General features: G+C 36.7%; 2 long non-coding RNA genes across 25 annotated transcripts; one reads left to right on the top strand and one right to left on the bottom strand.

The window, feature by feature from the left end:
- Nucleotides 1-17488: 17488 nt before the first annotated feature.
- On the top strand, nt 17489-246314 carry LOC106557669. 18 transcript variants are annotated; one of them, XR_005377614.1, is made up of 8 exons: nt 17489-17650; nt 17810-17914; nt 20972-21231; nt 39216-39333; nt 100260-100373; nt 116505-116660; nt 158596-158662; nt 160945-163280. It is a non-coding gene; the product is annotated as an uncharacterized LOC106557669 (long non-coding RNA). The 18 variants fall into 18 exon arrangements; XR_005377616.1 differs by lacking the exon at nt 116505-116660 and having other exon boundaries at nt 17491-17650; nt 39216-39337; XR_005377611.1 differs by lacking the exon at nt 116505-116660 and having other exon boundaries at nt 17491-17650.
- Nucleotides 25474-233589, bottom strand: LOC111092122. 7 transcript variants are annotated; one of them, XR_005377629.1, is made up of 6 exons: nt 233493-233589; nt 229531-229602; nt 225890-225976; nt 95721-95908; nt 29773-29833; nt 25474-25967 (listed from the first exon to the last, which is right to left on the bottom strand). It is a non-coding gene; the product is annotated as an uncharacterized LOC111092122 (long non-coding RNA). The 7 variants fall into 7 exon arrangements; XR_005377628.1 differs by lacking the exon at nt 29773-29833; XR_005377630.1 differs by lacking the exon at nt 29773-29833 and having other exon boundaries at nt 95721-95911.
- Nucleotides 246315-576716: the final 330402 nt, after the last annotated feature.

The following is a 576716-nucleotide window of genomic DNA, read 5'->3' on the forward strand; positions in this document are numbered from 1 at the left end:
AGCTTGAGTACTTTAAAATTCCTAGGAAGATAAAATTGAGTCAAGGAGATTCTGCCTCTTTTGGGAGTAGCCAGTGCTCTGCTCTTGAAAGTTTTAAAATAAGAGGAAAAAAGGGAAGGAGAGAGAGTTCCAGAATATTCTAAATCACCATGATTCCTTTAGCTGTGTGTGTGCGTGCTGCATTTTGATATAGTAATTTTAGAAATCCAATGTTTTATTTTAAGGTCCAAATAATTAGCACTTAATAGCATTTAATATAGATAAATGTGCTTAAAGACATAAATGATTTCATTTCTTTATGTGATACCTGCAATTCCTCATAAATTTTTCTATTGACTAGGTTCTCCTTATGATCATCCATTTTCTCTCATAGGATTTCCCACTTTACCCACAACTTTTCTAGGTCTGGACTTCCAGACGTGGAGGAGCCTAAGACTGAAATTCAGGTGCATCTGATTCATTAAAGAAGCATCCTCAGGGCAGCCCAGTGGCCCAGTGGTTTAGCGCCACCTTCAGCCCAGGGCCTGATCCTGGAAACCTGGGATCGAGTCCCATGGCGGGCTCCCTGCCTGGAGTCTGCTTCTCCCTCTGCCTGTGTCTCTGCCTCTCTCTCACTCTGTGTCTGTCATGAACAAATAAATAAAATCTTTAAAAAGTAAAAGAAGAAGAAGAAGAAGCATCCTGAGGGGAAAGGGAGGGAAGGGAACTGAGCAAAGAATCTAACATGAAGTCTGGCTTCAGCCTCATCCCACAGGGAGCTCTGGAGTGTCACCTGACCCTTGGAGTTGGCCCCACTTGAAGTAAGGGAGCAGAGGAGTCATGCATATAATCTCCCCTGCAAAGTGGCTACTGCTCAGCTGAGGACAATCCTCTAAAGAGGCAAACTATGAGCCTTTAGCAGCTGATTTGGACAATCACTAGAAGAACGGTACAGAGGACACCTGGGTGGCTCAGTGGTTGAGCATTTGCCTTTGGCTCAGGGTGTGATCTTGGGGTCCTGCAATTGGTCCTGCATCAGGCTCCCCACGGGGAGCCTGCTTCTCTCTCTGTCTTCTCTCTCTGTGTGTCTCATGAATAAATAAATAAAATCTTAAAAAAAAAAAAAAGAACAGCACAAGCCCTCTGAGGGGATACTGGATGGGCCATCAATAGTGTCCAATGACTCACTGTATTTCGTATGAGAGAAAAGATAGTCCTAAAACAAATCCTTTGAAAGAAACTTTGCCCTAGGTGCTCAAGCCCAGAGGCATTTGATTTAAATTGTGCAGATACATTATCATTTGATAATATACTGTTAAATCTCAATTTCTCCTTCTGTCTTCTTTCCTAGTAGTTTGGCAGTACTGACAACTGTGGGATGGCCTAACCTGGTGTCAGACCCAGGAGACATGGAGGTGCCCGAGGATTACAGAGATGAGTATGATGGTCCACAAATACATCTTCTCATCACTATTGAACATCAAATTGTTCTTGTTCTGGCTTGTAGCATGCATTCTCTTACATTGTCTGTGCTCCCTCACCTAGAGCAGGTTAAGGTTTGCTATTAGCAGAGGAGGAGTGATGAATGATAGCCTCACATGATCCTTCTCAAAGACCACTAAGCACAGCTCAATCAGAATTATCTGCTTGAGATGATTCCAAGGGAAGTCTGAGATGGACCCTTCTTTGCAAATTGTCTTATCCATAGTGCTAGAATTTCCAGCACTCCAGATTTCTTTCTATGATTTAAGGCTTTGTTACCTCAATAGCACTCTTTGAAAATAGAAAGTTCCTAGGCAGGATTATAGCTGTGCACCAAAGTAGGCAGAGCAAAATAAGCACTGTACGATTCCAAAATTTGAGCACTGTTCTCAATTCCTGAAATCAGAGAAATTTCCATATTTCTCTACATGTTTGTTTCATTATTTAAACTTGGAAACTGAGCTTACAAACATAGCTTATTATTGCTAATCCTATATAGTGATTGTGAGAATAAAATCTCTCTCTCCTACTTATTTTATGCTACCCCAATTTTTAAAATAAGTACCTTTTCTCCCCTTTCTGACTACTCTCATATTTATTCCTTCATTTAATGTTTTGTATTTATCATTTATTCCTTTGGTAGACATTTGACAAGCATTGCATTAAATGCTGTGAGTAAATAGCTCAGTCAAGTGTGAGAAACAGCTTCTAAACATATAACCACAACTATTATAACAAAGCTATGGTGGGGCAGAGTATAGAATCCTGGAAGAGAATAAGAGGGAACACTACTAAGAGAGCTAGCACTCATATTTGAGGTAGAAATAGGAATAGGATTTGCCAAGAAAACAAGAGGAAGGCTGAAAGAGCACGTATGAAGGATCAGAAACGTACAAATGATAGATACAACTGGATACAGTAAGGAGAAGGCAGGAGATGAAAGCAGAACAGTTTAGGAAAAAATCATAAGGCTCTTCTCAAGAGGCAAGGCATGTAGATTTTCTTTTGCAGGAAATGGGGAACAACCAAGTCATGTGAATTGATTCGTTTTTAAGACAATGACTCTGGTGTTCTTTTAGAGTCAGCAGGGGTCAGCAAACTTGAAAAACAACTTTATTAAATACCCCCCCCCCCCTTTTAATAGGTTGTTGTGCCTGCTTTCACAACAACTACAGAGTTGAGTACTTATGGCAAGAACCTATGCCTCACAAAGCTGAAAATATTTACTATTTGGCCCTTTACAGAAAAAAGTTGGTGGACCCTTGCATTAGAGGAAAGAGAGATTTGATTACTTAGGGGAGATGCTCAATTTAGGAAATACTTCTGTGATGGAATTTAAAATCCCTGTTGATTGATTGGATGTGAGGAGTAACAAAGGGATGCCAAGCGGGACTTCCAGATTTCAACTTGCATAATGACCTGGATAGCTGATAGTGGTGATGAGTGCAGAAAAAGGAACAAATAGATGCGAGGCAAGCAAACAAACAAATAATAAGCATAATTTTGGACAGTGAAGTGCCAAATCAACAGTCCATGGCTGACCTTGAGATGGAAGTGGGAAAAAATGAATAAGGAGGGACAGACATTTTGGTTCTCTTGAGTTTCCTTTCTTACATGAGTGCCCCCTGCCTGAGCCATTGCCCTCCATTATTCCACAGTATTCTATACAAGACTTGATTGTAGCTTTGTTATACTGGGTCATAATTACCTACTTGGAAGTGGTATCTCAAGTTTGGCTATGAGCCAATTACTCACAGCACCTAAGACAGTGCTTGTTGAATGTCTACAGACAGATTTTCTCCCATCTCCCATCTATGATCTCACCGTCTATCATCATCCACCTCCTCAGCTTTAATTATAATGATGACATCAGTGATTCACAAATATATATCTCCAGCTAGACCTCATCTCTCTGACATCTGTCATTTTTTTAATGTTTTAAGCCTTTTGAACATCTCTCTTTGCGTTGTAATTATTCTTCCTTTTGTCAATCTTGCCTTCCTAAGGTAGGTAGAATTCCCAACCAACAATTCTCCATGTCCTCATGGTATTGGTTTATAGGATCTGTAGTTGGCTCCAGCCAAGCACATCCTTCCTCGTGGCATTTGAAGATACACAGGAACGTTGTAAGGTTGTGCAGTTCTTCTGCTACACAAAGGGATGGACCAGCTTTATCCATCCAGCTGGCTGGATGGATATTGAGCAATTGGTGAAAGACATGGGATTTCTTCTATGAAATTTCCCCTGGGGAATAACTGAGTCTCTCTTGACTATGTGGCGTTCAGTTTTGGCTCCCTGCCTTCCAGAAATTCTGGCAATTGACTAAAATCCATTTTATAAGTGTCTTCTTTTTAAGCTTCTGTTACCTAGAACTGAATCTTAACTGAAATAAGCTCCAGATTACTTCTCCAGCCTTTTTTTCAAACACAGTTTATGTCACTCTGTGCTCTCGCTACAGTTAACTTTGTATGGTTCCTCCAACTTCCCATTCTGATCACCACAGGGCCTTTGTGCCTGCTTTTCCTTCTGTCTGGGATGCTTTACTCTCACCTCTCATTCTCAACCCCAGTGTATTGTTTAGTTTCTGCCATTGTTATATTCCTTACCTCAGTCATTACTTGTTCTAAGACTTGTCTGATCTCCCTGACTACATCAAATTCCCCAGTGAATATCTTTCACTTACTGATGTTACCTACCTCAATTGTAATTTGCATTTACTCACATGCTTGTTGGATTAATGTCTTTCAGTCTTCTACACTGTAAGCTCCGTGGAAGCAATGCTCAGTAACTTATACCCAGAATTTAAAATAATAATACACATATCATATGACGTTCTGATAATTGGTAAAGATTTTCAAGCAGTTCAAACATTTGCCACTGCTCCAAATTTCTATTACTTTGTTCTTTGGAAAGCATTTAAGAACCCCTTATTCTTATTTTATAAATATGAACTTAGTAAATATATTGCTCAAATTTCAGTATCTAGAAGCTTTAATATTTTTAGGTATCCCAGAAACAAATCTATTCATCCCATCTCTGATCAAGATTATCAGGCTATAGGATTTGAAATCACAGGGAATCAATCAAGAAAGGTTTAAAAGTGGGTGTCTTCCTCCTCCAAGATTATGCTTCAGAAAGATATATCTATTTCTTGAGGTGGTCGGGCAGCCTGGGTGGCTTAGCGGTTTAGCACTGCCTTCGGCCCAGGGCGTGATCCTGGAGACCTGGGATCAAGTCCCATGTCGGGCTCCCTGCATGGAGCCTACTTCTGCTTCTGCCTGTGTCTGTGCCTCTCTCTGTGTGTCTCTCATGAATAAATAAATAAAATCTTTAATATATAATATATATATACATATAATACATATAATATATATTTATATATATCTTGAAGTGGTATGCAGGATGAATTAAGAAGAGGTAATCATAGCAACCTACTATGGCCTGAAGGAGGGGAAGGATGCAAATTCAAAAAGAAAAAAAAAGACAATGATTGAAGTCTAGGCCACTGGAGAATGGGAATGTTATTATCAGAAATGGAGGATAAACATAACCATAAGGATAACATCTGTGTTTCACTTTTTAGGCTGTACTTATTGCTTCTGTTTTTTTATTTTTCAGAAGTAGAAAATGCGAATCAGAAAAGTCATCTTTTGTCCAAGGGTGCAGGACAAAAATGGTCAAAGCCAGGACACAAACCCAGTGCTCTGATTCTGTGTCCTTTCCACTGTCCATGAACCTTGGAGGAGGAAAATGATTTAGAAGGAAGAAGTGGTACTGATTTGGATGCAAATATAGGGGATTTTGTTTTAGACATGATGAATCTGAAGCAGGAAAAAAATACTATAAAAACCAGTAGCAGTTTCTCTAAAATATTTATGAAATATATCATTTATAAAATATATTTGAAGTAAATGCTCATGTGAATTGGTTCACTTTCTGAAGAAAAACTATTTTAATACAAATAATCACCCTCCAATATTTCTGCTTGGGGATCTCTACTGACTAACCCTGAAGACATCTGCTTTTGGATCTGTTATAGGCCCACTCTTACATCCCTTAAAATAAAAATTAATTAAGTGTAATCCTGCCTTATTTCACAGAGTCCCATCTTGTATGCTAAATTACTTTCCAAGAATATCCTGAACATACCAAGCCTTGTGTACATCTTATGTCTTGAGTTCTAATACTAACACGTTAGCCTGGAAGAGTCTATACAGATGGAAGAGGCTTTGTTTATGCTCCTTTCACTTCTCTACAAAGTATAATGAAAAGTGTCCAAATAAGTGATCCAGGGTTGAAGCTGGACATATGTTCAAGTCAATGAAATTTAGATCTAGGTGGCAAAAAAAACTCTCAAAACTTTTCAATCAACTTAGAACTGTTGCAAGAAATCAGATGGTATGTAGTTTGTATTTCACTGACATTAGTAAAATTTCAGCCCAGAGCATTTAATTATACTTAAGAAATATAGTGATGGGTTTGGTGGCAAAAGATGACCCTGAACACTGTTCTATAAAAAGTAATAAGACTTGTTATTATAAATTTTATCTAATTAATCTTTATTGTTATTAAACAATATCTTTCAGAGCCAGACATAATTCTAGACATAACATCTAGAATTAGAGAAGTCTGGGACACTTGCCTCTGCTACAGGAGGAGATAAGGCAGAGAAGCTTATAAAGGGGCTTGCACACATCCTCTGATTAAGGGAGGGCCAATTTGGGATTTGTCATTTGTCTTGAACTATTTACCAAATGCCTCAGAGTTGGCAAACACCAAACCTAGCTTTGTTGAGTGTTTTTCTCTCAATTTTTAAACCCAAGTGATTCCTAGGGAAATTTAATCCATATGGTTCAGAATCGTTTACACTTAACTCATCAAAATGTTTTGTAAGGGCTATTTGATGTCCAAATGTCTTTTAAAGCCCCCCCCCCTTTATTTAGAAACAGGAAATTGTTCTTTGTTTTGTGTTTTGTTTTGCTTTGTTTCTTTTGTAAGAGTAAAAAAATCTAGTAACATAGAAAGATTGAGACCGACTTCAGAAATTTTAACAGTTGGGTTTAAGCAGATCCTGTTCACACAGAGCAGATCATTCTTAAAGCTATAATTTTAGCACAGCCTATTGATTTAAGGTGTTATGCCCAGGATTCCTATTAGTTGATTAATACCAAATAAATGTCCAATTATCAATGATTTTTCTAGGAAAATATAAAAAATAAGGTTGTCTTTAGAAGATATAGAAAATATTGGTATATTAATAATGATATAAGAAATTAAAATACATTCAATTATTTTCTAATAAAAGTATAATGCCTAACTGGTTTCATGGAAGAGTTCTATTAAACTCTAAATAATAACTCAGCAAAATATGTACAAGCAATTTACAGGAGAACTATAAATAATTAATATGCTTATGAAAAATTTTTAACTGTACTAATATTCAGCAATAATTTTTTGCATATTTTCAGTCACTGTCTGAGGAAATAAGTATTATATAATGGTAGAATGACTAGAAGTCAGTCAAGTCAGTCAAGTATTTATTGAAGGGAATTTGGCATTATTAAAATAATATGCAAACCCGTTGACCCATCCATTTCTCTCTGGCAATCCAACCTAGAGAACCATTTCCACTGATACAAAAAAAGGACTTTCAAAAATATGTGATACAACGTTGTTTAATACAGTGAAGTGAGGTATTTTTGTAATATACTTGTCCTAAAGAGAGTGGAAGCAAAATTATTTAAGAGAGTAAACCAGTAGGGGTCTAAAAAATGAGGAAGGCAGAGCATTCTGGAAGGAATTTGTCACGGAAATGCTGACTATCAGAAGAGATTTTTATCATGTTCTTAGGGAAAATAATTCTCTTCCTATAAAAGCTTGAAACTGCACTAACATTAGAAGAAGGAATGCCACTCCCTGCAGAGGTCCTGGTGAGGTCATTTGGCACATTATGATTCCAACCTATGATACCCTGATTCTGAACAGGGGTCCTAAATGACTTAATGATGGAATGGTTCTTGTCTCCTGGATAGTGGCTCACACACTAGCAAAATGTCTTTTTTTTTTTTTCTCCCCTGAACCTCGTGCAGACTCATCCCAGAGGAATGAATAATAAAAAGTATTGTAGTCTTTGTTGGATCTTCTGAGAGAGGCACTGCTTCTTAACAGTATCTGGGGATTTGGAAGCTTGCATTTTCAGCATTGGCCACTTGCAAATGTACCAGCGATGCTTGAGATCAAGGACTACTGAAGCTCTACTAATATCTTCCTATCAACAAGATTTAAATATAGTCAAGAATCAATCCATTTATAGATCTTCTTCTGGGAAGAGGAAGTTGGGTGATGAAGAACAATAAGCATCTTACCACCTAATGTACCACCCAGTGGTTTAAATCTTACCCACCACATTTAATACACTGACAGGGATCCTGGGATGCTGAGGAAAGGTCAGTTTCTTTAAAATAAAATAGCTCTTTTGAATTCTGTCAAGGAGGGCGGCCAGTCTGTCAGCATGGAATCATTATAGGTCAAGAACAGGGGAGTGAAGTACAAAGTGGAAGTAAGTGTTTCAGGTGATTTTTATAAATTAAAAGAATTTTCCTTCTTAGGGGGAGTCCCTGATGCTAACTGTGGTCCAGACACACTGGCTGGACCAAGCCAGGCTGGATCTCACTTAGAGCTGTAGGCAGTATAGAGTGATGGTTAAGAGCACTAAAGTGGGATGAGGCTGCTGGGTTTCAATGTTAGCTCAACCACTCACATGCTGTGCCAGGCTGGCCACCTGGCTAAGCTTCTGTTTCCTTATTTGAAAAGAGAGGATCCCAATGCTGAGACTAAGGGTGGGACCTCTTCCACCAGGGGAACATAGTGAGGATAACAGAAACTAATACACAGCACTTAGTGCATGGGGAGCTCAGAAGGATCATCCCCACTGTCAGCAATGCTTGCCCTGAGATGGTTACATCTCACTCTCCATTACATCATTCAAATCCTTTTTTAAAAAAGATTTATTTATTTATTTATTTATTTATTTATTTATTTATTTATTTAGAAAGAGAGAAGGGGGAGGGGGGAGGAGCAGAGGGAGAGGGACTAGCAGACTCCATGCTGAACAGGGAGCTTAATGTGGGGTTCGATCCCACTTACCCTGAGATCATGACCTGAGCTGAAACTAAGATTTGATATTCAACGAACTGAGCCACCCAAGGACCTACATCATTCATATCTTTGTTCAAATGTCATCCTCATAGAGCCACTCCTATGCCCCTTTTCCAAATATCCCCACAAACCCTGTAAGACTTTTATTCCCTGGCCCACCCTTTATTTGTTGTTGTTGTTATTTTTGAAGTATCACCAACATACAACATTGTATTAGTTTAAAGTGTACAACATGACTCAATATTTGTAAATGTTGCAAAATGATGACCACAATAAGTCTAGTTAACCTCTGTCACAATACATAGTTAAACTTTTTTTCTTGGATGAGAACTTTTAAGATGACTCTCAGTAACTTGTAAATACAGTTTTATTAACTATAGTTGCCATGCTGTACATTGTATCCCCATGATTTTTATAGCTGGAAGCTTGTACCTTTTGGCTTTTTTTCTACCCATGCATGCCTTCACCCCCTACCTCTGGCAACTACCCATCTGTTCTCTGCTTCATTAGCATGCTTCTGTTGTTTTTTAAGATTCCACATATAAGTGAGATCACATGATATTTGTTTTTCTCTGTCTAACTTATTTTACCTAGCATAATGCCCCTGAGGTCCATCCACCACATTGTCACAAATGGCAAGATTTCATTCTTTTTTATGGCTAGATAATATTCATATATATATATATATAGCATATACAATATACATATATATTGCATTTTCTTTATTCATCTGTTAATGGACACTTAGGTTGTTTCTATATCTTGGCTACTGAAAATAAAGCTGCAATGAGCATGGGAGTACAGATATTTTTCAATTCATGTTTTCATTTTCTTCAAGAAATACACAGAAGTAGAATTGCTAAATAATATTGTACTTCTATTTTTACTTTTTTGGGGGGAACTTCCATACTGTTTTCCATAGTGGCTATAGCAGTTTACATTCCTACCAACTATGTGTGCGGATTCTTTTCTCCACATCCTTGCCAGGACTTATTATTTCTTGTATTTTAGAGAACAGTCATTCTAACAAGTGTGAGGTGATACTTCATAGTGGTTTTGAATTACATTCACTGATGATTAGTAATGTTGCATCTTTTCACATACCTGTTGGTTCCTGGCCCAGCTTTCATAGCTTCATTAACAATTATCATTGTCAGAAGTTATACTGAGTATTTGCTTATTATCTGTCTCCCATTCCCCCCCAAAATAAACTCTTGGAGATGAAATACTTGTTTTTGTATTCCTAGCATCTAGAACCATATGTGGCACCTAACAGATGTTTAATAAAATGCTCCTTAGTAATGAACAAATGAAAGAATGGTAGATTCTTACTACAAAATACTGGTCAACAGTTAAAAAAGAATGAAGTAGACTTTATATATTCTGATGCAAATGTCTCTAAGCTGTATTTTAAGTATAAAAAGCAAGTTTCATAGGAATATATATATATATATATATATATATATAAAAGCAAGTTTCATAGGAAAAAATATATATATATAAAGAAATCTATATATTTTAAGTATTAAGATTGTACCAATGTGGTGTCACTGGGCATAAAGCATCAGTGGAAGGATATAATTTAGTGTGCATGCCAGACACCTTAACTGTACTGCTAAAATTGTAACTGTTTCATCTTATAAAAGAATTCTTTTATTTAAATCTGTTATTTAAATCATAACAAAGTAGTGTTTATTGTAATTTGCATTCCACCCAACCCTCACTTTTATAGGTGTTTCCATCAGTGTTAATTCTCTCAAGAAGGTGATATTTACATGTGCTGCCATTCCTTCCATATTCTTCTCTATTTCTCTACAATAAAATAATCTTCCAGGTGGCTTGGCTGTCTATTTTCTTCTTTTATTCTTATATGGTAAAACTTCAGCTATCTATATGCTAAGAACAGCCGCTCTTAAAGTCACCTATTGATCTGGAAAACTTGACTAGCAGTCGTTCATTTATTTATTTGCTGCTAAGAACACGTTATATACCAAACAATAATTTTTTTGCCCTCAAATATTCCCAGGCTTTTCACAACTTTTTACCAAAGTTTTCTAGCTAGTCAAAATTTACCATAACAATGCTTTAGAGGACCAATCAAAGATAAATAAAGAAGGTACCTGGTTTTGCAGAGGACGACAAAATAAAACATGAAAAGTTTGTGACTTGTTGATAACAGCACAGGTATTTAGACAAAGACCTGGAATGTGGATTCCAATCTTCAAGGAAAATTTACTTAATTTACTAAGTCTGTGTAAAATAAGGTGGTTAGATTTTTTAAAAATATTCTGATATATCAATGATCTATTACATTAGTAATGAGGAATAAGTTACCACACAAAGCCTCAGTGGTATGTGGCATTAACACACAGAAAGACAGTTAGGCAGCACTGCTGATCTTGGCTGGGGGCACTTGGGCCTGGGGATCACTGGCTGTCAGCTAGTCCAGGCTGGTTTTGGCTGAGGGGACTGAGATGACTCAGGTCTGCCCCTCATGTCTCTCATCCTTGAGCAGACTAGCCTGGGCATGTTCTCAGGGTGATGACAGAGGCAAAAGAGAGAGTGAGAGAGAGAAAGTAATCCTAGTTTAACAAGTGTTTTTCCAGACTCTGCTTATGTCATACTTGTTAACATCTCAGTGGTCAAATCAAGTCACATGGCAGTCACCAGATTTGAGTTGGAAGGAGCTTAAAAGGTTCCGTGATAAAAACATGATTATAAGGAGGGGTGAAGACTTGGGTCATTTTTGCTGTACACCAAGATCTCTTCAAGTCCTGGAATGCTATGATTGGACTAGTATTTAATTAAATAATTTTGCTTTCTACTTTTAATTTGCACTGTTAGTTATACACACACACATACATACCCCACAAGAAATTGGTCAAGACATAGTTGTGTAAAATAGAAATGAAAAAAAAAAAAAAAAAACAGAACAGTCATCCTTTTTTTTTTTCTGAGCACTATTCTCAACCTTTATGTTTTTGCAGTTTAATTGTAAAGCATTCTTATCAAATTATGAATGTGAACTTGTTTTTCTCCTAGGAATCCACTGTTTTATTTGGTTTTGATTGGTGTTCAATAGCCAGTGTGCTTGTTTGTCATCTATAATATGATGAATATTGTTTAGTAGCTGAATTTCCAACTGTTCCTAAGTGTCGTTCTATTTTAGTTACCTTGCTACTCATTCTTATTAATATGTTGGAAAAGAAAAGGAAAGAAAAGAGGATGAAACCCAGGAAACATAAAAATAGACCACACGAGATAAAAACCAACAGGGAGCTAAATGATGCAAAATGGACTTCATCTCTTTATTTTTTAAGTCCTATTGACTTTGCCAGTAAGAAGTGTGAAAGCATACACTAGCATACACCACGAATGCACTTAAAATACCACAGCAAGCTTCCCATTGTGTCAGCCTTACCAACCAGGTAACCTGCTACACAATTAGTAGCCTTGTCATTAGCTGTGGGGGTGCTAATGACACAGCTTTGCTACTTGCCCTTCTCTCTCCTTTGTCTGGTCAACTCCTTTATGATCCATGTCAACTGTCTCATCTCCTACTTCACAAAGTGTATTCTGGTAGATAATAGCCCTGCATATTCTTAAGTAAATTTGAAACAAGCTGGCAACAATATCTGCCACTTGGGAGCTTCATAGTGCCATTACCAAAGTAAAGATTGTGAATGGCTTGCAATGGACAATCCAATTTAGCTTTGTTTAATTTAGTTTCACAACTTTTTAAATCTATTTGACATGCATTGGTTTTTCAAGGAGCAACTATTGCAATGTTATCAGAAAGTATTTTTTTCCATGATATATAGTGTGTAAAATGCTAAAAATCTAGTTTTTATTCTTTTTCACAAAAATGTTCAGGGAAAGGCACCTGGGTGGCTCAGTCAGTTAAATGTTAGACTCTTGGTGTAAGCTCAGGTTGTGATCTCTGGTCCTGGGATCAAACCCTACCCAAGTTGGCCTCCATGCTCAGCGCAGAGTCTGCTTGTCTCTCTCTCTCTACTCTTTCCCCTGTTCTCAAATAAATGAATAAATAAAATCTTTTTTTAAATGTACAGGGAAATAGGATTTTTAATTTTTTTTTTTTTTTGGAAATAGGATTTTTAAAGCACATTTTTTACCTAGCACTTCCATGTTCTAGGTCCTATAGACCTTTTCCTGCCATAAATTAGTGGAAAAAGCTAAAATTCTGTAGGTTAGGCAAGATACTATTAGGGAATAAAGTGCCCTGTGGCCAAGTTTATATTTGAATCCCAAGAACTATATAGGAGTCAAATTGTCTGCCAGGATACTGAGTCTGTATGCCATTCATTGAATTCCTTTGATGGCCTTGGATTGTTAGAAAACATTGAGGTATAGCCTAAAATTATACAATAAGCATTCTTCATAGAGGCATAACGATAGAGAACTATGAATATCTTTAAGTTTATCATGGCTCTGGTGGTTAAAAAACAATAGCTTTATATAATTTGACATATCTTCTTTTGAGAGGTAGGGTGTATGTCCCCTTCCATTTAATCCAGGTGAGTCTGTGGCTCACTAGTAACAGTGAGCTTATGTGACTACATATGACTTGACAGGCTTCATCACAAAGGTGAGCCCCCTTAAGCCTACTTAGCCTGGATATGCTCCTTTGGAGGCCTGCATTGCCCTGTAGGAAGTCTGACTGCCCTGAACTCCCCATGCTCTTAGGGAGTCCAGACCACATGCAGAGATTAGGTGATTTGTTCTGACATTTCAGGTAACAGGCAGCATCTACTGCCAGATAGATGAGAGTGAAGTTGCCTCCAGAAGATTCCTGCCCCAGTTCTTAAATCATTTCAAGCAAGCTCATGTTCATAGCTGAGGTCTCTGATACTACAGAGCAGAGAAAAGCTATCCCTTCTGTGCTGTCTGAACTCCTAACCCACAGAATCCATGAGCATAATAAAAGGATTATTTCCCATCACTAAGTGATGGTGTGCTTTATTATCTAGGATGGTAACTAGAGGAGTGGCCACATAAATTAAGGTTTTTGACACTTTTACTAATATTAATAATCAGTATCTTATTGATATTGATCATAAAGCAAATATTTTGCTATGTACTTTCTTACTCATATAATTATAACATAATTCCTGGGAATTAGGTTCTATTATCTCCTTGCTATTGGTGAACATATCAAGGTTAAAGGGGAAGTAGCTTATCCAAGACTCCTACTTGCAACTCAAACTGCACCACCAGGTGAGACCAACTGACTAGTTATGGAGAAGAACTGAGGTGAAAACAGGAATGGCACCAGGGTACATTCAGTCCTATTCATATGTTTTTCAGTTCTTCAAGAATTGAAGATCCAACAAAAGCACTGAAGTAAGAGAAACTTCACCACTAGAGTTCTTATCTGCCCTATTTGGCTAAAATCTTCCTTCCTTCCTCTTTCTGATAGATTTGTTCTTCTTCTAATATTCAGATCCTTTGATTGTAATTTAATTCCAAGAAATGCCATGGCATGCCATGCTACAGTATATGGCAGATTCCCTGTAATATTAGCTTTCCTTTTGATGTATTTGACTACAATATGGCGGACTCATTCATGTTTTCTATGAATTCTGAAATGAATTTCTGCTCTCTGGTATCCTGGTGAAATTATAGAGATACTATGATCATGATAAAATTATGTAGTAGATAATTTGGTATCCTGTTCAAATTCACTTGCATTTCTTTGACCAGTTCTATAAATCTATCTCCCAGCTTTTGCTGCTTGATCAAATGACTACCCATGGGCAATGGGATTGCCTCACTGGATCAGAAAACAGAAGTACTTGAGATGTTGTTTACTCTCCAGAGTTCCCTGGAGTCAGGCTGTGTCTGAAATATCAAGCAGTTGTTTGGCTTCTTCTCCTTCCCTGTTCTTTTCCCCTTAAACCCTTACTGGTTTCTCCTGGAAGCTCTTCATTAAATAAATCATTTGGCTCAAGACTGTTCCTGGGAGAATGTGGACTATGACAGAGGATCATCATGAAAGCCCAAACCATTGAAGAAAAATATCATTTGAGTCTGACAAGGGGATCTGTCCTTGGCACCCAACATGTACATGTATTCACAAGGTACACTGGCTCATCTTCAGTGTTTTGGTGCAATTACTGAATGGATATTAGACATCAACATCCAGAAAAGGGCTGAAAAAGTCTAAGAAACTTAAGGTCTATCTGGTATATAACATATTTCTAACTGAACATAAATTTCATAATAATATAAAATGATCCACTTACCATGTATTCTAGTATGTATGATCTTGGAATTATGATTTTGATCATTAGACCTTTTTCGTCTTCCTCTCTTTCAACCTGTGTGTACTACCCTGGAAGGCCTTAATACCAAAACTAATTATAAAATATTAGATAGGGGGATCTGGTTTATAATATACTTTCAAACAAAGAACAGTGATGAGGAGAACCAAGCACTTGATTAATGGGAACTCCCAGTCCATTCTCAGAAATTTCATAGGAAAATCAACCTAAAGAACATTGCACCCAGAATCAGGATGTGCCACAGCATGTACTACAGTTCAGAGGCCCTATGGGCACTTGGAGAAGCTGCTCAGCACGACTGGCGCCTCAAGCATTAGTATGGTTATCAAATACACCTAACTTGCTAGAAAAGGGTTCTTCTGTATTAGAGGAGAAATTGTCATATAAAATGGTAAGCTGGGGCTTATATAGCAGATCATCCCTGGATCATCTTGTTTTCAGGGAATGAAACTCGTAAGTCTAGGTCATATGGAAGAGCACACACACGGTGCTCTAGGGCCCAGGAGCAGTCCCTATCTTTTGAGAACTGCTATCCAAAGCCACTCAGAATTTAATCTCCATGAAGAGACACTTTCCATAGAGCAATCTCATGTATGAACTTAAAAACTGTCAGGTTTAATCCGATCGGTAGTGAAATGAAATAGAGAGAGCCAGGCAAAAGTTGGGCGAAACAGGTTTTTAATGGGACACGCTCTCGGTGAGGTTCGGGGCCCACAGGGGAGGGAGACAGCGGGGAAGTCGCGGGGGGCGGGGGAGGCGCACCCAGGCAGGTTATAGGAGGTTTATAAGGAGTTTTTGGCGGGAGGGTTGGTAAGGAGCTATGGGGTGAGGTTTCCTTATTTGGTGGTGTTTTCAGGTTTCAGTCTTCTTCTGAGTCTTGTTTTTCCCGGTTGGCTAGGGCAACAAGGGTCACAGGTTTCCTAAACCTGCTAAGTTTCGGGATTATTACTTTACTTGAAAGGAGAAGGGGGTGGGTAGGTGTACTGAATGTTGGCCTTCCATCAGCCATTTTAGAGGTTTCCCTCGGACTCCCCAGTCCCCTCGGCCCAACAAAAACAACCATTTAAACACCGACATTTCCTTCATGCTCACCTATTTCCTTAAGTCTATTCTACGCTACTTCATGTTTTAAGTATTTGTTTCAGCAGAAGACTTAATAAAGCAAACAATAAATGCCTAAAAATTCAACTTGAGATATATCAAGGGGGTCTACTAAATGTTCAGCACCTGGGGTCTACTGAATGACTTCACTAGAAGAAAAAATAACAATATCAAAAAATTTAAAAATAATAATTTAAAAAGCTCTGAAGTGCTCGCACCTATGAGACCAGCCTACCAAAAAGCAAATGTTAAGAAAATATCTTTTTTTTTTAAGACAAGAAGTGATAAATTATAACTACACTCAACTTATGGATAAACCTCACAAATGTGATGTTGAACAAAAGAAGATGTTAAAAAGTCTTTTATGGCTCCATTTATGTAAAGTTCTGAAACAGGTCAAAGGAATCTATGGTATTAGAAGTCAGGATACCCTTGGTGGGGGCAGTGGCTAGAAAGGAGCATGAAATGGACTTCTGAGGTGCTCTTAACATTCTCCTTCTTTGTAAGGTTGCTAGATGGCAGATGAGTTTGTTTGTTTTGTGAGAATTCACTAAGCTGACTTTTACAATTTGTACATTTTTCTGTTGGTTTGTCATGAAAGATTAAAAAATTATTGTATTCCAGCTAACTCTTAAGGTGGTATTCATTCTTCCACCTGTACCACAAGCACTCTGATGCTTTAATAAAAGTACAGATTCCTGGGTCCTGAACAGATGTGTTGAATCAGATTATGTGGGGATGGAGTGCACAAGTCTGGATTGTTATCCACCTCCTTGGGCAAATTGGGGCACCTGAAGCTTGAGAACTCCATGGTAATGATTTGGTAAAACTGCCCTATGGTGTAACTTTGATCACCTTCAGCAAATGTTTAAAGCATGGCCTGTGTAGGGGAGGAGAAAGTTCTTGACCTTTGTAGGGTATCTGGCTCAGTCTGAGAATTAAACTGACAAAGGCAGATTAATAGGATCAAAACAGACAAATTTATTTAATATAGGTTTTACATGACACGGGAAGCTTCATAAGGAAATGAAGACACGAGGAAATGATTAAACCTATGCTTTTATGGTAGGTTTGAAGAAGAGTGGAAAGCTGGAAGACATAGTACAGGGCAAAGAGTGTGTGTTAAGTGTAGTAAACAGGGAAGCTTAGCAAGGCCTCTTCATTCTGATTCCTCTCTGTGTCCCTTATTCTTCAGAGATAAGGAAGCCTCTTTCCTCTGGGTAGAGGGAGGGTACTTCTTACATGAGGGTTTTAGGACCTGCTTCAGGGAAGGTCAGAAAGTCGTTTCTGCACATGCCATCTCTCAGATTCCTTCAGCTTAAAATACTCAATATTCCAAGGTATAATATTTTACCGTAGCCAGTTTTGAACCCTAACACCTGTGAGATGGCTTCGGGGGCTACAAGGTCCTGAATATGGACTGTACACCCTCTACCTCTAACTTTCAGAACTGCCGTCTACATGTTGGCAGTTATGACTCTATGTCTCCCCTCCCCCACCAGACCCTTTAGAGTCTGTGATATTTACAAAACGAAGATGACATTTTTTATAAGGGTAACCACTTCCCTCACTGAGGAAAGTGGTGAGTTTGATGAGAATTAGACCCTATAATATCCTGACTCGTACTTGTAAGTAGACTCTGAAGGGTAAGCCATTGGCTTTAATGAGACAGTTGCGGGGGGTGGGAGCAGGGAGTGGGAAATGGTACCAATACTCTGGTATTTTCACTTAAGCAGCAAAAGGAAGTGTTGATAAGAGACCCTTTCTTTGTTCTGCCCTGTTCCAAGCATTGCATCATCATCTCCAGAAGCCATTGCCTTGTCTGTGCCAGATGATAATTTGGGCACAGGCACAAATCAATACCAGGAATGGGTGCGCTGGGAGCATGCACTGTAAGTACTGTGAGTATAAATAGAGCTTGAAGAATAACCTTTTTGTGAACTACTGTGCAGTAATCCTCCTAAAGCCAGAAAGCTAGTATGGCTTCAATGGGCCTTTTATAACATTATATGCTACCCCCAAACTGCCCTCCTCCAAGCACCGGGACTGCTTGCTTAAGTTACCATTTTTAATGCAAATCATCATAATGGCTTGATAATTATTTCAATTGGCATTTCTGAAGCCATTCAGTAAAAGAACAGCCAGGGCAAAACCCTTGCTAATCTTCCCATCTTTCATATCCTCTGGGTTTGGGGTAGAATAACACAAGAAAGTCCCAAAGCCAGAGGGTTTTTGAAGTTTATTCTTAATGGACCCAACTCTCCCTCCCTGTTACTCTATGAAGTGAATTAGGCCCAAGTTAAACAAAATAGCAAGAGCATAATATTTGTGGTGGCTGGAAAGGAGAGAAGGCAATGACAAGCATCCCCTTCCTCCTCTGCTCAGCTTTCAGATTGGTTGGACAGCATTTTAACAAGTTGTTGTTATTATTGAAAACAAAAATAAACATTTATTGAATGCTGCGATATGGTGAATAACTGTTCTAAAAATGTTGTTTAAGAGGATCTTATTCAAAAACACCTATTTAGGTTTCCTCTTTTCCATAAAGGGTAAGTTTCTAATTCTTCCATGGGCTCTTAAATAGTGTACAATTTATTTGTATGGGCATAAGCATAATAAAAATTACTGCTCTCCTACCAGGGTTCTGTCTGTCTCTTCACCTCATCCCATCTCTGTCATGATTTGTCAAGTAGTAGATCAGGCATGAGAAAGCTCACATATGGCGACTCTCTGTTAGGGAACCAATGCTAGAGCGAATGACCAACTACAGTTCCTTTCTGGAATTACTTGTTTCCCAAATCAGGCAAAGAGCACTGTTGCACATCAATATCACAACAATGTGTCATCCATTTGTGAATACGTGCGGACTGTTTGCTGGACAGATGGAGCCTTGTTCATTCTGTCCCTAGGTCTACACTTATTCTTTAAGTCCATTAGGGAGTCCTATTTAGAAAAGCAGGTTTCTGACTATTTCTTTGAGACTAAGACACTAGCTAGCTCAGTGGAAGGAAGATCCATCAACTAACTGGGAAATGGTAAGTTTAAGTAGTTCTTTGTCTTTGCTTAGATAACATGATGCTCTGCATTATAGTTTAGTAATATAGTTTAATATACCTAATATAAGTTTAATCCCTTGAATGGCTCGGTAGATTGAGCTGTTTTCCAAAATTATCCCCCAGCCATCTTCTATTACCACCAAAGTGAACTGGTATAGCAGAGGTGTTTAATTTCTATAGCATTAGCCTAGACTGGACTATTCTTAACCCAGGTTCTGTGGACCTCCAAAGGGTCTGTGAAAAGAATTCAAGGGTTCTATGGACCTGAATGGAAAAAAAATTACAACTTTATTTTCACTAGAGTCTAACTGAAATTTAAGCATATTCTTCAACTATTAACATAGGCAGCAAAGTGCATATCAAGAGGACACTTGATTCTGTTATACTATAGGAAGGTTGTTGCAAATATCTTTGAATATCATTTAAGTTCACCCAGACCGTGAAACTATGATAATGATAATATATTTAAAATGCTTATATTCAATGAATTCATAAATAAGATTATATATATCACATTTTAATATCTTGATGACTATATTTCAATAAAATTGTTTCCTTTGTAACTCTGTGTACTTTATTTTACTCATTTAAAAAAATTATTCTGAGATAGTTATATAGACTTTAACCAATGGCGTGGGCCCATGGAATAAAAAAAAATTAAAAACTCTTAACAGCCTATATAAGGCAGATATTGATAGAAAAACTAAATTTCTTTTACAGGGCAGTCATACAATCCTGGCCAGTGGTAAAGTCAAAGCAAAGAGATCCTGGCCATGGAAAATCCTGACAAATAACCAGAATTGTTAAGGAGAAATCTGAATGGATTAATTTAAGTAGAGGTTCTTTTACTTCCTCAATTTGCATTGTGCAACTTTAGGGCTGGCCTTGATGTCAGGGTGACAGGAACACCCAGACACAATGAACAAACACAGTGCCAGATGATTCTGGAAAGCAAATGACAGCCAAATGCTATTGTCAGCCTGATGCTTAATTGGGTAGCAATTATTTGGGAACAGAAAGCAATATTTGGTAATACTGCTTACACAGGGAAAAACTGGCCTGCTTCACCATAAATTCATCTGTCTTTGGATCATCCATTGATTTCAAAGGGAACACCATGTTCAGATGACTTCAGTGTTATATTAAACCAAACAAGTGTGAGCAAAAATTAAAATTAAAAAACAACAACAATAATTTAGGTCACTATGTCTGCATTTTCCTGTGTAGGTCATTTAGATTGTTGGGCAACACTACAATTTGTTTACTTAGGTCTTAATGAAATTTTAAAGAATTCTCCTGTGGATTCTCTATGCAGAACCCTATATGGATTCCCTAGAAGTATGAGTATGTCCATAATATAAATATGTGATTATGATACACCACACACCACACATTGTAACAGATTAATCACTCTTGATAAAATTAATTGCCATCAGGTATCAGGCAGTAAATATAATTGAACCTGAGAATAATAAGACCAGTAATATGGAAGAGTTGGGACTATAATAACAGAGTATATGCACCTCATTTAGAAAGTACACCATTAACCTAAATCTCTTCTGGGGTTTCCATATCAGGAATGCTGGCCTACTTTTGCCAATTCAGCCAACCTATCAAGAAAAGCTCGAAATGAAGGTTTGATATGAAGCTGCCCAAGATTTAGAGTAACTGACTTAGTTGAAATTCTTTTAAAACACTATTATATTAAGCAAATGTGCCTAAAGGCTGAATCTTACTTATGGATCCTAAAGTCTGCCTTGCAGAGGCTAAGATCATTCAACAAACCACTAACCAAACTAGGAAATGGGGTTTGTTTTCAGCATTTCCTTTCTAACTCTTCCATCCATAGTTCTTCTGAGTACACCATGATTCAAAACACTTTCCTCTTTTCAGAAGATGGCTGAAGACATCGACACTAGAAGTAAAGTTCTTTGGTCAAACTAAACTCTTGAAATTTTACCTTCTGAGAGTTTTACCTCAAGAAAAGAAAACAAACAGGGGAAGGAGGAGGAAGAAGAGGATTGCAACCACAAGTAAAGCCACCAGGATCACTTACTGGGAGGATGCCCATCAGTGTTCCTGAGAAGGTATGATGTGTGTTAGTTAATTTGAGGGATTTGCAATGGCTGACAAAATTACAGTCATTTTAACAGGTAAATGTTTTGAATAACATTTGAACTAACACAGAGCAACTTGCAAGAATATAGGAAGATTTTTTTTTTTGATGTAAGAAAGAGGTATAAGAAGGTGGTTAGTTTTTAAAGACAAAGGCCGAAGGACTCAGAACTAGCCCCAGCCTGAATTAAAATACTGGCTTAGTTTCAATTGATTCTGTTCTGAAAGTGCTTAAATGTTTGATCATGTAACTTCTGTCAGATTTTCAGCTTGTAGTCTGGTGGTGTGCAACTGAGTCAAAGCTTGTCCTCATCTTTATAATCCCCAGAGTTTAGCTAAAGGATCCTCTCCATCTCTTTCAGTTTCTCTTTCTTTCTTTTTCTCTTTCACTAACAAGAATTTTTTGCTAGGAGGAAAGGAAATGACATTTTGCCCTCACTGTTTTTTTTTTCTAATTGAAGTATAGTTGACACATAATGCTACACTGGTTTTAGGTGTACAACACAGTGACTTGACAAGTATATACCTTATGTTATGCTTGCCACACAGGCAGCTACCATCTGTCACCATACAAGGCTGTTACAATACTACTGACTATATTCCCTATGCTGTACCTTTCATCTCTGTGACTTAATCCTTCCATAACTGGGAACCTGTACTTCCCACTCCTCGTCACTCATTTTGCCTATCCTTCCATCCACCTCCCCTCTGGCAACCAACAGTCTGTTCTCTGAATTTATGAGTTTGTTTCTGCTTTAAAAAAAAAAAAAAAGATTTTATTTATTTATTTGAGATAAAGAGAGAACGAGTGGGTGAAGAGGGGCAGAGGGAGAAGGAGAAGCAGGGAGGCCAACACCTATTCCAGGACCCCAGGATCATGACCTGAGCCAAAGATAGACAGACACTTAACCAACTGAACCATCCAGGCGCCCCTCTGCTTTTTAAAACAAAATCTTTGATCTCATCATGTCCTCATGAAAGTGGAATTTAGGCTGTATTAGAGTAAAAGAGAAAAGCCAATGTGAGTAATATAGAATTTTTGCCCACCTCTATCATTCAGTTCATCCACTCAGAATTCATTACTGTTTAAAAAGCCAGATGCCCCATTATGGTTAACAGATACAGACTTATTTTTCCACAAAGCTGTGAATAGCAATGATAGAAAACTTGTTGGCATTGATTATTGACTAGGTCCTCCCTTCAGCAGTCATTCTATCATGATGGCAGTAACCACTCATCTGTCTTTTCCACATCATGCTTCCAAACTCTGCTTCAATCCCTTAGCTCTCCTCCTTCATCATTTTCTTTTATTTAGTTGTTTTTCTTGACTCATATCCTTATCCTCACCAGGATCACACACCTGCTCACATTCAGAAGTGTTCTATTTGGCATCCAGCTGTCTCTGAACAATATGGGAAAACCCTTTGCCTAGGAAATGGTTTATCACTGACTCAACTCCATTTTTAATTACACCTCAAGGCTGCCTTTCAGTATTATAAATTTCTTTCCAATGCAGATGTGTCCAAGTAGCTTCTCCATCTGTAGAAGTGATTGGCTAGATAGTCTCTGTTTGACTTTTCAGGTCAACTCTTCCTGTCCTTCTCCACCCTTAGTCCATGACCTCAATAGACAGAATAAGCCAACTTTCTTTGCTTTCTGGCCTCAATTGGGTTTGGTCAATGGGATCCACAAGCAAGAACTCTTTAATGGGAAGAAAACACCAATTGGTGGTGGTCATTCTCTTATTGAGGGCCTCAAGTGATGTAGGATGGTCCTCTTTATAGCTAAAGGTTTTTGCTGAGTCCCTGTGACTGCTTTCCTCCTTTGTCCCTTCAGATCTAATGGTTGTCTTTCTTGCTCTTTCAAGCTTCTGGGTGCTTCATCATTCCTGTGGTCTCCCTTAACCACACTGTATACCTCAAATAGTCAATTCATTAAGCACCATTTAAGCATACCTCCATTTACCTATCTCTATTTTAACCCTCCATGACCTTCTGTCAGGATCCGGATGACAGGATAAGGAAACATTTTAGTGCTTGGTAGATGTATAGTATAAAAAAAGGATGGAGATCTAAGTTTAAATTCTAATTTCATCTTCCTGTTGCTATACAAGCTTTATTTTATCTATTATAAAGTGAAAATAAAGGTCTCCACCTCAAGAAATTGTGAGAAGCAAAGAGGTAAAATGGCAGTGGTGAATACTTTGTTTATTCTATAAAATTCTATGTGCATGTTAATTTGTTTAAGCAGAATCTTAGTGCTTCACAATCCCCTACATATTGTTTATTCCAGAAAAATGAGGCTCAATGAGCTTAAATAATTTTTCCATCGTGTCCCCCACCCCTGGCAAATCCATTCTTTTAATTCCATAGTAAGGTCTATAAATGTTTGTTACATAAAGTAATAGAATCACTAATGTTTGTGTGTGCACACATCCATGCTGATTCTGTGCCTAAATGGATTTATACAACACATAAATAGAAAAAATGCTAAAAATGTATGAATAGCATAATTTTTTCCTTAATATTTAAGATGTAAATCTAGGAATCTGTTAGAGTATGTGTGTATGTTTGTGTGTGTTTTCATATGGACCCCCTTCTCATAAGTATTTAAATGTGCCATGTGATTTTTTTTTAAATTTTTAAAAATTAGAAAGTCTCAATGTTAGGTGTAATCAGTATATAGGGCTATGACTGATAGATGATTTCAAGTTTCTATGAATCAATAGATAAAACAGAAGCTCCTTGCCTTTAGCCAAAACATTGTGATGTTTTTCAAAAGAGGCTATTGTGAGAACTGAGAGTACAGTAGACATATTTTATCTTTACTATTATCTCAAGCACTATTCTAACTATTAGGACAGGTGGGCAATGCTTAACTCTTCAAATTCCATTTATTGTTCTTGCCAAGAACAGTGCAGCTCTGACAATTAGTTGATGCAATAGGGCATCCCTCTCTCAAGGGGTATCTTCTTACCGCATGGGCCCTGTATGTAGTAGACACATTAAGAAATTACACCACATCTTCTATATTTTGATCTGGAAATGAGACCTGTTGCTTCCTCATAGTTATTGTTATTATTGTTAGTGTTGTTGTTGTTATTACCTCTGCTAGATAAGAATTTTTATTTACTTATTTATTTTTAATTTTATTTTTTTCCCTTTTTTCTCCCAAGTTTTATTTAAATTCCAGCTAGTTAACCTACGGGGCAATATTAGTTTCAGGTGTAGAATTTAGTAATTCATACAACACCCAGTGCTCCTCACAAGTATTAAGGAGGCTTAATACTCATCACCTATTTAACCCATCCTCCCTGCCCACCTCCCTTCCAGTAACCATCAGTTTGTTCTCTATGGCTAAGAGTCTATTTCTTGGTTTGCCTCTCTTTTTTTACCCTCCTATGTTCTTTAGTTTTGTTTCTTAAACTCCACATATGAGTGGAATCATATGGTATTTGTCTTTTTCTGACTATTTTGCTTTGTGTAATATTCCTTAGCTCCACTCATGTTGTTCAAATGGTGAGATTTCATTCTTTTTTTTTCTTTTTTATGGTTGAGTAATGTTATATATATATATATATATATATATATATATATATATATATATATATACCATTTCTTCTTTATCCTTTCACAAGTGGATGAACATTTGGGCTCTTTCCATAATTTGGCTATTGTTGATAATGCTGCTATAAACACCAGGGTAAATTAACAACACAGGAAACAACAGGTGTTGGGGAGGATGCAGAGAAAATAGAACCTTCTTACACTGTTAGTGAGAATGCAAATTGGTACAGCCACTGTGGAAAACAATATGAAATTTCCTCAAAAAGTTAAAAATAGAACTACCCTACCATCTAGCAATTGCACTAGGTATTTACTCAAAGGATACAAAATTCCTCATAGTTTTTTCTCCTCCCTATGGGAATCAGAATCAGCCACACAGTCCCACGAAAGAGCAACAAGACTATGAAATATAAAAAGCTCATAGATATTTGGGGAACAACTGAACATTAACTATCATTGCTGTATCACATCTCCAATGACATTTTAAAGTCTCTCAATACACGGGAATATGGAAGGTATGTTCCATTTTATGTTAAAACTAAAGTTATGCACTACTTCAGTAAATGATTTGGGGGCCATTATGCCCCTTTCCTGGTGCAAAAGTTTTCAGCCATCACTAATGGGGAGACCCATTATATATCATGATTTCTCAATAGAGTACTTCTTTGAACATGATAATTTCTATAAGTAAAGTCTCTTGATAATTCCATTTATTCTTATTATAGGATAACACAGAGAACGTCAGGATTCACTAATAGGAAAAGACCTTGAAAAGCTCTTCTTGTCCCTCTTCTTAAATCAAGACGGAGACATTGGAATGATGTTAGATAGAGAATAATATTTCAATCAAGATTTCAGAGAGGAGGCTATACACTTTCCCATAGTAATTCACCTTGAAATTGAACAAGCTGAAAATCAGTATTTTTCTCAGAGCAGCTACAATGTTTTCCTTTGGTTTTTGATCTCAGCGTAAATGAACCAAAGTTGATCTCTATCCTTGTCTGGGATATTTTTTCATCTTTGTTTTATTTCATTTATTTTACTGTATCATGTTACCCAGCTACTCTCAGTTTTTTTCTTCTCTGTGATGAATAGTCCTTGTTCTTTGAATCATTCCTTCTAGATTTACATCCTTAGGCCTTAATCACTTCTGCAGTTCTTTCTTCTTACCTCTCTATCTCTCCCATTTTGCTGTTTCATGGTAGAATCTAGATTTTGGACAAGGCAACAAGAATGAGAAAAGTTTTATTATTGTCCAGTACTAGCACATTAAAGCAATCACACTTGTAGCATTCCTTATGAAGGTTAACAAAGCATAATACGCAAAGACCTGCAGTATTCACGTAGAAAGTTAATTCTCCATAACCAGATTCCACATTGAATTTATTTCTATTTACTTTTTTGTCTGTTTTCGTTTTCCAGTCCATTTGGGATCTGTCAGCTGTATGACCTTGAGAAAGTGTGTGGAGTATTTCTGGCTGAGGATAGAAAGGGAGATCTCATGGGAAAGTAAATCCTCACATGAGTGTCAGCTGGATTTTGGATGGTGAAGAAATTCAGATCATTTGGATAAATTCTGGATGAACAGATAACATTTTGGAGGATCATTTGAACTAACTCTGAACTCCCAAGCATGCATGGTTCATCTATCACTGGGTATCCATGAGGCTAATGCATCCATCTACCCTAATTTCATAGAATATCTTGTTGCACCACATTCAAACAGTTGCAGTTTTGAATGTGGACTTCAAAGTCCCCTCAAACCATATAGTATGATAGGAACAAATACACTCTGGGAAGCTATTCAGAGGACTGTATCCTATTTCAAAGCCTTCTTTTCAATTGTATTGCGTATGTCAGAGTTTGCTATTTCCCTTTCTCCCTGGTCCTTAGCTGAGAGGTAAACTTATTCTGTGGGATTATCCAAACCATTAATTGACTTTGAAGCCAGTGCAACGGAGGAAGAACAGAAATTTGGAAAAGCCTGGTTCTAAGGCATTTAGAATGTATTCCTCAAGTTTTTGAGATTATAGATCAGTATAATCCAAAAGCAAAGTAGGACTTTAAAGATATGCGACTAGGGAGAAATGATACCAGTTTGGCACCTCGTGTCAAAGGCAGATGTGTGGGAAAACATAAAAGAAATCTAAGGCCCTAGGCTTACGTATGTAGTCCAATTTATGTGACATTAAATGATATTTTACTTTCCTTTTTTTCTGTTTCATTATTTATAAGTGTGTTAGAAGGATTCCTGTCTTATTTATATCATATCACATTATGAGGCACACATGATATCAAGGATTTGTCATTAGTTTTCTTACAGTGAGTCTTTTCGGCAGTCTGGTGGAGCCTATAAAATTTTTCTTAGGAAAGGATTCTAAATGTATCATATACAATGTATATAATAGGTATATACATATACAAATACATACACATGCATATATAACTAAAAAGCAAGTTTTTGGACTACAGTTATATAAATGTAAAAAGATAAGTTTGTGATAAAGTAACATATTTTTGTATTATCAACATTGTATAATAAGGATCCAGTGGTACATCTAATTACTACCATAATTTTAAAGTAGTGATGAGTGTAAATGATATTAAGAGACATCTGCAATAACTGTAATGTAATAGAAAAATATCTGTGGTTTCTATTGATGACTAAGTAACAGTTTCTGCCATTATTATTTTGGTTTATTACTTACATTCATTACTTACAGTCATCTGTGTCTCCAGGCCTCTTTCCATGGATTTCAAGTTAAGAAATAGTAATTATTTGACTATTGGAGATCTTAAAAGCCATGAGCTTGGTTTCATTTGTTTCTCAGACAATGAAACAAAGATCCACAAGCAAATCTGCAGGGTCATATCACTCAGTAGAGATTAGCTGTCCTCAGTCAGTCCATTTCTTGCATACCTCACCACTACACTGCATGCACAAAGTTCTTCACCTCCACATCTATGGGAATTGTTTCTCTATTTGCTCTCTATGTTCTCTATTTGGTAGGTGGGCTCCTAGTCTCTTGTCTCTTCTGACTGCCCTTGAGCCTTTTCAGAATTCCCTTTCGACTTTTGTTTTTTTTTAATTCCATGGATCAATTCCATTGGAAAACACTTTCTAATGAAGTATAAATCTTATTGGGACTTTAAAATTATTACTCAGTGGTACAGAGCAGTTCTCAGACTTTGCCATGTGTCAGTGTTACATGTAAGGCTTGTTAAAACATAGGATGTTGAGCCCCACCCTCTTGTGTAGTAATTTCTTTTATAAGATATTACCTTAAATTTAGTGGCTTAGAGCAACACAAGTAATTATCTTACTGTTTATGAAGGTGAGGAATCCAAAATTGGTCAGCAGGGTTGTATTCCTTCTGTTGGCTTTAGGGGGATATCTGCTTCCTTGCCTATTCTGCTTCCTAGAGGCCACCTGCATCTTTGGCATTACTTTGACCCCTGCTTCTGTCATATCTCCTTCTCTTACTCTAATCCTCCTGTCTCCCTCTTATTTGGACCCCTGTGATTACACTGAACCAACTCAGATCACCCAGATTCATCTTCCAATCTCAAAAGCCTTGACTTCATTACATCTGCAAAATCTCTTTTGTCATGTAAAGTGACATAATCACAGGTTCATGGGATTAGGATGTAAACATCTTTTTGAGGCCTTTAGCTTACCTACCAGAGGGTGGGATCTAGCAAGCTCAAAGGTGATGCTACTGCTACTGGTGCATGGGACCACACACTGAGAACTACCATTTCAGAGCAATAAACATTAAGATAGGTACAAAGAGCCATGTGTTCTAAATCAGACCCACTGCTAACTGAAGGAATGACGTTAAAGATGTCAAGCAATCAGGGATCCCTGGGTGGCTCGGCAGTTTGGCGCCTGCCTTTGGCCCCGGGGCACAATCCTGGAGTCCTGGGATCGAGTCCCACAACGGGCTCCCAGCATGGAGCCTGCTTCTCCCTCTGCCTGTGTCTCTGCCTCCTTCTCTCTCTCTCTCTCTCTCTCTCTTTCTCTCCCTCTCTCTATGTCTATCATGAATAAATAAATAAATCTTTAAAAAATAAAAAAAAGATGTCAAGCAATTGCTCTGACTTAGTTTCCACAATCATAAAGAAAGAAGTCAATTGTTATGCCTGTTTCATACAAATTTGTAGTAAAAATTATAATAAGGAAGTTTTATTATGCTACCTAAGAGCATAAGCCTATGGCCAGTAATGATAAGGAAGAGTATCCCTTCACACTCTGTGAAGGATGATGAAGACAGTGACAGAGAACAGAATTGATCTAACCTGGGATGGAAAGCAGGTACTTGCTTCTTCTTCTATTATCACCATTTATGAATGAAGAAAAGAGCTGAACTGATGATCTCAGCTATAGTAAAAATCAACCTCTGATAGAACAATGAAGTTACAAAGAAATTCTGCATGGCTATCTTAATTCTAAGTGTAAGGAAATTTTAGTCAGAGGCACTTGTCTGAAGCACCAGACATCATTAAGTCTTCCTAGTTACTTTCAGGTCTAGAGTCACATGTACTACATGTCTTGGTACCAAAGATACCTGCTATCTGTGCACCGCTACAAGAGGATTTTTATCATCAGACATTAATATATCAAGTCTCATTTAAAAGTTTATGGTTGTCCACATATGTCCATTATGCTGCCTTTCCCCTCCTTTCCCGTACCATATTTCTCATTTCTTATTTAAATCAATTCCCAAATCTTTGTACTTTTAGAGCATACACTGTAAGAATTAATTTTAACATGCCATTCATTCTGTGAAATATAAAAATACTGATGAATTGCAAAGCACTTTATTTTACCCTCAAGGAAAACTTTTCAATAACATTTAAATAATTGCTTGCTTACTCTGTGGAGAGAATGGGAAGTTATAAACTATATCCTATGTGCTAAATTAATCTGGATTGAAAAAAAATGCAATCTTGTGTTCACTAAACATGGTAAAATAATAGTTACTATTTCTTCATTAAAATTATATAAATTACCTGTGATCTAAGAAATCAAATAGCTTTATCAACTGCTCATGATGATATTCCTTCAATAGCACTGTGAAAAATATAGAGAGATCAAGCTTTATTATACCAGTTTTCTAGATGAGAAAGTAAAGCTGCAAGAGATAAGGGCTGGAAACAGGTTGTGGTTTCATGCTTTACCACTCAAGTATATCTGGATTTCTGATTTACAGTTTTGATTTCTGCTCTTCTTTCCTATTTGAGACAATTATTTCCTAATGATACCCAATAAAAGCACTTGATGATAGAAAATTATAAAAAGATAGTTATTAAGCTCTCTGAACTCTAGTTTTCCCTGTAAGAAATGAGAATGTGGAAGAACATAGTATTTAAGTTAATGTACATTTTAAAATCTATGATGGATCATGTCTGCTTGATTACTCCCACATCCCAAGAACCTAGAAGGTTTTTCTGGCATACAAGTGATACACAGTAATTGTTTGTTTAACTAAATTGAACTGAAGTATATATAGTTCTTTCCAACTCAAAGTTTCTTTGTCCCTGATAATTCTAAAACAGTGAAGTCCTCAGACTTCTGGGGAAGAGGGCAGAGTAGGAAGACCTTAAGTTCACTCTGTCCCATGAATACAACTAGATAATACACACAGCAGTGAAGTAACCCAGAAAACTACCCCAAAACTGCCATAACAGACTCTCCACAGCCAAATATAGAGAAGAAGAAGAGGGTAGGAAAGGTGGAGAAGTGGTTAGGAGATAAATGGACTGTAGGACTGTCCAGGAGAAGGAGGGACACCTCAGTCAAGGAGAAGGGAGAGAAACAGACTTTCATGCCAGAAACCCCTGGCAAGGAAACCTGTACAGGAAAGAGAAATCCCCATAACATCCAGCTTTGAAAACCAGAAGGATTGAATTTTGTGAGTTTTTATAGTCAGTAGTTCTTAGCACCTAGATCTTTAAAAGTTAGTGGGCTCAATTCTGGGTGAGCCAGGACAGTGAAAGGAAACTAGAGTCCTGCTCTCAAAGAGACAGTACAAGAAAAAGCCCTGCTGAGATAGAGCATAGAAGCAGCAGTTTGAAAAATGCCTGAGGTATACAAAAGGGATATTTGCTTTCTAATCTCAGAGCATGTGCTGGGGAGCATGGATCATGAGGAGACTTCTAGTGGTGGACACCATTTCTCTCTCTTGCCCTGCATAGAGATACTGGCAGGAACCAGTGCAGTGTCAAAACTCTCCAATTAGCTTGCTAACACTGTGCCCTGCCCTCATGTTCTCCTGCAGGCATGTCCCCTCCAGCCAGACCTCAAGGGAGAGGAGAAGATAACCACATATCAGTTAGACTGTGGCCACAGCAGTTGACTGGGGGCAGACATTTGGTCTGATTGCAAGCCCTGCCCATCAAGGAAAGCTTCTCAGTGGACAACACAGGGAAACTGCCCTGCAGTTCAGTGCTACTGCATCTCTGGCAAATCCTGGTCTGACTCAACTCAAGACCAAGGTGGACCCAGACTGGCTCACTAACAACAAAGGGACCAAACTCTGCCCACAATAATCAAAGAGAGCCATTGCAAAGGACTGGATTGAATGAAAAAGTGGCTGAGCCACAACATCAGGGCACAGGCAACACACATAGGAGATACTCCTGACACACTAGGTTCTATGAACAGGGAATATCAAATTGCAGGGCATTGCAGAGCATCTTCTTCATAAGGCTACTACTTTCAAGAGCTAGAGATGGAGCTGACTTTCCTAATACAGATAAACAGAAAAAGAGAGTTAGATAAAATGAGAGACAGAGGAATATGTCCCAAAGGGGGAAAAAAAAGGACAAAATCACAGCAAGAGAGCTAAATGAAATGGAGATAAATAATATGCCTGACAAAGAATTTAAAGTAATGTTCATAGAGATACTCATTAGACTCAAGAAAAGAGTGGAGGACTTCAGTAACATCCTTAACAAAGAGATATAAAGCATAGAAAATAACCAATAAGACATGAAGAACTCAATAACTGAAACTAAAAATACACTAAATGGGATAAATAATAGACTAGTGGAAGCAAAAGAACAGATCAGTGTGACACAGAGGACAGACTAATGGAAAGCAATCAAGCAGAATAAAAGAGAGGGGAAAAAAATAATAAGAAATGAAAATAGACTTAGGGAACTCAGTGACACCACCAAGTATAATAATATTTGCATTATAGAGATCCCAGAAAAAGAAAAGAGAGAAAGGGGCAAAAAATTTACTTGGAGAAACACTAGCTGAAAACTTCCCTAATCTATGGAAGGAAACAGAAATCCAGATCCAGGAGGCACAGAGAGCCTCCCACAAAATCAACCCAAGGAGGTCCACACCAAAATACACAGTAATTAAAATGGAACTAAAACAATGATAAAGTGAGAATTTTAAAAGTAGCAAGAGAAAAGAAAAGTTTCATATAAAAGAAACACCATAAGGCTATTAGCTGAATTTTCAGCAGAAATTTAGCAGGCTAAAAGAAAGTGGCATGATACATTTAAAGTGTTGAAAGAAAAAAATTCCCACAGCCAGGAATACTCTATCCATCAAGGCCAGCATTCAGAATAGAAGGAGAGATAAAGAATCTCCCAGACAAAAATTAAAGGAATTCATGACCACTAAGCCAGTCCTGTAAAAGGGTTCTGAGTGGAAAGGAAAGATCATAAGTAGGAGTAAGAAAAGTATGAAGCACAAGAGCAGTAAAATTAAGTATATCTATAAAAATCAGTAAAGGGATTTAAAAAATATAGGGTATAGTGTATCATACCTAAAACATCAGGTTGGGAAGAGTAAAGAATGGGTTCAGACTTAAGCCACCATCAACTTAGTATAGACTGCTATAAGTATAAGTTGTTTTATATATATATATAAAACACACACATATATATACACACAAAAAACAGTAACCACAGTCAAAAAAGAGTAATAGATATGCAAAAATAAAAGAGAAAGGAATCCAAGTATATCACTAAAGAAGGCCAACAAACAATGAGAGAAGAGAGCAAAAAAAAGAGAGGAACAGAGAAGAACTACAAAAAACAACCATAAAACAAGTAAAAAAATGCAAGAAGTACATACCTACCAATAATTACCTTGATTATGAATGGACTAAATGCTCCAATCAAAATACATAGAATGACAGAGTGGATAAAAAAAGAAAGACCCATCTATATGATGCCTACAAGAAACTAATTTTAAACCTAGAGACACATGAAGATTGAAAGTGAAGGGATGGAAAGAATTTATCAAGCATATGCATGTGAAAAGAAATCCAGGGTAGCAATAAGACAAAATAGACTTTAAAACAAAGACAAAGACTGTATCAAAAGACAAAGAAGGACACTATATCTTTCATAAAGAGAATAATCCAACAAGAAGATGTAACAACTGTGAATGTTTATGCACTCATGGGAGCACCCAAATACATAAAGCTGTTAATAACAAACATAAAGAAAGTAATCAATAGTAATACAGTAATAGTAGGGGACTTTAACAGCCCACTTACATCAAAGGCTGTTGAATGACACATTGGACCAGAGGGATCTAGCAGATATGTTCAGATCATTCCATCCTAAAACAGCAGAATATTCATTATTTTCAAGTACACATGAGACCACATATTAGGCCACAAAACAAATCTCAACAAATTAAAAAAGATCGAAATCATACTATGCATCATTTCTGACCATAGTGCTGTGAAACTAGAAATCAACCACAAGAAAAAATCTGGAAAGAACACAAATACATGGAAGTTAAATAATATGCAACTAAACAATGAATGGGTCAACCAAGAAATTAAGAGGAAATTAAAAATACATAGAGAAAAATGCAAATGAAAATACAATGGTCCAATTTTTTTGGAATGCAGCAAAACTGTTCTAAGAGGGAAATTTATAGCAACACAGTCCTGCCTAAGGAAGCAGAAAAAGAATCACCAACACAACCTAAACTTATATCTAAATGAGGTAGAGAAAGAAGAAGAAGGACAACAACAACAACAACAAAAACCAGTAGAAAGAAGGAAATAACAAAAATTAGAGCAGGAAGAAATGAAATAGAAACTAAAAAAAACCAAAAAACAAAAAAAACAATAGATCAATGAAACCAGGAATTGGTGCTTTGGAAAGATCCACAAAAGTGATAAGCCTTTGGCCAGGTTCATAAAGAGAGAGAGAGAGAGAGTCAAATAAACAAAATCAGAAATGAAAGAAGATAAATAACAACAAACACCACAGTAACACAAGAGATTGTAAGAGAATATTATGACAAATTATATGCCAACAAATTGGACAACCTAGAAGAAACTAATAAATTTCTAGAAACATATAACTTCCCAAAATTGAAACAAAAAGAAATAGAAAATTTGAACAGACCAATTACCAGCAATGAAATTGAATCAGTAATAAAAAAACCTCCCCCCAAAAAAGTCCAAGACCAGACAGCTTCACAGGCAAATTCTACCTAACATTTAAAGAGTTAAAACCTATTCTTCTCAAACTATCCCAAAAAACAGAAGGAGGAGGAAAGCTTCCAAATTCATCCTATGAGACCAGCATTACCTTGATATTGAAACAAGACACAAACACTACAAAAAAAGACAACTGGGCAATATCTCTGAGGAATATAGGTGCAAAAATCCTTAATAAAATAATAGCAAACTGAATCCAACAATACATTAAAAGAATGATTCACCGCAATCAAGCACAATTTATTCCAGGGATGCAAAAGTGGTTCAGTATTCAGTCAATTAACATAATGCATCACCTCAACAAGAGAAGGGATAAAAACCATATGATGATTTCAATAGATGTAGAAAAAGTATTAGCCAAAGTACATTTGGTCATGATAAAAACCTTCAAATATATTCAATATGAAAAGGCCATATGTGAAAAACTCACAGCTAGCATAATACTTAATGGTGAAAAACCAAAGGCTTTCTCCCTAAGATCAGGAACAAGACAAAGATGTCCACTCTCACTATTTTTATTCAACAGTACTGGAAGTTCTAGCCACAGCAATCAACAAAAAAAGAAGGCATCCATATTGGTAAGGAAGAAGTAAAACTTTCACTATTTGCAGTGACATGATACCATGTATAGAAAATCCAAATGACTCCACCAAAAACTTACTAGAACTGATAACAAATTCAGTAAGGTTGCAGGATACAAAAATCAATATGCAGAAATCCATTGCATTTCCATACCCTAATAATAAAGCAGCAGAAAGAGAAATAAGAAAAACAGTCTCACTTATAATTGCACCTAAAATAATAAAATACTTAGGAACAAACTTCACTAAGGAGGTGAAAACCATGTACTCTGAAAACTATAAACACTAATGAAAGAAACTGAAGACAACACAAACAAATGGAAAGATATTCCATGCCCATGGATTAGAAGAACAAATATCATTAAAATATCCATACCATTGATTTAATGCAATCTCTATCAAAATACTAATACCTAGAACAAATACTAATACCTAGAATAAATAATCCTAACATTTGTATGGAACCACAAAAGACCTAAATAGCCAAAGTATTCTTGAAAAGGAGAAACAAAACTGGTGGTATCACAATCTTAGAGTTAAAGATATACTGCCAAGCCATTGTAATCAATACGGTACAGTATTGGCACAAAAATAGACACAAAAATGAATAGAACAGAACAGACAGCCCACAAATAAACCCAAGGTTATAAGGTCTTTAATCTTCAAGAAACAAGGCAAGAATATTTGATGGGAGAAATAGTCTCCTTACAAATGATGTTGAGTAAACTGGAGAGCTACATTCAAAAGAATGAAACTGGACCACTTTCTTACACCATACACAAAAATAAACTCCAAATGGATTAAAGACCTAAATATGAGACCTGAAACATTAAAAATCTTAGAAAGAGCATAGACAGTAATTTCTCTGATATCAGCTATAGTAACATCTTTCTAGATAAGTCTTCTGAGGTAAGGGAAATAAAAGCAAAAATAAACTACTGGGACTACATCAAAATAAAATGCTTCTTCACAGCATAGGGAACAATCAGCAAAACTAAAAGACAACTGACTAAATGGGAGATGATATTTTAAAATGACATATCCAGTAAAGTTTAGTATCCAACTGTATAAAGAACTTACACAGCTCAACATCCAAAAAACCCAATTCAATTAAAAAATGGGAAGAGGGGGTGCCAGGGTGGCTCAGTCAGTTAAGTGTCTGCCTTCAGCTCAGGTCATGATCCCGGAGTCCCAAAAGCAAGCCTCACATCAGGCTTCCCACTCAGTGGGGAGTCGGCTTCTCCCTCTGCCTCTCTCCCTGCTCATGCTCTCTCTCACCTTATCTCTCCCTCTGTCTCTCAAATAAATAAATAAATAATACATATATACAGAAGTACATAAATAAAATCTTTGAAAAAAATTAAAAAATAGAAAATGGGCAGAGGACATAAATAGACATTTCTCCACAGAAGACATACAGATGGCAAACAGACACAAAAAAGATGCTCAACATCACTCATCAGGGATATGCAAATCAAAGCTACAATGAGGCATCACTTCACACTTGTCAAATGGTAAAATGAAAAACATGAGAAACAACAAGTGTTGGTAAGGATGTGGAGAAAAAGGAACCTTCATGTACTGTTGGTGGGAATGCAAACTGGTGCAGTCCTTGTGGAATATAGAGAGGTTCCTCAAAAAGTTAAAAATAGAAACTACCATGTGATTCAGTAATTGCACTACTGGGGATTTATTCCAAGAATACAAAAACACTAATTCAAAAAGATATATGCACTATTATGTTTATTGCAGCATTGTTTACATTGCCAAATTATGGAAGTAGCTCAAGTGTTGATTGATAGATGAATGGATACAGAAGATGTGGTATATAGACACAACAGAATATTATTCAGCTGTAAAAAAGACCAAGTTCTTGCCATTTGCCATGACATCGGTGGAGCTAGAGAGTATAATGCTAAGTGAAATAAGTCAATCAGAGAAAGACAAATGCCATGTGACTTCACTGATATGTGGAATTTAAGGGGAAAAAATGAAGAAAAAAGAGGCAAACCAAATAATCAGATTGTTAAGTACAGAGAACAAACTGATGATTACCAGAAAGGGAGGTGGGTAGAGGGATCAGTGAAATAGTTCAAAAGGATTAAGAGTACATTTATCATGAAGAGCACAGAGTAATGTATAGAATTGTCGAATCACTATATTGTACAACTAAAGCTAATAGAACACTGTATGTTAACCATACTGGAATTAAAATAAAAAATAGATAATAAACTTAGGGAAAAAATCAGTGAATTCCTTGGACACGTAGTATATACAGAATAAATCCCTGAGGCAAGATAAAGAATAGTCTCATAAAAAAGCAATGTTGCTCCTTGACATACAGCTTTGTGACCAAAGTATTAAAGAAATTTGTGAATCTGAGCCCCTTGATAATATATTATCTGAGATGTATTGTCTTGTTCAAAGAGTAAAATAAGAGTATTTCCTAGAAAGTCAGAGTAAAGTCAGGTAAAATCTTGGGTAGAGATTAAATATGTCTCTGGAAGACTGACAATATCTCAGGAGGTTTACAGCAGTCGCATTCAAGGTGGAACCAATGGGTTTTTGCCCAAAGGTCTCTGAGAGATTCCTCTTGTGTTTTTCTTTATATAGTTTGATTAGGGGAGGACAGAGCATCTGGTTCATAGGATGATGTAAATCCCAATGATTTTCCAATGAATGAATGGTTTGTTCACAGTTCATTTCCCCCAAAATCCATTTCAATGTGAATAGACAAGTTACCTTGAAAATGCCCCTTCAGGCTCTAGTTCCTTCTGTAGCTACCAATTATGACTCCCAATTCCTTATCCTTGAGGAATGACTAAAGCATGAACATGGTTTAATTGGCATAAATATTATATTATGAATAATTATAATATAATGTAAACATTAATATTTATACCTATATAATGTATTGATAAAATTATTTTCTCTTCAGAAAATATCACACAAAAATTTAAAAATATTTAAAAATATTATATCTCTAGTTCAGCTGGTGATATCCTAAGCATTATTTATGTTCAGTTTGGAATCAGAAATGTCATTAGCTATTAAAACTGCAATAGCAATAATTCATTTTTTAATTCAGGAAACCTATTCATTATTACTCCTATAGTTTACCTATGACTACTAATCATACATAAGTATTACCAATGATGCAACAGCAGTATGATATGCGATTTCAAATTTAATTTTTTCCTCTCTCAGATAAGGACCTTGATATTACAAACCCACTGCCTTTTGTCTGTTGTTCTTGTAATCACATTCTCTGTCCTGATTTCTAGCATATAGTGAGCCTTTTTAAAGCTGGTGTACAGGCAAAGCCTCATCTCTGAAAATGTGTGGGGTATGCCTGTCTCATCAAATGCACACCTCAAATCTGTTATTTTGTCCTCTTTATGTTGTCCCCTAATTCTAAAATGTTGTTTCCAAAAAAATTTACATCTTTTATAGAATGCCTAACCTCAAATACAGCATTTTGGTAATTTAAGTATATATATCAGACGAGTTTTTTCAAAAGATCTTTTTTCCCCTCAATGAGCCAGAATAATTATAATGAGATAAAATCAGGGAAGGCTGACAAGTCATTTGAAAGAGAAAAAGGTAAATAAAAAAGGAAATATATGCTGGTTCTTAGAGAGCTCACTTACATAAAAATGAAGGCTTCTGTGTAGTCCTGGAAATAAGAAAAATGTTTTATGGCCTTGGTTTTGTTGTGTCCTCTCCTTGGTCCTGATCACGTATGTGAGTAACTTCCCAAAGTCCGTTTTTTTTTTTTTTTTTTCAAATTCATACGGGGTCACTTTTTGACTAGTCCTCATTCCCATAAAAGATTGTCCCAATATGTACATTTTACAAATATACTCATTAAATTTGTAAGACTTTCTGAGACTCTCTGAGTTTCTTTAACTGCACACAAACAAAAAAATTATGTTAGCATTGTGATATATAGAAGTGGCCATCAAACCAAAAAGAAAATAGTTTTCTTGTTAAATCTACTTCCCTACATGAGTGACCTGCCATTTTGGATATATTATCATGCATTTTTTGGAGGAGAATACTCCATGCTTAGCATCACTACCATCATGAATTTGAGGGAAAAGAACAAGACACATAAGGATGGCATATTACAATATAAGGTAATTTCTGTCATCCTAAAGATAATTTTCTTCAATGATCTGTTTTTAAGGCATCTTGTACACTTCCTATTATTATACAACCCCTTATGTCCTTGCTCTCAGCTTCTCCTTGGGAATCCACACATTTATTCCTATAGTAGTTGTGTATTATCTGATGGGACAAGGTGTATTAACCTGTCATTGGAACATGAAGAGAACATTTGTGTGAGAGCTGACATTTAAGCCCAAGATGTTTTATTTTATTTTAGAGATTATAGTCTAGACACCATAAAATGATTAGCAGAGACCCCTGCTTTGAAAATATATTCCTGGAATTTCTATGGAAGGAACAAGATTGTCTGTGGAAAGCCTTCAGGCATGAATAAGGTTGGTAAGTCATGAATTCTGTATTAGTGTTTGAAGGTTAGTGTGTGTAACAGTATGCTTCATAGTTAAAGATATGCCATCAGACATCTAAGTCCTAGTACCAATGAAGTGGGAGATAAGCTCATTCTGTTATTTGTGTTTCTTAAATTCTGTCCTCATGACCTGTGCTTCTGTAATTGGGAGTGACTGCTACTTGTAAGGGTCATTAGACCCGATGCTTTTTTCTTCCTTTCAATATGAAGCTGACATTCCAGCTGACCTATTCAACCTATGACACTCAGTGCTGAGTTTGGTCTCTTATGGTCTACAATAATTGTGATCATTTGCACACACTTTTTACAAACCATGAACTATTTTAAACACCTAGTGGATACTTCTAGGATCCTGACAACATCCATAGGAAGTAATATTACATGCATCCATATTTGAGGAATCTGAAGTACAGAGGCCCAAGTCAAGACATTAACAACCACCTCTTTTCCAACCATCAACATACCCTATCATGGATTTAAAACAAAAATAGATAAATCTTTGATATGACTAGCTTTTGTAATACTGGATCATGAAAAATTTCTCTAAGGACCTGGGCAATACTAACATTTCATCCTAGGAAAAGAAAAGTGAGTCACACACACACAAATCCACATATAGGATGTGGGCCAGAAGAGAGAACTGAGGTAGGAACCCTTGGAGAAGCAAATCTCAGCAACAGCGGGTGAAGGGTGTAGGTAGTGCAAATGTAACTGGAGAAACCAGTTCAGTTGAGAGAGAAGAAATCCCTACCAAAGACACTGAATGACAGTACTTGCCTGTCCTACTTCAATGAACAAATCCTTTGAAAACAAGGATTGTGTCATTATTTCAATGTCTTACTGTCCCTCCTTGGTACTTCATAACTCCAAAGACTTTGTATTTATGAATCAAATTAACTATACACACATGTGCACACACACAAGAATGCTTTGTAAGTTATATAGTACCATTCTAAAAGTTTCTTGTGATCACAGTAATTAGGCTGTAGGTAGTTTTAGAGTTTAAGATTTATAATAAACTGAAGGCAAAGATTAGTAGAGAACAAATGGCTGACAACATTTTGATATTATAGCAGAGTCCTTCCAAGCTAACAGTCTCCATCCATGGTAAATCCTTTGCTTTATGCAGAACGTATGGATACAAAGATAAGGAAGATCCAAAGAAAAGAAATATGTATTTCTATGCAGATGCCAATTTCTTGACAGCCTCTGAGAGAATAAGCAGGTGAGACCCCATATTTCTTAGCTCAGGCTGCTACAACAAAAATTTATTCTCATGGTTCTGGAGACTGAAAGTTCAGATCAGGGTGCCAGCACGGTCAGGTACTGGCAAGTGCCCTCCTACAGTATGAAGACTGCCAACTTCTTATTGTATCTCCCAGTGCTGGAAAGAGGATAAGAGAGCTCTCTAGGGTTCATTTTATAATGACACTAATCCCATTTATGGGAATTCTGACTTCATGGCATAATTATTTCCCAAAGGCCCTACCTCCTAAAACCATCACTTTGGGGTTGAGGATGTCAATCTATGAGTTTGGGAGGGACATAAACTTTTCAGTTCGTAACACCATAGAAGATTTTCATGGCTTTTGGTCATGGCTTTTGGTCATGCTTCTCTTCCCAAATTATCCTCTTCCTTTTGGCTTTCCATATCTTTTATTAAAAGCACTTGAAAACTGTTCTACTTTCTGGGCTTGCAGAATTAATCTTTGCAGTCTTCAATGCCAGATGTGGATAGGTTTCTGAGTAGAGGAATGAAAGCCTTTTCAAAAATATTTTGTGAATTCCACAAATATTCATCCTTTGAACCACAGTCAATGGTATTCCATACTGCGAAGCACCAGGTCTGTATCTTGGGATAGCCTCACTGATAATCAGCATCCAGAAAGCTACAACTTGAGTGAAAATGCCTAAGTTTTTCAGGACACTATCATGTTAAATGATCTACATAGCCAGGAAGAAATTATATTCTAATTAAAATTATGGGGGAAAGTATTACTTACATTTTCCCATGGTTTCTCTTTCCCCTAAGGATTTTCTGTTTCTTTATTTTGTTTTAATGGTTAGCACTAAAGAACCATTTAGAACATTTTTCAGCCCAGATAAGTGATTCAAGTCATTGAGTGCAGAGGGTCTTATCAACAAAATTACCATTTTTGTCCTTGTCCCACACATCAACATGGTTTTGCTCTCTCTCCATTTATGCAAATTTCTTTTATAATACTAAAGTTAAGTTTTAAATATTTCTTTTTTTGAACTATTTTTAGACTTACTCCAGACACTCTGGAATTTTGTTGTTGTTGTTGTTGTTTTTAAAGATTTTATTTATTTATTTGAGAGAGAGAATGAGTGAGTGAGAGAGAGAGAGAGAGAGAGAGAAGGCACTGAGGAGAGTGAGGGACAGAGGAAGAAGCAGACTCCCCACTGAGCAGGGAGCCCAATGTGGGACTCCATCCCAAGATGCTGGGATCATGACCTGAGCCAAAGGCAGACACTTAACCAACTGAGCCACCTAGTTGCCTCTTTGTCATTTTGAATCAGATTTTTTTTTTCCATTATAATTTCTAGTTGGTTGTTGCTGGTGTAGATCTTTGTAGTACAGACCTTGCAGTTAGGGGTATGCAGCATTAGCAATGCCTGGGAAATTGTCAGAAGTCTGGCAACACTCCAGAACTAGTCAATCAGACTTCCTCTTTCCACAAACCCTCAGCTGATTTACCTGGACATAAAAGCCTGTTTAAGATTCTCTACCTCTCTCTATCCCTCCCCATCCCCTTCTAAAAAAAAAGAGAGAGGTTTTTAGATTTTGATTGATAATTCCAAATTTTCTTAGTAAACTAAACCTTGATTTTTATTATTATTTTTTGGTATGTCAGCTAAGTTGGCCATATGACATTATTGGTTATTCCATTTAATGGAAAAGTAAGAATAACGATGCTCACTTTCCCCATGCTTTGATTGATGTAATCTAGACAGACTTATACTCTTTTGTCCAGATATTTCTGGGATTTACTTATTGATAACTTATTTTTGTAAATTCTTATTCTCAGTACAACTTATAAATCAGTACTGTTCATCCTCATTTTCCAATTCTTGTTTGGGACAAAAAAGCTTTGGATCTCTTATAGGTTTTGACTCTGGTATTAGAAATACTATGGGTCATTTGTTATGATATTAGAACAACTAATTTTTAAAATTAGAATAGTTATTCTTATAATAATGTCATTAACTTCTTAGCTTAAGGATATACTTTCTTCACCTTTTTAAGATGGGTGCAATTGAGGGGCTCCTGGCTGGCTCAGTTAGAAAAGCATGTGATTTTTGATCTTGGGTCATGAGTTTGAGCCCCTTGCTGTGTGGAAAGATTACTAAAAAAATAAATAAACTTTAAGAAAAAAGAAGGGTGCAATTGAAATTGCCTGGAAGTTATTTCTAACATCAAGTATGACCAAGAACCTAATTATAAATAACAATAGCAGGGAATGGCTACTAACTACTATTCTAGAAGAATGTTTCTGCTTCTTGATCTTAAATATGCATACAGATCACCTAAGGATCTTGTTAAAATAGGGATTCTGATTTTCTTTGTCTATATTACAGCCTGAGGTTTTGTGTTTCCACAAACTCCCAGGCTCCCAGGTTATTACCAATACTGCTAGTCCACAGACCACACTTTGAAAGTAAGGCTGAAGAGCAGTGGTTCTGGAAGTGGGGTCCTTAGAGGCAACGTGCATTTTAATAAGTGCTGGTATGATTTTGATGTGCCCTAAATTTGAAAACCTTTACTCAAGACAATAGAACTATTTATGTCCTCAAGACCCCAGTGCAAATGTTCACACTTTATTAAAGGTGAAAAAAAGCAAAGACATTATCAAATGTCCAAGAATGAATGTCCTGAAATAGTTGTTCTTCAGGGCAAGGAAGAAAGTTTTGTTCACTGAAGAGCATCTCCCTGAAGGGACTTTAATGCCATCTCTGAGGAGAATGTTACTTCACCTTTCCTTATGGTATATTTAGATAGATACTGAGACTGCCTTACTGTAGCACGACATGTGCCACTGTGAGCATAGGATCCTTAATGCTTACAGTTCAATTGCTTTGGAGCACATGATTAAGATTTCACAAGGTACACACTGGGTGTTAGAAGGTATATCTTAATGGAAGATGAGAAAAAGTACAATTATGACATTTATATATAATATTATAAATTCTATGTAACACATTATAAGTATATTATAAAATACAATATATAAAGGGCCTGGTGCATTACTTTTGCTTTTTTATGAACAATCGCTAAGGCTTTCTTTTTTCCTCAAAAGCTTTGGTGGAAAATTGCAATATTGGCAAAGTTTCTGAAAAAATATTTTGGAGGCAGTTTACTTTAGACTACTATCCAAAAACAACAGAGAAATAGGTTTGTGCAGGGACTGAATACAGGTAGCTACCTCAATTAACCCATTGTCTCATCTCCATGGCAGCTGAAAAAGGAGAGGGCAACTCAAGAAAGGGGTCCAGTTCACTCTTGCATATTCATTTTAATAAAGTTCACAGAAAGGTGAGAAGCCTTCGAATTACCAGTAGGGCTGGGGAAGAGGGAAAAAGATGCAAATGAGATCAAAACTTGTACTCAGGAACCCCAAGTTCACAGTCTTTAGAAATTTGGGATATTGAGGAGTATTTTCAGATGAGCAACAGCTGTAGATTGGTCCAAGGTCACCAGAGGCAGTAGACAACCTCTTATGGACGATTTGTTCAGTTTCTTTGAAATATCCAAGCTCATCAGATAATGGCACAGATGTGGGCACAAATGGATCCATCTCCAGTTTTATAATTGCTTTAATCATAGAATATTCTTCTTTCAACCATTAGCGGCAGTCAGTCAAAGCAGTTTTCAACCAGACCTCTTCATCTTACCTATACTTTTCCAGGTAACCTAAGATAAAGTAGATGGGCCACAGGTCCAGAAAAATCATGGAGGTTTTTCATTTTTGAGCCATAGAAGTGAGTCAACTTCCTCTTTGCTTCTACTCGAAATAGTCTTTCTCTTCTTCTATTAAGATCCATCCTCCTGCATCCAGTATGTATTTTGTGGAATCTTAACTATGTCCTCCAAAACAATTTAATTTATGGAAGTAAGGATCCTATCTTCAGAATGAAACATGTCATGCTACAATAAAGTAGTCCCTATCTTAAGACTAGAGAAGTAAATCAACCAAATGGCAAAAATTCTGATTCAGAGCTGAGATGATCTTTGTGACAGGCTTCATTTTCCAAAGATCACAGAAAAACATTTTCCATCTCACACACTCTTACAATGGGACTTTTACCCTCTTCCCATTGAAAAGTGAGATTCTATGTGTCTTCCCCTTAAATGTGGCTTATGACTTTGACCAAAGTGAAGCAACGTGACTTTCAATGCTAGTTCATTAGAAGTAAAACAGCTTCTGCCTGGTTCTTTTGGGTACCTATTCTTGGAACACAGCCACCATTTTGTGAGACAGCCCAAGTATCTACATGAAGGGCACCTGTGTACATGCTTCAGGCCAATAATCCTGCCAAGAGCTCACCAGATCAGCCACCAGAAAGATGAATAAGTAAGTCTTTAGTTGATTCAAGCACCCAGTGATCAAGTCATCCCAGTCTTTGAAATTCCAAATTGGGGTCCCAGATATCACAGAGCAGAAACACAACACCTCCTTGTGCTCTTTCCAAATTCCTGACTCACAGAATCAATGAGCATAATGATATGATTATCGTTTTATTGGGTGGTCTGTCATGCAGCCATAATAGTTGGAAGGTCCTTTTCTGTGAAAGACACACATACACATACAAAACATGTTTATGGGGAAGTGGTTGACATTTACCATGTTAAGAAAGTTTTGTTTCTCTTCATAGTATTTCTCAAACTTCCACAGAAGAAAGATATTTCAAAAATTATACAGTTGCCCCATTCCTTTGACTTATTGTTAGTTGCACAGTCTGCAACTAGATAATTCAGATAATGTGGTGACTGTAGTCAGTGGCCCCAAAAGGCTGTGTAACAACCATAAATCTTAAAATTTATCTCACCTTCAACATGGTTTCACCCTCAGTCATACTGATGAAAATGCACCTAGTGCATTTTCCACAATACATTCCACATCGAGATATTCCAGATTCCTTGCAGGACCAGGCTTTCTCTTTGAAAGAAGGTTGCATGGCATGACATGGGCCTTGATGAAGGGGTGGGCTAAGCTCTGACATAGTACAGCTTCCTCATGGCCTGTTTTCCTTCCCAATCTTTATCCAGGGCGATGACTGCCAAATAGGCCATCAGGATTTGTTCAATGCCTGATGTTCACATGTTATATCCAGACTCAAGTTTGTCATGTGATTGGAAGGAGATGTTATGAAACATAGACTTTGTGTTTACATTTATCTCCATATGGACTAGCATAGAGATTTCTTTGGCATAACTTGTTCTTTCACATCTGTGGAGCAGCAATGAGCTGACTGTCTCTTCCCTGCAGATCGAGACTGGTGAACATGTTTGGATAAAAATCAAAGGACTATTTTGGATACCTTAGACTTGAAAAGTATTTAGAGGCATCCTCTCTGTGCTAATACAATCATTGAAGGAGATGATGCAGTAGGATACAGAGGAGTTTAGAAATGTGTTTGTAGGAAACAACAGCAATTTTTTTTTTAAAGTAATCGCTGTGAAATACCCTCCACTCACAGAACATTTGGGTGGTTCTGGCTAATGTCAGAGAGGGGTGGGTCTCATAAAAACACCAAGAGAGATTATAAGAAAAAACATGCATGAGGAAGAGAAAAATTTAAGTATTTATAGATAAGATAAAGAATCATAATATCTAAAATGTGAAAGGAATCTTAGAGTATAGTGGAAGAGAATTTGGCACCACATAGGTGTCGATATCTCTTTTCATTAAGAGCCCCCATCCTTTGCTTTTGTATTCCCAAATAATTTAGCTCTTAAAAACAGTAGGAACCCAAGAGTTTGTTTACTTGGGATTCAGCAAAATTTCAGAACAGGGCCAAGTACTTTTGCTAAAGGAACCATAGGTTAGTAGTTGCCAATTTTAATGGGCCCTCACCCCCAGGGACCCGGAGAATATCGTCACTGGTCAGATGATGTAAATTCTTATTTGACTGAGTATGAGATGATCTGTATGCATCGGCTGCACTTCCACATGGGCTTTCCAGAGCTAGCCAGAAGAAAGACTTCCATCTGGAAGCTTGTTTATCAAATCTTCTTGATGCTTCTTGGTCATTTCCTTATCTCCTTAGTCATTGGTTCTCAGGTCCACAACTAGCAGCATTGGCTTCAGCTGGGAATTAGTTAGAAATGTAAACTCTTGAACCTCATCCCAGACTTACCTCGGAAACTGTAGGAATGGACTCACACTGTATTTTAGCAAGTCATCCAAGCAATTCCAGCACATGTTAAAGCCCCACTATCTCAAGGTCATATATGACTTTCTGTCAGCCCAGGTAGCTCATGGATTGGGTTTGGGGAAAAGGCTAGGAACAGGTCCTCTTCTCCGTATCTTCCATACTCTGTTCCTGCCAGGGCCCAGTCTCTGGAAGTTTAGGAGCCCAGGCTGGAAGTGAAAACAACTGAGTCTTCCTTTTTATTCTATTTTTCTTTTTAACAATCCTAATTTTCCTTGAGATAGTGTGGTTTCATCTAAGAAGGGAAGGTCAGTAAAAAGGAAGAACAGAAGAGAAAAAAAAAATTAGGTAGGATCTCACCCTGTGATGAGATGGTATTAGATTAATCATATAGTCAATCTAATTTAACATCTTTTTTTTTAGCAGATATGTCAGATATAGGGAAAATATACTTTTACATAAATAAGAATTAATAAAGTAAATTTTGCTATGCTTTGTGCCTAGTCCATATAAGTGATATTACTATTTGATGATATTAGAGATTCTTCATTTTTACTAAAAGTTATATTCTTGATCTATAAATGTTAAATCATTTGTCCTAATGCTTCTATTCCTCTAGACTATAAGAATTGACTCTCAGGATGGTTAGCCTGAAGTACTGAAATTTTTCAGAGCATTAAAATTATTTCACTGTTTTTCTAGTATAGTAAGCTTCAGCCATAAAAATACAATAATCAGGACTTGCATTTATAGTTTAACTTGAGTTGCCACCTCCTGTTAGAGATAGGTCAATGCTTCTTCCAAAGTCATATTCACACACAATACTCTTGGTTCAAACATTTATGTCTATCATATAGGAAAGAAAAGTTGTATGTGTGTATGTGGTGTGCTGTGGTGTGTGTGTTTGTGTGTATGTTCAGTCTCTTTTTCTCTGCCATGTTTATCTTTCCCTTCTTCCTTTAAACATGTTAATATTGCTTCTACCCTACTAAAATAAAGTAAGATAAAATCCAATCCTCTCCCAAACCCCGTTCTGAGACTTCTACTCTATCTCTGTATCTTCCCTGGAAAATATTAATGTGAGTTATATTGTATCCAAGAAAAGCCTATTGTATGGAATTAGCTTATTATAAATATTTTGATTCTAAATAATATTCCATTAACTAAGGTTGCAAGTTTAAAAGCCACATTATTTTTATAATGTGAAGTTCACCTTTCCAAACTTATTTCTTATACATAAAGCCATTTTTTATGACAACTCCAATCACCTGGACTATTAATAAATATTCAATTAACTAAAGTTTATCACTTTAAATATTAATAATGATTAGCCTCGCTTAATTAAATGCCTTTAAACATTTTAAACTACATTCAATCCTCAATTAAACATATTTAATTAATTAAGTCCTTCTAATGCATGTCAGGACGAACTTACCTCCCTAAAGCAAAATGCCTCTACGTTCTGAAGTAACTATTTGAAATCTGTAAATACAAACTTATAAATATGGTGAATTGTTTTTTTTAAAGCATTCTGTTATTGTTTATAAATAATTAAATTTTATTACACCTTTGAATTTAAAATCAGAGTTCTAAATCAACTATTCATTTCCAACTGAAATCATAAAGTAAATCTGCTCTAATCTGCCAGATTCTCTTAAAATTGCAAACCCCTTCATGACACATAGAATGTTTGTAAATTTAACAAGAAAAGTCTTAATATGAGGATTTGATTAATTTCACCGTCTCATAATTTAGTTTTAAATATTCCAAGTGATTGTAAAGTGATGTGCTCAAATAATTTTCCATCTCAAAAGTTACAGAGTAATATATTGGGATGATAAGATAGTATCCAGTTGATAAGAGACCCCAGACCAGGATACAGGACCCAGGAATTGCCCACTTTCAGGATGAATCAGTGGGCATCATGAGTAAACATACTGTTTCCTTTCTTCTGGTCTATTTCCTTTTGCTACCATGAACATAGGCTCTAACATCCATGTGTACCCACTGGGATTGTATCTGCCTCTTTCATGACTTGGATATCTTTATTTGTATACCCTAATTCAATATTTTATCTTACTGCTAATTACCTTTGCAATCCAATCATTTGATTGCATTCAACTGCCCTCTCTTTTCTTTTAATGTGAACAACAAATGCTGACAAAATGCTTATTGTATGGATGTGGGTCTTGAATTTTTTTTTTTTTTAAAACAAAGGCCACTGTATATTACCTCTTGTATGGCACAGATCTCATCAGTTAATCCTTCATATTTATCACAGGAGGATGTTAAAATCCTCCTGACAGTCATGGGTGTTCTCATGTACTTGAAACTGCCTATTTCCACAGCTTCTTTTGCCCCATTCCCACATGGGCACCCTGTGCTCCAGGGATGCCACACTGGTTACTGCTTTCCAGGAGAAATTCTCTCACCCTTGATTGCTCTATGTGTTGTTTGTGCTTCCTAGAAAATTTTCTCTCCAACTCCCTGCCTAGTAACCTCCTTTTGTTTCAGTAATCAGCATGAATTTCTATCACTTCCTTGGTGTCATTCTAGCTCCTCTCCTCCCCACCCCCTATACTCCATATTTGTCCCCCATAGAATTAAAGTGTTTCTTCTTTGTGCTTTTACAGAAATCTATAAATACTTGTAGTTTAGCATTTACCCATGCTTGGCGCTGTGGGCTTTTTTTTTTTTTTAATTTTATTTATTTATTCATGATAGTCACACAGAGAGAGAGAAAGAGGCAGAGACACAGGCAGAGGGAGAAGCAGGCTCCATGCAGGGAGCCCAACGTGAGACTCGATCCCGGGTCTACCAGGATAGCACCCTGGGCCAAAGGCAGGCGCCAAACCGCTGTGCCACACAGGGATCCCGCTATGGGCTTCTAAATGTGTCCCCTCAAGACTCCTATGTTGAAATCTAACCCCTCAGTACGATGGTATTCCCTGCCATGAGAGAATACAAAGAAAAAATGACCATCTGCAAGCCAAGAAGGGGCCTTTCTCCAGATACTGATCTACCAGCGTCTTGATCTTGGACTTTGCATACCTCCAGAACTGTAGGAAATAAACTGTTTAAGCCACTCAGTCTATGGTAGCTTGTTACAGGAGCCCAAACTGACTAAGATACTGGGTAACTGAGTGTTACTTGTGTTAACGAGCAAGACAACAGGCCCCAAATGGAATCACTTTATACCAAACCCCACTCACCAAACTGAGACTCAATTACTTAATAATATTATTTTCAGTTTTCCCAGAATGGAATTTTCAGCCAGTTGATCAGGAATCACCTGATCAGCACTTTTGAGGTAATCAGTTTGACAGACCTGCCATCCCCTAAAGGGAAGTGACTTCAACATAACTGATCTGCTTTTTGCTAGTATAACTTCCTCCTCCTTGCTCCCTTCTGCCTATAAAAGTCTTTTATTTTGTACAGCTCCTTGAGGCTTCTCTCTGCTAGACTGGATGTTGTCAGATTCATTAATCACTGATTAAAGCCAATAAGATCTTTAAAATCTATTCAGTTGAACTTTGTTTTTTAACACTTGATTATTTCTCAACTGTACTCTGAATTGCCAGATGCCACGGATTGTGTGTTACTGAATTATTTTATCCCTAATGCCCAGAGTAGGGCCTGGTACATAACCATTCTGCTGCAGTTGTTTTTATGTTTGATTGTCTTTAGAAAATAATGCCAAGATTATGTGACCATGTCATACACATCAAATTTTCTTTAACCCTTCCTTGTATTTTATCCGGCAAAAATATGCATTCTCCACATGGGATAGTCCCTATCTGCTAATTCCATATCTCTTAGAAATACCCAATAAACCCAATAAAGCCAAGACCTACATTGATTGAGAAAAACTAAATATTGAAACTTCATTAGTCATCAGGAAAGAAAATTGAAACCACAGTGGGATGCCACTGCAAATCTACCACAATAGCTAAAATAAAAATAGAAAATAAAAAACACCAAATTTCGGCTAAAATGTAGAACAATCAGAACTTTCATACACAGCTGCTGGAAGTGTGGACTGGCACAGCTACATCTGAAAACTGTTTGGCTGTTACTAATACTGAACATATGCATGCCCTCCGACGGAGGCAGCAACTGGACTCTGAAGTGTGCACACAACGGAAACATACACACATGTTAGCAAAAGACATGTATTAGAATAGTTGCTATTCATAATAGCCAAAAGCTGAACAATGCCCAAATTCAACAACAATGGAATGGGTAACTAAATTATGAGAATTCAAGCAATGAAACGACAATAAATGATCAACAATTACATGCAACAATATGGATGGATCTCACAAACACGACATTGCTTGAAAGAAACCAGCCACAAAAAATGCATGCTGTATTTTTCCATTTATAAAAAGTACAAAAACTGGCAGAACTAATTTATGCTGCTACAAGTCAGGAAAGTAACTGAACCTGAGACAAGCATAGTGCTGGAAAGAGTCCCCAGGCGGACTTCTGGGAGTACTGAATGTTTTGTTTCTCAAGGCAGGTACTGACTCAGTTTGTAAAAAATCATCAAACTCATATACATTCTTTGTATACACTTCAGTTTAAAAAATAGTATACTTATGGAGTGACGCACACATACAGACCCAGAGGCTGGTTTAATAGCATATGTGTCTATGATCCATAGTACTCTATACATTGAACAACACTTTTATTTTTCCAAGCTTAGTAATATAGAACCCACAGCAAGGACTTGATGGTTTGAAATATTGTATTTAATAAGAGCTACAACACATTGAGAGCTTCCCCTGTGTCAGGGGCACTTCGGGATCACACTTAGGTTAAGCTAAAGGATACAGAATCTTGAATGGCAGGCCTAGTTCCCACACCCAGATCTGATTTCTATAAAACCTTCTACAGATCACCTACACTTATTAGAAAAACTATTCCCACATTTATTAATCAAAGATATTTCATTTCTCATCAGCTGGAGAAGGCCAATATTGCCATAAGAATTTGATATAACTGCAATACCAATGAATAAAGCTTGTTCATCTAGGCTTTGCAGGCTCACTACAGAAGACTGCATGATTTCCTATTCTCCCCTGACTACATTTAGAATAAATAGGTTTACATCTCACCCAGAGGCCCTATGAGCTCTAGGTCTTTCGTTTCTCATTATCGTGGGCCTGGACAGAATGATTGGCCTTTCTGGTGTACTGGTGTGCTCCTGGCAAGGAAACAGGTATCAAACACACAATGGCTCTTCACTCATGCTTGGTGTGGCATAATCACTCCTGCCCACATTTCACTGGCCGAAACAAGTCATATTAACACACCTGCCTTCAGTAGGATGGGTAGTTTTAATCTCCCCATAGGGAAGGGCACCTCCAAATTACAGGCATCAAGGACACCTGGGTGGCTCAATGGTTGGGCACCTGCCTTTGGCTCAGGTCCTGATCCCAGGATCCGGGATCGAGTCCCACCTCTGGCTCCTTGTGAGGTGTCTGCTTCTCCCTCTGCCTGTGTCTCTGCCTCTGTGTGTGTGTGTCTCTCATGAATAGGTAAATAAATCTTTAAAAAAAAGAAGAAACAATACAGGTATCAACGTTGGCTGCCAGATAAGAGAGCATGATCCCCTTAAGGAAGGACAACAAATATTTAAGAATAATACGACAGGGGAGCCTGAGTGGCTCAGTTGGTTAAGCCTCCGACTCTTGATTTCACCTCAGGTCATAATCTCAGGGTCATGAGATCGAGTCCCAAGTCCAGCTATGTGCTCAGTGCGAGTCTCCTTGAGAGTGTGTGGTCTCCCATTCCTTCCTCTGCTCACTCACTCTCTCTTTCTCTCTAAATAAATAAATAAATAAATAAATAAAATAATAGATAAATAAATGAAATATTTTTTAAAATAATGCAATAGGCTACTGCAAGCATTTTATTTATTTATTTTAAAAGATTTTATTTATCTATGAGAGACATAGAGAGGTGGGGGGCAGAGACACATACAGAGGGCTCCATGCAGGGAGTCCAACACGGGACTTGATCCCAAGTCTCCAAGATCAGGCCCTGGGCTAAAGACAGTGTTAAACCATGGAGCCACCTGAGCTGCCCTACTGTAAGCCTTTTAAGTGCTACTTACTATCTTCCACTATGTGAATAAAATAATTTACTTATCTATTACTCAATGGAGAAATAGTTATACTATTTCAGAGTTTATTATTGTTACAAATGATGTTTACAAATGTTTCTTTAGAGGCATTTGCAAGAGTTTCTCTAAGATGGACACCTTGAAATGTGATTGCTAGGTAGTAGTTTCATAAGCATCTTCTACTTACTGGACGGTGCCAAAATTTCTTTAAAAAGTACAAATTTACTCTTTCCAGGAATGTATAGGAGTTTCAGATTCTCTACTGATTGTTACCTACATTGCAATATAATACTGCACATGCTGTTAGCAGGTTTCTTTGGAAATGTTAACTCTGAGTGATATTAACAGATATTTATACTTGTCCTTGACTTTTTCTGTATCATCGAAACATTTCATTATTAATTAATTTAATTAATACTTCATTAGAATATTTTTAAAACTAAAGGAAAATTAAGAGAAGGTCCATCAGAGCAAGTTGATATGAAGAATCCCTGAATCCATTGTCATAAACTTTTAAAACAATATAGATACAGATAAAGAATTTATATCGAGTGATACAGAAGTTTTCTGAATGTTCACACATGCTCTTCTATTATTCCCTCCTCTAACCACTAAGGACTTCTACAAATATTTGATGAAAAAAATAATTTCAAAAAAAATATATTTTCTTTGCTGCTTGCCTTTGAAATATTACTGGATAGAGAAGATATGGTTAATGGCCCTCTGTCCCATGGTCCTCAGCCCACTGGAGTTTCTTGAGGTGGTAAACAGTTCCTGCATGTACCAAGTTTTTGTTTTCCTTTAAGGTCTGTATCTTTCTGCCTGTGGGCTGCCTCTGGCTTCAGGAGCATGCCTGACCCACAGTGGAAGACTGAAAGTGCCAGTATATTGACTTGCCCAAGAGCCACTCTCAACAAACAAGGGGCAGGAGTTGCCCAGATTCCTGAACCTTTGCAGGGACTGTGTTCTATAGAGTCTCTGTCAAGGGGTCCTTAGTGGAATTGAGCTCTGTCGTTGTCCATGGTGGTAACCTACCCACAAATGCACCTTTGTCTCCTCCTTGTCCTTCTCTCTCTTTGCCTTGGTTTCTTGGGGTCACTCTCAAACAAGCTACTTGCATTTGAGTGCTGGTATCACTCTATCTTTGGGGTGGGGGATGGGGTAGGGTGGGGGGAAACCAACCTTTTTTTTTCTGGCATTGTGAATTGGACTAAAAAAAAGATTAGTGGTAGAAAAACAAACACAAATTTATCAACATGTGCATCACACAGACACATGGGAGTACTCAGTTATGAAGAGTTCAAAGGAGTGGTCAGAATGTGAGCTTATATAGCATCTTAGCTAAGAATGAGAAATTTGTAGAGAACCAAGATGAAGAAAAAAGAATTTTGAGATTTTAGTTTGAAAATTTGTAGGAAGGTAAATACATGGGGAAACTAATGGAAGATAAATGTTGCTTTAGCAAGGTTTGTTATGTAGATTCCTCTGGTGTCATCTCTGGGCTAAGTGATTAACTGTAGTCCTTCCTGGTAGGGAGGAAAGAGGGGACATCATTTCAAATTTATGTCCTGCTTTTAGGCAAATGGGGGTAGGGTACAGAGCTATTCTTGTATCTGCTTCTTCTTCATTATCTTCAGCTCCAAATAATATGACAAAATAGCCTATCTGTTCTGCCTCCCTTCAAGGATTATTACCCCAATGAAGAAAGCAGAGAAACTTAAACTTTAGCCAAACAGATGCCTTCCTCCTGCCCCTACCATCAATCCAAGTCCCTGGGCTGTCCAGAATCATTCTGTCTTTTAACACTCAAATAAATTGGTCTTCACTCATTGAAGTGTCTCTGATGATTTCTGAGGGAGCAGGAGGGGAGTGTGCAACCTTGTGAGTCAATGTCCCCTATACCTCCGTTCTCTGTCACTTGCCCCGCATATGCACCCAGGCCCTCTGGCTTCTATTATTTCTTCAGAAGAGAAAAAAAGGGGGATGTTATTATTGAGCAAGGAATACATATGTCAACATCTAGAATGGAAGCTGCTTTTAGTTGGGGGTCTCATGACCAATTAGTAACTTAATCACAGTGAAGGGTGTGGAGTTTATTCAATTTTCTGTATCTAGGGATTGACATAGTTTTACTGAGATGTCCTTTGCCATCATTTGATATCTATTTGTCAATAGAAAAATAATACTTTTTAGTTTGGCTTTTAATTTGAAGGTCACATTTTTTTAAAATTTATTTTTTTTTTTATTTTTGAAGGTCACACTTTAAAGAGCCAGCTAGAAATTGATGAAGAAATTTGTTTTGTATGGGTTTCAATGCTCAGGATGTTCTTTGGGTGAAAAGGAAGACTTTAGGAATAACTTTAGGTTATTCCTAAAGTCTTGGTCTAAAGGGGAATTATTTAAAAATAATGAGAAAGACTGTACTTAAAATCATTCTTTGCAGAGTAGAATATTATAAGCATTATAAGAGGTTAAAGAATAGAGAAATTACTGTAGGTTTGAGAAGTTAGAGAGGAGTTGATGTAAAACACAGATCATTAATTCCACCTTTAAAAGAAGGTAGGATTTAAAAAAACAAAATAAAGATATGAATTTGAGGTTTAAATTAAAAGATTTTCAAGGAACTAATTTGAGAACTAAATGTGTCTTAGAAATAATAATTTTAAGGCAATAATTTCAAACTTTATAACAAGTGCTGGTGATATTTTCTGTATTATCTTGCCCAAGTGTTTATCAGAACCAAATTGGTTGAACAGAAAATATTAATCTTTTACACAAACTTTTGGGATGCACTATTTTGCTGGTAACCTAAGAATAGAAGTTTTCAGGCACTTACTACTTGGATAGGTCATCAAATGACTCTGTCGATTGGCATCTCTAAAATTTTGTCCTCAAAATGCCTCCAACTTAACTATTCTTCAATTAAAAAAAACTTCAAGCAATGATGTTTCTTTTATCCTTCTGTTATTGATCATGAAAGTTGCTAATCACCTGGTTCTCTTGGTTCTTTGTAAAGTAAGGAACACAATGTGAAAAATAACTAAAAGACTAAATCAAAACCCTTTACTGGTTAGCTATAGGGTTAAACAATTTATAATATGCCTTTTAAAACTTAAGACCATCTTCATAAAGTGGACAGAGATACATAGTAACCACTGGTTTGGACCATCTACTTACTTTCTAGTATCTGAGTTTATGAATGGCTAGATTATTAGGGTACTGATATAATCATGTTAGAAAATCAATCTGATATCACTTTCAAAAGATGTGGCCTCTTAACATTTCTAACTTCCCTTAAAACTCTTTGATGGAACCCGCATCCTTGATTTTGTCTAAGTATTTATTCCCAAACACAGTATTTTTTCAGAAATGTTACCAATAATAGTTTATCCCATAGAAATCCTGTAGAGAAATTGGGTAGGATGAATGCCATCATTGGAGATGAATGGATCTGTGAAGGTTAACCCATGAAGATAGATAAACATCACAAGGTTTGAGTACTTCTCTCAATAGTATCCAAACCTCTCTGGTCTGGAAGTCGCATGTGTCCCTACTCTCCTGCAAAGCTTATCCTTCTCAATCTTCATCAGCCATAAACAACAAGAAAACAGGCTCTCTTCACATATTTCGACAGCCCTGTTTCTGTCCCAGGCTGAAACCACCACATACCAAGGCATGCAATTAAATGAAAAAAAGTGCAACTGAACTTATCTTAATATTATTATTATTATTATTATTATTATATTTAGATTTGAAGTAATTTTCAGGCCAGTTAGAATTTGTAACTAAACTTACAAGGTCAAAGCCAATGAACTAAAAACTTTACTGTTGAGAAAGAAAGAGAGAGAGAGAAAGAGAGGACATACAACACAGCAAAACTTGGCTAAAAGGAAAGTGAAAGATATTACAATTCAGTTATTATCTTTTGGGTCAGAGGTAGTCAATTATTAGTTCTTCTAGAGCTTACAAATAAACTTGACCAAAATTATCTTTGGCTTCTCACCTGTGGTTCACGGCAGAGCAGATTTATGTCCCCTGCATATGACTGAAGGGAAAAGTTGTGCATCTTGACTGTATCTTTGAGACCAGATACAATATGACATTAGGGAAGGGAGGGCATTTGTGGTTAAAATGTGCCCCCTTGATTCCTCATTTTTCAACCACTGAATCTAAAATAATTCTTGCATCTTCATTCTTTTCTCTCACTACAATGGAACAATATCTTGTAGAATCAAAGGCAAATCCTTGAACATTTGTTCTCCATTATATATTTTCCCTCATCTACTCATAAGATTTTGCTCTTTAAGTTATTTTTTACAAACTTATTTTTAAGTATAGTGTCAAGAAGAGATATTTATTTTCCTCAGGGTAAAGGCAATTTTCCAGTAAGTACATGGGCCTTTTTGATTGTTACTTTTGTCTCAGCATTCTTTTTGTATGTATATGGTCCAATAAACACTCTTTTCAATTATTGTCATTTTAAAAAATGTGTCCTTTATATTATAAGTCAGGTCTTATAATGTGCATGTTTATCAAAAATGTATGCAAAGATTTGAATGAAAATTGAAAATTTTACAATATAATTTTTCCCCATCTTCAGATGACATTTTTCATAAAACTGTGTAGATTTTTCTTATTAGTTGTAAATTTTTGCTTGAGTAATTACTAATAATTCAAGTTTTTCTATCCTTCACAAATGGACTTACTGTTTTCATTACATTTACTAATCACTTCTGCTTACCAGGAAAGCTATTAATTTTGTGTATGTTGTACTTATATCTGGCCACTGTATTGAATTGCTCATTCTAGTAATTTATAACTGATTCCCTTTGGGTAGGTATTACGTATTTGTAAATATTTTAAACTGACAAAAATTAATAGAAAAATAATAAAAATGTCTACTAATCAGCTTTGTAACATCTTCACATTGTATCCTTCTGTTTTACATTTTTTTAGGAGAAAATATTGTTGAAGCCTCATGCATATGAAAATTGAATTCCACCACTGTGTTATCCAATGTATTCATTATCAAGAAATTGGGAGCTAGCTACAATTTTTGTTCATTTTTATACAATTACAAAAATAGATATATGTGTATAATTGCGCATATATTATGACATTTTATACAAATGACAACATATCATGTATATTGTGCTATTTTTATTGAAATATATTTTATGGCACATATCCATGTGATTCATTAATCTATTGTCTCTTCATGTTGAAGTTACTTAAATGTACCAAAATGTATTCATTCAATTTCTTGAGGGACCAACACTTTAGTACTACACACAGAGCAAGTCTCCTTATATCTCTTTGGCAACTTTTGCAATTCCTTTCTATTCCTTCTTGAGTACTTCTTGGTAACATTCTTCATAAAAATCAGTAGCTAGGCTTTCAAAATTTTAGTTTAGAACTATGTATACTATTGTGTTGTAAAAATGTGAACTTAATTTGTATATCAAGTTATATCATTTTAATCTACTTAGTAACTTTCACTTTGAACTCTCTTACAATCACAGTTACCTTCTTTTGTAACTTTCATATCCTCCTCCACACATTCATTTTTGAGATATGTCTCTTGTAAACAGCATATTGATAAATTTAGATGTTTTACTTGCTAGTTTGTGTGCAGGTATGCTTTGCTTAGTTCGGAGCTCTGTCTCTGCTAGGTAAACCCAAACATTCATGGTCATTAATGACATATCTTAGACTTTTTATTCATTAGGTATTACATGAGACTACTAAGAACAAATATAAAAAAATTGGCTCAAATGTTTTGGGTTTTTATTTTTTCTCACATAACAAGAACTATTGAGGTAGAAGAGTTTTAGGTAAAATCTCACTCTTTCCCCATGTATTCTGTTTTGGTTTTGATAAAACCCTCATAATCTCAAGATTTAACTAGAGATACATTTCTTTAGCTCTTGGCAATTGTTTCCTATTGAAACTAGTAATTTTCTCTGCTCTCTAGATGTTGGAAGATGTTGTTCTTGATGCCTGTTAACTCTATTTCATGAATTCTATTTTTAAAACTTCATATTTCATTCTTTAAGAATCTCCCTCCTGACTAACTCCACTGTCATTTCTGCAACTCAGTCCACACATTCTGCTGTAATAATATATATAACTTCTAAGAATGCCAATGGCTTGTTTTTTTGTCATTGTGCATCTCTTCTTAATAAATCCAACAGCCTTTTAAATAACACTGAACACCAACTCATGGAGAAGTTACCTGAAGTTGATCCTTTTTAAAAACCCTATCTCTGTTTTATTCCAGTGTTCAGTGATTCTTGGTTTTATTCCAGTGTTTAGTGACTCTCAGATATATGATTAAATATCCACTTGACAACCAAAAATGAAATAGGTAGCAGGATTGTTTTCTCTCAATCCAGTGAGTATCCCTATTTGCATAGTCAGGTTCTAATTTTAGGAGGGCTCATGATGGACAGACAGGGTTTAACCAAGAATACAAGGTGCAGGAAGCTTCTTTGCTAGGTGTGAGTACTCCTGACCTCTTCCTGTGGCTATACATTAACTACTTTCTAACCCAACACCCATTCTGTCAGTCTTCTGTATCAGGTCCATTAAACTGAGAGGGGTATTAAGAGCTTTCTTCCTTCAGAAGAAACACTTCTGTAATTGATTCATACTCTGCTCAGCATTTCAGTCCCTAAATTCATGACAAAGGTATGCCTGAGGCTGATTATTATTCTTGTTTACAGGGGACTTTGTACTTTGTACTTGGGGGACAGTGCAGCCCCTAAACACCCTGAATTTAATTAAAAAAGAGACATCTCTTTCAAACTGAGTCTTTAATTCTCTTGATGATTACCCCAGGTTTCTCTGGCTCCTACTGAATTTTGGGGTTCCTCTAAGGCTGTGTTGGGAAGAGTTCTCCTCACTGCCTCAAAAACCTTTTGCTCCCTATAATTTGGGTTATGACCTTTTCCCATTGTGTTGTTTCCTTCATTCTCAAGCCATCCTCCATCTACTGGAAATTTCTAAAGAATTGCTAGTCTAATGAAGATATGCTTTTTCTTTCCCATGCCTATTGTTTACTTATTTCCCTTTTCATTTTTTTTTCTGTTATTTCAGTAGTATGGGGATGGAGTAAGGAAACACAATTTATCATCTTGTTCCAAACAAATTCCCTGTTATTGGAAATTCTTTCCTCTTGAATTCCTTTGATACTGAAGACTTTTGACACATCCCCTAATCCTCTTTCTTCAGGCACCTGCTATGTGGGTTTTACCAAGGTGCAGTTTATAGTTCTGTTCTACCCTCTTCAATAATATCATGCACTCTAGTGACTATTTGCTTGTGTGTGTGTTAGCTTACTACTTAAAGCTCTACAATGTATATATGTAGTTTAAATTATTTAATAATGATGTTTAACTTTTATCAGATACTTATTAGGTTCCAGGCATTTTGCTAATTATCTATGTTTAATTTTCTCTACTCTTCATGAACCATGAACTACCAAAATTCTTCTTTTCATAAATGGGGATATCAAAGCTGAGAGATTTTAAGTAAACAGCTCAGGGCATTTAGGCACATGGGTATCAGAGTCAGGATTACACCCAGGACTCAGATTCCAGAACCAGCACTTGTAAAAATTCTGTCATAATGCTGCTCCTGTGCACTTACAGTTAATTGCCCAAACAGTAGTTAAGACCTCATGTTCTCAAAAGTATTGAAAAATGAGAAGAAACACAAAAGACTCTTGGAGACTTCTGCATTGAACAGCCAAACGTTAAGTGGCAAAGCAAATTGAATGTGGGAAAAATTCCAGCAAGTCAGGGTGAAGAATAAATTGCAAATTGCAGTATGGAAATTTACCACAGTATCTAGTGGTGGGGATGGTTTTCTAATGATTTCATGAGGGAAAACCGGTACTTTGCCTTTTCTTTTGTTCATCCGAGTCAATTCCTGTTATCATGTCCTGATAAGCAAATGCCCTTTCTCTTTTAACATCAGAAATACACGTTGAGCTATATTTCCATCTTCATACTCTCCAGCCCTATAGGGCCTCTTACAAGTTCCTTGGCCAGTCAGAAGCTCTGACCCAACTTTTGTAGGCTGCCAACTTAGAAAGCCAATAATTCCCTGTCCTTCATCCTTTCTAAAATTAACCTAAAGTCAATTTTAATGTTCCTATGATATAACAAAGTCCCTATAGATTATTGTCTTAGTTGTCTCAGTCAAAACCAAATCAAACCAACATAATAAACTAAAAGCTCAAAACAACAGATGTGGTAGCATAACTATGTTTGAATCTTGTATCCTCACTTATGTTTCTCTGATTATGTTTTGCAGTAACTGTGTACCCCTGTTCTGTTTTCCTAATTATTAAAAATGAGAATTAATATACTTAAGATTCTGAAAAATTAGATTACATGATAACATGTGTAAGTCTTATACTAGAAACATAGTTTAATTCTAAATAGAGTGCTTTTCCTACAAGATAAATATGATAAGAAGTGTTTCATAAAGTATAACACACACACACTAGGATAGTGAAAAACAAATGAGCTCTGAGTACAAACAGATTCTGACCCAAATATATTGATAAAAGTAGTGTAGCCTGGATAAGTCTTCTGCTTTTAAAATTTAACTTTTTTACTGATAAATTCTTGTCATAAAAACCATGTCAAAATCTAGATGGAGAATAAAATTTGACAGACTGTACAGATTTTGATTTATATTTCATACCTGTTAAATCCTATACTTTCTCTTGTTAAAGCTTTTTGTATTATACCTACCCAACTGTCCAAAATCAAAAGCATACATTTGTATGTGTATGTATTTATATATACACACATGCTGCACACACACACACACACACACACACACCCTCCATGGAGAGTGCAAGGGAAGGAGACAGGGAGGGAGGGTGGGAGGGAGATGAAGAGAGAGAGAGAGAGAGAGACAGAAATAATATTCTCCCTATATTGTGCTATGTATTCTGGGGAAACCAATAGCAAGTTTTGGTAAAGACATGGAGAAATGACAACTTTCATATTGTCTTCTTGTGGGCATGTAAATGGCTATAACTGTTTCGAAAGCTTATGGTAATTCCCAAAAAACACAACAAATATGTTTGTAGCCTATGATGCAGCAATTTATCTTTGAATTATATGCTGCAGAAAAACTCTTAAACATGTACCCAAGAAGGCACACTTAAAGGTAAGCATTGTATCATTATTTCAAAGATCAATGAATCGCTAAAAACCCAAATGCCACCTGTAAATCAGTGGGTGAATAAATTATGGTCTGTTTATATAATGGAAGACCATGGAGCAATTGAATATTGAGTCAATAAATAAGTAACACAATAATACATAAGAATGCTAACATATATTTAAATAAAAAAGCACATAAAATACCACTGTTTACAGACCACATGAAGGTAGTAAAGTATAAGACCCTAGATGGGATTGATATTCAGCAGTTTCAGTATAAAAGTAAATTCCAGAAAGAAATGAGAGTAAGGTGGCATCAACTCTATCTGCCACATTGTATTTATTTAAGAGAAGAGATGATGTGAAAGTAAGTCTGTTCCAAATGTCAACATCATTTATTAAATATGAGTGGTAGGTATATGGTGTTGACAATACTGATCTCTGCATTTGTCTGTTTATTGGTATGGTCATAAAACACACAACGTATTAAAAAATAGCTATGAAAAACCTCCAATTGCCTTAAATTCTTTCTGGACAATAGGTATGTGGATGGGAGAGCATATGTTTGTATTTATTACACATGCAACATTATAGAAAGGATATGATATACATATGGACACATGGATATGCATACATATGCTATATATATATTATATGTGTGTATAATATATATAACACACTCTTCCTATATTCATACCGTATGTACAATGAATTGTGTCCTGCTCTTCCTTCTAACTACAAATTACTTTGAATTCTTACAAAAGGCAATGTTACATTAATTTAGAAAAATATTTTGTTTTACCCTTGACATTGCAAAGCCACTTAATTCTTTTAACAGATTTTATCGACAGATCCTTGCCATAACTTTTCTTATATATACTACACTTTTTTCTTCAGGCATTGGCCAAAGCAGATCTATGATTTTGTTCCACTCTGCTCTGCTTCATCATTTTCTGTAAAAACAGGCTGGACACACCTTAATAACATTGGCTATTAACATATTTTAACTTTAAATCTGTTAACTAAGATATAGGGTATTCAGAATGTGCTTGGTCATAAAAAGGCAGGAAATATGCCTTTACATTCCATGGAAATGTCTTATGAAATGTCTAGTAATACACCCAACTAATTGCAATTTCCTGTAACTTAGAGTGGCTTTTAATAAAGCTTATTCTTTTTATGTTTTACTATAGTCTGACTTCTGGATTGTGTGACTTGACATCAGAAATAACTTAGATGAGATTATTTCCTTGAATTTTTACTCCCAGGATATGTATAGTCACGTTCTTTTCCATAATGAAAAAAATTAATAAAATGCTCCAGCAACAAATGGACTACAATTCTACCAATTTGAAATAATTACAAGGAGAGTTGGCCTGAATCTGGAAACAAAGGAAATATTAAAAGAGGCACCATATGTTTACTTTTAACTAGGAGTAGTAAGGGAGCTCCTTACAATAAGGGGTCCTGCTGAGCCAATTATAATGAGCAGAGTATACTTTCTTAGAACTCTTAATTATTGATGGTACAGCTAAGGTGATTTTAAAAGTGATTAAGAACAGTGGCTTATTAAGCAAGTTAAATATTCCTTTCCACCCTCCCATCTCTTTTAAGATTTCCTTTAAAAAATACATTTCTCTCTCAAATGTTATCAATTCTGATGTATTATATCAGATGCCTAAAATCGCCTATGTTCATGAATCCACATAGAAGATTTGAGGTATTTTTCTGTAAATCTAAAATCATTAGGTTAGGTCAGACTTAGAAGGCAGGAAAAACTGATCCATTGGGGGTATATTTCTAAAAAATCTTATATTACTGTCAAGTGCATACACAATATAACAAAGAATATATGGGAGGTAACCTTTCTGAGTCCTTGAATATAGAAAAATCTAATTTTGCCCTGATTGACACTTTGGCGGTCTTAGAATGTAGATCAAATATATTCTCTCTCTCTCTCTCTTTTTTTTTTTTTTTTTTTTAAGACCAGAGAAAACTTTACTGAAGGCATTTCTTTCTGAGGTTCAGAGTTGCTAGTCAAGTAGGTTTCAGTCTCATCTTCGTTTCACTGTAAGAGGTCATTACTTTCTTTCTGGAAATTTTAATAGCTCTGCATATTCTTGATGTTCTGCAAATTCATGTATTATATAAGGTATTTGAAAAATATATATTTTATATTAATATTTTGCTTAGCAGTTTATGGCACCTTAAATCTTTTTTTTAAGATTTTATTTATTTATTCACGAGAGACACAGAGAAAAAGAGAGATAGAGACACAGGCAGAGGGAGAAGCAGGCTCCACACAGGGATCCTGATGTGGGACTTGATCCTAGGACTCCAGGATCACACCCTAGGGCCAAAGACAGATGCTCAACTGCTGAGCCACCCAGGTGCCCTGGCACCTTAAATCTTAATGCTTATGTCATTCAGTTATTCATCTCTGGATAGGCTAGTTTTCAGGAATAATTTACTTGATAGTTATTGTTTCATCTCTATGTTTTATTCTAATTTCTCTTTCAGAGATTTCTTTTATCACATGTTGTAACTGCTACATATGTCAAATTTTGTGTCTTTTGGTCATATTCTCTTTCTCTGTAACACACACACACACACATAGACTTGCTGAAATTTATTTTTCTTCTATAAAATTAGATTTTCTTTGAATGTTCTTTGTCCATGCATCATTTAATTTTTCCTTTCTTTTCCTTTTTTTAATAAAAATATTATCTTTCTTAGGTAGTCATATATTACACTTGCTTTCTTTTAATATTTTCAACAACCAAACATCCCACATATGCCAGTTTTTGTTTGTCTGTCTTGGATTCAAATAGTCTTTCTGATACTGGAATAACTGTACATCTGTTAAGCTATGGTTGTGATGAATTTATAACTGGTTCAGGTTTGTCTGCTTCAATTGGGTGTTGAAAGGGCTTAAATAAAAACTAGTGGTCTCTTATTTTTAAATTTTTTAAAATTTATTTTTAGTTATTTATTCATTTATTTTTAGAGATTTTATTTATTTATTCATGAGAGACACACAGAGAGAGGTAGAGACAAGCAGAGGGAAAGGCAAGCTCCCAATGCAGGACTTGATCCCAGGACCCCAGGATCATGACCTGAGCCAAAAGCAGATGCTCAGCCACTGAGCCACCCAGACATCCCTATTTATTTATTTTTTAAGTAAGCTTTACACCCAATGTGAGGCTTGAACTCATGATCATGAGATTAAGAGTTGCATGCCACACCCATTGAGACAGCCAGGTACCCCCTTCTTACTAACTGTAAAGACTATATTAGTATAATTTTTATTTTACTTTTTAAAAAGATTTATTAATTTATTAGAGAGAGAGAGAGAGAGAATGGAGGGGAGGGGCAGAGGGAGAGAATCCCAAGCAGACTCCCCACTGAGTGTGGAGCCCATGGTGGGGCTTGATCTCATGCCCCTGAGATCATGACCTTAACCAACTGAGCCACCCAGGTGCCTCTATTTTTAAATCTATGTTTCATTTCTATCTCTTGTTTCATATACTATCCTTATTTTCTTCTTTTCTTCTTTACTACCAATTTCAGATCACTTGTTATATATCATACATCTTTGAAGATATCTTGGTGTTGCACCTTGTGGAAAGATAGCAATTTCCTTTTGCTTTGGAGAAAATTATATCTCCTAAATTTCTGCATATGAAAATGAAGCCAATTAGTCATGGTACCCATTTTTGCAATGCCACATTAAATAGATTCATTTAGCCCACAATATGGAAGTGTCTGGGCAGTGTCTACATCACTGCTCTTTTGCCACAACAATGTTGCATAGCAATCTACCCCCTAAAATTAGTGGCTCAAAACACCCACCTTTTATTATTTCATAAATGCTTGGGTCAGCTGGGTGGTTCTCATGATCTGGGCTGGTTTTATCTAATCTTGTCTGGGCTCACTCATGCCTCTGCATTCATATAGTAGGCTGGCTGGATTACTAACACAGGATGTGGCAGATTGTAACTAGAAAAAGAGTCACATATATTCATTTATGTTTCTGTGTATTTTATTTAAAATCACAAAAATGAAGAGCTCATTCTTTTTTGTTGTTTGTTTTGTTTTTGAAGAGCTCATTCTTTAGAGAAATTATTGTTCTTTCCATATTTTAAGTATGAAAACCATATAGAAACAAGGTCTGGTATGGAATAATAGTGAAATGAAAAAGGAAAATCAGAAGGAAAATGTTAACATTGATAATGCAAAAGCATGAACAAAGCACAAACTTCCCATTATTTATCTTCTCTAAACTCCTTTCATCAAGGCAAAAAAGAAACAAATTTGACATGTTCCTTTGATATCCTTGCAGTTCCTCTGTTATTGCTTTTTTTTTTTTTTTTTTTCTTGGTTGATACCAGCTAAGAGACAACAGAAGGGAAAGAAGTTGTTAAAAAAAAAAAAAAAAAAAAAAAGCTGGGGGAGTTTCATCCCTCACACAAAACTAGGTTGACAAATGAAACCAATGCTATAGATGGCCCAACAGAAAAGTCATAAAGTAAAATAAAATTAAAAATAAAAAGCCCCCCCAAAATTAAAAAAAATAAAAAATAAAAAAAAATAAAAAGCCCCAAGTTCTATGCATTCATTGGTCAAAGAAAAGCAATGTAAAGCAATAACTTAGTATCTAAGTGGCATATGTATTTGTTTTCATTGCCAGCATTTTTACATGTGGTAGAAAGGAAGCCAATTTTTAATTAGGATGTTAGTTGTAAAGTTTGTTTGGGGCTTGTCTTCATTCTGCCCTGGCCTATTTATTTTATTAGTTGCATATTACTGTTCATGCAGAGATACATGAAAGGAAAAAGAAGGCAAAGATTTTCCAATCAGCCATTGTAGAAGCTGCCCAGCCATAAAACCAACAAAATGAACATTGCCTCCATGGCAGCCATCATCTTCCAAAGCCCCTCAAGGAGTGAGAAAGCCTTGCCTGATCATTAACTGAGTAAAAGGGACCATATTTTCTTTCATCTTCAAATGAAGTGGAGAAATGCTTATCTATGTACACCTGCAACTGAGTGAATTTTGATTTTTCTCATAATCCCTGCTAAAAGTAAAATCAGGACAAAAAATATAGAGAATGGTGATGTGTGCATTTGGAAATGAAGACATTTCTTTTTTCCCCCCCATGAGTTCTATATCCAAAAGTAGAAGGACAGAGAAGAGAAATATCCCTCTGGAAACTTAAACACAGGGAGAGATTTTTCAAGATCTTTTTAGAATTGCACCCAAATGGCTTTTTTCCATCTCTCCTTCTGAATGAGCTCTAGCCATGTACTTATACAAAATCTTTTCAGATATGAGTGCCAACATGTTTCACAAGAGATAATCTCTTTTAAAATACGTCGAAGGCAAAGATGAGAGGCAAAATGATTGGCATATTATTTGGAATGTCTAAAGAGTCTATTAAGTAAACATCATTTGAATTCTCATGAAGAGTTTAATTAATATCAGTATAACAATTTGGTTTTCATATGTATGTGGCTCACTGTGAGAACTTGATTTAGGATTCTTTGGATTTAAATTGGATTCTACAGAAGAGGCCAGTTTCTTATTTTTCTTAGATTTCATCCTCTCTACCCCTGCACACTTTCAGTGTTTGCTGTGGATTACCTAAGGCTTAGAAGCAAGGGTTTGTCTCTTTGAACACTCTGCCTAAAATTATCATCATTAGACATATGTTGCTTGTCTGTTAGATGAGTCTCAGCGCTAGGACATATAAAATGATAAGATTTAAGTGCCCAAAGAGTTCACATTGTGTAATTAATTCTTTGCCCAGAGCTTATTTACTACATAAATTATTTTTTCATGATGAAAGGAAAAAATATGATAGGTATACTCCTTTAAGGATGGAAGAGTGGCCAGAGACTTACTTGGGCAGAAGTTATCTACTTTGGGTATGAAATACAAACTTTCAGAGGAAAGAACAATTGAGTTGTTCTTACTAAAGAAGAGACTGTCAAACATAACCAACTTGAATCCTCAAACAAGGACTACAAAAATAAGTGTCTTGTAAGGCATTATTTAGCCCATAGTCTTTCATACAGGAAGATACTAATGTAATGTATTCATTCTCAATTATTTAGTAAATGAGTGCCTGTTATTCTAAGGGCATAGAGAAGAAAGAGGGCCTAGTTACACAGCTTATAGAATAACTAAAATTCATTCAGCTATCCACTCATCCATCTATCCTCTTTTTCAAAATAATTACTGGGGGATCCCTGGGTGGCTCAACGGTTTAGCGCTGCCTTCGGCCTGGGGTGTGATCCTGGAGTCCCGGGATCGAATCCCACATTGGGCTCCTTGCATGAAGCCTGCTTCTTCCTCTGCCTGTGTCTCTGCCTCTCTCTCTCTCTCTGTGTCTCTCATAAATAAATAAAATCTAAAAAAACAAAAACAAAAACAAAATAATTACTGAATATCTACTACAAAGAATGATGCTTTTTTCCCTGAAGAGAATAAATTCTCTAAAAGCTAAAAACAAAACAGGTGTATTAACAAATGGGTAAGAGAGAAGTTGGCTTATCAGGTGTAAGCTTCACACTAGAAAATAAAATAATACTTGTTTACAAAAACTCAGTGCATTCTAGTGTGATTACAATGCTGGAAATCTGAAGATTAGTAGCAAGCTAAATGTTTTATAATAAATAATGCAGGATCTCTGTTTTTAAGTATAATTGACTCACAGGTATACAACATGATGATTCAACAAGTTTATTCCTTATGTTCATGGCAAGTGTAGCTACCATCTGTCATTATACAACTCTATTACCATCATGCAGAATCTTAATATGATAGTTTAAGGAATTAGCATGTAGAACTAGTAGAGGATGAAAAATGTTTGAACACAGGCATGAGATAAACTGTTATTTGGGTTTTAGAGGTCTTTCTGCATCAGCTTATGGAATATGAATTGAAACTAAAAAAGTGAAAACCAAAGCAGAGTAATCATTATGGTGACATGAATGGATAAGGTAAAAGGGCCAGGGCTAGGAAAGTGGCAGTTGGAATTCAAAGGATGAGAAGAGAGAATGAATAGGAAAGATCTTTAGTATGTTAATTTAAGTGACTGAAAATATGGGTGATGAAAAGGCAAGAGTCAGAGATGTCTCTCAATGCCATTTGTGAGGATGGAAGGGTTTATAAGGGACAAATATTTAAAATCATGACATACAAGCTTATTATATTTTTATATAAGATACCAAGTAATCAGAAAGTCATGGCCCAAATTAAGGGATATGTTCATCACTATATTAATATCTTTAATAGAAAGATAAACTTTTCTTCAGAAGTTTATCATGGAGATGATTTTTTTTTCTATGTGTGTTTGTGTATGCATGTACTTCCTTTAACTCATTGGTCTTCTTTAGCCAGGTGTTTATTTAAATTTTTTTACTCATTTATTAACTGGGTTGTTTTCTTACTGTTGATTTTTAAGAGTTCTTTGTATATTTTGGATACAAGTCCTTATCAGATATGTTTGGCAAATGTTTACTACCAATTTGTGGTTTGGCTTTTCATTCTTAGTATCTTTTACAAAGCAGAGGTTTAAAATTTGAATTTTAACTTTTCAAATTTTACCAATTTTGAACTTATATTTTAACAAATTTAAGCAATTCTTTTTTTTCATGGATCATAGTTTTGGTGTATCTAAAATCTCACTGCCAAACTTAATGTCATCCCCAATTTTTTTCCTATATAATCTTCTAGAAGCTTTTGTAATTTTGCGTTCTATATTGAGACTTGTAATCTTTTTTGAGTCAATGTTTGTGAAAGGTATAAAGTCAGTGTCTAGATTTATTTATTTATTTATTTATTTATTTATTTATTTATTTATTTTTGCAAGTGGACATCCTGTCATTCTGGCAACAGTGTTTAAAAAGACTGTCCTCTCTCCATTGAATTGTCTTTGCTTCTTTGTCAAAGATAATTTGACCATTTTTCTGTGGTTGTATCAGGACTGCATTCAGTTCCATTGATTTATCTGTCTATTCTTTTACCAATATCATGTTGTCTTTATTAATGTAACTTTATAATATGTCTTGAATTCAGGAGATTTCCATCCTACAAATTTGTTCTTCAGGGTTGTGTGGGCCATTCTGGATTTTGGTGTCTGTTTTTGTTTTGTTTTGTTTTTTAACTTTTCATATAAATTTTATTTAATTTATTTTTTATTTATTAATATTTTTGAGAGAGAGAGAGAGCATGCACCCTAGCTGGGGGTGGGGGTGTGGTGGGAGGAGGAACAGAAGAAGGAGAGAGAGAGAGAACCTTAAGCAGGCTCCATGCTCAGCGTGGAGCCTGATGCAGGGCTTAATCTCACAACCCTGAGATCATGAGCCAAAATCAAGAGTAGGACACTCAACTGAGCCACCCAGGTGCCTCTACTTTTCATATAAATTTTATAATCAATTTGTCAATATCTGCAATGTAATATATATGTATGTATAGTACATATTTTGTTAGATTTATTTAGAGTACCCACCTATTTTTTTGGTGCTAATGAAAGTGGTATTGTGTTTTTAATGTCAAATTCCACTCGTTAATTTCCGGTGCATAGAAAAGCAATTGGCTTTTGTAATTCACCTTATATCTAGCAACTGTGCTTTAACTGCTTATTGGCTCCCAGAAATTTTTTGTCAATTCTTTGAGATTTTTGCATAGATTGTCATGCTGTCTGTAAAGAAAGTTTTACCCCTTTCTTCAAAATCTGTAAACTTTTATTTCCTTTTCTAGTCTTAATGCGTTAACTAGAATATCTACTATAATATCAATTAGGAGTGGTAAGAGGGATACATTTGTCTTGTTCCTGATCTTAGTGAGGAGGCATTCAGTTTCTCATCATTGTGTATGATGTTCACTGTAAGTTTTTTTCTAGATAATTTTATCAACTTGAGAAAGCTGTCTTCTGCATTAGTCAGAAATTTTCAGAGAAACATAACCAATGGATCTGTATATAGAAAAGGAAAGATTTATTGTAAAGGTTTGCTTCACATGATTTTGGAGGCTGGCAAGTCTAAAATCTGACAGGATGGTCCAGCAGTCTGGAGACTCATTGTTGCAGTTTGATCCTGAAGGATGTCTGCTACAGAATTCCCTCTTGCTTGGGGAAAGCGAGACTTTTGTTCATTGAAGGCCTTCAAGTGATTGGATGAGGCTCATCTACATATTGGAGAGTGATCTCAAAGCCCACTGATTTTAATGTTAATCTCACACAAAACTACCCTCACAGAAACTTTCAGAATAATGTTGACCACATATCTGGGCACCAAGGCCCAGCTAAATTGACACATAAAATTAATTATCACAAGTCTACCCTTGTCAACCTGGCACTTAAATGCATATCCTTAAACCACACTTAAGCTCCAAATAAAGACAATAACAAGGTCATATTTCTACCTAATATGATACACCTGCCATGCACATAACAGAAAATACATTAACCCTTTCCTCAAAAGATGAAGCAATGTCTTTGCTGATATTTACTTTTCTCCTTGACATTCTCTAACTAAATATTATAAATTGAATACTATGACTTAAGTTAATAATACTTGAATACTATGGTATAAGTCAAGCATTTATGTTACAAAATATGTGGATAAGAAAGGGAAAAAAACAAAAATATTATATACACACACAAACATATTCATAAGAGATAAAAATAGGAAATATTCATGAAAATCTCCTTTGTTTCTATAACCACTAACACAGTTGTAGATGGTATTTATAACTGTATTCTTTTCCTACTCATTTCATATTCTCTTTGTTCTTGGCAAGCATCTCAGCCAACCCTAGCTCTTTACTTGATAAGGCAACCAAAATCTTCATTCCTGAAGGATCTGGTTCATTAGTAGTCCTGCCTGGATTGAAGCATTGTAGTTTTCCATTGACCTGAATGACAGAGTATAGTAATGTAAGAGACAACATAAAAGATCTCCTGTATTCCACATACACTCTTTCTTAGGTCCACTGTTGAGTAGTAGTCCAATTTCCTTTTGGTACTCAAGATCAGTCATGACAGTTAGCACAGCAATTCCCTTCTGTTTTTATTGATTAAAGACAAGAGGAACCCAAAGTGGATAGACAACAGTCTTAAGTTCACAGGAATTACTGTTGTGTATCTAGGAAGACTATTTCTCCTTTTAGAACAATGATCTTTAGGCCACCAGAATATAGAGTTGAAGGAATGGAAGCAAAATTATGTTGGCGGGTTGCTTGGTATAATAGTAAGTGGTGCTTCTACTTGTCCACCTCTTGATTCCTGAACACATGAATTCTGGCCTATAGAGAAGAATACTGAATGCTGATTCTCTCTCTCTCTCTCTCTCACACACACACACACACACACATACACTCACAGATGAGTACCAGTAAAGTGAAATCTGAAAAAAAAGTCAATAGATTTTATCAATATTAATTTCCTGGTTGCAATACTATACTAAAGTATAGCAAAATGTTAGTATAGCCCATGTTGGGCTCTCTGCTCAGTGGAGAGTCTGCTTCTTTTTCTTCCTCTGCCACCTATTTGGCACTGGAATAGTCTTCAAAAGGTCATTCCATCATTCTTTCAAGCCAGCTATTTAAAGACAGTAGAGGTCAAGGTGAGACCAGTGAATTTCATAAGCACAGGCCCACTGCCACTTTTTTCTTTTTTTGCAGTGAAATCAGTTCCTTCATCAGAAACAATGCTATATGGAATACCATAGTGGTAGACAAAACATTCCATAAATCCGTGGGTGGTGGTTTTGGCAGAACCACTGCAGTCAGGGAATCCACATCCAGAATAAGTGTCTATTTCAGTAAGAACAAAGCACTTCTCCTTTGACAGAAGTGGCCTAAGGTAATCAACCAGCCACCGGGGAACTGGCTGATCAACAGAAAGAGTGGTGGCATATTAGAGACTCAGTGTTGGTCTCTGCAACTGACAGATTGGGCACTCACCAGCACCTATAGCCAGATCAGCCTTAATGAGTGGAAGTCCATGTTACTGAGCGCACATATAATCTCCATCTCTGTCTTTGGCTATATTGCTCATGAGTCTGTAGGGCAATGACAAGAGTGGCTGGAGAAAGAGGCTAACTGATACCCACAAAATAAGCCATCCTACTCACTTGATTATTAAAATCTTCCTCTGCTAAAGGTCACCTTTTAGTGGGCATTGTCATGGGACACAAACATCTTCACATTTTTTGCCCACTTAGAGGATTCTATCTAAATAACTGTTCCTCAGACTTTCTTGTCACCAATTTCCTAATCATGTTCATTACAAATCCCTGACTATCATGCCAAACCATTGGTCGCTGTCTATGAATCAATATATAATCATATATTTTGCCATTTCTCTGGCTAAGCAAGTTTAAAAACCCATTGTACTTCTTGAAGTTCTGCCCAGTGGGAGGATTTCCCTTCACTATTGTCCTTCAGAGAGGTATCAGAAAGATGTTGTGGTGCCATAGCTTTCTGGTGGTGCTGGTCTATCATGCAGAACCATCTGTAAACCATGCTAGACTTTTCTCTTCCTCTGAAAACTTACCCAGAGGTGCAGACTGGAGACAGAAGGCCACTTCTTCATGCAGCTTACTTAGCTTTAGGCATACTGGGGTCAGATCTTGTATATAGCACTTCCATTTGATGATAGAATGCTGCTGTACACTCACAACTTTATGACTTAGTTATCAGATAACACCAAGTTAATGATGGGTAGTACAGTTTTCAGGGTAACTTGGTGGCCTGTGGTTCAGTGTGTAGGACCTACTAAGACCAAAATCTGTTTCTCAAAAGGAGAGTGGTTATCTTTAGAGAATGGCATGGCTTTCCTCCAAATATTAAGGTCTTATGCTCTGATTCGCCTATAGGGACCTGTTAAAGTCTCCAAACATCTCTCAGGCAGTTATGCTTCAAGTATCATTGGATCTGCTGGATCATATGGCCCAAGTGGCAGAACTTGGAGTTGTGACTTCTCTTGTTCTGCATATGCCTCAAATTTGTCGTTTTTTGGGTCAGTCAGTAAATGTACCTTAGTATCAGATCCAAATGAATAATATGTTTCTTCTAAAATTCAAAGAGGCCCAACAAGTCATGTGCCTTTGTTGTTGTTGTTGTTGTTATAGGAGGGCAGATGCAACAATTTATCTTTTACCTTAGAAGGAATTTCTTGTCATGCCCCACACCAATGGACCCCTAAAAAATAAAACTGAAGTAGAAGGCTTTTGATCTTTTTTATTTTTTAATTTATTTATGATAGTCACACACAGAGAGAGAGAGAGAGAGAGAGAGGCAGAGACACAGGCAGAGGGAGAAGCAGGCTCCATGCACCAGGAGCCCGACTTGGGATTCGATCCCGGGTCTCCAGGATCATGCCCTGGGCCAAAGGCAGGCGCCAAACCACTGCACCACCCAGGGATCCCAGAAGGCTTTTGAATTTTAGTTGAATTTTTCTTCTTTAGCCTATTGATGTGATGGGATTTTTGAATGTTGATATACTTTGCATACTTGGGACAAATTCAACTTGATCATAGCATACAATTATTTTTATATGTTGTTGAATTCAATTTGCCAATATTTTGTTGAGAATTTTTGCATTTATAGACATAAAAGATATTGGTTTGTAATTTTCTTATTTGTAGTCTATGAATGGTTTTGGTGTTTGGGTAATGCTAACCTCATAGATGAGTTAGGAAGTATTCCCTCTGTTCCTATTTTTCTGGAAGAAATTGTAGGAAATTGGTGTACTTTCTTCTTTAAATGTTTAGTAGAATTTACCAATGAACTCAACTGGCCTTGGTGCCTTTTGTTATAAAAGCTATTCTTCTTCTTCTTCTTCTTCTTCTTCTTATTATTATTATTTAAAGATTCTATTTATTTATTTATTTGAGAGAGAGAGAATCTGAAACAGACTCCTCATTGAGCATAGAGCCTGACATGGGGCTTGACCCCACAACCATGAGATCATGACCTGAGCTGAAACCAAGAGTTGGAGGCTTACCTGACTGAGCCAAAAAGATTATTACTAATTCAATATATTTAATAAATATGAAGCTATTCAGAGTATCTATTTTTTCTTGTGTGAGTTTTGGTAGATTGTGTCTTACTAGGAATTAATCAAAATGGTGGGCATACAGGTTTTCATAATATTCCTTTGTAATCCTTTTATCTGACAAAAACTTGTATCTGGAATATAAAAGTAATTCTCAAAACTAAGAAGTAGGGGTATTTGGGTGGCTCAGTTGATTAAGCATCTGTCTTCAACACAGGTTATGACCTTGGGATCCTGGAATCAAGCCCCATGTTGGGCTCTCTGCTCAGTGGAGAGTCTGCTTCTTTTTCTTCCTCTGTGCACACACACTCACTCTCTTTCTTCTCTCTCTCAAGTAAATAAAATCTTAAAAAAAAAAAAACTTAAGAAGTAAAAACAAAACCAGAAAATCCATTTAGAAAATGGGCAAAAGACATGAAAACCAGACATTTCACCAAAAAAGAATACACAGAATACAAATAAGCACACAAGAAGATGTTGCACATCATTAGCCATTAGGGAAATTCAGTTTAATACCACAGTGTGATATTACTATACACTTATCAAAATGGATAAAATGAGGAAAAGTAGTAAAACCAAATGCTGGCAAGGATGCAGAGAAACTAGATCACATATACATAACTGGTGAGAACGGAAAATGATACAGCTATCTTTGAAAAGATGTATCATTTTCTAACCAAACTAGCCATACATTTACTATACTACCCAGCAATTGCACTCTTGGGCTTTTATTTCAGGAATAAAAACTTATATTCATATAACAACCTGTACATAAATGTGTTCATACCGGTTTTATTCTAAATAGTCACAAACTGGAAGCTCAAATGCTCTTCAACATGTGAATGGTTAAACAAAATGTGGTACATTCATACCATAGAATACTATTAAAAATTAAAAAAGAATCAAACTCTTAATACATGTGACAACTTGATTGGATCACCAGGGAATTACAATGACTAGAAAAAGTCAATCTCAAATTGTTACATATTGTATGATCCCAGTTACATAGCATTCTTGAAATAACAAAATTCCAGAGATGGAGAATATAGTAATGGTTGCCAAGGGTTAGTGAGAAGGAAGGGTCAGGAGATGGCTATGGATTTAAGAGTGCAGCATGAGGGACCCTTAAGCTGGAACTCTGGTGGTTATGCCAAATGTTGACATGTGATAAAACTGCATAGATATTCTCTCTCTCTCTTTCTTTCCTTCTCTCTCTCTCTCTCTCTCTCACACACACACACACACACACACACACACACACATACACTCACAGATGAGTACCAGTAAAGTGAAATCTGAAAAAAAAGTCAATAGATTTTATCAATATTAATTTCCTGGTTGCAATACCATACTAAAGTATAGCAAAATGTTAGCCTTGGGGAAAATTAGGTAAAGGTTACATACATTCCCTGTAGTATTTCTTTTTTCTTTTTAAAGATTTATTTATTTGTTTGTTTGTTTGTTTGTTTGTTTATTTATTTATTTATTTATTTATCTGAGAAAGAGAGCTGGTGGGCTGGTGGGGGGAGGGGCAGAGGGAGACGGAGAGAGAGAATCCTTAAGCAGACACCCCACTGTGTCTGGGTGTAGAGCTTGGTATGAGCTTTGATCTCACCATCTTGAGATCATGACCCGAGCTGAAATCAAGAGTTAGCTGCTTGGCTCACTGAGCCACGCAGGAGCCCCGATCTCTATAGCATTTCTTAAACTGCATGTGAATCTACAATTATCTCATATATTCACATAATATATAATACAATGCAGCCTTAAAAAGAGAGAGCAAAATTCTGATACATGCTACAACAAGGGTGAACTTTGAACGTATTAGGCAGAATAAAATAAAACAGACACAAAGGGACAAATATATGATTCCACTATATGAAGTAACTAGAAGAGTGAAATTAATAGACACAAAAAGTAGAGTAGTGGTTCCTGGGGGCTGGGAAGAAGAGGTAATGAGGAGTTATTACTTAATGGACACAGAGCTTTAGTTTGGGATGGCAAAAAAAGTTCTGGAGATGGATGGTAGTTATTGTGACACAACTATGTGAATGTACTTAATACCACTAAGTAGTAAACTTTAAAAAAATTATTTTAAAATGGAAAATTTTATGTTTTGTACATTTTATAACAATAAAAAGCTAAAATTATCTCAAAATAAAGTTTAATAAGGCAGGAGAAGGGAAGGACCAGAGACAATGTTTAAAGCATTGAAATTTTACTCATATATAATAATTTCATTAGAGGAAGAATAGCATCTGTGAAGTCTATGTCCTAGACTTAAGGCAAGGGAATTGCCTTAAGACTGACAAAGGAAATTGCCACAGAATTTCACAGGGAAAGATAAACTGGTGAGTTTAACTCATACTTGAACTGTCAGTTCAGGACTGGTTGGTTGTGGTGGAGCTTGGGGCTGGATGGCTGCGGAGTCCCAATCCACTGTGTTTTAGGAAGTCCACTTACATTAGCCCAAATTTCTTATGGGGGTCCAGACCTTGGACAGTTTGCTCCCAGTATGTTTTTACACTGATCATAATTAACTCTTTTTAAGTAGTTTCTCTTGTTACTTTCTCCTATAGGCTTAGAAGCTCTCACAGGGTTACTTAGGGTCCTACATGGCTCAGTGAAAATGTCCTTTATCACAATCTTCAGTCATCAAAGTTTAGGAGAAATTCCCCTTAAGCAGCTTCCCATAGTTAGGGTTTAGCATAGAATCACCAGGGGAACTACACAAAGTACTAATAACTGGCTCTCATCCCTAAAATTTCTGGTTTAAATGGTTTGGGAAATGGTCTAGACCTTGGGATTTTTAAAAGCTCCCTAAGGGATTTCATTTTTCTCTGTGCATCACTTGAGAATTACTGGTTGATAAAGAAGATGGTGGGAGCAGAGCAAGGGAAGCAGAAGATGGTTGCACTAGAAAACAAATAACTCTTGTGTGATATTTCAGCAAAAAAAAAAAAAAAGGACATTTTCCCTACTTGGCAAAAAACTCCACGCCCCTCATCAATCCATTTCCTTTTTTTTTTTTTTTTTTTTAGGATTTTATTTATTTACTTGAGAGAGAAAGAGAGATGAGAGGAGGGGCAGAGGGAGAAACAGACTCCATGTTGACCAGGGAGCCCTACATGGGGCTTGATCCCAGGACTTCGGGATCATGACCTGAGCCAAAGGCAGATACTTATCTAAGCCATCCAAGGCACCCCTCACCAATCCATTCCAAAGGCTTAAAAACCCCATGGAACAGTTAAGTTTCCTTGTAACGAACTTAATAGTTTTGTATTAGAGCTAAAGCTTCTTCCCTCTTAGCACCAGAGATAATGGAGAATAGCTGGCCACCATCCTTCTCTTTCCCATTAGCCAGTAGACAAATACAACAACACAGTTCTCCGTGTGTATTATACTGAATAAAAATATACAGAGAAAGCTGATGAATTCTCTTTCCTAATCAACAAATTTATCAGTTTGTTTAAACTCCTAGAAGTGTGATCCCTTCATAGGAGCAGTATAAGTTAATTGCATTTTCATGTTAAAACAGCATCAATAGGGACACCTGGGCAGCTCAGTGGTTGAGCGTCTGCCTTGGCTCAGGGCACAGTCAGGTGTTCTGAGATCAAGTCCCTCATGGGGTTCCCTGCAGGGAGGCTGCTTCTCCCTCTATCTCTCTCCCTTCTCTCTGTCTCTCATGAATAAATAAAATCTTAAAAAAAAAAAAACAAAAACACTAGCATCGGTAGTAGGGCAAAACAAAAGAGACTGCCTTTTTTTTTTTTTAACTTTTTTATTTATTTATGATAGTCACAGAGAGAGAGAGAGAGAGAGAGAGAGAGGGGCAGAGACATAGGCAGAGGGAGAAGCAGGCTCCATGCACCGGGAGCCCGATGTGGGATTCGATACCCGGTCTCCAGGATCGCGCCCTGGGCCAAAGGCAGGCACCAAACCGCTGCGCCACCCAGGGATCCCCATTTTTTTTTTTTAACTTTTTTATTTATTTATGATAGTCACGGAGAGAGGTGTTTTTTTTTTGTTTGTTTTTTTTTTTTTTTTTTTTTTGAGAGAGAGAGAAGAGAGCCTGTGCAAGCAGGGGTGGGAGGGAGAGAATATTAAACATGCTCTACAATCAGTCCAGAGGCTGACTTGGGGCTCAGTCCCATGACCCTGAGATCATGACCTGAGCCAAAATCAAGAGTCTGATCCTTAACTGACTGGGCCACCCTAGCGCTGTGGAGGGTGCTTTTTTAAATATCCTGTGGTGTGGATGTAGCAGGAGAGAATTCTTACTAAAACAACTAAATGGGGGGTGTTTTTAACACATTGTCTTGGAACTATGCAAACTTCTCAACAGCCACGCTATGCCCATGATTTGTTGCTCAGTTCCCACTGGATTCAGGGTGAGTTACATTACACCATCTTCCTCATCCAAGTACTTGTATTGTCTTTCTCAGGTACATTAACAAACACCAGATTCTCACATTGCTCCAAATAACATCTGCCTACAAAATGAGGTTTGGCTTGATTTTAAGTTTAGGCAGAAAACCAATGATAGCTGTTCCTTCATCTTTTCATGTAACACAAAGCTACTGAGCCTCTATTACATGTTGGGTATGATGAGAGATCTTGTTATTAAAACAGCAAACAAGACTGGCAGGGTGTTAAGCAGGCAGAGAGAATCCACAGATATGGAGCTTGAGATCCACAGCCAGTCTTCTTGGTTCTGTATCCAGATTCTACATAAACTGTAACTTCTGTGGGACTCAGAATATCATAATTGTATAATAAAATTAGTGGAATAATGGGTTCTTCATAAGGAGATTAATTAGGAAGAGAGAAATGGAATAATAAATAATGATAGACATGAAGAGGTTAGTACTATACTTGTCATGTTATCTTATTATCTGTATTATTGCTTTAGTGTCTCTATTTATTATGGCCAAAATAAATACAATTAGCCATTAACAGAAACTAATATCATTGGTAGTGAACCGAAAGTCCTTTGATTTTTCAGTGAAGATGTGGATTTTAAAATTTTTATTTTTAAGGGGATAAAAGGTGGCTTCTCATAGTGTAGCATGTTGCCATCAAAATGATCATCAAAAAACAGTATTTATAAGACCTGGAGGTTTTTGTATTTGGACTTCTGCACAAGTGGCCATATATTTAATAGCTCAGATTTAACTTATCTGACAGAGAATGGAAAGGTTCAACTAGACTTGGCTTACTCCTAGACACAGAGGTACTTTTGTAGACTTCACTCTTTTTTATGTTCACAATCAGCATCCACAACCCCAGCTATGCATGTGGCAAATGGCTACTTACATCTTCAGTCAGAGAAAATGAATGCAGTCTCTCAGCCCTTAAAAGCTATACTGAGAGCTCAGTGTTTGTGTCTGTGTTGAGATATGTGAGGACAAGATGAGCAGTTCACCTTCTGTCATCTATTCACTGAGAGGCATGAAGGCCGAGTGTGAAAATGTTGGCCATGAAGTAGAGGAATGGTTGTAGAGGAGACAAATAGCCCTGAAGAAACCCGATACCAGTCTCAGCTCTACTACTAACTAGCTGTGTGAAATGGGGCAGGCGATTTAGTGTATTTGAGGCTCATCTATAAAAAGAAGAGATTACACTTCTTTCTAGATCTCAGTCTGTGTTTCCTTTAGACTTGGAATTTATAGTTTGTGGAAGACTGGACCATGGTTTAACTAAGGAGGAAATTTTATTCTAGGTATAAAAACAAGACCTGAAACAAGACCTGAAACCAAGGATTAACACATTATAAATACATTGCAGAAGATTCAAGGCTTCTAATCATCATCACTCAAGATTTTTCAGTAATGGTGTTTTAAGAAAGACCAAGGCAGATGCAAGATTTCATAAGTTTCAAATATATAAATATATACCCTGTGTTATATCTTGTAATCTCTATAGACTAAATACAGCTGTAAGCAAATATAGAATGTTCATTAGTTATAAGAAGCTCTGAAATAGACGATTAGTTTTTTAAATATTTTATTTATATATTTTAGAGAGAAAGAGATGCTTGTGCACATGTGCATGAGCAGGGAAAGGAGCAAAGGGGGAGTGAGAGGGAAAGGGAGAGAATCTCAAGCAGACTCTGCACTGAGCAGGGAGCCTGATGCAGGGTGCCATCCCACGATCCTGAGGTCGTGACCTGAGCTGAAACCAAGAGTTGGGCATGTAACCAACTGAGCCACCCAGGGGTCCTGAAATAGATAATCAGCTTTTAGTTGGCCAATGATCCTTGTTGTATACCCATAATTATTAATCTATTTTTAAGAAAAGGATTCTTTAAAAAGGGATATCTCTCAATGCAGATTCCCAATATATCCTATGGTTTCCATTAAGCAATTTCATTGAGTAGTTTATAATTGTTTCATTTTGTTAGAGCCCAACTTCTATAGCCATAAAAATCTCTCTGACAAGTGTGCTTTCTACTACAGTCATTCTATGTAAACAGAATGGACCTCCATGCAAAATTTGGTTCACATGCTGAGACTAATACTACCACAATAGCAAGAGGTATGAAAATGTTTACTGCTTATGTAATGATTATTTTGGGGAGATACAGAATGGGCCTCTCAAGCAGTCCAAACATGGCTTGAAAAAGCAAGGAAAGGCTGGTGGAGTTTTTATGGTGCTAGTGGGTGGGGTCAAGGTGAGGTTTCTAATGTGTAGCTAGGGTTTGTGTACACTAAATCTCCCACTGGTGCCAAAAGAAGGGATATCCAGATTTTTTTAGCTTCCCCAAACATGGGAGATAAGGGGAAAAGAGTGGTGTGAGGCTTAAAATTTATCAGCAGTCAAATATTTAAAAAGTCACTCTTTTTTTTTTCATTTTCCATATAATTAATTTCTACTGAATTTTTAAAAAGATAGAACGTTCATCAGGTTCACTTAAATTGTCAAATGAGGGCAGCCCAGGTGGCTCAGCAGTTTAGCACTCCTTCGGCCCAGGACTTGATCTTGGAGACCCGGGATCGAGTCCCACGTCAGGCTCCCTACTTGGAGCCTGCTTCTCCCTCTGCCTGTCTCTGCCTGTCTCTCTCTCTCATTCTCTCCGTATCTCTCATGAATGAATAAGTAAAATCTTTAAAAAAAAAGAATCTAAAAAATTATCAAATGATGTGTTCAAATATTTTAAAAATATGATTGGGCTTTTGTTTTATTGCTAAAATTTTGCATTCTTCAATCGTGTCAATTGTGAGTGATTTTTTTTTTTTTTAATTTTACAAAGATGCTACTTCCTCAGACTAGTTTTGCCCTGCTTCTTCCCCAAGCTGTTTAGGCTGATGACATATTAAGGCAAAATCATTGAGGATGCACAAAGCTGCATCAATATTCATGTATCTCATGTAGAATGAAGCCTAAGTTATGGAAAGGAACAAAAATAATTGGCATTTCACATGCCTCTTTCCCTCTTGAACCTCTAGGAACCTTCTTTCTCTGTAGTCCTTATGACAGGATAAAATTAATTCTCTTTTTCCTTTTGGCTCTTTTATGATGTGATACAAATTGCTAAAGCATCTTTAACCACCTATAGAGTGTTTCTTTTTACTAATTGGAAGCATTGTTTCAAATAAAATACATCTTCGAAAGAAACTCCTTGGGGATCCCTGGGTGGCTCTGCAGTTTAGCGCCTGCCTTCAGCCCAGGGCGTGATACTTGGAGTCCCCGGGATAGAGGCCTGCATCGGGCTCTATGCGTGGAGCCTGCTTCTCCTTCTGTCTGTGTCTCTGCCTCTCTCTCTCTCTCTCTGTGTCTCTCGTGAATAAAATAAATAAATAAAAATTTTAAAAAAAGAAACTCCTTGCTGTTTCTATTATTTCAGTGTTACTTTATGCACAAATTCTTTGTTACCCTATTGGGTGAAAGTCAATTCAGCCAAAGAGTTGGAAAGCATGTTTTCTATGAGCCTAAAAGCATGAATGTTTTCATGGTGCAATTGTTTCTAGAATAAGAGTTCAAAGCTTTTTAGAGGCAAGCAATCCTAATTCTTTCAACTCTTACAATTGATGTCAATAAGGAATTACAGAAAGATGTCCAATAAGATATTTGATGACAATTGATAACAAAAGAAAGGAAATAAAAATAAAAGGGGTTCACTTGAATTACAGAGAGACTTAGAGTGCCTGGGTGGCTCAGTCAGTTAAGAATCCAACTCTTGGGATGCCTGGGTGGCTCAGCAGTTGGGTGTCTGCCTTTGGCTCAGGGTGTGATCCTGGGATCTAGGATTGAGTCCTGCATCAGGCTCCTTGCAAGGAGCCTGCTTCTCCCTCTGCCTGTATCTCTGCCTCTCTCTCTCTCTCTCTCTCTCTCTGTCTCTCAATTTTTTTAAATTTATTTGTTTATTCATGAGAGACACACACAGAGAGAGGCAAGACACACAGAGCTTATGTCTCTCTCTCTCTGTGTGTGTGTCTCTAATAAATAAATAAATAAATAAAATTTTTAAAGAGTATTTCTTGGTTCACCTCTCTCTTTTCCCCTTTGCTCATTTATTCCTTAAATTCCACATATAAGTGAAATCATATGGTATTTGCCTTTCTCTGACTTATTTCTCTTAGCATTATACTCTCTAACTCCATCCACGTTGTTGCAAATGACAAGATTTCATTCTTTTTGATGGCTTAGCAATATTCCATAGTGTATATATCTCACATCTTTCTTTATCCATTCATTAGTTGATGGATATCAGGGCTGTTTCCATAATTTGGCTATTATAGATAATTATGTTATAATCATCAGGGTGCATGTATTCCCTTGAATTATAATTTGTGTATTCTTTGGGTAAATGCCTAGCAGTGCAACTGCTGGATCATAGGGTAGTTCTATCTTAAGCTTTTAAAGGAACCTCCATATTGTTTTCTAGATTGGCTACACAAGTTTGCATTCCCACCGACAGTGCAAGAGGGCTCTGCTTTCTCTACATCCTCACCAACACCTGTTGTTTTTCATGTTGTTGATTTTTGTAAGAGTGATTCAATATTCACAAATCAATCAACATGATACACTACATTAATAAAAGAAAAAAATGTGATCATCTCATTAGATACAAAAAAAGCATTTGGCAAAGTATAACATCCATTCATGATAAAAACCCTCAACAAGGAAGTTTCAGAGGGAACAAAAATGCAACATAATGAAGGTCATATACGAAAAACCCAGAGCTAGTATCATTTTCAATGGCAGAAAACTGAAAGCTTTTCCTCTACAGTCAGGAACAAGTCATGAACATCCACACTCACCATTGTTATCTATCATAGTATCAGAAGTCCTAGCCACAGCAATCAGAAAACAAAAAGAAATAAAAGGCATCCAAATCAGCAAGGAAGATGTCAAACGTTCATTATTTGCCAATGCCATGAAACTCCATATAGAAAACCCAAAGACCTCACCAAAAAATTCCTACAACTGATGTACAAATTCAGTAAAGTCACAGAATACCTAATGGTATTTAAAAGGGGGCAAATAATATGAGGGATGCTAGAAAAAAAGAATATAAAGTTTCCAATAACATTGATAGGTAACACTCTGTCTATATTGGTACATCCAGATGTATGTATCATAATATTTATGGTTTTGTATAAGCTGTGCTTTTATACAATTTCAGTAAGGTTTACCAACATTTTGCTACTTTGTATATGCTTCATTTGTTTTAAGATGTTTAAAAGCAGTTGAAGAGCCTATCAATTGACATTTCTAAATTTCTAAATTTATTACACATACAAGTCTTAGTTAAGTGCTTTGGATGGTTTTCCTTCTTTGACTTTACTGTTATGTTTTTAACATTTGAGAAAGTAATATAAATTATATTTGTAATTTGGTCTGAAATGTCTGAAATGTTTGAAATGCTCAAAAATGGTTTGAAATGTCTGAAATATATTATTAGGTAAATATTGCTACACATTTTCAGGCTATTTAATAGGATAAATGAATTGACTGAACTAGTGAAAATAATTATTTTCTATTAATTAATTAATTTGAGAAAGCATGTGAGCAGGGGGAGGGGTAGAAGGAGAGGGAGAGAGAATCTCAAGAAGACTCCCTTCTGAGTGTGGAGCCTGAGTAGGAGCTGGATCTTATGACCTGACCCAAAATCATGAGTCCAACACTTACTCAACTGAGCCACCCAGGGCACCCCTGAATGTAATTGTTTTCTTAAGAACAAAAATATATGTTTTAATTATGGGCTTAAGAAAACTACATTTCATATTTAAATTTTAGCAAATGGATATTTATTAAAACACAGTAACTATAGGTATATTTTCTAATCTCAAAAATCCTCTTATGAGATTTTAATTCCAATTGTTGATTGATACCAAGTCACCTCACCTTTGTGCTTTCACAGGATTCTATACATTCTTCCTTATGCCAGATTTCATCTCTCCCCAGTTGGCTATAATCTCCCGAGGACATTCTCCAGGAATCCAGCTCAGTGTTAGGAATACCACAGGCTTCTTTCATTCCTCTGAAATTTCCTTTGTCAAAATTACTCAACAAGATAAATGTTGCCAAATTCAATGATTGATTTCAGTCTAAATTTACTTGAATTCTCAGTATAGATTACTCCAGTTGTTCACTCATCTTCTTTAAACACTATCAGCACACCATACTCTCTTATTTTCCTTCTTTCCTCAATGGTCACTCCTTATTTCCCAGAGCTGAATTGTCATCCTCTCCCAGATCTCTAAATGTTGGAGTTCTCCAGGGCTCACTCTTATGGCACTTCTCTTCAATGTTATTAATCCATGTCTTATGGCCATATATTCTAATTAGACATTTAGAATGCTCAAACTTGTGTCTCTAACCTGGACACCTTTCTATTTATCTTCTTTACCTGGATGTCTAATGAGAATATCAAAAATAAGATGCCCAAGTAGAAATCTTGTTCACCTACCCACCCAAGACAAGTCTCCCTAATTTCTCTATGCTACCAGATAGGGACTATTCTTCTAGTTTCCTAGGTCAAAGAAGACCATCTTGATTCCTCACTTTCTCTACAACCCATGTGAAATTGAAAAGTAAGTCCTGCCTGTTCTATCTTCAAAGCAAATCTCAAATCCCACCATTTCTCTCTTCCTCTCAGATACTAATGATTAGAACCATATAAATAGGGGCAGCCCGGGTGGCTCAGTGGTTAAGCGCCATCTTCAGCCCAGGGCCTGATCCTGGAGACCTGGGATCGAGTCCCACATCAGGCTCCCTGCGTGGAGCCTGCTTCTCCCTCTGCCTGTGTCTCTGCCTCTCTCTCTCTCTCTCTCTCTCTGTCTCTCATGAATGAATAAATAAAATAAAAAAAAATAAAAAAAAAAGAACCATATAAATAATCCCCACAATTGTATTTCTGACCAGCTTCTTCTATTCTCACAAAGCGTTCAGATAAATCTTTTCAGTAAGTAAATCAGATCATATCTAGATGAATTGGATCCATGGGCCTAAAATCCTCTGAATAATACTAGTAGAAATTGCTGGATGAGTAATCAAGTACTATATGCAAGAATAAAAAGTCTTTATCACGTCATATACATGCTCACATTTGGTCTATAATTGCCTCTCAAACTTTATCTATTGCTCGTTACCTTTGGCCATTCTGCTTCAGGAACACTGGCTTTCTTACTATTCCTCCTTCAAAGAAAACTTCTTCCTGCCTCCCATCATCACATTTGTTTTTCCCTCTCTGGTTTGTGCCATCCTGTTGGATCCCTTTAGTGTAAGTAACCATTTTTAGTACTATTATTAAATTAAATCTTCCAGCGGATAGAGCCTTATAATTTCTCACATATATCAGTACCTGACATTTATTAATTTATTTATTATCTGTGCTCCCCAACAACAGTGTGAGCTATAGGAAAACAGGGAATTCTTCTTTTATGTTAAGTTTTATATCCTCAGGAGCCTCATCCTGCTTGGCATTTAATTTGCTCAAGAAAATATCTGCTGAATATCAAGCAGATTTTGGTAGAAAACATGATAGGTATAATTAAAAGAGAAAATTAAAATAATTTCAAAGATGGATTTATGTCACTCTTTGAATAGACTCTTTAGTAGGCTATGAGCTATAATTTTCCTAAAGGGTTAAACAGTAAGGAAATAGATTATGCATTATCTGTCCTTGGTCATCAGTTCAAAGTTCTGAAATTCTTTTCGATTAGTCAGTGTGTAATAATACTTCTAGTGGCCATTTACTGAATATGTTGTGTGTGTCAAATGTGGTTCTACAGTATGTACATAAATTGTCTTTATTTAATCCTCAAAAAAACCATATGATCTATATATTCCTGTTTTCATTTTGTTGATGAGGAATGGGAACCTTAAAGAGATTAAGTAACTTTTCTTTTTTTTTTTTTTTGATTAAGTAACTTTTCAATTACCATAGTTATGTCTGATTTTGAACCCAGATCTCCTAACTATAGTGCCCAGGACCTTTGGACTTCATTTCCCAATATTTCAAGGAGCTAAGAGAATGTCATGTAAAGTTCAAATCAAGCATTGTCTAATAGAAATATAATGTAAGCTATACATGTAATTTTAAATGCTTTAACAGATCTAAATGTGAGACAAGATTCCATCAAAATCCTAGAGAAGAATACACCCTTTTTGAACTCGGCCACAGTAACTTCTTGCAAGATACATCCACGAAGGCAAAAGAAACAAAAGCAAAAATGAACTATTGGGACTTCATCAAGATAAGAAGCTTTTGCACAGCAAAGGATACAGTCAACAAAACTAAAAGACAACCTACAGAATGGGAGAAGATATTTGCAAATGACATATCAGATAAAGGGCTAGTTTCCAAGATCTATAAAGAACTTATTAAACTCAACAGCAAAGAAACAATCCAATCATGAAATGGGCAAAAGACATGAACAGAAATCTCACAGAGGAAGACATAGACATGGCCAACACGCATATGAGAAAATGCTCTGCATCACTTGCCATCAGGGAAATACAAATCAAAACCACAATGAGATACCACCTCACACCAGTGAGAATGGGGAAAATTAACAAGGCAGGAAACCACAAATGTTGGAGAGGATGCGGAGAAAAGGGAACCCTCTTACACTGTTGGTGGGAATGTGAACTGGTGCAGCCACTCTGGAAAACTGTGTGGAGGTTCCTCAAAGAGTTAAAAATAGACCTGCCCTACGACCCAGCAATTGCACTGTTGGGGATTTACCCCAAAGATACAGATGCAATGAAACGCAGGGACACCTGCACCCCGATGTTTATAGCAGCAATGGCCACAATAGCCAAGCTGTGGAAGGAGCCTCGGTGTCCATCGAAAGATAAGTGGATAAAGAAGATGTGGTTTATGTATACAATGGAATATTACTCAGCCATTAGAAATGACAAATTCCCACCATTTGTTTCAACGTGGATGGAACTGGAGGGTATTATGCTGAGTGAAATAAGTCAATCGGAGAAGGACAAACATTATATGTTCTCATTCATTTGGGGAATATAAATAATAGCGAAAGGGAATATAAGGGAAGGGAGAAGAAATGTGTGAGAAATATCAGAAAGGGAGACAGAACGTAAAGACTGCTAACTCTGGGAAACGAACTAGGGGTGGTGGAAGGGGAGGAGGCCGGGGGGTGGGAGTGAATGGGTGACGGGCACTGGGGGTTATTCTGTATGTTGGTAAATTGAACACCAATAAAAAATAAATTAAAAAAAGATAAATTTAAAAATAAAACTAATTTTAAAAATATATTTCATTTAACTCAGCATATAAAAATATCATTTCAGCATATAATAGACATAGAAATTAATGAACGTGTTTTGTATTCCTTGCCTCATGCTAAGTTTTAAAAATCTGGTTTGTATTTTATATTTATAGCATATCTCAATTTGATCAGCCATATTTCAATAGCTGCTAGTAATTAGTGGCTACTGTACTGAACAATGCAAAACTCTCCATTTAATTAGATAAAGTATATTTCCTAGCTATCTTCACTTTCTCTATTACCTGAAGTGCCCTGAATAGATCTGTTTTAAATGTTTATTGTTAAAAGGATATGATAAATACAAAAAAGTTGCATGTTCAACCTAGTTGAAAACTTTAGTTATCCAATTTCTAGAATAGAGATTAAGGGGAAATATCTTAATTTTAAAGATACCTGATAGCTGTATGATCAACTGCCTGTGTAGCAGGTAATTATGTTAGATGGCTGTGTTTTTATTTCAGTTGAACCTAAGGTAGGAATATGATATTCAATAATTTTGAGCAAGCATTTCTAATATTCAACTCACCATGTCATAATCTGACAGAAGAAGAGTTATGCTTCAGACTCAGATCAACGTATAAGGCTCATTAGCTAATACACAATACAACCTAATAGAAAAAGAAATGGTGCATACCAAGATCAAAATTGTTGTAGGCAACATCCACCAAGAACTACTAAAATTAGTGGGCACAAACAGAATATTTAAGAAACAATATATTGATAATAGTCTTAAAGTATCTCCTTAGATATATATTCATTATAAAGAGAAAAACATAAATGTACAGAAAAATGAGGGCAGCCCCCGTGGCGCAGCGGTTTAGCGCTGCCTGCAGCCTGGGGTTTGATCCTGGAGACCCTGGATCGAGTCCCACGTTGGGCTCCCTGCATGGAGCCTGCTTCTCCCTCTGCCTGTGTCTCTGCCTCTCTCTCTCTCTCTCTCTCTCTCTCTCTGTGTGTGTGTGTCTCTATGAGACACACATATAATCTTTAAAAAAAAGAAAAATGATCAAGTAATCAGGGCTAATATCATTATTAATATCATTAGTATTGAGACATTTCAACCACATGCATGAGTTCAATCTAATCATAAGAACACATCAAATAAAAATTAATTGAAAGTCATCCTACAAAATATCTGATAATTACTCTTTCAAATGCCTCAAGGTCATGAAGGACAAGGAAAGATTAAAGAATTATCACAGAAAGAAGAGACTACAGAGACATAAAACTAAATGCAATGTGGGATCCTGGGCCAGGAAAAGTACATTAATGGAAGCACTATTGAAATTCAAATAAAATATTGTATTTATTTATTAGTATTACACTGATGTTAATTTCCTAGTTGTACCCTGGTTAACACAGGATGTCAAGTTAGAAAAAGACTAAATGAAAAAGAGAATATGTGAACTCAGTATTATTTTTACAATTTTTTCTATAAATATAAAACTCTCTCAAAATTAACTTTTTAAGGCAAAGTTTGAACTAATCACTGCTCAGCACTTTCCCTGTGGACATCCTGTTTTTTGTCAATGCCCACCTATCATAGAAGCAATTATTCAGCTGAGTTTAAAAAGCATAGTTAATTAGGGCACCTGGATGACATAATTGGTTAAGCATCCAACTCTTGGTTTCAGCTTAGATTTTGATCTCAGGTCCTGATTTCAGGGTTGTGGGATCTCAGGGTGGTCCCCCACATCAGGCTCACCTGGAGTCTGCTTAAAGATTTTTCTCTACCTTTCCCTCAATTTCTCCCCCCTGCTCTGTTTCTCAAATAAACAAATAAATCTTTTTTAAAAGCATAGATAATTAATATTGCAAAGGCAAAATCATCCGTTAATGGAGTTTTTCACTTTTCAACTAGTTGTTCACTGTTGGTTAGCCTCAACCCAAGAAGAGTACTCTTAGGAAAGTAATGATAATTCTCTTTATTTCCAAATATTTGTAAACTCATAAACTCTTACCCAACTAAAGTTTCTTTGTTATGCCAGTTATTATACATTATGATGATATATGGCATTTTAAAATATATAATCATAATATTGATTATATTTTATTGAGCGTCCCATGAAAAATTACTTTTTTTAGTATGTCATAAAATGTTACATAGTCAAAGTAAAGAATAACTCCTACAACTTATTAGAAAAGGCTGAACGCTGTTCAATGTAGAAAGAAAATGAAAAGTTTGTCACCACTATAGGCAGGACCTAGGAAGAAAATCCATTTCATGTCTCCTTAATTTGTATACACAGACAAAGGGCCTCCAATTTGAAAGAAAGAATGATATTTTCACACAATGGTATTCTGTTCCCAGGAGCATTTCAGTGCCCAAAAAAGGTGGATTTCAGGGACCTATTAATAATATCACATACTAACAAATGGGTATGAAGCCCAGAAGCCTATAGAAGTGGGTGCAACCTGCTTTCTCTTTAGAGGGCTTTTTCGGATAAAATTATACTGCTTGTTTCTACAAATGATTATCTTCCTGTAACATGAGGAATGTTTGCAAATAGTCTGTATAGTGTGAGAAATGGGAAATATAAAAACTCCCCCATGGGGGTGCTTAAAATCCAAAGGGATTCCCAACACATTCTGGAAATCCTGTGTAATGTGACTGTAGGTTTAGCAAGCCCTGCTCAATTTATACTCTGACCACAAAGTACCTGATCTGAAAGGGAGCACCAAGGGCTTGAACTTGGAGGTTGAATTTGAGGGAAGACCACGTTTAAATGATACTTTGTTCTATTTATTTTTTTCCACATAAATGTAAATGAGCCCTTTATGAAAGTCATGGTAAATGCACCATTTTAGAGTTTACAGAGAATGTTTATTTAAAATACTTAAACAACCCCGTCTGTAGGGTTGGCCTTCCCTTGCAAAATAAACAGCCACCCATTTGATAACCATTACGCGTATAGGGGCTTTAAGAGCAAGGACTCACATGAAGCAGGTTCAAACACATCCTTTTAATTATGAAGTCAGAATGATACAGTGGTTAGGTATTAGTACTTAGTTATTAGGACTATCTTGATGCTCCCCTTTTTATTAGTACTTAGAATGCATAAATGTGATGTTTCTAAATTGTTGATTATTTTTCTCTTTGGGAAAGTTAATTCAGTTAATTTTAAGGAGCTTGAGAGACACGGAGGGTTTTATTTGGCTTCAAATGCAATGCTGAAAGCTACTCATGTTTCCACTGGCCTAAGTTTATAGTTAAATAAGCATAATGTAATGAAATTTTAAGAAATTTGGCCATTTGATTTCAGAGGATCAATCAGGATTATTTGAGTTCAGTTCTCCTCTCCTCATATATAATATTTCGTATATAATGTAACATTTCTTTCAGATATCACTCAATTATCTTCTCTGAATAAATGTCCCAGGTTCTCTTGTTTCTAGAGATCATTAAGAGGTTGTAAAGGGAAGAGTATGGGTTTGGAGTTTGGTAGTTTCTTCTTATGGTGCTGAATAATATTCCGTTGTCTGGATGTATCACAGTTTACTTATCCATTCATCTGCTGAAGGATATCTTAGGTGCTTCCAAGTTTTGGCAATTAGGAATAAAACTGCTCTACATCCGTGCAAATATGGTTGTGTGAACATGTTTTCAACTCCTTTGATAAATATCAAGAAGCATGATTGCTGGATGGTAAGAGAATAATAATAATCTGAAATCCTGGTGTTTTGTTTTAACTTTAATCAAATGTGCTCCAGTTCACCATCCATTTTTTTCTTTTGAAAAAGAGAGGGAGAGAGTAGAGGGGAGGGGCAGAGGGAGAGAGAATCTAAGCAGGCTCCATGCCCATCATGGAGCCAGACGCTGGGCTGGATCTCACGACACTGAGATTATGATCTGAGCTAAAATCAAGAGTTGGATGCTTAAGCAATTGAGCCACCCAGGTGCTCCTCACCATCCAAATTTTAAAATGAATCTTTAATCTATTCATTTGATTAGCATATTACAAATTCACTATTTCTTAGGATTGACTTTCGATCAGTAAAGAGAAGAAATTTTTAGAATTAATTTTCTTCATTTTTTTTTTACACATAACCAAGAATTGTCTGTCATTCATGTAGTGTTCTAGTTAATGGCCCTCTCATAGCAATAGCATATTTTAGGAACAAAGTGATCTTACTGGATATTGCATATGCTTAATGGAATGTCCAATTTCTCCATCTAGGTAAAAAATGTTGTTTCCTACATGTTTTACATTATCAGTTTTCCTGAAGCATCCATCATCTGAGCATAGTATCAATCAAAAGAGAAGAGAAGCAGAGGAACCCTTTTTTTAAATTTTTTAAAAAATTTATTCATGAGAGAGAGAAAGAGAGAGAGGCAGAGACACAGGCAGAGGAAGAAGCAGGCTCCATACAGGGAGCCTGAGGTGGGACTCGATCCCGGGTCTCCAGGATCAAGCCCTGGGCCAAAGGCAGTGCTAAACCACTGAGCCACCAGGCTGCCCCAGAGGAACCATTTTTCCTACATGACTGCAACAGCCAAGGATACCACATTCTTTCTAAACACAGACTTACCTCAATAATGGTTGCTCAGTAATGAATTTTTACCCTAAGGAGTCTTTAAAAATGGTATTGGACATTACAGTTTCAGATAAAATCACACTCACTCCCTTAACACAATAGTCAGAGGATATCATATAGAATGAATTAGAATTATATGTCATGTTTAGATGACACCAACAATTATTTATATTACATTGCTTTGCATACTAACACCAAGGGGAAGCAGTAAAGAAATATCATCTACAACTCTTCAAGCTATTGTGTGTCTGCCCTATTTCCATGTATTTTGAGCCCTTCAATGAAAGGTTTAGCATCTAATTTGACTACAGATATTCTTCTGTGTTTTAATTGTATTTTAAATTTCAATTTGAATGTGAGAAAATAATGAGCCTCAGCAAAGTTCAAATATTAGTGAAAATAATGGTACAGAAAGAATGAACCTTCCAAAAAATGACTCCCTGGAACTTACCTTCAACTGCTATTATTTTGAACTATTCGCTTCATATTTTGAAAAGTAAAATAAATCTTTATTTCATTAAATTTCATGTACATACTACTTATGTACTTTCACATAGTTGAATATAATGTAAACTTGATTCTTTAGTCATTTGATTTGTTTTTTAATCTCTGATAAATTCATGCATATCTCTGGGTTGGAATAGAAAACACCATTTTCCCCATAAAATTAATGAAAAAAATATATTGTTTTCACTTCACGTATTCGCACTTAGAGTCTGGGTCTTCAGGAAGAGATAAAATAAGTGCATGGGAAATAGGTAAATCAAAGAGAAAGAATGTAGGAGGAGAATATCTAAAATATCCAGCCCATTTCCTATAGGTGCATTCTGTCTGTTTAAAAAAATGTCTGAGTTATAGAAAACCCAGTTTCTAATGTTTATGAAGTGCCTGCCTTCTGGAAGCATATTATTGGAGTCTCTGGCAAGCACAACCATCTGATGTTAAACATAGCATAGAGGTGATGAAGATTAAATTTGTGCAGAAGCTGACAATTTTGTCGATAGGTTCCTAGGTCTCACACCCGTGCTGTAGGTCTAAAATTAAAGTTGTCGTAGGTGATATTATTACTGAGTTGTTCTGAAAGGCGTTACTTACTCCATATAATTGAAACAGAGTGTATTCCTACAAACATTAGCATGTCATAAATCATATGGGTTTTGGAAAACTACTGGCTTTCAACAGGGTTTTATTTAATGAAAATTAGCACAATAAAATGTCTTCATTGCAGTAATCATGCTGCAATGGAACCCATTCAAAACACATGGCTTTCATTTTTTTTCTTGAAAGAGTAAAACATCTTGCCAAAATAAGATAGGCAAAAAAAATGTTTGATTATTTAACATTCCATGGTTTGTAATAGATGGAGCATTAGAGAATAACAGTGATGAATACCAGAATTGATCTCATGTCACCAACTTAAGACTTTATTTTTGGTAGCATATTACAGTGACATGTGGTAAAGGTAGCCAAAGTGTTACAGCAAAAATGAGGGGTGGAGAAAAATCCAATTTTGTTCCATAAGAATTGTGAATTGAGAACAGTCTTTTAAAATGTTAGTTCAGCTGAGACTTTCTGATGAGTAGGAAGGTGTGAGTAATTTGCTTTGGAAAGTAGTCATTTGAAATTGCTGGCTATTTGTTTGAGAGCTAACCAGAGCAGGTAATATGTAGCATACTTTTAAAGGGAATCACTTAAAGTTAAGAGTTCTTCCAAAATGACATCTTTGCTCAATCCACCTCCCAACAGAGAATTACCACTTGTGTACATTTATATTAGGCAGGTTTAGGTAGAAAGCATGTGAAATGAGACATTTGCAAGATCCTCAAAAAATTAATTTATACTTGACTTGGCATGACAACAAGAAAGGGAATATTCTCATGGATTTTTGGCATGCTCACACATTAGACATGACGTTGGTGGAAATGTAATTAAGTGCATAAAATATACTTTATAATAGTACAGTTGGCAGGAAAGGGGGAAAAAAGCCTCTACTAGAAAAAAGGGAAAGCATCTAAGGTAATGGTAGCTCTCCAATGTGAACACCTTGAGCTTTGCTATTTATATTTATTGTTATTGATGGGATATTTTCTTTTATAGCATGGGAGACAGTTTTCTTCACCTAAAAATGCATATATTATTTAGCCTTTGAGTCTGCATATTATTGTAACCATAATTATAAAAGTTTCCTAACCAAAGCTGATTTTATGTTTATATGTTATATGTAATATATGATAAGCAGACACTAGGTCAGGCACTAGTCCAGTTAGACTCACTTATATATTGCCCACAGTTACCTACCACAAACATCTTCTAGAATCCCAGGTGGATGTGGCAATCTATCCATAAGGGTAGAGAAGGAACAAACACCTTCTGCCACTCTCAACACCAGAGGCACTCTCAGGTTTATGAAGATGGAAATCCAGATGGGGAAACCTTCATCAGTCTAGAGCAGCCCCCATGGATCCAGAGAAGGATGAAGACTCCAACTGCTTTGAAAAAAAGGAGCTCAGTATTCTTAGAGAGAAATAGTTTGATAGTACTTGGGTAAAAGGTAAAATATTTATCTTTTAGGTGGAATTGTCATGGAAACGATTAAGGGTGTCTATGAATATGCCTACTTCAAACTTATCATTTAGATTACTTTTGAGTTTCTGTAGTTATGTGCAATAAATGCTTGGGACAGAGTGTTTACCTGATAGTTTTGATCCCAGTTTTAAAGATCCACTACTCCTCTCCTATGTTTAGGACACTATGCCTGACAATGAAGAGGTATCCATTAAACCTGCGAAGAGTTAGATAATTGGAGGAATCAGTCTTAGCCTGTTCCCTAAGTGTCCACCTCTCTATCCCATGACTTGTAAGCTGAGCTTCAAGGGCAAAGGTATAAAGTCTGTACTTCAACACTGGTAACCATGCTTATAGTCATACTTATAGCCAAACTGTGGCCTCATTCTCTAGTTTGAAATATTAGGTTACAATCTTGCTTTGAAATGTTTTTTACTACAGTCCACATGTATTATTTTGACATTGCATAAAAAAATAACTTCAAAACTTAGTGATGTTAAAAGAAATTAACTCAGTAAATCTTAAATATCTCATCGGCTTTATTCAACAGTTCATGAATTGGGTCGCATCCAGTCCAGCAGATAGAAAGGAACTCAGAGGAGCTGTACAAAATGAAAGGCTTTTATAAGCACAAAGAAGCAGAAACAAGAAAGTTATACTAGACAAAAAAGATGACTGGTTGTGGCAAGGTCATTTTACTTAAGAAATGGTAAGGGTATATCAGGCAGATTACCTAACTAGTGCTGTTTAGGCAATTCCTGATTGACTAGTTTAAGACAGCATTTTTGGGAGTGCTGAAACTGTAATTAAGTCTTGATTTGGTAACATGGGGCTTAGCATAAATGATTCATTTTCTGTCTGTTGTCTTATTTTTTTAAGATTTTATTTATTTATTTGAGATAAAGAGAGAATAAGTAGTAGAGAGGGGCAGAAGGAGAGAGGAATTGAGAGAGAGAGAAGCAGACTCCCTGCTGAGCAGGAAGCCTTATGTGGAGCTTGATCCCAGGACCCAGAGACCATGACCTGAGCCAAAGGCCAATGCTTAACCAACTGAGCCACCAAGGCACCCCTGTTATCTTATTTTTTTAACAGTGGCTTATGCATTATGCATTTTCTTGGCTCAAGAGTCTGTTGCCAGCTACCTGATTCTTCTAGTCTAGGCTGAGCTGTATCTAAGGATAGCTTCAGAGTAGGTTGGTCTAGGCTGTCCTCAAGTAGGATGGCTCATTTCTGGTCCATGTCACCCCCCCCCCCCCAACAGGCTAGGTGGAAATGTAATTTTTATAGGCTTTTGGGTCAGCAATCAGCAACTTCTATTAAAATTAAACGCATCTATGTTTAATTTTAATGAAAAAAGAACATGAAAAAAATACTTAAACTAAGCAACGCCATTATTAGAATACCATCATATAGACATAAAGCAAATGAAAGGATATCAAACTATGAGAGCAAAATTAAGAATTTTCTGGAAGAAAAACTTTAGGTTTATCATACACACACTTTCAATAAACTAGTAAAGGATATGCTTAGGAAAGAAGAAACCGAAAATAAAAGGAAAAGAAGAGAGTAGAAGAGAGAATCATGGTCAAACACATTCCTAAGTAAATAAAAAAGAAATCCAGGTTATCAGAAACAGCATATAATAATGACAAATTTGATGATTATTAAAACAAGGTAGAACTAAAATATTAGACATGTAAATTTCTCAAAAAAATTATTTTATGTATTCTTTTTAAAACAATTGCAGAATATGTTTCAACTTTATAAAAAAGGAATTAAGCTGTTTAAAGGAAGATATGATATACAAGAAGGATGAGATGTAACTAGAATAGCTAAAGAAAACTCTTGCTTTGATAGTAAGGAGAGATCTTAGGAGGATGGCTTTATATATAATAATATATACAATATGTTCACAATACCATGTAAGACAAAAGGGTAATATGAGTTAAAGCATTATAAGATTCCTACAATATTGGGAAGACAAAATCTTTTATTACTTTGAATTTTTGTTCAGAAAAAATAATCCATGTTGAGAATTAAGGTGAGTTAAGGGCAACTGATGTCAATAAAAATAGCAGAATAAGGACCTCCAAAAATTCTATCTCTCTATAAAATCAATGAGAAACTGGCAAAATTGTCAGAATATATTTTTTTCAGAACTCTGGACATTAGCCAAAGGCTTGCAGCAATCCAGGGAGCATTTAAGAAAAACAGCTGAATCTCAATAAAAAAAAAAAAAAAAGAGTTTCATAGAGTTTTAACTCACCCTAGTCTCATTCCCCATTTTCCAACTCACAGTAGCCTTGAAAAAACATGCTCACATTTTCAGTATGAATGGGAATGGAACAGAGAGCAATAGCCCTTTCAAATTTTCATTCCCCCAAAATTGCCATTATTTGACTTGTTTAATGGTTCCATAAAAGACCCCACTTGAAAGGATTGTCTTTTTCTAACCTGATTCAATGCTCATCTCATGCTAAATGCCCCTCCTGGGGGGCATTTGTCAGAAACATTTACAGGCAAATGTTTTAATGTCATGGCTGCCTGAGGCAACGCATAACATTTGGGGTAAACCATAGACTAAAGAAAAGGCATAAAAGGAAAATCAGAGCAATGACAGGTCCCATAGGGATGCTGAAAAGCTTTGACATATTTCTAGGAATCTAGAGGGCCATGCACATGTGCAACGCTGTGTGCACACGTCAGAAAGAAATTAAAAAAGACATAAATAAGTGGAAAGTCTTCCGTGTTCATGGATTGGAAGATTTAATGTTGTTAAGATGGTAATTCTCCCCCAAATTGAGCTATATAGATTTAATGCATCAAAGTTTCCACTGAATTTTTCCCCAGAATTGGACAGCCAATACCAAAAGTCATATAAGAATACAAGGGACACAAAATAGTCAAAAGTGTCTTGAAAAAGAGCAGAGTTAGAAGACTCAATCCATTTGATTTCAAAACTTAGTATAAAGCTACAGTAATCAACAGCTAAAAAAACAAATATCCCAATTAAAACGTGGGCAGATGATATGAACAGACATTTCTTCAAAGAAGACATCTAGATGGTCAACAGACACATGAAAAGATGCTGAACATCACTCATCATCAGGAAAATGTGAATCAAAGCAACAATGAGATATTATCACCTCACACCTGTCAGAATGACTAAAATAAAAAAAGAAAGAAAGAAAGAAAGAAAGAAAGAAAGAAAGAAAGAAAGAAAGAAGAAAGAAAGAAAGAAAAGAAAAGAAAGAAAAGAAAAGAAAGAAAGAAAAGAAAAGAAAAGAAAGAAAAGAAAAGAAAAGAAAAGAAAAGAAAAGAAAAGGAAGAAAAGAAAAGAAACAAGTGTTGGTGAGGATGTGGAGAAAAAGGAATACTCTTGGACTATTCATGGGATTGCAAATTGGTACAGTCACTATGGAAAACAACATGGAGTTTCCTCAGAAAGTTAAAAATAGAACTATCCTACAATCCAGCAATTACACTACTGGGTATTTGCTCAAAACATATAAAAACACAAATTCAAAGGGATGCATCCACCCCTATGTTTATTGCAGCATCATTTATAATAGCCAAAATACAGAAGCAGCCCAGGTGTCCATCGATAAAAGAATGGATAAAGAAGATGTGGTGTATATGCACAATTGAATACTAATACTATTCAACCATTAAAAAGAATGAAATTTTGCCATTTGCAATGACTTGGATGTAGCTAGAGAGTATAATGCTAAGTGAAATAAATCAATCAGAGAAAGACAAATACCATATAATTTCACTCATATATGGAATTTAAGAAACAAAACAAATGCGCAGAAGGAAAAGGAGAGACAGACAAACCAAGAAACAGACTCTTAACTATGGAGAACAAACTAATGGTTACCAGAGAGGGGGTGGGTGGAAGAAGGAGTGAAATAGGAGATGGGGATTAAAGAATACACTTATCATGATGAACATCAAGTAATGTATAGGATTGTTGAATCACTATATTGTACACCTGAAGTGAATATAATGTTGTATGTTAACTATACTGGTATTAAAATAAATTAGTAAATAAAAACTTACCTAAGATTAAATCTAAAAAAAAAAAATACATCCATTGATAAGTAGGAAAAAATGTGTGGTATTGGTATAAAAACAAACAAATTAGTGGAATAGAATTAAGAATCCAAAAATAAAACTATTATCTATTGACAATTGATTTTTGTCAATAGCGCCAAGATTATACAATGGGGAAATTAAAGTCTTTTCTTTTTTTTTTTTTTTTTTTTTAAGTCTTTTCGATAAATGATGCTGAAACATCTGGATATCCACACGTAAGGAATGAATTTGGAGTCCTAACTCACACCATATATAAAACTTAACTCAAAATGGATCAAAGACTTGTAGGTAAGAAAATAAAACATAGGTGTATGTTGTGCCCAAGATCGCGAATCCGAGAAACCACCGAGGAGCCGACACCGATGCAAACACACGAGGGTTTATTTACAAGCTCGAGCTTGGGTCCAAGTGTACCCGACACAGCGGAGCAGGGACTTGGACCCCGAGGTGGGTTTCAGCTTAGTTTTAAGGGCTGGTCTAGGGGACCTCCAGAAGGGGTGGAGCAATTCCTCAAGTTCTGTTTACATTCTGATATGGGGCTTTCAAGGGCATTGAGTGCTGTTCTCATTCTAATAATATGGGGCTTTCTAGGGCGTTATGCTATAAATTTCAGCTCTTATTCACAGGGGTCTGGGATGGCTGTACTTGTGCTAACGCTGAACTTAAAGTGGAATGGCCTTAATTTTCTTGGCCTCCACAGTGTATGCATTTATGACTTTGATTAGACAAAGGTTTCTTATATGACTCTCCAAACACAAGCAATCTATCTGTCTATTTGGGCTATTATCATAAATACCACACAGATTGGGTAGTTTATAACCACAGAAATTTATAGCTCATAGTTCAGTAGACTAGTAAGTCCAAGATCATGATGGTGGTAGATACAGTATGGTGGTTGGGGGAGGTTTGCTTCCTGGTTCATACAGGATGCTTTTTCACTGTGTTCTCACATGGGAAAAGACTGGATCTCCATTAAGACTCTTTTATAAGGCACAGATTCCATTCATAAGTTTCCATCTTCATGATTTAAGTACCCCCTGATGTGATTTGATATGGGTTCTGGGAATGAAGGATCAAGAAAGAATTCTTGGGACATTTTTGGTGCAAAAAAGGTGGTTTTATTAAAATGCGGGGACAGGACCCCTGGGCAGAAAGAGCTGCCCTGGGATTGCGAGGAATGATTGATTACATACTTTTAAGTTGGGAGGGGTAGAGATAAAGGACAGTTCCAAAAGGACTTTTCTCCCAAAAGGATTTTCATATGTTACAGAAGACTTACAGGATTTTGGAGGCCCAAGCTATTGTCAAGCTGAGGTTGTTTTTTCCTCTAGCAAGACATTAACATTGAGACAGTCAGGAGTTCTGGAGGAATGTCATACTCTGACTGTCTCAAGTACGTATCAATAGGCTGCAAGTTATAAGGAAATTTAATTTTATCTACGTTCTCTTTAGCCTTCATTCTCCATATCACCTCCCAAAGGCCCATCTAAAAACCATGAGTTTTGGGGGTTAGGATTTCAACAAATGAACTTGGGTTTGGGAAAACACACACACACACACACATTCAGACTATGGCACAATAAAAAAAGAGAGAGAGAGATAAATCGGACTTCATCAAAATTAAAATCTTTTGAATGCTAGAAACACTATCAAGAAATTGAAGTATTCCACAGAATGGGAGAAAACATTTGTGAAGCATATATCTGATAAGGATCTTGAATGCAGAATATATAAAGAAGACATACAAATTCAACAATATAAAGACAAATAGCACAATTAAAAGTAGGCAAAAGACTTGAATACACATTTCTCCAAAGGAGATAGACAAAAAGCCAGTAAATACTTGAAAAGATACTCTACATCATTAGTCATTAGGGAAATGCAATGCAAAACTAAAATGGGATACTATTCCACAACCTTTATGATAACTATAATAAAAAATATAGACAGTAACAAGTGTTAGTTAAGATGCGGAGGATTTGGAAACCTCACTCATTACCTATGGGGATGTCATATGTTATGGTTGTGGAAAATAATCTGGCAGTTCCTTTAAAGGTTACCAACCATATAACCCAGTAGTTTCACTCCTACATGTGAAAACATATGTACACACTAAAACTCGTACACCAATATTAAACAGCGGCATTATTCACAATAGCCAAAAGGTGAAAACAACCCAAAAATCCATCAACTGGTGAATGGAAAAATGTAATATATTTATACAATGGAATATCTTTCAGCCATAAAAAGAAATAAAGTTACATGCTACAACATGGATGAACCTTGCAAGCAATATAGCAAGCCAGATACAGAAAACTACAAATTATATGATTCCATTTATACGGAATGTCCAGGACAGGCAAACCCATAGAGACAGATACTAGATTAGTGGTTTCCAGGGGCTCTGAGGAGAGGAATGGGGACTGACTGCTGGTGGAGGCAAAATTTCTTTTGGGGGTGATGAAAATATTCTGGATTAGACACTGCAATGATTATACAGCCTTGTGGACATACTAAAAACAAGTGACTTGTGCACTTTTAAGTAGTGAATTTTATGATACATGAATTCTACCTCATTTTAAAACATGAATTGAAGGCACTAACTAAAATAACAGAAATAGAATGTGTAACTTTCCAACTCGTGAAGGACAGTGTGCTAAAATATGATTCATTTGGAATCAATAAAGATGAAAAAATGTAATTTTCTAAGTAGAAAGAATAAAACGACAGCAACAACAACAAAAACCCATGCAGAGCAGATCTAAATGTGTCAACAGTGACACCAGATGTAGATTAGAGGTTGGAAAATTATGGCCTGGGTCAAAGGTCTGCAGTCTGATTTTGTATAGCCTAAGAACAAAGAATGGGTTTTGTATTTTTAAGGAGTTATCCAAAAGAATGAGGAAGGAGGTGGAAGAACAGCCACTGAAATCAAGGCCCTCAAACCTAAAATTTTCAGAATACAATACAGAAAAAGTTTGCTGATTTCTGACAGTCTGAATATTTTAAACTAAACATAAAATCTAATAAAACAATAAAGCCAAACTCCTCCTTGTCAGTATCACCTGCCAAGTTCGGAGCAGCTGCTGGGAAAGGTGCTCTTCACTGTGTGTTTCTGGGTTAAATGTCGCTGCAAGAGGAACTGGCATGACATCTGGAAGGCAGAAGGGAGGTCACTGTCTTCACAGGCTTCAGCCTTCTCACAAACACCTTCTTTCATGTTGCTGGTTTAGGGAGCAGGGGGAGCTTTGCCAGAGACTCTGGACAGTTGTAGGCTTTCCCCCAGGAAGCTTTTGGGGACTGCCCACTTTAATGCTTCAGCTACCGTCTTCAGGGATTTTCTTTTTTTCCCAATATTTATGCTCTTCCCAAACTTTTTTTTTTTCCTGTACTATCTGTACTTGCATGTAAACCTCTTGAAGTTTGGTATCAGAAGCTTCACTTCATTCCTGCCACTTTCCATTGGCCCAGCGAGCCAAGAAAGGTGGGTGGGGATAGGAGTTTTGTGAAGAAAGGGTCTATCAGGAACAATGACGTTTCATTAAAGAGACACAGCCAGATGATGGCAATGTAAAGAGAGAGCCAAAATAAAAACCCCTACTTCCCTTTTTTTATCTCTTGATGCTGCTCCCATTGGACAAACTAAATATGTCCCTATAGATCAGCCTCAGTAAGGTCAGCCTCTCAGGTAGAGAGCACAGTAGAAAAAGAACAGATTCAGAAGGGAAATGGAAAATAACCAGCTCAGTTACCAATCTAAATGGCTTATTCATATATTAAAAGAAACATAATCTTACTGTAATTGAAAAAATACATATCAAACCAATAATATACCAATTCAGATCCTAAGTGGTAATAATAAAAGTAATAATAAATTTGATAACCTCAAGTGTTGGCAAGGATGCTACAAATCAGTAAGGCAAACTACCAGCCGATTATTTGGGATCCCCACTTTATAGGATAAATTGGGAATACCTAAGAAAGTTGTTGATCCACCCACTTTATGAGCCAGCAATTATAATACTGGGCATCAACCACGGAGAGACTTTAATGCACATGCAGATGGAATACATAAAATTGTTCAGTGTTTGAAATATCAAAAAGAGAGAGAAAACAAACATCTAACAGTTCCTTAAAAGGGAGCTGAAGGAATAAACTCATTGAAAATAAAATAATCAATACCAGTTAAAAGACATAAAGTTTCAAATATCAATAATGATAAATCTCACAAAAATATGCAAATGAAGAAAGCAAGGTGCCAAACAAGTGCAACAAGTGAGATACAATTTCGGCGCACCTGGGTGGCTCAGGACATGATCCTAGGGTCCTGGGATCGAGTCCCGCATTGGGCTCCCCTCAGGGAGCTTGCTTCTCCCTCTGCCTGTGTCTCTCCCTCTCTCTCTGTATCTCTCATGAATAAATAAGTAAAATCTTAAAAAAAGCAAAATACATTTCTATAACACATGTAGATTTAGATATCACATCCTCTTTGGGGGAGCTCTCTAAAAGCAGGGCCTGATACAGCGAATGTAGTACGTGTGATTTATCAGGGGACACCTCTCAGAATAAGGGCAGGAGAAAATAGTAGAGCAAGGTTGTGCTCTTGCCTGGAGTCTCACCTAGGCCTGATCCAAAAAGGAGCTCTGGAGAATGAACTGAACCACAGGGCTGGTCTTACCTTGACTCACTGCCCCAACCCCCCATCCCAGGCACACACATTTGCCAATCATTCAAGCACTGGCTAATGGCTAACCTATGGGAAACATCCTCCCAATGGAACATCTTCTATTTAGCCCAGGACGATCCTTCAGAGAATAGGACAGCTGAGAGCCATTAGTAGCCAACACACACTACAGCTGGAGCTTGAGTGTACCAGCAGTGAAAGGGGTCTGGAAGGGGCATGCCAGTGTCCACTATACACAGGAAACAATAGTGTACTGTTTATGGCCTTATGTGTGTAATAAAATTACAAACATTTGCATGGAAATAAAAAACAACACTCATTTCAAAATAATGGTTTCCTCTAATAAGGAAGGGAGGAAGGAAAGGGAAATGATTCAAATGCTGGTTTTAAGCTATATTTATATTATTTTAATTCCTTACAAAAGTGATCTGAAGTAATAAAGCAACATGTTAATATCTAAATATCAGTATTTTCATACTTTAAAACTTAAAATAATACACAAAACCAAAACTGAGTAAAAAATTCATAGATTTAAAAATAATAATAATGATGATTCTTATAATATTTTGATTTAATTTATACCAATGGTGAAAAACATATCTTTTTTAAATTTGATGAAACTGGAATTCATTCACTATTATTATTCATTATTGTTTACCATTCATCAAAAAATCATACTTTTAATTATAAAAGATAGGTATAAGATTATTTGATATGTATAATATCTCTCCTTGTATTTTTATTTATCCTTCATCAATATTTTATGTGAAGATGTGTGAGAGAAAGAGACAGAGAGGAAAGGCAGAGGGTGAGAGGGTGAGAGTTATAAGATTTCTAGAATGATATTTACCTGATTTTGGAATGAAATATATCTGGATGATGGGATTTGGAATCGTTTCTTAATTTCTTCTTCGTAAGTTTATTTTTTGCTTTTATTTTTATAATGACCATTGCCTCATTTTTACAGAAACAATAAAGTCATTCTCAAACATAAAGAAAAATATGTATTCTTCCTAATAATAAAGCCATTACAAATTTTAAGCTTTATTTTATTTATTTATTCATGGGAGAGAGAGAGAGAGAGAGAGGGAGAGAGGCAGAGACACAGGAGGAGGGAGAAGCAGGCTCTATGCTGGGACCCCAACGTGGGACTCGATCCTGGGACTCCAGGATTGTGCCCTGGGCCAAAGGCAGGCGCTAAACCACTAAGCCACCCAGAGATCCCAAGCCATTACAAATTTAACAACTCCTTGATATTTTACACCTGCTATATATACCAAAATTAAGTAAAAGAAATACCTCAAATTGGCAAGCTTTTTAAAACCTGGTACAATGATATATTGTTAGTGGCAGTATAAATCATGATTCTGCTAGAAAAAAAAATCTGCAAAGTTTTATGAGTAGCAAATAGATGTTTATATCCTTGGATCCATAAACTCATTTCCTAGAATTTATTCCATGGGAACATTACAGTAAAGCAAAATATCTTCTGCATGAGTGATGGTTATTGCAACAAAGCATTTGAAACAATCCACCTTGACTAAGAAATTTATGGAACACGAACTTAGTGGGGCACCATGCCATGATCAAAACATGAAAATGTGAATAAGCAAAGATATTAGTAGCTCCTGGGTACCTAATGTGTACTTGGAGAGCATGGGTGATTTTGTGAACTATTTTATCTCTCAAAATTCATGGGTTCACTATCATTAAAATACCATTACAGGGGTAAGAAGTCTAACTTGTCTGTAACTGCATGGCATATTAATAAATGGTAGTATTACAGTTCAAACTCAGTTCTGTTTAACTCCAAATCCTACACTCCTTTCACTAAAGAAATTTTCTTAAGTTATAAAATTCATTTTACAAATTTTTATGCTGAACTCTCTTAGCCCCAAATCAAAGAGATGAAAAGAGCTGAGCTCTCTGGATGGATGTGCCAGAGTTTGGATAACTCTCAGTCCTGCCCCACCCACATAGGTCAACAGAATCTTAGGGCACTACAAATAACTTTCAAAATCACTATACCACATTATATTTGAAAAATGTATAAATGGTTTAATGTTAATTTTTGAAAGATAGTACTGTGACGTATTTATTACTCGCAACTCTCAGTTGAGTAGCTTTCTACTCAATTTCACATAGAGACATGGATCAAAATATTCATGTGCCAAGACAAAAACTAAAGCTATTTCATGAAGGGGGCAGCATATCCAGGTAAGTCATGGGGCACTAGATGGACGAATTGCTTGTACTATGCACCACTTTTGGGCTGGTCCTCGGAGCTTCCTTAGGCATGGGTTGATCCACTTAGCTCTGAACTAATTCAGACATAGTCATTCCTAAAATATTATAAAGAGTGTGCACTGTTTGTGAATGTGAGTGTAATTGAGGATTGGGGAAGAATGAGAAAACTCATACATATTTTAGGATCAAAATATATTCCCCAACAAACTGGGACAGACTGTGTGAATTTCCTCTTTCCTTCTTGCCAGTCAGGGAACTCCTGACCCTGTCACCAATTCTATAGCAGTAAAAGCAAAGATAGCTGAAAACTTGCTTTCCCAACCTATTTTGCTGCTATAAAATGGTCATGTGATCTACTTTAGGTCACTGAGATATCAGAGGGGGAATCTGGTGGCTCAGGGAAAAACTGAGCTCTCTAGAAGAGAGAAAATGTGTGAAGAACAGGCCTATTGCCCTTCCTGCATTGTGGAAGTTCCCCTGTGAGGCTGCGAAGCTTAAAGTTACTAGAGCCATTTTGAAATCAGGGAAAGAGCCAGAAATTCCAGGAAGGCTGACAAATACCTTTCTACATAGTTTTTGATATATGACAAAAAGAACCTTCTACTGTTTAAACTCTTTTGAATTGGGCATTCTGTTATTTGCAGCAGAAAGCATCTGAACGTAAATTGCAGAAATCTATCAGACACCCCAAATTCCCAAATAGAACAAATCAATTCAAAATTATCAAGGGTGTTATCTTTTTTTGCAAACATAAATAAAACGTGGGCCTTTTTACAGTCATGAAGAATTTCTGGTAATTTCCTTCTGTTTACAATGGTTATATCACAATTCATGAATTTTATATGAAGTGTCATTGTTTCTGATTATTATGCCTCTCTCTGATTTTTTACTTATAAAGTTGCTGACTCTGAACTGCTAGGAAAAATTCTGGCAGTTTTCAAAAGAGGCATGGCTATTAGGCCCCCAAAAGATGAAGAATTACTTCTTTCCTCTCCTTTCCATTTTCTTTCCATCTGTTATTTCTGTCCTAAGGCCAATATTTTGATGTACCCCTCAAATACCATGGAGGTAAATCTCCACATACTGCACTGCAAGGATCAAACAATATATGGGAGAGTACTTTAGAGGCAGGAGAACATTCTGCAAGGCTACATCCTAACATTATTATTGCTACCTCCTAACAACATCACTTCCCATTAGCAACAACGAACAAAGAGTAGACAATGATGGTAGGTCTGCCTAAATGATTTTCATAAATACAACTGAATTTGCTCTAAAATTGGGGTAATGTCTTGGTCACCTGTCAGCCTTGGGTTGACATGGTTTTTTAATAAACACAAACTTTTTACTTTTATTCATAAAGTGGCTTAAGCATAGTTATGTTTCAGGCACTGTTCAACATACCTTAAAAATAACAGGTCTTTCAGTTCCTATGACAGCTTTTGAGGGAGATACCTTTATTATTCTCATTTTTCTGATGAGGAAATGGAGACCTCAGTTACTTAAGTAACTTGCCAAGGTCACACAGCTCTAAGTGGTAAAATTGAAATAATCATATTAGCTGACATTGTAGGAGAGGAAAAGGGTTTTTTTTGATCCTCTTAGAATCCCTGGCTGGGTCTGAAAATCGAACTGACAGAGACAGGTTAACATGAGAGAAGCATATAAGTTTATTTAGTATATGTTTTAAGTGACACAGAAGGCTTCATAAGGAAATGAAGACCCGAATACACAGTGAGACGTGTATTTTTATGCTAGATTTGATGAAGAGTGGGCAGTTGTGTAGAAAAAAAGATAGGTTAAGGTGTAGGAGGTAAGTGTAGTAAACTGGGAGAGACTTAGCATGGCCTGTTAGGATTCTTCTTGGCCTCCCTTTGTCTTTGGAGGTGAAGATATTCCTTTCATCTGCATAGAGAGAAAACACCTCTCACATGAGGACTTTTAAAAAGATTTTTATTTACATATTCATGAGAGACAGAAAGAGGGAGAGGGAAAGAGAGAGAGAGAGAGAGATAGGGAGGGAGAGGCAGAGACATAAGCAGAGGAAGAAGCAGGCTTCCTGCAGGGAGCTGGATGTGAGACTTGATGCCAGGACCCCAGGATCATGACCTGAGCTGAAGGCAGATGCTCAACCACTGAGCCTCCCAGGTGCCCCTCATATGAGGGCTTTATGATTTGTTTCAGGGAAGAAGGGCAGAGGGCACGTCACTGACTTTCCTCTTCTGCTGTTTTCTGAAACTCCTTCAGCTTAAAATAGTCAATATGCCAAGGTGCCATATTTTGGGGTAGTGTGTCCAGGAACACCATTAACATAGAGAAATAAATATATGAAGTTATTCACTAAAAATGAGAAAGTATGAACAGATTTATCACATTATTCATTTTGTTGTATAGGCAAGTCTAAAGAATAATGAAAGAAAGGAGAAAGAGGGAGAAAAAAATCTAGTTGGAATTTTTCTTTCCTTTATCTTCTTTTCTTTATTCCCCACCAACACCACTGTGCATGTGTGTGTATGTGTGTGTGTATGAATAATATGCTTCTTTGTCCAGAAATAACTATGCTTCCTCAATCCACACATAATGTGAAAGGGAAGCTTTAAAGAAAAAACTCATACCATGAGACTCAAAAATCTCTCCACACATAAGCTGAAAGATTCCAATAATGACAATTATATACTAAAATAAATATGGCATCCCTCTTTCCCATTGGTACTATCTTCTAGCATTTTCTTTGGATCTGAATGCATTTATGGTGAGAACATATTCAGCTTTCTTCTCATTTTTTTGCCTTGTATGGCCAGTTGCAAAGCTGACCACAAATTCTTTCTCTTCCTGTATCCATGTCTTTTTTGCAATGAGACTTTGTGGCTTCTCTCAAGGAAAGGGGAGTTTATTTCTGTTTTTTTGAATTTAGATTTAGACTTGTGACCGGTGGTAGCCAATGAGAAATTGGAAAAGCTGATACAAACTGAGACACGACAAGTGCCATAGCAAGTGTCTTGCTGTTCTTAGTAGCTCCAACTACCATCACATGGCCACTACCACCAACTAGCCTGCTGGAGGATGAGTGACACATGGTGCAGCTACTTCCATTGACCCTGAAGCCAGCTATTCACCACCAGGCATGTGAATGAGGCCATCAACCACCAACTGATCACAAACAAATGGGTGAACTCCACCAATGCTTTACTGAGCAGAGACAAGCAGTCCTAGTTAAGCCTAGCGCAAACTGCCAACTTACATTATCATAAGAAAAGATGGTTATTTTCAGCCACTAATTTTGAGATGGTTTGTTAACACAGCAAAACTAGGTGCTCTAACTTGAAAGGGAAAATATCTGATTCATCTTTACAGAAAATAAAAGCTTCAGGTAAGATGTATGACTAAGGAAGGGAAATTTTATCTACTTCTGGAGCAGATGCAGAATTAGTGGCCCTAGGACAAATTCAAAGTTCTGACAAAAATGCTGAAAACTGAGGAAGTATGATTCAAAGCCTCTCTAAGTCTTAATAGTACTCCTACTCTCCCACCAACCACAACGGAAGAATCATCCAGTGTATTTACAGCAGGGACAAGACTTACTGTAACCAAATAAATATGTTTTATCTTTACTCCATTCAGCCTTTCTCTAGGCTTTCCCGTGCTTAAAAGCCTTTGGAGGCAGACCATGTAATGACTCTCTGCTTTACCAGCTCAAGGGCATTTCAGTGCTGTGGGTCAGCCTTAATTCTCTGAGAATGTGTCTAATTTCATTGGAAAAGTAATGTATCTGGCTAATAAGACTTAGGCTCCTTGTCTGTGTTTCCTTTCTTTCGCACTCTAGAGCCCTTGCCACTACACACCACCTTTCATTTCCAAAGGATGCCTGAGCACTTCATAAACTTAGCCAGTGGACTTATAAACTTTATGGCCAAGGAATCAGTCCACCACTGAAAGGTAACCTGCTTCTGGTGTGAAAAGTAGCAATTGTTTACACATGGTTAACCTGAAGGCATAAGGAGACCAAGCATTAAGTTTAAAACCCTAAGATGCCTTAGAGCAGGTACTGGTAGGATTTCCTTTCCTTTATTAAGTTCTCTCCTGCACTGGTTTAGTTGACTGAGCCCAAAGGAAGTGGAACCAATGAGTGAACTGATCCATGACCCTAAGCACCTGGTGAGAATTGGTCTCCGTGTAATGACCTGAGATGAAACTCTCAACTCTGTATGTAGGGGAGGTCAACAGGAAAAAAAAATCTCATTTGTCAATGTCTTTTTAATTTTTAAAGGAAACCTACTCATACACCATCATTTGTCCATTTTTCTGTCCCTTTCATATAGAACTTCATACTTATTTCTTGTGTTTTATTTGGTGAACTAAAGTTTGTCTTGCTCCATTAAAGTCAAGATCTTTGAATGAGCCATGCTGTAACTTCCTTAGACTCTATGCAAATGAACATGTAGAGAAGGAAGCTCTTTCTGTCCACCTCTCAGTTCAACACTATTTACCACCTCCTCCCAAAAGTTTGAGAAAGATTTGCTAATCATGATGCTGAGCTGAGGACATTTACTGGACTACTGTTAGAAGTGTTGGAGTGACTGTGGGTTAAATAGGGGCTCCATTTCTGTCTTCATTCACTCTGTGCAAAGGAAGTGATAATTCTTGAAGCCCAGGCATCTTGCTCTCTTCACTACCTCTATATTTGCAATACACTGACCATTGTTTCATATAGTTTGCACCATTGTGACCAGCTAGCAATTCTTAAGATTTGGGATGAGAGATGGGAAGCAGGAGACTCGGTTTTATCAAACCTCTTTGCTGGTAGGTCATAGGCAATTGAATTTATCAATATGTACTCTTATTTTCCATTGGCTATTGACCAATGTGTCTTTACTTCTCTTAGTGGCATCAAGATCTCAAGGAAAAGAGATGACTAGCAGGTATGGGTTTTGGTCATTAGCGAGGAAATTGGTGAAACTTAAATGGGATTTGAGGATTCGATGGTAGAAATGCGGTTAGAAATGCATCAATGTTAATTTCCTGATTTTGATTGACCTCTTGTAATTATGTAAGAGAATGTCCTTGTTTGTATAAAATACACTAAAATATTCAGGAGTATTGGGATATCAGGTTAGCAATTATTCTTATATGGTTCGGGGGAGGGGGAATCTTTTACTGTACTTGCAAAAATAAACAGACAAATAGGGTCTCCTAAAGTTGTGATTTCATACTAATTAGCCATGCTGTTTGTTCAGTTAATTAGAGGATGGAGAAATTCAGCCAGAAATGTTGACAAAACAAAATGAAGAGTCAAGGAGGGTCTTACAGTTCAAAGTCAGAGTTTTTACATAGATGCTATAGCTGTGCAGGATTTTAATTAGCTCAAAGCCAGTGATCATTCCCGACCGTTTCAGAAAGTGCAATAATGGAGGAGACACTACTGTGCTGGTGCTCTGCCATCTGCTGAATCCCAGCAGCCTGTCAATAGCCACATCTCCATTTATTTGCCTGAAGACTATTCAGTGATCAAGTGTACTCTGCCTGATACACAGGTTTAATTAAGTCTCATGGGACCAACCTTTGCCCACTGACTGATGGAAATCAGTGTATAAACACTACAGCTTCCTTGCTCTGTACACAGGATAACTCTTGAGTTGCCTGCAGAGGAGTTTCCAGAGTTCCCTACTGGGACTGAGTTCAAGCTGCCTACAGTGGTAACTTGCTTTATAATATACCTTTTTAGGATGCCTTCCCTTCCATGAATCATTCCAACCTCACTTCCTGTGATCGCCTCCCAAATTAACTATGTACACTCATATCCTAGTCTCAAAGTCTGTTTTCATGGATCTCAAACTAAGGCCAACATTTAGCTTAATTATTATTGACAGGGCTGGGTATGTGCCCACACAAAGTTAAAACATTGTTTTAGGTACCAATTTCTCAGCTCATTTTGAATCAGAAGGTTTTTGTCAATCTGGGTTAAAGCTAAAAAATACATTTGATGATGATAAGTTATTGGTTCTTTTAAATATGGTTGAAACCACATAAATAACAGGATTGGATTTCTCTAGTCCAGAACTTCATTATTGTATACTCAGCTATTACAATGGGAGAATGATACCACTTGCTATAGGTAAAGGAAAGAGTTGAAGGTGAAAATTGAGTCGGTGTAAAAAATATAAGCTAACCCAATAACTTAGAGGTTTAAGGGCCTTTCTCCATATTATTCTGATGTTTCCTGTAAGAAAATACACACACACATTTACTCCAGTAAAGCACTCCAGTGCTTCAAGAAAATAAGTGACTGTCTTTGGGTCTCTGTGCATTTTCAATTTGGCTGGCTTTGTCACAGGAATTGAACAAATAAGAATCAGTGGAGGAGAAAAGAATACAGAGCTGAGGCAATGGGCAAGTAGAAACTGTTCTATTATGTGCTGTCAGGCTCGAGTGTGAATAGGGCTGCACCTGGAGGAAGAGAAAAAAGGAAGCATTCATCCATCTCTCCTCACATGGGAAGCCAGATAGGGCAAGGGGGCTGTCCTGTCAAGAGAATGATTCAGGAGTCCTTTCTCACTAAAGATTAATCATACCAAAGGGCAGGGGTAAAGAATACCCTGCTCTATTTGCTTCCCAATCTCTCCCCTTTGCCTAGGTCCCAAATGACTCTATTTTCATATGTCGAGATATTGGTGGAGCAGAGCTGCTGAAAGGTCTGAGACATCTGGGAGATGAATCACTCCATGCAGAAATAGAACAATTAGCTGCGTTTAGTCCAGCACAAAGGCCTTGAGAGGTGTCTAATTGAGTGGCCCGCAACAGAGCCAGGAAACAATGTGGATTTGAAAAGAATCCCACAATTAATTTCTGCATTGACCTAATGAATAATAATTTCTTAATGTGTACAGAGCCCAGAGTGGGTCTTTTCCACGATGCTCATGGATTTAAAGTGCATGGCATTCCCCTGTGTTTGTGCATGCTTGGATGAGTGCTTGAAAAGTAAAGGATGTAGTTAAATGCAAGCCTTTTTTTTTTTTTTTTGTAGCCCATTATTAAATCTGTGACCATTTAAACATAAAACGAGACATTCTGGCATGGTCTAGGCCACACATTTCTCCAGAACATCAGATTTAGAATTAAACATTGGCAGTCAAATGATTTTGAAACGTTAGGACATTTTACAAAAATCACATTGCCTTTGGACAATTTTAGAAATAGAAAGAAGGTAAAAGTGTTAAAAAAAAAAAAAAGACCCAACATACTTTTATTGAAAAAGTGGAAACAGATTATATCATACAGACTCTTTTGTCCAAGAAAAAAAAAACTTATTTCCTTATAGATGCTAAAAATATATTAACTACACATGCTTATGTGTGATTGTGCTCTAGATTCTCTTCCCCCTGGTTCCCAGAGAATTAGTAGTATTTTTGTTAATTTTGATATTTTAAAGAAGAAATTATAGCTATTTTCCTAAGTGAAGTAATTTAAGGAATATAAGGAGGCTTGACCCTTTATAATAATAATAATTTATCATTGTAATTAAACTTGGATTTTAATAGTAATGAATTAGACTCTAGATATGAGTTATGTTTAGATTTTATCTCTACTTTTTTCACTGATTTTTTTTTTTTTTATATTCCCAAGCAAGCAGACTGTGTGAAGACAAACACTTACTTAACCACTTGGTATTGAAGTTCTTTTTGTATAAAAGTAAGGGAGTAGAAGTATTCATAGGAGCCCTCTCTTCCCTGAATTCAATGATGTCATAACTTCTAGAATATTCACAATGATAACAATTAAATTATTGTTGTGAAAAAATAAAATTCACTAAACTAACCAACCATAAAACTTCCCCTTCTTTTGAATGCCTGCCAGGGAAGCAGCTTTTCTTCCAAACTATATATTTGTGGTTCTCCAATGCTATGGCTCTAGGTCATGGCATGTAGCAAAGGGGAAAGTGATGTGAGATTTATTTACTTATTTAAATATTTTATTTATTTATTCATGAGAGACACACAGAGAGAGAGGGGGGCAGAGACACAGGCAGAGGGAGAAGCAGACTCCCTGCAGGGAGCCCCACGTGGGACTCAATTCCAGGTCTCCAGGATCAGGCCCTGGGCTGAAGGCAGCGCTAAACTGCTGAGCCACCAGGGCTGCCCGTGATGTGAGATTTAACATTGTTGGAGATCATTTCACTTTAGCAGGGACTGGTTCTGGATGGGAACAGTCTGACCACTATATGACAGAAGAAAACAAGAGTTGCTTGCTTGGATGAAAGAGACATTTCTTCTGTTAGGACAAAGAGGATTACAGAAAGAAGGAGATGAAAAAAAAAAAAAAAAAGAAAGATGGAGATGAGCAAGAGAGAAAATGACTTGAAAATGGATGTATGGTCCATGTGTCTCTTCTGGCTCACCACTGTACCTCAGTGGACTCAGAGAAATGTCTGGGACATTGTGGGCACTAAGTAAATACAAGATAAATGGATATGGGCTTCTGTGTCATCACAGTCCCTTGACCTAAAGGGAAACTGAGTTTGAAATGGTACAAAGAGAAGAAATAAAGGTGTCATATAGCTGGGGAGAGCTGTATATGAGTTGCCACTGCAAACTCACAGTTTGTATTTATATGTACAGTCTGAAATTCTGCCTCAGTATCCAATGATACCAGTCAAATAACTGGTCAATTCAGGCAATCAGACAAACAGGCTGGTTTGTTGCATCAGCTGGTCAGGTCAGACTTGGTCAATGGTCACTAAGCTGGTTTTGAGTGTACAGAGATTGGCAATTCCAAAAATTTACTGGAATCAGTTTTCATTCCTCTCAGAAGTAATGAAAGTAGGGTTCTAAAGAACTAATTTTTCATTACATGTTTGATCAATTGTACCATAACCTTGTAATGCTGATGGATAAAAAAGTCCAAACTGGGCAGCCCGGGTGGCTCAGCGGTTTGGCGCTGCCTTTGGCCCAGGGTATGGTTCTGGAGACCCGGGATCGAGTCCCGCATTGGGCTCCCTGCATGGAGCTTGCTTCTCCCTCTGCCTCTGCCTCTGTCTGTCTGTCTCTCTCTCTCGCTCTCTGTGTCTCTCATGAGTAAATAAATAAAATCTTTGAAAAAAAAAAAGTCCAAACTACTAGCAAAGAGAACAGCTGCTTCTGTAGACAGAATATCTAACAGTCCCATGAAATTTTTGTTAGCTTTTTGTTAGGGTTCATCTATCTTAGTTGCTCAGTAATCAATATCAGAGTCTTTTTTTTTTTTTTAATATCAGAGTCTTAAATAAAAATCTCTACTGGAGATCTTTACTGGGGCACTTGGATGGCTCAGTCAGTTAAGTGTCCAACTCTTGATTTTGGCTCATGTCATGATCTTAGGGTAGTGGGATGGAGCCCCATGTCAGGCTCTGCACTGAATGTGGAGCCTGCTTGAGATTCTCTCTCTCTCTCCTTCTCCCGCTGCCCCTCCCCAGAGTTCATGCTATGATGCCCCTCTCCCCAACTTTGTCATTTCAGAATGCCTATCTGAGTATCAGATACTAGGCTCCGCACGTCTTTGCCTGAAAGCTTTTTTCTAGCCACCAGAGCCATCTCTGCTGGTGCACAAGGGAAGGCAGAAATGTCAAGGAATTAACACTGCCTGCAGAAGCAACCCTCAAAGAATTAATGAAGGTAATTACTCCAACCCCTTCAACTCCTCAGGAGCAATATACTTGAGGAACATGTTCAGCACTTTCTCAGAGATCTCCAATGAGATTAGGCTCTAGTTGCCCAGAATAGTTTGGCAATTCACCTTATGATGGCTGCTCCTTCCTCCTAGTCCTACTTCTCCATGTCATCATTACTGTTTCTGGATCACTTTTTAAATAAACACTTGTAATTGAATTCTTAGCTGGGAGTCTACTTCTGGGAGAAGCCAAGATAAAACATATGGCATTAATGTCATTCGCAATCAGGCCGTAAGATTCTCAGTCACTTTCAAATGCCATATGCCCTGAGAAGTGCCCCACTAACTCTTTCATCAAGAATGTACACTTACAGAGAACTCTGTGATTTTTCACAATATTTAATCATTTATACATCTGTTTATTCCGAAAGACTGAATCAGTACCTAATATATAAAAGTACTACTATTTCTCCAGAAATCAGGCAGTGAAAATGGAAGAGGTACCGCTCACTATTAGCTTAGTGACCCACTTGCAAAAATGTTTGCTTCTTGTTCCTGTGACTTTATGCTCTCCTGGCCTGGAGGTTTTAGTTTCAAAGGGAGAAATTCTTCTACCAGGAGACACGATGATTCCACTGAACTGGAAGTAAAAACTGCTACCTGGACACATTGGATTCTTCATGCCTCTGACTCAACAGGCAAAAAAGGGAGTTCCTGTGTTGGCTGGGTGAATGACCCAGGTCGCAGTGGGAGAGTGGACTACTACTGCATGATGGAGAGCCGGTAGGGTGACTGTTCAAATTACCATGCCCAGTGATTAAGTTCAATGGAAAAATACAATATCTCAATCTAGGCAGGAGTGCTATTGGCTCAGACTCTTGAGTGAAGGTTTTTGTCACCCTACCAGGTAAAGGATGGTGATCAGTGAGGTGCTTGCTGAAGACAAAGGGAATACAGATTTTTTTAAAAGATTTTATGTATTTATTGAGACACACAGAGAGAGAGAGAGAGAGAGAGAGGCAGAGACACAGGCAGAGGGAGAAGCAGGCTCCATGCAGGGAGCCCGACGTGGGACTCGATCCCGGTTCTCCCGGATCACACCCCCGGCGGCAGGGGGCGCTACACTGCTGCGCCATTGGGGCTGCCTGGGATTACAGAATTGACAAGAGAAGGAGGTAGCCAGTAAATACTAGCTACGACCTAATGCCCGATTACAGAAATGAGGACAAAAATTTTCATGAATATTTCCTCTTTTTTTGTTATAAATATACTTGTGTGTCTGAATATAAGAGAACAATATTTTTGTTTCCTTCTCTCTCTTATTTCCTTATGTAAAATATGATGTATTGACTATATCACAGTATTTATTTTTGTTTTTGGGGGTTTTTGTTTGTTTGTTTCTTTCTTTTTTTTTTCACAGTGTTTAAATATTAGTTTCATATTATAGTACTTAAATCATGGAGGACTTCACCTCCCCTACTGGGGAAGGGATTGGCATGTTTTTAGTTGCACCTAGAATAGTTGAATCATGTGAGGCCAAATTAAGGCCTTGTTGTTGTCTTTATTTGGAGATTACGTACAGTTTAAAGAGATGTGTATAGGTGCCAAGCTGACAAGGGATGGACTTGTAATGTTTAATTTTATGTATCTATTTGACTGAGTCATGAGGTGCTCAGACATTTGATCAAAAACCATTCTGGGTGTGGCTGTGAGGGCGTTTCTAGATGAGATAACATCCAAATCAGTAAATTGAGCAAAGCAGACTACCCTCCCTAATGTGGCTGGGCTTCTTCCAGTCAGTTGAAGACCTGAATAAAATAAAAACACCTGACCTTTCCATGAGTAAGAGAGAACCTCTCCTGCGTGATTGCCTTCAAGCTGGGACATTATTTTGTTGTGTTGTGTTTTCCCTGCCTTCAGACTCGAACTGAAACATTGGTTCTTCTTGGGTCTCAAGCCTGCTGGCATTCATACTGGATCTATACTCTCTGCTCTCTTAGGTCTCTGGCTTGCCAAATATAGATCTTGGGGCTTGTCAGCCTCTGTGATCATGTATGCCAATGCCTTTATAATACATTTTAAATTTTAATACATATAAATTATATATGTGAAATGGTATTGGTTCTGTTTCTCTGGAGAATTCTAATACAGATGTCAAAATTATCTTTGAAAATGAATTAGGTGGAATTAAGGATTTTAGTTGGGACTTTTGTAGAAAAGATTCTGTGGAGTTTTGAGGTGTTTGAGTGCTTTCCTTTTGGAATTTCCACTAAGGAAGCTGATTTGAGTAGTAATTTGGTCCTCTACATGTCCAGGTAGACATGTAGAGATAAAATTTCAAGGCTTAAGTTGTTTCATCTGGGAAGGCTGGGACCTGATCACACTTCAAAAACAGGGATGAAGATATGGGTAGGGAAATACCATTCAACAAATATATGAGTGCTAACTTTGTGTTAGATTCTGAAGAGTCCCCAGTGGAGAAAAATGACCTCATGGAGCACACTACCTAGTGAGAAAGAAAGACATTCTCAACACAAGTGCTCCAGTAAATTCATAATCGCAAATTCTGGTGCTATTTTCAGGGATGTAGTAAATTCTCCAAGAGCATGTCCAATAGAAAAACTTAATCTCATCTACCGAATCAGAAATAGATTCTACTACACAGAACAAAATCTGAAGGATGAGAAACAGGCAACCAAGAGAAGAGGTGAAGAAAGATTATTCCAGAGCAAGAGAAAGTTTGTGGAACCACCCTGAATCAAAGCTAGAGGACAAAATATTCATTTAGCCAACCTAAAGATGGGTATCTAGAGCCTACTGAATGAACTCCTGAGGACTCTTCTTCCCAGATTTCCTTTCCAAATGGCTTTTGGCTATTTTGTCTAATGGAATGGAAGAGCAAGTGAATAGAGGGCAGAAGAAAGGAGCAAACCAGTGTATTTCTCCCTTTACCTCTATCTACCTTGATTACACCTCTGTTAATAGCTGTGTATCTTCTATGGCTCCAGCTCTAACTTGACAACCCTTCTGCCCATGGTCCCAAAAGGGATGATAATCTTGTCTTCTGTCAGGTGGTCAGGATAATCTCGTCTTTTACCCTAACTCTTGGGTTCCTGCAACATAGTCTCTATGTTGAAATTTCATCCTTAACTGCGGTTATGTTTTCTTGCTTTTGCTGATCTTTTGGAGAACTCAATTCACCTTTGGGCATCTTAAACCTTCTACTCCCAGGGTAATCCAACACCTGTATTAAAATCTCCCTGTTGAAAATATTTAGAGTAGTTTCTGTTGCCTAATAGAAGGCTTGATCAACATACATAGAAATAAGAACTGGGATCAATACTTGATCCCAGGCTGGCTTCACAGATATTTTTTTTTTAAGATTGTATTTATTTATTTATTTGAGAAAGAGAGAGAGAGCACTAACAGGGGGAGGGGTAGAGGGAGAGGAAAAAGCAGGCTCCCAGCTGAGTGGGGAGCCTGACGCAAAGCTCAATCGTGGAACCCCAGAATCATGACCTGAGGTGAAGGCAGACATTAAGCCAACTGAGCCACCCAGCACCCTTCCACAAGTGTATTTTTAACTATTATTTTATAGTGTCAAAAATCAAATTGCCAAATAAATAGATGCCTGAGTAGAAACTAAAATTGGCCAACAAAGTTGATATTTGATTATCTATTAACTTACAGATTTGGGATTATACTATACACACATAACTGCATAAAAGATACATACATATGTTTTACATATATTCTAAATATATCTGATTATTGAAACCTCAGGGCTCAGTAAACTCATCTTACACTTTGAATGTGAAGCAATTATTTAAACATTGCTTTTCAAGGGCTTACTATATACTAGAGATTATTCTAGGTATTGGGAATGCAATGGGGAGAAAAAACTTCAAAGAACATACTTTTCAATAGCAAGAGGTAAACAATAGACACATAAATGAATATATGAGAAAATTAGATGGAACTCACTTATATGAGAATAATAAGCTAGGTAATAGGATAGAGAGTGTATAATATGATATTTAAATTATATTAAAAATAAAAATAAATAAATTGCATTTAAGAATACAACTGTTAGGAGGAAAACAATGCCTTTCCCACTGGATAATTTAACTCACAGAGCAACTGTTTCAGGAAGCCTATTTATTAGTTGCATCTCTAATTTACATAGTTATGAATACTCATAGATGAATATGTTTATATATATACACACATGTATATACATACAATAATTATGTATACATTATTTATATAAATGGTCAAATATTAATTGTATAGTCTATATAATTTTTCAACTGTTTATTTTCACAGTGGTTGTATCATTTATACAACTATTTGTGAACTCCAAGAAAAACCATACTTCCGTTTTTTTGTGTTTTTTATCGGCAAAACCTGGAAATACCTCCAGGTGGTGATGTTTCTTCTAAAAGGAGACATTTCTGACATTTCCTGTTTTGTTTGTTTTCTTTTTAAGATACTAATTAATTCATTCAAATTTAGTGGTATATTTGTCTGCTAATTCTAACACCTGGATCAGTTCGGGGTTGGTTTGGCATGATTTATTTGTTTCCCCATTGGCCATCTCTTCCTTGTTCTTTGCATGCCTGCTAAGAGTTGATTGGATATCAAACATTATCAATTTCACCTCTTGAGTGCTTCATAATAATAATATTTTGTATTTCTCTAAATACTGTTGAATTTTGTTTAGGGATAATTATTTGGAAACAGTTTATCTTTCTGTCTTGTTTTTCAGATTTGCTAGGTGAGCCTGGCAGTGTCCAATCTAGGGCTAATTATTTCTCACTACTGAGGCAAGATCTTTCAGTGTACTCCACACAGTGTCCCATAAATCTTGAGGTTCTCTAGTCTGGCTAATGGGAACAGGAAGTATTTCCAGTTCCTGTGAGTCTAGTTATACTGTGTCAAGTAGCTTCCTCATACACATGAAGTGATCAGTACACAAGGGATCCACCCACAGACCTCCAGAGCTCTCTCTCTCTGTGCAACTCTCTTCTCTGGTTCTTTGCCCTGTCAATTTTAGCTATGTTGTTTGCTGCAGACTCTCAACAATATCTTCCCACAGTCAAGAGTCCACTGGGCTCTTCCGGAGCACCCCTTTCTATGCTGTGGCCTGGAAACTATCTTAAGGCAGTCATCTAGAGTAATGGAAAGGTTCATCTAATTTTTTTATCAGCTCTCAGGCATCACTGATGTCGTCTCATGTCCAGTGCCTTGAAAACTGATGTCTCATATATTTGGTCTGTTTTTGTCTTGTTTTAGATGGGAGGGTAAACATTGTGTTTACCCTGTTATTTCATCTTGGCCAGAAGTGGAAGTCACTTCCTTTCTTTTTAACCAATATTCCTGATAATTTCTTTTGTTGTATTGTTCTTGATATTTATTCATTCAAAATTTATTGAGCAATTTAGTTATGAATCACACTAATGCTAAGGATATCAATTTGATCCCCTCACTCAACAAATTAAGCCCAGAAATTAGACACAGAAATGAGGGGGTAGACTTTTTTCCCCTACAATCTAGTCCTATTTTTTCTATTTTTAATTATTCTAAGTTATTATAAGAAATTTGAATACTTTATGTAGACAAAAGTAATAATGACATTAAAGTTAAGGCTTCTCTAGAATAAGGATTGTATCATCTCTTTAGTTTAGAAGGGTAAAAGGGAACTATTAAGAATTACAGATAGAGCTTCTCAAACTAACATGTATATGCATCTTTTTTGTTGCCATTAAAATGCCAATTCTCATTCAAAAGGTCTCAGATGAAATGAGATATGTTGCATTTGTAATAAACAACTAGAGGATGTAGGTATTTTTAGGTGATATATTTGGTTTTGGGAATGAGTCCCCTTTGGACTGAACATAAAATTTTAGTTGGGAATGAGGATGAAACCCAAAGTATAAAAGACATTAAATCTGGTGCAATTGATCTCTTTGTAGTTGGGCATTGTAAGGCCATGGTAGGGTAAACTGTAAGGCAAGGTCTATGTATTATCTGTCCATGTATTTCAAGATCTTGACACAACGTGCTGGCTTATAAGAACTTTTCAATAAATTTTTGCTAAAATGACCTAAATAGAACATTAGGGTAGTAAAATTTCCTTGGAGAAGTTTAATCCCATGATTTTTTAATTTTCAGGGTCATATCTACCCTTATAAAAATCTGTAGAGAGCATATGCAGAGAAGCACCAAATTTTTATACAAATGAATGCATATATGCACCTCCTAAAAACCTTTCATGGGCCATCTAGGATTTTTAAACCTTTTAATTTTTATATACACTGACACTGTTAATGAACAGAAATTTTAAATTCTTGACCCAAATCCCAGGGCTGATCATTGGCAGAACTTTTATTATCTCCTGAGTCTGTTAATTTCCAATGATTTCCCCTCTCTTCCATTACACTATACTTTTTTCTAAAAGGAATACATTTTCCATTCCCAACAAAGAGGATGGACTCCATTGTGTAAAACTAAATGAGCTGACTACTGGGAGTTGTAATTGTGTCTTGGGTTTACTGGCCTGGGAATCTCCAGTGTAAGCATGTGTTGTTCCCTGGGGGAATTGCTTAAGTGCAAGCAGGACCACCTGTTGCTAAATGCTTCCTTGAGCAGGGATCAGTACCAAAGGGGATGTGAATGTTAATGTGAAGTTGTCTCCAGCCAAAGTAAAGTAAGAAGCTTATACTTTTATCCAGATGACTTTAGCATATAGATTTTTGCATCCTGAGTTATCAAAAGAATTGGCACCATTCTCTCTCTGACTCCCAAGTGGGTGTTATACAGTTACAGTAATTGCCCATGGGTCATAAAAAAATGGATGCTAGACATTGTGGATCATGGGCACATATGGACAATAGGCACATAACAATAGTTGGAAGACACCTTCCGGTATAGAATCTGTCATAAATGGATTTGCTACGATTCAGAAATGATTGGCCAGCAGCACTAAAAATAAAACAAAGTTAAAACCAAATACCCATGTAGGTCCCAATAATAAGAGGCAACCAAAGGAAGAACCTTAGGCAGTCTGCTTTCTTATGTGCGGCAGGAGAATATGTTTCAGGATTTTTCCCAACAACAAAATACAAGAAGAGTGTCTCTGGGAGTTGTTTTGGTTAACATGTGAGAGGCTAGATCACTGGGCTGAGAACTTGGAACACAAAACACAATGCCCTGGAGCACAAGAGGATGTGAGACTAGCTAGAAAAAGAAAGCTTCCATGTTCCATGTTCCAACATTGCTTCCATGTTGATCTTTTTAATGTCTTGTGAAAGGTAAGGTCTGGTTCAGTACCATCAAGGCATATAGGCAGTCAACAATTTGCTGCTCTTTTATTAAAATGTTGATTTGATTCTTGCTCATTTACTTGAGATCTTCCCAGTTTAATCTATTGATTTGTTTAATCTTTTCCTGCTGGTCTTGAACTAGGTCATCGGAATAACTCTTAACATTTAACTAGAGTCATTAAAAGTAAATAGACATTTGAGAATAGCGTAATTGGTTGTGAAGGCATTTCCAAGGTGGAGAGGCCAAAGGTGGCAAAGTCAGTCCATGTGGGCATGCTGGCTTTGAGACCTGACTTACTCAGCAGTTCTCCAACACGACTAAAGACTTCCTATAGCTTCAGGCACTAATTTGTCCGAGGACTGTTGTAAGACTTTGGCTAAAGAAAACCAGAAAGCCTATGAAAACATGGCTTACTAATAACACATCCCAGCTGTTCGCTCCCTGTTAAAATGTAGAGAATGACGTGTTTTGGAATAGCTTAAGTACTCTGCTGGGTGTGTTTTTAGGACTGTACCGAATCTTAACAGCATGAGCCCTGTTCATTTTAATCGGGGCTGTGTAGTTTAAATTTGTCTCAGACCCCAGCTTTTTGCTCTTGATATGTCCTGTTCAGTATATGGCTAACTCAAGTAGGAAGGTAGCTTTATGCCTCCTGTTAGACTTTTTTGAAGATAAATTACCACTCCTCTTTGTCTTACCTGAAGCAATAATCCTCAAATTGTTGTATGCAGAAGGGCATGTATAAGAATCACCTAGAACACTTGTTAAATCACAGACCGCTTGGATGCCTCCTAAGGGACTGATTCTGTTGATCTGAGGTGGAGCTTAAAAATCTGCATTTTCAATGAACTCCTTGGTGCCAATTCTGGGGCTAACCTTTGGGTGGCACTGCCTTGGACCCCTGGTCCACAGCCCTATCCCAACCCACAGGACTTTATTCATATCAGAGATTTTATAACACAGCATTTACTATACTAAAATTAAATTAATAGATAATATAAACCTCCCACACACTTATTTTAAGTCAATATAATGCTCTAAATATATTATAAAATACATTGTAAAAGAAATTAAGAGGAAAATAATTTATGATAAAATAAGTATTTCAACATGTAAATACTTAGGCACAACTGCATATTAATGTATAATTTAATTGTCAATGGTTACACTCACTTGAGGGTCACCCTGAATTTCAGTTAAAATGCAGGTGTGTTATATTGCCACTCAGCTATGAGGAGTGGTGTGCCTTCTGTGAGGTGATTCTCTGAAATACTAAACAATTCTTGAAAAGTGCCAAAGAAAACAAAAGGCACATTCTCTCAATATGTATGATAGTTACAATTAAAATGGTGTAAGAAAGAGATTTTGTACTTTTATACAGAATGAAGTTAAGTTTTAGGTTTGGGTATTTTTTAAACTCATTTCTTTTTTTTTTCTTTTTTTTTTTTTTTAATTTTTATTTATTTGTGACAGTCACAGAGAGAGAGAGAGAGAATGAGGCAGAGACACAGGCAGAGGGAGAAGCAGGCTCCATGCACCGGGAGCCTGACGTGGGATTCGATCCCGGGTCTCCAGGATCGCGCCCTGGGCCAAAGGCAGGCGCTAAACCGCTGCGCCACCCAGGGATCCCTAAACTCATTTCTTATGCACATGAATGTCAGATGCGACCTGAGACATTTCTTATTTCTCCACTGTGTGCAATTATCTAACACATTTCAGGGCATCTACAATTCCAGGTCCCCAGCCACTAAATACCATGCCAAACATTGTGACAACCTCCAAATTCCCCTAGTGACTAAGGACACATCTGAAATAGAATGTCGCACACAATGCCTTGGAGATAGTAGGAAATTCATCATTTAAAAAAATTAAAGAGAAATACTCTTCTATGCTGAAGGGGGATTGGTCACTGGATACATTTTTTTAGACCTGCCATATCCAGTGACTGTTTTTCAAAAAAATAAAACCTCAACAACAATGATCAATTACATTTTTCTTTACACTAGTTATTTTTACTTCAAATAAGTATTAGACATCTTCACCACTGTGCGTTTACATCATTATTCCAATCAGCTTGTAAATCAGCTGACAAAAAAGAGCAGCCTTTGGGTCATACTCAGCAACTGAGTGGGAAAATGTCATGCATACAATTGCATGCAGCTGTGGTCTATACCTGGAGTGACAGTGTGCCCTGCTTTGCCTCGGACAGTTCTGGTTTACACCTGTGTTTCTGGTGTAATTATAAATAATTACATTCATTCTCAAAAGTGTCTCTATTTGGGCGATAAATTATACTGTCACCTTGGTTATACCTCACTAACAATTCCAGGTGCTAAAGAGCTTATATTTTTACCTTGTGTAACATAAGAAAAACTTTCCAAATGGAAACACTATGGCAATTTTTTTCTGCAACAAAATGGGACTAGACAATCCTTGATGTTAGGAGATTTTGATCCCATGTCCTCTATGAGGGTAATTTACTATAAACTGAGTCGAATATTTTCATTACCAACCATCGTAAGTGCAACATCCAACAATTTCTTGTGTTCTTTTTGTTTTTCTGTAACTTTCTCTTATTCTGACTGTATAACTACTATCTCACTCAGAACAATGAATGCATGCCATCTTCTTCCTCTGAAATTTTATGGCTAAGGGGACATTCACTAAGTGAAATGAAGAGAGTATGGATTCCCTTTATTCCAAAGCTTTGGGAATGGCAATCCATATCCAAATTGTAGAATCTAACTTAGTCTTGGAAGAAAACTAGGATCCTAATCTGCCCATTTTAGTGGTTTCAGCATCAGTCTCATAGCCCAAAGCCTTGTTTTGCCTTGGGATGAGCCTGGGAACCCACAAATCTCCTAAGTGCAACCTTCCTCTGATTACTTGGATCCTATAACTGAATATCTGCCTTTCCTGAGTCTGCTCCAACTGTTCTTACTAAATCTCAGCCTCTTTGGTTAGACTGCAAATACCCTGTAGTTTCTCTTCTTCTTTCCTCTAGGACATGGTCCTTATTCTTATCCTACAGAAAACTTTCACCCCACCCCAGAATTTGCTGCCTAATTCTAGATACTATCTCAGTAAAAGTAGCTGTTAGTAAAAAAAAAAAAAAAAAAAAAATCTGAACAGAAGCAATTGCCCAAGGTTCAAATAAATTTACTTAATTGTGATCTTGGGTCAGCTCTTCTATTCTCTTAACATTTTTTTTTCTCAAAGTAACCTATAGATAGTTCTTACTCCCTGAGAATCAAATGATACAATATTTGCAAAATGCCTAGAATTGAGTGGTGTTCAATAGAGCAGATTCTGGAACAGAAGTTCTATGTAAGAGTCATGGGAACCATATTTTCTCTGAGATGAATAAGGAACTGAATTTGAGTCCCAGCCTATATACTTTAAAGGCCATAATCAAAACTTGAATCCTTTGGAACCTGGGAGTCATGGCATTTAGGAATTGGTTTGGCTTTTCCAGCTGTCAAGTATAATCAAGATGGAGTCCAATAGAAGATGAAATGAAATAGTATAAGAAGTCTGACCCTATACATCCAAGAAGGAATATAGGGGCGATTCAGAAAAAAAAAAGAGCAAAAACTAGTAGGTACCCTCAGATTATCACATCCTATATTTCATTTAAACTCAGATCTCCTACTAAACAGGGAAGAAAAAACCCTGGTTGACAAAGTTAGCATGGCAAGCACGACATAAAGTCATCTTTCCAGATAGTAGCCTCTTCTTGATTCCTGCTTCAGACATAGTTAATGTTCCATATGTGAAGCACATAGCAAGGGCTCATCAGGAGCAGAAATATTAGTATCAGTAGGAGCAGTTTATTCATTAATGATGAATCAATTCTCTAAGTTCAAATTTTGGGGCAATCCTTACTGTAGAGCTGGAGCTAAGAAAAGACTTTCATAGCATCACTAAAACAAAACAAAACAAACAAAAAAGCCTATGTTTTCTATATACAAGCCCTAAGTGCAACACCTCCCAAGTAACAAGACACTCTAGATCATTACTGTCCAACAGAAATTTATGCAATGATGAAAATGTTGCATATCTGTGCTCTCCCTTATGTTATGGTAGCCACTAGCCACAGGTGGCTATTGAGCACTTGCAATGTGGCTAATATGACTTGGGACCTGAATTTTTCATTTTAATTAAATTTTAATTTAAATAGTTCCATATGGCTAGTGACTATGAAATTGAATACCACAGTTCTAGAGGAATCATCTTAAGTAGCAGATACTTGTTAACAATATCCATACCTCTTTCCCTGCATATTTATTAGGTTGCATATTGTACTATTTTTATGATCTTTTCCTTGTTTTTCCTTTCGTTCAAAGCTGCTACAGTCATTCATTTTAACCAGGTTTCTCTTGCATAAAATTTATTGGAGTGATTAGCACAAAATGGAATTTACCTCTGATCCTTTATAGCAGTTGCAAGATTAGTACCTTTTGGAGAAACAATCCCAACTGATGACCTATTTGCATTAGTCTTCCATTGGTCATTTTCATGAGAACTGTGGATTCTTGATATACTGGTGCACCAAAGGGATGAAAACACTGTGTCCAGGGGCTTCCTGCCAGGGTTATGTGCAGGTCACCGTGACCCAGCCAAAAAGCTACAGATACCATGGTGCATAACCTGCATCCTGATTGAACACATAGTTTAAAAAATTAGCCAGTCTTTTTGTGATAGATTTTTTTTGGGGGGGGGGGGCACTCAGTGATACATGTTTATGGTTTTGAGCCATACAAATAACAAATTGATTTCTTTAACTTTGATACATTCCTTTGCTAGATCAATGAAAAACTCATGCTCTATTGGAGAAGTTCTAATCAGTGAGTAAGGGATGATACCGCCAAAATTCTGGAAATATTGATTCTCCAGAAGGTCCTGCCAATGATAACAAATACTCCTTAATCCCAACATATGGATAAATCCTATTTTTTAAGATTTATTTATTTATTTGAGACAGAGAGAGAGAGAGAGAGGCAGAGACATAGGCAGAGGGAGAAGCAGGCTCCATGCAGGGAGCCCGACGTGGGACTTGATCCTGCGTCTCCAGGATCAGGCCATGGGCTGAAGGCTGCGCTAAACCGCTGAGCCAGCCAGGCTGCCCAGATAAATCCTATTTCAAGCCTTTTGCTAAAAATCAAGAATAGATTATCTGTTTAAAGAACAAAATGGTTCTATTGTAGTTGAAATTATTCCTTAAATAATTCATCTATGTATTTTGGTAGTTATTTTGCTTTCTCTCTAAATCTCTTACATGATACATTATTATAACATGAAATATTTGTAATGTTTATGAAGGGAAAAGCCACTGAATCTGCAGGTTTACTTAATTGAATGCAATCTGGTTAAGGACTTCAGAGGAAAGGACTTGAAGATGAGATGTAGAATATTTCAAATAAAATAAAGTAAAATAAAATAAATTATAGCACCCTTATTATTCCTATACAAACTTATAACCAGATTAACATTGTATATTCTATATTCCCTTTGGTTATCCTTAAAAGCAACAAAATACAGTGAAATATCAAGGATATTTATTTTTAAAATGAGAGTAACTGGGATCTGTACTATAATATTTAGTTAACTATTTCAGCTACCTGGGAACTACCACTCTCTCTCTCTGCTAAGAGAACCTGAAAGTTGATTATATATTATAAGATGTATAGCAATTATATTTCAGTCCCTAGGCTGGATATTCTTAAACTCTGAGATCACTATAGTAGATTAGATTATCATTCAGCACACATTTACTCCCTCACTCATTTCAATGGAAGAATGTACTGCACCCCACTCCATTGATTTGGGGCTTGACTGGCTATAGCCAGTGGAATGTGTGTGAAAGTACTGTTGTGCCAGTTCTGAGCCTGAGTGTTTAGAAACATCACATTTCCACTTGTGACCTCCACCTTGCAAAAAACACACATCAGGTTGCCAGAATGAGGTATGTTGAAGACATCTGCACCCAACCTACAGAGTGAAACAGAGCCCCCCCAGCTGAGCCCAGATCTGCTGAACTGCACTGAGCCTGCCATTCCATCAATGTGAGAATATCTTTATTTTGTATGCCACTGAGACTGTTTGGTTGTTGTTTCTTCTGGTAACAACTGCCTGCTACATTGAAGGTAAGTCACTTTTAAAAAAATAATAATGCCTTTCTGTAGTCTATGCATTGCTTCAGCATCTGTGCTTGTCATTTTTGTCTTCTCATACATGTAATCTCATCTTCTGAAGTTGCTAGAGAGTAGGAAAGGATGTTCTAGCTGCTTGCAACTCAAAATACAGCCCCGCTCTGGCACTTTTACCATCACCTTGGTGCTTATTCGACATGTACATCCTCAGGTGGCACTCCAGACCAACTGGATCATTATCTCTGGGGACGAGGCCCAAAAATCTGTGTTTTAACCAGTTTTCCAGGAAATGCTCCCCTCACGTTAAGGTGGTCACCATTTGCACAGGACTGTTTGGGTTTTAGCACTGAAAGTCCTTTCTGAGATCCCTTCAGAAGGTTGGTCAGTGGAAGAATCACTATAGTATCCTACAGTGATGAGACTTCTGAAGTACTGGGAAGGCACGGTTCCACCCAAGCTTATTTGTAAAAATACTTCTGAAATACTGTTAATACTTCGTGTCTTTTGGCAATGACCAGAGATTTCCCTTGCTAAGCTGTAAATCTCCACAGAAAGGTAATTCATGGAGCCTTTCCAAGTGGAGTGTATTGCTTCATGACAAGGGCAGCTTTTGCACAAGGAAGGGAGCAAGGATTCATAAGCTCCTCACTGACACTCTGTGTCTAAAGCATAAATGAAGGACAGTTTCAGATTTTTATGTGACCAGTATTTGCACTGAGCATTAGAATAGAATGAGACAGCAGGGTTAAACAAGGGGCAAGAAAAAACACTAACTGTATATTTCTAAGACTTCACAGTTCCACCATCATACTTATTTTTCCCACATGAATCCACACCCTTCAGAAACAGAATGGGGCCCCTTTTATCCCAGTTTCCTTAGGCAGCTTACTCATGTTCTACTGAACACTGGGCATGTAATTCCCTGTGTAGGTTAAGCAGTGGTGCCTTGTGATTTTGGGGTGCTCTGTTCTAGTCAACTTCTCCTAGCATGCATTGGAGCCCATCAGTCTGTGGGGCTCAGAGCAACCTAACCATCTTTGGATAGGAGCCATCCAAGACTTCACCCTGTGCCCTGAAGTCCTACACATGTGTAGGAGCCACAGGAAGCCCCTGGGATCAAAGAGAGCTGAGAGAGCCTCGATGGGGCTGCAGGAACATCGTGTCATTTACCCAAACCATCTGCGAGTGACATAAATACCAGCCGCTCAGAACACCTGCTCCAGATGACTCAGCACCACGTTGGGAAGCCAGCAGGGGGTTGAAATAAAAGAAAACAAAAACTTCAGTGACTGGAGCAAAACAAATCATCACATTTTGGCACCAGCTGCACTGGAAAGAAAAAAACAAAATGAAAGAAAGAAAATGAGTTGGCAATTTTTAGTCAACTTCCAGTCAGAGGGGTCTGCCAGCTGGATGCATCCAAGTTTGCATTGAGGGCAGGGGCAGGGAGGGAGAGGGTTTGAAAGAAAAACCAAGAAATATAAAATCCCAAAGACTTCCAACAGGAGTTTCGAGGGCCTGGTTTTCTAGATAAAGAGGAGCTGCTGCTGAACGTGTGACACAAAATGTTGACCACGACCTAGAAGGGATGGAGAAAAAGGGGCCTCAATGATACAGTGAAGAGGGAGTGAGCAGGTGTGGACTTCAGGGTGTGCCATGCCCTGGCAAGTAAGCCAGAGAAGCCCTGATGGGCCACTTCCTCTCACCTGTGAAGGCACTCGTTGATTTAAACACAGTCCTTCAAGAACTCTCTCAGAAAATGCCCCTGCAGCTTTAGCCACCATGAAGAAGGCTGGCCATGCAATTTCAAGATGTGAATACATCTTCAGTAGGAAAAGGAACACCTGATTGCCTATGAGCTCTTCTAATGAGGCAGTTTCTGGAATTTCAATTACTCTGGGGTGCCTACTGTTTATAGCATTGACCTTGTATTTTCTTTGGTAGAGACGAGCGATGTGATGAATGGCGGGCACACCACTTTCCGCCTCATCCACCAGATGAATGGCCGCAGATATTCTTGGCATCTGAAGTGGTCCAGGTGGTCCCTCTGGCCTGATTCCCTTGGCCAGTTTTCCTTTCTCATCTGGGAATTTTGACCCTCCTGCTTTCCAACTAATTGTATCATATTATCTCCTTTTTGTTCAAGACTGTCCTCTCAGCAAAAGGTTGCAAAATCTCAGGCTGTTGAGATAGAAAGTCTCAATTAACCTCTAACCTTGTTTCAGTGCCCGTGGCTTGGGTTATTCCTTACACCTAATCGTGGGCCCATTAACAAGTTGTGCGAAAACAAAACCAAACAAAAAAAAAAACTGTTTTGACCAGGCTGTAATTGCTGCTAAGTGACACTTAACAATGGCTCCCTTGTACCACTGCTAAATGGACAGTGTGGGCCACTCAGGCACGTTGCTAGATTTATTTGTGATAAGGGCCTCCCTGTATCTCTTTAAGCGGTTCATCCAGCAACTCCCTTGATTGAAGGGTGGTCATTTTTTGGATTGCCAGAACTGACAACATGGCACAAAGCACGAAGGACAACTCCCACGGAGGACTACGAAAGCCTTCCTCCCCTCCTGCTGCAAATATAATTAGTTTATGTTAGCTGGAAAAGGTCAGAGGTTGTCAAAGGGTAGCACAGTCTTTGTTTTTAGGCAAGATAGTGGAATAATTGCTTGATGCTCAGATCTGCAGGTGCTGTAAGGAGCTCATTTGGGCTTGGCAGCCTGCAGGGAAAGCTCATTTCCTCTGGAAAACCACGGAATTCCTTGTGACAGAGTCTATTTGCCGTGACAGGAGTGATTATCCATTCATGCCCTCAGGACAATACCTGCCACACTCTGCCTTCACCTCACTCCCATTTTCACACACTCCAGGCATTGAGCCCCCTTCCTCTCTTTACTTATGAGAACAGTGGGAGCATGAGCACACAGACCAACCTGGCTGATTTCATATGAATGTCTCTGGTATATCAGGATGTAAGGAGAGAGGGGTAAAGCGCAGGAGTTTATTCAAGAAAAGGGAGCTATCCAAAGGGGGAAAAAAAAAAGTAAGAGATACTCTCTACCATAAGGCTCTAAGTTAAATGTCACAGTTAGTTTTAAGTGAGAGGATAAAGAGTGAAGGAGAAGATTCTTTAAAAAGAAGGCCTGCTTCAAAATGGATCTCCTTTTCCCCCAAATTCACTTTGTTTTTCCTACTTGTCTCAAGAAATAGTAACAAGTTGTAATGAGATACCTAATTAACCTGGATTACAAGATCTTTAAATACCAAGGAAGTCTCTCTCTCTGTATTTACTCTCCAGTGGACTCATTTTGGCTGTGAGGAAATCCTTTTTTAGTCAATCTGGAGATGTTTTACGTATATGACCAGATTGCGCTTTCAGCCATCTGTGGAGGAAGGAAAGGAAAGTGATTCTAAGGCCAGGTAGTTCAGATTCTCTTACACCTGCCAGTTGTGTGAACTTGGTGGGACAAAGCATTCAACTACTTTGTTACAGGTTACATTTCTCCAACTGTAGAATGAGGAAAAGAATGCCTTATTACATTTCTTGCCCAATTGAGGTCAGGTTCAAAAGCATGTTTTAGAATTATCCCTTCCACTCCAACACATAGCTCAGTTGTGATAAAGCGAATGTGGATCTTGCTTTTAGTCTTTTTTCAAATCTCTGTTGCTGGTGGCTTAGGCGAAGGTCATCTTCGTGGTAGAAATTCTACACACTGGAAATTCTTGTTAAACCTTCCACTGAGAAACTGAAGGCTTATATTTGATAGCTAGTGTGCCTGACTCTTAAACGGTCCACCTAACAAGACATGTGTTGTTTCTCTTCTACTTTCCAGCTCGTTGCTTTTATCTGGCATCTCTGTAAAGGTCCTGAAATTATTTGCTAGCCTGCCATACCTTTGGTCTCTGCATAAATTATTCAGATTCAGAATTGGATTAAAGCAGAATTTTACACATACATAAAGAGATAATGAGATCAATACTGAGGGCAGCACCTGAATTAACTATATCTTGACAGTAATACACTTCATATGACTAATTTAGACAGGTTTGTAGCTTTGTGGTGGGCACTTAAAAAAATAAAGAACAGAAGTCTTTGATGTTTTCGGAGGCTGTGCCTTTAATGTGTTTTGACACCTGTTTTGGGGGGTACACACAAGTAATATGCCTGGAGAAATACTAGCTATGGAGGGTGAGTCAGAAATATAATTAACTGTGATGAAAAGAGTTTTGAGCCTCTTTATCCTCAGTAAGTTAAAATCCTTATATCTAGAGAAAGATTTTTAAAAATGAAGAAAGGAAAAGAAAAAAGCTAAAGAAGGAAGTTAACAAGGGAGGGAGGAAGAAAGGAAAAAGGTAATAAAAGGAAGGGAGGGATTGATTGGTTATATCCAATTACCAACAAAAATAAAAGTCAAGATACCAGAACTCCAGGGAGGAGTTAATATACCACTCCCTCATTGTCTGATTGGACATAGTCTTCTATGAAGTAACATTCGAGAAGGTAGTAAAAAAGAGAAATGATGGAAGCTAACAGTGAGCACCTTAAGGTCTTGAATGGGAAATAAGGTTAGAATGATCACTTACAGAGTCAGGGATACGTGACTGCTAAGATGTAGGACCTAGATAGGCAGGGAGAGGATGCAGAAGGGGATGGGGAAGGGATGGGCAAGGCCATGTGGTGGTATATGAATTACATCAATAGCCCCACTTTTCATCCTCTCCCGAATCCATGCCCTTTGCCCTGTAATGTACAGTGTCCTTTCACTCTGGGCAGAATGTTCTGCTCTATCCCCTGATTCTTGTTTTGGCAAACTGTTAGCAAACATGGCGTCAACAGAGGCTGTAAAAATATACTAGAACTCCAGAAAAGTCTTGAATATCTATTTCACATTCCTCTTCTACTGGTTCCATGAGAAAATGCTCAGATTAGCCTGCTACAGGGTAAGACATGTAAGGCACATCAGAATTGTCCCAGTGTTTCCAGTGGGGTTCCTTCTACACAAGCTAACAGTAGGTGTAGACATTGGAGAGAACCCAGGTAAGATCAGCAGAGCCCCCTAGCTCACCCACAGCACACTGCAAGCACAAGAACAGACTCACCCAAGACTATAGGAATCCCCCAGCCAACAACCTACATACTACAACATAAATATGCTTTTATTTTAAGCCAGTAAGTTTTGAGGTGATTTGCTATGCAGTATTATTATGGAAATAAGGAACTGATATACATATCATGCTTTAAATGGTGTATTTATTAATATAGGCTCTAATCTGAGGACAGATTCTTCCATTCTTCATGCTGTCGGTATTTGGAAATCATCTTTTGTAGAGGTGTAGGCATTAGTATGAAGAGAAGGGAAGCTCAAAGAGTTATGTTTGTTTACACACAAGTAAACAGAATTGAGGAAAATATCATCATCAATTCATCCATACATAAAATAGTGCTCCATGAGTACTGGGTGTTATACTACATGTTGGCAAATCGAATTTAAATAAAATATTTAAATAAATAAAATAAAACAGTGCTCCTGACATAGCTGGAAACTAAGGAAAAATATTGAACTCACTTAAATTCTTTCAACTAAGTGCCACAAGCAACCACATTTTTTTTTTTAAGGTTTTATTTATTTATTCATGAGAGATACAGAGAGGCAGAGGCAGAAGAAGAAGCAGGCTTCCTGCCAGGAGCTTGATGCAGGACTTGATCCCAGGACCCTGGGATCATGACCTGAGCCGAAGGCAGATGCTCAACCACTGAGCCACCCAGGCACCCACAAGCAACCACATTTTACGAAATTAAAAAAGACATCTGAAGTATTAAAAATTCATTCTTTGGTATTGCATATTTTTTTTAGAAAAGCAATCCATATTTATTTTTTAACTTAATATATGAGTTTGAAAAATAATAGAAAACACACCACCCAGATTATGGAAGAGAAGATTACCAATAACAATTAAGAATGCCCCTCAGTGACCTTCCCCATATATAATCCCATCTCCCTTTGCCTCTCCTCAAAAATGACCACCAACCTGTATTTTATGTTAATCTACCCTTTTACTTTCAAATGTTCAATCTTATGATTCTCATATACTTAAGACCAACTCTAATCTATCTACAATGCTGTATTTCTAACTACATACAATTCCATACATGTAGACGTCATGCTCAGTAGCCTGCTGTCCCCTCAGAAATAACATGTCTAAAAACAGATTTACCACTGCCCCCAAAAAACAACTTCCTTTCCAAAATGTCTGAGGTCTGCCAATGCCCACACCCTGTCCCACAAGCCAATGCCAAAGTGGTCATGAGGTTGAACAAGAGAGGAAGCATAGACAGGTTGGCACAAATTCTTCACCACTGCAGAAAAACACTTTGATCCACATATGGCCAATGGGTCACTAGCAACATCTTGAAATCATAAAGGTTACATGTAATTACCAAATCTCAGACAGTCCTCACAGTTTCCCATTCACCTGACTAAATAAAGACTGGGAAACAACTGAGATGTGTTTCAATTAAATGGAAGTTCAAATCAGCTGTGGTACATCCAGACAATGGAATATTATTCAGCACTAAAAAAAGATGAGTTATCAAACCATTAGAAGACATGGAGGAATCTTAAATGCATATTCCCAAGTGAAAGAAACCAATATGAAAAGGTTGCATACTATATGGTCCCAGCTACATAACACTCAAAACCGTGATACAGTAAAAATGATCATTGCTTGCCAGGGGTGGGGGGAGACAGTAAATAGGAGAAGCATGAAAGGCTTTTAGAGCAGTGAAAATATTCTATGTGATATTATAATAATGAATATATGTCATTATACATTTGTCCAAATCCATAAAAAGTATACCACCACAAGTAAACTCCAATGTCAGTTTTGGACTTTGGGTGATAATGATGTGTCAATGAAGTTCACTAATTGTAACAAATGTACTACTCTGGTGCAGAATATTGATAATGGGGAAGCTGAGCATGTGTCAGGGTGGGGAGTATATGAAAAATCTCTGTACCTTCCTCTCAATTTTGCTGTGAACCTAAAACCTATTTAAGGAAAAGTAAAAATGTGCAACTGGTTCATTATTTTTCCATTCTACAAAATGTGTAACTAATTCATTCATCATTTGGGTGACAGAGACCTACTGATAAATAATACATAAGATACTACTGCTTTCATGTAGTCCATGCTCTATAAGGGACGGATAATGAGCAAATACACAAGATAATTTGAGAAAATGTTAAATTCTCAGAAAGTAATGAAATAGAATTATTTGACAGAGTTGGACTTGAGTATGGAGATGCTATCTCAAATAGGACAACCAAGAAGGCTTTTTGAAGGGATCACATTTAGACCAAGTGAGAAGCTACCATATATAATTCTAATGAAAATCATGGCTGAAAGGGGCCAGCAGTAAAAAGAAAAAAAAATTTAAAGCATATATTGACTTGTTAAGAACATGAAGTTTCCATAAAATTATAAATTTTATTTAGGGTCAGATTATGGAAATATAGGGATAACAGTGCTGCTGGTAGGGGTGTGGTGCCACCAAGTCCTATACTTTTTTGTGCTCCTATGTTTTTTGCATTATTTTTTTGCGCTCCTTTCTATTTTAAAGCATCTCAAGTTTGACTTGTACAAAGGTCATTATGTCATAATATGCACAAATATGAGCTGTCTAAACTCTCTTGTCTGTTTCTCTGTGATGAACTAATGTGTATCTAAATAAAATAGCTGGTATATCTATAATAGCTTCTTACTTGTTTTTACTTTTGGTTTTAAACTTTTAGAAACCAAAGAGAAACTGCCTGAAGTATAAAATGGGAAAATGAGTCATGTAACTGAAAAGTACAGGAACAGGGTTGATTTAGGCATGGCTGGATCCAGGAGGTCAGCTGAGAATATCAAAGCTTAGTGTCTTGCTATCTTTCAGCTCAGTGCTCCTCTGCACTAGCTTAATTTCTGGGGAGATTTCCCCTGCCTACCAGCTTCTCATCCAGTGGCTTGAGAACTTTCATTTCCCAATAGTTGCAAGAGTGTCTCTGGACTGGGTTTCAACTGACTGCCAAGTCACATGTCCATCATTGAATGTCTTTACTGTGACCAAGGTAATGGAATACAAGGTTTGAATAAAAGTAGAAAAGGGACTTTTCCTGCAAGAAAAGAAATTCAGTTACAAAACCATGGTGAAATCTATTCTGGGCCCACACAAAAAATACATACCTATTAGAGCAATGGTTCTCAAAGCATTGCCTGCACACCAGCAGCATCAGCACCATGTGTTAGAAACGCCAATTCTTAGGCTCTACCCTAGAGGTCCTGAGCCAGATACTCTGGGGGTGGACCCAGTAATGCATGCATTAGCAAGTCATCCAGGTGATTCTGATGTGCACAAAGTTTGAGAGTCACTGCTCTGTACCATCATACTTAGAACAAAATCCATACCCTCTTCCACAATCTACAAAGCCACATATATATACATGATCTCCTTATACCTCTTAGATCTCATCTGCGTCATCTTCACCTTGCTCATTTCATCTTCTAATTCTCAACATTCCAAGTAATTGTCATCTCACCACAACTGTATGTGGTGTTCTCTCTGCCTTAGAATGTTCCTCATGTTGCTAGTTCTCATAATTACAGTAGCCCTTAAAAGTCATCTCTTAGAATTTTGACCACAATAAGGCATTTTCCTCTCAACCCAAACAACTATATCCCATTTTTATTTCCTTTATTTTTAAAAGACTTTATTTATTTGAGAGAGAGAGAGAGAGAGAGAGAGAGAGCATGAGCAGAGAGGAGAGGCAGAGGGAGAAGCAGACTCCCCATGGAGCAGGGAGCCCAATGTGGGGCTCTATCCCAGGACTCCAAGATTATAACCAAGCCCAAGGCAGTCACTTGACAGACTGAGCCACCTAGGCACCCCTATTTCCTGTACTTTTATACCATATACCAAATTATCTATTCATCCATTTATGTATTCCCTTATTAAGACAGACAATATTAAGATAGATAATTATTTTTCTGTTTTTCTTTCCAATGTCCTTAGAATGTAAGTACCATATGAGCAGTATTTGACCTTTGACTGCAATATCCTTTGTACATAAAATAGTTCTTGGCATATAGAAGGTGCTCACCAAATATTTATAGAATTACTTAATAAATCATTTAATCCACTATGGTGGTTCCTGCTGCTCCATTGTCACCATCAGACATCAAAGAATGAAACAGAAGAGTAAAATTATTAAGTATGGTAGGGGTCAGGATGTCCTCAAAGGAAGGAACTACAAAAACCACAAGCACAGTGCTTAGTAACACAAACTGAGGGGGTCCCTTTTTCAAATAAAACCATTCTGGCTTTCCAGCAACGAAGACTACATCCTTTCAGTTGCTTGTATTAAAGGAAAAAAAGGATGAATTAGTTCTTTCAAATAATAGAGTAGGGTATTAAATTTGGGCTTTTCCTTCATTTATAGTACATTTTCATCTTTTATGGGACAACACTAGCCAAGAGAGAGGACAGGAGAAAGGCTTATTTTAAACAATATAAAACTGAGGAATTTGATTCCAAGCTTGGTGTGAAAAGAAAGCTGTATAAGCATGGAACTAAAACAGGAACTTAGTGATGGAGATAAACATTCCTATGTGGGTAAGAAGAAAAAGATGTCCAAATAAATGCTCAGGAATAAAAATAGTAAATTGCCTTAAAATAGTCTGAAAATTCATTTATGCCAAGGGTTCACAAATATTGTGATGACCCTTTCAACTGTGGCATTTTTCTAAGTATGGTTCCCTATAAATAGATTCAGAAATCCCTAAAGATTGGCGTGAGGAATCAGTTGGCAATTGAAATTAATTTCACCATTGGACTATCACTGTAGATGTTCTCACATTTCTGATATTACTGAAACCTAGGTGGTTATTGGTTTTTATTATCCCAAATACATATTACAACTTAATCTTTAAAAAATTATTTATTTATTTCATTGGTAGAGGGAAAGGGGCAGAGAGAGGGAGACAAGCTCAAGCAGACTCCCTGCTGAGCATGGAGCCCAACATAGGCTTGATCTCACAACCCTGAGATCATGACCTGAGCTGAAATCAAGAGTCAGACACTTAACCAACTGAGCCACCCAGGCATCCCTCACAACTTATTATTGATAGTAATTCTTGATGTGGAGCAAAAAGTTTGATAAAAATTCATCAATAATTTAAAATTTCCCTTTCCTCTAGAACAAAAAATTTTTGAAGTTAAATATTCAAGTGTTAAGTTGAACAGTTAAGAACTTCAGCTCAACCCATTTTTCTTGCACAGGGAGAAAGGTATCAGTAATTACAACTTTAAATCTATTACCAGTGGATTTGGAGAACAAAGCCCTGAGGCAGATAAGAATGCTACTTTTGTATCTGTTTTACAGGAGAGAAACTGAGCTCATGTGAAAGCCAGAGTCATTCACAGCCAGTAGCAAAGCTGTGAGCAGAATCAAGGTACCCTGACCCATGTTTAATTACCATTATAACAATACAATTTATAATCCACAAATTAGACCCCCCAAAAACCCCCAAAATGAAACAAAACAAAAAACCAGCTGAAACCTTGAATGACAGTGGATTAATAGCAAGCCTGGGAAAGCCAATTTAGCCAATCTGAAACTGAATTTCACTTACAGCAAAGTAGGGAGGTTAAAAGGCATAGGCCCTGGACTAGGACAGCTGATACTTGAATACTGGATAGACCATCTGGGCAGTTTATTTTTTTGTTTTTGTTTTTGTTTTTTGAGAGAGAGGGAAAGAGAGAGAGAGAGAGAGAGAGAGAAAATGAGTGTGGGGGGAAAGGGCATAGGGAAAGGGAGAGAGAGAAGCTTATGCAGTCTCCATGCTCATGACCCTGAGATCATAACCTGAGCTGAAATCAAGAATCAGATGCCCAACCTAATGAGCCACCTCAGGCACCCATCTGGGCCGTTTTTAACCTCTGTGTGATATTGTCCTCGTCTGGAAAATGGGTTAATACTAATACCAACCTCAAAGGGCTTGTTATAAGATAAGGAGTTAATGAGATAATGTTAAGTATTAAGAAAACTAAGCTTGGAAAAAAATGCTCTAGAAGCATTTTGTTACTAAGGTCAGTCTAAAATTTCTATTTTACTGATTGAGAATCAGAATTCTTAAAGGGCATGTTTTGATAATTTTATTTTGATCTTTCCCAAGGACAGAAATGCATGCCAAGGAAGCTATACAACAGGTATAACAGAATGTCTATCCACTGCCTTCACCCAAAATTACAGCTCCAAAACGTCAGTCTTGATGACAAGTGATTGATACCTTCAGTGATTTCATTGCAGGGAAAATTTGCAGTGAAGAATCAATTAAATTTTGGATTCTCCAAATGAGCAAAATGTTAAATAGTCAAAATGATGAACATGAAAGTCTGCCTATAACTAATGGGAAGACAAACATATGTGTTTGCAAAGACGTGCCTTCCTTTATTTATATGTTTTGTCCTTTCTTTCTGTCACATTTAAGAACTCACCCACCATTTCCAAAGGTTTTGTGTATTGCTGATTATTTTGAAAGGAGTGCCAGGTACACATGTGGGAGACCTTTCTTATAATAAAATTGGATTGGAAAAAGCAAAACTATGAATGTTTAGCAAAAACAAACTTTGAAAGGAAACTCAACTTTTTTTTTTTTTTAATGTTTCCTTGGGCATTTTTCTAAAATCAGCCTCGTTTCTGCATAATATTTTTCTTGGTTGGGCAAAGGCTGGTTAAAATATTCATTATTTTTTTAATGTACTATGCTGCTATTTGCAGCTTCAGGTAGTTAATATTTGTGTTTAAGCTTTGCAGTTCAAATGGGAAAATCCACCCTAAACAGCATTGCTGAACAGCATGAAGGAATCCTTCGAAACAGGAGGTCCCTTTCCTGAATACCAATCAGTGTGGCTTTCCTCTGTGGCTGGGAGAGGAAGCACTGACCAATGTTTGCACTCCACCATGTCCTGCATGTCACAAGCTTAATTTCTAACACTGGCCGCCTTGTCGACAGAGTTTCCGGATGGCAGAATGAATTGAACCTCTGAGGACGGATGGCGCTACTATGTCTCCAGATGACGTCAACGTCTTCTGGGACAACAGCATGAAAAGCTGAAATGTAATCAGCAAGAGCCTGGCTCAAGATTACCTCAAAGAGTATACATGTGTGCAAATATAACAGGTCGACCCTTTAAGAAGAATCACTGATGTTTATATGCCAGGTTTGGGTTAAATGCAAGTGTGGGAAGATAGCAAGAGACCTTTGAATGATGACTAAACAGGCTAAGGAAACGATTCTCTTCACATTCACAAATTTAGATTCAAATGATCATTTGCTAACTTCTACTGTAGGCCAAGTCCACATGTCTTATCTCATTTAATACACGTAATAACTTAGAAACTGTCATTTAGGAAAATAGAAATGCCAACACTGAGGTTCAGAAAGCCTTAACTATACTTTGCCAAGAGAACAACTGACCAACTATTTATTATTTTTTTCAAATATATCAACTGAACACTTACTATGTATCAGAACCCATGCCCCAACCACAGTGGAGGCACAATTAGGAGCAAGACAGAGTTGGGACATGAACTCAAATTACATGCAAAACTATGATTTATTCCTTACAACTTTAGTTAACTCACTGATCTTAGATCATTGTAGCAAGTTATCAGGTTATTACTCCAGACACTCATGTTACCTTTATATGGATATATGTGCTATATTTACATTTTTTTTATATTTTTCCACTTTTCTTTCTCATATGGAGAAGAAAATAAATAGCAACCTTATCTCTGTATTGCCTCCCAACCTCTCCATAATGTTTAATTATTTTCCCACAAGGGCTTCGAAATCATCAATTGTTAGAATGGTTTCTGTCCTTCCCAGGGCAGAAAAGGGGTTCCTTTCAGGAGACACTGACTTCTTGCCAAGGAACCTCTGAAATGACATGGAGGGAGAATGAATGTTTCTCTGTGATCTTCTCCTACCTTTTTTCCCCTTAACTCACTTCCTTTCACATCTTTATTGTTCTCTGGCCTAGCCTCCAATATCCACGCCTAGTTTATGAGCATTAGTCTAGGCTACATTAGCCAATATGGCACCACTACTGGTTCCAAAACTATGTGTACTCTCTAAAATAAAAGTTTTCAGGCCCCTCAATCTGGTCTATCCTACAGTCTAGGTTGTTGCTCTCCCAGATGTTGGCCATTTTTATCACAATCCAGGTATTTCAAGGGTGAGAAAAAAGCTTGACTTCTTTGCTTCTAATTGCTGTTTCTAGTCCTTTCACCTTCTTCCCCAATGACAGTAACAATAGTATCAATCTGATCACAAAAATCCAACTCTTTCATCCTATGCTGGTTTTCCTTCTCCTCACACTCTTATCTGTTAAGCTCTAGGTCACGTCCTCTCATTCATCCACATTATGGACAGTTGGCTAGTATTTTCATCTTTTCTCCTGTTACAAGAATGACCCAACACCCACATCCCACTCTCACTTCATTTGCTTGCCCTTCTCTTTTTTCTACTCTTCACCTTACTTCCCCACTCATACCACTTCTCCCTGGACCTTGTTATCTCATGTAAACACTCTACCTCAAAAATTTAAGCATCTTTTTCCTGATTTGACTTAATATTATATATTAACTATTTTTGTTATGGCTTTATTTTGGCTTCACAATGCTCTCACTTTCTATTTTCCTATACCTTCACATTCCTCAGTAACCAGTTTATATTTTAAGATACTTTAAACATCAACATTTGCTTAATTTATGTCAGAAATGGCCTTGCTTCTCTGTCTTTCTGTGTTTTCCTTACACTTTCTGGCAATTCCCATAAGTAGTCTAACATATTCTTTTGGTGCTCCACCCAAGATTTCAAATGCTTCTGGAGAAATTAACACAATAGGGCATTTAGATTCTGCTACCAAATAATTATCATGAATGAGCTCTCAATACCATTGGGGACTTGTGGATTCATTGCATTATGGGCTCAAATATCATGCCCTTCAACTGTATCCGTCCCCACCTTGCATACAACTTTAGAGCATGGGGGTTTCTTCCACTAAAAAGGAAAAGTCACTTTCCCCACTCTTTGATCCTGAATTCAGTCATTTAACTGCGTTTTGCCAATGGAATGCTAGCAGATGTGATGAATGCAGAGGCTTGAAAACATGCTTGCATACTTTAATCTCTGCTCTTGCATCTCTGCCTTGGCTACAAGAACATGCCTGGGCTAGGCTGCTGGAGATGCAAGACACTTGGAGAGGAATCACTCTTCCCAGTGACCCAGTGGAAGTCAGCTTAGATTAGTGACAGTCAACCGTTCTCAAAATATGTGAGGAAGCTCAAATAGCTATTGTACTGCCAGGTTAATCCACAGACTCACAAAATAAATAAATAAATAAATACATACATACATACATACATACCTATTGTTTTAAGTCACTCACCTTTGGGTTGGTTTGTTACATAGCACTGCTGTGGCAATTGATAACTAACACTATTAGCTATGTTTCTCTGATCTACTTGTGCTCCAATTCCCAAAACAATTTGTTTCATCTCATTCTCAAAAAATAGCCACATGCTTCAGAGAGAATAGAAGGAGCCTAATGCTAACTCCCTCAACTTCCTTCCATAAAGGCTACAAATGTTCTAGCATCTATATCTTCTTGTCCTGTGTCTATCCAGTCTCAATAGAGAGCTGACCTTTTTGCTGCCCATGGAACCTATACTTTAGATCCAATCCTTTCCTATTATTATCTCTTCTATTTTATGTGTGCTCAGTCTTTCCTTCTGAACCATCTTCACTCTTCAATTAATGTCTATCTGGGCTTTATTGCCTTCCTTCTATGTAAAAATTTTACCTTGGGTCACTAGTGAGCCCTAAATCAAAACTTTTTCAATTCTCATCTCAATTTAACTTTCATAATGAGCACTCAATAACACAGGCTACTCTTTGATTTTTAAAACATTCTCCTGTCTCTATTTCTATGACATATGATGTTTTAGTTTCCACCTTAAATATTTATTTACTTACATCTTCACTTCAGATTAAGTCTCATTTATTGTGCCAAGGAATGTTATTTTTCAAGGTTTTATCCTAGGCCCTCTTATATTCTACATTAAAACAGAGAGATCCCATCTGGGCCAATGGCTTCAATTTTCACCTCACTACAGAGGACTCACAAATTAGTGTCTTTGTCATAGACCTCACCTCTGATCTCCAAACCCATTTGCCCAGCTGTCTCTTTGCTAAGTCCATCTGGATATCACTAAAGCACCTCAGATTCATAGCTAATAAAATAAAGTTCATTTTCTTCCCCCTCCCCAAATTGATTCTGTATTCAGTATTAACTATCTCAGAGAATGACAACTATCATTCATATGGCTAAATCTTGGAGTCATTCTTTACAACCTATCATATACGGCTAGCTACAAGTCCTAGGAATTTTATTGCTGAATAGTAGTCAACGATGGCCATTTTCTCCCCCTCTAGGGCCATTACCCTATTCCAAACTGCTATCTTCTCTTACCTAGACCACTGCCTTATAGTCTTACTGCCACCAAAGTAGACTGCAAATCTATAAAAATTATCCTCTCTTCCTCTCTTTCATGCACAGTTATGTTTAAAACATCTAAGTTTTCAATTCACTTGGATTAAACATTAAAATTCTTTTAAAAATAATTTAAAAGATTTATTTATTTTGAGAGAGAGAGAGAGAGAGAGAGTGTGTGTGTGTGTGTGTGTACACGAGTGGGGAGGAGAGAAATCCTTAAGCATACTCTCCACTGAGCATGGAGCCCATGTCTGGGTTCAACCTCAGGACCCAGAGATCATGACCTGAACTGATACCAAGAGCCAGCCAACTGAGCTGTGTGGATGCCACAAATATCAAAATTCTCAAATGCCTTGCAAGCTATGATCTGGTCACTACCTATTTTTACAGCCTCATTTCATACATGTATCCCTACTCTGCCATCAAGGTGCTCTGACCTTTTCTTCAGTTTCTTGAACTTTCCATGCACCCTCTTGCTGTAAGACACACCTCCAGATGAGTTGCAGCTGCCAAATCCCCAGGCACTTGCTACTTCTCTGGGCAGGAGCATCACCTGTCATACACTATATACCACCTTCTGAAAGATGAAGATCCACCCATCTGGATTTTTCTATGCTACCTATTGCTTCTTCCAACCACATGCTATCCTTTGTCTTCTTAGTTTCTACAAATCAGCTGGTCTCAGTTTGCCATCAAAAGTACCCTGATTTTGACATATATTCTTAATTGTGAAATATTTTATCATCACTATTCTTATCTATAAACCCCTAGATGAGTCTGATTAAAGCATATAGGAGTTTCAAAGAAATCCTTCACACAATTCTTCTCTCACTTTGGTTAAGTTCTATACTGTCAGGGGCTGTACCTGTCTTATTCACTAATGCATACACAGAGCCCAAAGCAGTGTCTGGCAAAATAAGCACCAATAAACATTTGTTGAATGAAGGGGGAAAGAAAATGGAAAAGGGAAGGAGAGAGGGAAGGGTGAAGGAGAAAGGAAAGGAAGAAGGGAGAAACTACATGGAATAAATATGATGTTGTTTTCAGGCCCCAGAAGCCAATTGTCACCAATCAGGAATTAATCCTGCCTCTTTGTGTTATAATTACCAAAGCAGTCTGTCCATAAAGAAGACTGAAATCTGTTCAACATATACCCAATTCATAATACTGTAGCGTCTATTCTTTCCTTAAGAAAAATACAGATGTATATTTTTTATGCAGCCCTGGAAAGGTAGTGTCTAAAATGCCCTCATAAGTCTCTAGAAAGTAAGTGTGAGTGCAAATCTGCAAAGACTCTCCTGGGTTGTGTAACATGCCTCTACAAGCTCCCCATCCAGTCCTGCAACCACATTGGAATGTAGTTGCTCTGATGGAAATATTTCAGTCCCTATAAACTGAGAGTTTCTCCTTTGACCTTTCTCTCTCCCTCTCCTTCAATCATTTATAAAACTTTATATTTTGTTATGTATTATAGGTAAATTTCTGTCTGTTGGCCTAATTCAACAAATATCTACTGTGTTGCCATGGTTGCGGTTTTGGTTTTAGTTCACCGTCAGCATTCTGAGAGGTAGATTCTGGATTCTGAAAATCCAGACAGGTTTATTTTATTTATTTATTTTTTGTCATGAGGTCGTTGTTGTTGTTTTGGTTTCCTACAGAATGATTATTTCCAATTAATGCTTCCTGTATATTTTGTCCAACAATTCAACAAATATGTATTGTAGTAGGAAGGAAGCAGAAGGCACCCTGTCTGCTACATCAGAAGCTTAGATAAGGCCCTGATGGGAAAGGTCAAGGGGATGGGGGTTAATAAGAAAGGGCAGGGGACTGCCTGCATCACCTTACCTCAGTTCAGAGGCAGTCTGCCCCAGGGTTGTTCAACCAGACATACAGACCAAAAAGAGAGCACGTCCAGTTTTACACATTCCCAAATTTTGTCCTCTAGTTTATGATATGAATATATATATTTCATATATTTCAAAACAGTGTGTATGTGTGTGTGTATAGTTATACACATTTTTATAGGATCTGGTAAAAACCCTCCACCTTTTCTCTAGAGGATCTAGGTAATCCTGACCCAAAAGGGTTTATTTGGATGAAGATGCAATGGTATGTCACCCTTCCCATTCTGTTGACTGGGATGGGTCATGGCTTCAGTCCAACAGGCTTGGTTTCTAACTCTCAACTCTACTACCAGCTGTCCCTAAAGGAGCTGGGCAGGGCAGGTTATGTAACATCCCTAAGCCTCTGTCTTCTCATCTCTTAAAATCTTAAAATGAGCTAATGATAAATGCCAACCTCCTGGAGCTTTTGTAAGAACTAAAGCCTGAGGTGCCCAGATAATAGCAGGTTCTTATAACTCTTGGATTCCTTCCCATCTTTCTTGTGGAACATAAGACTTACAGCATCTTTTAAAGTAGTATTGATTTTTACTGTGATTCAGGAAGAGCTGCTCACCTGAACAGAGATATTTGGCCTATAATATATATTATCTTTATCTCTTTTCCAGTGGAAAACTCTGACCCCCAAATTAGCTCTTCTACTTATTTTTAAATGCTATTTGTTTGTACTCTATTTAGCATCCATAACACTTGGAGGGTTGTCTTATCTGAAGGTAGCATAAAAAACATTATGTGTGTTAAAATGTAGAAAACTCTATCTTAATTGTAGAATATCTTAGTTTTGGGGGTGCCAGGGTGGCCCAGTTGGTTAGGCATCCAACTCTTGATCTCAGCTCAAGTCTTGATCTCAGGGTTGTGAATTCAAACCAAGCACTGGGCTCCACATTGGACATGGAGACTACTTAAAAAAAAAAAAAAAAAAAAGAAAGAAGAAAGAAAGAAAGAAAGAAAGAAAGAAAGAAAGAAAGAAAGAAAGAAAGAAAGAAAAAAATAACATCTTAGTGTTTCCAAGTGCACAATCTGATGAAAGATACCATGAGAAAGGTTAACACAAAAGCCTGGCCTTTCAGAGCTTTATTCATTCATTAACACATGCTCAAAGCACTGAATCAGTACTCAGCAATAATTGGTTACCAAAACATAACAAAGTCCTTGCTTTCATGAATTTATAATCTAAAGGTGCAGATAGATATTAATCAGGAAATCACACTAATAAATAATTATGAGGCTATGCCACTGCTATGTGTTCCATGCTAGGGAGCATGCACAGTACAAAACTTCAATAAACATTTGCTGAATGGATGAATGTTGGTTGAAATTGAAATAAGTATTCAAAAAGATAGGAGACTTGGTTTAGAGAATGGAGCAAAGAGCATCTCATATTGAGATCCGAAGGATGATTAAAAAATAATCAAGAAAATGCTTCTGGAGATGTGGTTTATGTATACAATGGAATATTACTCAGCTATTAGAAATGACAAATACCCACCATTTGCTTCAACGTGGATGGAACTGGAGGGTATTATGCTGAGTGAAGTAAGTCAGTCGGTGAAGGACAAACATTATATGTTCTCATTCATTTGGGGAATATAAATAATAGTGAAAGGGAATATAAGGGAAGGGAGAAGAAATGTGTGGGAAATATCAGAAAGGGAGACAGAACGTAAAGACTGCTAACTCTGGGAAACGAACTAGGGGTGGTGGAAGGGGAGAAGGGCGGGGGGTGGGAGTGATTGGGTGACGGGCACTGGGGGTTATTCTGTATGTTAGTAAATTGAACACCAATAAAAAATAAAAAATAAAAAAAAAAAGAAAATGCTTCTGGGAATGAGTGTTTCAGAAAGGGGATGCATGAGTTAGGGTTCTCAAAACAAAAACAAAAACCAATCATGTGTACACATACACATACACACACACATTATTTTATCCTAAGGAATTAGCTCGATTGATTCCCTTGAGCTGGTAATTCTGGGGGCTGGCAATTATGAAATCTGTAGAGCATTATGATAGGCCAGCAGGCTGAAAATTCAGGTGAGAGTTGATGTTTTACTGTTAAATTGAGATCTACAGACTGAAACTCAAGAAGAGGTTCTGTGTTAAGGGCTTGAGGCAGAATTGCTTCTTTTGGGAAACCTCAGTCTTTACTCTTAAGGTCTTTGACTGACCAAGATCCACCCACATTATGGAGGGTATTCTCCTTTACTTCAAGTCTACCAGTTTAAATGTTAACCACATTTGAAAATACTTCCTCAGTAACATCTAGACTGGTCTTTGAACAAACAACAGGACACATAGCCTAGCCAAACTGACACAAAATTAACCGCCATATGATGCAATATGAGCTAAGTCAAGAAGAAGCAATGAGACATTGGAGAACTGTAATGTGTCTGGACTTTGGAAAGTGAAGACAAGTATAAAGATGACTATAGGACAGCAGAGATAATAGAACATTTTCATCTTCACAGAAAATTTTATTGGACAGTGCTAGGCTGGACCAAATGGGATTTTGGATCCTGGGAAGCTGAATCTTCATCCTGCATATATTGAGAAACCACTGAAGCAATTTTCATAAGGAGGTGATAGGAGTGGTTTTGCATTTTAAGATATCACTCTGGCTTTTGTGGAAAATAGATTGGAGGAGGTCCAGACTGACCACAAGGAAACCACTGAGAAGATGACTGAAATTGTTTGGGAGAGAGATAATTTTAACTTGGACTCAAAGTTGGCAAGACTGAGAAAGAAAAGTCAAAATAGTGATGGTTTGGGAAGACAGGGAGGAAACAAGTAACAATAGCAGCTGACATTTACTATATGTCAGGCAAAGTTTAAAACTATATAGATACTAGCTCAGTAACTCTGGGCACAACTTTATGAAGGAAGTTCTATTATTAACCCTATTTTGCAAAGAAGAAAACTGAAGTATAGAGACATTAGGTAACTTGCCTAATCAAAGAGTAAGTGGCTGAGCCAGATTCCGATTCTAGGCCCATCAATTCAATCACTACATGATACTGACTTCTGAGGGTATAGATAACTGTCTCTCAAAGGAGAATGACATTCTCATTAAGCAAATATAAGGCATAATTAGGTTCAAGGATCTTTATGTAGGGTCAGAAATAACATCAGGAAGTCAGCCTTAAAAATGAGCAAGTACAGACAAAGTTTTGACAAGTTGACATAGTGGGAAAGAAAGGTGTTCTAGGTGAAGGAAATAGGAGAAGCAAAAACATGAGAATGGTAATGTATGGAGAATATTAAAGATCTAGAAATGAACCAATTTGGCTAGAATACAGATAAAAGGAAAGAAGAAATGAGAAAGAAGTTTTAAAAGGTAGGCTGGAATCAGGCAAGTGACAGTATGGAACTTCATTTTCAACTGAACAATAATCAGTTAATTAACTGGTGGAAAATGGGGAGTAGCTGACTATTTCTGAAAGGTTCATCCTAAGTCTATATCTGGATACATTCCAAGAGAACATAAAATGATAAGAAACAGAAAGAAATTGGTGACAAGATAGAAGATAGAAGATAGAAGATAGAGATAGAAGGATTCTTCATTAGTCCAGTGAGAAAAAATATGTTCTTGAATGACATGGGCAGTAGTGAGAAGGGAGGAGGCGATTGAATTCAGAGACATGGAAGCAACTGAACTTACAAATACCAACTTGTCTGTGAGGGAAGAGAAGTAAAAGCTGACATAGTTCTCATGATTATTAAATATTAGCAATAAGAAGGAAGAAGACGGGATCCCTGGGTGGCGCAGCGGTTTGGCGCCTGCCTTTGGCCCAGGGCGCGATCCTGGAGACCCGGGATCGAATCCCACATCGGGCTCCCGGTGCATGGAGCCTGCTTCTCCCTCTGCCTGTGTCTCTGCCTCTCTCTCTCTGTGACTATCATAAATAAATAAAAATTAAAAAAAAAAAAAAAAAAAAGAAGGAAGAAGACAAATTAGGACAAGAGTTTTAGGTATATAGCATATTTTAGAGAATTTTTTTCTCTAAAAAGAAATGGGGATGGGGAAAATTATAATATTTATCAATTATAGCATCTAATTCTAAATAATCTTAACCCAGGAATTTTACAGTAGCCATATATTTTTTAAAACAATTTCAGAACAATATTTGTCTAGATTTCAAAATATTTTAAGAAAATACAATTGTTAAGTTTATGAATCTTTACAGAAAGAGAGAGATATGATTATTTCCATTTTATACATGGGCCAAATGAAGCATAAAGTTAAAGGCTAGCCTATGAATATATATTAGAAGCACAAACTGTTAAATAAACAACAATTCTTACAACAGTTCAGGATTTCTCTATGTTCTCTTACCTAATAATGTCAGAGCAAGTGCTAAACAGCTGTTTTGTAATCACAGCAGCTCATGCTGTATTTGCTTAGGACTAAAATTTAATGTCCTCTTCCATTCTTCTTTGGTCCTTCTCCTCCTCTTCTTTTCCTCCTTGTTCTTTTACTGGTTAAAATATCATCAATTATGATTCCCATTTAAATATCTAGGATTGAGGACAAATATACATTTGGTATAATTCTCATAATTCTTGTATTATTTTCTTTTATAAATGGCAAATGCCTTTGGGACTCTCTATTTTTCTGCTACTTATCTAGATCAGTAGGGTACTGAAGAATATTTAAGAATTCCTTCCCAATGATGCTGCAGTCTTCATGGATCATAACAGTTCTTTAGATTATATATTTTGCTAAGCAAATACTGAATTATTCTAACTTATTTCTCTAACTTGTCATGGGACCACCATGGTTTATAAAATAATCATTTATCATATATAAATCATGATCTAGTACTGGATATTCAATAGTGAATGGATCAGGCATTGTCCTTCTCTTCATGATATTTTTACTCTTCTAAGAGATTACTTGATTTTCTAAGTAACAACTAATTCTCCAACACCAACAAGATGTCCAAAAATTCAATTCAGTCCAATTCTGACACCACCAGAGTTAATTAATGCAGATCCCACAAGTTAAGGGCTCAGGCTTACAAGACTCTCTGTTTCAGATGCTAACCACAAATAGGGTCCCCAGGCTACCTTCACTTCTGACCTAGCTAACTACAAATTGAGTGGTTCCCTTAAGCTCTCCCTCTAAGTTCAATAATTCAGTAGGACACCTCACAGAACTCAAGAAAGTGCTACACTTACTATTACTGTTTTATTAAAAGGATACTACTTAGGAAGAACTAAATGGAAGAGATGCAAAGGGCAAGATTGTGTGGTGGAGAGGATGTAGCTGACTCTCAGCACATGGACATGTTCATCAACCTGAAAACTCTTCAAATCTCATTATTCAAAAAATTTTATTGAAATCTCTATAATATAGGCACAGCTGATTAAATCATCAGCCATTGGTGACTGAATTGCATCTTCAGTGTGCTTTGCCTCCTCAGGGATCTAATCTTTTTTTTTTTTTTTTAAGATTTTATTCATTTATTCATGAGAGACACAGAGAGAGAGAGGCAGAGACACAGACAGAGGAGAAGCAGGCTCCAGGCAGGAAGCCCGATGTGGGACTCAATCCTGGGACTCCAGGATCACGCCCTGGGCCGAAGGCAGGTGCCAAACCACTGAGCCACCCAGGGATCCCCCTCCTCAGAGATCTAGAGGTGGGACTGAAAGTTCCATCACTCAAAGGCTTTCAAGTGACCAACCTCCATCCTTAAGCTATCTAGAGGCCCTACCCTGAGTCACCTCACTAGCATAAACTCAGGTGTGGTTGAATGGCACTCATTATGAATAACCAAAGATGCTCCTTCACTCAGGAAATTCTAGGAAGTTTTAGGACCTCTGTGCCAGGAATATGAGACAAAGACCAAATGTATATTTTTCATTCTACCACAGAGATACAAATATACAGCCTGGAAATTAATTATAAAGATTTGTTCTTTTCTCTAATAACACCATCTCTAATGAACTTCACTACACATGCAGTTGTTATCACCTCTGCCCACTACACCTCTCCCTATCCAGACTCATCCCAATCCCAGATGGTATCCAGTGTCAAGATCTTCTTTCCACACTATATTGTTCAGAAATATATCAAGTTGAGCAAGGGGCCAAAGACACCCTTATATGAGATTCTGAAAAAGAAAAAAATAATGATGGGCCTATGTATAAAGAGACAGCAGGATTTAGAGATCCAGCAAAAGATGTGAGACAGTGACTAACAGCAGTAGAAATCCATCATAGAAATCCATCATCACCTCAAGATCTGGGAGCAGCAAAGATGCAAAATCACACTGAAAACTAGAGTGGTAGAAGGGGGGGCTTCCTGAAAGGAGCTGTTGTCCTGGAGAGACATCACCACTAGCTGGACATTAGGTACAAAAAAAGGTAGAGAATGGAGAAGGAAATAACCCAACCTCCCTCTTCTCTAGCCATTCAGTTTCCTACCAGTTATTTATATAGCTTGAGTGAGTCTGGGAGGTGTAGTCATTGACCCAATAATGTTATGACACATAGGAGGGAAGAGAAACACAAAATATTCATCTGTGGAAGAAATTAGAGAAACATCATTACACCTTCTGCTCAAGCTTGTATCTTTTTAATGACTTATGTGACTACAGCACACTGGCCCAATGAATATTAATAGCTAATTGCTAGCTACTGTTCTGAAATGCTCCCAAATTTTATTTTAATTCGTGGTATCTTCTATGGGTTATAACTCTTTGATTTGATGTAATCAAATACAGGTGTGTGTGTGTGTGTGTGTGTGTGTGTATGTGTGTAAGTATGATTGTAAATTGCTTTATATATTTACTACTCTTTGAATAGAATTAGCTAAAAAATCTATTTAGGAACCAAGGTATTTGCTGTTTATTTAGACTTTCTCCAATTTAGCACTACTGTTTGTGTGTGTGTGTGTGTGTGTGTGTGTGTGTGCTGGTTAATTTACCATAAGTAGGTATTATGTGTTTTTTTTTTTAAAGATTTTATTTTTAAAAGATTTATTTATTTGAGAGAGAGCAAGTAAGGGGGAGGAAGGATGAAGGGGGAGGGAGAGAGAGAAACTCAAGCAGATTCTACACTGAGCAGGGAGCCCCATATGGGGCTCGATCTATGACCCTGGGATCAGGATCTGAATTAAAACCAAGAGTAGGATGTTTAACCACCTGTGTCTCACAGGTGTCCCAAAATATTTTATTATTTTTAAGTAATTTCTACATCCAATGTGAGGCTTGAGCTCACAACCTTGAGATCAAGAGTCTCATGTTCCATCAATTGAACCAGCCAGTCACCCCATGTATTCTGTGTATTTAACAACAGATCTGGCATCTACCCACTAGATGCCAATAGTGACCTTCTCTGAACAGTTGTGATAATCAAAAGTATCTCCAGATATTGCCAAATATTCCCTGGAGGCAAAAATCACCACCAATTAAGAACCACTACCCTAACTGTGTTATTTAAAAAAAGAAACCAAATAAATCACTAACTTCTTCCAATACTAATTCACTGATCATCTGCAGTAGATAGCCTACAAGAGAGTTTTCAATGATTCTTGCCCCTTTGTAGTCACACCCTTGTGTAGTTTCATGCTAGTCTAGGATGGTTGGTTTGTGTGACTAATAGAAAATAGCAGAAGTGATGGTATGCCACTTCTAAAATTAGATTATAAAAGATTACAGTTAAATCTGAGGCTTAGTCTATCTTGAATCATTTACTCTGGGAGAAGCCAACCGATACATTATGAGGACTCTCAGGCAGCAAATGAAGAAAACCATGTGGCAGAAAACTGAGATCTTTAGATAAAGATAGGAAGGAACTAAGACCTTCCAGTAGCCACATGTGTGAGAGCAAAAGCACATTATTCAGCCCTAGTTGAACTCAGGTGACTACAGTCCTGGCCAGAAGCTTGACTGTGATGTCAGAAGAGACTCTAATCCAGAATGACACAGACAAGCTGCCCCCAGATTCCCAAACCTCAGAAATTATGAAATGATAACATTAAAAGTTATACAAGAAAAAATATTATGAATGCAGTTAAAAGATAATGGATGTACTGAGAAAAGATTTGAGTGTGTTAATAATTAATTTGTAATTAATAACTGAAAGTATAAAACAGTCCTTTTAACCAATAAGAAAAAAAAAATGGATCAGGCTATGAACACACATTCATAGTTGAGGAAATCATACTGCCCATAGATACTATTTCCACCATAAAATCGGCCAAGCTTAAGAAGGACAGCAAAGACATGCTGATGGAAGTTTAAACTAACTCAATTTTAGAGATCAGTGTAGAACTATATTGTACAATATAAAAATCTGAATTTTAGGTATATATCAGGGCTAGAAATATTAACTATTTTAGGTATATATCAGGGCTAGTGCATAAGGAAGACTATACAAGAATACCAATACATTGATTAATTTAATAAGCATTGGGGTACCTGGGTGGCTGAGTGGTTGAGTGTCTGCCTTTGGCTCAGGTCATGATTCTGGGGTCCTGGGATCAAGTCCTGCATCAGGCTCCCTGCAGGGAGCCTGTTTCTCCCTCTGTGTCTCTTATGAATAAATAAATAAAATCTTTAAAAAAATTTTAACAAGCATCAATTGACCACCTGATATAAGCTAGACACTGTTCTAGGTCAAGGGGATTTACCAATAACATTTAAACAAAGTATCTCCTCTTAGTGAACTTACATTTTATCCATGAGATGACATATCAAGAAAATACGGATTAAGCAGGTGCTACTGTAGAACATGTGGCAAGAAAAGACCTAGCTGATATGGACAGGATTGAGCATAGTTCTCAAAAAAGTGAATGGGCAATTTAGGGCGGATATTTTGGGGGAAACTAATACTGAGGCAAGTGCCATTCTAGAAATAGAAAGAACAGTAACACTAGAGCAATATGATTGACAGATGTGATAAGAGATCAGAATGCTTGATGAAAAGTTTTGTAAACCATGATAATGACTTTGGATTTTATTCTCAGTGACATGGGAAATCTTAGGAAAGCACTAAGTAGAAAAGTAGCTTGTCTTCTATGTCACCCTGGCTGCTGCATATAGAATAGATTTTGAAAGGCATGAAAGAAGCTGGGAGATGAGTTAATCGGAAGCTTTTGACATTAATCTAGCTGAGAGAGTTGATGATGGCTTTGATTATCATGGACATTATCATGATGGCTTTGATTATCATGCACATATTCTGAAGATAGAGCCTAAGGAATTTTCTGATGGGTTGATAGTGAATGGGAATAGAAAAGAGAAGAATTAAGGCTAAAAACAGAAGAATCAAGAATTATTCCTGCTTTCTGGTCCTAGTTTCAGTATTTATAGAAAGTTGAAAATTGCAAACAGCCTAAATGACCATTAACAGGGGGAATGAATAAACCAATGGTATGTATTTGTATAACATATTATTATCCTAGTTTTAAATGATGGAATTTGATTGTTATGTACCAATTTAAAAGAATCTTGAAATCATAATTTTGAATAAAAAGTGGAAGGTGGAAAATGACACTCATACCATATTATTAATGGAAAATTTTAAAAGATATAAAATAATACTATATTATATATATATATATAGAGAGAGAGAGAGAGAAAGAGAGAGAAAATGAAGAAATATGAATACAGAATGCTGGTTTTCTTGGGGCAGAGAGTGGGGGAGAGAAAGTAGTGGCAGGGCTTTTGTTTGCCACTACGGTCACTTTGTGCAGACTTTTAAAATGTAAACCACTTCTGAAGCACATGCAACCTCACACCAGAATATATGGCTAGATTCAACCTACCCACCCCCAGCTTCACAGTCTTGGTTGGTACCTCTGGAAAATGGAAAATGAGGCAGAGGAAGGGTGAGAAAAAGACTATCTGTCTCTACAATTGCTTTATTTTTCTTAAAATAAAATAATATGTTTTGGAGAAAATATACCAAATGTTAGTAGTATATGACCATTCTTGGCATTGAATAGATGAGCAATTGCTACCTTGAACACTGTACTTTTTCATAGGTTAGAAATACTTTATTTTTGAAAACTTTAAATTTTCTAAGAGCTACCAACTCTTAAGTACTTAAGTTGTTAGTGAGAACCAACTATGTGTATCACAGTATCAACTCTTTCATTCATCTTATGAGTTTGACAGACTCCTTGAAATCAGGCTCAGCAATTCATTTACTAAGGCACCCTTTCCTCATCTGCAAAATGGCATAAAAATCCCATCTGCCCTGTAAAGTTGCTGAAGATTTGTGATCCACCGTTAATATCGCCATCAGTGATAGTAATGACTATACATTGACAAAATGTGCTAGAGATAAGATTAGTTCTATTTTCAATGTTAGGAAACATAATGTCAAAGAAGTTAAGTAAGTTAAATATTTTAGTTTTCACAGATGTAAGAGACAGGATTCTAATTCAGCCCTGTTTGATGCAAAAATGTGTGATTTTACACTAATACATGCACCAAAAGGACATTAACTGAATGTTTCATGAACTAGGTAAAGGACCTTAAAAATCACAAGGAAGAGAAGACTACTGCTCATGAATGTTGTGATGCATAAGCACAGTGGAGAGTAGTTAAATGAATAAAGACAAGCTAGCAAAATATTGCCTTCAATTACAAAAGGAAGGGCACAATCACACAGTGTAAGGATCAAGCTTACAAAGAAATCAAGCTTACAGAGAAGAAATCAACTCCTCTGGGGACAGATGCCTGTTTCTTGTAAGTGTGCCATGCCAGTGTTTTAGAAGTACCTTATCACTACGTAGAGAAAAAAATGTGATGGACAGAAGTAAACTGACCCTGCATTTATAGCAAGCATTCCAAAGGGAAAAACCAACACACCATTTAGTTTAAGTCTGTAGTTTTAAACATCGAGGCCTATGATAATCAAAAATTTTGGTCATTCTTAGAGGCTGCTATTAAGATCTTTAGTTTGAATAAGAAAGCAAGCTCTTAAACTCTTCCTCCTCTGTGTCCTGCAGTCCCTGTATTTTACACAGTAGAAGTTTACTGCATTTATTTCCATGAAGGGTTACACATGCAGCCCAGGTGAGCTGAATCTACAATTTCTGTTTTATAACATTTTGTGGACTGAGAATGTCTTAAACGTTAGCACCTGTAGATTTCTGAATCTACACCTGGTTGACCAGGTTCTTCTTCTGTTTTTTTATAACGTGAATTCATATTTATATTTTATTGCATTTTGTAAAACAAACTGACATTTGAAAACTAACTGAAGGTGTTTTAGCCAACAGACACATAAAAAGATACTCAACATCATTCAGCATCAGGAAATACAAATCAATACCACAATTAGACATTACCTCACACCTGTCCAACAGCTAAAATAAAAAAACAAAAAAACACAACAAACAAGTGTTGGTGAAGATAGGGAGAAAAAGGAACCTTCATACACTGTTGGTGGGAATGTAAACTGGTGCAGCTACTCTGGGAAACAGTGTGTCGGTTCTTCAAAAACTTAAAATAGAATTACCCAATGGTCCAGTAGTCACACTACTGAGTAACTATCCAAAAAATACAAAAATACTAATTCAAAGTGATGCATGCACCTCTATGTTTATTGCAGCATTATTTACAATAGCTAAAATATGGAAGCAGCCTAAGTGTCCATTGATAGATGAATGGATGAAGAAGATTTGGTATCTATATCTATGTATGTATATATAGAGATATATGTGTGTGTGTGTGTGTTTGCGTGTGTGTGTGTATAACATACATTGGAATATTACTCAGCCATAAAAAGAATGAAATCTTGATGTTTGTAACAACATGGATATAGAGCTAGAAAGTATATTGCTAAGCAAAATAAGTCATTCAGAGAAAGACAAATGGCATATGATTTCACTTATGTTTGGAATTTAAGAAACAAAATAAATGAGCACGGGAAAAAAAAGAGAGGGAGAGAGAGAGAAATGAAGAAACAGACTTAGCTGTAGAGAACAACCTGATACTTACCAAAGGAAAGAGGGTTGGGGGGACAAGAGAAATAGATGATGGGGATTAAGCAAAGCAGTGCACTTGTCATGATGAACACTGGGTGATGTATATGTGCTGAGTCAGTATGTTTTATAACTGAAACTAATATAACACTGCTAACTACAGTGGAATTAAAATAAAAACTTGATAAAAATAAAAAAGAATAAAAAAGGATGTTTTAAAAAACAAATCCTCACCACCATCAATAACGTGGCTAATTGGAGCTCCTCGGTGGTGCAGTCAGTTGAGTGTCTGCCTTTGGATTGGGTCATGATCTCAGGGTCCTGGTATTGAGCCTGCATCGGACTCCCTGCTCAGCAGGGAGTCTGCTTCTCCCTCTCCCTCTGACCTCCCTCCCTGTTTGTTCTCTCTTTGTCTCAAATAATTAAATAAAATCCTTTAAAAAATAACATGACTAATCAATGTGCTGCAAGCCTTAAAAGTTCCAAAGAAGCTTTTTTCCCATAAAATAATTCAATTTGATATTTCTCCATCCAATTACAATTTTAAAGATTTTGTTTGTTTATTTGAAAGAGAGCAAGTGGGGGAAGGGGCAGAGGAGGAGAGAGAGGGAGGATTTCATGCTCAGCATGGAGCCAACTTGCAGCTCAATCTCATGATCCTGAGATCATGACCTCAGCCAAAACCAAGAGTTGGATACTTTACTGACCCAGCTGTCCAGATGCCCCCAGTTGCAATTTTAAACTCTAAGTTCCACTGTCCAATACTGTAGCTATTACCCACATATTGTTATTTAAATTTAAATTTATTAAAGTGAAATAAAATTAAAAATTCAGTTACTCAATCACATTAGCCATATTTCAACGGCTCAGCAGCACGATGGGGCTACTGGCTGCCATGTTAGGCAGCAGAAATTATAGAGTATTTTATAGTATTTCTGTAAGTACAGAACATCTTACTGGACAGCACCTCTGGAAGGCATATAGCAAAGTACTAAGACTCACTTTCCTCCCTTTCTAAGATGAAAAGTATAGAACGGTCCCTCAAAGATTGGGTTCATTTTGCACCCACTATTATGTGTTACAAAGTCTTAGCCTTCATTAGGTAAACAAACAAACAAAAATATCAGTTTTAGAATCTTACTGCCCAGATTCCCTTAAAAATAAGAAAATATTTTATTCTATTTAAGAAAATACAACAAACACTTAAGGCAAAGTATTTTAAAAATATATCTATCAGGAAAATATATTCATGAATAAGGAAAACTCAGGTTTTTTCTGTGATTAAATACTTTGAGGTTTGCTATACTAAAAACATTAAAGTAAAGAAAAGATTATTACTGATTTTTATTAAAAGTTGTATATTTCTTTTAGGATTTCATTTGAATAAGCCGGATGTCTGGGAATGCTGAGCACCAATGAATATGCTAATCAATGCAAAACAACTATAAAATATAGTAAAAGGCCCCAGATGGAACGTCCTGGGTCACTAACACCCAAGTGGTGGCTGTCTCATCTCTTCGTTATTCAGCTTCCTCCACTCAGACACAAATCTTTCTACACTGGAAAAAAGGACCCAACCCACTTAACTTCATAGCAGAAATTTTTCTCCTTGAAAAATTACTTGAGCTAGAAGAATTTCCATCTGGGAAAGGAAATCCATCAGTTGGAAATTCTAACAAGGTTCAAGTAAACACCTACTGTGACATTCAAAAGGAAAATGTTTCACAGGTATAGATAGGAAAAGGAAGTATTTGGCTGAGAAGCAACTGAGACTGTTCACATACACAGTACTAATCTTGATGCCAGTAACAGTCTAGAGCTATCTCAAAATCTTTATGGCTATTGTTGACTTCTGGATTTGATCACCCATTAAAGTTCTAAATTTGATCACCCATTTATATCCTATAATAAATGGCATACTGCTACTTATGTTTTAATATGATAAAATACATAGAACATAAAATTGACCATTTTGACCATTTTTAAGTGTACACAGAATGATCATCCACTACTACCACTACCTCTTTAGTTCAAAAATGTCATTATTTCCCATTGCTTTTAGGATAAAGTCAAAGTTCACTAGCATTGCCTATGAGGCCCCACATGATGTAGCTCTCTGCCCCTCTTCCCAGACTCATTCCATTCCAAGTTCCACCTCCATTTTGGCATTCTACCCACATTGCCCTTCAGCGTCTTTCTGTTTACTCTTTCCACAGGGCCTTTCCAACAATGTTCCCTTTCTTTGGAATGTCCTTCCTTCCTCCCTGCACATAGCTGATTTCTACTCACCATTCAGGTTTCATTTCAAGCAATACTTCTCGGACATGTCTTCCTGGAAGATGTTCTGACCCTAATTTCTGACTTTGCAGATGTGCAAATTTACATACACTGAGGCAATTATTTGAAGATATCTGCCATGCTCAGAAACTGTTAATATCACTGTTGAAACGTCATTTTATCTTTAGTGCAGGGTTTCATAACCTCAGAACTATCAACATTTTGGCGAGATAATTTGTTGTGGGAGGTTGTCCAAAGCTTTACAGGATGCTTAACAGCTTCCTTGATCTCTAACAGTTGGATCCTAATAGTAGCCTCCCCCTTCCCTCTTTGTGACAACCAAAAATTCTTCCAGTCATTATCAAAATGTCCCTTGTGGCAAAATTACCCCCATTTCAGAAACACTGTTATAGGGCACAGCATAGAGCTTAACACTTAGGACATTTAAAAAATATATTATGGGAAATAAACAGAAATTTGCTTTGTTTCTGCCTATCTTTGTTTCTCTCAAACATTTAGCTAGGCTTCCTATGCTTACCAATAAATAGAATGAATCATAACTACAATAGAATTTGAAAGAAGGAGGGGAAAAGCTACATAAATTACTTTTCAGATATATGTCCCTGGCATCTATAGAAATTTATTAGGGAACATGTGTAGGTAAAGAGCAAAAGAGAAGCCAAACCCACTGTCTAGGCATTTTATATGGAGGCACACTTGACAGGCAAGTGTGAATATACTGTGGATTATGATCCAAGACAGAGGTCTCATACCTCTGCTGCCATTTTTTTTTTTTTTTTTTACATTTACAGGAGTGTTCGTTGCTATTTGGTTAGGTGAAATGACTTCCAGTTTAAGCTTCTGTCACCTACAAGTTTGTATATAAGCACCAAGTTTGAGGAGAAGTCTTAAATCCACTGCTGGTGACCAAGCTCATTGCTGATGCCCCAAGACACAAAATAGAAAGGGGACTGGAAAAGGAGTACATCCAGGTTAATCAGCAGAATAAAAGATTTAATCTCCCCTCCTGGACGAATGGCTATTTCTCTCTTTCACCTGGGCATTCAACTCCCTGACCCATTAAAATGGGCCTAGAAAGCATTTGTTTCTCCCCAAGGACGTTGGTAGATTAGACTTTTCAAAGACTGCCAAAAACTTGATTGGGTTTGGAAGGCTTCTTTCTCTCTGTTATGCATATGGTTTACTGTGAGCCTGTCTGTATTCCCTCACTTGGGGCAGTGTGTTTGTATGTTTGTGCGTAAAATGTGTATTTATACATCTTGTGGTCTCCTTATTGTTTCTTGTATCTAAACAAGAATTAGTGAGTGATCTAATTCTGAAATATTCTCTACAAATGCAATTTTAGTGGCTTGGAGTAAATATATAATTTAAATGTGTATACTTAAGAAATGCCAGCTTCTCTCCAGGCTGTGGGGTGAATATCAGTACTCTACTTGCAAAGCCAAGAATTCAAGTCACAGGAGTCACTATAAGAAATCCCAAATCACACTTCAGGCAGTCTCCAACCTGTAATTTTTTTGACTTTAAGATGGTATGAATGTGATACATATTGAATAGAAACTGTACTCCAAACTTTCCGTTTCTATTTCTTCCCTGGCTGGTGATATGTAGTAGGTACTCTCGTGATGCTGGGCAGTGGTAGCCTCAATTCCCAATCATCCATGCAATCACAACTATAAACAACTGATACACCTAGCAACTGTTCTGTACCCATACAGCTATTCTGTTTTTCACTTTCGGCACAGTAGTAAATACATTATAGGAGATATTCAGCACTTTGATCTATAAGTGGCACAGAGAGTGCAAAATGAAAACACTCCTCTGGGCCCCCAATTTTGTCAAGTAAGAAGAAAATTCCTCAGCTGGAAATATGCAGTCTTTCTTATAGAAAAGACAAGAGGTCTCGGAGGGCAAGCAAAAATCCTACAGAGCAAAGTCAAATTCCTAAAGAGTAATTTCAAGTCCTAAGAACAGCAATGGAGTAGAGAGCTACTCTCATAGAACAGATCAAGGCCCTAAGCAGACTATTGCCAGCTCCTGGGGTAGGGAGACCTAATAATATCTGCTATATAAAAATTGCTATGCACCAGTGTCTGCTATGTGATGTCTGTTCCCCTCCTTTTTGAAACACTGATTATACTAGTTATCTTGCCACTATCTCAAAATTGTGCTTTGAGAATATGGGAAGTGGACAATCTATGTTTTTATAGACCTATAGGTCATGAGAAGCCACGTTAATAGATTTTGATATATTGTATTTGGGTCTGAAGCCATAATTGGCAGTGGTGTGTCAGTGCCACCTCATGCCAGCTTGTGAGAGCTGGTTGTGTGCATCTTTTGCCAACTTATACTCAGGATATCCTATCAGTATCTTGAAATTACGGATGCTGGTAGTATTTATATCACAGAAATGATCAAATGTTTCATATCAGGGCTCTTTTTTTCTTCTTTTTAGAGAGTTGGCTGTCATACACCACTACTTTTGGTGGTCTTAAAAGGTGGTAAGTGTATTTTTCCCAAGAAGAATATAAATAATTGCACCCAAGGAGAGAGGTCTGTGCTACATTTAAAATGACCACAAATTGTGGGACGTCTGGGTAGCTCAGTGGCTGAGTGTCTGCCTTTGGTTCAGGATGTGTTCTTAGGGTCCTGGGATCGAGTCCCACATCGGGCTCCCTAAAGAGAGCCTGCTTCTCCCTCTGCCTATGTCTCTGCCTTTCTCTCTGTGTCTCTCAAGAATAAATAAATAAAAAATCTTTAAAATGACCAAAAGTTATTTGTAGTATTCTCCTCTGACAGGTAGAATCTATTATCCTAACTTTTAAACCTGGGCTGGCCTAATATCTTGTTTAAGCAACAAAATAGAGTGGAAGACACACTGTGTGCTTCCTGAGTATGGGCCTCAAGGGGCCTTGCCACTTCCCTTTGTCCTCCTGTTGCTCTGTAAGCCTGGAATAGCCAACTGAAGGGTGAGACCATGGGGATCAGGAAAATGCTATCCAGCTGAGGCTTATTCTCCTAACTAGCCTCTAACCAACCCTCCAGCTGACCACGGCTGTGTAAGTGGCCTGAAGAGAGGTCAGAAGAAAAATTGTCCAGCTGAGCCCAGCTCCAATTGCTGACCAACAGGATCATAAGCAAATAAAACTATTGTGGTTTTCAGCCACCAAACTTTTTAACAGTTTATTTATACAGAAATAGCTGTCTAATAAAGGAGTGTTTTGTCATGGGACAGTGTTGTGATAAAAAGTGATATAAATTTCAGCACTGAGCCACATGTTCGATGGTACTGGTATCTAGAACCTCTGCCCAAATTATACAAATAGTTCAACAGAAGAGGACCAAAGTCTAGTCCTTGTAAATTATCTTGAAAAAAATCCCTTCCAGATTGATATCTGTTCATTAACAGGCAACTTTTGGATATGATCACTCATCTCTTTATAACCCATCAAGTAGTCCTCCACTGAGCATGTATTTTTCTGTAACTGTTAATTGAGAATATTTGTATTGATTTATTTTGTTTGTTTTTTATTTAATCAGGACTATTAAATAGGACCATGTTACAGGATTTAGGAAGTCTTTACAATTTGTTTTGCCATAATTTTTATTTCTGAAAACTTTATATGAATAATTTTGGAACTATGTGACTGGATAGCTATTAGAAATCTGTGTTGTGACCTTGTCATGATTAATTCATTGATTTGTGTGCACAATTCCTACAACTATCTGAGAGAAAGCTACATCAGTCCCAGACATACCTCTGAGTTTAACTTGGCTGACTTTCCTGAGCTTGACTTAAGCAAAGAGACTTAAGTCTATTATATCTAAGACTTGAAGTTCTCTGAAAGCTAAGTCAAATCTTCCACTTTAGTTCATCGGAAGAGAGAGCCAAGGGGCCAATGTGAACTCTGAGCTCTTCCTATTAATCTTTTGGATTTAAGTGCATTGATTTATATATATGAGCCAAAGTTTTTAAACTCATGACCAATAGCAGGAAGCCAGATGTGTACCTATTTTACAGAATCACATGCAAGGTGCTAAATTCACATCTACTATGGGTGACTATTTATATAGAAGCACCTGCTTCAAATTCACCAATACCTCTGAATTCCCTACTGTTACTAATTTTCTTTTTCATGTTTTTGGTGTTTCAATTTAGATTTTGGTTACACTCATAGGCTTAAAAGGAATTGAAAATATTCTCACCCTACAGTTTCTTCTTTCATTCTCTCTGGGGAGCTATTAGAAATAGGTACCATACTGAGAATCATTCAGATTAAGTTCATATTTTTGTATTTCATATTGATAAATTATTTTTGCATCTTATAGTAATGCTCTTATGCAGAAGTGACACAATTTTTTTTTTAGTCTACCAGTATTTAGTATAACTTATGTACATGAAAATGCTCAAAACTTAAGTGGACAATTCTAGGATCTCTGATAAATGCACAGAAGCATGTAACCATATTTCAGATAAAGACATAGAATATTATTATTACACCAGAAAATCCTCTTGTGCATCTTTCTAATTAATATCTGCCCCAATCCAAGACAACCACTATGCTGACTTTTATCACCATAGGGCAATTTTGCTTTTACTTGGATTTTATATAAATGGGTTCATACAGTGTGTACTTCTTAGTGTCTGGCTTATTTTATATAAAATATATATTATAAAATTTAATAACATTATAATTTAATATTATGTATAAATAATATAAATATATTTATATTTAATCAATATAATTTTTTGAGGTTTAACCATATTTGTGTCTACTAATAGATAATGTTTTATTGCTGTATGGCAATTATGCTAAGTAAAATAAGCCAATCACAAAAGGGGAAATACTGCATGATTCCACTTATAAAGAGCAGTAAAACTCATAGAAGCAGAAAATAAGATAGTTGTTACCAGGGCAGAAAGGGAAATGGGGAATTGTTTAATCAGTATATAATTTCTGTTATGCAAGATGAATAAGTTCTAGAGATCTGCTATAAAACATACTGCCTATAGTCAACAACACTGTTTTGTGCACTTAAAAATTTGTGAAGAGGGTAGATCTCATGTTATTAGTTCTTACTGTAATAAAAAACAAAACTCAGGAAAAAAAACTCCAAAGGGATGCAAGTAAACGTTTGGAGATGATGAATTTGTCTGTTAACTTGACTATGGTGATGGTTTCATGGATATATATATATATATATATATGTCCAAATTCACCAGAATGTATACACTAAATATGTGTAGTCTTTTTTTTTAATATTTACTTATTTATTTATTTATGATAGACATAAAGAGAGAGAGAGGCAGAGACACAGGAGGAGGGAGAAGCAGGCTCCATGCTGGGAGCCAGACGTGGGACTCAATCCCGGGACTCTAGGATTGCGCCCTGGGCTAAGGGCAGGCGCTAAACCGCTGAGCCACCCAGGGATACCCTGTGTAGTCAGTCTTTTTTTTTATATCAATCATACTTCAAAGTTTTTAAAACACTCTATATTGATTTTCCACTTACATATGATTGATCTAATGTTTGAAGTTGCCAGCAGATAGCAGAAGATATCATTTTATATTATGTGGAAGTGGCTACTGAATAATATAAAAGACTTATAACTCTTTAAAACAGAACTAGTAGAGTAACATTTGCAGAAAGCAGACTCTGAATAAGAAATACACATCAATGTCCAGGGACAAATATATGTTTGTAAGTTAGTGCTCCCTTCCACTCCCCTAATGCTAGGCCTGCCCCTACCTACCAGAAGCATTTAATTTAGTACCTATATCCACAGTTTTCTATTTTTCCCAAACTTTGCCATTACAATGTCACCTGTCCTATGTTACATACCTTCTGCCATTTGCATAGAGTTAGGTAATTTAATACATTTATTCATGATGTAGTAAAAGGCAATTTGAGGTTAATTTATTACTCTTTCCAGTTTAATATTAATATTTTGTTAGGGAGGGGGCACCTGGGTGGCTCAGTGTTTGAGCAGCTGCCTTTAGCTCAGGGCGTGATCCCAGAGTCCTGGGATTGAGTCCCGCATCAGGGTCCCCGCAAGGAGCCTGTTTCTCCCTTTGCCCATGTCTCTGCCTCTCTCTGTGTGTCTCTCATGAATAAATAATTTTTTTTTTTTTTGGTTAGGAATCATGTGAAGATAATGATTAGTCCAGCAAAGTCACTTTAATAATAGGTCTTCAGAACTGCAGCTGATTGATAAGTAATGGGATATATTTAATGCGGTGGTGTTTTCAGTACCTTCAAGTGGTTCTGCACAGGCTCAATCCATCTGTGTGGAAGCTATTCCTGGCCAACAAAACAATCCTGATACAGCCACCAAGGCCTTTTATTACTTTCAATCTCATGAATGTTTTGCTGATACCTAAGTAGGTAAGTGAGAGCCAAAAGAACTGACTGGTAGGCCAGGAAATAGTAGAGACTATTTTAATATTTCAATGTCTACAACATTATCCCACTTATAATGCCAATTTATATTATGGTCCTCATGACCTCATTTTTTTCCTGATCCTGTCTGTATAAGTGCTGAATAATTTCTAAAGGGGATACTATTAATAAGATACAATATCTCCTACTGACTTGTATTTGCAGGCAATACCTGCTAGGAGATTTGAGTAAGAAGAATAAACAAACTGCTACATAGACCATTCCAGAACAAATAATACTTACTGAACTTAGTCATCTTCTTTTTTGTTTTTACTATATTAAATAGGGCCCACGTTGTATAACAATATAAAGTGGACTTAAAGGAGAGTTTTGCCAAGATTGGCTAGCTGCTAACCAAACCCATTTCCTCTTCTTCCTGAGCACACATTTAGACTACATTTCCTGCCTCTTTAGCAGTTAACTGTGCTCGTGTTTGGACTAGCCAATAGAATGTGAGTAAAGGTAATATGTGCTATTTCCAGGTCTGAGCAATACAAATATGTCACTTGAGGAAGGCAAAGGACAGGATGGAAGGAGTCTGAGTCCCTGTGTGATTATTATGAGAAAAAAAATATGAGTAAAATCTTTGGAAAAACTCAATAAGAACAGTTCCCCAAAAACAAAACAATCAAAAACAAGATAAAACAAAACCTTTACAAATTAAGTGTGGGAGATACATCTACAAACAATTAGAAAAGAAATATCAAAATCTAGAAACACTCTGTTTCTCAAGTGTCTTCAGTTTCTTGTTTTAAATTATGCAATTGAAACTAAAAGTCATAGCCAAAGCTGTATACTAATGCAAAAAAGATCTAGAATGACTAACTATTCAACAACATACTTATATCCTTGGCTCTATGTAAAAACATCAATAAAGGAAAGCACATACATATCCATGTTCTGAGTTAACATAAAATGTTAATTTATAGATGTACTCTTTTACTAATTTTAGTCTTGAACTATTTTCTTTGTTGTTGTAGTTACAATTATCCAATCAACTACTGGTTCCAATCATGTGAAATTATAAAGCTTCTACTCAAGTTACAATATGTGGATAGTACTCTGTAGTGTTAAAATTAAAAAAAAAAATAGAATAGGACTAGTTATATTATAGGACATTAATATAGTTAGGTTAATTACAAAAGCTCTTTCCAAAAACATAGCATTAAAGCAGAGAACTGGAATTAGGGAAGATGATAATATTGACAAAATTCAGTAGAAGGGTGGCCCAGGCACACAGAACAGCCTGAACAAAGCATGAAAGAACTCAGCTTTGTGAGTACATGAAAGTAGGTCAAATTGTGATGACTTTAGAGAGAAGTGAGCAGAAGCCAGAGCAGGTAGGGAGTTGCCATGGTGGGAAATTTGGATTTTACTATATGTGCAATGAGAAGTCATGGCAGACATTTAAGCAGTGGGGCAGTATATGTCATCTTTTGGTTTTAAAAAGAGCATTTCAGATAGTCTCTAAACAATATATTAGAGAAGACAACAGTAAAATGAGAATTTTGTTAGAGGATTTTGTAGTAGGACTGTAGAAATTTGAAAGTTGTGGCTTGGTCCAGGGCCATAAAAGTGGTGATGTAAAACAGTGAGTGCATCTAAGATAATTCTAGAAATGAAATTAATAGATTGGGGATTGAATGTGAGAATGAGAAAGAGGAGGTGGTCAAGGCAGTCAGATGTTTCTGTTTGTTTGCTTTTTGCTTTCTTTTATTATGTTTTAACAACAGTTTAAATAATAAAACCATTTCCTCAGAAATGAATGATGAGAAAGAACTAAGGAATTTAGTGGTTTTTTTTTATTTGATAAGAACACTTAACATGTAATATACCCACTTACCACGTATGTAATAAAAAATAAAGTTTCATTAATTATAGTCACAATGTTATGTAATAAATCTTTAGGATTTATTCATTTTGTGTAACTGAAATATTATCCCTGCTGAACAACAATTCCCAATCCCCCTGCTTGCCCTATCAATCATGATTCTACTCTCTGATACTATGAATCAGACTACTTTAGATTCCTCATGTAAATGGAATTGTGTAATAACTTGTCTTTCTGTGACTGGTTTACTTTAATTAGTATAATGTCCTCAAGGCTCATACATATTGTTTTAAATGATAGAACTTCTTTCTTTTTTAAAGGCTGAACAATATTCCATTGTATGTGTATTTCATATTTTGAATAGACACTTCTATTCAAATGAATATATAATATTTCTATTATATATATAATATGTATATGTATATGTATTTTTCATTTACATATATATAATATATATATAATATGTATTATATATATAAATGAAAAATACTCAATGATACCAATCATCAGAAAAGTGTGAATTCAAGCCACAGTGAGATACCACCTCAGACCTGTTAGGATAGCAATTATAAGGAGAAAAAAATATAATAAGCATTGATGAGGATGTGGAGAAAATGAAAACGTGTACACTGTTGTGGGAATATAAAATCATGTAGCTGCTGTGGAAAACAGTATGGAGGTTCCTCAAACAACTAAAAATAGAATTACCATATGATCCAGCAATTCTGCTTCTGGGTATTTAACCAAAAGAATTGAAATCAGAATCTTGAAGAGCTATTTGTACTCTCATGCTCATCACACTATTATTCACAATTACCAAGATGTGCAAGCAACATAAGGAATTCAGTTTTAATCTTACCTTTAATATACCTGCAAAGCATTCAAGTGGGGATTATAAACACATAGTTCAACATGTAAGTATGAATCCTGGACATATTGATGACATTTAAAACCTCAAAAGGTATTTATAATGAAGAAAAAATAATGTTTTCCAGAAGTAAATTTGAAGTTATTAACGTACAGAGAGTATAAATAGTGTACCTTTTAATTGTATATTTCAGGCATCAACATAATGAAACTAAACCATGAGTTTGTGGCAATTTATTCCATGTTTATGAAGTCAATATCACCCACTCATGAAGATTCATTATAGGTTAAAAAAAATTGCTCAAAATTCTTAGTTAAAATTACTTTATTGTTTTTCTTCATTTTTGTTCGTGTTTTACTGGGCTTTGTCTTATCCCAAATATAAAAATCAAAAGGAAGAACATAGTTAAGAAGTATTCATTGACTAATACAGTCATTGGGCTTATCATATGAAATTCCCTTCTCTCACAAAACAAAAATCATTCTAATGTAAGGTATTTTTATCCAATTTAAAATTGATTTAAAAACAATCTAATAACTATAATTTAATGGGGAATAAGTAGTATACTTTGAACCACTTCTGGAGATACATCAAGGAGAGATAGCAGAGGTACAGGTGCATCCACTTCTGCTTTTCATTCAGTATATGAAAAATATTGATGCAAGACATGAAAAACAGTACCAGTTTAGAATAAAAGAGTAATCTGTCCCCAGTTATCTCTTATAGTCTCCTGAAGAGATGAGAAATATGTTTTTTCCTATCTATCTAATGTGTAACTAATTGAAAGAAATGCTGTTGGCAGTCTGAACCAAAAGGGGTAGGAAATTCCATCTCAAAGAAAACTCACATGTTATGCATCTGCTTAATTTCCAAGCATTTTCCAGATGGATTAGAGAATGAGATAGGAATAGACATCTTTTTTTGACCTGAAAAGGTCTTGCTGTTTAAATAGCATCTGAATTCCTTACCCTCTGGATATCTAATACTGATCAGATGGTTTGTGTCCAACAAATGTGTTGTGCATAGACAGTGGTTTCTGGAGAGTATCTGTGGTCTGTAGGGAACACTGCCCTCACAAACTCAATCCAGGCATCACAAGGCAGGTGCTATTAAAGATGAGGCCTCATGTTCATGACCTTTAGAATCCATCATTTTTGGTGCTAAAAGAAATCTTGGATGTTCTTCTATTCAAATCACACTTTGAAAATATGAAGTACTCTGGCCAAACCACTATAAAACACTATCAAAAGAAAAAAGGGGAAAGAAAGAGAGAGAAAAAAAAAGAAGGAAGAGGGAGAAAGAGAAAAGGAAATGAGATATTGCTTATTAAATCAATCTTGTTGTAAAAAAAATCTATACTATGTGTCTGTTTTCTGTCACTCCCAGAGCCACAGACTATGTCCCAGGTCATAACTAAGTAGGTGTGAGGCATCAAGTACGTAGCTCATTTCCTGGGGTTTTCTGGCAAGGTTAGAGGTGGTTTTGCAGAGGAGAGATCAGCTGTTTTAAAAGTTGGAATTTGCCACGTGCATATGGTGCAATGTGATTTAGGCACTGAGAGCATGTGACAGGACACAGATGATCTGAGGGAATAGCAGATAATATGGCACCAAAGAAGCATGCAGCCTTAGTGTAGGAGATATAAAGGCGGACAAATCTTAAAATCTGATCCAGGAAGGCCACAAGTACTAGTGTAAGAGTACTTTTCAGGAATTCAGGAGAATTCCTGAAAAAGTGTGAAAATGACTAAATCTGCGTGTTAGAAACAGGACATCTGTAGAAGATCTCACCTAGAGAATAATTATAAGGTTTTCCAATAAATTTAGGTACAGGGGATAAAACCTGAATAAAGCACCGAAGTTTTGACAGAGATAAAAGTTACCTACTTTTCGGAGGTATTTAGTTGTAGAATCAATCAATTTAATGATCATTTGATGAGAAAAAGAATGTTTAGCCATTGATACAAATCTTTCCTTTCTGGGCACCTAGCTAGCCTGCATTTCCCAGCCTCTGTTACATTTAAGTGGTATTATATCTTTAAGTTCTTATCAATGGAATCTGACAGAAGTGATGCATGCTGTCTCTAGAGGAGAGGGCTCCCGCATGCCTTCTTCCTCCTTTTGTTGATTAAGGTCCTAAGGGATGGAAGAATCATATGCAAAAACCTTGGTACCTAAACAATGAAAAGGAGAGAATCATTTGCTGATGAGAAATACTTGCATTGACTATTATATGAGCAAGAAATAAACTTCTAGTATTTCTGGCCTGGGAGATGGGGAATTTCAAAAGAACATAAGATAAGGTTGAGTTTGGGGATTTAGTAAATGAAATTAATTATTTACACTGTGGACAACTTTGGTGGTAAAGACACACAGCAGACAGAATAGCAACTCCTTTGCTCAGAACACAGCAATGACTTCTTTCATTAAAAAAAAAAAAATGGCCAAAGTATTTACAACAGTTTTTGTGGACTTGCAGGATGTGGCCTCTACTGAACCCTCTGTCTTTTCCCTTCTCACCTCCTCATTCACACTGCTCTGAAGAGCACAATTATCTTTCTTGTCCTAGAAGACACAGGCTCACATCTGCCATACAACCATTGCGTACCATTCCTCCTAACTTGAATGCTTCTCCCCAGATGTGCAAGACCTAACTCCGACCTGCTCTTCAACATTTTGCTTGAATAACCCTTCAAAACAATGCCTACCCTGATAAGTCTATTTAAAGCTGTAAGTCAACACTCCTCCTAGGCACTCCCCATCACCTTACTCTAAAGTATACACTTAATACCTTATAGCATAGTGTTTATTTTGTCTCTCTCACTTCCCCTCCTCTCTCTGATACATGCACACACATACAATGTAACTTTTATGAAGGCAAATACCTTTGTCTGTAAACTGAGGTATCTCAAGCACTTAATTCTGGCACAGAGTACAACTCAATTATTGTTTTATGAATAAACAAACAAGGGAATGGATGAGTTTGGGGCATATAGTTGAGGGCATGCAAGATACATTTGAAAATATGGGTCTGGAAGCAGAATACTGTTCTAAGCAAGTAAATTAGTAATCCATCTATCATCCTGGGACATTGAGAATGGATGAGATCACCCAGGGGAACTATGAAGGTGGAAACTAAGATGAGGGACAAAAAGAGAACATTGCATTTTGAAACATTTGAGACAGTATGAAGAAAAAGGAACCAGGCACATAAACAGAAAATGAGTCAAAGGGGCAGAAGGTAAATGTGGGGATACATGGTATGGTAGATATAAGGTTAAGAGTTTCAATTGTCTCAAACACAACAAAGTGAAGATTTTGTATTGCCTTGCAGATGTGGGTCTCAAAGGCAAATTTTCCACCTAATATAGGCATAGACTATTTAAGCTGCTAGGGAGATTACAATTGGAATATTTGGAACATAACAATTTGGGAAAAAAGAAGAAAGAAAGGAAAGAAGGAAGGAAAAGAAAGAACTATAAAGACAACATCGCCAAAGTCTAAATGTAGCTCATAAAAGAGATCAGTATTAGTTGTTTTTAGTTTTTTAAAAAATATCTTATTTTTTTATTCATGAGAGACACAGAGAGAGAGGCAGAGACATGGGCAGAGGGAGAAGCAGACACCCCACAGAGTGGGGAGCCAGATGTGGAACTTGATCCCAGGACCTTAGGGATCATGACCTGAGATGAAGGTAGGCCCAACCACTAAGCCACCCAGGTGCCCAATTGTTTTTATTTGTAAAAGTCCTTGCTTTGTTCCCTTTATCCAAATAATACATTCATAAGAATATATAAATGTGGAGGGGGAGTAGTGAGGGTGGTGGAAAAATAAAATAATAGATATATGTTAATAATTTCAGTGAACAAAGCTATATACAATTATGCTTCAAGGTCAATATTTAAATATTCATAATATGAACATAAGATTAAAATTTCCTAAGCAGTCATAACACAAATATCAGTTAAATTTGTTATACTGCATTATATGCTCATAGGTTTAAATTGAATTTAAATAAATATTTTAAAAATCAGAGAGGGAAAAAGAGAGTACTGTAATCAGTTGAAGTCAACATAGATTTGGTAAGAACAAATCATAAGGTTCTGAAAGCATAGAGGTAATTTTTTTTCATTATATCAAAGATGCATCCAGCAGCCTTCATGATACATTGAAGATACAATGGGCTCAAATTGGGCTCATCTCAAAATCACTTACACAGATTTGTAGACAGATTAATAATTAATGTACATGGCATTAATTAATGTCTCTCTGACAATGTGGATAGAAATTTCTGTGGTTCAGGGATCCCTGGGTGGCGCAGCGGTTTAGCGCCTGCCTTTGGCCCAGGGCGCGATCCTGGAGACCTGGGATCGAATCCCACGTCAGGCTCCCGGTGCATGGAGCCTGCTTCTCCCTCTGCCTGTGTCTCTGCCTCTCTCTCTCTCTCTGTGACTATCATAAATAAATAAATAAAAAAAAAAAAGAAATTTCTGTGGTTCTGTCTTGATATCATTCTATATAATTTTTCTCAATAATTATTATAGAGAGGTTGATGGAATGTTTAGCAAGTTTGTAGATGAGAGTTAGTTAATATCGTGTATGACTGAAGTTATATAAAGTAATCTTGACAACCAAAGATGCCATACCCAAAACAAGACGATATTTCAGAGAATTAAGAACAAAATAGCAAAAGTTAGCTGAAAAGGTCACTTGCAAAAATGAGAAATAATGGAATTCTTACTATGACAATAGATTATGAGCCATTCATCTAAAAATCTTAGTAACCTCTAAAGGCAGTAGTAACAATTATTAATGCCAATTCGAGTTAAATTTTAACCATGTAAATTTGGTGTTTGTGCCCCTAAATGGATCCATCTTACAGAGTTCTGTTTTAGTCAGGCCAGATTCAGAATATTGTAAGCAATTAAAGTTAGCTCTCTTTGAGAGGGCAAGTCAAACTAGAATAAGTCTAGATGAATCAGAGCAACTATACATTAAAAGTTACTATTCCATAGATAATCATTCCAATTCTGGTAAATCAAAACCTATTGTTCAGGATTGGACAAAGGCAAATGGTCCATGAATAGATGATGATTTCATAATTCAAATATCTTCACATATCTTTGAACAAAAAAAACTATACAGAACAACAAATAAAACTAATGCATAGGGGCACCTGGGTGATGGTTAAGTGGTGAAGCATTTGCCTTCAGTTCAGATCATGACCCCAGGACCCTGGGATGGGGCCCTACATCAGGCTCCCTGAGCCTGCTTCTCCCTCTCCCTCTGCCTGCCACTCCTGCTTCTGTGCTCTCTCTCTCTGTCAAATAAATAAATAAATAAATAAAATATTTTTTAAAAACCTAATGCACAGTTGTATAACTAGGAGATGGAAAATATTTTAAGACTTTAATTATCATCTATGGGAATGGATATCTGATTTTTAGCTTAGACATGTATAGAGTGAAAAAAAGAAGTTCCCATCCTTAAGAAAGAAAAAGCTGGACAGACAGCTAATTAATCACTTTTCATGAACCCATCAGAAAACAAAGTCTCAGCACAGATGGTGATCCTATAAAGATTCTAGAACCGTTGATGAAACTTAGAAGAAAAGGTACATGTAGTGAGAAATGGTACCCAAGTATTTGCTTGCTTGGAGTAAAAGCCAAAGGAAGCCATATAAGCTGATAAAAACATTAAACTACAGATTTTGATGAATGAATTTCTGGAGGCTAAGAGTGGTCTAGTGTAAAAATTTGGAACCCCTGGGGGTCATAATCAGGGGTGTTTCCATAATTTTGCAAGCTTTTCCTATAGAAACCCCACCAGATTCTCACAGGGAAAATCAGAGACCATGGAGAAAGCTCTCTCATGGAGAAGCTCTCCCATGGAGAAGCTCTCCCATGGTGCTTCCTGGAGTAGAGAAAACAGCCACTGCTTAATCTTCCCAGACCCCATCTTCCTGATGGAACAAAAGGTTTAATCCTCAGAGGTATATATTGCAGACTGAACCATTACAGCTGAGGGAAGGAAATTTCTTCCATCCCCACCTTCCCTGTCTTACCTGAAAAACAAAACAAAATAAAACAAAATTTTAAAAGGCACTTAAGCTATAGGGTGGAATACATTTGATGGATAGAATGAAAACACTAAAGGATGTCCAAGAGAATAAAATAGAGGGTGAAGGAGAAAGTTCCGTCCCCGGATGAAGGTTGGAATCACTTAAAAAGGCCACATTCCAAGAAACAGACCCACTTGTGGACACCAAACATTCATATTTAACCAGACATTAAAACTGGTTTCCTTCCCTAAATCTCATACTATCAAACCTCCAATAGCAGTAGCAATGCATTTCAGCTGAGAGAGATGCACAAGACAGACACTGAATAAGAGCACAAAGAGCCAAGAAGAAAGACAAAATCAAGTTAAATAGAGAAATTCAAAGTCTCTGGTACACATAGCAACAAAAGTCCTCAACACTAGGAATCATTGGAACAACAAATCTCAAACACAGCCCAACCCTGGATAGATTTACATAAATAGATTTACCTCAGCATCTACTGCTCTGTACAATATATTCAGTTTCCAACTGAAAATTACAAAATAATTCATCAGAACCAAACTTAAATATGTTTAAGTGCCCATGAAAAGATAGAAAACATGCAAAATTAGTTTTTTTTTCAACAGAGAGATAGAAACTATAAAAAAGAATCAAATGGAAATGCTAGAAACATAAAATACTATAACAGAAAAGAAGACTTTCACTGAACTCATTAGTAGATTTGACAGAACTGAGAAAATAATCAATGAATATGAAGGAAAAGCAATAAAATTTACAATAGTTGAAGCACAGAGGTAAAACGTTGTTGGTGGTGGTGGGGGTGGGTGGGAAACAGAGCTCAGGGATCATGTCAAATGCCATAATGTGGATAACCAGAATGCCAAAAGGAGAAGAGAAAACAAAGCAAGTGAAATATTTACAGAAATAATGCTGAAATTTTTCAAAAACAAGTGACACCAAATCAGAAATTCAAGTAGAATAAATATCCCAAACACAAAACCTAGAGATATCATATTCAAGCTACAGAAAATCAAAGAAAAAGAAAAATTCTTGATGAAAGCCAGAGGGAAAAAGGTATTTTACCTACATAGGCACAAGGAGAAGAATTACAGCAGATTTCTGAACAGAAACTATGCAAATAAGAAATAGTAAAGTGAGAACTTTAAAGTGTTAAAAGAGAAGAAAAAAACCACCAACCCATAATTGTCTATTTAGCATACAAAAACTGAGAAAATTAATTGTCATAGACCTCTTCTATGACAAACAGTAAAGGAAGTTCTTCAGGCAGAAAGAATATGATTAAGGTGAGGAACTTAGATCCACATTAAAAAAGAAAAAAAAGAGTGTTGGAAATAGAATAAATGAATGTAAAATATAACTTAATTTTTTTTTCTTATTTTAACCACCCTAAAAGAGACCTGTCTACTTAAAGTGATAACTATAGGGGTGCCTATATGCCTCAGTTGGTTGATCAAGCCCTGCATCTGACTCCCTGCTAGTAGGGAGTCTCCTTCTCCCTCTCTCTCTGCTTCCTCCCCTCTGCTCATGCTCTGTCTCTTACTCTCTTAAATAAATAAGCTTTTAAAAATATTCTTTAAAAATTTCAAATAAAGTGATAACTATAAAAATGGACTGTGTTCATATTTATAGTATATGTGGAAGTGAGATACATGACACTGGCATAAAGACGGGAGGGAGACACGGGGAATGTACTGTTACCAAGTACTTCTACTACATGTAAGGTGGTATCATATTATTTGAAAACAGACCCAAATAGTTTTAAAAAGCATATTTTATGGGGCCCCTGGGTGGCTCAGTCAATTACACATCCAACTCTTAATTTTGGCTCAGGTCATGATCTTAGGGTCATGAGATTGGGCCCAACATCACACATCAAGCTCTACCCAGCACACAGTCTGCTTGAGATTCTCTCCCTCTGCCCCTTCCCCTGCTTGAGCTCTCTTTCTCTCTCTCAAATAAACAAATAAATAAAATATTTTTAAAAGTATATTTTAAATTATAGCAGAAGCACTAAAAAGACTTTTTAAGTATAAATAGTAAGTGTATGGATAAAATTGAAGGAAAAATATTTCAAAAATCAGAAAAGATACAATAGAAAAAAGATGCACAGAAGAAATACAATAGATAGATAACACACATGATAAATTTTAATATAAATATATTAACAATTACTTTAAATGCCTGTGGTTATAAATGTACTTGTTAAATACAGAGATTGTCATATTGGATAATTTAATTTTATTATATTAGTATTTGCACATATTTGCATGTATTGATTTTCTACTTAGTATTTGCATGTATTGATTTTTAAAAGTGCATTTTTAGTAGACAGAATATAGATGAATCTTGTTTTCTACTATTGTTGTTTTGATTCCTTTTTATCCAATAGGACAATCTCTTGGAGAATTAATCCCTCCAAACAAGGCAGAACAAGGAAGATTGTCCGTACAAAGAGGAACATTACATAATAATAGAGGGATTAATTCTCCAAGGATACATAACAATCTTATATATGCAAGCACCTAACAACAGAGCTTGAGGCAAAAACTGATATCTGAGAGAATAAACAGACAACTCTACAATGATAGTGGGATAACTGAAGAGTCCTATATTTATTAAAAGAATTAAATTTGTGGGGTGCCTGGGTAGCTGAATTGGTTAAGTGTCTGACTCAATTTCAGCTCAGGTCATGATCTCAGGTTCATGAGATTGAGCCCTGAATTGGGCTCTGCACTGGCATGGAGCCTACTTAAGATTCTCTCTCTCCCTCTCCCTCTGCTCCTCTCCACCACCAGATCACTCTCTCTTTTTTGAAGAGAGACACACACATACACAAACACACCCAGAGAATTTAATTTGTAGTTTTAAATATGCTAAAACAAAACAAAACAAAATTCTCCAAGCCCAGATACTTTCACTGAGTTCTACCAAGCATTTAAGGAAGAAATCATACCAACCTATACATTCTCTTCCAGAAAATAAAAGAAGAGGGAATTTTTTCAAGTCATTTTATGTGGTCAGTATTATTCTAATACTAAAATCAGAGAATTGCAGGGAAAGAATAGTATAGACCCTTATCCCTCATAAACATTAACACAAAAATAATAACAAAAATTAAAAAATTGAATGCAGCAATATATAAAAAGCATAATGCATCAAATTTAAGTAGAATTTATCCCAGGAATGCAAGGCTGGTTCAACATTCAAAATTCAATCACTGTAATTCACTATATTATTAGACTAAATGAGAAATCCATATGACCATATTAGTACATGCAGAAAACCTTTCAACAAAATCCAACATACATTCATGATATAGTCTCATATATTAATAACTGCAACTCTTTGTGAGCAAATGCCTTTAACTTAATGCAAAATATCTACAAAAAACCCAAAATCTATAGCTACCATCATATTTAATGGTAGAAGACTAAATGTTTTCTCCTAAGCCCTACATTGAGTCAAGGATGTCCTCTCCCACCATTCCTACTCAACATCATAATGGATGTTCTAGCTGGTGCAATAAAGCAAGAAAAAGACATAAAAAGAAAATGTTGGAAAGGAAGAAATAAATCTATCTTTACTCAGAGATAATATGATTGTCTATGTAGATAATCCCTAAGGATTCGCAAAATACTCCTGGAACTAATACATGAGTTCTACCTGGTCTCAGAATACAAGGTCAAACTACAAAACAACCTACAAAAGTCAATTGTATTTTCCTACATTGCATGATAAATTGAAATCTGAAACATAATAATAATAATACCTTTACAATAGCACCTAAAACTGAATTACTTAGGTATAAATCTAAATAGGTACAAGCTCTGTATAAAAAAAAAAACCTACAAAACATTAGTGAGAGAAATCAAAGAAAACCTAGACAAACAAAGAGATATACTTGCTCATGGGTTGGAAGACTCAATATTGTCATGATGTTCTCTCTCCCATTTGATCTATAGATTCAATAATACAATATCAATCAAAATTCCAGAAAACCTTTTTGTAAATTTCTGACTTTAAAATTTATATGAAAAGTCAGGGAAAACTGAATAACTAAATCAATTCTGAGAAAGATGATGAAATACAGACTAACATATAGTAAGGAACTAAACATCTAAAGCCTGCTCAGTTGACCTTGAATGCATATCAGAGGAGAGGTTCAGGTGGCGATTGCCAAAAAATGGTGGAAAACAGAAATACCACTTCATCAACAGCAGATCTATACTCTAACAAATGTTAAAGGAAGTCCTTTAGGCAGAAGGAAAATAAGAACAGATGAAAATATGGATTTATCCAAGGGAATAAAAAACACCATAAGTAACTGTATGGGAAAACATATATTTTTCTTATTATTTAAATCTCTTTAAAGATACTGACAGTTTAAACAAAAATAATATGTATTGTGGGGTTTATAACATATGTATAGGTAAAATGTGTGATAATAAAGTATTGGAGGGGAGAAACAGAAAAACTATAAGATTTTTAAGATATTTATTTATTTATTTATTTATTTATTTATTTATTTATTTAAGAGAGAGAGAGAGAGCATGAGCAGAAGGAGAAGAGGGAGAGAGAAACTCAAGCAGGCTCTGTGCTGAGAGCAGAGTCCAATGAGGAGCTTGATATTATGACCCTGAGATCATGACCTATGCTGAAACCAAGAGTTGGATGTTTAACTGACTGTGCCACCCAGGTGCAACCAAATTATAAAAGTTTTATACTATATCTAAAGTAGTATAGAATCTTCTGATTCTATAACATATTACTATAAACTCTGAAGCAACCACTAAAATTAAAAAAAAGGTTAAAGCTAATGAGGCAGTAAAGAAGATTAAAAAAAATAATACATACTACGTGATTCCATTTATATATAATTCTAGGAAAAGCTAACTAACGTAGAGAAATGAAAACAGATGAGTGACTGCTTTGCGCAGTGTTTGGGAAAAGAGCTAGAAGAAAGGAATTACAAAGGGGCATGTGGAAAGTTTTAGGGATGATGGATATGTTCACTTCTGATTATGAAGTAGTTTCTTGAGAGTATAAGAAAAAGAAATGGAAGCCAAACACTAGAGGGGTTTAGAAAATCAAAGTATGTGTTTTTAACCATAAGATAAAATTATTTGTAATAAACCTCTATTGTTAGTACCAAATGGCTCCCTTTGCAGCTCTTCAATGTGACACCTGCACTTTCTCTTGCGGAATAACAATGTTTTAATGAATGGGTAACAATTCAGGAGTCCTTTTGCAGGCTCAGTAGAACAAAGCTAGAATCCCAGACAATATTGTAATAAGGCCTTTAAGATTCCAAATACAGTCTGTTTAGCTTGTAACTCACTCAGGTGAGTATTAATGTTTTGGCCAAAACCACCTGAAGTTTGCTTGAGGCCAAAGCTCTGCCAGGCTGTGTTTGGAGGAAGCAATTGAGGCTTGCTAAATATAGGTAACAAGGAATTATTCACTGGATTTTTCATGAAAATATAAAAAGAACCAAAACCAGAAAATATGAAGACAAATATACATGTTTAACAGAGCTAGAGGAAAGGAAACAAAACAACCAATTCAGCTCAACAAAAAAAGGTGGTTGTCTTTTTCAAAGGCTGTAAGAGATGCTATTAAGAACAACTGTGTTTCACTATGTAGAAGCAGAGTTCAAAACTTTTATCTTTTGAGTGATGTGGATGTGCAAACGTGGGTGGCATGTGGGTGCACTTTGAAAGGAAAGGAGGCAAGAATGCTAAACTCCTGAGATTTAAAAATGATATAGGAAGAATAGAATGGGTCTCCAATTCTACAACTATAAAAGAAAAACACCTCCCTCATCAAAGAAAGGTATCCCAATGTTCCCCAAGATGATTCAATACAAAAAGCCTTTTTGCTGATCCCAGTATGTTTATGAATAATACTTTTGATTTACAGCAAATCACTTAATCTTTCTGAGTCACTGTCTCTTCATTTATAAAATGACCTAGATCAAGAATTTTCAGTGACAGCAATGGGCAGACACAGATGTGCACAATATGAATAAAGCTGTCCAGATGATTATGGAAACCACTGGACAAGCTAATTTTTGATATAGATTTTATCAATAACCTACTACAGATCTATTTTTTCTCAGTGTTGTGATCATTTACTCATCAGTTGTATTACTATAATAACTTTCTAGAGATTACAACATTAGACATTAGTATCTCCTTATTCTGATTCACATCCCAGTGAGTCCTTTGACCAGGGTTTCCTTTATTCTGTCCACTTCTTTAAAACCCTAATTAACTCCTATTTAGTTTCTATTGCACCAAGGCTGAAGGCTGAATCTCTCTACTGACTTACCGTATTCTGGTTGACAAATTCACAACCTGCATCTGGACTTTCTAATCATTCTCTGTTTTAGAAGATCATCTATTTATTGACTATCCAGGATATCCTTCTGTCTTCATCATGACAAAGATCCTCCAAGAGGAAGCAAGTAGATTCAGAAAATACATTTAAAATCCTAATGAAAAAAATTCCAAGAAATAGAAAGGATTTGCCTATAATTTAAAAACTAGCCTATCCTATTCTCAAATAACTACCCCTTTATCCTACACATAGACAAAAGCAGATATTTCACATACTCCACAATTGCTCAAAGACAATGGGTATGAAGAAAGTTGGGAAATCAGGGTATAGAGGCTAAAGCCATCAGATAAGTCCCAAAGTCTGTTTGTGTGTACTTCAACATTTTCCCTCAAGAGTTTTAGTTGCTGTTAACCAGGAGTAATAGTTGACTCTATGGCATATATATATAGCGTCTATATTATCTATCCAACATATTGACATGTAGGGAGAATAGACAAAAATACAAATTTTTATAGTGTACCTCTCACTTTTCCTATATGCATCTTGGAATTAGAAACCATAATATTCCAAATGACTGAATATTCATAAATTTATAGAGAAGAATGATAAACAAAGGCCTAGATAGTATTTCTCTGGAATACACAAAACCTAAATAATGGATTCCTGGGCAACTGTCATTAATCTGAATAAGCCTCTACTTCTATAATTCTTGTAAACACTTGAAAAAGTTCAAAATATCTGCTGGCTGGTAAACACACTTATTTTCTGCCTATTATCTCTATGTCACAAGTCCCGAAGAGGCAAATCCAGATCCTTGCATGACAGAGCAACTAGAAAAGAGACACCATTAACTTCATGTTCTCTTTGTTATATTGTGTAGATTTTCTCCCTATACGAGGAGTAGTGTAGAGTAACTTTGATACAGATCAGTTTCACAAAATGATTATGAGGAAACTTAAATTTACCACATAGCCTAATATGGCCTTTTGACAGAGGAGTAAAGTGAGGCACAGAGGTTCAGATTATATTAAAGGAGTCAGGAGTTAAAGTCTTTGAAAAAGAAATATCTTACATTCAACTTTTCAAACGTGACTTAGTGCTACAGATACTATACAATGAAAGCTCAATGACCTGTGAATGTGAATAGAGAAGCGTGTATACAGCTGAAATAACCACGAGAAATGATTCTACACCTCCCCAGATTATGCAATGATTCTTTCCCATCATAACTTTTAGAATTGAAGCAAGAAAAACAATAGACCATAACAAGTCTACTTAGAGCAACGTGGACAAATATATGAATCAGGTAGTCTCAGGATAATCCAGTGCATAGACCTCTTTTACTCATATTTCCAAAACACCCAATTCCAAAATTTGTATCCTGTACAATTCAACATAGCTCTATAGATAACTAGATATAAATTTCAACTTGTGAATTACTATGTACAAGATTGCTCTGGCTCTGACACTCTGAAAAGACATAGGTATGTTTTCTTCATTTCCTCTTTTTCTTTTTCTCTTCTTTCTTTCTTTCTTTCTTTCTTTCTTTCTTTCTTTCTTTCTTTCTTTCTTTCTTTCTTCTTTCAGCTTTCTATCTTTCTTTCTTTTAATTAATAAGCTGTTAGACTTTGGCTTTAGGCAGAATAAAAATGAGGCTTCTTGCAAGATCTTTTATAGAAAAAGCTCACTTCTCTAGACTTATAGCAATAGTTGTGAGTACAGACACCCTAAGAGTGGTGTGGGCATTGCAGTGATGTAGTTTTATATGTAGTCTCTCTTCAGGGATGGTTGACAAATAGAAAGTCCATATTTGCCATACAATGAAGATATCAGTTGTACCCTGCCTGGGATTGATACCTGAAATTCCCCCTTTAGAAGGAAGATGCTTATGTCCATCAGAAGAGCAGACTCCTGTTTGCCTGTAGCAATGGTATCTTAGAGTGTTCTGAAAAATCTCATACATCCTTGTCTTTTCTTATTCACTTGTCACTCTAGATAAAACCTGGTAATTAATACCATTTAAAAGTGTAGAAATCCTCACTGGTTTTCTTTAAAAAAAAAAAAAAAATCTGTCCCGAAACCACACCTGGAAGTCATGGATTTTACCATCGTTACAAGAAGGGGCACCATGAGATGATGTTTAATTCATGACGAGGAGATGCAGGTCCCTTGAGCAGACAGTGTGTGTTTGTTAAATAACACTGTGAAACCCAGACATTTTCCTGTTTCATCCTGTTTGGAAATTTTCAAAAATGATTTTTCCAGGCTTTGTCCATCCATTACTTTTAATAATGACTTTATTGGGATACCAATTATTTTCTTTGGGCCAGAGAAGACGTGTTAAGCCACATTTCTCCTGCAATTTAAGAATTCTTTTTAATGGATCATAAGTATGTTATTCTATATATAAGATGAAATCCAAAAAGCTGAAGTGGAGAGTTAAGAGTGCTGTTATATGACAAGCTGAGAAACTCTTCACCATTTGTTTCCTACAAAGGAGTCAAACAGAATGGAGGAATCTGTGATATTGATTTCAATTGTTCAATTGGGATTTCATTGTTCCATTTTGCAATGCCTACATGAATATGGCAAGAAGTGCTTTGGAAGAGACAAAGAGACAAACATGATGTGTGCTTGATGCTCTGTCTTTAGCTTTCTATTTCCAGGTTGATCATATAACAGTAAGTTCAAGAATCCTTGGTCATTTCAGTCATTCCTGCCACAGTTAATGCTTGCAGCCTACTCCTTTCCCAGATCCACTGACTCAGAATGTTTTAAATATATTTACAACTGAAACAGTTCAGGAACTTCAAAGAATATTTAGAATAAAAGTGGCTGCAGGAAGACTTCTGAAGAGTTAAGAGTTGATGTCTGCTCAGTAGTATGACTTTGGGACCATGAAAAGCCTTGTGCCAATCCAGAAATGCCTCTGCATCTATTCCCTGATGCCTAACCATTCCCCTAGGGGTTGAATCAGCAATTTATTTCACTTAATTGCCTGCTGAATTCAGAGAAAACACCCATGGTATAATGTAGTTTGAAGACTGTTTGCACTGGGGCAAAAAGGATCGAACATCTGTCCTTTTTAAATTGTTTTGAGAGGTAGGAGGAAGGGTTAGTGTAAGGACAGAAGAATATATGAGCAGGGGAGTGAAAGAGGAGAAAATATAGGACAAAGGAAGAGAGAGTGGGAAAGATCATAGAGAAGGGAGACAGGAGAAAGAAAAGAGAGGGACAGATAAGCAAGGACAGAAGGGAGAGAAGAGAAGACAGGAAAAAGGGAAGAGAAGGAGAAGAATGACGAAAGAGAAGAAGAGGCAGGTGAGACATTTCAATAAAAAATAAAAATGTTCAGTACATGCCATTTGCAGATGGTTAAAGAAAAATTTTAGCTTAAATATGCAGTAAAACATCTTCATGAGGATTGGCAGGTCTACTCTCTAGAGGGGCTAAGATGTTAATGAATGGCTTCACTGCAGACATGTTTCCAAAAGCTGCCCTCTCATTACTTTTTCCAGGTAGGGGTTCAAAGTGGCTGTATTGAGTGCTGTATTAGTTTACTTTAGTTCAGTAGGGCTGCCATAACAAAGCACCACAGACTAGGTGGCTGGAATTCCAAGAACAAGGTGCCAGCAGACTTGTTGGCTCTGAAGGCCCAAGGGGGAAGGATCTGTTGTGGGCCTTTCTCCCGCCTTGTGGGTGGTTACCCCCTGCTGCCTCTTCACCATGGATGTCCCTTGTGCATGTGTATCCTGTGCCTCTTCTTATAAAGACACAAATCAAATTGATTTAGGGCCCACCCTAACAGCCTCATTTTGACTTAGAGAAGTTATGTCCAAATACTGTTAACATTCTGAGGTACTGAAGGGTTGGGATTTTAACATATAAGTTTGGGGAAGACACAGTTCAGTCCATTAACACAGGTAGAAGGCATATCAAAATCTAGAGAGGAGAATATCTGGCAATAGTTGCTCAGTCCCAATTTTTTCTTTGAATTAGAACTGAGATAGTGACTCTGCAGATCTTGGGCAGCACATATTTATCCCATGACCCCAAATATCTTTAAAGAGAGCACAGTAGTATGGAAAGTGCACTGGCTACAAAGGGGTTGATTTTAGTCTCGGATCCACAACCTATCATCTGTGTGAGCTTATATTACTTGACTTCTCAGTCTGAGCCTTGGTTTCTACTTGAGCAAAATAAGACTATTAATTACCTGCTACAAAATTGGGTTGGTGTAGGCTAAGTCTTAAATGAGAGAACATCCTTGATAAAATCTGAAAATGCCCTGAAAAGCCTTTGTATACAGTCAGGCTTTGAACAAATGGAAGGGATTATTGTAATCACCACGGTGTATTTGATTTTAAATGGTTGCCCACTTAAAATGCTTGGAGATTTAAATAGAGCCAACTTTAAACCAGTGTCTTTTGAATAGTGATTCAGAATAGACTACTTTCTCTGTGCACATGCCTTTTTCCACAGGGTACGATTATTAGCTTTTAGTTCAATATTCATTAGCACATGCCTTTAGATTAACTTCTGTCAGTCACACACCTCACTAGGGCCATATTACTGATGATAACATTAGCTTTCAGTTTGGTAAAATATTAAAGAATAAGACTGACTGAATAAGGATCAGTGTTGATTCTTCCCTTGTGTGGGAACCTAAAGAAGCCTGAAGCAGGAAAAATTTGTCCCCATCTTCCTTCTCTTGTATGTTTGGTGCCCTGAATTCTAAATACTGCAATTTGTCACAGGCCATCAGAAAATGACTCTGATAATGGAACTCACAGGAAAGATACTCCTCATAGAAACAGAAGGGTTTTGAAGAACACTGCTCCGTAGGAGGGGAATAATCGCAGTGATTAAATCAAGAAAGCTGGAAAAGTGGAACTACAGTAACCATGGTGGAAGACAGAGGAGACAGAAGAGCAAGACATTCTGGAAACCCATGAATGATCCCTATGAGGCTGATGCTGCTCTCTTCAAAAAGAGCTCAGGAAATATTATCAAATTTTTAAAGCCTTTGTAGTTAACATATTGCCTTAGAGGTGAAAAATAGTGTTAATTACTATTCTTTGTTTAAAAACATGCACTAAAGGAAAAGCATTGGATATATGCCAAAGACCTCCAAGGCTGTAGTTTCCATTTTCCACTATCTAATGAATTTGTTAATTCTAGTTGTTTTTCCAACAAGATTGGTGATGATAACTTTATTTAATACAAATGTGAGAGAATGGATTAAAATGTGAATAATGAACCAACTGTTTAGAAACAGTAAATAACATATTATATATAATAAGTGATATTAATAATATACATTATATATTATTCCATGTATTTTACTTTTTCAACATTTTCCTAAATTAATATTAATTACAGATGTAATGTTTTATTTTTAAAAAATTTATTTATCCATGAGAGACACAGAGAAAGAGGCAGAGACACAGGCAGAGAGAGAAGCAGGCTCTATCCAGGGAGCCTGACATGGGACTCAATCCCAGGACCCCGGGATCACACCCTTGGCCAAAGGCAGGCGCTCAACCACTGAGCCACCGAGGCATCCCTAGATGTAATATTTTATTTATGTGCACCTTGCATATTTCAACATGAATACAATGGATACATTATTCTAATGTGTTTAACTATGTATTATGTGCTATTGTACATTTTATATTTTATATCTAATATAATAAAGATGATTGATATTTGCTATAATTTCAGATGTAAATATATGTAGTATATTTTACAATCTGTAGTTTGTTAATATAATAAATATTATTTTTCAAACATTTAAGTAACTAAAATATTGTATATACCTTACATATAGAATTTTACTTTTTTACTTTTAGGAAATGATGTGGATATTAACCCTTTATCAGATATAGCATTTGCAAATACCTTCTTCCATTCAGTAGGTTGCCTTTTAGTTTTGTTAATGGTTTTTTTTTTCACTGTGTAAAAGCATTTTATTTTGATGTATTTCCAATAGTTTAATTTTGTTTTTGCTTCCCCTGCCTCAGGAGACATATCTATAAGTTGTTCTGGCCAATGTCAAAGAAATTACTGTATATTTTCTTCCAGGAATATTATAGTTTCAGGTCATATTTAGGTCTTTAATCCATTTTGAGTTTGATTTTGTGTATAGTGATAGAAAGTGGTCCAGTTTTATTCTTTTGCATGTGGCTGTCCAGTTTTCCCAACACCATTTGTTGAAGAGACTGTCCTTTCTCCATTGTATATCCTTGCCTCCTCTTTCCCAGATTGATTGACCACATATGCATGGGTTTATTTCTGGACTCTCTTTTCTGTTCTACTGATCTATGTGTCTATTTTTTTGCCAGGACCATACTGTTTTGATTACTATATCTCAATAGTATATTTTAAAACCTGGGCTTGAGATACATCCAGCTTCGTTCTTTTTCAAAACTGCTTTGGCTATTTGGGATCTTCTGTGGTTCCATTCAAATGTAGGGTTATTTGTTCTAGTTCTCTGAAATATGTTTTTGGTATTTTAATAGGGGTTGTATTAAATCTGTGGATTTCTCTGGGTAGTATGAACATTTTAAAATATTGGTTCTTCCAATCATGAACATGGAGAATCGTTCAATTTATTTGTGTCATCTTCAATTTCTTTCATCAATGTTTTATAGTTTTCAGAGTACAGAGGTTAATATAAAAAACATATAAAGAACTTATATAACTCAACACATAAAAACAAATGATCTAACTAAAAAATGGGCCAAGACCTGAGCAGTATTTTTTCCAAGAAGACACACAGATGGCCAACAGACACATGAAAAGTTGTTCAACATCACTCGTCATCAGGAAAATGCAAATCAAAATCACAATGAGATATCACCTTACACCTGCCAGGACGGCTAAAATAAAAAACACAAGAAAGAACAAGTGTTGGTGAGGATGTAGAAGATAGGAACTCTCATGTATTGCTGGTGGGAACAAACTGGTGCAGCCACTGTGGAAAACAGTATGGAACTTCCTCAAAAAACTAAAAATAGTGTTATTTTATGACTCAATAATTCCACTACTTTTGGATATTTACCCAAAGAAAATGGAAACACTAAAAAAGATATATGCACCTCCCTGTTTATTTCAGTGTCATTTACAATAGCCAAATTATGGAAGCAACTCGAATGTCCATCCACAGATGAATTGATAAAGAAGATCCAGTATACATACACCATAGAATATTACGCAGCATAAAAAAGAATGAAATCTTGACATTTGCAACAATATGGATGGACCTAGAGGGTATAATGCTAAGTGAATCAAATGAGTCAGAGAAAGACAAATACCAAATGATTTCACTCATATGTGGAATTTAAGAAACAAACAAAGAAAAAAAGAGAGACAAAAACAAAAAACAACAACCCTAGACTCTTAAACACAGAGAACAAAATGGGGGTTGACAAAGAGGAGGTAGATGGAGGGATGGGTGAAATAGATAAAAGGGATTAAGAGTACACTTATCTTGATGATCACTGAGTAAAGGCCGAATCATTATATACCTAAAATAATATCCTTGAATAAAATAGTAAGAATAAATAATGTGGATCATTATAGTGATCAACATATATGCAATTAATGTAGTAAACACTGTAATCATAGTAACACAGTACTTTAGATATAGAGATTATACCCTTACTTACTTCTTTGAATGATGCTGCATATACTATATCCAGGGAGTTTCTGATTGTAATAACTTCTTATTAAGTGACTTTCGATGCACCAGTACTCTTCCATACTTTTCACATGAAATAGAGAAAGGTTACTTGCCCAAAGTGTCATAAATAATAATGGATAAAGCTATTTGCATTTCATCTGCAGTAGTCTGACTCCAGAAAAGCTGATCTAGGGTACTATCTCCAGTGTAGTGAGGCCTTTGGGGGAAATGCCCACTCCATTCTACTAGCTTGGGAAGGCCACAGCCACTTAACTTCTATCTGGGGCCCTTGGAATATAATTTCATCACTTTCTTTAAGTTAGGATTGCTGGGGCTGGGCCTGCGCTGGGCTTGTGCTAGGGTGAGGATAAAGAGGAAAATGAGAGGCAGGTTCTCATCATTGGTACTGACAGGAAGAAAAGATGGAAATTCCTGGGCACTGGATAATCCTGATGGGAGAAAGGCCCTAGGATAGAATAATAAGCTTAGAGGATTTCTGTTTAAATCAATTAGAGCAATGGTTCTCAGATGTAATCCCAGACCAGCAGCATCAGCATCACCAGGTAAAACTTGCAGGACTGCACATTCCCATGCAACACACTAGACATACTGAGTCGAAAACTCTGGGCATCAGGTCCAGAAATCTGTTTTAACAAGCTTCCAGGTGATTCTGATTCACTCTACGGTTTGAGACCGACTGAATTAGAGAAAGAAAGGAGGAACAAGGTGGTGAGTCTTTGAATTGTTCTGGCGAATAGGGGTATGCTTTGTTTCCACCTGTGACCCACTGAGTCAGAGTGAGGACTAACCGGCCAGATGCACTGATGTCACCCAATTAACCAATGACCCAAGACATTCCTGTGCTCCTTAACCACCGTTTTCAAGCATAGGTCCCATTCTTCTCCCCCATCTTCCGCTTTACAAACTGCCACCTTGTACGACAAACAACAAGGGGGATGTGTAACACTGTCAGGAATTAAGCCCAAGAAGTTAAAAGCCATCTTTTTCCGTAAAAGCATTATGCACTTGCCTCATTTCCTGCTGACTGACTTTCTTTGGGGAATAGGAACCAGGAAATCTTGGAGGCAGGTGCAGTTATAACAGATGTTACAAAGCATGAGACAGCTCACTGCTTCCCCTGTTTGTTGTTAACTGAAATAGTTCCTCCACAGAAATCACCTTGGTTCCTCACAGAAAAATATCCCTTTCCTACCTACGAAGACAGTGTATTTCTCCAGGGAACTGCACTTTCTTCTGGTATCCCACACAACCTCATTTTCTGATCACAGACTGCTAGGGGACATTGATGTTGGTTTTGCTGTTTCTTCCACCTCTTATGAACTGGCCTTGACTAGGTATTCTCTCAGCATCATTAATGTAAAATTGCAATGACCAGGGACAGAGTGTCTCTTGTTAAGAATCATCCACTAGTCAGATGTTTTTCTTTTCAACTTTGTAACATAAAAAGACAAAAGAAGAGGAAACATTTTCTGGGATGTAACTTTTGAGAAGGCCCCTAAGAGTTGATATGCAGAAGCAAAGAAGGCAGAACAGAACTACTGCTCAGCAAACACCCAGTTTGACCAGTTACTTCATGCTTGCAAACCTGGGCAAGTTACTTAACTTCTCCTTTTCTGGAAGATGAGGATAAGAGCTCTTAGCTTACAGGATTGTTGGGAGGATTAAAACTTAAATTTTCAAAAGCTCTTACAAGAGTATCTGGAAAGTATTAAGCACCCCGTAACTGGCTGCAATCATATTCTTATAATTACTACTATTGACACAAGAAGCCATGTCAAGAGAATGACCCAGTTCCATTCACCATCTTGAACTTACTAGGACTAGAAGATAAACTAGACTGGAGAATGAGAAGCTAATGTTTATTTATTTATTTATTTATTTATTTATTTATTTATTTAAAATAAAGATTATTTATTTGTTTATTTAAGAGGCAAAAGCAGACTCCCTACTGAGCAGGGAGCCAGAAGCGGGGCTTGACCCTGGGACCCTGAGATCATGACCTAAGCCCAAGGCAGACTCTTAACTGACTGAGCCACCCAGGCACCGTGAGAAGCTAATATTTAATAGCTCTCCTTAGGAGGCAAGAAAAAACGTGCCTGTGCTGCCTATTTCTTATGTTAATTAAATTTTCTGTACACATTTGTCTTAACTCCTCACCTGGATTAGCTGATCCCTGAGAGCAGGTGCTCTGCATTGGTCCTCTTTGTATGAACCAGGATACTAAGCACAGCCACTTTCATATCATACTAGATATAATTTTCAGAAAGACATTTTCCAGCCAGCCAGAAAGAATAATTACCTCTAAATCCTCACTCATCCTGGCATAGTGAAGTTTTACTTTTGATTGGGCTGTTTCTCAGGACATACCCTAGGTGCTACAAATGATGCTTGCGGTCTACACTGCTTGCTTTGGTGTTGTGATCTTCAAAGTGACTTTCAGATCAAACCACTAAGTGATAAAATACTTAGGGGCTACTTCTGGAGACACTGTGGGAAATTTTAAATAAGTCCCTAAGTTCATGACATACTGCTTGACTCCCTCCTCCCCAAATACTATCAGACTACCAGACTCAACATTATGAAGAGATTTCTGGAACAGTAGATGGTCCAGTGAGGAGTGCTGTGGTCATTTGGAAAATGAGAGCTCAAAGGGGGTGGTCACTGTCAGAATAGGCTTCATGAAACAGTTGGGAATTGAGCTGGATTTTCTACACTAAAAAGCCTGAAATTTCCCCACGTGAAATGATGAGCATTATTTCATGGCACATAGCCTGGCCTCCCGTGTCCAGGCTGGTTACAATGGGCACTTTTAACAGAGGGAAAAAAAATTCAGACAAGGTCTCATGACAATGACCAATAGAAACATCACTTAGTGCTAAATGCCATAACTTATTCTTAATTAAATAAACTCAGATCAGTACAAAGAGCTTTAATGTCATCTTCTCACCAAATCATGCAGCCTCAATGGTTCATAAAAGGAATTTCACCTTTATAAAGTTTATCTTGGGATCCCTGGGTGGTGCAGCGGTTTAGCGCCTGCCTTTGGCCCAGGGCGTGATCCTGGAGACCCGGGATCGAATCCCACGTCAGGCTCCCAGTGCATGGAGCCTGCTTCTCCCTCTGCCTGTGTCTCTGCCTCTCCTTCTGCCTGTGTCTCTGCCTCTCTCTCTCTGTGTGACTATCATAAATAAATAAAAATTAAAAAAAAATAAAGTTTATCTTGAAGCTGCTATATTTAAAAATGTAAAGACACTTTTTTTATGTTATAAGCTCTGTGAAACCAGGTATTCTACTACTTCGTGTATTTATGTTTAAAAATTTTATTTATTTATTCATGAGAGACACAGAGCACAGGCAGAGGGAGAAGCAGGCTCCCTGCAGGTTCCTAATACAGGGACTCAATCCAGAACCCTGGGATCACGCCCTGAGCCAAAAGCAGCCACTCAACCACTGAGTCACCCAGGCATCCCACTACTCTGGTATTTTGCATATAAAGCTCTATGTTAATCAGCTTATCATAAGACACTTAAAGGCCTGCTGGAAATCGCTGTGGCCCTAAACCATTCATTTCAGCATCTGGAGAGCTTGGGTTCTATCTTACTTATCATTGCCCTCCAGCACTGCTACACACCAGGCACTATATGTATAGTAAAAGAATTAATTAAGTTAATTAATTAATTAATTAATTTAAATTCAGTTTAGATTTATTATTGTGTATTTTACCGAATTCTGTTTTTGAAAGCTTATAGATACATATAATATTTTGGGTTTTGCTTATAACTTGTACTTCATATCAAGCATAAAAGGTAACAAGAATATCCAATTAAACTAATCATATTTGATAACAAAAATTCATTACAAAAATTCAAACCAACCAGCCAAAACAATATTGATCATGATTATTATTATTATAATTCTACCAGCTTATAGCTCAGACTATAATTTGAAAAATGTCTGAGTATTTTCCCACTTGTGCCAGGATATTTAAAGGCAAGTTCAGATGTCCTTTGCTTTCTCTTTTACTTAAGATAAAATTTTTTCTTCGTTTGCAGTATAACTCTGTCAGAACAGAATTCGGTTCCATTATGTCTCTGTTATATTGTGTGTGTGTTTGTTATGTCTTAAAATGATAATCCAGTGGTTTCTAATGACTTATTAGAATTCCATACAGAGCTTACAGTATGAAAAGTATAGTCATTTGGGCTTCCACCCACAATCAACTGAATTGGAACTTTTAATGGTTAAGGCTGACAAAATGCAAGACACCCAGTTAAATCTGAATTTCAGATAAACAGCAAATAATTATTTTGAATCAGGTACTCTTCATGCCACATTTGGGACATACTTACAAAAAATTATTCTTTGTTTACCTGAAACTTAAATTTAACTGGCATTTCAGTTTTCGGGGACCGGGGGGCGTTGTTGTTGTTGTTGTTGCTGCTACTGCTGTTGGTGTGTGCGTGTTTCCTTCTTTTTAGTAAATCTGGGAATCCTACCAAGAGTAGCAATGAAGAATCTGTATTATCTGTAGTTTTCAAGCTAGTTCTGTCCAAATTGGTCTTTTATTTTTTTCAAGTTTTCTTCTTCGTTTATTCTTCTTTTTAAAATCTCCATTTAAGACTTAAACTGAAGAGCTATCACACAAGATACATAGTTTTTAAAGTTGGAGAGTTACTATGTAAGAAACATTACCTTAAACTTAAGGGAAGCATTTTAATTATTTTCATAAAATGTCTGTTTCAAATGTCTTATTATTTAGATGTCACTTAACTTACACAGGTTGTATTCTTCATTTTATTTTTATTCAGAAGTATTTCATACTATGTCTATTGTTATTTTAGAGCCACGGCCACCAGTTTGGGTTTTGTACATGCTATGAAACACACAGCTGAGAATATAGGATATTTCCACCATGATAAAGTTCTACATTTTCTCCAGTGGAAGTAGCCCAATTCAGAAAGTTTTTCACATGGATTTAGAATGAGGAAAAGTCATAACTAGAGATTCTTTGAAAATTACCCTAACAGAGAAAAAAGCAGGTAAGAACAAATGGCCTATTAAGGCAAGTGCACTCACGGAAAGAATTCATTAATCCTTGTAGCTTGTAATAGGGAGTTAGGACTCAAAATGTGAAAATGTCAGAGCAGCACCATGAAATCCTAGAAGGACTCAGTAGGTGCAGAGAATCAAGATTGTATATGGGCAGTTGCTGGGAACCCAGGGTCTGGGAAACACCGCACATTCCAATACAAATCCCTGAGCCCAGGTACCATGGGAACAGCTGATCCTCCACAAACATTTGTTGATATGTGGAGATGAGATGGGTCCTGACATGCTGTCTGGATATTATGAGCAAGGTAAAGGGTAACCAAGGGGACCAGGCTGACAGCATGGAGCTGCATAAATCCCAGCTGTGAATTCAAAAAGGGTGCCTGGGCTTGAATATTCCTTTTGCCCCGAGCTAATGTGTGTACTGACCTCTGCTAAGGAGCTTGGAAATATTTCTAAGTAATTTGGTTCCCATAAATAGAATGTCCTCTTCAGGTGTTATGTGAGGAGGAACTAAAAATAATTAGTGCAAATGATCCTCAGACCCTACACCACCTGAAAAAGCTGAGAGAGAGAGAGAGAGAGGGAAGCAGAGAGGAGTAAACTTAGATTTTTTTTTTTTTTTTTTTTTTTTTAAGAAAGTGTTCTCTAGTGGGAGAAGCTGGTAGGAAGTTTTCCTGGAAAAGTTTCCAATAAATTGGACCATTCAGGCACATTCCTCATTGCTCATTAAAAAAAAAAAAAATGTAAAACATAATTACTAAGTTCATTTAGTGTGATCACTAAGTGGTTGCTTGAGGAAATGTGTTGCAATTTGTTTTAGATACCTGGCTTTGAATACTATGAAATATCCATTTTTAAGAAATAGATACATTCTGTAGCATTTAAAATGTGTGCTTCCATCGTCTTTCTTGCTTCTGAATTCAGTATCAAACTGAAATTCTATGAGGGGCAAATTTCATTTAAATTTGGCAAAAGACAGCTTTGGTTCAGGCAAAAGGGAAAAATGTATAAACAAGTAATAAAATCACACTTCCTGAAGTGTTGAGTTGTGAAACTTTTGATGTAGAAAAATACTGGGTATTTATTGGGAGTTTCACTGATGCCTTCTAAGTACTCTGTGAAGTACAAACAGGAGACAGAAATGGAAATCTTATGGAAATGGGAAAGAAAAAAACGAAGTCCCCTTCATTTTTCCCTCTTTCAGAAATAACCATTAAGCCAGTCACCATGGATTGTCTCAGCTATTTGCCTTGGCCCCAAAATACTTAGGGAAATATACTGGATATAAAAAGTCATCACTTCAAAGTCACAGTATTTCGGTGACAAAAGCTGACCACAGTGACACACAATCATGAAAAACACTGGCCTTTGATCCATCTCATTTGGTGGGTTAAAAGGTAACTATTTTGGGACATGTACCTGGATATAGACTTTGGAGAGCCACTGGGGTTCAGACAAATCTTCAGGGCCAAATGTTTTTATTCTCCCTTTTTACTTTCTGGCCCTTTATAATATTCCATCTGGCCAAATACTTTTATAAGGTATCGTGTTTTCTCTCCAATTACTAAAATCAAAAATGAAACTAAAGACAGTACTACAAAATCTATAGAAATAAAAAGGAGTATAAGAGAGTACTATGAAACATTGTATGCCAGTGCATTGAGTAACCTAAATGACCAGTTCATTGAGTAACCTAAATGAAATGGACAAAGTCCTAGGAACATACCAAGACCGAATCCCAGTGAAACAGAAAATCAGAATAGACCCATAACTAGTTAGGAGATTGAATAATAATCAAGAACCTCTCAACAAAGAAAAGCCCTAGACTTGATGGCTTCTCTGATGAATCCTACCTAACATTTATGTAAAGAAAAGCAACATCAATTCCCCCCCTCAAACTCCTCCAAACCTTGAATAGGAGGGAGTGATTCCTAACTCACTCTGTGAGGCCAGCATTAACCTAATACCAAAGCCACACAAAGACAGTACAAGGAAAGAAAATTGAAGACCAATTTGTGTTGTAGATATTGATGTAAACATCCTCAACAGAATACTAGAACACTTAATTTGACAGTGTATGAAACCAACTATACACCATGATCATGTGGAATTTATTCCTGTAATGTAAGGATGATGTAACATAGAAAAAAAAGAATCAATGTAATATATCACATTAATAGAATGTAAGAAAAAACCATAAGATCATCTCAGAAGATATAGAAGCAACTGACAAAAATTCAATATCCTTTTATGATTAAAAAAAGTTCAACAAATTAGAAATAGAAAGAAACTATCCCAATATAATACAGCTCATATATGAAAAACTCACAGCTAACATTTTATTCAATGTTGAAGGACAAAAAAGCTTTTCCTCTAATGTAAGGAAAAGAAAAAAGAAAAACCATGGATGCTTACTTTTACTACTTCTAGTTAACACAGCCAGAACAATTAGACAAGGAAAAGAAATAAATGATATTCAAATTGCAATGGGAGAAATAAAATTATCTCTGTTCAAAGACAACATGATTTTGTATGTAAGAAACCCCAAAGATTGCACATACACAAGTAATTGTACTAAGAAATAAATTCAGCAAGGTAGCAGGATACAAGAGCAACAAACAAAAATCAGGTGCATTCTTTTATACTGATGATGAACAATCTGAAAATGAAATTAAGAAAACAATTTATTTGCAATAGCATCAAAAAGAATAAAATACTTAGGAATTAACTTACTAAGGAGGTGAAGGATTCACACATGGAAAACTGTAAAATATTACCAAAAAAATTAAAGAAGACATAAATAAATGAAAAGGCACTGCATGTTCATGAATTAGATTTAATGTTATTAAGATGTCAGTACTCCACAAAGCAATCTGCAGATTCAATTTCGTCCCTGTGAAAAGCTCAACATAATTTTTTTTTTGCAGAAATAGAAAAACTCATCCTAAAATTCATGTGCAATATCAAAGGATCCCTCAATAGCCAAAAGAATCTTGCAAGAGGGATCCCTGGGTGGCGCAGCGGTTTGGCACCTGCCTTTGGCCCAGGGTGCGATCCTGGAGACCCGGGATCGAATCCCACGTCGGGCTCCCGGTGCATGGAGCCTGCTTCTCCCTCTGCCTGTGTCTCTGCCCCTCTCTCTCTTTCTCTCTGTGTGACTATCATAAATAAATAAAAAATTAAAAAAAAAAGAATCTTGCAAGAGAAGAACAAAGTTGGAGGACTGACACTTCTTGATTTAAAAATTTACTATAAACATATAGCAATCAAAACTGTGATGCTTAAAGGCAGATATATTGCCAATGGAATAGAATAAGAAACCCATAAATAAACCCTTGCGTATATGATCAAATAATTTTCAGCAAGAATGCCAAGACTATCTAATGGGGAAAGGACCATCTTTTCAACAGTGGTCTTGGGAAAACTGGATATCTACATGCAAAAGAATGAAGTTGCACCCTTACTTTACACCATATAAAAAAATGAACTGAAAACCAAACAAAGACCTAAGAGTAAAGTCTAAAACTATACAGTGTTTAGAAGAAAACATAGAGGAAAATTTTCAGGACAAAGCATGTGGCAGTGATTTCTTGGAAATGACATCAAAGCATGGGCAACAAAAGAAAAGTGATAGATAAATTAGACTTCATAAAAATTACAACTTCTTTGCCTCAAAAGACATTATCGACAGATTAAAAAGACTACTCACAGAATGGGAGAGAATATTTGCAAATCACATATGTCATGAGGAATTAATATCCAAACTGTATACAAAAGTCTTTAAAACTCACAATAGCCAACCTGTGGAAGGAGCCTCGGTGTCCATCGAAAGATGAATGGATAAAGAAGATGTGGTCTATGTATACAATGGAATATTACTCAGCCATTAGAAACGACAAATACCCACCGTTTGCTTCGACGTGGATGGAACTGGAGGGTATTATGTTGAATGAAATAAGCCAATCGGAGAAGGACAAATATTAATATATTTTTTTAATTTTTTATTTATTTATGATAGTCACAGAGAGAGAGAGAGAGGCAGAGACACAGGCAGAGGGAGAAGCAGGCTCCATGCACCGGGAGCCTGATGTGGGATTCGATCCCGAGTCTCCAGGATCGCGCCCCGGGCCAAAGGCAGGCGCCAAACCGCTGCGCCACCCAGGGATCCCAAGGACATATTATATGGTCTCATTCATTTGGGGAATATAAATAATAGTGAAAGGGAATATAAGGGAAGGGAGAAGAAATGTGTGGGAAATATCAGAAAGGGAGACAGAACATAAAGACTCCTAACTGAGAAACGAACTAGGGGTGGTGGAAGGGGAGGAGGGCGGGGGGTGGGGGTGAGGGACGGGCACTGAGGGGGGCACTTGACGGGATGAGCACTGGGTGTTATTCTGTATGTTGGCAAATTGAACACCAATAAAAAATAAATATATTATAAAAAAAAGTCTAAAACTCAACAACAAAAAATAACTCAATCGAAAAAAAATGGTGAAAAACATGACTGGACATTTCTTCAAAGAAGATATACAAATGGTCAATAGGCATATTAAATCACTAATCATTAGGGAAATGCAGATCAAACCCATAATCAGATGCCATTTGACACCCATTAAAATGGCTATTATAAAACAAAACAAAACAAAAACCTAGAAAAACCTAGAAAACAAGTGCCGGCATTAATGTGAAGAAATTTGTTTTGAGCAGGAAGGTAAAATTATAGAAACAGTATGTAGAAACAGCCATTGTAGAAACAGTATGGCAGTTTTTCAAAAAATTAAGCATAGATGGGCCATCTGACCCAGCAATTCCACTCTGGATATATACACAAAAGAATTGATAGGAGAGATTCAAATATTTGCACACCAATGTGCATAATAGTATTATTCATAATAGCCCTAACATGGAAGCTTAATGACTGTTGACAGATAAATGAATAAACAAAATTAATGCAAAATTCCAGAGATGGATGGTGGGGATGGCTGTACAACAATGTGAATGTATTTAAAGTCACTTAACTGTACATTTGAAAATGGTTAAAGTGGTAAATTTTATGTTATGTATATTTTACTAGAATTTTTTTAAAGCCTAATAAAACAAGTCAGGGGGTGGTGGATTAGAGATTATCTTCTGACAAAGGAATCACGGTGCAATAGATGGACAGGCACCTATGTGATATAAAATTGTACCTCCCCATTTCCCAAAATTTTATGCACATAGGGTAAGCAAAGAAAGCAAGAATTGTGGGAACTGAAAAGAAAAAGGGAGGAAAGGGATCCCTGGGTGGCGCAGTGGTTTGGCGCCTGCCTTTGGCCCGGGGCGCGATCCTGGAGACCCGGGATCGAATCCCACATCGGGCTCCCAGTGCATGGAGCCTGCTTCTCCCTCTGCCTGTGTCTCTGCCTCTCTCTCTCTCTCTCTGTGACTATCATAAATAAATAAATAAATAAATTAAAAAAAAAAAGAAAAAGGGAGGAAATTGGGAAGGAATCCCAGGGGAAGGTAAAGCTAGAAAAACAGTTTGGAACCAGCTTTTGAAAATCCTTGAATGCCACACTAAGAATTTTGGATTTCATCCTTCAGGCAATGAAAAGCCACCAGCTCTTTCAGCAGAAGAATAGCTTGACCAGACAAATATCAGGAATAAAACTCCTATGAAAACATGAAGCATGGAGCTAAACTGAATGCAGGAAACCAATTATGCAGTGAGGGAAGGGGAAATATAAATTTATGAGTGAGCAATTAAATGTATTTATGGAACTTGATTTTCTCAAAATAACGAGTGAGTTAAACCTTTCCTTTCTGGTATTTTTTTAAACGTGGAGGAGAAAATACCCACAGGTCTGAGGTTTAGGCTTTAAGCATAACCTCCATTCTTTCTAGCCACCCACAGGGGCATGGCCATTTCTAATGTTAAGATATGACTAATCAAGCTATGATTTCACTCCTGTGAAACTGTCTGATCTGAACAGAGGAGATCAAGAAAGAAACCAAAGACACTTGCTTTTACCTCAAATGAAAGATATTCTTATGATAATCTTTTATTTCATGCCAACAAATTATAAGAAGAAAAAAATGAAAATCTATAAGCATATGTACACATATAACATTTAAAATATGTCCCTAAGTCCTTTTGCAAAATATAATCTTGGATCCATGATAATTTGATTCAATAGAAAACAAGATGTTCAAGAAAATATCAGGCTTACAGGTCCCAAATATTCTTGCTGATACTTTTTATCTTCACTTCTTGAGACCACAGGTTAAGTTTCCTAATAGTTGCTTGCCCCAAATTTCCTCTTAGTCAATCTGGAAAGACTTGCTTTTTTTGATAAGGTGGCCTAACACAATGTAAGAGAGTTAGAGCATCATGAAGACATTGGTGGTCTATAATGTGAGAAATAATCTCTTGCCATTGAGAACAGACATTTGCCACAATACTAGGCTGACAGCATGACTCCCCTGGCCCTTCCCTAAAACATGTCAGCAGGGAGGAATGGCTCCTTGCCATACTTACATACCTACATAGGAGCTTGGCAGCACCCATTACCCCAAGATCTTGACACAGACAAGTGTCAGTTCGGACCACAGACAAGTGACAACTTATTTGATTTTGAGAGGGCACATACTGCTGCTCTGCTCATGGGGAAACCAAACCATCATCAGATGCCTAATGCTCCCAGCATCAAGTGAGTTCACATCATCAGGTCACAGTTTTATCACATGTGTCCTTTCTTTCTAAGTCACTTTCCATATTATCTTTATATATGTTAAATGGAATTATCCAAAAAGCGAAAACTACTAACACTAATTAAATGACACAGAATAAAAAAAAATCATTCTCTCTGTTATATGAATATCCTAATGTTATGCAAGCCCTATAGAAATCCAAAATAAAAGCAACAACAACCTTTAGAACCTGAAAACAAATTTGATTTGTAAGTAAAAAACAAAGCATATGCAGACTGAGAAGAAGATAGGGAGAGAAGCAGGGAGACCTTGGGGAGGAGTTGTAAGCTCCTCTAGGAGCAAACTCCGGAACAGGGATGTTATCACTGGCAGAATTGGGAGCTCTTCCATCTAAAATATACAATATTATTTGAATCTCAAAAACCTTACTTTGGGTGAAAGAAGCCTAATTTATATAAAATTCTAGAACAAATCTATGGTAGGAAAAAATCAGAAGAGTGATTGCTCTAGAGAATTTTCTAGGATGGTGGTAATGTTCACCTTGATGGAAGTGTGGGTTACATGGCTGTTTGCATTGATTCCATCCACTGCACCACATTTCAACTTTATCTCAAAGGAAATAGCAAAGTCTAGCTAATGTCCTTGCTAAAGTTTTAGGGAAAATATTCTGATGTCTTCATAAAGCAATTTACTTTGAAATATGTGAACAAATAATATGGGTTAATTAAAGAATAGAGAGATAATAAATGGATAGATACATGAGAAAGCAATATAACAAGAAAATATTTGAGGATTCTAGGTGGTAGGTATATGGGTATTTGATATAAAATGTATTCATTCACCTTGGTTCTATCAATAAATTTTGGAGAAGAAGCCTTTGTCACTCACTTTACTTTGCAAGAACTAGAGATTCATTTGTGTTAATAACCATTCTCTTTTTATAATGTCAACGCTTCTGGAAAAGATAAGGGCATCAAATCTTTGAAATATTTATATTGATTTCCTCTATGTTTTTTTTCTAATAAGTAGTAGTTTAGAATAGAAACAGAAGTTTAATTGTTGTTGACGGTGGTGAAAATTGTGGTAGGAAAGATGATGGGGGCAGTGTTAATGGTGGTGGCCAACCATTGTGTTTAGTTGATGTGGTTCTTAGGGCAAGGTCAAAAAAGGATAAGTCAGCATTAGAAAACAGAGAGTGCATAAAGCAAGATGGAAAAAATGCCCCAAATCAATTTCACCCATGTAAAATATTTGCCTTACATTGGTCCTAATCATGAAAAAGGAGAGTGAGTGGGCTCAAAGAAAGTTTGTGAATGCACTGACTGGAAGTTTCAAGAAAAAATTAGTATAAGTTCAATAAATATTTTACATTGTAGAGTGAATAGGTTAATGAATGACAAATGAACCTAGCAGTTCATGAGAACAGGAAATTTCCACTAAAACATCGGGTTTTGAGAAGAAAATCTGTATGTACATTTATATCCAATTCTCCTCCAGTATCGTAGAAAAGACTGATTTGTCCACCAGTGTCCTTAAGAGGTGCAAACATTAACTCCTCCAGGAAGACATCTAGTTAACTTGTGTGGGCACCAGGCCAGTTGAAGACAAGAGGTGATAAACAGTCTGCATTACAGCCAAACTGGACCCTTGGAAGTTAGTGTCTGTTCACCAACACAACAGAACGCTGACTATCATGGTCCCAGGCCCTCTAGGCTTCGCCCTCGGGGTGAAATGCTTGCTTTGTAACTCTTCCCTTACATCTCCAAGTTCTCATTCTTCATTTGTTGACTCTTTCCATGAAACATATCCTCATCTCAGTTACCTTAAAGCACGAATTTTAAAAAAATGGTCTCAGTTCTTTACCCTCCAAGTGTCCAAGCTCTAGTGCTCTCATGCTCCTGGGTCCACACCAGCCACTCCATCCTAAATCTTTAGAACTTGACTTCTGGTCCCACTTCTCTACCTACACTTTCTTACTATTGGCTAAATCTGTGCCATCCAAATCAGTAGCCATGAACCACAGGAACGACTGATTACTTGATATGGGGTTCATTTGAATTGGGATGTGTTGTGAGTTTAAAATACATGCTGAACTTAAAAGACAGCATGAAATCAAGAATGTAAAATATAAATCTTTATACCAATGACATATTAAATGATTTTTTACTATATATTGGGCTAAGTGAAATTTATTTATTATTTTTTAAAGATTTATTTATTTATTTATTTATTTATTTATTTATTTATTTATTTATGAGAGAGAGAGAGAGAGAGAGAGAACGAGCAGAGGGGGAAAGGCAGAGACAGAATCCAAAGCAGACTTTCCCTGAGCATGGGGCCTGTTGCAGGGCTCAATTCCATGATCCTGAGATCATGACCTGAGCCTAAATCAAGAGTCAGATGTTTAACCAACTGAGCCACCCAGGTGCCCCAAATGAAATTTATTTTTAAACCTAACTTTACCTGTGTCTTTTTGATGTGATTACCAGGAAAATTAAAATCACACATGGTGCTCACATACTAAATAATCTGATATAGGAAAGGTCTTAGCCATTTTCTTTCTTGGCCTCCTTGTAGCATTTAAGACTGTTAGTGGGTCTCTGCTTCTGTCCCACCTCCTTTAAAATTCTCTGTTTCCTTGTTTGCTGCAAAGATCTACTCCTTCTCCTTTCTTACTTTTTCATCTTCCCTTAAATGCAAGCAGCTACGCAGTGGCAGTGGGAACCGTACAGTAGGCTGTATCTCTCCAGAGCTGAAACACTTGAATGTTGTGGTTTATTACTAGTCCTGTTGAAAGTAACTCATGCTGAAGGAAAGGAGAGAGAAACCTTGTTACAGGTAACTCATCTAAGTTGCAAAGACAGGTAATGGTGAGAAGTGGGAGAACATATGGGATGGGGTTTCTATATTTTATACATACCCCTCTGCTCCCTGCGCAGAGTTCCATGGGCTCATCCATCTTGGTGAAATGTTCTTCTACTTCCACCTCCTGAATGGTTCATGATGCTATCTCTGCTACCAAAACCTCTCCTCTTTCCTCCACACCCCAGCATGGAAGAACTTGCTCCAGTTCTCAAATACTACTAAAGGGAACATTTTCTAGCACTGAGCGTTTTAAAGCCATTAGCGTGTGTGTGTGTGTGTGTGTGTGTGTGTTACTTAGCTTATGAAATTGAAAGTTCTTGGACAGCAAGAGCCAAATCTGATCATGAGTAATCAAGAAGCTAGTGAAGAAGTACCTCACAGGCAGAAAGACAAAAGAGAAGAGCAAATTAATATTGTCCGTATTATTTACCCTCTCCATATTAATTATCTCTCTCTTGCTGTCTTTCTCTAAATACACACACATACTCACATATGTATCTATACCTGTCTGTGTAGGTAAATAGATAGATAGATGATTGGTAGATAGATATTGATAGATGCCTCAGGACCATGACCAGGTTGATATGGATGGAACATCTCAGGGGCAAAATTTAAAGCAGTATCCTCAGGGCGTGCAAAGGGATCTCATCCCAGCCTTATCCCTGCATATCTATATCTGTATATTTCTCTCTCTCTCTCTCTCTCTTCCACCATTTACTAGATACATGCACTCTAGGCAAAGTACTTAGCTTCTCTCTGTCATCACTGGAGAAGTAACAGTACCTAAATCATGAGGTTGTTTTAGGATTAAATTGATTATCGCACATAACATATGAAAAACATGGTCAAAAATGTTCACAATGCATTAGCTGTCATTAATAATCATTATTACAATAATATCAAATTTGATTCACTTAAACTAGCCAACTTTTAAGTTGAAGCACCTGGAATTCAGTGACTAAAGTTGTGCTAGTCTAGAAATAGAGTTCATAGGACTGTGTTTATGCCACTTCTGTTCTTGCAGCAGTGAAAATTGGATTATACACTCTGAACACAGAAAAAAATAAACTTAGTTCAAAAATAAAATGCTTTATTTTGAAAATGGTAAAATCAAAATGGAAAAGTCTGATTAGTCCCATCTGCACTTATTCCCCACTAGTATTTGTAATATATGCCATAGATTTTTTTTTCTTTAACAGTGATCAAATATTACAGGACCTCACAAGAGCTTAAGTGCTGAACTTTAATTTTAAGCCTGGTATTTTTTCATGAGTGTGGGAAGAATTGGGCAGAGAATTGCACTTTCAGCTGTATGGAGGGCAGTGGGGTCCACTGACTTTATTTTCACTATTAAAACTTGTATAAAAATAACATTATTATGACACAGTGGAACCCCCTACAATATGTCGAAATGACTAAGAAAAGAAAATAAAAGGAGGAAAACTTTAAGTGGGTTTGATTTTGAAAGCCAAATATTTTTAGAAAAATGTAATGAAACCTGCTTATGACTTTCTTACTTTCAACATTTCCCTACATCAAATGTTTATCTTTCAAAGGCCTGGTTTAGAACACACACACACACACACACACACACACACACACACACCGTGTGCATGGTATTGCTTTTTAACATTTCCCTTTCCTGGTCCTGGGGAAGGTATCATAAGGGACAGGCCCTAACATTAAAACAAACACACAAATAAACTACCAAGGGGGGGGGGGGAAATAGCACATAGTTTCTTAAAGGACTTGACCAAAATTGGGCTTCCCTGGGGTCCGCTTTGCCCTGCTAGACCTGTTCCAGCAGGAAATGGCACATACGGGATCTTCAAGTATTGCAGCACTAACTGTGGACTGCTATTGTTGGGTCCTAAAGAAAAACTATGTAGGAAATGAAATTACCCACTCCCCCCATTGTAGGCCAACTCTTCAGAATATTGTCCATAAATCAGCAGAGGTGCTGTGGGCAAAGGTGCTGTGCCTTGCCTGATAACTCCGACTCTTGATACTCCCGAGTGCTGAGCTTCCCTAGATCATGAATGAGCACCTATAGGCAGAGTTATCTACCTGAGGCTTACAAATATATTGAAATACAAATTAGTGAAAGCCAAGGCACTCAGAGAGGTGTGCACCCTTAAGTAACAAAAACACCCACCAATTAATACCGGCTCATTGCAGACAATGAGCTGAAAGAACGCCCGGCGCTTGGCAGCAGCGTGTTATAAGCAGCAGTGGTAAGAAAGCCAGGAAATATATAATTAACGTCTGCCACTTTCCCAAATACTTAACTCAACCGTTTTCATGTAATCTATGTCCCAGGTAAACAGCAGATGGCGCTGTTCCCTGAGGCTCAGAGCTTGTCAGAGAAGCCTGTTTCTTAATACTGGTTTGTGCTTCACAAGACATACAGGTAGACTGTAAGAGACAGAAAATCACTTTCCCCAAATGCTGGAAACGCCAGATCTACTTGATATTAAGAACTGGCCAGGCAGTTTTGTTAACTGATAAAGGAGAAGTCCTGATAATTCTATGGTATGGAAAGCTTATCACTCATCTGTGTTGAAACTGGCTTTCTCTTTGACCTGTGTTGTTAATATGGTTTCCAAATGCAAATTTTGCTTTTCAGCCAGTCTGTGCTTCCATACAGCCTGGTGCTGCTACCAGTAATTAGGCAAACCCAGCTCGATCTCCAGGGGAGTTCGGAAATAAACAGACTTTTGATGTAATACACACGTGGAAGATGACTTTCGATTCAGTACTAATTTCTTGCACTAGCTCTCTTTCTTGAGAGTTTTTAACCACCCAGTCCAGAAGGGGAGGCAGGGTCTCCAATCAGAAACCCTTGGGAAAGTGTCTTAAAGTGACAGATTTCCAAGCTAAACTTCAACTCTGCTGCATCCAAAACTTTGGGTGTATGAATCTAAATTTTTTAATCTCCTCACATGGACTCTGATACTGCTAATCCACTATTTGACAGCAGGAACTAAATAATATACCAAACTTCCAGCAATATAATGAAGAATCCTATGATATTAAAAAGAAAGCTTGTAAGAAGCGTGAATAAATTAGCTTCCCGAGATTCAAAAGGCACTATCATTCCTCAAACTACCTCTTGAAAATCTGCTTTTATGAGTACGAATGTTCATGGTTAAAAGCCATTTATCTAAATAAACTCAAGGAAATCATTCACTTTCAGGGGAGAAATCTGTGAATTAAAAGCTATAATGTTGAATCATTCTTTCCTATGATGTTATTGAATTTCCATTCAATATTCATTCACCATCTACTATACAATAAGCATTCTAACAAGGAGACCAAGTCCTCATCCTCAAAGAGCATACCTATACAGACTGGACAGGAAAAGATGCAACATTATAAACAAAAAACTATACTATAGACCATATGTAATTGAATGTAGAGAAAAATATAATAAGGGACTTGAGAGATAAAAAACAATGATGTATTCTCACATAGGGCAATTTTGGTTTCCTTCTTAGCAGAAGTAACATATTTTTAATAAGAAATTAAAGAAATAGGATGTCATTTGCTTAAAAAAAAAACCTGCCAATTATTTTGAATGGGTATCTTTCCTGGGAAGATCTATCAAAAATAGCTGTTGGATCACTAGGACTTTAGCTAAACCCCTTTCAGTGGTGCAGCCAGCTCCCCTCTTCTCCCTGGTCCTGCAGCCCCTGATGTACTGTCATATCTGTACAGCTTTCCTAAAAAGAGGAAATGGGCCAAAACTCAACCCCCCTGGGCTTGTTGCACATTTCTGTTGTTGTTTTTAAATATTTTATTTCTTTATTTCTGAAAGAGAGAGAGAGAGCGATAGAGATAATGAGAGAGCACAAGCAGGGATGAGAGAGGGAAGCAGGATCCCCACTAAGCAGGGAGTCTGATGCGGGTCTTGATCTCAGAACTCTGAGATCATGACCTGAGCCAAAGGCAGATGCTCCAATTGAGCCACCCCAGCACCCCCACATTTCTGGTTTCATAAGGCTCTGAAACTCTATGTGGTGTCTGTCTTTCAGATTAGGAGGAACCATAGTGAAACACTCTAAATTCATGAATGATTTAACAAAATAGGTCTTGCATGTGTACTGGCAGCTGCTGGCACTGCTTAGAAAGTACTCCTTTTTTTTTTTCCAGGATCTTGTCTACCTCTGATGCCTTTTATGTCCTTTATAAAACTTTTGTGAATTACATTTTTTCCCTTTAAAAGAAATAGGTCCAGGATATTATAGCCTAGAGCTGCTTGAAGGACTTGTTCTTTTAGATTTATAGAATGCTGAAGACTAAGTTTTATTTTGGGTTGCCACTCCAACAATCAGTGGAACATATTCTGTATGTGAGACTATAAAACTCTATTTGGCAAAAGTTATTTCTCAAGGGGGTATGGGATAAAATTTTTGAGGCCACTATGCATTTCATATGCACAGGAATTGAATAATGTTCTGTCACTACAGGTTTGTTAGAGTGGGAGGTTACATTTGAGCAAGGCAATGGAGAGGATAGAATGATTCATTGGTACTGGATTAGAGTTAGAGATATCTATATTTTTTTCCAGTTTTTATCTTGTTTTACTCAGATCAAGTAAGAAAAATAAAAAAGAAAGATGGGAAATGTCAAAGGGCACAGACATCGTCTGAAAGAGCCATCAATGGCCAATGCTGGAACAATTTGAACAAAAACAAAACAAAACAGTATCAAATTATAATCCAAAATATAAAATCAATATCTACATATCCATATTGATCTAAATAAATAGAGAGACTAGAAAAATCTTTGTGCAAAGGAATTCCAAATAACTGATGCAGATAATCTGCCATCAAGGATGACAATAATAATGTTGTTCCATGTATAAATAAAGATGATTGAATCAATTATATAAGCATAATGACCATATGTGTATGATTGCAGGCTTAAACATTGACATCATGGATACCATATATAGCATATATATCATTTTTTGCATAATATGTACTATTATATAGTATGTATTTACTATGCTATGCAGTTAATATATAGTATATTATATGTATAATACTACAACTGTGTGTATATATATATATATATACATATATATGCACTATAAACTAAGTACTATGTATTATATACAGAGAGAGAGAGAGAGAGAGAGAGAGAAATAATGGTAATGTATATCCCCTACATGTCTATTTCAAAATACTAAAACAGTAAATCTAATACATTTCTATTGAATGGAATTATTAATGGAAAAAAGGTAATTCTAGGAATATAACAACTAAGGAAGAGCAAAGAACAGTCATAAAACCTACTAGAAATTAAGAAATTTAAAGAACCAATACACCTTTCCAGTACAAAGAACTCAAGTAAGTTGAGGAAAAGGACTCTAAGATGTAAAAATAAGAGAACAACATATGGCAAGAGGAAAAAATAGTGCAAATGGAGACTGATAACTAATGAATAGATACAATGAATTTTTTTTGCAATAAAATGAAGTACTTATACATGCTATAATATGGGTGAGCCTTAAAAACATTATGATAAGTGAAAGAAAACCACATAATGAAGGATTCAATTTATATAAAAAGTCCACAACAGAAATATCTATCTACACAGAGATAGAAGGTAAATAGCTACAAAGGTCCTCTATAGATGGGGTTGGGATGAGGGAAATCAGGCAGGCAGGAATGACCAATAAAGATATTGGGCTTCTTTTCTGAAGTGTTAAACATGTCTAAAATTGGTTGTGGTGATAATTGCCAATTCTGTGAAAATATTAAAAACTGGGATTGAACTGTATACTCTAAATACGTGAATTTCATGGTATGTGAATCATACATCATATCATTTACAAATTAAAAAAAAAAAAGATTTGCAAGACAGCTTGGATCCTTATTTTAAAATATTATGAATGGGGGATCCTTGGGTGGCTCAGCAGTTTAGTGCCTGCCTTCCGCCCAGGGCGTGATCCTGGAGTCCCTGGATCAAGTCTCACATTGGGCTCCCTGCATAGAGCCTGCTTCTCCCTCTGCCTGTGTCTCTGCCTCTCTCTCTCTCTCATGAATAAAAAAAAAAAAAAAAAAAAAAAAAAAAAAAAAACTAAAAATAAATAAATAAATAAAAGATCATGAATGTCAGAAAAGGCCTTTCACTTTAGAAACTGAGAAGAGAGAGGGGTGATATATGCAGATGTGAATTCTAGAAAGATAATTTTGGTAGTAGTGTATCACATGACAGAGAAGTGACATATCAGGACAGATTTAATATAATGAAGCCAAATGGAACCCGGGCTGTGATGGCTGGAGCAGAAAAGTGGGAGTGACATAATGGGCACTAGTAAGTAAAACTGAGAAGTCTTATCAGGTGTGGGAAGTGAGAAAGAGGGAGAGAAAGAGGGGAGAGGCAGAAAGAGAAAGAGAGAGACACACACACACACACAGATTTTTTTTTTGAAGATTTATTTATTTATTTTAGACAGGAGGGAGGGAGGGGCAGAGGGAGAGAGAATCTCAAGCAGACTCCCTGCTGAGCATGGAACCCAGTGCAGGGCTCAATCTCATGACCCTGAGATCATGACCTGAGCCAAAACCCAGAGTCAGAGGCTTAATTGACTGAGTCACCTGGGCACTCCAGTGAGAGATTGATTTAAAGAGTCAAATATGATTGCTAAATGGTAGTTTTAAAGTTCAATGGTATAGACAGATGGTATGAGGGGTGGGAGTGGAAAAATGTAAGAAACTACAGACTCAGCTTTGGATAAACTGAGTTTATCAGTATGGGGGGTGAGAATGAAAAAATATAAGAAGTTGATCAGCTTTAGATAAACTGTAAGTTTTAAACTGGGGGGGGTAGAAAATGAAAGAAATTGATAGTTTTAACTTTGGACAAAAATAAGAATAATATGGATAAATATAAGAATGATTCACCTTTGAATAAATTCAGTTTGGGAAACATTTTGGATAAACTATGTTTGGGATATTATGAATATACCCATGTCAAAATGTCCAAGTGGCTATGGAAACCTGATCCATATAGGTGAAGGAAGGTAAAACAAACAATAAACAAAACAATAAAAACCAACAACAACAAAAAAATCCCCAACCCTAAATGAATATATAGAAAAACTTAAAAGAGGTTGAAGACTTACAGAGCATCTCTCTGTTTGAGGAGTTGTAGATGGGGCCAAAGAGTGTATCTGACAAAGAGAGCTTAAAAGAGAGGAAAATTATAAAATCCAAAGGAAATGAGACTTAAGAAAGAAAGTCATTAGCACAGTTAAGGGAAAAGTTCTCTAAAGCTGCTGGTGAACCTCCTTAAGAGCAAATTCAACAGCAGTCCATAGATAAAGACAGAACTTCAAGGAATAATAGGAAAGAGGATGAAGCATGAGTGTTGTTTGCTCTTTGAAGAACATATATCTCAATAGAAGCACAGAAAGAACAAAGCAAAGGGAATATAACATATAACACAAGAAAGACTATTTAGTAGCAAATTGAGTCAGTACTGGTTTATTCTAGCTGTAGGACCAAAGGAAAACAGGGTTAGGGCTACAATGTTTTCAATCATCTCTGTCTTTTCTCATTTTGCTACCATCAATTTTCATCCATAAATTGTATCCAAACAAAGTGTGCATTTTAATAATGCATCTAAGTTATACATTTTATTATACTGATTAAGACATTTAAGCTACAAAGTATTCAATTATACATTCAAAAATTTTTACTGGCATCTACTGTATGTATGGTAAATGCAGTACTAGCTACTGATGCCATGATGAGCAAATGCTGACATAGACTCTTCATCATATAACTAGCAATCTGATACTGATTATAAGCATTAATCAACTAATTATAAAAATACATGTAAAGTTACTATGTTAGGTGCCACTTCTAGTATTCTAGATTATGGTGAATAATTTTTCTTTATTAAACCTTTATCCAATGTTACAATACTTTATATTTCTTAGTTGTTCATAGCTTTCAGAGAATGATTCTGAACCTCATTGAATTCTCCTATTATTAAGGTACCTCTTAGAAAACTCACATGGTTTATCAAACATCATGTAACTGCAAAGTTTTAAAGCCTGGCCTTGTATCATTTTATCATCTTATCTTCACAAATCTCTGAATATTAAAGAAACACCTGCGTGATCTATATGAGGTCTTCTGGAGGAGTAAAAAGCAGGAAAAATGTGATATATACAGGAAGGAATTTCTCATGTTTTCTTGGCATTGAAATTTTCCTGGAATGTTCTTTGGAAATGCATTATTAAAATGCACACTGCTTATATTTAAACAATGCTTTCAGATCCTTAACCCACGGGTTTTTCTGAAAGAGTTAATTCACAAATCTAAAGAAACAAACAAAAGCCTGAGGCCTTTTTCTCTGGAAAATGTTTTGATAGGCATTTCTAAGTTTTATCAACATGGGAACTGCAGCTCATGGACTTAATGAATTGAGAACATGATAAATACTAAGGAGGTCAGAACATGCAGTGAGTAGCAGATGTTGGATTAGGCTTCAATAACTCATGTCAGTGGTGAAATACAGCTCAGTAGAGATGGGTGTAGGTTGTAGGGACAAAGACATGGTCACAGAGGGAAGCTTATCAACAAAGCCCAGGAAAATACCTGTATAGCTGGCATCACAGTCAAGAAAAGATATTGAATAACGCCCATCAACATCTAGTACTTCCATAATTTCAATGGTGATATCTATGCAGATGACTCTCCATCTTTGTCTCTAGTCATCATCTAGCTCTTGATCTCAAGATGCTCTATCATAAATTCAGCTGGACTCACATTTTCTCTCTCAAGCCTGCTTCTACCCCAAGTTCCTTAAATTAATTCCTAAGTTATTCAAGAGTGAAACCTTAGCTCCTTGACTCCTCTGGATCCTTTGTAGGCCAAATTCTCTCAATCCTATTTCTATCTTAACCCGAAGATTGACAACCTCCTTTCTACAAGCATGACGATTTTCTTGGTTGGGGTCTTACTATCTCTTACCTACATTGATGCGATGGCCTCTTGACTAGTTAGCCTCTCTCTATTATCTTTCCTTTCTAATTCACTTTATCACACATTGTGAATTTAATCTTGATAAAAGGTTATAATTATTCATATGCCTGAACAAAACTCCAAATTACACCCTGCCCGCCTCCCCCCCCCCCCCCCCATATAAAATAAAATCTTAACTAGCAGCTTGGGATTCCGTAACATCCAATCTTTGGCCTCAAAGATGTTTCCAAACGTATCCTCTAACCGTTCTCCAGTTCATGTACCCAATTTGCCTATTTGCTATTGCTATGTTAAGTTCTACTTTTTTTCTTGTCAAGGTCCTTTTTAGATGGTTGTCACCTCTGTTTGGAATGTCCTCCATCCAATGAATTACTCTATGCCAAAACCCTACCTATTTTCAATTCTATTTTTATAAAGCCTTCCAAAGCATGGGAATTTAGCCAAGTGACCCTTTCTTTTTCCCAAACTCTCATAGCCCATAATCTCTTTTAAAAAATGATTTTGGTATGTGTCTTAAGTCCCCCCTCCTGAATTTTACTATTCTCAAGGGTACGACTGGTTCTTACCCAATTCAGAAAGATCCACATCACTATTTCAGTGTGTCATGAATGACAGGCCACTGGTATTTCTGAGCAAGTGAATATTTTACAGATTCAAACACCGAGTTCTGTAGGAGCTACACAGCATGCCCAAGGTCACACAGCTGTGAGAGGAGGGCCTCACTTCCAAGTCCCCTGACTTCTCCCTTGTGGCTTTCGCCTTACACCAGCTGCCTTAAGTTGACCCACAGGTTTCAGCACATCCCGTGGGTCTTTCTGTTGTTTTTTTTTTTTTTAACTTTTTAACCAATAAATAAATGTGCCCAGACATTGGTGAAAAACACAAATACATGTACTTTTTCTGTTTCACATAATGATGTTTTCTGCCCTCTAGGATCTCAGTTCCACTGAACACAACACTACTGCTGTGTTTTCCTTGGATGCCAACATGAAATTTAGTTGAACTCCTCCTAACCCCTTGAATCTTGGACTTTGGGCTCTAAGTTGCTTGGGTTTCCCAGTTGCCTCACAAGTACTTTCTGGTTTCAACCCGGTTGGAAATATTGAGACAAGAGTCTCTCTCAGAGTGTAGTGTTTGATCACTTTTACTTTTTTGAGTTGGAGGGAAGCAAAGCCTTTAAAAACAAATAAACAACAGTTAATCAAGCTTTTGATCCTCCTCAAAAGTTTGAACTCCGTTCCAGTTTGAGGCAAAAATTTAGGTCAGCTCTCATTTTATTTATTTGTTTCAAATTTTTCAAGGGAGTCCTTCACCTAGGACGCCCCAGGGCACAAACACAGTAACATACACAAGCACACATACTCACATACAATTACCATGTTATTTTAAAATTCATCCACCTCTCCATAGAAGCACTGCAATTTCCAAACAGCTAACAATAACAATAACAATAACAATAACAACACAGCAACTCCAAAACCAACAGCATTTTATCAGCTCATCTTTCACTGGGACTGGCTCCAGTTGTTTTTGTGGTATGGTTTAAGTGATGATGCTAAAAGTTTCCCCTATCCTCAAATATCCCCCAAAGTCATCCTACCATCTTATGTGAAGCCCCCTCAACATTGGAAATGTATCCCTTTAAATGGAAACACTCATCTAAAAAAATCCTTTAATGTCTTAGGAGGGGTATCTTTAAGCCATTGACACCTCGTTGAGAATTAGTTTATAGGAGATTAGTGAGTGAGTCATGCTTAAGGTCTGGAGGAACTCTCCACAAATTTAGACACTTGCTCACTACCTCCCAAGCCCTTCCTTCTACAAGTCTGTATGTTCTGCACTTACTCAGTTCTGTTTGCTTACCAGGAATGCCAATCCCTGCAAATACCTGGAATTTGTTTAGCAATTTAAAGTTTCACTTAAAAGTTCACTTTTTGCATAAGTACCAGGATGGATTACCTATCATGTGGCAGATCTTTATATTACACTGCTTGTTTACTTTTCTGGTGATTGTGTACAGAGGTGGTATCGTACAGAGGTATGATAAATATATATCGTACATCCTATCTGCCCAATTAATAAAGAGTTCTGTGAGTTCCTCAAGGGTAAAGGCTGTGCCACATGTATCTTTACATATCTAATAGCTAGTAAAAGATGCTGAATGGAGGACCCTTGTTTCTTGGATCTACTCTACTTTGGGCCACAACTAAAGCAGAATAGGGTGAAATTTTGGAGCTATTTATTGAGGTGCCAGTGAAAGAACCAACAGGAAGTAATCGGTATGATGAAGGTCAACATGTAGACTTATCCTGAGTCACATTTGGATATAAATGAGTGAATGAAATCAAAGGATCTGAAAAGATGGATGGGTAGTGATTGAGGCCATAGGAATGCAGAGCGAAAAAGTAACTTATTTCCCCACAGATACAACAAAGACAGAACAAACTATGCAGAAGCAGATAAGTGAGTGGGTGGGAAAGGTCAGAAATTTAATGGCAGATTATATGAAATTTATCATATAAAGGCTGCATGCTATGTTTTTAGAATGCAGTATAATATATGTCTAAGGGCCAAAAGAAGAAAAGTAAAATTTAGGGGATGGCTTCCAAACGGTGGGAAAGGAAGCTGTCAGTAGAGAAATAAATTATTGGTATGCAGTATTAAGGGCTGAACTTGGCTGAACACACACATATTTGTAGTAGTACCACACAACTGTATTAAAGGGTAACAAGGTAATATTTGCCATGGTGATTAATTTGCCCTATTCCAATCTTATTTTGTGTGCATGAGGTAAGGGGGTACCCGGGCTGCCCTATTTAAGAGACTTTAAGGGATCTATAGATTTCCTCTCCAATCCCTCCTCAATAGTAAGGCAAAAGATAATATGATGCTGCATAAAGAAATAAGAATTGAAAGACTTGTACATTGGTGTCTGAGAATGGAGATCCAGTTAACAAGTGGCTGTAATAGATAGTTGATTTTGAATTTTTTTTTTTATTTGACAGAGAAAGAGAATAAGCATAAGCAGGGAGAGTGGGAGAGGGAGAAGCAGGCTCCCCCACTGAGCAGGGAGCCCTATGCAGGGCTCAATTCCAGGACCCTGGGATCATGAACTGAGCTGAAGGCAGACACTTAACCAAGTGAGCCACCCAGGTGCCCCTTAGATAGTTGATTCTCCAATGACATGGGTTTGAACTGCACAGATCTACTTTCACATGGATTTTTTTAAATAAATACAGCACAGCACCATTCATGTATTCTCTCTTATAATTTTCTTAATAACATTCTTTTCTCTAGCTTACTGTATTTTAAAAATATAGCATATAATACATATAGCATACAAAATATGTATTAATCAACTATCTACGTTATTGGTAAGGCTTTTGATCAACAGTAGCCTATGAGTAGTTGAGTTTACGGAGTCAAAAGTTAAAACACTGATTTAAACTGTGTGCTGGTGGGAGTGTGTGTTGGTGATTCTAATCCCCATATTGTTCAAGGGTGAGCTAAATATTACCAAACAGGAGTGTGATGGAGATAGTGCCATACAGAACTATATTGCCATAAAATTTAAGGACTAACAGAGACATTATAGGTCCTTAAGCTGGTTGGTTCTTAAGCTGGTAAGACTCAACCAAGGCTGCATTTCAGAATTTCATAGGGCTCTTTAAGGTAAGATACTATGCTGAAGCCTTGCTCCTAGGGGTTTTGATTTATTTAATATGTTGTGGTACCTGGGGAACAATACTTTTGAAAAGCTTCTCTGGTGATTCTAACGTGCAGTCCTGGTTGGAATTCTATCTCAATTCTTTCTTAATCTGGGTAAGATTAAATCCAAAGATATTAGTGATTTGGCCCTTAGGGCATAGCTAGTGGCAGGGGAAAAAAGAAACCTTTCTCTTTACCACAGAGATTTGGACAGACCACAAGACAGGCCATTTATCTCCTGAAATGTGACTGCTCTCCACCTTGCAAGTTTGTTTTTAAAGTCGCATGGTAAAATAGTAATTAGATACTACTATACACCTATTAAAATGGCCAAAATCCCAAACACTAATACTACCAAATGCTTCCACCTTCTGCTGATGGGAAATCAAAATGATAAAGCCACTTTAAAAGATAATTTAGCAGTTTCTATAAAACTAAACATACTCCGTATAATCCATTCCTTGGTTTACCCAGTTGAGTTGATTATTGATGTCCACACAAAACTCTGCACACAAATGTTTATAGCAACTTTACTTGTAATTGCCAAAACTTGGAAACAACCAAGATGTCCTTCAGTAGATGAACTGATAAACTCTAGTATGTCCAGAAAATGCAATATTATTCATCACTAAAAAAAATGAGCTATCAAGCCATGAAAATATATGTGAGATACTTAAATGCATATTAATAAGTGAAATAAGCCACCATGAAAAGGCTACATACTGTACGTTTCCAACAATATGACATTCTGGAATAGGTAAAACTATGAGACAGCAAAAATATTAGCAGCTTCTAAGGACTGAGGGCAAAAGGTGGAGAGGGTTGATTAGGCAAAGCACAGAGAATTTTTAGGGAAGTGAAACCACTCTGTATGATAGTATAGTAATAAATACATTTCCATACATTTGTCCAAGCCTATAGAATGTACAACACTATGAGTGAAACCTAGTGTAAACTATGACTTTGGGTGATAATGATATGTGAATGTAGATTCATCAATTGTTACCACTCTGCTGGGAAATGTTGATATCAGGGCAATGTTTGCATATGTGATAGTAGGGGTTTTACAAGGAATCTCTGTATCTTCTTACTTTTTCCATGAACTTTAAATTGATCCAAAAAACAAAGTCTGTTTAAAAAAATCATATGGAAATAGGGGGATCCCTGGGAAGCTCAGCATTTTAGCACCTGCCTTCGGCCCAGGGCATGATCCTGGAGTCCTGGGATTGAGTCCCGTATCAGGCTCCCTGCATGGAGCCTGCTTCTCCCTCTGCCTGTGTCTCTCTGCCTGTGTCTCTGCCTCTCTCTCTGTCTCTCTCTCTGTGTCTCTAATGGATAAATAAAATCTTAAAAAAAAAAAAAAGGAAATTAAAAGTCACAGTATCCTGAGAGAGCAGCCTATTGGGGTTCTCAAAAATCCACCAGTCTTCTCACTGCTTATCACTTTACACTGCAGAGTCTCTCATGCTCCTTCCATCATGAGACTACTTCCCATATACTAAGTGTGAGAAGTTCCACAACTGCTTAGGACAGGATGAACCTTTTCAGCAACCATTAAAAGAAGCGGCTGTGGAATGATTGCTAAGAACTGACCAGACAGTATTTTTTTCAATATTAAAGCATACCAGAAATATAAGTTACCATTTTCGGATCAAGAGTAATGGTTGCCATAGCTAGACAGACCAAACTTATTATTTATTGCCTGATAGGGAGGGAGGAAGGGATGGAGTTGGGGGAGGGAAGGAAAGTGGGAGGTAGAAAAGACAGAACAGAAACTATATAGAGGAAAACAAATGCAAGCTAAACATGAAATGCTTTTCAAGCTCATCTGGTGCCTAGAGCCAGGCCATCATTTGCATGGACTACTATGTGGATAACCCAATTGCTGTCACATATGAATCATACTCTCTTCTCCAATGACAGCCATATCCAAACTTTGGAAATGCAGCAATAGAAAACACCTAGACTGACTTTCAAAAATATTCCTCATCCAACCCTGGAAACTGAAGATCAGTGGGACCCCCAAGAAATAGTGATGATAAAGCCAACATTAAATAAGCCTCTTTTAGTTAAGGTATTTTAGAGGCAATCAAAGATGGATTTGTCACAAAGACAATGAAGCTTAAATTCAGGGTCCTTCACTTACACAAACCCTTTCAAGGCTCAGCAATGTTCTCTCAAAGTCATATGTACTTTTCTTTTTTAATTTTTAGAGATAGGGTATTTAATTACAATTGATTGTAACTATTTGTTTCCTTTCCAATTTCTTCTTTACCATAATTCCTTTCATGTTGGGTGGCACTGGAGTGCCACAGGGACTTGGGGGGAGGAGTTAAGTGAAAGTTGAGTTGGAGGAAACATCATTTTGGGAATATGAGATACATGCATGTCTTTTCACTGACTTTCAAGCACTGCTGATGTGTGGCTGGAATTCTGATGTAGGAGTCACTTCTAGAACACTGGTATTGGCCCCAAGCTGTAGGGCCAAAGATCATATCCTGACATGAATCTATCCTACGGCTTCCAGTACTAAGTCTATGTGGATGGTGGAGGAGAAATAAGATTTGAAGTGTATGCAGTCAGACGTTGGCCTGTGGAAGACTCTCCCAATATTCAGTTGTATAAAAGTATAAGCAGAGTAAATGTCAGGGGGAAAAATATTGAGATGCATCTGACAGTGAAATAATAAAAATATTATCTTCTCTGTATATTTCTCCATATATTTTATGATGCTGGTGGAATTTACCAACTTTTTAAAAATGAATAAATTTTTGTTATTTATTTTCTTATACAGATTCACTGTAATATAATTTTTTTTATTTGGTTTCGATTTTTTTTTGTCCTTTTGGAGAAGGAGATTTTCTTCTAAATATTTAATTTTTCATTGTATAATATTTAAGACATCCAAAATATGTAAAAGGTATATTATGGGACATAAAATAAGGGTTTATTTGTTAATTTGTTTTAAATAATGTGATATGCACATTATAAACATGCATATATGATCACAACATTTGGCCTTTGGTCTTCTCTCTGCCTCTTCAATTTTTGTTTTTGGGGAAGTCAGTTAGTATAGCTTTCAGTTTTTTCATACTATAGGTTTCAGTTTTCCATTCCTACTTCATGGAACATGTTTTTATGGTCAAGTGAAAGAAAGAGGAATATAAAAGAACAACGTAGATTATTTTTTGTGAGCAGGATGGGATTTTTCTTTTAACTGTGGTTGTCTTTTCTTCTTTAACCCTACCAGGAAGGGTTTTACAAAATAGACATTCTGTTCCCAGGCAATAACATTAGCAAGAGACAACAGGTAATCCAATCTTCAGAGTCTGACAGATATACTTTGATTTTCTTGGAGGATTATAAAGACACAGTACTGGCCCCATATGGTAGATTTAGGCACACTGATGCCTTTGGTCATGACCTCACAATATTCCACCAGATGGAGCCAGAGATTGAGGAGATGGCTGTAAAGGAAGAGACAAGAAGACCACTACCCATCTAAGGATGGTTCTATTTGAACTCAAAAACAACTTAGAGTTCACTGTGAGTTCATGTTAACCAAACATACTATGCTTTCTGGTTAGGATAACATTTGCTCCTTCAAGATATTGCAAGGCAGAAACAAAGGTATGCATTATAAGGATAAAACATTGGAAAAACATTTTATAAACTGTAAAATACCCTATAAATATGTTACTATCACTATTGTTAATATTTTGAAAGGTTTTACTTAGTAGCACTATATCTAAACGATAAGCTTAGAAATCAATCCATCATCACTAATTGGGCATGAACCAACAGGACATGAAGATGCAGAGAGAAAAGATAAAACTTATTTTTACAAAACTCACATTCCATGTGGGCTTATACAATGTCTGTGTAACCCAAATAATCAGGGTATGCCAAATGGTTCAGCCTAACCTTATGTTATGATCTCATTTATAGAAACATAGGATATTAGTTAAATGTAATTTAAAAGTACTTGTTCCCCTACAAGATTATTAAAGGGTTTACCTTTTTGCCACCTACAAGAGCACTTCTGAAAGAATCCAGCTAATCTTTTTCTACAATTTTTGTATCTCTCAGCAGCTCTAGTGCTTTTCTTTCTCAACATTTTCTTTGAATTTCCTACATGATACTCTTATTCCAGCAAGAATATGTGTGCTACTCAGGCTGGGATACTCTAGGATAGCTAGAAATTCAGCAGTAACATGAATCTATTATTTAATATGCTTAGAAGGAAATGCACAATATCTTATGGTAAATCTAGTTCTTTACACTTTCTCATGACTTCCACTACCCACAACCCCAAAAAGACATTCAGTAGATAATTTCTGGTGACTAACACTCTCATATTACTGGATATCTAGAAAGGCTGGATTCATATAAGAAAGAACTCTCATAAATACTATCTTAATTATTAATCTGCTTTCATTACTTTTATTGTCATTCTTACTCCAATATCAGAATCAGAAATGCTACCAACTATTTTTGTGTATATGAGATGTTTATTGTAGACAGAATCCAGGTGAGAATTCTGACATGGGAAATGAAACTTTGGAAAAAATTATTGAAGCAAGAGGTTATCAGTAGATGTTCCACCTCTAGACAGAGACTCCCAGGTAACCCTTTGTAACTCCAGAGGCTTCTAGAGTGTTTTAGTGATATTATCTCCTCCAAATTAAACTGTAAACAAAGTCAATGTATGATTCTTTTTTTTTTAATATTTTTTTTTAAAAAATCAAATCTGGAACAGGTAATTTCTAGGTGTCTCATTAAAATCTTTTTCTATGTCCAATGAATAGACAATGATTAAAACAATTGCCCTGGGATCTAGGTGTGACTTTCTTTTTTTGGATTTTATTTATTCACTCATGAGAGACACAGAGAGAGAGAGCGAGGCAGAGACACAGGCAGAGGGAGAAGCAGGCTTCCTGCAGAGAGCCTGAGGCGGGACTTGATCCCAGGATCCAGGGATCACAACCTGAGCCAAAGGTAGACACTCAAACAATGAGCCACTCAGGTGCCTTAGATGTAACTTAATTCAGTTAGAATTACAATGAAAGGAAAATCAAAATATAGAAAAAAAATAAATAAACAAGACCTCATCCAAGCTAAGCTTCTTCAAGGGGTTTGGAAAAATCAACATAGCCAGTAACTTGATTTGAAAGTCACCTCTTTTTTAGGGATATCAGGGTGGCTCAGTTAGTTGGTTAAGCTTCCAACTCGTGATTTTGGCTCAGGTCATCTCAGGACATCTCAGACCCACATTAGGCTCCCTGTCCAGCAGGGAGTCTGCTTGAGATTCTCTCTTTTCCTCTGCCCTCTCCCTCTAGGCTCTCCTCCCACTCCACCCCTCTCTCTTTCAAGTAAATAAATAATTTTTTTTAGAGTCACTTCCTTTTTTTATATTGCACTTTGAATGTCCCATCCTTACTCTAATGATGGCTGGCTAAAGCACTGGCCCCTCCCCTCCAGATTTCTCAATAAGAAAAATTTCAGCATCCTAAACAGAATACTTTCTCATCTGCAATTATCCTTAGGCTCCTGTTACCTAGGGATATGTCTGTCAGTCGTGAGATAATGATTTTAAAAAAGAATATTTTATTTAAAAATCCAGGATAAACCTGGATGGTAGAATGTCTATACTGATCCTTCTGGCTTTCTCTCTAACAATGTGAATTATTTCAGCAACATAACTGGTAAAGCACATTCTTTAGACAACCAAAATCTTCAGTCTGGCTGTGTTATCGGCCTCGGCATTTCAGATAATGTGCTCCACTGCTTTTATAATTGAAAAGTGCCACCCCCACCTTTCCTGTATTTCTTTTATCCCCAGTCCCACTACTTAAATTTCCAAAGTTCAAGATTTAGGAAAAAAACAGTCTCACTGTAGGGAGATTGTTAGGGAATAAACAAGCGGATAAATAAAATGAAGGGGCTTACAACCTATTTTAGGTGACAAAAAAAATTTTTAGAAAATGAACAAGTTATGGTCACTCTTCTAGAAAGAGAGACTCCTTTCTCCTATTTTTCATCTCTCCACACTATTAGAAGGAATTTCTCTTTCCAGGAGGCACAGAAGGTAAACTCTTTTCTTTACCTTTTTTACTAGGATTCTGCTATGGGAGTTGCCAACTCTCCTGTTCAGTTCTTAAATGTCTTCCTCCATTTTATAATATGTCAATGTAGCAAAAGCTGAATGCTCACAAAAGCAAAAACTTGGATTAGATTACAAAGCACCATCTTCTTTTGAATCCCATTGGAAACAATTTGGCATAAATTAAAACAGGCTGGAAATTAGCTCATGATCTAAATTTATTTAAGCTCACTTTCCCAAATATCTGTGTCTAAATCTCTCTATATATGTATATAACCTATACCTGTATATATACATGTATGTGTATATATATAATACACACATATACACATACAAAAACACAAAAACAAAACTTGTTTTTGTGAGGATTTTAAGATGAAATATATATGTAGTATGTATTTTTGTTGGACTTTTAGGAAAAAGGGAATTTATTTATTAGAGAAAAGTCATCTGTGAATTACTCTTCTTAAATTAGTATGTTTGACATTAACTCTTTTGATTGAAACATGCTTTCTTTCACATAATTAGTGGACTCTATGCTTTAGGGTCAATTCAAGTAGCATTTTAAGAGCCTAAAGTTGGGACACCTGAGTGGCTCAACGGTTTGGCACCTGCCTTCCGCCCAGGGTATGATTCTGGAGTCCCGGGATTGAATCCCGCATCAGGTTCCCTGTATGGAGCCTGCTTCTGCCTCTGCCTGTGTCTCTGCCTCTCTCGCTCTCTGTGTCTATCAAGAATAAATAAATAAAATCTTTAAAAAAAAATAATAAAGAGCCCAAAGTAACCCTCTGGAGAGAGGCAATCACTTCCCAGGTCAACAATCACTTGTTTTAAACACTATCAGTTACCAGAAATATGGCCTTACACACGGCCATCATACATGATGTATGAATATATACACACATACATACATATATATATATTTCATTCTAAAATCCTCACAAAACTAAGTTTTCTTCTTTCTTAAAGTTTTCTTTGGATTTGCTTATAATTTTCCAATCCAGAATTATGTAAATAAATTATATCATACGAGGCAATATGTTCAAGGAGTTACTACATTAAGTAAGCAAACGTCATTAAAAAAAAAACTGTAAAAACAAAGTCCCTCATTCAAGGTTCCTTTGAAACATGTTTATCCTTGGGAATTCATTCACTTTTCAAACCTTCCTACCTTTAAACTGCTTCCAAGCTCAAAGAGCCCGGAAGGAATTCATATGCCTGAAGCTATACCACCCTGAGAGGATCTTCTTGAATTTTACAATTGTCAGGTGGGAGATAGGCAAAGGGGGCAGGGTTCAGCGAGAGCTGGAAGGAGACCTGTAGCACACCTGCAGTAGAGAGGAGTTAGGGAGTGGTGCCAATGACTCGGGTCTGGATCAGGCTTTTAAACTCAGGATCTGAAGGCTGTTGCTCATCTAAAAAAAAAAAAAAAAACATATATATATATATAAAATAAAACAAAAAAGCTTTTGGCATCATGTCATTCAGGGAAGGAATGTTAATCCTCTTGTCTGGCCTGAACTGATTCTTGAAACATTATAATCTGTTTGCCTCAATTTCACCTTTAAGTTGACCTGAACAGGATGCCTCTTCACTTCCTGTCCCAGGATGTAGTTCCTCCCCAACTCAACAGACCCATTAGCAGCTGTGTTCCATCCCAGGAACAAATGGCTCATCCAATATTGTTCCCTTGCTCTCTTGCAAATGAAAGTGTAAGCCATAGTTGGCTTAGTGGGTCACATTCATAAATATCTTGTGTTAGCTCTTTACCCTATATGGGTAGACACATATGGAAATGGTAAGCCATTTCCCTCAGAATCTAAACAGTGTTTGGCTCTTCCCAAAAACCTGGTCATCCAGATTTTAATGCATTTGCCATATACTTACATGACATGATACACTTTGTAAGACAAAATCCACCATTCATTCTTTGAGAAGTATTATAAAGCCTACTTTCCAATGAAATCAACAGCATTCTGGTGACAGTAGGCATTATCTCTTTTAGAAACATGGCACCAGGAGTCTCTCAATCTCTTTTTAGACCATAACCAATGACCTCTTGTCATGTTGAGGAAAAATAAAAGCAAACCTTCAGAATTCTCTCTCTCTACCTCCTTGTTTCTCTACAGGAAAGTGAACAAATACCCTGCCTCATATCCCCTAGGAAACATGTCTACAATAAACAGGGATTATATTTATATTAAGTATGTATCTACAATCAGACTTCAATGTGCAAGAAATGCCATTTTAAAATATTTTTCTTTAAAATCAACTAAATCGGGGACACCTAGGTGGCTCAGAAGGTTAAGCATCTGCCTTTAGTTCAGGTCATGATCCCAGGATCCTGGGATCGAGCCTCATGTAGGGCTCCCTATTCAATAGGGAGTCTCTCCCCTCTGCCTGCTCATCCTCTCTTTTTCTAGCTCTCTCTATCAAATAAATAAAACCTTAAAAAAAAAATAAAACCAGGAATGCCTGTGTGGCTCAGTGGTTGAGTGTCTGCCTTCGGCTCAAGGCATGATCCCAGGATCCAGAATTGAGTCCCACATTGGGCTCCCTGCGAGGAACCTGCTTCTCCCTCTGCCTATGTCTCTGCTTCTCTGTGTGTGTGTCTCTCATGAATAAATAAATACATCTTTAAGAAATAAATACATAAAAATAAAGTCAAATCAATTAAACCTTGACCTGACACTTCATCTGGTCCAGCTGGTAGAGAATATATCCTAGTCATTAAAGGAGAGCCCTTCCTTTCACCTAGTGTTACCCAAGAACCCAGAAGGCTTGTGTGCTGTCTGGTAAACAGAAGCCAGGGAATGTCCCTGTCAGTTCATCATAATCAGTAATGAAATCCCTCCCTTGCTAGGCTTGCAAGATTAAATGCAGGGCACCTACTAATTTTGAATTTCAGATAAAAATGAGTAACATCTAGCATAAATATGTGACAAATATTGCACCGATGTACTTAGACTAAAAAGCAATTCAATGTTTACTTGAAATTCAAATTTTATTGAGTGTCCTATATGGACCAAAACTTACAACCCTACTTCTTGTCTGAGTCTGCAAATCCTATTGATAAGCACTGGTTCCAAACTGAAAGCTGTCCGGCCCAAATTCAGGTTTTGCAAATTCTAGGAGGCACAACCCAAGCTTGCATTCCATCCTCTTGGATACAATACAGTAAATTTTTCACTGGTCTTAGCTTCTTTACTGGTCACCTCATACCCATACTTGTCTGGGAGTCAAGCTTAGAATCCAGGTAGTCCAAAGATAACATCTATTTTAATTCTGTCATACCGACCACCTTGGAGACAAAGAAGTACTTGAAATCGGAAGAGAGGAAAGAAAAATAAAAGAGATCACAACGCAAATTAATATCTCAATATAGCTTTCTGACAAATAGCAATTTAAGGAGATGCTCCACTTAATAAATATGACATCTTTCCTTTTTGCTTTTTTCTTTAGATTTACAAAGCACAGATCATAATTCAGTAAAAACTACGACACTTTTGAACAAACCATTGTGGAGTCTCTATACTTTCTAGCTTTATAGGATGGTTCTAAGGACCTGCAGGTGGGTTGAGGCTGACAGGAGTAGGGGTGGGGGAGATTGTTCTTGCCTTGTACTGAGTCAATAACTCTTTCTCTCTATGTGGCCTAGATTTCTCTCAATTTAACATAGAAGGAATAGAATCAAAGTCCATCTGATTTAAATACTTAAACCAGAACAATGCAATGAAATCATGGGTAGTAAGTAGTCTATCTTAGTTATGAAGAACAATTAGATTAGGAGTTGGGAAATCTGGGTAGGACAAGTTGGTGAACTTCTAATCATGTGATCCAGTCATCTAAACCTAAGTACATTCACCAAGCTTATAAAGGTGTAATCGGGTAGTTTAATATAATGGGATCAGACTAAGTAAGAAGCACTCTAAATATTCACCACTCCCTGATGGTAGGAAGACTGTTTTCCTATAGAAAAGCCATGGATGATCTTTACAAGTGTATGAAATAATGCTCCAGAATTTCAAGACTTCAGAAGACCCTCATTTGTCCGTCTTAAATAGTTGTGATTCATCCATGGCTTGCTCTGAGTGCATTTCAATTCTTAAAGGAGAAAGCAGGAAGGAAGCTCATGGTCTTACTGTTTATTGTCCTAATTCTTGCCAAATACTTCACCTAAGAAATCTTCCTTCTTCATGTAAGGCCTGATATGCAGCTATTTCTAAATTAGGAACTTGGTCCACTTTCTTCTGATGAGTAGGAAAAGTACAAGATCACAGGGAAGGATTAGGGATAGAGAGGTATTTCTAGGACCTTGAAACTGCTAGTTAGAAAGCTCAGATTGAGCAAATGCTGGCTTTCTCTCCCCTTCCCATTCCCTACCTATTTTTTAAATTATTTTTCTAAAATAACTATTTATTCTGCATTCCATCAGAGAAACAGGATATCCCAGGGCCAGTGGAAATACATACAAGGCTCCTATAGGTATTTTAAGATGTTGGAATCTAAAGAAACTATGTATTTTTTAATTAGAACGGGTTCAGATGCTTTGACAAGTCTTGAAAGAATAACATATGAGGCATTCCAGGTTTACCCTGCAGTCAAGCTCAGTATTTCCAGCCTTTGAAGTTGCTGATTTACACACATCTGTGATGGGCTCAGCTGGACCCACCACTTACAGACAACTTCAGAGTCACAGGCCCCAGGTCCACTGCCTGTAAAGGCTCTGATAGAACAGTACTGTTCATCTCCATATGCACATTAGAATCACACAGGGAGCTTTCCAAAAATTCCAATTTAGGCTGCATCCCAAATCAATTAAATCACAATCTCTGGGAGTGGCACCCAGACACCATTGTTTTTTAAATTTCCCAGTTGTGAGGTTAAGAATGAGAATAAATGAATTTTAAAGTATCAATGAATTAAGATTCATAGTAGACAGATCTCAAAATGCATTCTGAATGCTTACCTGGGATGAGGCCTGCAGGGGCTTAAAGGGAGAACTCAAATGAGGGAAGACAACCTCCTCAACCTCAGGGACCTAGGCACAAATGAAGCTTCCAGGTGAGGCTGTTGTTTAAGCTTCTAAGAGAGCAATATGCTTTCTATACAAGATGGAGGGAATATAAGGCAAAAAGTTCCTGAAACTCTAAACTTTAAACCCCATTCTATTCTGTATGGCCAGACTACACAACTCCTTAAGTTTCAGTTTTCTCATCTGATTAATAAGAAGGGGAGTTTTTAATCAGTAACTCTCAACCATGACTGAACATTAGAGTCATTTAGGGTATTTTGTTAAGTCCATATGCCCAGGCTGCACCTTGGACCAATTAAGTAAGAATATCTAAAGCAAGAACTTCAGCAGTGATTGACATTTCAAAATAGTCTCCGTGTAGGATTGCCAAACAAAGTGGATAATGCTAAGGTAATTGTGAATTTCAGATAAGCAAGAAATAATATTTTAGAACAAATATGTCCCAAATATTTTATTTGTTTCAAATACTTATGCTAAAATATTATTTGTTGCTTACCTGAAATTCTAATTTAACAGGGTATCCTGTATTTTTGTATGCTAAATCTGGTAACCCTACGCATGTGATTATATTATCACCAGATAATATAATATCTATAATAAACGTCCTATATAGCCAGAATGGCTGGTCTCTCTATTCATGGGCAGGAGCATCAGCTTCACTCAGGAACTTACTAGAAATGTAAATACTTGGGCCCCACCCAACACCTACTGAATCAGAAACATTATTTTAACAAAATCCTCAACCATTTATGTGTACATTAAAAAGCAATGCCTAGATGATCTACCACAAAATTTTCAAGAACCTTCCAGCCATCCTAGCCAAGATCAGAAAATTTAGGAGTTGCTGCATAAATTATAATGTGTCCCCAAGTTTTTAGAAGCTGCAGGAATGATTTTGCTACACTGTCTGCAAGAAAACTAGTTGCTTCTATTTTTCATGCCAACCCTAAGCTAAAATATGCCTACTCTTGTTGAGAGCTATGGGTTTTTTTTTTTTTTTTTTTTTTTTTTTTTTTTTTTTTTTGAGAGCTATGGGTTTGAGCTCAGACTACACCTCTGCTCACTACTTGAACTGCCCATGCCTGTTTTCCTCTTTACGTAGGCAGAGCCCGGATTTTGACCCAGATATTGCTCTATTTAGAGCACAAAGCTGGGTTGACTTCATCAGCCTGCCAGCAACCCCAAAATGGTGACTCAGATCTGACCTGTCCATGCAAATATAGTCCTCCTGCAGGGCAGGGCCTCCTTACTTTAGCTAGTTAACTGGGCCTTCACTGACATTAAGGACCTCTTGTCTTTCAAACATATATGTATATATATACACATATATATAATTATTATATTATATATTATTAATAATATATTATATATATTCTATCTATATCTATCTATATATTATATCTATCTATCATCTATATATCTATCCTATGTATCTATTTATCTATCTATCCATTCATCATTGTTGGTGCTATTGAAATAAATTATTTTTAACTCTTCCAAATTTAAAGGTACATAGCATTTCAGAATCTCCATAAGACACCTTAAGCCTAAACATTATTACACTCTAAGCCATAACTTATCAAACCCAACATTAGCTGTCCACTCTGATCTCAAGGTAAATCCAATTATAAAAATAAACACCAAGGATTTTGCAATTTTATACTATGCATCATAAGTGCATTTGTCTGAAAGCATGTGACTCCAACATCAATTTTGGTTTTCTTAAATATACCCACCTTGTTTTCCAATTACCAGGGTTTTGATTAAAGCCTAAGTATTCATAATCCCCTCCAACTAATATGAAATTAAATCTTTATGCTTCCAAATCATTTACATTAAACTCAAAAAGGTACTGTTTTGCAAGAGATGTTTGCTGTACAAAACAGTACCTTTCTTTGGCCTGCAAGTTTGCTAGGTTAAGGGCACATAAGACTCCAACCTAAAAAACAGCTGTTTAACTTGAAAGTTAGTGCCCTATAAATTCTAAAGCATTCTAAATAAATGAAGATGTTCTTTAGGATTCAAAATCTTTTTTTAATTAAAGCCTCTTTTTTTTTTTAGGATTCAGAATCTTGTATATAGAAACCTCCTTAAAAGTCTTTCCTTTTAGGGATCCCTGGGTGGCGCAGCGGTTTGGCGCCTGCCTTTGGCCCAGGGCGCCATCCTGGAGATCCGGGATCGAATCCCACGTCAGGCTCCCGGTGCATGGAGCCTGCTTCTCCCTCTGCCTGTGTCTCTGCCTCTCTCTCTCACTGTGTGCCTATCATGAATAAATAAAAATTAAAAAAAAAAAAAGTCTTTCCTTTTCTAGTTAAAAAGAGAGAGAGAGACTGTGTGTGTGTTTAAGATAACTGAGGATCTGCTTTAGACTCTGGATCATCTGGCTCTAGGCACTTCCCTTATAAAGACTCCATCAAAGCATTCAATGGCTAAATGCAATTTTTACTTCACTTGTATTTCCAAAGCAGAATAATATGCATACTCTTCTCACTATAGTAACTAACGGCTATAGTATATTTATTAGCATAAATATGCTGAAGTGGCTTCCCAATTAAAAGATAAATTACTAGTGCTATTTTACAGCTAGCAATTTTCTCCTTATGATTGGGACCAAGTAGATGACCTAACTTATATTATTTTTCCCTTTCAATTTAGTATAGTTGACAGTGAACTCAGTTCTTCCTTTCAGATCATGCCTTTGGCTGTGGAGTTCCTGACGGATGTTAGCTGGCTCCAACTTGCCCTCCTTGCTTGTTGAGGTGACAAGACCTCTTTGCCCCATGGGGACTAGAGCCATTCAAGCCAACACCCACACAGGGTGGGACTGATTCTCCCTGGACATAAATCTGCCAGATTGTCATCAGCTAGATCATCCCCCAACAAGGGCAGAGCAGTATAAGCAAGCTGAATCATAGATTACTTCACAGCTTATAGCTAATAAAATAACAGACTAAAAGGTTAATGCGATTATTTTCCTGAGCTTAAGACCATATACTAAGACAATTGGTTGAAAAGTGAAAAAAAAGTATACACAGAAATTCTATATATTCAATAACAGAGTAAAGCTACTCCAAATTATTTGCTAAGAAAATATGAATTTGGTTAATATATTAATATTACTTAAAACAAAATCTTAACAGTAAATTGTACATTTAGAAAACCCACAGTAATTTTATTTCTATGTAGGTGTTTATTATACAAATGTGCAAGATAATATAAAATAGTCAACAATAGTTCTTTTTGATAGTTTCTTAAAGTGAAAACTGAGACATTCTCAAATATCATTCAAATTCTTCACCTCTATTTCTTGAACTTCCATCTCCTTCCTTCCCTTGTTTTTTCCCCCAGAGATCAATGTGGCCAGTTTATATAGAAGTAAGAGTGTCTTGAATGGACACCAGAATATATTAATCAGACTGGATAAGGAATATTGTAGGGTAGGAAACTCAATGTTTTCTCCATGAGAATACCAGACACCAGAGGAACTGAAAACAGGAAATACGGCTGTCATGCCTCAGTGCCTTTGACACTGAAGAAGATGCTTTTAGAAAAGTGTATGACTCCAAACGTTTCTCCTATAAAATACAATGACATTTAACTTCCTCTGTATAATCTTGTCCCTAAAGTTGTGTGTGCTTCATTCCAACAAGCTTTAATTAGAAGTCATTCCTTGAAATGTTGAAGACTGTTCCAGTTACTATTGCTAACAAACAAATTAACTCAAAACTTTGTGACTTAAAACATGCTCATAATTGTATGAGTAAGATATTTAGGAAAGCATCTGCTAGGTAGTTCTAGCTTAGGGTCTCACATATGGTTACGGTAGATACCACTTGGAGCTGCGGTTATTTATCTTTAGGCTCAACTGGGTTAAATGTTCAAGAAGATTCTCTCACCTGGCTTGCAGTTGGTTATGATGGTTGACTGAGATTCAGCTGAGGCCACGTATGGCCTCTTCAGCATAGCAATCTCAGGATAGTCAGGGTTCTTATGTGGTTTCCAAAAGAAAGTATCCTAGCTGTAACACCTTTTATGATGTAGCACTAGAAGTCACACACTGTTACTTCTGCCATATTCTATTGGTTAACAGGAAGTCACAGAATAAAGGGAAGAGAATTAGACTTCATCTCTTGATGGGGAAATGGCAAGGTTCTAGAAGAATATGAAGAACATGTGGCAGCAGAGATATTATTGTAGCCATCTTTGGAAAATACTATCTGCCACAGATGCTGATGGGAGTAACTAAAATAGAATGGATTTAAATGGAAATAGATAGATAGATAGATAGATAGATAGATAGATAGATAGATAGATGAGAGAAAGATAGATGAAGACAGATACAGACAGGATTCAGTTAAATGATTTGAATAACTATTGAAGATCTGGAACACCTGGGTGGTTCAGTGGTTGAGCATCTGCCATCGGCTCAGGGCGTGATCCCAGAGTCCTGGGATTGAGTCCCACATCAGGGTCCCTGTGGGGAGCCTGCTTCTCCCTCTGCCTATGTCTTTGTCTCTTTCTGTGTGTCTATCATGAATTTTTTTTAAATGAATAACTATTGAAGATCTGTCTTTAGTGATTCTTCTGGGTTGAGCCTCCACTCAAGATGCATCCCCTTCTGACATCCGTTCAACAAGAAGAGTTGGGCATAAGCAATCAGGTAGAGATTGTTCTAGTTACAGGGTTAATTATAACTATTAGCATCCAAGAAGCAGTTTAGGAAAGGAAAGATGGAGAGCATAGAAGGATGGAGTGAGGGAGAGGAAACAGAGGAAAGGGAAGGGAAGGGATGGGGAAGGGAGAGAAGGGGAAATAACACCTAGAGCCCTCTTTCTGCCATCATCTGGCCTCCCAGAAGTGTCTGTCAGCCTGTCAGCATTACCAGAACAACACCAGGACACAATAACTTATCAGAACAAGAGACTTCTCTCTCTCTTTTTAATGACCCATAGGCATGTTATTTGTAAACTATAATCACATGTCACATCTCTGCTATTTATTCCTTTTTTCCATTACTGTGTTATTGAGCCTACTTTTCCCCACTCCTTCACCTAGGTTTACCCACTGAGACTCAACTAAAAATTAAGAACTATAAATAAAGGAATCAATTCATTAATTTTTATCTACAGTCTCCAATATTCTAATATTGATCTCTTTCCAGTTTAGAAGTCATGAAACCTCACTGTCATGCTGGATTTCTAAAAAGAACTTTAGAAATTAATTTATTTATCTCTGAGTGTGTTTTTAAATTTTTTTATGTAAGTTCAATTTCATTAGCATATACTGTATTATTAGTTTCAGAGGTAGAATTTACTGCTTCATCAATTGCTGATTAGTTCAAGTGCCCTCCTCAAAGTGCATCACCTAATTATCCCGCCCTCCTACCCATCTCCTCTCCAGCAACCCTCAGTTTATTTCCTACAGTTGAGTCCCTTATGCTTTACCTCCCTCTCTGTTTTTTTGAAAAAATAAATAAATAAATAGAAGAGTTATTGGAGCAGCTTGGTGACTCTGTCAGTTAAGTGTCTGACTCTTGATTTTGGCTCAGGTCATGATCTCAGAGTCATGAGATCAAGCCTCCTGTCCACATTCAGAAGGGAGTCCACTTTAGAGTCTCTTCTCTCTCTATCTCTCTCTTTCTGCCCCTCACTCTCCACTCTCTCTCTTGCTTGCTCTCTCTCTCTCTAAAATATAAAAAATAAATTGTATGAAAAAAAGAATTATCTCTATGTTGGAAGTCTGAAAATAATTTACTAGCTATATTCTCCTGGCCTGAGGTTTTTTGAAGGATACTTCGCTAGATTTCCTATTTTCTAATTTTTCCATTTATTCAAACTTGTTTTTGAACCATAGACCAACTATTTCTTTTTTTTTTTTTTTTTTTTTTTTTTTTTTTTTTTTTTTTTTTTTTTTTTTTTTTTTTTAATTTATTTTTTTATTGGTGTTCAATTTACTAACATACAGAATAACACCCAGTGCCCGTCACCCATTCACTCCCACCCCCCGCCCTCCTCCCCTTCTACCACCCCTAGTTCGTTTCCCAGAGTTAGCAGTCTTTATGTTCTGTCTCCCTTTCTGATATTTCCCACACATTTCTTCTCCCTTCCCTTATTTTCCCTTTCACTATTATTTATATTCCCCAAATGAATGAGAACATATAATGTTTGTCCTTCTCTGACTGACTTACTTCACTCAGCATAATACCCTCCAGTTCCATCCACGTTGAAGCAAATGGTGGGTATTTGTCATTTCTAATAGCTGAGTAATATTCCATTGTATACATAAACCACATCTTCTTTATCCAAAGAAACAAACAATCCAATCATGAAATGGGCAAAAGACATGAACAGAAATCTCACAGAGGAAGACATAGACATGGCCAACATGCATATGAGAAAATGCTCTGCATCACTTGCCATCAGGGAAATACAAATGAAAACTACAATGAGATACCACCTCACACCAGTGAGAATGGGGAAAATTAACAAGGCAGGAAACAACAAATGTTGGAGAGGATGCGGAGAAAAGGGAACCCTCTTACACTGTTGGTGGGAATGTGAACTGGTGCAGCCACTCTGGAAAACTGTGTGGAGGTTCCTCAAACAGTTAAAAATATACCTGCCCTACGACCCAGCAATTGCACTGTTGGGGATTTACCCCAAAGATACAAATGCAATGAAACGCTGGGACACCTGCACCCCGATGTTTCTAGCAGCAATGGCCACGATAGCCAAACTGTGGAAGGAGCCTCGGTGTCCAACGAAAGATGAATGGATAAAGAAGATGTGGTTTATGTATACAATGGAATATTACTCTTTTTTTTTTTTTAAAGATTTTATTTATTTATTCATGAGAGACACAGAGAGAGAGGCAGAGACACAGGCAGAGGGAGAAGCAGTCTCCATGCAGGGAGCCTGATGTGGGACTTGATCCCGGGTCTCCAGGATCAGGCCCTGGGCTGCAGGCGGCGCTAAACCGCTGTGCCAATGGAGCTGCCCCTAGACCAACTATTTCTATAAAAGTGTTTCTTTCTTTTTTTTTTTTTTTTTGGTCCGTTTATTTATTTATTTAATTAATTAATTTTTTTTAGATTATTTTTTATAAAAGTTTAATATTACCGTAAGTATTGACGAAACTATGATACCCTTAGTATGAAATTAAAGATAATTAGTAAAGATGAAAGTAAAGATAATTAATAGTGTCTTAATGCCAAAATTCATCTTTTGGTGGACTTTCTAATACTCCCCAGAACAACATTTTAAAACATACATATTTGTCTGGCATACATTTTTAATGGGAAGGAACCTGTAAAGTGTATTTTTAACTAGTTATTTGCAAAAATAGACTTTAACCTTGGATTGTCCTTGTTTGTAGTGTGCGTTTCAGGAAAATGAGGGAGGCCAAGCTGAGATGGGTCTGCTGGCCATGGCTTTGGCAGTATGGCACCCAGGACATAGAGTCCCTCTTGATAGGACTGTTGAGCAGACCAACTTTGTTGCAAATATGTAGACAGAAATGGGTTTTAGAGCAGCCACATCTGAAGACCCACAAGTCTGAGTGTTATACAAGGTGCATGTTCTGTTTTTGGCTTTGATTAATGTCTAAAAGAGAGAAATCCAATTGACTCCTGTCCGTGTTAATGGTAATTAATTGCTTGTGGTGTCTGTTCATCAAGTATGAGCGTGGAAACCTGTTAGTTCACTTACCACAGAGGCTGGGCTTAGCAGATGGGAAAAATATTATTTTGGCATGTTTTTAATGGCAGCACAATTTATTTTATCTCACTCTCTTTGGTGTGCATGAAAGGAGACTGCCACCTGTGCTTCGTGGAAGAGTGTCAATGGTTCGGACAGATTAATTTACAGCGTAGTACAGAACCACAAAAGATTGCTAGGGCAGAATTCACCTTTTGGTCCAGCATTGACATGAACTACAATTTAGCTCCATTTCCAAGGCCTGGAAGACTGCATTTGGGTAATTTTATGCCAAGTAGAATATCAGCTGTACTGTCTTTTAATCATGGAAAGTAGAAATTAAAGATACAGATTTGATTCCATACATCTATATACATCTGCATGCAGTATAAATCTGACCCACCTCAGTTGTGGCATTTGTAACTGCCTTTTCAAATGCTGGAAGCACAAGAGACATCTTGAATGATATAAAAACACATTCATATTTTCAGCAGTAATACTTTGACTATAAGGACATCATTTTAAAAAACTGAAAAGCATACCAATATTAGCATTATGATTTATATGCTACTTGCTACTGGAGACTTGGCATAGAATACCAATTATGAAAATGGTATGGTGCTAGATTTCTTCCTGAATTATTCCACATACATTATGCTTTGCAGGGAGCAGGTTTGACTTAAATGTAAATTACCAGGACTTTTTGTTTGCTCTTTCAAAGGGCTGTTTGTTGTATTACCCAGTGCTTTTCTGTTCTCTCATAGTTGAAATAATTAAGATCATTTGCAGTGCCTGGTTTGCTCATTTTGCCTAGTTACTTTGCTGCTATGGTCCGTTATGTCTACAAGGGAACACCATTATTTAATCCGAACATCTGGAATCCATCATGTGTAGTGAAAGACAAGATGTATCCTCAGTTTTAAGCCAACTTCATGATACAACTGATGGATGCAACCAATGTGTATAGGTGAGGAAGATTAATAATTGAGAAATGATTTTGTGATTAGGAGATCACAAGGAGACTTTTGTTTTATTTCATTTTTTTACTTTACTCTATTTTACTCTATTTTATTTTATTTATGGCATAGCAATCAGAATCTGACTAAGGGCAAATGTATTTGAGCCAGAGTCAAAATATTTGAAACAAAGAAAGAACATACATTTCCCAACTCTGTCTGGTCACAAACTTCTCTTTGTTGTAACTCCTTGATTTGGTTCAGCAGGGATACTTTCCTGAAGAGTCCCTGATATTCTTGGGACTAGCTGCAGGGAGTACCTACCAGGGATAATGGGCACTTCTCCCTCATGCCCACATCTCTCCTGTCTGCACGAAAGTGAAGTTTTGTTGAAATCCAGGTTCATTTTATTTTAATAAAAAATATGTATGAAATCCAAAGCACAGAAACTTCATTTTTAACAATGCAAATCACCCCTATATTTATATGCTTTCTCTGGTCCTTAATTTTTTTTCTTTTTTAATTTTAAGAACATCTGTCCCTACTGCAGCTTCACTCTCATCAGGAAATCCAATTACAAAGACAGAAAAAAAAAAAGTATAGCAGGTGAAGCAAAATACAGCAGCTCCACCTCAATACTGGGGACTCAAATGACTCCCAGATGAACAGCTGGATCCCTCTACAGCTAAAAAGCTAGCTCACCTGGTACAGAGAAAGGGGCAGTTGATGGATCAAAGTAGTAGAGATAACAGAGAGTGAATGATGTGGATATGAAATACATCAGGAAGCATAAAAATGCATTTGGCCAAGATTTATTTCTAGTTATGAACTGATGAAGAAACATAGTTGGGGGCGGGAACAGTCAAATTAAAAAAATAATCCTTTGGCAAGTTTAAACATTGCCTCTATCCTTTTTCTCTTAATCTGCTACCCAGATATGCACTTAAAGTAGGAATGTGGGCCTACTGGGGAATGGAATAGTTGAGAACTATTCAACAACGAGGAGAATGAGAGAAATCTCTTTAGAAGGGCCTTTTGGAATTTCAGCCAACTGAACCTGAGTAGCCGCACATAATTTAACATGACCTCTATGCCATTAGGAGAATTTTTATTGTGAGGATTTGACTCTATATTAAGGATGCCATCCTTCTTAAAAACTGATAACTGTGGAAGTAATTTATGAGATAAAAGAATGACTATTCTTCAGGTTTACAGGAGATTAGGATAGATAAGCACAGGATGAAGAATATGAAGCCCACGGGATCTCCTTCTCCCACTTCTCAAAGTCATACCCTATCCATGGAAACCACATTTCTTCTTACTTTTCCCTCAGGGACAAATGAAAAGAGGAAAAGTACCACAATAATTATAAAAATATGAAATATTAAGACAGATGTATGTCTTTTTTTTCTGTTTCATATCTCATTATTCAATGAACTGAAAATGGTCTCTGAACGCTAGGGAATGTAAGATTCTTTAGTCCTGTCTCATTGATTCCCAAATCTTTCCAACAGAGCACCTCTATTGTGTAATATATGATAACCTCACCACCACCCCTTTGCTTCTTCCTGCCATACACTACTTATTAAACTTCAACTTTCACAAAAGCAATTTCTGGCTCAAGTTCATTCATCCTGAGATGCTAACTGGCTATGACTTTAATTTACAAGTCCAGTAACTTTGTTACCTGCTATTCTCAGGAGCTCCAGCCATGAGCTCTGCCTCATTTGATGGATCTGGTTGCCAACATCTTGACCAAACTCCTGATTTTAAATTTTAATTCAGCACGCTTAGGACAAAATGAGATTGCCAAATAAGTGTCTCATTTGATTTACTCTGTAAGTCATGCAACTGTTTGTCTCGATTTGTCAAATACAGTTAGGCAGTGGGAAATGAAAGAAGAAAGCTCAGAATGTGATGGTGTAAGTCCAGAAATCACAGACCAGAAATCAAGGAGTCTTCTCAGAGAATAGCACATGCCCAGGTGTCCAGGAATTTCCAAGTATAAAGCAAAGCTTTAGGAATGTGAAATATTCATTTTTTTCTTTGCTTAATCTAAGTATGTTTTTTACATACTGCCTTTTCTGGTAACTTCATTAAGCCTGTGTAATTACAGTTTGCTTCAACCCTAGGCTGCATCAGTATTCATTATTATCTATTTGGTGCATTGTAGCAGCATAAATATAACTAAATTACTAGGGTCAAACCATAATGGGAGCTGTTGTGATGGTAATTAGAAGAGAAGTGTAGTCTTTTTTTGGTGAAATTTGCAGAAATGCAGCATTGGGTGTGTGCTTGTAGAGTGCACTTAAAGTCAGGTTGTGGGTTTAAGGTGGTGAGATGATAGATGAAGGTACACCATTAATCACAGTTCTAGAAAACACTGGGTACCAACCCTCTTCTTTTCTCTCTGCAAAGAGCTCTGAGGTTGATGATAAGACAGAAACCACCACAGGGCTTAGAGTCAAGGTGCAAACTTCCATGCCCTCCCTAATTGTCATTGAACAACTAAAATGTGTTGGAAGCTATTTAAAAGAAAAAGAAAGAAATTAGTAAAAAAAGCATAGTTCCCCACTCAACATCTCTATGTGGGTATTGAGGTCATTATGTACTAATTCAGTTGAGTAATCACTTGATTCTGTGTCTTTGTCCAATGAACTGAGTCTCTCATAGAACATCTTTAAAACGTACTTTATCTTAGAGAAGAATTATCTTTATTATCTTCACACATACCCATGGACTTGGAAAGCAGAAGCAGAGGTCTGCTCTGAGAAACTTCAGTTTGAAGCCTGTGTAAGTGTGGTGATTCTAGACTCACTCGAATTGAGATGTGTGAAAACACTTAGCACAAGCCCTCAAAATCAATAAATACCTGCTAATTAACATTTTTCAACAGAAACAAAAATTACAAGGATTCTAACAATGAAACATCTCATTAAAAACCCAACTGAGAGAAATTACAGTATGCCCATGCTATAAGAAATGCCCACTCTTTACACAATGCAGTTGAAGCAATTAGAGTCCACCTAGGAACCCTCAGTTTTGTCTCATTCCATGTTCTCCTGGGAATATGCTACACATATATACATGCAAAATGTTCAGGGTTACACATAGCCTTTTCTAAATTATGTCTTTTGTTCTTCATTCATGGCTTTGTGGAATTTAAAGAAATCAATTATTTGTCCACTCATGTAATAGAAGTTTCCAATTTGGAAAGCTGCTCAGAGTCAACAGTTATTTCTCCAATAACTAGCACAGAGCCTGGCATAGAGTAGACACCCAAAAACAATTGTTCAAAAGCATGATTAAATTACTAGGTAAAGCCAATGGGTGGAAAAGGCCCAATCACATATGAATATTACACTAAGAAACAGAAAAACAATTGGCTTCCAACTGCCATAATGGCACAGAAAATTGGGTCCCTGTCTCCTGTTCCTTTGACATTCCAAAACACAGAGTAACAATGTTTCCCATATAGCATAAAACAGAAAGGTTTGGAATGGTGAGTTGTTTATTAAATATATTATTCATGACCATCATTTGCCTATCTTTTTATATTGTTCATCTTTGGGGATTTCATAATTAATTAGCTATACCTTATTTGAGCCCTTCTTTTTTTAAGATTTATTTACTCATTTTAGAGAGAAAGTGTGCATGCATGTGAAAGTGAGGTGAGGAGCAGCAGAAGAGGGAGAGAGAATCTCAAGCAGACTTCCCAATGAATGTGGAGCCTGACATGGGGCTCCATCCCAGGACCCTGAGATTAATGACTTAAGCTGAAATCAGGAGTTGGCCACTTAACCAACTGAGCCACCAAGGCACTCCAAACTCTTACTTTTTCCTTAAGCAACTTTAAAATTAGTCACTTGTATAGTTTTTTAAATAAAATTAGCCAAACTATAGATTTTCAGATGTAGATAACTTAGATTGTATTTAGATAATTGAATTTTTAAAAAGATTGAAATTACATGCCAAAATAACTATTATGGCAGATTGAATCACTTTTTAGCAAATATTTGCTCTTTTCCCCCATGTTCACATTTTAACTTTCAACTTGGCTGTGTAACTTGCTTTGGTCAGTGGGATGTTAGCAGATGTTCCTTAAGCAGAGATTTGAAATGTGCTTGTGAATTTGGGCTTGCTCTGTAGCTCTCTGTTTTCTGCTATAAGAATAATGTATTTTAGTTTTCTGATTTGGACAAGGAGGATGAGACAGTTGGAGCAGACCTGTACTCAGCCTATAGTTCCGAGCCAAGGCCAGTCAAACATAGTCTACAAAGGCAGATCCCATGCTGGTCTAAAAAAATGGAAATAGAATATTAGTATTTACTGCTGTAAGCCACTGAGTTTTGTGTGTTTTGTTATGCAGCATTATTGAGAAAATAGCACACTAATAAGACTAGTCATAAACTAATACTATTTTACTTTTAGGCACTTCTACATGTAGGTAGGTACTGTAACATATGATATTTCATCAAAGCCTTACCACAATCCCATAAATCAGATGCTTCTTATATCCTATTTTATACATTTGAAAGCTGAGACACAGAGAGGTAAAGAGACCTTCAAAACAAGGCTTGACTCCAATCTGTATGTTTCTAAAGCTCATATTTTATATTGCTTCATTCATCTAGATGTAGCCAAATGTACCTGCCATACTCCCTGGTACCTAGTAAGTACTCAGTAGATACCAATTCACTTAATTTCCCTTTTCCTTTCTTCAGTTTTATTTACCAAGTTAAATGAAAGTATTTTATTGAAACAGGGCAACTAAAACCTTATGTGGAAATAGGAGGAGGTATCAGGCCTGGTCTCTTCTGACAGGGTTCTTGTAGTATGGTAGTGGGGGCAAAATAAGGTAATGTAGACATAGAAGTTATTACCTAATCACATTTTTAATTAATAGATTGACATAGTGATTGAAATAGTGTTTTAAACCACATGTAATTAATTTAAAAACTGAGTTTTTCAGTTGATAACTACATTAAAGGGTGAAAGAAAGAAGTTATGCTGTACTGATCAAAGTAGGCTTAATCTCTTAATGTTATCCCACCTCTCCTTAAATTGAAGATTAAGAGTTGACATGGGATCGAGCCCCATGTCCGGCTCTATACTCAGCATGGAGTCCGCTTGGGACTCTTGGACTCTCTCTCCTTCTCCCTCTGCCTCTTCCCCAACCCCTGCTCTCTCTTTCTCTCTGAAATAAATAAATAAATATTTTTAAAAAAGAAAGACAAACAGAATTATAGTCATTTACAAAGAGGGCTGAGGGAATTAATTATTGATGTCAAGAGGGCATGTCTACTGTAATACTGAATTAGGATCAGGAACAAGTTAAAGAATAAAAGAGAAATAAATTTAATGGAAAAGACAAGGAACAAGAACAGGATAGAGATCTGTCTTGTTTAGTTGGCTATTTCTACTTTTCCTTGAATCCTTGAAGTATTCAGTCAGCCAGAATTTTTATCACAAATATTTTATAAAACATTTATCACACACATTTCACAAATATTAATGCAAATATTTTAGATATTTATCACATAGCTTTTTATGGGCTTAAATAAGCTATTTGAGTAATTGCTGAAATAGTAGCATTACATAATCAGGTATATCAAAAATGGTAGCATTACATAATCAGGGATAGTAAATCATCTCAAAAATTTTCCCCTGTTCCATTTAATTCAAAGCTGGTTTTCTTTCCCTTGCTCCATTACCTGTTTTGGGAGAGAAGCTGGAGATGAGAAGGTTGTTACAAGCTTATATCTCGACGAAACAGATATAATTCTGACACTAACTTCGGCTTTATTATTGGAATTGAACTCAACAAAACTCTCTTTGTTCTTTCTCTGTTACATCACACATATAAAAATATGTAATGGTAAAAATATTCTGAAGTCAAATTTAAACATTTATATTAACTGACTTTTTGTATTACATAGGATTCTGATTCCACATGCCTAATCATATCTGAAATGAGAGTCACACGAAGATACCAATTTCCCCCAAAGGCCTAGAGAACCTGCTGCAGTCCTGCAACATGATTTAGAATAGGTGAGAGGAATTAGAAATTCAGCTTAGTTGCTATATATCAAGGTCTTCATGTTAAAACAAATGGGGCTAATAAAATTTACCTTTTAAAAATGGGAAATTAAATTAAAAATTGTAAGTACTGAAGATAATGGAGGCATTCAATAGATACTAGTGTCCCTCATCTGTCTTTGCATCTATCATTTACCTATGTGTCTATCTTTAAAATTGTAGATTGATAACCAACCTTAATTTACTTGACTAGATATTGGCATTCAACATGCCTGCCTTGGAGAAAATATAGCAAAGGAATATAGACTTTTGTTTGGACATTCTGAGATTGATATGGGCTACGTGATGTTTATACTTATTGGGTGAAGGTATTTAATCTCACTGGCTTAATTTTCTCATCTATGAGATAATGATTATAATAGTTCTTACCTCTTGGGGTTATTATGAAAAATAAATGAGCTAATACTTATTGTAGTACTTAGAATAGTGATTGGCATAGACCAAACAGCCAATAAGTATTAGTTATCCATTGTAATCATTTTGTTTCCATAGTCCTCTACATGATTACTCAGTTTTGACTTTTATCTTATTTCCAGATAAAAATGGGAAGAAGAAACCCTGGCGATCTGCACATGTGTGTATAAACAGAACTAAAGTAACTTAAAGAAAATCTTATAGTGTGCCTAAAATGATCAACAGTTCCTAAATTCTGAAATTTAAAATCAGTTCTTAGTAGTTCCTTAATTTAGTTAAGACCTTTTAGGCCTTAGGTTTTCAGATAGGGTAACCAAAGATTGTCGATAGTAAATAGTGCTTTCAGAAGATATCATCTATTAACAATAAAGCTGAGAGCATAGATTTGTTTTCCATTATTTTTACGTAATATTACTTGTCAATGACCTGAGCTATATTTGAACTGGCATTCTTGAAAAGAAAGACTCCCTTTACAAATCCCTTAAGTTCTAATGCAGTCATTTTAATTCACAACAGGCTAGAAACTTGTATAATTGTTCTCAGCTCAATACAATCTTTAACAGCTTTTGATTTACATATTGAACAGCTGTTTTGAATAAGAAGTTGTCTATCATGGATCCTTTTGTCATCTGTCCAAGGAATGTGTTTATAAATGGTTCCAATTAGAGTAATGAAGGATTCATGTGAGAATAATGATCAATAGCTAACCTTAGGAACAATATAAGTCAAAGACAGATGTAAACTGTGACAGGGCATAACAGTGTCAAGTTATCTATGGGGAATGTGCACAATTGCTCCTGGAAAACAAATGAAAAGTTTCAAGTCTTTGACTATTGGACAGAGTTTGATTCCATGACACAGAAGCATTTAGATTCTGTGTTAAATAAATCATTGACCCACACATGACCGAGACTATGCAGATTAATGTGAACAACAGCAGCCAGGGAAAAGGCAGTTCAGAGGCCAGCCAGATCAGGTCTTTATTGTGATTATGGACTGCACCCCCCATTAACCTTCAGGAACAGATGTCCATTGCCGTAAGAATGAGCCACGTTGATAGTGAAGTTTCTGTGCAAACACATTTTAGACTATGTTAGACACATCTGGTCAAGGGCTTTGTAATAGCTTTATTTATTTCTTGCCTGAACTGGAACGTCAGAAGCATGTACTCCACATTAAGCCAAGAGTTCCCTTTGTTCCACACGGCTGCCACAGCTGGAACTTTTTGTTGGTTGACACAGCCAGATCTTCTGTAGAGACCATTATATTCCTTGGCGTATTTCAGTGAGTTTGCATCTTTTAATCCATCTCAGCAAGCAGTGGGGAATTTGTAAGGGCCATGCGCAGGACTTCCTATTAAAACTACACAGGGACACCAGCTGGGAATGCAAAATTGATAGCATCTAGGTGGCCTACTACCAAGTTGGCCTTAGTAGGATGAGCTCTTTGCCATAGCACTATTCATTTAGATCATTTAGGTTTGAAAAAAAAAAAAAACCATCAAAACAGAAGTGGTTTCTCATTCTTATGTATTGAGGTTGCTCACAGATTATATCTCTAGCCAAATTAAAAGAACAAAAGAAATTTTGCTGCAGACTATAAGATCTGTGTATGATGCACAGTTTCATGAGGGTTACTGAAAAAACATCTGGCCTACAAAAGTTGAAGAAGAGGAGACCAGTTAAAACTAGGTTCTGCCTAGATTCCTAATGTAATTAAGGCTGGCTGTTTTTCCTCTTTAACCACATCAGTTGAAAGCCAAATCTCAATGTTCTATAGCCTTGAGGAGTAATAAGTTAAAGGGAGGTAGGGGGTGCTGAAAAACACAAGTAGATATTCCCAAATGTGCACCTAGAATAATCTCTAAACACATGCTGAATTGATTGTATCTGGCCTAGTTCAGATAAGTTCACTGCCTGCTTCTAGTTTTCAGGAACACACTGTCACAAACATGAGAGTAGCTCAACTCCAGCCATGGAGCACTCACACTCATTTTGCCTTTGTCATATCCTTTCCACTCACTTGACCCCCAATTCAGAAGAGAAGCTGCCCTAGCCTTTCCAATTGACAATCCAATGGTACTCTCATGGGTTTTTCTCTTCTTAGTGACTTACTGAACCAGTGATTAAGCTCTAATTTCTTGGCTTAGTGTTGGTGTAAATTATATTTCTGATAAAAACTGACCTTTAGGACACTGTCCTATAAACCTTCTCTACCAAAAGTGTCTTGGGGAAAAATATCCTCCAAGGTCTGCTCTGTCCTCATGAGATTTCTTGAATGATTGAGAAAGCCCCCAAACATTCTTTCCATTGATATTGCTAGAGCATCCTACTGTGAAGCAGATGCATAAAGAATTACGTTTCATTATGGTCATGCACATGTGTCTAACACTTTGTTCAATATAGATAAAACTATAAAACTCCCTTCTAATAAAGAGAACAGTCACAACATAGAAAGAAAGTGTTCAGTAATTCACAGCAAGAACCACTAGAGAGGAAACCTAGATAGATGGAACTAATGTGAATATGTATGTATCAAAGAACAGAATATGCATAATAAACAAGCAGTTCTGAAATTTTAACACATTAAAGTAACTTTGATCTCATAATAAGCAACACAGTAAAGTTGGTACATGAGGAGAGAACACAAATTCTGAAAATACAAAATCTAGATTCAATCCCAATTCAGCTACACAAGTTAAATGAATTTGAAGAATGTATTTCAGAAATCATATATAAGTCCTATGAACATCAGTTTAAGTGTCAATTGGCCTAAGTAAGCATTTTGTATACCAACTGCTAGTGTTGTGCCATTGTATTCTATTGTTCAGAAGCAAATTACTCAAGAGAAGGGGATTCTACTAGTTTGTGAATACCAGGAGAATGGGATCACTGGACACCATCATACAGGCTGCTTATCACAGCAATCTCATGGAAATGTCACAGATTTTAGAGTTAGATTTCCTAACTTCTACTTCCTGGTCCACTACTTCTTAGATATTTGACTTTGGATAAACTTATTGCTCTCATTGTGTCTCAGTTCCCTCATTTATAAATCGGGATATTACTTCTTTATAATAAATACTACCAAATTAATCTCATTTCTTTCCTAAGTAAAATATTAGCCAGTTTATATGTAGAGTTTATATATAAATAAACAAATATATATGTAGTTAGATAGGTAGATAGATGAACAGATATACAGACGGAACTTTTATTTCAGTAAGTTATTTGACCAGGAATTCTTTAATACCTTTGAGGACAAGAAGAAAAGTGGGAATTCAGGATTGTCTAATAGAACAAGGCTCGCTTGAAAAAAAGGCTTCTAATGCTATTATAAAGGGATATATTCCTGTATCTTTCCTATGCAACAAATTTCTAAACCTCTTAAATAAATTAAATTAAATTAAATTAAATGATGGGATTATTAAGTTTTTGCACAAAACTAGAAGAATAGCTAATTGTTTGGATGATAAATTTAAGACTCCACATGATATTAACAGATATGACTGATGTGTCTAGCTAAATAAGATACTATTTAGCAAAGACAAAATTAAACTCCCTGTTTAATGTCAACTAATACATTACAAAAATATAGAACTGCACAGGTCTTCTGTCATGGCTCATCTTTGTAAAATAGAAAGCTGTAACATCAAGACAGTATGGTACTGCACAAAAACAGACATATAGATCAATGGAAGAGAATAGAGAACCCGAATGGACCCTCAGCTCTATGGTCAACTCATCTTCAACAAAGCAGGAAAGAATATCCAATGGAAAAAAAAAAAACAATCTCTTCAACAAATGCTGCTGGGAAAATTGGACAGCCATATTCAGAAAAGTGAAACTGGATGATTTCCTCACAACATACACAAAAACACACTCAAAATGGATGAAATATCTAAATGTGCGAGAAGAATCCATCAAAATCCTAGAGAAGAACACAGGCAGCTACTTCTGTGACCTCGGCCACAGCAACTTCTTGCTAGACACATCTCCAAAGGCAAGGGAAACAAAGACAAAAGTGAATTACTGGGACTTCCACAAGATAAAAAGCTTTTGTGAAGTAAAGGAAATAGTTGACAAAAATCAAAAGACACATAGCAGAGTGATAGAAGGTATTTGCAAATGTCTTATCAGATAAAGAGCTAGTATCCAAAATCTATAAAGAACTTATCAAACTCAACACCCAAGGAACAAATAATCCAATCAAGAAATGGGCAGAAGACATGAACAGACATTTCTCCAAGGAGGACCTATGAATGGCCAACCGAAAAAATGCTCAACATCATTTGCCATCAGGGAAATACAAATCACAATCACAATGAGATACCACTTCACACCAGTCAGACTGGCTAAAATTAACAAGTCAGGAAAGGACAGATATTGGCAAAGATTCAGAGAAAGAGAAACCATCTTACATTGTTGGTGGGAATGAAAGCTGGTGCAACCACTCTGGAAAACAGTATAGTGGTTTCTCAAAAAGTTGAAAATAGAGCTACCCTACAACCAGCAATTGCACTACTGGATATTTACTCCAAAGAACAAATGTAGTGACTGATGGGGCACCTACACCTCAATGTTTATAGCAGCAATATCGACGATAACCTAACTATGGGAAGAGCCCAGATGTCCAAGGACGGATGAAGATGTGGTGTATGTGTGTGTGTACACACACACACACACACACATACATATATATATAATGGAATACTACTCAGCCAAAAAATGAAATGTTATCATTTGCAAAGACATGGATAGAACTAGAGGGTATTATGCTAAGCAAAATAACTGAGTCCGAGAAAGACATTTATCATACAATCCCACTCATATGGGGAATTTAAGAAAAAACAAGGGATCATTGGGGAAGAGAGGAAAAAATAAAACAAGTTGAAATCAGAAAGAGATACAAATCATAAAAGACTCTTGATCACAGGAGACAGAGGGTTGATGCAGGGGAGGGGGTGGGGGAATGGGGTAACTAGGTAATGGACATTCAGGAGGGCATGTGATGTGATGTAATGAGCATTGGGTGTCACATAAGACTGATGAATCACTGACGTCTACCTCTGAAACCAATAATACAGTGTATGTTAATTAATTAAATTTATATATATGTGTATGTATATATTGTATATACACATATACATATACTGTGTGTATATATACATATACACACATACACAAAAACAGACTCAAATGGATATATATTTATATGTGTGTGTGTGTATATATATATATATATATATATATATTTTTTTTTTTTTTTTTTTTTTTGGTATTACCACCACTAGTGTTTACCTTCATTAGCTTAGAGTTGACTGTGCTAGGGGTGCCTGGGTGGCACAGTGGGTTAAGCATCCAACTCTCAGTTTCAGATTAGGTCATGGCCATAGCATCGTGAGATTGAGCCCCACATTGGGCTCTGTACTCAGCTGGGAGTCTGCTAAAGGATGTATACCTTTCCCTCTGCTCCTGCCCCTGCTTGTGCTGTCTCCTTAAAAATAAATAAATAAATCTTTAAAACAAAAAAGAAAATCACATCATGAAAAGAAATACCAATATGTGTTTGAGTAGCCAATAAAAGTATATCCTGTGTTCTCTTTGATTTAATACTACCAAAACCCTAGGAAGAATACATAGGTCAGATATTTGAGGACCGTAAAAGATAAGTAATAGCACACAGATTTAGCAAGAAGATCATAATTTAAAGTACCACCAAGCTTGAAGATTAATGTTTTATTTTTTTCTTTCCAGTCTTCCCACTGTTTGACCATACAAGAGCAAAATAAACTCAAAAAAAGAAGGAAATAATAATTAAAAAATACAAGATTACTGAAATTTTAAAACAAACCAATGAAAAAAACAGGAAAAAAGATCAAAGAAATCAAAAGCTGGCCTTTTGAAAAAATAAATAAAATGGATGTGTTTCTGGCAAGAATGATAACAGAAACAGAATATAAATTACTCACAAATTAGTACTGAAATAAAGAATATCACTATAGATACCCATTGACTTAAAAAAGATAAAAGTAATGCTATGAACAGTTCTATATACATAATTTGAGAACTTATATGAAATGAACCAACTCCTCAAAAACCACAATTGTTCACAATTTAGGATGAAATAGATAACATGAATAATCTTAAAACTATTAAAGATATTTACTTAGTCCTTATTTTACAGCCCTAATAAGGAAGTCTCTAGGCCCAAATGGTGTTACTGGTGAATTCTATAAAAATTTTAGAAATATTTCCAATTCTAGATAGACTTCTCTAGAAATAGAAAGTGAAGGAATAGTCACCAACTCATTTTATGAGGCTCACATTACTCTAATACCAAAATCAGACAAAGGCAATTTAAAAAGTATACACCTTCCCTAGACAAAAGCCAATTTTAGACTATTCATTTCTCAATTGGAGTTGAGAGATTGATAACTGAAGGAAGATGGAACTATAGTAAAGACACTATGCTTCAGGAAATGGGAAAGTGTGCTTTTAAAATTGGAAGTAGTTGTTCCAAAGAAAGAGGTATCTTCATCAAAATTAATACCAGCCTTCATTTTTTTCAGGATTTGGGTCATAGAACAGGTAATTCAGCATGAAGTTCACAGCTGTCTACAGTGAACTGGAATTTGAAAATGGAAGGTTAAATGAATGTCTCACTCATTTTCAGGAGAAATTGTATCAGTCAAGATGCGGGGGGTGGGGGTGGCTGCCTGGGCATAAAGACAACAGGAAAGGATCCAGGAGCCAGATTGGACCCAAGGTTTTATAAACAGCCTGGTAATGAGACCGCTAATATATTAATTTGATTCTAGGTTATGTAAAGAGGAGTATGCCAAGAAATATTGGAAGTATGTTTCCACTTCTCGCCACAGTGATCAGGTTCTTATTGGTATATTAAAGACTAATTTTTTTCTTGCAACTAGAAAGGATTTGGGGGAATTTTTTTTATGTATTAGGCAAGCTTATATAAATGATCAAAGTTTATCAGGCAAATATTTCCGGTAAATAGACTAGCTAAGAAATTGGTATAGCCAATCAAGAAGGGAAATGTTTTTTTGAGTCAATGAAAGATTATAAACTGCTTTTCTCTAGTTTAGCAAAGACAAAGAAGAATATGCTTAAAGGAAACAAATAATGACAGCTTAATATAGGAAAAAATTGACAATGAAAACTGAGGGAGGCAGAGGATATGAATTTTCTCCTAATGGATATTTAATTAGGCAAGAACCAAATGATTCTGAGGATTTCCTCTAAATCTAGGTTTCTAATGGGAGATGGAAATGAAAAATTTTTGATCTCTGCATCTGAAACTGTTCGCTGTTCTTTATTACTGTTTATTCCTTAATTAAATCCTTATGTACTACCACTCCTGGCAGATCTTTCAGTTTCACCCACCCATCCTTTCCTTTCCCTCCTATGATAGAATGAGTATTTAATGATTCCAATTTCTCATAATTTCATGTACTCTCTTCTCCCCCACCCCTCCAACTTGTCCATGAGTCACAATACTTCCTAGCTCTTTTCCCTGAAGAGAAGCTTATTTCCCCCACGCCTTGATTCTGAATGCAGCCCTGTGATTAGTTGTGTCCAATAGGATGTTAGCAGGTGTGATGTTTGCAGAGAATTACAAAACAGCATGTACATTTCTGCTTCTTCTCTTGTCCTTATACAACTGTCATGAGAACACGCCTGAGCTAGTCTACTAGAGGATGAGAGATATGGAGCAAAACTGTATCATACATTACACTCCAGCCAAGTCCATACTAGATCAGTCAATAGCCAGCCAACACCCAAGCATATGAACCAACACAGCCAAGATCAACAGGCTGCCTAACTAATCTGCAAGTAGCTAGGTGCCTCTTTGGAGGGAAACCTTGTTAATTTAGTGTTATTCCTCTCTGTCTTCCTCCCTGATGCAAGATCCTATTTACTGGATGGCTTGTATTGTGTCAATGTTGAGTATTTAACTGGTCATTTGAAGTCCTCTCTCTATTGCCACTTTCCATAATGTAGTTTATCACACTCATCTTTGGTAGTCACCTATTCATAATGCTTTTTTGCCAAGATGTTCTCAACTTCAAGAAATAATGCAAATCACTTTACCATCTCTTTGTCCACAATGTAAAGATACTTTAGGTGGGTTGTCATTCATCTTCTGGCATGAGAAACATTTTCATCTTTTCCCACACCTCTCTGAGACATCAGAAGACCAGAGTGTGAGACTGAGAGCAACTTCATTATATACTAGCTATACCTGTCTTGTTTCCATTTCTACTCTATGGATCATTCTGGCACAGAGGACATTTCTATGGTACTTCCTATTGCTGTAATCTCAGGATTACAAGCCTACTCTTGATTTGGGAACAAGCTTTTTCTGCCCTTGGAAGGCCCTCATTTCTGTCCAGACTTTCTGTTCATTAGCCCTTGATCTAGAAGTTAGTCAGAAGGTAGACTCTCTAATTCCATCTTAAGAACTCACTCATGCTTAAGTTCTTCTCTTTATGAAATTCACTCTCACTCCAACCAAATGAACTTTTATTTACTAGTCAGGGGAAGCACAGACTTTTTATCAATTGTCTCATGCAACAAATATATCTAAGTTGACATACTGACTCATACTCTTAACAGGTTTCTCAACTGCTTTAAGCCTTACTTTTCTCATCCATAAGGTATGCATAAAATATTATCTGATACTTAATGGTTGTTGTGAAATAATGAGATAGTGTGTTTAATGTTGCCCAATGATGAAATACGCAGTGAACAATAATTTCAATATTATGGCTATACTACCTTTATAAAATCAATTGGAAACATTTTTGTATGCTAAGGAATATGTTTGATAATTGGAAGAAGAGTCAGATGACATAGGGTATTTGGGAAAGACACATTTTCACAATTTTTATTCCACTTATTTCCCTATTCAATTTTTCAACAGCATCTTTACTCAATTTTTGGTTTCTTATCTGGACAATGTGTATTGTGTTTCCTTCTGAGAGGATGCAAAAAAAAATAGAATTTTAACGAATAACCACCAGGAATTAAAAACAAGAATTACCAAAAACAAACGAAATGTGAACTCCCTTAAGGGAATCCTTCATACCAATCTGACTCTTAATATCCAGAAATAACACAGTAATTAAAACTCTTATATTTCACAAAAGATTCACCCATTTCTTCTTCTCTCTGAGATAGTCTGACAGTGAGTTTCACTCTGGGAAAGGATATTTAAGCAACATTACAAGAGCCATGTGTTAATTTTCATGACCAGAAACACATCTAGATAGAATTCATGAATTTGAGAATCATATTAATGGTTGACAAACACCACAACCAAGGCAACATGCTAAATGAACTACAAAGTGGGTGAAATGAGCTCCATTACAAGAAAATTTATTAACATATGTTGAAAAGTTTTCATTCAATCTATAAGCCACAGCAGCTCATAACTCCAGTTAGGATCTCCATCCAGAGACACTGGAAAGTGGGGTTAATGGAACCATCAATATCCAGACTGTAAACTCAAGACTGAAGGGAGATAAAAAACTGTGCCCAGATAAGGTATGCACGTAGTCAAGGAGGTCCAGCTATGCTGTTTGTGAAAATTAAAGTTCCAAAGAGAAATTCCCATGTCAAATATAATGTAGTATTAGCCAGAGATCTGGGAAGAGATTGTTGTAGCCCTTAGAGATAGATGGTTTATAGCTGGCCATGGATGTGACTTAATGTATTAATTAATCGTCTTTCTTCATTTTTTGTTTTGCTTGTCCTACATTAGTACCTTGGCTGGGTGGGATATTATAGTAGAATGGTGACTCAATCCTATTCCTGTGAGATATGAATCCTGGGTTCACAATTATCCATTGATTAGGTGTATTTGCAGAGAAAGTACTAACAGGTGCTACCAGAAAACCCTCTAGGTTCCAAACATAGTCTTTCTTGCCTATGTTGTATATTACCAACCTTAATCTACCTTGTAATAAAATTCAACCACTTTACCCAGAATACTAGTTCTCTTTTCTGCTTGTTGGCTCAGTGACACAGGAAGTTCAGAATGCTGGTACAAAGAGGTTAATGTCCATTCATCAGAACCATCACCAGATGCCTGGAAACTTTCCCATGATAAGTACTGGGACCTTCAAAGCTCTCAAGTCCAAAATAGATGGAGGCAGGAAGCAAACGTTCTTTATGTGGATCTTATCCATAATAGAGTAGTCACTTCCATTTCAAACATTTGATTCTTAGATCTTTGTACCTGGCTATAAAAAGGAGGAACTATATGACAGCCACTACTATTTTTGAGGGCCATTCATGAATAGAGTTGAAAGCAATGACTCTAATTCTAGTTGGTGCCAGCATGCCATGTAAACGTACCCACAAACAAAGCTTGAGCTTTTTACTCAATCTGCCACCGGGTCATAATGAGCTTATCTTGAGTTTGTATTTGTGGAATGAGGGAGAGGCAGCACAGCAAAAGGAAAGGTAAAATGGAACTATCTACTCAAGCCATTTTATTTGTGCCTTCCAAGCCTGCTCAGTCATGGTCTCACAAATATGGTTCCTCTTTTGTAATGGAATGCTGCTGTGCACATCCAATTTTATGGTTCAATGGATCAGATAATGCTCAGTGCATGACAGGTAATTCAGACTGCATAATCACTTGATGTTCTATAATCAAGTATTCAGTCTATTAGGGCCCAGTAGCAAGCCAGAAGTTGCTTTTAAAATAGAGAATATTTGTTGCCTGCAGATGAAGTGGCCTTACTCTAAAACTCTAGCAATCTACTGTGTGATTCTCCTGTTGAGACTTGCCAGAGATTTCATAGAAATCTCTTCTGGCCTCAAATGTGCCCACACTATTGGGTCTGGTGGATCATAAGGCCCATGCAGCATTGCAGCCAAGAAGACAGCCAAAATCTGAGCTGCTATAGAAATCTTTTTATCCTAGACCCCACTCAAAAGGACAGCCTTAAAGATAACCTAGATTATGGGCCCAACAAGCCTCATGCCTAAATATGGTATATACTGCCTCTCTACATAAAAGCTCTGTTAAACATTGTGGCTCTTTCTTGGTGGTTTGCAATATAAGTGTAATAACTTGTCTGTCACTTTAGAAAAGATGTTTGAAATCCTCCAGATCATAGGTTCCTGAGATTTTGAGGGTTTACTTTCTATTTTTGGCCATACACGTCTTACTAAGGCATCCAAGATACTTATTACTTCTAGCTCACAAGGTTGAATTAGCATTATGTCAGCAATATAATGGACCAGTGTGATATTCTTTGAGATATGAAGATGACCAGGGTCCTTCTGGACTACAGAAGTTTAATTCATGGGATGTATATTAAATTAATGACCTTTGCTATCATGGCTATGGAAATGTTAGAACCACCTTGGAACAATGACTTCTTTTGCTGTTATCATTAAAAAAAATTCAACCCAAAACACACTAAATACATGTGCTATAAGAAAGTGATACCTCAACAATAAAATTTCAGGCAAACACACACCAACCAATTTAAATTAGCCAATGCTACCCAGATAATACCATGTGAAACATATTTGACTTGCATGCCATGTTTGCATGAACCTAAAATGTTTTGCTTTGCTTATGCAGGCCCAGGGAGAGTGATAAAAAGCCCCTTTGTTTCAGGAAGAAACATAATTTCCACATGTTTCAAATAAGCAGTTTTTCTACCCACAGATTGAATTCCTTCTATAGAAATACCAAATCCTTGCACATTAGATGCTTCTTTCCAGTTTCACATTCTCAAGGGAAAGAATATTATCATAAGCACACCTGATTCTGCTATTGAATGCCTTCCTAAATATCAATCTGCTCTCTATCACCTTCCAAAGAACAACTCCTTCATACCCTTGTCCACCATCCACTATCAAATCTTCTCTTCCTCCTTTGGTGAGTACAATATTATTTACAACCTAGATTTATTTATTTTCTAGTTCTAATTTGATACTGACACAAAGCTGTTTTTATTGTTCAATTAATATATTTTTCCATCTCTGAGAATTTATTAGTTATAATTTTCTCACTGGAATTTATATAGGATAATAGATATAACGATATAATTGTATATACATTAATGGCTTTCATTTAGGAGGGTTGTCATCGATGGATTAATAGTTATGAAGCAAATATGTTTCTTATGTTAGAAAGTAGGAAAGATGACACATCCTTTAAGCAGGATAGAAACAGTTGTTTTCAACAAGTGTAGGCAAACTACTTCCAACTATCCTGTTACAAAGTACAAGAGAGAAAGCTCTAGCTAAGTCAATAATTGTAGAGTTGTCAGGAATTATATTGATTTGTATCAATATATCACTCTAAAAGATATCAAGATATCACTCTAAAACTACAATTCTGATTAGCATTTCCACCTGATTGGGTATGCAGAAATTTACAATCTATATGACTCTTTGCACAGGTCAAATAGGAAAGTTAAATGGTGAACTGGTAAGAACCACAATCTGCATCATGCAACTGTTTTCTGGAGATACCAAGCTCTGTCACTGAGAGATATGCCTAGAAATATACCATTGTTTTTGCTTTACAATATGAAAGAGTGTGAGGGACAAGATGTGAAGAAGGGGAAATTCTATATGACCTGCCATAACAGTTCTCGATCTATAAGTCAGAGAGCCAATGTCTGGATTCTGTGAATTATTAAGTAATCTATTTATGTTTTTCTACTTGGGATTCAGGAAATAACCACAGAATGGGGCTGCTCTTTCATGGTCCACTACCTGTTTCTATGATTGTGGGAACCCAGTATTCCTACTGGCATCCAGAAACTTAATTCCACTAAAGTGTCCCCATAATCTCTCTGGCTTAGAGAAAGCAACCACTAGAGAGCATTTAAAGTGCTCGGCACCTCCCACACCACTGCCATCACCAATGGATTTCTTTATGCCTCTTAAAGACTGTTCTCCTGTTTCTCAAGGGTGGAAGTTAAGAGTAACCATTCATCCCAGTTTGCCCGGGCTGTCCTGGTGTTAGTATTAAAAATCCCATGTCCTAGAAACTCCTTAGTCCTGGACAAACCAGATGATTGTTCTAGGAGTAATTTACACACAAGATCTCCACCAATATTTCCATTTCCCTGATGTCTCAGTTTTTCTCAAGATGCCAGAGATATTCCAGCATTTCAATATCACTTGATCAAACTTCAGTTAGCTAACCTATAAGACTATGAGTATCATTTAAAGTGTTCAAGCCAATGCATTAAATCTTAAATTCTAGGTGAGTGTACTCATGTCAATAATTTGTCTTACTCAAGAGTTGTATTTCTCTTTCTTTGTCTAAGACCCATATATTTCATTGTCTTATATGATACCCATACCTTGGCCAATACAGATTGGTGAAATCTTACAATACCTTTGGGATATACTCTCTTTTCATGTCAGATCTTATGTTCTTTCTGTCTGGGCTATGTTGACATCTAAATCTCATTATAGGGCTGATGGCAATGAGGAATGGTGTAGATGTGTCCTGACAAGAACTGACTGCTTGGGACATTACTGCCCCTTATGTGCAAGTTTTGCAGTTGATATAAGGCTTTTATGTAGAGGATGGATGGATTCCTCTGTGGAGATGGAAGGGCTTCCTCAGCCAGCAAGAACTGGTCAGAGAAAATTGAGGAAATCAAAGTTCTCAGACCATGTATATTTTCCCAAGTGGTTCCTCTCCTCATGTCTCAGAGCACAAGTCTTACTTTATTGTAAGAGATATGGTAGGTTGAATATATATATATATATATATATATATATATATATATATATATATAAACATCATAAGAAATAGCATAGTATCACCAAACTGGTAACATTGGAATTGTTACTACTGCAAAACCTGAAAGGACAAAAGCATTTGATGCATAGTTATCATAATTGGAGAGGGCTGCCTGATAGGAGCTGTACTTTACAAACAAGGAATGCAGCCAACTATGTTTCTTAATTTTAGATTCTTAAAAAATTTTATACAAATAGACTAACCTTGATTTAAAGTAAACATATAAAAGTTGAGAAGAATATTGCTTGCAACAATGGACATGGACGTAGAGGAGTGAACTGGGCTGGGGGTACAGAGAGGCAGCTCCTGCTCAGTAACCACAGGCAAACACCTAGCACTCGAGGAAAACTTCTACCAGAGGACACGCTCTGTGGCATACTGTTCCTTCAGCCCACAGAATCTGATTGATTTATAACTATGATTTCAGGTCAGAGAAAAAAAAAACTGTGAGAAAATTGGAAGACACAAGCACCCATATGATCTAGAATTTTCTTGGGGTGAGGAATAAGGATGGAGAAGGATACTTTTGGTTCACCACTACAGTCAAGTTAATTTTGCCACCGTTGAAGAAAAACTGTATAAAATAAAGGTGTACAGAAATGTAACAAGTGCATCCCATTTGTGAGGAAGAAAGCTCAGAAGACAGCTCACAGGAATAGTGCAGAGACAAACGACCAGTACTATTTATTTGGATATCTGTACCATGGTGGGTACAAACTATATCCTCTGCTCTGTGGGACCAAAACCAAAACAATAAAAACAAACAAAATCCCCCAAATCTCCCAAAAAAGCAGCGAGAAGGAATGGCTACATGGACAACTACGTCCTATGACAACTGTATAGGAATAAATATCCTTCCCTCTTCCCTGCAATCTTCTCACCATAAGTCAAATTCAATAGGAAGGTAGAGAGTAGAGAGTCCATTGATGCCATCCATATGGGTCAAATGGCCAGAGCACTGAGCATGAGAAGGTTAGAGAGGAAATCTAAGCCAGCAAAGAATATTTGTAAAATAGATAAAGAAGATGAAACAAAATGGCATGCCAATAATGCAAACAGGCTATAGAAATAGAAGGAAGAGGAAAGTAAAGAAGAAGGGGGAGAGGAAGTGAAGGTAGAAGGGAGGAAAAGCTGAATACTCAACACAGGAAGTCAATATACCCTTGGAAATGGAAAAATTTCTTGTAACAAATTTCTCCTTCAAAAAAAAAAACATGAAATGTATAAAGATAAGCTGATATTACAACTAAATTAATCAAGAGGGAAAGATTAGGAGAAAAGGTAGCCTATTGAGGGTAAAGATTTGAGAAAGTGATAGAGGAAATCTAACAAATTTTTATACACATATAGAGCACATAATAACAAAGAAGGAGGAAGAAGAAAAAAGATGAATGCAATTTCAAGAGATTATGACGGGATGCCTCAGTGGTTGAGCATCTATATTTGGCTCAGGGCATGATCCTCAGTCTGGGGATTGAATCTCGCATCAGGCTCCCTGTGAGGAACCTGCTTCTCCCTCAGCCTACATCTCTGCCTCTGTGTGTCTTTCATGAATAAATAAATAAAATCTAAAAAAAAAAAAAGAAAATGAAAGTAGAAAATAGATCCAACATATGGATGCTTAATGCACTCGAAATAAAGTGACATTCAATTATTTTTTAAATGATAATTATTTCTTAATTAAGAAAAAAGTTGTCTTTAACATCATAACATCAAGAACTATTTATACTTTATGTATTTGGGTATTATGTTATTTGTTGCATTAAAGTATTAACACTGATTTAAAAAGGAAAGAAAAGGGAAGTATAAATGGGGAAATTTTTGTAAAAGGGAAAAATATAGAGGCAAGTTCTTTAAAAGGGAATAAAAATGAAACAAAAAGTTAGAGACACTATATTAGTATTAGATAAGTGGAATTCAAGCCAAGAGCTATTGAATAGGACCAAATGGGACATAGTGTAACATCAAAGATACAATCCATAGTGATGAAATACCCTTCATAATGTTTTATTTCATGCAACAAATAACATAGTACTCAAATACATAAAGCAAAATATAAAAAATGCAGGGGTAAATGAGCAGAAACAAAAATTATAGACTTGATTTTACCCCTGTCGACTCATGGGAAAATAAGTATAGAAAAGAAGAAATCATAGATAAGATCTGAATAATGGATAAGGTTGATATATTAGATACAGATCAAATTTTATTCTTTAAAAATACAGAGTACATATTCTTCTTAAAGGAACTGTTGATCAGCAGAGTTTACCATTCATTAGGCCACAAAATTACATACATATACTTGTTAATACATATTAGAAGATATATCTATATTTCCTTAGAGTGGGAAAGGGCAGAGGGAGAAGGAGAGAGAGAATCTTAAGCAGATTTCTCACTCAGTGTAGAGCCCCACGCAGGGCTCAACTTCACAACACTGGGCAGAAATCAAGAGTTGGACACTTAATTGACTGAGTCACCCAGACACCCCATTTCCAATATATTTATTTGGAGTTGAAATATATGTGCTGCCGAAGCGAGCACTAAAGTAGTTGAAATAATTAATAGAGATAAACACATGTTTCTTTTGATACAACAAACAGCTAGAAAAACATTAACCAAAAGAAGATACCATTTATAAGAGAAAAATAGAGATCTAGCTAGGAACGAATCTTAGATAACTCAAGAATTTATCAGAGTAAAGCTTTAAAACTCTTCTAGTCTATATTTTTTGTTGTGTGTTCACTGAAATCTCCATCCAGCTATCTTAATAGCTGATGACAGAACAGAGATTCCTTAAATAACTGCAACCAATAACTTTCCAGTCTTTGCTAAAGGATTCTGTCTGGTTGGGGTAAACCTTCAACAGTCAATCAGGCAGTTTACAACTCTGCCTTAGCCTTCACTTCCTGCTTATACAGAACCTCTGGTCAGTCAGAGGTTAGCATTTAGCACGCTTACAGTCCTAGGCATGGGCACAGCCCTACATATGTGAATAATCCGAGACTCTCAGAAACAACTTTGAGCTTTTCAAAATCCTTTAAGGACATCCCATTTCCCTACTTTTCCTTTTAAGCTTTTTTGGTTTGCTTATTGTTTGTCCCAATCTTTATCTACTACCCAGGCAACCGTGATGTTGTACAGTTGCCTCTGTTGCAACAAATGCCTCTAAGGAAAAAGCAGCTTATATGAAGCAAACTCCTAGTCAGGTCAAACAAGACAGCCTTCCAAGTACTGTATGCCATTGAACCACTAGACAGGTTAAATAATGATCTTCCTCTAGGAATGGGATTTTGAAGAAACTCTAAATCCATTTTGCCACCACCAGTGGTGGCCAGGCTGTTAGTTTTGGGGATGATTGTTAGCTGTTGGTTTTTAAGGCTTCTGAGGAGCTGGACTGGGAATGAGGTAAATTAAGATGCCACAAAACTCACTGTTTTTACCAAGATTCAGCATTTTTCTTAAATAAATGTTTCAGAAATTACTTCAATCCTTTGGTTAATTTCTGTAGTTGTGAAAAATTTAAACCTGACAATTTTTGGTGGTGTTCTCATTGCTTTAAGGGAGGAAGAATTTTCAGAGTTTTTTTGTTTTGTTTTGTTTTGTTTTGTTTTGTTTTGTTTTGCTGATGCTACCTCAGATTACATATTGTGGACTAAAAGTCTGCATTCATGGGTTTATCAAAATGATCATGAATAACCATGTCAGAAGTCAAATGCATGATATCAAACTTTTGCAAGGTTGATCAAATAACTTGAAGTAATCAACTATAAATATCACATGGATATATGTATAAAGGCTCCTGTTTATCATACATAATCCTTCAATGAGAACAAAAAGCCCTGAAGATTAAGAGAATAATCTAGTTAGTTGGTCAGTTAACTACTGCCTGTGGCAAATCAACCTAAATCTTAGTGACTTAAGACAACAATAAATATTAAGTAACTGCTCATGAATTTTGTGGGTAAAGAGAATTTGTAAATGATTTTGGTTTTGAATTGTGGTTGTAGTCAGATGATGGCTATAGCTACAACCTCCAATGTTGAAGGGTTGCAGCAACAACGCGCTAGCTGGACGTCTCTTTCCCTTCATTTAGTCTCATGTCCTCACCATGTACTCTCTATGTGTTAAATATTTTAGGCTTCCTCCTAACATGGCAGCCCTATGGCAGTTGATAATTTATACGGCGTCTGAAGGCTTTAATAATGAGTAGTCTAGCAAGTAAGATAGAGGTAGTACTATATTTCATGCCTTAGACTCAAAAATTATACACTATCATACTTACCAACGTTTATTGATTATAAATAAGTTATAAACTCTCCTGGTTTCATATGGAGAGAATCAGATTTTATTTCATGATGGAGGAATAGTAAGGACTTAGAAGAGCATTGTGAATGGGGATAATGTTGCAGCCACTTTTGGAAAATACAATCCGGCACCCATCTAGAAACCTCATGAACAAACATTAGAAATACTGGGAGTTGATGAACTCAATATATCACTCAATTTCTTCGTTGAGTGATATAGTGAGCTAATATATGCCTTTGATCCTCCATAATAAATCAATAGTCCATGAGATCCATAAACCCATTCACAGTTAGCTGTGCCTTCAGAAACTTACCTTCAGTTATACCTCAGTGTAGTCAGATTCAGTTTTCATCGTAGGTTAATTATTTGCCACTGAGGTGAGATAGATCTGCCAAACCAGTTTCACTTTTGACTCATCACTAAGTATATTTTGCCCCATTACTCTCTTGGCTTCTATTAATACAAGGCCACAAGTTGAAACATTGCTTCCAAGTCAATTGCTTAATTTAAAAGGCACAAAATTATTTTAGTAAGACATGATGAGGATGATGAAATGCTTCATGTATCATTCCCCTTTATAGACACCATGATTTTGACAAGTTTCATTCCTCATTTGGTATTGAAACATTGCCATCTTCATTAAATTTGTTGTTGGGTATATTTGCTGAGCACTAATTTGCTATACATTTCCTGTCTACAAATTGCCTGTGGAATCAGGCATTGGTAGCTGAGAATGAGACTCCATATGCAGGTTGAGTCAGGTTTCTTTACCACAATTGTTATTATTTCAAACAAGGCAGTATATACCGTATGGAAACTATGCAATTTTTTAAATGTTCACCTCTTAAAATTTTGTTGCTTTTTATTCTGAAATATAATATTACACTACAGAAGTGAATAAACATAAGTGTACAAGGATACAAGTACAGACATCAACCCTGCCAGCAATTCTGAAACCTTGACCCCCCCATCGATCTCCTCTCTATTACACATGCTCTTCCTCCTTCCCTTACATAACTACTAGCTTGCTTTTTATGATAATCACTTCCATAGATTTTTTAAAAATATTTTTATCAGTTTGGTATATGAGACTAAAAGTATTAATTTTGCCTATTTTTAATTGTATCTAATTGGAACTGTACTGTATGTAATATTTTGCAACTTGAATTTTTTTTACTCACAGTTATGTTTATAAAATGTACTTAAGTTGTTAATTGGGTCTGATTTTTTTTTATTTTATCTTATTTTTAAAGATTTTATTTATTTATTCATGAGAGACACACAGAGAGAGGCAAAGACATAGGCAGAGGGAGAAGCAGGCTCCCTGTGGGGAGCCTGATGTGGGACTCTATCCTAGGAGCCTGGGATCATGACCTTAGCCGAAGACAGACACTCAACCACAGAGCCACCCAGGTGTCCCTATTCAGTCTCATCTTAAAGTACTTAAAATAATTACTAGCACATAGTTGCTATGAAATAGATGCTAATTTTCGTATCTCCCTATTTTCAAGGTTTGCAAATATTTAAAAAAACAAATCCTTTTATGTTTGGATCTAAGAGGACTTACTGCCTTATTTTAACAATCCAAAAATTTAGATTTCATTTTTTTTGGATATTCATAGTAAGCAAAAATCCACCTTTCCCCAAATCCTCCTTACAAAGGTATCTATAGCAGCTAAACTATCTTTTCAAATTTTGTGTAGCTTTTCAAACTTTATATAATGCCAAATAGATCAATAGTTTCTTAGATGAAAATATAGAATTACCTTAAAAAAAAGTAAGTGCTTTCCAAGTCTATAGTGAGATTCCTATGGAATCACTTAATGTCATAGTATCACTTCCTATGGGCCTGGCACTATTCATTTTATATTTGTTATCTCGTCTAGATCACAGCCCTATTATTACTTATTCCCATTTTATAGATTTATTTATTTATTTAAGATTTTATTTATTTATTCATGAGACACATAGAGAAAGAGGCAGACATAGGCAGAGGGAGAAGCACACTCCCTGAGGGGAGCCTGATGTGGGACTTGATCCCTGGACTCCAGGATCACAAGCTGAGCCAAAGGCAGAAGCTCAACTGCTAAACCATTCAGATGCCCCTATAGATGTATTTAAAGAACCAAAACAAGGGGAAACAATTTGCCCAATATCAGCCTGCTAGAGACAGAACTGGGATTTGAACCCTGATACTCTGTCCCCAGGTACCATGCTTTTAACCAGGTTTAACACCCTGGTCAAACATCTTCTGTTAGATATATACTCTTATCTTCAGTGGGATTTATCACTGAATTTAGTTGGCCTGAGTTCTTTTGTTTCTAATCAATCATTTCCATGGCTTTGTGTAAGTCAGTTAGGGTGGAGGACAGCAAAAAAGCTTCTCTATGAGATTGAAGATATAAATAAACTAGTTGGAAAGACAAGGATCACGTTAATAACTTGTATCAGTAGTGCTGGTATATCTCTTGACTCTCCTATGGCCCGTTTCAAGTCAGTGGAATCATCCCCATGGAACTAACACATGGACCTTCAAGATGACCCAAATTGCTGCACAATGCTAACATGAAACTCTGCGGGACCTTTTGGTAATATTCCTTATGCTCATTCACTTTTTTTTGCTTCTTGTCATCTTATTGTGCTTGGGATCATATTTCCTCTGTATTCCATTGGTTCTTTCTACCACTAAAGCTTGTTTCTACTACTCAATGGTGGATATTCAGTTTCCAAACTCAGTCAGGCCCTATTCTTGATTTTCTCATGCTTAAATTTTGTGTCGTTGGCAAGTCACCAATGCCTTTGAGTATTAGTTTTACTGTCTCTAAAATGAGGCATTTGAACAAAGTGACTTCCAAGATATTAGCTAGTCTCAAAATACTATGCTTCCTTTCCAAGCACTTGCAAAGTAACCTCCTGGGTGTCATTACAAAGTATCACTATAATCAAATAATACCAGAAGAGATTTATTTCATAGTTGACATGAAGAGGACTAGATATGTTTTGTGTCACTTTAGGTTGGGTGGAGCCATAAATATTTGAATATTAGAGAGAGGACCCCATTATTGATGAACTGCTTGTCTAATTTCGTTATTTGGATAACTATTCTCTTGGCAGTCGCTGGCAAGGAAGCCACATGCTACTCTGCGCTAGCTATAATTTTCTTATATAACCCTTGTTTAAAGAGATTAAGTAGTTATTCTGAGCTTAGTATGGACAAGCTGCTCTAATAACATAAAATAAATTTTGGTTATCATCTGCATTCTTGCTTTTGAAAATAACACATTGAAGAATATATTATTCTATTAGACTTGTTATTTCCAGAATTTAATAAAGTGTCACTTAGGAGGAGACTTTGAATATTATCCTCCTTCCCTTACATAACCTGATACCTGATATGTGGTATCACTGCACTTAATTTTAATTTCATAGTTTGCAAATAAATTAAACAATAGGGCAATAGATTTTAGAAAATTACAGATGTAAAAAAGTAAAGCAATTTAATTTCTTCAATTTGTTAGACAACCAACTACAGTTTAACATTATTAATTTGCTAAATAAAAATTTAGATCTAAAAATTTAGATCTAGCATAGTTTAATTAGTTGTCTTCTAAAGAATAAATGAGGTTGATGTATTTTTTCAAACAATAATTTTGATAGAATCTCACAAATCTGGTGATTTTATCATCACTCCCCTGAATTTATTTGTATCTTGTGGTGAAAAGTGCTTATTATGCCTCTTCTGAATTAATTTGTATCTTGTGGTGAAAACAATATTTGTATATTGTTTAGAGGAGAAAATTAAAGGACTACTTAATACTCCTCTTCAGCCATGTGATAGGTAAATATAAGAAAAATTTCCTGATGTAAAGAACAATTACATAATGATATAAACAGATACGGATATTTTATACAATAAACTAAATTGATCTGTTTAATAAATCTAGTAAATATTTAGAGAAAAGAAATACATTTTTTCAACTACTTCAAATCTGCAAGTCTAACAATTAATACTGTGTTACATTGTTGAATTTTTTTAAATACCCTAAAAATGCTAATTTATGTCCAAGAATATTTGACTGTCGCTCTGCCACAGAAACCAATCAAGAGCCAGTATTTTGTTGGCTTCAAGTATAAATTCAGTTCTTCAATTTATAGTTCTCTTCTAAATCCAGAACCCTAAAGTGTGAGCCAGATACATTTCTTCAGTTCTATCTGCCTTAAGGATCTCTAATGTGGCATTTTTCTGCTATTATTTCATGCAAAAAGTCAGGAAGATCAATTAAGATTTCTTCTGCTTTGAGGAGCCAGGGGACAGCAAAACAGGGCATCCTTTTCATGAACTGCTAACTATAGACAGGCTTTTAGAAGGGTAATTTAAAATTAATGGGAGTTAGTCTCTGATGCAGTTAAGACTTCAAAGAAATGCCAGGTTTTTATTTGTTAAGGGGGAGGTGGAAGTTACAATAAGAGGAGGGATCACATTAAAGCTTACAAAATCTCCCTAAAGGGCTGGAACTAACACAGAAGGGTGTGTGTGGGGGTCCTTTCCCCTTCCTTCCTTCCCTTCTTCCCTCCCCTTCCCTTCCCTTCCCTTCCCTTCCCTTCCCTTCCCTTCCCTTCCCTTCCCTTCCCTTCCCTTCCCTTCCCTTCCCTTCCCTCCCCTCCCCTCCCCTCCCCTCCCCTCCCCTCCCTTCCCTTCCCTTCCCTTCCCTTCCCTTCCCTTCCCTTCCCTTCCCTTCCCTTCCCTTCCCTTCCCTTCCCTTTCCTCTCTTCCATTTTCTTTTCTTTCTGGTATATATGATTGAATTAACAATAACTGACAACCAACGGTGTCTCCAATGTGACAAGTTTAAAAACAAAAAATGCCACTCACTTAGGAAAGATTAAATTATCCTAGATAATTTTTTTAAAGATTTATTTATTTTAGGAAGAGACAGAGCGCACAAACAGGGGGAGGAGCAAAGGGAAAGGGAGAGGAAGAGAGAGAATCTTAAGCAGACTCCCCACTGAGCACTGGGCCCCACATGGGGCTCAATCCCACAACCCACAAAATGACTATCTCAGCCAAAATCAAGAACTGGACATTCAACTGACTGAGCCACTCAGGTGCCCCCATAGATAATTTTTTTTTAAATCTTTCATTTTCATGCAGGAGGAATTAGTCCTTGATTTGGATAATTCCTTGTTGTTGGCAAGATTGAGATGCCACATATTATGTTTGAACTAATTAAGAATGCTAAATCACTTTCAACAGAGGAGAGGAAGAAGGAAGAAATTCTAATTAGATGTGAGGAGCTTCAACTAATAAAGAGAGCTCAGCTGCATTTCTGCTCCTGTCTCATGCTAGGGACTTTGGGGCAGCTGCTACATGGAGATGGCAATTATAAGGGCTGACCAAACACAGTTGGGAGTTATCAAGCACTTTAACAAGTTACAACTCTAGAAAACAGTGGGTTTAATATCCTTCCAAGCAGTTTTTATGGTTTTTTTGTTTTTTAATCTGTGATTCTGGCAATGGAGACTAATACCTAGAATGGGTCTGAAATAACCAATGCCAGGATAACCAGTTTCTAGAGACACAACTATTCTGCTCTGTTGACTGAAGGCCATGTATTTGTTTGTGTAAATTATGTAAGCATGCATTTGCCAGTGAGATCAGCAGTTTTTCTCTCTGATTCTCTCTCAGCTCACCTCCTGAAGAGCAGCTAATTCCCTTTAAAAATAAACTTTGCCAATTGAATCAAAAACTTGCTCCCATTCACTTTAAATCACTCTCTTTAACAATCTACCATTAGCATTACATTGCCAAAAACATAAATTATTCTATTGCAAATTAAAATTTTATTTTTGAGATATAAATATATTTTTTCCACTGATGTCACTGTGATTATATGAAGACATCTTTTACACTTTATAAATATATGCTGGAGACCAAGTCCCCTAGTTAGTTTCAGAATAATTTTTGTAACAAGGAATCCCAAATTAAGAACTACCCTAATTTATATAGTTCTACATGTTCTCTTTAACTATACTAACTATATTTTCTTCCATTTAAATTCTAATTCAAATTTTTAAATTTATATTATAGAAGTTAAATGTATAATTTTCAGCAACCTAGCTTCATAGCTTTACTTACAGGCCTTTGATAGAATGTAAGCTCCAAGAGAGCTGGTATTTTGTTTTACTTACCTCTTCATCTCCAGCATCAAAGAATGTCTGGCACATAAATTGCCAAACTGAAATAATCAGGAATGAAATACTTCTTCACATGGGCACAAATTAACTACTAAATAACACAAAATGTTGATAAAGTAGAACTTTGTTTTTCATTTATTTGTGCATTTTTGTTGAGTGCTCCAACTGAGAATGCATTTGTGAAGGAAAACTGGTTCACTCTTAGTTCCCATGGAGCTTACAGTCTCCCAAGTGACAGACAGATGAATCCAAACACCCCATCAATAAAAGTGTGATGGAGTATGATGACTGAAAACTTAAATTGTTCTATGAAGGAGGGAGGGAAGGAGGAAGAAGGAAGGAAGGAAGGAAGGAAGGAAGGAAGGAAGGAAGGAAGGAAGGAAGGGAGGGAGGGAGGGAGGGAGGGAGGGAGGGAGGGAGGGAGGAAAGAAGGACAGAAGGATAGACTTAACTTCAATTATGGGCTCAGAAAATGCCACATGCAAGGAATTGAAGCATAAATTGAAATCTGAGGAGAAAGTCAGTGTTAATTAGATAAAGAGAGAGAGAGGGGATCCCTGGGTGGCAGCGGTTTAGCTCCTGCCTTTGGCCCAGGGCGCGATCCTGGAGACCCGGAATCGAATCCCACGTCGGGCTCCCGGTGCATGGAGCCTGCTTCTCCCTCTGCCTATGTCTCTGCCTCTCTCTCTCTCTCTCTCTCTCTCTGTGTGACTATCATAAATAAATAAAAATAAAAAAAATAAAAAAAAGAGAGAAAAGAATTTCAGACACAGGGAACAGGCTGGACAAAGGCCAAGGGCAATAACAAACAACTCTATTTTAAGGAACCCAAAAAGGTCTATTAGTCAGGAATCTAGAGAGTAGAGGACGATGGTCTTCTCCTAAATGCTCTATGATAATAAGTGTTTTTGTCTGGACTAGAAGAAAAATTATCCAATTTCCTTCTGGTGGAATTCTAGCAATACTGAATTAACATACTATTCACCATAGACAATTCCTATGACCATGAGTGGGCTCTTGATTCAAAGGTAGTCCCACTCAGGGCCTCCTGGCCGAGAATCTATGCATAAAGAGCTCTGTCCAGTGGCAGCAGTGGTAATTGTCTAAAGCAGTGGTTCTCAATATCTCATATCTCTAGATATCATCATAATTGCCAGTGATTGTCAGGCTCTGCCCACTGATGTTTATGCCTTATAGTATGATTGTATTTCTAACAAATTCTCAAGTGATGCTAACACTGATAGTCCATAGACCATTTTTTAATAACTAACAGTCTAGATAAGCTAAACTAGATCCCCAAGTGTTTTAGAGATGAGGAAATAGGTCATTAGGAAGCAACAGGATAGTGTAGCCAACAATCTAGAAAAACAGAGATCCTGCAAAGGAAAGAAACCCAAGAAACAGGGGTCTTATCTTATTCCAGTCCTTATCTATCAATACCATAAATTCCTTTTCCCTTTGCAATATCTGAGTATCATGCATTTGCTCTATAGTCCTTATTCTCTGCTTCTTCATTGATATGTTATCACCAAAATTAGATTCTGATGTGCAGTAATTTTAACATTTTAAGGAAATGTCTTTATTTAGCTTCTGAGTCTTTTTTCAGGGAGTGATCTCCTTTAATTTGTGGCAAATAGGTAAGGACAAATAAGGATGTCCATAAAAAATAGATAAAAATTAATAGCAAAATACCCTCTAAAGGTAAAGTAAGATAATACTAACCCAAGCATCTTATCAGACATTTCATACACATGATCTCATTTGATCACCTCAATAACATGATTAGGTAGTTGTTCTTGCTCTTTCACAGATGAGAACACAGAGGCTTCAGTTGATAAGTACTGGCCAAATCTGTAAGTGTCTAGATTATAACTTTTTTCTCTGCAAAAATAGCCATCACTTTTGTACCACCATACCACCAAATACATACATTTTGCATCACCACATGCATATATGTAGCATAATGTAGTGATTAGAAGCTGGGCCTTTGAAGTCTGACTTCCTGTGTCTAACCCCAACTCTGCACTCACTGTGTCTACCTCTCAGGCTGCATGGACGTTAAGCAAGTTAATATTTTTTCATGCACCTTGAGCAGTGCCTAGGATTTAAAAACCTTTCTCAAAATGTATGTTTAAAGAAATAAAATAAAAGGGGGAAAGTTTATCATGGCACATAGTAAATTTGCATTTTTTTAATAATCACAAAGGGAAAAGAGCACCAAGGTCCTATAGGCCTTTGCAGATTGTAAATGTACTGTCCTGATTGCTCTGAATCTCTTCCTAATGAAATTGACTTCGATTGAAATAGAGTATGGTGAAGTTCAAGCTTAAAAAAGGCTCTCAAACACAGAAACTGTGAGGAGACTGGTAGATTTGCTGGAGATACAGGCTAAACTGTAGACTGGCTAGTTTGCCAAAGAGAACTAGGGAAAGAGAGAGCTGAATGGAGCCCTCCTAGGATAAGAACAAATCTCAAACAGTAACCTCAGAAACTATTCCTTCAAAAGAGCCAAAATTTAATTGGGTAAGTCTATAGAGTAATACTACCAAAGCTTTATTGCAAACAAGAGAGCAAGCAGCAGGCAGTTAGTAGATCTTGAAAGCTGTATACGGGTCAGGGAAAAGGACAATCAGAGAGCTTACCAAAGCCACCGTCATTTAGAGTGACTGGGCATTCCCTAGATTGCAGGGCCTAAGGAGTAACAGGGCATCATATTATGTGTTGGGGGAGGGGAAAGGATGGAATGGACTTTACTGAAACAATCTAGCCAGTTACTAATCAAATAAACAAGCAAATAGCAATAACAAGCCCTGGAGTGGGGAATTAGTGCCCAGTGTTGCCACATAACATCATCTAAAATTTCCAGTTTCTTGAATGGGGAAAAATTAGAGAGGAGGACAAACCATCAGAGACTCCTAACTCTGGGAAACAAAGGGTTGCAGAAGGTGAGGAAGGTGGGGGGATGGGGTAACTGGGTGATAGACACTAAGGAGGGCACATGATGGGATGAGCACTGAATATTATACTATATGTTAACAAATTTAATTTAAATAAAATATTAAAAAAATAAAAAATAAAATAAAATTTCCAGTTTCCAAAAAAAAAAAAAATATCATGAGACATGCAAAGAAACAGTAAAGTATGACCTACACCCTAGAAAAGCAGGCAACTGAAAGTACCTGAAAGTTAAAGCAAACAGATGTCAGATTTAACAAAGTCTTCAAGGTAGTCATTATAAATGTGTGTAAAGAACTAAAGAAACCCATAATTAGAGAAATAAAGGAAGGTATGATGATAATGTTGCATCAAATGGAGAATAAAATAAAGAGTTAGAAATTATAAAAATGAACCAAATGGAAATTCTGGAGTTGGAAAATATAACTACAGTTAAAATTTTCCTCAAGGGGAATGCCTAAAATTAACAACACAGGAAACAACACATGTTGGCAAGGATTCATAGAAAGGGGAACCCTCTTAAGCTGTTGGTGGGAATGCAAACTGGTGCAGCTACTGTGAAGAACAGTATGGAGGGTCCTCAAAAAGTTAAAACTAGAACTACCCTATAATCTAGCAGTTGAATTACTAGGTATTTACCCAAAGAATACAAACATACTAACTCAAAGGTATACATGCATCTCAATGTTTATAGCAGCATTATCAACAATAGTTAAATTATGGAAAGAGCCCAAATGCCCATCAACTGATGAATTGATAAAGAAGATGTAGTACACATATACAATGGAATATTACTCAGCCATAGGAAAGAATGAAATCTTGCCATTTGCAACGATGTGGATAGAACTAGAGAGTATTATGCTAAATGAAACAAAGTCAGTCAGAAAAAGAAAAATGCCATATAATCTCACTCATATGTGGAATTTTAGAAACAAAACAAATGATCATAGGGGGAAAAAGAGAGGAAAACCAAGAAACAAACTCTTAATTATAGAGAACAAATTGAAGGTTACCAGAGGGAAAGTGGGGGGGTTGGGTGGGTTAAAATAGGTGATGGGGATTAAGGAGGGCACTTGTGATCAACACCAGGTGTTGAATCATTAAATTGTACCCTTGAAATTAATATTACACTGTACATTAACTAACTGGAATTTAAATAAAAACTTCAAAAAATTTCGCTGACTAGGATCAATACTAGATTTTAACTGTTAGATGAATTAGCAAAACTGGGAATGTGTTAACTTCTTTTTTTGAATTTGGGGGAGAATTTTTGTTGGATATTGATTCATGATTAACAATTTTCTAATAGCACTTTGAGTACATGGCAGACATTTGTGTGCCTTGGTTATCAGAGCCTTAACAAAACATGCAGTAATGGAACAAAAATTCAAGTCTAATGGCAGCAACAAGAAAGCTGAGATTATATACCCAGGGGATTCGTAAATGGTTGAGTTGAAGAAAATCCATTAAACAGCAGGAAAAAATAAATAATCTTTTCTCTTCTGGCTTATGATCTGAGTGGGAAAAAAACCTCCTTTGAGAATTGTTACCTTCAATTTTGCTCTTATAGGGGTTTGGAGTTGGAATTAATTCATAAAGAAGAAATAAAATTGATCTAAGAATACTTATCTACCCACAAACTAATTTGTAAACGTCAAGCCAAGAAATGAATAGAAAGTTATTTCCATATAAGTGATATCTGGGGTACCCGGTGAAAGATGTTTTCTGAGAACAAATAGCATATTTATCGGTGCTGGAAAATGAACTCAAAAAATATATATAATTGCAAAATACATTTAGAATCAATCTCCATGAGTCCCCCTATGAGAGAATTTCAGGACAGAAATTTTTAAATATGTATTGTAAAATTATTAAAGCCACAAAATTGATGAATAACAGTTGGCAAGATATCAAAAAGAAAACAGTTGGCAAGAGAGATGAAGCCCCATTTAAAAATTAAGGTGTTTAAAAGAGATTAAAACAAGTAACTTCATGAAGTCTACAGGGACACATATACCCCTACATATAAATAAAATACAGTATAATAATTGCTACAAAGGATTTATAAATTGAACAATTCCATGGGACTACATGACACCAATTAGCTACAGCTGACTGCTGGGTAGCATCAGAAGTCTTCCTTTATTGATGAAACATTTAAGATTAGACTTTAGCTTTATGCAGTGCCTGGGTGACTCAGCCAGCTTAGCGTCAGACTCTTGATTTCAGCTCAGATCACAATCTCAGAGTTGTGAGATGGAGCCCTCCATAAGATTCTCTCCCTCCCTCTTCCTCTACCCCTCCTCTCCATCCCCTATCCCCAAACTCATCCAAACTCAGGTGTCTGTAAGCTCTCTCTCAAAAAAATAATGGGGGGGGGGGTGTTGGGGTAAGGGGCGCCTCTGTGGCTCAGTTGGTTAAGTATCAGACTCTTGTTTTTTAAAGCTTTTATTTATTTATTCATGAGAGACACAGAGAGAGAGGCAGAGACACAGGCAAAGGGAGAAGCAGGCCCCTTACAGAAAGCCCGGTGTGGGACTCGATCCCTGGACCCAGGATCACGCCCTGAGCCAAAAGGAGGCTCTCAACCTCTGAGCCACCGCAGCGTCCCAGGTGTCAGACTCTTGATTTCAGCCCAGGTCATTGATCTCAGGGTCATCACACTGAGCCTAGAGTCAGGCTCTGGTCTCAGCGGGGAGTCTGTTTGGGAATCTCTCTCCTCTGCCCCCTTCCCTACTCCTCCTCTACCTCAAATAAATAAATAAATCTTAAAAAAAAAGAAATAACCCCCCTGGCCCTGGGAAAAAGAACTTTAGCTTTACAATGAAACCTTTAAGGTGAAATTTGAAGAACAGGTATTTTTGCCAGGAAGCTGGTTACAGGGGCACCAGTGGGAAGCTGGGTGAGCATAAGAGGCAAAGGGAGCAACACAATTAAGGCCAAAAAGCTAAAGAAAGGAAGGCTTATTATAAGAACTTCACATAGCTTAGTGCTGTATGGCAGCCTGTGTGATAAAAGGGTGGCAAAATTTAAATTGGGTGATAGCCAGGTTAGGAAAAACCCTTGCCTACCCTTCAAAGGATCTGCAACCAAAGATAGATTACAACCATTGAAGGATTTTGAGAAGGAGAAATTCACAGATTAGAGAGGATACACTGGCAGTGATGGAAGTTGGTCCCAGAACAGAAATAGAAAGGGGAGAAGGAATAAGCTATTGCACTAATTCAGCAGACTCTGTGACCTTGGGTTTACAGAAGAAGATGCAGATATCTGAACAATTTGGTTAGTAGGCATTTAGAGAAAACACACAGTAAAGGGGCAATAGGATTATCATCACTACGTTATTACTACAGACTATGGGGATTAATGAGGCAGGAAAGAAGGTGGATACAGGAGAAACTGGCTTGATCTGAAACAAGATAAGGTCAGAGAGTAAAAGTAGCTGGAAGAAGGAAGGAAAGAGAGAGAGGGGATAAGCGTTTTCTCTCAGAGCAAACCTGGAGTTTGAAAGGAAATGAAAGTGGTGATCACTGATATTGCAGACAACACACAAAATTCGACTGGAATCTATTGTCAATGTCATTAACATCAAATAATGATTTTCAAAAAAAATATTCTTGAAAGTATGACTTATACAAATTAGAAAAAAACCGTTGTCAAAGATATTGTTGAACATATTAAAAAATGAGGAAACCTTGAAGATGCTATGACTGATTCAAAGAATGTGAAAAAAAAAAACAAAGAATGTTTGGGGAGCTGAATATTTATAAGGAATTTATTAGAGGAGTGTTAGAATAAGATTGCTAGGTTAGGTATAAGGCTGGTTCATGCCCTACAGGGCAACATATATTCTTTAGTGTTTATTTTTTTCCAATGGGGAAAAAAACTCATTTATATCACAGATCAACAACTTATCATGTAACTTAAAGTGTGTGCCTTCAATTCATAGAATGGGACATCAACCAATTGTAAATTCCCCTAGAAAACAAATTAGTCCTTAAAAAATGCAGCTATATTCTTAGTCTTTTTTATAGGTTTAGAGTTGTTTTTCTTAACATTGTAAGCAAGGATCTATCACACATTTTAAATTTGTATATTAACTATCAGATAAAACATATCCAGAATCCAACTCCCCTGAAACTAACATAGTATCATATGTCAACTATATTTTAATAAATTTTTAAAGAGAATAATATATATAATTATATATTATAATTATTATATATTTTATATATATATAAGATATATATATATATCATATATATATATATATATTTCTCTCCAGAGTCCAACAACATCTAACCACCTCCACTATTTGCACTATGTTCCAAACTATTATACTTGGATTATTGCAGGTATCTCTTAACTGGCCTGCAGGCTTCTACTCTCCCCTCAATTCCTTATTACAACCTATTTCAATATACATCCAGAGAGATCCTAAGTCATACCATGTTGTTCCTTTCTATAACACACTCTGAAGACTGCCTATAGCACTCACTAAATTCAAGTCCTTGTAGTGACCTTTAAGACTGTTCCTTCAATGAAACAGGAGTATTCTTTCCTTAATATGTTGAACTTACATTTCACAATGGAAAGCAATTCTTTTACTATTCAGTGTTGTATCCCAAATCATAAGCCACATCTTGTTCCATAAGGTAGCCACTAGATACATGTTGCTGTTGAGCACTCGAAGTGTGGTTACTTTGAATTAAGATGTTCCATGAGTATAAAATGTGCCCTAGATTTCAAAGACTCTGTAAGAAAAAGGAACATAAAATATCACATATATGTTGAAATGATACTAATTTGGGTACACTGAGTTACATAAAACACATTATTAATCTGTTCATTTTCTCTTTTGCTCTTTATGTAGCTACTGAAAGTTTGAAATGACATAGGTGACTTGAATTCTATTTCTGTCAGACAGGACTGATCCAGAACAAGGGCTTGGCACATGGTATGTGGTCAATCCATATTTAATAAAAGAGATAATGATGAGGACAGATAGGCTTACAGAGCAATCAAGAGAGTTGGCTTGTTTTAAGTTATTTGTAAGTCATTTACCTTTTTCTTCAAGTTATTAATCTGTAAAATGGGAATAATAATTATTATTACTTCAAAAAAGTGATATGACTATTATTTTTTTAATATTTATTTATTTGTTTATGATAGACATAGAGAGAGAGAGGCAGAAACACAGGAGGAGGAAGAAGCAGGCTCCATGCCAGGAGCCCAACGCAGGACTCCATCCCGGGACTCCAGGATCGCATCCCGGGCCAAAGGCAGGCGCTAAACCACTGAGCCACCCAGAGATCCCCAATTTATTCATTCATGAGCCACACAGAAAGAGGCAGAGACATAGGCAGAGGGAGAAGCAGGCTCCTCACAGGGAGTCCGATGTGGGACTTGATCCCAGATCCTGGCATCACACCCTGAGCCAATGGCAGATGCTCAACCACTGAGCCACCCAGGTGTTCCATGATATGACTATTAAAGTGAGATATCCTTATAAAGTGCTTAGTACAGTAACTAGTACATAGTTTGCACTCAATCTTTGTAACTATTACCGTTATTATTATTTGGTAGATGATAGAATATTCCTACTCCCTCACTTTCTTGTCCTAATACATAATAAATTCACTTGTTTTTTGGCCCATCAAATGGCACATTTGAAGGGTTACAGTTTTAATCGACTGTGAAATTCAAAAAAGATTTCACAAAAAATTTTGTAGCCTTTCATCTTTTATAGCCTGTTCACAATGATGAACCATACTAGGATCCTCCTAGTAATGAAATAAATGTTTTAGCACCTAAAGAGGTAAGCTCATGTTATAAGAATAAAGAGACTTTGGACTCCTAAGGTTGATATTGAAGTTCCACTTCAACAATTTTAGTTTACTCACATTATCTACTAAAATTGACCTATACTTTTCTAGTTTTGGTGGGGAAGAGGATAACAGAACTTACCAGAGTTGACCGCTGATATTGGATAGCATAGCTTTACTCCCATGGATGGGAAAGAGAAGAGGGGAATGTAAATAAGAAGGTGACACAAGGGCTTCAAGTGTATTTGTAGCATTTTAGTGTTCAGTTGAGCAAGCGGGTATCTGAGTATTGACTGCACTGTGACCAATAGGTCACTTCTGTGTGGGTGTGAAATGTTTCAATGAATAAAAAATGGTTACCTGAAGTGAATGTGGACATTCTATATTAAAGATATAACTGATTATTAATCGTTACATCATTAAATCTTTTTAAAAATCTTTTAAAGCCAATGGCAGAATACCAAAAGCCAAGTAGGAAGTAGAAGAGGCAACAGGGGTCAGTGATATCCTCCAGTTCTACAGCCTGAATTGTATGAATAGATGATTAAGATATTCAAAGTGTGTGTTTAGTTTCTAACTTGGCCTGAAGAGGAGATATTTGCTCCTTGTGAATAATAGTACCCCGATGTTGAGTTCTGAGGCCCCGGCTTCTCCTTTTCTGCCATATTCAGCTGCTTCTGTGCTCATGGTGACCACCCACACTCCTTTCCAACAAGGCTCTTGTTCCTAGGACAAATTAAATTATTATGGAACGTGTTTCAAAACCCAGAGCAAGGCATTACTTCTGAACAACCAGGAATTTCTCAGAAACCAAGTCTTTAATTTGAACAGAGCTGGTCAAAAAACAAATTGCCAAGCCATTCCTTCATACACACAATTCCACTTCAGCCCCACCAGAATCCCACAATTTCAGCAACAGGAAACAGAATGTTGCCACTCTCTCGATCTATGGCAGCACATCAACGAGAGAGAGACAGAGAGAGAGAGAGAGAGAGAGAGAAGCTTGTTTTTGAAAAGCAGCTTTTATTCATTCACATAATCTAAAATGCCCCCTGGCCATGATCACTATCATCTTTGATGTGGCTTCCGCATATTGTCTGCGCATCACTGTGCCTTCCAAGAGAATAGGGATGCCTAAATGAAAGCAGTATGGGACGGCTTGAAAGAAATGCTTAACTATAGAACACAGTGTCTTAAAACAGAAGCTCTGTGGATTTCCCCCTGTTGATACAAAATGATAGTTCTCAAGACCTCACAGAAGCATCTCAGATTCACTGTACAAGTCCTGCAGGGAAGCACATCCCTGTTGCTCATTCTGGCTCAACTTGGCAGAGTTCCATTTAACATCTCAAGGAGATTCAACTCAGGTAATGGCTTAGCAAATGCATTCAAGGTCAGAGAAAGTATTTTCCAGCATTACTGCTGATCTCTTGGCTTACTGCAGAAAGGACAGGAATCACAAACTTCATTTGATGATTAAAAGTCCTTTGTTTGAGGGCTGTTCAGAAGAGTCCCTCTGTTCTCCTTCAACCCTTATATTCTTAGGGCTTCCGTTTGAAAGGGAGAAGAGAAAGGTAACCTAATAATCTCTCACTCTTTTTCTCTTTCCATCTTTCTTTCTCTGTATCTCAAACACAGAAGCATGCAACACAGATACATTTGCAGGAAGCTGTATATAAAAAACAAACAAACAAAAGAGATAAATCTTTTCCAAATCTCTTCCAAAAATATCAGACAGGTCAAAACAGCAAGCTCTTTTATTAGAATCTGAAACTTTAGTGGTTTTTTTCCCCTCAATCTATATATCAGTGCACACAGATAAATTTTCATTTATTGTGCAACGTTAATTTATTAAGATAATGCATTTTGACTACTTATGAATTTTCTACTTTATGCTGTTTATTCTCATTTCCATTCACTCCCCACCTCTGCAACCTACCGCTTCTTGATATTTCCTATTATAGAATTTTTCTTACCACTTTCACTGGAGGTAAGACCAGAGTGACGACCTAAGCAAATCAGTTTCTAGGTTTCTTTTCTCTCTTCCTGCCACCCCATTCCACTGTGCTACAGAAGCTCGATGACTTTATTTTATTTTATTTTTTAAAGATTTTTTTTTTATTTATTCATGAGAGGCACAGAGAGGGAGAGAGAGAGGCAGAGACACAGGCAGAGGGAGAAGCAGGCTCCATGCAGGGAGCCCGACCTGGGACTGGATCCCAGGTCTCCAGGATCATGCCCTGGGCTGAAGGCGGCGCTAAACCCCTGAGCCACCCGGGCTGCCCAGCTCGATGACTTTAAATCCCTTTACCCTGTCACCATATTCTTACCTAACTTCCCTGAAAGTGAAATTACTTGTCCTTTCAATCTGAACACCACCTTTTTTTTCCCAAGGAAAATTAATCACAGTTATATGTTAGAAGAAAAACGACTTTATTTTAATCTCTCCTACTAACACATGAATAAAACAAAGAATCTGCTTTCCTGATTGTTTAAAGATTATCTGCAGTTATAATAGATAAAGGAATAAACACCGAATGCTAAAATAGTACAGGTACACTTGATTTAGTCTTCTCCATCTATTAAGTGATAGTTACTATATTAGTCAAGGTAATGCCAGCTGCTGTAACAATAAATGGAACATGTATAATGGCTGACAGGCAATGGCAGAAATTTATTTTTACTTCCAAATCAGCTCATCCTGAAGGTAGACAGCTCTATTCCAAGTGGCAGTTGAGGTATTCAAGCTCCTTCATATTGTTCTTCCAACATCTTCAACTCAAGCCAATGAAAAAAGAACACGAAAAAGCCAAACATGGAAGATTTTATAAGATAGTCCTTAAGCAAATGAGGATGATATATCTCATTAGCTTGACCTCAGTTAAATGATCATACTTAAAAGTAAGGGATGCTGGAAATATGTTCTAGCTTAAACTGAGCACTTGAAGTAAAATAGGTACTGAAGACCAGTTAGCCAGTCTCTGCCAAATTTACTTTCTATTTAGAAAAATTCCCTTATTTATTTTTTTAAAGATTTTATTTTATTATTTATTCATGAGAGACAGACAGGGAAAGAGAGAGAGGCAGAGACACAGGCAGCGGGAGAAGCAGGCTCCATGCAGGGAGCCTGATAGGGGACTCAATCCCAGGACTCCAGGATCACGCCCTGGGCTGAGGGCAGGCACTAAATCACTGAGTCACCCAGGGTTCCCCTAGAAAAATTCCTGTAGCCATTCTTTATGAGTTGGCTTGCCAAGAACAAATTCTCTCAGCATTCCTTAATCTTAGAATGTCTTAATTTCCCTTTCATTCTTGAAGGGTATTTTCACTGGATAAAGACTTTATAATTGACAGATCTTTTCTTTCAGCACTTGTAAAAATGTGCCACTTCCTTCTGGCCTTCATGATTATCAAATGAAAAAAAAAAATGCTGTCATTGTTGGTAGTTCCTCTACAACTAATGTATTGTTACTCTCTGGCTACTTTCAAGATATTTGTCTTTAGTTCCCCAAAGTTTTCATTATGATATGTCATAGCATAGGTTTCTTAAGGTTTTATCCTAATGGGATTCATTCAGCCTCTTGAATCTGTAGGTTAATACCTTTGTCAAATTTGGAAAGTTTTCAGACATTATTTCTTCAAATATCTTTTCAATTGCACCCTCTCCTTTCCTTCTGTGACTCTAATAATGTGAATGTTAGCATTTTTATCACTGTCTCACAAGTCTCTGAGACTGTTCATCCTTTGGTAGACTGTTTTCTCTTTGTTGTTCAGTTTGGGTAAATTCTGTTGCTCTGTCCTCAAGTTCACTTATTCCATCCTTGTCACCTTCACTCTATGGTTGGGCTCATCCAGTGAATTTTTTATTTAAATTATTTTATTTTTCAATCTTAAATTTGTATATGGTTTCATTCACTATTTTTAATTCTTTGCTGATATTTTTCTAATTTTTCATTTCTTTCAACAGAACTTGTAATTACTTGTTGAAGTATTTCTAAGATGGCTGCTTTATTTAAAGTTCTTGTAGGAGAATTATAACCTTTGAGTTATCTCTGCTGATTGATTTGCTTCAATCAAATAAAAATGTGATTTACCTGGTAAATCACTATGAAGAGATTTAGATTCTCTCTTTAAATTTCAAAATTACTATATGATAAAAGTATTACTATTTCTACTTTTAAAATGAGGAAACTGAGTTTAAAAGAAATAACTTGCTGATAAGACACTAGCATATGATTTGAATTTAAATGTGCTGACTCCAAAGTCTTTTAACAACCACCACACAGAACTTGATTGGCATTCAAAACTACTTGGTAGCATGGGGCACCTGGATGGCTCTATTGGTTAAGCTTCTGCCTTTGGCTCAAGTCATAATGTCCTGGGATCCAGCCCCATGTCCAGCTCCCTACTCAGTGGGGAGTCTGCTTCTCCCCTCCTTTCCCCCATCCCCTGCTCATGTTCTCTCTCTCCCCCAAATAAATAAAATAACTACTTGGTAACAGCACTAGAGTCATATTGTCTTTTTCTATCAGTCTTAAATGCCTAAGTCATGAACATGGGGCACCTTTAACTTCAGGCTTGTGCCATGTAATGAACATATATAGATGAACTACACATGGTCTTTGTCCTAGAAACTAATTCAATATGAAAGTTCATCCTATTCACTTTTCTTTTTTCATCTTCCTAACTAAACCGGCATAGCAAGAGATACTTGGGACTTCTTCACTATTGATGAAAGAGAAAATAAAAGGAAGTTGCTCTCTGTAGCATGATTTTCTTCTATAATCATTTTTTGGAGCCTATCGTGGATACTGCTTAGTATTGTCCAATAAACCAATAAGTTTTTGAGCATTTATGCCTTGTGTTTTGCTGTTTCTGCAGCCAGGAAGATATAGTTCTAGAAGATACACCAATTTGTGGTGACATTTACAGATTTTAGGGATGCGTAATGAACACATATAAAGCAATTAGACAGTAGCATAATCCAGAACATATTTAAGTGAAAAATTGCTCAGAAAAGCAAATTTACAAAGGATTGGAATACCCATGAAGATATCATGCCATACCACCAATATTAGAAAAGTAAAGAGGATCCATGAGATCCATTTGATGCATTACTTTAGGTCAGTGGTTCTGAAACTTTAGTCGGGCAACAGAATCACCTGGAGGGAAGACTCATCAAAACACAGGTACATAAGTCCCATTCCTAGAGTTTCTGAGTCAATAGGTCTGGAGTGCAGCCTGAGAATCTGCATATCCAACATGCTGCTGGTGCTACTGGTGTGAGGACCACACTTTAGTAACCACTGATCTATTTGGGTCATTCACACTAACTGCATAGATCTTTTAGCAACTTACACATTTCATAGGCCAACTTATAACACCTGTTGATGGCTTAGTTCTTCTGATTTTTCTTTCACCTTCTTGAATTTCATTCCTTTGACTGCAATAAATATATACTAATAACAATCTCTAGGCTATGCCACTTCAAAGTAAAATATGATAGTGGAGCAGAAAACTAACTGCCTGGATGAAACCAACATTATAAGTTCTGTCTGAAAATAGTTTCAATCTTTGATACTTTCATATACAAATCCAACATCAAAGTGAACTCCCAGGTTCTGTCAGATTTCTTCTTTCTAGTAAGAGATGAAACGTTTGTCTGCTGTCATTCTCTTAACGTGATAATTAGACAGTGTAATAATACAATTTTCCTGGTGTTTATAATGCTTGATCATATATTGTAATCATAAATATAGGCCACAGACTCAATGACTTAATTATAACCCTGATGGTAGACTGATAGAGAAAAACCTCACACTATCCTCAGGGTAGAAAAAGGAATCTTTTGAACATATTTTAGAATCAATCTATGGGAAACATAAAAAAAAATTAAAATGTATTGAAGTGCTGATACTCAATCCAACATGATGATCTGAATATACCCCAACATATTCACCTTCATGTCTTTGTACGTGCTCTCTTAACTCATCTTCATCACATCAAATTCTTCAACTTCTTTCAAAGCCCAGATCATGTTTTCTCAATCCATTGACCTGTTACTCCTCTACTTGGGACTCACATATTTATTAAACACTTCCTATATATACCAGGTTTCATGCTGGGTGGTAAAGGTACAAAGTGAGTGGAACACAGGAGAATGCCCTCTGGTAAGGAAGAAAGACTTGTAAAAATATAAATGCAATAAAGTATCAGTGGGACTATCACAAAGTATAATGGCTACATTATGACTAAAAAAAAGAATCCTAACTTTTTATATTATTCTCTAAAAAATCATCTTAGTGGATTCTGTCTTCTTCTGCCAATGTAATAATTTCCATATATTCTTTTTTTAAATTTTTATTTATTTATGATAGTCACAGAGAGAGAGAGAGAGAGAGGCAGAGACATAGGCAGAGGGAGAAGCAGGCTCCATGCACCAGGAGCCTGATGTGGGATTCGATCCCGGGTCTCCAGAATCGCGCCCTGGGCCAAAGGCAGGCGCCAAACCGCTGCACCACCCAGGGATCCCAATTTCCATATATTCTCAATAAACCATCTCTTAGGATCCTGGGTGGCTCAGTGGTTGAGCATCTTGCCTTTGGCTCAGGTTGTGATTCTGGGGTCCTGGAATCAAGCGCTGCATCAGGTTTTCAACAGGGAGCCTGCTTCTCCCTCTGTCTATGTCTGCCTCTCCCTCTGTGTGTCTCTCATGAATAAATAAATAAAATCTTTAAAAAAGTCCTCTCTCAAGTGTTGTGACAGTCATTGATTTATACATTTAACACTAAACTTGTTCTATGCAAAGACTAAATTTTTTTGATTGATTGATTGATTTTAGAGAGAGAGAGAGTGCACATGTGCACAAGCAGTGGGAAGGGCATAGGGTGAGAATCTTCAAGCAGACTCCCTGCTGAGTGGGGAGCCTGACCTGGGGCTTGATCCCACAACTCTGAGATCATGACTTGAGCTGAAACCAAGAGTGGAGACACTCAACAGAATGAGTCACCCAGGCACCCCAAGACTGAATATTTTAAAAACACTTCTCATTGTACTGAGACCATAGAAAAAAGGCACAAAGTGGTTAAGTAACCTCAATATTCCAATACATTGAGGAGTTGAAGACATAGGGCTATAGGCACTCTGAAAAACACAATGTGTAACAATTTTGAAACATGGAAATAATGAAAACTAGATTTGGGAGACAGGAAATTAGATCAGGACCAGATATTTCCCTAGAATCCCCTCCTTACCACTACCACAACTAAAATGAAAACAAAAACAAACAAACAAAAAAATCCTAATGTTTTTGCTAGTGTTCTAATGGGGAAAGAGTAAGATCCACAGGCTAGTGATGCAATTCTATTTCCACTAATTATTCCGCAGTGTTAACAAATCATGTGATAGAAGAATACTCAGATATTATTAAGTCTGCCATTCCAAAACATGAATTCCACTCGTGTTCCACTCACCTCAGCCACTCATTGGGCATCCAGCATCTTAGAAGGAATAAATTAAGGGATGCCTGGTTGGCTAAGTTGATAAGTGTCTGACTCTTGGTTTCTGTTCAGATCATGACTTCATGGGTCCTGAGACTGAGTCCTGCTTTGGACTCTTCACCCAAGAACAAGAGGGTGATCTTATGAACACTTCTTGAAGGTGTGGTGTGAGTGTCTCGTGATAAAACAAGACACTACTCCACTGGTCCATGCTGCTTTTTGTCTCTTTAAAACTTCAGAAGATTTAGGAGTCAAAGTAAAATGAAGAGCATAATACAAAATGAAAACATTACAGGAGGAAGGAGAATTACTTAGAATGTACCAGACCTTATTCAAATCTAGGTTCTTGGGAGTGACAATTCATAGGTTGCACAAACTAGTGAACATGGAATGGAATAAGAAGTCTTGAAGATATCAATACAACCCTAATTTCTGGAGTGTAACCTTCGACCTAAGCATTTCCCTTATTTTCAGTCTGTGAGTCACACAAAAACCTTTCCTTTTCTTCTTCAAGATCACATGCTATCTTCTGGATTATGACATGTAGACTTATGTAAAATAAACATAGTCATGAATATCTCATGTATGATTTTAATGAAAAAATGAGGCAAAACCACAAAGGTATGTAGCCTAAGAGATTTGTATGTAATCTTCCTTGACACAATTTTAGGTTTTTTTTCTCAATAAAAACTTAGATTTTATTGATAGTACTAAAGATAGAAACATTAATTTCATAGAATAATTTTATGGGCAGAAAACATGATGTGGAATCCCTGCTGAATCACTTTAATAGCTTGTTATCATGAAAGACACTAATTCCTTCTTATCCACCTCCTCTTGTGATGTTTCTTGCCAAGAATTTCCACAGGATTTAGGGGTTTATAAAAGAAGAGAGAACCTTCCCTATCCCTTCAGTCTCATTTTGTATTCCACCTTTACCTTTTGCTCTAGGCAAATTGGACCACTTGAGTTTCTTCCAATGTGCCATGCTCTCTAGTATTCTGTTTTGTACTGCTTGTTTTATTATCTGTGTTCCTGATAATTTCTACTCAGTCTTCCTACTCACTTTCTGCTGTTTTTGGATTTTTGTTCTGACCTTGCTGTCCGCAGCCCTCCACCTGTGCCCCTGAGTTTTTCCTTCTTTTTGCCCCAATTACTCACAATGACTCTGTCCACTCCCTCACAGGACAGTAAACTTCTTAAGTGCACTCTATGCTTATCTCTTAATGTAAAGAGGTAATTCTGCTCTCTAAATGACTAATTGTATTAAAAGGAGCAGTGTCAGAAGAATGCTAAGAGGGAAAGGTAAAGGTCTCCAGGACCTGGTCACCAATGATAGCCTTCTATTTACAGTTTGTCTTTAACTAATTACTTCCTCATCATTTAATAAACTGCTTCTATTGAAATAAGGGAGCAAATTTACCCACTTGGGTCTTATTTGTAGTTATGAAGCCTTCTTCAATCCTTAAGACTTTGTTCCTTGTGGATAATTGCTATTCTCTGAAGGTACTAACTGGGGCCAGGACCAAAATTAAAAAAAAAAAAAAAGACAGGTTGTAATATTCATACCTCCTGGGAAAATTAAAGTATGCAAAATTTTCAGGTGGTAATAACTTAGCTAGTGGTTACTTTTAATAACATAACTTTTGTCCCCAAAGTGTAACCTTAATAAATAAAGAAGGTAATAGAGGAGTTAATATTTTAGAAACAGTTGAGACTCTAGTGCTTTGTGCATTTGACATCCCTTTTATTCTCTACAGTAGCTGTATATGCTCTAAAGGAAGCATAAAGCTCCATGAAACTCAGCTGTAAAGCAACAGGACCAAACTAAGGAGAGCAGTTGACACAGTTATATTTGACAAGAGTCATAGAAAGGGACCACCATTCATCGCTAATACATTTTCTCTTGCTTTATATACACTCTACACTTGGTCTTTGGCACCCTACAATATTTATGTAGATTTAAGAATGACTGGAGACAGATAAACTGTAATTGTCATGGCTATTTTCCTCCTGATGCAGAGTCCAGAGTTTATTTAGTACTCTCTTTGGCCATCTGTGTCACTCCATGCCTGTACTGAGAATGAATAGCACCATGCCTTTACTCAAAATGAAGAATTCCTCTATAACATGCCATCTTCCTTTCGAGTGTCAGATCCTACATACTTCCTTTGGAGAAAGACTCTATTAAATGGTTGCAACAAGACCATGTGCCCCATCTCTTAACTCATGGCAAGTTTTCAGAATGACTAGTTTCTTTCATGGTTTTCTGTGACTAAATCAAAGATGTCTATCCTCAACACCACTGACTTTTCCTACTCTTATTTAAATTTGAATCTTAGCCTTCCTTCTGTGACTATCTGGGTTTCACCCCAATGCAACTTCCAGTCCCCAACTCATGAGGATTCCTTATTAATTTCTATATATCAAGGCTCTGAGTCCTGAATTGAAGCCAGATCTGCAAGCCCATGGTATTAGCTTAACCCAATCCTGGTTTTAATCACACATCATTCCAACACCTGTAACATAGCTGCATTAGGACATCCCAGATCATGAGCCTAGGGAAGACTGAATCAACCCATCTCTGAAACAGTTAATTATCTCTTAACCTAAGGCTATTAGAAGATGTGATTAATGACAGGTACAATACTGTGGGGATACTACACAGGCAAAATAAAATTACAAAACCAAGGATGAGATGAATTTACTTGACAATGAACTTTCTATTCATATCCCTTTTGAGGTCCTGGAAATTCATTTCTTGTGAACACCTGACACTCTTTCAGACTTTTACCAGCAATCAAGATACTTACAGAACTTTAGTTTCAAAGGAGACAGATAAGTGTCTGTTGAACACTGTCACATTGCAAGCTTTATGGATGAATTTCCTGTAGCTCAGGTCTCTGGCTCTAAGATAGAATTTGCACTTTTGAAGAATTCTAGTCCCAAAATAAGATCATAGTCATAATCTTAGTGTAATTAGATGCAATTCTTTTTCTGTTTTCTCTATAAGCCCAATGGCAGGCCATGTGCTTGAATGATAAACTACTTGAGTGGTGAGCTAGATAGTTTCTCAGGCAGCCAATTATCTAAGTTTGGTACAGTTGGACAGAGTAGTCTTCTACTCACAGGAAAGCCTCCAGTTCATGGATCTCAAGTCAGGCGTCTTAAACATCAACACTCTGTGCATAGTAGTCCACTTGGACACTTGTAGCAGGATCATGGGCACATGGACACTAATTGTGACAACATGAAGATATAAATAAACAACAAGTTTTTCTATTCAGCTATAAATACACCTGTTTTGTTAGAATCTATTATCAACAGGTTATAGAGGCAGGGCCTTATCTAAACCATGGGTAGTCAATATACACCTCAAGGTAAGAGAAAGAATGAAGTTTGGACTGGACTTCTTCCTTGAGTGGGAGTGGAGGAATCCTTCCCCATAGAAATTTAGGCTAATTCCCTGCTTTGAGAAAGGCCTTGAACTAAAAACATAACCAGGTTGGCTATGACTAACCCCCTGTACTCATCAGGTCACTGATCCAAACAGACCATCTGGCTTAGATCTTGGTCAGCTCATGGCAAAAAGATAACTAAACTTTTTTTTTTTAAGATTTTATTTATTTATTCATGAGAGACACAGAGAGAGAGAGGTAGAGATACAGGCATAGAGGTAGAGAAGCAAGCTCCATGCAGGGAGCTCGATGTGGGACTCGATCCCAGGACCCCGGGATCACACCCTGAGCCAAACACAGGACACTCAACCACTGAGCCACCCAGGTGTCCTGATAACTAAATGTCTTTGAAATTGCTTTCCGAATGACATCCTTTCAAACACAGTCCCAATAGCTTAGAGTTGAACCTGAAATCTCTTATGACTAACCCTCCTCCACATCAGAGGCAGTAAATAGATAAACATACTCCACTCTTGCAGAGTGTCTTAAATTCTCATAGTTCTCCTGGAGGCTCAGAGAGTGAGCAGACTCCAGAGTAGATTGACTTTATATGTACACAACTGGTTCTTTAACCGATGTATCAAGCAAGAAGCCAAAATGCCATATACTCAGTGACACTCAAGTACCACAAGGTGGCCATAAAAACATATGCATATGCATATGTTCTGGCAAAATGGAAGTATATATATATATATATATATATATATATATATATATATATATCGCATGAATAAACAGGATTGGCTGGTGTCCCTGGAAGCTGTTTGAATCTCTGAAGTCAGAACTGGAAGGTCAGAGCACCTATGCCTTTGCCTCCGTAAAAGTGAAAAAGACAAAGTCTTTATCAAGGAAGGGAGAGTGAGTCATGGGTCCAGAGGAATGCACACTGGGAAATAAAACAGAAAGTTTAATATAATTAATTCACAGTTTGTGAAGATCAGTTCAGGACATACTCTAGAAATGGAGCATATGTGCTGAAGAGACCCACTATTGTATTTATGGCTATTTTTAAGGGATTCTACTAAGCTGAATAAATATTTGATAAATTGTGTGCAAACTTTATGATATTGCCAACATTAGACTTTTACAATGAATCAATTTTGGGTAATTGCATATAGTACAATTCTAGAACTTGAATCGGGTCCTTCTTTGTTGGTTACGGAGCTATTCTAGAGACAGATATCACAGAAGGGATATATATATATATATATAATAATCTGCCCCTAAAAAAATAAAAACCTTTGTAGGAGTAATTTTCTACTGTTAAAAAATTGTCACCATATCTCTAGGAATACTAACTCCATTTGACAAGCAAAGTCAAACTCCATTTGACCAGTGTAAGAAGCTGGGATGAGTGTAGGGTAGACTTTAGTCAACACCTCTACTGCTGTTTCCCTGAGGGAGAGGCACTCTGTTTGTACTTGTGAGCTAAGCCACAGCATCACCATCTGACCCAGGACCAGTTTGAAGGCATCATCTCCTTCTCCCCCATGTTGGCTGGCAGTTGAGAGCATCATGTATTCTTCTGGGACCAATATCTGCCACTGTCAAAGATATTTCTGAGAACTATAAATGCTCTCTCCCCACTTTTAAGTCAAGTCAATGGGACCTTCCTCTTCCCTGAGTGACCACCCTGGACTCTACGCCAAAAATAAGGAAGTCATTATTGCATTGTCCTTTTACTATTTTACATTCTTTTTATAGAAGCAATCACTCTTAAAAAAAAAAAAAGTGATCATTGTTACCTTGAGATACATTTATACAGCAAAGATGGGCAAAGAAGTGACTCAGAAAACTCAGAACTTGTATAAATTGAATGTTCAAGGCCAAAAAAATTGGGCTAATAACAGCCAGAACCATGCCCAGATTCCCAAATTTTTCATCAGGCTCTTTCCATTCCACCAGCCTTCATAGATATCCTTCAATGAAGGGTATATCTTATACTATACCCCACTTCAGGTCAAATCTCTCAGAGGTGTTGATATGTGAACCAAACCCAGGGACTGAAGTGTCTATATCACATTTTAATAATGACTTTGGGGTCAAACTGAGCAATTTCAACTTTCCTGCCCTTCTTTCCTGTTATACTTTTTTCTTTTCTTTTCTGTTTTGTTTTGTTTTGTTGGTTTTTGGTTTTGCATTTGGGCCTGTGCTATCATTTCAAGACCACTTAAGTTATTCTTACAAAAGTAGCATATTTCACCAATGAATCTGTCTCATACCCTATTCTTACATTTCTATCTCACTATTCCAATGTATTTAGAAACAAGAGACCTTCTATCTTCCACTTCCTTATAACGCTTTATTTTTTTTTTTTATTATTTCTGATCAGTGTGCGAGAGCAGGCTCACACAGGCTCACAAGAGTCCCTTATGTGCATGCTTCCCCAACTTGAGCAAAAGTGTGGTATTAGTCACAGAAGAAGCATTTACACAAAGGAAATTGGCAAATGCTTCAGATCAAGAGTTTTGTTGTTGTTTTTTTAAACACATTTTTTAAATGTTCTTAATAGCAGCTTTATCAAGATACAATTTGCAGAGAACCAACTGTTAACCATTTCATTTACCAACATACTCCTCTTTCTTCTCCATAGAAAAAGCAAGCTTCTTTGTTCCAAACAATTTTGTTCACCTTTGCCAGAAGCTTAGCATGAGGCTCTACCTTACAATACCTCCAGTAATGTAATTATTTTTCAACTGCTCTGCTGCTTCAGCCTAGACACCCCTCTATTCCTTATATCAGAGAAAGATGTACTGGGACTATCTTCTCCAGCTCATACTCATTAGGAAAGCAGTTTACCAAGGGTTTTCCTGAATTTACCACTTGCATTTTCCTTACTACTGAGAAGATGAGGCTATTGTAAACCTTCCAACTCCAGCCAATCCACAGATAAATGCAGCCACTTGAGGAAGCCCTGGTAAAACCAACAGAAGGATTACTTCATAGTCTACTTAATGATGTAAAATAATACATCTTCATTTAAATGCACCAGGTTTTGAGGTGATTTGTCACATTTCAGTGGGTAACTGATAGAATCTCTCTCCATTCAATGAATTTACAACTGAATTATAAACAACTCTCTGGCTGCTTTCTTTGGTTTTGATCATCTCACATTTGCAAGGAGCTCATCTTTGGGAAGAATCATAGAAAGAGGGACAAGAAAAAAAACACCCGCAACAATGCCACAATGTGTAATGAAGTCTAATGTAAGAAAACCAACTGAATAAATAGGGAAGCTTTAAAAAATAAACATAAACAACTGCAGCTGGACACCAGTCCCCTAACTGAATTCTGAAAAAATTCCCAAAGACAAGAGCAACTTGCAGAGATCAGAAGTACATTTGCCAGCCCTTTCTTGCTGTGGAGTCACCACAGTTGTTAATAAAACCTCTCTCTCTCTGCATATTTTGTAACCCTCTTGAGAGCTTTCGAAGACCTAGGTGCTCCCATATGCCTTCATAGAAGAGCTATGTCATAACATTCTATAAAACTTAGCCTAAAAAGAGAGAGAACATAGGAGATTCAAAAAGCCCAAGCAGAAGATACCTCCTGGGATCACTAAAAAAGGCTAAGAACTGTGACAAGTATCTCCTGGATGCCCATTTGTTTTTATGTTGCTTCATATACAGAATATGCACAGAATAGCAAGATTGCGCACACTCAACAGACCATTCTAGAAGAGGTCACTTTGATAGCAAGGATTCCCTCAGTTAATCACCTACCATTGGGCAGCCCGGGTGGCTCAGCGGTTTAGCTTAGCGCCGCTTTCAGCCCAGGGCCTGATCCTGGAGACCCGGAATCGAGCGTGGAGCCTGCTTCTCCCTCTGCCTGTGTCTCTGCCTCTCTCTCTCTCTCTTTCTGTCTCTCTCTCTCTCTCATGAATAAATAAATAAAATCTTAAAAAAAATAACCACCTACCCTTGAATTTCCACTTGGGTGGGTACACCTCAAGATTTGGCATCAGTCCTTCTCAACCACGTATTTTCAGCATGCTATTTACTTTGACAGCATGCTCTAATTGAAGACATTGGAGTTGAATTAAACATATAAAGGACCAACAAATCCCCTTGGGTACTTAACAAATCCTTAATGGTAGAAAAGCAACAAACCCAGAATTTGTAATTCCGATCATATGTTACTTTCTGGGAGATTGTACATTATTAAAACTTATTGAAAAGGCAGAATTAAGTTTTTCCTTCTTTGCTTAGTCTGTTTTCTCTTTGCACTTCCCTCAGCAGAGCCTATAAAATGGGCCTGAGCAGGTTCCCATTAGTTGTGGTCAGTTTTAATTTCTGGTTCTCATGCACAAAGCTGATGTGTGTAGGTTCCCAATCCTGAAAGAAAAATGCCACAAAACCATTTTTGCCATTGCTTAATTAAAATGAAAAATGCAGCCTGCAATTTACACAGCAAAATTTAAGATAATTATTTATGTCATGTGGACAAAGTTCTTCACTATATTACACTTTGTCCTCAAAGACCATTTGCTCATATCTTACAAAAATCCTCATGTAAGAAGAAAGGCAGTGAAATATTTAAGAATTTTTTCCTCTTTCCCAACCAAAATTGGAGTAAGGCCTGTTTCAACTTTTGTGGTAAAAACAGAAAAAAACAAGCTCCTCTGTATTCAGATTCCAGAGCCCATGCTTTTCATTCACAGCTAACAGCTGACCACCATATATATCATCAATTGAAGGACTATGGTCTCTGACCCCCAGCTTTCTGGCTACCACTGCATTGAAAGCAAGTAGAAATTGAACCTTCAATTCCATATCTGCATTAATCAGAACTCTCGCAGTTTCAAAAAGTAGAAATTTAACCTGATTTTCAAAATGGTGAGAGGAGAAAATAGGCAATGAAGTAGATCAGAGTTTCAGGCATGGCTGAACCCATCAAGAAAATCTCCCTCTCTACTTGCTGGCACTGTTTTCTTATGTGCTGACTTTGCTCTCAAAGGGCTCTTCTTATGTCATAGGAAAGATGAGGAATAGTATCAGCTTACATTTCATACACTAAGAAATCCCAATAGAAAGAAAAAAACTTCTCATTTAACAGTTCCAGAAAAAGGCCTGGGTCTGTCATTGCTCTGGCGTGGGTCAGCTTTGCATCCATAATCAGTCGCTGAAGCCAGGGAATGGAATGTTCTTAGGTGCCAGGCTTTGGTTCGGTCTTAGTTCTGGTTCCCCAAGAAATAGATCCTGAGCCAAGGATTTCAGGGAAAACAGTTTCAGGAAGTTGCAAGGAACATAGGTGGGTGACAGGGAAGTCAGCCAATACAGGCATGTTAAATCAGATACCAGTGAAAAATCAGAGCTTAATATTGCAGGAATATTCCCTGGCAAAACAAATATGTAAGAATTACCCTTGCCAAGAAGTGAGGTATTTGGAATATATTTGGGGTATTTATACACCCTGCATCCATTAATTACTAAGTATGGGCTACATGCAGGGGGACTTTTTTCCCTGTAGGTATGTCTCACCCGCCTATGCATGAGCCTTGTGTGTGGGCACAGTAGGTTTCATCAGCATGAATTCAGTCTCCCAACAATCATACTTTTGTTGGCTACTGGAAGCCAGAATTATAGGAATAGTAATGGAGATGGGATGTGAAGGGATATGGGTAGACCCCCAACAGAGTCTACTATAGGTTCTGCCCCCACCTCCTGTTCAGAAGATCCAGAAATTATTATGTTAGCGTCACCAGACCACATCTCATGAGAGTGGAGGAGGGATGACGCTCACAAAGGAAAGCAGTGCTGTCACCAACTAAAAGAATGAAAGGTTCTTCGATAGCCAAAAGCAAGATATGTTCACTTAATTAACTGAAACTCGAATTGTGCCTTCTCAGTGTAAATCTTGCAGTGTGAGGACTGGTGCTATGCAGAAAATGAGAGATTAAGAAAAAGAAACTGAGCTTGATCCTGATAAGGATACAGATCATTTTTCTTAGCACTTAAGCTGAGTTCTTGGAAGTGCATCCAGTGTCTTTAAGGGCATGACAATGGGACTGGTGCACTCACAAATCTTATTCCTCTGGCAAACCTTGGTCAAGAAAATACAATTCTGCCACAACTGGGGGATATGAAGTATTATTTAAGACAGAACAAATGTAATTGGTGTCTTCTAGGATAAAATAATTAAAAGAGAAATATGGTAAAAACATAAAGACTCTATAAATGTATACAAAAAGAACCTCACTGGCCAAAAAGAAAGTGACTATCAGATGATTCTAATCCCTTTGTTTTGCTTTTGCTGTCATCATTGTTATTTGATGATGAGTGTATTTGGTGCTTGGCAGTTTATTCTTTAAAAAAAAATGTGGGTTGCCAACAGCTCTTCCAAATGAGGATTATTGCCCAAGGAGCACCATAGGAGCAGCAGTGAGACATTTGCAACCAAACAGGCATTAACACAGTCTGGGGTGATTTCTACTGTGGTGAGCAGAATAATGCCAAACCTGCTAGCTGTCTGGATTTCTGGCTGCTCAATAAATCTTTCCTTTGTGTAGCCTGTGAATGTTGGCTTATGATCTGCTTACATCAGACTGACTGTAAAGGGGCTCACAAACATTGACCCCAACATCTCTATATTCTAATCTCAAATAAATCAGAGAAGGACTTTTTCATCATCATTAATAGATATTAATGCTCAGTAATGCTCAGGTGGTATATATCTATTTCTTTGCTGCGCTTCTGTATGTGGGTATGCAAGTTTATTTGTTCATTATCATTTTGTCTTGGATGCTTTAAAAGATAACTAGGGGCTTAACATGTTTCTAGATTCCTAGAATCTATTGGAAACACAAAGAGGATGTTCTCCCAGTGGTACAGTCTCAACTTAATTTCACTTCTCAGCCTCTGCCAGTTTACTTTGTAATTCAAAGTCTCAGCTAAGTTCTACAAAAACAACACTGCCTTTGATAACTGTTCTGGACTGGCTAATTTTTCTGGGTTAAAAGAATTTACTTATTTCTTCTCCTTCTTCTTTATTAAGAAGAAAATGGGTAAACAAGTATTCTATATACTTTCATTCTATAGCACACAGATGCTCGGAGACCAAGGCAAAACCATGGAGTGAAGTGACTTGTGCACTACTCACTGGGAAAAATTCTATCTACAAAACATCCTTTGTGACAATGACCTGGAATGGTTAGGGTAGGGAACGAATGTTCATAAGGACTTAGGACTGCAGATGTATGCAATGATGAAAGAAAAGGAGAGGGATCCCTGGGTGGCGCAGCGGTTTAGCACCTGCCTTTGGCCCAGGGCGTGATCCTGGAGATCGAATCCCATGTCGGGCTCCCGGTACATGGATCCTGCTTCTCCCTCTGCCTATGTCTCTGCCTCTCTCTCTCTCTCTCTCTCTGTGACTATCATAAATAACTAAAACTTTAAAAAAAGAAAGAAAAGGAGAAACAAAGGAGAAGTGATTCAGTGGTAACTCTGATGAATTGTGTATTTAAACTCCTTCTCCAAGGGTACAGTTCTTTTCAATGAAAGACTTGAGACCTTTAGCAGAAACTTCAGGTTTGTTGCTTATAACCATCTTCAAAGACCAAACACTTGCCTTCTACTAGTGATTCACCTTACATAGTGACAAACTATTACATGCACATTTGATATTTTTATTTTTTGTGTGTGGTCTTGCAAATGGTCAGAATGGGTTAAAGACTTAACCAAGCCTTAAGTCTGAAGGAATGTGGTTAGTTCCACTCAACAGAGAGGATCTTTAAAATGCAGAGCCTGTTGTTCTTCAACCTAAGGCCTGTTTCCCCCTTAAGCAGTGTTTCTTGCATAAGTAAAATGTGCTAGAACTCAATGGTAGATTCCCTCAGGAAAGGCCAACAGGAAAGTGTCTGAATCCAAAAAGGTGCTTAACAGCGGCCAGTTTTAGGCAAAGAAAAAAGGGAAAGAAAAACCCCTCCCTTAAGCCATTCCAAACTTGGCTTGGGGAGAATATGGAAAAGGGGAAAGAAAATGTTTGGGTGTTTTTCTTCTTTTTTATGTGTTCTGTCTTGTTGGCGCCTTATTGCCAGAAGATATTGGAGAGCCAACAATGTGCAATGTGGAACTTTAAAAATAAATTCGTCTTAGAGCAATCCAAACTGCTTGCCATGAAAAAGAGACTTTCCCAGTATGCCAGGACTGAACAAATCTGAAATCAAGCCTCCTTAATGTTCATGTTAAATATTAGAGTGATGAGAAAAAGAACAGAGAGAGGAGAGACTACTATGATGGCACAGGAGAAGGTAAACAAAGTGGGTAGAAAATGAGGGGATGGGAATCGGAAGGCTTTACAGAGTCCAAGTTATCAGCATGGTAAAGGATGGACTGTATGTAGAGCAAAGTACATCACTGAAAGTTATAAACAAAGCTACATATTTCTGTGGACAAAGTAACATGCAAGATTTAGGAACCTGGTTTTTAGTGTGTAATTTTACCTATGGTACTTCCTTACTCTATAATCATAGTCTCTAAGCTTTTACTCAATCCATGATGAACCTTCTCTCTTTTGCAATATTTATCTTCTTTTTCTGTTGAGACATTGATGGTTTGCACAATGAGAATGATTTACAGAGTCAGACCACTGAGCACATTGTTCTTCTTTTATGAGTCAAGTAGAACAGAACTTACACAATGTCCTATTCCCAATATACTTTCAAGGCAAAGAGAAAACAAATCTAGGCATTAGAAGCCAGAAAGAAAGAAATATAAATGCCAATATGCATGAGAAAAAAAATTTTCAAAATCCATGGTTTGATTGCCTTCAATCTAGCATCCTGGTGAATGGCAGTAATTGGTAGAGATAGTGACAGGGTTTGATCATGAGAATAAGCAAGAGAGAATAAATGGGGGTAGAAAATCAATAGGTATGATGGATCTAACAAATTCTTATAAACTCAGTTCTTTGAGAAAGCTACTTGAATACAAGTTTTTGAAAAATAAAATATTGAAAAGTCTGTAAGAGTTAAATCAAAGTCCAGTCACACTGAGATAGTATTTACGTTCAGAAAGGAAGTTCTGGAAAATGAAGAAGACTACACCATGTACAAAATAGCATTGGGCAGCCCAGGTGACTCAGCGGTTTAGGGCCACCTCCAGCCTAATGTGTGATCCTGGAGACCCGGAATCGAGTCCTGAGTCAGGCTTCCTCATGGAGCCTATTTCTCCCTCTGCCTGTGTCTCTGCTTCTCACTGTCTCTCTCTCTCTCTGTCTCTCATGAATAAATAAATGAAATCTTTAAAAAATAAAATAAAATTGCATTTAGCATAAACAAATAATATATTTTTTGTTCATGAATGAGAAAGTTTTCCCTAAATATTAAGGAAAAGCTACCCACATAGCAATGACCTGTACCATCATTTGCAATGATGGAGGCCTTTTTGTAACTTTTAGTAGTGATCAAATGAGCTTCAGTCTAATATAAAAGAGAAAGCAAAATAGAACAGGATTTTGAGCTGCTGTTATAATAGTTAATCCTTCTTTTCGAAATAGCTCATTTATTTAACACAGACACACAGACACAAACACACACTTCCCACAGTGACCTAGACAGTAGGGTAAGTGCTGATGTATGGCAAATAAAGTCACAGGCTGCTACACAAAAGAAGTCCATGCACTCCTAGAACTTAAGGTCTAGTGGTGGAGATACACCAATCAAAAATGACAGGAACAAATTTAAGTTATAATTGTGTCAAATCCTACTGAAAGAGGTTCTCAAATTAGGAACTCTGTTTCATGAAAGCTTCATGAAAGATCTGAATAAACCCTCCAGTAACTTGGTGTCCTTCTGTTTAGTAGACAGTTTTCAGTCTTTATCCTCACGGGCCCCTCAACAGCATTAGATAGTGACGACCACTGCGTTGTTGAAACATGTTCTTTCCTTGGTTCCAGTGGCATGACATGACCCCAGTTTTCCTCTTACTCTTTAAGCTTCTCATTCCTTCTCTCCTTCACTTCATCAACCTCCTTTATCTTATTATAAAATGCTGGAGCTCTTGACCTTAGACTCTCTTGTCTTCTCTTTCTGTATTTCCCTTTTCAGGTGACTGATACCTCATGGTCTCAACTGCCTTTAAGAGATAATCATATATTTTATCCCTATGAGAGCTCTCCTCTGGTCTCTACTGCACATCCTAAAGGTTCCTCAACTGCATCATATCTAAAACCAAACTCCCAGCTCCTCATCGGTTTCTTTCCAAGAGTTCTTCATCTCAACTTCTCACTAGTAATGCACATCATCATGTAGTTAGAAGTAATTCCTGAAATTTCTTTTTCATAAATTGCATATACCCAAGTAATCACTAAGTACTGATTTTTTACAGCCTACACATTTCTGAAGTGTGTTCTGTGAACAGAAATGTTCTCCATTTCTTCCACACACTGTCTTCCTTTTAAGCTACCTCTCTTTCAGGGACAACTGCATTGGCTTATAACTGGTCTTCCTCCAACTATCCTCATCCTTTTATAATACGTTATCCTCATGGTGGTCCACCCACTATTGCCCTATAAATTATACTTGTTCTTAAAGAATTTTAATAGTTTCTCTTCTTGTAAGGTGAAAAACAGACTTTCATCACACCTACACGGCTCTGTATGATTCAATCATCACTCCTAGAGGATAAAAACTTCCCTCTCCATTTCAACTAATCCCTTTAGTAATATGGTCATGTGCATGGCTTATAAGCACCAAATTACCTAGGTTCAAACTCTTATACCACACTTGGTATATTATGGGTATATTGGATATATACCCTTGGGTATTTATGTAACCTTGTTGTTAAGCTTCCTTATATATGAAGTGTGGCTAATAAGAGTATCTATTTCACAGGCTTGTTATGAAGATTGAGTCCATAAATGTAACATGTTTAGAAAAATGGCTGGCACATTATAAGTATTACATGAATATTTACTACCAATATTATTTTCTGCTATTTGCACCACGTATCTCACTTTTGCAGCACTTGCCAATTTCAATTTTACAGTTTTTTTTTTTTGTTGTTGTTGTTGTTGTTATTTTCTGACGATGGCTACCTCCACCATTAGATAAAAGCTCTGTTGATCTATTTTACTACCACTGTATCCTCAGTGCTGTGCACATTTCTGAGTCAATAACAACTGTTTAATAAACTTTTGTTTAATGAACAATAAAATTAATTAATAAAATCCAGGTGAACAGGAGGCTTCAAGGAAGAGGAATTATTCAATATAGTTAAATGTAGTTAAGCAGTCAAGCAAAGGAATATTTGCTATATTATTTATGCACAAAGAGATATAAATAGCATATTGTTACTCATGAAGATCTTGAGAAAAGCTATTTGAGTGAATCGTGGAGTTAGAAACCATAATGCAATAAGTTAAGAAGTAAATAGGATGTAAGAACCTAGAGACAGTTCATTAATCCAATGCTTCTCAAACTATTTGTGGACTCCTATAAATATACAACTCACATTACATGGAACTCAATTCACAAGTCCTGCACTGTCCTGCACTGTCCCACGTGGCAGCCACTAGTATTGAATACTGGAGATGTGACTGTGCAAATTGATATGTTCTCTATGTATACATATATAGAGAGAAATGTGTGTGTGTGTGTGTGTGTGTGTGTAAGCACACAAATCTATTTCTCTATCTGGGCATTTCAAAGATTTAGGATAAAAAATATAAAATAACAAATTCACTTGATTTCATGTTGAAATGATAGTATTTTTTAAAAGATTTTACTTATTTATTCATAAGAGACACAAAGAGAAGGAGAGACACAGGCAGAAGGAGAAGCAGGCTCTCTGTGGGGAGCCTGATGCGGAACTCGATCCCAGGATCCCAGGATCACGACTTGAGCCAAAGGCAGATGCTCAACCACTGAGCCACCCAGGTGCCTGAAATGATGGTATTTTGAAGTGATACTTGCTTTTTCTTAAAAAGACTACTAGAATATGTGGATTGCAGGACATTTCTATTATGCAGCACTGATTTACATTATTTTTTAAGGACACAAATGTACTGATTGCCACTTGAACATTATGATAATATTGTGTTATTTTCAATATTTTGTGTTAATATTGTGTTATTCTCAATATTTTGCAGATTGGTACTTGTCCACAGATCATACTTTGATTAGCAGTGTATTAGACAACATGTAGAAGAAGTTTGGCTTCACATGTCACATCACAGAAAATGGTGGAATAAGGCCTTAAAAAACTGGTCCCTCCACTGAAATAATCATAAACTGACAAAGATTAGCAGATTAATTTTTTTGGAACTCTGGAATCTAATGAGAAATCTTTGGGTAGCTGCAGACTGTTGAATGAAGGACAGGATGGCTGAAATTCTATGAGAAGTTCACTGAAACTTCATCATGTCACATAGACAGAGTGAAACCCAAATGCCCAATACCAACACATGTGCAAAAAAGACTCAGAGGACTCTAGGACCCACCTGTGGTGGGTCTTGTAAACTCTGTGCAGTCAGTGAGTATGATTCCACAGCCAAATAAAAGGCAGACTTTAAGGAAATAATTTGAGGAAATCCATGTCAGGCCATTGGCTGATCACTGAGATAACAGAACACTTTAGTGACCACATGTAGCAAGGGATATAGTCTTGCAAAAATTGTTTGGAAAAGTCACTAACAAATGTACATCTAGACAATCAAATATCAACAACAGCAAACTAGGGAAGGAGGAGCTCTGATCTCCTGAGCTACCACACTGTAATAAGGAACTACATCACACCATCTATGATGGCTACAACAAAATATTGAAAATAAAAAGTATCAGTGGGATTTGGAGAAATTTGGAAACCTGATACATTGCTGATGGGAATGTAAAATGGTTCAGCCACTCTGCAAAATAGTTTGGCAGTTTTTCAAAAAGTTAAACATAGACTTACCATATGATCTAGCAATTCAACCCCAACATATATAACCCCTCCAAAACTGAAAATTGATACTCAAATATGCGGACATTCATGTTTGTTTATAGTAGTATTCACAATACCTAAGAGATGGAAACAGCCCAAATTGTCATCAGTGGATGAACAGATAACAAATCATGGTAAGTATACACAACAAAATATTTTTTAGCCATGAAAAGCAATGATGTACTAATAAACACTACAACATGAATGAACCTTAAAAACACTGTGCGGAGTAAAATGAAACAAGACACAGAAGGACACACATTGTGTGAATTGTGCAAATTTACCTGAAATATCCAGAATAGGTAAATTGAAAAAAACAGGGAAAAAAAGATTGTTGGTTGTCAGAGGCTTGGACAAAGGGGGAATAAGGAGTAATAGGAAACATAGCTTTCTTTTCATATGATGAAAATATTTGGGAACTAGGTAAAGGTGCGGTTGCTCAATTTTCTTAATGTACTAACAGCCACCAAATTGTTCACATTAAGATGGTTAATTTTGTGCTATGTGAATTTCATCTCAATAAGAAAATGGGGGGAGTGGGGAGAAGAAGGTTGGCTTCAGTGAAAAAAAGAAATAGAGCATGTATTGTGGGGTAATTGGTGCTTGAAGTAGGTTGTTATTTTCTTTTTAATTACTCATCTACAAGTGATCTGAACTTGGTGAAATACTGTTGGACAGGAAATAAAAGAGAGAAGGCAAGGAAAACAAGGCCGAAAAGAAATAGTCAACAAAGTATTATAGAGGTAACTATGAATATGGAACAAAGGTTGGAAGTAGTGATCGTTCCCATCTGACAGAACTCATTTTATCTTTAAAATAGGAAGTAAAAATATCTGTGAAGGGATGGGTACTGAGTTCAGAGAGAAGTGTTTAAGGAAATTTGAAATGGCTCCAGTAGAGAAGGGAAGAGAAAGCTGCATATGAAATCAAGTGCACCCACTCCAGATGCCACTGCTGCAGCTTCTGCTCGTAGGTCACGGTATCCTCGGCTTCACAGGTGGGGAGCTGCTCTTGGATGAGCTGGGTGGTCAGAGTCAAAAGGCTTTCTGACTCAACTCTGCCCAGGACCTCAAGCTTAGACTACAAGTCCTTAAACCATTCCAGATACTGGGAAGCTTGGACTGTTCCGTCTCCTCTATGTCCAGCTGTCTAACTGTGGAGATAAAGAAAGCAAATGTCTGTATTGGTCTAGTTTTACAGCTTTCCCAGATGGGTTGTTAAGGACATCAATGAAGCAGGGGGTTGAAGATGGAATGGTGGTATACGGTCACTCAGCGAACATTTTCAGTCAATAGTTCAGAAATAGAGTAGGTATTGCTTTTGGCCTGCTCAGCCATGAGAGAGTGTGGCTCAGTTAGGGTCAGGGCAAGTTATTGAAAATCAGGTATGGATTTGGGTCAGGAGGTTGGATGAGCTATACTTGTGAATGTGGAAGTCCCCAAGGATGATGGCAGGACTTAGAGTGAAGAAGACAACACACTCATTCTTCAGTGAAAGAAGGAAAAGATAACAACTGGAATGAGATGGGGACAGTGACAATATAGCTGGATATCCAGTGGTATAATCCTGATCCAGACACGGCATCAGTAAGTGAGGAAATAAGCAACCTATCTCTTTGTCCCTTGTGGGGAAAGGAATATTTAACTAAAGAGGATAGCATCATCAAAAACATATAGTCTAATTGATAAGACATTTAAGGGAAATATGCATCAAACCGAAGAAATGTGATCAACCAGGAAACAAGAATGAAAAAGCCAACAGTATGCCTCTGGTGTTTCTTGAACTGTCTCAATTATGTGGATGGAAAGAACTTGAGAATGAGCAAGGTGTTCCTTGATTAGGGTGAACCTGTTCCCTTAGGTTTACCTGAGTCTGCACTAAGGTCTCCAACCTTATTCATATCCCTTGTTCTTATTCCAAAATGTCCAAAGAATCCTCTGCAGGCTAATTCAGTTTTCTAAAAGCTCAGGTGCCAAAGATTGGGGACCATGTAGAGCATCAGGTTTGAATATCACAGATGTAGGTGTGTATATACTGGAAATGCATATTCTTTATTGTAATAAAATAAACCTACATTCTGATTTGTCAATTGGCTTCTCTTGAACCTAGCTACAGTGTATTTAATAATTGATTCAAATTTCACATAAAAATTATATATTCAGGAAATCACTTGATATTTTATTCACATATAATGCTATAAAATAGAGGATCCAACATCTGGATATTTAAAAATCTTGGATGATTGTGTGAAATTTTTAGTTCAATGTCCAATTCTTCATTAAAACATATGCAGAAGCCTCAGTATTTTTACTTCCTCCAAGACTGAAAGCTGAAAAATACCTTGTGAATATTGACTCAACTGATCTGCACATGTCTGCTTTGAAGTAGTCATGCACCAAGTTAATAAGATGCACTCTGAAAGGTCTGTAATTATGTAGTTTTATAGAACATAGTAACAGAACTGATTTAACTGTCTACTGTGCAAATATGCATGAATGCAACTGTAATAACCTAATATTTACTTAGAACACAATAGCTCCTTGAGGAGTTATAGGTGGGGGCCAAGAGGAGAAATGTGGGGATGATTTTACCAATAAGTATTTGAGTTAAATGGGGAAAATAATACCTTTTGAATTATTTATTAGTGAATTGAAGAAAATGAAGAAAAAACTTTAGGTCATTATTCTTAATAGTGCCATTAGGTTTAATCTAAGCTTCAATTCTATATATATCATATTTCTACTTCTTGTTTTCAATATGCCTATATCAATTATTCAAATACCTGTCATCCTGATACTGAAGTGACCTATGATTATCCATCTCTATTCACAAATATATACCAGAGAAAATTTGCTGAACAACCAGAAGCCAAATGGAGCAAATTGATAAATTTGGACCAACAGTATTTGAGAAGACAGATTTGGCAAACTGCACATGAAAATTAAACATAGGACATGAAAATTCCCCTGATGTTTGCAATAGAACCAACAAAGGCCATATACCCAAAATGTCCATTAGCAATGCTTTTAGTCATTTATCATTGGAGGCTCCTTAGCACACCAAATTTTGTTATATCTGACTAAAATTTGGAGTTTCCCATGATATAAACTATTTAAAAATACATTATAGCTAGTGTAATTCAGTGATAAAATTTTGCCTAATCTGTATTTTGATTTCAATATTATTGGAAAATAAAATGAGTCATTGATAAATTCCACTATCTTATTATTAATTATTATTATTATTATTATTATACAAAGCATGAAGAGGAAGTACTATATTCTGTACTCAATATCATCATCCAAAAGTACCCAATAAATATTAATGGCTTAACATATAATCTTTCATATCATTTTCTATAGCTTTAAAGAAACACACACACACACATTTTACACTTAATGAATTATATCTTTGTGTGTTTCCTCCTTTACAATGTGTCATGAGCCTCCTTCCAGGATATTATATATGGTGATATTTCATAGTAAAGACTGAAAAGAATTTAATGATATGACCACTGGTGTGCTGATAAACTGGTTGTGTTGAGGGACCTCAAGTCCACCTCCAAATTTGGTGATTTGCTAGAAGATTGACAGGACTCAGCATGTTGAACTAAGAGCTATGATTTATTACAGCCAAAGTATACAAAACCAAATCAGTAAAGGTAAAAGACACACGGAGTAAGGTCCAGAGGAAACCAGGAGTCAGCTTCTAAGACTCCTCTCAGGGCAGTTACAGACAATGCACTTAGTTCCTTCAATATTGAATTCAGACGATACATGTGAAATACTGTCTACCTGCAAAGCTCATTAGAGACTCAGTTCCCAAGATTTTTTTTTTAAGATTTTATTTATTTATTCATGAGAGACACACACACACAGAGGCAGAGACACAGACACAGGCAGAGGGAGAAGCAGGCTCCATGCAGGGAGCCGGACATGGGAGTCTTCAGGATCACGCCCTGGGCTGAAGGCGGCGCTAAACCGCTGAGCCACCCGGGCTGCCCAGTTTCCAAGATTTTTATTTGAAACTGGACATGTAGATAACCCCATGCCTAGCACATATCAAGAATCCAGACTCTTGGAAAGAAAGCAGGTGTTTTGCATAATCTACATCATTTGCACAAGCAGCTTAGACACCATGTGGACTCTTATCAGTTAGGGAAGGGTGAGAAGCCTCCCAAAATGCAGCCTCTCAGACACTAGGTAAAGATAGTAGTTGAAGGCCTGCTATGTGGACTCTTTTCTGGACACTGACTCTCTAGGAAAAAGATAAAAAGAGTTTTAATTAATATTGTTTGCTGATTTTCATGGTGTAAAGACTCCTATCAGGGATAATTTCAACCTATTAACATGATGACACTGAACATGGAGTTGGGAAGAGATTCAAACAATTAGCTCTCCACAAGCCAGTACAAGCTCACTCCAAGCACACCGCTGGAAATACCATTATTTATGACATAATTCCTAAGAGTATGTGCCTCCAATAAACTCTTCATCAATCATTGGGATATAGATGTATATATTTAACTTCAACTGAAGTTAAAGTAAAAAGATAAAATAAGATAGGAACCTCTGGTGTTAGAGATAACCCTTCAGTCCCCATGACTGTTCTAACTGAATGCATTGAGTAAGAGTGGTTCTCTTCCCAACAACCCATGGATAGTAAAATTTCAGAATCACAAGGGACTTTTAATTCACATCTAACAGTTCATAAGTAAACAATCTAATAACCAGAGAATAAAAATGATCTCCCAAGATCCCTCCCCATTAATTGTGGGTAAGCTAGTAGAAATATGAATCTAGTTTGCATGAGTGCTTGAACCATCATCCTCAATAATTAGAAAAAACTCATGAATTTCAGATTTAAAGACTTATAGAGTTAATCTAATTCTTTGATCCCATGAGAAGCCTAAATGTAGATGCAAAATCAAAAGCTGCAAAGAAAGGAGGCAACAGGTGTGATGAAAAATGAACAAACTCCTCATTTTTCTCAGTAAAGAGTTATAACGTACAGGCTAAAGAAGCCAAATCAAGAGATGTCACATTGGCAAAGACAGTACTAGAGAAAACTAAGACCAGGAAGTATGAAGGTGAACTGAAGGTGGCAAGGAGAGAAGAGAATTTTAATATTTCACTTTATAATTTTCTGTGTTGTTCTATTTTTGCACATATATTTGTATTTTTATTTTTAAAGATTGAATATATTTTAAAAAGACAGTAAAAAGTGTGGGAATCTACACATTCATAGTAGTTATGTCTGGGTTGTATAAATGGTGGTTAAAAAGATTTTTTTAAATAAATAAAGTGATTTTTTTGTTTTACATTTCTCAATTTTTCTATGTGAACATTTATTACTTTATTATAAAAACAAATCTGTTTGCCACTAATATTTTTTATTACTAATCTCAAGGAGTGAAGGAAAATGATAATACTAGTCACCATTTATAAATGGAAGATGCTAGTCTAAGCTCAAATCCTTTGGAACTAAAATTCCAGATTTCAGATCAAAAGGATATAGTCACAATTAAGTCCAAGAAAGTGTAACTATTCTCCTGAATATTGCAAATATGTAGCAGATATCAGAACTCAATAGAGTTATCTGAAATTAATTCTAGGATTACAAAGCCTCTCTCTCCGCGTTCCCAGTTTGTAGTCTTTCCAATGCACTCTCTCATTAATCAGCATAAAGAAAACTGTTGGGAACATAATGGCTGTTGGAAGCACAAATGGCAATATCTAAAACAATATGTTATTAAGCTATTAAATGCGTATTTATCACAGAAGAGACAGGAGGAATATTTTAAAAGATGATAATGCATAACACAGTCAGAGTAAGTTATAAAGTCTTACATAAGCTTTTCAATATGTCAAAAGACTGGAATTAATAAAAAGCAGCTTTCACTTTTTACATAAAGGTGTTCAGTTTATAATCTGATGTGCCAATTTTTTCTTTCCTTTTGGAAATATTCTTATAAAACTAATTTTAAGCAAGGCACTTGGGTGGCTCAGTCAGTTAAGTGTCTGCCTTAGGTCATGATCCTAGGGTCCTGGGGTAGGCTCAGGTCATGATCCCAGGGTCCTGGGATAGACTCCTGCTGTTGGACTTCCTGCTCAGTTGGGAGTCTGCTTCTCCTTCTCTCTCTCTCTCTCTCTCACACACCCCTCTTGCCTTCTCCCACAATTCTCTCTCTGTGTCAAATAAATAAATAAAATATTTAAAAAACCTGATCTTAAGCATCTATTTTACAAAATACTTAATTGGAAACATTTATCAAGACTTTCTAAATAGCTCAAACATCAGGTTCAAAGAATTTAATGATATTATCTTTGGGGGAGGAAAAAAGAGAAACTGCAAAAGAGAGTATGTATCTTCCATGTGTTTTGGGGTATTTATAGTGGATAGGATTTGAGCTGCAGAATTTATTTTTTCAGACATATAATGAATCAAGTTTGTAAATTTTATTTCTTATGATCCTGTTTTATTTTTATGGTTCTCCATGTTATTAGATTAAGACAAATCCTAGAATTACCATGTGACTGCTAAGTGATAATCACTGCTTCCCTTTGCCTTGATTGCTTTGTCTTAAAATGTGTTATGGTAGGTTTTGATGACCCTGAGTGTGGCCAAACAAGACTATCCTCTGAAAAATTAGAAAGACTGATTGCATTAGTCCACCTCTCTGGTATCAGACAAAAATTACATTTCTGGAAATATTTAAGAGTCTCAGATCCACAAATAGTACCCTTTATGTGTCAGGAATAATGGGAAAATGGTAGATGGGAAAATGGACAGGCATTGAAAAACAGAAGAGAGGCATATCCCAAATGGGTACATTTAAAATAGTAACTGAAAAAATCAATTTACCCAACCATTCAATTATCCATTCATTTATTTATTCAGTAAATATATGTTGAAAACTTACATAGTGCTCAGTGCCAGAAAAATCTCTACAGACTTTGAAAGACTGAAATCCAATCAAGAATCACTAGGAGGAAATTGTGCTAAAATACCCTGATGGGCATCTGAAGTTCTAGTTAGCTTCTGCTGGGGGACTGGGTTCTGACCCCAGTATTTTCTAGTCACTATCAAGCAGTTCCATAGTGAACAGAATAACTTCATGGAACCATAAAACCTCCATCGTGTGGTTTCACCTACTTCTATGCCCATCACATGGCTAAATCTTCTGATATTCACTTACTTAAACTGTGGTTGAATTTGCCTTTGGATTCAAAAGCAGGAAAAAGGCTGGTTCTCAGTAGGGACAAGGCTCTAAGAATGTGTCCTTTCTTTCAGTGCTCCTTCCACTTACTTCCTTCTTTCTCCTCACTTTATGCTAAAGTTCCTGAAAGCTTCAGGCCATAAAGCAGATCTTTGTGAAAAGAATCTTCCAAAAAAAGATCCACTAGAATGGCAAAAGGCATGGAGACACTGAGTTTAAAAAATAAAAATCCTAGTGAGGTAGAACTTGCCATTTATCCACATATTTGCTGGGTAAAATGTGGTAGAAGAAATACTTAACAGTCTATAGGCTTCTCAAGACCAAGACTAGGGTACATGGGTAGAGTGTATAGGAAATGGATTCTGATTCAAAAGAGGACTTTCTAAACCTTGGAGTCCTCTGAAATGACCTGCCTTACAAAGCAATGAGTTTGGATATGTGCAAAATGTCTGCCAGATAATCTGGTTGGATGTTGTGAAACAAATTCCTATATTAAGCGAGTCATACTCTTAATGGATTCTCAGAGATCCTGTCCAACTTCAAAATTCAGTGCTTTTGTAGTTTGTCTTCTGGGAAGGAAAACTGGCATATATTTCTGAAGTAGGTCTTGGTTTAGCATCTCTGGACCCTGATATTGGAAAATGCAATATAGGTAATTATGTTTTCAGAGAGATGCAAATTGAATGGAGGATCCTGTATTGGCTATTTTGTCTTGGACAAGACACTTAAAGCTTCTGAGCTCCATTCCTCACTCATTTAGGGGAATGATAAGCTAGGGCTACAATCTCTTCTCTAGAATTGTGAATCACATGATTTGGAATTCAGAATTTTCCAGATATTGTTATAGCAAAAAGTACACTTTGTGTATATCATACAACACTGGTAGTAGGAGCTAAGGTACTATGTGTTAAAACTCATTAATAATCCTTCATTAAAACATGTAAATATTCCTATGAATTCAAGTAATAAAGTCTATAAAATAAATGAATCAGTATTGATACAGAAGAGATTTTACCACCAAATAACTTGTTTTCACACTTAAAGAATAGCAGAATTACATCTCCCTGGGAGAATCCTGTGAGATTTAAACTCTGGAGAATGGCATAGTAGGTGCTATTAGTGGCCATTCAGCTTCTTGAATTTTACTATTGTGGCCTTTAGATAAATTGGCAAGTCGCTCTATGTTGTAGAGAATGTGTTAAATAGCATCTAATTTCTTGGTACAGGTGTACAACACTTATGATATGTAGTGGTCACTCTTGGTGTACCCAGGCCCCAGCTGCCAACTCACTGCTACTTCCTTCATAGATTTGCCCTTGACCAATCAGGAGTCACCCTGATTAGGAGGCCAGTCTCTGTCCCCACTGGGGCTAACCCACAGCCAATGGCTGATACAGGGGTACAGAATCTGACCCTTTTGCCTCAAATTGTGGTGCCATTCAGGCTCAAGGGATCCTCCTACAGGAGGTCATGAACCCATATTCTTGCTTCACACATTTCTGCTTTTCTACATGGAGTTACATCAATCACTTGAGAGTACTCCCGCAATAAATCATGCATACCAACTTCTGTCTCAAGCTCTGCTTCTAAAGAACCCAACTTAAGACAACATTCAACATGATTTACATATTGTTCACGAATATGCTTATTTAACTATAAAGATTCTAAAGTATTCACCTATTGCACTATTGCACCTGAATAAAATAGAAAGGATCCTGGCCTCTGAGATTAGTCAGTACAAATCTATTACTTTAGTTATCCAATCTTTCTGATCATCAATATCCCCATTAAAAATAATGTGATGTACATTACAGTGAACATAAAATGCCTTACAATAACTGACAGAGCATACACATAATAAACTGATGTTTTATTCCCCCATAAGATTCACTGCAGGCTTTTGGCATTCCTAAGCTCTATACACATTTGTCAATCATCAGAACCTTTTTCTTGCTACTGATGAAAGATGGACCTGAAGTTTAATGAGATGAAAACCGTAAAATCATCTCTTGTAGATTTCCTTATTGTTACATTGCTTCTTTGTGATGGAAATATTTTTTTTAATCTTGTGCTTGGAGCCATTTGCCACAAGCTCGCACCTTTTAGTCTATAAATGTTACATGGAATACATGAGTACTCTTGTGCCATTTCACTCTTATCTTAAAGCCAAACCTTTGCCATTTCCTGAAGAGCTTTGTTCACTATAAAAAGAAGTTGATGCAAACAGCCACATCATGTTAGAAGGTACACAAAAGCAGCTGTTTTTATTTGAACTTTCCTCTGCCAGCTCTCAGAATCTCAACTGGAAGAGCCTCAAGACAGAAATAACAACACCCACATGGCCTCCTATCAACTATACTCCAGGAATCCCTTTTCCTATTCATCTTTCTTTAAAAAAAAGAAATGTCAGGGCACATAGGTGGCTTAGTCAGTTAAGCATCCAACTCTTGATTTTGGCTCAGGTTATGATCTCAGGTTGGTGATATCCAGCCCCACATCAGCTTTCTATGCCCAGCAGGGAGACAGAGCCTGCTTGAGATTCTCTCCCTTTCTGTCTGCCCCTCCCCCTGCTCATGGGCTCTCTATTTCTTTCTCTCTAAAATAAATAAATCTTTAAAAAATATCAAGAATAAACGTCTGTATGGAAAATTCAGAAACTAATAAGGAAAAGACTTGCAATCATTCCTGTTTATTGGTCATCTTTATTCCCAGAGCAATCATGCAACCATGATATAATTAATCCCATTTGGTTAATAAATCAAACAAAGCCTGGAGAGTTTGGTCATTTTATCAAGCTATACATGAGTAAATAGAATATTACTATTTGGACCCAAGTCTGACTCAAGTATCATACTATGTAAACTGTCAATACAGATTTTCAAGATACTGGTTACATCCTCAAAGCTAGGCATTTAATAGCTTTCTTTTCTTTGAGTTAGCTTGAATCAAAAGGTCAGGGAAGTACAGCCTCTATAGCATGAAAGAGATATCAAAACATTCAAATTATGCTTATAATTAGTTGCAGATTTTGTTAACAACAATATATAAATTATAATAAATGAGTTTAATTGCCTAGGTTTAATGCTACCTGAATAAAATTGAATCTACTAGGGATAGATGATTGGTAGATTAATAGACAATACCTTTCAGAAACCAACTGGACAGTACTAATCAATTCCCCAACTTCTGAAAATCAACATCTTTGTGTAAAAAGAAGATTGAAATTTTTTTGCATAAGAAATCTGCATTTTGATAACTATGTAAATATAAAAGCGTTCCTTTTGTGGAGGCACAGGTGGCTCATTCAATTAAGCATCTGACTGTTGCTCTCAGCTCAGGTCCTTATCTCAGGGTTGTGAGTTCAAGACTCCTGTTAGTCTCCTTGCTGGGCATAGAGCCCAATTTAAAAAAAAAAAAAAGTTCCTCTTGTGAAGTTTAAAAGGTCAAGAGATCTAGAAATCTGACATTGAAACAACACTATCTGTGGCTTTGTAGGACTGAGTAATTTGCTGAAATGAAAAAGATGCCTACCTACATTGAGCTGTTTGATTTCTAACTGTTGTGTCATCTGCCTCCTCTAATTTTCACTTTTGGTGAAAAGAAAAAATATAAACTTTCAAAATCCAAATCCCACAGCCCTAACATCAAATAAATATCCATGAAGTCATCTTTTGGTATGTCAGAATGGAAGAGAATTATGGTAGGGAAATATGTCTGCTGCCATTATATTTATTTCATTAGAATTTCATGGAATTTCACTAAATGGAATTTTGAATGGATAGGAAGCTCCCAGACCTGAATAAGGAAGAAGCAGACAGATAGATTACTAATTAGCTTTCCAAAAAGAAATATTACCTTGGGAAATACAAAAAGACAGTGTTAAATGTATATCATATCCACTTTTGGGCACTATGAATATTGTATACATTTTACTCAATTTGAAACAAATGTGTAAGCTATTTATTTTTTATTTTTTAGCTCTTTTATATACTTTGTGCCTTCCTTTGGTCTTAATGTTGAATTCTTTTTTTCTGATAGCAGTTTGGCAGAGGGCTGTAAGACATGGAAATGTCTACAGGCAGAAGATGGGATCATTTCAGCAATCACTCTATGAATATTTTTAAATAGATATTCTTTGATTCAGCAATTCCACTTCTTAGAGTTTCTTTCTTATTAGAATAGTACTACAAAAATATACCTATAAAGATGTCTTTTTTAGCCATTTACAATTGCTAAGAAATGGAAACAACCAAACCACACACTGGTTAAATCCATGCTCTGTCTATAAGATTTAATATTATACAACTGTTAAAATGTATCAATTTGGAAAATAGCAAATGATACACTGAGTGGGGGAGAGGCAGGGGCAAGTTGTCGCACATATACAACATAATTTTATTTAAAAAATGCAAATAACTAAATATATCATTGTCATGACCTTAAGAACTAGCACTGCAAAGTCAGTCAAAGCCATGAGAAACTCACTCAAAGGATGGAGGGTATTATGCTGAGTGAAGTAAGTCAGTCGGAGAAGGACAAACATTATATGTTCTCATTCATTTGGGGAATATAAATAATAGTGAAAGGGAATATAAGGGAAGGGAGAAGAAATGTGTGGGAAATATCAGAAAGGGAGACAGAATGTAAAGACTGCTAACTCTGGGAAACGAACTAGGGGTGGTAGAAGGGGAGGAGGGCAGGGGGTGGGAGTGAATGGGTGACGGGCACTGGGGGTTATTCTGTATGTTAGTAAATTGAACACCAATAAAAAATAAATTAAAAAAAATGTATGTTCAGCAAAAAAAAAAAAAAAGGATATCATATAAATATCTAAGGAGAAGTGATTCTAAGAGACTAAAAGAAGTAAAAAAGAAAGAAAGAACTTACAATAGGATGGAGTAATAAATTAGTCAACAAAACTTTCTGGAAAAGAACCAACTAATAAATAGTTGTAGTTCTAAGGGCCATGTTGCAAATAATCAACTCTACCACTGTAGCACAATAGCAGGCATATACTGTATATAACAAACAGACCTCTTACTGTTTATTCTTGTGTCTTGCACCTGTGGACCTTTCCTTAAATATCATCCTTCCATATTTCTCTACTTGGCTTCTTTCTTTTCCTCTCCCTCTGAAGATTTTATGAACGTATACCATAGTCTATGTGACTTAGAAGATGTTAGGTAATCACTTAATTTTTGACCAGTTTAACTCACTCTCTTGTTACCTTCCTCTTTACCATTCCAGAACTTTCTTTGGGAAAGAAGAAACAGACAACTGCAACAAAGCCAGCAGTCAAGTCAAAGAGAGAGACTGAATGAGAGCTAGAGTACTTCTATCATTGGCACAGCTGAACAGAAAAAGGAGCAAGGTCAAGTGACTCAACATGGTAAAACCCCGTAATTTTCAGGGGTTAAGATAAGGAAAGGACAGATTTTTATTAAAAATAATTAACAGTTCATGTAAAGTAAAACTTAGCAGTATTCATTAGAGATTGGGGCAAACATTTTATGACTCAATTAAATAAATCTCTTCAGTAATATAGTTCTTTTCCCAAATCTTTGGGACATGTTGCTCTTTTCCCAAATCCTTGGGATCTAGAGTTGCCAGTGGGCAAAAAAATAGACCTAATTTTGATCTCAAAATTAGGGAAGGGTCTTCTCTCTCTCTTTCTGATTCAGGAGGAAGATTACAAACTCAGTTGTAATATCCAATTATTAATGCAGAACCATTAAATGCTGTTACAAAATAAAACTGCTTGAGGAACAGAGTGCGCTTCATAATTATAGAATTCTGCTTTTTATATATCTTAGGTTTCATTGATTTCAGGATAAAACACTAAAACCCAAATATTACTAAGATAAATAAAGTTTGGTATTGAGGTAAAAAATTACATTTTACAACAAAGATTTAAAGAGAACAATATATTTTATATGTACAATATATCCCTGAAATATAGTAGCTACATTAAAAGACAGTTTCAGGAAAAATATTTATTGGTGATACCATATTCAGGTTTTTCTCATAGGCCACTTCATTCTGTCCTAATAAAATCCATTTTACATAGCAGAACTAAGACTCAGGGAAGTTATGTGTCACACCCAATGTCTACAGGACATGTGTTAGACCAGAATCACACAGGCTGGAGAGAGCCAATTATACATGTTCCTTCCCAACATGAATTTACCAACTTCTTGTCTGTAGCTTAAAATTAGTCATAGTAGATTTGAAAACACTACATGGAAATTGGCAAACTCCCTAACTGTTTTTGCTCTAGAGTTGATTGTTTTGAACATTTCCCAGCACACCCCTGTAAAGAGGTCATAGCTGGTAAAGTTGGGATATAAACTAATGTTGCTGGCTTTAACCTTGAACTTTTACACAGTCTCTCAATTAATCAAATACATTTTTTTTCATTTAAAATAGAGTTGCATGGGTTTTTTTAAAAAATAGAAGTATCATCATCCTATGGCATTAAAATAACTTCCCAGATCAAGGAGAGAGGTTAAGTATACATACCAGTGAATATAGAATAAACCTTATAAATGTATAACATCTATAACCATATCCACTTTGAAAATGATAACCCTAAAATAATTTAATTGGAGAAACTCAGAACATGAATATATCCTTAGGTTACACTACTTAAAACCAAATGGTAGAGTCAAGAACACTGGAATTTAGAAAGTAAAAGAGGTTAAAGGGAATATTTTTTTCAGCAGAAAACCAGGTGGCAGTGATAAAAAAAAAAAAGACGCTAAATCCATAAGGAAGAGTGGAGAGGACCTATTGTGCAAAATGATCAGAGAAAGCAAAGAGAAAATGTCATAAAGATATTATGAAGCCTGCAGGGATTTGCCATGTCAAACTAAGACATAAACCAATACTCTACTATCCTTATACTTACAACATACATAGACCTGAAGATATCTGGAATTGGTTAACTTTGTTGGTATCATTCCTAGTGAGCACTCAAAGATACCTGAAAGAGCAGCTGCCTCTTTCTTTCATTAATAAGTAGGAGAATACTGGGGGAAATGTTCACATTTGTTAGGAAGTATTCAGAAATAACTTGGTCTGGATTTCTCTTTTTACTTGATTACCTTCACACAAGCAAAAATGACTTCAAAAATTTGGAGAAGAGAACATAAATGCTTCCTGTCTTTCAGGAATTGTTGTAAGGTCTGCTTAGATTTAGAAATATTTTAGTGTATAATAGATTCAGAATCTATTACACTAAATGTAAATATGAAAGAGTAGTAAACAGTCAAAAAATGACCAAAAGTCATGTCAGAACCAAGTGTTAACATCTTCAGTCCTTCTCACTTGGGTCCTTTTATGTTCATGCATCAATGATTGCAGATATTCTAATTAAAAATCTAGGATAACCCAAGGTAGAGGAGAAGTCAAGAAAAGGCCCATAATTCATTGTTAGTAGCTATAGCTCAACATGATTTATGATCTTGAAATCCATAGTGAACCAAGAGGTGACTCGTGTGTGTGTGTGTGTGTGTGTGCACCTAACCATCTTTGCTAAAGGGCACTGAACAAATATACCATATGCCAAATAAATATATCTAGAGTAAACTTTTGAGGCCAAGTCTCTGGGAAAACAACCAGGAAGGAAGCTTTGGATTGACTACAACAAACTTTTTCCCCTTCAAGTAAAGAGTTGAGAACATGAAGAGTAAGATCAAAGAGTAAACATTGGGAAACATAGCCTCTCTCCCAGGTTCTTGGCACCTTCCCCTTGCTATCTCACCAGGCACATGCTAATCCAGCCAACAGTATCAATCCCAAAGCCAACTACTGGCTCTACAGTGCATGGGGCAAGAGGATGCTAAAAATCAATGAGTGATTATTATCAACGGGCCCCTAAGAGGAACAACAGCCAATGTGCCAAGTATCAACTCCTTCAAAACACTCACTCACTATGTTTTTTTTTTCTTTTTATTGCTTCCCAAAGGATTTTCCAATAAGTATTTTAACACTGATTTAGACTTTTCAGAGATGTAGGTGGAGGGTGGTCAGTTTATAAAGACCCCTGGCAGATGCCTAGATAAACAGTTATCTGAAATGTGGCTAGAATCATCCACTAGAATTCAAGAGAGAACAAGAAACTTCTGAAAAATAACCAGCTGACCTCTAGTTACACTTTTCAAAGCAGGTAGGGGCCTCATACCTGCTTGTCAAACATCATAAAAGATCCAAGAAATTCAAAATCTGAGTCACTGTCTACTGAATTCTCAAATAAAATATCCTGTTCTCCAAACAGTAGAGTCCTGCTAAGTTATCCTTAAGGAAGCCTAAGAGGAAGGTAATTGACAGCTTGTCCCTCCAAGCCTAACCTCAGCGTACTCTTCTGAGGTATATTTTCTAGTATTGTTCATCTGTTTACCTAAAAGCAATTAAATGTGACTCAAATAAAACACAGTTTAAAACCAAAAGAAAATATTCTAAAACAGATCTAACCCCCTTTCTTCTCATGCCAGGAACTAAGTGATGCAGAAATAAGAAAATGTGAAAAGGATGTCATATTTTGCAGAAAACTTCTACATTATCTGAGACAAGGGTACAGATTATTTAGAAACACAGGTTAGCACCAGCAGGTGGAGCTGGTTGGAAAACTAGAAAAATGTTTACAGTCTCAAAAGATCTAGACTGTTAATAAACTGTAGAGGGGAAAAGAGGAAAAGGGCGATGCTTAGAGCATGCTAAGGCATTTATTCAGAATGATTTTCCTCTTCTGATACTGTAGAATAAATCCCCTTGTCTCAGTGGACTTTCAGCCCTCAGCAATCTGTGAGGACCTGGGTTTTGGGATGAAAGGTGAGCATATTTGGCCAATGAGAGGCAGAAGTTGATAGAAAATTTCAGACTGTTGAAAATAGTTAAGAAAGAGCAGGGTAGGCATCTATTAGATTGTTATGATGATGTCTGATTATTGCCTGCCTTAGCCCTTTTGCTTTCTTTTGGGTGTGTTTGTAAGAAAAATCCTTTGGAATGTGAGTAAAATTCAGTGTAAATAAGACACACTGAGAGAAGAGGGAGTTTAAGTCTAAAGGTAGACAGTTGGAGGCCAGACATTTAACCAAAAAAGTGAATGGCCCAGAATAAATGTTTATCATATTTATTTCCTAAATCACAATGTAACAATATATACTTTACAAAATTTAGAAGTTAGAGTAAAACACTCACAAAATAAAAATTCCTCCTTTTACCAATATCTAGAGATAACCACTTTTTCCCCAGTATTTAAATGTTTTTTTTCTGTTCATTCTACATTCTATACTGTTTTACTTGATGTGCTGTTTACTTGCTTTTTTATTTAGAAAATTCAAAATAAAGTCAATATTTTCAATTATCTTCAGCAATTGTTCCCGAATGAGATTTCAATGCTGTATATTGTTTTGTCAAGTGATTATAACTAACTTACCAAAAAATTCCCCTATTGTGATATTAAATTTTGGTTTACTCTTATAAGCACCTACATTGGAGCCCAATGTGGGGGTCAAACTCATGACTGTACGATCAAGACCTGAGCCAATATCAAGAGTTGGACACTTAACCAACTGAGCCATCCAGGTGCCCTAAGTACCTATATCTCTGAACATCATTTTATGGGGGCAAATTTATAAGAATAGAACATCTTTTAAACATTCAACTTTCATTGTCACATCATACTACACAACAGTAATGCTAGAGCTTTCATTTCAAAGTATCCTCATCCAGCACTGGAAATTATTCTTTTTAAATATCCCAGGTAAATTGATAAGTAAAAAAAAGTTAAATATAAATTTATTATAATCTTCACTTTTGCCAAATTATTTCAAATCATGAATTCTGCCGGGAAGCATCTTAATTCTGATACATATCGAAGGATTCTTTAAAAAAAAAAAAAAAGATGCATTTTCTTTTTTCTTTCTTTGTTTCTTTGTTTCTTTCTTTCTTTGTTTCTTTGTTTCTTTGTTTCTTTCTTTCTTTCTTTCTTTCTTTCTTTCTTTCTTTCTTTCTTTCTTTCGAGACAGAGAGAAGGAGCACACACAGAGGCAGGAGCAGGGCAAATGGCAAAGAGAATGAGAAAAGAGAAAATGAGAAAGATGAAAAAGATGAGAAAGAAAAAAAATGTGAAAGAGAAAGAGAATGATTCCCCGCTGCACATGGAGCCCAACGTGGGGCTCGATCCCAAGACACTGAGATCATGACCTGAGTGGAAACCAAAAGTCAGCAGCTTAATGGACAATACCACCCAGGCATCCCTCTATGTAGTGTTTAAAATATTTTATCAAAATTCAGGGGCACCTGCGTGGCTCAGTCAGTTGATCCCCCAACTCTTGGTTTCAGTTTAAATCATGATCTCAGGGTTGTGAGATCGAGCCCTGTGACAGGCTCCAGATTCAGTGGGGAATCTTCTTCTCCCTCTGCTCCTTCTCCCACTCACACACTCTCCCTCTCTCTCTAAAATAAATAAATAAATCTTTATTAAAATGAAATGTTGTCAAAATTCACCATCATTTTTTAAGAGACTCTGTTAACTAATTGCTTTATTAATCCATCCACAGTCAGCAACCATTATTTAGGAAATTTTCTTTTTCCACAGAGAAGAAATTATTTTTCCCTTTCTATCACTTCATACTAGTTACTAAAACCATGCTTAGCTAGTTCCACACCACACAGAGAGAATAAGATTCCAAAACTCTTGAGAATCCACAAACTATAATTCGCTCAATCACCTCCACATTTCATCAAAACCTCCAGGTTTACTGCAAATACCAACATAGATATTTGTGTCAACCTAAAACCAAGTAAGTACCAATCTGCCCAACCTTTTCACTAAATTGACTAAAATGATTACATCAACAGGTTGATTTTTTCCCCCCTGAACATATGTCCTAACTTTAATTAAATATTCTATCTATATGGCAAGCTTTGATTCCAACAAACCCATCAGGAATGCTTTCTAGAATCCAATCTAGAATATATATACACATATATATAAAGCTCACTCTCTTACTGTGTCGTGTGTGTGTGTGTGTGTGTGTCTCACTATAAAATATATTTCTCCCTATTCTGTAAACTCTATTTTCTTAGCAACCTGTGTCTTTCTCATGTACTTACTAGGCATTATCCATTGGTTCAAATTATTTTATTCCTTACATTAATGCATTCCTAACACTGCATTCCTTTATTGCATACATTAAGATTATCTAATGAAAACAAAACAACGACTGATTTTTTTAGATTTATGTAAGTGGAAAAAGAAAGTGTATCATTTTATCTTATATGAAAAAAATATCAATTTTTCTGAGATGAGTTGTAAAATAATATCATACATTCACAGCGTGCTTTACCATTTGCCAAATATACTCACACACAGTTTAATGTCCCATTAAAACTAAGCTTGGGACAACATGTATGGGAGAAAATTGGGGGGCTAGGTGTTGCCATATCCAATTCCATAACTTTCCACAGATGGTGTGTGACTCGTTCTTCCTCCACTTTAACAACTTGTGAGTTCCTATACGAAGCTTTGAGTGGACTCACCACTGGCCACTCTCCGCTTTCCAAACCAACCCACTGAAGTATCACCTTATATTTATCTTCCTTAATAAGTCCACTCTCCCCATTTTATTGAAAAGGAACTGGGGTTCTAAGAATGTGAGGGATTCACTCTACATTATACTACTAAAAATATAAGAGTATTAGAACTTGAATTTGTGTCTTCTGAATCCAGTGCTTTCTTATGTGACATCTCCATAAACTTTAACTATCAAAGTTCTATTAACATTGCTTGACTATTTCAGAACTACATTTAACTTTATATTTAAAGTTTAACTTTATATTTAAATATATATTTAAAATATATATATATATATATATATATATATATATTTTTTTTTTTTTTTTTTAAAGTAGGCTCCACATTCAGTGCGGGGCTTGAACTCATGACCCTGAGATCATGAGTTGCACATTCCACCAAATGAGCCAGCCTGGAGTCCCATTTAACTTTAAATGCAACTTTTCTATGAGAATAGTGAAAATGTAAAAATTATGCCTATGCCATTATGTAATTAATATTATTGAGAATCAATTAAAACTAGGTTGTCAGGTTATATCACAGGATCAGCACAAAGAAATCCCCACTGACTTATAACTTCTACACTTTTAATTATGGGTCAGACATTTCAAAAATATATCTATAGTGATAGCAACTTAGTATTGCAAGATTTTAATATAAACATTCAGTACTACAGGTGGAAAGTGTATGTATACTGAACTCATATTCCCATTGTTTAGACTCATGCATGGTACATGAAGAAATTATCCATTAGCTAAACTGATGATTTAATTAAAATATATGTTCCCAAATATTTTATGTAATGGAAAATTTCTATAAAAGTCTTGATCATAAAATGTGCCAGTATGCAGTCTATTTCTATATGATACACTTAACTAAAATTTCCAGAAAAATGACAAATAAAGAAAAAAAAGTAAAAAAGTATTATCTGGCACAGTCTTCAGACATTTAAGCAAAAAGAAAAAGTCACGTTAATAAAGCTGAAATAATACAAGTGTTTGACCATCTTTGCATATATTCATAAACATTATTACAATACATTTGAAAATTATTGTCTGATTTATGATGGATTAATAAAGAAGTGCCTTCCCTGTGCACATCAAATTTTTTTTGGGGGGGGGAATTACACGAGTAACGGAAAAATACAAAACAATATAATATCTTTGCACTACATATATTGCCTGGTTTTGATAGAATCAGGCTCTGAATGAGGACTATGGTCCTTCTTGATAATTATTAATAAGCATTGTGATGTGAAAAGCAATACATGCAAAACCATTCTTACCACTCGTTCCTCCTTCCTCATCCACCCTCCTGGACATTCCTTCATTCTGTATTTACTACCTCAGTGGTTTCACAAACTGTAAGATAAGATTTGCAGTGTTTTGCTCAAAGTCCATTTTCCTTTCTCTTGGAAACAGGATCCCAATTTTTCCTTAAGGAACCCCTCTCCGTTATTCTTATTCACAGAGTTCAATCAGAGAATGCATGTTCACTCGCACAGTGATGAGTTCAGAGATGGTGCCAAATTAAACTTTTCAGGGAAAGAGAGGGAAGCTCTCTCTTTGCTACTGGACTTGACAGTTAAAAGATGTAGGGTTTTTTTTTTTTAAATAATAAATGTATTTTTTATTGGTGTTCAGTTTGCCAACATACAGAATAACACCCAGTGCTCATCCCGTCAAGTGCCCCCCTCAGTGCCCGTCACCCATTCACCCCCATCCCCCGCCCTCCTCCCCTTCCACCACCCCTAGTTCGTTTCCCAGAGTTAGGAGTCTTCATGTTCTGTCTCCCTTTCTGATATTTCCCACCCATTTCTTCTCCCTTCCCTTCTATTCCCTTCACTATTAATTATATTCCCCAAATGAATGAGAACATATAATGTTTGTCCTTCTCCGATTGACTTACTTCACTCAACATAATACCCTCCAGTTCCATCCACATTGAAGCAAATGGTGGGCATTTGTCCTTTCTAATGGCTGAGTAATATTCCATTGTATATATAAACCACATCTTCTTTATCCCTTCATCTTTCGATGGACACTGAGGCTCCTTCCACAGTTTGGCTATTGTGGACGTTGCTGCTAGAAACATCAGGGTGCAGGTGTCCCAGCATTTCATTGCATCTGCATCTTTGGGGTAAATTCCTAGCAGCAATTGCTGAGTCGTAGGGCAGGTCTATTTTTAACTCTTTGAGGAATCTCCACACAATTTTCCAGAGTGGCTGCACCAGTTCACATTCCCATCAACAGTGTAAGAGGTTTTAGGGCTGGTTTTGTTGTCAGCCTTGTGGCCATCACCTACAGCCTGAGAATAAATCCACCATGGAAGATATAAGGCCAAGAGATAAAGAAAGATCAGGAAATGTTGGCATGTTTTGGATGCCTACATCTCAGCCAAATCTTACTTCTGGACTTTTTAGTTATGAGCCATCACATTATTTTTTAAATTTTGGCTTACTCTTATAAGCATCTACACTGGAGCTCGATGTGGGGCTCAAACTCAACGATTGTGAGGTTAAGACCTGAGCCCATATCAAGAGTCAGACACTTAACCACCAAATATTATTTTTTGCCCCAATACATTATTTTAATCTGTGTTGAGTGGTATCATCAACCAAAAGAACGGTTTTTCAATCCTCATGAGTCCCTGCTAGAAACAGCAACTCTGCTTTGATTTCCCCTTCTCCCTTCTGTCTTCTATTAATTGATGAACAACATCTGTCTGTCTTCCTTCAAAGATGCCTCAAAAATCAATCTCCCTCACCCCTCACCAGCATCTAGATTTTCATGATCTTTTCCCTAGACTCCTGTGACGACTTTCGATCAGCTTCAATGCTCTCTAATTCATCCTTTACAATGATGACAGTGGTGTCTACCTAACTTGCAAGACGGGACAACTTAATTTATCTGGAGCTCCCTATTACAAAAATAGATAAACATAAACAAAAAGGTAACAAAACAAAGGAAATGCTTAGTCAGGTAGCTAAAGGTCTATCTTTTCCCCTTCTATTCCTATCCTTCCAGATTTTTGTCTCCCACTGACTCTATTAATGCTGCATGTCCCTGCTCACTATTTCCAGGCCATAGTAATCAGTTCCATCTCTCTATGGAATATCTATGGAGTATTTTCTTCCAGAAAAGAATTTCATTATTTTCTTCACCTGCCCAACCTCTACTTTGAGACACAGTTCAAAATTTGCTTTTCTATTCTGTGAGGATTTTTTCTAATGTGCCAGGTAAAATTATTACTAATCTTCTTTATGCCTAACACCACAATGATAACTTGTGCTACTTTTCCACTCAGATTTAAATTCCTTAAGAACAGAGACTAAACTTTACATATCTTTTCCACCTTCTAGTAAAGAGAACTGTTTTATATAAGACATTAATTAGCACAATTGCCAGTACCTGAATATTTGAATAGATGAATATATCTTTAAATAAACATCAAAAACCAAAAATAAAAGACTCAAAAATATCCCATAAAAGTACTGACACATTTCCCTGAAGTTTGACAAGGTGATTGAGAAAATTGCTTTATTTTAATAATGCAGGATGAAAATTACTGTGTTCAGAATCATTCTATGCCACAGTAACTAAAACACAGAGTGCTTATTGTACCATTATTTCATATAGAAAACTAAAATCAGAGAATTCAATAACCAAAGTGAGACCTGAAAGAATGGACCTACTCATTCACATACAGGGTTCTTAGTAACAGTACTTATGATAGTAATATTTTTAAAGAGGAACTAATCACCTTTCATTTCTTTTTCTACTGGGTTAACCTTGAGTGACTTTCCTTTCCATCACTAACATTTACCTCATCATATGGCTATTTCTCAGCAAGCTCTTAAGAAGCTCTTATTTCACCTGTGATACAGAAAATCTTTGCTGTGATTCAAGGACAATGAACCTGTTATTTGACCCTGTGCGTGGAGAGAATGAGATTGTGAAACAGTGAGTGTTACTGCCTCCAAAAGAAAAACTTAAGAGTGGCCCCTTCTAGAAAACAGATGAGAATCAGCAAAAAAAGTGGCCTGATGATTGACTACTCCTTGCAGTCTGTGACTCTAAACTATCTGAACTTAACCTTAATAGGCTTTGTGGGTCAACACAGCTCCTGAAAACCACAAATAGATGTGGGATTCAGCCATTGGCCAGCACCAAAGTACCCTACAATCACCCAATCCAGAAATGACAAGTCAAAGACATGTTTGAACCAACCAGTCCCTTTTCCTTATAAAGTCTTAAGCCTTTGCAAAGGACCCCCTTACCTTGGTTGGAGAGGTGGTATCTTCAGGGACTATTTTCTTGTGCATATACCTATTTACAAGCTAACTCACAATTCTCTCACATTATCTGATACTCTATGTCTCATCCAGCATGGTCACACCTCCTGTATGTTGGATAAAATTTTCCTGCCTTAGCCAGCAGTAAACTCACCTTAATACTCTCAGTATTTATTTACTTATTTTATCCCTTGGTTATTGTCCAAAGGGTCTAAGTTGTTAAAACTACTTCAATTCAGGCTAAGATACGAGGCCACACCTTTCAATTATATAGATAATGCAGAGCTTTGGTACAGAAGTTCAGTTTAGTGACTTCAGAACACATACTAAAGGCAGGGGCTTGAGCTGAACAGGGCATGCATGCACCTTTGGGTAGAAGGATGAAACATTTCATAGTGATTGACATTTATATGCAATAGTTACAGTTCAAATATAGCTGAAATTTGCAATCTCCCCAAACCCAATCTTCTATTTACTCTGTTATGAGTATTCTTACTCATTTTAGCAAGTTAGAACCAGACAGTTGGAACAGTAAGGCAAAAGACAGAACTCTTTCTGGCATTCATTGACATTTAAAGAGAACCTTAAGAAACACTGAAGGCACCATCTTAATATTTTTAATTAAACTGATATGATTATAAACTATGAAAATGTGTCACATGGCTTATAAATCTTCCAAAAACAAATTGGTACATACTTATGAAGAAAAAAGTCACCTTTTTTTTAACCAGGGAACTACTATTTTAATATAGTTTTTATCTATGTATATATATAATATATAAGGAATGACAAAAGCATAATATTGTAAGATATCTGAGTCATAGGTTTAATGTCTACATTTAAAAAGTGGCAAGTTTAAGAAACAAAATTACAGCTATAATAGCCTTTCATTTGCTTTATAGACCTGAATTACTAGCGTTTCTAATACAATAGTTATTATAGGGCTATGAGATCATGAAGTATTAAGCATTCACAAAGTGTGTCTATGGAAAGGTGCTAATTTATATAATCTTATAAAATTATTATTATTACCAACATTAATAATGAATGATATGAAATACATTTAAAATATAGTTCTACCATATGAGTTATTTTCTATTATAATTCTCATAGCAATTTTAAGCTGCAAAAGTTTGATTTTGTTGTTTTTTTTAAATGACAGATTTAGATTGGTAACAAAAAAATAGAGGCCTCCCTCAACAGAATTTAATTACTTATATATTTTATTCATCACATCAATAGTCTCTTGTTTCTCTTAATTTCAAATTCTCTTTTTTATTTTTTTCTTACAGTTTTTATTGAAGTTCAATTTGCCAACATATAGTATAATACTCAGTGCTCATCCCATCAAGTGCCCTCCTCAGTGCCCATCACCCAGTTACCCTAACCCCTCGCCCACCTCCAGTTCCACAATCCTTTGTTTCCCAGAGTTAGGAGGCTCTCATGGTTTGTCCCCCTCTTTAATTTTTCCTACTCAGTTCCCCTCCTTTCCCTTATAATCCCTTTCACTATTTTTTATATTTTCTGTATGAGTGAAACCATATGATGATCATCCTTCTCCGACTAACTTACTTCACTCAGCATAATACCCTCCAGTTCTATCCACGTTGAAGCAAATGGTGGGTATGCATCATTTCTAATGGCTGAGGAATATTCCATTGTATACATAGACCACATCTTCTTTATCCATTCATCTGTCAATGGACACCAAGGCTCCTTCCACAGTTTGGCTATCGTGGACATTGCTGCTATGAACATTGGGGTACAGGTGTCCTGGCATTTCACTACATCTGTATCTTTGGGGTAAATCCCCAGTAGTGCAATTGCTGGGTTGTAGGTATCTCTATTTTTAACTTCTTGAGGAACCTTCACACTATTTTCCAGAATTGCTGTACCAGTTTGCATTCCCACCAACAGTGTGAGAAGGTTCCCCCTTTCTCCGTATCCTAGCTAACATTTGTTGTTTCCTGTCTTTTTAATTTTCACCATTCTCACTGGTGTGAGGTGGTATCTCATTGTGGTTTTGATTTGTATTTCCCTGATGGCAAGTGATGAAGAGCATTTTCTCATGTGCTTGTTGGTCATGTGTATGTCTTCTTTGGAGAAATGTCTGTTTATGTCTTCTGTCCATTTCATGATTGGATTTTTTGTTTCTTGGATGTTGAGTTAAAAAAGAAGTTATTTATAGATCTTGGATACTAGTCCTTATCTGATATGTCACTTGCAAATATCTTCTCCCATTTTGTAGGCTTTTAGTTTTGTTGACTGTTTCTTTTGCTGTTCAGAAGATTTTTATCCTGATTAAGTCCCAATAGTTCATTTTTGCTTTTGTTTCCCTTGCTTCCATACATGTATCTTGCAAGAAGTTGCTGTGGCCAAGTTCAAAAAGGTTGTTGACTGTGTTCTCCTCTATGATTTTGATGAATTCTTGTCTTACATTTAGATCTTTCAACCATCTTGAGTTTATTTTTGTGTATGGTGTAAGAGAATGGTCTAGTTTCATTCTTCTGCATGTGGCTGTCCAATTTTTCCAACACCATTTATTGAAGAGACTGTCCTTTTTTCCAGGGGATATTCTTTCCTGCTTTGTTGAATATTAGTTGACCATAGAGTTGAGGGCCCATTTCTGGGTTTTCTATTCTGTTCCATTGATCTATGTGTCCGTTTTTGTGCCAATACCACACTGTCTTGATGATTGCAGCTTTGTAATACAGCTTGAAATCTGGCATTCTGATGCCCCTGGCATTGGTTTTCTTTTTCAATATCCCTATGTCTATTCAGAGTCTTTTCTGATTCCATACAAATCCTAAGATTATTTGTTCCAACTCTCTGAAGAAAGTCCATGGTATTTTGATAGAGATTGCATTAAATGTGTAAATTGCCCTGGGTAGCATTGACATTTTCACAATAACTATTCTTCCAATCCATGACCATGGAATGTTTTCCATCTCTTTACGTGTTCCTCAGTTTCTTTCAGAAGTATCCTGTAGTTTCTAGGGTATAGATCCTTTACCTCTTTGGTTAGGTTTATTCCTAGACATCTTATGCTTTTGGGCGCAATTGTAAATGGGATGGATTCCTTAATTTCTCTTTCTTCAGATTCATTATTAGTGCATAGAAATGTCACTGACTTCTGTGCATTGATTTTGTATCCTGCCACATTGCTGAATTGTATGAGTTCTAGCAATCCTGGGGTTGAGTCTTGTGGATTTTCTATATACAGTATCATGTCATCTGCAAAGAGGGAGAGTTTGACTTCTTTTTTGGCAATTTGAATGCCGTTTATTTCTTTCTGTTGCCGGATTGCTGAGGCTAGGACTTCTAGTAGTATCTTGAATAGCAGTAGTGAGAGTGGACATCCCTGTCGTGTTCCTGATCTTAGAGGAAAGGCTCTCAGTTTTTCTCCGTTGAGAATGATATTCACTGTGGATTTTTCATAAATGGCTTTTGTTATTGAGGAATGTTCACTCTATCCCTACACTTTGAAGAGTTTTAATCAGGAATTGATGCTGTACATACTGTCAAATGCTTTCACTGCATCTATTGAGAAGATCATATGCCACATTCTCTTTTTAAGAGGTTTTGAAAACATTTTTGGATGTAGTCTATTCCCCTACTTCTTGTGAAGAGAACATTCAATGTGCAGAAATAAAATTACTCTTTCAAACATTGTAATCTATAAATTATGCAACTTTTCCTTGGCTACAGATCAAAATTAAACAAACACAACACTTGGAGAAAACGGAAAACACTGAGTCAGATAACTTTCATGAAGGGTAATCACATGAAGACTAGGAATTTCATTCCAGTTATAATTTTCTTGTAAATGTAGTTTATAGTGCATACAAAAACACAGCCAGCTTAAAGAAAAAAAATAAAGATTGTTTTATTCCATTCCCTACTATGAATAGTTAAGGGAAGAGAGTGAATGACACATTGGAGAAAAGCGGGTCCAGGGCTTGAGTCCCCTGACAGAAGTCTTTATCAAACACTAAACCTCAAATCATAATCATTTAAGTTAATTAAAGAGATAGCAACATTAGGAAAATCCCATGATCTGTTATTTTTTTAAGTAAAATTTAATTTTAAACAATTTAGAAAGTTGTGACCGAAGAGGGATTTTTTTTAACATTGTATTCTAACTTTGTCCCTCAACAATTTTTTAATTTCTAAAATTTGCTTTCACTATTTTTTCCAAATATTTTTTCTTTTGAGATTTCTGAAAACACTTGCATTTAGTAGATCACATTTAAAAGGTTTTATTAAAATCTGGGTGGTAGAGGAAGAAATAGCATTGGTTCAAAATGTTTCTCTGCTATTTGAGAAGCCATTCAATATAAAATATAAATTCTCTCTTCCAAGGAAATATTTTTAAAAGAATCTATATCGAGTAGAGTAAGTAAGCTCTGTATCAGCATTATCCTACAGAAATACAGTGAGCCATATATGTAATTTTAAATATTTTAATGGTCAAATTAAAAAAGTTACAATAAATAGATGAAATTAGTTTTAATAGTATATCTTACTTATCCCAATATGTCCAACATATTCTCATTTCACCATGTAATCATTATAAAATTGCTAGATTTTATGCATTATTTTCACACATTATGTCAGAAATCCAGTGTGTATTTCATATTCCACTCCCACTAGCCACCCTCCAAGTGTTTATTAGCTCTTGTATTGGACAACATAGCTCTAGATGACTGTGATATATCATAAGTTTGCTAGGGCTCTAGTACCACTTTAGAGCTATTTGAGACCCTGTGCTATCACAACAGGACAATGGAGCACACGAACCTTCCCTTCACCACTGATCTTCTAGGGAGTTGGTGAAGAATCTTTACCTTTTAATTTTCATCAACAAGTTGTAATGTAGAAATTAAATGGAGAAACCCCAAATTAGAGAAATTAAGGTATTTATATAGGACTGATCTAGGCTGAATTTCCTTTACCTTGCCACAGCTGGAGAACCTTGCCTAGGAGCCTTTTCTCAATATTAGCTTTCAAATTCCATCTATGTGTTGTGATGATGTCTCTCCTGATCGATTATTCCATCATCTTTATATCCCCAGCACCCAGCACATAGCTATATCTTGATAGGTGCCTGTGTCTATTATACCGATCTGAGCTAACTAAAATCTATAAATATGAGTAGAAAAAGTAGAACTTGGTGTGCCTTCAGTTAAAAGAAAATTCATTCTATAGAAGTATTGTTCTTACCCTACAGAAGTACCTCACAGGAGTACTTATATATAAAAGTCAATCATTGTGAGTTTAGACAAATTACTTCAGCTTGATAAGCCTCCATTTCCTTATCTGTAAATGTAGGAAAAGAATACAGTAATACCTAACTTCTAGGACTATTGTTGAGGCTAAATTAGATAAGGGATCACATCCTTAGCAAAGGGACCAGTTCCCAGTAAATGCTCAAGAAATGGTAGCTATTCATATAACATCCTTGACCTTTAAAAGATGAGCCAAAGATAGAATATAATAATGGTATATAATATATCTGACATTTCCTAAAATTGGAAAAAATGTGAATGATGTTGATGACTGTTTATTTTACCATAATAAACACAATTTGAGATTTATGGTCACTCTAAAAGGAGGTGATGATTTTTCTTCCTGTCAGGTCATGGGGTATAAATGACTTAGTGGCCCATATCCTGTGAAGTACCCTTATTTACTATTCAAGAAATCTTTGGTCTTTTTCTGTCTGGAGAGATCTCTCCTGATAGTTGGCAACACCACATAAGTAGAGAACAGAATGTAGAGTCAGGCTCAATGACTGATGCTCCATTCCTGCTACACATTCTCTGAATCACCTTTATTTATTTTTTATTTTTTAAAAGATTTTATTTATTTATTCATGAGAGACACAGAGAGAAAAAGAGGCAGAGACACAGCAGAGGGAGAAGCAGGCTCCATGCAGGGAGCCTGACGTGGGACTCGATCCAGGATCATGCCCTGGGCTGAAGGTGGCACTAAACTGCTGAGCCACGCAGGCTGCCCCCTCTGAATCACCTTTAAAATATCATTTGGGGGATCCCTGGGTGGCGCAGCGGTTTAGCGCCTGCCTTTGGCCCAGGGCGCGATCCTGGAGACCCGGGATCGAATCCCACGTCAGGCTCCCGGTGCATGGAGCCTGCTTCTCCCTCTGCCTCTCTCTCTCTCTCTCTCTCTCTCTCTGTGACTATCATAAATAAATAAAAATTAAAAAAAAATTTTTAAAAAAATATCATTTGGATCTGGAAACGTCAAACTCCTTCCATTGTTTATGCTCTTTAGAACCAATACAGTAGCTGAAAGGCTTGGGAACCTAAGTATGGTTTGCCGAATTGTATCAATGCATGCATGCTTTTATCAGATACTCTAACAATTATGATAATGACCTCATTTCAATGAACATTTGGAAGGCAAAGGTTAGTTGAATTACAGAAAACTGTTAGAGTAAAGTGAGTTACTTCTTGTGGGACAGGAACTCAAGCTAACTGCTCAAGGAGATAGATCTAGTCTCTATCCCTTTGTACCTATTTTGACAAAGTACAATCACATCCACTGATTTAGTTATTTTCTTAAGTTAATTTTAGGTGCCTCCACCTTTTTAAAAGTACATCATTAGTTTTCTTAGCAAATCCTTTTCCTGCCTATAATGCAATAGTAATCTCCAAGTCAATCCAATTCAAGTTACTACATTCACCAAATTATTGGGAAGCAGATCCATTTCTCGACTCATTTTAGTATCATGACCTATTCATGTCTATAGCTACCAATGTCTCTCTAACAGGCATGTCCAAATTATAAAAAAGGATAATTGGAGTCAGACACCCTGGTGCTAAATTCTTGCTGCCTCTTAGATGCTGCTATAACTGGCACAAGCCCTCCAAATTTAGTAAGTTTTAATTTCCTCATAGATAACCATGGTTAGTCTGTCTTTCTCCATGTGCCACATATAATTGTTAGGAGAGCCACATAAGAAATTATTATGCACCCTAGAAATAGATAACAATTATTTTCTTTTTTGACAACTTTATCTTAAATTTTTTACATTTATTTAATCACAATATGACATATTTTGGGTTGATGAGCCAAAGATTCATATAAAAATATTAATATCTATTTATTTCAAAAATGGAGGTTAATGAGTCTACTTAAAAATAATATTCCCTTTTTAAACATTTTGTCATTCTTTTTCAAATCACTTGTTAGCACTGTCCTAATTCTCTTCACGTGGAAATTATGCATTGGAAGTAGGTAGTGCAAGCATTATTATTTTCATTCTTCAGATGTCAAAGCTGAGGCATAGAGAGCAACTTAATCAGCCTAGCTTAGATTTCCACTAAACAACAATGCCAACAACAAAATCAGCCTTGCAAGAAATTTCCACTCCAACACTCATTTTCTGCTATCATAATTTTTCCAGGGTCAAATTCTTATGGCAATTTTCTAGGTTCATAATTACCTTAGTTGCATGCACAATTTGGGTAGTTAAGTAATTACTTGATTTGCACATGCAAATACTGCAATCATTGGCACATAAAAATAATGTCCTTTAAACATTTGGGTCCAATGGAGGACAAATGGTCAGGAAAATCAAAATTCCTGTGGTTCCCACAAGGGATAACTATGAACAGAAAACATTATAAGCCATTCTCAAATGTTTAGAGAATCAGCTCACTTTAACCGAGAGAAAAGAAGCAACATGGTGGCAGTTTTACTTCAAACTCCTCCCCTCTATTCAAAGAAGTTTTCCAAATACTGATATGTTATCTGGAACCATAAAAAGTTTGAATTTAGATCGAGACACCTGAGTGTAAAATACAGTCTCACCATTGGTGGGATTAGGAAGATTTAAGCAAATGACTTAATCCCTAAACCATTTAATACTAATATCTAAAATGCAGATAATAATATCAACCTTATAGGGTTGTAAAAGGAATATAAGAGCTTAATTTCATGAAACTGCAAACTCTGTAAACCTGGACAAATAGAACAGATCATTATTAGTTTTGAGATGTATATGATGCTACCAAATATCTCAATGGAGCAGATACACATTGGGGTTATTTTAGTGAACGAGAAGCTGCCTCTAAGAAAGTTTAGTAATTTTAGCACATTTAGAAGCAGAGCATGAAAGAGTTGCGATCTTTCTTTTATACCCAGAATTGATGTGGCATTTGTATTAGTCCTGGATCTAGTTTTTAATCCCATTATTGAGAGTGGATGACAAAGAAGCTGGCAAGACTTTCAAGGAGAGCAAAAATAAATGTCTGTGATGCTTAGAAACTAGGCCCTCTAATGAAAAATAAGAGGACAAGATACTTTTCACTATCCTCAAAATTGCCAAAAATTTGGGGGAAAATTTGGGGAAATTTTGCTTTAGCTTTTGAAGGATATGAAAAATAGTTTTACATATAATCTAAAGAGAGCATTAGCTAAAAAAACACAGCAAGAGAAATGTAGGTATGATACTATTCCGAATTGTCTAAAACTAAAGTTACAGAGCATCAGAAAATGTTTTCATCAGAGAGTTTGCATTGTTTTCTTGGGGATGATTAACAGAAATATTTATAACTCTTGATATGGTCAACCTATGAGAAGGCTAAAAAGTGAGCTGACAGACATGATGAAAGGTTTTACAAGAGATGTGATTTTAGAATTGTCACACTTCATCCTCTGTTGCTCACAAAGGAAAAACACATTGTTGAAAATGTGTGGCAATGCCCTTTTTCTAACTCAAAAAGCAGTGTGATTCCATGGAAAAGGATTGGCTCTTAAGACAGACAGACATCATTATACTCTTGTCTTATCACGAGATAGGTGCACGCATGGATCTGGCAGGACATTAATACTTAACCTCTTGAACTCTTGAGTTTGAAAATATCTAAAACATTCTGAATTTCCTAAAGTGAAGCACAGAGGGAGATCACACACATCTGCATCGGGATTCCAGCAATATCATCAAGACCCAGGTTCCTTCTGTCATTCAGATACATTCAGATGGCAACATATGGTGGCAGGATGACAGAAGTAACTCCAGCCTGTCCTCCTGACTTGAGGACAGAGGGGAAGGCAAACTGTCTGTTCTGCAGTGTTCCATAAAAACATGTATTTTATTTCACGGACTCCGATTGGTCCAAATGTAATCACAGCAAGCAAGGCATTTGAGGGATCTGACTCTGCCAGAACATATGAGCTGAATTTTGAAGAAGGGATGGTATCCCAAAGGAATTCTGCATATGTTTTTCCAGAACTCTGGGAAATAGATGCTGCTGGCAGAAACAATACATACCCACTACAAGAGATTTAGGGATAAACCTATCTAGGGGCATGATAGAGAATGGGAGGGCTTCTTTGATAACTTTTCCAAGGTTCCAAAGTTCTTATCTTCACTTTTATCACTTGCCCACAAGGAGAATCGGCATTCATCAAATGTTAACCCTCATCAGGGGTCTCCAGACACTTTCAATTCCACAAGGAAGCAGTGCCGTTCCCTGGAATGGGCAAGCCCTAGAGCCTAACCACGTGGGGTCATATCCAACACCTTTCATTTAGTGGTAGTGGTGTGCTCTTGTGAAAGCTGCTAACCTCTGTATGCCTTAGAAACCTCAGCAGTAAAACAGGAATAACAACTCTTATTCTGAGGATCATGGTAGGGGTTGGAGATATAAGAAGATCCTACAACTGCTTCTGTTAGGTGGTGGATACTCAATAAGGGATCATGATTACACAATTTGATCCAGGTCTGGTGATCTATTTCTTGGGGCTTCCTTTCCCACCCTCACCACTAAACCCCATACATGTCAATAATCAAAGGGGTCCTTATCTGACTTTCAGGATTTGGAAAAAGTCAGTGGTCCAAATAGAGCTCAAGGTGCAGCAGAGCAGCACAGCAGATCAGGTAAAGCATTGAATGGGCCATTGCTGGGCAAAGGCCAAGGACAGAAAGGCTGCCATTATAGGACAGGTCTTCATCACTCTCGCTGTTAAAGATTTTTCTGAAGTGCCAAAATGCACACGTGAAATTCAGAAAAAGAACCGAATTCAAGTATTTTATGAAATGAGACCTCTGTAGGAAAGCTGGCTCACTAAAAATTAGTTGTTCCTTATTTATCAGCAAATGACCAGCTGCAGCAGGTTGTCCTGGAACCTCTTGCTACTTGACCTCATCAGCAACCACCCCGCAATAGGTCACCATTGCTTAATTAGACAAGGGAGTTTTCAAATGTAATCTCTTTGCACTCAGCAGGCCCTGGGTCAAACAGAATCTGACTAACCTGCAGCTTGTGTTTACACAGCTTCCAACAGTTCAAAAAGCCAAGGGAAGATCAGAAGCTTATCTTCCAGCCAACAGGGGAGGGAGGGTAAGTGGAATTTGACAGAAGGTTGTAATCATCCACATTGGGGGTTGAGGGGAAGGCCTGCTCATCTGTTTTTAAGCGTGTTAGGACAAGATGTTACATTTCTAGAAACCCAGATGTAGAAAAAGGTGGGCAGATGTCATTCTTGTGGTTTAATTAAGAAGGAAAGTAAAGATCTAACATAAGTCCAGTTCTCTTAGCTGGGCCTCCTCTTGAGAAGCAAGAGTAGAGGCGGGGGAGGCTGGTGGAGAGGATGAGCCCAGTGGGATGTGCTGGCCAGCATGTGGCAGCTGCTCATGGTGAATCCTATTCTAGCTCATGGCCATATGTTCCAGCCCTTTTGGAAAATTACCTCCAAATAACAGATCACGAAAGAGCAACTCCAACAAGCCCTATAATTTAGTCCCAAGAGGAAATTCTTCATTCATCAAGTGTACAGGAGGCTAAATTAGTTCTGTACCCACGTGGGCCCTGGTTGGCAATTTTGTGATGGTAAGCCCTACCTTGGGGAGGAGTCCAGCCAGAAGAGATGGTGGCCAAGGCCGGCCTGATGCCCAGCTGGGTCAGACCACATACTGTACCACAGATTGGGTTGAGTTCCTGGGGAATATCTCTGGGACTTAGTCCCTGTCACTATTTTTTTTTTCAGATGCACATTTTTAGGGTTTGTGGGGAATGAGTGAATCTGCTCCATCTCAACCTGAGGTTGCCAAAACACTCTCACCAAGAGACAGACTAGACTTGTCAGAGTGCAAGGTGGGATTAAAGCTAAACATAACCTTCAAAAGATGCTTCCATTTCGTTCTCAGTTATTAAGCCAATATACAAAATAATTATAAATACACTTCTATATTATAGACAGATTTTTTTAATTGGTTAGTTTGTTTTGTTTGCTTTTGTTCTATGAATCTATTCACAGCCTGGAGTTCAGCTCCACTGCTGGTGTTCATTAAAAATGAAAAAAAAAAAAAAACACCTTAGAAAACATTTAAAAGATATATTGAGAGGACATCTCTTTTTCTCCAGCCAAATCTTTATTTTTATGGACTTTGTTTTTTCTTTTAATTGAGAGGTACTCGAATTCCTCAGCTGTACTAAACATTTCAAGAAGTCTATAAATAAACCAGAAGTTTTCTTTATGCCTAATGAACAGGTTGCCTAAAACAAGACACTTTTTTACATTCCCTACATTTTAAGAATGATGTTGCTAAAATTGGACTACATTCTGAAGTTAAATATCTTGTTCTTCTTAGAAATCGAATTCACTGCTCCATCTAGGAATCAGAATAAAATGACATGCTTCTCCTCTTGGTATCTTTTCAGCAATCTCAAAAATGGCAACCTCTTTTGTATCTAAGAGATTTCGTTATGCTCAGATTTTATGAGCAGCCATTCTCTCTGTAAATCAAGTCGGCTGTGAATTCATGAACCATGATAGGACACATTTGAAAAGAAGATTTACTAATTTGGGGACAAAATGATTCTGCATAAATAGAACATAAATGCTTTCACAAATAGTAAAGCAATAATTCAAAAGTAAAATTAGAATTAAAGTGCTACATTTTATATATATAACTAAGTTCAAATAAGACTATGCAAATAGTTTGTTGATTGGCACAACTTTGTCCAACTATTTATTTCCTGTCTTCTGTTCCCCAGTGCCCCTAAAGAATGATGCCAGCATTATATCTCTAAATTGAATTCATAGAATGTTAAAATGTGTCGGCTATTAGAAGTACAGAATTCTCTGCTCTGAAAAAAAAAAATCTCACAAAGAAATTCTTTAAAGTACACTAAAAAAAAAACCTAAAAATTATTGGACTGTATTTATTATCAATTATGCAGACTAAAAAAAAGTTGTTTAATATATACAACTTATTCAGGGTGTTCATGTCCAATGAGGTATTTCTGTCATCAAAGACTTATCTACGTCCTTAATTTCTATTTCTTTTTTTTTTTTCCTTAGAGGGAGTGGGCAAGAAGACTTGCAACTCACTACAAAGTATGCATGGTCAGAGTAGAGGAGAAGATAAAGCTGAATTCATTGCTTCCTCACCTGGGTGCCCTGAGTTTAGTATGTATTTGACAATTCACCATTTAAATGGCAAACAGAGACAGGGCTATTGGTTAAGTCTGTGAGATAAGCCAAGAATCAGGTTTGTATTCCTGACATCATTCAAAGTCAGATAAAAATATTAGAGCACAGGGGTGCCTGGGTGGCTCAGTTGGTTAAGCATCTGAGTCTTGATCTTAGCCCAGGTCTTGAGTTCATGAGTTCAAGCCCCGCACTGGGGTCCATGCTGGATGTGGAGCCTACAAAAAAAAAAAAAAAAAAAAAAAAAGAACATAACTACTGGTCTTGACTTATACTATGGAGGCTATAAATCCCAGGCACACAGGGTCATGGACACCATAGCAATACAGACCCTGAGTATATCAAATGGAGTGTAAAAGTCAAGAGAGAGCTAAAGCTTCTGTCCTTCTGTGACCAGTGCATTACCCATTTTTCAAGTTGAAATTGAACAAAATATCTACACATTGTTACTTTCTGACAAGAGGTCTCCTCTAAGGAAAAGTTCACCAGTTTGTGATGAAGAAATGAAAGATTCTGAAGCATGACATCTTCAAACTACTAAGAGAAACTTGTGGGTATGGGAGCAAGGAAGAGTCTGTCTTGATATAACTGCAATATATACTTTCATTTATTTCACAATCCCTGGCCATGCATTATATACCCGGGTACTATTCTATTTGATGATGATATGCCAGGGAATAAGATAAAATATGTAGGGTTTTTCTTCAAGTGGGCTGAAGTGTTTGTGAGGATGTAGGAAGAGACAGTCAAGAAGAAAATAAATCCGCAAACAAGATAAAATGGTATCATGATATGCACCTTTGGGAAGAGTATCATGTGCCAGAAAGTGACTTGTTGGCTGCTTCCAGATGATGGAAGGTCTCTCTTGGGAGGTGACATCTAAGCTGAAAGCTGAAGAGTAAGCATGTGAAAAATGGAGGTTAGAGGGCAGGCAAAGGAAACAGCAAGTGCAGAGGCCGAAAGGCAAGAATGAGCTTAGTCTATTCTAAGAATGAAGAATGTACTAGAGGGCCTTGTGAGGAAAGAGAGAACACACCAGAGATAAGCAAAGACCAGAGCATGCACAGCCTCATCACCCCAGGTAAAGGCATGACTTTTGTTTGAAGCGCCATGACAAAGTACCAGAGAGGTTTAATCTGGAAAGTGGCATGACATGATCTAGAATTCTGGAATATTACTCAGGCTGCTGTGCCAGAGAGTACAGAAGGGGACATGATGGGAAAAAGAAGAGGCTGTCACAGTGGTGTAGGCAAGAGAAAATGGCACTTGTACAGGAACCAAAGCAATGAAAATGGGAGTCAGTTGTGCATAGGACCTACTTTCTCATAACCAAGGTAACTTTTTGTTGATAAGCAGGATGTCACATGTGGAGGGAAGGAGCAGCTAAAGTTTCCATGTGTGAAAAGGACTATTTGGTTCCTTTCTACCTGATGTATTCTGGCCCCTGACAGAAGAAAAGTCAACAAGACCACATCCATGGAATTTTTCCCTTAGTGCGTACCAGTCTATACTTCAACAGAATTTCACATCCTTTACATGATAGTTCAAATAAGAATGCTATGTTCCTCGTAGGACAATAAAAGATCCTGATTTAGGTGGCTATTTAGAATTCTTAGATGAAAGCTTGGCAGTCAGCACAAGACATGAGCAATTTCATCTCCCGATACATTCCCTCAGATGGCATTGAATAGGAAGAAGACCGAAATGATGCTTATTCTGACCATGAACTGTGGGAACTGGAAGATGGTCTTCATGCAGAGCTCATCAGCCCTGAGCAAAGAGGGCATGTCGTACGCCCCACAGTGTGAAAGAACTGCGTGCGCCGCTCGGATCTCTAAGGTTCTGTGGAATGAAAGCTTCTCTGCCACCTGTTGAAGAGGTAGATGTTTCCAAGAGGCTTTATTTGGTGCCTTCCTGACCACGTGGCAGGCTCTCTAGGACAATGTCAGCTAGAAGGAACATAATGTGAACTACCTATGTAAATTTACACTTTCTAGTAGTCAAAGATTTTTTAAAAAGCAAAATTGATTTTAATAAATTTTAGTGGAATATTACATTTAACCCAGTGTATCTGAGATATGATCATTTCAACATGGGATCAACATGGAAATTGTTAATGACATATTTTACATTCTTTTTTTCATACTGAAACTTTGAAATTTGATGTATGATTATCTCAATTGGACTAGTCACATTTCAAGTGTTCACAAGCCACATGAGGCTAATGGCTACTGTATTAGACATCACAACCCTAGAATACATATAATCTCCTGTCAGCAACAATTTGCTCTCAAATATCCAAAAAGAAAATAGCTGATGTCACATCGTAGACATGAACCATTGGTAGTTCATAAGCAGGCAGCTAATAACCTAGCCTAAAAGACCTTCAATGATATAGCATAAAAATGGCAACCTTGATCTTTGAGAAAATACAGCTACATTTTAATGACTCATGGCTTCATTTCGACTATATTTTGCAGTTTCTATGTCTTGCCTTATTACACTTGGAATAGAAAAAAAAAGGAACACAGACAAAATAAAGAAAAATTAAAAGCTGATTTTTAAAAATTTTTAAAAGGATAAAGTTGCAAAGGGAAAATAAAACTATTCCTAAAGTATTTTTCAGAGCTATAAAACATTTATGTCTGAACTTAACCTTCCATGTTTAATTGCTTATAGCTGGTGTGTCTCAAGGAAGAGAATCTGTATGACAGGATTGCAGCTAGATGCCAAAAGAGGTATTTTGGTATTGCCAGGCTGCAGGGAGGTGATATAATTCCTTTGGCACCACAGTAATGGCAGATACAGCATACACCTAAACAGTACATGCCTCCCGACACAGAGGCTCTGTATCAGTGTCATCAGCACTGTTGTTACCAGGTATGTCCTGGGATGGGCTTAAGGACCCACATCTTTGCAAGTATGAGGCTTTGTGAACTTCTTATGCTTGGAGGCCTGAATTGATGATGCCAAAGCCAGTCTGAACATCCTATTTACAATTACAATTTATTAAAACTGCAATGACTCTTGCCAACGATATTTAGAGTTAAGTAAGGAACAAACACATGAAACCTTCAGAACTAATCACCCTGCAAAAACAAGAAAGAATGGTGTCACAGGGACAGAAACTTCCACAGGCTGGAGGAATACTTTATGGATCTCTTCAGAGAAGAATCATGACTTTTAGACTGGACGGACTCTTTTTCTAGAGCATGATCAGTGAGAATGCATTGCCTAGGAACACAGCTAAAGACTTCACAACTTTCTGGAGCCTGAAAGACTCTTATAGAGGGTAAGAAAAGCCTGATAATAAATCAGAAACAATGTTTGGCATCCTCAGATTAACAGGTAAATATATGAGTAGTAAAGACATAAAATTAGGCACATTTGTTTTTCTCAACCAAACCAACATTTCAGTAAATGAATGAATAAATATATGTATGCATAGGTACATAATAGTAATTAGAGTGAGCCACTGGCCATTGTTTTTACAGCTTTTTCCTTTATTGTAGATGCATTTCACAAGGAACAGGAGGTTTGTAGAGTAAAAGCCTAATATAGTAGTTAACTTACCTGGCTGGGGACAGATTATTGTATACTTTCCCTTTTCCTGTGGAGCTATACTTATTTCATGCTCTCAAAGGCTATAGAATGCTTTTTATACTCATTATACACTTCTCTAGGTGGTTGTATTTGTGTTCATGATGGATTGGATTGAGGATTCCCTTTTTCTTCCCATTTTCATTCACAGAATGGAAGCTATCAGAATCTATATACACATGGTGTCAGCATCTGAGACCTGCAGACAGGCCAAGATACTACATTCTGCCTTAATAAAGAGATAAGGCAATGGATCCACACTTATCTTCAATTCATCCTGTAAGAACTGAAGGAAGCATACAGCCACAAACCCAGCTAATTCTATGATATCTTTTTTCCCCTAAATGTTAAAATTAACAATTATTTTTATAAGGAAAAACAATATATCAAAGACTCATATTTTCAGTGAAGGACAAAAGAGACTGAAGTAAAATGAGTTTCAACCTGGTGGCAAGTTTTATTTGGTTTCTACTATCTGGGGCAGCAAACTATACTCTAATAAGTATGAAATAAAAGCATCTCCATTCACAAATACTTTTTGTAATGCATGGATAATAAGAAATACCTAATTTGAGACCAGGACCTTGCTTGCAGTTGGGATTGCTTTGGGGAGAATTTACACTTTAACAAGAAGTATGATGAAACAGATTTTACCCTCTTCCTCCTTCATTCTTTTCTTTCCTTGGAATATCCGTGGTAATAACATCACTTACTCCCAGGTCCCAGGCTCAGAATACCTCACTGATTGTCAATTGCAAGTCTGTTTCCCTCAATCCCTTCTAAATGATCATTTGGTCTCTATTTGAAAACCCTCCCTGCCTCTAAACATTGTTTTTACCCTCCTTCATGGAGAGCTCTATTCATTAGAATGTCTTAACTTATGTTGAGTCCAATGGTTTCTACATATAACATATATTTCCTGGCCTTAGTTCTTAGTAAATAATGTACAAAGATAATCCCTCATTCTAGCCCATTAAGAATAGCTATAGCAAACACAGAACAAGTATATAACATGATCCCAGCACGTAAGAAAGATGCGGTCTAAGAATTAACAATTAGTGAAAAGTCAGCTACTGGAAGGGGTCCATCATTCTGTGTGCAATAGAATTAAGAGTCCATAAAGGATAGGTAAAGTGGGAAAGATTGCATGGAGAAGAACAAGCCTAGATAAGCAGAAGTAAAATAGAAAACCTCCAGAGACACAGTGGAAGGAAGAGAAGGGTGGCAACAAGAAGGAATTTGTATAAACTACAGGTCAAACGTGAAAGGACACTTAGTAGACACCTGTTGATACAGATTAACTGTTTTCCACTAGTTGAGTGATGTACAGCTTTTTAGATATATGGCAAGTCTAAATCATTTTAGGAATAACATTTCTTGAAGAATAAGAATTTAATGCAAGTATTGAAGAATGAATTGTTTTATTTTTAATAAAATAAAATAATTGCAGGGTTTATCCTTTTCTTATTCAAAGTATGTGTTTTAACTATATTTTACATTTTTGTTCCTTTGCTACCTGTCAGCTGTAGGACACTTGAGTTCCTCATTTTACTATAAACTTTCACAGAAGCACACTCATGTGTGCCAGGTAGGATTTAAAAAGTTGTAGCTGACTGCTTTTGATTTAAAAGAAAAGCTTGCTGTGGCCTCACGTCCAGGCTTTCTAACCAACATGAGAGCAACTACAGCAGCCACAAATATATAATATTAATGGGTTTTTTTTTTTTTGGCTGCATTGGAAAAGATGTTGAATGACTCTCTAAAAATGTTTTTCAGCTTATCTCCCATCTCTCCATTCAAGATCAAATGGCCAATAACATCTCAAGGAGGCTGGTAGGCAAACAGATATTTAGATTAAAGAAATAGTACAAAATTAAAATGAAACTTTTGGATCTTACAGGGGTTTTGGCAATTAAGGTATAATTAAGTAAGCCCAGAACTGAATAGGCCTTGATTTGAATTCCAGTTCTGCTATTAATTAGGTTATCTGAACATGGGCCGACCACTCTGGGTACCGGTTTCCTAATCTTTAATGACAATTTTGGTGAAGATTAAATAAAATATTTATATTCGAAAAGGACCTTACAAGGTGCCTGGCACATTGCAGTCATCTCAGGAAAAGTCTAGTTCTTTGATTCATTTATTCATTTTATTATTGATTCATTTATTCATTCATACACCTACACTAATATAAATAAAATAGACACTCAGTTCTTTCTAAATTCTTTTAGATTGAAATATAACTGCAGAAGTGGAATCAGGGTTTATATGGAAAAAAATTGTGATTTGGGCAGTGTGTCACATACTTAGATTCTGACTTCCTATCAAATGGCAAGGCCATCTGAGACGGCCTCAATCTTTTAAGCAGGGCTGCCATATGTTTTGTTCTAATATTGCTACCTGGAGCTGAAGACAAAATCTTGGATGTCTTCCGAGGAGAATTTCAGGCAATGCAATGGTGGGGTATAAGGGAAAGCCATTACTGGGTCTCTCATGTGGAAGAGGTTGATCGTACTTATTTCTAAGGTAACACTATAAAGTATGGCTACCCAGAGGCAAAATTTTAATTCCTAAACTATTTCACTTACTCTTTGTGAGTCAGATTTGCCTCACAAATGCTATAAAAAAATAAGTTTTCCCTAATATACGATCCAAATCTAAATGTTAATTTTACTCTTTTATTCAATATTTCAAAAACTTTCAGAGAAATTATTGTCTTATAATTTCAAATTTGATCTGCCTCTAATTTCTGGTCTTTAAATTACACTAACTATTCTTCAGAAATGGTTACAATGGCTTTATCTTTATTCTTTTATTATCCACTGAGGGGCCCAGTTCCAAAACCATTTCAAACACCTTGCATCCAATGAAGTTTGCAAAACACATCCATAAATAGCCTTTAGTTTTGGACTTTTAACACTCAAAATATTGTAATATTTCAGACTTTGTAAAAGTGTACTTGGTCCTAATCTTCATGTAAAATAAGCAAACATTTACATAAAACTTTCTTATAAATCTATGGCTGTAGAAATATTTCACATCCATACATTCAGTGCTACATAGTTTTAGAAATTAAATGGAAAATTAAACAGATCATCTTGATAAAAACTCAAAAAAACCTTAATGGAATTTGTGAAGCCTTTTACATCATCAAACTTTAGCTCTTGAGTCTTAAAGGACTATGATTTTTATTTTTAATTTAAATGAAAAAGTTAAAGAACTACCAATCATTCGTTTTTCTCCTTGACTAATATAGCCACCTGGGTTATGGGACCAGGCTCTTGAGTGGCCAGTACAAATAAAGGACCACAGAAATCTTCCCCACAAACAAGAAGTCAGGAATGAACTTTATCTCAGCCAGGCTGACAATGATAAGATTTCAAAAAGGAGAGAAGACTGACCACCCACAGCCCTGCTGTCTCCAGAGCAGATCTAGCCAGACTTGCAAATACCACTATCACAGTACTAGTCTCATCTCCAAACTAACTGTCCTGTTGATTGGCAGGACATCAGGGAGTTTTATCTGATTGTCTGAGGACAGGAAGGAAAAGAAAGCACACACTCATTTTCATTTAAATGTAGACAATTTCTACCTTTGACCCTGGGGTGGGGGAAGAGGAGCACAGATTTACTCATACTGTTTTGTTTTGTTTTGTTTTGTTTTCTTGGAACCAATATGCCCTAAATGGAATTATCTCTTGTGATATGATTCTTTTTTTTTCCTTTTAAAGAATGCCTGAGAGATACTAAACTGAGGACCTCCTCTTGGAAAACCACCTGGGAACTGAAAAGACATGTCTATATGTGGGTGAACACTGCTAAAGGTGATAGGGTGGCACCTGACAGCCCAGGGAGTGAATCACTGCCTTTATCGATTTTGATTTTGTCAGCAAAGGAGAATTTTCAAAAATAACACACAAAAAATAAAACAATAAGTAACCTATCATCCATTTCTGGGACCCTCGTTTCTAGTTTCTTCCATCTCTCCCATCCTTATTATTAAATGAATCAACGATGGAAAAACTCAAAATGTCTCATGTCAAGTTAAATTGGGTATTAAATCATCTTAGTCCCATTACATATGACAAAAAAGAAACCATCAAAAACAACATACTGGCATTAAGAAGTGAGAATTTTGAGCAATAGACCCTACTCTAGCAAAAGAATCCTATAAACTGAGAACACATTATGCCCCTGCACAGCCCACATATACTTTAAAAAGAAATTTAGTTGCTGACAAACATGAGATATCCTCCTCTGCCACTGATCAGTTTGCTTGAAGGATACATACTCTGTGGTTAGTAAATAGCACTTTTTCAGTTTATAATTAGGTCTAATTGCTTGCCACTAAAGCATGATGAAATCTTCATCACTTAACCCTCCAAAAGCCACCTAAAATATCCAAAGATTTAGTAAATCATTGTCACAATGCTCATATACCCAACAGAAGTGATACAGAAAATTACATCAGCACCTTCTAAGACAGAATGATATTCAGGAGAATTACTCTTACACGACCCTGTTGTGAGCCATGGCGAAGATATTTCAGATTTTACCTCCTTGCCATTTAGACTCACAGACATTATTTTCACCTTCTCCGAGTTTCCTGGATGACTGAAGTCCTTCCAGTTAGTCTTATCCCACACTCTACTCATTCTTGATGCTGGAATAATGACAATGACTGACATCATGATGAACTTCTGAAACTGAAGTCCTGTCTTTATCAATGAAGACATAGTTGCTATTTCATAATCACCCCAAGCTACTTCTTGCATTTGGTAGCAGAGGGTCCAGAGGGCAAGCTTTAGAGCATCTGTTCTTGAGTTAATGATGTAGGAAGTGGGAAGGTTTAAGTTGTTTTGACCCTGTCACTCATTTAGAGCTCACATCCCATAGAGGTTACAAATCTATTCTCCCTTCCTAAAGTTGTTGGTTAAAATTAAGATAGATAATTCTGTAACTCATTTTATTAAGGGAGTCATCATTTGCAAGATCTTGGAAAGTCCCATGTTAAATTCCACTGAAAGCCACAGCTGTCATCTAAAGCTCAAGAGTGATTTGGGGGCCATCCAACCAATTTACAAGTCAGCCAGAGGTGATGAGAATAGAATACAATTCTCCTCTTCATCCTTGCTTCACCTGGCACAGCTGCAAATGTCAACATCCAACTCCTCTTGAGCAGCCTTCACTGGCTGCATCTCCTTTTAATCTGAGGTTCCTTTTCACTCTTTGGAGATTTGCTAGCACTCTCATTGGTGAGATCCACTTTTTATGGCTTATTGTTGCAGTGTATGGATTCATAAATGCTCAAGGGTCAAAACACGTCTCCTGAATGACAACATCCATGGTACTATGCATGAGGCTGGTGATTGCCTAACCCCGTACCTCTATTTTGTCACACACACCAAGACAACAATGCCTTTGGTCTAAAGACAAAAGGATGGATGCTTGCTGAGAAAAAGAATATGGGGTTACAAAGGAAGCTCCATGCTACTATTAAAGAAATTATAAAAAGATCAATGTTATTCTAAGAAACATAAGAACAAGGAGTTTACAGTATAGCACAATCAAAGGAAAGAAAATAAATAATTCACATGCCAGATAATCGCAACTCCACATGTCAGTCAGTGGCAAGCAACTGACTCTGTGAACTGGATTTAACAATGTGTATCACATATTTTTGTGGTACTCCTTGCTGTCACCATGCTTCAAGCAACAATATTATAAGTTACAAGAAAGAACAGAAGAATTTATAGTGTTTTGGAATCATAGTTCTTGTCCAAAATTAATGTGTACAACTACTCATGTAAAGGGGCTCCCTTTCCATATTTCAATAATGCAGAATAAGTAAGGAAAAAATATATATACATGCTATATTATAAATGGAGGCTAGAAGCATTAAAATTAATTAGCTGTTGTAGTTAGCTCCAAAATGCCAATGGGTGCCTAGTTGGCTCAGTTGGTTAAGTGTCAGACTCTTGATCTTAGCTCAGGTCTTGATCTTAGGGTTCTGAGTTTGAGTCCTGTGTTGGGCTCCATGCCAAGATGGCTTAATGTTGATTTGTCATTTCTATATTATATTTCTATCACTACATTCTATATTATTATATTATTCTACATCACTATATATATGTGATTTATATATATCACTATGTAGGATAGTACAATATAGAATATGACTACATACTATATTACTATATCTGTATTATTATATTCTACAGCATTTCTAAAGTATTTCTATTACTATATTCTGTATTACCATATTCTGCTGCTTCTTCTTTGCATGAGTTTAAAAAAGAAACTTCAGAAGTTAAGAGACTTTCTTAACACATAAATTGTAATTTTATTATTTTCAATCAAGAAAGCCAATAGATGCTGTAACACTAAAGGTATGCCTGAAGAGGATTCAGAATCAAACTCTTCTGACATCATTGCCAAAATCAAAGCATTATAATTCCTCTATCTCCTCATTTTATTGGAGACATTTATGATATCAAAACAGGTACTGAACATGTGAATTTTCTGCATCAGACACTTCAAAATTACCACTGGGCAAATTCTAAGCCTATAGCAACACCCACCCCCAATTCCACTCTTGACCAAAAAAAAAAAAAAAAAAAAAAAAGTAGAAATGAGGTAACTGAAAAATATAAGAAGCTTGGCTTGGCTATTAGAGCCCAGGCATTGGGGTGGAACACAGCAACTGGACTACTGTATCAGGAGTGGCTAGCATTTGGCTTGAACTATATAATCAGCAGTGTTTTATTGAATTGTAGACCACAGCAGGAAATCTTGGAGTGTGAGAAATTATTCTGAGTAAAGGAATAGCCATATATCAAGGTCAGTTGACAGTTTCATATTTAGGGTGGCTATTAAACACATACATTTATCTCTTCTCCCATCCAAAAACCTATATGAAAAGAAAAATTTAAAAAGTTTAAGGCAGCAGTGGAAAACTGAGAGGGTTACATCAGCTGGCTTAACCAGTGAGAAATGTCCAGAAGATACAATGCTGACATGAAGAACCCACAGCACAACACAGGCTTAGACAGAATTGTTTCTTAACCCAGTGAAACTTCTTACTAGAACTTCACATACTGAAGCTTCAGGAGCAGACTATGCTAAGGAGAAGTGAGGTCTGTTAGTAGACAACAGGGCAGTCTGGTTCCCAAGGTAGTTGACAACTAAGGCATTTGCCCTCAGGGGCATTCAGTCTTTCTGAATAAAGCTAAGGATCTGCCCAGCAATAATTCCAAAGATGTACTGGGGCTGTGAGAAGGAAAGCAGTACTGCAGTCAAGTTTCTGTCAAGACAAAGGATAAGAAGGCTTGTCCCGTAACACTCCAGAAAGCAAGTTCTCCTTCCACCCTAAAGGAGAGGCCACCTTCTTATATTACTTGCTTCCAACCTGCCTTCCTCCACCCTACCAGCTTCTCTTCAGAGCCAGAGAGCATGTAATTACCCTCAGGGTATAATTCTTTCCCATTTATGTCATAAATACCTACTTCAATTACTGACATTGATAAATTAGGCCATCAGTTGCAAGTATAAACAGATATGCCAAAATAATCAATTGAAGAAACTGGTATACAATAGAGACACAAACTAAATAAATGAATTAACTCAAGAGAATAAGCCAGAACATAGGAGACAGCTATAAAATAAATGTAGTTAGTCTTTTCAGATGAATAACTGTACATATTATGAAAATAGGTTTGGGTGTGAGCTCCGAGTATCTGTAATCAAACATGATTATTAGGGATTCCTTATGTACATTAACATATTACAACTACAGTCTTAGGTCATTTTTATAGATTCCCATGATTCTATTTCAAGTACAGTTCCTGGGTTTTATACTTGTTGTGGAATACAAACAAATGCTCATATTATGCAAAGAAAATATGAAATTTTGAGAAATCACAAATGATGCACTGCTCCATTGAATACTGAGCCCAAACAGATGTAAGGATCAGCAGTGTGGAGACTATCTCGTTGTGAATAGCACACATGTTCAGTCTTTAGATCATTTATCATTGTCTCCGTGTATGGTGTTCTCTGCTGAGATGGCAGGGAAATCTGGGGTCCTTTTTTTTTTTTTTAAATCTGGGGTCCTGACATGCAGGTAGAGTACTGCATTGCTTGAAAAATACTTGGCCATGAGTTAGCGTTCAACAGAGTACCTGTGAATATTACATGTGAGCATATCACACATAATGCTTTATCTCAACACTTGATTTATCAGGCTAAAGTATCTTTTAAACAATGCTATACTCTATAGAAGGAAGAGTCTAAGGCTAAGTGGGACAATTGTTAGAATAGTCAACACAGAAGAACTATTTGAGAAAAGCCAGCTTCCAAATGGGGATTTTCATCTGTGTATTGTATTTGCTTTAATCCTCTAAGTATTTTCAGTTTCCTATGAAAGAATTGAAATTTCCTGAACAACAATACTGCCAAGAGTTATTATCCCTTTTACTTACCTTCAAAGAGTCCTTCTCTATTAAAATGGCTTATATCAAATCTAAGCATTATTAAGATCACATGCAGCTCTCCAGACATCCACCTAATTGAAAAGAACAGTCCAGAAAGAATATACAAACTTCTATAGTCACAGAGCATGTATGGTACAGGTTAACCTGGGGGAAAAAAGCTAATGGAAAATCACTGGAAAAAAGTAGCTTTCCAAACTTTTCTGTGAAGATGTATTGTCACTAGCTTTTTAGTGTGCGTGTACAGATAATTTTTGCATTAGAAAACGGTTTATAGAGGGGCACTTGCGTAGCTCAGTTGGTAAAGCATCTGCCTTCAGCTCAGGTCATGATCCCAGAGTCCTGAAATCGAGCCCCACCCTCTAGGCTCCCTGCTCAATGGAGTTTGCTTGTCCTTCCCCCCACTAGTGCCCATTTGCTCTTTCTTAAATAAATAAATAAAATCTTTTTAAAAATGGTTTACTATAAAATATGTCTTTGGGTTTTATTCTGATTCATTTATTTTCATGCATAGAATTTCTGCATCATTTCCAACCCATTCATGTTGAGTTCACTTCTCTCATACTTTAAGGTCCTCAAGTCAGATTCTATGCATGTCATTTGTTTGCTGATCATTTGGCATCAATTCATTCAATGAGCATTTAGTCACTCATTTATTCAACAAGAACTTATGGAATTTATCCTCTTTGTAAGGCAGTGTTTAAGGTATTAGAAATACAAAGTGGCCCTCAAGCCTTACACCCTAACACTAGCCTGCTGGACCAAGGCCTTCCTTCCAGATAAACACCTGAAATATCTGAGGAAGCAGCAAACATATGGTAGTAGTGAGATTTAACATTCTGGTTTTTGAGGGATTTTTTTAAAGATTTATTTATTTAGAGAGAGAGAGAATGAGAGTGAGAACATAGTCCCGCATGCATGCAGGGAGAAGGGGCAGAGGGAGAGGAGAGAATCTTAAGCAGACTCCACAATGAGCAGAGGCCTGACTAGGGGCTCAATTTCACAACACTGAGATCATGACCTGAGCTGAAGCCCAGAGTCAGACGCTTACCCACTGTGCCACCCAGGTACCTGTAGTATTCTGTTTTAATGAAACATTTATGAGCAAAAAACACAACACTCCTTCTACAACTTTCAAAGTTGATTTCATGCCCCTTTTGTAAAAACTTCCAAGGATTACAAAACCAGTTTATCTGAGGATCAAGGAATGTGATCTTTCCATTCTTCCTTCCTAATAGACTTGTATGTTAACTATAAGACCAGAAGTTGGAGTGACAGATATCTGGGGCTCCTAAATGTTAAAATTTTATATAACTTCTCAATATGTGTTAAGAAGAGAAGCTTTCTTTTTAATGTATTTTTTCCTAATATTTATTTTTTGATATTAAATTAAATTATTAAATTTATTTATTCATTTTAAAGAGAGGGGGACAGAGTGTGTGCATGCAAGTGGCGGGAGGAGTAGAGGGAGAAAATCTTCAAGTGGACTTCCCACTGAGCAGACAGCCCAATGTAGGGCTCCATCTCACGACCCATGACCTAATGTTTAACTGAATGAGCCACCCAAGTGCCCCCAGTGTATTTCTAAATAGAGAAAAAAGAGAATAGAAGGAAAAGAACTCACTTGTCTCTGTTTTCTAGGTTAAAATTCTGGTTGTGACTTTGGCTTAGTGGTCAGACAATAGGCAGAGTCACAAAGAGGATAAAGCTTGCCTATGACTAAAGGAAGAAGAGTGAGCAGGAGAGTGTGTGTGCCTGATATTTATAACCACCCATCCTCAGGAAATGCTCCTGCCTCTGCTCCTAAGCCCTCCTCATTTGGTAGTAGAGAATTTTCCACTGTGGACTTAGGACTGTACTAGCTCCCAGCTCTTTGCCCTCTGCACCATTCCCTATGCCTATTGGGGTTGGACCCCTAGCATGAGGCATGGAATCTAGAAATCAGGTTAGTAATCAGCTCATTCTTTCCTGAAGAATAATGACATCTCACAGTGGATGAGTACACTCCACAAATATAACAGATGAAAGATATTCAATTATTTCCTTTATACCATAACCTAACTAGTTAGAGTTATTATAGTATTAATATTTGACATCTCCAGGTCTACCTTCTTATCTCTCAGCCAATAAGAATCCTAGGACAGAAAGAATACTGATATCCTCAAGCTGCTCCCTTCCAATTCCATGGATGTTATTCTTCACTATTAGGATCACCTTACCGGTAGAAATATTTACACAATAGTTTTAAAGGTTACTGCCATTGTGAGACATAGTAAAAAATTTTTGTTGAAAGAGTCACATCATCTCATCTTTTGGGAAAAATTCAAATGAAATGTACACATTTCAAATCTAGAATTATATCACATTAGAATTGGAAAAGATCTATGAGATAATCACCATCAACCACCATGATTACAAATGGGAAACATGAAGAGCAGAGCAGAGGTGCGACTTATGAAGAGTTCAGAGCTAGTTGACACCTAGAGTTGTTCACTTGTCATCTCCGAACACACAATGAGAAAGATGATCTAATCACTGTATTTGGGAATCCCATCTTGTTAACCATGCTTTTGCCTTACCTATAGGAACTTACTGTGAATAGTCCTTTTTTATGTTTTGAAAAAAAAAGTGAAGTTTATGTTTTTTTTAGGTGAGTTCATGACAAAATTGAGGGAGAGAATCCATGGTTAACTTATCATGAAAAAGCCAATCAGTACCACTATTTTAAGTAAAACGAGGAGTAGGTCTAGGATTATAGGACGAGGTTGAAGTCCCTTCCTCACTTCCTTCCTTGAGACAATAGAAATGTCAACAAGAAACAGAGATTCTGATGGGCAGTTTCCAGCACTACAGAAGAGAAAGATGAACTGATACGTTAAAGTTAAAAGTTGCAATATAAAATTCTAAAGTCATTAAGTGTAGATTTTAATAGGTAGGCTCCACAAATAAAAGAATGAATATCTAAACTGCACTAGGGGAAGTTGGACATTTGAGAAGGGAGAGTCTATCTGTTAGACTGGCTGGTTAGACCAGTAGGTATCCTGCTGGCTAGGAGAAGAGCAAGAAGGACCTCTGACCAAATCTCTCTGTGCCCTGATGCAGAAGGCCACTTCATGGTCTAGAAATTTTTCTAGCTGTTGCCACTGACTAAAGAGACTAAATAAAGAAATAAATAAAACAGAAGCATCAACCAAAAAAAAAAAAGATCAAGGTAAAGAGAGGAGGGGGAAGAGAGAGTAGAAAGAAAAAAAAAAAAACAACCAAGGTGATTTTAGCTTCATACAATTCCTAGCCAAGATTTCTTATTCCAAAATCAGTTGCTTAAAATTTTTTCTTGTTAACAGCAGGTTTGAGTGGAACACAGGAGATGGAGGCAAATTGAATTTCTTCCACGGGGCACTACAGATCCATCATGGGACAGACTGGAGTTAAGGAACAAGCCTGCTCAAAATGATTCCTTTCTGAAAATGTCCAATCTTGAATCTTACTTGAAAAACTATTATTTAAATCCTGATAATATCCCAAGACAATTAATTCTTCTCTCTCTCTCTCTATAAATAGATAGATAGATAGATAGATAGATAGATAGATGATAGATAGATATCTCTATATATAGAGAGGTATCTCTATATCTCTGTCTCTATCTCTATCTCTATCTCTCTCTATCTCATCTCCCCTGGATTGGGAAAGTCTTGGGAGATTACCTGCTGAATCTTAATATAACTTCTCCAGGTCTCTTGGGATTCCTCAGATTGGTGGTGATTTGTGCAATATGGATAATATGTTCTACCTTTAGAGATTGACATTTCTTTCTAGGACACCTCTCATTACCCCTGGATCCCCTGCTAAGATCAAAGGCATTCCCCAAAGCAAAAGAACAGAAATAACAGTTTTGTCACTATTAGTTGAAATGATGGGACCTACATTCCAGGCCTTCTGCTGTAGGAGATGAGCTTCATTACTATTCTAACCTCTGATAAAGAGCAGTCATTTTTGCACTGATATGGAAAAATATTTTATATCTGCAAAGAGCAAGAGCTGGAAAGAACTTCAAGGGATATTCATTTGAGATCAGCTTGAGCTACTAAAAAGTAAAATTTACAAATATATGCTGTTTGTAAACTGCTGAGACTGTTTTGATTTACTTTCCTTCATACTTTTTATTCTTGCTGACTCAGGAGCAATCACCTTCTTAAAGATAATATCCAGGAATTGTGAACATGATAAATTCAAGCATAGTTTTGCAGGAGATAAAATACTTAATGACAAGAATTATTATTATCATCAAAATGTCTAAAATGAAGATATGTTTCATAAAAGGTAGAGTTTTAAGGCTATTTGTTTACACTGTTGCCATTTTACTCTGTATCTTAGAGAGAGGTATACACAAAGTGGAGACATATCTTCATCAACTCTTATGAAAATTGTCTTAAAGAAATACAAAAATTACTCAGGATGTCTATCAAATACCTATATAGATTTTCAAACACATTTCTTAACCAGGAACGAGTTTTTGCATCTTAGAATACTACTTTAAATTACTAAAAAAAAGAACATGACTAAGTGTAAAATTTTATTATCATAGAACATGTAAACTAAGCAATCCAAGTTTTTTTTTTTTTTTTTTTTTTTTTTTTACTAACTTACTGATTTTTGGAAACTCTTTCCAAAAAAGATATTTTCCTTTTCTGTAGGGCTCAGCTAAACTAAAGGTGATAGAGAGTTTTAATGAAAACAGTGAATTATTTAGGAAATGACTTGACAAGATTATCATATGGCAATTCAACTATGCCAAACAAAAGAATAGAAATGACTGACAATGTATGTAACATACTTGTCTTGTATTTTTCCTGCAAGATGGCAAAGTGGATAGAATTCTTAGAAGAATATAAGCTTTCTCTTAAAAACATGGAATTTAATATGAGCAGTAAGAAACATGGCATTAGGTGTTGTAGGCTGCTTTGACTCCCTAAAGCAAGAAAACACAAAGGGGCTCAAGCTGTGGCTTTTACATCTTGTTGTAGGCGTCATTTCCTTGAACTGTCTCAATATAGATTCCATTTTTTAAGAAGGCAAGTTGAAACTTTTTTCCATTACTGTTGGCTGGGATCTGGATTTAGTCAAACTGGCCACTGTCACTACTTATGTCTAATTAAAACCACCTGTGAGAATTTTGTGTCAAAAAGAGAGAAGGAAAGCTAATGTTCATGATGATTACAAGATTTAATCTCACAGTACATTTTATTTGTTTTTGACCTGATAATAAGACATTCTAAGCACCTCTTGCATTTTTAAAATTGATTTTCTTTCTTTGGATTTTGGGCTGAAAGTGTTCATGTATCCCATGTATGTGTATATATAGATAGAGTCCTCTTAAAGAGAACCTTCACGCCTCTTTAAAGAAAAAGAAACATACAGCATTGAAATCAGAGTTGGAGTGAAAAAGTATGTCTTGTTTGGCTTTCTAGCCTTTAGAATGGTACCAAGGGAGCTGAACTGACACCTTGTCAAAGAAATAGCATCACAAGTGTTCGCTCTCCTACCCACCCCCCCATTTTCCTTCCAATCACGTTTTCAACATTTCCTAAGGGGAATTCTTTCCAGTCTTAAACTCACTGACTTGGGGTCTTATCACAACAGTATAAAAAGTTTTGGAAATTTTGAGGGGAGAAAAAAATTATGTCGAGCCAGGATAGAACTATGAAAGCAGAAGAGGAGGTGGGAGGCTTGTGTTTTTTCCATTTTCTGTCATCAACTATAATATGTCAAATCCATCAAGTGTCTGGTTCTGAATATGAAAAAGTCAACTTTGGGGAAGCAAATGAAGCCCTTTGTGAATGAAAAATATATCATTTTTTATGAATAGTGTAAATACTTAGAACTGGACTTTTTATTATAATGATATGGAATAAAAGAAATTTTTACATTGTCTTTTAAAAAGGCACATATTGATTTTAAAACTCCACAAACTTAAAATTCAAGACTATGCTCCACAAAATAAATGTAATTAAGTCTTTTGTATATCCTATTTTTCCTTCTCTTCTTCTTACAAGCTGGACCATAGTCAATGTCTAAACTTAGAATATGCAATATTCAGAAAAGAAAAATAATATTCCAGCCTTTCACTCCCATCCAAAGCATATTTATTATAACAACATGAATGCATTGAGTTAACATGAAGAAATCTGTACTAGAACTTTGGATACCTTCACTTAGAGACAATGGCAAAATCGTCGAGTCATCATGGAAATGAGCAGAAATCACCAAATGCCTTTATTTGACTATCAACTCCTAGAAGTCCTGGATTTCCCTTTATAATTACTTTGTCAACCCCAAACTCCATGCTTTCTAATTAGTGGCCAAAAGGAAGAACACAGGTATTTTTGCTTCCTGAAGCTGATCAAGAAATGGAAGCTGACACTGCTAGCACTGGGATTTTGCACACTCTGGTTATAGAAATGCAGATGAAATTTGGCTGTGTATTACAAGTGCTCTTTAAGAGCCCTATTGGAAACTAAACATCCTTGATATCTGGTTTCTCTTCAGGTCGGTTTAAGGTCTTTTTAAGACAGGAAGAAAAGAACTTAAGAGCATTAAACAAGGAGGCAGATCTAGGTTTGAATCCTGCCTCTGCTTTGACGTAGCTGAGAACTTAATCAAGTTTCTTGACTTCTAGACTCAGTCCATTCATCTGAAAAATAAGCTTGAGCATTTCCTCTTCAAAGAGCTACATAGATTGAATATGAACATTAATGCAAAGATAGGTAAATTATTAAAAGCTCCATGGATATAAGGTATTGTTTGAATTTTTTGTCTTAGAAGGTCCACTGTGTCTAGTTCATCTTACTACATACAAACCCAATGTTAGAAGAGGACAGAGGGAACATTTCTAAATCTACCTGGTATCTAAGTCCCTTCTTGTTTCATGACACCATTTGCTCTTTGTACCCTTATGGTCCTCCTTTAAATTGAGTGAAAGGCCCTTCCCCACCCACTTCATCTCTCATAACCCACAAAACACCAGAAATAATGCTCACTCTGTAATCTGCTCCCAAAGACATGGCAACCATAATTTTTCCTGCCCTCAAGTTCACTGTTATGCATTATATCCCAACTCATTAATGTATTTTCATTACTTTCCTTTGGCCCTCCTTTATTTGTTTCACTCTTCTGTCTCTTTATACCCACGATACATAAAATTCATACTTGTTCTTTCTTTAAAAATCATTCATTATGGGATCCCTGGGTGGCGCAGCGGTTTAGCGCCTGCATTTGGCCCAGGGTGCGATCCTGGAGACCCGGGATCGGATCCCATGTCGGGCTCCCAGTGCATGGAGCCTGCTTCTCTCTCTGCCTGTTTCTCTGTCTCTCTCTATCTCTCTGTGTGACTATCATAAATAAATAAGAAAAAATTAAAAAAAAAAAAAGAACCAGCCAAGTTACTAGCTTTAAAAAAAAAAAAAAATCATTCATTATATTTATTCATCTATTACTTTTATTTAGATTTTTATTCTAACAAATATAGGAGGCTCCCCAAAGTCTGCCATGATGTTGGAAAGCAAAGCCAGGGGATCTCTGGGTGGCTCAGAGGTTTAGTGCCTGCCTTTGGCCCAGGGTGTGATCCTGGAGTCCCGGGATAGAGTCCCATGTAGGGCTTCCTGCATGGAGCCTGCTTCTCCCTCTACCTGTGTCTCTGCCTCTCTCTCTCTCTCTCTCTCTCTGTGTGTGTGTGTCTCATGAATAAATAAACAAAATATTTTTAAAAAGAAAAGAAAATCCACAGTTACTAGCTGAATAAAGATTATATGAAAAATGTTTACCCTGGGTTTTGAGGAAGCATTCCCCCCCTCCCCAGCACGTCACCTGAATGACTCAATGAGCACTGACTGATGATCTACAGCTGACTCATGTTAAACTAAAATCCAAGAAAAGAGATAATAGAAGATCTCACCTTCAAGGAGCTTATAAACAAGTGGAAAGTGAGAGAGGATTCATCAACTTATAATGGCAATTTTGGCACTGTGGACCTCATCTTTTGATACCTTCCTGCCAGCTTTTTCTTATAAGTAGTATCCATTCCTGTAAGCATATATGTCTGTGTGTGATAAAAAAGAGATAGCTCAGGGGGGCGCCTGGGTGGCTCAGGTGATTGGGTGTCCGACTCTTGTTTCTGTTTTTTTTTTTTTTTTTTAATCGACTCTTGGTTTTTAGCTCAGGTCATCTTAGGTCATAATCTCAGGGTTGTGGAATCGAGCCCTGTGTTAGACACCCCACTCAGCAGGGAGGCTGCTGAAGATTCTCTTCCTCTCCCTTTCCCTCCCCTAGTTTTTGAGTTCTCTTTCTCTCTTGGATAAATAAATAAATCTAAAAAACTCACAAAAAAAACAAAAAGCCAACAACAACAAACAAACAGATGGTTCAGATTCCAGACAATTTCTAGAACAGATAATGCAAGAATACTGAACAATGGAATTCTAAAAGTTCACTTTCAGACCAAATTGCCCCTTAAAGAGGCATGAGATGTCATAGTAGAATAAAGAGTTTCCAGCAAATATTATCAAGTTACAGAACAGTTATCTCAGTGGGTGGGAGTAAGGGGGTGCTGTGGGGAATGAGATGAGGGAATTGACTAAACATTCTGCTGCAAGCTGGCTCTACCTAGAAGCAGCTTCTTAGGTGGCTCCTGCTGCTTTTGAAGCCATGAAAATTCCCTTTCCTTGGTTCTTTCATCAGTTCGGGAATCATGAAATTTCCCTACATAGAATGCTTATTTAGGTTTTTATATCTGCCTACCTATTTTATTACCTTTTATATTGCATGTGAGGCTGGATCCGTTTGCAGCAGAACAAAGCTAATTACAACTTTCATGACCTAAATATAGCATAATGACAGAGTGCCATTCAAGGGTAGCACTAAGCTGAGAAACCTTTTGGCAGGCCAAGACAGAGGTTATTCAGCTTCACGGTGATTGCTCCAGGGCCTGAAAGACTGCAGAGCTTGATGCTATCCAAAAACTGTGAGCAGTTCACTGGACACCTTGACTTGGGAGGAAAGTTAGCCTCATGTTCACTTTGCTTATTTTATGTTGATCCTCATTTTTAGAGAATTAACTGCAAATGCACAGCGAGATGGTATTTGAGATAGGGGGTCAACACTAAATTCAAGAATTAAAAAGCTCTGGACTGAGGTGAAAGAACTAACAGAACCAAGAGGTCTATAAGGGAATAATCCTGGGAATGCCATTTGAAACCTTCTCCCAAATGGCATACATGATATAACTTCCAACAGAGGATAATGTGTTATTGGGTTTAGTTCTTAAAGATGCCCCCTTTCCAAATCGCTTCCCTTACATGACTATTCCCATTCATTTGTGCGGTTGGTGCTTTTCTTTACAACTGCTACCTTCAGTTCTACGGTTATGTGTATATCACTTGTTTCTAAGACACAAACGTGTCTCTCATATATGAGAGTTTCTATGATACAGACGCATGCACAGTAGTAGTTGGTGGTCCTGATCCCTTTACAGTCTCTATGTCAGATTCAGAAACAATCTTGCTACCCTCGAGACATGTCTGTCATTGGCATTTTTATTTCACTAAGGATGTCTGACTCTACTTTGATTGTCTCACATTCTTCTCACCACTCATTCTGCTGTTTGATTCTCCCTGGAATTTTGTAGTCATGCTTCGTATTAATGCTTGTTAATAGCATTTAATGAGAACCTTTCAAAGACTCTGAGTGAACAGAGGAAACAAAAGACATGCCCAGTGCTGTCACCAAAATTCCACCTCCCACCCCAGGGACGAAGCCAGCTTAGCCTTTGAACCCCAATCAATGCATGTGCAGTTTCTTACTAACCACTTTCCCTTCCTTTGTGAAAAGGACTTGAAGAGGCCTGGCTTACCACACACAGAATGGGAAAAAGGCAAAGACATTTTTTAAAAGAAAAGTTAGTTATAGACATCATTAATTGACTGGACCAATGAGTACCAAACCACCATGCTCTTGGGGGAGACAAAGATGGCTTATATTTAAGAGAAGAAGAAGGAGATCTGTGATGACACCTTACCTGATCTGAGCCTCAACATAATCTGCCTTGAAATTTATGATGATTTCTTCTCATTGTGAAATTAATATTTGTTGCTTATAAATAAAGATTACATTTTAGGATTTAGTAAATAAATCCTAAAATCTTCTGTTGTTAAATGCAAGCATAATAAAAAAAGACCAAGAATGCTTCAGTATTCCTATTGGACATTTTCTAATTGTTTTTATGCTGTGGAAGTGTGGGTTTTTTTCCTGGAACTATGAATAATATTATATTTTCTATGTTGTCCTGGAGAATTTTATTCAATTAAGGATGCTATCACATTCACTAAGTTTTCTTTCATGAGCAATTTATTCTAAACCATTTTATGGCTTAACCAAGAGTGTAACAGCTTTTTTTCCTACTTTCCTCCTCCTCCATCTATCTCTATACCCCCAGGTCTTACTTCTGGTTCTCTGAATATTGGCACTTCCATAGGAAAAATAGGGCAGAAGAAATAAAAAGACATGGAACCCCTACCAGCCAAACGGCCTCCTTCGCAGTTGATCTAAGGAGGCAAATGGGGTAAAAATGTTGGCTTGAAAGAGGTTTGGGCATAATACGATGATTCTGCCCATAGCTCTTCTATTTACCAAGCATAGTTATAACCTAAATTTCATCTTTTTCTGGGAGTTAAGTCTCCTGTCTTTGCTTTGTGTGGTCTATTTATTTTGACAACTCTGCACAAAAATCATTGCTATATCAACTTTCCAACTACTGAGGAAAAAGTCAAGGAAAAACTTATAAACTTTGCTACCAATGCAGCCTTGTCAATGTGGGAAGTGTGAAATACAACTTTTTTGACAGCTTTAAAATTGTCCCATAATGAAAATAGGGGGACCTATAATTTAGTTTTATATTTTTCACATTAACAATAGCACGAGCAACTAAAAATACAGTTGAAGTCATCCAAATAGCACTTCTCAATACTATGTCTGGGTTAAAAAAAATTCAGGTTTGTATTTGGCTACGTGAATGTAAACAACCATATAATAACTTCTTTTCATGCCCCATCCCATATTTATGACACAAGCACAGACAGAGTTTATGAAATCAGGCCTCCCTAGAAAGCCACTGGAATAATGCAGGAACCATAATGCAACAAAATAACAAAAATGAAATATCGCTGAGAGTATTTACCTTTTTCATAAACAATATTGTTAGGTGTGTGACAAAGATTTTATTCTTCTACAATTGATCTGTGCATATGTTTGAACTTTTACCAAAGTATAATATATAAAGAAAGGTGCCTAAATCATAAATGAGTAGTTTAAAGGATTTTGACAAACTGAACACTTTCTTGTAACCAACTCCCAGATCAAAAGAAATGGAATGCAAATACTCCAGAAACTGTGCTGGGCTCCCTTCAATTTACCGCCATCTCAGAGCACCAATAGTAACCCTTTCTCACATTGATTAGTTTGGTTCACTTTTGAACTTTTTTATGAATTGAATCAAGAATAGCCAATTTAACAATCAGCTCACAGTCTCACTGATATTCCTACCTCCTATACAGAAATTTCTGTGATGGAAGCTGAATATGTTACACAATTTAAATATGTAAAAGATGGGCTGCAACTTTGATTTGAATACAATTTTAAATACACAGAGCATATGTTTAGGAGAGAGAGCTTAGACCTCCTTCTATCCTCGACAAGACCCTGAGGTACAGATAATACCCAAAGGAATAATAATAATATGATATTCTGATATTCTCTGTGTTAGAAACCATTCTAAGTATCAATGGAACATCTCGTTTAATCCTCACAAGAACCTTATCAGGTAGGACTGCATTTCACAGAGAAAACAGAGTGGAAGGGACTTACCTAGGATTACACAGCTAGGAAGTGGTGGAGAGGCCTGTGGGCTCACGAGCCTTCCTGTTAATCTACTGAACTAGAACTGTCTCCATGATATGAGTGTCTCTTGATCTTCCTATTGGCCAAGCTCATAATGCAACCACTGAAGAACAATAAGAATCTTAAACTTGTGAGCTCATCTACCATGATAATTAAGCAGAAGATGAACGTGGTTTTGTTTGCTTGCTTGTTTGTTTTTTGTGTGTGAAATTATAGAAGTCTAAGAAAACAGAGAAAACAAACTGACAGCAATTGTGGAAGTCCCAAAGCCTCAGTTATCTGGAACTTTTAACTAACCAGAGGAGGCAGTCTCATTTCAAAACTTGCACAATAGAGAAAATCAGATTAAAGCTAGGAATAAGTAAAACTACACATACCTCTAAGCCAGTGGTTCCCAAAGAGAGGGGCTTTTAGCCCCAAGTGACATTTCGCGTTGTCTGGAGACCTTTTTAGTTTTCACAGTGGTGGAAGGTGGGGGTGGTAGGGGAGAAGACAAGGGGGGAGGTGGAGGAAGGGTGAGAGGTGGGTGGCTTGCTACTGGCATCTAATGGGTAGAGATCTAGGATGCTACTAAACATTCTACAACACACAGGATAGTTCCCCACACCAAAGAATTATCTAGCTTCAAGTCAATAGTGCCAAGGTTGAGAAACCTGCTCTAAATGATGGCTTAGACTTAAAGTCTTCCTATTTTTCTGAATTGTCTCCCATGCAGAAAGAGGAGGAGATCCATAGTGAGACATCCCAGAGTATGGACTTACTGAGTGCTGTGCTCTAAGATCATAACCTCATCAGGCTACCTGTGTTCATTTGGGGAATACAAGTGAGACTCACATCATATAGTTTTTGTTTAGAATAAATATATAAAGCACTAGTCATAATGCAAATATCTGTCACAATCCTATATGCTGAGTATTTTTTTTTTCAGTCAGGATTATTGGAGCCTTATTTCTTAAAGATTCATGGCTAATGAATAAAATATTTTCTGACTTATTTCAACAGTTTGAAAAAGTTACAAAACAGTTTCTGAAATAAATTTGGAGAAAATGAAAAAATCCATTTATCAGAATAATTTTTATGCTGAGTCATCTAGTTATTTGTGTGTAGAAAAATGTATTAGATAACTACTTCATAAGCTAAGTAATTCAGAAGCTTTGACTAACCAGACCTTCCCAAACTTTATTTTATTTTATTTTATCTTATTTTATTTTATTTTTTACCTTTTTATTTTTTTTATTTTTTATTTTTTTTATTTATTTTTTATTGGTGTTCAATTTACTAACATACAGAATAACCCCCAGTGCCGTCACCCATTCACTCCCACCCCCCGCCCTCCTCCCCTTCTACCACCCTTAGTTCGTTTCCCAGAGTTAGCAGTCTTTACGTTCTGTCTCCCTTTCTGATATTTCCCACACATTTCTTCTCCCTTCCCTTATATTCCCTTTCACTATTATTTATATTCCCCAAATGAATGAGAACATATAATGTTTGTCCTTCTCCGACTGACTTACTTCACTCAGCATAATACCCTCCAGTTCCATCCACGTTGAAGCAAATGGTGGGTATTTGACAACTTCCCAAACTTTAAAATGCACTAGAATCATCTGTGGATTTTGTTAAAGGGCAGATTCTTATTCAGCAGGTCTGGTGCATTACCTGAGATTTTACATTTGTAACAATCTTTCAGGAGATGGCTCTGCTGGTTCTGGACTACATTATGAATGCAAATCTCTGGGAACAAGAAATGTTAAAGCACAGATACATAAATAGAAATTATCTTGGAGATACACACAGAATCTCTGAACACTAGATACTCTCCTCACGTAGGGTTGAATATACACAAAGGCTAGCCTCCCTCTGGGCGGTGGTGTTCAACTTTCTAGACTTATATTGAAATAGTTAAGAAAATAGGTTCAGAATATTTTTAGTGGGGGTTGGTGGAGTTGAAAAGAAGAAGGGCAAACATTAAATCCAAGATTTCTTAGATACAGCCTGACCATAAGCCCAGGACACTATACTCCCTTGTCACAAACTTGGCCAAGATCGCAATGCGGTCTTTGTTAAGTGGCTGAACATCGGTACTTAAAGCTCCAGACAAGAGGAAGCCCAGAGCTCTATAATGAAAACATTCTGTGGCTGCTCAGGCCCCTAAGCTCTGCAAGGAATGGATTACTGTCAGGGGATGTGTCAAAGGGTTTATGTTTAGGGCAATGGAATTACTGTACTTAAAAAGAGTCCCAAACGGCTAAAGGTTGACTTCTTAAAGTGACTGGGAAGATGCTGATGCTTCATAAGAAAGAAAAGAGGGGAGGAAGAAAGGCCAGAGGCCTCTGTCAACCTACCACACCGTCACCTGTTGAGGTTGCAAACATCGGGTCCTCGGATACTGCAAATTCTCCAATCAGCATGTGCATGCACATGCATCTCCAAGAACAGAATCCATAAATCTTCTTAGGGTATCAAAGTGGGTCTGCTCCTTGTTTTTCACTTTTCTCCTTCCTTTATAAATTCTGAGGTTCTATCTGTTAATAGCTAATCAATGCCTTCTCAACTCCAACAGCTACCCTCTCTCCTGGGACATATGTAACTCTAAGACTTCTATTCTCACTGCAAATATCAGTCTCTAGGACTCTGCCCCATAGCTCAGAAATTCTCCAAATAGTATGTCAGACCACGTAGAGACACCACTAGCCATGTCTCTCTGGAATCGTGGACCATGTAATATCACTCGCTGAGTAATGGGGGAAAGACAAAGTGACTTTAATCAGCAAAATTCATGAGAGTGATAGGATATAGACATTGACATGATGCCTCATCTTCCATCCTCAAGCTCCCATTCCTGTGTCTCATGAAAACAGGCATTTTTTTTTATTCAAAAGGGAATTGTTCAAGTTATTTTCATGTAAAAAGGATAGAAGTGTTTTATTGAGAACATGAGTTAAAAACGGTATTTAACTATAAAAACATTTAATATTTATCATTTATTTCCCACAAATACAAATTGTGGTTACCTTAAAATACTGAGCCTCGAAAAAGGCATATATTCATACCGTGAATAAAAATAGTATAAGCTCAAGAAAAATCTGTCATACTATGAAATATAACACACATGGAATGCATTTCCCATTGAAGACAATATTTCTTTCTTACACAAATGTTTCATTTGCCATTGAAGTAAACGGAAGTTCATGAAGGTTGGCCAAACAAAGGGGTCCATTTTTTAACACTATACAGAACAAAGTGTATTCTAACTGCCAATTACCCTTAACTGCAAAGGCTATATCTCAGGGACACAGTCAAAAGTTACAAGTGATATAGGTACTCCCCCAAGCAACAAAAAGCATGAAGTGACAGTGACATTTCAAATATACTTTTACCAGTATATAAAAGCATAGAGCACATGCTCATGTGAACATTCATGCAGTGGGAAAGAGAGAACAAGAGATAGAGTGATTATAAATTGTTTTTATGACCCTTTTTCTCATATTTAACCACAAAACAGTAATACCCTGACCATGAATCAAAATGTATCCAGAAGGTCTGGTTGTGTCTACACTGGGCAGATAGTACCAGGTTAATTCCAAGTTTGGTTCAATTCAACTCAGTACTCTGGATTGGTTTTATAGGCTACATAATTCCCAACAGCATTTCAGAAACTGAAAAATTCAATCATGTTGTTGTTATTTTAGTTAAGGTGGAAGACAATCACCTTTATTATTTTAAAACTGAATTTTAATGATGTGTTCAGGTCACATAGACTTGTCTCTAAGGAAATTTTTTTTAAACTTTTTATTTATTTATTTATAGAGACACAGACAGAGAGAGAGGCAGAGACACAGGTAGAGGAAGAAGCAGGCTCCATACAGGGAGCCCGACGTGGGACTCGATCCCAAGTCCCTGGGATCAGGCCCTGGGCTGGAGGTGGTGCTAAACCCGCTGAGCCACCAGGGCTGCCCTCTAAGGAAAATTTTAAAACATTGGCATTGAGTCACTTCTTTGGGTCTCAGAAATATGACTGCTCTAGTCAGTAGTATATTTCAAAAGTCTATTTAATTAAAAACATCATATGTCATACATGACATTGCAATTGTCCTGTTTCAGAAGCTGATTTACACTCTCGGTATCCCTGCAGCTCTTAGACAAAGTGGTTATCTCCCAATCTCATTCCTTTAAAAAAACTTTTTTACTAAAAACAAAATTAAACTTACAGAAAAAGTTCCAAGAAGAAAACAATGAAATACCATATATTCTTCACCTAAAGTTGCAAACTGTTACTATTTTTTCAACTTGTTTTACTCCATATATAAGTAGATATAGGTATGGATATAGATCTCAGTATCATTGTGGATACCAACTTACAATATATCCAATCTTAGGTTCTGTGGGTTGAACCATTTGAGAGTCAGTTGAATTCACCATGCCTCCTTGTCTTTAAATACTTCATATATCTCATATGCTTCAAAAATATATGCCTTCATATACTTTTATGGCTTTAAATATTTGATTTTGTTTTATATAAAAAGCATATATCTTCTAAGAACAAGGGCATTTTTTCCCAATTTTCCATTTGGTACAATGATCAAATTTAGGAAATCTGGCATTGTTGTAATATTATTATCTCATATATAATCCAAATTCGGTTTTTACCAATTGTTCCAATACTGTCTTTTATCCCCATAATGGCTCAGAATCCAGCATAAAATCACACATTTCATGTAGCTGATACGTCTCCCTATTCTCCTTCAATCTTCATCAGTCCCTACTTTTCTCCTTCTTTCATCAAATTGATATTACTGAAGAGCACATGCTAGTTGTTTTGCAGAATGACTCAGTTTAGGCTGTATGCTGGTTTCCTTGTGACTATATTATCATTTTCAAAGCTATGTGTAACATTGTTTCCCATAATACCATGTTTCTCAATGAGTAGAAATGAGACGAGAAAAAAATAAGCATTTTGAAAAAAAAATTGGCATCTCAAACATACACACAGTCTCTCACCCTCAATCCCAGTAATATTCCCCATTTTGTTAAATAATAAACACCCCTACACATTCTCCAATGCCACTGGAGGTGGGAAGACACTACCTCCCTGAATGAACAAGTGGGTTGAAGAGGTATAGACACAATCTGATTTTGTAATTATTTTTCCCTATTTACAGTATAAAAACTAATTCCATAAATATTTGCTTCTTAAAACTACTTTCCATGACCTTTCCTTTCCATTCTAGTTTCCATTCAGTGAAAACAAACGTTTTCTTATTTTAACATATCTCACAACTCAGCCTATTTTCCTTGTGACTCATCGGTCCAAATACTTTCACAGAATTAACATTTCAATTATGTTTTTTGACAGGATATTTAATCCAGAACTCTTCCACATTAATCTGTGGCTGTATTTTAAGTCTGGATTTTGTCATCTGCTATGGAAGTAAAGAACTGGATAAAATTCCATTGACATCAAAACAGGGAAAGAAGTAAAGAAAAGCCAGGGTGTCAGAGGTGCAACAGAGTGGTTTTGACTTTGAGCTCCACTCAAACAACTACAATACTTGTGGAAAAATAATCTGACAAACTTCACAGAAATTTGTAGGAGCCCAGAAGTTGGTCCAACACCCTTTTCTGACTTGCTGCCACTGGTAATAGAGTTTTTGGGGTTTTTTCCCCCTTCTCTCTCTCTCTCTCTCTCTCTCTCTCTCCACTTAGCTCCAGCTCACATCTCTCTAGTCACCTCCAGTCATGCCCACACACTCTCAAGACTGTTGCTGTCTTGTGATCATCCAAAGTCCCATGCATCCAAAGAAAATAATTTTTTTTTTTTTTAGTTTTTATTTATTTATTGCTGGGAGAGTGGTTGTGCACATAAGTGAGGTAGCGGGCAGAGGGGCATAGTGAGAGGAAGATGTAGATTCCTGACTGAGCAGGAAGCCTGAGGATGTAGGCTCCATCCCAGGACCCTGAGATCATGACCTGAGCTGAAGGTCAGAAGCTTAACCGACAGAGCCACCCACGTGCCCCAAAGAAAATAATTTCTGATCCAGGTATAAAACTCTTTACCTGGAAGCAAAGTCCATCTTATTTTGAGACTTCTATTTTAGCAAGTCCTCATACATTGAGGGAAATATATAGACTAGCAGTCTTTTGAAATTGTGTCCTTTTTCATTTTCACAAGGGGAGAGTCTAGGCATGTTATAGGGCTAAGGAGTGGGTTTTTATTTACCAGATATATTAAATTATCAATTCATTTGTTAGGAATGCATGTACTATACACTGGGCCATGTGCATAATAGAAGGCTATAACCATGGATACAATAAAGTTTCTCCTTTCAAGCTGCATTTTAGTAAAATCTTATTTAATTTCTGAGGAGATTATACTAATCATGTTGATTATACCAACCTTCAGAAAAGGCAACCAGTCACCAGAGTAATTAACCATAAATAGTAATCAGAAGATAACACAAACTAATTTGAAAGTGATTTTTTATAAACCTCTTTAAAAAAACATAAAAGGACTTTGGCAAGGCTATAAAAATGTAATACCAAAAACTAAGTTAAAATTCCATATTTGGGGCACCTGGGTGGCTCAGTGATTGAGCGTCTGCCTTAGGCTCAGGTCGTGATCCGGCAGTTCTAGGATCGAGTCCCACATCAGGCTCCCTGTGGAGAGCCTGCTTCTCCCTCTGCCTATGTCTCTGACTCTCTTTCTGTGTCTCTCATGAATGAATAAATAAAATATTTAAAAATAAAATAAAATTCCATTTTAAACATAACCTGTCAAAAACTAACAAGCACTTTATTTTTTTTTTGTTTATAAGATTTTATTTATTTATTTATTTATTTAAGAGAGAGTGTGCGTGTGATCAGGGGGAAGGAGAGGGAGAGAGAGAGAGAGAAAAAAAATACCAAGCCGACTCTGTGCTGAGCAGAGCCTGATGATGTAGGGCTCAGTCACGTGACCTGAGCCGAAATCAAGAGTCGAATGCTTAACTGATTGAGCCACCCAGGCACCCTGAGCAAGAATTCTAATGATGAAAATAAAAATGATAAATAACAGGTATTGTTTCATATGTGATAGATTAGCTTACAAATGTTTTAATCCTCATAAAACTGCAGCAGGTATAATTATTATTCATGTATTAAGAATGGGGATGAAGGTTTAGGGAACTTAGGCAAACTTGCCTAAATTCAGAGTCAACAAAGAACTGAGCCTGGATTCAATCACAGTGGACCTCTAGAGCTCATTGTATTGAGTTGAGCCTTAGAGACTATTACCTTCCTTTTTTAACTTAAGCCACCCTCACCGAACTGGATATGGCATAGACATTTGGCATCTAGTATGGAAAAACATTAATAATAATAATAATTAATAATAATAATTAGAAGTTAGTTGTAGTACAATAAGCAAGTATTTTTAAATAGATGGTATTTATTTATTAATTTATCCATTCATTATTTAGATAATAGAACTTTACTAAAGTATAATTTACATATAGCAAATGCACAAATCTATGAGTACTAAAGTTCTAGAATGTGGGACCAATGTATATGCCCATATAACTGTCACTCTGATCAATATATAGAACATTTCTAGGGAGCCCACAAAGTTTCCCTGTACCCCATCCCAGTCAATCCCCGTAACACCCTCAAGACTCAAGCAACCACCACTCTGTCTCCTGTCACCCCTGTGACTGGCTTGTCTTTCAACATTAATTTTTTAAGATTTATTTATCCATGTTGTTGCATCTATCCCAAGTTTGTTCTCTTTATTGCTCTGTTACATCTAATTGCAGAAGCATATCACAGTTTGTCTTTCCATTCTTCTGTCAAAGGTATTTGTTTGTTGATGGATATATGTTTAATACTTGGCTATTATGACTAAGACTACTATGAACATTTTTGTACAAGTTATTTTGTAGGTGCATGAACTCTTTGATATATATTCAGGAGTTCCAGAGTATATAGTTGTTATAAGTTTTCCAAAGAAAGCTGCACTTTTTTATACTCTGGCAGGCAATATATGAGAGCTCCAGATACTCCATATTCTGAACCACATTAGCCATTCTGGTGGGTGTTCAATGTGATCTTATGGGGTGATATTTCATGTTTACTGAGACATGCATAGGGGTTTCCTAGAATATGAAACTGAAGCATGACTTCCTTGCCTCATTTGATTAATACTGGGTTTCATTCCACCCTCAAACTTCCCTGGGAGACAAATATGATTGAATCATTTTGCAGATGAGAAAAATATAAGTTATAATGCTGCTTTTAATGGACAACATTTTCATCGATCAATGCCTATGCAGAAGTGGTTGTTAATTATGGTGAAAAAGATTTATTTTATGTATAAAAATAAAAAACATATATGTCTCAATGCATGAAACAAAATTAACAATCCATTACATATTAAGTCTCTTTTCCTTTTTGATTTTTTTTTTTGCCTTTCTACTATGTCTTTCCTAATAGAAATGCTCTCACATCCCTGTCTCCATAACTCCTGCCTATCTGTCTGTCTCAGAGCCAAAACATTTAAGTAAAAAGCTGTTCCTCTGAAATGTTAAAAACTATCTTATTAAATACTGGTGTATCCAGTAATTTTGAACCTAGTTATAAAGGGCTACAATTTATTAATATATTCAACAAAACCTATTTACATTCCTCTATCAATTTTATTTCCAGATATTATTTGTCATATCACTAGTATGGTCTATCTGTAACTTTAACTTCCAAGTCAAGATCAGCCAGGACTAAAATAAACACCTCTTCTAGCATAATGCCAGAGGGAGGGGCGGATGTATTCAGAGGAAAACTGCTCCTTGTCACTTCACAACCTATGTGTCTATTTTTAAACTTTTCTCAAGATCTGGGGAGCAAAGGTTTTTAAATGTAATTTTCTATCACTCCCTCAATAGACTATTATCTTGAAAAATACTGAATTCATGATTATTAATGCGGTTTCAAGTGGATTTTAAAGATACCACCTTCATTTTTTAAAGTTACTATTTTTCCATATTTAATAATTATATTGTTGTGAGATCATTATAAAATTTTTCATATTTCATTTCTCACATGCCCCCTTCATTACACAGGTGCACACCTACACACATATACAGGAATGCACTGATGCATTACTATCACATTAGGTTAGAAGTCTGGACATCTGGAAATTCTAGATTAAATGTCGACAAGATATTGTGTTTTCCTAGAATGTTTTAGGGAAGCTCACAAATTGAGTGATGGGATTCACTTTAAGGAAAGTCCCCAGGGAAGTTTGTCTATGAGAAAATTAGCAAAGGAAAAGGGCAATTAGGTTAAGTACCTAAGTAATGTGGAAATCGTTAAATTCTCTAGTTTTTTTTCCCCCAAGTTACCAGCTTATAGGGACTCTAATTAAAATGTAGAATTCACAGCAATCACTGGGGTGCCTGGGTGGTTCAGTCAGTTGAGCATCTGATTCTTGATTTTGGCTTGGGGAAGATCTCCTGTCCTGGGATTGAACCCTCCATGTAGGCTCTGCATTCAGCAGAGAATAAGTTTGAGGTTTCTCTCCTTCTCTCTTTGCCCCTTCCGCTACTGTGTGCACACACTCTCTCTCTGAAATAAAAATAACTTAAAAAATTAAAATGTAGGATTCATAGCAATCACTATTTTGCATCTGATTTTTGCATACATTGGAATGGAAATAAGTTAATATATTCTCATTAAAATAATGGCTGAGTATTATGAAGACTTAGACTTGGCCATCTTCTCATGCAGTAAAATGCCAATTTCGTATTGTGTCTTTGTTGATAGCACTATGGGTTTTAATCAAAGATAGTAATGTGAAACTAAACGCATATGTGGAAAAAGATAAATCATTTTCTGAAGGACTTATGATTTGCCTTGTTATATCAGGTATTCAACTTTGAATATTGATGTTACAGAGATGGACTCTGGTCATTGAATTCTTAAAAAAGAAAGGAAGAATTAACTGCTGCCTATCTTTCTTAAAAGAAAAAGACAGGCATGAGGAATGCTATTGTGAATGAAGAAGTGGCCTTGTGTTGACTGTTACTGTCTCAAGTTCTCAAGACTAGAGAACTACATGCTCCATTTAAGGCATTGGAATTCAAGATATAGCACTAAAGGAACAAGCAGCTTGTTGGATGTGGAATGGTAAAAAAAAAGTATATGAAAAAGATCTAAATTTTATTTTAGGATATTGGAGTTATCAGGAATGTGCAAATGAAAATATATTGACTATTAGCCAAGCCATAGTGAGGGTTAAAAGTAACCCAAAGCATGAAACTGTTGGAACTCAAAAAAATCATACTAAGTATTTCTATCATTTGAAGGTATATTCAGAAACCAGAGAAAAATAATTGAAAACTGACACAGTTCACATCCTTTGCTACTCAATTATCTCTTGTATTCTTCTATACAAGTTCAAACCCTTCAGCAGCAAGACACAGCTATCCTTTTCACAAAGAAGTTCCCACTCTTTCCCCAAGTAGGAAGATACATAGTCCCAATGACAATAGTCATTGTGTCCATCATCGGCTATGTTAATCACTCCCTAAGTTTAGTCACTGTCTTACTAAGTTTAAGTTGAATTTTTTAAAGTTTAAGTTGATTTGTAATTGTTACCTACCTAAACTCCACTGATTCACTACTCCAATAAATCTGTTAGCCTCCAATAACTCATATATGAATTTTTTTAGTGGGAAGGTGAGGAAAGGTAAAGTATGATTAACATATGCGAATAAGCATATTGTATAACAAGCATAAAAAATGTTTTCAAAGCTACTACAGTCCTCTATTCTATAACTGATCACAAGGTCATAGTTGATATCCATGGCATCTTTCATCTATCATCTCATACTTCCCTATTTCCTTTAATCTCAGTCAGAATCTCAGCTGTTCTAGGTTCTTTACTTGATAGATGACCCAAACCTTTATTTCTGAGTACTCAGGCACCTGGCCAATTTTCACTTGATGTAGTTTCCATTAACTTTTATTATTGGATGTGGAAGTGTTAAGTGACAGCCTAGAGAAGCCTGTGAATTTCAGATACAGTTCTCCTTGTCTTTATTGTATAGTAGCAACCAAGTTTACTCTTTACCCTGAGTAACCAAAATCAATCACTCTAGCCAGTAGGTTTGCTCCTTTAAAGCACATCCCTCCCACTTTCTCTTTCCCAGTTTGGTGCATAGGGTGCCCAAAATGACTAGGTGGAATTCTGATTTTCCAATCTGGTGGAACCATTGTTGTTGAGCCATCATATCCACTTGTAGAAGTATTACCCCTTTGTGGTAATTCAGCAGAGCTCACAGATGTCAAAATGAGAAGCAAAAATTATGCAATGGGTTACAATAGTGAGAGTAGCCACTTTCACTTTCACCCGTTGATTCTGGCTATGGGAAAAACCATATCAGGCAATGGCCTCTGATTCAAAGCACAGACTACATACTGTAAAACAAAACTTTGTCTTTTCAGAGTGTTGTTTCCCAACACCATCAATCCTTAGTAAGCCATTCCATCTTTTAAATAGGCCAACTATTTTTGGATGATGAGGTATATGGTGAGGCCAGTTGATTTCCAGACATGAGCCCATCGTTGGTTTGTGAAACACATTTCTTGATCTGATGCAATGCTACGTAGAATGGTGGATGAGGCATTCTGTGACTCCACAGATAGTGGTGTTAGAGAAAATACTACTGGCAGGGAAAACAAATCCACATCCAAAGTATCTGTCTGTGTCAGTAAGGACGAATCCTTGTTAATTCCATAATGGAAGAGGGCCAATGTAATTAATCTGCCACTAGGTGGCAGGGTGGTACCCAGGAATGGTGCCATATTGGTGCCTAATCTGTTGGCAGATTAGGCTTCAGGTTAATGATAACAAGGTCAGCCTTGGTAAGAGAAAGCTCATGTTGGGTCGATGCATGGCCTATATTCCTACCATCATGGCCACTCTGTTCATGGCTCTATTAGGCAAAAACTGGTTTGGCTGGAGAAAGAGGCTGACTGACATTCACAAAGACATTGTTTTTGTCTACTTAAGGGTCTCCTCTATGGTAGACATTCTTTTTAGCATTTACATGAGACAGAAATATCTTCATAATCTATGTATATTCTGAAATATCCATCCACATACTTCTTCCCTATATTTGTCACCCACCTTCCATTTTTATTTCTTCAAAGTTTCTAACCATCCAGCCAAACCATTAGCAAGTGCCCCATAAATCAGCACAGCTCTTCGCTTCAGCCAGCTCCTACTCCAGATGTAGTGGACAACAAACATGCTCTATGAAATAGATTCCTGCCTCCTTAAGAGGATTTTTCTTCACCACAGACCTTCAGTGTTATATTCCTTCATTTTTGGTCTTCAGAAACCATACTCACACATATTCTCCAGGTTTCTGACAATACACGATGGCCAGGTCCTGCTATTTTATCCTGGGTTACAATGTCTAATTATCACCATAGAGCATGCTGAGGTTTGACACTATTTATGGGTTGCCTTTTTCTTTATTCAGTCTTCTTTTCAGTGTAAGGCTCTGACAATTTTCCAAATGTCTGAGAAAATTGAATGTGACAGTGTTTGCTCAGTGTTTTGGTGTTTCTCCATCATTTTCATTGGTGTCACTCCATCAGTGAACTATCTTTAATCTTTGTGATATTCATTATTCTCCATTATTTTAATGCCCTTTAAAGCAACACACGTACTTTTCATCAATAATGGTTTATCTCTTTGACCTAAGGTTTTTCTATCTACATTAAATAGACACTTGTCTTTCAGACACTTGTCTTTTGAGGATTAGAAGTTATATATATGGATGATGCATAACACAATATCTGGCATGGAGAAAAAGTTCAGTAGCTCTCTGTTATATGCTAATATCAGATCTCTTTCATGATCTGTGCAGTTACTTTGTTTCCTGAGTTATTCAACACATAGTTACCACCTCCTAGGTGCCAGTCACCCTGGTACGAAAGGGAGATAATACCCTTACTCCAAAGTGGTCTGTAGCCTAAAGACAAAAAGTCAAGTAGACATTCAAGTACCATATTCAGAAGATGAAGAGTGGAACATTAGGGGAGAGCCTCACAGGTAGACCAAGTATAGTCTTGAAGAATTTTAGAGAATCCTTTGTAGAGAAAATAGCATTTGAAGTTACTAGTTTATAGAAATTGCACAGGCTATGTTTTCTAAAATGACCATAAAGGACAATAGATGTTAGCCACATTAAGGGTATGAAAGAGAACATTGCAGGAATAGCAAATGTGTGAGTAAAAGCCCCCAAAGCTGCCAAAAAGCATGGCATATTTGGGAAACTTCAAGAGCCACTTTAATTCTACTAAAGAAATTAAGAATGCAGAGAGGGGAGACTACTAGGGAACACAATAATATTTAAATATTTGTTAGACATTTTAAAAAGACCAACCATTAATAAATCCACAGAGAAAATATTGCCTAGTGCCAAATTATAGAGGCCACATTCCACTTATAATGCTATAAAACTAGAAATAGTCATTAAAAGAACAGTTTTCAAATATATCCCTACCCAATTTAAAAAGTATTCTCTATGCATAATTTTAGGAAAAGGAGAAAATTAAAAATGGAAATTAAGCATCATTTAGAAATAAATGTCTGTGAGAACAATACATACTCAAACTTTAGAGGCGTCATCATAGTAACTCTCAGAAACATTTAGAATCTTAATACATTCATCAGAAAAAACACTAATAAAGTAAGAATCCATTCAAGAAGTCTTTAAAGAAGTGCAGCTGGGTTGCTCAGTCAATTAAACATCCCATTCTTGATTTTGGCTTAGAGCATGATCTCGGGGTTGTGAGATTGAACCCCATGACTGGCTCTGCACTGGATGTGGAGCCTGCTTAATATTCTTTCTCTTCCTTTCCCTCTGTCCTTCTCCCTCATCCCCAAAATAATAAAATAAATAAGTAAATGTAAAGAAACGGAAGAAAAATTAACAAATTTCTAAGGAGCATTAATAAAATGTAAAGCATTTTGGACTTGATAAATGGGAGAGATAATTTAGAATAGGACAGAATATATGATTTTATGTTAATAAATCTAAAAATGGATTATTGTTAGCAAAATATGAACAATAAGATCCATTTATAGACTTGTATGTATAACAAAGTTAAGGAAGAGTTTGCAAAACATTATGCAAGGAAGACTGATATAAAAAGACAAACAATTGAATAGAAAAATGGGCAAAAATCTATGATTGGAAATTTCACAGAAGAGAAACTAGATATAACCAATAAATCCATGAAGAAAATGATCAACCTCCTTAGTAGTCAAGTAAGTGCAACATGAAGTAATACTATCATATTATTTGTACTTGGGATTAAAAATTTAAAAGAAAAAGATCTAGAGTTCAGGATGGAAATCAGTGACACAGCCAGGTATCAGACTGGCCCTTAACCTCACTTATTTCCTTGGTCAAACTCATCCCTCTGATGGGGGGAGGTTCCAAGTCTTCCCCAGGCATGCATAAATGCCTTCCTGGTGAGTCTGCCCTTCAGTATTTTAAACATGCTTATAGAGGTCTAATTTTGCATACAGAGTTAAGTTCAGATTCTAATAACAAATAACTACTACTGATAAAGTATCCACTTTTACTCTTCATGGATTAAATGTTCAAGTAAATATCTCACTGAAGTTATTCAACATATATTTACAATAAGCCTATTATATACAATGCTTTTCATTCAGGGCATTTACATGATGGGCATGCATCATATACATATATTAATTATTGAAAAAACATATCTATAATGATAGGCACCCTCCAAGATACTTTCCACATACCCCTGGTTCTTTGTCCTCATGCTCTTGAGTAGTCTTCTCCCTCATTAAAACAAGGCTGGCCAGGAGATCAACAGGATATGATAAAAGTGACAGTGTATAACTTCTGAATCTAGATCATAAAAAGCATCACAACTTCCACTGTAGTTTCTTGGGTTACTTGCTTTGGGGGAACTAGTCACTAACCTGTGAGGACACTCAAGCCACCTCTGGATGGGCCCCCATTATGAGAAACTGAAACCTGTTACCAGCTGGCCATTACTTGCCAGCCATATGAGTGGCACTCCTCCGGCTCCAGTCAAACCTTCAGATGACTGCAGCCTGACCAACATCCTCATGAGATTCATCCTCACAGAACTCATAAGAGATTCTGAAACAGAATCATTCAGCCAAACCATTTCTATTGTCTTGATCCAAGAAAACTACAAGAGACACTCAATAATTGTTGTTCTTTTAGACTACTAAGTTTTGAGTGTTCATTTACTTCAAATATACTGTCATTATCAGGCAATGTTTGAAGTATCTGGCTTTCTGGTATGAACTGCCAAACATTCTATGTTCAAACATCTCATGATTTTCTTTGGCAAAGATTTATAATCTAGAAGGAAACTTTCACTATAACAACTCACCTCAGAAATAGATATGTAAACAGATAAACAATTCATTACAGAACAGTTATTCTCTGTTTTGGACACTAATTATCATTTGGAAGTTAAATAAGACATTTGCACCGACAGCATGTAGTAGAGTCCTTTACATGAGTAAATGGCCGTTTCCAGAAATTGTCATTATGCCAAGAACAGGTGAAAGCCTGTAAGTGGTTTTAGACAGAGGCATCCAAGTGAGATATTCTGATTCTGATAATAAAGATTTCATGTAATTAGCATGCCCATAAATGGAGTCACTGCTTTAAAATCGTTCAGGGGGTGCACCTGGGTGGCTCAGTCAGTTGAGTGTCTGACTCTTGGTTTTGGTTCAGGTCGTGATCTCAGGGTTATGAGCCCTGCAGCAGGCTCTGTGCTCAGCAGGGAGTCTGCTTGAGAGTCTTTCTCTCACTTTCTCTCTTCCCCTCCTCCTCTCTAACATAAATAAATAAAATCTTTAAAAAAAGAAAACTGGGGCAGCCCAGGTGGCTCAGCGGTTTAGCGCCTGCATGGAGCCTGCTTCTCCCTCTGTCTGTGTCTCTACCTCTTTCTCTCTCTCTCTCCTGTCTCTCATGAATAAATAAATAAAATCTTTTAAAAAAGGAAACTGTTCTCAGGTTAGATGCACTCAGCTCCACTGCACTCTAAAAGTCTGAAGCAACTTCACCTCTATCAATTTATGTATACTGTTCTTGCAGTTCTATAAAATAAGATTTATGTGATCTTTGTTTTTCCTATCTTCTGCTACATTCCCATTTACATTCTTAATATCATTTTTGTTTACTCTACTGATCAGACATTTTTTTATTAGACATAAACAGTGAAACTATTTTAAATGTGCAGAGATTATGTCCAGATGTTAACACAAGAAATATTCACAGTTGGAGAAAATAAGAAAGTTCTGGTTGCATAAGAGACTCCCCTGCTACTCAAAGCCAAACATATGACTCTTCCTTTGTTCAAGTGAATAATGAATATTGCTATGTAATAAGAAATAAAAGGACCCCCATAAGGTCACAGTAAGATCCTGGCAGTCCTTATTTCATGAGGCCCCTTATCTTTGGATATAATTTATGCATCACTCTAGGTATATAGGGTTTTGTGATGATCCACTTATAGAGAGGCTGCTGGCTCCTCATTTCATACTTCTAATGTGAAAAGTGCCAATTGAGTGCTGGGTGCTGACAATTATTTGATAGCATTTTGTTCCAGTTCACTTCATGCTTTCACATTTATTAGCTCATTGATTTCTGTCAAACAAACAGATATGTTTTATTGTGGAATGGAAATTTAACTATGTGCAGAATTCTGGTTCAGTGAACTGCTTAACCTGCTTGTCTAAATCACTTTAATATCCTCAGATAAATAAAAGGTTCACTACTGAACTGACCTGAATGAGCCTTCTCCCAGATAATAAACTTTAACTGCGTTTTGGCCTCAACCTAAGATTTCTCCTCATACCTTTAGAGGCTATATCAGCTAAGTGACCTGAAGCTATCCTCCCTCTCCGTTCACACCTCTTCACTTGATATACTCAGATGATAAGGAGTTAGGGGAATAGAGCCAATGACAGAAAGTGTGATCCTTCTTATTTGAAATCATAAATCTCAAAAGGCTCATGCAGATTTTTCTTTTAAGACAACTGAGAAGTGCATCTTCTCTGCCTTGTTTTGCAGTTAGTTATAGTGTTTTTCCAATCCTTATGGCTGAGATGAAGATGCTTTCCTCACAGGAGCATCGAGCCTGAGACATAGCCTCTACACACAGGGCTGGGACTCCAATCCTCACTCCCCTTCCCTTGCTCCCACCTCAAATGCTGCTCCTCTCCACAGAAACCGCTGCAGACTGTACTCTGTCATATTGCAAACCGTGAAAATGTTTTGCCTTCAGTTTGCAACACATTTGTTCATGAATTTGAAAAGAAAAGAGAGAAAGGAAGAAGAGGAGGGGGAGGAATGGAAGGAAAGGAAGGAAGGAAGGAAGGAAGGAAGGAAGGAAGGAAGGAAGGAAGGAAAGAGGACTAAGGGAGGCAGGGAAGAAGAGATTCTGATGAGCTTCCATTTGTTCCCTTGATGGAATGTATTTAATCATTTTCCCTAAGATATGAATGGTAGCAGGATGTTTATACCAGAGATAAGACTGGACTGAAACCCTAGTTCACTCTGGGAGCTAATAAAAGTAAGGATTTGAATTTAAGTATCACTTTCTCCTAGAAGCACATGAACAAGGAAATGGGGGTCAAAAGGCCAGCGACAGTGTTGTAAGCACTTTATCTGAAACATAAACATCACTGGAGTGCATTTTGGACCAAATTACCTCTCTCAGATCTGAGATGTTAGCATTCCTGCCCTACTTAAGCATGCCAATTTTACTGTGGCTTTGAGGAGGGTTGATCAGGGGGGCTTGGTTGGACACTTGAGAAAAGGATCTTACCTCAAGCACTAATATAACTCAAGCAATTAAAAGGCATCCCGTCGAGGAAGATCTCATAAAACCCCAAGTCCTTGGAACAGAGTCTTCCCCATAAATATCACTGGCAAATGGAACACGTACCACTCCATTCTGGGAGATAATGCAGTCAGTCACCTTTCTCTTGTAAACAGACATAATTAGTAGATTCAAAAATAACTGATCTTGAAAGACTGGGTATTCTGCACCATATAAAGGTTTCTGGGAATATTTTATGGAAAGGAAAGAAAAAGAAAAAAGGAAAGGAAAGAAAGAAAGAAAGAAAGAAAGAAAGAAAGAAAGAAAGAAAGAAAGAAAGAAAGAAAGAAAGAAAGAAAGAAAGAAAGAAAGAAAGAAAGAAAGAAAGAAAGAAAGAAAGAAAGAAAGAAAGAGAAAGAAAGAAAGAGAAGAAAGAAAGAAAGAAAGAAGAAAGAAAGAAAGAAAGAAAGAAAGAAAGAAAGAAAGAAAGAAAGTCTATGATTTCAATACACTGTATCTGGATCTCAGTTTTTCAACCGATTTTGCTGTCCTCTAATCCACCACGAAACACTGTGATCAAACTGTACCTTTTTGGATGCAGAGAACTTTTCTTTTCAAAACGAAGTGGATATATCATTATTCACAATAGTCAAAAGGTGAAAGCAACCCAAATGTCCACAGACAGATGAGTGGATAAACAAAATGTAACATACGCACATAGTAGAGTATTATTCCACCTTTTTAGAAGGAAGGAGGTTCTGACACATGCTGGAGCATGGATGAAACTTGAAGACATTATTCTAAGTGGAATAAGCCAGTCAGAAAAGAGAAATACTGTGATTCCACTTATATGGGATACGTCGAGCACTCAAATTTATAGAGAAGAAACTAGAATGGTGCTTGCCAGGCACTGGGAGGTTAGGAGGAATGGGGAGTTGTTTAATGGGAACAGAGTTTCAGTTTGCAAGATACAGAGGGTTCTGGAGATGGATGGCAATGATGGCTGCACAGCAATGTGAATGTCCTTTATGCCACTAAACTGCACACTGAGAAATGGTGAAGACAGTAAAATTTAATCCTATGTGTATTTTATAAGAATGAAAAATAATTAAACAATTAAAAGTGAGGTTGACAATGAAATTACATCTTTCTAATTTATTTTGGGATATTTCAACTCAGTCTACTCCAAAAGAGCCGTCTTGCTATTAAATTGAGAAATTGCCCATTACAACAGTTCCAGCCCCTATATACTTCTTTTTAGAATGCCCTTGACTGAGGAGGCAGTTAGTAGCTATTACAAATTAAAGAGAAGCAATTTAAAATGTTAAAAATTATGCTTTCTGTATTATATTGGTAGATGACTCTTAGCACATAGAGTCTTGCCTCTGGAACTGACCCACATGTACCCTGAAGGCTCACCCCAGTTGTTAACCCTAGAACCTTAGTAATGAGTGAGGAGACGAAGATTGCTTAAAAACCCAAACTCTGCAAAGCTGTAAATTGGTTGTGAGTGTTGCTTCCAACAGTATTAGCCAAAAAGTTGCTCAAACAGTCTGCTTCTTTGCTCATTTTGTCTATTTCTAACTGAGTCTAGAAGTGCTTCCTGCTGGAACTCTTCCCCTTGGATTAGCAGCTTTGGTTAACCAGGCATTCTACTTGCTATAAAATATGGTTGTTCTAGGAAAGATTAGAGCAAGCAAATAAATGAGGATCTGGCCAAGGGAAAGTAAAATTTCCCAAGAATAAAAACGCAAATTAAAACTTAAAATCTGTTGTACTTTATATTAGTAAAGACAGGAGAGTTTAAGTTTGTCAAATAGTGTAGCTGCCACTGGCTGTGAATTTTCTTTAAGAATCTTCCCATTTTGGGCAGCCCCGGTGGCTCAGTGGTTTAGCACCTGCCTTTGGCCCAGGGCGTGATCCTGGAGACCTGGGATAGAGTCCCACGTCAGGATCCCTGCATGGAGCCTGCTTCTCCCTTTGCCTGTGTTTCTGCCTCTGTGTGTGTGTGTGTGTGTGTGTGTGTCTCATGAATAAATAAATAAAATCTTAAAAAAAAAAGAATCTTCCCATTTTTACCTCACTTATTTTTGCCCCATGCTTTCCAAAGACACTTGTTAGATAAGAATTAACAGTGACAGAATTGGGCAAGCAATAAATAAGTGCAGCGCTTCTCCACCATGATTTGATGTTGTGTAAAGACCCATTTACAGGTTGAGTGCTTGCAAAGATTTGACAGAAATACAATGTTTCGACTAATAAGAATCTAGACCTCTGGTCTCAGACTGACACCAGTGCTGTCCTCCCATTTCCATTAGTCTCAAACATTTTTGTCCTCTACACAACTGCTCAGTTACCTCCTCTGTGGCCCCATTCTCTAGCTGAGATGAATAACTCAGCTGCTCAGTGCAGGACTGCCTCTTGCTCTTCCCCTCGAGGGCAACAGAGATGGGAAACTTGATGATAGGGTGGATAGGAGGATATCCCACATAGGATAATAACTTCTGGAATTCATCATCCTAGTTAAAAATAACAACAGCAGTGTGTGCTCTGCCTGTCACTCACTATACAACAGGGAAGCAGCCTGAATGCTGCTGAATGTTGGCTCTCTCAGCCCCAGGAAAACCAAGTCCCCTGAAGTCAATTCCAGCTTAATGAATAAGACAAGGCAAATACAAAGGAAGAAGACACAAAAACTAGATAAAGATAACAAATTTAAATTAATATGTTGCCAAATAATGTAAGCAAGTGCAAGGGTTTGTGAAGCTCCAGAAGACATAACATCAAGGAAAACAGTAAGTAGAATAATTCTCCGCTCATCATGTTTTTGTCAGACTGCCTTCCTTTATTTGCCTCTTATTTGACAAAGTTCATTTATTTGCATGGCTCAGTAGTAGACAATGCAAATACATTTGAGAGAATGGATAATGAATGAAAAATAAGAAAACAAAGATAGTTGCTGCAGTAAATTCATCATACAAGACACATGAAGAACCTTGCTATGCTAAATTCATTTATATAATCATTTGGCAACCCAAACATCTTTGATCAGTTTTAAAAGAACATTAATCCTCAATTCATACTATAAAAGTTAAGTAGAAACAGCTCAGTGTCCTTAACTGAAATTCAGACAAAATAACCGCTTCCTTAAAATATTTTGATTTCTAAAAATATTTTTATCTTGACATTGAAGAGCCAAAAACATTTTTAAAGCCAATATTATAGGCACCTTTGAGTAGCTGACTCCTGTTCCTAAGTCCACCGTTGTTTTACTTACTCTTAAATACTTGTCCTTGTTCTTACTAGTTTGCTTTGAAATCCTTTTTCTAAGGATGTTCCAAGATTAAGCCATTATGTACATTTATTACCACACAGCTAGAGTAGTTAGTGCAAATAGCCAGGAAAACTAAAAAGAAGTTGGAAAAGACCATTCTTTCATACAAACGTATTTCATTCTTTCATACAAATATCAGTTCTTTCTCATGAATGACTGCAGCTGTATGGATCAGTCAACAAATCTTGCTGTTGCCCAGAATTCTACTGATGGCAAGTGGACATAACCAGACAGCTCTAAGACCCCAGATATGAACATTAGCTTTCAAGGAATTAACTGGTTCACCAGGGAACCCAACAGAGAGAAACAGAGAGAGAGAGAGACAGAAAGATACACAGAGAGGGAAAGAGAAGATCCCTGGAGGAAAATATCAGAGTTCTTTAAAACTCAATCAATTCACTAAAAAGGTAATCCCAGTGACGGTGAGGACAGACATATATAGATACATACACACACACACACACACACACACACACACACACACACCCCACATGCAGGAGAAAGCCTCTTATAGGAAATAAGCACCTGAAAAAAGACTCTTAAATCTTGAGGAGGAATGTAATCTGTCAAAAATCAATTATATTTCTTAAAGAAAGACAAGTTAGGGATCCCTGGGTGGCGCAGCAGTTTAGCGCCTGCCTTTGGCCCAGGGCGTGATCCTGGAGACGCAGGATCGAATCCCACGTCGGGCTCCCGGTGCATGGAGCCTGCTTCTCCCTCTGCCTATGTCTCTGCCTCTCTCTCTCTCTCTCTGTGACTATCATAAATAAAAAAAAAGACAAGTTATCTTCTTTTGTGAATACATTCTGATACCTATTACCACACAGACAAACCCTAAAGATATTCTAAATGAAAGAAGCCAATCAAAAAAGATCACACATCATGTGCTCTTCTATTCACATGCAGAGTCCAGAGCAGGTAAATCCATAAAGACAAAAAAAAATGACTAGTATTTGCCAGGACTTGGGGGAGACACTATATACAGCAACTACTTACAGAGGTAAGGCCAGATAACTGGGCTTCTCTTGGGAGTAACTGAAGTGTTTTATAATTCATTGTGGTGAGAGTTGCACAACTAATGAGCTAACTAAACTAAAGCCACCACTCTGCATGTTTTAAATGGATGAATTTTGGTATATGGATTATATCTCAACAAAGTTGTTAAAATAAAATAAAGCCTAAATTATCTTTTTTTCATTATTAATGAATCTCTGCACTCACTTATGAATTAGGGAACTGAGGGCATAAAAAAAATGGAGGCTGAGAACCAATTAATAAGGTGGAATTTAGTAACTGTCCTGGCTCCTCTTAATCAACTGAGCTTTAAAGTCTACTCTGTAACTGTGAGATCCCTCTTCATAGTTAACTCCTGCTCAGATACTTCTATTACCCCAGGTATCTTTCAACTCAAGCTATAGAATCAAAAATCCCTAAGGACAATTTTTAAAATCTACCTCAAAGTCATATCTGGAGGCATTCTCTCCACGATGTCGAAGTTGTGAATCGGTCGGGCCAGTTCAAAGTTGCCTAGTCCTCCTTGCTCTCTAATCTGGAATTAGAAATAAAAGGATGGCAGCCACAGCAACACCATCTGAAATTACATTATTTATCAGAAGTTTTAAAAATGGAAACAAACAAAAAAAAAAAGGAAACATTTCATGAAAATATAATATACCTGTCTTAATAATGTGAGCAGAAATCAAAGACAACATTATAATTTATAACATAAAGCTCCCGTTTTCACTGTTTCCAAGCACGTGGATCTGCTTTGCAAAATCACACAGATTCCATTTCGCAGAAGACAGAGGAATGGAGGGGAAAGGCTCTTATAAAATGCTACAAGGAGAACCCATGTTGTAAAGCTGTCCGCCTCTCTGTAATCTAGAGGAATACATGTAATAGAATTTATAAAAGCCACATTTTAAAAATAAATCTACATATTGTAGCCAGAAAACATCTTACAATGGCAAAACTTGCTGTATAGTGAAATTCACTATAAACCTAAGCATTTGAGTTGTAGCTAATGAAATACCAAAGAACTTTACATGTTTGAAGAACACTTCTGAAACACAGAAGACACACTCCATAAATGTCAATATCAAGTCAAATAGCCTTTTATTAGATGTGTCATAAAATATCATGAGAATAACACAGTGAATTCTTATGTTAATATTGGAGATTTCTCTGACAGATTTTAAAATTGTATTATCACATTTTGTTCCAGAAAACTGAAGTCTGTTCCTTGTAATTCTGCTCATTCTCTTTTTTAAGGTGACAGATAATGCAACCATTTAAGGGTCCTCTGTCTCCCCCTTCCTGTTGAGTTTCTATCAACTCTGGCATTTTTGTATTGCTTTCCAAACCCTAAATCGTTGAATCGCTGGGGATGTTGTTTTATAGATTAGGATTCAATACTTTAGGAGTGTGGCCTGAGAATCTGCATTTCTTATGTGTTTGCCATGTGGTCAACACAGTCCACAATCCACACTTTGAATATGAAGGGTTCAAGCCATATATTTTCACTGTTTCTCTATCATTTTTTGAGATTAGTTCATCCAACTAAGAGTCTATTGAATACAGAAAGTTTCCTTTCCATTTTCTACTTGTCTCCATCTGATAGCATAATGATCATTAACACTGTCAGTGAAAGGTAAGTTATTTGTCAGTTGGCTGAGTTAGAAGGAGGGCAATATTTAACCATTAGTTACAGCAGCCTGGGCAGTTTATAGGTGAATTTGTGGCAACTAGAGGATCATTTTTACTTATTGCCTCAGTGACATAATCATAATTGTGTTAAATGTGCTGATTCTAGTCTCAATGAAGTGATGTCTTGGGAGGCAGAAATTGTGTCGAGCAAAAAGATTGAGGTGACAAGAGATAGCTGTTCTCCTACTGTTAACACTTAGAAATTCCAGATAATGTACGCATGTTTATAAGAAAGAAAAGACCATTTTCCTGGGCTCAGAATGAAGAAGAAAGAGGCTTATGTGATGTTGTGGCAATGCATTTGGGTATTAGAGTGGAGTTAAGCCATTGTGGGTGGTAATAAGGGTTTTTACACAAATCTAGTGACAGAACAAGTGATCTCTGGAAGACACAGTGAGGCACAGCCAAAATATCCCCCCCCAAAAAAACAAATAACAAAACAAAAAGAAAAACAAACAAACAAACAAACCCATAACACCCAGCAAGGAGTATCACTAGCTGACAACTTTCAGGTGTTATGTCTATCAAGTTCCCCTCAGCTTTACAGCCTAGGGCAGCCCCAGCCAGTGACTGAGCCAAGCCAACTGTTCAAGGGCCTGACCATGTCCATACAGCATTGGCAGTCTTCTTCTTCTTTTCTTTTTTAAAGATTTTGTTTATTTATTCATGAGAGACACATAGAGAGAGGCAGATACATTGACAGAAGAAGAAGCAGGCTCCCTGTGGGGAGCCCCATATGGGACTCCATCCTAGGACCCCAGGATCATGCCCTAAGTCAAAGGCAGGATTTCAACCACTGAGCCACCCTGGTGTCCTGCATTGGAAGTCTTCTAATGGGCCATCCTTGCCCTGGGGCCTCCTGCTGGTTTAGCAGAGACTTTATTGGATCTGTATTGAAGGCAGATGACTCCTTCTCCCAATTGGCTTCCTCCATGTTTGTTTGACCAGTGTTATTTCACAATTAAGTGTTTGTGCTCCCACCTCCAACCCAGCATCTGCATCCCAAAAGACTCAACCAATACCTGACCATCAGTGCCTGAGAAGTAGAAACTAGAACCAGCTCCCTGAAAGGATCATCCCCCTTTGGTGGTCCCTGTTGACTGAATTATTTGAGCTCCATCACAGCCTCGTTCTGATTGGAGGTGTTAAAAGCATATCAAAACAAAATAAACCAGAAACAAAATTGAAATCAACTATATTTCTCAGATGTCTATTCAGCAAGGGATCTGGAGAATCAAGTCCTACCAACATTGTAGTCACATGAGATTTGAAACTAGAAAAGAGCTGGACTCACTTTTTAACTACTTTTGTAAGCAAAACTGAAAAACTGTGGATTTCCTGCAACACCAGTGTAGTGTCTGTTTTTTAGCTTCATAGGAGAGAGAAGCACCATCAGAAGTAGCGGGAACACCAGCAGTAGCTTTGTAATCTTATCATCATACTGATGGTGATTTTCAGGTGAGGATGACTGTTGGTCTGGGGGTCATTTCTAGAATCCACTTCTTTAATTCTTCCAACCTAGTTTACTCTATATTAAACCCGTCCCTGTACCTTACAATGAACCCTGATTGATACACTGCAGAAACAATAAGAAAACATATACATAAGAGAGATCCTTAATATTCCCACATTGAGAAATAGAAACCCAAAGCCAGCAGTGTATGTAGGAACATCAATTTAGCATTACAACTCAGTCAAGCCAGTAAAACTGCCCCAAACCAAAAATTATTCTATAAAGATGCCTCCAGACCCCATGGCATTTAGAAATTCCACAATAAAAGAAAATTCTGCTACAGGTAATAGCACATTAAAAAAAAATCCAAACCACACCAGGAATCAGATTCCCAAGAGGAAAGGCAGGGGGATGCAAAAAAAAAAAAAAAAAAAAAAAAACAGAAGAAACAGTACTTCCGGGATCCCTGCGTGGCGCAGTGGTTTGGCGCCTGCCTTTGGCCCAGGGCACGATCCTGGAGACCCGGGATCGAATCCCACGTCGGGCTCCCAGTGCATGGAGCCTGCTTCTCCCTCTGCCTGTGTCTCTGCCTCTCTCTCTCTCTCTCTCTCTCTGTGACTATCATAAATAAATAAATAAATAAATAAATAAATAAATAAATAAATATTAAAAAAAAAGAAACAGTACTTCCAAGAACTAAAAAAAAAAAAAATAAGATAATCTGAAATTTTTTTTTTTGTTTTACATGTTCATAAATTTTTTTTTAAATTTATTTTTTATTGGTGTTCAATTTACTAACATACAGAATAACACCCAGTCCAACGAAAGATGAATGGATAATCTGAAAAATTTTAATACAGTAATTTAGAAATACTAGGGGTGCCTGGTTGGTTTAGTCAGTTAAGCTTCTGCCTTCAGTTCAGATCATGATCTCAGGATTCTGGGATGGAGCCCAGCCCAGAGTCAGACTCACTGCTCAGCTGGGAGTTGGCTTCTCTCTTTCCCTCTTTTTTCTCCCCACTGCTCATGCCCCAGCATAGGCGCATGCATGCGTGGTCTTTCTCTCTCAAATAAATAAAATCTTTTTAAAAATAATCCAAACAAAAAAATATGAGAGAAAACTCTAGAATAATATGGAGGCAAAAACTTACCAACAGCAATTCTAAGGTGAAAAGACTTAAATGATAATGTTTTTTTTAAAAAAAGGTAAAATTATGACTCTCATACAAATATGAAAATAAATATATGCTTAAGAGTTTTTTTTAAGAGTTTTTTTTAATTCACGAGAGACACAGATGTTAAAACTACTTCAAAAAAAGGGGCATCTAACAGTCGCATTTGGTAGAGCATGGAACTCTTGATCTTGGGATTCTGAGGTTGAGCCACACGTTGTGGGTAGAGTTTAATTAAAAAGAAATGACTTTAAAAAGATGTATTCCTAGATCATAAATATTAGAATAAATATGTGAAAGTAGGGGGAAAATAGGTAGGTAGGTAGGAAGGAAGGAAAGGAAACTAAAAGAACTGCCAAAGAAGAGTCCAAATTGTCATTATTCATAAATTATTTATCTAAATAAAAAATTCAGGAGATTCATTAGAAAATAAGCATAATCAATTGGAGAATTCAACAAATATATGTCTTTTATAAAGTGTAATCATAAAAATTAATTGGTAATTGAGAAATAAATTTCAAATATATAGGAATAAATCTAATAGTGGTTTGCACATGGAAAGAATATAAAATTTGATCAAAATTCATATAAAGAGAGCACCTGGGTGCCTCATAGGTTAAGCATCTGCCTTCAGCTCAGGTCTTGATCCCAACATCCTGGGATTGAGTCCCACATTGGGGTCCCTGATCAGCAGGGAGTCCACTTCTACCTTTGTCCCTCCTTCTACTCATTTTCTTTCTCTCAAATAAATAAATAAAATAGTTTTATAAATACATAAATACCCTAAAACATACAGTGTTATACCACATTTATTTTTCACGTGAATCTATAAGTTAAATGCATTTCCAAGCAAATTCCCAGAAGATGGTCCCTGCCTCCTGTCCAAAAACACACAACTAAATTCTGACCAAGAAGACATAACAGGGTAAATTGCAGATGCCTTTTTAAAAATAACTTTCTTAATAAAAAAGATGGATGCAGATGGCATGCTCATATCCATTCTTTCTGCCTTCGATATAGACATTTTGCCTGGATGTATGTCAGCCACCTTGCCTCCATGCAGCAATGAAATTTTTTAAAAGAAGAAAATAATAGTTCAAGAATGATGGAGGAAAAAAAGATAGAAATAATATGGATTCATAATATATAAGTGTCTCAGGTATTTATACCCAAATGGATTCCAAGTTGATACATAACAAGAATAGAAAACTCACAGTGCTGAAGGAAAATGCACCTATGAAAATATGCACAACTATTTATTGCACCAATTTTTAAATGTATATAAAAATATAATAAAACTGGTGGTTTCCAGGGCTAGGGGTACACAGAGGGTTTGGCTCATGGAAACTTTCTAGAGTGCTAGAAATGTACATCTTGATTGTGGTGGTAGTTATGCAACTGAATACATTTGCCAAAATTCATAAAACTGCACATTTAAAAGGGTAAAATTTTACTATATATAAATCATACCTTTGAAGTATACATATACATAATAGATAAGATACTATTTAATATTTATCAAATGAACAATTATTAAGAAGACTGGCAACTTCAACAATTACAGAGGATATGGGACAGAATGAGCCTTATAATCTACCAATAGCATTATAACTCATCTAGAAAACAATCTGAAAATATTGAGGTTAGTTAAATATATGATTATCTATGAGTCAAGAATTCCTTGCAAGGATACAGTCTAGAAAACCATATACTGTTCAAAAGAAAATAAGTATATAAATGTTCATTACAATTTTTAATTGTAAATTTTGAAAATAGCATAAAAGTCTACCAATGTGGAAAAAGACAAATTACTATGCATCTAATGGAATAGTATACTCAGTTAAAATAAATAGATTAGATCCAACTGCAACAAGATCCAAACTGCTTTTTTTTTTTAAAGATTTTATTTATTTATTCATGAGAGTCCCAGAGAGAGAGGCAGAGACATAGGCAGAAGGAGAAGCAGGCTCCCCGTAGGGAGCCTGATGTGGGACTCAATTCCAGGACCCTGGATCACGACCTGAGCTCAACCACTGAACCACCCAGGTATCCCTTTAAAAAAAAAAAAGATTTTATTTTTTTATTTGAGAGAAAGTGAGAGCCAAAGAGATTATAGAGGGAGGCGGAGAGGGAGAAGCCAACTTACCACTGAGAAGAGAGCCGGATGCAGGGCTCCTTCCCAGGACCCTGGGATCATGAGCTAAATGCTCACTTAAGGCTAAGATGCTTAATCAACTGAACCACCCAGATGACCCCAAGTTGGCTCTTTAAATATATTATTGTTGAGTTAAAAAAAAAAAAAGTGTGAGATAGTTATACACTGTACCACACCATTTATGTATAGTTAAAACCCCCAAAATACTACACAAGTTTTTTTAAATCCCCCCAAAATATCAAAAATTTTAAAAAGATGTATTTATTTATTTAGAGAGCGTGAACGGGGCGGGAGCGGCAGAGGGAGAGGGGCTGACTCCCCGCTGAGCAAAGAACCCAACACCAGCTCTCTCACTACCAGCTCTCTCTCACCATCCAGCTCTTTCTCTCTCTCACCACCCTGAAATCATGACCTGAGTCAAAAGCCAAGATTAGATGCTTAACCAACTGAACCATCCACGCACCCCAAAAATATCACATAAATTTTTAAAACCTGATTGAGAGGGACACAAATCTTGAAGACAGTGGTTAACTCATGGAAGGACAGAGGTAAGTGGAGGTGGGAAGAGACACATTTAAAGCCTCACCATGTATTACATTTTATTTCTATTAAAAATACATTTGAAGCAAATCCAATTAAACTTTCTTTGTGACATCTGTGTCATGGTTGCATGCATTGGAAATTTTATATTATTCTCTGCATTTTTCTCTATGTATGAAATATGTCATGGAAGGAGGGAAGGAGAAGAAAAAATAAAGGAATGAAGAAAAAGAAAAGAAGAGAAAAAAGAAACAAGAGTGTCACATTTTTTAAAAAATAAATCTGAAACCAGTTATCTCATCCAAAGTGCTGGTGAATGGTTCTTTTGGCCCTTTTCTCGGTAAAATACATCTCAAGAGAAATACTCAATATGTTAAAAAAAAAAAAGAGGGAAGAATAGAAGTTGAATTACAGAGAAATTAACGTACATGCAGTAGTCAAGGGGGAAAGCACCTTAATGTCTTAAATTTTAGCCCTTCCATTTTCAAAGGTTTTTAGATACCATTAGCCAATGAATCACTTCGAAGGCACTTGAAACAAAGTCCAATATTTCTCATTTTAGAAACTGAGAAATAAAGCATTTGTTCAGGTTTGCAAAGGAAGTCTGGTCGGCACTGGGATTAAAGCTCCTTTCTTATGTTTTTTGAGACTTTAGTTCAAATGACTTTCAAATGGTTTCACTTCTGCTTATTTGGCTTTTCTTTCACGTAAGAGCATAACTGATGGACATTATTTAAGTCCCTCCTTCATCTTTTCCCAATTCCTTTTTGGAGTTTCCCAGCCTTTTCACAAGATTGCCTATTATAGCCTTCTAACTATGTAACATTTTCATTTGATTCACCATACCCTGGGGTAGATATTGTCACTTCCCAGAGAACTAAGACACTGTTAAATATTTATTCTTCTTCTCATAAAAATAATAATCCCTCAGGATGCCCTGTGTCATTATGTCAATGTTCAACTTCAGGATAAGTAGGCACTTAATAGAGATTTTAAAAACTCCTTAATTTCTCTTTCTTCAATCTCATTGCTAGTGTATAGAAATGCCACTGATTTCTGGGCATTGATTTGTATCCTGCCACACTGCCGAATTGCTGTATGAGTTCTAGCAATCTTGGGGCGGAGTCTTTTGGATTTTCTATGTACAGTATCATGTCATCTGTGAAGAGGGAGAGTTTGACTTCTTCTTTGCCAATTTGAATGCCATTTATTTCTTTTTGCTGCCTGATTGCTGAGGCTAGGACCTCTAGTACTATGTTAAATAGCAGTGGTGAGAGTGGACATCCCTGTTGTGTTCCTGATCTTAGGGGAAAGGCTCCCAGTGTTTCCCCACTGAGAATGATATTTGCTGTGGGCTTTTCATAGATGGCTTTTAAGATGCTGGGGAATGTTCCGTCTATCCCTACACTCTGCAGAGTTTTGATCAGGAATGGATGCAGTATTTTGTCAAATGCTTTCTCTGCATCTATTGAGAGGATCATATGGTTCTTGGTTTTTCTCTTGCTGATATGATCAATCACATTGATTGCTTTACCAGTGTTGAACCAGCCTTGCATCCTGGGCATAATCCCACTTGGTCATGGTGAATAATCTTCTTAATGTATTGTTGGATCCTATTGGCCAGTATCTTGTTGAGAATTTTTGCATCCATGTTCATCAGAGATATTGGTCTATAGTTCTCCTTTTTGGTGTGGTCTTTGTCTGGTTTTGGAATTAAGGTGATGTTGGCCTCATAGAACGAGTTTGGAAGTACTCCATCTCTTTCTATCTTTCCGAACCGCTTTAGTAGAATAGGTATGGTTTCTTCTTTAACGTTTGATAGAATTCCCCTGGGAAGCCATCTGGCCCTGGACTTTTGTGTCTTGGGAGGTTTTTGATGACTGCTTCAATTTCCTCCTTGGTTATCGGCCTGTTCAGGTTTTCTATTTCTTCCTGTTCCAGTTTTGGTAGTTTGTGGTTTTCCAGAAATGCGTCCATTTCTTCTAGATTGCCTAATTTATTGGCGTATAGCTGCTCATAATAAGTTTTTATAATCGTTTGTATTTCCTTGGTATTGGTGGTGATCCCTCCTTTCTCATCCATGATTTTATAGTCTTTTCTCTTCTTTTTAATAAGGCTGGCTAATGGTTTACCTATCTTATTCATTCTTTCAAAGAACCAACTCCTGGTTTTGTTAATCTGTTACACAGTTCTTCTGGTCTATATTTCATTGAGTTCTGCTTGAATCTTTATTAATTCTCTAGAACTCATACAGCAATTCGGCAGTGTGGCAGGATACAAAATCAATGCCCAGAAATCAGTGGCATTTCTATACACTAACAATGACACTGAAGAAAAAGAAATGAAGGAGTCAATCCCATTTACAATTGCACCGAAAAGCATAAGATACCTAGGAATAAACCTAACCAAATAGGTAAAGAATATATACCCTAAAAACTACAGAACACTTCTGAAAGAAATTGAGGAAGACACAAAGAGATGGAAAAATATTCCATACTCATAGGTTGGAAGAATTAATATTGTGAAAATGTCAATGTTACCCAGGGCAATTTACACATTTAATGCAATCTCTTTCAAAATACCATGGACTTTCTTCAGAGAGTTGGAACAAATCATCTTAAGATTTGTGTGGAATCAGAAAAGACCCCGAATAGCCAGGGGAATATTAAAAAAGAAAACCATAGCTGGGGGCATCACAATGCCAGATTTCAGGTTGTACTACAAAGCTGTGGTCATCAAGACAGTGTGGTACTGGCACAAAAACAAGGACACATAGATCAATGGAACAGAATAGAGAACCCAGAAGTGGACCCTGAACTTTATGGTCAACTAATATTCAACAAAGCAAGAAAGACTATCCACTGGAAAAAAAGACAGTCTCTTCAATAAATGGTGCTGGGAAAATTGGACATCCACATGCAGAAGAATGATACTAGACCACTCTCTTGCACCATACACAAAGATAAACTCAAAATGGATGAAAGATCTAAATGTGAGACAAGATTCCATCAAAATCCTAGAAGAGAACACAGGCAACACCCTTTTTTGAACTTGGCCGCAGCAACTTCTTGCAAGATACATCCATGAAGGCAAGAGAAACAAAAGCAAAAATGAACTATTGGGACTTCATCAAGATAAGAAGTTTCTGCACAGCAAAAGAAACAGTCAACAAAACTAAAAGACAACCTACAGAATGGGAGAAGATATTTGCAAATGACGTATCAGGTAAAGGGCTAGTATCTAAGATCTATAAAGAACTTCTTAAACTCAACAGCAAAGAAACAATCCAATCATGAAATGGGCAAAAGACATGAACAGAAATTTCACAGAGGAAGACATAGACATGGCCAACAAGCACATGAGAAAATGCTCTGCATCACTGGCCATCAGAGAAATACAAATCAAAACCACAATGAGATACCACCTCACACCAGTGAGAATGGGGAAAATTAACAAGGCAGGAAACCACAAATGTTGGAGAGGATGTGGAGAAAGGGGAACCCTCCTGCACTGTTAGTGGGAATGTGAACTGGTGCAGCCACTCTGGAAACTGTGTGGAGGTTCCTCAAAGAGTTAAAAATAGATCTGCCCTATGACCCAGCAATTGCACAGCTGGGGATTTACCCCAAAGATACAGATGCAGTGAAACGCCGGGACACCTGCGCCCCGATGTTTATAGCAGCAATGGCCACAATAGCCAAACTGTGGAAGGAGCCTCGGTGTCCATCGAAAGATGAATGGATAAAGAAGCTGTGGTCTATGTATACAATGGAATGTTACTCAGCCATTAGAAACGACAAATACCCACTATTTGCTTCAACGTGGAGGGACCTGGAAGGTATTATGCTGAGTGAAATAAGTCAATCGGAAAAGGACAAACATTATATGGTCTCATTCATTTGGGGAATATAAAAATTAGTGAAAGGGAATAAAGGGAAAGGAGAGAAAATGAAAATATCAGTGAGGGTGACAAAACATGAGAGACACCTAACTCTGGGAAATGAACAAGGGGTAGTGGAGGGGCAGGTGGGCGGGGGGTTGGGGTGACTGGGTGATGGGCACTGAGGAGGCACTTGGTGGGATGAGCACTGGGTGTTGGCACTGGGTGCTATATGTTGGCAAATTGAACTCCAATAAAAAAAATTAAAAAAAATACTATTGGCTGCAACAACATCAAATTGAGGTTATACTTTTCTACCAGAAAGTGTCAATCTTTTAATGTGCTATGTATCCATTTTGCCTCTTCATCAACTTAAGTTATGATTAAAGATAAAATTTGGCACTGAGGGAAACTAATTCTCAATACTCTTAATAATGAAAAGAATGTAGTTTCATGGAGTTTTTAAAAAATGTGTATGTATATGTATAAGATTTAATAAATACATATTTTAGGTAAAAATATGTAAGAAATGTTTTGTTATCTCACTGACTCACTGCTTATATTCTATCTTCTGAAATATTCTCAGAATAGGGAAGCCATCTTTTTTCAATTAAATTTGACCCCGCAGGATGTTTGAAAGCCACATGTTAGAACAGTTTGGGCAATTAAAGATCTTGGCCTTGATGGCTTGGTCCGGGAATTCGACTGGCTGTTAAATAATCATCTAATTGAGACTGTGGAGAGGACAGTGGGAAGTCAAGCAGGGATAACTCTCTTGCATCTGGAATTGAGATGAATTATGTGCCCATAAAATATGAGGCGGATACCAAGTTACTCATTATGCTACACAAAGAATCAAGAAAACAGAGCAAGCAGTGCAGCTAGTTAAGAGAATCCGTAAAATTAAAGCTCATCTGTTTGAAAATCAACTTTGACTAGACAGAGAACACCTATCATTATAAGTACAGTAGGTAAATTGTGATTTGAATGGAATGTATTTGTGTATATAGTCTTAGCTGATATAATGTCTTTTCGTAAATTTTCACAAATTAGGCTCTCTAAACAAGGCTGATTAGGTTTATTCTCTATCATTATCTCAGCGGCTCAACAACACTAGATAATTTTTTTTTTTTTTTTTTTTTTTTTGTGGCAGGGTCGGGTGCAATGGCTGAAGTCCACTGCTGAAGAGAGATAATGGCTGGACAGGGAAAATGACTGAAGGCTTCCTTGAGTTGGAGATTTGGGATCCATCAGTTACACAAATGAGGAAAATAAATTTCTGTCATGCCTTTGTGTTCCAAACTAGCCCTTCATGCCCTCCTAACTTTATTTCTTTGGAAACTCCCAGATTAAAAGAGGAAACATTCAACTGACTTCCCTTTACCATAAGTCTGTGCATCCACCCCTGTTCGAGGAGCTTTACACTGAGCTGATTGAGTCTGGTTTATGTAACATCAGTTATTCTAGATATTTTACAGAAATTAATGTCAGCATTTCTCAGAGGACTGGAATTTCCCACCAACTTCCAATAAATGACAAAGGAAATTCAAAGTTGGAAAAGCTTTCTCTTTCAAGGGTAAATGCCCAACAGAGTCTGAGGCTAGCTACGTCCATACTCAGCCTTACTATACCAACGGAGAGGTAATTCAGAGACACACAAGAATGTACAAATTACATGTACACATACCTACACAGATACATACACATTTGAAAACAGGAATAATCAAATAAGTTTTCAAATTTTAGTTGAGTCATCAGGGATGTTTTCCTGTAACAATAAAAAATTTGCATTCTAAAATTTTAATGAAGGTGATAATGACAATAATGAGGAAATACAAAAATAACAATAATAAATCCAGCATTCTACTGAAATACAAAAGCATTGCTGGACAAAACATCCTACTTGTTTTCATGCCCATACAATCTTCTCTACTAACTAAGGAAATATTGTGAGAGCTGTGTCTGAAATTCTCTTTCAAGACTCCTACAACAGATTCTTGAAAAAGTTTATTATGTTAATAGGGAAGAAGAGAAAATGAAGCATAATGCCTTTTCTGAGAATTAAAGTCAGTGGCACACATTCTAAACACTATTTCACAACTACTTTGAGCCTTTTACTCTGGATAAAAGGCTAAAGCAATTTGACTGATGAGAAAAATCAGAGCTGAATAGAAAGTAAGCAAGAAACACCAAGTGCTTGTTGACTCTTGGACCTCTAGAATGCTCACAATTTCCTGATACTATTCCAGTTGGTCTGGTGTAGGAACCCAGGGAAGGCATGGATCAAGTCTTACTTTGTCATCATCCACAGTAGAGACCAAAAACTTCATTTTCAAAGGCTGTCCTTACAAGATAGATAAAACCATATTTGATATTTCCTTTCCCTCCATGTCAGAGGCAGAAAGAGATGAATGAGTGTGACATCAGTCCCGAAGGAGAAAGAAATAATAAGAGCAACCTATAGATTTATGCAATTTCTTGGATTTCAGAGCAAAGGAAATCCATGCTCTCTCAATAATTTCTTCAGTATTTCACCATATGTTTAAAGGAGACATGACTGACACTGCTGGTTGCTACCCCCTGTCACACACTCCTCATTTTTAGTTTGAGGTGGTAATATTCTCAGTTAAAAATTCTCACCTCCTTTATATTGCATAATTTTTATATTTCACACACAGCTGTTAAAATTACCTATTTCATGTTAGGTGAGTTGTGATAGTGTGTACTTTACAAATAATTGTTCCATTTTATCTAAGTCCTCAAATTAATGTGTGTAGAGGTTTTTTATATGGTATTCCCTCATTAACTTTTTGAGGTCTGCACCAACTACAGTGGTATCCCCTGCTTCTTTCTTGGCATTAAAAATTTGTGTCTTCTCTCTTTTTTGTGTGTCATTCTTCCTGAGACTTGTCAACTTTATTAATCTTTTCAAAGAAATTTTGTTTCACTGATTTCTATTTTTTATTTGTTTTTAATTTCATTGATTCCTGCTCTTGTCTTTATCATATCCTTCCTTCTTTCTGCTTTGGGTTTATTTTGATCCATTTTTCTAATTTCTTTCCCCAAAAAGTGACTTTTGACCCAAAGATTATTTGGAAATGTGTTGTTTCATTTCTAAATTCATTTCTAAATGTTGGAGATTTTTCTGTTACCTTTGTGTTATTGATTTCCAGTTTGATTTCATTGTGGTCATAGAATATATTCAGAAATTTGTTAAGGATTGTTTTATGGAACAGAATATGTTCTATCTTGGTATATGTTCTACAGGTGCATGAAAGGAATATGTAGTCAGCTGTGGCTGGATGAAACATTTGACAAATGTAGGTTCAATCTCATTGGATGATGATGGTGTTGACTTCTTCTATATCCTTGCTGATCTGTCCAATTGTTTTATCAGTTGCTTATATATGGGTATTGAAGTCCCTAACTATAGTTGTGAATTTGCCTATGTCTCCTTTTAGTTTGATGGTTATCATTTTATATATTTTGCAACTCCTTTGTTTGATACACCCAAGCTTGGATGAATTTAAAGGGAATTATGCTAAGTGAAAAAAAAACATCCCAAAGGTCACATATCATATACCATTCATACAACATCTTTCAATGACAAAATTAAAGAGATGGAAAACAGATTAGTGGTTACCAGGGGTTAGATACATTGGAGTGGTGTGGGTGTGATGATAAAAAGATGATAGTATGAGGAAGATCTTTGTGGTAATGGGATAGTTCTATACCTTGAATACAGTGGTGGTTAAATAAATTCACACATGTGATAAAATGACATAGAACCACACAAACACATTATACTAGTATCAGATTCCTAGTTTGGACATTATACTATAACAATATAAGTGTGACCATTGGGAGCAAATGCGAGAAAGGTACATAGGACATTTCTGTATTCTCTTTACAACTTCCTAAAGAGTTATAATTATTCCAAATCAGAAAGATAAAGAAACAGGATGCAAGTTAAATTTGAATCTCAGATAAAGCAATGAAAAATTATTTAGTAGAAGTATATCCAAGGTAATATTTGGGATAAATACACAATTTATTTGTTGTTTAACTGAAATTCAAGTTTAACTATGTATTCTATATTTTATCTGGCAATCCTGGGATATCACATCTAATTTCCTTGAATGGAGGAAGAGGAGATCAACAGTTTTCAAAGTACTTGGGTTTGGTAAGCTAAGGAAAAAAAAATAAATGGTCAACAAAACCCATCCATTTGACCTATGAGAACTGATATTGTTCCTTTCTCCCAGCCTTTAACTTGGCTTTGACCCAGATTTAATTTAGCTGCTGGTCCTTAGTTTTCAAAAATCTCAAATTTTACTCCTCAAAGTAAGGCTCCAAACTGAAAAAAAAAAATCTTGGAATGAGTTTATTATACACTGTTCCTTCCAGGGATCCAAAAATATACAGATTGTCTTATCTCTTTCTATAAGCTTATCTTTGTGCATGGACTTTAGTCAGGCTCCAAGTACCATTCTCACCTACAGCCCAGTGATGCTCTAGTACAGAAGAACTTAGAAACACTGCCCCCAGAATCCCACAGCTCCTCTCCTGAAGCTAGGCTGGAGCTTCAGAGGCAACAGCCTTCCCCACACCCATATGCTAATAACACTGGAGAAACTAAACCCCAAAGCAACACTACCAATCCAGAAATGCCTACATCACAGAGAAAAAGAGGGCAATAACAGACACTGCCTAAAGGTCTAATACAGGAAGAGTTTATTTCCTGTGTAACAAAGAAGGGAGACCTCTCCTGGTTTTTCCCTGGCAAGAGGACAGTGGGGATAAGGTGGAAAAACACTTCTTTAGTTTAGTTCCCAGGATCCGGGTCATCAGGGCGCCTGTTTGCATGGCTGACATCTCAGTAGTCACATACATATCACAATCCAGCGGCCACAATGTATCGACTTAGTCCACATAACATCAGAAAGGGACCCATGTCCACTGGTCAGCAAAGCAGATGGTTTGTACATATTTAGGAATTGGCTGACCACTCTGGTCCTGAAGACGTGAGTCCTCTTTTCTCCACACACCCCAAGTCCAGTCAGCACTGAGTCCTATACATTCTCCTCTTAGAGTCTTTCCAATTAGGCCACTTCCAGACATCCCACCACCATTTTGTTTAAACCACACACATTTCCTGCTAATGTCTATGCCAGTCTCATTCTTATCATCTAGCCACCTTGCTATCCCCAGAAGGATTTGATCTGTTCTCTCTTTTGTTAAAACTTGATATACAAGGATTTTTTTGACCCATTCACATGGATCTTCTCTCTCACTTTTACACTCTGGACTCCAGCCTGTGTGGTTTAACACAGATACAAGTTTTCACTCACTTCCACATGCTTGGTTCTTCTCTCAGACTCACAAAACCCTAACTCCCTTACCTTTGCACTCAGGAAACTATCACAATGCGCAGGTATGGAGTTTGGCAATCCTTACTGAGAGGGCAAAAGTCTTCTGTATACTTTTCCTAAATTGTTTAAATTTTTATTTTAACCTAGAGTATTTAAGTGGAGTTCTAAAGCATTCTACTCAATCCCATAAATTTAAACTTTAAAAAAAATTAAGTCTTAAAATCAAAATGTTAAAAACTGGATAACATGTTCATATAGAAGTAGCATTATTATCCAGTGCTATGCTCAAGATCAAGGGGTTGGTACCAAGTTTGTAATAGAATCAGTAACAAATGTAACCTACTGTATGGTTTAATCAAAAAGCTTTCTAAAATATGCCCCTATCAAATGCTTACAAATATGATGGTAGGATACTTTATTGATATATGTGGTAGGAGATAGAGAAAGTTCTATTTATCTTTTTGCAAAATTTTAAACTCAATGAAGACATGTCCCAGAGGATGTATGGAAGAAGGATGAATTTGAGGACCATAAATGGTGAAAGTAGGAGAAAGAAGTTTTCTAGAGATTAAAAGGAGACTTTCATCTAGACTTCATGATTACGTTATTATTGGGGACCTTGTCTCCGAGCCAGAGACCAAAATTCTAACCAGAGAGAAGCCAGGAGTCAGAGAGCCAAGAAGAAATGGAAGCAAAGAAACTAAGAAGCCAATCAGTGCTTTAGGCAATCTCCAAATATTGGGTAGAAGAATTTAGAATTCAGGTCCTACGAAGAAGGAAGAAACCTGATATCTCCACAGACTTTCAGGGGAGACCCAGAAGGGTTAAAACCTAGTAGTTAATCCAGACTATAAATACACAAACTATTAAGAAAGATTAAGCATAGGCCAACTCCACCCAATCTCAGCTGGGATTAAGTTTAACCACATCTATCCAAACTGCTTGCCAGAGGCAAATGTAAATCCCACCTAGAGAAAATTAACATTGCCTCCATTTATGTCTATATTTTTCACAGATAAATTCCTAAATTATTTTGTATACCATGAGGCAATTATTTTTCACATTATAAGACAAAACCAAATAATCAGAAATAAAGAGAAAATACACGCAAACCCACAAGAAAAAACCCACAAGAATTCTAGCTATTGATGTTATTAATCTTTTTAAGAAAGCAGAATACAAAATGAAATATTTGCATAGATATTTTAGATCTATCAAAAACTAAATGAAAATTCTAGATCTGAAGAACACACCAACTGAGGTACAATAGATGCAATTAACAGATACACATAGAAAATTATGACAGGAAAGACAGGCTGCAAAAAATACCCAGACTGAAGCACAGAGAAAAAGAAGAATAAGAATATGCAAAAGAGCATATAAGAGTAGTTATTAAAAGATCATGTAATTCAAGTCCCAGAAAGAGAGTAGAGAAAAATAATAACGAATCAATGCATGAAGATATAATGACTAAGGTCCAAAATAATCAAAGACATTAAGCCAAAATTCAGAAGAGCTATGAGCTCCAAGCAGGATAAATACACAAAGAAAAACACTACAACGTATGTCATATTAAAATTGGTGTAAGACCAAGGACAAAGAGAAAACTAAAATGAGTCAGATATATTAATGAATGAAACACAACAGAATGACAACTTCAAAGTGCCAAAAGAAATTGATTGCTAACCTAGAATACTGTTAGTATTCTTTAAAAAGAAAATAAAAGTATTTCAAGACAAAGCCAGAGATTATTTGCTGTCAACATATCTGCACTAAGTATTAATTATGAGTGTTCAAGGAAGTTCTTTAGGAGAATAGTGATGGAAATATGGAAATCAATGCAACACTGAAAAGCAATGGAAAAGGTGAATATGTGGGTAAGCATAAATGGGTATTGACTATACAAACAAAAGAATGGTTATCATTTGAGGTTAAAAATACACACAAAATTAAAATGTTTGGGGGCAGCCCCGGTGGCGCAGTGGTTTGGTGCCGCCTGCAGCCTGGAGTGTGATTCTGGAGAGCAGGGATCAAGTCCCATATCGGGCTCCCTGTGTGGAGCCTGCTTCTCCCTCTGTCTGTGTCTCTGCCCCTCTCTCTGTGTCTATGAATAAATAAATAAAATCTTAATAAAATAAAATAAATAAAATAAAATAAAATAAAATAAAATAAAATAAAATGTTTGGGAAAAAAAAGCAAAAATGTGGGAAAGAAATAACTAGAATTCAAGTGTTCTAAGGTCCTTGAATACCTGGTAAGTGGTAAAAGAATACATTTCAAGAGACTAACAAATAAAAAATGCGTACTGTTATCTCAACAATATATACCTAACATGGTCAAAGGTGAAAATAAATTAATAAAAATACTTGTTTTATCCAAGGACAGCAAAAAAAGCAGAGGAAAAAAGATTACAGACTATAAGGTGAGATAAATACATGATAAGTAATAAAATAGTAGTTACAAACCAAATAGGTCAATAATTCATTCAATATAATTGGATTAAATAATCCAAACAAAATGAACAGGTGAAAAACCTCCAGTAACAACACTACACTGTATGTTGCTTACAAAAAACACAGTTTAAGTCTAACAGTAAAGAAGGCTTATGAGAACATATAAGGAAAAATACACATCCTGAGAAACAGAATTAAAAGAAAAATGGCATAATTACTAAGTGACAAACTAGACTTTAAAGAAAAAGATGTGCTGGAGTTGAAGAAGGGTGTTTCATATGTTAAAGGAGTTTGATAGTTGAGGAAAGTAAAATAATTCTTCATGTGCATAGATCTAATTACGCTGTCTGAAAATACATACAGCAAAAAAAAAAAAAAAATGACAGAACTAAAAAGAGAAACAGACAAGACCAAATTGATGATGAGAGCTTTTAACATACTTCTCCTAGTAACTGATACAAAAAGCAGACAAAAATTACCAAGAACACAGCATAAGCAACATGATTAACAAGCTTTATCGAACTGGCACAAAGAACATTGCACTCAACGTTTGAAAACCATACTTTTTCCTTTTTTGATTTCTTAAAAATACATGAAGCAATCTTGACCATGAACAAATTCTCAACAAATTTCATAGTTTAAAATAACACCAGTATTATTCTGTGACTAAAATTATACTGTTTGAAATCAATGAAAAACAAAAAAAAAAGACTTAAAGTGTCCAAATATTGGGAAATCAATTAATAAACTTACAAATAACTCCATGAGCCAAAGATAAAATCAAAAAGGAAATTAGAAAATATCTTGAAAAGAAATGTATGAAAAATAAGACATAAAAAATGCTAGGTTAATGTCCTGCTCGGAGGAATTTATATACTTCTGCATATATTTAAAAATGAAAATGCTTGAGAATGATCTCAGTTGATCTCTCAAGAAGTTAAAAACAGTTGATCTCTCAAGTCTGGGTTGCTCACTGGGTTGAGTCCTCTTGGTTTCAGCTGGGGTCATGATCTCAGGGTCCTGAGATCTAGCCCCACACAGTGCTCTGCACTTGGCACAGAATCTGCTTGTGATTCTCTCCCGTTCCCTTTCCTTCTCCCTCTGTCCCCCTGACCCTCTTCCCACTGGCACACATGTGCACTCTCTCACTCTATCTCTAAAATAAAACATTTTTAAAAAGTTAAAAATAATAGCAAATTAGGCAAAAAGAAAAAAGAATTTAAGAAATAATAAAGATAAAAGTTGGATTCAATTAAATAGAAAACAACTATATAATAGAAAAAATTAACAAAGAAAAATTGTTTCTTTGAAAAGGATAATAAACTCCTGGTAAGAATTATGAGAAAATGTAGAAATTACGAACATCAGAAACAAAAAGGAGTTAGCTGCACATATTCTATAGCATTAAAAGTATTATTCTAATACATTTAAAATGTATGAGAAATGTAATAGTGCCCAGAAAAATACAACATACAAAAATATATAAAGAGAATTTAAAAATTTAAATAATCCCATGTCTGTTAAATAACTTAAATCTGTATTTTAAAACCTTCCCACAAAGAAATTCCAGGGTAGATACTTTTACCAGAAAATTGTATAAATATTTAAGGAAGAAACAGGTCCAATTTTAGACAAACTTGTTAAGAGAATAAGCAAAGACAGCTATTTCCTAACCAGTTTTCCGAGACCAGCATAACTTTGATAACAAAACCTGAAAAGGACAGTTATAAGAGGAAAGTTGCAAGCCAATTTCTCTAAGCATAGGTTCAAAAATTTAAACAAAATATTTAAAGCCCATACTCAGTGAGATCCAAATTCAGAAGATACATTATAATCAACCTGGTTTTATTCTAGGAATATGGGGTTTACCCATAACTGGTGGAAGTGCAGATTAATAAAATCACCTCAGAAAATATAAATATAATTATATTATATATGTAACTTATGACCCAGAAATTCTACTTACAGACATGTAACATAGAGAAGTACTTACAAAAAGGTATCGAAATGAGCAAAAATGTATATCCACGGAAAACTGAAAAGTGAAACAATACAAATGCCAGTCAATAATAGAGTAGCAATAGGTTGCCATGTATTTATACAACAAAATACTGTACAGCAGTGGGAGATCATGAAACTACTACTTCACAAAACAACTTGGAAGAGTATCAAAAATATAATATTGTGTGAAGGAAGCCAGATGCAAAAGGACCTGAATATGGTTCCATTTATACAAAGTATAAAATTTATCACTATGTAACAAATACTTCTAAAATTTAGCAGCTGATAATAACAAATATTTATTATTTCACATAGTTTCTGAGGGTTAGGAATCTGGGAACACTTTAGTTGGGTCACTAAGGCTTTCTCATGAGGTTGCAATCATCTAAAGGCTTGACTTGAGACTGGAAAGAAAATAAGCTTTCAAGATGGCTCATTTACATGGAAGCTGGCTACAGATCTCAACTCACTGCCTATTGGTAAGAGGACTCCATTCCTTACCACATGGACCTCTCCCCTGGGGCTATTACAGTGTCTTCACAAATGGTGACTTCAATTTGAAGCCAATGTTCAGTTACCATTCTGAAAATTCTAGGGCCCTTAAGAATTATGCTCAATCTCTCTGCCTGTGCTCTATAAACAGAACAACACCTGGATGACAGCACATCTGCTTACATCTTAGTTTACTAAATATTTTAAGCCCACTCTGGGACCTACTGCTCAGAAAAAGAAATCCCTTCAAGCTATTGTTGCTCATTGACAATGCACATGGTCATCTAAGAGCTCTAATGGAGAAGTACAGTGAAATTAATGGGGTTTTTTTTCATGCCTATTAATACAACATTCTGCAACCATGGATCAAGGAATAATTTCAACTTTCAAGTCGTATTATTTAGGAAATGCATTTCATCAGTCCATAGCTGCCATAGATACCGATTTCCTCTGATAGATCTGGCCAAAGTTAATTAAAAACCTTTTGGAAAAAAAGAGCCACCATTCTAGATGCCATTAAGAAAATTTGTGATTTATGGGAGGAGGTCAAAATAGCAATATTTTTTAAAGATTTTTATTTATTTATTCATGAGCTAGAGAGAGAGAGAGAGAGAGAGAGGAAGAGACACAGGCAGAGGGAGAAGCAGGCTCCATGCCAGGGAGCCCGACGTTGGACTCCATTCCGGGACCCCAGGATCACGCCCTAGGCTGAAGGCGGCGCAAAACCCGCTAAGCCACCTGGGCTGCCAGAACAGGAGTTTAGAGGAAGTTGATTCCAACCCTCATGGATGACTTTGGGGGGTTCAAGGCTGCAGATGAAATGGACACAGCAAGAGAACTAGAATTAGAAGTGGAGTGTGAGATGTGACTGAATTGCTGCAATCTGATGATAAAACTAAGTGGATGATGAATTGCTTCTATGGATAAGCAAAGAATGGGGTTTCTTGAGATGTACTCCTAGTAAAGATACCATGCAGACTGTTGAAATAACAATAGAAAAAAAAAAAAAAAGAACATAACCTAACTTGATAAAGCAGCAGCAGGGTTGAGAGAATGGACTCCAATTCTGAAAGAAGTTCTACTGTGAGCAAAATGCTATCAAAAAGTATCACATACTACAGAGAAATTGTTCATGAAAGGAAGAGTCAATCAATGTAGCAAACTTCATTATCATCTTATTTTTTAAAATTGCCAGAGTGACTCCACCCTTCAGAACCAATATCCTGATCAATCAGCAGCCATCAACATCAAGGCAAGGCTCTCCACCAGCAAAAAGAATAGGATTCACTAAAAATCTCAGATGATGGTTAGCATTTTTTAGCAATAAAATATTAGGTATACATATTGTTTTATAGACATAATGCTATTACACACTTAAAAGACTACAATATAGTATAAATATAACTTTTTAAAATGTTAATTCCAGTATAACTAACATATGGTGTTATATTAGTTTGAGGGATGCAATATAGTGATTGAAAAATTCTGTAGATTATTCACTGCTGATCACAGTAAGTGTACTCTTAATTCCCTTCACCAATATTATCCATTCCCTCCATCCACTTCTCATCTGGTACCATCAGTTTGTTCTCTGTAGTTAAGAGTCTATTTTTTGGTTTTTCTCTTTTTTAATTTGTTTCTAAAATTCACATATGACTGAAGTCATATGGTATTTGTCTTTCTTTGATTGGTTTATTTCACTTAGCATTATGCCCTCTGGATCATACCCATGTTGTAAGTGACAAGATTTCATTCGTTTTTATAACATTGTTATACACATATGCACACACTGCATCTCCTTTATCCATTACTGATGAATACTTGGGTTGCTTCCATAATTTGACTATTGTAAATAATGCTTTAATAAACATAGGGGTGTCTCTGTCTTTTGAATCAGTTTTCATATTCTTTGGGCAAATACTCAGTAATGGAATTACTGCATTATATGGTAATTCTATTTTTAATTTTTTGAGGAACCTCCATACTGTTTTCCACAGTGGCTGTACCAGTTTGCATTCCTACCAATAGTACACAAGGGTTTCCTTTTTCCACATCCTCTTCAATACTTGTTGTTTCTTGTGTTTCAATTTTAGCCAGATAACTGTGAGGTGCTATCTCTCTGGGGTTTTGATTTGCACTTCCCTGATGATAAGTGACGTTTAGCATCTTTTCATATGTTTGCTGGCCATCTGTATGTCTTCTCTGGAGAAATGTCTGTTCATGTCTGGTGCCCATTTTTTATTCGATTATTTGGTTTATAGGTATTGAGTTAAGTTCTTTATATATTTTAGGTAGTAACCCCTTATTGGATATGTCATTTGCAAATATCTTTCCCATACAGTAGGTACTTTGTAGCTTTGCTTCTGTTTCTTTTGCTGTGGAGAAGCTTTTCATTTTAATGTCACCCTGATAGTTTATTTTTTGCTTTTGATTCCCTTGCCTCAGAAGACATATCTACAGCCAATGTTAGAGAGGTTACTGCCTGTGCTCTTCTAGGATATTTATGGTTTCAGGTCTCATATTTAAGCCTTTAATCCATTTTGGGTTTATTTTGGAGTTTAGTATAAGGAAATGGTCCAGTTTAATTACTTTGCATGTAGCTGTCCCATTTTCCCAATACCATTTGTTGAAAAGACTGTCTTTTCCCCCATTGCATATTCTTGCCTCCTTTGTCAAAGACTAGTTGAACATATAATGATGGGTTTATTTCCGGGGTTTCTATCCTGTTCTATTTATCTATGTGTCTATTTTTGCACCAGTACCATACTGTTTTGATTACTACAGCTTTGTAGTACATGTTGAAATCTGGGATTGTAATACCTTCAGCTTTGTTCTTCTTTTTTAGGATTGCTTTGGTTATTTGGTGGGTCTTTTGTGGTTCCCCAAATTTTGGGATAGAATACTTTGTTCTAGTTCTGTGAAAAATGCCATTGATATTTTGCTATGAATTGCATTAAATCTATAGGTTGCTTTGGGTAGTATGGACATTTTAACATTTGTTCTCCCAATCCATGAGAATGAAATATCTTTCCATTTGTTTGTGTCATCTTCAATTTCTTTCATCAATGTTTTATAGTTTTCAGAGTACAGGTCTCTCACCTCTTTGGTTAAGTTTATTCCTAGGTATTTTATTATTTTGGTGCAATTGTAAAGGGGATTGTTTTCTTAATTTCCCTTTTCGCTCTTTCGTTATTAGTATATAGAAATGCAACAGTATAACATCATTTTTATATGCACTGGGAAACCAAAAGCTTCATCTGACTCACTTTATTGCAATATTTGCTTTATTGTGGTGGTCTGGAAGTGAACCTGCAATTTCTCTGAGGTATACTTGTACAGTGAAACTACCTGGAACCATCCCCTCCACCACACATACCCCCACATTATGAACTGATGGTTCACAAACAATTCACCATAAGATCTCTTCATACAGCAAACTCCACTCATCATTCTAAAAGGTGGTTTTATTTACGAAAATATAATTTGACCACAACTTCTCTAGAATATGGTAATTACACAAAGTTAGAGATACCTGCCCAACCAACCAGTCTCACCTAGAATAAGTACTGGCTTCTGTCCAGCATGCCATTAAGTATTCAAATCTGTTCCAGACTATTTAATTATGTTTACCACAAGCTTCAAAGATGAAGCCAAGTTATAGGGGGAAACATGCTATTTTTTAAGAAGACTGATTGCTACGTTAAAGTCTTTTGAGAAAAATATTAGCATGTTATGTGTGGCTTGGCAAAACAACTCTTTGGAGATATTTTATGTAATACTCAAGTCAAAACCATTTTAGGTGATTCCCCTAAGGAAGCAGCAAAAACACACTGCAAATAACAGAAAGGTTAGGAGTGCAGCTTTCAAAAGTTCAAAGATCTCCTGCTGCTAATTTGTGTTTATTGGCTTTCTACTACCATGTTACTATCTTCTTGGTTTCCACAGCAAGAGTTTAGGTTTTATTCATTAGCCGCTTTAAGTAATGTGAATGCGTACACACACACACACACACACACACACACACACACACAGGAGAAAACCAAGACATAGTAGAAAGGGATTGAAACAGAAAGGAGGAAGAGAGATACATAGAAAAAGAGACAGAGTGAATAAATGAGAAAGGGTGAGAATATATAACTAATTGTATAGATGGGACCATAGACCATGTGTGGTCACAGAGTCCATGTATTAGTTTTCTATTGCTGTAATAAGCAACTGTCACAACCCTAGTGGCTTAAGAAAAACAAAAAATATATTATTTTCTGGTTCTATAGGTAAGAAGTGTGACATGGTCTCACTAGGCTAAAATTGAGACTACCAATACTTTCTGGAGGGTCTCAGGGGAAAATATGTTTTCTTGCTCATGCAGGTATTTACAGAAGTCTGTCTGAAGGTTTTAGGTCTGAGGTCCCCATTTCCTTGTCAGGTGTCAACTGAGCTGTCTCTTAGAAGCCCCTTACACTCCTTGGCTTATGGCCCCTTTCATATTCTGAGCTAGCAATGGCAAGTGGATTACTTCTCATGTCTCATCTCTCTCTGACTCTGGCCCCCTCCTCTTCTGTTTAAAAAGGCCCATCAGATTACACTGGGCCCACCCAAACAATCCAAGATGATCTTTTTTGGGTCAGATGATTAGCAAATTTAATTCCATCTGCAAAATCTCTATTGTCATGCAATGTTAACATATTCCAATGTTTAGGATATTAATGCATTGACATACATTGGGGTGACATTATTCTGTCTAACAGACTTTATTTTAATAGATTAGAAAATCTATTGAATAAAATCTATTTAAGTTATCAGAGCACCTGGGTGGCTAAGTCAGTTAAGCATCTGCCTTCAGCTCAAGTCATGATCCTGGGATCCTAGGACTGAGCCCCTTGTTAAGGATCCCTGTTCTGTAGAGAGTCTGCTTCTCCCTCTCCCTCTCTCCACCTCCAGCTCATGCTCTCTCTTGCTGTCTTTCTCTCAGATAAATAAATAAGATCTTTGGGCACCTGAGTGGCTCAGTGGTTGAAAGTCTGCCTTTGGCTTGGGTAGTGGTCCCGGGGTCCTGGGATAGAGGTCCATGGGGAGTTTGCTTCTCCCTCTGCCTATGTCTCTGCCTCTCTCTGTGTATCTCTAATGAACAAATAAATAAAATATTTAAAAATAAATAAATAAGTAAAATATTTTAAAATCTATTTCAGTTATCTATGTATTTATTATGTATTAATTTCTTTTTCATTCACCTAAATGGCTCAGTTACCCAGCATATAATGATGACAGTTTAATGTAAAGCATATTATTTCACCATAGTTTCAAGAATAAAATCATCAAAGGATTTAGGATAGTTTGACCATTAAAAGAAGTAGTGATAACAAAAATCATAATCCACAGCATAAAGTAAGAATCTATGAGTTCACATAAAAATGAAGAAAAAACAAATAAGTGAAGAGGAAGAAAGAATGCTTCCTTAGAATAGAATACCAAGTAGCAAATGTGGAAGATATAAAAGATATAATAATTCAACATTTAGCAAATAAACTTAGTAATAGTAGTCTCAAGAAAATATCATTGATGGGTGATAAGTCTGTTGGGTGATGAACAACAGGATATTTATATGGCCTCAAGGATTTTGCCTCAAGACATTTATTAATTACCAAGAGGAAAGACTAACTTTAGTATGGAGAAACCTGGCATTCATGACCATAAACAAATGATCAAAGGTATTACCAATATTTGGCAAAATATGCATTTGCCTTCTTAATATGACACACTGAGAAGGACACAATATACCATCTGTGGCTTTTTTCCACCAATTATAACATAAATTTAATTATGGGGAGATATTAGACAAACCCAAATTGAAAGACAAAAGCAATTATTCACATTCCTCAAAAATGCCAAGATGATAAAAGAAAGACAGTAGAATTGTTCCACATTAAGAGAAAAAAAAAGAGACAGAACCAGTCATTTCAACAAGTTATCCTAGGCTGGATCCTGGATAAGGAAAACTCTATTTTGCCATAAAACAAAATCACTAAAACAAATGGCAAAATGTGAACAATTAGAATCTACTATTAGAAACTACTATTTTATGAATTATCATTTCTTTATTTTCATAACTGCAGTGTAATTGTGTAAAAGAATACCCTAGTTTTAGGAAATAAACAAATATTTAGGAGAAAAGGAGTATTATATATATTACTCTCAAAATTTTCAGAAAAAATATTAATATGTATGGAGATAGGTAAAGAAAATGATAAAACAAATGTGATAAAATATTTGAATTTGGTGAATCTGACTGAGGAGATAGAGGAATCTTCAAAGTTTTTGAAGATTTTCATAAGACTACAATTATTTCAAAATGAAAAGTAAAAGATAAAGAAAGGGATTGCTATTTTTCCCTACCAACTTACAATTTGAAATAAGTACCTTTTGAAATAAATACTGGTATAGCATATGATATACTCAGAATTAAAAATAGATTATCTTTCAATTAACAGCAAATTCCCTTGTTATCAATGGGAACTGATTGGGGAATATTTTTTAATCCCATTTAATTTATTGCTGTACTAGTAAGTTTCTTCTAATTTATAACACATAAATTTAATAGTAGGTGTCTAGGAATTTTTCTTAAGTTGAACATATGTGGACCTACATGGGAGCAAAATAAGCTAATAGGTTCTGAGCAGAAAGAAGAGAGCTGGAGTTAGAATTATGCTCTAGAGTTGAAGCAGAAAGCAATGTTTATCAGTCAACAGTCACTTTCAGTATTACAAATAGGAAACCAAGAAACGTCCTTTAAAACAAGGTGTAGAAGATGAGTCAGGCAAATGGAAACTTCTCCTCATTTAATACATTTTAAAAGTTCCTTTCCCACTCTCTTTCATTTTGTTCATAGACACTACTATCTATAGTAGAATGGGCACTGGAGATTAAACACTTTGTGTCCATCAAAAATTGATAATACCAAGTATTGATGAAGATATGGAGCAACCAGAACTCATGCATTACTGGTTCAAGAATGTAAAATAATACAATCACTTTGGGAAAATGTTTGGCAGTTTCTAATAAAGCCACACTTACTTTATGACTAAATTATTATACTCTTAGGCATTTATCCTGGAGAAATGAGTACATGAATTCTACAAACTGACCTGTACATACATGAATGCTCATAGCAGCACTATTCATAAGAACTCCAAACTGAAAAAAAAGAAGTCTACAGGAAAATGGGTCAACTAAATGTGATATATTCATACAGTGAAATACAACTCAGCAATAAATAGTTACAAACAACAAATGCATGCAGTGGCATAGATAAATCTCACAAATATCATGCTAAGTCAAAGAAGCCAGACCCCCCACCCCACCCCTCAAAAAGAGTACATAGTGCATTATTCCACTTGTATGAAGTTCAAGAAGAAAACAAAACTAATCATCATGGTGATAAAAACTCAGAGTACTAGTTGACTTTTGAGGGAAGGTGGACTCATTAATCAATGCAAAGTAACTTTCTGAGGTGGTGGAAATATTCCTTATGATCTGGGTGACAGGGATGTACACAGGTCAAAATTCATTGAACTATATGCTGAAGTTGCATGTATTTTACTGAATGTAAGTGTCAATAAAGTAGTGTTAGTGTGAATAAAAGCCTCTGGATGTCTAGCCACCTGATCTTTGCCCTTTAGATTCACTGGTCCTTATGACACTTAGCAAACAAGTGCCTTCATCACGTCACACAATGCCTGGTAAATCAAAGAAGTGCTACATTTAGAGGAAGTTTCCATTGGAAAAGTTACTGTGAATTCTTAAAGAAAAAGATCCAGCACATAGGCTACCTGAAGGACTGGCTGTGATCAAATCATATCAATTCTTCATTGGAAGAATGAGTTTGAAAGAGCTCTGACTCTTCTCAAAATGAGGAACATAAATCTTCCAAATTGCTTTTAAACCTCATCCAGTCTGCATGGCAATAATGGGCTACTGGGCTATATTGGTCTCCAGATCAAGTACCCGACAAAGTGGTTTCTTGAGAAGGTAAGAAACACAGGCACTCCCCTCACTGAAATATTTGCCTAGAGATATTTCTGTTCCTGAGAATGAAATGCAAATTTGTTTCCAGTAGCCTGAGGTGGGATAGTGGTTTTTATGGTTTTGCTTCAAAACCTGATGAAAATTGGGAGTGAGTTCATCTCTTTTTATAAGGTTATTTGGTAAGGTTTCCAACATGATCTAATCTTGCCCTGGAAAATGAACTAAAAGGAGTTGACTGGTTATTAGGAATGAGTTCACTGGCCCCACTTTACAGCCATCCAAGTGGATGTCTCCATGGAAGTCTCAAGGCTGCTCCTGTCCCAGCTGGGTTCAGGGACCTCCCTGTGACTTCAGAGGGACTTCCCAGGGCAGAACAGGGAAGAATCATATCCAACTCCTTTCACATTTTAAGTGTGCTTGTCTTTCCATTACCTACTCCTATTTTCAGAGCTGTATAATTTAACTTCCCAAATTAAGACCAGGTTAAAAACCAATAACCTCTACTCACTCAGACACAATCTATTGTGCCTGAATTTAAAACAACACCCACACATCTATTTTTCTCTATTGAAATAGCATAGGTGGATAGTTCTAACATTAAACCTTTCCAAAGTACACTTGATTGGAGTGAAAAGCAATTAAAATAGTCTAATAAAATTAATCAACTTCCACAATTAAAGGGGAAAATGTGAAGGGTCTCTTACAACATAACATTTTACATGCTAATTTATAACTTCACACTTGATAAGGTGAGCTCAGATCTTTGGTAGATACTTTTACACTTGCTTTTGCTAGTTAAAGACTTGCTTCAGGGACACCTGGGTGGCTCAGTGATTGAGTATCTGCCTTCAGATCAGGGTGTGATCCCTGGGGCTTAGGGGATAGAGTCCGGCATGAGGCTCCCTGCAAGGAGCCTGCTTCTCCCTCTGCCTGTGTCTCTGCCTCTCTCTGTGTGCCTCTCATGAATAAATAAATCTTAAAAAAAAAAAAAAGACTCCCTTCAGTGCCTCCCTTCTTCACGAAATTAAATAAAAAGAATTTAATAGTCCCTGATCTCCACAAAGTCAAAGGTCATTAGGAAAAATAATATATGCATATTAAAACAACGACAACAAAAATCTGAGAAGTATTTACATAATGGTAAACAAAGTCTGAAAAAGCGCTAAATAGATAAGGAGGGAATAATGAATTTAGAGTATAGTGAAAAAGTATTGTGGGAGAAGGCCAATTTTGAGCTGAATGAACTCTAACAGAGAAAAGAAACTTTTGATTCTTAGGCCAGTTTTTCTGAGAAGAATATCCTTTAGTATCATGGTTCTCAGTGGGAGAGTGGGAGACAATTTGCTGCCACCACCACTCTTTCTGAGCACTGACAGTGTCTGAATAAATTTGTGATGATCAAAACAAGGGACTGGACGTGTGTTACTGGCATCCAATGGATCAGAGATGATGTTAAACATGCTACCTTGCCCAGGACAACCTTCCTCATCCCCATATCTCCCCTCAACAAATAATTAATTATTGGTCCAAATTATCAACATTATCAACCCTACACTGTGTAGGATTACTCAGAACTTCATATTCATAATAAAGCTATATTGGCTTTTATATCTAAGTCATCCATGGACCTCAAGAAGAAAGAAAGACCAATATAGTATTTAAAGACTTTGCAAGACCAGATTCAAACACATTTTAAAAGGAAGCATAAATCTCAAAAACTGCACTTAAATCATCCTTTTTGCCCTAGCATTCTGGACATAGAATTTACAAATGTTATTCTATAAGTTTAAAGTATATGACATAATTATATATATATATATTTATATGTAAAATATATTTATAATATAAATAAAATATATATATAGTGAAATGTTACCTTAAGTTCAGATGACATGCATCACCTCACATAGTTACCTTTTTTAAATGTATGCAAATAGTAAGAAATTTTAAGATTTATTCTCTTAGCAGCTTCCAAGTATTATAATACAATACAGTAATTGGTAACTATAGTCATCATACTGTATGTACATTAGATCTCCAAAACTTGTTCATCTTATAAACTCCAAGTGTGTACACTTTGACCACCCATTTCTCCCACACCCTGCCCCTGGTAACCACCAAAATATTATCTGTTTTCATGAGTTTGGTACTTTTTTTAAGATTCCACAAATGAGGGGCATCTGGGCAGTTCAGTTGGTTGAACATCTGCCATTGGCTTGGGTCATGATCCCAGAGTGCTGGGATGAAGCCCCATATTGAATTCCCTGCTCAGTGGGGAGCCTGCTTCTTCCTCTCCCTCTGCCACTCCCCCCAGCTCATGCTCCTTCTCTCGCACTGCTGTCTCTCTTTTTTAGATGAATAAATAAAACCTTAAAAAAAAAGATGCCATTTATGAGTGACATCATAGAGTATTTGTCTTTATCTGATTTATTCCATTTAGCATAATGCTCTGTAAGTTCATCCATGTTGCAGAAAATGGCAGGATTTCCTTCTTACTTAGGCTGAATAATATTGCATGACGGATCAATCGATAGATAACAAATTCCTTATCCACTCATCCATCATGGACACTTAAGGTTGTTTCCATCTGTTGGCTACTCTAAATAATACTGCAGTGAATATGGGGATATATCTTTAACATTATAACTTTTTTCATTCCTTAGGATATATACCCAGAAGTGGGATTGCTGAATCATATAGTCATTCTATTTTTAGTTTTTTAAGAAACCTCCACCCTGTTTATCATAGTGGTTGTACCAATTTACATTCCCAGAATGCATAAGGGTTGCCTTTTCTCCATGTCCTCACCACCATTTATTATCACTTGTCTTTTTGATACTAGCCATTCTAATAGGTGTGAAGTGATACCTTACTGAGATTTTGATTTTCATTTCCCAGATGGTCAGTAGTGTTGAACACCCTTCAATGCATCTGTTGGCTATTTCTCTATCTTTTTTGGAAAAAAAGGTCTATTTATGTACTTTGCCCATTTTTAAATTGTGCTATTTGAATTTTAGTTTTGTTTTTTGTTTTGTTTTGTTTTTGCTATTGAGTTATAGGAGTTCTTCATATATCCTGGACATTAATCCCTTATCAGACACATGATTTGCAAATATTTTGTCCCATTCTGTAGACTCCCTTTTCATTTTATTATTTCTTTTGTTGCACAGCTTTTTATTCTGATGTAGTCTCTCTTGTTGATTTTGCTTTTGTTGTTTGTACTTTCAGTGTCATGCCAATAAATCACTGCCAAATCCAATATTGAGGAAGTTCTTCCCTATGTTTTCTTCTATGAAATTTATAGTATACCAGGTCTTATGTTTAAGTCTTTGATATATTTTGAGTTAATTTTTGTGAACGGTGTAAAACAGGGGTCCAATTTTATTGTTCTGCATGTGTTTATCCAGTTTTACTGGTACCATCTGTAGAAGAAACTATCCTTTCCCCCTTTGTGTTCTTAGCTCCCTTGTCAAATATTAGTTAACTATATATGCAGGGACTTAATTCTGGGCTTTTCATTCGGTTCCACTGATCTATGTATTTACTTTTATGCCAATGCCATACTGTCTTGCCCATCAAGAGATGAGGGACAAAAAAGATGTAGTATATATCTTCTACTACTATATTTATGTATTACATATTATTGTAATATTATTCTGCCAGAGAAGGGCATCTAGTCATTTGCAACAACATAGATAGACTTTGAGGACATTATACTAAGTGAAATAAGCCAGACAGATAAAGACAAATATTGTATTGTATCACTCATATGTAGAATCTAAAAGCCAATTCTGTAGAAACAAAGAAGAAAATAGTGGATACCAGGGGATGAAGGTGGAGGGAGGATAGGACAGATGCTGTTTAAGGGTACAAGCCTGTAATGAGTAGTAAATAAGCTCTAGAGATCTAACACAAAATGCAGTAAACATAGACAACAATATTGTATTATTATCATCTAGGTTGCTAAGAGACTAGAACTTAATTATTCCACTAAAAAGAAGTGATAATTAAGTAACATGATAGAGGTGCTAATTATAACTACAATGGCAATTATAGTACAATATATAAATGTATCAAATTAACATGTACATCTTAAATCTGCACAGTATATGTTTTTTTTCAATTATATTTCAATTGAAATAGGAAGGAAATTCACCAGTAAATATAAATAAATAAATTTAAATAGTCAACAGTTTATTCGAAAGTATTTGTTAAGAGCTGTTACAGATTGAATGTTTTTATTCCTCCAAAATTCGTATCTTGGAGTTCCAATCCCCAATGTGATAGTATTTAGAAATGGGGCCCTTGGGAGGTAAAAAGGGTTAGATAAAGTCAGATGGGATCTTGATCTGATGAGACTGGTACTATTATAAAAAAAAAAAAAAAAAAAAAAGATGCCAGAGAGCTTATCTCTCAGCACCAGCACAAAGAGGAGGTCATATGCACACACAGGGAGATGGCACCTGCCTACAAGCCACGAGAAGAGGCCTCAGAATGAAACCAACTTTGCTGGTCCCTTAACCTTAGACTTCACAGCCTCTAGAACTGAAAAATGAACTAATGTTGTTTAAGCCACCCAGTCTATAGTATTTTGTTATGGCAGCCTGAGCTAACTAACACAAGAACCTACTACTTTCCAGGCATTGCAATAGACAGTGGGGCACTAGTAACAGTAAGAGACACAGTCCTCACTGTTGTAGAATGTATATAGAATGTTGCTTAAAGCCATGAATGTGGATGAGCTCACCTACAAAGAAATTTTATGTAAGGAAGCAAAGCAGGCAAATAGTTCAGGGGAGAAAAAGGAGGTAGGAGAGAACAGCGGAGAAGGGAGGGGAACGAGAGAGAGAGAAGAGAATGCCTCATAAGACGCCAAAGTTTAAAATTCAAGCACATAAGGAAGAACCAGCAAAGGCTCATCCCTTGGCTGGGACTATGATGTCAAGGGATATTAACTAGAAAAAATGTGGCAATGAACAATTAGATCAACTGCTGATCTGAGATCAAGTAACTGGAAGGCAGAAAGTGTTCTTTGCTCTGGCCATTGTAGGTTATCATGAATCTTGACAAGACCAGTTCCAGTGGAGCTTGAGAATGGGCGATGAAGAAGTGGAAACAGAATGGTCACATTTCCTTTTCAAGATATACTGATGGGAAAGGAACAGGAAATGGTGGAGGATAATATGAGATGGAAGGGCTACAATTCTAAGATATAATCATGTCTGTATGCAAATAGGAAAAATCTAACAACAGGGGAGTTTGGTAATGCAGAAAAGAGAGGACACAATTTCAAGAATGAAGTCCACTAATAAGCAAAAGCAGAAAAGTAACATGTACCTTTGATAGGAGCTAGAGCTAGCTCCTCCTATACATATACATATGTATATGTATGTATATATACATACATATACTATATATATATATAAAGGAAGACAGTGGAGAAAGATCTAAGCAAGGCTGTAGGTTTGATATATGGAGTGAGAAGAGGTGGATTCCAAGTAGTGGCTTTTATTTTGTCAACAAAGTATATAGCAATTTAATATCTATTTTCATGCTTTTCTACTCTCAACTTCCTTGTATATAAACCACTAAGTCATCTATCAGCAACCACAGTATCATAATTTAGTATTGTTATAGCTTCAAAGAGAAAGAATAACATTTAAATTCTTTAATATCCAAAAAGTGTTCCTGAAGCCCACATGAGAAAAAATAATACATTTGAAACTTGAAGCTTTTATTTTGAAAGATGCAGAACTTACTGGGATAAAATGAAAAAAAAAAAAAACATAAAGGAGCAGGAGGATGGGTGGGGGGAGGAAGATGGCTAAGAATTAAAAAGGAAAGTTCTGAGGAAGCATGATGGATACTTTATGCCATCATAGGGATACACTGGAAAGACAGCAGAGAAATGGGCAGCCTGGGTGGCTCAGCGGTTTAGCGCCGCCTTCAGCCCAGGGAGTGATGCTGGAGTCCCAGGATTGAGTCCCACGTCAGGGTCCCTGCATGGAGCCTGCTTCTCCCTGTGTCTCTGCCTCTCTCTCTCTCTTTCTCTGTGTGTGTGTCTCTCATGAATAAATAAATAAAATCTTAAAAGAAAAAAAAAAGCAGAGGAATGCTCTGGCTCATTCCCAGGATAAGACCCCGTAGGAGTGCCCTAGGCCATGGAGAACAAGAGAAAGCAGTCCAGGACCACGTATTTGGAGTGTAGGTACTGGGACAAATAAGACCTGGTAGGTGTAGGGAGAGGGGGCGCATATGAATGTGAGCCCAGACCTATATTGATCCTGAGAGGCTGGAAGCTCTGCCCTACCTATGTCCCAAAGACCTTCTTCACTAAGCTAAGTAGAGCACTGGTTAGATATGAATACAGGAATGTGTCTCAGTCAAAGTGACCTCCCAGGAAAGCGTGGGAAGGCAATCAGAATATACCATCTGGGTGAGGGGCATTAACCTGATATAATGAGCATTGAGTGTTGTGTGCAGCTACTGAATCACTAAACTCTACCTCTGAAACTAATAATACACTATATGTTAATTAATTTATTTTAAATTAAAAACAAATATGCCATCCCAATATATGTCTTTTTGGCATGAGAATTATTTTGAACTGAAGGCAGCTGAAAAACAGCATAGGAAAGCTGCCTTCCACTTTCTGCCTAAAGGTGGGGCATAGATTTCCATTTCTGAAGGTATCTCTCCTCACTCAACACCACGAACATGAGTTCAACTCATCACTGGAGACAGCACCAGCTTGAATCTCGTTAGCAAACCTTATTGAAATAACCCTTACCTTCCATTAATTTCCCTCATATATTTATTTCATCACAAGTTACCACTCCTAGAAGCCCTTTTCTGTTGTATTGAAACTTTTCCACAGATTTGTCACTCTTCTTTAAAATGGTATATACACTCATGGGCTTCACTGCTTCTTTGGGCTTTTCACTTTCCTTTCTGTGAGAATGCCATCTATATGTAAAAATTAAAATATTAACATTAAATATAATTTGTATGCTTTTTCTCCTATTAACTTGCCTTTTGGCAGTTTAATTTGCATAGCCCTAGGTATTGAATCTAATAGGATAAAGAATAAAATTTTTCCTCTCCTACACTTGGAATTCACGTGTTTATCAAAAAAAAAAAAAAAAAAGCATAGAGACAGCCAGATGTGAAGCATGCCTAATAAGTTGCTTAAAGGAAGGTGGATAGAAGAGTCAGAAAAAATAGAGAAGCACCGGGAGAGTTGCTCAGGCTAATAAGCAAGTGGAAGAATGATGAGGGTAAATAATCAGCCATTCCACGGAGGCAAAGAGAAGAAGCCCTAACTGCCTAAGTAGCAATTGCCTTAGATGTTGCATGTTGAAAGACACAAATGGGGATGTCTGGATGGCTCAGTGGTTGAGTGTCTGCCTTTGGCTCAGGGCATGATCCTGGTGCTGGGATCGAGTCCCATATCAGGCTCCCTGCGTGGAGCCTGCTTCTCCCTCTGTCTATGTCTTTGCCTCTCTCTGTATGTCTCTCATGAATAAATAAATAAAATAAATATTTTTTAAAAAGACACAAATGTCTTTTTCTGATGCTTGGATTTTCCTTACCTAAAATCTTTAATTAAAACTTGATCAAAAAAAAATAAATAAATAAAAAATAAAACTTGATCATATGATAAGAGCAATTGAGTAGGGCACAGCACACCTCCACTTCTCTCTCTCTCTCTCTCTTTTGAAGATTTTATTTATTCATTCATGAGTGACACAGAGAGAGACAGAGAGAGGCAGAGACATGGGCAGAGGGAGAAACAGACTCCAAGCAGGGAACCCCATGTGGGACTCCATCACAGGTCTCCAGGATCACACCCTAGGCTGAAGGGGCTCTAAACCACTGAGCCACCCAGGCTGCCCTACACCTCCACTTCTCATCTGGAAAAATAAATGAATTTCTGGCTAAAAGCTTTCAGGAAAGAAATAAATGGTAAAATATTTCAAAGCGTTAGAATTGAACTCTGAATTTCTTCATTTGTACATCTTTGTAGAAGATTTATTTCATTACTCAGTGAAAACAAAGTAATTTTCTTTCTATTTCTGTTTACCTTTGGTGCACTTGGCTTTTGACTAGACATTTCTGGATACTGAATCACAGCTTTTCAGGGATTTGATATTAACCACTAAAGGGCTATGAAATGGTAAGCTAATTACAATTATGCTCCTTAATCCTGGTATTATGCCATAGATAAAGAAGATAAAAGGAAAAATAAGATCTACTAAGTAATTGTTCAATGAATTCTTTTTGAAGAAAAGACAGTGTATATATTCTATATGCATGAACTTTTTAATTTTTTTAAACTTCAATTATTTTCTAGCTTTATTTCAATAAAAAAGTTCTTTGAGATGGATGAAACATTTTCTAAATAAATACCTTCACCTTTTTCTTAATTCAAACTTTAGGATAATTTTAGTTAATAATAACTGTTGTTCATTAGAAAACTAATCTCTCTAATTACAGACTTGAGCTCTAAGTTATACAATGTGGAGGATGAAATTTTGAGAGAGGTACTAGACAAAATTCTATTAGGGAAGGAAATTATTACACACAGAACTCATTTGGTAAAGCATTTCAACATGCTTATTTGAAAATATGCCCTTTCTGTGGTATCTCTTCCATTTGGATGGACTTCCCATTTCTGTATAGCTAAGGTCACGGGATGCTTGGGTGGCTCAGTGGGTGAGCGCCTCCCTTCAGCCCAGGGTGTGATCCTGGAGTCCCGGGATCAAGTCCTACATGGGGTTCCCTGCGTGGAGCCTGCTTCTCCCTCTGCCCGTGTCTCTGCCTCTCTCTCTCTCTCTCTGCGTCTCTCATGAATAAATAAATAAAATCCTTAAAAAATAAAAATAAATATGGCTAAGGTGATTCCATTTGTGATTCTGGATTAGGTGTTGAAACTACCTGGTTCGGGAAGTTTTCACTACATTCTCCTGGGGAAAAAGAAGCTGGGGGTGTGGGGTGGGGATAGGAAAGCACTGATTATATTTTTGCAAATCTCTCTTGCTTGTAGATTTATAAAAGGATTATCATTGCCAGCCTTAAGCTCTGTCACTTCAGTTGTTTAGAGAGTTTTAAGTAGGTTCCCAGGGCAAGATCTCAAACAACTTGAGTCAAAAACCGTTCTCTCTTTCTAGATGAAGTTGACAGGATGACCTAGAATACACTAGATTTATTCACAGAGCAAAATCACTATGTTAGTCCATTCTCTGGTGAGAAACCAGTTATCTGGTAGCTATGAATCTCTAATAAAAACCGAATATTAAAAAATAGAATAACTAAAACTGAAAACAGGGCTAATTCACTGAACTATAGTAATCTCTTCAAAGCCACCCCTTTATCTGGGAGGTACTCATCTAGTCTGAAACAAGAGTCACTAGGTGATAGTAATTTAAAAAAAAAAATCACTATGGACTACTTGGATGCTTTGCCTAAAAAAAGAAAAAAGTATATTTAACATGAACATTTTCCATTTGTTCTTTGGGATTATAACAGACTATGCCCTTAATATTAAGAATATTTACACCAACCTAGTATGAGTGAATAGAATTGCCTTATGGCTCCATTAATAATTCTAGAAGGATTTATTGAATGCCTACTTGGTGATAAACATGATACCAGGTGTTGTAACACACATCAGAGGACAACAAGTAAACCTCATGAAATGCACCACTTGTAGACTGTGATGTGCAGAAGTGAAAGGGATTCCGTTAGGCTTTGACTTCAGGAAGGGTGGCCCCTGGGCAGATATAGGCACTAAAATCTTCCAAATAAAGGAAACGGCAGGATCCAAAGAGCGGAAAAGGTAAGAAAGGATTTACTGGCTGGCTGGAGAGAAAGGTTCATAAGGACAGTTATGGACATTGAAGCCGAAAAATCAGGGAAGGTATAATGGAGGAATCTGACAACTTCACTAAGGAATTTAAGACTTGCTTTTATTTTTAACTGCATCCTTTTCAGAGCCTCTAACATGCTAATATGCACTGTGGCTCTCTAAGAATGTAACATGCCAGAATCTTAAATATTTTGCTCATGAAAATTTGTATATAAGATGCAAAGAGACCCTTCCCCGTTACATACACTTAGAGAAACCCTGTTTTAGGGAATTTGAAACTGCTTCACAATCAATATGATAGCATTAATATTTATTAATGGAATCAGACCAGCCTAAAAGATATTTGGCTTTATACTTATAATGGATGATCTAAAAATGACTAAGTCTTAAATTGGAAGATAATTTAAAATCCATCTCATGCTATCTGATGTTTCAACATCCTCGAAAACAAACAAACAAACAAACAAACAGCCACACTATTTCATTATCCAGCCTCTGGTGACAGGAATTCCACCAAAGGAACCCATTCATCTTTAAACAGTTTATTATTCTGAACCCAAATTACTTTCTTGAGCTTTCTAAAGGTCCTTGTTTTGGGGCAATCACTAAAAGCCTAAACATTCTCCTCCCCTAAAGCCTGTAATGTAGTTTGAAACAATTCCCTCACCTCTCCCTTGTTTCTCTTTTCCTAGTTTTTCAATTGTTCATCACATGGCACAGCTTCTAGGCCCTCACCAGCACAGCCATTCTTCCCCAGATACTCCAGGTTGTCTGTATGTCTCTTGATATGAGATACTTGACATGCATTCTTCCCAGTGTGGCCTGAGCTAAGATTTAGCAGTCTAAATTCTGAACATTCTGATCTATTATCACAGACAAAAGACTTTGGGGTTAACCTGAATTCAACATGAAGTTATGATTCATTAAATTACTTCAGTGGTTTTCAAAATAAACTTCTACTCAGCTCCTTCTCCTTCAACTTCTTATGTTGCTGATTTTCAGGACTTTGTTAAAGTTTTATCCTTCACCACTAGCATATGCTTCTTTTTCTGCAATAATCTTTTTGATCTTGCTCCTGCCAAATCACTTTCAGTTTGATCAGCAGTTTTCATCTGAGACTGGATAAAATATGAGATAGGAATAGACTACAAAACCTTGCAATGGGAACCAGACACTCCTGTTCAAGATGAAATTAATCCATTGCTTAGTGAAATGTTACTTATCTACCAAAAGGGATCACCTACCCTACACGAATTGTAAGAAACTAAGGTTCACTCGAATCACTTCTCCTATGTCTGCCCCATTGGGCCAAGTAAAGAAAGATAAAGGCTAATAATAACTGATTGGCTCTTTACTTGATACCACTCCACTTTCAATGTCTCAGGATTTGCCTTTTCCTTTCTGAAAACTGACACATCTATCTGTAGAATTCTAACTTTTCTTTAATTCTCCATGATTTGGCAAAATTACTGACGGCATTTCCGCCATCTTACCTGCATGTTCCCTTAATAGGGGTCTTTCTCCCCTTGGAACAACCACATCTTTATTCTTACCCTGAATGACGTTTTCTTTGTCCTGGAGCAGGAGATCTTAGCTGAGTATCATCTTTAAAAACTAATACAATTTACCTCAAAGAAAAAAAAAAAAAAGATGTATTACCTTATCTGTCTTGCTCTGAACTAGAGTTCCTCAATCTCAGTACTATTGACATTTTGAATCAGATTCTTTGTGGAGAGATGTCCTGCACAAAGTAAGATATTTTTTTCTGGCCTTTACCTAGTAGATACTAGGAGCTATACCCCTCTCCTACATAGTGACAATCAAAAATGTCTTCAAACATCACCAAATGTCCCATGTGTTGGGAGAATGGGAGTGCCCTGGTTAAGAACTACAGGTCTGACTAGAAACAAATTGAAAAGAATGACCTTTTTGTCTATGGTTTTTCTCCCTAATATGTACTTTTTACAAATTTAATTCCATTAAAACTAATTCAGTCAATGAACAGTATAAAATTAAACTAGGAAAACATACCTAGAATTCATAATAATAATTTTTTAAAAAACCTATTTATGGCCTTAAAAGACAAGTGTTTCAAAATTCAGATAGCAAAACTAAGGGCCAAGTAGTATCAGTCATGCCTTCCTCTATTAGGACTGTAACAAATACCATAGATTGGGTGGCTTAAATAGCAAACATTTATTTCTCACAGTTCTGGAGGCTGGGAAGTCCAAGATCAAGCTGTCAGTTAATTGGTTCCTAATGAGAAACTCTTCCTAGTTTGCAGATAGACACCCTCCTTCTGTGTCCTCTTAGGAGGGATAGATCATCTTTCCCGCATCTCTTCTTCGAAGGGCACTAATTCCATTAATGAGGGTTCCACCTTCATGACCTAATCACCTATCAAGCTCCACTTCCAAATACCAATACTTTGGGGATTAGGGTTTTTACATATGAATTTTGGAAGGGAACACAAACGTTTAGTCCATAGCAAATAGTAACCACAAGAATCGTGACTACAAAGGGATTAAAATGTGTTTTTCTTGATGTGTCTTTAAGCTTCACGTATGGCTTTCAAAGGTCACATTAAGTCTGTAAAATGTTTGGTTAAATTCCCTAACTCCTTCACTTAAACCACCTTGGCCCTCTTCCTCACTTTCAATCTCAAGGACTTTTTGTCACTGTTTCTCTTTCCAGTACCAGTCCATAAAGAAGGCCAATGCTTACCCATGGATATAAAATGTCCCAAGGACGCCAGAAAGAAAGAATACAAGAGAAATACCGTGAACAGACCCTTTTGGGCTTGTTGGAGTGTTTATCGCCCCCTGGTGGTAAAATCATCTATTTCTTTCTGCTTTTACTTTGGACTTCTACTTAGTGGCTAGGACTTATTTTCCAGTCTGTTTTATATCAACTCTGTCAAGAAGCCATCAGGAGGATGTCATCTATTTTTTTCCCCAAGAAAAGGATCAGGTCAGAGTAAAGTGAGGCATCGCTTATTCTGGTAAATGGTTTCATTGACTTTCCACATTTCAAAAGGTGATATGTTTGACACGTTTTATCTTTGAATTAATAATAAGGTTAAGGTCAATTGTTGATCCAGTGTCTATGTTCTCATTTTTTAACTGCAAAATTAAAATTTAAAATGCACTGATAAGAACAGACAGCATATTTGTATATTTCACAGGTCTCATTAGGTCAACTTTACTCTCTTTATTTTAAAAACATTCTACAAAATCAGAAAAAATAATCAAAGGCCATTGTTCCAATTGTGATAAAGCTGAGCCTACCAAATATTAGAACAGTAAAAAATTCTTTAAGAGTGACAGCAAACTGACTTTTCTGCTATTGTGCTATCACAGAATCTGCTCATGAAACAGAACTTGACATCTGTATTTTAGTAGGTTAATGTGAGAGGAAAAAAAATCCTTGCTTTGTAAAATTTTAATTTTTATAGCTTCTAGTCATTTTAATATAAACATGGCAAAAGAAAGGAAATTAAAAATCAGAGAAAAGAACATAGCTAAATTAAATATATTGGTCTGGGTCCGTGAGAGTTTCAATGTCTGCCAAAATTGATTTTCAGCAACATGCAGCATTTTCAGTGAAGAGAGGATAGTGTTAGTGAATGGATTTAGCTTCCTTTTAAATTTTATTCCAGACAGACTGAGTCTTGGAGCATAACTTTGATTCCTTGTACTTTAACACATTGATCTATAGAAGAAATGCATCAGTCTTAAACCTATTATGTCCAAGGCTATACGTTAGGCATTGGGAAATAATCTTAACAACCACCCCTCCCTTCAGAAATATAACAAAGGCTCTCATAATAAATGAAGGGCTTCTTTTCAGGAAATAAGTTCTTCTTCAAAACAAATCTGTCCCATTGGGAGGTGGCCTAAGAGATGAACTTTGCAATGACCTAAAAAAGTTAATTCACTGTAATTCTAGATTAGTCAAGAAGCACTTTGGCAACATGGAAGAAAGGCAGTGTATAAATCCAAATAATGAATATGATTATGAATCAGATCAGAACTATACAAACATGCCCCTTTCACAAAGGCAGAGTTTTGATGTATCAATCTCCAGATCCTTTTGCAAGAGGATAATTCAATGAATACCGACACCAGAAGCCTCTGATTGCATGCGCTTGAGACCTTGGTCTCCAAATCCCTTAAATAAATGTTACACCCTTGCACATGTGTTGGCTGGCTTCAAGACACCAAGCTCTATTAAATTTCAAGGTGCAATGAAGATGCCACCCTGCAAGGTGCACTGGCACTCTTACTAACCACTTGTCTCCTCCTGGTTCAGGGGTTTAGAGGAAAAACAGCAAGCATCAAAGCAGATGCGACTCCATCCTCTGGTATCTATGGTCCATGGGTGGGGCAGCAATGCTCTAAAGAATTCTTTTGTTTAACTTTTATCGGTCTAGAAGTACTCTTCACAGGCATGGTGGTTACCCACACCAAGGCAGAGGAAGGTTCATACACTAAGCCGTGGTTCTATTCAGTCTTTTGTCTTCTGCTCTATATCTTCTGGATGTATTTAAATTGTATGAGAAATAGGACCAAGAGATACATTGGTTACAAATGATGAAATCCAGGGGTGCAGTCCTCCAGTAAATTCTAAAGAAATGAACCCCTGGAGACACTAAAACCATCTGCCTCTAAACAGTAGCTTATTCAGGAATGGGGGTATTGAGGTCAGGGGACTAATTTGACATTCGTAAGGTTATCAAGAAAAAACGGAGTCCGTTTTTGGTACCACTTTTTGCATAAGCTGGTCCAAAATAAATAACCAGCACAGCTGTGGTGCAGAAATCCTCCTGTGTAAATTATTTTCATGTGTGTGGCTTTTTAAAATGAATTTCCATCAATCTTTCCACGGGTTTTGGTCCACATTAGTCCTGACTTATATCCGTATTTTTCCAAAAAGTTAAGGGAGGTGACTATCTATCAGGGATCATCTTTATTATGTCCTCTTTTGTTGTTGTCACTGTTGTTGTTTTGGTTTCTTATGTTTTCAGACCGGGTTTGAAGCTCGCCACATATTTACTCAATACTCTTAATAGGTCACAGAAGTTGATTTGGTTTGAAGCAATGTGCGAGTGATTAAATTTGGGTAGCTTCCTACCTCTCCCACTCTATTTCCCTGTACCTCCTCTCCTGAACACTCAGAATTCTTGGCTTTACTATTTATAGTTGCAGGGCAGCTCTTGCTTCTCCCATCCGACATTGCTCCCTTTTGAAACACATGCAGGAAAAGAGAGGAAGGGGAGTTTGCGGGAGGAGAGGTGGAAGAAACACACCCATTGTGAAGCCACCATCCCATCCTGTTGCATGTGGTCAAACACCCAGAAAGAGGGTTTGCTAAGGCTCATTTCGGTACATCCATGTTCACTGGTTCCAATACATGTGTCATATTGTCTGACTCACTCTGATTTTGGCACAAATTAGTTTCTTGATCATGATAGAGGAAAAACCAATAAAGAAAAATGTCTCAAGTCATGCTTGAAAATAATGACGAGAGAAGGGGAATAATAAAATCTTCTCAGCATTTTCTCAGGAGTTATCACATTCTGAAAGTCCTGCACCTGACCCTATGAGAACCTAAATCCTAAATGGGGTACCTCATAGCAAATACCACACACACACACACACACACACACACACACACACGGGGAAAATGAAAAAGGTCAGGTGGTTTAGACTTTAAAACAACTTAAACATTTTTCTGGAGGGTGAGAAGGTAAGGAATCTAAAAGAAAAAAAAAAACTGTAATAGTATTTGGCAAACTCTCCACACTATAAACTCTATACATAGGCAATTGTTGGCTTGTGCCAATTCTGTTTACTAAAAATGACTCAGATTAAATGTTAGGAGTGGACATTTGGTGGTGACAAAGCCTATGTTCTTTTTACCTTTTAAAAGGAATCCTAATAGAAAATAAAGAGGTTGCTCCTACTGCCTCTATCTTCTGTACATTCAACAGTTGCTTTGGTCTCCTTTAGATCTTTTGTCTCTTTGAAACTCTAAGATTTAATACCTATAACTATGACTTGTCCTTTATGTAAATAAATGGCTGGAGCAAGTCATGTGTAAAAAAGCTAAAGAAAAAGGTAAATAATTGGTGATCATTATGGTCACTGACAGCAGGTAAAAACTGGGGAGGATGGTGATGTTTGATGTCAAAATGAGTGGTAGAAATTTGGAGTCAGGAAGATCTATGTTTAAATTCTTACTCTTCTCATTCCTAGTTATGAAAACTTGGGCCAGTTTTTTAAAGAATCTTCCTAAGGCTCCGTCTCCTTACCTATAGAATTTTTAGTATTGATAAGGGCATGTATTTCATAGGAACAGTGTAAGAGTTAGCTCACATACAGACTTCCCTCCAAAACCAACATTTAGTTTTAAACTTGGGGAGAAAACCAATCATAAGACTCTAAACTGACTGTGAACTATTTTTCCAACCTTACCCTTTCAAATCAAGAAAATGGTTCTTGAATTCAATATACTGCTTTACCAATGGTATAATTTCCATAAAGGGGTCCATTTTCAAAATTAGCTGTATAAAACAAAATCTAACAAATGCTAATAACTACTGTATATTCCAATCCACCTTTTAAAAGAGGACATAGTTACAAATGCATAGCCAACTAATCTACCTCATCCAAAAACAAGACAAATAAAAATACCATGTGTATTTCTGTTTATTAGTATCTGCGATTGAGACAAAAAGCCCTCCTCTGGGGTTTGGATGGGTTCCAACAGGAAGACTAGGCCAGTCCTTAAAAATGTCAAGCCACAAGGGAATTTCCAAAGTTGATTGATAACAGCTGATTACACATCCTACCCATCCATGCCCTCCTCCCACCCACAGACAAAAAGAGGACAAAAAAAAAAAATAAGCACAAAACACAAACTCTATCACTGGACATAGTCAAGGCCACTGTACTATCTTCTCTTTCTCTAAGAGCCATTTGGAATGTTAGGTTTCTTAATAGTCCAAGCAGTCCATAGATGCTAAGTCCAGGATCATATAATGTTGAAAAGCTGGGAGACTGAAATATTTTTTCTTAGGAGAAAGAAGCAAACTGAATCCTAATCTTCAAGTTAGTTTTATTTGTCTCTGAGAAGTGTTTCTTGAAATTCTGCTGTAACATTTGCTCATGATTTTTAAAGCATGGCCAAGAATGTATCATCCATAGTTTTATCTGATAAGCAAAGAAAATAAAGTTCTGGTGGAAAGTTAAATTCACAGTTAAATTCATTCTTAGCTATTTTCATCAGTATTTGAGATTCTCAAGAAAATATGCTATTTTAGACTCCTTTATAAAAGCCATGGTATTTTGGCCTTGAGATTTAGCCTATAATAGATATCTGATCATATGTCCATATTTATTTCCATAGTTAGCTGCTTATTTCAATATTTAATCAAGATCAAGAAGCATATTATTCAAAGTGATGGATGGATCGTTGGATAGAAGTCAGGTACAGGTTTTGTTTTCACTTAGCTGTTCCACATAATCAGTGTGTCTTCCTTGCTTCACACATCAGCAGGGCATCCCAGGATATATACAAACCTACATTATGGTTCTTCAAAAGCATTCTGTAAGAATCACTTGAAATTCTTTCTTCCATAAAGGGATTTTCAGTGGAACACTTTGCCATCACATATTTACCACACATGTGCAAAGTATTGATCTGACCCTGCATATTGAAACATGCCCAATGGCTCCCTGCCCTCCTGTGTGTGTGCAATTGGTTTGGTGTGATGTCCTATAGTAACATTTGATAAAATAAAGCTTTCCAGTTGCTTTTTGGAATAGACCACCAGTGATCTTCTTATCATACTGAGAAATAATAATACGGAGACTAGTCCAACCTAGAGCAATTATGGAATAGTTTCTTACTATTCATGAGTTTAAAAGCAACACCTATCAATTGTCATTTAACTTTTTATTAAACTTACTTTTTATTCCATACATGTCTGTATTGTTCGACATTTTTAAAGTAACTATTAATCATAATTAATGTTATTTAATTAAAAGTATAAAAAATATAAATACTATTGTTATATGATCTATGTAAGCACATGTTATATAATTTAAAATATTTTAAGTATCAGTGAAGGGTGTATGTGTTGTAGGTTGAGTATAATTTGGTCTAATTCACTTTCTGTTTATGTGATCTCTTGCAAATTATTTTAAGGGAGTTTATTCTCAGAGAACAAATGATTGCCAGAGCAGAGTGAAACATAAAAGGGATTAACAGTATACTTATCTTGATAAGCACTGAGACATTTATAAGATTGCTGAATCATTATAGTGTACACCTGAAACTAATACACTAAATGCTAATTATACTTCTCAGTAAATAAATAAAAATTGAGTGAGTGTATTTTACCCTTCATTTGTAAAATGAAAATGGTAATGAGTAACCTTGTTATAAGGATTAGCAGAAGTCAAACACAATGCAGTTCTAGTTTTTGTTGTGCCATCAGTGGCAGCATTATTATTGCTATTATTATTAACATTATTATAATTATTATATTATAAACCGCCACTGCTCACAGTGACCTCTGACCTGCTAATAGCCACCCTTCCTTTGCTTTGCAGTTCTCCAAAAATTGCTTACAGCTATTGAGTGATCTGGTTCATGGAGATAATCAGCACCCGTAGGTGTCATTTTTCTTGGGCAGAAAAGCCTATGTTGTTGTCATCTGTTTTTCTGTCTGGTACATACATAGGATAAAAGCTGTTCAACTTTGGAGGATTGCCTGAATATACTCTTATCCTTCAAATTAAATTAAAAGCAAGAAATATGAAGAAAAATACCTATCAACCAAGTTCTTAATGGCTAGCTTATAATAATATTCACTAATGAAAACTAAATTTAACATATGTCTTGGAACAGATTCATTCAATCAACATTTTGATTGATGTTGAGAGGGTCTAGATAATATCTATTTTTCAACATTTCTTCTCTTATATGGTCTCACTCTAAAGTTTATTTTCATGGCTAATATTAGACTTTGACATATAGTTCAAGTAAGTTCATTATTTCTCTGAACTATATCATTTGGTGAAAAGTTTGGGGGAAATAAGTAATTAAATGAAATAACTTGGCATATGGCTTCATTTCTCCGCTGAAGGATATGCAATTGCTTGTCAAGATGAATAAATAAGCTTCACCCAAAAGACAAGAGCTCATGCAACAATTTAATATTTAATTAGAAAGACCAAAATTAAGCTGTTGTGTCTGAAGCTTAGATATGCATTAACTTAGAGGAAAGGAGACAAACTCCTAGAAAGTTCATAAGATAAAAATTAATTGGAATGATACAGAGGACAATGGTGATCCCTTACAAAAATAATGGAAGATAGTTGACCCTACTATACACCTCAGAGAAAGAACCCCAGATAGTAACAATTTTAATAACTACATGATTCTATCAACAGACACTTTCAAAGGAGTCAAATGCTTTTGAAGATGCCAAATTATTTTTTTTAATTTGCTGCATAATTGTCATCTAAGCACTGCTATATATATCTGTAGGGCAAAAGGAAATTTTGCCAAATGCAAGATTTCCTTTTTTAAAAAGAGGCTTCTTTAAATATAAGAAGAAAATATTGGTGCCTGGGTGGCTCAGTCAGTTAAGCTTCCGCTTTGGCTCAAGTCATGATCACTGAGTCCTGGGATCAGGCCCTGCGTGGGGCTTCCTGCTCAGTGGGGATTCTGCTTCTCTCTCTCTCTCTCTCTCTCTCTCTCTCCACTTCCCCATTGCTCATTCTCTCTCTTTCTCAAATAAGTAAATAAAATCTTTTTTAAATATTTAAAAATAAATATAAGAAGAAAATACAAACAGTGCCATCAAAATCTATACTGAGACTCAGGAGGCAATTCTCATACAAATGTGGCTACACCACAAGTAGTACAAGGAGAATCTGGCTCACAGGATTGTACTCAAAATCTAAAGCAGACATTGACCCATATTTATGATTTGGAAGCTTTTTAATTCTTACAAATCTATGCTTATGATTTATGCTTTCCAAATTTTCTCTCATTACATATATACACACACATTACATGCATACACATAATTCTTCTATAATGCCCTTATGAGTTTGTTCCAGTGCCTAAAACTTTTTAAATAATGCACATTACTAATATTTTATACATAAACTCTCAATTTCCCCATGTATTAGTTACAAGTTAAAGCCACAGACATATCATTTGGATGACAACAATGAATAAAGATGAAAATTATTCCAATGTCAATCATTATTTATGTGGCACAAACCCCAGTATATTGCATAGGTCAACTTAGTCTTCTATACATTAAGGCAGTATTTCCCAGAATCCACTCTAACCTCCAGTATGCATGAAATGTTGCCCATACAAAGGCTGAAAAGCTGTCATGTTCCAGAGTGGAATTTAGGAACTGAGAAGAATCAAGGGTACAACCAATGATTCTTCTGACTCTAAAATAATTAAAACAATTGATTTTCATTTCTGAGCTTAAATGGTGGTCCATTATGGTCCACCATCAGGGAAGATAAGGCTGATTTGATTCTCACATTTTACTTAGATTAGTTCAGCCCTCATCAGATTAATGTGAAAGACTTTTCAATCAAGACTGTCTTCTGCTAAATGAGAAGGGTTCTCCTCCAACATACATACACTCAAGCATATCCTGCCTGATTTTCTATCATTTGAAAGATTTTAAACAAATTATTCCAGGTAGGATAAAAGTGAGTATGCCAGAGTTTTCTCTCTTTTCTTACTCTCTGCACAGATTTGTGAGATCAGGTGCTTATTCTCTGTCTGGAGAAGTGTCTTATTCAAAGAGGTTGGCAGCAAAAAGTTGAAAGCAGATAAACTAGACATGAGCACAAATGTTATAAACAAAGGTTGAGGGGTGATGCTCAGAAACCCTGATCCTAGAAAAATATCAGCAACAATTCTGTTGATACCAAATCTGAGACCAAGACTCGGTAAAGGAAAGAAGCAGTCTTTAAATATGACTTTTATATCAGCCTAAAAACAGAAGCACATGTGCCACTGAATGCTGTGTTCTATCCCTGTTCTGTCCCAAAATTCTGATTCATATTATCTAATACAGAAAAGTGTTCTGAAGTAATTAAAGGGCTAAAGATGGAAACTTTTGTAAATGAAGTTTTGTTATTTTTAAAATACTAGTAATAGCTAAACTTAAGTAACCAAAAAGAAAAAAATGCTTAGTAATTATCCTATTTTAAGTAAGAGTAGTTACTCATTATTCTAACATGTAAAGTGGTGCCTCAAAGCATGTGAATATGATTGAAAATGGTTTATTCTCTTTCTCTGGTTTATTAGCCCTGTAAACCTGTTTCATTCATTTTTTAATTAAAAAATTAATGGAGAGCCAACCTTACTAGATATTATATAGGTCAAGAGATTTAAATTGACCCCTCTGAAGTTCTCTTTCGTATTCCTACTTAGTTCATTGTAATTTAAAATCTTTCAAAGCCCAGTTGTTAACACACTTAAAATAAGAATCATCTGAATGTATAAAGTTGGTTATACCTTCAAAATAGACAAGCAGAGTCTGTGTCGTGGAGTGAAAGTAAGCACATTGCAAGAATTGGTTCCTTGGCTCTGATCTTTATGTCTATTCCACTTTTGCACATCAACATTTTAAAAATTGATCAACCAACCTACAAGTATGTGAGACAGTCCTATAACATTATGCATTTATGCATTTATTTATTCAACAAGTATTTGTAAATCACCTACCATGATCCCAGTACTAACTAGACAATGGTATTTTAAAAAGGAATAAATGTTTAAAGTTGTATGTGTGTAGAATGGCAGGGTGAGCATGACAAGTGCACATACAGATGCATTTCAGAGACTCAACAAAACTAGCTAAAGTTGTCTGAATTAAGTATGTCAAGTTTTCCTTAAAAAACAACCTATGTCACATATGGGGCTATGTGTTTCCAGTGATGCTCACTCCATCTCTCATTTACCACTCACCCAAATGCGGAGGGGTGTGAGGGATGAGTGATATAGAAACCACTTTTATTATTATTTATATTGACTCATAAATGAGACAGGAGAACAAGAGTAAGTACAGGAAGGCCCAACCCTTCTAAGTAACATATGGGGAGTTGGCTTTCCACTTGGCCTACCCTAAGTGAACTGTTCATGGGTAAATTCTGAGACCTGATCTCTCCTCAGCCTTAATCTCTGAAAAGCAATCAGTCCTGTTCCTACATGAGACATTAGACTGGAGAATAAAATACCAACACATCCTTGGCAGGGAATCAGGAGTCAGGAAAAACCCTATGAGTCCAAGGTCATGCTAGCAGAGCTAGCAGATCTACTGATAAATCCTACATAGCAAAAACTCCTGCCAGGGGAGGACATGCCTGTAGGTGGGGAATGGCCTTTGAGAAGGACTATATTCTTTACAACTGTTAGGAAAACCTCTACATAGCAAGCATATGCCTTTTCCCCAAGGGCAAAGCATACTACTAATGAAATAAAATACAACTTCTACTTGTAACATCACTAATAGTTCATACTACAGACTTTAGTAATTCAGAAATTCCTTGACTTGGAGCAGATGAAATTTAAGAGAAACATCTCAAAAGTGAAAATGAATTTATGACAGACATTTTATTGGCCAGTGAGAGGAAAAGTCTGTTTAAAAAAAAAATGGTCTAGGATACCTTTTTTTCATGGTAATCAGTTTTATCAATTGATTTCAATGTAATATTTAGACTTAAATTATAAAATAATCTGTCATGTAGAGTATTATCAGGAGACAAAGTGATGCAGAAACTGTTAATTGGCTTTCATAACTACTTACGTGGCATGCAAATAAATGACACTTCTCTTTAAATTAGAAAAATAATCCCATCCAAATTTTTTTGATACATTTTTCCACCTGCTAAAGACATGGATGAGTAGAGAATCTCTAATGGAAAAGCACAAAAACTTTCAGAGTTGGTTAAAAAAGAGTCAACGCCAATTTGTTATTTCTACAATAACAGAGAACATGCAAGTGAATACAATGGTCTGGAAGGAAAAGAAAATATAATTTTGACTGGGCTGAAAAACATAAATTTCAATTGACTCATCAACAAAGTGGGTGAATGAGGACCCAAAGTATAAAGCCTGTGAAGTAAAGGTTTCAGAAAGGAGATTTGGTCTTGAAGTAATGAAATATGAGGGGTCTTGCCATATGCTGTTGACCTATGAGGTGTTGACCTATGAGGTGGAGGTAATGAGCACTCTTGACTCCATGGTGTTAGTGTAAACAATCCCATGGGGTCAAGTATCAGCCATTTAAATAAATTCAGGAGACAGAGGAAGTGATGTTTATAGGCTAGAATCTGGGCTCCTTTTTAAACAACCTTGGGTATACAGATCACAAAATGGAAACCTGATATGACGGGAAGAAAACAAGAGGAAGTGGCAGAGGGTAAACTTGAGGGTTGGAGTTAGAAATCCTAAAATCTAACTCTGAGAAAGAAAAAAAAAAAAAAACTTTACCCATTTGAGATGAAATTGGTAAGTCGTACCTCAAAAAGTTATAGTGTATAACTGTTTACTTGAGGTTGACAATCTAGTTTTTGTAAGACACTTTTGATTTTTAAAGTTACATTTTTTCATTTATCTGTGTACATAGGAAGTTGTGCTACAAGTCTGTCCTGGTGCAAATTTTTAAAACAATTTAACTTTGAAATATTAAAAATGTAACATGTTTATACTTATTATATTTTGCTAAATATATATAATAATATATATTTATATATTTATATATAAATTTATATAAAAATTATTGACAGTTTAAATAAAAGAGTATGTAAATATCCTGAGTGCCAAGATTGACCTGAACTAGAAGTCAAATATGTGGCTGATAATTTCCTGAGTGAATAAATACTGACACTTACATGTGTATTATTAAGTGAAAGTAGCCAATGTGAAAAGGCTACATTCTGTATGATTCCTATGAAGATACTAAAAAGATCAGTGGTTTATCAGGGAAGGCTGTCAGTGTGAGGACAGATGAAGAGACAGAGCACAGAGGATTTTTAGGCCAGTGAAAATATCTATATGATATTATAATGGTAGGTATATTTCATTACACATTTCTCCAAATCTATAGAATTACAACACCAAGAATGAAACCTAAGGTAAACTAGGGGCTATGAATGATTATTATGTGTCAACATAAGTCCACCTTTGGTAAAAAAATGTACCATTTTTTAATGGTGAGTAATGTTGATGATGGAAGAGGTCATGCATGTGCAGGTGCAGAGCATATATGGGAAATCTTTCTACCTTCCTCTCAATTTTGTTGTAAACTTAAAATTTCTCTAAAAGAAATGTCTCTAAATAAAGAAATAAATAAATGCAAAGGAGATGGCTGGAAGCAAGAAGTAGATTTGTGTAAGAGCTAATGGTTTTGTTTCAGTCCAGTCTAGAGAAACATTGTAGATTTTCAAGGGAAAATGAAAACACATTCATTCATGCATCCCAGGGATGAGGGCTTGAGGCTCTCTTAGGCTCTCAGTAATCCAATATGGAATCTTTAATTTTGGCTTCATTCTTGCCTTTGATAGAATGCAAACGGTAGTTACTGCCCTATAAATTCTAATTGGAATGCTAATGTTCTTTTTATAAGCAGGCTCTGAAATACAGTCTTAGCCCTGATTGAAAAGTATACTTAAATTGAATAAATCATCTGTACAACTTGAGATTTCAGAGCTGGGGGAACTAATTACTCTATGTCCAATCAGATTTGGTCTCTTCAATTCCCTTTCAGAGGCCTGTTTCCTCAATGTCCCTGTTTCTCATCAGTTCAAATTCACCACCACAGTATCCTTCCACCACAACCAGCTAGCCCCCAGAGACTCTCCTATTTCTATAAAAAGTGCTATCATGCTCCCTCACTAAGCCCCCACTCACCTGACTAGTACACACACACACACACACACACACACAGACCAACAAATATTCTACCAAGTTCTATTTAATACTTCTTTTGTTGTATGTCCTCTATTTGCTCTTTATATTCTGTTCCCAATGCCATCACTCTATTGTTAATAGCCACGTAATTAGTCTCCCTGCCTCTAATCTCTCAAGCTCTTCTCGTTGAGATTCTTCTAGCATATCATTCCTTAGATGTGCCAGTCTAAGGATCTGATACTTCAGTAGTTCTTTACTGCCTACAGACAAAACTTCAAAACCTCTAATTAGGCTTTTCCACTTAATTCTCTATTGTCATCTCTTTTTAATCCAACTCTCTAGTCTAGATTGCTAACACTTTCCTACCCAAGCACAATTTATGATTTCTCCCCTCTCTGCTGTGGCTTCACTGCTTGAAATGCATCTGTCAGTGTCTCTACTTTGTGAAATCCAGGTCATTTTTTAAGCCCCCATCCTAGTATTCCCTACCCCATGGAGTTCTGCTCCAGCACCCAGGCTCGTCTCCCTTCTCAAGATTTCCTTAGTATTTTATCTATATCTTTTCTATGGGACTTATCACATACCTCCCTATATCATGTTTGTTTGTCAATGTACTTTATCACCCCTTCTCTTTAACCAGGTTGTGAGATTAGATCCTGTCTGATTCATTCACCTTGAAAGCCCCCCACAGTGTTTTACACATAAGTAGAAACACAGTAAATATTTGTTGGGCAAAGAGCAAGCAGCTCAATGCAAAGCCTAGAGTTTGAAGACTTTTTTATAAATTTCCCATTCCAAACTAGCCACCAAATGTTTGACCCTTTACTTGTGAGATTTTAAAGAATCACATGATGAAATTCTGGATTATTATTATTGTTCTTTGAAATGTAAATAAAACAAGAATAGATAGGGATATTAGAACTTCTATGAGAAAAAATGAACTAAAGGGAATGAATCTGGTAGATGTGATTAAAGCAACTTTTTAACATCCTTTTGATAAATAATAAAAATTCACTGTGTATTTAAATTCCACCAAAATGAAAGATTAACTTCCTTTTCACAACTTTAACCTGAATCTTAAATAGGAAGAAGATATTTCAAGTTTAGATTTGTGCATTAATTAAATTTGAATACCTGAAACTCCTCATTAAACGGGTCATAACTGAGTTAATTAAGTTTAAACTGCCTATCTCTTCAGCCATACAAACATTATTTTTATGTAATATAAACTTACGGACACGTTTTCATAACTTATAATTTTAAAGATGTTTTCTTTTGAGTTCAAACAGAACATGAATTACTTTAGCAGATTATTAGCTGTGCTGCCTTTGGAATGACATAACCAAGTTCTCAGTTAATCAGCTTGTGGCTTCTGTTCTTTTTCAGAAATTAGAAGAGAAAGATTTGAAAATACGTATTTGTTTGTATAATGCTGTGATTTATGCCAGTTTCCCTTTTTATTTTCAAACACTCTGTAAAAAAGCAATCTGGCTTGAACCACTAATAAGGAAAAAAAAAATTACCCGAAAAATAAAACCACTGTCTAAAGTTTTTGAAGGCTTGATCAAGGATCAGGGGAAGGTTAACCTAAGTGTCAAACTGTGATTTAGTTGTCAGCCTAACAAATCCATCTTGCATGTGGGGAGAAACAAGCTCAATGCAGTTTACCAACCTCTATCTCTGATTATCTCACATGGTAGCTGCCTTCTGCTTCCATGGTCCTAATCTTGGATAAATGGTTCAAGAAGTAATGCTGCCTCAACCTTTAGAAATATATTCCTAGCTAGAGGGTGTGTGTGTGTGTGTGTGTGTGTGTGTGTGTGTGTGTATTCATGTGGACTGTGGTAAAAGTTCCACAAAGAAGGGGCACCTGGTTGGCTTAGTTGGTTGAGCAGCTTGACTCTTTCTTGGTTTTGGCTAAGGTCATGATCTCAGAGTCTCCCTTTCCCTTTGCCCTTCCCCCCGCTTGCACTCTCTCTTCCTCTCTCTCTAAAATAAATAAATAAATATTTTTTTAACTTCCATAAAGAATAAATTACTATTTTTGAGGGATTTCCTTTCCCAATCACAGAAAAATGGAATGCCTAGACTTCCATCTTGGTTCTCACTTATTAGTTGTATTCATCAAATCATCTGGTGTGCCTACAGATGAGATGAGTCCTGTGAGATAAGAATAGTTCTTTCTATATAGGCCATAGTTAGGGTTATATGAAAAAATACAAGCCATATGTATGGCAACTTCCTCTGCTTGAAATGCATCTGTCAGTGTCTCTATTTCACTAGGTAAGTTACTGACAATAAAGAATTGAGTGGAAAAGCCTAATTAGAGGGTTTTTTTGAGATTTTATTTATTTATTCATGAGAGACACAGAGAGAGAGGCAGAGACACAGAGGGAGAAGAAGGCTCCCTGCAGGGAGCCCGATGTGGGACTTGATCCCAGGACCCTGGGGTCACACCCTGAGTTGGAGGCAGATGCTCAACCGCTGAGCCACCCAGGCACCCCTAATTAGATGTTTTGAACCATAATAAACAGTCAATTGCACTTGGTATTGCCAATATATTAATTGTATTGACACTGTTGTTGTATAATCCACCTTCTTCATTTTATAGAAGATTAAGCAGTTTTAAAAGCATCAAGTAGCTATACCTTAAAAATCAGGAGCATCTGTTCTGATGCCATACTGCCTAAGTATGAATGCCAATCATCTGCCTAGTAACTATGTAATCTTGATCAACTTAATTAATATCATTGCTTCAGTTTCCAAATTTGTAAGATATGGATAATAGCAGTCACCACCTCATAATGTTATTGGGCAGATAAAATGAGTTAATCCATAAAAAGCAATCTGAATAGTGTAAGAGCTCAATAAATACTAATTACTGTTGGTACAATAAAATCATGATTACTATTACTACCACTATTGTGATTATTAACAGACTTACATTGCATCTTAGGATATTGGTTAGAATACTGGTTAACGCATGATATTTGGTCAATAAACATTCGTTGTCTAAAAGTAGCAAGGAGAGAAGAGTCATTCTGACTGCAGCACAAAGGCATGCTAACAATAATCTAAACTATCATTTAAGTTCTGGTACTTGGAAAAAAAAATCAGGCCTTTGACTATGTACTGAAGGAAGAAGGACAATTTCAACTTTGTCCTGTGTTCTGAAGTTTGCTGGGTTGACCATTTCCTCACTGCAGGGGCTCCTGTCCTACAGCAAGCTGACACTCATGCAGCCAGCCTGAGCCAGTTCTGGCCTAACACTCACAGCTGTGTCTGCATCCTCTTATGAATCAATCTGATTTGTAGAGCTCTTTCTGATAAGAAACTGCTGTACTGAGATTAGGAGGTTCAGGAAATGGAGATGAGGGATACTATAACAAAGAAGGGATCAAAATGGGACCACTGTTGCTGGTTGTGGGCTTTGTCAGTGTTTCTGGGAAACCGTGAGGAATATCACCTATGCATTTGCAAGCTGGAGAGGAAAAAGGAAAAAGATCATTACTGGGAATTTTATTTCTCTTCCATTTCCCTCTTTTCAAATGTGATAACTACTGTGTGAATTGGGAAAGAAGTTTAATAGTCTAGAAATGTACTGGATGTGTAAATTCAATGAATATTCAGAAGACCTTCAATATTGTCTGCTACATCATTCAGAAGCAACTTTATATAAAGAAAAATTACTAGTGTTATTTAGAAAGAAAATTCTAACATAGGGCAATAAGAAATCATAAAGATTATTTGGGAAGGGATGTACTTTTGCATTACCTTTAAAATGTTACAGCAAATCTTGAGACTGCTCTGGTCTGGACAAGACAGCATAGACTTGTTTCTACCTGTTGCTCCCTGCTAAATACAGATATAAACCCTGAAAGTAATATAAGAGGCAACCTAAAAGGAACTTGGTAAAAAGGGAAAGGAAGGCTAATAAAAGACCTAATTACTGAGGGAACAGCACGGCAGCCGGGAGTCTCTTAGATATACCTGCCCCATTCACTCACCCAACAGAAGGTAACCAAGGCCCAGTGTTTCCTGATCTCCAACTTAGAAATAGAACATAGTCCAGGGAGGCTCATATCTTCACCAGATTGAACAAAAATCCCTCTAATAAAATGATGTGAACTCAGTAGCACCAGTAAGAGTTGTAATAGAGAGCCTTCATAACAAGGGCCTGGCCCAGGAAGCAATGACGCTTCTCCAATGGGTTGGAGAGCCCATTCCTTTACAGAGAAAGACAAGGTGAACAGATGACACCAGCAAGGGGATGCCACCTCACCTGCACCTGGCCTGGGAAGCCTTTTTATAGCAAGACTCCCTCATCCACCCAGAGACCATGGGAGGCCAGGTACACAGATGGGATTATGGAATTCTACCACAAGTGGTCCAAGTGGAAAATGTCTTTTTCCCAGGCCCTGAGATTCTCCTGCCCTAATGAGAGACAATGAGGCAACTGGATAGCATCAGCAAGGAGGATGTCACAAGTGCCTGACCAGGAAACGGCTTTATCCCCACAGGCTTAACTCTTCTCCCCACCTAAAGGCACCAGGTATCCTGGCCTGGAGATAACCCTTTCACCTCCTTAGGTGACAAAAGCAGGGACCAGTGGGAGCCCCAGAAGCACCAGACTAACTTAGCAAACTAAAAGAGCATTGCAAAAGTTCTGAAAATTAATGAAGTTATTACTGCAACCACAGCTCATAAAATAAGATATGCCCCTGTGTGCTAAATTTAAACATAGTGACTGTTTACTAAAATAAAAAATGTCTATAAGACCCAGATTTTCCAGACATAAAAAACAAAATGTCTAGAACACAAAGAAAATTTTATCTGTCATATCAAGAAACAGAGAAATAACAATGTAAATAAGAAGAGACAACTAACTGATGCCAATACTGAAATGAATCACATGTTAGAATCATCTGAGAAGCCATCCTTAAAATGTTTCAACAAGCACCTGAAAATTCTTTTAAAAAAATGAAAAAAAGAAAAATGTCAACAAAGAAAAAAGTTGCTAAAAACAAACAAGCAAAAAGAAACCAAATGGAACTTATAAAATTGAAAAACACAGTAAAAAAAAAAAAAAAAGAAAAACACAGTTAACTGTAAAGATTTTTAAACTAGATGGATTGGATCAATAGGAGAGTGAAGATGAAATAGGAAGAATCAGTGAACTTCAGGACTTGAGGACAGATTTTAAAATTTACCCAATTCAAACAAAAAAAAAAAAAAAAAGGAAAAAATAGATTAAAAAAAAAAAAGACAAAACTCCAGAGTATGAGGGACCTGTAGGATAACAACAAGAAAGCCAAAATTCATATCATCAGAGCTGCAGAATGAAAAGAGAAAAAGAGTGGGGCTAAAGGAATATTTGAATAAATAATTGCTAAAAATTTCCAAATCTGGTAAAGGACATAAACTTAGATTTAAGAAGAAGGTGAAATGACTCACCAAAGACTATAAATCCTAAGAAATCCACACCAAGACGCAGCATATCAACTGTGAAAATTAACAGAAAAAGAAAAATCTTGAAAGCAATCAGAGAGAAACAATGCATTACATATAGGAAACATCAATTTGAATGACAGCATATTCCTCATATAAAATCACGGAGTCCAGAAGGAAGTGGTAAATATTTTTCAAGTATTGAAAGAAAAGAACTATTAACCTCAAATTCTATATCCAATGAAACTTTTCCTCAGAAAGGAAGAGAATATAAAAACACTCTCAGGTGAAGGAAAACTAAAAGAATTAGTCACTAGCAGCCAAAGATTAGATAGTGGAATTCTTCAAGAAGAAAGGTAGGGATAAAAGAAGGAATTTTGGAGATGAGGAAGTAAGAAAGAAAAACAAAAAACAGAAGCATGGGCACATAACACACTATTCTTCTGCTTATGAGTTTTACATGTCACATTTGATGGATGGGTTAAAATTTGTCATATCATTTGATACTCAACAATATTTAAAATAAGAAGTTACCTACTTTCCCTACCTTTATAGAAAATTAAATGCAAGAAAAATTCCCATACTTCATTCAAAGTGGTTAAATGTTGATACCAGTAGACAGTGATAGGTCATACATGTATATTATACTTCCCAGAGCAACCATTAAGAAAACTACAAAAAGAGATACACTCAAACTCAAAAACACCATAAATAAATCAAAATAGAATACTAAAAAATGTTTAAGTAACTTCCAGGAAGGCAAGAATTGAGAAGCAGAAAAACAAGAAAAGAGAAGAAATCAAAAGAACCAAACAGAAAACAAATAATAATATGGCAGTTTTAAGGTATAACATGTCAGTAACTACCTTAACTATAGTCTAAAAACCAATTAAAAGGCAGAGATTAACAGAGTAGATAAAAAAAATCATACTCCAGCTATATGCTATCTACAAAAAACTCACTTCAAAAATGACAACAGAAGTAGATTGAAAGTAAAAGGGTGGAAAAAATTACCATGATAATATTTTTAAAGTAGGAGTGGCTATATTAATATCAGATAAATTATAATGTCAGATTAAATTATACTCTAATTTAGAGCAGAGAAAATTATTAGTGACAAAGAAAACTATAACATAATGTTAAAGAAAAAACAATCTTAAATGTGAACCAGCCAAAAATAAGAGTTTCAAAATACATGAAGCAAAGTCTGATATAGTTGAAAAGGAAATAGATCACATTATTGTTGAGAACTTCAACACCTGAATTTCAGCAAGTGGTAAAACTACTAGATAAACAATCAGCAGGGATGCAGAAGAAATGAATAACACGATTAACTAACAGGGTCTAATTGACACGTAGAGAATGATCCACCCAACAATAGCAGAATATACATTTTTTTCAAGCACAGATAAAATATTCACCAAAATAAACCATATCTTAGACCATAAATTATTTAAAAGATTTAGAAGATACTAGTATCCACATAGTATGTTGTTGGACCAAATGGAATCTAACTAGAAATAACGAACAGAAAACTCTATAAACAACTAGACATTAGGTAACATATTTCTAAATAATCCATGGGTCAGAGAGGAAGTCTCAAAGGAAATTAAAAATACATAGAACCTGAATTAACATGAAAATAAAACATAACAGAAAGTGGGATAGTATTACTATGGTTTTGTAAGGCAAATTTATAGGACTAAATGCTCACATTAGCCAACATCAAAGATCTCAAATTATTAACTATTTCCTACCAGAAAACTAGGGAGGTCAGATAAAATTATACCCAAAGCAAGTATGAGGAAGAATAATAAAGTGCAGAAATCTATGAAATTGAAAATAGGAAAAATAATAGAAAACATGAGACCAAAAAAAATGTTTCTTCAAAAAAATTTTTTTAATTGAAAAAAAAAATCATTCATTTAGAAACCAGTGTGGTCCCTAATATGAAAAGGCTAAACTGGAAAAATCATATGAGATTACATTGATTGACAGAAAATGCATTTTATAAAATTTACCCCCCATTCATGTTAAATTTCCAGCAAGTTAAGGAATGGAGAGTTATTACCTCCACTTGAAAAAAGAGGATTTACAAAACAACATACATTTAATATGATATTTAAGGTGAAAGACTGTTTTCTTCCTAAAATTAGGAAGAAGACAAAGATGTCAGCTTTTGGGATGCCTAGGTTGCTCAGCATTTGAGCTTTGGCTCAGGGTATGGAGTCCCGAATCAAACTCTCTCTGAGGAGGCTGCTCCTCCCTCTGCCTATATGTCTGCCTCTCTCTGTGTGTCTCTCGTGAATAAATAAATAAAGTATAAAAAAAAAGATGTCAGCTCTCACCACCCTTACACAACATAGCTCTGGAAGTTCTCACCAGTGAAATAAGGCAACAACACACACAGAAGAAGCATGTAGACTGGAAAGGAAGAAATAAATCTGTTCCTTTTTGTAGTTGACATTATTACCTACACAGAAAATCAGAAAGTATTTAAGAAAATATCCTAGAACTAAAAAATTGACTTCAGCAAGATAACTGGATACAGGATCAATACATAAAAATTAATCATATATCTGTATAGTAGCAATAAATATGTGGAAGCAGGAGTTAAAAACACACCACTTGCGGTCACATCAAAGAAAATCAAATGCTTCAGTAAAAAGCTATCAAAAAATATATAACACTAGTATGCTGATAAAAGAAACTAAAATAATTTAAAGATTCATGGATTTCATGATTTGACATGAATGACAATTCTCCTTAACTGACCTCCTAAGTAAATGTCAATTCTCCTTAACTGACCTGTACATTTAATACAATTCCTATCAAAAGCACAGCAAGATTTATTATAGACATAGCAAGTTTATTCTAAAATTTATATGAAAAGGCACAGAACCTATACTAGCTTAAACAATCTTGACAAAGGAGAGTTAAGTGAAAGGAATAACTGTATCTAATGTTTAGGCTTATTCTATAGCCACAGAAATCAAGACAATGTGATATTGGCAGTGGGACAGACACACAGATCAATAAAACAAAATAGAGAATCTAGACATATACTCAGAAAAACAAGTCTAACTAAATTTTGACAAAGTACAAAAACTATTTGTAGGATAGTGTTTACAACAAGTGGTGAATGGAGCAATTGGACATCTGTTGGCAATAAATGAACCTCAGTCTAAACTTCAGACATTACACAAAAATTAACTTAAAATGAATCATGGACTTAAATGTAAAACATAAAACTATAAAAAACTTTGAGAAAAGGACATGGGAAAAAATCTCCAGAATCTATGACTAGGCAAAGAATACTTAGATGATAACAAAAACATAACTCATAAAAGAAAAAATTGACAAGTTAGATCTCATAAAAATTTAAAACATTTGCTCTGCAAAAGATCCAGTTAAGAGGATAAAAATAAACTACAGACTGGTAGAGAATATTTGCAAAGTACTTATCCAACAAAGGGCCAGTATCTAGAGTATATAATGAACTTTGAAAACTCCACAGTAGAAAGTAAACAACTGTCTAAAAGCCATGAACAACATTAAGGATCCTGTGATAATGGAACTGTTCTGTATCTTGACTGCAGAGGTGAACACACAATCACTTTACACGTGATAAAATTGGGTAGACCTTAGCATACACGTGCCTAGCACATTCACACGCCTTATTACACATTATAATAAGGAAAAGTAGGAAATCTGAATAAGTTCAGTGAATTGTATCAATGTCAATATCCTGATTGTGACATATTATAGCTTTGCAATTATTTTAAGAACTCATACAACTCAGTAACAACAAAAAATCTGATTTTAAAATGGGCAGAGGACCTGAATAGACACTTTCCCAAAGACAACATAAAATGGCCAATGCATAGATAAAAAGATGGTCTGTATCACTCATCATCAGGGAAATGCAAATCAAAACCATAATGAGATATCATTTCACACCTATCAGAATGGCTATTATCAAAAAGATAAACACTTTCTAAGTCATTAGAGTTCTAGTGAGGATGTTCAGAAAAGGGTGCCCTTATGCACCATTGGTGGACATGTAAACTGATATAGCCAGTATAGAAAACAGGATGGAGGTTCCTCAAAAAGTTAAAAATAGAACTTTCATATGACCCTGCAATCCCACGTCTGCATATATAATAAAAGGAAATAAAATCATGATCTTGAAGAGATATCTGCAAACCCATTTTTATCACATTTTCCACAATAGCCAAGAGATGAAAATGACTTAAATAAGTATCCATCAATGGATCAATGATTGAAGAAAATATGATACACACACACACACACACACACACACAAAGGAATATTAATCAGCTGTAAAAATGGAAATCCTGCCATCTGTGGCAATATAGATGGATCTTGAGAGCATTATGCTAAGTGAAATAAGTCAGACAGAGAAAGACAAATAATGACAATCTCACTTATATATGGAATCTAAAGCAAACAAATTCATAGAACCAGAGACTATATTGTTGGTTGCCAGACGCAGGGATGGCAGTCAGCAAAATGGATGAATGTGGTCAAAAGGTATAACTGCCAGTTACTAAAAAGGAGAAAAACTCTGTTGCCTTCTCTAACCTCATATGGTACCAATACCATTAGACTGAGAGGCCATAGATGCCTCTGTTTCTGCGATAGTTAACTCACCTCTCATATAGACCACTCTGGCCATAGCTACTTTATAATCCTGGCAAATGCCTGGCTTGGTTATAAAGAGGTCTAGAGTAACATAAAGGGAAATGAAAATGTGATACAGCAGAAGACAGCCTTGCTCAGGGTCCCATAGCTTTCTAGTTGAGGCACCATTGGGCAGCCCGCATCATTGATAGCCTGGTACATACTCTATTTGACCTATTTCCTTTTAAAATTCTTATGACCATGGATTTCTAAATCCATTTTTTTTGTTTCTTTCATCTTGCTCTTCTTTGTGATATATGTGGTTCATGACATATCACATGTCAAAGACGTGTGCTATAGGTATTCAACAAAAATTAGTTGCATGATTTGGATTCAAGAATTTTTTTAAAGTTGCCATGTGCAATACATATACCCTATAGAAACTAAACCAAACCAAGCTTAGTTTATTTTCTAATAAATAATTGAGTAGGTAGGCTATCAGCTCATTAACAATGCAGTGAAAGGCAAAATTAAACAAAGGATATGAGATGATCAGATGACAAAGGGATGATCTATAGCCAAGGGGACCAGAAAAAAAGCTCCATGAAAGAAAACAAATTTAAATTGGACCTTAAATAATGAGTAGGACTTTAGGAGGCAGAGGGGTGACAGTGTTCCTGAAAGAAACAGGAAGAAACTTTCTTCTTTTCTTCTGAAGAAAAGAAAAAAACGAGGAACCAGCCCTAGAAAAAGTAGGTTCAGAAAACTTCTTGGAAGGGGGCATGTGTGAGGGGCATACACAATAGGCACAAAGACATGAAAGACTGAAAGGTGTACTGAAGATGTGTTTTTAAGCAATTGCATCTACCATGCCAAGGAGTTTGGGCTTTATCAGATGAGAAGAGTCATGAAATGTTTGGTCTAGAGAACTTAATCTCACAGTGTTACGTGAAAATGATAGAACTAAAAATGACTGATATTTCAAGTATGAATGACAAAGATATGGGCTGTATTTAATGAGTAAAAGGCAAGTTTGGGGCAAATGTTATTTCTGCATCAACTATCTGAATTATCCTTAATTGGCTAAAAATCAAGTTCTTCATATATAACTCTTGCCCATCTTAAGTTAATCACTCAAGAAAGCGTGAACTCTTCCTGATGTTGTTAGTCATCTTGGAGCAGGGGAGGCAACCATCAGCAGGATTTCCCTGGTAGAGTGTTGACCACCCTGTGACCACTCGTGCCTCCTCCTGTGGTCTCCTAGGTATAATTGCCTGCTCTTGCCATTAGTCTTAAGTATTCTTAGAAACATGGTTGTGTGAACTGAGTTAAAGTTTATGGGTAGGAGGAATAGATTAACTGGTTAACACATCAGCATGGGTAAGTTTATCTAATTAATCTTGGATGAACCCATTGTCACAAGAAGGATCAGGATACTGGAAAATGAAAGTTTAAGTAAATGCTTAATTTGAGCAAAGAGAAAGAAGCTTGATGAGCTTCCAGATTCTGACCAGATCTTGCTGGGAGGCAGGATCAAATTTTATCTAAGTGTTCTCCAAATGGTGGCCAGAGGTTCTGAGCACAAACACATTTCAAAAGGACTCTACCCATGCAAAACCTTTCAACTGCCTTTGACTTGAAGCCAACCAAGGTTAGTAAACATACTAAAATGGAGAAGATGCCAAAAAAACAAATCTTCGGTGTCGATTTCATATTTATGTTTTTAAGAATAAATAATGATGAGAATTATGAAGCTAGCTAGTTTTCCAATTCCGTGAAGGTTTTAGAAAATGCCTGGAGAAGCCCTGCCAGTAACGCAGCTCCTCTCTGGCTACATTTGCTCACAATGTGACTCATAGGAGGTCACCTGCAACAGGAGAGACTCCTTTCTACCCCGGGTTCAGAACCAAATAAACAAATAGCACACCAACTTTGGAGAGACACACGTCAGAGCTAAACATGTAATTTGGAAAATTATATGTGGCTAATTGCCCGGAAAAGACCTCTTAGCTTTTCACAGAGATTCATTGGGAAGATTTTGGAAGCCTCATCAGAAAGGCTTAGAGCATTTCTCTTCCTAGGACAAGGGTGAGAAAAAATTACTCTGAGGAACATAAGAACGATGTGGCACAAAGGTATTTATGTTCACCCAAGTGGGCACCAAAGTATAAAGAAGAAATGCAGCCATAAAACCGTAACTTAAATTGCATCAACAGCTCATATGTCTCCCAAGGCACTATCCTTTTTCTAATCTTAGTGTATATAATATACACTCTAAGATTAATATATATATATATATGTATATAATGGCAAAAGTCACTTACCAAACTTCATATTATCCACAGATTTATATCTATGTACTATAAATGTGGCATTGTTTTGGCTGAGAAAATTTATTTCTTTAGATACCAAGTGAGTTCTTATTATAACATCAGAACATTAGCCCTGAGGTTTATATAAAACTCCATCTTACCAAAAGGCATGAAGGTTTCCAGAGGAGCTCCTGTCAATTCCCAGTTTCTTTACCTTAGATTTGACCCCCTCAGTTTCATGTGATGACACTTTTTTTAGCTTCAAATCAATAATTTGTTGTCCTTCCCCCGCTTTTTCTGGCGTATTTGTTTCAATCAAAGGAAAAGGACCTAACAAACCCCCCCAAAAAGAGATTTATGTAGCAAGACTGGATGAATACCATTCTCTTTCTAGCCTGCTTTCAAGAAAGGCAGGTTAAAAATAACTGAAAATTTACAAGGGCCTCCAACCTAACCTGAAAAGCCAGCCTCAGCCAGGGACCCAACTCTTCCTGGCTGCTCACCAGAGTCACTGTTAAGAATTCATTTGTATGATTAGAGCTCCAGAAACAAACAAACAAACAAACAAGATACATAAGATAGATAGATAGATGATAGATAGATAAAGCAACTAGGCCTTGGCAAAAGGCCTTGGCAAGAACAAAACTGTGCAAATAAAATTATGAAGAAAGTAATGGGATGTTAGCCAAAATCATCTTGTCCTGGGTGATTTTTTTTTGTCCCCCTCTACCAAGATGAAAATGAAAGAAGAAAGTGAATAAAATACCGGCATCTCTTGATTCTCTCAGAAGACCTCCACATCCTAGTTGTTGAGGTAGAAGCTAGAAAACATTTGTATATTCAGAGCAGATGGAGACTGATAGTTTCTGCCCCCAATCTCATCTTTTTCCCAGATGTGATCTGCTTTTATCCTCCCTACAAAGCATCTCCATGGTAAGCCTGATTCTGCCAAAGTAGTATTACAGATCCTGAATCAAAACCCCAAGTACCATCCAACAGAACTTTCTGTAAGCATATGTCCTATAAGCTTTGTTGTCATTTAAAACAGGTCATTTAAACATGTAGAATGTGGCTAGTCTGTCTGAAAAATTCTCTTTTTTTTTTGAAAAATTCTTAATGTTATTTAATTAACTGAAATTTAAATAGCCACATGTGGCTAGAGGTTACCCACATGGGACTGCAGCAATACAGAGGACACCAGCTGATTCTCCTTGATAGTGACAACTCCAAAGATATCAGTGCCTATCAGCCCCAATTTAAACACCTTTAGATTAGTATAGAAGGGTTTTCCAGTAGTAAATGAAAGGGAATTTAGAATTGTAATATATTTCCTAAAAGAATGTAATCACAGTTACTTTCAGATATGATAACTGACATAAAGATAGCTAGTTTGCTAAAGGTCCAGTCCTGTACTTTTGATAATGAAAGCATTACTGTTTGCAATTAGCCTTTACACCCCCTAAACTGGACCTGCTAATAAACTGGACTCTTCACACTCTGTTGCCTAAGAGTCCCGCTAGTTAGCACTGGAGCTGCCATTCCCCAATCCTATGCTCAGGGCAGATATCGCTGATTCAACATGGTGTTTCTGAATGCTGAGTCTGAATGTAGCCTCAACAACCTTCTCAGAACAGTGTGTGCCATTAACAAATCCCAGGAGACCAAGAGCAAACTGATTGTCTCTCTTTGATCAAATAAATCTCCCAAAATGGTTATACTAAACTTCATTGGGGATAAAATGTTTCCCATCTTTTAATGTGAATAGTTAATCCCGCTTTCTATGTACCTGAAAGTATTAAGTTCACACGGCTACTCAGTTCCTTCTTCCAAACAACTTTCTGAGTTTTGAGAAATCCATTTCTTCTTTTAGTTTTCAATCATCATCTCTAAATATTTCTCATCTGGGTAGAAGTTGTTAATATCAGATTTTTTTCCTTCAAAGATAATACATACCCTACTTAATGTCTTTAATATTTTCTTCTTTTTAATTTCTCCCTTATCTAAAAATAAACTCTTGTCTTATCTCAAAAACAAGTACTCTTGATGCTGCTATTACATCAAAATGCCCATCTCGTTTCTCTCTTTGCTTTGACTTTTACGCCCCCAAAATGGAGTCTATATTCATGGCTTCCATTCAAAACAGCCGTTCATCCCTTAATCTCCAGAAACTGGTTTCCTTCTCTACCACTCTAGCAATGATGTCTCATCTGTGTTTATCCAGGAAATTCAATAAGTTTTTCACAGTTTTCAACGCAGTAATTGCTATTGATTAAAGGCTTTGAAATAAAAAGTTTTACTTTCCATTGGCTCCTGGCCCACTCCATGTTTAGATCTTTGGTTTTATTTCTTTTTCCACCACTAGGTATGGAGAATCCAAAAAGGAGTTCTGTCTCTAATACACTACAGCGTTCTCTCTCCAGCTTTCTTCAGATATCTCATTGAGTTTCATTGCTTCAGCAAACACTTCTCTTGTGGATGATGACACCCAAATCTATTTTCCTTTTAAGGCTAATCCAACTTTCCCAAAAGCCCACTAGGCATCTCCACTAGGATTTTCTCAACAGGTTTAAAGCTGATCTCATCTTTTCCTCATCTAAGTCAGTTTCCTCTTTGGGGTTCTCATTTTGTTCTTCAAGTTACCCAGGCTCAGGGTCCTGGAATTGGCCTGTATCTGCCCACATGTCACTTTGTCTACCCAATAAGTTCTCAGGACCTATAAATACTTCCTTCAAAATGCTTCTCTAAACATTCCATTCCTTTTTATCACTGCCAATTTCAACCCAGTCTTATTACTTAATCTTCTAAGCATAGAAGATTTTTCAATTCTCTCCATGTCAATTAATCCAAGAAGCTACTGTAATGGAATTTCCCAAAACTCTTCCTTCTTATGTCACCTTCATGTTCCCAAAGCTTTCATCATACCATTTCCTACAGCAAAAATAATCTATAATCCTATTCAAGAGATTCTGTAATCACAACCATTCAATCTAACCAAAGTTACCTCCTTCTACCCACTTCAAGTACTCCTCAGCCATGTTGGTTCACTTTTTCTCAAGATATGTGCAATCCTTATGTACATAGAGCCACCCCATCCCACTCCTACATGCTACCAGTTTCCTATGCTCTACCCTCCTCCATTCTCCATGCCAAAGTCCAACTTCTGGTGGACTTCCTATTTTTGTCCTAGTATGTTTTGCATACCTAAAGCCTTATTTGAACAATATACACTCAGCTTTTCTTTCCTTGCATTGCTCTTTATCTTTTCCTATAAATCCTATATTCCTGCACAGCTTCAAAGCTCCTTGTAAAAAGAGCTCTATCTTCCATCTGCTAGAATGGCAGCCAATCATAGATCAGCAATGTCACCAGACAGTTGAGTTTAAAAGTGAAGACATTATTCTAATTTTGTCCATTTTATGGTTCAGCATTAGAATTTCTATGCAGTTTGAACTGAGCATTGCCCTCAGGGTGATAATTTCATACAGTGCTCTACAAAAGATATACATACCAGAGCAGGTAGTGTTTCCTCTAATAATGAGGCTTCCACACAGTCAAAGGCTGTCGTTGAACTGAATCTTGTTTCAGATTCTAGCTAATAAATGCTCCTAAATATTTTCAAGCTTCCCCACCGTCGTTAAGGCTTAGAGAGGCTATTTGTCATACTTGCAAAGGCTTCAAATGAGGCATGATTTCCAGAAGAAAGCAGCTGTGTAAAATTGGCCTACAAACAGAAAGACAGCATGGCTGTGGGACACCTAGCTTGCTGTCAACAACCAAAACCTTCACTGGCACTGGTAAATGTTTTATTGGTTTAATATTAAATTAACTGCCCCTGCATACGGAGTGCATTATATTTAATGGCATTCTGGTATTTGGAACTGCAGTTTGCTCTTATGCACCTGTAAAATTAGTATTTCATAATATTCCACTAAGTTTGTAAAGCTTCATTTGTTTTATATGCAGTTTTCAAAAGCTTGACATAGGCAGTGGAACTTGGGTTTGGAGAAAATCTGATAGGCAAACTGTTACCACTAAAAAGGGATTCCTTTTTTTTCCTAGCTAAAACACACACTATTTGAAACAAAGATTATAAAGTTTTTGTTTATCTTGAGTCATCGGTGAACAATTAATGCACTTTGGTTGCCCTTCACTTTGCTTAGGAAAAGTCTATCTGGGGAGATGAGTAATTGCAGGTTTCCTAAGATCAAACCCGAGGACGATACTTCAGGCTGCTCCTGTTTAAATACCTTAACTGTTACTAAACCTTGGGTAGGGAGTCATTTTTGGTTTTGCCCAGACATTATAAGCCTACAATTAGAGAGGATTATTTACAAATAGTATTCATTTAGGGAAAAATTTCCCCGATTATAAAACAGTTTAAAAAAAAAAAAACCCTGAAAACAATGTAGTTTAGACTCTGTGCTTCTGTGCTTTAACTTTATTAAAAGTTATTATATGGCTACCTTAGAATTCGCTTTTCATATTAATTCACCTAATTTACAGAAACCATTGTCATCCACTGATTCTGCTTTTAGCACTGAGAACATACTGTGTACTAAGGTACACACACACACACACACACACACATGCACACACACTCAGAGTCTTAATAAACTCTATTGGCATTGTGGCCACACAGAATTTATTTTTACAGGACTCACTTTCTAAGGTAAATTACCTATAGCATGACCTCATTCAAAGATGCCATTCAAAACTGGATCTTTGTTTATGTACAAGCATTTGTTTGAATACCTGTATTCAATTTTTGGTGTACATAATCTAAATAAAGGTATAGAGACAGAAAACAGATTGGTGGTTGCCAGGTGCTGGGGGCAAAGAATGAGTGGTGGCTTAATGGGAAAATGTTTTCCTTTTGGGGTGATGAAAATGTTTTGGAACTAGATAGAGGTGATGGATGTACAACACTGTGAATGTACTAAATAAATGCCACTGAATTATACATTTTATGTATAATGGTTAATTTTATGTATATGAATATCACTTCAATTAAAAAAAAAGAAAAAAACTGTATCTATATCATGGGCTTACTGTACATACGGCTTGCAAGCTTCACTCAGATCAAGTCTACAAGTGATACTGAGCTGCCCTAAAACTGAACCCCAGAGCCTATCTTCTGGAAGAAACACAGGACTTCTAACAATTTCTTACATTTTATCATGTAATCAGAATTGCCTACTTCTGGGAATCCCTGGGTGGCTCAGCGGTTCAGCGCCTGCCTTCAGTCCAGGGTGTGATCCTGGTGACCTGGGATCGAGTCCCGCATCAGGCTCCCTGCATAGAGCCTGCTTCTCCCTCTGCCTGTGTCTCTGCCTCTCTCTCTCTCTCTCTCTCTCTGTGTGTCTCTCATGAATAAATAAAATCTTAAAAAAAAAAGAATTGCCTACTTCTATTTAGATTTCTTGTGACTGTGTCTATTAACAGAACTATGTAAAGATTCAATGACCATCCCTCTCCCTATTTGAAGATCTTTCCATCAGTCTCTGACTGTCTCTCCATAGTGTGTGGCCTTCTTCATTTCCTTTCACATCCTTAGCACATACCTAAGGAGCTGGTGTCCCTTGGGGGTTCTGCATTAGCCCTCTTCCCTTCCCTGCAAGATCTAAGATAACTTCTTTGCCCCTGCCTAGCTATTAAGGACTCTCACATCTGGACCCACAGTCCTTCCTCGTTCCAGATCTGTGTGGCACTAGCCACCTGCATACCCAGAAGATTCTCATTTCCAAATGGAGCCCACTATAAAAATAGCTGACTTTCATATAGTTTTCAAAAAATTATTTAGAAAATGTTCTCATAGACATTATCTCTTTTAATATTCACAACATCCTTGTGGAATAAATAATAATGTGTACCCACACTGCAGCTAGGGAAGCTGAGGCTCATAAAGGTCAAGGGCCTGAGGTCACTAAGCTGATAATTTGCAAACACACCCACTTTTCAGCCTCCTAGTTCCTTACTTATCCCAGCATATGACAGGGATGCCTTTATATCTCTTCAAAAATGGTTCCCTCTCCTACATTTGCAATCTGCCTTTGCAACATCACCCTCTCTCCATTCAGGCCCAGGAACTGGAGTCTTCCAAGTCATTCTTGACCTTCTTCTCCTTCACTGCCAATATCTAACCAAAGTCTCTTACATGTTTTCTATTCTACATCCATGGCCATCACTCATCCCCACTTATTTCTTGCCAAACTACTTCAAAATTATTTTAACTGACCTCCTAGTACCAAGATCTATCCCTACAGGGTACCCTATTATTGTATCTCATCATTCATGCCTACCTCAAAGAGTCTTGGTTAATCAGTTCTACCTATCAGAACACATCAAGGGTTTTAGCATAGTATTCAAGGCCTCTTCACATCTTTTCACTTTCCAGGCTTATCTATCATAGTGCTTCTCCATGTCTTCAATTCAGGGATACTGAATTACCTTCTATTGCCTGAAGCCACTGCATTTCACTCTTCTATGCCTTTACTTGTGCTGTTTCTTCTTCTTCTTGAAAGTCCTCCTTACTTATTTTCTAATTGAAGAAATCCTTCAAAATGCCGTTTGAACCTCACTATCTTGGTGAAATATTTCCTGAGTCTCCCTACCTGATCCAGAGAGAATTAGTCAATCCTTATCTGATATTCAATACAAAGCATTTTGTGTATCATGTATATCAGTTTCCTAGGGCTGCACAACCTTTGTTGCTTAAAACAATAGAAATTTATTCTCTCACAGTTCTGGAGGCCAGAAATACAAAATTAAGGTGTCAGCAAAGCCACACTCCCTCTGGGAGTTTCAGTGGAGAATTCATTTCTTGTCTCTTCCAGTGTCTGGTGGTTACCAGCATTCTTTGGCTTGTGGCTACATCTCTCTTTGCTGTCTCCACATCGTATGTCAAAAAGTCACGTTATTCCCTCCTAACATGTGAAGGTTAGGTTTGATGGGTATACTAGCAGGGTGTGAAAATCACTTTCACTATCAATTTTAAAGGCCTCTTGCATTCCATTCTAGGTTCCGTTATTGCTATCTGATACCATTCTTATGCCTAATTACTTTACGTTATCTCATTATTTTTTCACCACTTGAGGCTTTTACCATTATTTTCTCTCTTTATCCCTGATTTCTTAAAATATCATGATGTGTTGCCTTAGTATGAGTTTGTGTGTGTGTGTGTGTGTATTCATTATATCAAATACTTGGTAGGATAGTTCAGCATCCTTAGTTCTGAGAAGTGTTCTTCTATTATTTGGTGAATAATGTCCTATTTTTTCTATTCTTATTTTCTCAAACACCTATTAGTTAGATGTTTGATGACCTGGAATAATCTGATCCTTTTATTGTCTTTTTATTTCTATATTCTGGATATTTTCCTCAGATTTATTTATAGTTTTTAAATTTTAATTTTTTTTTTAAATTTAGTTATCCTATTTTTAACTTCCACAAGATCTTATTTTTGGTTTATATCATTTTTACCAATAAGTTAAGATACAATGATTACAATATCTTCATATATCTTTTTGAGATGATTAATAATAATTTCTTCAAGTTTTCCTTTCTTATTTGTATTGCCTCTTCTTCTTCTGTTGTCTTTTCTCCTCTTTCTTTTGGTATTTATCTTTTCTGTAATAGTATTTCCTCAAATGGTTGATATTGCTTGGTTATCCATTTACATTTCATAGTAAAACATTAAATACTTGAATAGGAGCTTTATGTGTATTTATAGGGTTTCTACAGGCCAAATATATGGCAGGCCAAATATAATTATCCATTGGTCTTCTTTCTGGGGTTTATCTTGGCTCTCCACAAAGAGAATCTCCAATATTCTATCTAAGGTCAGACTAGAGGCAGGAAGGTTGTTTTTCACCTTTTGGTTTATAGACTTCTACTTATGACCAGTGTCACACCCCAAGCTCATCTTTTTCTGGACTTTTATCCCTAATCTCTGGGATTTCTCTGATTCAATTTATCTCAAGAATAAACTTCCAGGCTCTTACAGGCATGGGGTGTTGGGAGAATTTTTACTTTTTACTGCAAATGGTGGGAGAGAGGACCAAGAAGTTGCCTGTTCCTTTGACTTATTTTCAAACAAATCTATTTTCAGCTCCACAGTTCATCACTACCTTCTTCATTCCTACCAATTACTTAGCTATTTCCTTATTTACGAACACACTGGATTGGGTGGCATCTATTTCCATATCACCATCGCCCAGCCCTGGTCCCAAAGTTATTTTGGTCTAACTTTGTTTCTAAGTCATCTCTACCTACTTCATACACTTACTATCTACTATACAAACATTTGCTATTTTCTCTGCCTATTATGTATTTAGTGTTTCAGAAGTCTCACAGTTTATTCAGAGATTGTGTTTCTTACTCTCTATTCTTTTTCTCCTTTTGAGAACTTCTAGAGAAGATATCAGATAATGCTTTATTTATTCCACCATTTAGAAATAAAAGCTCTGATCTATTCAGGACTACAGCCTTTCTCTCTGATCTTTGAAGCTATACTCTTTATTTTCTTTTTTCTAAAAAGATAGTCTTTCCCATTGTCACCTCCAAACTTTTGGAGGCCCAATTTCTTTCTCAAAATCCCCTCTTTGACCTGTATTTCTCATATTGAAATAATATTCAGTTCCCTATTTCCTCAAATAGGATTAAACTGCATTTTTCCATCTGCTCCAAATTGCCTTTTCTTTAAAATTGTGTCTATTCCTTTAAGGATAAATAACTTTCAATACAACATTCAAAACAGATTAACTAAACACTACTTACAGCAATTTACTCAAAAGGGGAAAGGGAAAAAAGAGCTTACTATATATCAAGGCCTACTAGTCACTCATTAAATATTAAACTGATTTCCACAAATTTTTCCATGGTGTTTTAAACTTTTAGAAATACTTAATGGAGCATCACAGTATGAATGCTCAATGAATTGTAACAAACCAAACAGGACTCAACTGGTCTCAGTATAACTCTCTGGGATAAGTTTAACAATAAAAATAGACTTCATTTTCATCCATCACAATTATTTATTTTATCCATTGCTTTGGAAACCATACAAGGCACATTATAAGTTCCACAGTGTCAGTAATCAAAAAAAATCAATTAAAATATATTCCTTGTTATTAAACAGTTGTGACAGTTTCTTTAATTACTTCACAGATTTATAATTAGCCCTCAGAATATCACTGTGGTCATTTTATTTTTTGAACAGACAAACTGAGGCATGAGATAATAAAGTATGTTTTTTTAAAAATATATTTGAGAAAAAAACAGAATTAAGAATAATCTGGGCTTGGCTTAACCTCTTGTTTCTCAGTCACATGATCTTCCATATAATAGATTCTTCTTGGCATCATTGAGCTTAAAACTCCAAGATATTTTTCACATTAAGCCAGATACTTAAATGCAAAAACTATTTCCTGGCATCGATAATGCCCACTCTATACCATTAAATATATTTTAATTAAGCAGTTTAATTGTAAAAATGTCTGACAGTTTACAATGTTATGTGTTCACACTCTTTGAAATTATTACATTGCTGGGGCAAATATAATTAAATTTGGTTACACATTAAAACAGAGACCTGAAAAAAAAAAAAAAAAAACAGAGACCTGGTCATGTATTTTAGTTTAATTGTGTGTCTGTTTTAAAGAACACAATTATAAAGATTCAAATCCAAAGAATAATTTGTTGAATGTAAGACTATACCATGAACTTCATAGCTGGATAAAAATTATTGGATTCAAAATCATTCAGTTGCCTGCACGAGCCAGAACTTGGATCAGATTTTTGGAAAACATGGTCTATTATTAAAGCTCTGAATTGAAACTTAGTAAAGAAAATACAGAGAACTAAAAACTCAATGTGAAGAAGAGAGGAAGAATAGTATTTTCAAGTTATAAAGGAGTCATGAGGCAATGGAAATGATTATTCCTTCAGTATGGATAGTTCTTGATTGTACATAAACCATCTCTGTCTAAACCTTACAGCCACGCAGTAATGCTTACCCTAGCATGCCACCAGAAGCAAAGAACAACCCTGCTGTCTCAGAAAGACTCTTATATAGAAGATGAAGAAGACCAATCACACAGCTGTCATGCCTGCCTGTTCTAGCTTGAGACTCAAAGACCACAACCTCTTTTACTCAGTCCTTCTCTGGTCTAAAGTCAAGAAGACTCCATGGCCTTCTTAGTATACCAGAGTCCCTTACCCTTACCATGGGGGAATAACCTGACATTATCTCTGGTGTAGACTTTTTCCTGGACTCACACTCTGGGGAGTTTCTGTTCTACAAGAACTCCATGGAACTCCATGGAACTCCATGAGGGCACTGATTATCCCATCTAGCTCCCCTCTGTCCCATTTCCTTGAAGGTAAAGGGAGGTCCCACTCTCTGCACTAGCTGAGGTCCTACCTTTGGATAAGTTTGTTGGGGTTTTTTTGATAGATTTCGTAAAAAGTCAGCAGAGGTACTATTTGAGCCCAAATGGATTCCTCTGAACTACCTGCTTCATCATAGTACCATCAGCTATGACATGATTGATTATGAAGGCTTGCACAGAGCTCAACCTCTGTACTTGCTTCTTTAGTTCACCCTCCATGCCACAACCAGAATGGTCTCTGCCTTTCATCTGCATAAACCTCCTCAGAGGGGGCCCCATTCTTCTCAGGATAAATCCCAATCTATTGACTGTTTCTACAATTTCGCTTCCTGTCTTGCTCCAACCCAATCTCTATGCTCAACTCTGTTCTTTTTCTATGTTCTTTGTTCTATAAGCCTGTCCTTTGGCCTATGGAATTACCATAAGCTGTAGAAACTTTAGTCTGAGGTACCCTTCACCCTGGCTCCAGGTTGGTTTTTCTAAAAAATCACTTTCTCTAATACCAATTCATCTATAAATTAACACCTCTTATACATTTAAAACATTTTAAATACATTTTATTTTTTAAGTCATATTTTTTTACTTTAAGATTTTTCTTGGGCAGCCCGGGTGGCTCAGTGGTTGGGTGCCTGCCTTCAGCCCAGGGCATGATCCTGGATCAAGTCCCACGTCAGGCTCCCTGCATGGAGCCTGCTTCTCTCTCTCTCTCTCTGTCTTTCATGAATAAATAAATAAAATCTTAAAAAAAAAAAAAAGATTTTTCTTGCCCAACTTATCTCATTTCTAACTACTTTTTTTAAATTGTAGGATTGAGGCACCTGGGTGGCTCGGTTAATTAAGCATCTGATTCTTGGTTTCGGCTCAGGTCATGATCTCAGGGTCGTGGGATCGAGCCCTGCATAGGGCTCCATGCTCAGTAGGGAGTCTGCTTGAAATTCTCTTCCTCTCCCCCTCTCCCCACTCATGTGAGCACTTTCTGTCTCTCCCTCTCTCTTTCAAATAAGTAGTTTTTTTAATTGCAGATTTTATGAAAAATGAAATTTAAAAATTTTTTGCAGGGACCTCTTATTATGGTTGTATTTACTTTTGAAAACCTTAAGAACATTCAACACTTAAATAACTTTTTTTCATTTTTATTTTCTTCTTATTTATTTTAGAGAGAGAGAGAGGACACAAGAGGGAGGAACAGAGGGCATGAGAGAGAAAATCTCAAGCAGATTCTGCACTGAGCACACAGCCCAATACAGGGCTCCATCTCACGACCGTGAGCTGAAACCAAGAGTCGGATACTTAACCAAATGCATCACCCAGATGCCCCTTAAAAAAACTTTTTTAACTAGTAATTCACACTTCTCAGCAATAAACAAAGAAAGAATCATGATAACTTACTGTCTTTTATGTTATTTAGGCCTTGTCACTGAAGTCAGATAACCAATATTTAACCAATATTTTAGTTGATGAATATTCTAGGATGAAACCAAGGAAATATCTTTAGATCTAAAAGAGTCATGGAAATAATCCTAAAAAAGAAATAGAGCGTGAGAAATTATTTAGCCTATTATGAAATGTGTAAATACACTAAACATCAAATTTCAAGTAAAGAATATTTGGATGAATTTACTACAATTCGAGAATACTTTTTGTGAATAATATATTTTGATTTTCACTATAGCACCATGTGATAGATTTCATGAGAAGAGGAAACTAAAATTCAGACACATTAAGTGAAATGTGTCACACAACTACAATGAGTGGAGGCAGGATTTGAACCAATAACTTTCAAGAACTTCACTGCTCTTTTCACTGTGCAGTCCATGAATCTTGACATCTGAAAGATGTCACGAGTCCATGAATCCAAAGGACAGAACTGAAAGTGTCACTGCTGGTGTCTGCTTCATTTCTTCACAGTTGGGTAACTCAAAATGAAAAGAGATTTGAGAAATTTCTATAGCCATGGGGAAAATTGCATCAGGAAAACTACAGTACTGTGTAACAAGCCACCCCAAAGCTCAGTAGTTTGAAAAAAACATAATTTATTAAGCTCACATTTGACTGCAGGTCAGCTGGGGTTTGGCTAATCTAGGCTGGGCTCAGCTGGGGCAGAAATACTCTTAGCCTGCAGTATCTGAGGAGATTCTCTTTTATGGAACAGGTCAGCTGAGGCAATTCAGCTGCAAGATGGAAGTCCAGCTTGCTCAATTTTTTTTTTCCTATTTTATTCTGCAGCTCAGGCTAAAGAGACAGCTGTGACTTGGATGTGCTTCTCATGACAAGAAGAGAGACAGGAAGGCAAGTAAGGAAGTAGGAAGGCAAGTAAAAATTCAGGAGCCTTAAGGCCAAAGCTAGAAACAGCACATTGCTACTTCAACTTACATGACATTGGACAAAGTCAAGGTTGAGGCCTAAATCAAAGGGGAAAGAGCACTATGTCCTAAAAGAGGCAATCACAAGGTGAAGCTGAAGGAGAGGTGAAGAAAAGAGCCAGAGATTCATTTTTCTCCCTAAAAGGTTGCTTTCTAAGTACCCTCTGGTTTGAAAATCTAAGATCAGGTACATTGCTTTGACAATAAAATTCACCTTTCTTCCTTCCACTTACCATTCTATTCATCCATCCTTCTGACAAACCTTGAAAGCCTACTAGGTGAAACAATACTAGAAGCATCAGAAACGCAAAATTAATAAAAAATGTTCTCCGTCCTTCAGGTAAGGCAGAAACATAAGCAATATTTTCATAGTATTTGAGAACTTTCATACAATAAAGGGAGAATACATTGGAGTAATATATTAGTTTGAAATATAAATCAGAGTGCTTAAAGAAAGGTCTTATTGGATATAACTTTTCACCTCAACATTCAGTTAATAAAATAACCGAATAAATATACCCAGGTGTACTACCAGGATATTGAAGAAATACTGTTTAAAAGACCAAATATCAGGGTGCCTGGCTGGCTCAGTCAGAAGAACATGAAACTCTTGTTTTTGAGGTTGTGTGTTCAAGCCTCATGTTGGATGTAGAGATTACTTAAAAATAAAATATTTTTAAAAGTTTAAAAGAAAAGAGAAAATAACTGAAAACAGCTTAAATTAAATAGTATCAGATGGATTTCTGGAAGGAAACACACCAACTATTACACATAGCTATCTCCAGTTGATATCGATTGTGAGTGATACTTTTCTTCTTGTTTCTGTTTGGCTTCTATTTTGTCTACAATGGACAGGGACTACTTATATAAAAATAAATGTTAAAATATGACTAAAGAAACAACTTGAATTATAGTTTGATCAGAACTAAAACATAAAAATTAAGGTTACCAATAACACATAAACAAATAATTAAAATACAATGAATGTAATTTGGTTTGTAACAGTTTGCTATATATACCAAATACAAAGAAAGCTAACTGTCTAGGATGGGCCAGTCACATGAAAACCTCATAGAGGAGATTCTATTAGATCTGAATCTGGAAGGATGTGTGGGAATTTACCAGGAGAAGAAAGGGCAGTGATACTGTGTGTTTCTGATAGAAGGGAATTTTTTGTAGAAATAATAAGCAGTTAAAGGTATAGAAGGAAATCCCCACCATTTTCAAAAATTATTCTGTATGTTGGCAAATTGAACACCAATAAAATATAAATTTATTATTAAAAAAATCTTTAGTAAGACTTAGAGGCCAAGGAAGATTGGAACTATTTATGAAATTCTCAATACCAAAATCTTACCGAAATCAATGCACTTTCAAATACAGGAAGTACCAATGAGGGAAAAGATAGCATGTTTTACTAAGTGGGAGTGGAGCATTTATGCTATTGAGGAAATAGTTGTAAATCAAGTGTTCACTTTCTTGTGGTCTTTAATTAAATGTCTGATTCAGCATTGAAAATGTTAGGTAGCTACTGAAAAGACGGTTGATTCGAATAACTTTTTAGATTTAGAAATGACAAGTCTCTTATAATCAAGACATTTCTTCTTGGGAAAGGCAGGATACATTGAAATAAAAACCATTGGGAGGATATGGTCAATTTACTGATTTCCATTTCTGGACTTGATTTATAACCATATGATTTCATCAGATTCAAGCCTGAGAGGAGAATTCCCGCCAGGCAGATATTTTAGACTGGACCAGATTGGCGGATATCATCAAATTTCAGGATTATTATATTTTCCAGCAACTATACTATTCATCCATGCTTTGCATATACTCACTGGTTTTCTTGTTCTTCTTCTAGAGCTTTTATAAGGTGGTTATTTTCTTCTGTTAGTATATAAACTTGAACTTTTTAGACATCTAGTTTTTCATAAACCCAAGCACATTTCGCTTCTCTCCTCAATCAGTAACATTAATGGAAAGAATAGATCATAAAGGCAAAGTTGAAATTGTGTCATAAATTTTGACACAAATCAATGTAATTCTAGACCATTTATATTTAATTTTTCTCATTATTTTGTGTATATATCTTATCACTCCTTGCAAAAGATTCGTCATTTCCTTCAATGTAGCAACTGGATCACATAATTATTTTGTATTTTTGTCCCATTCCCTATCCCATTCACATACATATATAGCACTAAGCTATGTGATTTGGTGAAGTTGGTGAATTTAGGGAAAATCATGTATACTCTATTCTTCCTACTCTTCTAAAATGTTTGTCTTCATATCTTTCATTTTCAACTTCTTTTTTAAAATCTTTTTATCACTTTCTTTCATCATGATAAGTGTACTCTTTAATCCCCATCCCCTACTCATCCATCCCCACCCCCAACTCTCCTCTGGTAACCAGAAGTTTGTTCTCCATTGTTAAAAGTGTGTTTCTTGGTTTGTCTCTCTTTTTTTCCCTTTGCTTATTTGTTGTTTCTTAAATTCCACATATGAATGAGATTATATGGTATTTGTTGTCCTCTGACTGAAAAAGCTCACTTAGCGTTATACTCTCTAGCTCCATCCAAGCGTTCTCACCTAGAAAGCATGAGTGTGCCTTTTCCCCTCATGTCTTTGCCAATACTTCTTGTTCCTTGTGTTGTTGATTTTAGCCATTCTGACAGGTGTGAAGCGATATCTCATTGTGGTTTTGATTTATTTGCATTTCTCAACATTTTCAACTTAATAAAGTTTTGAATTTCAATTCATATAGGAAAAATCATTTTCCTGGTGCATTTGCAGCTAAATTTTATGATATTCCTTGACAGTAAGATGATTTTTGAGGGAAATAGTAAAAGGAGGCTAACATAAAATAAAGCACACACACACAGACATCAAAGTAATTTAAAGCTCTTTATTTTTTTAAAAGATTTTATTTGTTTATTCATGAGAGACACGGAGAGAGAGGCAGAGACATAGGCAGAGGGAGAAGCAAGCTTCATGCAGGGAGCCCAACGTAGGACTCGATCTCGGGTCTCCAGGATCATGCCTGGGCTGAAGGTGGCACTAAACTGCTGAGCCACTGGGGCTGCCCTAAAGCTCTTCGTTAAACGGCTTTTTAATTACTTCTATATTTCACTGTTTCTGATTCTCTCTAGAGCAATCTTTGCTGGATATTAGAATCATTTGAGATGCTATTAAAAAAATACCCATACTCAAACTCTATCCCAAACAACTAAATCTGAATCTATGTAAGGAAGCCCCTAGAATGAATATTTTACACAACTCCTATGACAATTCCAAAAGGCAATTGTAGGGGTCAAAATAATTACTGAATTAGACTTTTCCAAAAATTAAATTTAAAAAAAGATTTTAACTTACTTAAAGAAAATGAGCTGATATTTAAATTAATTTTAGGATCAACTCCAAAATCCAATAAATATACTGAGATTGCCAATTAGGCACAGAGTACTGAATGAGTCAACAGGAACTTTAAGAGTGGGGAGTCCAATATTATCATTCCAAGAAGTCTTATCTGTTCAGCCATATTAATCTACTTGTTCTCTCAGTTTAAGAGATAACACCCAGACTTCCTCAGTTGTCTGATTCTCTTAAATTTGAACAAAATGGCTGAATTCACCAGATGTCCTGTTCTCAGATTAACCAGGTGATCTGACATCAGACTCAGCCTCCATATCAAGATGAATTAGTAACCTGCCAAAGCACCTCCTCCACCCAGAGTCCTTTTCAAAGGGTTAAAATCATAGCAGAGCTGAAACAATACTGCTAATTCTAACAACACAGGCCATAAACAGACCCAAGAAGGAAACAGGGCTCCCAACTTCAGATCTTGACCTCTGTACCATTCTCTTCAATGTGAACCCTTGTATTTTTCCTTTCCCGATGCTCCTTCTTCTGAGATGATATGCCCTCTGGCTTCAGATTACAAAAAAAAAAAAAAAAAAAAAAAAACATTTTTTTGAGCCACTGTTTTCTCTAAGTTTTATCTATTTCTTTGAAATATCTTAAATGCTATGGTTATTTCAGCTAGTTATTGTGTTTTTACATCATCTCTGAGAATGGCACGTAGTTCAGAGAAAAACAGCCAAAGTAGTTCAGTGTTTTTGGCTTATTGTTTGAATATCTGAAAGCATTGCAGCTGGAAAGAATTCCATTAATTTGTGGCTAGCACTGATACATCAGCCTTAAGAGCTTCCAAGTAAACAGAGGGAAATTGGCATTGCTATCTTGTGGCAAGAAGCAAAGAACAGAGTGGTACAGAGTTCTCCAAGAAGGAAACATTAACCCAGATGTGAACAAGACAATGAATGAATTGTTCTTTGGAACTTTTCAACCTTTCAGCTGTGAGCGGCAATTATAATCACTAAAGCATCCAAACACTCAAAGGAGACTTAAACCTGAAAATTACCCATCATGGCTCAGGCACAATTATGTCTCCATAGCTCCATGAAGTACAAGAGTCCAAATTTAACATAGACACTTAAAAAAATTAAACTTCTCTTTAGAGGAAACCCAGAAAAGCATGTGGTCATGTATAAAACGTGCACGCGTGCGCGCGCCCAAAGCACACCCTATATTTAAAAACAACTGGCATTTATCTTCAAGAATCAACTCCTCATACTTATTGCATAACACTCCTTTCACTTCTAATCAGAAAGGCAATCTTTCTTCTAATATAGTAAACATAATTTATTTGCAAATCTACAAGAAGGAATTACTGTGGGCTATTTTAGGCCTCTGACTTCAGAGCTGTGTAGTAGCATAACTTTTTTTGCCCTGCCAAGGGACAGAAGTGTTTGTGTTTTCTTTGCCTAGATGCTAACAGTTCTAAATCATGTGTTTTATTAAGTATCTTCAATTATTTTAAACAATGACCAGATAATCAGATGATCTCCTATATTTTGAGGTGGCAATTACACTTTTGCTCTCTTAGGTTTTCTCTATTATGTAAACCCCAAATCAATCGTTTTAATGTTCCTCTTCTGAACTCGTTGTGTTTCTGCATCATTAATAGTTCAGCCAAAGTGTTTCTTCCCATGTGCCATAAGTTAGATCACTTCTGGTAGCATTTAACCAGCCAATATGAATGAAATTATTTTAATATTGTTTGTCTGCATATTCCATAGAAATCTCTCTGGTGTCACCTTGATACATATGATGCAAAAAACAAACAAACAAAAAAAACCCCCCAAAAAACAAGAAAACCCACATTTGATCATATTATCTATCCTCTGGAAACTGTTCCAAAGTTATTAACTGTTAAAAAAAATTCAAGTGTGTAAAACATCTTTACTGATTCTGATCAACTGAACATCTATACAAGTCATTTTAGGAATGATTTTTGATATGTATAAAGAGATAATATAAAATGAATTGGTATATATTAAAATAGAATGTTCATGAAAATGAAAGGAATGGGCTTTTAGAAGAATTAAAATGACTACTCTATATATATTATAGCTTAGGTAATGGCTAGTCAATGAATCTTAATTCTTATAAGTCAGAACATAATATACAATTCTGAAATATCAAATACATTATTACTTTATGTTTTTTTTTATTACTTTATGTTTTAAAACAACTTTTTATGCACAAGTTCCTAGTAATAAACACAATACCATAAGGGCTTTGGGCCATAAATATTTCTGTAAAATTGCTCTTCTAAGGAAAATAGAATGAAAATCTGAATAAATTGCAATCTTATAATATTATGGTATAAAATTCAAAGCTATGGGTATAAATTATTCCATCTGAATTTTATGAGGAAGAACCTGACCATGGTAAAAGAGAAATTCTCTGTACTGTTTTCTTCAAATTTTGGTTTGAAAAAAAACCAAAATAGTTCTTGATTCTTTTTTTAAAGATTTTATTTATCTACCCATGAGAGACTCAGAGAGAGAGGCGGAGACATAGGCAGAGACAGAGAAGCAGGCTCCATGCAGGGAGCCCAATGCAGGACTCGATCCTGGGACTCCAGGAACATGCCCTGGGCCGAAGGCAGGAGTCCAACCGCTGAGCCACCCAGACATCCCATACTTCTTGATATTAAATGTGGCAAGCCCATGTGAATGTGATGGTAAATAAAATAACTATGTCTCCGATCCTTTAACATGCAATTAATAAAATGTTATTTGTAGAAGAGATGTCATGCCCAATAAGTTTTATGGGTGAAGACTTAAGTCTGACTTTCTTCTTATAAATTAGACCTGATACTTGTGTCAGAGGAGTGTCTTAAGTACCAAATGGCTATTGCAATTCCGGAATCATGAGTACCAACATTTCCAAAATTCTATGGCATACTCAAAATACTATTATTTCCAAAAACTAAACCTATTTGCCTGAGAAAACACTGTGCTAATTGTGGATTTCTTTTTATGATCTTTGCACAAATTGTGAATATTGGGTTTTGTGTATAAACAATAACATAATATTATGGATTTTTATCTCAAAAATATAACATAAAGTATAGCTTACAATTATTAGAAATTAAGACATTTCCTCTTGACATTTTATAGGAAGTGAACCTCCCTTGTATGTCTTTCAAATAAGAGTGTATTCAAAGATACAGTGTAAGTCAATAATTTTCAAACTTTTGACTGGTGGCCAACCCAAGAAAATCCTTGCATTTTACTTGGGACTGGGTACACACATACATGTATATGTATAATTGAAACATAAGTTTAACAAAGTAGAATTCCCCCTTACTACCAGTGATGCTCTTATATTTTCTATTCCATTCCATTTAATTCTGTTTTCAGTTATTGGTTTTTTTTGCATGCTGATTATGACCCACAATATTAACTTTTTGAACCATCCATGTTCCCCATCCAGAGTTCACAAAATTCTTCTCTAAGAAGAATCTTGCTCATGTCTACCTCTGTGATGGGGGGAAAGCCTTCTGTACACACCTACGTCCCTGTAAGGTGCCCCATTATGTTCAGGACCCCAAAAAGTCTAGGCCCTTGACAGAATCTATGATCTAGACCCCTGACAGAAAATACAAGTGGAAAATCACTGTTGTTCAAAGCATAAAATCTTCTAAAAAGATACATTTGTGGAGATTATCTGAAGGACAGGCAGACCATTCGTGTGAATGGATAATCTTTGACATCTGCCTCCTAATTAAGCAATCAACAAAATTCATAAAGAGGTTTTCATTAAGGATGCATCAGCTTTGAGACACTGAGAGAATTGTCAGGAAGAAGTGTATCTAATCTAGATGTTCTGGCCTAAGGCACCTCACACTTTAATGTGATGTACACAAATCCCCAGTATAATCTTGTTAAAGTGCTGATTCTGGTTCAAAAGGGCTGTAGTAAACCCTGACATCCTGCATTTTTAACAAGCTCAAAGGTGAGGCTGGTGCTGTGGGCATAAGAAATACACTTTGGGCAACAAGGGTCCATATGAGATGATGTTATTTTCAAAATTGGGCATTCCAAATTTTTTTTGAGAGCTCTCATAATTATTTTTGGACATTTATGAGGAAGAACTGTTCTTTTCTTGATCAATTGCATTGTATTTGGGAGGAAACTAGTTACATTTTATTAAATTAGACTTATTCCTGGATCTATATTATAAACATACCACTGATTGTCCAACATTTATTTTCTTTTCTTCCTCAATTATTATCAATTTAAATTCTTCTGCCTCTCACTTGCATATATTGTTAAGAACTATTTCATATATTTTTAAATAAAACATCAATGGCATAATATTGTTCAAGATTTTAGGATTTATTGGACAACTGAATCAATGGTCTGTGCTCCAACAAATTTGAGTGGTGCTTCTCACTGGCACCTAGTCCTGCTGAACTTTTCATGGATGTCAAGTGAGAACCCCTTTGATACAGGCCAGGTTGCCACCTCGTTGGTACTCAATATTAGAGCCTCGAGCCTCTAACAGTGAAAGAAGGAATATGGAAGAAAGAATCTCACTTTGCTTCACTTGAGGATGTTAGGTATTCAGTGTAACTAGTTTAAGATCCTCATTTCCCAAACACCAGAATGAGAAAACACCCTTCGTCTATAGAATTTTCAAATGAAAGCATGATTACAGCTAGGCAAAAATTACACATGCCTTTAATCCAGGACATGAAAAAAAAAGAATCAATGTATTTTTTACAGTGATAATTCCTCTGTTTATAATTTTCTGCTGTGATTAAAATAGTTTTTGCACAAAGAATTAAATTTAAAATGACTTTAAATCGAGTCTGAATGGATGGCAAGCAACAAGAGCTCATAAGTGTTCATTTTACAATAAGTAAATAACTTACAATAAGTAAGAGGTAGAGTATTAGGGAAAAGAACAGAAGAAGAAATTATTTCTAGACACAAACCTCGATGACATCTTAAATTCATGGACCTATCTTCTAAGTACAAAACTAAAAGATATTTCCATAAGTGAAATGTATGCCAGCCATGTTTCTGTTCCTTAAAAAGAAAAAGCATATTAGAAGGCACTTATAGGAGTTATGAAATAGTCTTTTGAGTATACTCTGTGTAAGTCAGATTCTTATCCAATTCTTGCTATTCCCACCCAGATCAACATTAGAGACATACCACCAAAAATGTGACTTTAAAGAAACAATAATAATATAACCAGCTTATCTTTCTTAACTTGGAGAAAGGAATATTCAAAGGACACTAAAAAAGCTTTCATTATCTGAAGGGTTGTCCCCATTTGATTGGAAAGCAGTTGATCCTGTTCCCCATGGAAAAGGAAACGGGAAACAGGATTAAAAACAAAAAGTAACTTATCCCAGTGGAAATGGATGGATACGAGCTACTAGACTCTTCTCAATAGCATGATGTGGTCATGAAATTAGCAACCAAGATGTCCTTGAGAATATTTCTCCATTTCCATTTCTGCCGAAGAAGGAAGTTGGACTCAATATCTAAGACTTGGCATTCTAGGTAGGATACCACATGATTTTCAACAAAATCCAGAATAGACTAGATCAGCAATTCTCAGAGAAGAAGGGTTTTGTATTGTATCTGTTTCAACCTAGCAACATCTCTTACTTCATATCACTTATACACACACACATGCATATGTGCAATGTGCACGGGCACCAACACAGTCAAAATAAAACACTTTCCACTTGAACTTAAGAAAATTTTATAAATGTTCTCCATCTATTTCCTAATCTATAAAATGAGGGTGTTGGTTAGATTAGATCACCTTTACAAACTCTTCTAGCTCTAATGATACATTAACTAAGTCACTTCGGAACAGGAAGTGAGCGTGTGGGGAAAAGTGCATGTAGTTCTTAAAGATAGGACTCCATGAGCACTCCAATGAAATGTCATAATGGCCCTATTTTGACATCTCTAAAATTCCCCCTCATCCTTAAACCCAGTGAATAGTGCAGGGTAATGCTTTATTTTATTAAAGTATACAAGGTCTTTTAAAGTTTAAGCCTGGAATTGGTTCATCATCACTGCCACTGCATTTTTTTGGCCAAAACAAGTCACAAAGTCAACCCAGACTTAAGGCATAAGAAAAAAGACTCCTCTTTTGATGGGTGGAGACACCAATATATATAGCAAAGAGTGTGGATACAGGGAAAGGTAGAGAATCAGGGATATTTTTGCAATCATTCTAATCCATGTATTATATAATCATTACCCAAAAAGTCGGCATATTGCCAATAAATGTCTTCATCTTCATTAGTGTAGCTTCATTTTTTAAATCCAGAAGGACCCACATTCCATTTAAAATACTGATATACATAGTTGTAAATTATGCCAATAGACTAACTAATGGACTCATTTCCTTTTATTGTTCAAATTATGTAAGCCAATCACAGTGTTCCCCAGCCCTGAGTGCTCTTGATTGTTGGGGATGATGACGTAAAAGTCATCAAATCTTACTGTCCAATACATCTTTCTGAAATTTAGGCAAAGAGATCTGTACCTGGGCCATTTCAAGATCTCATTCGCCTGGAAAATTAATGGTCAGCCAAGGGATGTGGGAAGGAGTGGTAAAGGAATGTTCTAAGCCCCACTTTGATTTCTGTAAGGACTCCTGAGCTTTCTTTACCCTCACACATTCACTGGCATCTGTAAGACAAATCTTCCACTTTTCTTTTTGAATTAAAAATTAAAGTTCTCAGGGGAAATTATGCAATGGGAAATTGACACTTCAATAAACTTGACTCACACATTTTATTGATTATGGTAAATCTAATTATTGTAATAAATCCTGGGAAAACCAAAAAAATATTATCCTTTTCATGCTCCAGTGGTATATATTCCTTTCTATTAGGGTAAAACCTACCAGATTATATCTACTTCCTCAAAAGTAATAAATAATTCAGGGAGTCATTCTAAACTAAGTTTGCCTCAGTTGTTATACAAAAATCTTGATGACTTTTTAACTATTTCTGTAGACTGATGGACACTAAATATGACAACACTTTTAAGTACTCAAATAAGCATTAAAATTTTATTAAAATATAATGAAATACATGAACATTTTAAACTAAAAAAATCTAATTACAAAATTGCTGCTACTTAGAACTCTGGCTTCTGGCTTCTTCTTTCTTTTACTGTGTTTTTGTGGGTTTTTTAAATTAAAAATACTTAAGTTGTGCCTAATGTGAATCTTATTTTCTTTGTTGCAATCGCTTTGGGTTTAGTGACCTGTAAAAAGTCAGACCCCTCGACTTAAAAAGCATCATTTCACTTCTTGTCCTGGGACTGGCTGATGTGTGATTTCTCTGCCCTCTGGCATGCAACTCTCCCAAGGCTCCTCATCTTCCTGTAGGTCACATCAAAAGGCCATGCCCGGAGGTTGGGAAATAATGCTGACAAACAAGGTCCACCAGAGGTGAAGAGACGACCCCTTTCCTTCACCAGTGTTGAAGGTTTAATCTTCTCTAAGATGCAAATCCTTATCTTTGAAACACAAATAATTTTACTTCCTTTCCTCTTTTTTTCTGGAATAAAAGAAAAAAACACACTGGAAATCAATTTTATTGACTCTGTGACAACCAAAGCAAGCAAGAAAACCCTCCAAGCTATTCTAGATATTTCAGTGTGGAAGATCAAAAATAAGTTTTTAACTGAAATCTCTTCCAAGGCAAATATCTATACAGTACAGGTCACTGATTCTAGATTAAATTAACTTTGACCTTTACTTCTTCAGTCCCTCTAACTTTCTACACCAAACAATGTTGCTTTTATCTGTTTCTCAAAGATGCATTTTTCAATAAGGTGAATAATAAAAAATAAGTGAGAATTAGCTAAAAACAGAATATAAGGTGTGGAATACATCTGTATTATACCTGCAATAAGAGATAGTATAGAATCCAAAACTATACATAGACTCCATTTCTAAGTTAGCAAAAAAGTTACTCAGCTTTTTTTGAAACTCAGCTTACTCATCCAGGAGAAAACAATAACAACACACATGACTACAAAATAATGAGAAAAGCACTTTGTATTTTTTACACTGTTGTAAAGGAGTATAAGGATGTTATCTGTGGGAATTGTGAAGTGTTATGAGCCCAACACAAAGGACCTCACAATAGAGGATAATTTAAAATGTCACAACAGCCACTATGCCCATGGAGGCATACCTCATTTTCCAAAGTCAAGACAAAACAGACTCTTCTTGTGTCTCTTATGAAAATACAGGCTTATGGATTAGATTATTCAAAGAAATTATAGAAGTGACTCAATGCTCAGTTTGACTTTGGAGGAATCATAGAGGTAAAGAAGTGGATCTTGGCCAATATCACTCTAGTTAAAGGAAAAATACACTTGATCTTCACCAGAAGGCCGAGAAACGATCTAGTTAAAGGAAAAATAAATGAAGTAATCATATCTCCGAAAGTAATGGCAATATAGGCTGCAAGTCTCACATGTTGGTTTCTTATTATTTTTAATTAGCATCTATCATCTGGCATGTAAAAAGATTCTTAATAAATATTTTGGACAAATTAACACCCAATCCTACATACTTTGGTTTTTTTAATAGCACTTTCTATTAATTTGAATCATGTTTTTCTCTCTTTTCCACATTTCATATTCTTAAAGCAGGACGATTTTTGAGATTCTCATAATTCCTACAGGTTAAAAGTTGTGCCATATGTATTCCTTTTTAAGGTGCTACAAGCATAACTATAAAAAACTGTTGCCTTCTTAACTCAGAATTCCAGAATGCTTACTGGACATGGTGCAGTGCTAGTGAAATATTCTGCAGGTATCATAACTGGATATTGGCTTTTTAAAAAAGATTTTATTTATTTATTTGAGAGAGAGAGCACAGGGGGGTAGAGAGAGGGAGAAGCAGGCTCCCTGCTGAGCAGGGAACCTGACACAAGTGACTCAATCCCAAGACCTTGGAATCATAACCTGAGCAGAAGGCAGACACCCAACCATCTGAGCCACCTAGGCACCTCTGGATGTTGGCTCTGAATGGGAAATTAAATGTCCCCCTGAAGTTTAAGATGAGGGTGACAGTCAAAAGTCAATGTCAAAAGTATTTTTTAATTACTTATACTCTAGTGCAAATGGAAAAACAGAAATTCCACTCATTTCCATATTCATATGGAAGATAAAACACAAATTTGAGAGGACATTTAAAATCAGGAAGAATCTGTCTGAGTCTTTGCTGGAAAGAAATGCTTGTCTAGAATGATGCTTTGTCAACATATTGGTGCATCTTTCCCTCCATTGCCTTGCTAATCACAGATGCTGTGAATGCTATTTGAATTTTATATTTCTTTTCACCTTAGTATGTTTTCTCTAACACCAGATTTGTCCTACTGCTTGGATAATTTGTCATGCAGCAAATCTTACTGCTTTTCATTGCTTATTGACAGAAGAAAATAAACTAATTGAAAATTTCTCCTCCTTGTAAGCAAACCAGAGGCTGATATTATTGTGACCTAGAATACCTGGTTTGCAAATCTAAGTCTGGAGTACCAGTTTCCCTTTCTTCTCTCAGACATTGTCTCACCTCACCATAAGATGCCATCAAAATTAATCAATTCATTATTAAGAAGTATGTAACCCAGAAAGGAATAGTACACAACCTGGACTAAAATATATCATGGCCACTGTGTCACAGGACCATCACTGACCACTCTATGGTCCCTTCTGTGTGAATGTTATTGCTCATTTCTTGGAACTCTGAAGTAAAATGACTTAATAAAACTTTCATGGCAGAAACAAACAAAATAATAACCACAGCATTTCAACTAAATTGCCCTAATGTATCACTGACAAAAGCTTGTTAGTCTTCAAATACAATTTATTTGTTCAAATCCAATTTATCTGTTCAAATCCATTTGCTCCTCTTTATGCAAGTTCTTTTTGAAGTTCTTTGGAGGTCTGGAACTAGAGGAAACAGCAGTACTTGGAGGAGTAGGATAATAGCTCTCTAAATAACCAATTACATCTCTGGCATTATTGAAATAAATTCTTTCTTCATGAAGACTTAAGAAACCTTGTGTGAGTGATGAAGCTAATAAGATGTTTCTGTTCTGTGAAAACATGCTAAAGGACACACTAGCTAGCAGAGTCTTAAGCCTAGTGCTCAGCTTCCATGACATTTTGATGGCAGGTATTTTCTTTCAGTTTTGTTATTTTGCTTCCAAATTAACTGTTGGCTATAGAATAAGCTAAGAAAAACAAAAGCCATTAATAACACTCTATGTAGGGGCATCTCTGTGTGTGCAGAGTTAACTGCTTCTAGTTGGTATATTAGGTTGACCATAGGCCACTTGGTACCTCTAACCATGCCTGAAGAAATGGTGACTTTTCTCAGAAATAGTTTTGGATAAGGAAAGAGAGTCCATGACCTCCTATTAATTCATTCCAAGACCTTGAAGTGGTCATTTAACTTCTTATGGTCTTACTTCCTATTTTCTATTTGAAAAACATTTCCTCCAGCCCGCGTGCTAGACTATTCTAAAGCTTGATTGAGTTATGGAAAGTGTCTTGGAAATTATAAAGACTTATGTAAATGCAAGATATGAAAATATCACCTGATTATATTCACTTCTTGTCAATGTTACATTTAATTTTATTACAAAAAGGATTAGTCATGTTCCATGTAATGTCAAAATCCTGCTAGAGGGGATCCCTGGGTGGCTCAGCGGTTTAACGCCTGCCTTTGGCCCAGGGTGTGATCCTGGAGACCCGGGATCGAGTTCCACGTTGGGCTTCCGGCATGGAGCCTGCTTGTCCTTCCTCCTGTGTCTCTGCCTCTCTCTCTCTCTCTCTCTCTCTCTCTCTCTCTCTCTCTCTATGTCTATCATAAACAAATAAATAAATCTTTGAAAAAAAATCCTGCTAGAATTCACTATATGAAAGAAGCAAGCCTTTTTTGACATGATGAAATTTCAACTAATTTTGACTTAATCTTAAATCAATCTTTACAACACACTTTTTTGAATATCTACAAATTAAATATTTCAACCCAACTTTGTCTTTCTTTCTGCTCGATGCACCTAGACTAATAATTCTATTAGTCTAACATCCCATTCATTTTCCTCAGAATCGAATCCTTTTCAATTGCTCATTCATATCATGATGAAAGTTCAGTAGATGATTTCTAAATCACTCTTCTCTTTATCTATTCATTATCCTATTTCCTCATTTTCCCTCATCTTCTCACATATCTGCATGATGGATCCAACATTTTCTCACTTTGTCTTGGAGCTCATTTCTTGGCAAGAGGTTTAGCATCTCATTTCAGGTGTGTATATCAGTCCCTTAGCCCCTTAACATTTCCTGCTCCCCAGCTGCCTAATTCATCTTCATACTTGTGAGTGTGAATAATATAGATTATTTGCAACTTTGTTTGGAAAGTGATTTCTGTCCTATATTTAACATTTGAGGGACCTCATTTAAGTGATATTCCTCACCAATTAATGAAATAAGACAAGGGATAAATTAAGGACTGAGTAGAGGATCAGATGCAAGCATTGCCCTGGATGTCAGAGAGCAGGTGTGCATACTTCTTCCCTTGCTACAACAGAAGAGTACATATACTAACAATGGTTATTTCAGGTGTAAAGCTGCCTCATACATTTTCTAATCCATAAGAATATTTGACACGTAGGGATTATATTAGTTGTCTCTGTCACCTACAATAAGATGCAATTTGTGGAGTGTACTAAACACCAGGATCTTTTATATGCCTTGAATAAGAAACAGTATTGAATCATACAAGCTGCTTGATTTTGCAATTTAGAGGCATCAGTTACTAAACTACAGTGATACCAAGCACGTGCACAGGGAGAGCACATTGTTGAGTATTTTTATAAGGAATTAGTCAATGTAATTGCAGGCTGTAAAGAGACTGTTACACAACCTCATTACATGTTGTAAACACTTCATCACATGACATCTTTCTATGTCATAAATACATCATCAGAGACTATTATGTTCTCTAATGATGACTTCTTGCATCCACTCATCATACAATAATGAATAAATGCCTAAGGAGAGCATAATCTGTGCAGTTTTTCTTTGCTATGATAACTGCATCTCTAGAATTCCTTATGATATCCTGTATATTTACATAGGCTATTACACAGCATGAAGATAAGTGTATTTGCTCTTTGCTCCTTATTCTTACAATCACCTTTAGCTAAATTAATAAAATCTAACTTGGTCTATATAGTTTGAAAAAAAAATGTTTACAGAAAGAAGAGGAAGAAGAAATGAAGAAAGAAGAAGGAGAGGGGAATAGGGAGAAGAAGAAGGAAATAAAAAAGAACAATTTAAAACTATTTAAAATAATTGTGTTAACACAGACCTCTGCATTTGGGTATGCGTGTGTTATTCTTTCAGATGTTTGACTTTAGACATGTTTATAATTAAATTTACATAAGGCAATAGAACTGGTCATTCTCTATGATTAGGGTTTTAATGTTACTTTTATTTATTTTCTAAGACCATATGTTATATATGGTCATTAATTCACAATTTCTACTTTTTTTTGCACTACTTCTTTCTAAATCCCATTTCTTAGAAAATGGGATGGAGAAAAATACTTATAAAATAAAGTAAGACTAAAGCAATGTTTTCCAACCATTTTCTATCAAGCCATGCATTATTCTTGAGTTTCCAAAGCCTCCTAAACATGAGGCTAATGGGCCAAGCAGTCTTGACAACCTCTCCTACCTCAACCATGGAAGCTCCACTTCTGTTTTCTAATTTGGGTATTAGAGTATAAAATCACTGAACTAAAAAATACCCATGTTTCTTTGAGCTTTAAACTCCTATGATCTTTTATTTTTGCATGATTACCAGGGATTATCATGGGATGTGGTAGTGGGCAAGAGGAAATTTCAGATAGGCCCTTGGCTTAGGTCCCCCATTCACTGAAATCTATGAATCTAGACTTTAAGTTATCACCGAGTGAAGTCATAGGTACTGTTGTGTTTGTGTGTTCCCCTGTCTATGTGTGTTAAGTGTTAATTTTTTAGATACAAACATTTAAGCATCCCATAATTGTGATCCTGAATTGTCATTGCTTCATTTTCAATTGTACCGGAGATCTCAAACCATAGAAACTGATTATTAATTTCTTAACCTCTGAGGGGTTGTGATTATCACTCAATCATATCTTGGCAAAATCGAAGGAATGACTTCCATCTTCAAGTCTAGGAAATCATCCAAAGGATTGTGAACTTCCTTAACTAATCAGATCATTCTCCAACAAAAACAGGGTTCTTCCTAGGGGCTGAGAACTGCACATATCACCTCACTAGGTTTGTTTATTTATTTAATCCTTAGAATGCCTATTGTTATCTATTATTATCCCAATTTTCAGATGAGGAAGGTGAGCTTTATAAAGGTTAAACAAGCCAGAATCAAACATAGTAACTGGCACTATCATTCAAACCCAGTCAGGCTAATTCTACACACCAAGAGAGTATTACCAAGTTCCATTTGCATGAATGTTAATATGAATTACTGCTCTTTTCACTTTGGAACATATGGCAAATGGCCAAGATTTAAATAACGCACAAAAGGGCAATTTGCTTTTTGTTGTTTATGTATGTTTGTGTTACTCCCTCTAATTGAGGATAGTAAAATTAAACAAAAAATTAAATTTAAAATTAATTTTCTATTAACAAGTATAAAAAATTTAGATAACTAAACATCCAGGGACGCCTGGGTGGCTCAGCAGTTGGGTGCCTGCCTTCGGCTCAGGTCATGATTCTGGGATCCAGTATTGAGTCCTGCATTGGCTCCCTGCGGGGAGCCTGCTTCTCCCTCTGCCTATGTCTCTGCTCTCTCTCTCTCTCTCTTTCTCTCTCTCTGTGTGTCTCTCATGAATAAATAAATCTTTAAAAAAAAACTAAACATCCAAATGATGTTTTTGGTTAAGTTTGCAATTATTCAAGCTTAAAACTACACTAATTATTTTGTAATTATATACATTTATATATCTGTATGTATATATACATATGTATATTTTTCTGTATATGTATACACACAAATATATACAAAAAATTTACCTATATATATATATGCATACATACATACATACATAAAACAACCTAATAACACAGTGAAAAAATTTCTTTAAGGAAATTCATTTGGATGTAGCATGGAAACTTCTGACTAAAAGAATCAATATTCAAAATATAGGGAAAAAAATAGCCCCAATTCAAAATGGGCAAAGGATGTGAATAGACATTTTTCTCCAAAGACAATATACAAATGTTCAATATGCACATGAAAAGATGCTCAACTTTCAAAAAAAAATCAAAAACATATCATGCATCTTTTCTGACCACAACACTATGAAACTAGAAATCAACCACAAGAAAAAAAATGTCTGGAAAGAACACAAATACATGGAGGTTAAATAACATATTATTAAACAATATACAATAAATGAGTCAACTAAGAAATCAAACAAAAAATCAAAAATTACATGAAAACAAAAGAAAATAAACACAGTGGTCCAAAATCATTGGTATGCAATAAATATAGTTCTAAGAGGGAAGTTTATAGCAATACAGGTCTGCCTCAAGAAGCAAGAAAAATCTCAAGTAAATAATCTAACCTTACACTTAAAGGAACTAGAAAAAGAAGAACAAACCAAATACAAAACTAGAAAAAAGGACAGAACAAAAAGATATTAGAGCAGAAATAAATGATATAGAAACTAAAAAAGCATAAAAGAGATCAATGAAACCAAGAGCTAGTTCTTTTGAAAAGAGCAATGAAATTAATAAACCTTAAAAAAAACACCTGCACCCCAATGTTCACAGCAGCAATGTCCATGATAGCCAAACTGTGGAAGGAGCCATGATGTCCTTTGACAGATGAATGGATAAAGATGTGGTATATGGAGTGAAAAAGGAGTATTACTCAGCCATCAGAAAGGACGAATACCCACCATTCACTTCACTTCAATGTGGATGGAACTGGAGGGTATTATACTGAGTGTAGTAAGTCAATTGGAGAAGGACAGTCATCATTTGGTTTCACTCATTCGGGGAATATAAGAAATAGTGAAAGGGATTGTAAGGGAAAGGAGGGTAACTGAGTGGGAAAAATTAGAGGGAGATAAGTCATGAGAGACTCCTAACTCTGGGAAACAAACAAAGGATTGTGGAAGGGGAGGTGGGCAGGGTGTTGGGGTAACTGGGTGACAGGCACTGAGGAGGGCATTTATGGGATGAGCACTTGGGTGTTATATGTTGGCAAACTGAACTTCAACAAAAACAAATTAAAAAAAAACAAAAAAAGTTAAAAAAACTCATTAAAAAAGAGAAGACCCATATAAACAAAATCATTAATGAAAAAATATAAACAACCACCAATACCACAGAAATACTAACAATTGTAACAGAATAATATGAAAATTTATCTGCTACCAAATTGGACAATTTAGAAGAAATGGATAAATTCCTAGAAACATACAACCTACCAAAACTAAAACAAAAAGAAATAGAAAATTTGAACAGACCACCTACCAGCAATGAAATTATATCAGTAATCAAATAATTCCCAAAAAACAAAAGTCCAGGACCAGATGGCTTCACAGGCAACTTCTAAGAAACATTCAAAGAAGAGTTAGTACCCATTCTTCTCAACTATTCCAAAAAACACAAGATGAAGAAAACCCTCCAAATTTGTTCTATGGTGCCAGCATCATCCTGATACCAAAACAAGGTAGTCACTACAAAAGTTAGTATCTCTTATGAATATAGATGCAAAATTCTCAACAAAATATTAGTGATTATATTCAACAATATATTTTTAAAAATCATACAACACGACCAAGTAGGATTTATTCCTGGGATGCAAGGCTGGTTCAATATTCAGAAAACAATGTGATACATCATGACAGTAAAAGGATTAAAAATATATAATCATTTCAATACATGCAGAAAGAGCATTGAACAAAAGCACAACATCCATTCATGATAAAAAACCCTCAACAAAGTAAGTCTACAGGGAACATATCTCAACCTAATAAAAGTCTCATATGAAAAACCTACAGCCAATCATACTCAATGTAGAAACAGAGCTTTTCCCCTAAGGTTAGGAACAAGACAAAGATGCCCACTCTATTCATTTTTATTGAACATAGTACTGGAAGTCAGAGCCATAGCAATCAGGAAAAAGGAATAAAGGTCATCCAAGTCAGTAAGGAAGAAGTAAAACTTTCACTATTTGCAAATAACATGGTACTGTGTATAGAAAACCCTAAATACTTCACACACAAAAAAAAAACTACTATAATTGAAAAATGATTTCAGTAAAGTCGCAGGATGTAAAAAGCGATGTACAGAAATCTATTGCATTCATATACATTAATAATGAAGCGTCAGAAAAATTAAGAAAACTATCCCGTATTTAATTGCACCAAAAACAAAATATCTGGGGACAGAGGTGAAAGATCTGTACTCTGAAAACTATAAGACACTTATGAAAGAAATTCAAGATAATGCAAAGAAATGGAAAGATATTCCATGCTTATGAATCAGAAAATACTGTGAAAATGTCTATACTACACCCAAAAAACTACAGATTTAATGCAATTCCTATCAAAATATCAACAGCATTTTCCCCATAAGTAGAACAAACAATCCTAAAAATGGAACCACAAAAGACTTCAAATAGCCAAAGCAATCTTAACAAAATAAAAACAAAATTGGAGGTATCACAATTCCAGATTTCAAGTTATATCACAATGCAGTAATAATTAAAATAGTATGGAACTGGCATAAAAATAGACATTAAAGCTCTGGAACAAACCTAAACCCAAATATTATCAATTAATATTTGACAAAGAAGGAATGAATCCCAGAAAAGAGCATAGGCAGTAATCTTTCTGACATTGGCCATAGCAATATTTTTCTAGGTATGTCTCCTCAGGCAAGAGAAACAAAAGCAAAAATAAATTAGTGAGACTACATCAGAATAAAGTCTCTGCATAGTGAAGAACACAATCAACAAAACTAAAAATCAGCTTATGGAATGAGAAAAGATATCTGTAAATGACCTGTCCAATAAAGGGTTGGTATCCAAAATATATAAAAGAACTGATACAACTCAATCCCCCCAAAACACAATTAATCCAATTTAAAAATGGGCAGAAGACATGAACAGACGTTTCTCCAAAGAAGACATCCAGATGGCCAACAGACACATGAAAAGATGCTCAACATCACTCCTCATCAAGGATATGCAAATCAAAACTATAGTGAGACATCACTTCACACCTGTCAGAATGGCTAAAATCAAAAGCATAAGAAACAAGTGTTGACAAGGATGTAGAGAAAAAGGAACCTTCATGAACCGTTGGTAGGAATGCAAATTGGTGCAGCCACTGTGGAAAACAGTATGGAGTTTCCTCAAAAAGTTAAAACTACAACTACCCTATGATCCAGGAATCACACTACTGGGTATTTACCAAAAAAATACAAGAAACTATTTCAAAGGGACACATGCACCTCCATGTTTATTGCAGCTTTTACAATAGCCAAACTATGGAAGCATCCTAAGTGTCCATCTATAGATGCATCGAAAAGGTTCAGTGCACACACACAGGAATATTATTCACCTATAAAAAAGAATAAAGTCTTGGCATTTGTAACAACATGGATAGAGCATAATGCTAAATGAAATAAGTCAGCCAGCAGTGGACAAATATCATATGATTTTACTCATGTGTGGAATTTAATAAATAAAATAAACGAGCAAAGGAAAAAGAGAGAAAGACAAACCAAGAAATAGACTCTTAACTATAGAGAACAAACTGATGATTACCAGAGGGGAGGTGAGTGGGGAGATCAACAAAAAATAAGAAGAAGAAGAAAGAATAAAATAGAAATTAAGTCCTTAATTACCTTAATCCTATTGAATTATACATACAGAAATGGTTAATATGGTAAATTTTTAATATGCATATTTTACCAAATAAAAATAAAGAATTAGTGGTAAATATTCTTGCAAAAGTTCCTTTTGAAATAACCAAATAATATCCTCTAATTAATATTCTTAAATTCTGGCCATATAGATGGCCAAAATACTTCCAGCTGAGAAATTCAGCTGTTCACTGAATAAAGAAATATTGAGCTACCTCACACTGTCTACTTGCTTGTTCTCTGTACATTTAAATTACAATGTTACCACAAAAAGGGAAAATTATACACTAAAAATAGATTCATTCAGGATGTACTGTCTATAATGCATTTATAGCTGTGTTATTCCTTCACAGTACTTTGGAGAGACGAGAGAGAGAGAGAAATAAAAATGAGAAAAATTTAGAAATGAATCACATTGAAAGTTAATAGCTTTTATTATTTTCCATGCATCCATAAACCTACCCTAACCCCCTTATCCCCTTTAGGGGATAAGTCCCCTAAAGGACTGTATCATAGCTCTATATTTCCAAATGGTGATAGACAAAAATAAAGTTTGACTCAGTCTAACAGGAAAAGTCTGACTCACTAAACTCAAAGCCCTGACTTCTAGGAGGTGTTTGGGGCAAATCCTTGATATTGATCCCTAGAAGAGAATAAATGGAGAATGATCTCATATATCCATAAGTGAAAAATGTTATCAATAATTGAATAACATTCAATTATTAAGGAAATTCCAATGAAAGGAAAAGAGAAATGCATCACAATATTAATATTTTGTAGAGCTGAAAATATATTTATATTGATATTTAAGAAATATATTCTTAAACAATCCCAAACAAAATTTATAGAACCCAAAGGTAATTCTATCCACATGAAGGTTTTTAAACTTACTTTGTCTACTAAACACTGCCCAAAGTTCCTAAATCAGCGTGTGTCTCTTGGCTTAGATTGGCTGTACAGAGTAGACAAATGATGGGAGAAAATAATTACTAAAACAGGCCTCTGCCGTTTCATCTCCTGGTATACTTTTGTGTCCACAACAAGGGGAACCGTAATTACCCACTTCCATGGCTTCTCTCACAAAATGGGGGGGGGAAAAGGGAAGTAGAAAGTTTTTACTCTATATGTACATGATGTGAGAGGATTTGTTTCCAAGCAGGCTTCTATATATGTTAACTCTGCCATGATTTCAACTCTAGGGAATGGACAGAGACAATAAACCAACACAAGGCAATGTCCAAACCCTACACACACACACACACACACACGTGTGTGTGTGTGTGTGCTCTTTCTAGTTCCCCCTCCCCCCGCCTGCTATGAAGCTGTTCTGTACTAATCCATCGATTGCCTGCTGTACTGTGTAGGGAAATTTATCCTCATAAAACCACATCATCCTTTCATACAAGGAATCCAACTCAAAGCGTTAGGAATTCTCAGCAAAGTGAATTAATCAGAGGCATATAAAGAGAGAATTATCATGAAGACTACGGTAAGAAAGAATCAATTGTTAACTTCAGTTCCAGGTAGAAGAAGAGAGATTTGTAGGGCCCCAGGCTAACTTTGCACTCTGCTTTACTTTCCACCTACACTCCCCTATTAGAGGGTGACTGAAGGAGCCTCCCTCACTGGGCTGAAGGGATGGTGTTGCTATGGACATTGCTGGAATGTTTCAAAAGAAGGATGGGGCTGGGGAGGGAGGAACTTGCTCCGGGCAGGGTAGGGGGGAAAGTGCACGTTTAATGAGTTCAAACCTCTTCCACAAATTAAGTGAAATATTTTAAAAGGAAACAATATTACTTAAGTTTTATTTGTTTCAGCTAGTTGGTTACAACTCCACGCGGACACAATTAATGGAGGAAATAGAGTATTTTATAAGCCCAGGTCTCTCCGTCAATCTGTGACCAAGAGAAATTCTTTTGCCTTAATCACCATACATTCCTTTCAGATAGCTACTATATTACCAAAATAATGATCCCAGGCTTAGGAAAAGATTTTGTCTAGTCACTCCCCAAAATATTTAAATGGTTGGAAAGTAGAATGCTCCTATGCGTAAATCAATAATAAACTTTGTCTTTCTTGCAATATTACATGTGTATTTTTAATACAATACCCCTAATAATGCACTATTCTATGCATACATGCATGCACAAATACACCCTCCCATACACACACATCCCACTGAAAGCCAAGTTTTCTGTAAATCTAAAAATGATAGGCATCCCAGATGCACTGAAAGTTCTGTTTCCAGGAAATGAATCCCCTTGTTCAGCCCAGATATGCTCACCAAAAAAAAAAAAAAAAAAAAGTTAACAAGTTTTAATTGATCATGCAAGTAACAAATACACTGGAAAACAGATGCGTTAAGAAGGAAAAAAAAAAGCAAGATTAGCAAACAAAATCACTCAATTTGCCTAAAGCTAACTCTAGAAACTACTAGGCGGAGAAAAACATCCAAAGTTTATGAAAAATGCTGGAGATTTCAATTCATAAAAACTTTTTTTTGTTCTCTTCCACCAGATGGAATAATGTGACATTTCAGAAAATTCCAACATAATTTTCTCAGCTTACACAATCCTAATCTTTGAAGATGAACCATTTCAATATTTTGTTCAGAGAGGATAATCTTAAACGTAATATGTGTCCTTTATTTTCCATCTTCCATATATAAAACAGAAACAAAAGCAAAAAACAGAGAGATCCAAGATAGAGCATAACAAAAGTGAAGTATTAGCAATCTCTGAGTGGCTGAGACACAAGTATTACCCTTAAATTCCACCCTAACATTCTGTTCAGACACCATAAAAGGCAGCCAGTCCAAGTTCATCAGCTGAAGTGTAGACTGTGTGAACATTCCTAATCTCAGAAGAGCATGGCAAAATAAATAATCACTCGACTCACTTTGTTTCTGCTTTCCCCTTCCCTCCACACCCATAAATATGGTTTATTGTATACATAGCTTTTAGGGTCAAGTATTAATGGTGAGAACCATTAAGAAGGCAAAGGTCAGTGGCTCCAGACTTTGGTAACCCTTACATTTAATCTAGCGTGGTAGGAAGAGAATCAAAAGTGAGGAACTTGCAAAGTGTGATAAAACCTGCTTTACCTACACAATTGGGCAGCAACAGAGAAAGAATTTAAACAATAAAAATGAACTTTGTGATCTAATTACAGCCCCAGCGTTAAAGGTGAACATTCATAGCCAACTGCCATGCACGAAGGCCAAATGCTGACATCTTTAAAATATCATGTGGTTTCTGGGATCCAGCAGCCGTTCTGGAATTTTATCAAACAAACAGTGGTCTTTATTTTTATTTAGCTTTATGTCCACTTCAATAAGAGAGATGACAAGACAGCATTCTGGAAAATATAGAAACCAATTTCTTCAGCCTGGCTGAACTTCTAACTTTCAAAATAAATCCTTCAAACCTGTCACATTTATACCTATTTTATATCCCTTTTCAACTTGAGAACTTAGTATTCTACTCTGTTCTCTTGCTCTCCCTTCCTCCACTTGCTTTCATTTAAATATAACAATTATTTTCACTTGTGATTCGAAAGATAGTTTCAATCTCATTTTTAAAAATACCAACAATGTATTCTTTCTGATTCTTTATTATTATCATATCCTTTCAATAATTCCTTTCCTAAAATTTTTAAAACTACTCTAGGAAACCAACCTCTGAGAGTCTGATCAATTTAGAACTGGTTTTCAACTTTTATTTTGAAATAATTTCGTTTTTTTAAAAAAAGTTGCAAAAATAGATCGTTCTTACATATCCTTCACACAGCTTTCCCCAATCTTTCTTTGTTTTTTAAGATTGTATTTATTTATTTATTTTTGAGAGAGAGAGAACATGAGCAGGGGAGGAGGTGTAGAGGGAGAGGGAGAAGGTACTCAACAGGTAGCCTGATGCAGGGCTTGATCTTAGGACCCGGGATGAGGACCTGAGCCAAAGGCAGATGCTCAACCACTGACCTACACAGGTTCCCCAGCTTTCTCAAATCTTAACAACTCACTTCATTATAGTGTAACTATTAAAACAAGGAAATTAATATTCTTAATACAATTAACTAGAGAATTTATGCAAATGTCACCAGTTTTTTGCACTGAGTGTTTTTTTTTGTGTGTGTTTTTTCTGTCCAGAATCCAATCCAAGATCCCACATTACATTTTTTTGTTCACTTTTCTATAACCCTTGTTACCTGGGGTCTATGACAGTTCCTTCACCTTTCCCTATATTTTGTGACTTTGACTTTTTAAAATCAGTTTTTTCCTACAATGTCTTTATAATGTCGATCTAGCTGATGCCTTCTCATGATTAGTTTGATTTTATGCATTTATTTTTACCCTTCTCAGTCCATCACATTGGCAGGTACATGAAGTCAGTATGTCTTATAATGGTCAAAACCTTGATCTTTTGGTTACCATAGTGTCTGCCAAATGTCCCCACTATAAAGTTATTATCTTTCTCCTTGTAATTAAAGAATATCTTGTAGGGAGATATTTGCGACTATGGAAATATCTTCTTTCTCATCATATTTTGTCCCCTGATTTTAGCATCTATCAAAGGTTATTGCCTACAATTATTGCTCTCATGATTGCTTAATGGTGATTTCCTATTTTCCTCATTCCTTCTATGTTTGTTGACTGAAATTCTTCTAGAAGAGAGCTGTCCCTTCTCCCATTTTATTATTCAATTATTTATTTATAGCAGATCCATGGATATTTACTTGATTCTATGGATTAGAATTCAATACTATCATGTTTTGGCTCACATTAATCCCAGTTTTGGCCAAGAGCTCCTACAACATAGATCCTGTGTCTTTTTGACTTTTGACTTGCTACTCTCATTTGTTCAACACTTCCTAACATTTGGCGCCAGAAGAGATTGCAAATTCATCTTGTATTTTATCTACTTCCAACCCTGGTATCAACCAGGGAGCCCTCTTTCCTTTATTGGAGAATGATATTTAAAAACTAAAATCTCTATGGAAGGTATGTCTATTGCTACTTACGAGAAATACATACATATATTAACCCACATAAATACAAATGTCTCTATTTCTGTGTATTCATCTATATATGTTTATGTAAAATCACAAATTTATACTAATACCTCTGATTTCAACCCACCACAACTGTGTTTGTTTTGGTCTTCCCTTCTCCCTGGCTTGTTGCTTCTTTCTCTGCCAGTGAGGAGCCTGGCTTTCAATATCCAGTTCACTTACTTATTGGTTCAGGACGAAGTTCCTGTGCTGCTAACCTCTAAGTGTCAGAAACAAAGACACTAACTATAGCACAATCTTTTGTAGGTAGTTCTTTTTCCTTTTTCCTTAAGGAAAGGTAAACAAAATACTAGCTTTTAAAGTTACTTAACTTTCCCCTTCTTCACCCTTCTGCAAGATTGTTATTCATTTGTAATACAGTTAGGTTAATTCATTGTATGCATTCCAGGCCACACACATGCATGTGCATGCACACACACAAGCTACTAATTTAAGTTAATAACTGTAATTATTCATTTATTTGTTGGTCACACAAGCATTATCATGGTTCAAAGAGAGCTATACAACAAAATGAACTTAGAGAAGGATCACTCACTTATCATCTGTACTATCCCATTTTCCTCACTCTTTTCATGCACACATACATATATCATAGGTAACTGTCCTTTTTTTTTTTTCCTAGTTAATCCTTCCTTATCTCTTTTTTGGCACAAATGAACAGATACATGTGTATCTTCCAATATCCTATTCTTTCTTACACGAAGGGTAGCACACTAACAGGTGTCCTTTGTGCTTTGGCTTTTTCACTTAACAGTATGTCATGGACATCACCCATATAAGTTTTAGAGATCTTTCTCATTTTTCTTTACAGCTACACAAAACTCCATTTATGTGGTTCTACCATAGTTTATTCAACTATTACAGATGGGCATTTTATTGTTCTAATATTTTAAGTCACAAACAATGCAGGAATGAATAATCTTGTTTGGCCATTATTTTTGTACTGTTGGAAGTATACTTTTTTTTAAAAAGTTTTTTTATTTATTTATGATGGAAGTATACTTTAAGATAGATTTCCTTGTGAGCAGCCCAGGTGGCTCAGTGGTTTGGCGCCGCCTTCCACCCAGTCTTGATCCTGGAGGCTCAGATCAAGTCCCAGGTCAGGCTCCCTGCATGGAGTCTGCCTCTCCCTCTGTCTCTCTCTCTGTCTCTCTCTCTGTCTCTCTCTCTCTCTCTCTCTGTCTCTCATGAATAAATAAATAAAATTAAATTTAAAAAAAGATAGATTTCCTTGTGACCCAGAATTGCTGAGTCAAGAAACATGTAGTTTTGTTATATATTGCTGAGATTCTCTCTAGAATGTTCTAGTTTGCATTACTGTCAGCAACACAAAAGAATACATGTTTCCCCATAGCTTTGCCAACAGAATGTGTTGTCCTAATTTTAATCAGTCCAACAGGTGAGAAAAGGTATTGCTTTAATTTGTGTTTTTCTAATTATGAGCATGAACATGTTTTCATATGTTTAAGAACCATTTTTATTTTCATTTTTAAACTGTTTATAACAATTTCCCATTTTTCTATCAGGGTTTCAGCCCTCTATCCTTTAATTTTTTTTAAGATTTTATTTATTTATTCATGAGAGACACAGAGAGAGAGAGAGGGAGGCAGAGACACAGGCAGAGGGAGAAGCAGGCTCCATGCAGGGAGCCCGACGTGGGACTCGATCCCGGGTTTCCAGGATCACACCTCAGGCTGCAGGCAGCACTAAACTGCTGTGCCACTAGGGCTGCCCTATACTTTAATTTTTAAGAGTGCTTTATATACTAAGGATATTAACTCTTTGTGGTATATATTACAAGTTTTTCTAACAGTTTTCCACTTCTCTTTTGACTAGTTCATGATTTTTTCTGTAGTCAAATTGATCAATCAATCTTTTATTATATTGGGATTTTATTTTATATTTTATTTAAAAATAAGTCCATCCATGATTTCTTATATAGGTGATTTCATCATTTTGTGGTTAGATATATTTAACCCATTTGGAGTTTACTCTTGTGTACAGTATGAGGTTTCAATAAAACTTTTCTTTTTTTCAAACGGCTGACCAGTTGTTCTCACAATTCTCTTAGTTTTTGCCCAGTGGTTTCAGATGCCATTTTTCTCATGTACTAAAATTCCATATGTACTTGGGTTTATTTCATACTTAATATTCTACTCCACTAATTCATTTTTCCATGCTTCATCACCACAATTTTAATTTCATAAGCTTTATGGTCTAGTTCTTATTCCTAGTAGAGGTCTACTTTCTCCTCATGTCCAGGTTTTTCCTTTAATTTATGATTTATAAACTTGGGGTGCATATAATGCCAAGAACATAACACAAATGAGTGATGCTGAGAGGGTTTAAGTAATAGGGAGTGATGGAAATGGCAGAAAATAGGAGATCTTGAAGCGATCAGTTTTTCAAAAGGTATCTACCCTTACATCAAAGATGAGCAAACAGAAAAAAGATATCCATAGATTATGTGTAAATTAGTTCCTAACCTTGTATTTCAGAAAGAAAAGGTAAGTTATCCTATGGTGGTTATCCTATTGATGTCTCAAAATGTCAATTATGCAAAGTAGAAGTGGCTACTTACAAAAGAATATTGAATGCAGTTTTAGTATTATTTATAATTTGTTAAATTATATAACATTATATTAAAGTATAACATAATATAAAATGAAACAGTAAATAAGATGTGTATGTAGCTTTAAGTCATAAATACATGGAAAGAGAAATACTAATACTTTTTTATTTCTGACTACTTTTCAAATATATTGAAAAAGCTTTTAATGATAAACCATGAAAATAAAAATTAAATTTAACAATACCATATGGTGTAAAATGTAAAGTGTAAAACCTCTTTACATTACCTTAACCAAAAGCACAAATTCTTATCAATCTCTCCATGCAAACATACATAAGCACAGATAAATTAATAAAGTGTATCATCATAAAAATATTTTTATTTTACCTTTTTGTACTTCCCTACCATTTATATGGAGCTGCTTCATTTACTGTATTGCTATAAATTTTTCTATTATATAGACTATTTATAGGTCACATTTACTTATTTATTTTAATTTTTAGAGAGAGACAGAGTGTAAGCATGAGCTGGGGAGGTGGGGCAGAGGGAGAGGGAGAGAGAGAATCTTCAGCAGGCTCCACATACCAACACAGAACAGTGATTACCAGGGTGGGAGACATGATGAGGTGATCAAATGGTGCAAAACTGTAGTTATGTAGCATGCATAAGTCTTGAGAGCTAATGTGCATCATGGAGACTATAGATAAAAATATTTCACGGAATACTTGAAATTTGATGAGAGTAGATTTTAGGTACTCTCCTCACAAAAAATACAATGGTAACTATGTGAGAAGACATGTTAATTAGCTTGGCTATGGTACTTATTTCACTATATGTGTGTATGTATCAAATCATCACGTTACATACCTTAAATATATACCATTCTTACGGAAGAAAGTAAAACAAAATAAAAAAGCTTACAGTTCTTACACTTAAATCTGGAAATAGAAACTCCTATTTAACTTTATAGAACTTGTATAAAAATAATGCTTATCATGGAAAAAATGCTGAAATGAAGATTATTTGTTTGCACATGCAAGTGTCTGCATTGAACACCTCCTTAGAGATGTAATTCCTGGGTCAAAGAATATGTTCAAAATTTTTATCCTTACTGCCTAAATATAAAACAAAGTGTTTATTCAATCTGTATGGCAGATAGTAAATTAAGTATTTTTCTGAAAATTGATTTCAAAGGTTTAAATTCATGATTTATATGTGAAATTTGGTTATCATTAATTATAGGATTTTCCTACTTAAAAATCATGTGCTATAATGTTTTTGTATTTAATTTTGAAAACGCTATACTTATTATTATAACATTTGTGCTTATTATTGAAGAAATTAGAAAATATAGATAAATAAAAATCAAGTCCAATTTTACAACATCCCACCAAATAACCACCAATAACATCCTTTTCCAACACATACCTAGCAAATATACTAGTAAATTTATGAGTAGACATACTATTTTTACCAGAATATTCACAATATATAAATTATTTTATAGAACTTACCGGAAAAGTCATTATAAATATCTTAAATTTTATTTTTACAAAATTATATTAAATGGCAAAATTATTTTCTTAAATCAATGTTTTCTCAGATACACAATGAATACACCAACCAGTTATTGTTCACTATTTTCATGACTTCTAATTCAAATTTTTCCTTGTTATAAATATGATACTTTCTGAGATCTGGGACTCAAAATGCAAATATAGTTCAATAAAGATTTGCTGGATGGGTAAAATAAGTATCAGGGCACCTGGATGGCTCAGTCGATTAAGTGTCTACCCTCAGCTCAGGTCATGATGTCAGGGTCTTGGGATTGAGCTCCATGTCAGGCTCCCTTCTCAGCAAGGAGATGGCTTCTGCTTCTCCCTCTACCCTTTCCCATCCCCTCCCCACCTCCACTGCTTTTGCTTTCTCTCTCTCTCAAATAAATAAATAAAATCTTTAAAAAAATAAAAGAAGTATTAAAGAGAGATGAACTTAAGCAGAGTCTCTGCTAAGTGTGGAGCCCAACATAGGGCTTGATCCCACAACCCCAAGATCATGACCCCCAGATAACAACCCAAGCTGAAACCAAGAATCAGACACTTAACCAACTGTTCTGCCCAGTGCTCCCAGAAGGCATTTTTCTATTCACTTTTCTTATTAATCCACTCATTTTCTCATCATTTTCATTTTGTGCCTTTTTCCTCTAACTTCTAAAAAGTTTCCCAAATTTATTTATTTGCTATAATTTCTTATCATCACTTGCATTGCACAAGTTAACATTTGTTTCTGCTATTGAGGTTTTTTTGTTTGTTTGTTTTTATTTTAAAGATTTTTTTATTTATAATTCATGAAAGACACAGAAAGAGAGGCAGAGACATAGGCAGAGGGAGAAGCAATTTTCCTGTGGGGAGCTGGATGTGGGACTCAATCCCAGAATTCCAGCACCACGCCCTGAGCCAAAGAGACTCTCAACCACTCAGACATCCCAAAGTATTGAGGTTTTTTGAATGTTTGTTTTGATTTGTTATTCCTACGTTATCATACCTCCTTTTCCTTGTACCAGTTACCTTTTCATAATCAGGCTATGTGCCAGCTTCATGGAAATTATGTCTTTTTAGATTTTTTTTTAAAGATTTTATTTATTTATTCATGAGAGACAGAGAGAGAGATACAGAGACACAGGCAGAGGGAAAAGCAGGCCCCAGGCAGGGAGCCCGACGTGGGACTCGATCACGGGTCTTCAGGATCAGGCCCTGGGCTGAAGGCGTCACTAAACCGCCAAGCCACCGGGGCTGCCCATCTTTTTAGATTCTATGGAGGGAGCAATTTTCTGAAGTTTTCTTCTGTACATGCTGGAGATCATTTTCAGAGGTCTGCACTATTTCTGAATCTTCTAGATCCTATCCCATTTCTATTACTCTAAAATGTAGTTTAGTCTTAGTTTCATCATTGGAAGTATGGGACCATTTAAAAACTAATGAAAGCAACAGTAAGAGCCAGAGATAATATAATTCTAGTTCATTTAGCTTAATACACATTTACCACATACTCTCAATGTTTCAGGGACTTAATAAATATTACCACATACTTGTAATACAAAGATTAAAGAAGAAATTTCCCTCCAATTGAAGAATTTACAACACAGTAAACAAGATAACTGAGAAATGACTCATTATAGATGCTAGTCAGATTAACAGGAATGCTTTGTTAGAACCAAAACAGAAACCACTTCTCAAAAGGTTTGAGGAAGTTTTTACAGATGAAATATCATTTAGTTGGGCTGTAAAGCAATATATACATCTTAACAAACAAAATAAGATTCTTCTAAAGTTCATTTGAATAATAGACTGCTGTTTCAAAATTTGAAAAAATATAGGTTTTTATATATGTATATATTCATAACTATATAGTCAAAGTTATATAAATATATAAAAATTTGCTTACCTTTCCATACGTGGAAACATGGGACTTTATGCCTTATCACAATTTGCATTACACAAAATATGTGAAAGATTCAGCTGAAAGGCTCAGACCTCAGGTTCTTTAAAGCTCTTGATTTTCCAGCCCTACATACTTCAAATTTCAGCCACATTTTACCATGTACACCTGCACATTTCAACAGCCCTTCTGGAAACAAAAATATTTTTAATCTTCTGGTCTTGAGTCACCCTTTTACACACTCTGGCTGCAGTTTTTATTTCTGCAGTCATTTGGACCATTTTTGCAAGTCAACCAAGCAGTCCCTCTACACTTGAAGTTTTGGTTGTACAACATGAAAAAGCAGGAAGCCATGAAATGAAAATTTACTGACAGGAAGAGTCCTCACTCCATTGGTTTATTATTGATCTAAGCATATGATGTACAATAAATTCATAAGTGAACTTTTCTTGCTCCATAAATACTGAATCCTATGTTCACACACCATCCAATGTTATCAGAATCACTAGAAGTCATCTACAAATGACCCTAATATCTAGAGAGAACAAGTGACTTCCTGAGGGCCCCCCAGCTGACTGGAGGCAGACTAGGTAAAAGAAATTATTTTTTTCTAAATCTACATTCCATTTATTTTTTTAAAAATTTAATATAGGGCAGCCCCAGTGGCGCAGCGGTTTAGCGCTGCCTGCAGCCCAGGGCGCGATCCTGGGGACCCTGGATTGAGTCCCACATCGGGCTCCCTGCATGGAGCCTGCGTCTCCCTCTGCCTGTGTCTCTGCCTCTCTCTCTCTGTGTGTGTCTCTATGAATAAATAAATAAAATCTTAAAAAAAATAAGATTTAATATATTCATTTGAGAGAGAGAGAGAGAGAGAGAGAACGAGTAGGGAGAGCAGAGAGAAAGGGAGAAGCAGACTCCTCACTAAGCGGGGATCCTGACGTGGGGCTCGATCCTAGTACCCTGAGGCCATAACCTGAGCTGAAGGCACATGTTTAACTGACTGAGCTACCCAGGCACCCCAATATTCCATATATTTCTGTTAACTCATCTACTTCTTATAGTCTACTATTTCTTCAAATGCCAGAATTTGACACCACGGATCTAAGGACTATCAAATGTCAAATACTATGACCATCAGGCAATGATGACTCAAGAAGAATGAAAATTCAATGTGCATACAGATCATGTAGCGATCTAGTAAAATACAGATTCTGAATCAAGAGGTCTGGAGAAGGCACTGAGATTCTGCCTTTCTAACAAGCTCCCAGGAGAGGATGTCAGTGCTGTAGTTCTACAGTTTCCTTAGAAATGAGTCAGCTGACCTTTCAGGAATACCTGTAGACCAGAGTTGTATGTTGCTGGTCATCATCAGCTAGGATGAGAATAGTATTCGAGATTAGAAGAGAGAATACAATAAAAAATGTGGGAGATAATGGAGCATAGCCCTCAGAGAGAACAGAAGTAAATATAAAAACTTCATACTGGTTTTGGATTTACATTTATACATCTGAAAAAGTAGTGTTGATTTAGTACTACTTTCCAAAATCTACATATGAATCCCCTCGTAAGAAACGTATTGGGAGACAGTGGGTTTTAAATCTATTTCCCAAAAAAAGATTTCAGGAAAAAAAAATCCTTCATTTCTAACAAAAAGAACCCCACCCTGCTTCTCTCTAAGGTCATCCCCTCTATACCTCTTCCCTGTCTCCTAACATACTTAGGGCATGTCCACAATGAAGAGATTATTAGGGAGGCATTTACAGCTACCATCAACCCTATTACTGAAATGCCCCAGGTGTGAGAGAAAATATAAATCATTCAACTTTAGAGACAGAAGTTCCATCATGAAGAGTTGCAAAGATAAAACCTGAAAGAATCAGAACTGGCTTAAGACTGACTAATTATCTTTCCCCTTACCAACTAGCTTGTCTTGGTCCATTGAGAAATTTATCTTCATTCTATCTCTTGTATCTCCTGTATTTAGCTTGTTGGAGTAGGAAATGAACTGCTCCAATTTCACAGGGCTGAGTGTTTAACCTGAATAGAACCACATGGACTAAACTGCAAATACTGAAATGCTATAGTGACTCCAAATGGGGGGGCGGGGGGGATTCTTAATCTTATAGCTAAAGACAGAAGCATTATTTATACCAAGTCAGCTGGTTTAAAGATATGCAAGTTATCCACATGAATTACACATATCTTATAAGTAAAATAAAAAAAAAAATCAACATTGCCCTTTAAGGAAATCAGGCAGTGTGCTTAAAAGAAACTTTAATGACCGTTACCTTCATTTATTAATGTGTTGCTTTCCTGGGACTTTAGGTTTTGGAGAGAATTTCTTTCTGTGGTGGCTGTGGACATGCACATCCAAGACTCAGGCTATAGGGCAAGAGGAAAAGGGCATTTAAAAAAAATTACTTATTTATTTTAGAAAGGGACAACACAAGCGGAAGGTGCAGAAAGAATCACAAGCAGACTCCACACTGAGTGCGGGGCTCAACCCTGAGATCACCACCTGAGCCAAAACCAAGAATTGGACACTCAACGACTGTGCCATTTTTGACAGAGAACAGAGATACCAACTTGTGTTTTTGCCCACACACAAGAGAGACTGTTTTGAAAAGGAGTGTGGTTCCATCTAACTCACCAGTGTAAAGGTTCAAAGCTCAAAGTTGTCCTCAAGATATATGCCCTAAATTCAAAGACAAGAACACTTGTGTTCACCAGGGTAGCTACAGATAACAGGACAGAAAATTGTGTATTGAAGCCACATGAGAAGCAAAAGAGCACTTTCTCTTCCTCATGGGAAAAAAGAACAATTGCTATGTGGGTAGAAGGCAGAGGAGTCCATGGCTTAATGGATTGTTCAATTGTATCCCCAGAGTGTAATCAACTACTTTGATTGATTATGGTCAGACAACTAGAAATGAAAATAATCCTTGTAAAAACAAGGGGCATATGTTACTTGTACAACAAGACAGAGGCAACTTGTAGGGCTCAAAAGACAGAGTTATCCACTCCAGGAATAGGAGCTACTTGATTTATTTCCCTGTATTTCCAAAAGGTCCTCTCCTTTTCTGTAGACAAAAGAGCAAAATGAAGGATGCTGCTTCCCTTCAGAAAAGGATGTGTGCTTGCATCTGATGACTAAAGATGACCAGCCTACATTATCCTTTTTTAGGCCCCTGTGAGAACTAATCACCTCTTCTCCTCTCCATAACCTACCTCCCAACCCCTACCCTATAAAGGGAAACCTAACAACCTCCCAAGCAGATTAGTACAAGATAGAGACCCATCATCCCTTCTGCCCCCTACAGAGGAGCCTCCTCTTCTCAATGACCCTCCTTCTGAACTCCTGTTCTAGCAGGTAACACCTACTGTATATCATACCTGGCTTCCAAAGTCTGGTGACAGGTCTCAAAGAACAAAATCACTCTCCAATTTCAAAACGGAGTGCTTTTTAATTACATTAGGATTCTAGCTCAGAGAGTCACAGATTCCAGAGGTAGGCCAATTTCTTTCATTTCACCATTAAGAAAGCTGAGGTCCATCACAGTTAGGTGACTTGCTTAAAACCCTATAATCTTAATAATAAAAATAATAGCTAGTATTCACTATGTGTTTATCATGTCACTGGCAGTGTTCTTAGCACTGTTGTCAAGATCACCTTATCCCCCATGACAACCATTTATTGAGGGACTGTTATATCCATTTTGCAGGTGTAAAAAACTGGGGCACAGAGAGCTTAAGTAACATGCTCAAGGCACTCCAGCCAGTGAAAAAATGGAACCAGAACTGAAACCCAGACAGACTGAAACCAAATCAGAGCCTTGATTATAACCTGAACTGTAGCAACAGAGCTGGGACTGGAAATGAAGTCTCTCTACCTCTCTTCAGTGTGTCGTGCATCTACCACGTCCCATCCCAGATCGCTTAGCTCAGCTCAAATAAGAACATTTCTGTTAGGAGCTGAAGAGACCTGAGATCTCATTAACCTCTCTAGTACTTCTCTCAAAAGGCCTCAGGGGTACCCATAAGTATTATTTTATTTCTGGCTCATAAACTTTCCACCAGGACAGGACACCACATCGCTGAGGTTGTTAAATCTCTATAATAACAATATTATGCTAATGGAAATTATTAGTCTATTCCTTGTCCCCCAAAAACCATCTGGTAGGTTTACCTGGCAATTACTTTGAGATGTCATGGTGGATCTTAAAGCATAAAGAATATAGGGATTCATAACTTTCTCTGAGCAATGGAGTTTTCCATGTGGTAACAAGCTGGCATGGCTGGACTATTGGATTTAGACATAAACAGGATACTGGAAAAGACTTGGGGAGAGCACACGGCAGCTCTCAGATTAGAATTCAGGTGGTAGAGTAGAGAGCATAGGTATTTCCAAGCCCAAGCTTTCTACAGAGAGAATTTGTTGCCAATATTTTGATTGCATTATGAATTTCTTTTTAAAATGGTTTGTTCTTTAATATCAAATAATAAAATGTGGGTATTAGAGCCAATTTAAGTAATTTAGAATAATTAGAGTCTTAAGTAGGCAGCACAGGTTCTGAGCAGAACAATCTCTCTCCAAACAACAGTGATGTCAGAGGTTTTCGGTTTGGGTCTGTTTTCTCTCTCTCCTCCCTGTGGCTCAAACGCGTGGCGTAGTTTCCCTTCCTGGAGCCCAGTTACCCAGTAACTCTTGAAATGGCTGGATAAACGTTGGCTGCTGTGCACATTCAACCTTGAAAGCACAACAATCTGGGATTTTAATTCAAACAAATGTGAAAATGGATTATAAATAGGATCCAGCTGCATTTCTAATAGTGAAGAGAAAAAAATAGCTGAGAGCAAAAAGTAAGAAAAAGGAAAATGAAAGCACCTTGCCTCTCTTTTCCTTATGGCCTTTCCCCATGCTGCAATCATCGCCTGTTGAAAGAGGCCTCAGAAAGGTCTAAAATGTTTTAATTATATTTAATTAAGTTGTCATTTGTTACTCGGCTTCCTGAAAGTTCTGCCTAATTTAACAAGGCTCCCTTTTCAGTTCTATACATTTACCTACAGTCCGGCATTTGGTAAAGGAAAAAAAATGGCTCGCAGAAGCTGTCTTCCTGGAGACTTCCCATCCTGCTGCCAACACCGCAGTTTATATATTATTAGTACAGACATTGGCCAGCACAACCCAGGCTTCCACAGGGGTGTTGACAAAGACGACCCTTCCCCGACCCCCAATAATCCTTTTCTCTTTCCCACTGCAGTTTTCATATAAGTCAATATTTGAATTTGGAAAAATTGTGAGCAATTCATCTCAAATCATTAGCACCCCACAAAATGGAATAATGTTACCTACAGCCTGGATCAGTGGGGAAATCCAACCCTTTCAGTTCAAACTTCATATTACCATCACTATTTCTTCAGCGTCAACCTCTTCCAGATGATTTAATTAAGCACATTTTATCCCCTAAAGGCCCACTGTGTATGATCATACAAGTTTTGTGTTGCACAACCATAGAGGGCATCATCCATGGCAAGATCACTGGTTTGTATCTTTATTAGTATGATGATTTTCCGACAGATGGCAGTACAGGGTCTTGAGGAAAGGGTCCCAATTTCTAATTCATGCATTTGGCCCAGGGCAGTGCTGGTCAGTAAGATTTCTCACTGGACTGAATTTTAAGGGAAGAATAGGCCATAATGTAATGTAAGATTTTTCACTCTTCTCTTACGAATTAGGTCCATTTTTTTGTGTGTCAAATGAAAACATCATTTGCTAATAAATCTTAGTATACAGTCATCGGAAACATCAGGAAGTTTCATACTGACAGATGCCTGCATTTATTTAAAAAAATAAAAATAAAACCAAAAAAACTTTTCACCTCAGAATTAAATAATTAATTTTGAAGGAATTAATTACACATGTCCAATGCTCAACAGATTGCATATCTCCCCTTTTTGTTTCTTTGACTTAGTATAAAAATCTCTGCTGCTCCCCTATTTGCTCGCAAGAATCAACAATACAGGTCAGACAATGAATTTACCTACAATGGCAAATGCTTTCCAAACATTTCAGCAAACAGTCCCTAAGTTTGTCTCTTCCCTTCCAAGAACTATTTGTTTTACCTGCAAACATTTCCAATGTGAAAATGTTTATCCCATTCATTGTGGAGAAGCAATTATTTGTTTGAGAGGAAGCTTAGCAAGATAGCAATTTCACAAACATGCCCACACATCAATTGTGACTCAAAAGCCTCATATTCTTCATTCCCATCTCCTTGAAATGTTTCTGTCTGTGGTTTTAACAAATATTTTTGTGGAGTTTCTAAAATGCGTTTATACATCTTGCACACAGGCAGGATTGTCCAATGATTTTCCAAAAATGTGTGTGGCTTACAAAATCACTAATCTCCAGGAATCAACTGAAAAAGCACAAAGTCCATGTATGTGATATTGAGACCTATCAAGATCCCTAAGGTATCTATAAAAAAAAGAACCCCCCATTTCACTGTCAATAGGTTATAAATCAGGTGGAAAAAAAAAATGAAGACAGAGACCAAAAAAAGTAGGAGAAAGGACCAAGGAAATCAGTAGGCAAGCTTCTTATATGTTAAATATAGGGTTAGTATTTTTTAAAGAAGGGTAGTTAAAAGATGTCAATATTGTCATAACAGAAAATCAAAGCTCATTTCTTCCTATTAAATTTATCTGTTAAATTTATTAAATTTAATCTTATATTTCTTCTAATGAAAACTATGATGAAGTTGAGGAAAAAGAAGAGGAAGAAAGAAATAGGAAGGAAGGATTAAAGGAAAGGAAAGGAAAGGAAAGGAAGGGGTGGAGCTAAAGTCAAATTTGAATAAAAGTTCTGGAAGATCCTATGTATTAAAACCATACAAGGGCCCCTGAGTGGTGCAGTTGGTTAAGTGTCTGATTCTTGATCTCAGCTCAGGCTGTGATCTCAGGGATGTGAGATTGAGTCCCACCTGAGGCTCTGTGCTCAGTGCAGAGTCTGCTTGGAATTCTCTCTCAGTCTCCCTTTTACCTCTTCCCCCAATCTCTCACTGGTTCACTCACATTCTCTCTAAAATAAATAAATAAATCTTTCTTTTTTGTATAGAAACCATACAAAAAGCAAAATGGCTCATCAGTTTCCATTCCAGGAACTTTTTCTATAGAAATAGGAATATTTTGAAAGCACAGACACAAAGTATGTTTAATAATGTTTCCTATGCACTGTTTGTATTGGTGAGTAACTAGAAACAATATGGATGTCTAACTAGTGAGGTTTGTTCATTGAACTATGCTATAAGCCCCCCTGCTGTCCTCTTCCCTCATTGTAGCTACTCTTTGCACAGCAACTTCCATTCACTTAACTGGCCTACTTTTGAACATTCAAAACTCCCAAGTACTCTTTCTCAAATGCTCTGTCCCATAACTTGGAATAGCCATTTCTTCTCATCCTTCCGGTTTCAGCTTCACATGTCCTTATGCTTTCCCTATTATTTATCCAACCCAGCATATAGTACACTCACTTCATAATATTTTTGTACATTGTTGTATATTTGTGCTTTTGTTTTGCCCAATTCTAATACCATGATGATGGCCAGGATCATAATCACTAGAATGTGTCTTGTGTCCATACTATTACCTGTTTCATAGAAAAGGCTGATAAAATGTTTATTGAAAGAATAAATCTATGAAACAAGAATATTAAACAGGATACTGCCATTATAGGAACTACATGAACATGAATAGCCATTAAATATGATATTGTAGGAGATTATTTAAGACTATAGAAATAATAGAGAAAATCACAATGTAAACCACTATCTGTAATACTGTGCAAGTTTAAATTTTAAATAATCCCATTGTGTACATTCCTGAACTTTCATGTTTTCTACATTAAACATGTACCAATTTTAAAATCAAGGGGAAAAAGTCGCAAAATGTCTCACTTAATTTTAGAATCTACTTCTACGCTCCCTACTTCCAAGGCCCTCAAGGGTATGAGGGTCTTATTAGAATAACCGCTCAGCTGATCTATGCAAATGTCTATATTGAATATTTTAATCTCTGTATCAGTTATCTGTTGCTGTGTAACAAACTATCCCAAACCTAGTGGCAGAAAACAACAAAAATCATTTTATTATCCTTTCCCCATTCTGAGGGTTGACTGTTCTCAGTAACAAATTCCTACTCGGGGTTTCTCATGTTATTGCAGTCAGATGGTATCTGATGCTGGACTTGTCCCCAAAGATCCCTCAATCATGTGTCTTGCAGTTGATGCTGGCTATCAATTTCAAGTTATTGGCCAGAAATCTACACGTGGCCACTCCATGTGTCCTAGGCTTCCTCACAGTATGGCAGCTGAAATTCAAGAGCAAGCATCCCACTGGAACCAGAAGCAAGTTCTATCACCTTTTATGATGTGGCCTTAGAAACCACAGATCATCACCTCTGCCATAGTCACATGCTCATAGATTCAAGGGGAGGAAACACAGAACCCCACAACTCAATGGGAAGAGTACTGAATTCACATTATAAGAATAGTATGTAGAAAATTATAGTGGCCATATTTGGAAATATAATCAACCACAATCTCTGTAGACTCTAATTTATAGTTCCCTGCTACTATCCTAAATCCTCACAATATATATAAAAATACAGTTGAACATTTTTAAATAAGTTGGTATTTTGGGACGCCCAGGTGGCTCAGTGGTTGAGCATCTGCCTTTGGCTCAGGGCATGATCCTGGGATCTAGGATCAAGTCTTACATCAGGCTCCTACTGGGGACCCTGCTTCTCCCTCTGCCTATGTCTCTGCCTCTCTCTCTCTCTCTCTGTGTCTCTCATGAATAAATAAATAAAATCTTTTTAAAAAGTTGGTATTTTTATGCTACACATCAATAAACACTGTTGATGACCATTAGATAGAAGAAGTAGTACTGAATTAGCTGCCTGGAGTTCTGAATTTTCATTTGAAGATTGTCATTATATAATCTTGCATCTTTTACCCTCAGTTTTATAATTTGTCTGCCAAATATCAGCTTTCTCTTTTAATATCACGGGACAGTTTTGAGAATGGAAGGAATGGGGAAAACTTAACATTTCCAAAAATGAGTTTTTCAAATCCTAGATTCAGGGATATTATAGGTGTTATGGCTTAAAAAAGTGAGGAAATTATGGATTGGTTCATTTAATGTCTTGCGGTAGATTAGAAATACAAAGAAGGGATGAGTATTCAGAAGATTGAACAAATAATGGTAGCTTCAGCTTTCCTGTACTTTTTGGATACAGTATTTTACAGAATTCCTTAGTCTGTGAAATTCAGATGAATACCATAATAAAATAAAGTATGACAAGTTGTTACTTAAAATGCTGTAATATGCTGTTTCCACTAACTTCCTCAGTGCCTCTTCTGTGAGAAGTGAGCAAAGTATGTGAAAAGAGACACAGCATATGTCCTTCTGAGTTTTAATTTTTTATCTGTTAAATGGGAAGAATTTATCACCTTGAGTATACAATATAAAATATAAAGGTGAATATCAATATATATAATATACCCAGAAAATAATATCTGAAACAAAATGGGTCCTTAATTGGTGATAATTATTTATACATAAAGAAAATAAGATTTTGTTTCTGACTTTGGAGGGCTAACAGAGTACTAAATAAATATTACATAAATATATTAATCAGGGATGCCTGGGTGGCTCAGGTGGTTAAGTGTCTGTCTTCAGCTCAGGTCATGATATCAGAGTCCTGGAATTGAGTCCCGAATCAGGCTCTTGCTCAGCAGGGAGTCTGCTTCTCCCTCTGCTTGCCATTCACCCTGTTTATGCATGTGTTCATGTTCTCTCTCTCACTCTCTCTCTCTCTCTTTGTCTCTCTCTGACAAATAAATAAATAAAATCTTTAAAAGTATATAAAAAATGAAATAAATATATTAATCAAATAGTCTATCACTTATTTCCCTCTTAAGGACACCACAGTGAGTGCTATTCATTAGTCATTTTTTTTAAATGAAGAGAATACTAGAAAAATTCTGATAGTCTAGAAAAATGGTAATTTTGGCCTGCCTTGGGGTCTTGGTGGATACCAAGTCTCAACATGGTATTAAAACCACAGTAAGTTTAAATTTTCAGTTTTTTTTTTTTTTTTTAATTTTCAGTTTATATCCTAGGCAAAGTGTTAGAATCCCAATCCTTGGTATTGGTTCAAATCATAAAGCTGCTAGGCCCTGGCTGCTGTACAGACATATCCATGATCCATGGTGTTTCTCAAAGATGAGCTCACAATTAAAAATTATGAATTATAAGAGAACATTCACCATTAATTGGGAGTCACTGGAAGTATCAAATGGAACAATCAGCATCTTAAAATGGAGAAATTATAAAGCAGCCTAAAAGTCTACAAAATAAGTGTTTTTGAAATGTTTAAAGAACTAAAAGAAATAGAATATATACTAAAAAAAATTCTATGAATAAAGAAAATATATACTTTAAGAATCACTGAATGGAAACTCTATAAATAAAAAAGGAAAATGAACTCAGATTAAAAAAAAGCAGGAAGCGACATACAAATTGGTGACTATACATTAATGGAAATAACAATAATTATACATTTAATAATTTAAGTGCATTTGAAGTCAAGGGAAAACTAAACAACAAAAGCAGGAAGGATAGCAGTGTGCTGTTTTTAGTTCCTTGTAAAATTTTGGAGGAGGATAGAGATACTGGTTAACTCCAGACTTGTCAAAGAATTAAAACATGTTCAAAATACAAGGGAGCCACAGCAAAATGAACCAAAAATAATTAAAGGAGGAAAAAAAAATATTTAAAAAGTACAGAAATCCGGGCAGCCCAGGTAGCTCAGCAGTTTAGCGCCGCCTTCAGCCCAGGGCGTGATCCTGGAGTCCCAGGATGGAGTCCCACGTTGGGCTCCCTGCATGGAGCCTGCTTCTCCCTCTGCCTGTGTCTCTGCCTCTCTCTCTCTCTCTCTGCCTCTCATGAATAAATAAGTAAAATCTTTTTAAAAAGTTTTAAAAAAAATTTAAAAAGTACAGAAATCCTAGTTATCCTGATATAAATCAAGAGATAACAAAAATTTTGAAAAATAACAAAAATATTCAAGATAAAGGGAAAACTTAATATCAGGAGTTTAAGAAGTTAGTCCAAATACAGCAGTTATCACTACAAAATGAAACTGAATTATACATCCCTGTAAAAAGGCAAATAGTTCAGAACGTATTTTTTTTTCACATATATTCATGTCTTTTACAAGAGACATTCCAAAAGGTATTGCTAGTTTTCATCAACTTTACTGTTATTCTTAGTCATTTACTTTTCAATCTAGCATATCCAGTTAATTCTAGATACTCCCCCCCTTAATAACACACTAGAATTTGAATGAACTCAATACATAATATAGGCCCCCTTTTCAACTCCTCATTACATCACAATTCTTTTATACATAAAGAAGGTATATTGGGATTCAATCTATTTCTTGTCACTCTCCTTTTCTCTTTCTACCCTCCTGTGGTCACAGACCAGCAGGAATATCTACCAGGACCTCCTTAATTTATTTCCCTTTGAAGAGTTTTTTAATCCATTTGTGTACTCTAAAGTAAAAAATCCATTAAGTTGTTGTCCTTGAACAAATTTTGAAAAAAAAATAAATTCCAACAACAATGGTTACAGTGGACATGGGGGTAGGCAAAAACACCCATGGAAAAGAAACACCCAGGAAAAGAAAAGAGATGACAAGGAGAAAAATCCGTCATGATCAGCTCATTTAGGAATGCTCTACTAGAGCTTTTTAGCAAAGAGGCTCTCCATCTTTGATGTTTCTCTGCCATTCTCACACCCCTGTCCTTTTCCTTTTCCTTACTCAGGTGTCCTTCAATTTTTACATATTTCATTCAAGTACTAGTTAGCTTCAGGACAATCCCGTGGTAATGACAAGTTTGCCCCTAATTTGCCTCCTAGAGCTGATTTTGAAAAAGCCATAATCTAGTGGCTCCAATAATGTCTTCAGTCATTCTTGAAACTAACTACATTGAAAACTTGAAGTTAAAACTCAGAAGAGCTCCAGGGCCATGCTGGCTGAACACTGGTGTGCCCATCGCAAGCCTATCCTCTAACACCATCTTCCTGATGTTCCTCTCTCAGGAGGCTGAGAGTGTGAGCATCTGTTTAGAAAACAAGAATAAAAACACAAAGCTCAGAACTGTGCACAATCCCAATCCTGCAGAAACTGAAAAGCAGGAATTGTAAAAGATACTGAACATAGGACTCCATGAGACATGAGGGTTTTCATTTGTATTTTCTGTCCATTCTCAACACAGGCTCAAAGTATGCTTAGTCTTTTTCTCCATTATTATACTCCAAGTTTTAGACACATCATCCTTTTTCCTATTACAACATAATTTTCTCACCTTCTGCACCAATTCCCTCATATCTTTGGTCCCTCCCTATTAAGTTCTCAGTTCTGGTGTTCTGTATATTCCTTGCATTCAACATAGAGACAACATATTAGCATTTCCTTACAAACACTTTTTCTTGATCCTGAATCTTCCCCCATAGTTAACTGTTGATCTTTGTCTCACATGGGGATCCTTAGATAGCAAGAAACAGATATACCCCATGCTATCTCAAGAAAAGGAGGTTCCTAAATTCTCACAGAATCCAAACACTAGGTTATCAGGCAGTCTGGCTGCCTGATTGGCTCTTTTTATTGTATTGTCTCTCATCTTTTCTTTCTCTGCTATGCAAACTAGTTTGAGAAGTTTTTAAATCTTATTTCCCCCAGGAATTCAATTTGAACATCTGTGACTTTGGGTTGCTCTAACTGAACACTAACCTCAATCTCCCTGACCTTATTGTTTACGTCTTCAGTCAGGTTTCCTCAGAAGTGTACTCTGAGATAGTGTATTCTACTTGAGAGAGGACTCCAGAAAATATCAATAAAGATGTGAGGAAGTGAGATAGGAAAAAGAAGACAACCAGTTAAAATGTGCATTATCAAGCTAGTTGCCACTGTGGGTAACTAGAACTGTATCTTGCTTGGGAATTCTGAGGATTGGTGAAAAACACACCCCAGCAAGAAGAAAAAAGCTGGTGTGTCTATGCAACAACTCTTATAAGTCATTTATCAAGAGCACTTCCTGGAGATATCAATTATCTAGTACTTCTGCCCTGCTGTGATCATGGGTATAGTTGTCTTTGGCTACCAGAAAAAACTCTCAATCTTTGGGAAATGCAGTCACATTATTTTACAATAGTAAGGCCCCATGGATTTGGATGGCACATGACAGCATTTAATATTTACTGCTTTTAGTTACTGTGTATCTTAGCTAAAATTTGAACAAGAATATGATTGGGTTAGCTTGAATCACAAGTCCTTTTTGGTCCAATTAATGTCGGTTTAGCCACTGGAGTAAGACCATCTGATGTGAATATGTTCACCTAGGTCTTTCCCTTCAGCACCTCCAAAGATGGTGACAAAGCCCAAGAAAACTTCCAAGTGTATCTAAGAATACACACTCCTGCCACCATGACTAGCATGTTTTATTCCCACTTTAACTCTTTGGTTGCCAGGTTACCACAGTGAACATCCATTCCTGCCTTCACAAACAAGGCAATATTCTCATGAAATGATCTGCCTACGCCCTCACAGCCAGTGTAATTACCCATACGTATGGCTACATACTCTCTTGTGAATCTCTCATAGTGTGAGTTCCCTTGGGCAGGATTTCTCTTCTCTACCATTTGCTGCAAGGATTGTCTTAAAAGAATCCTATAAAAGAAAAAATAATAATAGACTGCTGCCTTCGAGCAAACCGAGTCTATCCCTGTCCAATATGCACAAGGACCTTTGCCATGCCCTTGGATATTTCAATGTGCCTGAGGATAATTTCACTCCTTTCAGCAGTTTATATATTTGATGGGAAGGAAGACAGAAATTCTCACTAGTGCGAAAGATCAGATAAGCTAAATGGAGATGGTTTCCATAGTTTACCTATGTTATGGGTACAAGCAAAAGCAAGTCTGGCTATCAACAGAAACTGAAATAGTACCATGTTGTACAGCTCCTTGCTGACAAGTGAGAATGATGAGATGAGGGAAAGACATAGCGAAGATGCCCAAAGTTTGTACTGAAACAAAAGAATTCACTTGGGAGTGCTTGCAATTATGAAAAGTAGAGTAATACTTTTCTTGACTCTGGGTTTCTGTTAAGAGAATTACCTTGATAATTCTGAGCTTTACTGGGAAATAATACAAATGGCTTATTTTTGATGATTTCATAAGGTCTTAATCATCTTGAAATTTTTTAAGAGAGTTATTTATGTATTTAAAAGAAAGCACAAGTGAGAAGCGCAGAGGGAGAGGGGGAGAGAATCTCAAGCAGACTTCTCACTGAGTGTAGAGCCTGGCACAAGGCTCCATCTCATGGTGCTGAGATCATAACTTGAGCTGAAACCAAGAGTCAGACACTAAACTGACTAAGCCACTCAGGTGCCCCTAATAAAACTTGCTTTCAAAACAAACAACTAACAGCACTAATGCTCACTGTGATATTGGAATTCCGGGGATCCCTGGGTAGCTCAGCGGTTTAGCACCTGCCTTCCACTCAGGGCATGATCCTTGGGTCCCAGGATCGAGTCCCACATTGGGCTCCCTGCATGGAGCCTGCTTCTCCCTCTGCCTGTGTCTCTGCCTCTGTGTCTCTCATGAATAAATAAATCCTTTAAAAAAAGGAATTCCACATTATAAACTTGGCACAAAATTTCTAACTTAGGGTAAACCCCATATTCTTTCATAAATCTTACATTTAAAGTGTAAGACCTAAAAAATGGATACTAAGAAAGAATATGTCCCTTATATTTGTTTTCCTAATTTTGAGGGGGTTAGGGGAGAGGGAGGTATTGATTCAAGCTTTCTCATGCATGCCTTTCTATATATGCTTCCTTTCTCCAGAGGCTAGCCACACTATCCTATGTGACAGAGATACACTTTGTGTTTTCCATTTCTCCACAGTTCTTGACTGCTTACGTTATACCAGGAACTTATCTAATGACTGGGGATGTAGAACAAGACAGATAAGATACTTTTTCTCATGAAGTTTATATTTTCACAGAGAGAGACAGATAGCAAATAAATATACAAGAAGCATAATTTCAGAAAAGTCTAAGTATATACAGAAAGTGGTTTGTAATCAAGGGAGGCAGCATCTTGAAGACCAATAGTTAGAAAGGATCTGTATCAGTCAGGATAGGTTAACTTATTCTGTGATAACAAACAATCCCTAAAATGTCAATCGCAAAAAAAAAAAAAAAAAAATCAATAAACATTTATTTCTCACTTAAGTAGAGTCTCCTAAGGGCCTGGGAAACTGTGTAGTGACTTGTCCAATAAGTAATGTCCCAGCATTTGTTCCTCCAAGTCAGCACAGACTTTTAATGTCTGGATGGCAGAAGACAGCATTGCAGAGTTTCACAATAGAACATACATGCTTATGCTTGGAAGTCACATGTGTCATTTCCATTTACATTGCATTTACCAAAAGTCACCTAGTGTTTCCTAACCTCAAGAGAACACTGAGTTATGATCAATCCCTTGTAACCAGGAGAAAAGCTGGAAATATTGACAAATGGCTGCAGTGTTTATTCTGACACCAGAGCAATGAAGAAGTCGTTGCTGAATAATCTGAAGGAAAAGCATTTCAGACAGAGGGATAGATAGGTAAAAGCCACAGAGAAAATGAGAATGGAATGTTAAGGAATGGAGATGAAAGGACAATGAGCACGGAGTAGAATAGGAGTAGATGTCTAAGGAAGACAGAGGGCCACAGCATAACAGCCTTCTAGCCATACTAAAGTGTTTGGACATTACAATCTGATGGGAAGCACTTGGAGAATTTCAAGGAGAGGACCGACAGATCTGAATTATATTTTTAAACCCTATACATCTGCTTAAACAACTTCGCTTTAGCTGTCAAGTCTCAGTTCACGTATCTCCTTCTCTTTGAAGCTTCCGCTCATTCCCTCAGCTAGACTAAAGCAACCTATCCACTACGTTCTCTTTCTTCTTGGCATAGACCTCCATTAATCAATAGCTTTGCTGTAGCACAATGATGGATTTGCCTGTCCTCCTCTTCATTCGACCTTAAAACTCTTGAGGACAGAGTTTTGTTCCTTTATCCTTAAGGCCTAATGTGATACTCATAACACTGGACTTTTTTCTTCTAAGAATGAATAAATTCTGAACCTGGTTCCGGTCCTACCACCAAGGACAGTAGAGCTAATGGGGGAATTTTAAGGCCATATATACACTGGCTTTCAAAAAAGTTAAATGTAAAAGATGTGGTTCAAAGTCAGACAGCAAAACTCAAAATGTAAAAGAATTCTAAGTGAAGGGGGTATAGGGAGCAGAGTCCCTTTTCGCTTGCCCTGCTTGTCTGCCAAATCTGTGGGAGTGTTGAGATCTTCTGAGGTTTCCAAGAACTGCAAGGCTCCAAGGCTCACAATTATAAAGCTACTGATTTGACCTATCACCTTACATTTCCTCAAATGAAAAAAGGAGAGAAAGAAGGGTTAAATGAGTTGCTCAAGATCCAAAAATAACAGCATGACTAGGGTCATGTCATTCTGCCTATGAAACCCAGAATATTTGAGATTCTCAACCACCTTTTTGAACATATCTCTCAGGAGTAATGCCATGCTCTCCTTCTAAGTCCACAGAATTAACCTTTAGAAGTGGGAGGCTGGATATTCTCTGGGCAAGGCTGTAACTTCAGAATTCCTCTCATTTCGTGTTCTGGCAAATCACCTCCTTGCTGCCACTCAGTGTACCCATCTATTCACTCTGGCCTTCTACCAGAAAGTGGTGCCTGACTCCGTTTTCTGGGCTTTTTATTGTCACCGATCCTGTGTGCTTGCTCAGTACCTTCATCCAACAGTAAGGCAACACTCCCATCCTAAAAATAATAGAAGATTTACAAAAATATATCAAAATTTTCTTCCCCTTGACATCCTAGGAAAAGTGGGCACATGCTTTAAATCTAATTGTTTCCACATTCAAATTAGAATCCAGAATCATGCCTCCACGTGTCCGGAATCATCCCTCCCCATGCAATTATTTTCAAGTTGTGCTCACTTGGTTTGAAAAGTACCTTATAAACAGAATCATATTCACATATTAACTGTACTATAGATATTATCATGGCTGTCATCCACATTATCACTCATAAACTGTTATACAGTACAGCAGAGACATGACAAATTCTGAGAAGATATTTTTCTCTCTTCACTTTTTTTTTTTCTCTTCACTTTCTTGAGTGGGAATCAACTATATTACTGCCTCCAGCTACATTATACTCATCTGTTGGTCCAGGCCTACCACTTTTCAAAGTAAAGGTAAAAAAAAAAAAATACTGTTTCCCAAAGATTTTAACTATGAAATCTTGCATCCAGATATATGAATTCATGTGGAATTTGAAACCTAATGTTACTGTTTCCTCAAGAACTTCTTCTGCTCAACCGTGATCATTGAAGCAACTTGGATACCAACTGCAGGAACTCACAGAGCCTCCCTTTAAAATTTATCTTATTAAATGGTTAGAAAAGTCCTTAAATCTAAACAACCGCAAAATCTAAAGGCTGAAGTGATTTCAAGAGATTATCAGATTCAGTCTCTACTTTAGAGAGGTCAGTTATAAAATCTCTAGGATAGAGAACTAGTCAGTTTTTGTTTTTTCATTGAATCTTACAACTGTGCTCCCTCAGTCACAGGTTACATAAACATCCTGTCACTCAATATGGTATCAACTCCTCACAATGGAACTGTTGGCTGGGACAACTGTCTTCCTCATTGCACATAAAAGGAAAATAGCACTAGGTGAGTCTCACAAGATCCTATACTGCTTTACCACTGTACCAAGCTGCCTCCCCCCAGTTGTCTTCTCTAACCAAATCCCTCTTCACCTAATCGAGCTCCTGCTTTAAAGCAGGACTGGAGCAATGGTTTTATTTACCAGTACAGTAGCATTTTCTAGAATTGAAGATGCATGAGTGCCATTAGTACACTGCCAACTCATCCTCATTGCCTAACCTAAACTTCCTATAACATAATGAAATAATGGCTCAAATTTTGACAGATGACTGACTCAGGTTGATTCCCTTTCTCTGGCCCTTACCAAAATTTGGGAATTTGTCCACATTACTTAAGATAACTAAGCCTAATTTAATAAAGTACCTGACGCACAGAAGACACTTAAAAGAGTGGCATTATTATTATGATGTATTCAGATATTCTCCTTTAATTGTACACAAGTGGTGTTCATAATATTTGCACACTGTGATCCAAGAATTTCAAAGTCAAATTAAACAAATTGAATGCCTACATCATTAAGAGCATTAATAACATATATGGCTGAAATAATTCCTTAGTCAGAAGGAGGTGTTCTACTTATTTCAAAACTAATTTTGCCATCATTCATATTATAAACAAATTAGAAGCCTGAATCTTTCAGTAATACATAGCTCTTGGTGCTAAAAAAAAAAAAAAAAAAAAAAGTCAGTTGTTACATTAACTTGTTTACAATACATTATTTATCATGATATAGATTTAGAATTATATGTAGATTTAGAATTATATGATTTTATAAATAGTCATTATTTCTTCTGGTTTCATTTCAGCCTGTGATAGGTACGCTATTCACTGAATATTCTCTCCCTCATTCCTACCTCCATGGAAAGTGCCTTTTCCCATCCCTTTGGTATTGGACTTGAACAAGTTACCTCATTTGGCCAAGGCAAGATTTGTAAACATGACACAATCAAAGGCTTGAATTTGTGTGCTTGGCATTGCTGGCTGGCATTCCTGATAGCACCATGAAAAAGAACAATATGTCTCAAATAGCCACTGGCCCAAAAAGGGTAAGAGATACATGGAGTGAATTTGACACGACCTTAAAACCAAACACAGTTAAACCCAGCTTAGACTAACCCAACCCCAGATAACTTACAGTACATAAGAAAAAAATGACTACTGTTGGATGCCTCTGAGTTTTTAAGTATTTTGTTACACAGCATTATTATGGCAATAGCTGACAAATACACAGGCTCTATAAAAGATGGTGTGTTAATCAGAGCATCTTCCACTTCAAGTAACAGGAGCCCAACTCAAACTGGCTTAGGAAATAAATAAATAAATAAATAAATAAATAAATAAATAAAGCAATTAATTACACCTCTGGCTTTAGACAAAGCTAGTCTTAGATCTTCCTTTAATATGATTCAAATGGTGCTATCAGAAGTGTACCTGTAACCAGCTGTCAGCTTTGCTTTCCTCTGGGTTGGCTTCATTCTCAGACAAACTTCCTCTATGTGGTGACAAAGATAGTCTGCCAAAGTGGTAGGTTTGCATTCTACCAATATACATACCCTTAAAGGATAGCATCTCTTTTCTAAAATCTATAGCAAAAGTCCTGGAACTAACTTTCTCTGATCATTTGATCAGTATCAACTGATATGGATGATCTGACTGGTAGTCCCCAATGGTCAGTTATGGACTATGTTACTGCCGCTGGAGCTGATGGACGTAGGGAGAGAGTGAGTCAGTCCCATCTAAACCTTAGGGACTGAAAGTGAAGAATGGATCCTCAAAAAATTAGGACACTGTTACCAAAGCAGTACACAGAGGTAAAGATAACAGAGGAGTAAAACAGGTTTTCTGACTTAATATAAACAGCTCTGACTTTATATCTTCATATAAGAAGTGCCGCTAGGCCTCTTAAGAAATCTCTCAGGCATGGCCTAGCATTGGTTTTAAGCTCTATGCCTCAGCTTGGCTACACTAAATGGCACTCCTTACTTCATTTGCCCTGGTATTTTCCTAGTATCTTGGCCTATTTGGGTTGTGGTTGTTTGGTCAGAACAGAAGGCTTTAGTTCTCTCTACACTAACCAGAGGGAAATGATCAAACCTGGACACTAAAAAAAGCTAGAAATCAACGCCTGCCAGTTTTGCATAAAGTAACCTAAACATATAGCCAAATCCTGGATTTAAAAGGAGCAAATTACAATTCAGCATCTCTGAGCAGTTCTGGCCAAGCACAAGAAATGAGGCTCCCTCAAAATATGGTTTTCAAACCAAGCCTGGATATTGGCCACCAATTTGGTAAAGAGCTTTCTTTGCCTTTCTCAAGAGTTACTCTGCCAATAAGTTATCTCTCTGAACTATTTTTAAAACAGGCAAAATATCACTTTGAGTCAGGAACTGTTAATGCAAACTCACCTAGTACTATTAATAATAACCATTATGAAACGAGTACTGGGTGAATCATCCTGCAGGCATGGGCACATATGCCCTGCCGCCACTTCTTCGGATGCCAGTACAGATACAAGCAAGGAAAAGCCACATTAAAAAAAAAAAAAAAAAAAAAAAGAAAAGCCACATATTTACCAGCCAGTTGATTTCTTCTCACTGGTCTGATGAAGTAGTAACAATCTTTAAAACAACAGTTGGTCATTTATTCCTAAAGGCAGAATTATTTCTTAATTCCTTGTTTCCCTTCCAGTATCTAACTCAGTTTTGTACATAATAGTATGGCAAACTTAAAGATTTCTATCCCCACAATCAAACCACCTGAATGTCTGTCCAAAAGATGAGCTATGCTTTTTCTTGTGGAAATCTTTTAACAACAATAACATAACAACAAAACTAGAACAGCTTAATCTAAGCTGTAAAATAATAACAGGTGTAAAATATATTTATTGATTTAAGTAAACACACAGGTAATTAGAGACAAAGCAAGCTTCATTTCCGAGTTAGTCCAGGTCCAAACAGGAGGCTAAGCATCATTATGGGGGTTTCCAACCACTCTCTGAACTTTTTAAGAATTCCTTACTAAATAATAAATAGATTTAAGAAAGGTGTTATTCTATGAATGAGATTTATATCTTCAGTTATGGGAAGAAGCAAGGAATATTTGCAGGACCACCCAAAATTTCATCCACCATACTCTTCATCAATCACTTCCAGCATCATTTTCCAGGAATGATTATTAAGAAGGCTTACCACGGGTCAAGTCTTGGATATTATCCCACAAAAGTGCTAGATGAGATTCTAAATTATTCAGAAACTTTCCTGGTTCCTTAATGGTCAGCCAGGGCTAAACCTTAGAAATCTCATATCCTCTGATGGTTTTAACTTCTTCCTTAACAGTGGGCAAAGGGATTCCAGAGGGAATTTCCCAATGAGCAAACTATTTTTATTTTAAACAACAATAATAATAGTAAAGCCTTGGCTTTTAATAATGCTTTGCTATTTACAAAGACTTTCACATGAATTACCTTATTTATCAGTTAAATGATTATCCAACTTAAAACATTACCTAGGTAGCACAACATAGAAAAACAAAACAGGTACAGATACACATCTATAAACACATTTACTTCAGTGCTCACACCCTCATTACAGGAGTAGTGAAGTCACTCTCTTCACTTAAAGAAATACCATGACTTCACATACACACTAGTTACAATCCAGCTTGTGAGGTAAGTAGATATTAACTGTCATTAGGACTCTGACTTTTTAGCTAGAAAAATTGAGTCAAACCAGTTATTCAATAAAGCAACCAAGATAAGGAGTAAAAGAAGAAAGACAGGCTGTTGGCAGCCCAATGTAGAAGACACTCCCTTCCCAGTAGTATAGGACTGGCTGGTGGATCACAAAGGAAAACCCAGCATACAGGTCAGGACAGCAGCTGCTCATATGCTTGTCTCTTCTTCCTACTGACATACTCCTCTAGTCTCAGCACCTCCCCTACAGGAACTATTCTCTTTTAAGTGCTTATTACATGGTACCTACCAGGCACAGGGCCAAACACCTTGCACAAAATACGTCATCAAAGTCTCACAATAACTCTATAAGATGGTGCTGTAACTGTGTCTATTTTGTAAATGTAAAACTGAAGCTCAGTGAAGTGAAGTAATATGCCCAAAAATCACACAGCTGGGCAAGTTAAAGACCTCGGATTTGAACTTATCTCCATTTGATTACAAAATCTGTTCCTGTCCCCATAGACTTCACATCCCACATTTGCTGCCCACTTTCCTCCCTTTCTTTTTCCCTTCAACCACCTTGCAAGATTAGAAGGTACCACAGAAGAAAAAAAAATTAGCTTTCTTTTTGACAAGGCCTCCTCAATATTATTCTGATGAGACTATTTTAACAGAAATCCTGGGGAAACACTGCATCTCATTAGACTCACTATATTTTCAATTACTGACTCCCCAAGTCAATTTAGCACATATAATGGCTATCAACTTACATCCCTCACCCCTGCTGATGTAGGTCTTGCGGAGAAACCAACTTCCCCCATAGATCATACAACCATTCGCAGCAAGCTGGCCTTGTGGTACTGCCACAATATGAATAAAGAATCCAGCAGGGCAGCTGGAAGTGTGTGAAGGTTCTAAAAAAGTCCAGTCAATGGTACAGCAGTAATGCCTATAAGTGCTTATACAAAGTAATGCCAAAGGGCATAAATATCTCTTAGAATTACCTAAAACTGCTTTAAAAGAGGAGTTTGGGAACTAGCACCAGGAAAAGTTTATAGGAAAGGCGGGAAGAAATGATAAGAAGCCCTTTGTGCTGTGGGATTTTCAGTGAGTTTTTAAAGTTTTGCTTTGCTTTGCTTTGTTTTATTATTTTCCCTACATGTTACTATCTAGCCTGGGCTTTTTCTTTCTCTGTGCATTTTATGAGGGCTATTCAGAGTTTAGCTCCGGGCGCAGGTCCAATAGAGGCAAGTAGAACTTCTGCTAGGCCCAAACCACACTCCATGGTCCCCCTCTCTCCTCTTGTACTATACCTCTCCCTTTCCCCAAAATCAAGGTCGACAAAACATCTGATTGGAAGAACCATTTAATAATCTCCAAGCCAAGATTCTTAACATTTATTGTGCCATGGACTCGTTTGAGACCCACTGACACATTATCAGAATAATGATTTTAAATGCATTTAATAAAATGCATAGGATTATAAAAGAAAACAATTAAATTGAAGTTGTTATAGTATTTTTAATGATGTCAAAGTAGTATATGTGCTCCTTTAAATAAAAAGATCTAGTGGTGGGTTTAATACTTATCACAATTTCAATGTAGTGATGAGGATAAAGGATAATCTGAGATATCTGCAACAACTGCAATGTGATGTGACAGGGTACTGATATTACCATGGGATTTTTCCCATGGAAAGCTACATTTCCACTAAAACACAGGAGATATAAAGAAGTCACTTTTTTTTCCTATCTTAAGTTCATAGGCCTTTACTCCTATCCATTGATACTTTGGTGGATTTCAAAATAAGAATCCCTTTTGTAAAGATCTACATACTGGTTATAAATCTTCCTTAAATTATTCCCTCTATGAGTTCTGCACCCTCTCTGCCTTGCACCCTGGGACCTGTAGAGCAACCCTCTTATAGTGAGGATCTTATGCTTCCCACATGGATTTCTAGCACCTGCTGGTAAAATTGTTTTAAAAGACACATCAAATATGATGGAACTTCTAGGAAACTTGGAATGATAGACATTTTTGTTGTTTTTCTTCAGCTACTAAATTTAGAGCTTTGGAAATAGAAGTCAGCCTCCAAAAAACTTGATGGTGAAAAAAAACCCTGTATGCAACCAGAATAAATCAAACCAAGGCTTTGCCTGCAAAAACTAACATATCGATGCAATTTAAACTTTGAAAATAAAGAAGGCACAGAAAAAGATTAAAAAAAATAAAATAAAAAGAAAAGAAGACCAAAAAAGGGCAAAGAAAAAGCGTGAGAGAGGTAGAAATACAAAGAAAGAACAACAGATTTAGATTCTCAAAAGTGTGACAATCCAGCAGTTACTAGAAATAACCACATCTTCATCATTACTGTTACTTCAGCTTTAGCCAAACAGCTCTAAAGATCAGTATTGTTTCCAGAACATCAGGGTTTGACATCTGTCTCCTTAATACCAAGAGGACTGTGTAGAAAAGCAACCATCACTCAAGTGAAAATTACACTCCTTATCTCACAAGAGTCCATGAAATTTGGGCAACTTCAAGTAAAGGGTCAGCTCTCAAACACAGTGTTTTCGAAAACGACTATGACTATCTTAAACATATATATAGCTATGCAAATTCCACGTTTCCTTTCATGCTATTTTCAGATTGTTTTTCAAATTAAACATTAGGCTCTGCAGCACACAGAGAATGTTAGATTAAAGGGCCAGTTGAGTTCCACAAGGTTTCGGTTTTCCGCATTTGCCTAGAAATAGCTTTTCTTTGGGTGGGCCAGGTGAAATGCAACAAAGTTATTGTTACCTCACTTCCCTTGGCTTTTTGGGTGGAGAAGCCAGATGAAAGGGAAAAAAGAGAAGAAGAAAAATAAAGGAGCGGCCAGAGAGAAAGAACAAGGAGAGGGAGATGCCGTTTTGGACTCAATGAGGTCAGAGAGATCTACCACCAGATTTTTTGTTGTTGTTTAAGGAACAAATAGAGAAGAGGTTAAAAAAGAAAAATCAGGCTTAGAAACATGATGAAAGCAGCAATGCCCACCTCTCATACTGGACATCAGAGCTGGTTTGCCCAAGATGTGACAAAGCAAGTGCGTATAGATCCCACATGTTAGGGTCCCATTTGACTCTGTCCTGTCAACCAGATGTGGCTTTTGGCTGCATTTAATTCATTTACACAACAGTGATGAGTTCCTGACTGGGAGTTAAAAGAGAAATGTTCTGCTTGAGTGCTTAATATTGTACCAAAAATGAGTGCACCATCACCCTTTTTAAAGAGCTCCTTCTGCAGTTTCTTCATTATATTATATAACCTGGCACAACTAGTCAGTTTTCTTTAATTTAGAGTGTACAAGCAGATTTCTTCCCAGCCAGAGGAGTATGCTTCTAATTACGTGACCAGTTCAGTAACTGAAGTACACCATACTATTAGCAAGGAGATTGAAGGGCAGTTTTGACAAGCTCAGAGCCTGTCAAGGACATGAACTTAAGGTCTTAGGCCAACAACTGACCCTTTCCTACATGTAGTATCTGAATAATTCACATTTTTCATTCAGGTAGGGGGTTGATGTTTACATATCTCACAAAACTTGTTTTTAGCAAATTTAACAATAGCTGGAAAAGAAGCCAGCGTTTTGCACTTCTACTGAAAAGCAGTGCTTCCAAAAAGTCATTCCCTCTGTCTCCTGTGTTATTATGAAGCTATAAATCAGTCATCATACCAGTTAATTTTTTTTCCAACAACTATTACATCTGCTAGTTTTGCTTTGGGACATGAAGTAGCAAACACAGTCGTTATCAAGGAATAAATTGAACGGAATGACAGCTTTGCTGCACAACTTTCCTCAGGAAGATGGTGATGGAAGGTGACTCTCCACAGCTCACATGGTCTCCTCCCCTCTTCCTCCTCCAGCAATAGCAGGGAGGAAGCATTAGCTTCTTGAACACTGAGCTCATGATTCTTTTAACAGTCAGATACAAATGCTCAAAATTAAACCTTTCAAAACCCCAAAGATATTTCCCTCATCCTCTGAGAATCCCTCACTTCATTTGGGTTGTTCTTGCTTCCATAAGTTATTTCATGATGCTTCAGAGGCTGGAGGCTTATCTCTTCAGGATACCCCCAACCCTCTCCCAGTGCCAGAGCTTGCTTCTTTCCCTGTGGTAACCAGTGCAAATGTTTAAGAAGGGGTTCAAAGTGCCTCTAAAGCAATGCCTTCTGTTTCCTCATCTGCAAATCAGGAGAGTGAATTCCTTCATGAGCAAGGTCCCTGCCATTACTAACCCTAGTAATATGCGAGATCTAGGGCATAGACTGAACAGACATAATTTTATTTTATTTTCTCTCTTTCTTTTAATAATATCTAAAGTGATAAAAAGGCTATTTTCTTTATTTCTCCCTCTGAAAGGGGGAGATAAACTTCTAATGTACCTACTTAAAGGAAAAGAAAAATGTTTACCTCTTAGGAGAATAGGATATATGTGTGTGTATACTTTCACACATTTTTACGTATATAAAATATCCATATTGCTTTAATCTGTGCAAAAATATTCAATTATTTATTGAATCTCTAGTGGGTACCAGATTGTGCTAAATACAAGCATAATCACTAGATTACTTATTGTACATTCTTAATTAGCCGTATCACCCAATCCTGTTCTACCCTACCACTCAGAGCAAGCAAAACAGCTCTGATGCAGCTAGAGAGAGGATCTGGTGTAAACATCACTGGGCTGGAATTTAAGAGACTTGAGTTCAGAATGAGGTGCCCTGGCTCCCCTTTCTCCCTCTCTTTCTAACTGGGACCTGTCTATCTAAATAAATTAATTCTGGGCTCAATCATAGAAATGGGCCCCCCTAGTTCTTTCCAGCTCTTAAATTATACCATCTGCAAAAGATATTTAGCATATTTAGCTATTGAGGAAATGCAAAATAAAAAATAATGAGATATGACCACACACCTATCAGAATAGCCCAAGTAAAAAAATAGTACCACCACCAAATGCTGGAAAGAATGCAGATAAACTGGATCATTTATACACTGTGGGTAGAATGTAATGTGGTACACTGACTCCAGAAAACAGTTTGGCAGTTTCTCATGAAGCTAAACTAATGCAACTACAATATACTTTGCAATTGGACATTTATTGCAGAGTAATGAAAACTTAGGTTTGCATATAAACCTGCATATGGCTATTCATATCAGATTTATTCATATTAGCTTAAAATTGGAAACAACTCAGATGTCCTTCAATAGATGAATGATTAAATAAACTATGGTACTTTCATACCACAGAATACCATGCAGCAATAAAAAGGAACAAGCTACTGATACATACAGCATCATGGGTGAATCTCTAGGTCATCATGAGAAATGTTGAAAAACACAATACCAAAAGACAATAGACTATGTGATTATTATATAATATTCTTAAAATTACAAAATTATAGAAATGGAAAACAGATTAGTGGCTGTCAGAGGTCAGCGATGAAAGAGGGGTGAAGTGGAAAGGGTGTGACACAAAGGCCAGTAAGAGGAATCCTTGTGGTGATGAAATTGTTCTGTACCTTGACCATATCAATGTTAATATTCTGGACACTGTACTTTAGTTTTTCAAGATGTGCCATTGGGAGAAACTGGGTAGAGGTTTTAGGTTATGCAGTACACAGCTTTTTTTCAGTTTTATTTCTCATGACTACATGCAAATCTACAATGATCTCAAATAAACAGTTTAATTAAAAACAAATACTGCAAATTCTTCTGATTGTGTTGTGCTTCCTGATTCCCACTTGAGGCCTACTGGAAATTTGGTGGGGGGGGGGCCTAAGGAAAAATAGACCAAGTGTTGAGAAGATGACAGCAAGGCCCTTGCCCAGCCACTGAGTTCCCTTTATGATACCAAATGCAAGGAGATATGTGCCATCCGCAGCTGTGTGGAAGCTCCGGGACTGAGCAGAGAGACCCTCTCAATTGTAAGATTGAGTTATAAGAATCTCAGTTGTAAGATTCAAGTGGCATCTCCAGGGGGAAAATGCCCCTTGAAGATAATGCAAAACAGCCCCAGCTGAATAGAATTTTACTATCCTGACCCCTTGATAAGTTATTTGCAGGGCTGTGCTAATGAAGTTAAAGTAGTTTGCTTCAATTGGCAGAAGCAGCAAATCTGCTTCTAATGGCTTTTCTTCTGAGAAATTCAGATGCCCTGCATACCAGACCGTCCACTAGCAAATTCAGACTTAATAGCCTAACACTCCATCCCTGTCTGATGATAATAAAATAATAAGAGATGGAAGGGCTTTGAGGCCTGACCAAGAAAGCTCACTCAAAGTCCATAGAGGAAATACTAGAGCTAACAAAGTCAGTATTTATTGAACATTCATAGTGCACTTTCATGCATTATCTCATTTAATCCATGCAAGAATTTTAAGAATTAGGAGTAATTATCCTTATGCTATATAGAGGCAGTAGCTAAACTTCACAGAGCTTAAGTGACATGCCCAAAGTAATAAGGAACAAGGCCAAGATTTCATCCAAGACAGAGCTGAGTTCTCTGACTCCATGTTGAATAGCAGGCCTTCCCAACAGGTATGCAGAACACAGCAGAATAGGGACAAGATGTGTCTCAAAACACTGATCGGGTACATTTTAATAGAGAAAAGAAATTAGAATTACGTTTTTTATAGACATTTGAAAATCTACAACAGCTCAGGTTTTAATAGCATGGATTTTGAATGGCTCCTTCTACCATTTCCCGAATTTAGTAATTATTCTTTTGTGGTGTACAATCTAATGACTAACACCCATCTCCAGAGAAGGCTCTCAGAGTGACTGCATCATGTGGTGCCTGCACCGTCTAACTCTTACACCAGAACATTCCTCTTAGATTGATTATAACTTCAGTTTTCATTTGGGTTAACACCTAGAAACTCCTTTATTTCTCATGATCATATAAAACCTATATTTTTGCTTTAGATATAATTTGGTTTTATTTTCCTATTTTTTCTTCTAACAGAATGTATGTGTAACTATTATCTTTATTATTGTTATTATTATCATTTGTAAATAGTTGCTCCACAATTCAAAAAACTGATTTGATTAACTTTCTTAATTGTTGTTTAATGGTGATGATTAAAGTCTGACCCTTGATAAAACTACAATAAATTACCATTTTCTTTAGGAAATGAAAAAAAGGCTTGTTTCTAAAAGCAAAAGTTAAATATTATTAATTAAATTAATTCATTAATTAAAGAGAACTACAGATTTCTACAGCCTTAGAAAATGATTATTCAAAATAGTTATTGATAATAAAGGAGTGTAAATATTTCACGACCTTTTTATAATTTTAATTATTCAATACAATTTATGTACTTCAATAATTTCTTGAATATTTACATGATCAACTTTGCCAACTTTGATGTGACTTGTCTCAAATACTCTGAAGAAAAAGAACGATTATGCTTTTAAAATCAATTTTCAGAATCTTTAAGAACCTATAGTTCCTGGAGTGCCTAGGTGGCTCACCTGGTTAAACGTCCAACTCTTGGTTTTGGCTCAGGTCATGGTCTCAGGTTTATGAGATTGAGCTCTGTGTCAAGCTTTATACTTAGCGTGGATTTGGCTTGAGATTCTTTCCCTCTCCCTCTGCCCCTCCCCCTGCTCATGTTCTCTCTCACTCTCTCTCAAATAAATAAAATCTTTAAAGCTTACAATTCCTTCAAGCAATTTATATTTAAATAGATTTAATTTGAATAAATATTTATTGTGAACTTATAAAATCAGAAGTTTTGTGGGACACACATAGCAATTTCTTCCCCTCCTCCAAAAACAAAAACAAAAATCATTTAACTCACTAACAAGGCAATCCAATGAAGAATATCTAAAATTCAGATTCATGTAGCCTGGTATTCCTTCTCATCCTCAATCTAAATGTCCTACTTGCTAGGAAAAGTTATCAAATTAAACCCTGGTGGCCAAGCAAACTACGTCAGTAGCTACCACAAAGCATCTAGTTTACCCAGGGGGAAAAATATTGGAACATTTTAAAACATCTGCAAGCGTGAAATAAGAAAGTATCAGATCAAAGAGAGGAAGCTAGTTACAAGGTCAGTTGAGCAATTAATAGGGAAAGACAAAAAGCCTAATACAAGTTCAGAAGCATTCATTTTCCCTTCCTGCATGGAACGTATCAAATCCATGTTTGGGAACAATAACAAAGGAAACAGAAAAGGTGCCACTTTTGAATAATACAATCAGTAGACTGGTGTCATGCCACATAAGTAAAGACAACTGATTCCAAAGATTATTCCTGAAGGATGAGTGGCTCTTTGGAAATTACATCAGCAGTTAATAGAGTCTCTGACAAGAGCTCTTGGAAGAACACTGTTCTATAAAATAATAACAATATAGTAATATTAGCAAGTTAACTGAAACTTTTTAAAAAACAGAAATGTATTCTGGAAGAACTATTCAAAGTTGTAAATGAATAATCTGAAACACATTTAAGATATTAGCAAACAGCTGGAAAGTTTGCAGCTGCAATAACAAAGGTGTAAAGGTTTACATCAAGTGTTTGTTTTGAAAACTCCAAGACTCCAGTAACTTATTGTTTTATTCACAGAGAAACTCATTCTTGAGATTTGAGATCACATGGAAATGACAAGTTACCAAACTCATTTTCCCGCCAATTTTCTGATCCAGATACTGAGTGCTATCAGCTTACTAACCTGAGGCAATGAGAGTGTGTGTTTAACTTCCAGTTAAGTAACTAAGAAATCAATGTACAGTGATTGAGCACCTACTGAATGCATGTACAGTTGATCCTTTAACAATTCTGGAGCTAAAGGTACAGACCCCCAGTGAAATTGAAAATTAATAGAACTTTTGACTCCTCCAAAACTTAACTACTGCTGACAAGAAGCCTCACTGTTAACATACACAATCAACTAATACATATTTTGTATGTTATATGTATTATATACTGCATTCCTACAAGAAAGTAAGCTAGAAAAACGTCATAAGGAAAAGAAAACATTCACAGCACTATACTGTATTTATTGAAAAAAACATCCATGTATAAATGGATCTGCACAGTTCAAACTTGTGTTTTTCAAGGGCCAGGTAACTGAGTCAGATGCCAATAGTGATGAATGAGGTTCCTGCCCTCATGGAAATAACTGTCTTAGTAGCATAGAGAAGATCAAAGACAATTATTTATATTTGTGATGAATTTTCAAAAGGAGAAATACAGGGTGAAATGAAAATGCATAGGACAGGTATAGGATACAGAGTATTAGAAAAGGTATCCTTAAAAAAATGGCATTTGAGCTAAGGTCTGAATAAATCCTTGGTAAGATCACTAGGTATTGAGTAGGACAGGTTAGCTGGAAGGGTGAAATTGGAGAGCATTACAGGCAGCATTAATTCTAGGACACTGCAATGGTTCCATGACGGAAAGGAGCATGACATATGTATAAAATTCAAAAGAAAGTCTGTGTAATTTTGGCTATATAGAAACCTCCAGCAAAAGGTCTAGGAAAAAGTTGATGACAACTTGGATTATACTAGCAACAGTGGGGATGAAGGGAGGTAAATGAATTTGAAAGCTATTTTCCCAATTAAATGAATTAGACTTGCAGATGGCTCAGATGTAGGAAATGAATGCAAGGAGATAAAGGTTGCAAGGATAGTTTCTGGATTTCTGGCTTACCTGACTAGATTGATGCCATTCACTGAGTACCATTCATGAGTATACCAGATATGAAGAACTGAGTTCATTCAGTGAAACCATTTTACCAAATACAGATTAGCATATTTTTAAGTCATTTAAAAATGCAGTCCCTGTTTTTTTCCCCAAATAGTAATAAGTGCAATGACCCCTTCTCTGTCCTGAAAGAGATCATAAAAACAACAACAATAATTAACATCAAATGAGCCCTTACTATGGGTCAGGCTCTTTGTATTTATTAGCTCATTTAATTGTCAACAATCCTGAGGTGGCACTATAATTATCCTCATTTTACAGAAGAAAATACCAAAGTCAGGACATTTTAATAGGATCAGTGCAATAGGATAACAGAGATCAAATTACTATGTTTGAAATGATCAACAGAACAGGAGAGTATTTTATCGAATATTTAACTGAGTGATTAAAACTGGTGATGACATAGGATTTCAGTGGAGGGAGAATTCCATGTGGGCCAGAATGGTTGGGAAATGGGATATTTAGGAGTACTTAAAGAGTAATCTGCCAATTCATGTATTCAAATATCATTTACTCACTAGTGTATACTGGGCACTGGGTATAGACTGAAGATAAAAAGTTCAATAAGATAAAAAAAAGAAAATAACCCTACATCCATACCAAAAAAAAAAAAAAAAAAAAGGCAAAGAAAGGGAAAAAGGATGTTCCAGGTCGAGATGTGCCACAAAGGACTCTCAGAACAGATATATAACTTATCCTCATTGTCTTTCTCTCTTTCCCTCTCCTTTCTTTTTCCCTTTTCTTTGTTGCTCTCTGTTCTTGTCTCTCACTCTCTCATTCTACAACTATATCTAGAAAGATTTGTATTCTACATCTTTAATGAGATAATTAGCGCAACCATATACCTTCACTTGTCTAAAATAGTCCCAATTTATGTCTATTGCCCAGGTATAATTGTAAATAGTGATTCCTTTTACTCTCAAAAGGGTCTTGATTTGGATGATAAATAATATGATTGCCCCGCAAACAACATATACTTTTGTAGAAAGTGAAAAAAGAGCCAGCCATACACTCTTGACAACATATCTAGCCAATCATCTCCCAGAAAAATTTAAAAATTTTTGAGTATTACTGGAAAAGATTTTAGGAAAAAAAAATGCCTTCCACTAAATCAAAGCAAGCAGTTTTTAGAAGTACATAGCAGAATCAGAACTAGGGGAGGAAGAAGGCCAACTTAGAAGACAACAGCTTCCACAGATGTTCTATTCAAAGGGGCTAGGTTCAAGTTCCCTAAATTATCTATGTAAAATATCATCCAAATCCTTGATGACTTTAAATAAGACCCACCAGCCTGACTCTCCCTTCACAGATTTTCTGTATTTCCAACTGCTCATTAGACATCCCTGTCTAGTGTCCCATGTCCAATGTCAAAGTTATCATGTCCTTCTCCTTAATTTGTTCTTCCTCCATCATCCCTATCTCAGAAAATTTCAGATCTCTCTATGAGCCACACAAGGCAAAAAGAAAAATTCACATCATCCTTGATACTTTCTATACTTTCAGTTTCATGTTTGATGAATGACTAGGGCTCTACAATTCCACTTCTTTTCACAGCTTTTCTTTCTTCTGTTCTCATCTCTTCAGATCCAATGAAACTCCCTATCTTAGTCTGTGGTTCTCTCAAAGCAGTCTTTGAGACCAGATTTGGGTGCAAAGTGATTTATTTGGGAGGTGACCTCAGAAAGAACAGTGTTCATGTGGAGGAGGACAGCAAGCTATTACTATGGGAAGCTTGAGCTCCCACTGGTGTCCTCTGAGAGGGTGCACAAAACACATCTCAGAATAGTCTGCATGGGGGTGAGGGAACAGGAGTATCCACCCACCAACTTCTATCCCTTGTTATTGAGGGTTACTCCTGGGACATTATCTCTCTTAGTGCCTTCAGAATCTGTACACAGGCCAAGCATTCTTTCTGCCAGAAAATGCCTTTAGAATAAAGTAATAGGAAGTCTTTGGGGTATTTTGGAACTTTATTCAGTGATTTCCAAGAGGGCCAACCATGCTGGTCTGGTGCACTCTTATGTGAGGCTCTTGTGATAATGAGCCTAAACGTCAGTAGGGGGGTCCTAATGTGTCTCCTTATTTCCCATCACACACTTTCCTTCAACCTCTCCTCCACTGCCAGGTGATTATTCTAAATGTGACATATGGGTGTGATCATGTCCTGCTCAGGATGGAGTCCTTTAATGGCTCTCCAAGGACTCATGGAAATACTTCTAACTTTTGCCTGGTTTCTCTCCAGCTCTCTGTACCTTATGCCACTTCTCTATACCACATGATGCTCTTTCGTTTCTCAGTATCTCATGTTCTCTTCCAAGAACTCTCCCTTTCTTTGCCCCTCCCTCTTTAGCCCCCTCCTTCCATGACATGACCCCTCTGTATCTTCTTTTTTTTTTTTAAGATTTTACTTATTTATTGAGAGAGTGAGAGAGAAAAAGCATGAGCATGGGTAGAGAGAGAGAAAGAGGGAGAGGGAGAAGAATACTCCTCACTGAGCAGGGAGCCTGATGCAGGGCTCGATTCCAGGGCCCCGACATCATGACCTGAGTGGAAGTCAGATGCTTAACTGACTGAGCTACCCAGGTGCCCCCATATCTTCAAAATCTCATTTTAGAAATCACCTCTATGAAGTAGTTTCCCACACTATATATTATAAATATAGACCCCTTATGGTTCAGTGAACCTCAGCTTAAGAGGTACTAGCAACATGCGCCTGGTTTACAGGTGTTCAAACATCCTTATCGAATGAGCTGCCGCTCTTTCTGTGTGCTGAATGAATAAGCTTCTGGCCTGGACTTCAGGTTTCTTTTCTCTAAACTTCCATAGTTTTATGTTTGAATTGTTCCCCAGATTTCACTGGCTTATGGGTACAAAGGCATTATATTAATTATAACATCTCATCTTACTGATTAATGCCCATGCCCCACTGTCACTCAGTGCATTACAAACCACACCTCAATTTTTTCTCAGTCAATTCTGAGAGTCCTCAAACTTGTTTCATGTAATCCAAGAATAGTCCTAACCTCTTCTTCCTTCCTGGCCTCTTCTTGTTGATAAATGTGGCTTGGAAAGCCACTTGAGGGTCATAACTTGTGGCTTCTGCTGAAGCTGATATTCATGCCAAGGGCGATGCTTCCCAGTGCTCCCTAACTTGCCAACCCTCAGGGGCTATGGCAAGGCTGCTGTCTCTTTCATCCCCATTCAGGCCACATTCTTTTTATTTTCTTTTTTTTTTTAAGATTTTATTTATTTATTCATGAGAGACACAGAGAGAGTGAGAGACACAGGCAGAGGGAGAAGCAGGCTCCCCACAGGGAACCCGATATGGGACTTGATCCCGGGACTCCAGAATCAAGCCCTGGGCCAAAGGCAGGCGCCAAACCGCCAAGCCACCCAGGGATACCTTCTTTTTCATAGTAGAGAAGATACACCCTCCCCAACTTTGGGTCATGTTTTGGCGTCTGACCATGAAATAAGTGTTACTTGGTGCCCTTGTTTCACTGTCTCTTGAAACCAACTCCCTCATTTCTGGCACAGTACCTTACCCTCCACTCCCCACCAGACTCTTCTACAGCCCACCCTGCCTTGTGCCCCAAGAGGCTAGTATGTATGGACTGAACAAATTGACTCCAATGCCATCTGATTTATTTATAGTCCTTGGTCAACAGAATATGAGAGGGCAGGAGAGGAGGGCAATTGGACTATTTCTTCTCCCATCTCTCTTTCCATCCGTCTGAAGTTTGAATGCAGTCCTCCACAAAAGGCTCCTGTCCAGCAGTCTTCTCCCAACATTTCAGCACCTCTATCCTTCAGCTGCTCCTCCACCTTCCTTCTTCAGTCTCTTAGGTGGCAACTGCTCTCTGCTGATATTAGACTCAAGGAGCTTCACATCACCTGTTGGTCTCTTTTAAATCTTCCCTTCCATAAACTCTCCTCAAATACCCACCACATGTATGTGGGAGGTATGTGCCACGTCTTCCTCCTACTACCCTTACCTTGGACACAATTGTGAAGCTTCCTAATAGGGCTGTGATTTCCCCCATGGCTACAGACTCTCAGTGCACCAGACATACCCAGACACATGAGTCTCTTTGCGGAATCACTGGCACTCATCCTTGATGCTCCTACAGAAAGATCATTTCACTGAGTACATTTGATACCTTCCTTTTTGTCTGCTTTGACATCTCATTAATTTATTCATTCAACAAAGAGTCCACATTTCTGCATACTTTAAGCTTCCTGTGCTCTTAACTATGAGGCAGCATATAGATTATGGAATTTGGACAAAAGCAGGCATTTTTTACCACTTACCAAGAAAAACATCTTGGGCAGGTTACCACTCAATCTCAGTTTCCTCAAGTACTCAGAATAGCGGTTGTGAAAATTAAGTGACCTAAGGTGTGAAGTGTTCCAAGAGCCAAATGGCAGTCGGCAGGTGTCATAGGTCAGATTTCTGAATATATCTATTAGTATATCCAGAGATTTGTGTAAAGAAGTTAATTGCAGAGTGTTCTCAGTATTAAAACACATGGAGGAGTGAGGGACACAGGACTGAGCAAAGGGTTAAGGTGCCACAAAAGCCCTAGCAAACCCCAAGGGTAGCTCTGAAGCTGAAAGAGTCCTGAGTTTGAGGCAAAAAGGCTGTCTGTTTTCCACTGATGTCAGTCATGGATGTGGGCTGCACCCAAGAGCAGTGTTCTTCTCTATCTGAGGGCAAAAAGACCAGAGAAATACATAGCTGAGAGATGTTAGCAGCTAGAAGTCCCAGAAAATGGGGGAATGAGTGCCTTGGTCCTGGAGCGGGTATCTAGCCAGCACACCACATTATCTGCTACACTTAATATTTATTAAATAACTGCTGGCTGTCATCATCATCTCCTCTCATTTGCATCTCTTCAGTAGTGTGTAAAGGCACAACAGCCTGGGAGAGCACCAATATCGGTTGGAATAACCATAAAAGATGTTTTTTTGCATAGTGACTTCTAAAAATTGATTTATATTGCTAGAGTCAAAAGCCATAAGGCAGTTGAAGAGAGGTTTTCAAACCATGCTTCTTACAGTAGGGTGGAGTGAGATGAACAGAGCACTGAGGACAATAGTCATAGCTGAAAGAGTTCCAAGCTCCAGCTCCATGCTTGACTTTACTCTTATGTGTGATTTTTCCAAGGAAAAGAACACCCTCAGAGTACACATATGTTACCTACATGGGGAGGAAAGCCCTTTCTTCAGGCTGTAGCTACTGAGGGGGATGCTAATAGGCCTGGACAACTTGGGCTGTAAGAGCAGCAGGCTTTCTGCCCTTGTTAGTTCATCAGTACAACTCAGTGCAATCCAAGTAGCAGGATGGTGGAACTGGGAGGACTGAGCATGACATATGAAAGAAGTTTGAATAAAACAGCTTACAATATTAATAATTGCTCACAGGGTCTTCTGCCTCAAATTCTGACCATTCATGAACAGAATCCACAGAGACTCCAGGTCCTTCCTAGAACCTTTCATATAAGCAACAGACATTCTGAAAGACTCCAATGTAAGACTGAGCCCTCAAGGAGTATTTCATAATTTCTAGCATCCTGGATTCCTATGGACAAGCCTTCCATTCAGAATGGAAGCAGACCCATGGGAAGCAGCACCTGCTCAGGGAAGGGAAATGCTTGAGGAAGTTCCAAGCAGAGAACACAGGTTTACAGCTGTTTTATTATATACACATGCTCTGTTCTCTTTCCAAACAAACAGCAGGACTATGGATGACAATTTACCTCAAGGATTTTAAAAGAAAAATTATGGAAGTGAAAGGTGCTTAATTCACCTAAAACCCTAAACACAATGAACATCATAAGTCCACATTATTTTGCCTTTAGGCTTTTTGCTTTTGTTCTTCCCCATCCAGGAACACCCTTCTCCCTTTTTTTCTTCTAAGGTCTAGCTAAAAACATCATTACAAATCTTTTCCAACTACCCTAACCACATATGCCTTTCTCATCTAAAATCGTTCATTATATTTGGGTCTTAGAGTGTTCAGTCATCATTACAAACATAGCTGACATTTATTAAGTGTTAATTATGTATCTGCATTGTGCTAAACACTTTATATGGATAATCTCATTTAATCCTCAAAACAAGTCTATGAGAGAGGTCATTTTATTAACCCCATATTACGTTTAAGGAAATTGAATTACTGGCCCCAGATCTTTTCCCTCTCTGTATTCACACCCTTGGCCATATAAGCTGTTTCCACTACCAGAGTGAAATATGTTTCCCTGCCCATTGTTTTTAGGCTCAGCCATGTGCTTGATCTGGCCAATGGGATGTTCATAGACACAAGTGAGCAGAACCTTGAAACGGATTTACACAGGGAACTTTTACTCTTATGCTTCCACCATTAACATGAAAATAGAATGCTCCAGCCAGACTGCTAATCCCAAGGGGATAGCAAATATGGAAAGCAGACCTGAGCCCAAATGCCAAAAAGTAGGCCAGCCAACTAAATCTTCAACTTGAAACACAACTGCCCAGGCTAGCTCAACTGACTCCTGTGTAGTCAGTCACAAAACTGACATATATTTTAAGTCACTGAATTCTGGACTGGTTTATTACTCAGTGATATCTGACTGATACAGGCACCAAGAGGTTCAGTTACTTGGCCAAATTCTCACAGGTCATGGTGACAAGAGGATTACAGCACAGATTGGCTTCATTTCAGCTCCCACCTTCTTTTTTTTTTTTTTTTCAGCTCCCACCTTCTTAACAACTATGGCTTCTCTCATCATCATCACATTTGCAATCCACATCCAATTATATTCATTGAATGCTTACTATGTGCAAGGTACCCTAAGAAGTACCATTCATGTACTATCTTTTGAACTCATGAACAATCCTCTGATACAAGTACTTACCACTGATCACATTTTATAAGAAGTTCAGTAGGGATCCCTGGGTGGCGCAGCGGTTTGGCGCCTGCCTTTGGCCCGGGGCGCGATTCTGGAGACCCGGGATCGAATCCCACATCCGGCTCCCGGTGCATGGAGCCTGCTTCTCCCTCTGCCTGTGTCTCTGCCTCTCTCTCTCTCTCTCTCTCTCTCTCTCTCTCTCTGACTATCATAAATAAATAAATTTTTTAAAAAAAAGTAAGATGCTTGTCCAAGATCATACAGCTAGTAGGAGACAGAGCCATCACTCATCTCAGAGTGTTCCAAACTGCCATGCTCTACTTCAACACACTACCTTTTGAACAAAATCACAACTATCCTTAGAGAAAGATGTTAATCATCAGTTATTCCAAGAATCTCTTCTTGCCCCCAAATTTCCAAAAGCCTTCTTCAAACCCCACAATGATTGCTTTTGAAAATTTTGTCTTGCTTTTGAATGGTTTTATTATTAAAGTTTTTTAAAAATCTTAGAAATCTATTTTAAACTATAATATTAAAAATGAGGAGTCTAGGGCTTAGGGAAATAATTTTACCGATTCAATTACATGAAGCAAACTAGTGGGATACGAAGTCTATACACTGAAAGCTCACGTTCAGGACTTTGTTTGGGAGAGAGAGGGACAGCAGTCCAATTCTGTGGAGTAGAAGTGGGAATTTGGTGTCTAATTTCTCCTTAAATAGATATTTAGCCAAAATTCCTGACTTTTACTCTCATATCTAGAAGTATCTGAAAGCAGGCAGGGATGCTTTCTTGGAAGCAACCTGTGTAGAAACCTGGGGACCCATATTTAAAAGGTCCCCATATTTGGTTTAAGGCTCTACTCTCACCATTTTTAAATTCCTCTTAATTTTTTTCACAAAAGACGCTGCTGTTTCATTTTGCACTGAGCCCCCTAAACCATATAGCCAGTGTTGTGGAGGTATCTACTGTCTCCAGTTTCTAAGCTTCGGGAAATTCTTCAATATACAGTGAGTTGCTTCTCAGCTTTCCACTCTGCTGGCTATCACCTACAAGTGTACATAGGGCCAAGAATCAGAATATTAAGATGACTGGCAAAACATGGTCATGAGTCAAACAGATCCAATGGTACCTCCATACAAAGCCAGCTCTACTAACTCTGGGCTGAGGGAGAGGCTAAAAGAAGAACTGGTGGAATGTCTAAGAAGGAATGAGCCTTCCTAGAAAACTAATTTCCCCTCTACTGGACTATACCATGCCCTTAAAAAATAGAAGGACGGAACCTCAGAATGTTTGCAGTTGAATTTCAGCCATTGGTAGATGGATACTCCTTATCCCCATGCTTGCATCATGACTTACGCAAGTCTCTCTTGCCATGAAGTCATTCCAAATTTTCACCATCCTCTGAATCATCTTATCTACATAAAAAGTTATTCTGAATGAATAACACTATTTTGACCCTGAGGATAACACAGAATAATTATGCAGTTATTTTAATAAGAACAAATCATGAATTAGCTCCTCCCTCCTCTTTCTCCATCTTTATAAATAATGGAGTTAATACAGGGCCTTAAAATAAAAAGTATCAGGGCAAGGTGGGATTCATATAAAATATCAATCTTAATATCACAGGGGAAAGGCAAGCTAGTTGCCCCCCTGTCCCCAACCTTTTCTTATATGTGAAACAGTAAGAAATGGAGAGATTAAATCAAAGGAAATAAATACATGTTGGTTATGAAAAAGAAAAAGTGACTCTTTTACCCCATGAGATAGGAAAGACTAAAACCTCTATAAAGGTGAACTAATAGGAAACTATAAATGAATTGTGTTGCCACATAGAGTCATCTGAAAAAGTTTTATTAAAAACGCCTCCAAAGTATATTACATTTTATATTATACCAGGTGGAGCTAGGATGAGGGAAGGAGTTTATAGAGGAACTGTTGAACACAATTTTATTAGAATGCTTGTTCCCTTGATTATAATAAGAAAAGAAATAGGACTTATTGGTTTGGTTATTCGAAACATGCACATGCACACTTTTCACACAACTCCAGCTTTGAACAGGGTGAAAGTTCCTTTCTTTAGCTGAGAGTGTGCTTGAAAATGTTTTATTACTATTACAGGAAACCTGATTTAAGTATCGTCTTTTATGAAATGCTCCCATTGTTAAGTAGCATTCTTGGTTCCCTTTGCTGCTATTATGATGGTAAATACTGATTAAACATAGGAGATTGTTCATAATACAAAAAAATAAAAAAAGATGAACGTCCAGCCTTCAAGGGATTTAAAAATCAGATAGATAAGACATTTTAGAATGTCAGGGTAATCTGTCATATATAACATGGGGAGAGGGAAAAGAAAAAAACATATTCTTTCATGTTTCATTCCTTAAAGGGGACATCTAAAACACATATCTATTTAACATTGCTCGGAAATTAAAGTTATGATATCAATAACATATACCTAACCACATGTTAGGATGAAGAAAGATTGTATCTTGGAATACAGGAGTCTTCCTTGTGCAAATCCCATTAGGACCAATAGGGAGTTATTCATGCATCCAAATCCCTCCCGTCCTTCCCCTCTCCACCCCCAGACACAGACACCCTTGTTCTGAATGATCCTTGTATTTATCTATTTCACATAAATCAAGAATTTAATAAAAAAAAATCCACCAACATGGCCATTTGAGACATGAATCATGAGTGCTGTATGTATAAATCATATAGACCTTAAAAGCATTTATGATATAGCCCCTTTCATGCAAACCGCCCAAATGTTTTAGAGAGCTAAATCATACAGAAAGAGGAAAATGTAGTAAATAAAATGGAAAACCAATGGTTAACCAAACTAGTGAACAAAATCTATAGATGCTTCTCATCTCTGAATGGATTCCTTAGAAATTTTAACTGGAATGGGATTTTCAAGGGACCATTACATTCAGTAAGGCAACTGATTATGTTTGTAGTCAAAGATTTCTTTGAGAAATGCTTCTGGAAAAAAATTTAAAACTCCTAATAAGATAAAAAAAAAAGGACAATGGATTCAGAAGAATACATTAGAAATAAAAAGAGCCAGTGAAGAAATATTCTCCTCATGTTACTGATGTATTATGCAGAAAACTCACTGTTTACAATTCTACCAACTCCAAATCCTCCGGTTTAAAAATATGTTATTTTCTCTGAGTGATTATTTTTAATTCATTCCCTTTGCCAAAAAGGTCTACTGCACTATAAAAATAAGTTTTCAACTACTTGCCATAAATTTCAAGCATGTCTCTCTGTAACCCCCTAAATTGCTGGTGATCTGTGTATCTTGTTGGATTATCATGACGAAGACCTTTTATGCCACTGGAGGAGAGCAGAAGTCCTTCCCATCTTGTTCTCTTCAATAACATATGTGCATATGTTTATTTTTTGGTATTTCCTCTCTGATTCTTCTATTTCCTGAAGCATTTAGTTATATCTGAGCTTATTCTGTTTCTGTTTGTCTATTTATTTTGTGTTTCCCTCACTACATTGAGAGATTCCTGACCACAGGAACTTATTCTTTTACCATAATATCACCTAAGATCATTTCTGTCATCATAGATGCCATAGGCCCAATAGATAGATGGGTAGACAGAATAACTATCTGGGTAGCATCAATACTTAGCAGATAGAAAGAACTGATCAAGGCTCATGTTTTTGGATGCATCTAGTTTAGCAAGCAGAAGATGAGGTTCTTAACATGAACTGTGCACAGCCTTCAGCTCTCAGCTTCTTCAGAGGCTGGTTCAGCAGCAGCCATCCCCAGGGCACCATGTTCAATGACTGGTCATTGTGGAAGTACAAAGTTTCAGCCATCATCACTTGGGATAACTCTGAAGGGCCATTTTAGCTGCAGAGCTCCTCATAAGCTTGGCCAAGGCTGCTGCTGACAGGCCTGCATCACAGCTCTACTCTTCCATGTGCCCACTCCTACTCTGTAATGTCCTGTACTCTAAACCAAAAAGGCCAACCTGCAAAAAAAAAAAAAAAAGAGAGAGAAAGCTAAAAAGCAGGAATGCAGGTACAAAAATGACTCACGTGACTTCTTTTGGCTTCATTTTCTGACTCTCATGACCATTAGCAAGTTACAAGACAAAGCAAACATCCGAAGGGCTACAAAATAGCTAGAGATTTCAGGAAGGAGATAATGGGTCTGAATTATAAGTAGACAGGGTGTACTATGAGGCCCAGGGCTGCCAGTCTGAGGTCAGAGAATGTGGCCACTGGAGTAAATTAATCAGCCTGCCTCATCCTGCCTGGTTTAGAGAACTTGCTGGAAGACCTCTGCCTGGAAAGAAGCACCTACGTCTGGCCTCATCAGAGAAACAAGGGCCTCATATGAGGGTCTTTTCAAATGCTGCACCTGCCCTAGTATGTCCTCAGGCTTTGCTTCCAGTTCCCGGGGCCTCAGTTTACCCAACTGTACATATTTCCTACATTACTTCAAAGAGGTGCTTGGAGACTTAATTAATGTTTGTCAAGCATGTCTTATATGAAAGGAATCATGTGCAGTAAGTTCAAAGTAGTCTTGGCCCTGCTGTTTCTTTCATGTGTGCTTAGAAGATTTTTCAGCCTTGATAAGAAAAAATAAAAATAAAAAAGGAAAAGAAAAGCCACTCACTCAAGTGCTTGGATTTGGGTCCTCACATTGTGATGCTCTCAGTCTTTTCCCTAGATACCACAGAAAATTGAATAAAAATCAGTTAAACAACTGGTTCTGTGAATCACACCACCATGCTCTAGCACGAGAGCTACTTTGTCACTGCTACCCATGCCACATACAAACATACCCAAATATTGCCAAGGTTTAGTGATTATTTCTACCACTTCAGTTTTTCCCACTGTCCCCTCTCTTTAGATCTCCTGAGAGTGACTTCTTTAGGTCCTTGCCATTTCCCTGATAGTCCTGAACCTTCCAGTGTAACAAATTTCAGGTCAGGCAAGCCCCCTGCAACGAGAGAGCATTTCTTCAAACATATATATCTTTTGTGCCCATCTCATGCTCAAGTCCCTTATGAGATTCCCACTACTTCAGTCTACAATCCAAAGTTTTAGGAAGACATTCAAGGTACCTCATAATATGGTCTCGATCTACATCTCCAATGTCATGTTCACCATCACCCCCTCCAATATATATGTAGCTCTGCGTTCATTTCTCAAAGGTTTTAAGGGAATCATCTCTATAACTGTGGACACATGCTTTAGTCCTTCCTAATTATCTAAATCTTGGTTTTGGTTTTGTTCATCAACACTTATCCTCCTAAACCAACATATACTCCAACCTTCCTAACATATACATAATTTTACTTTCCTAGATTGTAGAATAATCATTTTCTTATGCAACTTAGCAATTAGTCTATAAATTCCTTAAGAAAAGGGATGATACCTGTCATCTCTGTATCTTCTGTGTTCCCAGCAAACTAGAGATGTTCAATACATATTTATTGAATAAATACAAGTGACTAAGCATGGAAAGAGAGATGAGATCAGGCATTTCTAAAACCCATGGATTTCAGAAGCATCCTCATTTCTGATAAAAAATGAACAAGTAAACTAAGTAAGAGGATTCTTGGCTTGTTTGTGAATGGACAATTCCAGAAAATAAGGATAGAACAGGATGGGGAATCTTCTGATTATTCTAATTTAAAAGCTTCTAAGATTGATGGTTATGAGAGGGAAAGTCAGTGGGGAGAAATGGGTGAAATAGGTGATGGGGATTAAAGAGTACCCTTGTTGTGATGAGCACTGAGTAATGTATAGAATTATCTAATCACTATATTATAGACCTGAGGCTAATAGAACATTGTATGTTAACTATTGGAGTTAAAATTAAAAACTCAATAAAAATAAAAGCTTCTAAGACAAATTCTTGCAAAATATCTCTAAGTTTCAATGGCAACATATAAGGATGGCAGGCAGGGGAATCAACTAGTTTGGCCAAGAAGGGAATAACAATCGATCAATTAATCTGCAACTAAATTCAGTATGGGACTATATAATGTTTGTCCTTTTCCAGTTGACTTATTTCACTCAGCATAATACCCTCCAAGTCCACCCATGCCAAAGCAAATGGTGGGTATTTGTTGTTTCTAATGGCTGAGGAATATTCCATTGTATACATAAACCACATCTTCTTTATCCATTCATCTTTCAATGGACACTGAGGCTCCTTCAACAGTTTGGCTATTGTGGACATTGCTGCTATAAACATCGGGGTGCCGGTGTCCTGGCATTTCACTATATCTGGCTATATGTTGGCAAATTGAAATCCAATAAAAATAAATAAATAAATAAATAAATAAATAAATAAATAAATAAATAAATAAATTCAGTATGGGGACAATTAGTGTGAGGCCTTCATTCAGAGTTGGAATGAAGAGAAACAATCTAGATTACAACTGGGCTCTAGGCCTTGGGTTCCCAAACATGGCTGACCATTGGAATCACTTGGGAAGCAGCTGAAAAATACAGATCCCTGGGCCCCATTTGTGACTTAATGAATCAGAATTTCAGGGGGACATCCAAAGGATTTGTATTATAAAAAGTGCTTCCAGTTGATTCTGAGGATTGGTTGGGTTAAGGAAACACTGATCTATGATTGATTCATTTATTCATTCAAAAATTTACTCATTTTCTAGGTCATTATCCACATATTCATTTATTCAATGAGAACTTATAATAAAGAGGAGGAAAAGGAGTAGAGAAAGAGAGAGAAACAGCCCCCTCATCCTCTTTCTTGATGCACGGTTTTGTCTAGGTCTGTTCTTCAAGCTGCTCCTGATTTTCGCTAGTTTGGGGTTGGTTTTTTGTTTTTGTTTTTGTTTTGTTTTGTTTTTTTGCTCTCTCTCTCTCGCTCGCTCTTGCTCTCGCTCTCTCTCTCTAGAGAAGGAGTGGGGAGGGACAGAGGGAGAGGGAGAAAAAGAAATCCAAGCAGTCTCCACACCCAGCCCAGAGCCCGAAGCAGGGCTCAATCCCACAGCCCTGAGAACATGACCTGAGCCAAAATCAAGAGTCAGATGCTTAACGGATTGAGCCAATCAGCTGCCCCACCCTTTCTCTATTTCTTAAGGCATGGATGCTTCAAAACTACAAATCCTTTCTTTTTCCAAAATTACCTTCTCTAAGGAGTGATCTGAAGATCATTGCACCTTTTCCAAGTGTCAGAATCCTCCACAGAAAAATATTAACAAGCCCATGAACAATTATCTTCCCCTCTATTCTTTCCTTTTCTTCCTTCCCTTGCCCCAGGCTGACATCAAGGTTCTACAGCCAGAGAGGTCTGAGGGAGGAGGAGGGTTATTACTTCTGGCAAAGGAAGCCTTAAATTCCAGTGAGTAAATGAACATTAGCAGGCTGGTCCCAAGAGGGTGCCAACCCCTGCTTTAATCTTTTAGATAGAAAATGAACTGGATGAGTCATAAAATTCATGGGAGGTTCAACTTAAAGGGAGGGAAGCTAGAGCAAGGAAGTAAAGGGAAACTAAAAGGGCAATATCTAGTTAACAAGACTTCTACCAGTCATGGCCTCCACTCCTAACCTTTAATAAAGGTTTTCTCCTTCCCACCAAAACGTGGAACACCATCCATGTTATCCAAAACACATTTATTATGTTGTCAGGCACCTATACTCTTGTTCTCTAGATAAAAACTCATAAAAGATAGTGGAGGGTAGCTTTAAAAGTAGGAATTATTAAATCATGAACTTGCACCATGGGAGACACTCTGGTGAACAATCAGCCCACCTCCTACTTTGCTGTTGAGTTTCTGGTTTCCATTCATTCATTCATTTATATTTAAAATTTTATTTAATTATATTAGAGAGAGAGAGAGAGAGATAGCCAGGGGAAGGGAGAAGGAGAGAGAGTCTGGAGTGGACTCCATACTGAGTGTACCCTGAGATCATGACCTGAGCTGAAACTAAGAATTGGACGCTCAAGGGACTGAGCCACCTATGCATCCCCTGGCTTCCTTTTAAATGAAAGATGTACAACATAGCAGTTATTTTTAAAAGGATAGCAGTAGTAATTTTTCACTTGAATTGAGAATAATTTAACCTAATCCTAGGATTTTCTAAGGGAGGAAGTGTAGTGTTTAATTAATAAAGAATCCACTCCATTTCCAGAGTTCACAGGTTCACAAAGGTCCACAACTTTGTCAGTTGGAAAAAGTCCTCATACAAAACTTAAATATCAAGATGTCTAATTCAGTGGAAGATGATGCCTATTCACCTGCTGCATAAGCCATTCATATAAGAAAAACGTAAGTAGCTGAAATTCATTCCTAACTGGATTTGGAGATTTCACTTAAACTTAAACCTTTTAGTGTTAAGAGTCAGCATGGCAACATGCAACTTCTACGTATTAAATGCCTAAGTCATTGAGCAAGCTTATATAACTCATGGTTAAAGAGTATTTGAGATTCTAGGGACATCAAATAGCTCATAAAACAACATTTTCCAAGGAAAGGCATCAGAACTACATGAATTCAGTTTTCTAAATATATTACCATCTCCCTGTCACCTACCACACCAATCTTGGGAAAGAGATTACTGGAGGAGTAAAAGATTTTAAAATATTTTCTACATAGGGTGGGCTCAGGTTTTCTTTAAGTCCTAGATATTTGTGAAAAAATCAGGAATATTAGACAATATTAAAACATGTTCAGGATGACTATGCTTTAGACAAAAACATGCATTTCTAAATTTAGCCATGTGATTCCCAAAATTATCTCTTTGTGATAACTAACACAAGTTGACTAACCCCAGTGAATCTACACTAATGTCTTTAGCACCCAGTTGTTCTGTCTTCAGCTTTGTAATTTAACAGATGTACTTTTGAGCCTTACTGGAAAGAACTAGGTCTATGTAGTACCTGTGATGTACCAGTTCTACAAAAGGGGCTTTCCAAGGAAATAAAATTCAATTCATAACCATCCCTTGAAGTAGTCTGACACAGTGGTCCCACCATGGGCTTTGGAATTATTCTATCCTGACTTGCTAAGGAATCTTCCACCCATAGTTGGATGACCTAATTTAACTTGTCTATGTCTCAGTTTTCTGATTGATAAAACATAGATAATAATCTGACCTACTTCTTGAGTTATAATGAGGATGTAATGTGTTAACAAAAGTGAAATGCTCAGGATAACTCTCTGACACAAAGTAAGAACTTAATACTGTATGTGAAGATTTGTATGGTCCTCTTACAGGTAAGGAAACTGAAGCGCAGAACTGATAACTTGCTCAAGACTGTAGTAAGTGGCAAATCCCTTTGGATAGGAATTTGGGGGGGTATCTCTTTTTTACTTCACAGATTCATTTATATTTAGATATGTAAAAATAATACAGTTAATCATATCATAGAAAATATGGAAATACTTAAATAATTATTCTACTATTACCTTAGCCAAAATTTGCATTGTTTCTTTTTCCTTTCCCCTTGTAAAACTATGAACTCAGTATACAAACAATCTTGTGTTTGGCACTTTATTTAGTATTACATCATGGTCATTTTTATATTATATTTATTCCTGTCATTTTTCCAGGCTGCAAATTATTCTTTCTTGTGACTATACCATAATGGGCATAATTATTTTGGGAGTTAATCACTGTTATCCTCATCTTCCACCTTAGCACTCCCAATTTAAAGATAAGTTCATAGAAAATGAAAAGGAGGTTTGCTCTGAATGACACTGAAATTATTACCAGAAGCAGAATTGAAACCTTGATTCCTGACATTTATTTGTTTCTTTGTTTGTTTGTTTTTTTTAACCAAAGTATAATTAACAGTATTATATTAGTTTCAGGTGGACAATATAGTGATTCAACAATTCTTTACATTACTCAGTACTCATCAAGTATCCTCTTAATCCTTTTTATGTATTTCATCCATCCCCCCTCCTACTTCCCTGCTGGCAACTACCAGTTTGTTCTCTGTATTTAAGAGCCTGTTTTTTTTTGTCATTTTTTCTTTATGTTTTGTTTCTTAAATTTCACATATAAGTGAAATCACAAAGTAGTCTTTCTCTAACTTATTTCACTTAGCATTATACCCTCTAGAGACATCCATGTGGTTGCAAATGACAAGATTTCATTCTTTCTCATGGCTGAATAAGATTCCAGTGTGTGTGTGTGTGTGTGTGTGTAACCACATCTTCTTTATCCATTCATTTATGAACACTTGGGCTGCTTCTATACCTTGGCTACATTAAATAATGCTGCAATAAACACAGAGATACAGTTATCTTTTCAAATTAGTGTTTTTGTTTTCCAAAATAAAGAATTTAGCACCAAAAATACAAATAATCCATTTTAAAAATGAAGAGAGAGCCTGAATAAACTTATTTTTTGAAGAAGACATACAAATGGCCAACAGACACATGAAAAGATGCCAATATCACTCAACATCAGGGAATTGCAAACCGATATCACCATGAGATGTCACCTCATACTTGTCAGAATGCCAGGTCAATGTAAATGTCACAAGAGATAATGTATGGAAGGTGTCATTGGTATTTTTTTCTATGCCAGTATTCTCAAAAGGCAAATAAAGATTTAAACACTGGTCAATGCTGACGTGTTATGATGCAGACAGCGTGGAAAGTGTCATGTCATTATCCATTCCTTTATTAGCTACTTGAATATTCCTTCATCAGCTACTTGAATTGTCTTAGAACATTAACTGGAACTCTATAAAACCATATGGACCATCAAAAAAACAAAAACAAAAAAGTTTCCAGTAGCTGTTCTTTGTTAGTATCAGTTCAAATGTCTCTGGGCCTGCAAGTGAATAACTTCTTAGCAGAGTTTCAAAGCAGTCTCCAAAGCTATAAGGGAGGGAGAAGGAGATGCATAGTTTAAGGCAGTTGGATTTTATTAACAGAAGTTCTGCATCTTTGTCAACTTCTTAGCCTATCCTTACTTCATGTCCCCCATTTTCCTACAAAAGTACTCCTCTGATTGGAGCTATGGCCATGTTGGGCCTCAGAGGGCTGGCCCTGGCTGTAACTTCCCTGTGGGGATCAAGAAGAGCTTTTACACCTCCTTTGCCCAGTCATGAAGGAGCACCCTAACTATATACTCAGCCCGGTCTGGCACGAGCACCCACTTCCAGTCTAGACGGCAGCCTAAGAGAGGGGCTAATGCTAGGTTTCACCAGACTGAGCCTCGCATTTGTCATGGCTCTGCCCACGGTGATTCCTTTGATCTTGATCCTAGCAAACCACAGTCATCGACAAATGTAAAATGGATTCCTGCTTCTGAAAAGCTTTGATGGAAATTCCCGTGATTCCCAATTCCCTCCCTAGCCTCTTTCTGCTCTTTTAGATTTACCTTCAACATTTAGCCCTAAATCCAGCTGTAAATCTAGCATTAGTGAAGCTATCAAGCCAGTGTGAATCATTTGCAGCTCTACTGTGGATATCCGGGGCCACAGCTGACCCATTTGGGAAAGTACATGATCATCTTTACTTAGCCAGGCACCCTAATCATAGATTCCAGGCTCAACATTCTTCATTTAATTTTCCCTGAGAACTGCCTAGGCTGTGATCTGATCCTCAGAGAGGGGCAATCATTTCTAAAGGGCAGATTGTTAGAAAAGTTTGCAATTAAAAACAACAACAAATATATGCAGGCTCCTTGTGGTTATAGTGGAGGAATGTGCCCGCATGCACGCCGCTGTCATCTCAAGGCTCTCTTCTAAAAACAAGGCCTATTCCCTGGGCTGTCTGCAACACTATGTTCTGTTTATTTCCTGTGTAAAGAAAGAAACTAAGTTGAAATAGGTTTACTTGGTTCATAAGTTTCAGATTAGGGCCACTGGTTCCACAAAGTTAAGTATAGCCAAATTCATGAAAATCACAGCATTTTGGAGGTGATGTCTAACATTCTCATTTTATAAATGAGGGCACTGAAGCCCAGCAACGGAAAAAAGCTCGTTGGAGACCCAGGTGAGTTATCAAGAGAGTTGATCTTGAACTTAGTTCTTTTGATGCCCAAGCCAGTGCCTATGTCCTAAGCCAAAAGGCCAATCCAGTGGGCAGCATTTCCTGAAACAGGGAAGGCCAGACTATCTGATACCAACCAGAAGTGAAAGAATCTACAAAGTATTTACTAATATTTTAACTTAGGACTGAGGAAAGAAGAGGGCCAGTCCTTTCAGATACATATTCCAAGTTTCTCAAAACAGATATATGAGATATATATACACATTCAAATCCCTTCCCTCACCACACCTCACACACACATGCACACACACACACCCAAACACAAACACACACACATACACACACAGAGTTGATACCATGTGCCCACCCCCCCTTCTTCTCAAAGCAAAAGAATGGGCATGTTGTATTTAATAACCTCATTTAAGAAGAAAAGGTATCATCATTTTCCTTTTTGGCTATTTTTTTTTCCTATCAAAAGGTGGAGCGAGGGTGGTGTGGAGATAAACTTGTTTAAGGATCAAAATATCTGCTGGAGAAGGAATCTAAGGGGATGCTGGCAGCTGGCTTTCCATAGAGGGAGAAGGTAGTGGTGTGAACTGCCATTTTCCTAGCAGGCACGCTGGGAAGCAAGGCATTGGAAAGTGAGCAATGCAGCATTTGACAGGTGCCTGGCTCTTGTTTCCACTGGCCAGGGCAATCATCAGCTCTGCTCTGCGTGGCTCCCTTGGACAAGTTAGGAGCCAGCTTCTTTCTGCACTTAACTCGCAAATATACAGGTCTCTCTGGTCTGTTCGGCTGAGGCATCCCCACAGGAGCAAGATCAGGCACTGGCTGAAGCCTTTATGCCTCAGAGTAAAAGGTTACCGAGAAAACAATTTTGAAGCTGCAACTGGGAAGGCTCTTTGGGCAGAAGAGAAAAAAAAGAAGATGATCTTATTTCACTTAATGCTTAAATCAAAATGATCTCCATGCCTGGGAGAAGCATCCTGATGTCAGTGGTGCTATACCCAGAGATCCCTTCTCACCAGTTCCCAGCCTGCAGTTACCAAGTCAATACAGGAAGTCTTGTTGGCCCGACTCCAGTGTTAATATTGCTCCCTACCACACCAATTTTGCGCTGATTGGTATCAATGATTCTCTATCAGCCATTTGCATTTGTTAGTTCCTGTCTTCCTAGATGTTCTTTCTTTTCCATGTTTATACCTTTGAGCTACTGATTACAGTTGCCTTTCCATAACCTCTCCACTATAATCAGATTCCTCTGGAGGTCAGTCTCACTCTAGGACAGGTGGAAAAGACATGAATCCTGGTTCTTGACTTTCCCCCTTGCATACTGAGCAACCCTTAGTCAGAGACTATGACTAAATTGTAGAGTCAGTCCCTGTAAGATGGTTGGTCCCTTTCCTTTGGAGATCCCAGGTCAGAGATTTCTAGTTCCAAAGTTAGTTACCTCTCAATGAGAATGGCCACATTGCAAATTTCATTAGTATTTTATACAGGATAGCCACTTCAGAACTCTACCCACTCAGGCCCTAAAATGTTATCTTTTAAGAGAGTCACAGTAAATGAACTCATAAACATACCACTAGTTTTCTTGATTTCTTGCAAGTTCAGCCTTCGCAAGCTTCCTTTTAACCTTAGAAAATTTTCTTTAAATCAAAGCTTACTCTCAATAGATAAACTGGTGATCACTCTGGTTGGGAAAGTTAGGGTAGTCCATGTTTTTTGCCTTACGTCCCACAAGCATGGTTCAGAAAACTAATTTGTCCCAGTGTCTCCCTCTTTGGGGCACTTCATTCTTCCATGCCTCTTCAGGTTGTTTTGTTTATTTCACAAAACTTTAGATTATTATGACTTCTTTAAAAACTGTATCAAACAACTTTACTTCCTCTCCAAATTTTTAAGTAATTACCAGCCTGTTACCCAAATCAAAATAAACATTGCTCATCAGGTTCTTTATATTTTCATTCCAAGTTTTCTCCTTATTCACCAGCCTTCTCTGGAAGCCATTCTTTCTCTTCTCTATGTGACATGTTCTCATGAAGCCAGGTCTTGCTTCTAAATCATCGCTTTTTAGCACTCTCATCCCACAGAAATGTTTAATTTAGTATTTTGTGGTTGAAATGTTCCACAGAGGGTCAGAGAAGTGAGATGACTTGCCCAGGATCATACCACTGGTAGCATAATAAAGACAGAACTTAAGCCTTTGGAAATCTGTTCAGCTCACTCCTTCTTTCCCCTTACTCTCCACTTACTCCCAACTTCACTCTGGTCCACATCTGTATAGGTTCAGTCACATGGCTCCTCTGAATATCCTGACTCCCTCCGTAAAATAAGCAGGTCACTCTAGCAATTTCTAATGTTGACTTCTAAGCACCATCTTTCTATAAAAAATGGGAGTGGTTAAAATCATTGACCCTGGCCGATCATTCAGGTTTTACTCCATTAGAGGCAAACCTCTTTTGACAACTCTCAAGTATCCAGGTAACTTTCTAATAAACTGTTTCCCCTTGCACATACTTCTGTCTCCAGCTCTGGCCCAAACCCAGGCATGCAGAAGTGGCGAACTGCTTGGAGGAAGGCTTTCCAAAGATCTTGGAAGTTTCAAGAAAGGCTTTTGTGGTATTTCTGGCCCAGCCAGAATCAGGAAGTACCAGATCACTCACAAGGAAACTCATTCTTGCACAATTTCCAACAACACCCCCCCACTCCACCCCCAAGCCTTCCTCGCACCACACATTCCCTGCCCTTCCTCAAACATGAGTTTTTGCAGAGTCGAAACTTTTTGATAGTTCAGATAAGGTTCAAATGAGTTGCTGAGCTCTTGAGGGCTAGAAATGAACCTAGCATTTTGTTCCTTGCTCATCCCCAGTAATGAGTATACCAGCCTGTCGCTGTCAAGGTGGTTTGGGTCACACAGTGAAAATCGGCATAATTGAAAGCATTAATCAACAAACAATTACATATAATGGTACAGAATGACTACTTATGAGACCTTACATGATTCTGACCAAGTCTGTCTGTGGTAATAACAGGAGGTGTACAATTGTATCACAGTTTTTAGAGAAGTAAGTGCAGTCTTATTTTGTGTGTTTGTTTGTTTGTTTGTTTGTTTAAAAAAAGATACTTCTGAAGGTAGGGATGAGGAGAACAAGATTAACGCTTAGAATGCCAATGAACTTCAAATTATCCTCCAAATAAAGGGTGCATTCCAGTCACTTTTCTAGGTGTGGAGGGAAAACAGCTTTAATAAATTCAACTGGATGATGCTTCTTAGGTTACACTTTAAAAGGTTTCCTTTAGGGACGCCTGATTGGCTCAGCGGTTTGGCGCCTGCCTTTGGCCCAGGGCATGATCCTGGAGACCCAGGATCGAGTCCCATGTGGGGTTCCCTGCATGGAGCCTGCTTCTCTCTCTGCCTATGTCTCTGCCTTTCTCTGTGTCTCTCATGAATAAATACATAAAACCTTTGAAAAAAAATGTTTCCTTTAGAAGACCAGCTTCATTATCCTTCAGTTGATTCCAATCATCAGAACTTTAGGGCTGATTTTGAAATACTTATTTTTCTCATGAACTTGGAGAAATAGGGGAAGCAATTAGATCTTGTGATTTTTAAGGCTGCACTGAGGATAAAGTAAGAAAATATCATAAATTTTATTTCATGCTTTCTTGCCAATTGACAGAAATGTGCAGTCCATATGAATTCATATAACGAGGGTGGAATGTTGGAAAAACCAATAAAGATTTTGTGGTCTGACCTATAATAAATGTAGTTTGATTTAGAGTCTGTTTTTCACAACATGGCAAAATGAATCATAAAATAATGGGCCCTGAAACTCCTGCATTTTTTAACAATAGCCTGGGGACAGTTTACAGTGTAATGAATTGTAATTAACCCACCTTCAAAATCTTTTATGAGTATTTTGCCAATTAGCTCCGCATGCTTGCTAATGACTCATGGCTAGTGCATGTCTTTACAGAACCGGATTTTACAGCACACATCGCCTGTTAACTCAGCACAAGTGTGCAGCATGGTAAGGATGACACAGGTAGATTGAAACACCCTCAAGAGCATCCTTACTTTGCCAACTCAATGGACTCAGCCATCATTCCTCCAAGCCCAAGATAACCATAATGGTTTGTGATGTCAGAGGACTTTGGTTTCTGATGGATTGCAAGGAATGCTCCACTCCCTGTCCACACATCTGTTGTTACTTAGCACTAACATATATAATGCTACTAATTGTGGAGCCATCTTTGTTTTCTTTACTTAGCACTCTGGTTAGCATTATTTTATCTTCGTGGTTCATGGCTTTCTGCCACTGACAACATAAGTCCACTCAAGAGAAAATAAAACAACTACTAAGCTGTCTCCTTACATTGCTTTGCTTTGAAATTACAAGGACCATGTGCAGTCAAACTTGCTTCCTGGGATCCTAGCTCTGACCTTGCTATGTCAAAAGTTGGCTTTTCCTGCAAAAAACTGGTGCCTCCGCTGATACAAGAGCAGGCTGAGGGGGCTGCAGTGAGCAGTGGGGGTCTGGCTTTAAACTCCATGCACTAAGAAAGTTAATTGTAGGCAAGGTCAAACTTTCCCAATTCTTCAGAGGCCAAGCCAACAAATCTTAAAGCCAACTTAAGAAAGCTAACCAAAGGTGACAAAGAAGTTACTCCATAATTTCCTCAACTATGTATTAAGAATGTTAAGGATCTATAATGTTACCAGTATTTTTCTGCCAGCACAGCTACATACCAGAATGAAGATATAGAGGCTAATTTTCAGAATCATAACACAATAATGCTGTACTTTGGGAAATCTAAAACTACACAGGAATGATTTCACCATGATGCCAACAAAAGTGAACAGTTTGGGGCAGCCGGGTGGCTCAGCAGTTTAGCACCGCCTTCAACCCAGAGCCTGATCCTGGAGACCCGGGATCAGGTCCCACATCGGGCTCCCTGCATGGAACCTGCTTCTCCCTCTGCCTGTGTCTCTGCCTCTCTCTCTCTCTGTCTCTCTCTGTCTCTCTCTCTCTCATAAATAAATAAATAAAATCTTTTTAAAAAGTGAACAGTTTTCAAGCTCACACCTTTGAGACGATGGTGGTTCTATAATAGCAGAGAACTATTGATAACTGGAAAATGTTTCTGTGAGGAAGGGCAAAGACAAAGGAAGAAGTCTAAGCCACCCTGAGGGATCCCCCTGAGAGGATAGTGCATAAGCATGAAGGGGAGTAGAGGCCTCCATAAGGGGGCAGGGAATACAATAAGAGGAAAAGATATTTCACTGCAATTACTTGAATCCTTTGGAATCTCCAGGTACAAACCCAGCAAGAAATTTCTTATCTCAGTGAAAGGTTTAAGAGGTATCCTTTCTACTTCCCGTTCACCTTCTAGAGCCAGCTCTCTCACCCAAACATAAAGAACCAAATAATGGGAACATGACTTCTTTCCTGCCAAGACTAATTAAATTAAAGTGACTGTAGTTCCAGACAGTGTAACATTTAATGAGCCCTCATCATACACAGAGAAGTGAACTGGGGGCTTAGGCAGCTCCTTCCTTGGCTCTGGTCCTTATATAGTTGATGAGGGCAAACATAAGCCATAGAGAACCAAGGCATCCGGAATTGACTGAAGGCCAATGCCGATGGCCTGAGGAGAAAGGGATGGCAGTATGCCTGCAATGTCTCTATCCTTTGCCAGGTCCATGGCTGCTCTAGTCTAGTCCATATGTCTCTTGCCCTCTCTCATCTATGGATCAAGACTGAACATCTTAACAAGAGAAGTCATTGTCTGTTGAGCAACTTATGAGAGATAAACTGAATCAACTGGAGTATGTCTCTTGAGAATTTTAATTAAGAAACACATCAACTGTTGTTAGCTAATGCTGAACCATGTGGAAATTTAAAAGCAGAGAAAACCTACTAAGCAAAGTAAGGAAGAAATAGAGCTGGAGAGAGATATCTGGTATGATGACAGACTGAGCTCCCAATTGCTTTCCAGGTCTATATTTTAATTTCCAATGAAACCCAGCTGGGTTTTCTGCCCTTGTGTAAATTAGTGTCCACTCCACTCCTCAGAAATAAGGCAGCATTTACTGGAACACCTGTATGTAAGGAAATGGCTCTTAGGTCAGAGACCCTGGCTCTATACTAGTCCTGTAGACTTGGATAATCTATGATGCAGTTTCCTCTACCACAAATGGGGTGTCTACTGGCTGTGAGGACTAATCCATGTAAAGCACAATGTTTGGAGCAAGTAAATGTTAGATAAATGTTGTTCATTGCTAATATTGTTAACAGACTTCCTTTCCTTTATTAAAACTGTGGGTTTTTTTTTTCTCCCACTACAACTCATTAAATTCAGAAGGCAATCTCTCCAGTTGATAAAGGGCATTCTTTAGACAACAGTACATATTCCACATACAGAGCTCACTACACCCCATGGAATCAGCTTACTGATAGGTGATCATATGAAGGTATCGCTTAACTGTTAAATCTATATGAACTGTACTGATCCATATGATAAATTTTAAGCTCCAAAAAAAAAAAACAGAGATAGATTTGCACATTTCATTGTTTTAAATTAACATTTGCAATGACCAAGTTTGGGAATTCATTTTGTGGCTTGAAACTAAAGTGAAATTAATTTCCACATTGTACATGGAGTGTGCCCTGGACTTTGCCTAGCTAATACGATTTTAGAGGGTAGAAGGAGTTTAGTTGGACTCAATATTTTTTTAGGTTAGTCTCAGAAGAGCACATCTGCCATAAATTGCATTTCCATAATCACGTCATTCCTTGATGCTAAGCATCAACTGTCCATGTTCAGTGGACACTGTAGTAACACTGTCCTTGCAACTGGACAGCTTGTCAGTTTCATTTGCATGTGAGCTCTCTGTTCTATGAGGTAATCAATCCTGTTTAGCTTTCAATGCAGTTTTTATAGAAATTAGCTGATTTAAAAAAAATTCACATCCATAGAATCTAAAGTAAAAAATATAGCATCAATTAATTTCCACACAACATTTAGAGACAGTGCCAAAGTTGAGGATTATTCAACTTCTATTTAAATAGTTTCCTCTGGTTTGGGATAAAAATTGTTAGCACTTCAGAATTTAAAAGAATTCAGCTCTCTTAAATTCAGAATCCCAATATCTCCTTTGGACACTTAAACTATTGGAGTTTCTCATTCATCTAAATATTCGAAGTTTTTACTTAGTTTTAGTTTATCTCCTTTATATAATTTAATTTTCTTTCACTATATTTTGCCCTGAAGGGAAATAAAAGAGGAGATAGTACACTTCATATTATAGTCCTCCTTACTAATAAAATACACCAGAATAATTTAGGAGGTCTGTTGGGCAAAGGGAGAGAAGTGTTAACAACTGCAAATCAACAGTGTTGCTGCTATGGGAGTAAAACTTAAAAGATTAAACCTATCTCAAAAAAATGCTATTTATCATTCTGAACTATTTAAAAACTTCAGTAAAAATACATAGGTCTTTCCAATTTGAAATGGAAGGTTAGTTTCAGGAATGAGATTGAAGAGTCAGCTAACTTCTAGGTATGTAAAAATATTCATGCCTGACTATAAATTCTGTTTGTCTTCATTCAATAACGGCAAAGATATATACATTTACAGTGTATAAAAAAAGTTAGAATTGTTTTTTCCCTTCAAAATATTAAAGTGCATTTAAATTCCCCCTAATTTAGTACCCTCTGTATTTCTGTTCTTTTACATAAGGTTCAAATTAATGCAGTTTTTTTAAGGTGCATTCCTTGATATTATGTACTTCCATTTTATGTGACTGTTCAGAGCCACACTATATAATCACACCATATAAATAATAAATAACCATATAATCATAAACCAATTTTTATGAACCAAATTGGGCTTAATATCAGGTTTGGTCTATTATAACTCAAAAAATATAGACTTTGACACAGTCTTCCAAAAGCTTACAGAGAAAAAAAATTCAATGCATTAGATTTGCAAACAGGAGAGAAACTTAAAACCAGTTCAGCAAAGGTCAGGAAGGTATTCCCATCATTTACAGGTCAAGAGGGGGTGTAATTAGAGGGAAGAGATAAGGTTGAGTATGTAATTTGGATGGAGATGAGAGAGCAGATAGGAGACTCTTATGTAGGTAGTGATTGTGTTGAAGCAAATTTTTCCATTCCAGTGGAATATTTTTATTTATTTAATGAGTTTCTATTTAGCATAGGCTGTGTGCAAAACACAAAAGGTGCCGAGGTAAGAGGGCAAGAGTCCATCAGACTCATTTCCTATGTACTATGCACTTTTAATTTAAGAAGAAAGATAGGGAAAACACACCAAATAGTCGTGTAAAGCTTTACTGTTGAAAATATTGTGAGAAATCATGTCTTGTTTGTAAAATAACAGTCTGAAGAGATAGATAATAAATATCTTAACTGTAGAAGTAAGAAATACAGAAAATAAGAGCAATATGATTGATTTCATTATATGATTTAGATGAAAAAAAAAGGGGGTCTTTGAAGAGGTGGGACTTCACAGACAGCAAGAACTGAACGCTCAAAGTCAAAGAAGCAAGAGTTTTCCAAAACAAAGAACAATATACTTGTTCAATATTTTAGTACAAGTTTTCAAAAGTGGAAATCACCTATCGGATATTTGTTTCAGAAAGAGGAGGCACAGCGTTGGCCATTATAACTATTCCCACTTTTCAGAGAATGTAGATGACTATGTAAACATGAACTTGTATTCCCAGGGCCAATCCCCTCCCCTGACCTTATGTGGGTAGCAACCAAGGAGTTTGGGAATGACTGATGGTAGTTACAGTCCCAGGGTAAACCTGGGTGATCCACCCCAGAAACAAAGAGTAATTCAGGAGTTGTAGAAGTAGAACACAGCTTAGGACATTTTTTGAAGGATTTGACAGAACAACCTTTTCTTTCTGCATGACTTAATGTTCAGAATTTAATACACAAATTTGCCAATATTAGTGGAGCAAGTCTGAGAACAAGGAATAAACATACATGAGGGAAAAGCCAAAAGAATCACTAAAAACAGAACCATCGTTAAACTGCACCTGACATCCATCCTAATTTTGACCTTAACATGATCCAATAAACCGCTTATTATTTATAAGTTATATGTTGTACTACTCGCAATAAAAAATATCATAATATTTCCATCTGTTAAAGGCTCTTAGGATCCAATTTATAAATAAAATAAAGTTATATATTTGCAAGTTACTAAAGAATAATTTTTAAATTTCTCAGGAAAATATTTGAAAAGACAGATGAAAATACTACAACTCTCAAAAATCTTGATAATGAAAACTGTTAAGCAAGCTGGTAGAAGAAACTGTCACTAATTAGAATGTTGATGGAATTGGTTTAGATGAATAGAATAAGTGATCTGCATACCCGGAAAAAGAAAAAGGTAGGAATAAATTATTTTACTGTTTTACTATCTTTCCTTAGTTTAGAGATACATGAGATTTCCTTATTCACAAGAAAGGTGGGGCTACTCAATGAATAAAGTGACACACTATCTAAGGCATTTACCACATGTCTAACACACAGCAAGTACTCAGTGAATGTTGCTGTTATTATTGTTGTTACACTGCTGCTAGTACAAAGGAAAGCTAGACTACGTTTAGTACAAGCATTGCATTTCTGCATTGATATCTGGTTCTCAGCAAACAAAACAGAAGTTGCTATAAAAGAAAACTTGAGGGTCTGTGGGTGGCTCAGTCAGTTAAGTGTCTGCCTTGGGCTCAGATTATGATCCTGGAGTCCCAGAATCAAGTCCCATGTCTGGCTACCTGCACCTTGGGGAGTCTACTTTTCCCCCAGCCCTTCCTCTACTCATGCTCTTGCTCCCTCTCTCTCTCTCTCAAGTAAATAAGTAAAATCTTTAAATTAAAAAATAAAAAATAAAAACCTTGGTATAGAAGGAGAAGACAAAAAAGGAAGGCAAAAAAGTAATTCAAAAAAGTAAATTATTAGAGGCACAGGAAGGACCACATGCTGGCATCACGATTCCTTTTGTCATCATGGAACATACAGAACAGTACAGCAGAGCCTAGACTATTAGAAGAGGAAGCAGAATTGCTTAGCCTATACCATGTGCATGTCAGTCTGTTTGTTCTCTACCTTTGGATCTGAGAATGGATAGCACCCAAATAGTCAAGGTTAAATTCATGTTCCTTATCTTTGGTGAAAGGAAACACTAATTAATTGCACTTATCAAGGATGAATAAAAGGAATAAACAAGATCTAAGAAATGCACCACATGACAGAATTTGTACTGAATCTTATGGACATTTGAATATTTAACTAAAATGATATTTGCATGATTCATACTCATAGAAAGGAAACAACAGGCTACAATTTCAAGATACCATCTCTGAGAACTACTTACTATAGGAACAAAAACAGCATTTAAAGAAAACTGGTGGCATCTCTACTAGCTGGAAGAAAAAGCTGCTAAAAAATGAGCAGAAGACAAAAGAATCCAACAGAGAAAAGTCAAAGAGCACAGGATATGATGGAAAGGAAGAACACTGAGGTAAGGAACCATCAGAACAAAACAGTATTTTTAATAACATAATTAATTAAAAATGGGCAGAAGAAATGAACAGACGTTTCTCCAAAGAAGACATAGAGATGGCCAACAGACACATGAAAAGATGCTCAACATCACTTATCACCAGGAAAATACAAATCAAAACTATAATGATATCATCTCACCCTTGTCAGAATGGCTAAAATCAAAAACACAAGAAACGAGTGTTGGCAAGGATGAGGAGAAAAAGGAACCTTCATGCACTGTTGGTGGGAATGCAAACCAGGGAAAACATACTGTGAAAAACAGTATGGGGGTTTCTCAAAAAATTAAAAATAGAATTACCATATGATCCAGTAATCCCACTTCTGGCTATTGACCCAAGAACACAAAAACACCAATTCACAAAGATAGATGCACTACTATGTTTATTGCAGCTTTATTTATAATAGCCAAATTATGGAAGCAGACCAAGTGTCTATCAATAGATAAATGGATAATATAATGGAATAACTCAGCCATAAAAAAAATGAAATCTTGCCATTTGCAACAACATGGATGGATCTAGATAGTTATAATGCTAAGTGAAACAAGCCAGTCAGAGAAAGACATATATCATGATTTCATTCACATGTGGAATTTAAGAACAAAAATAAAATAAAATAAAACAGACTCTTAACTATAGAGAACTGATGATTACCAGAGAAGGTAGGTGGGGGGTGAAACAGGTGGAGATTAAAAGTACACTTGTGATGAGCATGGGGTGATGTATGGAACTGCTGAATCACTATTCTAGATCCGAAACTAATATAATAGTGTATTTTAACTATAGTGAATTTTAAATCAAATGAATAAATGATTGATTGAATAAATAAATGGATAAGTAAATAAATAAAAATAATGTAATTAAAACCCATAGGCTAAAAGGAGTAAAGACTGATACTGTGAAAGACTGAGTCAGTGATATGAAGTCAAGGTAACCAGATTATCTCCAGTCGCCCAGGACTTCCCCAGTCGTAGCGCTGAAAGGGCAACTAGAGGAACCTGTCAATCCAGGGTGAACTGGGACTATTGGGTCATGCATAAGGGAGGACAAATCTGCACATTTTATCTCAATGTGGAAGGCAAGAAAAAAATAAAAAATGAAGGAATGATGATTCAACCAAGAATTTAAGTGTATTCTTGAAAGGAAAACTGGTGAAATTAAAAAATAAGCAATCATAAAAAGCATTTAACATGCACAGGTGTTGGGGGGAATAAGCAAACAAATTGAAACTGTGTGTCAGTGAAGAGAAACTAACTGATACACAAGCATGACCCGGCAAATTTTTGAGTTGCAAAATAAACAAAGTTAAACAAATGCGTAGGCAATAGGAAAAACTCAGTACATAAATTTTAGTGAGCTAGAAAGTAGAAAAAATTGTAGACTTGATTTCTTATTAACTCTAAGAACCCTCTATAAATTTTAAACCTTGAAGAAATGAAAACAGACATTACGGGGATGCCTGGGTGGCTCAGTGGTTGAGCATCTGCCTTTGGCTCAGGGTGTGACCCTGGAGTCCTGGGATCAAATCCCACATTGGGCTCCCTGCATAGAGCCTGCTTCTCCCTCTGCCTATGTCTCTGCCTCTCTCTGTGTGTCTCTTATGAATAAATAAATAAAATCTTTTAAAAAAGAAAACAGATATTACAGAGACAGAATATTTTTTAATTTAAAAAAGAATGCACACAGTCATGTGTAAAACTTAAAAATATTTATATTTGGGGGGAAGGTAAAAATGTTGGCAAATGAAGGACCAGCAATAGAATAAAATTGAGGAGTTATTCAACACTTGTTTCTAAAATGAGATTCAGATTCATTATTTTATAGCTGAGTTCCAATAAACAATTATAGGAAAAGATAATTCCTTTACTATATCCTCTAATCCAAAAATACTCAAAACTAGCCAATTAACAATATATTACTAGTATAATACTGACATCCAAACCTGACAAATACAGCCCAGAATAGGCCAATCTCTCTTAAGAATACAAAATCAAACGAGTCGGCAATATCAGAGAGGGTGACAAAACATGAGAGACTCCTAACTCTGGGAAAAGAACAAGACATAGTGGAAAGGGAGGTGGGCAGGGGCATGGGGTGACTGGGTGACGGGCACTGAGGGGGGCACTTGACGGGATGAGCACTGGGTATTATATTATATGTTGGCAAATCGAACTCCAATAAAAAAATACATATAAAAAATACAAATTCAAAAACCCCGAAGAAGGTAGCAGGTAACTTAAATCTAGTAGTCAGGCAAAATATACACTGTATTCCCAGCCCTTGAGCCACCCTTCTCAGAAACAAAATTGATAGGGATTAGGTACCAGTCTGCCACATTTCTATTAGCTAATCCTCTTTGACCATGGATGATTGGATAGGAGTGAAGACTTGAAACAAATTTGATTCTCTCCCTTGAAAAACCAGACTGAGGCACAGTGACTTAGAATTGGGGGCTGAAAGTTACTTATAACAGAGTTAATAGAAGTAAGATCCCCCTTTTTAAGGTCCTTGAACTTTAATAGTTCAACTATTCCTTGGGTACTGGTCCTAAGCTTGTCTTCAAATCTTTTTCTGCTCTTTTTCTGCTCTGTTCTGTACCACAATAGGGCTAACCTATAGGAACTCCATTTCCTAGGCTTCCATATCAGTACTTTTCCTCCTGGGTTCAGACAATGGACAACACTGGTAGAAGAATGGGGTAGGAATGTGACAGAAACCAGGATACCTCTCCCTGCCCATGCCCACTACTCCTGCCACAGGTAACATCTCTGACAATGGCTCTATCTGCTCCATCACTCCAGCCCCTATCAAGCAAGTCCACCATGGCCCTAGCTTCTACTGAGTGAACCTGGTGCCTTGGTTCTGGTAATATCATCCCCTTCTTTGTTCTCCCAGCCATTGGGGTGGTAATGGCTTCCTGCTGTTGCAATTATCTGGGTTATCTCAATACCCTATGTTTGGCTTCTTGGCTCTTCCATCAACTGCACAACTAATTCTTTTACTGATATGTTAATTTGGATTCTATAAGCAATAGATAAGGATGGATGCAGGATTTTTTAAACATCTAAAATAGTGATGTCTTCCAAACACCACAGGTTTTATGATACATAAATTCCCCAAATATTAACTTATCCATATTCATCAGCTTGTCTCTTCTACCTAAGCCTCAAGTGGTTTTGATTCTACACTCCTTGTCAAGTACTTGTCAGTCAGCCACGAGCCCCAAAGAGCAAGCAAACATTTAGAATCAGCAGACAACACCCAGCTCTCCTTAATAACATTAATAACATGTGTGCAATGCAGAGGTAATGCTTTGAGGATTCAAGAACTAGAGTGAATATAATGCTAGGCAGACAGGTAAAAAGTTGAGCAGGAAAGAGGGATTCTTAATTTTCTGAGCAATTTATATGAAATATTTGGGTTCAATGTTATCAAATATATTTTTACATTTCCTGATTTTGTTTTTACAGGGCTTACTATAATGTACTTTGTTTATGGATTTCTATTCTGGAGTTTCTATTGTAAACTCTATGCTCTAAATGGGTTGTTATGTTTAAAGTAATAGATTCCAGGGGTGCCTGTATGTTCAGCTTGTTAAATGTCTGACTTTGGCACAGGTCATGATGTCAGGGTCCTGGGATCAAGCCCTGTGTTGGGCTCCCAGCTCAGGGGGGGAGTCAGCTTCTCCCTCACCCTCTGACCCTCCCCCCACTTATGCACTCAGTTCCTCTCTCAAATAAATAAAATATTTTTTAAAAAAGTAACATAGGGATCCCCGGGTGGCGCAGCGGTTTGGTGCCTGCCTTTGGCCCAGGGCGCGATCCTGGAGACCCAGGATCGAATCCCACATCGGGCTCCCGGTGCATGGAGCCTGCTTCTTCCTCTGCCTGTGTCTCTGCCTCTCTCTCTCTCTCTGTGACTATCATAAATAAATAAAAATTAAAAAAAAAGTAACATATTCCAACTTAAACTAACTGAAGGAAGTATATATGACACATCTCAGACTTGCTAATGGAATCAAAGTGTTTCAGTCAGTATCCAATTAGGAAAACAGAAATGACTGTAGTTATTTATAATGAACAAAATTTAATCTTCAGAAAGCCAATCTTCTTTTTTGATGGATTTACTTTCATAATTTCCTTGTATTCTTTATGACTAAGCTCAAATACTAGTTGCTTTTGGTAGCTGTCTTTGACCTTCCCCTTGCTTGGGAAAATTAATTATTTCTACCATAATTACCATAGTATTTTAATACTAACTGCACTAGAATAACTACCAACTACTTATATTACTGCTTCTTCTCCTACTACTACGAGTTCTATTGAGAGACTATTCCGACTAGGTAATTTGCTCACTGCTCCTCTTTTCATCCTTTACCCCTCTATGTTAAATATTAATATTCCTGTATTACAAATTAAGAAATTTATTCACAAGATCTAAGTCTAACTTAAATCTGTTACCCTTTCACTGTATCTGCTGCTTCCCATTATATATTTTTTCAGGCATTTACCCTATACATTTATTTATTCATTCATTTATCACTTTATATTTATCACTGGCTACTTCCCCTGACTCATTTCCTATCACTCTCTCCTTATTCTGCTTTAGCCACAGAGGCCTATAAGCTTATCCTCAAATGTGTCAAGCATGTTTCCATTTCAGGGCCTTTGCACATGCTCTTCTCATCTTCTGGAATGCTCTCTCCCCAGATATCTGCACAAGAACTCCTATACTTCACTGAGGTCAAATATTTCTCCTCAAGGATGTTCTCCAAGCTACTCCAGGATTCTCACCTCCTACATTCACTGTCACCTTTCAATGTTTTATTTTTCATCATGGTTCTTTTAGCTTCTTGATACTTTTGGAAGCAATCATTCCTCTAGGAAATACTGAGCACCTTCTAAATATGAGAAATTTGCTAGATACTAATAATAAAGCTGTGAAGGCCACATAAGTCCCTTCTCTCACAGAGCTTACATTCCTCATGAAAGATAATGTAGTGTAAGAAGTGTTTAGAATAAGACTACATGGCTGTGTGAAAAGACAGGAGGGGAAGCTCATTCCATAAATGTTGAGAAGTGTCAGTACAGGATGCAAGTGCAGTTTATTTGGGAGATGATCCTAGGAAACTTTAATATACAAGTAGAGAAGAGAGATAAGAAAGAGAAGAAAACCAAAAAAAAAAGTATCACTGAGCAATCTATCACTATGAGAAATACCCCCTGAAAAACAAAAGGTGGCAAATACATCTGAGAATTATCCCAGTAGTGAGAAGAGGAAACTGGAGTTATACACCATTCTGGTTAGGACTTGTTGAGGGTAGCTTCTAGGGATGGGTGAGGAGAATATTAACTCCTGGACATTTCCAGGCTGCTCCATTTGTGAGTTAAGCAGCTTTGGAGGTAAAAAAGCCTTCAAGCAGAGTTGCAAGTATTTGCAGTTCAAATCCCTGGATTTGGCTGTGTATGAAAATGGTTGACTGTCAGAGTATATAGGTGGGGAACCAACAGTGTCTGCTACAAAGTCTGTCAACCGAAGATACACATCACTGATGTGACTATAAGTCAGTACAATTGCTGTGGAAAATAGCTGGGCATCATCAAGTATAGCAGAAGATTTGCATATACATGACTCCACAATTCTAGTCCCCCCTTTTTTTTTTATATCCAGGATAGTCTAGTTTATATGAACCAGAATAAACATTAAAGAATAGCCATAATAGCATTATTGTAGAAGACCTAAACTAGAAGAAATCCAAAGGTCCAACAGTAGTAAAATGGAGAAATAAGTTGTGATATATTCATAGAACAGCTTGAGAACAAATAAATCAAACCTAAATGGAAAGAGTTTAACCTAAGAAAGGAGAATAATTAATACTTTGTAAAACAGTATAAGAAAGGAAGAAGATCTTAAAGGTCTTGAGTCTAAAACCTAATTGTGTCTCCAAGAGTAACATATCCATAAGACAAGAATCAGCTATGAAAAGGTGTTAACTCTGAACACAGTAGAGCGCCTTCTTCAGGATGAGAAATAAAACTGTCTGGGGCACCTGAGTGGCTCAGTCAAGGTCCCAGGGTCCTGGGATTAGCCTCAGCAGGGAGTCTGCTTCTCCCTCTCCTTCTGCCGCTCCCTTTGCTCTCTCTCTCTCTCTCCCCCAATAATAAATAAACACAATCTTTTAAAAAATAAAGTAAATATATAAAAATTTAAAACCTGTCTAATCAAAAGTCACTGGAAACAGGGAAGAACAGATTGGCTATTGCAGAAAATCAGTCAACTGAATTGGAAGATAATCCTGAGATATTCTATAACAGGAAAAAAATATATGGAAATCGGAAAAGAAAAATAGGAGGGAAAAAATAAGTCATTCTGAATGGCAGAGATAATGAACAATAATTATTTCTACATTGCTTAAGTGATATCTTTTCTGGGTCAAGTAGTCAAATCAGATGGGTTATTTCCTCTATCAGAAAAAGATTTCTATGAAATGCTATACACCTTCAACCTAAAGGAAAGCAAGTAATGCAAAAGTAGAAATAAAAATATATTTCAAAACATGTGAATGAAGAATATTTAAAACTTTAATGTCTGCTCTGCCTTTGCTAGGTTATTATGTTTATCAGTCCACTTAGATGTTCATGTATCTATCTAATCCCAACTATAAATTCAAAAATTATGTTCAAAGACTTACCTGAATAAAGCATTAAAAGTATTTTGTTTTATTTTTACAAATCCCCAAGAGGAATCATGGACAATAAAAATATTTAAAATTGGTTTATAATTACTACAGATTCTATGACATCACCATGCATGTTTCTATAACTCAGTTACCAGCCTATTGTGATGGTAGACATTTAATTTGTTTGAATCAAGAGAAAGATGTCATATGTTCATAAAGAATATCCGTTCTCAGGGTGCCTGCGTGGCTCAGTCTGTTGAACAACCAACTCTTGATTTTGGCTCAGATCATGATCTCAGGGTGGTAAGATGGAGCACTGTGTCAGGCTCCATGCTCAGCGGGGAGTCTGCTTGAGATTCTCTCTCTCCTTCACCCTCTGCCCTCCACCCCCCCGCAGGGTGCTCTCTCAATCTCTTGCTCTCTCTCTAAAATAAAAAAAATAGGGATCCCTGGGTGGCGCAGCGGTTTAGCGCCTGCCTTTGGCCCAGGGCGCGATCCTGGGGGCCCGGGATCGGGTCCCACGTCGGGCTCCCGGTGCATGGAGCCTGCTTCTCCCTCCGCCTGTGTCTCTGCCTCTCTCTCTCTCTCTCTCTGTGACGATCATAAATAGATTTTTAAAAATTAAAATATATATATATCATATATGTGTGTGTACATATATATACACACACATATATATATATTTCCCAGAAACAATGTTTCATATTTTTGAGGCCTTTGCACACTGTGTTCACAGCAAATCCTTTAGCCGTTGATTTAATCTGTAGTCAAAAAGAGATATTGTATTTTCCTTCCTTGTCCTAGACTGCACTAAAATTCTACTATAAAGCTAGGCATTGACATCCACATGCAGAAGAATGAAACTAGACCACTCTCTTGCACCAGACACAAAGATACACTCAAAATGGATGAAAGATCTAAATGTGAGGCAAGATTCCATCAAAATCCTAGAGAAGAACACAGGCAACACCCTTTTTGAACTCGGCCACAGTAACTTCTTGCAAGATACATCCACGAAGACAAAAGAAACAAAAGCAAAAATGAACTATTGCGACTTCATCAAGATAAGAAGCTTTTGCACAGCAAAGGATACAGTCAACAAAACTAAAAGACAACCTACAGAATGGGAGAAGATATTTGCAAATGACATATCAGATAAAGGGCTAGTTTCCAAGATCTATAAAGAACTTATTAAACTCAACACCAAAGAAACAAACAATCCAATCATGAAATGGGCAAAAGACATGAACAGAAATCTCACAGAGGAAGACATAGACATGGCCAACATGCATATGAGAAAATGCTCTGCATCACTTGCCATCAGGGAAATACAAATCAAAACCACAATGAGATACCACCTCACACCGGTGAGAATAGGGCAAATTAACAAGGCAGGAAACAACAAATGTTGGAGGGGATGCGGAGAAAAGGGAACCCTCATACACTGTTGGTGGGAATGTGAACTGGTGCAGCCACTCTGGAAAACTGTGTGGAGGTTCCTCAAAGAGTTAAAAATAGACCTGCCCTACGACCCAGCAATTGCACTGTTGGGGATTTACCCCAAAGATACAGATGCAATGAAACGCCGGGACACCTGCACCCCGATGTTTATAGCAGCAATGGCCACGGTAGCCAAGCTGTGGAAGGAGCCTCGGTGTCCAACGAAAGATGAATGGATAAAGAAGATGTGGTTTATGTATACAATGGAATATTCCTCAGCTATTAGAAATGACAAATACCCACCATTTGCTTCAACGTGGATGGAACTGGAGGGTATTATGCTGAGTGAAGTAAGTCAGTCGGAGAAGGACAAACATTATATGTTCTCATTCATTTGGGGAATATAAATAATAGTGAAAGGGAATATAAGGGAAGGGGGAAGAAATGTGTGGGAAATATCAGAAAGGGAGACAGAACGTAAAGACTGCTAACTCTGGGAAACGAACTAGGGGTGGTAGAAGGGGAGGAGGGCGGGGGGTGGGAGTGAATGGGTGACGGGCACTGGGGGTTATTCTGTATGTTAGTAAATTGAACACCAATAAAAAATAAATTTAAAAAAATAAAATAAAGCTAGGCATTCAATGAGATTAGATATAAATTATCTATCAGCTAACTTAATAAACGTTATTTCCCTAACTCTTCAAATGATCTAGAAAATTTTTTACAAATTAATTAGGATGTCATTGATAAACTATAACATGTACATTCTGAAGAATTCTGACATCTATACATCTATGAATTCTGAATTCTATACATCTATGAAGCCATCACCAAAATTAGTCAAGATACCAAATATTTGTGCCACTTCGAAACTTCCTTCAACTCTGGGTCAAACCATCTCTCTCCCCTCTTCATTCCCAGGTAACTACTATCAGTTAGTTTGCACCTTGTGGAATTTTGTATGAATGGAATCATGCAATACATACCATCTTTTGTCTGCCTTCTTTCACTCAGCATAATAATGTTGAGATTCATCCAGGTTGTTGCACCTGTCACTGGTTTGTTCTTACTGCTGCATGGTATACCATTCTATATAAATACCACAACAATCCTGACTTTTAAAAAATCATCTCATACAATAGGGGCTTGTGAAAGCCTGTCTCTGAAAATTTAAATTTGTTGACCTTTAATGAAGAGTTATATAACCACATATCCAGATAAAATTAAAGTCCTAATATCACAGAGAATTCCTGTTACATAGTAAGTACTCAATAAATATTCATTAAATGAAAAAAAAACATTTTCTATGCAGACAACATGCACATTGGAGTCACTAACATGGTAGATCCCTCTAGACCTTTCAGAAGCCTGAATAACACCTGGAATTTTACTTCCAAACCATTTATCAGTTTTGTTAGCAAAACTTGCATTAGTAGACAAAACCAGGTTAGCCAATGTCCAGCTAACTTGGTTAATCTAATCACAATGCAATAAGGGCAATATCGTCCTTGAAGTCTGTTTCTCTGTTTCATGAATGAATGCTCTTCTGCTATTATCTCTTGAGTGTGCCAGTTCCATTAAATCCAATCAACCTTTGAAAGAAATGAGAAAAACTGGAATCCACTGAGGACCACTATGTCATAAACCTTACATGCATCATCTTATTTCTCACTATAAATAAAAAGAAGATATAGCCCAAAATAAATATGTGGCTTTCTCAGAGTTACACAGTGAATAAGTATTACAGATAGATAGAATTCACTCCCAAGTTTGTGATCAATGTACCTTTCCTCAAAAGTCTTGGTGGACCCTCTTATATGGTAGTCAGTGATATGGGCACAATTTTAGTGAATGAATAACTGGCTTAGCTTATAAAATGCCAATTTTGAGAGAAATTATTTTCTGGGAAATAATTCAGGAATATATCCCTTTGAAAGTGTGTTACCATTACCCGGTGTCTTAAATTATCTGTGACCATATAACCATATTATCACAAAATCAGCAGCTTAAAATAACATGTGGTATCCATCTCAGTTTCTGTTGGTCAGAAATCTATGGCTTAACTGGGTCCTCCACAAGGCTACAATCAAGGTGGCAGCTAGGGCTGAGGTTTAACTGGGGAAGGATCTGCTTCCAAACTCACATGGATGAAGGCAAAATTCAGTTACCTATGGGTTATCAGACTGAAGGCCTCAGTTTCTTGCTATTAATGGCTATCCTCAGTTCCTTTCTCTGTGGCCTTCTCCAACATGGCAGTTAATGTCATTAAGCCAGCAAGGAAGAGTCAATGGAGGGAGTTACAATCTAGTATAACATAATCACATGAATGACAAAATATCCTCTTCGCCATATTTTCTCAGTTAGGAGGAAATCACAGTTCTTGCCTACATTCAAGGAAAGGGAATTACATATAGGCATGAAGTCTAAGAGGTAAGGATAATTAGGGGCCATTTTAGAATCAGTTTACCACACCCAGCATATGATGGATAGTCACCACCACCATATTTACCCTTCTAAAGATAGTCTCTCCCAGAAAGTACAGAGAAGAAATGTGTTCAGCACGGCCTGCCTTTATGAACCTTTCCACTGAAGGAACTCCTTTAAACAGATTAGGTACTCACAGACAGTCAAACTGGAAAGCAAAATTCATTCAGGGTTATAGAGCTGACAATAACATCTCTTCTGTTCCATGTTTTATATTTTTGAGGTGCTTTGAGACATGATGGCACTTCGTTGATTCCTACAATAACCGTGCACAGTAAACAAAGTGGTTATTATTAATCCACATTTTTCTATAAAAAAGTAGAGAACCAGAGAAGATAAAGTAACTTGCTCAAGGTCACAGAGCTACCTGAGTCCATGTCTGGAGCTTATCATTGGCTGAAGAAAGCCTCCAGCTGAAAGTCTCAACTGCTACCCTGGGTTCCAACACCCAGCCCATGCAAAGAGTACAAAGACTCAGGTTTATACCCATAAAATATATTATTAGAAATAAAAGTACTAGTAGTGAGATGGATCATAAGGGAAAGGAGAGAAAATGAGTGAGAAAAATTATAGATGGTGACAAAACATGACAGACTCCTAACTCTGGGAAATGAACAAAGGGTAGTGGAAGGAGAGGAGGGCAGGGGGATATGGTAACTAGGTGACAGGCACTGAGGAGGGCACTTAATGGGATGAACGGGTGTTATATGTTGGAAATCGAACTTCAATTAAGAAAATGGAAAAGAAAGAAAGAAAATTACTAAATAAAAGTGTAAGATCTGTTTTCAACTAGTCAAATATATGACTGGAAAGCTATATGTATTTTCCCATTTGGAGAAATTATCCACTGCAATGATCCTAAGCTTTCTTACTTGCTGAAACTTGCTATCATCTTTATGATGTTATAAAAGTAAAATAGGTGTAGGAAGTCTAAATGAGCTAAAAATATTTTTCAAATTGGAGGATTTCTGAAAACCCAGATGGTAATATACACAGGATTCTTTTCATCTCATGAATTAGATGGGCTGGACTTCTAATCATTTTATTCATTCATTCATTCATTTGGATAGATCCTTTCATGATTTCTAACCCCTCTAAAGTCAATACTACCCCAACATATAATCTACAGTGGCCTTGGGCAAACGAGTGTTTCCTAGAGCCCTGGTTTTCTCATCCATAAAAGCGTACATTTATCTAATATAGGTACTAGTCTGTGAGTTAATAGATTCACAATACACAGTACAGTTTCTCAAGATTACAACAAGAGAAGAATTCCTACCTTGATTTTCGCCCTTTCTTTTGAATAAGTTTGTATTTACTGCCCAGTACTTCTTCATAATTCAGCCAAATTTGTGTTAAATAATCTCAGGTTGTGCTTTCCTGGACAATTATTACTAGGTCTTCTTTTCACTTTCAAAAATGCTCTGCCCTTGATAAATTATAGAGTCACTCCACTTATGACCTATCAGTGTTAAAGCACAAGGCCAGAGGACATTGTGCAAATGTGTCCCACACACAGATCATTTTGGCTCTTTAGGTTGGGACAGCTGTCAGGAAATCAAGATTCAAGCAGTGCAATGGTATATTCTCTGATAAGTCAGTGGCCAGCAGGAAGTTTTTCTCTGGTTTCCAAGAAAGAATGACCCATAGAACAGTCAGATAGAAAACACAGAAATTTAGGAAAGGACATCTGTTGGGGGAAGACATTATAAACTCTTTCAAAATGCTTTCTCCTTATACTTTATTCCTTTTCTTTTCTTTTCTTATACATATAAATGGTTTCTTCCTGAACTATCATTATTAGTGACTAGCTATCTCATACCTAATGATGTTTTGACACCTTCTTGATGAGAAGTTTCTAGTTTTATGTTATAGAAGGAAAAGCAAACAAAGATTAAGAGGCTCTTATTCTGAATTTTTTAGTCATATGCTCCAAGTATTCTCAGTGTTTCTATCCAATAAACTGATTAAACTACTATAGGCTATAGAAATAAGATAGAACAATTATACCTGAATTTACAAGGGAAAAGTTCAAATTGGAGGCAACAGATGGAACCGTGAGTCATACCGGAAGAAAAACAATGTTTTAGGTCAAAAATTTAAAGTTCACACATTAGGCTACCTGAGTGGCTCAGCTGGTTAAGCATTTGACTCTTGGTTTTGGCTTAGGTCATGATCTTATGGGCCAGGAGATCCAGCCCTGTGATGTTAGGCTCCACACTCAGTAGGGGGTCTGCTTGAAGAGTCTCTCCCTCTGCCCCTCCCTCCACTCTCTCTCTTTTGTGCACTGTCTCTCGCAAATAAAAAAAATAATAAATATTTTTTTAACAAAAGTTTATACATCAATAAAGAGCTAGGAAACCATTCATGTACTTTGCAATATGAAGGAATCAAAGTCCCATGACACAGAAACCTGTGAATTTATTCACCCTGTTGCTTGACAGAGAGATACCTTTATCAAAGTTCATCATAGAGAAAGATTAGAGAGGAGAGCCTGAGTAGAGATGGGTTTCCTTAAAATCTAAGGACTTAGTTTTTCCTTTCTTTCCTTTTTTTCTTTCTTTCCTTTCCTTTCTTTTATACCTTATTCAAGCTTCAAGTTAAAGAATGGCTCAGCCCCCATCAGGATCATAAAGAGGACCAGAAAAAGCAGCACATTTGTTGATTTATGGCACAACCTGAAACAAATCTCTACATCAGGAAAACCTCATCACCCTGAGTACCATGAGCTTTTCAAATGAGCTTACAAGAGGGTCTTTTAAAATTTTCCCAATGAGAAGAACTCCAGAAAAACAGCATTTTACTATTTTAAAGGTTTGTATGGTGATCAGATGCCAGAGAGGCAAGTCAGCTAAAACCAGCTGATTTCCATTCATTCCAAATTAAAATTATTCCAACAAATACATCAGTTTTTCTTCTCCTTTGTGACAATAACAATAACGAAATTTTGATAAGCCTGAGAAACAGCTGGGAAAAAAACATTTTTAAAATCTCCAAACCAATACTCTGGGGTTTCATGATGTGTGTTTTACAAGCAGAAGGGCTCTGAGCTACAAGCAAAACATCCTTGATTTCAAGGGAAAAGTGGCATGTGGATACCAAACGACCTCAAATTGGAGTACTTTAATTAAATCAGTCTTGCTTCAATTTACTTCAAGACTACCTGAATTCACAAATATTCCCAAGATACTTAGAGAATTATAAAAGAAACATGTGTATACTGTATATATAAGTGTCACAGCATTGAGGCACTATTTTAAAGACTTCACATAGTTTGATGTGTTTCATCCACATCCCTTGAGATAGGTGGAATTATTATCCCACTTTGTAGATGAGCCAACTGGGGCTCAAACAGTTTAAATAACTTGCCCTAGGTCATATAGCTAATAAGTGGCAGAGCAGGAATTTGAGCTCAGGCAGTTTCAAAGTACATACCTTTCACCACAACATTATATACTGCCTGTATATCTGCTCCATGTACAGTCAATTGTAGACAATTTATTGTTATGCAAATTGATGCGGAAATGTCTAGTCCAGGAAATGCTTCCTTTTTTCTTTTTGTTTTTCATTGTGTAACATGAATTCTAAAAGGCTGACACTGAAACTTAATGTCTAGGGAGTTGGCAGATGAATGAATGAAACATGCCTATGTTGTGAGGTAAGGAAGACAACTGAGTATGAAATTTTAAATAATATTTTGCAAGGGGAGATAATATACTTACACGTAATTTTACTTTTCATGGAGAATCAAAGAATGTTCACTATGCATTTATACATAAACACACACAAAAAGAAAGCAATTTTAAGAAAGTTTGAATAAGAATTCCTGTTTTGAAACAACTTGAGATATGCAATAAATATCATATCCACAATTTTCTTTAAAAAACATTGTTATTTTATTGAACATTCTGGTAGACAGAATTGAAAAGATGATACCCATTTCAGACATTTAATTTTAACTAGATCAGAATAAATGTCACCTGAGTGTGTATCCACTTTATTGACTACTTACCTATGCATATTTAATTCGTTTTCCAACCATTCATTCAATTGAGATTTGATTCAAATCTCAGAATAGAGCAGATATTTAATCATCTCAGAAGTATAATGCACCCCAACCTGGAGACTTAAAATATCCATTTTTCATGGTTTCTATCCACAAGGTAACACAATTAGTACACTTGAAAAGACTCAAGAGTTTCAATCAGCTTAGGCTGAGTTTCAAGGTCTTGGTGGGGCTTAAAGCTAGGCTCCTGGTCAGGTTACAAAAATTTCACAGCACTCTTACCCCTCCCACTCTTACCCCCATGCAAGTAACTGAAAAAAAAAAGTAACAGCTCTTAAAAAGTGGAACTAGTATTCCCTCTCAGATGCCAGGAGCCAGTTCTCCTAAACCATCTCTGATTTACCAGGGTAATAGAGGAAGAATTCCATGATAAGGGTGGATTTGCACAGCCCCCTTTAGATCATTGTATTGACAGTGTCATTGTAGTCAGAGAATGCAGCCAGGTCCTACAATCCATAACTCGCAACTAAACCAAATCTTCATTTTTTTGAAGACATAGCAAATTCAATTAGAAACTCTAAGGGCTCCATGGATCAATCAGGTCATATATAATTAGCTCTAATTGGTACCTGTCCAGAGAGGCACATTCTTTACCTGCAGTCAAGGGATACTCAGAGACTTTCTTAACTTTGAAAAACATCAAAGCAATTCCTTCTAATCTAAGCATTATAGCCAGCCCTCAACAGTGGCAAAAGCTCCAACACCAATAAAAAAAGAACTGAATATTTGATAGAAAGAAAAATTTTCTAAAAGAGCTAATGGTGATGTTGAACAAGAAACACATATACACTTAATTTGTAGAGTATAAAGGCCAACTACTAAATGTCTCCCAAGAAATACTAAACTTGTACCCTAGAGTGAAAAGATGATTTTGTAGGCATTTCAAGAAAGAAACCATGAGAAATAACCAAATACAATATTTCCATGATTGTCTTTCAGGGAGTTACTTTGTAAAGATAATTGAAAGCAAATTTGTAAAGATAATTAAAAGTAAATTAATGATAATATCTTGTGCCTTGCAGCTGGAATGAAAATGTGGCTTTTTAGTCCTTTTAGATAATCAGATACATAATTTAGATTCTTTGAGAAATAATAGGCTTAATAATAATAACTTACAATAATAATAACTAGATATATTGTGGTGATCATTTCGTAAAAAAAAGAAAAGAAAAGAAAAAAAGAGAGAATAGGAAATTACTGCCTCAGTGGCTCAGTGGTTGAGCATCTGCCTTTGGCTCAGGTCATGATCCCAGGGTCCTAGGATCGAGTCCTGCATCGGGATCCCTGCAGGGAGCCTGCTTCTCCCTTTGCTTATATTTCTGCCTCTCTCTGTGTGTCTCTCATGAGTAAATAAATAAAATATTTTTAAAAATATGAAATGAAGTGTATTTTTTTAACATAATAGGTATGATCAAGAAAAGCTAAAGTGACCGACTGAAATTCCTTCAGTAGCAGAAGGTCCAGTGAAGCAGCTGCTGTACGACCTAGAGATCAGATCTAGGTTCTAATCCCAAGTAGGTAGGTAGGCAGGATGTGAATAGTCACTAATTATACCAAAACTTGGTGTTTGCATTTGTAAGTGAAGATGTTGGAATACAGCAATCTTCAGTGGCCCCTCCAGTTTGAGAAACTAATGTTAGGGTATTAGAAAGCACTATAGGAAGCTTGCACAAGGCCAAGTTTTCTACAGTACCTCTTCCTTGTGATGCCAGAAACAAAATATGAAATTGAATGTTTCTATTTTTATGCTAAAATGGAAACAGAGGTGGGAAGGATAAAAGGAATCCATCATGCAAAAGAAACAGTTTTTGTTTTAAATTTCAAACCCAATAGAAATTCTAGCCCTCCAAGGATATTATGAGGCTGTAATCTTAGCCCTCTACTTACCTGACCTTTAGCAGCAGGGAGTAGGCAGCAGCAAATCGGGCTTGGAAGTCTACTTCCTAAATCAGTCTCATTCTCTCCAACTCCTGCCCTTTTTGTGAATTATTACACCACCTGGCACCAGGAATATTATTGACTCTGGAGCAGGGAGCTTAATTTTGTAATAAATTTTACAGATTGCTAACTGAAAAACAAGAACAAAAATGAACTACTAGGTAGTTGAAACCGCTGACTCTCACTGCTCCTTCCTGCCCCTGGCTAATTTATGGCAGCAGAGCTGGGCTCCCACACCACGGCTGCCACTTTGGCTTGGCTGCTCTGCTCACCGCGCATGGGGCAGCAGGCCAAGGAAGGAAGCCATGCTCCCTTGTCTGTGGATTTCAAACCACACTGTGCATGCTGGAATTCCCACAGCCACCCCTACAGTCTTAGCTCCTAAGATCTCAGAGGTAAAAACAAGTGAGAAAGTTGGGGCACACTCATGATGTTTGGTAGAGTGAAAGGAGAGGAAAAGTACTTTGCAACAGATTGGAATTTTCATTCCATTTCTTCTATACTTTTCAGTACAACATATATTTATGGATCACTCACTACATGTTTAATAATATGTGTTAGAGTAAAAAAGATGTATAAGACATGATTTCTAATCATGTTGGGCATTGCTGTGTAACAAATCACCCCAAAACTTAGTGTTTGTGAATTCAGCCATTGGGGTCAGCTAAGGGCTGAATGGTATAGGATGGCTTTGGTTCTGCTCCAAGAAATCTCTTTTCCTCTAGTAGGTTAGCCTAGACTTGTCACCCTGTGGTAGCAAGATTCTAAGAGGGGAAATAAAAACTCACAGTACTTTTCAAATCTCTGCTTACATTAAGCTTGTTACTATTCCACTGGCCCAAATTCCACTGGACACAGTCAAGTCCAATGAGAGGGCACAGTCAAAGGGAGCGAATAAAGAGAAGCATGAAAAAGTGGTGTCCTTAGTGCAAATTAGTCTACCACAGTGACCTTGAAAAGCTTGCAATATAGGAACACCTGGGTGGCTCAGTGGTTGAGTGCCTATCTTCGTCTCAAGTCATGATCCCAGGGTCCTGAAATTGAGTCCTGCATTGGGCTCCCCTCTGGGATCCTGCTTCTCCCTCTGCCTGTGTCTCTGCCTCTGTCTCTGTGCCTCTCATAAATAAATAAATAAATAAATAAATAAATAAATAAATAAATAAAATATTTTTTTTTAAAAAAAGCTTGCAGCACAGAGCGAGAAGTAGGCATGTAAAGTACTTTCTGTGCAATGACTTAAGTCAGCACTAGACCAAACAGGGTCAAAAAGAGGAGCACCTCTGTAGTTTAGATGAGTGGAGCATTGAGTTAGGAAAGTTTCCCTGCCTCTAAGGAAGCAACGTCACCAAACTGAAGAATGAAGAATTTTGAAGAATGAGTAGGAGAATATGCAGGAGTCATGGAAAAGAGTCAAAGAGAGGAAGGAACAGTCAAGAGGGGGCCTAGATGCTTATCATGTGTAACACAATGCCTATAGGAGTCTCGGTCTCTTCTACCTTCTGTTTACCATGGTGACCTTCTGGAAACTACTTCTTTCCTTGCCATGATGCTATACTTTTATTCATCCACCCTATTCCTTCCCTGTATTCTCCATAGGCTCCTGTTATTTTTTACTTATTTTACAAGTTGATGATTTTGGTTCATCACTGCCCATATATGGGTAACTTGCCAGAATGATGATTCTTCTTAAATCTCTTTTTCTTGCCCAGACAGATATCTTCAATAATCTCAATTTATGTATCTGACAACATTCTGGGCAATGTCCTGAGGATATATCCCCAAGTGCACTTCTAGTCCATCATTGTTCCCTCAATTTGGTTTATCCCCCGCAGTTCACAGGCACAGTTGTTGGCTTCACAGGCACCCAAAGTAGAATACTGAATCCTATTTTTCTGTCGTCCCTCTTACTCCCACTGTACCTCACATTTAGTCAATCCCCAAGTCCCGTTGACATTGACTCATGAATAGTTTCCAGTTACTCTCCTCCTTCTCATCACCACAACCACAGCTTCATTGCTGCTCACTCAGTTCTTCATCATTTCTCACCTGCACCAACCACAGCAGCCCCCTGACTGGTCTCCTTCCTCAAATTCATCATCTATCCAGCTTCTAGTGTGATTTGTCTGGAATGCAAATAAGACATGCAACTCTATTACTTACAGCTCTTCTTGGCTCTTCACTAGCTACAATCATCAAAATGAGGCCTACAGCACCCTCTGGAAATTACCCCTACTGATACTGATGTTTTGCTTCCCACTTCTCCTTACAATACACTCTACATTCTGGCAATGTAGAACTTCTTATTCCTTGCAAAGTGTTTCTTATCTCTGTTCTGTGCTCTTAAGGTTCTCTCAGTCTTACATGTCTTTCTCCCTACCCCCAGCTCCCTTTAATCAGTTCTTAACCATCCCGAAAACTCAAAAACTACTGAAAATTTTCCTTTCTCCAGATCTGTTGTCACATTTTACATTTTTTTAAAGATTTTATTTATTCATGAGAGACACAGAAAGAGAGAGGAAGAAACAAAGACAAAGGGAGAAGCAGGCTCTATGCAGGGAGCCTGATGTGGGACTTGATTCTGGGTCTCCAGGATCATGCCCTGAGCTGAAGACGCTCAACCACTGAGCCACCCAGGTGTCCCTCACACTTTACATTTTTGATCATATGTATCTCTTTATCTTTCTCACTCACTGTGCCTTCTATTAGAATAGAAAGAACATAAAACACGTCTTTATATTTTTAGGGCCTGGAATGAATGACATACTGTATCTGGGAAGGATATACATCTGGAAGGAAGTTGATGAGGCAATATTAGTAGTGTGACCTGAAACCGGAAGGTTGTTCACCCATTACTTGTATGACTTTGGGAAAGTTTCTTAAACTTTGTGCCTTGATTTCCTTATCTAAAAAGTATAGATTCTTATACTATGTATCTCACAGGGTAGTTCCCCCAATTAAATGAGCCAACAAGTAAAGTACTTAACACAGTGCCTAGAGCATGGTAAGTAATCAATAACTACTAGCTTTCTTTAGAGTGTGTAGCACACTGGGGTTACTAGGTGAATAGATAAATGGATTAAAATAGCCTGACCAGGCCACAGAGATATGAAATAGCATACGTGTGTGAGCAAACACAGCCAGTTTTTTATTACTCTAAAGTAAAAAATTAAGAATGGGTGAAATGAAATAGTTGATCACTTGGGATCTCACAACCCTAAGTTATAGCCACCACTCTTGTATATACACAAGAAGAGAGCTCTTTCTGTGAGGTTCTGGGTCCATAGCAGTAATGAGTAGGAGCCTAGATCATGCAAAGAAGGAGGCAGGCAATCAAGAACTAGTGTCTTTAAAATGTCCAGCTGCGGACAGAGTTTCCTCCTTCTTAGGCTCTCTTCTTGATGACTCCTGGGGAGTTGGTCTCTAGTAAGGGTTTATTATGGTGACCTTCTAGTATAGTTACGTTTATAAAGCAAGTGTCAGCAAAATTTTTCTGTGAAGAGTAAAATACTAAATATTTTAGGCTTTTAGGCCATATGGAGTCAATCACAATTACTTGTCACTGTAACATAAAAGCAGCCAGAGACAATACATAAACAAATTAATCTGCCTATGTTCCAATTAAACTTTATTTACAGAAACAAAGTGTAGGCTCAACATGGCCATAGTTAGCCATTGTTATCAAGCCTTGCTAAAGCATCAAGTACTGTCTAGAATTTAGTAGGATCTTTTCCTATTAAGTCATACATTGTAGAGAAAAGTTTAACTTCCTAATATTTTTATTTGAGGTTTCCAGAAATCATAATCATCTCTCAAAGCACAATGAACATATGTTTCTAGTGGGTTATGACCTTATGTTATAGTTTTCATCTGTCTCTCTTACCAGACTACTGCATACTTGCCCATTTACCCTATTATTTCTGATCTAAAGATTATGCTTTATAAGGGATTGTTGTTCAATAAGAGTTCGTTAAAATAATTAAATAATGAATAATTTCACCATTAATAAATGCATATACAATAAAAGCTGCTAACTAAAAATGTTTACCCCTAGTTTTCCTAATCCCAACAATTGAATTAAATTTTTTATCTACTTTTAAAAATTATT

The sequence above is a fragment of the Canis lupus genome, chromosome 24 (assembly GCF_011100685.1).
Source record: "Canis lupus familiaris isolate Mischka breed German Shepherd chromosome 24, alternate assembly UU_Cfam_GSD_1.0, whole genome shotgun sequence".
Classification (NCBI taxonomy): Eukaryota; Metazoa; Chordata; class Mammalia; order Carnivora; family Canidae; genus Canis; species Canis lupus.